The following is a 576,716-nucleotide window of genomic DNA, read 5'->3' on the forward strand; positions in this document are numbered from 1 at the left end:
GCATCCTGAGGACAGCATTTTGTTGCAAAGCTGATTGTGCCTCAGTGGGACTGGGACGTAGCCAGCATTGTTCGCAGCTCCTGGGCAGGCCGATGCAGCCCCACCTGGCCAACAAGGCTCCCATTCTGGTTGCTCTTGTCTTGCTTGCGGGGCTAGTGATGCCAGCCTCCTGGGTGAGCCTCACGTGCACCCAGATTGAGACCCACGGGCCTCACGAGGGGGCGCTCCCTGGGCATCGGCGGGGGCGGGGGTGCAGAGGCAGCCCCAGTTCTGTGGGGCCCGAACCTTGTCCAGCCTGGGGCCCTTTGTAAGAACAGACCACGCAGACACTCTGGGAAGCAGCAGAAGAGACAGCATATCTCCTCGGACTGGGCGAAAGACCTCACATTTACGAAAGCCTCCGGTCGCGTGAGCATGTTACCAAGGGCTTCCCGCGTCCCGAGCAGCCGCAGATGAGGGGCTCACCCCCAAGCATCTCTGGCTGTATGATGACCCACCTCTCGTCTTAAGTTAGGGCCCCTGGGAGCAGCTCCGGGGACTGAGCCCAAAGGCCTAAAGGCTGGATCTCAGAGTCGCAGGACCTGGACCCGTCCTGCGGGAGGGTAGCTCACCCTGGGGCTTGCGAGGGAGGCTGCGGTGCGTCCTGGTGGAGGTCTGGGCGGGTCTGGCCATTTCGGCCCCTGGGACAGCTCTGTTGGCCCCAGAGCCCCTGCAGGGGTCTCCCCCTCTCACAGATGTGGGCCCCACGGCCCTTGCCGACAAACACCTGCCGCTACCCTCCCTCTCAGGGTCAGCGCCCCAGAGAACCACCTGCCTGGATGTTCCTTCCAAAGTCCCCCGTGCACACGGGACTTCACCCACGTGTGCCCCGCGCTGGGGTGAGTATGCACAGGTTTGGGGTCAGATACTGGGAGGTGCTGCCCAACTGTCCCCAGGACACCACTGGTCTCTGAGGGGGTCTGGTCTGTCCCCTCCCACTGCCTCCCACACTTGGGGGCTTCCAGCAGCTGAAGCAAACAGAAGAAACGACTCGGTGCCTATAGACCCCCCCGAGCCTGGAAGGGTCAGGGTCAGGGTGGGAGGGGAGCACCACGCTGCCAGGATCCTGCCCACCTCTGTGCCCCAGTGCCCGGCACAGGATGGGCTAAGGACACAGTCCTACATGATGGGGCATTTTCAGGGGCCAGGACATCTGTCCCCCACCCTCTGCCACTCCCTCCCACCTCCTCTCCTGGCTCACCCTCAGAGCCGGTGGAAGATTCCCCACCTGCACAGACCAGGGCTGCTGCCACTGTACGTGTCCCCACGAGAGTGCAGGGCGCTGGCCAGTCACGGCGGCGTTCTCGGGAGAAGTCGCCTGCGGTCACCACGTGCCTGTGGGGTCTGCTCTTCTGTGCCTTTGTCCCCCACGACGGCTGATCTCCGAGGAATACTCGAACTCAGAAAGTCTGGGATTCAGCCAACCGCAGACGTGATTCCACGAGTGTGAATAAAGGCTTTTTACCAGGGCTTGTTGCTGATGACTGTCAGCTCACCAGTTCTGGGAGGACACGTGGGCCCTGCCCTCCAGGACGGTGTGGGCCCTGGGTGCTTACGGGACCCCTGAAGGCTTCGATCTTTTGACGCCTGCATTTAACAACCTAGACGCCCCCTTTCACAGGTAGGCATGTGACCCTCCGTGACCCGGCTGGCACGTCCCACCTTCAGCCAGCTGGGACGGCAGGTCAGCCGATGGAGTGGGGGCCGGTGCTGGAGTGACGTGATGAGGAGGGGGCTCGCTGGAAACCAGGGTGCTTCCCCCGCTTCCTCAGGTCTGGCTCACACCACACAGAACCCACCGGCTTTTAGAGATAGGACCAATCGTCCATGTGGAGACCTGGGGTCACCGGTCGTTGGGGAGGCCCTCGTGGGAGCCAGGCCCAGTGCGCGATGGGACCCAGGCGCTACTGTCCAGCCTCCCTGCATTGAGCTGGTGGTGGCCGGCACGGGCCGTCAAGGTGGGGGCACACAGGCAAAGGCACTAGAAGGGGTTTCCGGAAGTCCCCACCCCACCCACCACAAAAGAACAATGACGGGATGGACAGTCAGCCCCTCCCACGTCGTGTTCCCACAAGCCAGAGTTCCCTGCTGTCATCACAGTCTCTGCATGGCTGTGTCCAGCCAGCTCTGTGGGGGAACAGTGCCCGGCCAGTCAGCATGGTCCTGCTTTGCCCTCTGACCCCGCACGGTCCTTAGTTCTAACCCCACCCGGCAGGCCCTGGGGGTGCAGCCCCCTTGCTTGGCAGCCCGCCCCTCCCAAGCGATATGGCCCAAAGACAATGGAGGTCAAACACAAGTGTCACCCAATCCGCCCATTGTCATCCTTATTCTCAGGGTCAGAATAACCTTGGGAAGGCTGCCTGGCAGGTTTGTATGTGGGGATTTTCAGTCCTGGCACTCGGCCCTATGCATGCGTGTGTTTGTGTGTGTGTGTGTGTGTGTGTGTGTGAGAGAGAGAGAGAGAGACAGAGAGACAGAGAGACAGAGAGAGACAAAGAACTACAAAAGAAGAACCCAGCAGGAAGTTTCTAGAACCCAGAGAAGTCATATCTGAAGGAGCATCCCACATGGTACTCGGCTCTCAGGCGGGCGAATCCCAGCCCCGAGGGAGGGCCCGATGTGGAAGCAGGCGCCCACAGCCTACCCGTGGCTTGTGGAACTGGGTTCCACTGCGCTGGAGAACACCACGCTCTCCCTGGCTCTGCCTTGGCCAGCAAACCAGCCAGAATCCCCACACCTGTGCCTGCGTGCACCCGGGGAGGAGCTGATGGGATGCTGTCTGTAAAGGCTGATGGGGGCACGAGGCAGGAGGGTCCCTGCCACCCAGAGCCTGCCCGTCCCTTGGGCCCACCAGCGTGTCCATCCAGGCATGGATGGCGGCTCTGGGCAGTGCCATGCTCCGAGATGGCACCTGCCTGGCCCATGCCGTGAGTCCCTCGGGAGCCACCAAGTGATAACTTGGTTTGGCCAAGTGCTGGGCCCCTAGGCACCCTGTTATAAGGACCTAATGCGCTAGAGGGGCCAGGGCAGAATCACAGCCCCCAGGTGAGCCTTATTCCTGAAACCCTGGCAGGGAGGGGGGTCCTGCCTTCTGGAATGGAGCAGAGTTACCCGAGTCCGGGATCTGAATCCTTCTGTGCCAGGCCGAACCCGGGGCCGTGCCTGAGCATGGGCTGCGACCCACTGCGATGAGAAACCTTGCCCCCTGCTATGGGAGCTGCCTCCTGCGGGCCTGCATTTCTTGGGTTGAGCCTCTTTCAGGAGGTGGGAGGGGAGGGAAAAAAGGGGAAGGCATGCATGGGCCTCTGTGGGAGTGGGCTGGGCTGACCACGGGCGCGCTGTGTCCCTCCCTGAGCGCCCACTAGGGGGCAGCCAACACCCGGGCAGGAGCTCACCAGTCCTGGCCACGCATCTGAGATCAGGCCTATTTGTACAGACCCGTGAAAGCCGCCAACTGCCAGCACTACTGGAAATCACATTTCGACAGGTGTAAAAAGACGTTGTCGGTGATTTATTTTCAAAGTAAGTGGCTGGCAGCTGGCTATTCTATTCAGGGAAGCAATTTCTAATCTTTGCCATTAGATACTGGCCCGTAAAGGGGATTTGAAAGCTTTCTTTATGTCCTCTTGTTAAAGATCTGCCTGGCACGTGTTCACTCCTGCCAGCCTGACCTTGAAGCACACTCACTGTGAGTGGGGATGCTGCGCGTTTGAGCTGGAGGGTCTCCTTGTCCAGGCCCGGTGCCCCTGGGAGCCCCGGGAACTGGAGGACACCAGGACTGCAGCAATCCTGGGCCCCTTCATGGGGCTTGAATAGTCCGGGCCTTTGAGGAAGGGACAGTCTGGAAGCACTTCTGTGACTATGTAGTCAACACCACTGGGAGGATCAGGCCTTTCTGAACATGGGTCCAATACACCCTGTTTTCCAGGGGAGTCCCCCAAACCCGAGGTGGCCCAAGACCGGTGTGGATAGACATGGTGGACCACAGCTGCCACAGCACGATTCCGCTGCCACCCGGGCCCTCTGCCCCACCCGGGAATCACAGTGCAAGGCCGGCGCCTGCCTTCTCTGGATTCCCAGACAGGAAGCAAAGCCAAGGCAGACCCACCCCGACACCCCCGGGAGGATATCTGAGAAAGGTCAGGAAGGGTGGCTGTTGGAAAGCTATGTGTTTCTGCACATTTGCGCGCCTCCTTCCAGCTAAGCAAGAGCAGTCAGGGATGCACTAGTCAGAGGTCAGGGACGTAGACCCCATGGCTGTGGAGTATTCCAAGCGACATGCTCAAGAGCTGAGTGCCAGCCCTTTTACTTCCCGGCCACGCGCGGGGAGGTTTGGGTCAGAACGCAAGCTCGTGTTCCGCACAGTGCCACCTCCCACGGGGGCCTGGTTCCCACAGCATGAGCGCCTGCGGTTAGAGCTCATGGACCCGACGGAGGCCCGTGGTGGGGAAGGAAGGGCAGCCTCAGACCCAGGCCAGGCCTGTTCCAACCGCTCCCACGAGAGCAGAACAGCCTCACGGAGGGAGTGGTCAATCGCACTGCTTTCTGTTTCCGAATGACTGGACTTGGAGATCTCACGGGGTGGGTTCTTTCCAACCACGTAGAGAACATTCGAGCACCATCCACTCATCCCTCACTCATTCTGCTGCCTCCAGGTCCAGCCTCTGTGTCAGACACGTCCCCGCCCATGACAGACCAACAAGAGCTTCGCCAGAGCCAGTCACTCTTCGCAACAATCTTCACCACGTGGTGGTTGGAAGGCATCTTAAAAGTCGGGATCTCAGACCACCACGTGGCTTTCCACTTTGCACGTGGACATGGACATTTCGGAAGCTGGGCTGTGTTAGAAAGGCGTGACTTCCCCTTACTGAGGTCACTTTTCCTTTCCTCCTGACGAGAGGCCTAGCAGACGTGCCCTACACTGTGAGTTTCTCCAAGAGACCAACCCAGAGCTGTGAGCGGGTGGGCAAGGGACCCACCCCTGCCCTGGGGTCTGGCCCTTTATGCCAGCAGTGGCTTTCCGACTCCACCGCCCTGGACCCGGCAGGGTGGGTCAGCTGTGTGTGCGGGAGCCGTAGGACCCTCCCGTCCTGTCTCCCAGCTGTCACCTGCACCTGCCTCATGACTTCACAGCCTCTGCCACTTGCTCGTATCAGTATTTCCAGAACTGTTCCACTGTTCTGCTCAGTGGACAAGCAAATGTCCCGTGGCTGAATACTTATGGAAACCTCTGTAGATTGTGGTCCCCCACTGCGGATCCAGAAAACATATTCAAAATGCACAGAATTCCTGCAGCGTGGAAACCTGTTCGAGGTCCCGTCACCCCAGGTGTCCTCGGGGTCTTTGGCCCAGAGCCATCCTGCATGCCTGCCCAGTGAGGGTGCCCCCTCTGCCCGCCCTGGCTCCCTCCCAGGCCATGCTCCTCCAGCTTGAGCAGCCGGCCTGCACCCCTTCTCGCACTCTCCCCTCCTCCACTGCTGCCGTCCACTCCCTGATACTCCCCCGGCTTTGAAGGTCCTGGGCTGCGACATCCCATCGAGGCTGACTTTGCTCATCACACCTGTGCCAGGGGATCCAGGGGAGGGACAGACGGACAGCAGGGTCTAGACTCCCTGGGTCCTTTGCCAACTCCTAATGTTGGCTAAAGCGAGCTGTGTGTTTCCCTATTTGTAGAATCAGAGGAGAAATCTCCATTGCCGAGTGCGTCTGCCCGCACATGTGTGTTTGTGTGTCTGTCTGTGTATCTACAGATGTATGTGTGAATTCATGCATGTCTGTGTCCGCGTGTATCTGTGTGTGCACACGTCTGCTGCCCACCCGCTCGTGAATCTGGGGCACACAGAGTTGGTCATGGCTTTCCTCTGACACGAGAAACCTGGTCCCCCAGGCAGCTTGAGTGTCCCTCAGTGCTGGCCACGTCTGTCGTATCCTCCCCGTGCCCCCTCCATCCTCCTGGGCTGAGCTGGGGTGTCCAGGTGCGGGAACAGTGGGGTGCTGCGTTCCAATACGTCCTCAGGCTGGGCCCACCAGCACAGCAGCCCTGCCGGATGGCCCAGCCGAGGGAGCTCCGTCTCCGCACGTCCCAGGAGCCTGCCCTGCCGGTTCTGCGAGGAGATGCCCCGGGGGGTTTCACAGCCAGCCCGCCCACTCTCCCCTCCCCCTCCGCTGGCCTCTCCACTTCCTTTGCTTCCAGTGGCGAGCCCCGGAGGGCCCCCCCAGTGCCCACCCCCAAAGTGGCTCAGTGCTGTCAGCGGCAAGATACTTACCCACTCGGCCAACACTTGCTGTGGTCACTTACATTTCTTGAAAATGGACTCTTCTTTCTCTCTCTGGAAACCTCAGAAATTCCTCTTTACCTCTGAAGTTCCAAAACAAGTATTTTTAAAATGCATTCTGCTATGAATTTGTTTTTTTCAACGGGGCCACACATCTCACTTGCAGGATTCCATGCAAAAGTAACTGGGGGACCCTCAGTTCAAAACAGGACAACAGTGTACTTATGGCTTCCAGACTAGGGAACTCTCCCTTCCTGCACAGCCTTCCCTGACCTGTCACGGTGCAATGCCATTCCAAGCAGAGAAAGACTGGAATTTTAAAGCACTTGCGTGAATGTTAGCATTCACCTTTCCAGTGCACGGGGCCAGCTTCAAATACAAAGACAAGTCGTTGAAAGTGAACTCGTGGTTCGTAGCTGGTTCGTGCACTCCTACCAGGACAGCAGAGATGCTGCGCGAAACCTGCCCGCCGTTTATGTTCACCCCCAGACGGGCACGTTCTGCAGGCACTCTACTTTCGGCCTGCTGGGAATTAAGAAGGACCGAGGAGAAGGCAAGATGGGTCTCCCCGCCCTTCCCACTCCTCCTGCACCATCGGTTTCAGAGTACGTGGTCGCTGACACAGGGACATCCGGGTGAGAAGGGGCAGGATGGGGTGTCTCCAAGAAGGCCATTGCCTTCCTTCTGCACCTGGAGCAAGTCTGGGTCAAGGAGAGAGTGTGGCTTCTCAGAGCTGCCGGTGGCCCCCCTGCTCAGCCGTCCGGTGACATGATTGCCTGTACCTGCCTTGAGTCTCTCCGAATGCCCTGCAGGCGGGGTCCCTGGGACGCTGTATGTGCGGGGGTTGCGACACCGGGGACGCCAGTTCTGCACGGGGTCTCTGCTCGCACACACTCCCATGTCCCAGGAACTTCACTTAGAACAAATTACTAAGGATTTCGAGATGGTGGCCTTGGCGTATTAAACGCAGGGGTCCCTTCCGCGCATCAGGCCCGTGTGACAGCAGGCCACACAGCCGTGAGGCCAGCCCTGCCGAGAACGGGGGGCATTCTCACGAGCGGTCCTCTCTTCCTCAATTGATTATCCCTCCCGCCCCCGATGCTTTCTCTTCTGGAATGCTGGCAAATACACGAGGAGACTTCTGGTTCTTTCCCCTCTGACTTTCATGTCTTTGTCCCCATGAGCGTGCGGCAGGAAGTCCCTGGCCAGTTCTGGAACGCGCTCTCCTGTCAGGTCTGTGTGGCCAGTGAGCCTAGGAACTGAGAGGTTCCATCGGCGGTAGTTTTATAAAGCTCAGAGCTCTTTCGTGCTTTTCCAGAGCAAGCTTGTCCTGGTGTGTGGGTCGTCTATCTTCTGCAGCCCCTTGGAGTGGACACTTACAACTAACTCTAAGACTTCCATCTGCCGTGCAGGCTTTTCTCCGGGTGGAATTTGGTCGCTACTTTTTCACGGTGACGGTTCTCCAATGTCTGGCCGCTCTCGGGCTCAGCTCACCTGTCTGTTTGGGAAGCTGTGACTGGCACGTCTCCCCAGGTTTCTCATTTGTAAAATACAGACCTCAGGGAGGTCAGTGCTTCTCAACTCTTCTTAGTTTTGGTAAATGTTGTTGGGTGGAAACATATTTATGGACACACAGTGAGTCAGCGTGGGGGGACGGGGCAGATGCCAACCGTGGCGGCAGCACTCCCCGGAATCCCTCCGGCGGCCTCATCTCTAGACGGGCCGGGCCCCGTGGCTCCTGGGCCCGCGACTCCGTCCCCATGCAGCTAACGGACCAGATGACCCAGATGGCCGTTTCAGGCTGCAACACTGCTTGATTCCTTGTGGGGAATCCCCAGACTTGAATGTCCGAGAAATCCCTTCCTACACACTCATTCTGGCAGGGTTCTAGAAAGGGACTCGCACACCCTCGTGCTCTGGATGGGAATGGAACTCCCGTCTGCGGCTTCCAGAGAAAGTCTCGACACAGAAGGCCGCACACAGCCGTGGCGATGCATGTCTCCAGGGGACACGTCATTCATTTATTTTCCTTAAGTGGACCTCCTGATTTCAAAGGAGCCATTTCCAGAAAAGCCTGGGCTGAGCTCCAGTCTCGGCCTCTGCGGATCGGATCGGCGTAGATACTGTAAATTAGTCAGTTCTTGGCATTTTATCACAAGGAGGGCGGCACGGCCTTTTCTGCTGGGCCCACAGCTGCCGTTTCTCAGCCGGCGAGCAGAGCAGGCGCCAGGTGGGGCCGGCTTCGCGGACCCGCGATCCCGTTTCTGATCTAGAAATAAGTCAAAGCGCAGAGATGTGCAAATACCTGCTGCTGCTAAAATCGTTCCGCGCGTCTCGGTGGTTTTCTTCTTTCCTTAAAGGCACCGGAGCTTCAGCCCAGGGATGAGGAAGTGAGAGTTCTGAATTGGTTTGTCCTCTTTTATTGGGGGAGGGTGGTTCTTTTTTTACGGGTTTCTGAGAGGGAAATCGAATTTCTTCCTCTTAAGAGGATCAGTTTTGCATGAAGCGAACTCCCTCTACTACAGCTACTCCTCCCACCGCTACTACTAATAATAGTAAATACTGGACTAAACCCCCAGAGTTTGCAGCGGGAAACCTGTTTCCTGGGCTCGGGGAGTCTCCAGCTTTATCTCCCTCGAGCCCTGGGACCAGGGCCGCCCCGACACGCTTTTCTCTTTGTCCTGTTACAAACATTCTAGAAGAACCCTGGATTTTCTGCTTCGAGCGCCAGGACGCTTTTGGGGGTGGTCCCTGTTCTGGTAAGTCTGGAGTCGTACTATTGAAAACCACCACAACAAAGATAACCTTTTGGTCTCCCCTTGTGTTGGGGACCTCAAAGCCATGACCCTGCATGGGAGGTGCTCAGAGACAGCACCTCGGTCCATGCTGGGAGGATTCAGGCGTCTGAGGGTTTGCATTCTCTGGTTGGTGCTAACATAACCTCGTATTACTACTTCTGTTGAATGCATATCAACTACATGCTATCATCTGGCCTTTGCAGGCTCCGGGGCATTTTTTCCCCCCAAGAGAGCACCGTTCTGTACATTCATCCAGTGAACACAAAACTAAATGGATCTGTTCAATGAGGGAGGGAGTGTATGTTCGCAGGTTCACCTGACCTCTGGCTGGAAATCTGGTGAATTTCAGGACGTGATTCACTCTGGGCCCCGAAGGCCCTGCTGTCTCAGGGGCACTGCCAGGCCCTCCCTGTTCCAGGAAAGGGCCCCATTCTCATGCGGGGGTCCCGCTGTCCTGCTGGGGGCCTGAGGTGGCACGGGCTCACCCCCGGCCAACAGCAGCACCCCAGGACGCCCCCTGGGTGGGTGCCTGGTGCAGGGCAGGTGGTGCGGGGCTGGCTGGCTGCTTGGCCACCCTCTGCTCCGTGCCCGTCTTGTCTGAGCCTCCTCACGTGACCCCATAACCCCCACGTCCCCGGCTCCGCAGCACGGCCCATTCTTCTCCACTGACCCCAAGCCAGAATAGGACATGTTCGATTGGTAGGTAGTTGTGTTTTCAGACTGAAAAATAACGTATTTTGATGATTTTTATGCTCTCCAAGCTAGTCATGACAGATGAGGAAAGGTGCGGGTGCCGCAGAAGGACCGAAAAGCCTCTTTCCTTGTAAAGCTAGTGGACGGAAGGCCCCACGTAAAAGCAGCAGGATGATGCCAGCTTCGAAAGCACTGAGGAGGGGTCAGACCACCCACCAGACGGGAACAGAAGAATCCAGGGGAACCACTCAAGCTCCTGTTGTTAAGAGCATCATCAGGGGAGAGAGTAACGAGGTGTAAGTCAAAACACGGGGTAAAGGGGGCAGTGCGGGAATCCCTTCCGAAGTGTTGTGGGCTCTGACGTGTAGACCCGTCGGAGATGAGAACACCCGCCCGAGATGCGCAAGACGGCTGCTCCCGACAGCTCTGGCGAGGCGGGCTCATCACGCAGATTTAACTATTTCTGACTGTGCATGGGATCTGACCGTCATAAAAACACAAAATACATAAGGGAATGAGGAGGGGGCAGAGGGCTGGCGGCATGGTGGATGAAAGCCGTCCCCTTCCTGTGTGGCAGGGGCATCCCTGACCCCAGCCTTCCAGGAAGAGCCCCTCTCGGTATGAATGGAGGTGCTTTCCCTCCCCGCATCCTCCTGTCCCTTCCTCCCCCTGTCAGGTTCTCAAAGATGATGGTTATTGTAGAAGGAATTTGCCAAAGAAGAGCGAGCCCTGGGCAGACTCTGACTTCCAACCAGGAAGCCCATTTGAGACAGCAGTATCCAAAGTCAAAGCTTTCATCCATAAGAGAAGAGCATGGCGATCTAAAACAATAATCACTAAAAGGGCTCGATGCTCAAAGACCATGAGCGGGACATCACATTGTCTGTGAGTAAGAGACTGGAAGGACAACAGGTGGAGAACAGGCCCTGTCAGGAGAGCAAGGAGGACCATGGGGTTGTGGGCTCAGCACCCAGAGGCGGCTGGTGGCCCCGTGGGACAGGAAGGAACTGGCTGTGGCTTGCCAGGGCTGGGTTCCTGCCTGCCAGCGTCCATCTCACTCCCGGGAACCTGGAGCCCACACTCCATGAAGAGGAGTGACATTTGCCCCTTTCTGGACGCTGACCAGCAGGCACCCCTCAACTGCCCTCGTGTGGCTTGTCACATGGGAGAGGCTCACAGGCGTGCCCAAAGACCATGTTCAGCTTTTCTCGATAACCCCATGTCGTCCACAATGCTCCTGAGTCCCCAGAACAATGGGTGAGGCCCCAGGCACCCCAAGATTGAGCCACGGAAGGAAAGAAGAGTCCTGGTTCATTTCATATCCACTTGACCAACCACAGGGTGACAAGATTAAATACAATTCCAAGTGTGTTGGTGAGGGTGTTTCGGGAAGAGATTAGCATTTGAATTAGTGGGCTCCCTGAAGCAGATTGTCCTTCCCCGTGTGGGTGGGCCACATCTAATCAGAGAAGCTGGGGCTGAGGAAGGGAGGAGAAGGTGTTGTCTGAGAACGAGGCCCACCTTCCAGCCCAAGCTCTCGAGGGACAGGTTTTAGGTTTTGTGCAAGTTTAAACTGCCTGTGTTCAGAGGTGTGCTGGCTAGTTTGGAGGTAGGGCCGCAGAAGGACACGCAGCCGGGTTCACACAGACCAGGCGCTGGAAAGCCAGGCGGGATCTGACACGAGCAGTTACATGCTGGCAAACTGGTGGAGAGGAGCAAGGGGCCAACCCTGCTGGGCCTCTGGGGGGTCCTGGCCACAGAGCGGACCCGCCTCTGCCATGGTCGGGAAGTTCAGTGACCCAGAGCAGATGCACCCACCTCCACTGAGAGCCCTCACCTCGGCCTCCGAGGGCACCCACCTCCACTGAGAGCCCCTACCTTGGCCTCCGAGGGCACCCACCTCCACTGAGAGCCCCCACCTCGGCCTCCGAGGGCGCCCACCTCTGTTGCGATTCCAGGCCAGGAAACTGTCAGCCTCAACTGTGTGCTTCAGGGAAGGCTCCTCTGGGTGGAGAACGAGGGACCAGAAGATGCTACCAGCAGCACGGCTGCGCCAAGCCCTGCTCCGACACTCGTGCAGCGGCTGCCGGGTCCTGTGAATATCGGGACGTCCGCTGAGGCTGCTGCAGAGAACCAGGGGCTGCCCCACAGCACTGCCGAGGGAAGCAGCAGACAGCACAGCAGGTCCCCATCTGCCCTGAAAGCACAGGCGTGCCCCTCATCAAACTGAGATAAAATTATGCCCAGAATCCCACGGCAAGGAAGTTTGAGGCAAGTGGTGTCACTTCCTGGCCTGTGCACGCTGGGACAGTGGAGGGCATGCTGAGCTCCGTCCATCAGGACCCAGCAGGGTTCAGGGCACAGATGCAGCAACTTCCAAACCAGGCCACGTGGGGCACACCTGCTCCCATCTCTTCCCCAGGGCGCAGGGTCTCCTGTGTCTCCCCACGTGGCCAACACGCTCAGTGGGCTCTGTGAACGGGGCTGGCGGGGCTGGGGAATCACCAGCCGCAGAAGTGTTTCCGTGGGAGGCCCACTGCGGTCAGTGTCCGTGGCTCTCCCTGGCGTATTTCCCACTGCAATCAGCTAGAGCAGAGCCCAGGCTGCTCGAGGTCTGCTCAGTAAACGGAGCTGTGGCAGCGACTGTGAGTGCACTCCTGCTGTCTGTTAGACTTCTGATGGTGCAGACAGGAATGCGTCACGGGTCCTGCAGACACACTTCAATCCTGTCTGTCTGCAGGGAGTGTGGGTGTGCGTGGGGCGGGGGGCAGCTCAGGACATCTGTACCAGGCGTGGAAGGCAGGCTGCAATGGGCGTGTGGCTCCCCCCCTGCTAACACCTCCCCATGTTCTGCACACACGGTCCTCACCTCCAGGTGAGGCCACTCAGCCCCTTGGGCCTGGCTCATTCCACACGCATCAGACGACGGAGATGTGCCTCCTGTCCTCGAGACTCTGCCAGTCTAGCAGGGAGGACAGACTTCCAAAGGACAAACGTGAGCACGGGATCCCTGCTGAATTCGGAGTCGTCTTCACAGAGACGGTAGCATTTTGTCCGGAACCTGGACGGTAAAATCAGCCAGAAGATGCAGTGAAGGGGGTCCTAACCCAGGGTGGCTGCGCCTGTCGGGGCGTTCGGGCGAGGCTGCCGTGACCAGCAGTCCCCAGTCTCGGTGGGCACACATCATCATCAGAGGGTGATCCAGTTGCACACCCCCCCTCCCCCGAGGATCAGCAGGGGCCCTGCCTCCTGCTCTCAGTCCCTGACCTGTGTCACCGCCAGAGGAGAGGCAGCTCTGCAGAGTCTCAGGGCGGCAATTAAGCCATCGCCTGGAACCAATCTACATCGTCACCTCTGCTGGGGGCTGATCAGTTGGCTATTCACACAGCCCGACCCGGCCACGAGGGCCAGGAAGGTAAGCCCTCCCCAAGCCCCGAGCCTGGAAGACCGAGTGGGGGGACCAGTTGGCAAACAACACTGTTTGCCGCTGGGGCCTAGGTGGCGGCCCATGTATGCATTTGGGGAAGAAGACACAGGCCAGAGGGCTGGGTCTATGCAAGATGAAGGTCAGGAGGTGGGTGGTATTGGAAGAATCCCCCCAAATAGACCCTGATTCGTGCAGAGGCCCCCACTGTCAATCCCTGTGGGGGTCCCCTCCTGGTCATGGCGGTTCCTGAGGCGCGCTCAGCTGCAGGCCTGCTGCGGCATGATGGGGGGGGTCCGTGTGGAGCCCACAGTGTGTGCAGAAGGCAAGGCCAGGTCCCTGGTAGGCCAGTCACTGTCATACACCAAGGCTGGGAATTACAGAAATGCCCATGCGCAGTACCCAGCATGTAACGCTCGTGTCCTCCCTAAGACAAAACTACTGTCTGCAGTAACCACGAAACGAAATAGAGCTCCCACACGAACCGAAGTCTGCACATGCCAAACACATTGCACCCCACCCTTCCGACTCAGGGCCCTGTTTGGAGTTTCAAACACAGGTGCAAGCCGGGAGCTGGTCACCCTGAGCGACGGGGCCCTGCTCATTGATTCTGTCACTTCGTGTCCTGGTGCATTTCCGACCTGCCGATGAGACCCAGAAACATGTGGCACCTCAGCGCTGGGGACCCCGGGTGTGCCCACAGAACCCAGATGAATGTGCACTTGAAGACTCTCTGAATCTGCGCGGGGCCTGTGAAAGGCTGGGGACCGAGCACGTGCCAATCAGCAGCTTACGTTCACATCATCTCAGCTCCAAGGACTGAAGCAGTTATTTTGGATTTGTACCAACAAAGGTTTTAGGGGAAGGGAGCATGTCACCAGTGGCGTGGTGTAGAGCTCCTACTGTGTGGTGACAGTGGAGAGCAGGCCCACTCTACATCATCACGCTGACTATCGTGTTTGAATTCTCTGCCGTCTACGCACCTGTGTCTCCTGCACTGGGGCGTCTGCCCCCACAGCCCTGTCGAAGGGACGCGGCTGCCGTGTGCTCCCTTCAGCAACCCTACAGTTTCTCACCCCGAAGTCCTGCCAAACTCCAGCCTAACGCTAACATTTCCAAAATACAGCAGCGTGTCTCAGGAAGGAAACGTGAAAGGATTCAGTCATGAGCGTCGTGAGCCAGCAAACTTCCCTCCCACCCACACCCCCAAGTCCCCGTGGCGGCACACACAGCAGGGGCCCTCCCATCATACAGAGAGGCAGGAGGACTGGCTCATGTGTGACGCTTGGGGTCTGGGTGCCAGCTCTCTGTTTCCTGGGCTCTGCACGAGTGCATGTGGTTCTGGGTCCCCTCGAGGGTTCCCTGCGTGCCTCACATCCCATCACGGGCCGGGAGCCAGCCCGCCAGGGAGGACGTGTAAATGAACAAGGGCTCCACTCACCTGGCCCCGACGTCTGGAGGGTCCCCCACCTGGCAGGGTGCATCAGCACAGACCCTGCAAAGAATGAGCACCCGCCATGCCCCCCCCAGTGATGCTGAAGAGCAGTGATGCTTTACGTGGACACTGCCAGGTCTGTCTCTGGCAGGGACGATGCGCCTTGTTTCACGGTTGGACAACATTCTGGTCAAACCAGGCAGAGAGCTCATTAACCACTTCTCCTGACTAACCCGCTCAAGGGCTGCAAGACAGTAGGAAATTCTGAATAATTCTGTTGGTGGGATTAGCTGCCTTTGGAGAGAAACCCTGAGTTCAGTGGGGATACAATTTTCCCCAAATCTTACCGTCCTGCAGATGTGGAGCTGGGCGGACGTCTGAGGGGAAGCACCGAGTGGGGTTCGCCCTGTACTCCTTCCCTCGGTGGCATGGAACCCACACATCTCCCCGCTCAGGCCAAGGACCCTGAGCAGTGACAGTGAAACTTACTGTCCAGCAGGACTGAGGCACATTCCACCTCGTAAGTAATTCATAGTCCAGGCCGAGCCACAAGTGCCACCAACCGTAGGTCCCAAAGGGCTATGGCTAAAATCTGCCCAGGGACACCCATCTCCTGGACCCGTCTCATCTCGCCTTTCCTGACTAAAAATGCTTACAAGATTTTTAACCATGAAGTCAGTACCCCAAGGGGAAGAAAGTCCATTTGCTTTCCCCTGTGTAAGACCCCCCCCCCCAGGGGTCACACAAAATACTCCATGAGAGGTAGCTTCCAAGTTAAATAATATTTGAAGAAAAGAGGGAGTGGCATGTCCCTGACCACCTCGTAGGATGGTCACACCTGCCCGATGTTATGAGCCGAAGACCCCACACCCACGGCACGGAAGCACCTGTTACCCCACCCCTGAGCAAAGGGAGTCATTCCATGACAACTTTTGCATAATTGTGCCCACTGTGGACCAGGACTTCAAGTGTGTAATTATATAAATTAAGAAGGCACGGCCCCTGGATCAGATAGTTTATCCTTAGATTCACGAGTGTATTTGCTGAGAACAGTAAGGCATGATAAAGATGGTCCCACAGTGCTTAATCTGAACTTTTGCTGGAAGCCATGTCTACCACAACCAATTCATTAGGAAACCCAAAGTGCTAGTGAGGCCTTGGGGAGGAAAGCTGCTGGGTCCGGGGGCTGGGGGGCTTGGCAGAGGGCAGCTGACCCCCCTGAAGCTGAGCTGTCCACCTCAGAGTTCCATTTCACCGAAATCGGCCCATTCTGGTATTGTTGACTGGGAGTAAGGGATGCATCCCCCCCCCTGCTTATGCAGGCCAAGCCCAGGTGACTGAAAAGCAGCCTCCCATATGGGGACCCCTACCGACGAACTTCGACAGAGAAACGAAGCCAGTGACCACGTCATCCAAGGATGCATCAACTCTACGTCCCCTGACTGCCTACCCGTGTAGCACACAGAAGACCAGGAGCACCAGCGCCCCTACTTCGGAAACAGAACGCTGACTTTCAGAAAAATGAAAATGATTTAAACCAAATTGCATACCTGACATCTAGCTTGTAAACATCCTTGAAACTTGGCAAAAATCAGAGCTAGCTGCCCGTGAACCTGCACCTCTGTGTGGACTAGAGGCCCGAGCGCATTTTCAGATGGCTGCCCACGGGCAAACACATCATCTACACGCCTGTCTGCATGGCTCCTCGGTACCCCATTTGGGCCCCGTGCAGAGAACACAATGAACCGATGGTGGGGATGGGGGTCACCAAAGACGAGCCCAAAGAGACGCTCACTCTGAGGCGGGCATTCATTTTAAACATCAAACACCAGGAGGGGAGCGCAGGCGGAGGCCAGGTCGGCCGGTCTGCACTGGAGGTGGTGTCACCTAGGCAAAGTCGTCTCCGGTGTCTACCCACTCGAAGGACGTCAGGCAAGGTCTGTAGTAACCAAAGTACCCTTCTAAATGACTGCTCCGGAGCGTGCCACCAAGCAGGTACAAGACAGCTAAGAGGAGGGAGACAGAGGGGCCCTTATCAAGCCCTGGACCTGATCCTGACGTCACACCCCAGCGAGGGAGAACCCACTTACAGACGAGGAGCGGGACACTTAAGCCCACCTCCTCCAGCGAGAGGAGCCTGCACGAGACCTGAGTGATCCGACTTAAATCCACCAACAGTCACCAATGCCATCGGCTTTTTAGGGAAATGAGACTCCGCTCATTTGGAGTCTCCAAAACCCTGTCCTGTCATCCGCTCCTCCTGCACTAAATCAAGGCTGGAGTGTATACAGTGCGCGATGCCCAAGGCCACTCAGGAAAGACACAGTGGCTTCCTCCTCCGTCTCTCAGATCTCCTGCTCTGGGGGAGCCTGGCCGCCGTGTCATGAGGACACTCGAGCAGCCATGTGGAGAGGCCCATGGGGGAGGAGCCCACCACCTCCGGAGCGGAGCCTCTGGCCCCGCTTGAGCCTTCAGATGACTGCAGTCCCAGCCAACTCCTGACTGCAATGATAAGAGAGAGATTCGAGCCAGCTGCTCCCAACTTCCTGACCCATGGACACCGCAAGAGATCATCAATGACTATTTGCATTTTATTTCTTTTTTAAAGATTTTATTCATTTATTTGAGAGAGAGAGAGCACAAGCAGGGGGAGGGGCTGAAGAAGAAGCAGGCTCCCCACTGAGCAGGGACACCCCCCCAACCCAGGGCTCGATCCCAGGACCCTATCATCATGACCTGAGCTGAAGGCAGACGCTTAACCCACAGAGCCACCCAGGCGCCCCAGCTATTTGCATTTTATATCACTAAGTTCTGGGGTGACATTTTGCTCAGCAATACATCGTTAATACACATCTAAACCTCTTTCTTTCCAAATATGTAATCCAGTGATGTCAGGCGTTGGTGAGCTCCCTGCCACTAAAATTATGGTGAGCAAATAGCACTGCCAATTCCACCAACTCGTGACCGCAAGGCAGGACCCTGAGGAGCGTAGCAGCTCCCAGCTTGTGAGGAGAAACACCAACCATCTGGCATCTTCCAGCCATTGGCTCTCTCTCATCATGACCTCCTTCCCACAGCACCCTGTCTAGATACTCAATTACTCAATTGCCCCCCCCCGCCCATACTTGTCTTCTCCGTAGCCTTTCTGATACTTTTGTTTTATACACTCATTTATTTCCTCCGCTAACCCACCTAAGCCCAGTATCCTCGGTGCCTGAAACGGTGCCGTGCACATCGTAGCTGGCCAGTAAGTACTGGTTGAGCACATGAGGGAGACTACAGGTTGCCCAAAGTATTTAGAAGAGAAAACACAAGCTCTTCTGTGTGCTGGAGCAGAGCATGGAGGGGAGAGAAGGGGCTGCTTACATCGGTTAGTGTCTTACTCCATCTCAACACAGATCGAGACGTTCGGGATGGGTGAGACAGCGCCTATCTGTGCGCTATTTACGACGCACGAAGCATTCTAATAAACGTGGCTTCGCTTGACCTTCACCACATCTGTGAGCTAGAGCAAGAATAAGCTAGCTATTGTTGTGTTGCAAACCACTCCAAACTCTAGTGGCTTCAAACAGCATGTACTGAGCTCCCAGTCCAGCTGGGCAGCCTCTATGGCTGGGAGTTGCCAGGCGGTTAGGGCAGTTTGGACTGTGCTCTCCTCTGTGCCTCTGGACAGCTGTGGGTCACTAGGCAGTGTGCTGGTGGCCCCCAAGAGCTGCCAGCTGGACGCCTCCATTCTCCTCCTTGCAGGCTGGCCAGGCTTACTCTCAGGCCACAACGAACGAGGAGGAACGAACAGGGGTGCCAGCCTCCAGGGGCCCAGCCTCCAAACTGGCTCCCTGTCACCGCTGCTACACTACGGAGGCCAGAGCCCGTCACAAGGCCCCACAGTGCACGGTGTGGGAAGACACGCTCTACCGCTCAGGGGCAGGGCTGAAAAGGGACCCTGGAAAGGGCGTAGGTGCAGCGGAGGGAGGGGCAATTGGGGCCAATTTCACAATTGATCCCTCACATTCACGTTTTACAGAAAAGGGAGGCTCAGAGAAGGTGGAGGGCCTTAGGTTGCTTAGAGACTCGAATGTGCATTTTCTGCCCCCTATTCTCACTAGTCAGCTCCCAGCGCGGGGCTTGTCCCCTTCCCCTTCTCGAGCAAGCAGCCGAGGGCTGAGTGTTTGCCCCGGGCCTCTTCACCTCTGCTTCTAGCGGCGACTTGGACCCATTCCACTGGGGACCGACCACAGGCCCACAGGCCCAGAGAGGCAGAAGGTGTTTCTGTTGAGCGAAAACATCCATCTTTGGTTTCAGTGTTGATGCCACGCGAGCAGTATGGTGCTTCTGGCGTGAACAGGATGGAATTCTCCACCACAGATGGTGCAGGCAGGCCTTTGTTCTATGGCAGTGATGCTCGGCTGGCACCCTTCGCGCACCTCAGAACTGTGTAGGAGCTCTGGCTCTGGGGACGGTGAACCGCGAGGCCAGGCAGACATGAAGACAGCGGGTGACACACAGGAAGGTCCACACTCCCTTCAGAGCTCGTACAAATAGGAACAGAAAAAACCACTGGAGTCTGACCCACCCACAGTGTCCTTCCATTGGAAAGTTCCGGTGCAGTGAGGTAGGCCGCGAATGGGACCCAAAGAGCAGATGTTTTGTATGGTGCGGAGGAAGACTCGAGGCTGCCTGTCCCCTTTGTTGGCCAACTAGAAAGAGATTTAAATGTAAAGCATCAAGTTTACTAAAAATGGCAATTAAAAATGCCGTGAACACGTGTTTAAGTCAAATAGTGAATTAAGACAAAAGAAGAATTCAGCACAATTTCCCCAACTTCTTTCTCCCATGGAAAATAGCATTACCGATCGGCTCAGACTGGGAGTTGGTGAGTGACAGCTGGGGGGCCAACTCTGGCGCTCTGCCTGCCGTGGTCAGTAAAGTTTTAGGAGAACTCGTTCATTCAGCTTTGTCCTGACCAGAGTTTCCATGTTGTAACCACAGGGTCGAAGAGTTGAAATGCAGAGCATCTGGCCTTCACTGCCGAAATTATTTTCTACCTGGTCCTTCACAGCATAAGTTTGTAGGGCCCTGATCTGCACCCTCGACCATGAAGTTCTGCAGCAGGTCCTGGGACATGAAGATTGGGAAGCCTGTGCAGCTCCTGAGGCACGACTAGCTGGCCTCCAGGAGCCCACGCTCATGCCCCGAGGCAAGAGCGTGTGGACTGTGACTCCTGTTGGTCCAGGCAGCTAGAGTGCAGAGAAGAAGTTCAACCCAGGTCCCGAAGATCTGCCCCCAGCTCCTATAAAGCTCCCGTGGGTGCCGGGGCGCGTCTGATTCCCAAGTCCTGCCTGGACCTCAGGCTGCCGGGATGAAGACCCCAGCAGGGGAGAAGGGCCCTCACTTGCTGGAGGACCAAAGGACAAGCTACCCGATGCTTCAGCTTGCCCCTGATGCTGCACCCAGGCATGCCCACTCCCCAGCTCGGGTGCCCATGGTTTCCTGGGTCCACACATAGCCACGTTGTTGGGGTTGCTGTCATCTCTGATGAATGGGTGCATCTGAAAAGGCTGAGTGACGAGGAGCCCCCCAAGCTTGGTTTATGCCAGGGCTCCCGTCAGTCCGGGTATCTGATGGAACATTCCAGGTGATGAAAGCAGGCAGGGAAGGGGAGGCCATGCTAGGAACACCTGGCCCAGGGGCTGAGCATCTGTGATGGCCCACCTCTTGCTCGGTGATGTCATCAGCCCCCTTACTCTTCTGCTGGTGTCATTCCTCCATCTCTCCCCAATCTTCCTGTCCTTCCCTGCACCAGGGGCCCCTGTTACTGGCCTTGTGGCCTCTCTCCTTCCTCCCTGTCCTACCCAGGCAGCACTCAAACCTACTCTGCCTGTGCCCCTCCGACCCCCCCCCTTCCCAGACGCCCAGCAGCTATTTGGGGGATGCTGGCGGGCGCACCCCAGATCCAGAGAATGAGTCTCCATCCAGCCTTCCCAGAGTTGGATCAGGCATGGATGTTCCAGACCACTCTGTCAGAGACACATGAGGGGTGTCTGCTGGTGGCCTCTGGGGAAGGGTGTCTTGGTGCAGAGAGACACTAAGGAAGGGCAGCGCCTCCCCTCTCCCTGCCTGCGGCCTCACTGGCTGTGGTGCCTGGGCCTGCTCGGCAGCTTGCGGGGAGGCGAACAGGCCCAGGAAGATGGACAGAACCCGCATTTCTGGTGGCGCCAGGAGATGAACTAATCAACACTGGAGTCACCCTGACTCCGGAATTCGCGCTACGTGAGGAAATACACTCCCCTTGTCACTGAAGCCATTCTGAATTCATCTGCACGTTACTTGCAGCTCCTGTCACCTCTGGTCCAGTAGGCTTTGGAGATCCTGCCACCTTGCGAGCGCCCCGCCACGGACCCCCGGCCTGCCCTCCGCCGCCAGCCGTGGCCTCTCCCTCTTAGCCTTACAACCCGCAGGGTACTACACCACCCCCGACGCGAGCGCGCTCCCTGAACCTGCAACACTGGCCAGAGTGAAAGACTTTCCAGCAGGTGTGGCTGGGTCTGCTGGAGAGCCGCATGGAGCTCCGGGAAAGCCCGGAGCTATCTCACGCCGTGCACTTACCCTGCTGACCCGAATGTCAAAGGCAAGACAAGAAAGCTCTAAGACAAAAATAGAAGAGGATCTTTTCTTGGAACACGGGACAGAGAAAGACGCGTGCAACAAGACGCAAAAAGCATGACCTGCGAAGAAAGACGTGATGAATTGTTCTACAATACTTGTCAGGCCCTCGAGTCCCCAAGAGGCGCTGGCAAGAAGGGAAGAGATAATAAGCCAGAAGGAGAGAGGAGGCACCCGCAGAGCACCGACCTCACCAAGGGCACTTTCCCGGTGTACAGAAGGGTTTCCTACAAATGAATGAAGAAAATGACAAACAGAAATGGAGCAAGAGCCTATACGCAGACAGGGAATCTATGAACAGGTGTTTAAAGAATCGCCATGCAAGCAGTGGCCAAAATGGAAAGCCTGAGAGCACCGTCCAGTTGGATGTGAAGTGACAGGGCTCTCGGAGCTGCGGGAAGGCCTCCACCTGTAGGCCGCTTTGGAAGACAGCCTGGCATCGTTTACTAAAGCCACGGACTCAGATGGTGTGGGAATCGCCACGTTCACCCGTAAGTGTGTTCCCAACAGAACTGCAAGGACACATGCACCAGGGGGTCAACACAGTCATACGCATTCCTGCAGTGTCTCCTACAGCCCCGAACTGAAAATAAAAGTACTTCAAAGAGAGAGAGCTATTTGTAAGGTGCATAACTAGGCAGGAAGGAAAGGGAATGGGCTGCAGCTAAATATAGCAAGCCCGCTACCAAAGAGCACCGACTGCGTGCTCGTGTTAGGATAAAAATCAAAGCCAGCAAAACGCAACCACAGCGTTTGTCGTTGAAGGAAAGCAAGAAAGTGATTTCCATCAAAGGCAGGATAATTGTTAGCTTTAGGGGCAGGGACAGAGTGGGGGAGGTCCCCGGGGAGTGGCCGTGTGGTCCTTCTGGTCCCGGGGACCGGCTATGCAGGTATTTACGTGCTGATACGTTATCTGATTGTGTTTCATATTTCACAATAAAAGCACGATAAAAGGAAGATTTGCACTCAGCCCCACTCAGTGAAGCGTGCGGTGGGAAAAGGCCCGGCTGGCTTCTGACTCCCCATGCTTGGGAGTCACACACAGACACACGGCACAGCACAGTGCCCTCCTCCTTCTGGACACCGTGAATCTCCTCCCTGTTCAGGTCTCCTCACTTGGTTCCAGTCCCCGAAGCTTCGCGCACCTGCCACTGCTCAGGATACAGTCACAAGCCCTTCTGTGCGCTGGTCTTACTTTGTTATTTATTCTACTCCTAATCTTGGAATGAGTCGGTGATTCACTCAACCCTTTCTTATGACCTGTGTTTTGATGAGTAATTTTATCTTTTCTCATCTTATAGCAGTGTTTATGAATAGTACTGTCTCAATTATCCATTGCTGTGCAGCCAGCAACACTACCATTTAATGGGTGCAGACGGTGATGAGTGCCCCTCCTGACTCAGCTATCCGGGCTGGGCGCTGCGGCGCGCCAGGCTTGGAGCATCCGCGATGGTGTCTTCACCCAGCTGGGGCTGCCTGGGCATTCTTCTCTGCACATGTTCTCCCCAGCACTGCAGCTGGACCTCTTCCCGTGAGACTCAGGGCTCCAAGAGATGCTGTTCCAAAAAGACCAAGCTGATCTGCAAGCTCTTACAGCCTCTTTGTCTTGCTGGCTAATGTCCCACTGACCAAAGCCGGGCACCTGGTCAAGTTGATTCAGAAGGGACAACACAAGGCTGTGAATACCAGGGCTCAGTAGGGGCCATCACAACAGATACACGCACACCATCATAATAAAAGTATAATAGTACATTTAAAAATACAGATACAGGGGACCAATCAAACACGTGTCCTCAGGAATGATTAGAGCAACAAAAGACTTAACAGGGTTGGACACATCTGTGTTCTTTTTCCTTCTTTGACAATTTGACCAACAATTCACGGAAGACAAAAGCTCTGCAGGTTAAGGACACATTCACAGCATCACTGGTTAGAAAGTTTTCCAAGAGTAGGTGTTTCCATGAATACTGTAACTCTCATCAACCTGAGAAGTGGAAGTTTTAAGTGGGAGAGATCTCAGGTCCCATGGATGTACCAGGAAAGGACACAGCCCCTCCAAAACATTCATAGTGAGCTGAGCAGTCAAGGGGTTCCTGACTTGCCTGAGGTTTGGGGTCTCTGGCCATCTTCCCTGAAGCCTGGCGCAGACTCAATATCTTTCCTGAACGTCTCAGAGTGCCTTCCCCCATCAACCTGTCCCACTGCTGGAAATCACTGCCTTGGTATTTGCAATCCCACTGTTAGAAATCACTGAAAGTGGAGGACTGCTAGGACATTCACCTGAACAAATAAGAATGCGGGAGAGCCCAGCCCCGAGTAGCTGTTGGGAGCTCGAGGCTGCTTATGCTGCTGCTTCTTAACGGCTCTGGGCTGCTGGGTTCCTCCTCTTGGGAGGGAGGTTCGTGGGGCGGCCACCCGGTGCGCACCTGCCTGCCTCCTTGAGATGGAGTGGTCTCCACCCAGGACACCACCACCAGCATCTTATTCCATGCTCCATCTAAGCAAATGCTTAGATGGCTTCCTCTTAGATGAGGAAGGCTGGAGAACAAAGCCTCTGAGCTGCAGTCCCTCCTGGGCAGAGGGGGTGTGTGTGGAAACAAAGACTAAAATAACTACACGGCACATGCAACCGGCATCAGAAAAGAAAGTCCTGCTAACCTGGGACAGCCCACACCCTTTCTCCTAGGAAGCACTCTCCAGTGACTTCTCCGGGAAGAACTCATCGCTTGTAAAGACATGTAGGGGCGCCTGGGTGGCTCAGTTGGTTGAGCATCTGACTCCTGGTTTCAGCTCAGGTCATGGTCTCAGGGTCGGGAGATCGAGCCCCGCGTCAGACTCTGCGCTCAGTGTAGAGCCTGCTCGGCCTCTCCCTCTGCTCCCCCCACCGTCTCTCCCTCCCTCTCACCGAATGAATAAATAAATAAATCTTTAAAAAAAGATATGTGATGAAATGAGGATATAGGATCTAATCAATTGAACTACATGAAATAAAAGGAAGAACGCAACAGAAAAATCAAGTTTAGACAAAGAACGTTCCCCCCACCTCCGCCTGCCAAAGTATTGTGAGCAAACATACTGCCACGAAATCAACAAAGTAATGAAGAAATTGCCCTCGGAAAGCAAGAGTGAAAGTAAAGATATGAGGTTTACAGGTACGGCAGGGAAGCTGACAGCAGTTACCCACCCACCCACAGAGCTCAGGAAAGAACTATTCTTCCAGGAATGAAGGCTGTCTTGGACGCAGTACAAGGAACATCAGTGTGTCAAGGGAACATGAAGTACAGGATGGAGGGAAATGAGCTCAGAGTTAAGGGACTGAGAGAAAGTGCAAGATCTGTAAGCTGGACAATGGAAATCCAACATACGCACAACTGTCACTAGGGCAGAGAACTTAAATATAAGACGGAACGGATATGTTAAGATATAATCCTAGAACACTTGCCTGAACTCAAAGAAGACCTACACACTTCCTTAGTGTTCCTTAGGAAAAACTGGCATAGAGCCATCAACACTGAGACACATCCTGCAAAATGACCATGTTTTTGAAGCTTTTATTTACTTATTTGAGAGGGAGAGAGCACACAAGTAGGGGGCAAGGGGCAGAGGCAGAGAGAGAAGCAGACTCCACACTGAGTGCGGAACCCAACACGAGGCTCGGTCCCACGACCCTGAGATCACGCCCTGAGACTAAATCAAGATTCGGACACTCAACCAACTGAGCCGCTCAGGTGTCCCAAGAGTCAATGGGTTTCATCCAAAGAAATAGAGGATTAAATGCATTGAATTTAATTATAATTAAAAGTTGACCACTTTAACAAATTATCAAAGGAAACACTTACAGCCAACTACACACCAAGATTTAAATGCTATTGCAAATAGAGTGCATCAAATGAAACAGAAATAAGACTATACCAAATAAGGGCAGGTAGATGCATTAAATTAATATAGAAAGAAATGAAAACACTCAAATATTGGGTCACAAAGCAAAGTCAAACAATATGCTGTATACTAGAAATACACCTGAAGTGAACTGAAATGTTTGAAGGTAGAAGGACGAGCAGAGGATAGCAGCAGATACAGAGAAGAAAGCAAGCAGGTCACAGACTAACGAGGCGAGGATTCTGGAAAGTGACATCGAGAGAGAGACAAAGGAGGACGGTTCACAATGGGTGATCCATAGTGAAGACGCGACAGTGCATATTTGTAACAGCTATGAATATCCACCCACCAAATGAAATAGCACCGCACTCCTAGAGGATAAAACCAGCCATACAAGGAAAGCTACACAGACACTACGCCGGTAGCGATCTGAACCACTTGCTTTGTAACAGAGGAAGCAGACAAAAATAAGTTCTAGAAGACCAGAATAACAGAATGAGTCCCTTTTTTCAAGTGCCAATAATGCGGAAAAAGTGACCATTTCATAGGATATACAGAGGACCACAGCATACTTCAGAAATTAAACTAACACAAACATCATTCTCTGGTCAAATTGTAGGAAAACAGAAATAACAAAAACAAGAGACAATCGAAATAGCCATCAACAAACAATCACTACGATAGGGACATTTTTAACCCATCTCTTAACCAATTCTTAAAAAGGAAATGAAAACCAAACAGCGGAATATCTAAACCATGATGGTAATAAAATATCGACGTCCCATAACCTATGAGTTACACCTAAGGAAGTGCTCAGAAGAAATCTTATAGCTTCGAGTAACACCATAGTCATTCATTTGGATCACTCGACAAAAGAATGAGAATCAGGGGCGCCTGGGTGGCTCAGTTGGTTGAGCATCTGCCTTTGGCTCAGGTCATGATCTCAGGGTCCTGGGATTGAGTCCCGTGTCAGGCTCCCTGCTCAGTGGGAAGTCTGCTTCTCCCTGTGCCCCTCCCTGCTGCTCCTGAGTGCTCGCTCTCTCAAATAAATAAATAAAATCTTAGGGAAAAAAACAACCTGAGAATCAACTCTATGTCAGGCATTATCCTAACAGTGGGAAAAACAGATGAAAACCCCTTTGCCAAAGGAGTGTCCATTCCAGTGAAGACAACCAAGAGGGAAACATGTATTCACACTGATGGTCATGAGATGATAAATATTTGAAAAGGAAATAGATAGGAAAAGGGAATTAGATAGTCCTGGGGGTGGAGGAGGACCAGGGTGAAATTTTATAGAGGGTAGTCAGGACAGTCTAATCAAGAAAATGGCATTTGAATAAAGAAGGAGGAGAAAAAGTTCTGTGCAGCGGGAACAGGACGTGCAAAGGCCCTGAGGCATGAATGCAGAGGTCAGGATGCCTAGGAACTACTTGCTCCTAAATGAGAACTCTATATCCCTCTGCCCTCCACAGATCATGAGGAATCTAACCAGAATGCTGGTGGCCAGGATTTGGGGAGATTCAGTTCCTAGGCATCCCCGTCAATACAGGGGAGACAAAGCACAGAGCAGAGGGATGGATGTGAAGTCACAATTTTGTTATTGCTGTTAGTGTTTTCCTTCTCAATGATAAGATTACAGTGTATTGTTACGCTGATGATAGCATTTCCACCGGAACGCTGTTGCTGTCCAGGAGAGAGGGGACAGTTGCTGGAGCCATGTGCTAACGTCACAGGATCTACTTCACCAGAGAAGTTTTTCTAGATGAGAGAGTGGACAGTTCATGGCAACAGGAGGGCATAGAATACATTGTCCAATGTGTCCATGTGTTGGTTTATGTGGTGGTGGCAATGTGTTGTGATTGCTCCTTTCTTCCCCACCCCCTCAGTGAAATAGGAAGCAAGGTGATCAGCTAAGAGAGAAGATGGGGAGGAAGTTGTGGAGGTTGGAGGGACGTAGGACTGAAAGGATCCTCTAGGACAGGGGATGAATGGACTGGGAAATGTAAGCTGACAGCTGGGAACATGAAGGGCTCGTCTGACGTTCTGAAATTAAAGTGAGGGCTGTCAGCGTACTGGGGGGGTATTTATCCAGCCGCCAGCAGCTGTGTGGGTGCAGGTGCCTGGACGGTAGAACATTCTAAACACCCCACAGTCAGCATGGCCCAGGCACTGAGCAGCCAAGATGCACGGGGCCACATGGATGACAACCAGCCAGAATGCCAGCCCTGGGAAGATTGGATGTATCTAGTTGGGGACTTTTCCCAAAAGCATATGACAAAGCAAGAGAGGACCATGTGCATGAAGGGTGTTTATCAGGGCGTGGTCACGATGATGGATGATGCAGAGGGGGTCGGGAGAGAGAGTGAGTGGGGACCCCAGTGCAGCTGAGGAATTAGTTATGATAGCAGACCAGATGGAAGGAAGTGAGCTGGGAAGGCAGGAGGAGGGGACCTGGAGAGCAGGACCCCGGTACAGGGGATTGTGAGGATTGGAAGGACCTGTCCTCCTAAAGGCAAGAGTGAGACCCTGGCGGAGGGTGGCCAATGTGGGTGCAGACAAGAGTACTGGGGGGAAGGGAGGACCCTCTTTGTGACCACTGAAGTCAGGGAACAGGATAAAGGGAGGGGCTGGAGCAGACTGGTAAGATCAGAGAGGAACGATAGAGAGATCGGGTGGGGTCGGCAGGGAGAAGAGGCCACACGTGGTTAGATCTGCGGTCAGGAGCCTGGACCTGCGGGGGAGGGGCAGTGAGCAAGTTGATGGGAGAATGTCCTGGAAGTGCACACAGACTCGGATTCTCTCCCTGATTTAACGAGGTCCACCCAGAATCGCTCTGGAACTGTAGCAGGGGTATGGCAGCTTCTGTTATGCCCAGCCTATATGGGACGTCCTCGTGGGGAATGGGATGTTAACAGGGAACTGTCTCCATCCCCATCTGGCCTCATTCCAAAGGGATGGCAGCGATGGCACGTCCAGGTGCCCCATCGGGAAGGCAGGGCCCCCTGGGGTGAAAGTCTGCGGAATGACATCTAGGAGCAGCACTTCTCCCAGAGCACTGAGATTCCCTCAAGGTCACGTCCACTGGATGTGTGTGGGGGACTGAGGGGTGTCCACTTTTGATCATGGGCCCCTTTTCTTATCAAAGGCAGATGCTGGGAAAGTGCGAACAGTGAAATGTCCTGTCTTCCCCGATGTGTCAGAGATGGCGATTAAATCAAGGACGTCGTGCAGGTGCCGGCACGAGTCACTCACTCATTCAGAACGTGGGCCGAGCAAGCACGTTACCGTATTTAAAGTTCGCAGCCTACCCTATGATGAAGTAGTGATTCCACCGCCCTGTTCCACAGATGGGCAAACTGAGTACTTTGCCTCGACTTACAGACCAGTGGAGGGAGCTGGGGGTCTGGTGTGATCCCAGAAGCCTGCCTCTACACTCCGTACAGAGCCCCCCACCCTCCCACGTCCAGCCGGCATGGTGTTCATGACTCGGGAAGGAGCCTGCAGACCGGGCTGGGGCTGTGGCCTGCTCCTTCCAGCCCAAAATATCACAGAGTGCCTGCACCAGCAGCCCAGCCGTTCCTTCCAGGGCACACACAGCCCGGAGGGTGTAAATCATAGATCCAGTCACACCCTGACGCGCGTGTGGGAGGCAGGTGGGGCTCGACCGGGCCACAGATGCAGCCAAGCACTCAGCTCAGAATGAGACTGTGTGGCATCCCAGATACGTGACCTGGATGGGGTTTCTGTCCCTCCAACTTGAAGAGTGGGCATGGGGTGCGAGGCTCCTGGACCAGGTCCGCGTCGGCGCGGGTAGCAACCTCTGTCTTACCGCGGTTTGCAGATACCTCGCTGTTTACAAATTGATGGTCCGTGTTAGCCCTGCGTCGAGCACGTCTCCCGGTACCATTTTCCCAACATTTGCTCCTTCCTGTCTCACGGTCACACTTTGGTCCTTCGCACAAGAGTTCAAGCTTTTCCGTTATGATGATATTTTTTGCAGTCACCTGTGATCCGTGGTGACGACTTGCTGAAAGCTCAGATGATGGTTAGCAGTTTTTAGCAATGAATATTTTTAACTAAGGTGGGGACAATGTTTTTTAGACATAATCCTATTGCACACTTCACAGACGACAATATAGACAGAACTTTTATATGCACTGGGAACCAAAAACTCATTTGACTTGCTTGCTGGCATGATTTGCCTTATTGCATTGGTTGGGAATGAGCCCACAGCATCTCCAAGTGGTGCCCGCACACAGTCAATGCTGGAGCAGTCTCCCCTCCCGGCGCTGAGCTCATCCGCAGGGGCAAACTGCAGCGCCCACCTCTGCAAGGATGGCACCAGGCATAGGACATGCCAAACCCCTGTTAGCGGCTCCAGGGTAGCCTGAAAGTGGCAGTGGCCCCCGAGTGGCCTGCAGGATGAGGGGGCAGGCGGTGCACCCAGCAGCCGGTGGGCGGGTAGGCACCGCGCAGGAGAGCATCTGGGGAGTGTCCGTGTCTAGGAAAATGTTAGGCAGCACAAAGCATCCCGCTGACCTGCGTGCACGTACACATGGCCACTCACACTTGACCTGCGTGGGAGCTCGGCGCGTGGCAGCTCCGTCCCCGTGGAAGCCAGGCGGCACTCCTACTGCAAACACGGCTGAGTCCGAAATACAATGCTCTCCTAGCAAGGACATAATACAGGCTTCCGAAAAACACAAACTTCTGGTTCTGTTGGGGAAAGGGCAGAACTGGCAGCTGGGATGGACCCTCAAGCCTATAAGACCCTGTTCTCCCAGAGGAGTCAGTTTCCCTGGACCTCTTTCGAAACATGTACCCCAGGTAAAAATCAGACCGAACAAGCAAAATAAAATTCTCTCTATACGTACGCCAATATTTTGATGAGATTTGCAGAAACAGATCTCTTCTTTAGAGGCAAACAGAATTTCCCAAAGTGATTCAGAATGTGACATGAACAACCACTGTCACCTAAAAGCTGTGTCTTTATGTTAGAGCATCTTATAAAAAACATGACTAGCACATGAAACCTATGAGTTTAGGAGTGACGTAAAGCTTTCTTTGGAATGTTACATAGAAAGAAGCATGTCAAGCTGGTAACCTGCCCCAGGTCTTCGAGGGCCCTGAAATAAAACGCAGCAAAACCCCACAGACGAGTGGGCTGCGTGCAGAAATTTCAACTTTATTTCTCCTGAGCACAGGAAATCTCAGTTTTCCATATTCCTCAAGCTCAAAAATACGAAAAGCGTGTTTTGATGTTTGGGGGGTGGTGCAAACACCTGAATCCAGCTACACTGGACAAAAACGAGGTACACATGGGGGATGCTGGTGGAAAGCCTGCATCCATCGGCAGCCTGGCGGGCAGGATTCTGGGCCACTCGGTGGCCAGCCTGGGACGTGATGGAAATCACGCCGTCATTGTGGTGCCTTCCACAGCTGGGTCTGACCTAATCGTGTGAGGCTTTTAAAAGCACAGAACTCTCCTGGCTGGTTGCAGAGGAAGAAGCCGGAGGCCTGGGAAAGGAAGCAGTGGGCCCCCCGGGGCAGCTGTGGAGCCGCTGCTAAGGAAGCAGAGACCTCAGTCCCACTGTCCTGCTGCCCCTGGATCTGAGCCTCGGACACACCGAGCAGGGGCCCGGTAGCTGACAGAAATGTGACCGGTGCATCTGTAGGCTTTGTGCCACGAAGCTGGTGATATTTGTTACACAGCCATGGCAGACACATGCAGTGAGCACGGTGCCCTTGAAATGGGGCATCTGTGCCAGGCCCTTCCCAGAATTCCTGAGCCCACACAGAGCTTGAGTGACAGGCACTCCGGGCTTTGCTTTGACAGCCTGTCCACAATCATATAAGATAATATGACCACTGATTATTTCCCCAAATAACAACCAAACTGACTGGTGAAACAGCTCTGCCCTCTGCCCACTGCAGCAGGGCAATGATGACCTTCTCCAGGTCCAGATCCTGCTAAGGGGGTCATTTTTAAGCAAGCCGGACTTTGTAAGAATACACTTGGAGACAAGAGCACATTCTGCCCTGGAGAGTCTCTGCTGCCTCCCGGCACCCCGAGGCTCAGGCACAGCTTTGAGGGTTGTGCTGGGGAGGTGGGGGCGTCAGTGCCCGGCCGGCCGGGTAGCTGCCACACGTACACAGCTGGCTGGATGCCAGGCTGGTGGGGTCGTGACTGACATCCCATGGCCGTCCCTGCACAGCACGGAGCAGGTGCGTGCCTGCCTGAAGGGGCTGCTCTGTCTGCTTTCTCACGACCTGCCCCCACTCGGGGTCTGCAGGCGCCTGCGCGTCCCTGGGCTAGTCCCACCTTTCAGCCACTGTTACTCCAGGGCTTCATAAATTCTCGTCCCCATCCACGATGGCGGGATCTGCTTCTCATTTGACAGTCTCATTTCTCAGATTTTCTTCACAACCCCTGCCTCAAGCCGATGACGACTGGCTGGGGCTGAACAGAGCCAGGAGGACAGTGGGGCCGGGAAGGAGGCCTTGCCTGCTCTCTGTGGTGCAGCGGGACGGCCGGGGGCTTGTGCTTCTTGCAGCAAAGACCCCTCCTCAGAGCGCCAGTGCTGCAGGGAGGGCAGAAAAGACCACGTTTGTGGCCATTAGTAAGGGGCTGTCACTGAAAGCCCTGTGGGCAGGCCTGGGGCTTTTCTAGAACAGCATCCCCCTCCCACGCCCGGGCGGTCCTCGCTGCTGCCGGGGACACCAGACACATTTGTGATCCGGCACCCGCCCTGCCTGCCCACGCAGAGCCCCATGTGGAAAGGCAGGCGGGGGGTTAGGAAGGTGTGTGCACAACCAGGGAGCTGGAAGCCTGGCCGTGAGCACCGTGAGCTCTGTGGGCAAGCCTCCTGGCTTTCCATCTGTCTGCTCCCTCCCTCTCCCTGAACAGGGTGAAAAGCACTTAAGGGCACAACGGCTCCCGCGAAATTCCTCAGCAAGCATCCCCTAACTATAATAAGACAGGGCCATTGCATTTGCTGGGGTCCTCCAGAGAAACAGAACCCGCAGGATGAGTGTAGAGAGGAATTTCCTCTAAGACTTCCGCTCACCCAGTTGTGGGGGCTGGCGAGTTCGAATCTGCAGGGTAGGCTGGCAGGCCAGAAATTCAGGTGAGAGGTGATTCTGCAGGACTGATTCTGAAATCTGCAGGGAAGACCAGCCAAATGGAAATGCAGGCAGGGTTTCTATGGGGCCGCCTGGAGGCAGAATTCCTTCCTTCCTCGGGGGACCTCGGGTTTGGCTTTGAAAGCCTTCAACTGATTGGATGAGGCCCACCCACATATATCTGCTTTACTCAAAGCCTGCTGATGTGTTCATCACATCTAAAAAACTACCTTCCCAGTGATCTAGACTGGTGTTTGACCATTCAGCTGGGCACAGTAGCTGAACCAAGGTGACAAAATTAACTATTCCAATCATCAGACCATTAAAAGTGATATTACTTGCATAATATCTGAAATTTATGGTTCAGTATTTACTCCCTTGAAAGCAAAGGCAGAGAAGTTACTCTTTGTGCAACGGCAGGAAAATCAAGGGGATACTACTGCATGTGCTTGCATACGGAAAACGTGGAAGGGTTCACACAAAGCGAGAGCAGGTAGAGACCAGCCCTGGAGCAGGGGGTGGGGCAGAGAAAGATGTGGGAACAAAGTGTCACTCAAGGCTTATTGACCTAGGAGCCACATGACTGTGCTGCTTGTTTAGTAAATGGAAGATATCAAACAGAGGCTAATCCTTAGGCTGTATTGCAAAACTCCGTATTGCAAATCATTGCTCCATCCTACTCCGGCTAGCGTGGGGCAGGTTACCAGCTTAACGTGCTTCTTTCCATGTAACATTACAAAAGCTTTACGTCACTCCTGAACTCATGGGTTTCATGTGCTAGTCATGTTTTTTATAAGATGCTCTAACATAAAGACACAGCTTTTAGGTGACAGTGGTCGTTCATGTCACTTCTCAATCACTTTGGGAAATTCTGTTTGCCTCCAAAGAAGAGATCTGTTTCTGCAAATCTCATCAAAATATTGGCGTACGTATAGAGAGAATTTTATTTTGCTTGTTCTAATTTTTACTTGGGGTACATGTTTTGAAAGTGGTCCAGGGAGACTGATTCTAATTTCTCCAATGGAGGACTTGCCCCCCAAATATTTGAATCTATCCTAAGGAGAAAAACCTGAAATTAGAACTAAGTACATATAAAATGTTGGTATGAGGTTTTCCCCAATCCTTAGCATGTGAGAACAGGACCCGGGAACCTCGAGCCAGCTGGACTCACCCCGTGGGTTCCAGCAGGTCCTGAGGCCTAGCCAGGCCAGGTGTCTGACCAGTAGCTGTGTAGGGGGTCTGCATGCACGGCCTTGGCCCTCTGGCCTGTGCGGGACTAAGACCAGCTGGTGGCCTGCACCCCATAGCCCACTTCACCCACCCATCTGCTGCTCTGGGAGGTAGGCAGGGGGAAGACGTGTGGGGTCACCCTGGGGGAGAACGAGTGTGTTTTAGGGGAAGACGTGGGAATGCTCGGTTCCCAAGCTTGTCACACCCTGTCCTCCTCGCACAGCCCGCGGGACCCCTGCCCTCAGCTGGTCACAGGGCTGCCACCTTCCGTGGGCTTGGGAGCAGTGTCTCTGTGTTCATCCACAGGGAGCCCTGTCGGTATTTCACCTCCATGACCTTTCCTCCAGACACCCGGTATCTATGTGTGGGATGATTTTTCCGCACGATATTTTAACTAGGAAATTTCCAGATGACTAATAGCTCAAGGTGTGTTTTTCAAGATGTGCTTTTCATTTCACTCCACCACCGTACCCTGCGGGAGGGGTATTAAGTTCTGTTCCAGTTTTTACTGGGGCCCAACAAGCCACCCCAAACTTGGGGGTGTGAAGTAACACCTCACGCTCACAGAGTCTGGGGGTCAGGGGTCAGAATTGGGGGCGTTAGGGAGGGAGGCACCTCTCCTCAGTGACCCCGGGCCACCGCTGGGCACACTGCAAGGGCTGGAATCCTCTAGAAGCCGTGTGCGCTCCTGTGGCTGGGGCTGCTTGCCGTATGACCCCCCAGAACACCCAGGTGGAAGTTGCAGAAGGCCCGTCATCACTTGCAAACCATCTGTCGGTTACCAGTCCGATGACGGTGAGGTGTGGAAGGGCATGAGGACCTCCTCTGTTGCTCCCCAAACCACAACGCTGAGCAGGAGCTGGCCCCGGGCTGCAGGCCCCTCCGGTGCAGGGCTGCTCAGCCAGGCCACAGGCTCACCATTTATACCTCAGAGGCCACACTGTGTTTGCCCTTTGCCTGTTTTGTTCTGCCTTCTTGTTTTTCCCAGGTCAAAGGAGGAAAGCCCATGTCTTGTGCACTCCTGTTGTATCCTAGACGCATACGATCTCTGCTCAATGATCAGATCGGAGGGAGGAGTATTCGACAGGTTTTCTTCTCTTCAGTGAGACTCAAACAGTACCCTTGGTTGTCCACACAGTGGTCACCGTCATGCCCTGGATGCCTAGCGGAACCTCCTTAATCTCTTCTTTCAGACTGCATTGACTGAACTAAGACCAGTGCGGAGAGGAAGCCCATGTGCAGCCTCAGCATGCGGGAGACAGACAGACAGACAGACAGACAGACGGAGCCGGGACAGGAAGCAGCAGGAAATTTGACGAAGGATCCATCGGAAGCCGACCTCCAGCATTGGACACAATCAGACTAGAGGCTGCATGGTTATCACAGAGACCGCGTGGGCCGACGTGACAGCTCTGCCCCCTTTACGCACGGCTTCCTTGTCTGGGTCCAGGCAGCCACCCCAACCGTCCTCTTTCCCAGCTGGCAAGCAGGGGCGGGGGCAGCAGACGACACCCACTTTCTCTCCCATCTCACCAACCGGACTGGGTCACATAGGCCATCCAGCAGCAAGGAGGTGGGGCCACGCAGGCCCCCGTCCAAGTGCCCAGTTAAAACTCTGAGGGTTTCCAAAAGGAAGAAAGACCGGGTGGACGTGAAGAGAGCCGGCTGTCTCTGCACTGCTCTCATACGTCCCTTTGCGGTTTCCCCTGAACAAGCAGAGTTGACCGGACGCCATGGCACTGGACACGGGGAAGCGTTTGCTATCAGCCACGAGTTCTGGTTCCATGGCAACCACACCACTGGGCAGGTGGGGCCCACAATGTCATCTTCTTCTCCTGTGCCTTTGGCGTCCATGACTTCTCTACACCAGCAACTTTGTAAGAAAGAAATCCTGTGCACCGAACGCCCACTGTGTCTTGGTCATTGGTTCTTCCTGACATTGTCAGTCTGCATCTTTCTTCTTTGTGGATGGAACGTGATGTACACATAAGAAACAGAAATATGATTTCCTAATACCTTTCTTTCCCTGTTTCTGGATGACAGCTGACACACACGTGTACAGCCGATCATGGCTAGCCGTGTGTATGTTGGAGGGTAGGGGATCAAGCGAGTGAAGCTTGTCCTCTGGACCCCATCTCTTGCTTTGGGGGGTCCCTGTTTTCTTTTCCCTTTTCAAATCCTTGCCCTGTCAGTATTTACCCACACCTCTTCTCACTTATGACATACGAGTACCTTTGCCTGGCACTCCGTGTTCTGCAGGCTACTGTTTTGGGAGATGCTAATAGGAACTCCAGCGTCAACGTCTACATGGTCATATAATTTATGCAAATCTCACCCTCTGTCCTGTACACGCACAAAGTACTAGGGAAAATTAGAGCCTCTCCATGAAAAAATAATCACTTTATAGATGTTTACACCACATGTTTGTCAAATTTATTTGAGCTGAAAGCACAGGTTGTGAGCACCTTTTAGAAAATGCCCACTTAGCCCTGCTGCCAGGGCATCCATGAGCTCCAGAGCCCAATCCCAGCTCTGCCGCCGGCTCTGCATGGGCCTCAATTTCTTTACTTAAAACCTGGGTATCCTATTACATACCCCGAGGGTGAGTGTGAGGGTTGATGGGAGAACGTATGTAAAGCGCGGTGCCTGGCATATAACAATAAAACTCAACAGAGAGACTCTATTTTTTGCTGGACGGGATATCATGTAATAAGAGCTTAGTGTGCTGGTCAGACAAGTGGTTTGTGTAAGAGGTGGTGAAGGAGTCCTCCGGAACCCTCTCCCAGGCTGATTTTTCAAGTATTTATTGGGTCTGTGTCTTACTCACTGAAATGGCTTCTGGGAAGGTCTGATTCATTTCTGCCTGATTCTCACCTCCCCGTTTGTATAGTATAAGCCCCAAAGATAGTACGGACCCCTGCAGATCCCTGCCCTGCTTGGCTTTAAGCCGAGCATCCCGAGAACACAGTGGGTAGCCAGTGTGTGGCTTCAGGATGCAGTGAGACACGGGACCAGCCAGGAGTGTCCAGGGCTTGCCTCTCCAGGTGAGTCATGTGGAGGCCGGCCTCCTGGCCTTGGGCCCTGGGGGTCAACCCTTCAGCTCCACGTAGCCCTGCTGTAGAGTCTGGGGGCCCCAGTCAGCCTCCCTGTATTTGAGAGATGCCTCAGCCAGTTGAAGGGCATCTGCTCCGACAGTCTCCATGACAACCACGGGAAGCCTGGAGGGAGTGACAAACGGGCCCAGCCAGCAGGGAGGCCCATCGCGCTAACTGGATGGTGTCTGTGAAAGACCCCACCTGGCATCCAAATCGAAGGGCGAATTCCGCACGTGGGTCTTGCCAGCCTTTTTACGTAGCTACAAGCGAGTTATTCCTGGCACAGGAGCGGTCCTGCTTGTACTGCGCGATCACCCCAACGTCTGTCTGAGGCCCATAAGATCCCCCGGAGGAGCTCGGTCATTCCCATCTTGTACATGAGTAAGAGACAGACTTGACCGGAACTCAAGAGTTCTTATTTCTTGGGCTGTTGCAACTGCAACAAAATGCTTACTGTTCACTTACCGCTCGCAGCATAATAACAAAATGAAAGAAAAAAAAAGAAAAAGAAAAAAGAAAGAGAAAAGAAAAGAAAAGAAAAGAAAAGAAAAGAAAAGAAAAGAAAAAAAGAAAAGAAAAAGGAAGGAGAGCGGGAGGGTGGGAGGGAGGGAATGGTGGTTCACGGTGTGGAACTGACGCAGGTTGTCAAAGTGTGTTATTCACAGATGTTACGCATAATGACCCAGTCCCACCCCATGTGCAGAATCTGAGACAAGAAGATATATTCTCACTATTCTAAGCACAGTTGGCCACTGATGGCCATCCCCCCAGGGGCGCCATGTTTCTAGTTCCCAGTTAGAAGGGTGGCAACTCGACCATGTTAAAACAGTGGGAGGGTAAGTCCACGTGGCCACGCCAGGCCCCCCACCAGCGTCCTGTCCCACCTCTCCCACAACACGCTTCTGATCCCCATGGATGGCAGCCAAGTCTCTTGAAACCAAACCGGCCGTTCTTCGGGCCTTCGGAGCTACCACGTAAGGGTGAAGTATTAACAAGTAACAAACCATAACAATATATGTGCATGGTGTGGAGAAGACAGCGTGTCCTAAAGTGAAGGCAAGGAGTTTGCACGAATCAAAGTTCAATGTTTTTGTTCGGCTCATTCTAAAAATAGACTGATAGAAAGTGGCTCCTGATAGTTTATGGGCACCAAGGAAATAAATCGTTTGGGGGCAAAACTATCTTTAGCAAAATTTTACGGCCAACTCAGAGATCCTGGAAAGGCAAAGGGTGTTAATATTGTGGAGATGACACTAAGCTGGTCGTTGGGTTCACAGCAGCTCTGTCCATGCCTGTGAGACTAGAAGGCAGGCGTGTGAGACGGGGCTTTGCCTGGAGATGCAGCCCGACAACCTCCAAGGAGGGCAGTGTCTCGCTCCTCCCTCATCGTGACGTGACCCTTCAAGGCCCGGCTCCCCCGTGATGGCCACAGAGCTGGCTGCAGCCTGCGCCCGCCACCCCCAGTTTCTCCAAGTCATTGCTCTGTATGCACCAAAGGCCGGCAAGTCTCCACCAGAGTTTAAAAGTAACCACATTGAGACATCACCTTACGCCAGTTAGAATGGCAAAAATTGACAAGGCAAGAAACAACAAATATTGGAGAGGATGTGGAGAAAGGGGATCCCTCCTACATTGTTGGTGGGAATGCAAGTTGGTACAGCCACTCTGGAAAACAGTGTGGAAATCCCTTAAACAGTTAAAAATTGAGCTACCCTATGATCCAGCAATTGCACTACTGGGTTTTTACCCCAAAGATACAGACGTAGTAAAGAGAAGGGCCATATGCACCCCAATGTCCATAGCAGCATAGTCCACAATAGCTAAATCATGGAAGGAGCCGAGATGCCCTTCAACAGATGACTGGATTAAGAAGTTGTGGTCCATATATACAATGGAATATTACTCAGCCATCAAAAAGAACGAACTCTCAACATTTGCTGCAACATGGACGGGACTGGAGGAGATAATGCTAAGCAAAATAAGTCAAGCAGAGAAAGACAATTATCATATAGTTTCACTCATTTATGGAACATAAGAAATAGCAGGGAGATTGGTAGGAGAAGGAACGGAAGAATGAAGGGGGGGCAAACAGAAGGGGGAACGAACCATGAGAGACTATGGACTCCGGCAAACAAACTGAGGGCTTCAGAGGGGAGGGGGTGGGGGACTGGGATAGGCCAGTGATGGGTAGTAAGGAGGGCACATATTGCATGGTGCACTGCGTGTTATGCGCAAACAATGAATCATGGAACACTACATCAAAAACTAAGGATGTACTGTATGGTGACTGACATAACATAATAAAAAATAAAAAAAATAAAAAAATAAAAGTGGCGTCACCTCCCCGACAAACACGAAGTCATTTTTCTCTAATAACTAAGTCCCACTGCTGCATTATAGGGATTAAATGAGGAAAATGGTAAAAACTTTAAAATCTTTAAAAGTTAAAATAAAAATACATATGATGTGTAACTAAAAAAAAATAATGCAAATGGTAGACGCTAGCAAACTGGATCACACTTAGGTGTTTTCTTGGGGGTTCTGCTCCTTGTTTTACGGTGTCCATGTATCTCCCAAAGGGCTGGCTCTATGTTCCCTCAGACACACACAAAATAACAATCGTTCCTATTTACTATTTGCTATCTGGCAGGCGGCTTCTATACATTTCTGGCTCAACTCTGTGGTTACTTTAATCAGTGAAGAATGGAGTAGAATCTTCCAGTCTGTGTTTTACAGATAAGGACCCCGAAGCCCGGGGAAGTTGAGTAATTAGCCACATCTCACAGTTAGTGGACGGGATTCAGACGGAGGCTTTCTGGACCTCAGCCCTCCCCCTGCTGCTGCCTCCACCCCAGGCCCTCGCTGCCAGGCAGCCCCTGCTTAGGTTCTTGGCTCCTGAAAGAAGGATCGGCCTTACAGCATTTCTGCAAAATGACCCACTTCATTGGTCAAAGCCAGAACAAAACCAAGAGAGGTAAGAACTTAGCATACCAACAACAGTCAAAACGTTTCTTCTGCAAGTGCAGAAAACGGTATCGGAAGGGGAATTTGGAAAAATGATCACATGCATGTTTAAGACTATTTTCTGCAAACAGCCACGCTGCTCATTCACGTTACTTAAAAGACCCGTCTAAATCAGGAGGTGTGTTTCTGGAAGCTTCTTATACGAATTACAAAGGCTGAGCTGTCTTCAGCACTTCACCTGAATGTGCGTGAATGCATCTGCACTGTTTCTCATGAGTGGTTCAGCATACTTGTCACGTCACCATACGTCCTGTTCCCAGGCGCCAAGACTCACTTTCCTATAGGGGCGCCTGGGTGGCGCAGTCGTTAAGCGTCTGCCTTCCGGCTCAGGGCGTGATCCCAGCGTTCTGGGATTGAGCCTCACATCAGGCTCCTCCGCTAGGAGCCTGCTTCTTCCTCTCCCACTCCCCCTGCTTGTGTTCCCTCTCTCGCTGGCTGTCTCTCTCTGTCAAAATAAATAAATAAAATTAAAAAAAAAAAAGACTCACTTTTCTATAGATCTAGTTTCACAGAAACCCGGTGCCCCCCAGCAGGTAAATGCCACCACAGAGTGGCCACCAGAAAGCATGGTCTGAGTGTCCCCACCACTGTATTTTTTCATCGCTGCGCCATGGAAAGGGGAGACAGAAGGCGGGGTATATTCTTCCAGAAAGATATGCCGGGGGCACAGGAACAAAGACTTTCACGAGGCCGGCTGTTTCTGTGCGGGAAGAAGTGACACAGCATAGAACCACTGCAAGGAGCCTCTCAATTCCTATGCCCTGGGGGATGGGCACAGGGTGGGTAGGGGGCGGCACTGGTCACATCCTTCCTGCCAGCTGGGTGCGGCCAGGCCTCAGGACGCAGGCATGAATTCATCCGATGCCTTCGCCATCGGGGGTGCTGCTCATGGGCACACGTGGGGCCCCGTGGAGGCCGGGGTACTTGCCTTTACCCGAAGGACTTGAAAACTTCACACAAACACCTGCACACAGATATTTACAGCAGCTGAGCTGTAACTGCCAAAACTTGGAAGCAGCCAACGCTCACGGTGGCAGGTGAATGTCAACCAACGTGTGGTCCACCCAGACCAGCACTAATACTTAGTGCTAAGAAGGAGTGTGCTCTCAGACCATGGCCACACCCAGAGGAATATTGAACGTGCATTCCTAGTTGAAAGCAGCCAATCTGGAAAGGCTATATACTGTATGATTCCAACTATATGATATTCTGGAAAAGGCAAACTCGGGAGGCATTAAAAAGATCAGTGGTTGCCGGGCGTTGGAGAGGAAGGAGGGAGTATCGGGGACTCACAGGGCAGCAAAACTACTCTCTATGGCACCATGATGGTGGATGGGTGACATTATACGATTGTCCAAACCCACAGAGTACCCAGCATATAAACTGTGGGCTCTGGGTGACGACGATGGGTCCACGTAGGCTCGTCACATGTCACTAATGCCTCACTCTGGTGGGGGTGTGGATGGTGGGGGAGGCTGTGCATGGTGGGGGGGGGCAAGGGGTAAATGGGAAATCTCTGTTTCTCCTGCTCAGTTTTGCAGTGGACCTGACACTGCTCTAAAAAAATTAAGTCTTAAAAAGCACAGTCAATTGTCAGATTCAGCAGAGCCGGGGATAAGCAGTTCATCTTGGAGAATGTGGTTTCTTGGGGGAGAAAACAAGAGGGGGCAGAAAGAGCTGGCGACCGGGTGCTCCGTCTACTTCTTTCTCGTTGGCACACACCGAGGAGGAAGAAGATAAGCAGCCTGGGCCTGGGCCTGCCTCGGAGGCCCCTGGTGGCTGACCGGCCAGGGTGCCCTGCCTGCGGCCCAGCTCCACCCGCCGGGCGGCTTCTATCAGGTTCCTCATCTGAGAGCGAACAGCTGGCCAAGAAGATAGGCCAAAAAGCACCCCCACGCCCGCATCCCCGTCGTTGTGAAGTACACGTGCCTGAACGTAGTCGGTCCAACTATGCGAGAAAATGCAGCTGACCTTCTGAGAGGGGTTCGATCTAGTTAATTGGTTACTATTGGTTTTCAAAGCAATTCCTATTTGTGGTTTTTCCCCATGTCCAGCTTTCATGGGCGGACTCAGACCTTGAAGCACTCAGAGAACAGAAGGCATGCAAGGTTGATGCATTTGAGCAAGGAGGACAGAGTGGGAATGCAAGCCCCATCCCGCAGGCACCTGGAGGAATGGCAGGCCAGGCGCTGGCCCTCAGACGGGCGGCCCGCAGAGCCACCGGGAGCCGGGAAGCTCGATGCCCGGGCCCCACCCACACCCAGCCGGTCAGAAGCCACGGGGCGGCCGTCAGCGGGCATCTGCGTGGTTTTCATTTTCCCCCGGGGGGGGCACTGTCCAGCCAAGCCTAGGGACCCCTGCGTAGAGCAGCAGACCAGACAACATCCTGGCCGAGCCCTTCATGAGGGGGAAAGACCCGTCCACCAGAAATTAGAAACTAAGTTATTTTGTAGCTTGGAAAAAAAAAAAAGCAGAAGTTCCATCACCAAGAATGCTTGCTTTCCTCTGATGGCAACTGTGAAACTGTCTCACCAGAAAGAGCGACAAACACTTGCCTGAGAGCTTTTTCCTTCTTCTGTTTCCATGACCCCACAGAAGAGTATGGCTGCGGGCTTTGCCCCGGGAGGGAAGCAGGGTGCAGTCTGGGAGGAACAGGGGTGTAGCGCGGCTTCCGAGGGGAGCCAAGGGGGCGCAGGGCGGTACGCTGCTCCAGCCATCCGGGTGGCATCTCTCCTCCCCAGAGCTCTCGTCTCCGGGCGGCCCCGGGCATCCCCACCTGTGTGTGTGCAGGGCCAGCTAGGGCTCAGAAAGTCCCAGAAGCCAAAGGGCTCACAGGGGCGAGGAACGGCGCAAGAATAACAGCCCACAGGACGAGTACAGAGGTGTCAGGGAAGCTGGCTTCTTAGCCGCACGGACGGCCATTAGCCAACGGGTAACACATGGACTGACACAGCACCCTCTCAGGAAGACACCGCTGAGTCTCGGCAGCAGTTTTATAAGTGTTTCACAGATTAGGGATTTTCTTTTCTCTCTCTCTCTCTTTTTTTTTTTTTTTTAGGGAAAATAATAAAAATGAGGACATGCAGAGAAGCACAAAACTCGTTTCGGATGCGTCTGCACCTGTCGAAGCCCTTCTCGGCTTCCAGGGCCGGCTCCGGGGAGGAAGGTGAACTCGGCCAGTGGCGTGCTGGGTGTGCGCCGGGTTAGACATGGACTGATGCCCAGGCTTCTCAAGCCAGAGCCCAGTCTTTGTCATATAAAGGTTGTGGGGACCGTGTCTGTCCTGGAGCTGTGTTCACAGCCACGTCGTGTATACCCAAGGACCCAGCCTGACTCGGTCTGCAGCGCTCCTGGAAGGCCTTCCTGCCCCCACACCCCGCTCCACACAAGTGGCAGCTCAGCACCGGGCCGCTGACCGTGCCTGCGACAGACACCCTGATGTCCTCGGGGAGGACAGCCTCCTCCATCTCCAGTGACAAGGCTCTCTTTGGCCCCCTTAGCTAGAGGGGTTTCGTCTGTGGATAACTGAGAAGCAAAATTATCTCAGTTAAAATATGGAATTTTCATCCATTTACCCTTCACTATTTGAATTAGTATATCTCAGTGTCTGAATGCAATGGTCCACCTAGTCTTTCTCTTACCGACACCTAAAGCTGTGACACTTCTGATCCCAGGGTTCTCACCCTGGCGGCCGTGGGTCCCCCGAGAGTCTGTGCATAGCATCTGGGGGACAGGTCCATGGGCACAGACGAGGAAACATGAATCCTTATCTTCATTCACCTCTCATGGAAATCTAGAATCGGCCTCGGCTGGGATCGTGGGTGACAAACCACAGCAGGATTTGCAGGTCTCACTGTCTGGTCACCTTAGAAATCTCGGAAGCGTTCATGACAAAGTTGCTGCAGACACACATGCATCCCATGGATTTTGTACGTATTTGAAATATGCCGAGAAGGAGTCCAAAGGCTTCATGCTGCCGAAGGAGTCAGCCCAAAAAGGTGAAAATTATTCAAGGGACAAGAAGACCAGACCACAGCTCGGTGACGCATCAGAAGCACTCATGCCCTTAGAAACGCAAGAACACACCACTTACGGTGGAACGCACAGGGCCCCAGGAGCCAAAGGGAAGAGGGGCAGGTTTTGTCACGTGAGAGCCCCCCAGACACACAGCAGCCAGGTGACACCCACAGTCACATGCTGGTAAGCAGCACAGTGAATCTTGTTCTCTTTTGCCCACATCTGCTCACCAGACATTCGGCCCCTTACAGGTGGAGGCGGGGGGGGGGGGGCCCTTCTGTGTCCGCCTGCTGTCTGACCTCCCCGAGGAACCTGACCCACTCCGAGCCTAGGACTGGTGGCCCCATCACACACGCAGTCCTCCCAGCTGCTCCCCGCTCTGTCCGTCCTGCACCATTCTGGGAGAATGCAGCTTCCCCGGGGAGGACCTCAGCGGCCCATTTCACAGACACAGCTGCGGAGCGGGCCCAGCTGGAACCCCAGTGTGCCAGTGAGCGCCTGCCCAAGGGAAGAAGGCACCAGCCGCTCACGTAACAGGCCCCCAACTGGAGAGGAGGGAGAAGAGGCAGCAAGACTAGGGAGAAGTGAGGGCACACAGGATGCAGGAAAGGCCCAGGCCAGGCCTGGGGGAGGGGGAAGCGGGGTCCGAGGCCACCAGAGTCCGTCCCATGCACTTTGCTATTTCCCCGGGCTCATCTTTGTGCTCCACAACACTGAAGCCGTTCATCTGTACGTGCAAAAGTCCTCTGGCTTTCTCCATCCTCGGAGCAATTCTCTTCCTCTGAGTTCCTGGACAGGGTCCAGGGGGACCCGGCTCAAATCCCAGCCTGTGGTCTCCAAACCGCGGGCTGCTCGGCCTCAGCTCCCGCATCCGCAGGACCACAGGCCCCGATGGCAGGGCTGTCGGGGGTGAGAACGCGGGCCCAGCCGGCTGCCCCAGGCCTTCCCTGCACAGATGCCCTGGCGCCTGCCCCTGGCAGCTCCCCAGGCTCACCAGAGCCACAATGCCCACCCCACTGGCCCTCACCTCTACTCCCCTCTGCTTTTTCTGGGCACCCAGCATCATCCGGCATAGGATGGAGTCACCTTGCTTATCGGCCTACTGCAGAGAGGCCCGTGCCTGGTCCTTGGCTCCAAGAGAGCAGAGCCTTCAGCTCCTGGGCTACCGCCATGCCCCCACCCTGCACCCTGTGGCCAGGGAGGTGGCGGGGGGGGGGGGGCTCCTGCTGCACCACTGGCTGGATGACAGACTCGGGCGCCGGGGCACAGTGGGCAGTCGTGGGCACACTTGCTGGTTATCGACCCCCACGTCTCCAAGGCCCTGCCCTCGGCACCAAACTTGGCACCAGAAGGGAGAAGGGGGCCGTCTGCCGCAGCGTGCCCCCCTCCTCCGGGGGCCAGGTGCTGTAGAGGGTCCCACACAACACAAGTCAGAGGAGAGGCTTCTCCTGGCAGCCTGGGGCCGGCTGTCCTGCAAGGAGGGACACTCTGGGCTGTGGGCACAGAACGGCCTGGATCTACGCCCTCACCCGGCCCAGTGCGACCGTCCTGTGGCTGGCAGGTCACGCTGAGCAGACCCGTTTTACGCAACCCGCTTTGTGGTGGGCTCTCCTGCCCGGTATCTGGGACATCTGCCGGAAATCAGGCACCGTCTGTGGGATTCCACAGCTACCTCAGCTGGCGTCCTGCTGCCGTTGACTGAAGCCACAGCGGCCCGCACCTCGGGGAAGCGCTCACAGAGGCAGCATGGCGTGGGCCATCAATCAACCCTGGCATTTCCATCCGAGGTGAATCTCATGCAAAAATAAAATCAAAATCCCCCGGTTCCAAAATATCCTCGGAGGGAGGGAACGAGGAGCCCCGTGTGCGGTGGCCGAGGCCGAGACGGCAGCATCTGGGGTTCCTAATTATAGGGTCTCGGGCAACCGTGCCCCGTGCCAGCTGAGATGGGCCTGCCGGCCTGGCCTTCCAACTGTCATCCTGGCCACCAGCTTCCTCACAGCAGCGGGACAGAAATACAGACTTCCCTGTGCCCCAACGAGCTTCCCCACACCTGTGGGACCGCTTTTCACCTTTCCCTGGAGGAGCAATTTTAGATTTCCGATGAGGCGAGGCCCACATGCCTTGAAAGAATGGTTCCTGTTCTAAGTTCCCTGTGTGCGTACACCACACTGTCACTAATGTCTCTGGGGACAAGATATTCACTGGCAATGTCTTGGGCAAGTAACATTTCCTTCCAGGATTCTCCTCTTCCTAGGACTCTCCCCTTCATGTCCCACACAGAAGGTGCTGGGGTGTGGCCGTGGGCAGGGGGCATGGCAGAAGGAGTCACAGAGCAGTGCAGAGCCAGGGGGGCTTTGGAAGGAGAGCCACAGAGCCAAGCACACTCGGGGCCCACGGGCCAGGAGCGCCAGAGGGAGGAAGGGGCTCTCGGTGTGGGCTGGGGTCCCGGGGCAGAGACGGAGAGGGGCTGGCGGCTGATGCAGGGCAAGAGGCACCACGAGCGGTACCGGACCAGCCGGGGATGAGCTCCAGGATGAAGCAAGGAACACACGAAGCTGGCACAGAGGAAGCCCAGAGACCATGAGGGACCATTCCCCCAACAGGAACGTTCTAAGGAGCTGTGATTGGTGAAGACAGGGTGAACGTGCTTGGGGGATGCTGAGTTTGAGACGATGGGGGGGACACTGCAAGCCAACCCAGGACACAGGCTGTCCAAGAAAGCGACTACGGAGAAGTATCTGACCAAGAGGGCAGACCTTGCTCACATGCGTATTTGAGAAAACAAGGAAGGGCTAATCACAAAAATCAGTCCATACAGGGCAGCAGAAAGTAAGAAATTGCCGCCAGGAAGACAGAAGCACTTGTGAGTCCTGCCCAGTAGAAGGAATGCCCGGAAGCTGGTTGGGCCTGAGCACTGGCTCCTCCCAGGGCGGATTCCCAGCCCTTCCCGGAGGTCACGGGGTCGGGGCAGGAGGGCGCGGAAGCAGGCCGCGGGTGCCCCTTCCCTGACCAGATGTCATCCCCACGGCCGCAGCTCCTGGCGCCGGAACTCTCCCTGGGAGCACAGCAGGACTGGCCCCGTCAAGGAGCGGGAAAGGGATGCCCAGTAGCGCACCACTGAGAGACGTGAACTGTAGGGAAACGCGCCAACACAACACACACACACAAACAAGAAAACGCCCCAGAACAGAATTCCCAGAGCAAAAAGGAAACCAGGTTAACAGTCACCTCACTGATACCCTCGGAGGTACAAAGGGACAACTCATAGATGTAGACAGTCAGGGGGCCACCCCCTCCGGCACAGGCCCATCCTCGGTGGGTGTCTGCTGCCGCCCCAGCTGCCAGGTGAGGCCCCTGCCGTGGCACCTTGCTCAGCCTGCAGGACATCACAGCACTCCCCTGTTATTAACCCCCCTCCAGCTTTGCCCCATTCCCCCAAATCCCGCTAACAGAGTAACACTCTCAACATGAGTTCTGCTATAGTCCTGCTACCCTTTTCCCATTTTCCCATTTTCTTCAACCCCTCCCACCCACACCCTCATCAAGATGACGTCAACCTCGAAGTCAGCCCAGCGTTGGACACGGGGACTCGCCCCTCCATGCTGACTGGCCCCGTCCCTGCCCCTCAGGCCTGGCTGCCAGACCCTAACCCCGGCACCCCCCTACAACACTGAGTGTCCTCCAGGGCTGTGGGACCAGAGCTCATCTTTGTGCCAACTCCAAAGTGCTGCCCTGCCCCAGCAGGCTTGGCCTGCACCTGTCTACCCTCCTGCTGTCATCTTCACATTCATGGCCTCTGAAGCTGACCTCCAGCCTGGTCTCCAAACCCCAAACTCAAGTCTCTAGTTGGATGTCAAGTGGGCAACACAAACATGACTGAACCTGAACCCCATTATACTCGCTCCTCAGTCTTCCCCACTCTGCATGGTACTCATTTGCTCAGGCTGAAAACATTGGACCCCCTTCCCTCCTTCACATGCCAACACCAGAGTTCAGACCACCACCACCTCTTGCCTGGCCTATCACAGCAGAGAGTGGGTCATTCTTCACACACCCAGCCCAAAGAGACCCCAAGAGAGGCTCTCAACAAGCAAACTGGGTTGAGTCACCTCCTGGTGCATACTCTGCAGGGCTTCCCCACGGCCTCGGATCCCGAGGTCCTCACCACGGCCTGGAGACCTAACATGGCGCCAGCGGTCCTGCCAGCACTCCACCTCACATCCCGCCTCCCCACACGGAATGCCCTCCACACTACTGCTGCCACCCATTTTTGTCAAGGAGATAAGAAAAAGAATTAAAAGTCAATATTGGAAAAGAATAGAAAAACACAGGGGAAATTAATAGAGTCAAATACAGTCATTGTTTGAAGATAACATGAAGACAAAATGACTGTATACCTAGAAAACCCAAGATGATCCCTGACAAATTATCAAACCCTACAAGTTCAAGAAGTTCACCAGATGAATGATCTACAAATAAAATCGAGCCTTTCTCTACACAGCAATAGCCAATCAACAACCGTAATGCGAACGGTAGGAATAAAAACATATAATACCAACAACTGTGCAAAACATACAAAGCAAACAAATAAAAAACACACACCATAAAACTTAAAGGCAAAAAGAATCCCTGAATATTTGGAGACACAAAACATGTATCTTAATGAAGAATCAATATCAAAAAGTTACCAATTCTCCTGAACTGAATCTGTAAATTCAGTGGAGACAACTAATCAAAATCCAACAGGATTTCCTCCCAATATTTTAGTATGAAAAAATTCAAAGAAAAGTTGAAAAAAACTTCAAGTGTACACCCATTTACCCACCACCTAGATGCCAGTGCTAACATTTTACCGTATTTGCTTTATCACAAGTTACCCGTCTATCATTCCTCTGTGCACACATCAACCCATCTTTTTAATGCATATCTAAGTTGCAGGCATCATTACATCTCACCTCAAGTACTTCCCATACTTAGCATTAACTACAGCTGATACATTTTTACAGGTTTTTCTGTAGGGAAAATTTATATTACAATTAAATGCACAAATCTTAAGTGAACATTTCCCAAGGTTTGGGATAATACACCTGTGTATAACACAAACTGGTATCGAGTATGAAACATTAACATCTCCCCAAAGCTTCTCCCATGCACCTGCCAACCAATCCCCCGCACACACACTTCGAGGCTCCTGACGTTTTCCACTATGGGTCAGTTTTGCCCCTTCTAGAAGTTTCTATAAATGGAATCCTATAGTATGTGCTCTTTTGTGTCTAATTTCTTTCACTCAGTGTAATTGCTTTGGGATTCAGCCAAGTAGTTGTATATATCCATAGTTCAAGTCTTCTTTATTTCTGCCTAACGTTACACGGTGTAAATGAATTACAGTATGGCTATCCATTTAATGACCGAAGAAAACCTGGACAAAATCTCGACCAGGTCTTAAGTGGGATTTGGCAAGCTAATTCTAAAATACACACAAGAAGGAAAAAGTATGACAATGGCCAACCAGAAATCTCTGTGGTGGGGGACTACCTTACTAGATATGAAAGCCTATTCCATAGCTATAATATTAAGAGTGGATTTGGGCACCAAAAGGACAAATAAATCAGCAGAATAGAATTCAGAAGTCAAGAAACAGACTGATGTATATCTGAGAAGTGTGTTTAAATGAAAGCAGGCATTCTATCACCCATGGATTATATACAAACTTGAAAGAAAAAAAAGGAAAATATAAAGAGAACACAGAAGAGACTTTCCAAAGGAAAGTGTAAAACCCCAAAGCCATAAATGGAAAAATGAAATAATTTAACCTCAGAAAGTTTAAAACCAGCTGCACTATGAAAAACATAAAAATTAAAAAGATAAGATATAGATTGGGGATAACAAGGATAGTGTCTTTAGATAATTTTTAAAATGCTTGCATATTAATAAGAGTAAGAAAACTTCTAGAAAGCTCAGCAAATCAAAGGGATACTACCAATGGAAAGGAGGAACACAAACATGGAAGAAATACAGCCTTTCCTTAAGTGTTTACTCTCGCTCATAAATAAAGAACTACAAATAAAAGACCATCAGTTGACAGAGCCTTTAAAAAATTGAAAATAAACAGTCTTGGCAAGAGCTCGAGGCACTCATAAATTTTGTTTGCAGGGAAATAAATCAGTAAACCCAGCATTAATAACAGGCAGACCCTTTGACCTACAGTTCTATTTCTTGCTTCTAGTCTTGTAGGTCCACAAAACCATGGGAGCACCAGCACTGGAGGACCGCGAGCTGGGGAGAACGGACGTGTTCGCGGAGAGGACAAAGGTTAAATGAAATATGATACATCCATACTACAGAATATTATCCAGCTCCTTAAAACAATAAAGGAGCGGCTGCAGACTAGCATAGAAAACAGACTGCAAGCTATATTTTTAAAAAGAGAGGCATGAGGTACTATGTGTTGTGTGATATAGGACGTGCACAGATGATCTGTGTATTTGCCCATGTGCAGATCTATCACATGAAGGGAAGTATCTAGAAGGCTAAGGCTGCAGAACAGGGGTCACCTTCAAGAACTAGATCTTTATTGTATTGCTTGGCTCTTTTCAATGAGACTGTATTACTTGTCTGACAACATGTGTGCGTGCGTGTATGTGTGTGTGTGTGTGTGTGTGTGTGTTTAAAGGGGAAAATAGGTTGAGGAAGGCTGCTATCTGATCAATGACTCTTGATTCTTACTAATGACAAATTATTTGTAACATCTGCCACTAAATTCTTGGCTCCTTTAATTGCTTGAAAACTGGACACGCAGGAGGAGAAAGGAGTGGGATCGTCTTCACCATCATCATCCTTACGTGGCTTGCGGTGTGGAGCGCCCCCCGCCCCGCCCCCATGGTGGGCAGAGTCGGTATGTCATATCAGACCCCACCCCGGCCCTGGAAAGGGGAGACTGTCCCCCCCCCCCCCGCCCCGGACAGATGAGAAGTCTGCGGTCCCAGGGTGTGGCACCACCGCCCCATGCCTCAGGGACTGCAGCCAGGACTGTCAGGATCCGAAGTCTCGTTTGGTTTCCTCTGCCCCCCGTCCCTGCCTTTGGGAAACACAGCACGGGTGGGGGTCCTGCAAGGGCACTCAAGGCCCAGTAGGGCACACTAGAGATGCTCTCACACCCGCAGCTGGGACTGTGCATGTCCACCTGGAGCTCAACCCACAGGAGCGTTCAGCTGGGCAGGATTTTCCCCTTGGTATTCCCATGCCAAGGTGACCCTGGTACACCACCACCGTCACATACTCATGCGTATACACACGCATACATGTGCACACACACACATACGTGCGTACATGTGTTATGAGAATCTCCACCTCTCTGGGCACCAAAAGCAATTATATTGGCTGACATTGGCTCTGGGCAAAATTCTGAAGAATAATAATGCAACCTTATGGTTTCTTACGTTCGTAAAGTGAATGATGCTACTTGACGTCCAACATGCAGGCAGGAAATGCAGGTATGTGATGATTCCCTGGTCGACCTGGACCAGGTGTTCTTCCAGAACACCCACCCCCACCCGTGTGTGCAGGGGTCTCCCCAGTGCGCTACTTCAGATGTTTTGTAAAAATACAGTGTGCTCTGAGCCAGATTCTCTCATCTCTGCCCACCGCTCCCTCTGCCAGCCACTTTCCTATCCCTGTGCCACCCCACTTTGCCTTGGTAGTCCACAGAACCAGCTGAGTGCCCATGCCCCACCCCACGACACTTAGTCTTCCTTCAAGTTATAAGGTGGCCCACACCGCCGTCCCTCCCCCTACCTCTTGCTTTTCCTGCCTGTCCCCGAGCCACCCCCTACTACCCTCAGGAAAGACTGAAACATAACGGTTTCACGTGGTTCCTATCTTGTTCCTATGTTGTTCCTATCTCTACCTTCAACAGACAAACCTGGGCAACTCTGGTACCGATGGGTGCCAACAAAATCCAGAAGAATTTGGGGGGCAAGCAAGCCTTCTGGTCCTGGAATACCATCCATTCTCTCTTGTTATAGCTGTAATTACTGCTCCAGTGTTGTAGGGTTAAACTAAAAGTGCCCCAAACACAGTGTCATCAAACTCTTCCGAGGCAGCAGCCCCCAGGGTCTCATGCCATAAATGCAGAAGCATGTACTCACCCATCCCCGACACCCATTGTTAGCGAGCTTTCTCAGACACCTCAGTTTTGTGGGGACTCTAGAATCTATTTTATTCGTAGCTGGCCTCTATCGGCAGTGAGTACATCTCAACTGGACCCACAAGTTCCTTCCTCAGTTTACTTATATTGTTGTCTATTCGCCCAGGCTCTCGGAGAACTTCCTTGGGCCCCTACCACTATGGAGTGAGTGCCAAAGCATTGCCCAAGGTGAAGACGTAGGGAAAACACTATCGCCAGAACTTCTCGGAGGGACGTGCAACCCATACAGCTGTGCTGTCCCTCCTTAATGAGCAAGACCACTGACTCTTCCCTAAGTGTGGCTTTCTGTGAACATCTACACTGACACCCTGGACCTGACTGGCCATCTGACAGTCCATCCCAAATGCGTTACATGTCCCTACGGATTCTGGGACTGGAGACACCTTTCCCTGGGCAGTTATTCAAACACTTGGACTGAACAAATGACTCCCTCGCTCTGCTTTTTCATGGCAGATCCACAGACACATGATTTCTGTCTGAATGTGTAGAAAACAATTATCTCATCCACTCATGGCCCTGGCTGCCCTGACTTGCCCTTACAAGTCCAAAGTCCAGCTATGTTTCTTCTTCAGTTACAACATGATTTAGAGGACAATCTATTTTAATTTGCCTGAGGGTAGCAGACGATGAGAACCAACCATTTAACTATCGTTTAACTTTGTTAAGAGGGATTCATTTTTATAAAACCATATTGGAAATATAGAAGTAGAAGCTAAGAAGAGAAGCAGTGTTATTGTCTATAATTTGGGTTTGACCCTGGACACACGCTTCCTTATTTCATGTACCTTCTTAACCCACTATCAACCTCTTACATTTCCTGTCTCATTCATTTTTTTGTGCTTGAAAAAAATATTTTTCTCCAAGTTCACTTTTCTTTGAGGATTTCCTATTTCTTAACATTCTTTTTGATACAGAATCAAATTTCTTCTCCAACATACCCAATTATTCTCTGATTTATTATTGCATGAGTTTATGGACTCTCACCAAATTAGACTCATTTCCAAGTAAATCAGACTCTTTTCCAAGTTAGAGGACTCTGGACACACACACACACACACACACACACACACACACCTCCAAATATTTCCAGCAGACTCTTAGTTTCATACATGCTACATCACGGTGTTATTTGTAATAGGAATGCAGATCTCCATTAGGCCCATTCATGAACCTAAATAAAAATATGGTGATCATTTTCTCAGATCCACACCTTAAAAACACTTAACAAAGAAAACAGAAAGAGTTATTTTAAGTTGAGGTTGGGTGCAGAAATCCAGAGTACATGATAAATGCTGGCTTGGGGTCCTTCTCCCGGCATGGTCTCTATTAATGCTCCTTAGCCTACTGCTATGAGTTTACTAAACACTCCAGGATACCTTGAATGGGTTATGAAAAAGCCTGAAGATGTCACATTATTCTGGGTGATGACAGTTATAGGCTGAGTTCCCCAGGAAACTGATTTGCGATAAAAATAAATGATTGCTGGTGTTTTAAGCCACTAAGTTTGGAATGTTTGTTATGCAGCAGCAGCTCACCAGCATGGGTCCCATATGAGGTCCAGGACATCCCTTTAAGCTTCCTGTCTTCCTATTACAGTAGGCTAATTCTTCTGTTTCATCCTTTTCATTCCACGAGCCATCAGACTTTATATGATCACAGAACATAGCAAAAGATGATCAACTTCATATACCCCAGAGGCTCAAGAATCTGCCCCCAAGCTCCTGCTAATGTAAAAAGCATAAATAACTATTGATTTCATGCCCATTTTAAAACAACTTTAAGTTGGAATTTAAAAAGATATAAAATACGTAAATATGTGTTGATATATTAATAATTAATATACATGACAACAACACTTCCTATGCAAACTGCGATGGCCTTGCTTTCTGAACCAAAGACCCAGCCACACAGTTTGACAATGATAAATATAACTAGGAGGCATAGAGCTGAATATTTAAAATCAGCCCTCCCCAGAAAATATGGGAATGATGGAAGCTGAGCCTAGTACCTGTCTTGTCTTATAACTAAACCTTGGACAACTTACACACCTCCTCCAAGCCTCATTCTCATCATCTTTACATGACTAATAAACATGCTACCTGTTTCATGGGTAGTTGGGGATCTGGAGTGGGAGACTTCACATAAAGTCAGCATAATACTTGGCACATTGTAAAAGTGTCCCGTAAATATTAGCCAGTTATTATTCACGTAATTGCCATCTCTTTATGTCCCTTTTGCGGTGCTGTGAACACAGCAAATGCTCTACGGATGTTTGTGTATGGCAGCTAGCTCTGCTTATGGGGACTGTGGGGCAGAGGGGTTTTCTACTGCTCAGTGGCACATAACCATCAGCCTAACAGCTTCAGATAACATCCACGTGCTGTCTCACAGTCCTGGAGGTCGGAAGTCCAGGTGGGCTCAGTGGGATCTCTACTTGGGGTCTCAAGAGATTGAAATCAAGGTGATGGTCCTGGTTCTTATGTGGAGGTTCCAAGGAAGAGTCTTCTTCTGAGCTTATTCAGGCTGATGGCCGAATTCAGCCCCCAGCTTCCTTGCTGGACGTTAGCCAGGGGCCACCCTCTGAGGCCATCCATGCTCCCTGCCTTGTGACAACCTCTGTCTTCAAAGCCAGCCACAGTGCATCAAACACTTCTCACGGTAGGAATCTCTCTGATGTCCTCTTCTGCTGCCAGAAGGATAAAACCCTACTTTAAAGAGCCTGTGTGGGTCAGGTCTTTTTATCTCAGAGTCATGAGTTCGAGCCCCATGTTGGGCTCCTTGCTGGGCATGGAGACAACTTAATAAATAAACAAATGAATAAATAAAATAAAGAGCCTGTGTGCTTGGGTAAAGCCCATCTGGTAGCATTCCTATCTTAACATCCACTGATTAGTAACTCAGCAAAATTCCTTTGCTGTGAAACTAGACGTAACCACAGGGACAACACTGGGGACAGAGGTCATGAGGGCCACCTTGAAGGTCTGTCCACCACAGTCCAACCTCTGGCCCCATAGTCACATTTCTCTCGCCTGAAAAACACATTTGTACCCCTCCCAGGGTCCCCCGCAGTTTCAGCCCACGAGCCCACCAGCTAAAGTCAATATCTCATAGACATCACGTCAGCTCAAAAGTCCAAAACTCATCAGCTACATCATCCAGGTCAGGTGCGTGGATGCAGTTCCTGAGTACAGACCCCGGGGCCCAACCCCTGCTGCCCAGGGAACCTATCGAACCAGAGACGACGTACCCGCCCCCATACTCCCAACATAGAGCCAACACGTCCCAGTCCAGAAAGGGGGCAATGGAAGGGGAACAGGAGCTGTCTGTCCAAAGTAGTTTTCAAACCCAGTGAGGCAAAGACATGGCGCAGGACGCCATGTCTCTGAGCTTTCTGCAGCCACATGACAAGCATCTGCGCCCCTCCAGTGTCTGCTAATAACCTGACCAGAGTGACTAGCTTTATAATGATCCGCCGCCTTTGCCCGCGGAGTCTTTGACATCATACATCAGCCAACCAGCCCATCTGTGAGAGCCCTCCGAGCCCAGCAGGCTGAAACTCTGCACCCAGGACCTGTTCTTGGAGAGCCTGGAGCAAGAAATGCAGGCTGCTCCAGCCTCATGCTCCCTCCACCTTGCTGCCACAGAGGTTCCCTCATACGCTCCCCGGCTTCCTGTCAGTATGAACTGGAGAAGGCCCCCTTCCTTGTGGGTCACACTGTGCACCTCACCCTCCAGTGCACCTCACTCTCCAGCTGCAGGTCGAAAAGGAAAGAGGGTTGCTGGGGGAGACTCAGCAGTGCCGGAGAGCCACTATTTTCGGGAGGCCATCACCAGTCTCTAGGCAAAGGGCAACTATCCCCAGGCAGGGAGAAGGGCTGCTGGGGTCCCCAAAGCCACCTCCCATTTGACTCACGGGAATCAGCATATGGTTGTACTCACCGCTCTGACTTATTACCTCAAAGGGATATGAAGCAAAATCAACAAGGGAAAAGGTGGGTGGGGCAAAGTCTGGACGAAGCCAAGACTCCTCTCCCAGTGAGGTCACACAGGATGCACTTAATTCGTCCTGCGACCAGCTGTGCTGACGTGTGCATTGGTGTCTGCCGGGGAAGCAGTGGCTCAGCACCCAGGGTTTTATTGGGGCGGGTTGCACGACCACCTTCGACCTAGTGGATAGCAAAATTTCTGTCCCAGAAGGAAAACAGGTCTCCATATAAATAATGTTGTTTGCACGAACAGGCTGGCCACATCGACACTTTTATCCTTTACGGAACGGGGGAGCCCTCCCAAAGTCCAAGTTCCCAGAAGCCAACCAAGGCGCAGTCTTGCAAGCAGGCCTATCTATGGTAACTCTTCCCCACACAACTGTCTGAGACGACATGGTGGGATCTAGCGGCTTGGGGTCCCCATTCCAGTATTCAGGACCCCACTCCTTCCAGATCAGTGCTCTAGCTTTAACAGAAGAGACTCTGTGAGGCTGAGAACGATTTGCATTGTGACCCAGCTGTTACAGGATCAGGCTCGGGGTTTGCTGGTTTGTCACTGTGATGGGGGTGCTTCCGGCATCGGGTGGGGAAAAAACAGGGATGCCAGCCATCCCACAAAATAACAACTTCCCCGCATTTCACAGGAATTTTCAATGCCCATTTGGACTGTCACAGAGGTGGACAAACCTCTTCATAATTATCGGAGCCTATAATCTACTGTACATGTAAATACAAGGGACAGTTTAACACAGGATGATAATGCCTTGAAATTTCCAAGAAAGCATTTATCGTGTAAATTAAGAGATTTTCCTCTATTTTGTCTGGAACTTTACCAACCGTGGCTTGTTGTCTTAGAAAATCAGATTCCTAGTGACAAGCCACTTACAGTACTTGAGTCACAAAAACACCTATATCCTGAGTCTGCTTGTGTGGTTGGGCTTTCCAAGTGATTTCCTGTGTGTGAGTGAGAATGAGTGTGTGAGTGTGTGTCTGAGTGTAAGTGTGTGTATGTGGGAGTGTGTGCATGTACGTGTGTGTGTGAACGTGTGTGACTGTGTGTATGTCTGAGTGTACGTTACTGTAAGTGTGTGTATATGGAAGTGAGCATGTGCGTGTATGTGTGTGACAGTATGAATGTGTGAGGGTGTGAATGTATATGTGTGACTGTGAGTGTGTATGCCTGACTGTACGTGTAAGTGAGTGTATGTGTGTGTGAGACTGTGAATATGAGTGTGTGAGAGTGTAAATGCATATGTGTGACTGTGTGTGAGTCTGTATGCCTGAGTGTAGGTGTAAGTGTGTGTGTGTGGGAGTGAGTGTGTGTACGTGTGTGAGAGCATGAATGTGTGAGTGCGTGTGTCTGTAACGTGTAAGTGTGTGTACGTGGGAGTGAGTGCATGTGTGAGCGTGTGAGACTGTGAATCAGAGTGTGTGAGAGTGCGAATGTGTATGTGTGACTGTGTGTGTAAGTGTGTGTTATTTCAAAATGTCAAATAGAGACAAAAATGTTCCAATGAATATCGACTTCCTTCTCTCAGAGCCAACCTCGGTTATTTTGAGGAGATGTGACTACCCAGCACCTCCCTGCTACCCCAGTCCTGCACTGTGGCTCCGCCGTCCCTTCTGTGATACACGTCGTGTGAAGGAATGGATCTGCACACACCCCACCTCGATGACTTGTTTCTACTACAACAAACCACTCTAAGATACAGTAGCTTAAAGCAAAAAAATTGTTTATCTGCCCTTGAAATTCTGCAAGCTGACCAGAGTGGACGGGGTAGGTTTTCTGCTTTATGGTGTTGGCTGCCGACACTCGAAGGCCTGACTGGTCTGGGGCATCTAGGGTGGTGTATACAGCAGGCACCAACTGTGTCAGCTGGTAGCTTAGCTGTGCCGTGGGCTGCAGTGTCTTGCTGCCCTCCACATTGCCTCCCCACGGTCCCTGGGCATCTCCGGGCACTAGGGCTGGGGTCAAAGACACAATGTCCCCCGTGTGGAACAGTCCAGCCTTAGAAGGCACAGAGAATCCCATCCCCTGTGCTCTGCAGCTCAAAGAAATCCCAGGCCCAGCCCACATTCCGGGGGGAGGACGTGGCCCCACCACTCAAAGGTGGGCTGGCAAAGAATGACAGCCATCTTGAACTGCGACAATCCCAACAGGTGAACTGGAGAATAAAGTCACCTGATACAAACAAAACAAACAAAACAAGCCATTTTCCAGGATGCGGGCTGGCTGTGGGCTGCTGTCACACCCAGCAGTGTGGGTGAGAAGGACCACCTGGCTCAGAGCCCGAGCCCATGGACAGCCTCGCCTCAGGACACACGCACATGTGCGGTGCTGGTCTCCTGAGTGTCAGCATGTCTTCACGGCCGCACCCACGACAGGGTCCCAAACGTGAGCAAGCGTCCTGGCTGCAAGAATGCAAGTGTGAATGACAAGGGACAGCCCTGAGTACTGAGGAGAAGCGTGAAAGAGGAAAACATTGGGTGAGACATGGAGATCATGTATCCACATTGTACAGTCACAGAGAAATGCATCAAAAGCAGCAATAATTTTTTTAAAAGATTTAATTTATTTATTTGACAGAGAGAGAGACAGTGAGAGAGGGAACACAAGCAGGGGGAGCAGGAGAGGAAGAAGCAGGCTCATAGCGGAGGAGCCCGATGTGGGGCTCGATCCCGGGACTCTGCGATCACGCCCTGAGCCGAAGGCAGATGCTTAACGACTGAGCCACCCAGGCGCCCCAGCAATAAAATAATTTAAGAGAAAATAAAATACGACAGCATCCGTTGCCTTAAGCCCAACTGAAAATCACTTGCAGTGGGTCCGAGATGACAAGTCTACCCCCGAGGGCAGCACGAGCTCCACGTCAAGCCAGCGGGAAGACAAGGTATCAGGAGCTGCAGCCACCCCTCCGGGCACGGTGGCACCTCAGCCTGTGAATGACACGGCCCTTCCATCCACCCCTTCTCCGAAACCCACACCTGCCCCGCAAACTTCATGTGCTTGTCAAGGTAAACGACATATTTATGGGTATTTCTTTACTGACTATGAGATGTTTCGGCCGGGGGCAGAATTTCAATAAGGTTTCTTGTTTATTTAGTAATATATTATTTATAAGATGATACGGGTACTGAGCATTTAGTTGCTAACCTTATTTTCCCCATTAAGCCTTAACTACTATTATTTTACCCCAAATTCCATAACATAGTGATTTTTAGAACCACACATTCTGCTTTGTAGGCGAAAGAACCATATATTGCAACTCCTGTTAATTTATGAAGAATTGTTTTCCTTTTTGTCCTCCATGTCCTGGTTAGGTATATAAATATATACACGAATAGTATACACACCCATGCATATCACATATGCACAGAAATGATATTCTGTGTGAATCCCATCACAGGACAGAGAAGGGCATAATGAGGGACGACTGTAAAAAGCGTGATAAGCTTGACGACCCCAAGCTCAGTGACCTCGGAGGCCTACCGCCAAGGGCAGCTGATTCGGTGCTGAGACCCAGGAGGCCCCTACATTAGGTATCTGATACACAGTCCTCCTGATTCCGCGCCTGCAAGCAGTAACCCTTTATTACCTCTCCCGGTCTGTGGGTCAGGAGTTGGGACAGGGAGCAGCCCGGGGACGCGAAAGGGGGCAGGGCCCCCTGAAGGGCTGGAGCTCCCACACGTGGCCTCTCCATGTGGCCTGTGCTTGCTCCCAGCACGGTGGCTGTGATCCAAGGACAGGCACCCAAGGAAGGCAGGCAGAAGCCATCCTGCCCTTAGGGCCCAGCTGGAAAATCCTACAACATCACTGTTCTGGCAGCTGTTGCTGAGACGGATACGGGGATTCCCCGGGCCTTACGGGGCGGGAACACCTCACCTCTCCATGGAGGAGGTCAGAACCCCCTGATAGGAAGAGCGTGGGGGGGACCCTCTTTACCAGATACAATCTGCCCGGTGCCCAAGCAAGGGCTTTGGGCAAGGTCATGGCCATAAAGGTGCGTGCGGACTCAGAGCGGGGCCGGGGAGGGTCTCTGGGGCAGCCGTGGAGCCGCAGGAGGCTCGACGTGCCCCGGGCGGCAGGAGTCGAAACGTCTCAGCATCTGTGATACTCAGTGCTTACTCGGATCACATCTTGAAGGGAAAGGGTTGCAGGAATTCCTTAAAAAGTGAGATCATCTGTACCGGCTTCCAGGCGGGCCTGCGCAGAGCTCAGCTTCCCTTTGCCAGTTTGGGTCTGGTGTGTTTTAGAAAAAAGTCACATTCACCTTTATGTTTTTTGGATAGTACGTGAGGAAAAGCCAGACTGTTTAGTCAGTAACTGTTACTCTGGGCTCAGAGGCCTGGGGCAGAGTGTGTGTGTGTGTGTATGTGTGAGTGTGGTGTGCGTGAGTGTGTGTGAGTGTACTGTGGGTGTGGTGTGATATGTGGTGTGTGTCTGTGTGTGTGTGTGTGTGCCTGTGTGGGGTGTATGTTGTGTATCTGTGGTGTGCATGTATGTGTGTGTGTGTGTGCGTGTGTGTGAGTGTACTGTGGGTGTGGTGTGATATGTGGTGTGTGTCTGTGTGTGTATGATGTGATGTGTATGGTGTGATATGTGTGGTGTTGTGTGTGTGCTGTGGGTGTGTGTGTGTGATGTGTGAGTGTGAATGTGAGTGTGAGTGTGTGAGTGTGCGTACAAAATAAAAATGAAGGAAACAGGAAGGAACGTTCATAGCTGTCCAGCTCCCGTGCTGTGACCGGCACCTCCCCGGTCACACGGACCGGCCAGGATCACGTCTGCCCCTCGCTGTCCACACAGTGGCCCTGGCCTGTGGCAGCTGGGCTGGCGCTGGGGCGGCCCCTCCCTCCACTGGGAGCCCCGCTCAGGCCTCACCGAGACCTGCAGGAGCGCCGGGCTCTGCCCGCCCTGCCGCGGGAACCGTGTGGACAGGACCGTCCCTGCGGGGAGAGAGACAGTGGCACTTTTCCTTCAGCAAAAACCGGCAGGAAGTGTTAGCCTTTGGGCACTGAACTAAAGTTTGTGAAGGAGCGAATCCAGAATGGTCTACACCTCCAGGGTCCCCGCCTTTGTCGAGCAGCCCGGAGCAGGGCTGGCGCGTGACTCGGGATGACCCACGCTCTCCATGCGGGGCAGTCACCAGCAGGGCCAGAAGATGACAAATGAAACTGATGTATTTTCAGACTCTTCAAACTAAACAAAACCTTCATCTTCCAAACGGGTTCTTGTTTGCAGCCGTGAGTTTGCGTAACGTTACCTGGAAGCAGGTGTGCGCTGAGACAGCAGCTGTGGAGAGCAAGCCCGGCCATGGAATCTTCCGGAGCCAAGTACAAGGTGTGTCGTTCTACCTGCAGCTCCCCAAACACAGTCAACGTGTTCAATGTCTATTCTGCCCCCATTGGCCTTCTGTTTGGAAGCGCCTCCCAAAAATTCAGCATGAAAACAGTGGAGAGACCTCGCAGAAACAACCAGAGCCAAGAGGACGGGTCGTTCACGAACAGCCTCGTGGGCAGAGTGGGTTTCGTGGGTCAAAGTCCTCCCTCTTCAGCTCCTTCCATTTTTGCACTTACTGTTTCCAGGATCCCCTTTCTGTTTCTTCAGGAAGGGTTTTCACCTTGAAGCTCTAATTATAGGTGATGTCCCAGGAATTCACAGGGGACACAGCTGCCATTCTGCTGCCATCGTGTATAAATCAGCTGCCAGTCACGAAAGCCAGGAATCTTACTCTCATTTTTTCCTCTGTCTTAAAAACCACGTCTGGTCAGTGACCCAAATGTGTCCCAGTTGGCAAGAGTCTCTTCTGGAATCTCTCTGCTGGAAGATGCTTAATAGAGATTTCATTTCCAAGTTAGTGCATGGTGTATTTCTATTATGATGTGTCCCAACGTGTTGCCACCAGATATTGGATTAAATAGAGATTCTGTGCTGACAGACTAGGGGTCAACCCGCCCTTTCTCCTTCCAGAACTTGCCTTTATTTTCTTCCTCTAGTGATGACCTTGGAGAAATTTACTCTTTTCCCCCCTAAACCTGGAGGGGAGGTTGGACATCAGATGGTAAGATCGCAGGAAAGAGAAAGAAGGGGGAGAAAAACAAAGAAACCTGGACTCCTGAACTTTAACCCATAGATTTTTGCACGACGATGGAATGAGTGATCCCGCCGCTTCCAAAGGCTCTCTGTGCATGACTCAGTGACTGAGCCACGTGGGACTGGGGGGCAGGGGCAAGAAGGACCTGTCCTCTGACTCAAGGACGGGAGTAGAGCTTGGCTGCATTGGGGATTCTGCCATTATGGCAGAGCACCAGGACACCTTGGTTCTGGTGTGCAGCCCAACCCTAGCCCAGCCCCAGGGTAACTCTGAAAACAGAATGAGATCATCTTACAAAGAGGACGACTGAGGGCCTCTACCTATACTCGAAGCTATGATGTTATCTTGTCTTAATTGACTTCCCGTTTGTCACCCTCAGCTCTTTTCTGGATGGAACAAGGGTTCCCTTTAGCCCTGCTATCTCCTAATTAAGCACACCAAGCCTTACCATCAGAGGTGATCTAATGAGGAAGCTGGGTTGCATAACAAACATCTTCCCTATTCATCCACCTCCACTCTTGTGCAACAAGTCTCAGAGATCAGATGGAGCTGACACCAAAAAGAGGAGAAATCTCTCCTCAGTGATCACACTGTACCTGGGAAGTTGGAAACAGAGCATGGATTTTTGCTGTTTCCAATCAAACCACCCCCAGGGGGTTGTCCACCCAACCTCCTAGCCTTGTAAGAGACTGTTGGTCTTTGCCTTTTAGTTTATTAAATAAAAAATACTGTGATGTCTTTGTCTCTGATTTATACAGAGAGAGCATGCATTCATGTTACAAATTATAAATGATTGATATACAGATGAAGAACCGGACATGTTTGTTTGCCAATACCTGGTGCACAGACGTGAGGTATGCAGGGGTCAGAATCCAGCTGAGGACACCAAAGAAGTTGTCGGCCCTTGATTGGGAAAAGGTCTAATACTTGGAATTAAGTGTTTAAAAATTCACGGAAGGAACACGTTTTAAGCTAGGATTCTCGGAATGACGTTTGGAACAGTAAGAACCAGCCCAGTGGGGGAATTACTGCTTCTGAGATCATTGCTGGAGCCATACCAGGCCAAGTTCAGGGCTGTTTGGGCTAATGCCCCAACACATCCAAGGAGTGACATTTTTTATGCTCAAAACTCAGAGTAGGAACACGGGGGAGGGAACACTTGGAGAAGAAAGGAGCAAAGGCAGAAGTCTTAGGAAGAGTACATAGACTCAACCCTGCCTTCCCAAACTTTTAGACCAAGGCTCAGCAAAATTTTCCTGGAAGGAGCTGGAGAGTAACTATTTTTGGCTCTGTGGGTCATAGCGTCTCTGTCACAACTACTCAGCTAGACCACGATAGTGACAACACAGCATAGATAACAGTAAGAGGAGGAGTATGTCGTGCTCCGGTTGATGAGACCAGAGGGCCCACCAGAGGAGGCTGAGCCTTGCTCTAGGGGATCTAAGTGGAACCGAATTTATCTCCAGAACCCTAGCTGCAAGGGAGCCTGGAAAAGGCAGTTTTTGTTTCTGAATTAAATGGCCCAAGACAGTGAAGGAGGTCTGTTTTCCTGCCTAATGAAAGCATGTGCTTCTGCGACTTCCTATTGATTTAAAAGAGGGACAAGCACTAGCCAGAATGAAAGGTGTGCCCCTGGCCTTGAGGGCTGTGTTGGTTTTCCCTGGTGAAGGGACCACCTCTTGAAGAATAATCAGACATGACGACATTTATGAGAATTTACTATTACTCTCCCAGGGCCATCTGTCCTGTGCACGAGTCAGTAACGGAGAGGAGACGGCAGCCTCCACTTACAACTTGCAGGTTTGTGACGATGGCTCTTGTCTTTGCAATTCTCCCAGAGATGCTGTATGGACTTGTATTGACTTCGGTTTTACATGGAGGGGAGGTTCCAGGGGGTTCCATTCATCAGTTCTGGCAGATGCCCCCCCCCCCCCATGAGCAAGGGATTCAGTGCAAACACGTAGTGCATTGTCAAGTATTTCTGTCCTAACTACACATTCGGGAGCTAGGAAAATAACCACAAGGTGGGTTTCCGGAGCCACTGGAAACTTGCGCCAAACTTCCATTTATTCCTGATCCTCCCACCCCTCATCCCCCCAGCGAAGTCCTGATTCTGGGGAGGATTCTTTCACCTCAGAGCCCACAGATCTGGATGTCCCTTTCCCCCATGCACACCTTCCTAGTTAACAGCGACAAGTCACGTTCCGGAAGGTAGGGGAACACTCAGGGTATGCTTGCGTGGCAGCAATCCGGGGTACAAGCTCAAGGGGACCGGCCAGCCCCTCCCTCGAGGCTCTTCCACATATTCCCTCATGCCAGGCTCCAGGATATTGGCTTGAGTGCTTTTCCGTTCTAGAGATCAAGCAGGGTGTCCATCTACTTCAGCGACACTGTGGCCCAGACATCTTGACCACAGCTTGGCCCTGCTGCCGGTCTCAGCGGGGGCCCTCATCTTGTCTCTCAGTAGGGGTCCCTCAGTTCCTCCCCCACCCCCTGCTGGAGGGAGGGCCCAGTGGCATTTCTCTTCAGACCACCCACAGGAGAGCTTGCCACTCAATGGATTGTGAGGGGAATGTAAGCCAGCTTTTGACTTTTTAATTTCTTCAGTAAAACAACTGTGATGAATTTGGTGCAAACTTCATGCTTGATTTCTTTTCTCATTTCTATTTGACTGATATCTATGAAAACCTGTGTTTTTTGTTGTGCTTAAGTGCTCATGGCAAACTCAAAATCTGGAATTATTTGAGTTGGCTCCGTTTGGAGTTTTTCATCTTTGCTGGGGCTGATGATAAAGCAGGTGTCAGCGGGCCCTACAGAGGCATTTCCTGCAGACAGCCTGAACTGGCAGAGTGCACAGGTTAAATAGCTTTTGTGAATCAGAAAACTAATAAACACTTAGCTGAAGTTTAAGGTGTCCTACACATCATCATTGGAATCGCAAACTCTGGTGTACTTTGTAAGTCTCACGATTTGGGGCCATCTATCTGTGATTCCAGATTACAAGAGGCTTGACTTGGAAGCCAAAGGAGGGAGGCGGGGGTGGGGGCAAGGGGGTCTGATTCTTCTGCGGCGATGAGCGTGGAGCTCACTCACCGCCCCCAGCAAGGCGTGCACCCAATAGGACGGCTTCATGCTCAGACCCAGGTAAGCTTAGCAGAAAAGCACAGACTCTGAAGCCAAAGTGCCCAAGTCTGAATCCCGTGGCCACCACCTTCTGGGCAAGCTGGGTTTTTTTTGTTTTTTGGGTTTTTTTGTTTTGTTTTTTAAAGATTTTATTTATTTATGTGACAGAGAGACAGCCAGCGAGAGAGGGAACACAGCAGGGGAGTGGGAGAGGAAGAAGCAGGCTCCCAGCGGAGGAGCCCGATGTGGGACTCGATCCTCGAACCCCGGGATCACGTCCTGAGCCAAAGGCAGACGCTTAACGACTGTGCTACCCAGGGACCCCTGGGCAAGCTGTTTAACCTCTGTCTTAGCTTCCTCATCTGTAAAATGGGGACAGGAGAGTTCCTCACTGATAGGATTGTTTCAGAGATTAAATCATTGAATTCACATAAAGCATCACGAACCCACGTGCACACTGAGGCTACACACCATGGACACATCATCAGTGTGGTGGGGACGCTGGCATGGACTGGGATCCAGAAGGTGAAGACAGAAGGAAACAGGGCTTACCTTACTTACCTGGGCTTCACCTACTCTTGTGGGGAGTTCGGGTAGGGTTATGCTAATCTGTCAACGCTGTCTTCCTTCTGTGAATGAGCCTGTCTCTCAAAAAGAACCCCTAGTGGAGGAGGAAGGTGGGGAAGGCACAGACAGCTCAAGACCAGACCTGCCTCTCAGGCAAAGAGCACAGCAGGGAAACTTTCATCTCTCTCTCCTGCCCAGGTGTTCCACCTGAGAAACAGCTCCAGGCCCAGGTATCTGAGCCGTGGCTGCTCTCCAGGTGGACACGGGACGGCTCAGCCCTGGATCTGCTGGTGTTTCCAAGGACGGCCGGTGGGAGGACAGCCCATCCCATTGACCTGTGCGTCTCACCCCTTCCTCCTTCCCTCCCCTCCTCCCTCTCTGCCTCCCACTCTCGATGTTTGCAGAACTAAACTGAATCCCAGCCGAAGTTCTACACCACCTTCTAGAAACTCAGAAACACTTTTAACTCAAGCCACATCCCCTAAAAGCATCCAAACAGCGGCCGCCAAAGGAGATGTGATTTGTGCCAGGCAAAGTCACCCCATGGTGAGCCCACCCCTTCATTAGTCTTTCGGGAACAGTTCAGGGCTCTCAGTCGAGTCCACCGACTGAGGGTCACACAGTGTATGTGGCAAGTATTAGGAATAATTGGAGGCCTGGTCTGTGTTATCTGCCAGACGTTTCCTCTGAGCTCAGGGGCCTCCAGCACAGGCACTGTGTCCTCTGTCCCCAAGTGCAATCTACACAGTCTTCCATGCCTGTCCGAGGGCACACGGGCTGCATGTGAAGAGACATGAGCCATCTGGAGTCACACGGCTGGACCGCCAAGGGCTTTGTGGGCATCAAGCACCCTGAGGACCATGAGAGCAGCCTCCCGTCCCCCCAGACAGGCCTGACAGTAGCCCGAGCGGGAGAGATGGTGAAGGCGAGGGAGAGACCCATCTAAGAGGAGGAAGAGAGAAGACATAAGGCAGATGGTACAGGGGGGCTGGGCAATTTAGCCCCATCCTCCTCCAGAACAGCTGGGATAGTGGGCAAATATCGTTTATAAAAACCATCTGCCTGCAGGCACCAGAGAGAAAACAGCCAGCAATGAATTACGGGGCAAGAACTGGAAACAAAAGGAAGGACAGAGGGGTGAGCCCAGCTTCTGAGGCCACTCTTCCCAGAGATGTTTGCCACTTCCAAAAAAAGCAGTCAAGAGGTGGCAAGAGCTCCTGGCAGCCTCTCAGTGGGGGCACCCGCCAAAGGGTAGGAGAGTCCCCATCGGCCATCTACACTCCAGTGGGGACCCTGAGGACCTCCATCCTTGGAATCGGGTGATCAGATTAATTGTCCCCCAGAGGGACCCAGCTTCAGGTCAGGTGTGAAACTGGATTATGGTGAATCTGGGCTGATTGGGTCCCAGCCGCCAGTCTAGAGAGCACACAACCCCCCCCCCCCATGCCCTCACCCAAGGAAGAACATCAGACTAGCCCCCACATTATTCCCACTACTTGTCTTATGCAATGTGTGACCCTCGTTCAGAAATAGCCAAATCCACGAGACAAAAGCATAGGAATGTAAACCAAGAAAAACAAGAGAAAACAGAAGCAAAGTCTTAGGAACACCTCCCAAAATTGCAGTTATCCGAACCAGACTTTCTACAACTTATTTTTTTATTTTGGAGAGTTCTAGGTGTATGTCAAAGAAAGTATAGTTTCATGAAGCCCCATGTACAAACAATTCATCCTCAACAATTACACACACACACACACACACACACACACACACTTTGGGGGGCATTTTAAAGCAAATCCTGAACATAATATCACTTCACCTCTAAGGACTTCAGTATATAATTCCAACAACCTGACCATGATACCATTATCACACCAACACAATTAGCGATAATTTCTCATTCGAATCTAAAACTCAGTTTGAGTTGCGACTTTAAAATAACTGCCCTTACTATGTTCGAGCACACTGATGACCAGAATCGAAAGTTCATGCCGGGCCTGACGTTATAAAGAGCCGCCGGATGATATTTCCCCGAGCTGAGGGGAGGCATCTCACTGAGCACGGTTTATGCCCCTCCTCAGACCATTCCCTTGCTCCTGCCACAGAGGACCTCGGCCCTGTGTGTGCGGCTGTCCCAGCCACAGCCCCACTTGCTACCATGTCTCCTCTGGAAGCCAGGCTGTGGTGGCCTCACTCTGGGGAAGGTCCGGCTGCCCCATGATCCGTCTTGGCAGCTGCAGTGGCGGGAACTGCAAGCAGCCCCCGGCCCAGGCTCGGCCCAACCAGACTCCAAGGCTCTGGCCCCTCCAGCACTTACCAGCTCAGCAAGGGCTTGGGAATGGACTTTGATCGTTTGGGCGGCACAGACACGGGTGTGGGTCTGTCCCTCCCATGAGGGGTCTCTGATAGTGGACAAGAAGCAAGAGCGCCAGCAAGTAAGCACCCCTCTCGCCCTTCCTCCGATGGACTGTTCTAGAGAACGTCTTTCTGTCCAGACTGCCTGCATACACCTTGAACAAATGGGCACCCAGCTGCATCTCTCCACTGAGCTGTAGTTAGCACTTTCCAGCATTCACTTCTTTTCCTTGACCTTCACCTGTCCGTCCTTCACACTCCCTGTTCTGCTACCATCCCTCTCTTCACCTTCGAATCTTTCCTGAAAACTTAGACTGGCACGGACATTGAGCCCAGATTTAATTAGCCTATAAACCCCAAGCAGTACTAAACACACACACAGCTGACTGCAGGAAAAAGCTGCTGAAAATCAGTAACAAAAGGGAAGTCATAGTAGTATCCAAAGGAAAAGAATATAAATTATCTTCAGAGGAGCCATAATTACACAGATATCTGATTCTCCAATAGAAATATTAGGAGTCAGAAGACGGTATCATGATACTGAAAATGTTTTCTTTTACATACCAAAATAGAATTCTGCGTCTAGTGAGAATATTCTTCAAGCATGGAGGTGAAACAGAGACATTTTCAGATAAACATAAGCTAGAGAATTTCTCACCAGAGAAAACTTACTAAGAGAATGATTAAGAACGGGGCTACAAGGTGCAGGGACATGATAACAGATACAAGCTTGCAAATGCAGGAAGGAAAACAAAGGAAAAGTTAGAAATTTGGCTAACTCTAAGAGCATATGACATCCTACAAAATTTAAGGCAGGAGCCCGTAAATACAGTTCAAGTGCCCTAAGGTCCCCGAATTACGGTAGAGGGTAAAATATAGCCAGTAAAATTATATGTGATATGAGCAAGCATACTTGTTGTATCTCTAAGATAATGACAGTAAGAATATTAAGAGATTATGTGACTAAGCTAATTGAGGCAGGAAACAGAATAATAATAGGTAACATTCAACCCACAAGTGGGTGAGAAAAAGAGCAGATGGGGCAATGAGTCCCAGACGGGAAGATAGATGTAAGCGCAATATCTCAATAATTAAATCAGATGTAAGTGACTTAAATGTTCCAATTAAAGGGCAAAGATCATCGGACATGAGGGGAAAAAAGCCCCCAAATCATAAGTAAACACTGCTAAAACAGAATTATATAAAGGAGCAGGAGGAGGGGCAGCGGGAGAGGCAGAGAATCCTCAAGCAGACTCTCCACTGAACATGGAGCCCAACACGAGGCTCGATCGCAGGACCCTGAGGTCACGACCTGAGCTGAAATCAAGAGCCAGCTGCTCAAGTGACCGAGCCACCCAGGTGCCCCTGGGGGGAGTTTTAATGCAGAGAGTAACGGGGAGGCAGGTGGTGACGTTGCGTTAGCCTCAGACAACACAGACCACAAGGTCAGACTCAGTTTCTAGAAAACAGGGTAAGAGTCAACTCATCAGGAAAATAGAACACTTTAATTTTTATGCACATAAGAACACTGCCTCTGCAGTGTTAAGCAAAAGAAGAGATACAAAAGACAGACGGTTAGAAATTTTTGTATATCTGTTATTGTTAGAACAAACTTGAAGAAAAAATCAGTACGACTCAACCAGATTTGAAAAAACAAATGAAACACTTGATCTAATCTATATATATACAAAGAATACGCCTCTTTTCTAGAATATGTGGAACACTGACACAAGTCAGTCAAACGCTGGGCCATGAAGCACGCCCCAGGAAATTCCAGAGGATGTGAAGCATAGCAGGTATGTTGTCTGATCACTGCTCGACTCATAAATTCCTCAATCACTCAGCGATCAGCGAAGACATCAGGATTCAAGATCATTTTGAACTGAATGATCATAAAAATATGGACAGTTACAGGGGTGTGGTTAAAGAGATGTTTAGGGGGACAATTAAAAACGTGAACACATGTGTTAGAGAAGATTGAGGACTACAGATCAGCGACCCCAGCACACATCTAAGGAACTCAGAACAAAGGGACAAAGTTGGAGGGAGGAAATAAAAGGGAAAGAATAGAAGAGTAAATTATAGAAACAAACATCCGACATAAAGGCTCTGGGAAGCTGGAAGCTCGTTCTTTGGAAGAACTTCAAACTCCTGAGGAGACTGTAAACAAGGAGGAGACACAAATCGTAGGGGTCAGGAGTGGCAGGGGCCTCGCCACAGACCCCAGACACATTTGCAAGACTGTGAGGTGGTAATTATACCACCGAATAAATACAATTTGAAGGAATTTAAAATTTTTTATTTCTTTATATTTTTATTATATATAAAGTATATATATCCATACACACATATGGAAACTTAATGGGATATGATGGCAGATACTGTGAATAAGATAAATTTAATCTTAATATTTTAATAATCTCAACCTTTTTAAATATTATTTTTTAATTTAATTTAAAATTTTAAGAGAAAAGCAGGCAAATTTCTACAAAACTCCATCACATCAAAGCTGACCCCAGAAGAAATAGTAAACATGAGTGATCCTATAAATATTAAGGGAATTCAAACTAGAATTTAAAACCTTCCCTTCAAGAACACTCCAGGCCCAAATGGGCCGTACCAGCTAAAGGCCAATGTTGACTCACACAAACTCCTCCCCATCTGGTTTTATGAAGACTCAATGACCTTGATTCCAAAACCAGATAAGGTCATTAGTAGAAAACAAAGGTACAGGTCAATTTCCATCATGCAGATCCATGGAAGAATTTCTGGATCAATGAGGCAACAGTCTTCTCCTATTGCAGAGTTGTTTGGGAGGGTAGCTCTGGCTGGTTAGTTTGGAGAGCTCATAGAACCCTCAAACCCACATTACCCTGAAGCCATTCAGTTGTTCCCCAGTTTCCTCACCCTCACCTGTGAACTGGCACCTGCAAAGCTCTCGGATGGCCTGGGAGCCTGCCAGTGTGTATTCACTGGGACCCACTGTGGATTATCCGGCCCCCACATATCCTGTCATCTCTCCAAGGTCCACCACAGTTGCCTGTATCCCATAGACCTGGTTGCAATCCATGGTCTGACCCCTCCTGCATGTTTTGGGGATGCCTTGTCACTAAGTGTTGTTGTGGATGCTGTCCACACACAGTAGGGTTTTTATTCTAGTTTTTGTGCTCTCTCTGGATTCCTTGAGGCATTTAGGGATGTCCCACAATTAGGCCACCACCAGTTCCCTCCTGGTGTCTGAGGTGCGCCTTTAGAGCAACATGCTGGTCTGTAGCTCGCGTGTGGCATAAATTTTCATGCCGTGTAGATGGATATTCAGATGGTTTCCTGTGTTTTGCTATTACAAAAAAATGCACGAGAATATCTTTGGACATATGTTTCTATGTATGGGTTCTTTATTTTTGTAAAGCAATGCTGAAAGTGGGGTTTCTACATCATAGTTAACGGAGATTGCCAGATTGCTTCCCTGAGAGTCATAGCAACTCACACTCCACCAGTAACATTACAGAGCATGGGTGTCTCTGACGCCTTTTTTCTAAATTGCTAGAATTTGAGAGGAAACTTGGTATTTTGTTAATTTAATTTTCCTGCTACTAGCGAAGTTGAGACTTTTAATGTCTACTCACTTTTTGCATATTCACTTGCCTATTCATATCCTTTGATACTTTTTCAAATGGATCTTTGCTTTACCCTTTTCTATAGAAATTCTTTGTCAGGGCGCCTGGGTGGCTCAGTTGGTGAAGCATCCAGCTCATGATCTCAGGGTCCTAGGATTGAGCTCTGCGCCAGGCTCTGTGCTCAGCATGGAGTCGGCTTGAGATTCTCTCTCTCTCCCTCTGCCCCCACCTTTGCTTGTGCTCTTTCTCTCCTCTCTCTCTCAAATAAATAAATAAAATCTTAAAAAAACATTCTTTTGTATGTGAGCAATATTAAACCTTGGTCCACATACATCGCAAGTGTTTTACCTGTCTATCATTTGAGATTTGACTCTTTTAAATATATTTTACCATAGAGAATGTTTAACTTCTGCAGTGGATCTGTCACTATTTGCCTTTACGCCCTTGAGGTTTATCTGTTCTTTGAGAACACCTTCCTCACTCCAAGGTTAGACAAATATTCCTCATTTTCTTCTAATATTTGTATGGGATGGTTTTGCAGTTAGCTCTTTAAACCTTCTGGGATTTACTTACATGGAACAAAGTAGGGATCCGTGTTAGTTTCCTTCCAAATGAATGACTGATATTTACTCGGCCGTAATTCTTTTCCACCTCCTCCTCAGTGATGTAATCCCAGACCTATCTGGGAAACAAAGCTTTCTGCCATGTCCTTCATAGGAAGTTGAGCCGGCTCTACTCCAGGGTCACCTTCATCTGCCTAATCCCTTAGCTCTTCCCAGAAAGTGGTTCAAAAGTGGGAATGTGACCTAATTCTGGCCAATACGATGTAGGGAGAGCCGAGCTGAGGCTGTGGGAAAGGTCAGCCTGGCTCCTCTGGGTCAGCATCCAGAAGGTGCTGTGTCTTCTTCCTCTGGAAGTGTCCTTGAGTGGGGAAGAGGCCAGGGTGCTAGAGCATCAGACCATCTGTAGGGAGGAAGCTGACGCAGGAGGGCGAAGCCAAGAGAGTTGGGGTTGGGGGGGGGGGGCGGGGGGAGTCCTGAGGGCTGTGCCTCTCTGCAGCTGGAAGGTCCACCTTCTGCTATAAGACTGTGTCATCCTCTTCCTTTCTGTTCCAGACATCTCTTTGTTAAAATTATTCCCATTTATTTTGTAGCTTTCATTTTTATTATAAATGGGTAGCTTTCTATTTAATTTCTATTTATCGATGTTATTTTTAAAGCTATTTATTTTTATGTATTTATTTTGTGTACCAAATTATCTTTTTAATTCAATCGTGTTTTTTAAAACTGATCTGTTGTATTTTCCAAGCCTACAATCCTATTATTTACAAATGAAGATAATGCTGATCCTTGTATTATAACATCAGTGTGACTTATTTCCTTTTTATTTTATTACATTAGGTAGACCCCCAAAATAATGTCATTTAATAGTGATGGCAGAGGGCAGTGCAGTCATGGTCCACATTTTAGCAGCTTCCTATTTCACAAATTAACATGTAGATTTCCAATAAATTACCTTCATTATGTTTCAGTGGCTTATTCCTAGTCCTATTTTATTTATGGCTCATGTTACAAATAGCTAAAATTTACTCAGAAGTTATTTTTAAATCTGTTGATCTAATTACACGGTTCTTTAAAACGCGTTTACGTAATGAGTTTGTTAAACATGCTGAATCATTCTTACATTCCTGGAGTAAGTCCTACTTGGTCAAGCAAAATGTGTTTTCTAATTTACCGCCGAATGTGATTTGCTAGTATTTTTATAGGATTTTTGGTTTTTGCATCTATATTCACAAATGGAATGGATCCAGTGCTTTTCCTCTTATCTTGCTCTCTCTGAAGTCAGATTTTGGTATTAAATTTATAGTGGGTAAAATATAAAATAGATGAGAAATTTTCTTCTTTTTCTTATGATCTGCTGTATTTGTTTGAATAATAAGGAAAGGACACTTTATTAATTGAGATACGTCCTCTAGGGGCACTGCTTCTGTATCAACTGAAGGAACATGCTTCCTGGTGTACAGGCTACCACAAGTGCTTTCTAGCCTGAAATAAATAGCTTCTTTGAAGGCAGAGAGATAACCCAGGTGTATAAATCTTAACACTTAGGGAAAACATAAATTTAAGAAAAGCACTCCAACTCTTCTAAAGAATCTAATAATATTTCATGCTCAAATTATATTTCTCAATCAATATTATTGTCCATGAAAAATGTATTATTAAATGGTATCATGGAGACAAATAAAAACACACTTTGGAAGCAATGGAAATTGTCCTCTAAAAGGGTTCACGCAGCCCATCACAATGACCAGGGCCACAATAAAACTATAAAACTAAAATTGTATAGCTGACATGTACAAGAATAGCTCAATCCACTAAGCCCAAGGAAATAGTCATTTGACACAAACAATTACTCATCCCTTTCCTACTTTACAAGGGCATGGTGAAGATAAAAAAGATTTCCATATGAAAGCTTCAGGGCGTTTCAAAGGAAGCTGCATTCTCTGTATAATCACCATTATTGTCAAGACTGCCAATTTAAAAATGACCTATCTCTGGGGTGACCAAAAGGTATGGCCATTTATGGTGTTTGCAAGGGCTTCAGCTATGAGAAATGATTATTATTCTTGGCTCTGCTATGAAATGGAATTATTCAATAGGTACCATGTGCCAGGAAAACAGTAGGCTTTTTCAAGAGGGCTCTCAAGCTAATACTGGATGATAGTTATGCAATCTTAGATCAATTATTAAAGGACATAATTAGATTACTAAGCTATCCCAGTTGAGAAAAAAAATCTATAATGTTATGAATAAGGTTCGAAGGCTCACATAGAATCATGTGCTTTGTAGAACGTAAGCTGATTCTCGAGGTGAAATGATTTGGACAAGGTCTCACTTATTCTGCAGGCAAACAAGAAATAGCACAAGAGGTTGAGGAAACAGTGGTGAGCAAACAGAAATGGTCCTTGCTCTCAAAATATTTACCGCTATGGGAAGAACATAAAAATCAAAACACATAATCGTGAATGGTAACTAGGTGGCGAGACAGTGTGTTGATCAGCTTGACTGTAGTAATCATCTCCCTCTACGCCCATATATCAAACCAGCCTCTTATACACCTTAAATATGCACAATTTTTCTGACCAAAATAGAATGAAGTTGGACCCTCATGCCCTGTAAGAAAATTCACTCAAAATGGATCATAGACCTAGATGTAAGAGCTGAGACTGTCAAAAGACAAGACCTGTGGAAGAAAATGTAACTCTTCTAACCTTGGGTTAGGAAATGATTTCTTATATATAACACCAAAAGTGCAAATGACAAAAGAAAAAATACATAAGTGAGATTTTGTGAAAATTTAAAGATTTTTGTCCCTCAAAGGACACCATCAAGAACGTGAAAAGCACAACCCACGAAACGGGAGAATGTATTTGCAAATCATGTATCTGTTAAAGGACGTGTATCTAGAACATATGAAGATCTCTTATACATCACAATAGAAAGACAACTGAATTTAAAAATGGGTAAAGGATCTGAACAGACAATTCTCCAAAGAAGATGTACCGATGGCCAACAAGCACATGAGAAGATGTTCAACATCACTGGTCAGCAGGGAAATGCAAGGCAAAACCACAATGCAAAAGCCACTGCTCAGCCCGCAGGGTGGCCATCATGTAAGAGACGGACAATGACAGATATTGGCAAGGATGTGCAGAAACTGAAACCCTCAAACACAGCAGGTGGAATCATAAAATGGAGCAGCTACTTTGTAAAACAGTTTGGGTTTCCTCAAAAAAGTTGAACACAGGTTACCGTAGGACCCCTCCATTCTACTCCTACATACATGTTTGAAAAGCATTGAAAACAGGCATCAAACGAGTACATGTACATGCATTTTCATTCCAGAACTATTCCACAAAAGGTGGAAACAGCTCATAGGTCCACCGACGGATGAATGAATAAACAGACTGTGGTAAATACACACAATGGCATATTTTTCAGCCATAAAAAGGAATGAAGTCTGATACATGCTACAAACATTATGCTAAGTAGAAGAAGCCAGTCACAGAAGGTCACACAGATGGTACGATTCCATATTCAGGAAATGTTCAGAATAGATAAATCCACAAAGACAGAACACAGGTTGTTGGTTGCTGGGAGCTGGGGAAAAGGAGGAACAGAGAGTAACTGTTTAATGGGTACAGAGTTTCTTTTGGGGTGATGAAGATGTTTTGGAACCAGACAGAGGTGGGGACTGCACAAGATGGTGAATGTACTAAATGCCACTGAGAAGCTACTGTTTGCGTTAAAGTGGTTAATTTACTGTTACGTGACATTCAGCTCAATAAATTACTTTTAAAAAGCACATAATCATGTGATGAGCTGCTGTTGCTCTTGTTGTAGGAAGCACCCTCCCTTTTATATCTGCTGCTCATTTTTCAAAAAACTGATATTGGATGAACTAATCATATCTGTGGAAAGGGGACACCTAAACCCCTGCACACTGCCCCCTGATTAGCAGCCACTGGCCGGGCACCAGGAACATGGAAACAAGAGGAATAGAGCAGCAGACTCATTCCCCAGAGAACTGGGCCAAAGATCAGCGCTGTCACCTCCCAGCTATTACCACTGGGGCAGGTCCCTCAATACGGCCTTCACCCCTTCTTCTGTAAACCAGAGTCGTCACAACATGCTTGCCCACCTGGCAAGACGGCAGGGAGCAAAGGGAAGAATGTTGTAAAACCTGTAAACCAGGGAGCATCATGTGGATGTAAATTTTCTATTTAGTTGAACCACATACAATTGCCAAGACTCGGCCATTTTTTACTAACAGCCGCCATTTGTAATCTACATTTGCTGTCTTCTAGGTCACTTTCATGTGATTCAAGCTAATTTTTGGCCTATTATGTAGCCACACCTCTTGCATTAGAAAAAGTAAAACATGATAAACTTTCTGATAATTTAGTTTTATAATTTTGCGGGTAGCATGTACCCTATCCTATTATTGACACCTTAAACACACTAATCCACATAGCTCGTGAAGCTCAGCAGGATACAGAGGGTAAAAGGTTAAAGAGCGTGTTATCAGACAGTGGTTAAGAGCACAGATGCTGGGACTCCGTTGCCCCCTTTCTAATCCTGGATTTTCTATTACTCCCTGTGTGACCTTGGACAAGGTGCTTAAACTCTCCGTGTCTCAGTTCCCTCATCTGTAAAATAAGATTAATAATAACACCTGCCTCATACAGTTCCTGTAAAGAGGACAAGTCAGTGAGTGTAGAGCAAATAGACAAACGTTTGACACTTGGTAGAGTAATCTTTCCATGTTAATGTTACCGACTTCACATTTTGCCCAAGGTAATTTTGGATTTAATTTCACAAAAAAATGTTTTAGAAATGTAAGGCAACTTTTAAGTGTTCTGTAGATTTCTGCATCTTTAGGTCTATCTAGATTTGCAGGGAATAAAAGGCAATTAATTTTATAGAGGTTCTATAATCATTTCACCCTGAAACTCCAAAAGAAATAATCCGATAGCCCCATAAAATTGGAAGTCCGAGAGTCTCTTTCTTCCTCTCTCTTTTTTTGAAGATTTATTTATTTATTGGAGAGCGAAAGCAGGGGGAGGAGCAGAGGGGGAGGGAGGAGAAGCAGACTCGCACTGAGCGTGGAACCAGACTGGGGCTTGACACCGTGCTGGATGCGGGGCTCAATGTGGGGCTGTATCTCACAACCTGAGCCAAGACCAAGAGTAAGAGTGGATGCTTAACTGACTGCACCACCCAGGCACCCCTCTGAGAGTCTCTTTCCCTGCTTCCGAAGAAAGCCTTGGTATTTTGAGCCTGTTAGCCACAAAATCTAACTTTCTGACCAAAGTTTAGTAAGATACAACATAGGAATTCACATGCAATATTCTTGGAGATAAAAGAACTATGGAATGCAAATTTTGCCAACAAAAGAAGAATAAAAGAAATTTAGAAAATTCTAAAATTTTTCTTAATGTCAAAAGCCTACTTTCACTCTTAACTTGTCTCAATGCATGTTTTTTTCTATTAAATTGTGAAAAAAAGGGACACCTGTGTGGCTCAGTCAGTTAAGCGTCTGCCTTTTGCTCAGGACATGATCCTAGAGTCCTGAGATCATCGCATCCGCTTACTTGCTCAGTGAGGACCCTGCTTCTCCCTCTGCCTGTCACTCCCTGCTTGTGCTTTCTCTCTGACAAATGAATAAACAAAATCTTTTTTAAAAATTGTGAGAAAAAAAAAAGATGGGTATATCCATTGCTGGTGATTGTGCGGTAAAGTGGGCATTTTGCATTTCTTAAGTCCTAGACATGTTTCCTGAGGTGTTCTAAGAAACGATTACAACAGAATCACATGGAATATAATTTAAAAACAAAACAAAACAAAACAAAACACCCAGATTCCTGGATCCCACAGGCTTTGAAATGTATGGAAGTTGAATCTAAAATAACTATGTTATTAAGTAATTTTTAAAAAGAAGTATGAAAATATGATCAGGAGATAGGACACTACAAGTAACATCTCACAGCTTTGAAAAAAATGCAAAAGAATTTCTAGAAATGAAAGCACAGTGGAGAGATGACCATCAGGTTACACCCAGTTGGAGAGAGAACTGGGAGAGGAACAGGAGATAGAAATCAGGAAATCATCCAGAATACAATCCAGAAAAATAGAGAAACAGGAGCAATAGAAGGTAGTAAGAGACATGGAAGCATAGGTAAGAAGGTCTAAAATATGTCTCATTGGAGTTAGAAAAAAAAATAAAGAAGGATGAGGAACAGTAAATGTTTTTAAGAGGTGGTTGCTGAGAATTTTCCAGAATTGCTAAAACACCAATGCTCAGATCCAGAAAGCTTAATGAACTTCCAGTATAAATTTGAAAGGAAAAATGCTCCCACATATGTAGGTGCATCATCCCGACACCACAGAACCGGGGTCAGGGGTGGAAAATAGCATTTAAAAGCATCATGAAGAACAGAACAGATCATTTACAAAAGAACAGCCATCTACAAAAGATGGCAACAACGGGATCCAGATGACAGAGGAAAGGAAAGATCTAAGTTGGGCATATTGTCAAAGAAGGTGTTAAGATATCATTCCACACCTGCCAGATTGGCAAAACATATAAAGTCTGGCAATACCAAGTGCTGGATAGAACGTGACTCAATGGTAAGTCTTGGTAACCCTGTCAGTGCAGTTGCAAGATTGCTCAGCCAGCGAGGTTAAGTTTGGTGTCACCGAGTGAAGCTTGCCCCATGCCCCAGCCTGGCTATTCCCGGGGCAACATTTGCAAACCTGCTCCAGAAGGCATATATGAGAATGTATACAGCAGAACTGCTGAGAATAAAAAAAACCATGAAAATAACCAAAATATCTATCAATAATACTATGGAAAATAAAATTTGGTGTCATCATGCGATAAAACTCTACAAGGATGAAAAGATCCACAGCTGCATGCATCAACATGAATGGACCTTAACAACACAACGTGAGCAAGAGAAGTCATACAGAACATATACAGTACGACTGTATCGATACATAGTCCAAAAAACAGGCAAAGGCTTAGGGAATAACAACTAGTTGTCAACTGTCTGTGTGTATGTGTAGTAAAAGTACAAAAACGTGGATATACATAATTCGGATTTTACTTGATCTTAGCCAAAAGGCCGAGAAGTGATACAGCGTCACATTCAGATTAACGTTTACTTTTTAGGAGGAAGAGGAGAGAATCAGGGAGGTATAAGAAGAGGGCTTCCACTGTATCTTATCTGTAACATTTTATTTTAAAAAATAGAATCAGGGTAACCCATTTGGGATCCCTTTCCCTCTAGACAGCTTTCCTTGCCTTTTTCACCTTCCCTTAAAAAACTTTCACATCACAATCAATCAATCAATAAAATAAAATCATAAGCAAACATAGAACATATTATCATGTATTAAATATGGGTGGAAGGCTTATAAGATTTTTGTATTATTATTTATATGTGTGATTTTCTTCCTATTTGAAGTATTCCTTAATGTTAGAACAAAGTAGACTAGTATGCATAATATATAAAGAGCACACAAAGATATTAGTAAGAAGAAAATAAACCACCACCAAAAAGAACCAGGTAAAAGATCTGAACTGATACTTCACTAAAGAAGATACGTGAAGGCTAAATAAGTACAAGAAACACTCCCCATCAGCAGTATTTAAGAAAACAAAGAGTAAAAGTACAGTGAGATACCGCAGCACAGCCACCAGTAGAGAGGATAAAATTGAAAAGACCACATCAAATAGCGTCACGGATACGGAGCCACAGGAAGTTTCTTACTTTGCTGGTGCAAATGTGCAATGATACGATCTTTCTGGACATCACTTTGGCAGTTTCTTACTAATTAAACAGATAACCTATATAAACACAGAAATCACAGAACACTGCCGTTCCATTCCGAAGCATTTCACAGGACAAAAGAAGGCGTATGTCCATAGAAAGACGTACACAAATGCCCACAGCAGCTTTCTCCGGAAGAGCTGAAAACTGCAAGAACCCAAATGCCCATGGATAGGTCAGCGGACAAATTCGGACATATCCATATAATAGAATGACTGGCAATGGGAAGCCATGCATTATAGGCCACAGCAAAATCCGGCTTCGGCATAATTACATTGAGTGCAAGGGGCCAGACGAGAGAGAGTGCATGTTGTAGGTACGACTCTGTCTATTTTAGGAAATGTAAGCTGATGCAGAGCAACAGAAAGAAGCTCAGTGATTGCCGGGCGGGGGGGGCAGTGGGGAGAGGAGGGAGGGGTTCCTGGCGGGCAGGACGAAGCTTCCAGGGTGATTCATATGTTCCTGATCTTGATGGTGCTGATGGATTTACGAGTGAGTGCTTAGCCAAATTCATCAAACTGCACTCTTCCACTATGCGTGTTCTTGTGTATCAGCCACACTGCAATAGACTGTTTAAAACACAAGCGCGGCAAGTGGAGATGGAGTAGGTGACTAGCAGGGCAGATGAAGCCACCCGCCATAAACCTGCAGAAAATCCTGCCCAAATGTTCCACAAGACAGAAAGGTCAGGAATTTGCTGCACCAGGGCACTGGATTGAAGTGTTTTACAAACCACCTGTCACCACGTCCCCATTCCCCAGACAGAGGCAGACCCTCCCCACCCCACCCACCCACGGTCGCTGCAGCTCCCACTTCCCCCCCGCTGCTCAAGGAGGCAGGGCAGTCAGGCTTGTCCCTGCTAGCTCCGGTGCATCCCTCTCTGGGGGGAAGAAGGGCCCTCTCAAGGGGTGAGGGTTCCTACCTGTGAACACACACACCAGTATCCGTGCCATGGCTCTGCACAGCACACCCCTGAAATGGACTGCGTTTTGTTCACTCTCTCTTTAACATGAATAGACAAGGGGTTCCCAAGCATTTAAGGAGATCTTCCAGTATGGAAGAGAGAGTCAAAAGAAAGAGAGAGGTGGGGAGAAGGGGGGAAGGGAGGGAGGGAGGGCGGGGGATAGGGAGGGGGAGAAAAGGTAGGATGGAAGGAGGGAGGGACAGAGAAAATCAAACCATGGGAAATAGAAATAAGTCAGGAAAAAAAAACAGCCTTGGAAAAATTGTCATTAATATCTTTAGAGAAATAACAGAAGACACTGCATTCATAAATCAAGAAATGTTGCCATAGAAAGGAACAATGAAAGATTAAGAAGGGGCCTGGGAATTAAGCTTGTGATGGGTGAAGTACACCTGGGGACTCGGGAAGAGGGTCTGGAGGAAGAGCATGTAGAATGTGCCACATTGGTGTCTGAGCTGGCCAGGACGCAGGAGGATGCCAGCGGGCCAGCCAAGCGCCCCAAGTATTGAAACGGACAAACCGCCACACTCCAGAACTTGCTGAGGATTTCATCCTTCCCCAACATGGGTGGAGAACGTGGGTGTGCAAGGTGTCTGCAGGGTCACCGTGGAAGCTCTGTTTCAGCCCAGCCTGGGGTCAAAGGGGTCCTGACCGAGCCTGGTGATACGGCTGGGTCCACCGCCAGGGAGCAAGTCCCCAGGGAAGGGGGCTTCTTTATCGTTCAGAGCTGCACTGTGGACAGACAGGTGGCCTGGGCAGCGGCAAAAGGCAGCCATGTGTCCGCAGAGGCACAGTTGCCCGTATGGCCACACCTCCGCTGAGATGCAGCTTGGACCGTGTATGGCGCCCAGCGGGGACCCCTGCACCAGTGCTGGTCCCACAGAGGGGGTGCCGACATTTGGCACTGACTGTATCCCAGAAGTGGTGGCTGGGTGCTCTGCTCCCAGAAGGCACAGCTCCCCCTGAGCTCCCTTCTCCCAGCACCTGCCTGGAAACAGAGCCCCCCTGCCAGTGGTGCTGTCCTCTTCCACTGAAGGACACTTGGGGGCAGTCATTCAACATTGCACACTCTCTCCTCTGTGTGGCTCCTGCCAGAATGGAGCCTCTCCCGGGGGGCTCCAGGATGCTCTGTGACAACCTGAGCCTCATCCGCAAAGGAGACCCCAGCTATGGCTTGCACACGCCCGTGGCCGGCCAGCCTGCGGGTCGCTCTCAGAGGGAGACACGGGACATCCCCACCGCAGGACTCAGAAATCACGTCCGTCCCCAGAGCCCAATCCGTGGCTGGAGAGGACAAGTTCAGAGAGGTGTTGTTTAAAGGAGAGCTGGAGAAATACACACGTGGCTGTATTATGAGGACCTTAGGACCAAAATGCTAACAAGGAAACAATTTTCTGAAAAAAAATGGCATGCTCCAGGCGAGTGGGGGGCAGCTGACAAATGGGCAAAAGTGCAAAGGAAGCTGATGGGAGACGGGATGCGACAGTGACTCACGGGCAGGGACTTCAGAGTGGACTTTCCCAAACACGGTGGCCCTGCCAGCAGCCCACCCTGTGGGAGGTCTTGGACACCTCTGCAAACAAGACCCCGTGCCAGCTCCTTCCCCCGTGATGCTGCCCTCCATGCCTGCCTGGCAGCTGCGCTGCACCCGGGCCATCCGGTCACGAGGGGATGCAACGCCACGCGACCCAGCTGCACCCCTCCAGGGGGCAGAGCCAGCTTGCTGACAGGGACACGGCCCTACCGAAGCTGGACAGGGATTCCTTGTGAGAACATTCTCAGATCCACACCCAGACGAGAGCCCAGAAGGAAAGAAGGTGAGTGTGTATGTGCCCCGGAGTGCACCAGCACCTCTGGCTCCCCCCACTTCTCCATGGTAACCCTGCAGGGACACGGAGAGCCCGAGGACCAGCACCCAGCTGGACAAAGACAGAAGGGTCCTTCTCGGCACAAAGAGGTCCTGCGCCTGTACCTGTGGGGCGGTTGTTGCTGACACACACACTCACACAGACACACCCTCACACCATTGTACACATATGTATACCTGCACACACACGCTCGCACGTTCATGCACACATGCATACACGCTCGCACACATACATGCACACCCTCACACACATGCCCACACATACACACACCCTGTCATTGTACACATGCATACCTAGATACACGTGCTTGCACATTCATGCACACATGCATGCGTGCTCACACACACGCGCACAGCGTTGCACACTCGCACACTTACACATACCCATGTGTTGGCACCAGCATGCGTGTGCATACATGCTCACACGTTCAAGCGTGCGTGCATGCATACACACACACACACACACACACACACACACACACACACACTGGGCCTTGGGTGAGAACACCCAGCTGTATTCCACCCCATGCCACAAAGCTGGCTGTCTGAGGTGGGAGCATACTGGGGACCCCAAGTCCCCCACCTGCTAGACTATACGGTGCCTCTGACTCCTGTTTTCAGGTACTGGGCTGGCCCAGGGGCAGGTGAAGGGGAGGCAAGGGAGGTGATTGCCTTGAGAGCAAAATACAACAGGGGGAGGGCAAAACTTCAGTCATGAGACAAATAATATTTTAGTGCAATACTTAAAAAATTGAAATTAATGCAAAACAATGAGTGATGGTTCAAGACCGTAGCAGTGCTGTGCTGAGCTACACTGGAGCCCGAAGTCAAAGCAGCAACTAGTAAAGCATGCTCTCCCTGCCCCACAGTCCAGCCTAATCAGGGAGAGCCCCAGGTACACACACCGAGGAGCAAACACCGGACCCACACCCTCCAAAAGGGACAGGACACACTTGGGATCCATCCCGCGTAGAGGAGTCTGAAGAGGGGACAGCAATACACAACGTGGGGTCCTGGAGAGGCAAGGGCATGGCAGGGGGCAGGACTGAAATTTGGGTCGGTTGACGTTGTTTTACCAAAGTCAGTTCTCAGTTTGGATGGCCGTCCCACCCGCAACCTCCCGTGCCGGTGGCAGAGATGCTGACAGCAGGGGAATCTCTACGGTGCATCCCCTTATGACCTCCACAAGTTTCCTATAAGTTTCAGACAGCTTCCGAACTAAGAAAGTTAAAAAAATGTGAATAAATTAGCTGACCTATCAAAAAATATATAGACAGAGGGGCAGGACAAGCCTCTCTCTTCCTTGAGCCTGCGTTAGGTAGAGACCATTTCTGGCCGCTGACCCAGCCCCAGATGAGATGAGGGTGGAGATGAGGGGTCTGGCCTGCGAGGCTGGGTGAGGGCACCTGGGGGGTGTTGTGGACTCAGCTCAGGGGTCAGGGGCAGTCCCGAAGGCACCCGAGGGCCCTTCTGGAGCCGGAGGCTGGCAGTCGCCTGCAAGGGCCATGGGCGCTCCAGCTGCAGGGGTGGGGTACAGCTCACTCTGGACGAGGACACAGAGCTAAGGTGTGATGATGGCCACCCAGCGTTGGCTCGGTCTACACAATGGACCATAGGGCACCCAACGCAGGACATGTTTGTAGACGTGGGCTGGCTTCCTGGTGGAAGAGGAGACTGGGGAAATGACTCGTTGCTTTGCCAGCCAGCCTTCCAAGGACGGTGTCTGATCAGAAAGACCAAGAGTTGAACTTTGAGTGATTATGTATTCATAGCAGCACACACCTGGCCGGCCTGGGGTTGAGGGGTCTGAGCAAAATGATTGTGCTGAGACTCAACGTTGCTGGCTCCACGTCCCCGGGGCTGCTGGGCTGGTGGGAACTTTGCGTGAGGCTCGTCGTGGGTGAGGTGGGAGGTGCAGGGACCCCGATATCTCCGGGGAGAAAGCCCTGCCTCCATTGGTTCCAACAAAGGAGTGACCGGTGGTCGGCAGGCAGGACCCCATGAACTTCCCACGGCATGTTGCGGAGCTCTTTTGCTCCTGAGGACAAACACACTCCCAAGAAACGACCTGTACACCTTGACGTGGGACAGGAAGCTGTGGTGTGCCACTCCCACTTAGAAGAGGCTGGTTGTGTGGCCCTGGGCAGCCTGGAACCTTCCAAGGGGCTCTGCAGTGTGGGAGGGGGGGGAGGGCATCTTGCTGCTGGGCAGGCCTGAGTCCCTGAAAACAGGTGTCGGAGGCACCTTATAATCCAGCAGGTGGGAGACTCGGGGTCACCGGCATGTGCGCACCTCGGACACCCAGGTTTGTGGCATGGAGTGGTATGCGGCTGGGGTGCTCTCACCCAGGGCCAGGTGGGTGTGTGTTCATGCTGGTGTGAGTGCATGTGGGTATGTGTAAGTGTGCAAGTGTGCAACTGTATAAGCATGTGTGTAAGATGTGTGTGAGCATCACGTACCCATGAGCTGTGAGGATGTGTGTGTGTGTGTGTGAGTCCCCTCCTGCCCTCCTCCCTTCCCATCTCTACTCGCCCTCCTCCCTTCCCTCTCCTCCTTCCTCCCTTCCCTTTCCTCCCTCCTCCCTTCCTTCTCCTCCCTCCTCCCTTCTCTCTCCCCTCTCCTCCTCCTCCTCTCTCCTCTCCCCCACACAGCTCTGCACCCAAGCGCAAGTCACCCAAATGCACTTGTAAATAAACACATGAGTGGACGGACAGGATGCCAGCTGCTGTCCCACGTGCCATCACCTCTAGTCCCCATAACACCCCATGGTGCTGGTATCTCTTTCCTTACTCTGTAGATGCAAAACAAACTCAAGGTCAATGACATTCCCACGCTAACAGCGACTGGGGCTGGGTTTTGGACTCTGTCTCCCTGAACACCATGTCCTTGCGCCTGCCACCACATAGCCCTGGGGGTGACTCTCAGTGCCGTGCTCCTGATAGAACAGTCTCTTCTTCCACCAGCTTTCCCAGGAGAAAGGGACGTGTGGCACAATGCATCGGCCACCCCAGGTAGCCCATGTCGCGCAGGACAGCGGTCTCTTGGGCTGGAGCCTGAGCCTCAGTCTCAGGGGCATCCAAGGGCCCTGGGGGATCAGGATTTTCCCAAAGTGGCCCTGAGGAGACTCCTGCCATTCTCCCTGCTATGTGGGGCTCCTGGGCTCCCCACTTTGCTTCTCTGGGCAAACAGCTTCCTCTGCTGGTTCATGGCCTCTCTGCTTCCCATGAACTGCCTGGACCCCCACAGACCCAGCCAAGACTCTGGGTGCCCCCTCCATGCAAACACCCACCGTCATCTGACTGATGCTCCCTGTCCCGGTTCCTATCGCAAATCCGTGGTCCCTGCCCACCCGAGTGATGGCCAGGGGGTCAGGGCACAGGTGAGAGGAGGTGCATGGAGATAGCGAAGAGGACGGATGTAGCCACTTCCTGTGCAGATTTGCCCCCAAAGTTCACTACCCTCCTGGCAAGTATATTTACACCGGGTTTCTGACCTCCGGAGAGACGGAGTTATAAATGGAATCACAAACAGATTTTAAGCGTTAGAAGGCTGTAGTTATCCCTGCCACTTAGCACGGTGTCTTAGAACGTACTAGAAACTGATGCTCAGTATATATATATTTTAAATGAATAGCTCTGAAAAACTGGAGGAAATCCAGGATGGTTATTTCAAATTGCCACATGACTGGGTGGAAACTTCTCCATCCCAGAGGAATTTTTTTCTCTGATACCTGTAAGCATTCGGTACAGTCACAAAGCAAAGGCAAGCTTCAGTGCGAGAGATGTGGGGCCCACCCGGGCACAGGCACACCCCCCAGTTAGGGGTAGGAAGTGTCTGAGTGTCTGTTCCACTGCATCCAGATGCCTCTTTCAAAGGGCAATATTATAAAAGGTCTCACTCACCCGAGTGTGAACAATAATAAAGTTGGAGTCTCAATGTGCTGGTGTCGCATCGCTGGGGGTGAAACTAGAGTGACGTCTGTTCTCGGGGGCTCCTGTGACGGCCCTGCCCGAACACCTGACATACTGGCAGTCATCGCCTCCTCCGCTACCCCCGCGGAATGTCATCACCCCACGGCAAGCGAGGGAGCGGGAGCACAGCTCCGTGCCCGCCGCCAGCTGCGGGGGCTCCCGCGCGGCCCAGAGCCGGCTCGGCCGCCACCCCGAGACGGCTTTCACTGTCTCCACCGCCACACGGGCGGGAGGGAGGCTGCAGAAGAAACAAACCAAATTGGTTTCCTTTTGTTTAAAAGTTCAAATCTAACCCATCACAGGAAGGAAATGCTATGCTAGTTCTCTCTTCTTGTCTTTAACCAGACATCAATTTCGGTTTCAAGATGCTTTAAAAACTTCACAAAAATCCCTTGTGCTTTATCAGTAATTTGTAACTGTCTAATTGAGCGGAATGAGTCGTCGTGTTGCCAGAACATCAGCGAACTGTCACAAATCAGACCCACATACTCACAGCCCGAGCACGTCTCTGCCGTTGGTCGAGACGCCGGGAGACGGGGTGACGCCGGGCTTCTCTCAGTGCCTGGGGTCTGCCCGCGGCACGGGCTCGGCTGTGTTCTGTCCCCACTCCAAAAGTAAAAGCAAGTCCATGTGCTGCCCTGCCGGCATTCCCAGTGTCACTGTGTCAAAGGCTCTCCACACCGCCTCTGGTGGGGATGCCAGCCCTCCGCTCTTTCCCTCTCACCCTCTCCAGCATAGGGGGGCGCCTGGTGTGACAAAGAAGCGGCCTCAGGACCGCGCAATTCTAGGTTGGTGCCCTGACACCTCTTCCTGGCTAGAGTTGTACCTCTCCAAGCCATAGGTTCCCGTCTGTACACTGGAGCAGCGATGGGCCCACTGGTTCCAGAACTCCGAGGGCAGTCCTTGCACTGGCTGTTCCTCAGCACCGTCCCTGCCTGGGGACAGACTGGCCATGCACAATTATGCAGAAAAACAAACTCCAGGGGAAGTAATTGAGACCAGGGAGGGGGGACTCGGATCCAGTGCTAGGAAGGAACTTTGTACAAGTGCAGTAGACCCACGGCCGAACGGATTTTCACAGGAGGTGATGGGTTACCTCTCCTGGGAGGTATTAAGGTCAAGTCCTGATGAGCACCTGCTGGGGGATTTGTAGGGAGAACCCCTAGAACAGGTAAAGGGTTAACCTGAATGATCTCCTTAGAACGGTACCTGAGGCGCCACAGTGCCCTCACCCCAAGCTGCCCTCTCTCCCATGCCCATGATTATCTCCTTCATATTATCTTACCCAAGCCTAACCAGCCTCCTTCGTGACCTGTCGACCTCTTTCACTGCCTCTGCCACCTGCCCGTCGGCTCCATGAAGGCAGGGTCCTCCTCCCTGCTCTAACTCCAGCACGCAGCCCGTAGCACGCTAGATGCAGTGAGTAAACACTTACCAAATAGAGCAATGAGTGAATGGATGATTTCTAAGGCTCCTTTCAATTTGGAGTCAATGAGGTGTCAGGCTACCCTCAGTTTACCCTTGAGTGTGCTGCTTTAAAAAAAGACAAAGATGGGGGCGCCTGGGGGGCTCAGTCAGTGGGGCGTCCGACTCTTGGTTTCAGCTCAGGTCATGATCTCAGGGTGGTGGGATTGGGCCCCAGGTCGGGCTGAGTGCAGGGCCTGCTTTCCCTCTCCTTCAAATAAATAAGATATTTTTTAAAAAAACAAAGATGTTCTCTGGGACAACTGGGGAAAATAAATAAAAAAGTAAATAAAAGGAGAAGAATGGAAGAAGTAAACCTATCTTGACACACAGACGACATGATCTTGTACATAGAGAATCCTAAGTAACCCACACGACAATCTTCTGGTGTTCATACACAAGTCCAGAGAAACTGCAGAGCACGGCATCAATATATAAAATCAACTGCTCGTCAGTACACTAGCAACGAGCGACTGGAAAGTGAAATTAAGAAAACAATGCCATTTTTAAAAAGATTTTACTTATTTACTTATTTGAGAGAAAGTGGTGGGGGAGGGGCAGAGGGCGAGGGGCAGCAAACTCCCCAGTGAGCAGGCAGGCTGACGTGGGGCTCGATCCCACGACCCAGAGATCATGACCCGAGCTGAAATCAAGAGTCGGGTGCTCAACCGACTGAGCCCCCCAGGCGCCCCAACAAGGCCATTTTAAAACATTATCCAATCGAATAAAATACCTAGGAGTAAATTTAACAAAAGAAGTGAAAGTATTTTTACACTTTGAACTACAAAACACTTTTAAGAGAAACTAAAGAAGAAATAAAGTAAGTGGAAAGACATCCTGTGTTCATAGATAGGAAAAGCTTACTGTCTATCGCAGTCCCAGCTGGCTTTTCTCCCCTCAAGTGACAGGCTAATCTTAAAATTCCTAAGGAAATGTGAGGCACTTTGAATAGCCAAAATTATCTTGAAAAAGAAAAATAGTCAGAAAGCTCATACTTCCCAGCTTAAAAGATGGCAAAGAATTTGAATAGACTTTTCTCCAAAGAAGATACACCAACAGCTGATAAGCACGTGAGAAGACGCTCAGCATGACTAGTCCTTGGGAAATGCCACTCAAAGACACAAGGAAATACTGCTCTGCACACAGTGGGACAACTAAAATTAAAAAGACCAACAATAACAAGTGTGGAGGAGGATGTGGGGAAATTCACGGATATTGCTGGCGGGAATGTAAAATGGTGCAGCCACTTTGGAAACCAGTTTGGCAGTTCCTCAAAATGGTAAACGTAGAGTTATGTGTGATCCAGCCATTCTACTCCTAGGGACACAGTCAAGAGAAGTGAAAATACGCACCCCAAAACTTGTAGGATACTGTTTAGATCAGCGTTTTCAAAATAGCCAAAAAGTGGAAACGACCCAATGTCTATCAACGAATACATTCATAAACAGAATGCGGTATATCCACAAAACAGATTCTTAGTTGGCAATAAAAAGGAATGAAGCATTGACAACGCTACAACACGGACAAACCTTGAAAATACGCAAAGTGAAACAAGTCAGAAATAAAAGGCCATGTGTTGCATTATTCTGGATATTAAATGTCCAGAATAGGCAAATCCATAGAAATGAGAAAGTAGGTTTCAGGGGGACACAGAATGGGGAGTGACTTCTGGGCACAGGGTTTCCTTTTGGGGTGATGAAAATGTTAGGTACATAATGGTGCACAACTCTGTGAATACACTAAAAACTGATTTATACATGTTGGAAGGGTAAATTTGGTGGTATGTTAATCAAATCTCAATAAAACTCTTAAAGGTTTTTAAAAAGTCAAAGGGAATATTTAGAGGGAGATGAAGTTTTAAAGATAGTGTTTGTGGTCTTAGATTTTGCTTTAAAATGTTAATAAGGGATGACGAAGATTTCTCTTTTTATCAATGATTTTATCTCACACTATATTTGAAAAATGATCAAAAGAGATGTTCTTTTTGCAAATTATTACTTTGAAATATTTCAAGCATACAGAAAATGATAGAACTCTAATGTTCATAGCAGCAATGTCCACAATAGCCAAACTATGGAAGGAGCCAAGATGCCCTTCAACAGATGAATGGATAAAGAAGATGTGGTCCATATATACAATGGAGTATTACTCAGCCATTAGAAAGGATGATTACACAACATTTGCATCAACATGGATGGAACTGGAGGAGATTATGCTAAGTGAAATAAGTCAGGCAGAGAAAGACAATTATCATATGGTTTCACGTATATGTGGAACGTAAGGGATAGCAGGGAGGACATTAGGAGAAGGAAGGGAAAAATGAAGGGGGGGAACAGAGGGGGAGATGAACCATGAGAGACTATGGACTCTGGGAAACAAACTGCGGGTTTTGGAGGGAAGGGGTGGGGGGATGGGTTAGCCCGGTGATGGGTATTAAGGAGGGTACATATTGCATGGAGCACTGGATGTTATACGCAAACAATGAATCATGGAACACTACATCAAAAGCTAATGATGATGTACTGTATGGTAACTAACATATCATAATAATAATAATAATGATAATGAAAATAAAATAACAAAATCCATGGATCACCTACCTAACTTTGTAGGATCTCAATAGTCTATCATATCTCACATGGGTCTTTTGTTACATAAGAAATAAAATTTTACATAATAGCTAAAGACCCCTGAATACCCTGTCCCCAATCACATCCCTACTACGCTTTCCCCCAGAGTAACTGCCGTCCTAATTATGGAGCTTATAAGTCCCACACATACTTTTATATTTGTCCTCTTTATTATGTATCCATGAACAATGTGCAGTATGTTCTGGCTTTATAAAATTATTTATAAATATTATTATGTTGTAAATACCCTTCTGTGAATTACTTGCTTTGGTCAACGTTGTGTTTTTGAGATTTATCAATGTTAATTTGTTCTTTTTAGTGAATAGAAAAAATATACAATCCACATTATATGGTTTTTACCAAAGTTTATTGATCCATTCCTCTGGATATGTACATTAAAACCATTTATGTGTTTACTATTATGAGCTACACTGCCATGCATGATTCCTTGGGTATCTCCATGGGCCTCTCTAGGGAGTCACCAGCAGCAGAGCTGCCAGGTCATAAGGGATGCATATCTTCTCCTAGATGCCGCCAACCTGCCCTTTGTCACAGTCAGCTCCTTGTACTCCTACCATCAAAGTCAGAGTTCCCAGCCCCAACATCCACCTTCAAAGAGTACTGCCAGCTGTTACTTTCCCAATCTGCTTGTTGTAATTTTCACCTTCTGATTACTAGTGAGATTGTGTGTATTTTCATGTTTGTTGGTCTTTGAGGATATGTCACATGTGGATTGCCTGTCTATATCTTTTGTCCATTATTCCATTATTCCATTGATTGTTTGCTTATTCTTAGAAACTGGAAGAGTTCTTTATGTATTCTGCATACTAATCCTTGGTCTGCTATATGTTTGCAAATAGAATAGCTCCTAGACTACAAACTTGTGTTCACTTCTCAACATTGTCTTCTATGCTTGTTTCTAACTTTAATGTAGCACAATGGATCGAAGTTTTGTTTTATGTTTTTGCCTTTTGTCTTTTGAGAGATCCGTGACAATTTTAAGATCATAAATATCTCCTGTGTATACCATCAAAAAAATTTTTGTAACTTCGCTTTTCACATTTAGGTCTTTAATCAACCTGGAGTTATGTTTGTGGTGTGAGATGGAGATTTAATTTTATGTTTTCTGACACTCTGCCTGCTGCATCGATTGAACTGTTTATCATATCGCTGATCTACACAGCCACCTCCCTCATATATAAATCCCCCTCAGGCGCAGGGGTCTGCTTCCAAGCTCTCTGTTTCCTCTGATTTATTTGTCTATTATTATAGTTTTATAAGAAGTCCCAATATCTAATGAGCAAATTCTCCCGCCTTGATTAATTTTGCTTATTTTATGCCATTTCTTCTTCCATGTGAGTTTTTGATCAGCTTCTTAAAATTTCTCCAAAATATTTGTTGGGCAGCAACAATTGTTTGGTTAATTTGGGAAAATGGACATCTCTATGCTGTTGGGTTTTCCCATCCATCGAATTCTTACATTAGTCTATCTAGTCAAGTCTTCTTTTGCATACTTCAATGACACCTTGAAATGTCCTTCATAAAGACCTTTCACAGCTCTTGTTAGATTTCTGCATAGTTACCATGTATTTTTGGGGCCACTACAAATGGCATATTTCTTAAATTGCATTTTATGTTGTCTGTTGTTCCGAATGACACATTGATTTTGCACACTCATCTTGTGTCCAGAGAAACAGCTGAATGCCCTCAGTGATTTTTTTTTTCATCTGTAGATCTCCTGGGATTTTTCTATGTACACAATCTTCTCATCTATAGAAAATTTCGGCTTTTCTTCCCTCATGGGAATTCTGGCATTTGTCATTTTTTCCCAATATCTTGTGATAATAAGTAGCTCAGGTAAAATATTGGATCAAGAGTGATGGCAGACATTCTCAGCTTGTCTCGGACTTCAGACACACACGTTCTAAGGTTTCGCCGGTGGAGCCTCCTTGCTATAGGTATTTTGTAGTGATTCTTTTCTTCTATGAAGTTAAGAGACTTCTTTCTACTCCCAATTTCCTATGAGTTTGTGCTGTGAATGTATGTAGAATTTTAAACTGTTACTGTGGTGAATTACGTAAATAGATTGTCAAATGTAATCTCACGTTCCTTAAAAAACCCAGATTCGTCAGGATCGATTTGTTTTTACAAATTGCTTAACTCTGTTGGCTAATCTCTATCAGGGTTTTCTTGTCCACATTTATGAGGACGACAAATCTTCTTTCTCATGTTGTCCTTGTCTGCTTTGGTAGAAAAAAATAAACTCACCTCAGAACATGAGTCAGAAATCAGTGCCTCCTTTCTGTTCTCTGGATCATTCTGTGCAACACTGGGATACCTATTCCCTGACCGTTTGGCAGGATTCTCCTATGAAACTGTCCGGTCCTGGCATCTTGTGCTAAACTGCTAGCAACCTTTCTTTAATGGTTAAAGGTCTCTGCAGATTCTTTTTGCTTTGGAATTTTGCTGAATTACATTTTTAGAGATAATTATCCTCTCTGGGTTTTCTGTTTTGTTTTGTTGGTTTTTTTTTGTTGTTGTTGTTGTTCCTAGTATACTCTTATTTTAATCTTTATCCGTAATGACCTGGCTTCTTACATTCCTAACGTTGCAGATTTATGTCTTCTGGCTGTTTTTCTTCTCCCTCTGCAGGGGGACATTACCACTGCCCACCCACAGCTGGCTCTCCTCTCTGCTGGGCTCCTACCTCACTGGCATGCTGGCTGGGCCCTGGGACTGGCTTGGGCTGAGGGTCTGTGATCAGAAATGATGCTCTTCACATCCCGGCCAAGCCCAGAAGAGCATGCAAGATCCCCACACACTCGGGACTCTCCCAAAGCAAACTTGGAGGTGCTGGCAGTGCTGGAGCCCACAGCGCCTGCCACAGCATGACTGCTGGAGCCGAGCTCCCATGGCTGGACTTGTAAGTGACCGGAGACAGCCCTTTGCTGTGTTAAGCCACTGAGATTGGCGGGTTGTTTATTATCGGCTCAAGCCTAGATGATCCTGACAAATACACAAAGATTTACACCAAATGAGATTCACAGTAGCATTACTGATAATAGTATAATTTTAACAACAGCATTAAATGTCAGAAAATGGGAGCTGGCCAAATAAATTATGGTTAATGGTATAATCCCAGAATAAATACCTTACAACAAATAAAACTTAAATGTTGAAGATCTCTAGAAGAAATGGGAGTGTTCTCACGATAAAATATTGAGGGAGAAAGGCAGACTAGCAAAGAAATCACACAGTATAATCACATTTTTATTTAAGACTGTCGATATAACTCAGAGTACAAAAATAAAGCACCAGCCCCACAATGTTAGCAGCAGTCACAGCAGGAAAAACACAAAGTTAAGGATCCACAAATGGCCATCAGGGAGTTTGTAAGAGAGAGTGCCGAGGACAAGCTGGAAGACGTTATTTCACATACTACTGCAAAGGTAAGTAAGGACTGTAGTCCAAGCCCACAAGAGCAGAGAGTGGAATTAGTCATGGTGGGTTAAGGGGAGGGTTGCGTTGAGCAAGCCTACCCGGTACTTGCAAAATCATTTTGTGGGGCACAGGGCCAACTCATGCCTTATCCCTTACTTTTTGCTGACAGTCACCCAAATCTCAGGCCCCGTGCGGTTGGTCATGGTCAGGGCGAGAAATAGGGGCCAGATGACTCCTCACATACGCAGGTGGATATCAGAAACTATCCTCCCAGCTGCCACACTGAAAATTGGGTCGTACAGACTTGTGGGCCTGCCGTGCAAGAGCACGGACAGCTTGGACTTGTCATCCCCAGAGGTTTGAAGACTACCTCAAACTTGGACTGTCCAGGAACATGGCGTGCTTGGGAAGGGTGTTGGCTTGCACAAACAGCAGAACTAGGGCCCTGAAATCACTAGGGCCCACTGCAGAGGTGGTGAGGTGGTGGAGCTGGCCGGAGCATCGTGTTTCCAGAAACGGCCATCAGGCCGATCAGAGAACGCTCTTCTGTCTCAACAGTAAGTTAAGGGTTTCACGGTCCCAACTGTTTCCCTTTCTGGGGACATCCCTCACGCTACGGATGTCCCTCTCATCTCTGTGGGTTTTCCCAGAGGTGACCACAGAGGAAGTCCATTTCTTAGCAGGGTTGGAGCTGGAATGACTCCCACGGAAATGCTGATAAATGTTTCCTGGAGGCCGTAAAGGCCGTTGTGTGACGCCCACGGCTCCCGAGTGACAGCAGCAGCAGGCATGTTACTGCTGTTCTCTTCCGTGGCAGGAGTGACAACTGATACATTCACTGAGCAAAGTAACTTTGATAATTCTTGACACAACAGTAACAATGCTTTAAAGGATAACTCGCCACACATATCTGACAGAGGCGTGAGCGCAAGAAATTGAAAAATATTAGGAGCCAGGAATTTGGGTTGGAATTGTTATTAGGCTCAGGATGTAGCAAATTAATAATTCGGAGTATCTGCCATTTGCTATTCATTGGGTAAATTTTTATTTAATGCTTCCTATGTCCCAGGCTTTGCTCTGGCTACTGGGGACATGTAAGAATCCTACAGTCATATGCCACTGAATGGAAGATATAGATATTCACGAACAAATGAACATTAAAAGAGCAGTAGAAAGGAGGGCTATGGAGGGCTGGTGGGGAGCAATCTTTAGCTGAGCCTCTAACACGAGCAAGAGCTACGGACACTCGGTGAGTCCATCCAAGGCTGTGGCCTTAAGCAGAGTCTGTCTCTGGCTTCCAGGAGGAGTTGATGGGTTGTGGACAGGTTCCTGGAAAAAGAAGGGTAAGCACTGAAATGTCCCTGGGACGGGGAGCTCTCCAGAGCCTTACAACAGAATCTCAGATTTCCTGAACCACGGAGGGTCTTGGAGGAAGCCCGAATCAGCCTGGCTCAGCCTCACCTTTGTCAGAAAATTCTTCCAAGAGCAATTTAGAGGCTGGTGCAATCAAGTGTGTCCATGGGGTCCTTCAAGACACAGTCGTGTGTGCAGAAGATCCCTCTGGCGTCACGCCTGTGAGATGAAGGGGAGAGGGAGCAGAGCGTGCAGGGAAAGAAGGCTTCATTTCCCAGTGCGGGCCTGATGTCTCTTAAAGGGAGATGGGGCAGGCGAGCCCCAGGTGGCAGGGAAGCCTGGAGAAGGCCCCCTCGCCAGCCCAACAAGAAGCTTCACACAAAGGCACATACGGAGAAGTCCCATATTGCGCAGGACCGACCAGACCCTGTTGCCCAGCCATCTCCTGGCATTGCTTTGGGGCCGAGGAGAATACAGACTCAGCCTGAATACTGCTGCTGGAGGCTGTCAGCTGACTGCGCTTCCTGTCTTCCCTGAAGGGACAGCCACGCTGCAACCTCTCCATGGCCGCACGCAGGTCCACGTGGCTTGTTAGCAGAGATGAGACTAGGCCATCACATGCAAAATTGGGGGGAGGAGTTAATTTAGGAAAAAAAAAAAACTTAACTAAATAACTTATTCTATGGTCCTTTGGGAGACAATTCTCTGGGGTCTCCGGCAACTCTGCATGAATCAAGAAGGAGAAGCTGACCACTCTTTGTTGCAAATGATCTTTGCAAAGATCAGTGGAAGAGAGGAAAAGTGTCTCCCTCTGGGAACAAACATCAGGCATGCTTACTGTTTGAGATAATAAACATAATGCCTCCCTGCAGAACGAAAGGCAGGCATGCTTACAGAAAAGTCAAGTTTCCTAAGCTTGGGCTGCAGCTTCTGTAGTGGCCCCCCCCCCACACGTCCAGATGCCACCTGACCCTCGGAATCAGGGGAACTGGGAATTCCAGCTGGTGCTCAGGAACCAGCATGAAAACGCCCATCCTCTGGCTGCTGTGATTGCTGAAGTAGCAAACTGTCCTTTGTCTCTGACCTGGGAGTCTCCTGTCTTCTGCCAACGAGAGGAAACGGTGCAGGTTGACTTGTTATTTTGCAAGGAGGGCAAAACTTTGACCCTTCGCGGTTCTGGCAACGGCAGACGTACTGGGAGAGAAACTGTCACGTACAGGGAAGAATGTGAAGGCAGAGAGGGCTCGGTAGGCTTTCCAGGAAGGCAGCCAGGGCAAGGACGGCAGGAGGAGGATTTCCCCAGGAGGCCAGGTTCCAAGGAGGGGAGGCAGACTGCGTGACCTCTCTCCATCACCCGGGTTGTTTCTCAGGATAGACTGAGGGAAATAAGAGTCTCCGGAAAGCAATAACCATGTTGATGACCTGGCTATAAATAACCAATATTTGTTTTAAATAATAACAGTAAAAGGCTGTCACAGGATCTCGTTTCTGGAGTTATTTATAGGCTGCATATGACAACCTAATGAGCTGGATCACATTTTAATGCTGCAAAGCTTTTGGTCATAAGACAGTTGATCATAAAGGTCACCATTTCCCTGGAGGGAAGCTGCCACCCCAGGAGCCCCAGAGCACAGGTGGTACTCAGCAAGCACTTCTGGGTCAGGCTCAAGGTCCAGGCCCGGCCCTGGGCTCTCTTGTAGAGTTTCAGCATCCGCAGGTACCCGTGATCACCGCCAGTGCCAGGCGTGGGCAGGCTGACAGTTCAGCCCCACACACACTGCGAAGCACCGCCTCTGCTGGGTCTGGAGTGCACTTCACACTTGGCCTTCATGCCAAGTGCATGGAGTCCACCACGGAGTTCCAGCTCGGGAGACGCAGGTCTCTCTGCTCCCAGATGCACGCAGCTCCTCGCGCCCCTCCCTCGGCTGCCGGGGACAACCCTCAGCAGCACCCAGCCGCCCAAGACGCATTTCCCTGCATTCTCCCCAGCTCGCTCTTCTGTGCCCTAAAATGGGCTGGAGAGGGGGTGGAGTTGGGTGGGGTCTGGGTTTAAAAAGCGACCGACGCTTGGCTAGCAAAAACAGAAAAGTAACAACAACATTTGTCTAAATCTTAATAGTTTATCACGTTTTCCATGGTCTTATTCTTAATGCCGTATGTTGTATTTATCTTTTAATTGTTATTTTTTTTAGATAATTGTAGATTCACATGTGGTTACTCTTAGCCAGTCTCTCCACCGGTACCATCTTGCAAAATCAGCACACGATCACATCATGAGATTGACACTGATGCAGCCCATTGGCCGTCTTCGGGGTCCCCTTGTTTTCTATGCACTCAATGTGTGTGTTTAGTTCTGCACAATTTTATCAGACGTGTACATGGATGGGTCAGGATCCTCAACATTTCCACATCCCCTGGGACCCCTCCTGTGGACCTTTTATGACCACGCCCACTACTCCCCTCCCTCCAACAAATTTAATAACATTTCGTTTTAAAAATAAATTGTATTGGTACAAATGTAAAATAGCACAGCCGCTCTGGAAAATGGCGAAGCTGTTTCTTATAAAACTGAATATGCAACTCCCATACGGCCCAGACATCGTGTCCGTGAGCGTGGATCCCAGACACGGGAAGACTCACGTTCGCACATCAGCTTGTCCGTGGATGTGCACAGCGGCTTTGTCAGAGACAAATACGGGGAACAGCCCAGGTGTCCGTCAGGGGATGAACAGCTCAACAAGCTGGGGCCCGGCCACACCGTGCAATCCCCCACAGCAATCGAAAGGAACAATTCATCAGCACATAAAACAACTGGCATGAACCTCCAGGGAATTACTCTGAGTGAAAGAGTACCATCTCACACGGGCACGTACCGTATGGCTCCATGTTTACAGCACACTTGCAGCGACAGGCTATCAGAAGTCGACACACCTGCTTCTGACCCTCTCTCAGCATAGCCCTGGGCCCGGGTTGTGCATTTGCACTCACAGTGACCAACGGCTGGCCCCGACATGGAGGCTGGGGTCCACGGCAGCAGGGGGTTGGCCCCTTTCACCTGTTTCCTTCCTATCACTCAATAAGTACGTGGTCAGTACCTAGCCTCGGCAAGACACGGAACGGCATAAGTGAAACGTGAGATCCAACCATGGCACTCTGTAGTACGATTAACCCGGATCGTGCCTGAAGTATGTTTCCCAGAACCCTCTCCCGTGGAACCCCCTCCTGTGGCACAGAGTTGGCCCAAAGAGGGCTTTCCCAAGGCAGAGGAAAAGCAGCTCCACTCCCTGAGGGTCGTGGTTTACTGGGGTGACCCGCACGCTCCCCCCGGTCCACGCCCAGCTCTCTCCTGCACTTTACATTAGACGTGGTGCCATACGGCAGTCCCCTGCCCTTGTGACCCGTCCATCCCTGCCTCGGCCTCAGGAGGGCTGGTCGGGGATTTTCCCAGCTCTACCAACACCCTTCTACTCCTTCACTCCATGTCACTCCCCGTGGCCCTGCTGTGCTGACCCGCCGTGACAGCCACAGACCATCGGGACAGGCAGTGGCCACAGCAGGACCAGGATGGGGAGGCTTGCAAGGAGAGCAGCCAGGAGTTCTAGGAATCACCATGGCAGGCATTCCAGGGGTGGGGAACGTGCTCAGAGGAGAAAGGAGGAGGGAGTCCAGCTAGCGGACACAAATCCCATGGGCGGGAACAACATCCTACCACACAGCAGACGTCTCCATAGCAGCTTCCACGGCCATGAGCTCAGATCAAGACAACCCGTGGGAATCTCTGACTCAGGGGACATGTCCTTTGTAGCCAGAACCCCCACCAAGACACACACGGCAAAATCTGGCCCAGACTCCAGGTTGAGTATTTTCAAGGTACTGCAAATGAGGCTCGCAGGCCCTCAGCGTGTCACACAAACCTTCTTGTTAGTGTGCTGTGACGTCAACGGCCCTTAAGAGACAAATATGAAACAGTGCTCACAGCAGTGTATTTCGGAAGAGCCCCACATGTAAAGTAATGTGAACGCGGGCCGGGGAGCGGCGCCCTCAGAGTCTTGTCTGGGGGAGAGAAGGCGGCCAGTTCCGAGCCGAGACGTGCTGACAGGGGGTACTTCACGCTCCAGCTCCACGTGCCACGGCAAACACACCTCCGGACCTTCTAGAAAGTCTGGCCCTTTGCTTCTGGGCTGATCCCCCGCCCCCGGAGAAACAGGGAAGGGTCAACATGGCCTCCATCCGAAGAAGGACAGTCCTAGGAGCAAAGTACTTGTGTGCACTGAGAACTGGGGTGGGCGCGACAGTTAGTACGATAGTTAAGGAGGTTATGTGACAACTGCCACGTGTCCTGGACGCAGTCTGAGCGCTCCCTCGTGTGCGGAGTGCTCAGGAAGGCCCGTGCCCTCACCTCCCACGTGGGCCTCCTCTGCTCGCTCTCACCCAGGCTCTGGCAGCTGCGAGAGACTGGATCTCACTGCTGCTTTGCGTGGCATTGGAACAAGGGAGGGTGTTTGCTTTCTGTGTCCTGGCCATGACCCAAAGCACCTCTGGCACAGCAAGGGGTCAGTCATGTGTGGCACTAGACGCTCTAACAGCAGGAAGCCGTGGCGGGGTGCAGCCCCACAGGAACCTTCGCAGGAGCCAGGGAGGGAGGGTGGCAAGGGCCCCAGCGAGGGGCCGACGGGGCTCCTGTAACCCGAATGGCATCTCTGGCCCTGCCTGGAGGAGCAGTGGTGAAGACTGGCACCTGTTCATGCTGGGCTCACAACTCAGGCCATCGGGAGTCTCGGCAGGGCCAGCACAGGGTGATGGAGTCCACCGATCACCGTACTGTCCTGGCCGAAGCAACAAGGCTCATGTGGAAACAGCTGTCCCCTCCCCCGTGGGGACACAGGGAGGCTGCGAAGTCCTGACAGAGGGAAGGACACGGAAGCATCTTGAGCCTTCCGCTGGTGTGCTGGAAGAGGGGCGGGTGGCTGGTGCGGGAAAGTGCCGGGTCAGGACAGCCAGGATGGCTCTGTGGGGCATCCCAGAAGCCCCCAGAAGGTCTCCCAGAAATGTCCGAAGGAGGCGGCCTGTATCCACTGGCTCCCGTCACTCTGCTTGACGGTCCCCGGGGCACAGGCCATCACCAAAGCAAACAGACCACCGCTCACTCTCCTGCGGGATCTGAGCGAACGTTCCCCCCAATCCAGGTTGCCAGAGAGCCCACCCGGGGGGCTGGCCCGTCTACCGCACTGTTTCCACGGCACGGCCCCTTGCATGCCATCAGCTCATGTTCTGGGGGTCTTTCGAGCAGAGTAGAAGCCCCCGGGGGACAGGCATCCTGCCTTCTAGACTTCCTTGTATTGCCCAGGACTCGGGTCGTTCCCCTCCCCCCTGCCCCCAGGTGCTGAGTGTTTCCTCATGGTCCTTGCCCGCCGACAAGTAAGAACCAAGCACACTATCACTGTCACTTCATCTCCAAGAGTCCTGATGCTAGTGTGAGCTGTGTGTGAGGGAGGGGTCTCCAGAGACACAGGATGGAGAGGGAGAGAGAGATTCATTACAAGGAACTGGCTCATGTGACTATGGAGCCCAAGATCTGTGGGCTATGTCAGCACGCTGGAGACCCAGGAGAACCCATGGAGTAGTTCCAGTCTGAAGGCAGGAAAGGAGCTGATGTCCCAGTGCAAAGATTGTTGGGCAGAAAGAATTCTCTCTTATTCTTGGGAAGGTCCACCTTCAACTGATTAGATGAGGCCCACCCACACGGGTGGGAGGGACTCTGCCTTACTCATTCTACCAAACCAAATGCAAAACTCATCCAGAAACACTCTCACAGACACACCCAGAATCATGCTTGACCAAATATCTGGACACCCCGAGCGCTCCACCAAGCTGATACATAAACTTAACCATCATAACCTGTATATTAATACAATCAATTTCCTCAGTAATCCCATGTTCTGGTTTTCTATTGCTAAGTAACAACAGCTCCCACACAAAATAAATTTAAAAAAAAAGCAACCTTATGGCCTAAACTGCCATGTTCTTTTGCTGATGATTCTGCAGGTCAGGAGATCTGGCTGGGCAGCTCTGATCTGCCCCATGTGGCATGGGCTGGGCTGGGGGGATCTGCGGGTCAGCCAGCTGCCTCCTCAGGGTTCCATGGCCTTCTCTGAACACGGCAGCCCAGCTGCATGCCTTGGCCTTCTCACACACGGCAGTCTCTGGTCACACGTCCACCATAAGCTCCCTTCCCAGGCAGAGGAAGATAGAGGTGCCGAGCTTGGTGGGGGGTGACAAGGTGATTCTGAAGGAAGGCCTGTGGCGCAGGAGACACTGTCCTGCCATCTTTGGAAAGTCTGATCTGCCCACCTGTCTTATGTCCTTCGTCTATTAAAAGCATCATTCTGGTTGCCTGGGTGGCTCAGTCGGTTAAGCATCTGCCTTCGGCTCAGGGCATGATCCCAGGGCCCTGGGATCAAGTCCCGCTTTGGGCTCCCTGCTCAGTGGGGAGTCTGCTTCTCCCTCTCCCTCTCTGTCCTGCTTGTGCTCTGTCTCTCTCTCTCACTCTATCTCAAATAATAAAATCTTAGGGGAAAAAAAAAGAGTAAAATCTCCCTTTAAAAAAAAGAAAATCATTCTGACCAGGCCCATGTGGGCTTCACCCAGCTGCCAATGAGGCCGATGGCACAGCTAAGCTGAGAACCCTGCGTCAAGCCACCCGTTTACTACACTGGGGGAAAAGGGGAAAGGGACTCCATTAACCTGTGTATCGGTGGAACCAGACACGGTCTGAGCCGGCAGCCTGGTGGATCTGGAAGGCGCTTGGTCTCCTAGACTCACCATGATTTAACGGCCTGCTCTAACGGTCTCAGGCAAGGGTAAAATGCAAATGGGTTGATTCGTTACCTCTGGGAACACACTGCATCCCAATCCTCCCCCTATTTCAGAGCCGCCAGGTTGCTTCCTGGGACACACCCGTTTTGCGGCCAGGCCAGAGACCTCCCTAGGAGGGCACCACCCGGGCCTGCTCAGAGAACGTTACAGGTTGTAAGTTACTGCCAACACTGGGGAGCTGTCACCCACCCTGGCCGGCGCCCTTGGTGAGACGCTGGGCTGCATGTAGGGGAGTGGCCCATCCCTGGGGGCGCTGTCCGCAGACACAGATGGAGTACCTGGGGTCAGAAGTTCGTCATCCAAGTGACATCCCACTGCCAGCCCCCCAGACCTCCCTGGGGACCCGGACCACGGACGCCAATGGGCCAGGAGGGCCCTGCTCAGCTCACAGAACGGAGGGGAACTCTGAGAAAGCGTTTTTCCTGCTCTCCCACCTTCGTGTGTTAGGTGACTGACTCAGGAAGGAAATGACTCAGGTTCTCACCTCCCGCGTTGGCTCTGTGAGCAGAGGGGCCGGGGAGGTGGCGTTGGATCAGGACCTGTGGATGAGGAGTGAGTCACTGGCTGGTGGGGCTGGCCTCCCTGGTGCAGAAAGTAGTCACAGAAAATAAGGATGGTTGGCTCCATCCTGCCACTGAGGGTGCCATGAAGTCGGCAAAAAGGGCCACAGTGAACACAGACGGCGACCCTGTGTCGCATGAGCCCACAGAGCCGAGCGGTGGCTCACTTCCGTGCCCCACATGGTCGGGGAGGAGACGGAGGGAAGTGGTGCATTAAATCACCCGGCAGGACCACATGCATGTCCGGGGTCCTCCCCTCCCCAGAGACCCCCAGCCAGCAAAGCCCAACCGGTCCCCCTTCCACACCTCACCCAGCCCTCAAGGAGTAAGAGAAACTCTTCCATCTAATTTGCTTTTAAAGTGCCTGCTCCAGGGAGAAGCCAAGAGGGCACAAGGTCCCAGCAGCTTCGATCTCCCGGGAGAGGTGAGGGCAAGGAGGGGCTGCCACGAGTAGGGTATTTACAGCCTTTCCATGTAATCTGATTTCCAGCTGGCAAGTGCTCAGACAGAACTTTCTGCTAAAATGCGCTAGCGTGGGGACGGACAGGCCAGCACACTGGGCTCAGAAACCCTCCCTGTGGCCCTGGTACCATGACACCAATGGGACTCCCAGCTCGGCTGTACCGATCCCGCTTTGTCATGGAGGTCCGGCCGGCTGGACGCGGGCGGCCAGCACTTGCAGAGGGAGGAGAGGTGACCACAGGGGATGCGCGGCTGTGGAAGGACACCACCTCCCGCCCTGCCTCTTCTCCCTGGACCAAGTGAGCACGGTGGATCTGCGACCTCTGACCTGGACCCCAGCACCGGAGGCTCCAACCGAATACTTGAAAGAAGTTTAAAGAAAATGTTTAGATAAAGCCCAACGGGGTAAGCAAGTACTGTTTCCTAACCTGGAGAATTACCTCCCTGCTACAACGTGCAGAGGGAAGGTTAACACGGTGATGAAGCCAAGCGACGAGGTCTGGAGCCTCAGCTCCAGCCAGGAGGCAATGGCAACTCAGGCAGGTGAGGGGCGGCTCACGGGCACACCAGGTACGGGGGACGGGAGGCTCACAGGCTCATCAGGTACAAGGGACAGGAGGCTCAGGGGCACACCAGGTACAGGCGGCGGAGCTGAGTGGCTGACATCCGGGACAGGAGCCAGGTCCTTAGGTAGAGACACTCAGCAGGGCCTGGCTTAATCTCTGTCCCTGTAAAGCCATCACTACGTTCCATCCCTATTTTTAGAGCTCAGCATTTAAAAGGTCAAGTGCCTTCTAAAGTATTTATTTTTCTCTCCAGTGCTTGTGCTGTGATTGCAGTGACAGCCCCACGCCTCTCCCCTGCCCCCAACCCAAACACAGCGTACTCTTTACCCCAATTGCCATTGAAGGCTGCCGTTCACGGAGCTTGGGGTTTGGGTGTTTTCTGCATCTGGCTCCAACCCTGACTCCTGGCGCACGAGAGCATGGTGGCGGCTCAGGAAAAGCACATGTATGCAACCTGACCCCCCCAAGGGTGTGGGCCTCCCTGCAGGAAATCCACGGCCTGAGTTCAGGGCCAGCCTTGACTGCTGAGCCTGTCTGTGGAGGGCCGCGGGGCTACTCTGGCCTGGCTGTCTCCTGTCACCTCTTGCCCTGGGCTTCTCTGCCTGTCCCTCTGCGTCGCAGAGCCCCATTGTCCTTGCTGTCCCAGGATCACCAAGGCACAGATAAAGCCCACCCACCTTCCTCATAGCTCGTGTTTCACGCAGCCCAGGCCGGGGCTCCCAGATAACAGACAGAATCCCGACCCCCAGGAGGGGACCAGACCCCGCTCTACAGACACCTTTTCCTCTGTTCCACCCTGTCTGCGGCCACCAGCATGTGCAGTCCCACTGCAGCCACCAGCACAGGACTGGTCTCCTCTCCAGAGTCCGGGCCTCCCTTCCCTCCCAGGGCCTCATTGCTAGAGAAAATGCAGTCAGGGCCACTCTACGTGGAGCCCCGAAGCAGGCAGGCCAAGGCACTGTGGTATGAACCAGCGGACTCTGGCGGGGGGGTGCTTGTCCTGTCCGAGAAGCTGGCCTGAGGCCTCAGGGCTCTGTGCCCAGCAGGCTGCCCAGCCCCAGCCTCCAGGAGGAGGGCAAGGAAGTGGGTAGAACTCTCCTCCAGCAGCTGCCCGAATCCTTGGCAGGTCAAAGTACTTCCCCCGAGGCAAACACGCACGTCTCACCCCAAACACCAATTTGCATGAGGGAGCAGCACCTTTCACGTCCAGTTAGAAGTAGCTGTATTTGGGTGGTTTCGTCCATGCACCTGAGCCAGAGTCTTCTCTCAGAGACAGAACAGTGCTATTGAGAATGGAAGCTGAGGGAGACAGCGAGTTTTGGGGGACGGCCTCAGTGAGACCACAGACCCATATGGCCATTCAACCATGCCGCACACACTTAGCCCTTTTCCCACAGGGCTTACTCTCCTGCTCACCAAAGCCACCCTTTCACACGGCCTGCTCCCTCCTGGGACCCATGCACCTTCCACCCTCACCCAGAGGCTCTCCTCTGGGGGGAATGATGGAGTACAGCCCTCGTCCTAGGCCCCAACGGTGCTGGCACCCCACTCATGGATGAAGGTAGCTGGCTGCACCAGAGCATACCCCCCCGCCCGGGTGCTGGACCGCGCCCCTCCACCTTCTTGGAGACTGCCCTTTGCCCACACCACTATCCTCCCCTCTCTGCTACTCATTCCAACAGCAAGAAGACATGCTGTGGTATGTCAGTCTACGGAAAGGCAGCGACCGTGGACCGTGGGACTGAGCGGGGCACACCCTGCATAATTATTATTATGTAATGACGCGGAGCGTTGACATAGTCAGAATTATTTGGTCAATCGGTTACAAGTTAATTCTCACTTTCCAAAGCAATTGGTCAGTAGATGGTATCTAAAATCCCAAAGTCAAGAAAGAGTAGTATCCAAAATACACAGGAATATGGAGGTTGTTAAAATCAAATGCTAACGAAGACCAGTCTTGAAGGTTTCCTGAGCAGAGAGAACCAGTTTAGTCATGCAGGCAAAGCCTGATTTAACTTATTTTGCAAGGCTGACTGGACCTGGGTCATCCCTCGCTTGTACCTCTGAACATCACAAGCAAAACTTGAACCACTTCCCAAGGTTGGTAGGAGGTAACCACTAACCAGTTCCATATAACTTGAGAACATTCTAGCATCATGACCAATCCCTGGGAAGAATACAGTCACTGATTTCTCCCCCTAGGAGCTGCTTTATGACAATCTGCCTCTGGGCCTCACGCCATGTTCTGGTTTGAGTGCTCCTGGTTTGCAAACTAGCTTTTTAGTGTGTGGACAATAAACTTTTAGTAATTGCTACTGTGGTGATTCACTGGTTTTACTTCTGTTATTTCTGAATTTTCAACAGAGGTAAGTAGACAGTAGAGACAGTAAAAGAACTGAAAGGGTTGACTCTGGGGAGGGAGACTCAGGGAAGGACACAGGGCAGGAAAGTGCTTTTGAACCTGGTGACTCTCCTAAGCCCAATTAACTTACTGAAGACATGAGTCAGGGCAATAGAGAGAAGAGCCCAGTGCATGGACCTGCGGGGGAAGCAGGTGAGCAAAAGGCGCTGGCGGACGGTAGGGTGCAGGGAAGTTGCATGGGGACCACATGCACCTATTACATATTCGTTCTATTCTGAAAGCATTTCGTCTCATTGGTTTGGAACGGCGGTTCTCAGACAGAGAGGGGAGACACTCAGGAGGTCCCAGGGCTCGCCAAAGGCATTCTGAGCAGCCAGGCAGGCGATAGGGCTCTGAGCCAGCTTGGTGGTCACTGTAGAAAACGACGGGTTATATTCGCCAATTTTAGATGCCCATCCAGCCCTGAAAATCTGCTCCAAGCCAAGAATGCTGTGGCTGCCGAAGAAAGGTGGCATCACCACAGAAAGGTGATGATTCTACACCATGTTAGTAAACAATAACATGTCATTTCTATTAAGGACTCTTCAAGATCTGTGAACATACAAGTTAGCAATTTGATGCTAATACTTTCACATAAACTGAAAGACAGTATCATCTGCAATAATATCACTGTTAAGCTTTGACCATCATCTGCCACGGACCCTTATTCATCTTCTAGTTTTCTAAAATAAATGTTTAGTATTGGAGTGGCTTCATATTTACAGAAGAGTCGCGAGGGAGGTGCACCCCTCTCCCTGGCCTCCCCCATCGGTATCATCTCACATAACCACAATGCACCTGTCCACACTGACAGGACAGCATAACTACTAACTAAACTCCGAACTTCACTCTGAGTTCGCCAGATTTTCTACTAACATTCTTTTCTATTCCAAGATCCCACACTACATTTGCCGTCCCTGCTTTTCATTTTTTTAGCTTTAGTCACAAAGCATCAAGTGCTTGGCTCTATCTTCACTTTCAGCAAGACCTAGTAAACCAGTCGAGTGGCAAAAACAAGACAAGAGGTAAAGTCAAGATTCTTTATATATCGGAAAATAAATGTTACCCATGTGGTTCCTTCTGCACCTTCCTCTTCTAGACCCTGCGGTGGTGGGAAGCAACCATGTGTTGCCTGCCCCTCGGCTGCAGAGAAGCATACACTACATCTCTCGCTTGCCCCTTGTCTGCCCCACAACTAGTCTGGGTTCTCCAGAGAAGCAGAACCAACAGGCTGTGTGCGAGTGGTGAGGGAGGTTTTCAATAAAGAAAGGCTCATGCAATTCCAGAGGCTGCCAGCCCCAAATCTGCAGGGTGGCCAGTGGGCAGATCCCCAGGGGAAATCTGATATTGCAATCCAAGTCCTGAGGCCATCTGCTGGCAGACTTCTCTCTTCCTTTGAGGAGCTCGGTCTCTTGTTCAATCCAGTCCTTCAACTGTTTAGATGAGGCCCACCACATCAAAGAGGGTAATCTGCTTTCCTCAAAGTCCACCAACTTCCATGTTAACCTCCTCCCGAAACATTCTCACAGAGACATTCATAATAACATTTTGACCGCATGTCTTGGCACAGTGGCCCACCCAGTTTGACACATAAAATTAACACACATCACAACCTCCTTTCCTCTGTTTCCTCTGTGGTGTCCCACAAAAGACTTCAGAAAGGTGGGAGGGAGTCAAACACTGGCCTGCAAGAAGGGCCGATGAAAACGCACTGGTTTGCACTCTGCATGGGAGATACGACATGCACGTATGTAAGTTCAGTCTGCTGCTTGTTTTGAACAGGAAGTTCTCCAGTGTGCATTGCAATAAAGGCGTGGCTCTAAAAGTGTGATTCTGTCATGTGTCCTTCACAAAAGAAGCATAAGAAGTGGCTCTGGCTCTGACCGTGGGGCACCTGACATGCATGAAGGGCTTTCCTGGAAAAGCTAGTCCATTTCCAAAGTCAGGAACAGTGAACCAAAAAATAGCCACCATCCTGTCTCAGATCCCTGGTGACCCTGGGGATCAGAAGGAAATGCAAGGGCGACCTGGCCGTGTGGGTCACACCACAGAGGCCCATCAGCTGCCACCTGCTGAAGCAGGGGTGAGTGCAGGATGGAAGCAAGAGAATGCTCCTGACATGATTTCCATGCAGAGACGCACCTCCAAACTCATGTGGAGGAAGAAACAAAAGCCCAGGTAAACACAGGGCGCAGCATCCCTGGCCTGCACAGGTGCTCATAGAGTGTCCTGGACCTTGATTTCTAGACCTGGAAGCAAATGGAGACTCCACCCAAAGGAGCTCTTGACTTTCCTCTATTTCCAGTAAATTCCACCCCAAACCAGAGGTTGCCCTTTTCAGTTTGAAATACAGACATTTAGGAGGAGTAAAGGAGAAATATTGCATAGCAGGTGGAAAATTCATAGGGCACCAGCATTCTCCAGCATTTTTGGACAAGGGGGCAGATCTCACAGAAGATTTATGTTCCCCTGATAGACATGCCCTTTCAGTTGGGCAAATGCAGATTTTCAAATATGCTGCAGAGCCCTTGAGGTCATGCATGACTCACACATGGACCCACTGGGCTGGAGAGAGGTCGTTGTATCGCCGGCCTCCACTCGCTACTGACCACAAGTGTGACCACAGGTGATGTCTGGGAAGACCCTGCCCCACGAGGCCTGGCACCATGTCAGAGCCTGATCGTCCTGGTGTCACTTCAGAAGTCACTCATTAAATTCCCCCCATAGGACACGCCGAGCTGGATGACGGGGCTCTGAGGCAAGGTCCTGCAAGTGAAGCCTTCCTCTACGGTGCTGCGGTCGTGGGTCTATGGCCTTATGCGTGGGTCTGTTCAATGCAGAGTGAGCCCAATGTAAGCGATGGACTTGAATTAACACCAGTGTAACAACATCGGCTTATTAAGTACAACAAATGGAATCCACATGAATGAATGCAAGGCGCTAGTAATCGGAGAAACGGGGTCTGTGGAACTCTATGAGCCACGTGGTCAATTATTCTATAAATCTGAAACTCTACTGAAAAGACTGCCAGAATCCGCTGTTGGCAAGACGGCTGGGGGAGTGTGACACACATGTATGAACAGCTCGTAGGCACAGAGTATTTCTGGGAAGGTTTCTGGGTGGCTGAGGGCAGCGCTGGTAAAGGCACTTAATTGTCTACCTTTCCATTCCCTCTGAATTGTGTACCACGTGCATACGTTACCTACTCAACAATAAACACAATGTAAAGTTCAGTAACGCAAGAATAAAGGAGCTAAAATGAAACGATTCCAAAACTGAAGTAGAAGCAAAGTTCTGGGCAGAAAGAAAAGCAGAAGCAGACACAACTAACCGAAGAAACAGGCGAGACACACGCCCAAACCTTCGATGCGCAGATGCGCATGGGTGGTTTCTGTTTTTACCTCAGCCGGTGTAACACTTCAAGTATTGGTGAATTCCAGGTGACAGTCCAGATGTCCAACTTCTGAGCAGCAACACAGTGGTCACATGGTAATCCCTGGCTCACCCAGGACACCTGGCTGGAGCCAAGGACACAGCAGTGGTCTCCACATTTCCTCGTACCCAGTCTCTCCTCTGGCTCACAGATGTTTCCAACCTGTGCATGCTGCTGGCTTTTTCACTCAGCCCACTCTTTCCTTTTGGTGGGAACATGCTCGCTCTGGTTGGAAACCTCCAGCCGTGGGAGGATGGGACTCCGCATGAGAGATACCCAACGGAGGCAACGATGCCATACTGCCCCCATGGATTGCCCCAACCCACAGATCTCTAAACAGATCTAGAAGACAAAAAGCTGGGAAACAAATCCAACAAGGTTGTTTACAAGAACCTGACGGTTAACTAATGGACCAGGGCTGCAAGCGTGAGGGTAGGAAGAGTGGAGCGACTGTTACTGTGCTGGTGTTGGTGTTCCCGACTAATAAGGGGAGTCCTGAATTCCTATGAATGGGGCACGTTATTTTACAGCAACAGCGTGACAAGGGGCCAAAGCTTCTAGCTCTCTCTCCTCGGCAGTCTTTAAGATGTTGTTGAATATGTCGCTTTGTGGGTTCACTAGCTGTTTCTTCTCTTCATCGGATTGAACTGCTGTACAGACTTGAATATCATTCGACATTTCTGGCGAGAAGCTACAGGACCAAGAACCACTAATGTCCTCTGCTTAGAGCCTCCTTGAAATGTCAAGTGCTCTCATGGCTTTCTGGAAGTGGCACAAAAAAACGTTCTAAGTTTTGAGGATGTCATTCACTCCCGGGAGACGGAAGGGGCCCGGCGGGCGCTCCAGGGGCATGGCTCTGTCTCGGAATGTCACTGCAAAGCTCTTTCTTGGGCTAGCTCTTTCTGTTTCTCTCTGCCTAGCGGGTGTATAGTCAGTTAGCTTCTGATTTTATTAGTGGAACTGAATTCATTGTAACCACAGCCAGAGATGCTAACGGGCACTATGTGCAGGGATACTTTGAAGGTCCTACCCAATTCAGGGTGCAGGGTATTGAGACAAGCCCAAGGAGGAGTAAATGTCCCCACAAGGCAGCATGCTAACGCTCTGTGTGCGTGAGGATTTCCTGGGGCATTTGGTAAGCTGCAGGCGCCCTGCTAGATCTACTGAGCCCAGTGTTGGGGGTGGGAACCAGGAATGTGCCATGATTACAGGGAGATCCAGCAACAACTACAGTTGGGGAGACATAAGCATGGTTGAGGACGGCAATGATCCGTCCCTGTAGCCTGTATCAAAGGACTGGTGGGTCGTCTGGGGTAATCGCTGGAGAACAGGTCAAGGGTTCCTATATTTCTGTTCCCCCAACGGCTCTGGAATCTACCTGGACCTCTACTGCAGCCTGACAAGGGAAGTTTCAAAAAGTCAGGATAGGGGACCTTATGGGATCCTTTGCCATCGCAGTTACTACTGAGATTAAACACAGGAAAAGGATTGTACCAGGGAGCATGCCCTGCGCCCTCCCTGATGAGTGAACCTGGGGAGATGATGCCCTGCGGCACACCCCATTCACCAGAGCCAGTGCGGGCACCTGCTACAGCCGCCCCCAGGCACCCGCGTCTCTCTGGCTCTCTGCGGGGCTGCCTCCCGCACGCAGGGGCTCCCTCAGTTTGGAACGCTCTAGGGACAGCTCTCAGCCAAACACCCCAGCTTCCTTGTCCCTGGTGGGGAGATCCTGAGTTCACATGAGGAGCCCCAGTGGTGATGAGGCCGGGTCACCACCCCCTCACTGGCTTTTCCTTCCTCTTTCCCTTCTCTCTCACCTGTGCTTCCAGGGGTCACTGCCCAAAGAAAGACTTAGACCATGTTATCTCAGGCTGTGCTAACAGTAAACCAAACTCAGATTCAAGCTTCTTGTTAGGAAAGATTCTTCATCCTCTGCTCCTAATTAATTGTTTGGTTCGGTTTTTATGAATTAAGGGTAGGCGAGCAAACAGAAGTTATCACGTCAGAATGGGATAAATCCACATGAACTGATCAGCTGTAAATTATTTGAAACACAGACTAGCAGAAAATCATACAATAATAAAAATGCACATCCAGAGCTGGCAACTGGCCACTGGCACTGACCCTATTGACCATGAAGCTAACATTCCAATTTTAGTCTGTGGAAGGGACAGGTCTGGCACAGTTCAGAAGAAGGAGATGACCTCGGGCGCCCTGGTGAGTCAGTCGGTTGAACGTCTGACTCTTGGTTTCGGCTCAGGTCATGATGTCAGGGTCGTGAGATCGAGCCCCACATTAGGCTCTGCACTCAGTATGGAGTCTGCCTGAGATTCTCCCTCCCTCCCTCTCTCTGCCCCTCCCCCCGACTCTTGCATGCTCTCTCTCTAATAGATAAATAAAATCTTTGAAAAAAGAAAAGAAAAAGGAGATGGCCTCTGAAATCAAAGAAGGAAAGAGAACTACACTCAGGAGCAGGGTAGATAACATACGGCAGGTGACAGCCTGTGCTCACGGCCATAGGGACCACGCATGGCTCTCGCTAGGAGGAATTAGATTTTATGCATAAAAATGTTACAGAGACAGTTCATATTCTCACACTGAACATGACACACTACCTTACACCTCACCCACAAATATTAACTCAAGATGGATCAGGGACTCAACTATAAAAAAAAGAAAACTACAAAAGTTAGGACAACAAGAACACCTTCAGGGTCTCATGCTAGTCAAAGAGCTCCCAGACATGACACCAGAGGCATCATCCACAGAAGGAGAAAGCTGATAAAGGGAGCTTCATCAAAATTAAAGACTGTTTATTAATTTTCTAATGTGAGGAGGATAAAGTCACAAGCTAGCGACTAAGAAAAACTAATTGCAAACCATACATGCATCTGACGAGGAACTTGTATCTAGAACATGTGAAGAACTCTCAAAACCCAACAATAAAAAAAACAACTCCAATTAGAAAATTGGCAAAAAAAAAAAAAAAAAAGGAAAATGGGCAAAATACATAATACATCTCACCAGAAAGGATGTACAGATGGCAAACACGCCCACGGAAAGATGTTCCACATTGTTATCCGTCAGGGAAATGGCTTCAAGCCATGATCACCACACACCTGTCAGATCGGCTAAAATAGAGAACAGTGACAACACCGAATGCTCAGGGGGGACGGAGGGACTGGATCCCTCATGCACGGCTGGGGACGATGAACGCACAATGGTACAGCCACCCTAGAAAACAGTTTGGCAGTTCCTTCTAAAACTGAACATGCAATTAACATACAGCCCAGGAGATACACTAGGGCGCATTTATCCCAGAGGAATGAAAGCTTATGTCCGCACAAAACCTTGTACACGAATATTCACAGTGGCTTTATTTGTAATCATCAGAAACTGGAAACAACCAAAAGGTCCATCAAGGGTGAGTGGTTAAGCAAACCCCAGTCCATCCCCACCTCTCCACCCCACTCAGCAATAACAAGGAGCAGAGTATTGACCCATGCAAGAATGTGGACACATCTCCAGGAAGTTACGCTGAGCGGGGGAAAAAAAGCCAATCTCAAAAGGTTACATACATACATACATGCGATTCCATGGATATGACAAAATCATGCAAATGGAAAATAGATGAGTGGATGCCAGCTGTTGGGGGGCAGTGGAGGGAAGTGGGTGTGGCTATTAAAGGCATCTTGAGGGATCCAGGTGGTGATGAAAACGACTTGTATCTTGCCTGCATGGATGTCAGCATCCTGGCTGTGACACTGTGTCGTAGTTTTGCAAGATGTTCCCACCGGAGGAAAACAGATCAAGGGTTCACTGGATGTCTCTGTGTTTTTTGTTACAACTGCATGTGAATCTACAATTACCTCAAGATAAAAACACTTAACCTTTAAAAATGGAACAAAACACACAGAGAAATGAACACATTTGAAAGAATTTCAACATCACATTCATATATAAATGCAAGTATTTTACTGACTCTTAATACACATTAAGTAACAGGTGAAAAAAAAATTTAAATGATTATGGAAGCCAGAGATTCAGTAAATAATTGCGACTTACTATTCACAAATGTGGTTTTTAAGTATAAGAAGGGTTTTTAATTTCACCCTCAAAACTGAAGGAAATGCCGTCCTCAAAGCCCGACATCGTTTCTACTGCTGGATTCTGGATCGATCTGTTCATTATCGGCCTGGGCACTCTGCTAAGGGGGTCTGTGGCAGCGTGCGGTCAGCACACCAGGTCTTCTTCCACCAATTCCTCTCTGGTTCCGGTGAACGAGCACAGGATGGTGGGACGTGTGGGTTTTAGACAGCAGCAGGGCTGGCCCATAGGACTGGTGTGCTAGGGTAGCTGGGAACTGCCCAGAATCCAGAGGCTGGAGGAGGCTATGAGCAAGCAGTGATTCAACCCTGGGCGAAGAAGTGAATGGAAATGAGACAGACCCTCCCAGCACGGGTAAGAGGGTGGACTGGGCAGGCAGCCCTGGGGCCAGGCCCATGCCAGGGGCGGGGGGTGCATCCCCGCCAGTGGCCACAGCCCCCCCACCTCTCAGCTTCAGCCACAACATTCAGAAAAATGGAGATCACAAGCCTCGTAACTCTGTCTTGTGGCAAGAAATTACACCAACTACGGCAAGTAAATACGTGTGCCAAGGCTCCCACACCCACCCAGGAACGGCACATGGGACGCGGAGGATCCTAAGAGCTAGGGTGATGGCAAGAGATCCCAGACAGCCGAAAAGGTGAAAAGGCATTATCTACTAATCCAGAAAATGGGAAAGGAGGAGGGCTATCAAAAATGCCCTCTGTTCCATGGAGCCGCTCAGCTGCTCTCCTAAGCAGAAATAAAAGCTCTTTGAAAAGGCAATGATTTGCTTAGAAAACATTCATTTAAAATGTCTTGCAATTACTGACACTCTCATTAGATCTTGGCAGGAGCAGGGTCCCGTTGCCACTCATGTGTGCCTGCCGCGGGAAGAGTCTCGTCGATGAGGAGGGGAAATAAAATGAGAGTCCAAGGACACTGGGCTTGAAAGGGACGTGATGTGAAGTGGATTGTCCAGGACTGAAGAAGCTCGGAGCGGGACTGTCATCCAGCTCTTTGGCCTGCATCCTTTCCCTCTCCCTCCCCCTCTCTCCGTCTGTATGTGTGCCTGTGTCTCAGCACCCCCCCCCCAAACACTTGAGCTCAGCTGGGCAGCCGTCCAAATGATTCACATTAAATTCTAGCTATATTCAGCACAAAAGTCATCTAACATCAGAGGATCAAAGTTACATCAACCAACAAGCACTGGGGAATTGATAAGCAGCTAAAATTAGGTCATCGCATAACAGCAGCTTTTGATGGATGAAGTGAAATTTAGCCGCAGGTTTGCTATTTAAAGATCTGTTAAAGATCTCTTCCTGCAGCCACAATGAACTCACAACAAAGTATCAGGCCTCTGATGAATGTTTACTCATCCCTGTTTGCCGGCGGACTGTGGCCGAGACTTACAGGTTCCTTAAGGGAAGGCTCAGCTCTCAGGCTGAGCATCGTAAACAAATTTAATTCCCGGGTCCAGAACCTAACAGAGGCTATTTCCCCCTCCTCTGGGGGAATTCTGCAATGTTATTTTAATCACTTTTAAAAGCATTCTGTCAAACACTTCAGCCTGCAAAGCCTGACCTGGCTCCGTGTTTCAAAATTCTTCATCTACTTAAAGCAAGCACAATGCTCGATTGCCTGGCCTTCCTCAACCTGCCTTGGTGGCCTCGTTTCTTCTCCCTGACACTTTATTTTTATTTATTTTTTGCCAAAATGGAGACTTTTTAAAACTTTTATTATTATTATTTGTTTCAGGGGTAGAATTTGGTGATTCATCTACATCAACACCCAGTGCTCAATCCATCACGTGCCCTCCCCCACCCTACCCCCCTCCAGCAACCCTCCATTTGTTCCCTAGAGTTAAGAGTCTCTTATGGTTTGTCTCTCTCTCTGTTTTTGTCTTATTGTATTTTCCTTCCCTTCCCCTATGCTCATCGGTTTTGTTTCTTAAATTCCAAATTTCCATGAAAGAAATCATATGGCATTTGTCTTTCTCTGACTTATTTTGCTTAGCATAATACCCTCTGGCTCCATCCATGGCGACGCAGATGACAAGAGTTCATTCTTTCTGATGGCTGAGTAATATTCCATTGTATATAGACCACATCTTCTTTACCCATTCATCTGTCGATGGACAACTGGGCTCTTTCCATAGTTTGGCTATTGTGGACATTGCTGCTATAAACATTGGGGTGCAGGTGCCCTTCGAATCACCATGTTTGTACCGTTTGGATAAATACCTAGTAGTACAATTGCTGGGTCATAGGGTAGCTCTATTTTTAACTTTTTGAGGAACCTCCACACTGTTTTCCAGAGTGGCTGTACCAGCTTATATTCCCACCAACAGTGAAAGAGGGCTCCCCTTTCTCCACATCCTCACCAACACCTATTGTTTCCTGAGTTGTTAATTTAAGCCATTCTGACCAATGTGGGTGGTATTGCATTGTGGTTTTGATTTGTATTTCCCTGATACCGAGGGATATTGAGCATTTTTTCATGTGTTTGTTGGCCATTTGTATGTCTTCTTCAGAGAAATGTCTGTTCATGTCTTCTGTCCATTTCTTGACTGGATTATTTGTCCTTTGGGTGTTGAGTTTGATAAGTTCTTCATAGATTTTGGATACTAAACCTTTATCTGATATGTCACTTGCAAATATCTTCTCCCATTCTGTAGGTTGCCTTTTAGTTTTGTCCGGGGCTTGTGAAGCCAGGATTCCCCAGCATGCCAGGGAGGGGACAGCCCTGTGAGGTGCCAGGATGGGCTGGAAGATTGGTCCCAGGGAGCCAGCAGGGCTGGGGGCCAGTCGTGGGACAGCAGAGGTCAAGGAGGGACCCTTCTGGACCTGCCCAGTCACCCGTTCCCACCTCTTCCCTGCTGACTAATCACCCGAGGCCATGATTACCCTGTCATCCCAGAAATACCACTATGCCTGGCAATGGCTTTTCATATGCAAATTTCATGCCACTTGCTTCCCACTCTAGCCAAACACTTGTACTGGCTTTGGGAAGATAAACTCTCTGGGGGAGGCCTGTTGCCATTTTATTTACCTGGTGCTTTACATGGGGTGGCTTCTGAAATCCTACAGCTGTTCACTAGAGAGCCCCTAGAGCTAGCAGGAGGGATGTGCAGAGGCCCCTTCATGGTTTCTTGTGATGCGGCCTGGAAGGGGTGCGGCGGGAGCTCACGTAGGGGAGCCCAGCTGGCAGCGGGGAGCCGGCCATTCACAACATGAACTCCTGCATGTGTACCTCACAGTGCTTGTTCTTGGCTATGTTTCTGTATCTGATTTAGTTTGGGTTCCCGGAGAAGACACCCTGGATAACATTCCCGTGCTTGAAGCATATTAGGAGCATTATTCCCAGAGCTGGGGTGGGGGCAAGGGGGAGACAGGGAAATGCGATGGGTCAGGGAAGGCAGAAAGAAAGCCCGTGGTCAGCGTAATCCCAGACAGGACCCTGGGTGCCAGGGTGGGGCGTCGAACAGAATCGCCCGGGTGTCTGTAAGCTGCTGGTGGTGGCGGGGCATGACCTGCAGGTGTCCTGGGCGCCAAGTGTCCTGCCCCAGCCGGAGATGCAGGGGCTGGAGGCTGGGAGGTAGCAGATATGCATTGCCTGGGAGTGGGGATGTACAGGCGCTGGCTGGCAGCCCTATCTCCTCCATCCAAGAGTTCATCTTCAGAAGTGCTCTTCCAAAGCTTCAATCTGAGCCCCAGGTCAGGGGAGGTGGGACCCTTCTATTCATGTTCACAGTCTCGGTCGTGTGCACCTTTCCACACAGCAGGTGCTAAGGTCATCCCCCAGGGGATGACGTGCCCACGTGTGGGCCCTTCCACCAGAGGGCCTTGAGGCCTAAGCTGCCACCCTACATATTACACCAGGTGTCATTATCTACCACTTAGATTGTAGCACGACGGCACTGTAAGTCGTGGTGGCAGCTTCTATCTTCCAAAGGTGGCCACACCTGTGGGGAGAACCCATCCCACCGGCTCTCCCTGGAGTGGGATGCCAGCTTCCCCTCGAGAGAGGTGATCTAGACTCTCTTCTGGGATGGGCTGAAGTGTGTCCCTCCAAAATTCGTACGTTGAAGCCCTAACTCCCAGGACCTCAGAATGTGACTGTGTTTGGAGACAGGGTCTTCAAACAAGTAATTAAATTTAAATGAGGTTGTGAGGGTGGGCCCTAATCCGAGGTGACTGGTGCCCTTAGGAGGAAAGGAAATTGGGACCCAGGTACACACGGAGGAGAGACCGTGTGAGAACACAGGGTGCAGACAGCGTCTACATGCAGACAGAAGGCTCGGAAGCACCTAGCCCTGCTCACACCTTGCTCCTGGACTTCCAGACTCCAGGCTGTGAGGCGGCGAACGTCTGCTGTCCAAGCGGCAGTCTGCGGCACGTTGACTCGGCAGCACCAGCGAGCTCTTGACCCTGGGCAGACTGTCCCTGTGTAACCAACAGAAGGCAGTGCAAGCGACACTGTGTGACAGCAGGCTCTAGGTCGGCCTCCTGTCTCTCCCAGATGCTCGTCCTCTGCACCCGGCTGCCACGCTGTGCGGGGCCCCGGCTGGCCAACATGGGGACGCAGCGGGGGACAGCTCCGAGACCCCAGCCGACGGGTGGCAGCACTCACCAGACACATGGGGGAGTGAGGCTTTGGGGGACCCAGGCCCCAGACTCAGGGTTCTTCGGTTGAGGTCCCAGGCATGGGGGAGCAGAGACAAACCACCCCACTGCACCTTGTCTGAATTCCCAGTGTACCCAACCCATGAGCGTAATAACGAGCGGCACCGTGCCACTGTATTTCTGGGTGACTGGAGCAGTCTTGAACAGAAGCTAGTGTTGATCCTCAGTTTACCAATGAGCAAACCAATGAAGATATGGTCAATGACTTTTCAAGGTCACGTAGCTGGAACATGGCAGACGTGAGCAAGTGACTTCCTGTGATGAACAGTTATCAAGTGCATATTACAGGGATGGAAACATGCCCAGCCATCAGCGGCACAGACACAGCCTGTGGGAGGCCCCCTTGCATGTGCACGCAGGGTGTCCGCCCACCACGAGGACTCCCCCCCCCCCAAAACACTGTGTAAGCAAATCTGTTGGATGAATTCCAAGCAGTGGCATATTTATTGAAAACATTTCTCCCCAAAGAGACGGCTGGAATTGATACTCTGGTGACAGTGTCGGACACCTGTGCCAGCCCAGTCTTGGCAACGTGATGGGGTTTCTGATAATTGGCAACGTTTTTAGTCCTTTCACAATTATCTTTAAAACCTGATATAACATACTTAAATCAGTATATGCTGAATTATAACTTTGAAGCTTTATCTGTTGTCCTCATGCTGGGAGAGGCGAGGAAAGCAGCATAATTACACCGGTTTCCTTTTCCTTGCTCTCTCTGCATCTCCGAATTCTTGCTAATTACATAATTATCTCTAAATTGTCGTGCTGGAGCATCTGCACCCCGCTCCCGATCTGGAGTTCCCACACACACGCCGCCTGCGCTCCTATATTTAAGCGGACTCGGTGCCGCCAGGTCTCCGAGCCCAGCTTCCGAGCTGGGGGGCCACGGCAGGGTCCACCTCCAGCTGCCTCTCGGCAGGGCTCCTGGGGCAACATGCGCTAGGTCCTTGTTTGTTGGCCGTGTTCTTGCTCCTGACTAGTTGGCAGCCTTGGTATCACCACACCTCATCTTTGGGTGTTTCCTACAAAGGACATATCTTTTTCTTACCTTTGACTTTCATGGAGATGCACAGGCTGGATATTTTCTTTGGCTTTTAGCAATTTCGAGTGCGTGTTGTTCACCTGTCCTGGGTTTATGAGCCCAGGTCCTTCGTGGGGTCTCTTTTGATTATCAATAGTGGCTTTGTGGGTTCTGCTCGTGGTGGACCAGATGCAGCTGAGAAACGGTGCTGGGCAGGGGAGCAGGAACGTCTGTCGCTTAGCTTCAGCCCTGTCACCGAGCGCCGTGCCCCGGGGCTCCTTTACCTGGACGGCCAGGGTCGCCAGTGCACCGTAAAGCCTGAGCTGTCCAATGTGCAGGCTGTCCTCGCCTCTCCGTCCCTCAGTCATCCCAAAGTCCGGACAACAAAGGACGGCTGTGGTTGACCAGTCGACTCAGAGTCGAGGGAACCCCTTCTTTCAGAGGGGACCTGGAGTAGACAGCAAGCACTCACCCGCCACAGTCTCCTGCGTCTTGTGCTGTTTCTTCTCCTGCTGCTAGGATGGCTTTGTTGAAAGCTCTCCAGGGGAAAATCACGTCCGTGTTTCAGTTCTGCCAGCTACCCGCTTAAGGGTCACTGTTTATTTCCTACAATATAGCAGCTTTGCTAATTAAAAAAGATTAACCTTGGATAGAAACACAGCCTGAATGTGTGCAAATTATATGAAACAGTGACTTGCACAGTGGGACAGACAGCCTAAGGGATTTATGTCCTGTGAACAGCTGCACCCTCAAGGCAATCTCCAGGGCTGTTCCACCCGGATGAGGCTACTGATGCCCAGGGTCCCCAGGGCTGTTCCACTGGGACGAGGCTACTGATGCCCAGGGTCCAGGGCACTTCTCTGGCTTGGATGCACATTACCACGCCCTGGGCACCTGCAACCCCATACAGACCACAGCAAGATCCTATTAGAAGTTTTTCACAGCTCCCAGGAGACTTCAGTGAGTGGCTCAGGTCTAGAGCCCTGGTCTAGACTGGAGTATGTGGCCTTTGGTTGGTGGTCAGAACCTGCTTTCTTCCTGAAGTCACTGTGAAAGTGAATTCAGGTCAAGTCAAACACACTTGTCCCCTCTGGCCGCAGGTGCTAACAAAGAGTAACAAATCAGAGGAAGCATCTGCAGAGGCCGAGGGCGAGACAGAATCTCAAGCAGACTCCCCACTGAGTGCAGAGCCCAGCTTGGGGCTCGATCTCATGACCCTGAGATCATGACCTGAGCCGAAATCAAGAATCACACCCTTAACCACCTGAGCCACCCAGGCGCCCCAGCTGTAACTATTTTAAAGTGTACAATTCAGCGGCCTTTCGCATATTTACCACGTTGGGCGACAATTAGCACTATCTAATTTCAGAACATTTTCATCATGCCAAAAGGAAGCCCTGTGCCCTGTGAGCAGCCCTTCTGACCTGCGGTCTGGCTCTCGCCCTCACCCGGGTGGCCTCGGGGGGCCGCACACGTCCCCACTGTGCTTATAGCTGCTACTCCCATCAGCCAGCCACCCTCGCCAGCATAAGCTTGTCAGACTAGTTGGCGTTTTCCTGCCTCAGATCCTTAGATCTTCCCCTCTCTGTCCTTATCTACCCACACGCGTGTCAATGCCATGGACTCTGGTTGGTGGTGGCTTATCACTTCCCACTTGTGTGAGGGGTGGTTTATGGGGACACACCGTCACCTGGTTTTGCTGCCCATGGTGTCCACGGGACTCTGGGTTTCCTCTCTGATCGCTTTGTTTTTGAGTGGGGGGGGGGGCTGGGGTGAAGGTTGGGGGAGAGCAGAGCCAGCCTTTATGAATTCTCTGTTGAGGCCCCTGAGCGACGGGGTTTGGAGTTCACCTGGCACCTCTCCTAGGAAGTGATTTAAGTCACTGGGAAAAGGTCAAGTTGTTTTCAAAAACTCTTTTTTTCTTAAGATTTTATATATTTATTTATTTTAGAGAGAAAGAGTGCGCATGCAAGGAGGGGGAGAAGTAGAGGGAGGGGAACAAGCAGACCCCATGTCTGGAGCTGGACAAGGGGCTTGATCCCAGGGCCCTGAGATCATGACCTGAGCTGAAATCAAGAGTCATTGTGTAACCATCTGAGCCACCCAAGGGCCCCTGAAAACTCTTTTTAAGAAGGAAAGGAAAAGGGGGCACCTGGGTGACTCAGGCAGGCTCAGGTGACTCTTGATTTCGGTTCAGGTCATGGTCTCAGGGTCATGGGATCGAGCCCCGCATCAGGATCCACGTTCAGTGGGGAGTCTGCTTCAGGATTCTCTCTCTCCCTCTGCCTCTGCCCCCACCCCACTCTCTCTCTCTCTCAAATAAACAAATCTTCAAAAAAAAGAAGGGAAGGAAAGGTATAATATGGCTTATAAATATTTGTTCCTAAAATGCTCAATATTTAAAGGCATTTAATGCTACCTGGAACTTTAATATACGTGCAACAATTCCATCTCCACTGACCTGAATAGACACAGGTGTGTACATGTGTCTGTGTCTAGCTTTCCATAGCTTGAATGCAGGGTTTGAGAGTTGCTTTTTAAGGATGTTATTTATCAAATATTAAATTCTGCTGTGAGTTCTGTCTTCCTTTGACCGTGAGGACAGAGCCAGACTTCGAGCTCCTGGGCTAGCAGGCAGATCGATTTCCATGTTTGTACAGGGGTGCTGCAGTTGGAACCAGAGGCGGCACACGCGTGATCCCAGCTCACAGGCTGACACCAGGAGAGCACAGATCCGGGCTCCGGGCAGGGCGGCAGGTCAGGAACCAGCCGTGCCCCCCTTCTCTGCTGACGGGACCACGAGATCGCCAAGAAAAATGCAGAAACTCGTACTCATCTTGTGTTTAGAGTTCTGTTAAGATTTCCCTGCTTCTCTTTCCAGTGGGGCTGCATCTTACCTGCCCTTGGGCAGTCCTTCCACAAACCTTTCTGGTAATGAGCTTTCTTAGCTCAATTAAATTACGCCACATTCCCACGAGAGCTTTTGGAGGGCTCCGAGCACTGGATTGTCAAGCCTCACGTTGCCCTCAAATTCTCAGGTGACCTACATTCTTCCTGCATTTCTGAAGTGTCATTGGGCAAAGAGCTCAGCACCTCCGGGCAGACTGGGTGGCTGGTGCAGCCCTCTGCAGATGTGACAGCTCCAAAATCACCCACGGCTGGTCGAGGGGCGTGTCCACGCTGCCCAAGCCTGGACCAGATCGACGCCATTGCACCTCCGAGACGCTGCACTGAGAAGACCGGCAGTGCAGAGAATGAGGCAAAGGGCTCTCAAGAGCACTGAGGCTGTTTTCCAGTATGTCTGTGGTTTCGGGGTTTACTTCTCTTTATATTTACTTCCATATAAATTGGAGTTACTTGTGGCAAATGAATATTTGCCTACCAAAAAGAAACCTGTATCAGAGATTGATGACAACAGCCCAGAGAGGCAGGTAAACAAGTCACCCCTCACTAGGATGCAACACGGTGGGGGGTGGGGGGCTAGCCTATGAGCCCGACGGGGTGGCCCCAGGAAACATCCAGGCAATGCTCAGGCCCCTCACCCAGACCCTGTGGCTGACCCACCAGAAAGGATGAACAAAGAGGGAAAATGCTGGTTTGGGTCTGTATTCAGGAATGCTACCCTGCGTGACCCTAAGGGTCAGCGGTCTCATTTGCAGGGCCAGGAGCAAAATGGAAATATGTGGCCTACTCTTCAAAAATTATTAAGAATTTCCGAATGGTAAGAGCAGAGCATGAAAACCAGCCCTGGCTGCCAAGCCAGCCCCGATGGTGTGTGTTATGGGACCTACCAGCCACTGAGCCAGTCACACAGGGCACATCAACGTTGTTGTTTTTGAAATCAATTGTCTGGTCCAAAATAATCACATATCCCCACTAAAGTCTCCAGGAACACGTCTATTTTTCCTAATTAAGTCACCGGCTCCACAGAAAGCTTATTTTTCATATGAAGTCTGATGAATGGTTGATTTGTGTCCCCAACACGTATCTACTGAGCACCAAGGATGCTTCTAGGTTCTGCGGCGACAGTGAGAAGAAGCAGAGTCTCCCATGGAAGCTGACAGAGAAGGAAAGACACCAGTCTGATAACCACAAGTCACCATGCTCAGTGCAGGGACAACGGGGGCCCAGGTGGCTAGAGCGTGCCGGGCACGAGGAGCCGGCACCAGGACCTTCCAGCAATTTCATGATTCCTGTGCTCTCTCAGTGTTGCTGTTGTCACTGCTTTCATTTGATTTTGAAGAGGTTAACCCCTGCAGGCAGTGTCCATCCCCTGGCTGTAGGATGACCTGGATGTTTGAGCCAGTGTGGTCCCCCTGCGAGCCCTGCCCCTGTATCTCAGCACGTGCCCCAGGCCCTGAGTCTGCCTGGCTACACGTCCCAGCTCACTCAGCCCTCGGGAAGGACAGCCCTGCGGTGCCTGTTCTCCACTGAGTTCAAGGCTCCGACGGCACTGGGCTCCAGATGCCCACAGTGAGTGTAGGGGACTCCAGCCCCCATCTCGTTCCCTCGCTGCCTCACACCCCTCAAACCAGGGGGCGCCACTGGAACCATCTCTCCCATGAACACCTTGCTCTCCCATCCTCATGTCAAGGTCCCCTTGTGAGGAAAGCCAGAATCAGATGTTGTAAGAACAGCACTCTGTGGAAAGGAAATGGGAAGGAGGCCAAGGAGCAGCCAGCGACACCAAAGGGAAAGCCAAGGGGATGATGCCTGGAAGCCCCAAAGAAAGAGGGGGTCAGCAGTGAGGGGTCAGCAGTGAGGGGTTGGCGTTGAGGGGTCAGCGGTGAGGGTTTGGGTTAGAGAGGGTCCATGTGATCCCTGCCTCAGGTTTATACTAAGAACACTGTATGATTGGCTAAAATGAATTAAGAATGGGTTCCACGGGCCTTTTTCTCAGAAGAACCTGGAATCCACGAGGACGAGTGCCCCTTGCAGCAGGTAAGCACGGGGGCTCTACGTTGGTCACTCAGGTCCCGGGCGGTGTCACAGCCTCTCACACCATGCAGCTCCCATCTCCGAGCCCCAGACGACACAAGAGGTGTTGAGGAAGAGCTGCACTGCAGCCCGCAGCAGAAACACAGACCGTTTCTGTCGTACCTACAGCCTGCAGTTCCAACCCCCGTGAGACATTCTGCCCGGGACTCTGCAAACGTACCCGGCATTTCGAGCCACAATTCTTTTCTTGGACTGGTTTTAGTGGGGTGCGGGGGGAGAGGGAGTGAAGGGATGGGGACGTACTTCTAGTGCTGGGAGAGAAGGCTAGTTTTCGGATCCTTTTCTTGGTCCCCAATGTGACTTAGCCCCCTAATTAACGTTCATGCCACCATTTCTCCCGCTAGCTCTCAGCTTAGAAATGACTTATCTTCACGACACTCAAAAAGATCTCATTCAGCCTTCCCCCGCCCCACACACATCAGGAACACGACGCAAGAGAAAGACAACTGGATGCCCTTGGCTCACTCAAAAACTTCAGGAATTTAAGCCACGTCGGCCAGGCACGGAAGATGCTCACTGGTGAGGAACGTGGTAGGCACACGTCCACAGAGGGGCCGAGAGGCCGGACGGGACACACATGCAGATCCTTGAGTACACACGTAAGCCCAAAGAGTACTCTGCTCGAACACAGCTAGCCAACAAATTTATGCAGAATTCGTGCCACCGCTGTTAGAAACTCAAAATGGGACTCGGCTGGCCCTGCGTCACCCACCGTTCACACCCACTAGGCCGCTGGGGCCCCGGGATGTGAGCCGGGGGGGACCTTGCCGGACGCTGGGAGGCTGCGGGTGGCATTAGGAAGGACACTCACACCTGTGCTAAGTGACTTGGATTCTCTCTCTGCACCTGCCGCTCCTGGGAGGTGGGAGTTATAACAGTCAGGTAAGTGGGGTTGGGAAGACACAGACGGGCCACGTGATTAACCCAAGGTCGGCAGCAGGCCCGGCATCTAGACCAGGCAGCACCCAGCTCTGACCAGTGAAACAGAAGGAAATCACTCACTCCTTGGTGCTCTTTGTAAATATGCACTGACACACGCTGGAGGAGACTCCCCATTGGCTCCTGATAGAAAAACCATTAGCCGTGGAGCCTTGGCGGCCTCCTCGGAAGACAAGGTGAGTGGAGGAAGGCTCCCGGCAGACGAGCAGCGGCCCCGCCTCCTGCAGATGCATAGAACCCTCTCGCCTCCTTCTCCTCGTTCTAGAACTGATGGGCTGTCTGCTCCAGAGGAAAACTGCTCACTCTGTGGACAGCTAAAGGGCATCGAGGCCACAGGGCCGGGTTTTGATAGAGCGCGTGGCCAACTGTTCCTACAGAGACCAAAGCCCCGAATCATTCAGCAAGGACGTTAAGCATCAGTAGTAAGGACCTGAGACAAAAATGACATTTGTGAAAGGTTCTCTTCGTCAGACTCCGGGCTGTGCACTGTCACAGAACTCGACACCGTGGGGCCTACCTTTGCCCCTGTGTTCTGCTAAGGAAATGAGGGTTTATGGACTTTACCAACTAAGTCTTTCAGACCGGAGCGCACTCGCATCTGAGCTGCACATCTTTCTCAAGACTGCACGCATGCCACACGGAGGCGAAGGGACAGCGGTGTCCCCATGCAACGCGGATCTCGCGGCGGCACCGTCAGCGCAAACACACAGCCAATGACCCACTTATTTCGATGCAATTCAATGCCTGCATTATTAGCACAAAGAAAAGTGCCTATCCAGTTATCTTCACATTGCCAGCCCCAGAGTAGCACCCCCAAACCCAGGCACGTTGTGGGGGCAGTGAGGACCGTGCATTTCCGGCCCCTGCGGCTCTCCAGGGCGCCCTAGCAAAGGGTGCGGCCGAGGAAGGGCAGGGAGTGGACACTTCAGCCCTTGCCCCACTCCAGAAAACTGAAAGTCACTTCCAGGCTGTTGGAGGCGGGGGCGGGGACTCAGGTGGCGGTAGAGCCTGAGGTCCTGCCAGGACAGACTGAATTTCAGAACATCGGCTGCAGGAGATGCCCCCGATCTGGGGGGAGACGGGTGCTGGCGGACGCACCTTACTGCTTGTGCAGCATCAACACCATTAAAAGACAAAATTCAACCCAGTAAGTTTGAAAATCTAATTGGCTTGATCAAACGATTCATGAACCGGGCAGCATCCCATCCAGCAAGCGGAGCGATGGTGTAAGGAGTTGCAGGAAACGAAGGTTTTTATAGGCAGGAGGGTGGGGCAAGAAGTTGTGAGCAAGAGAAGAGAAAGCATTGTTTGAGGGCAGGACAGCTTTGGGGGGTGGATGGGGGCCATGATGCACGGCTTTTACCATTCAGATGACCTCACCAGCACCGCTCGGGAAATGTCAGATTGTTAAAAGGTCACATTCCTGGGAGAGGTCGAAACTGTAATTAAGTCTTGGTTTGCTGTCACGGGGAGCAAATGACTCCATTTGCGCTTGTTTCTTCTTAACAACGTGTGTGAGTCAAGAGGAACTCCTGCCCAGGAAAGAAGGCGGTGTCCACAGGCTTTGAGGACAGAGGCTGAGCAGAGGGAAGCACTCCGAGACTGGGCCCTGGGAGCAGGTGCAAGGGGCGTGGGGGTCCGCGGGCGCACATCATGGACGCCCCGATCCTGTGGGGACTTTGCTCCAGCACTCACCCCGAGGCTGGACTGCCAGCTGGGAAGGGACCCAGGACATCTCTGCTCCGAGCCGGGCAGCCCAGTGTAAACTCTTGCCTTCAGAGATCCTTTAGGGCTTTGTGGGAGGTGCTCCGGTGGGAACCTAGGGGTGGAAGGACCGCACAGGGCCCAGGACTGCCTTCCCTGCCAGCAGCAGATTTTGCAAATGCAGCTAAAACCACAGTAGAGAATGAGAGTCTGATTTTTCCAGTTAGTTTGATCCATGCATCCTGAGTTCTCTTTCTGTGCTTTACCCCAGTTTGGTGTCTCCTCTCAGAAAACAGAGGAGGTGAGGAAGAGCAGGGAGGCCCAGTGAGCTCATGGGTGCACACTGAGTTGGCCAGCCCTTTCCAAAGTGTGTCAAGGAAAGAAGCCAGAGCTCTGCAGTGAGAACTTGAGTGCACAGGAGTGGGGTGCCCTCTCTCCAGGAGAGTTTTTACCTGGAGCCTCACGTGCCTGGGCCAGACACAGGTCCAGGCAGAGCCAACTCCAGAATCCTCCGGGGCCGGGAGGGCAGGGCTAGGGAGGAGCCACCTTCCAGTGGATGCCTTCCCACAGGCAGCCCTGATTGGGGCCTTACCCTGCCACTAGCCAGTGGGTAACACCGACCACAGTCAGAGATAGAGCTCTGTATTCCCTTCCCAGCAGCAAAGGAGACTATCTTCTGCAGTGTGACCCATCTCGAATTCCTCTAAGGGCTCAGTTCACAGTAAAACACCACAGACCCAGGACGAGGCAAACCAGCCAATCTGAATTTCCTACCCCCATGGCTCCCTTTCCTCTCATTCGGCGGCTGGAAGGAACGTGGTTTAGCCATTGCGCTGAACGACGCTGAGGGACCTGGGTGGCTTTCTCCTGCTTCACAAGGCATGGCGATCCTGACTCCAACCTCAGCCAATAGACACCCGCTTCCCTTTCCAATAGGCCCGTCCGAGTCCCGCGTGCCCGAGGGTGGCTCCCACATTGCAACACTCTGTAGAAAACCAGGACCATCCTGGGGAGGAGGAGGCAAGACTCCCTCTGCCCCCAAAGCTGGCAGCCTGTGCAGGGGCTGTTGTTTCTAATTTAAATTCTCATTTCTTATTCTATTTTGAGATTCTCCCTGGGATTTCAGGAATGCAGAGACGTGCTGGTTGTAAAATGCTGAGTACAGACCGGTCACACTGGCTGGAGGCAGGCGCTCGAGGGGGGAAACTAACCACTCGTCAGGCTTGGCCTCTGGGTCTTGGGCTTGATGCTGCAAGGCCCGGGAGAGAGGACGACGCGCTGGTTCACCAGACGGCTGGATGCGGGGCTAGCCAGGAGGCTTTGGGTGACTCCATCACGCAGAGGAAAGCCGGCCTGGAAATGAAATTAAGCTCCCAGGAGTGACAGTAAATAGGACAAGCAACCCTGCAAATGGAAATCAAGTGTTTGGTGTCGCCATGAGCTACAAAACACAGCCTAGCTCGGAGAAGCGGATTCCATGTGGGAAGGCCGGCTCAAGCCCAGCTGAAGAGGCCCCTGGACTCGGAAAGGAGAGGAGGGTGATGCATTAGGGTGGCCAGGGGAGCCGCCCTGAGATTTCATGGTGTCCGGTGCCAGCCCCAGGACTGACCCAGCCTGACCTCGAGCGGCGGAGCGTGGCAGGTCTCAATAGGAAAATGGTCTGAACTCCATGTACCCCACCTCTACAGATTTTTCACACATTTAAAGACGTTTTGCCTATTTTTCTACCCCCCCCCCCCCGCCATGAGGCTTTATAGTATGTTTCTGGTTCTTCTTTAACCTCTTAGCTTGTAGAAAGGGCATTTCAACCTCTAGGGACCCTGCCTGGCATTCCTCTGGCATTAGATTGATTGGGGTGGGGGCGGATTATCAAATTAAAACTGGATGGAGCAACAAGGAGAAGGGCATTTTGTGCTTTCTTGGTTTAAAGACAAACAATCAAGTCTGACTTGATAATGCTGACAAGGTTCCAGTTTCCCTGGGTCAGACAGCAACCAAAGAGAGGCGTAAATCGGAGTCCTATCCACGCTCCGCTGCCATGCACGGCCAGCCTGGCCTCCAGTGTCCCCCTCACCTCGGCCTCCCCCGTGTCCGGGACGACAGACCGGCCACGCTGCTGCCAGGACTCCCTTGGGCAAGTAGTTAAGAGGGTTTCTCTTCAAAAACTTCGCATGTTGATGAGACAATGAGTCAGGAAGCGATTGGATTCAACTTGCTTGAAGATAAGCTGCCGGAGATTTTCAAATTGGAGTCTGGCACCCTGTGTATATAAAAAGTCACCAACTTGTGTCTATTCAGAGCTATGAATTCCCATGTTACTAGAGTTTCTTCTTTCTTGAGAAAGTGCTAAATATTTAAAGGCTTAAAGTGGCCAGGAAACTCATAAGCTCACATTCAAAAATAATTTCATTCCATTCTAAAATTAGAGGTGGAGAAAGTCAAGAGAATCAAAACAAGTTGTTACAATGAGGATTAACGTTGCATCAAGTCTTGGCGTGTGTTCCTTTCAAATTCGTTTTATTGATTCTTGATAAGCCCTCGCCTCCCACTGGAGCACAGGTCATAAAGCAGGTCCCAGAGGTGGGACAACTTTCCCAGAATACTGCTCACCACAGAGGGAAGGGGCCTGGGCCTCCAAGCCTCTTCCCCCATCGGAATGCAAATTGCCATTCTGGGAATGTCAGTTGCTGCGTGGCTGATAATTTCATGCTTTTGCTGTTGGAAGAAGCATTCAGGAAATGTGCTGCAGGCGTATTTAGTTTGTTGAAAAACTAAGAATGTCACATATACGGTTTGGCCACCTACTTGGCACTGGGAACTTAACATAGCATTGTTATTTTTCTATGGAGCCAGAATGCTAAAGTTGATAGCTGAACAGCTCTAGGATATGCTTTGGGAAGAAACATCGGACGCTGAACAGCTCTCTAAGGGAACAGCAAAAGCAGAATATTTTTCATTTTCTAGAAGGCATTGAAGGGCACTTAAAAAAAAAAAAACTATTAATAGACCCTCATGCCCAAGATTCAGGTAATATACTAGTGTCCTGAGCAAATTTAAAAGGTGCAGTTCCTGGCCCACCCTGCTGGCCTCTGGGCCACAGTCAACAGCTGGGCACGTCTGGGCTGGCCTGGGCTGGCCTGTATAGACGCACAGAGTTTATACGTAATGCTCCTCATGCTTTCTTCGCCATGCGTCTTGGAGCTCACTCCATGTATGTGCATGTATGTTTTTCCTCATGGGAATGAAATATAATCGATTTAACAATTTTCTCCTTTTGACAAATATTTAGGTTCTTTCTAATCCAATGGCCCCCAAACCCAAACTCTCATTTGAATTTGCAATTCCCGGAGACCTGGGCATTTTCATATGTGTTTATTATCTACCTGCATTTCATTGTCTGTGAATCACCTACTTATCTCGCCCATTTTTTTTTTTTTTTAATTTCACTCCTTGCATTGTTCTGATCATTTTGTAATCACTCTTTAGATATTCTGGATACTATTCCTTTGGTTGCTAAATATTTTCTTCCTATCTGTTACTTGTCTTCTCCAAATTTTTCAGAATGCTTCTTCTGCACTTTTCTTTTGCATGTAGACTTGATATTCAGCTTGCCAACTCAAAAAAAAAAATCTTATTTGGATTCTGACTGAAACAAATTTTGTTGTTTGGGAAGAACTGAAATATTTATGATACTGAGATGTCCCTTCAGAAGAATGGTATGTCTCACTATTTATTCAAATTGTTTATATTTTTCTTTAAGGCTTACGTGTAGATATCTGATAGATGGCCTCCACCAAGTTAAGGAAATATTTTCTGTTAATTCAATTGCTCACTTATTTAGAAGAGAGTGTTGAATTTTTTTTTTTTTAATTTATGTATTTGAGAGAGAGAGCCCACGCGTGCTCGATGGGGAGGGGCAGAGGGAGAGACAGAGTCCCAAGCAGACGCTGCACTGAGCATGGAGCCTGATTCCAGGCTTGATCTCAGGACCCTGAAATCACAACCTGAGCTGAAACCAAGAGTCAGACGCTCAACCACTGCACCACCCAGGCGTCCTGAGAGTGCTGAATATTTTAAAATATTTTTCATATCCATTGAGAGAATATATGGCTTTTCTCCACTAAGGGAGGAAATTGTATTAGATTTTCTCATACTGAAACACCCTTACTTTCCAGGTATAAACCCTAATTGTTCATGATATTTTACTTCTTTAATACACAATTAGAAGCAATTTATTTAGAATTTTCACATTTAGGTTCATAAGTCAAATGAATCTGTGATTTTTTTTTCTTGTCCTGTCTCTATCTAGTTTTGGATAAAGATTATACTAGCTACATGGAGTTGGGATGTATGTCTCATTCTCTGTTTACTGGAGATACATAAGGAAGGAATTACTGATTCCTCACAAGTTGGGTAAAACCCATATGTACCATCTAGGCTTTTGTGTCTTGGTCCATTTGGGCAGCTGTAACAGAATAGCACCAATGTATAGCTTAGAAACAATAACAATTTATCGCTCGCAGTTCAGAGGGCTAGAGGTGGGAGATCAGCTTACCATCGTGGTCGGATGAGAATTTTCTTCTGGGTTACAGACTCATCGTATCCTCACATGGAGGAAGGGGTGATAGAATTCTGTGGGTTCTCTTTCACATGGATACTAATCCCTCAGGAGGGCTCCATCCTTGTGACCTGATCACCTCCCAAAGCCCCACCTCCTGATACCATCACTTCGGAGGGTAGGATTCCAACATGGGAACTGTGTGGGGACACAAACATTCAGACCATAGCAGGGGGTGCTTTTGAAAGGAGGCTTCTCACAATAAGCTGGGGGCTCTAAGAGGCTACTGACTCTTATACTTTCTCCTCTCCTTTGATTTAAAGTAAAGTTGCAGCTTTAGAAGGACCAGACATGGTGGAGTCACTAAGATTATGGTTTAGATTTCTTTTCTTTCGTTTTTTTTAAAATTTAAATTCAATTAGCCAACATATATACATCATTAGTTTCAGATGTAGTGTTCAGTAATTTACCAGTTGTGTATAACACCCAGTGCTCATCACATCACATACCCTCCTTAATGCCCGTCACCCAATTACCCCATCCCCCCACCCCCAGCTTCCCTTCCTCAACCCTGTTTTTTTTTTTTCCCCGGAGTCAAGAGTTTCTCATGGTTTGTCTCCCTCTCTGATTTCTTCCCATTCAGTTTTCCCTCTCTTCCCCTATGACCCTCTGCTACTGGAGGGTATTATGCTAAGTGAAGTAAGTCAGAGAAAGACAATTATCATATGGTTTCACTCATATGTGGAATATAAGAAATGGTTTAGATTTAAATGTGCTTATACAATGGGAGATGATGGGTGGGGGCAGAATTCACACATAGTCAGATCCTCACTACTCAGAGTGTGGTCCACGGACCAGTAACACCAGCGTCACCCGCACACCCATTAGAAATGCTGAGTATCAGGCCCACTCAGACCCACTGAGTCACACTCTGCATTTGAACAAGATCCTCCACGGATGCTCAGACACACTGAAGTCTGAGGAGCTCAGACGGAGAAGGTTCCACAATCAGATTACATGAGCTGTGAACATTCTCACTCTGTACTTTAAAAATCGAAACTGGAAATTGTCAACGGAATTATAGGTGTGGTTTATGTAAGAAACATGCAGGAATCCACTCAGCAGACCTACTTTCAAAGAAAAGGCTTTGACCTACATTAAAAGACTAGGGAGTGAATATATGTTTTCGATTAAAGTAAAACGTTTGAGGTGTGTAATGACATTTTTTGATGATTCCAGCTTTGACGCACTTCACCAAACCGACTGCCTACACTTTGGACGGTATCGGGTACGAGGGATTCTGCTATAATTTATGTTTTCCCAGATTACCATCATATTTCATCCAGAGTCTTAAGACACAGAGTGTTATTCAGTTATGACCGCTTTCAAAACTACAGTGATGGACGTTTTAGACTTCGAATGCTTTCATTTTCATTTGTGCATTGCTTTTACTGTTTTGTTTTTGTTCTGTTTGTTTATTCAGAATAGTCAGAGATCTATTTAAATTATTTTTCATTTTCAAGCACTATCTTTCGTTTTTTTTTTTTAATCTTTTCTTCTTTCACTAATATTTGGTTCTATTTGCATTATTTTCTTTCTTCCACTGTCTTTGGGCTTTTTACTCTTGCTCTGTCTCTCCTGTTTTCTAGCACTGGCACTGAGAGCTACATACTTTCCCTGACAACTGTTTGATACGGTACTCTCACCGACACTCATTCTTAAATCCATCAAACATACATTTAGTTTTTATTTTCTTTTTATTTTAAAGGGTATTCTTCAATCCTGAAAGAACCATTTCACCAAAACTTTTAAAGCTAATTTTCATTTTTAACCCATTCAGAGGATGTGGCCAATGTAACTTCTGCATCTTGGAATTTATTAAGATATTATTTGTGTTCTGTAACAACAATTCTTGTGAATGCTCCATTTGTGTTTGAAAAGAGGGTGTGGTCTCTGTTGGCATAAAAGAAATGTGTCTTGAGTGCACAAACTTCTGTACATATATAATCAAGCCTGTTAATTACACTACTCCAATCTTCTCTGCCCTTTCTTATTTTTGTCTACCCTGGCACAAACAGGATCACCCAGCCACTGCCTTCCGCTGATACTTGCCCACACACCCTGAGTTTTTTAGGGGCAGCAATATGGCCAGGCTAGCAGATGAGTCATGATTAAGTTTAGACCAGCATTGGTCAACAGAGGCATTGCTGACATCTTTGCTTCTGCTTGGGATGTTGGTGTAAGGACATAAGGTCTGGAGCCATGGCAGCCACCTTATGACCATTAGGCAACTTTATTCATTTTATAGTTTGTTTGCTCACAAACTTTGTGTCATCTTTGTGGTTCTCTTGTATTTATTTCTATTTTGCTGGTGTGTGGTTATTTTTTAAAGAATCCCTCATAGTTGGTCCACAGATGGGACATTTTCTGAGTCCTTGGGGCCCATGCAATGTCTATTGTTTGCCCACTGCTTCATGCTGACCTTGGACCTGAGCTCCCCACGCTCTCCTGCCTTTACAGCAACTTCTGCATTTATTTTGCTCCAATTTTGTTTTTCCATAGGATCTGATCTGTCTGCCCACATTCTGTCTTCCACAAACTGTTCAAAAGTTCTCCTATGCTTGTGGCACTCTTGCATTCCTGTATTACCAAGGACCTATTCTTCTAAAAATTTCTTGTTTTGTCATTTTGTGGGAATTAAGGCTGAAATAAAGGTAGATGTGTGAGCTCAATCCATCGTCATAATTCAATATCAAAAACTTTGAACACAGACATCAATAATCTTTCTTTACAAGTTTATAGGGAAATATTGGTCTTCAAATGATTCCATTTGGGCTCAGGGATATACTGATTGCAGTTCTGTGTTTTTCCTCCCCTGGGCTATGTTTTACATCCCTTATGCTGCCAACTCTCTCCTGTACCATTTAAAATACATGCTTACTTCCAAGCAGATGTCCAGCCTAAACAAAGGAGTGAAGCTCGAATACAGTTCACGCTAGACAGCAGGGCAGCCTGGCATCGGCAGCTCTCGGGTGCAGATTCGACTGCAGCCCATTGCACACCTGTCTCGATTCTCAGGCAGTATTTTCCTGAAGCAAAGCTCTGGTCTCACAGCTACACCCCAGGCAGCTCTTGTTTCAAGTTCAGAATGTGAGGAAAGCAAATGACAGAGCCACAGAGGCCCGTACCCATGGCTCTGGCCCTGCCGTGGCTCTAAGGCAGACAGCCCCAGACTCCGAGGGTCAGGACTCTGAAGAAGCCTCACTGGAAAGGTCAGGAGCTTGAGTCCACCCCTCCTGTGGTGGCCTGAGCATGACACGGGGCCTCTCCAAGCCTCGTGTCCTTCAGCAGTGAGGTGACCAAGTAGTGGTGTCCACTTCATGGAGCCACTGTGACGCCTGTATGCACGGTGCTCAGAGCTGTGGCCACGCTCACTGCCTGTCCTCGTGACCAGCCTCACAGTCCAAACGAAAGCCTAGAAGCTTCTATGGTCAGCATTCACAAACCAACCACCTGAGCACCTGTGTGAACATCAGTTTAAAAGCAGCCGTCGGCAGATACACAAAATACAGGCAAACACTTGCAAACTACACAATGGTGTGTGTGTGTGTGTTCGTGTCTTCAAGGATCTGTGCTTACATATGTGTGTTCTTGCGTGTACATGAATGTGTGTGTAAATGTGTGTGTGCAGTTCATCTTCTGAATTTATGTGCTCGCGTATCTGTGTGTGTACAGGGGTGTGCGCGTCCGCGGGTGTGTGGAAGGGTGTATGCCTGGGCACGTGATTGCACGTGCGTGTGTGTGTGTGTGTGTGCGTGCGCACGTTTGGGGGATGGTGCACAGACAGCATGGAGCATCTCGTTCCTCCAGCCCGAGCTCAGCCTCACGGAGTTTCTCGGCTTACGGAAACGACTAACACCCTTCGTCAAGGGCAGCTTTGCTGGCGCTCCCTCACCCAGCGTCCAAATGGATGCCCCAGCTGTCTTTACAGGGTCTGCATTAGCATAAATATTACATTAGTGGGACTGGTTACAGCATGCTTGTCTCTCAAGAGACGCTACAACACAATCTTGAAACACTTAAGTCCGACATACGTGTACCACATTTAAATAAAACCCGAGACAACCCAGTCATGTGACTGACAGCAGGGGGATGGGAGGCACAGACTAACATTTCTTCTTAAATAAAAAATATATTCCTAAAATATTTATGGATCAGTTTTCTGAATCGCTTTATTGCCTACAGAGGAATCGTCCTTTAGCCATCTCCCATAATATTAGTGTCCTTCTGAAGCCACGATCAACCTTCTTTCCATTAATCTTCCATCAATTTTTCAAGTTGGCATGACTTATGGACTGTCCCCTCAGGTCTCCTCTCTCCTGAAATTATTGTAAAATTGAATTATGATCTAATATTCACTACTTTCTGTCACTAGAGAAGCTGCCCACAGGAAGTCGGACAAAAATCTGAGTATTGTGTTTACCATGTACTTCGTGGCACAGACTTGCTCAGCCGAGCGGACACACGTTCATTCCCAGTGCAGCCCAGAGCGCCACACAAGGCAGGCAGGCTTATCGGAGCTGTTGCTGTCTCGTCCATATTTTAATGAAACTGTGTACCTGGTATCAGACCTAGGCCTTCATGCTGATAGAAGGTTCTGGCTTAGTCATTCGGAGCTGTTACAATGAGGTGCTTCAGACTGGGTGGCTTCTTCCTCCCCGTGCTGGAAGCTGGAGGTCCACGCTCAGACAGGGGAAGTAGGCACCCTCCTAGAGGGCACAATCCCATCATAGGGTCCCACCCCCATGACCTCATCTAACCTAATTACCTCCCAAGGCCCCCCTCCCGCTACCATCACACGTGGGGGTAGGATTTCAATACATGAATTTTGGGGGACACCAACATTCAGCCCGTAATAGTTTCCAAGCCTGTCGTGATGTCTGTCCGTGTTACAAAGAACAGACTTCACTCGAGTCCCCTCAAGTAGGCATGACTGTAAGGCAGGGTACTAAATAGCTTTCCAGAAGCAAGCTACCTCCCGCCGCCTGCAGGAGAGCTGCTGCCCCCTCTACAGGAGGAGCCGGAGAACGCTGTCTTCTCTGGAAGCCCCGATGGCTCCAGGACACACCGCATATGTCACTGTGTGCAGCCGCCAGGCAGACACTCTGCCCATGACCCTGAGAAGCCGACCTGCACTGACACTGCTGTGAAGACCAAACGCTTCTCTGCTGGCCAGCAAAAACAACGGCCGATTTCACGTCTGCCTCCAACGCTGCGAGGGAGCCTCCGGAAGCCCAGGTGTATGGGCACCTCGGCCATGTGGGGGTTGGCCTCCCACCTCTGCCCTCCCGGGGAAGACAAAGTGCAGGTTCACGCAGATCCATCTTGCCCCCTTGGGCGGCACTCTGGAAGCCACGCAGAGGGGCTGCCCAGCAGCAGGCCGCACATTCCCACATGGATGCTAGTGAAACTTCCAGGGGGTAGTGCTCCGTCGAGGGAACCTGGGCTCACAGCCCCAGGAAGTAGCTGAGAGCCACGCACCGCTATGAGCACCTGAATGGGCTGTGCTCTAGGTGCAAAGACACCAGACCCCAAAGACAGCACGAAACAAAGGACACGTAACATCTCGTGAATACTGCTGACCCTGGTTACACGCTGGAATGATCGTATGTGGCCAACATGGGGCTAAATAAGATATATATTATTAAAATCAATTTTAAATTGACAAATGAGAGGTTGGGGAAAATAGGGTGTATTCACACGAAGGAAGGAGACCCTGCCACGTGGTGCAACAGGGATGAGCCTTGACAATACGTCCAGTGAGATAAGCCGGTCACAAAAGGATGAGGATCGTGTGAGTCCTCTTACGAGAGGGACCGAGAGTCCTCAGCCTCAGAGGCAGGAGGCAGGACAGAGGTTAGTAGTGACAGTGGGGAGATGGGGGACTTATCATTCAGTAGGGACAGAGTTCCGCTTTGGGAAGATGGAAAGTTCTGGGGGTGGACGGTGGTGATGGCTGCACAGCAGTGGGAAACCACTTAATGCCACTAAACTACATACTTAAAATGGCTCAAACAGTACATTTTATGTTATGAATATTTTACCGCAAGAAAATTTTTAAAATCAATTTCACCTGTTTTTTTTACTTGAATATTTTTTTCTACTAGAATATTTACACGTTTAAGTTTATTTAGGAGTTTATCGATTTTCCACGAGACAGTTACAGTGACTGATGTGGCAGCTCAGGTCTTTGGACAGCACCGGGCCAGAGGGAACAGGTCATTTAAATCGATAAACATGTAGTGACCAGTCACGGGGACAGCTCCCAGCATGTTGAAAAGTAAACATAAGGTACACCGTAGCATAGCTCCAAGGACTTACGGTCAGACAGGGGGACCCGCGTGTGCGTGTGCTCGGGCAACGGTGTGTATCGAATGTACACGGACAGATCCGAGTTCACGAACCAGAGTATCCAATGGCAAAGCCGCCTGTCGTTTGAGAGACGAGACCCGCCTCCTGCCCTGAGGCCCCGCTAGCCCAGCACGGTGCTCAGCACCTGCGTGTGGAGTGGGCACAGGAGCGGCACAGGTGCAGGGGCCCCGTTAACCCGGGAGGGGGGCAGGTAGCAGATGGACGCAGATGCCACCAGCCTAGGCAGGAATAATGACTGTAGCTGAATTCATCGGGCCCCTGGTCAGGCACTCCCTGTGTATTGGGCATCCCTGCAGGTGCCTCCTCGGCCGTAAGACTCACCCAGTGTCCCAATGCCACAAGCCAGACACCACTATGCTCCCCGCCTCACAGGCAGGGCTTGGGGCCCTGCGAGGATGGTCACCCAGAACTCATGCCCAACCGACCCAGCAGGGCAGCTCCCAGGAGGCGAGCATGTCCTTCGTTTCCTTTCTGTTTTCCTGGTGCTCTTCTGCTCAGAAGGACAAGAATACATCTCACTTCCAAGGCTTTCTCAAGGCCTCCAGCAGGGAGCCCCGTCAGATGTTTCTTGGCCTATGACCTCGAACAGATACCCTCAGACAGGATAGGATGGTATACGTGATGTACCCTCTTTTAGGATAAGGAGTTTCTCGTAATTATAATTATTACTTTTAAAGCAAGTTCCGTATTTTCATCACAATGAGACGTGTTACTATCAACCTCACATGACGTATCACTTCTGTATTCTCTCTCTCTCATACACACGTGAGACAGCTCAGGAACCCCTTGTTTCAACCTGTCATAAGAGGTTTAGGTTGCACAGGATGAAATCCATATACACAAGTCCATACTAACTAAAATAAATAATAGAATAGATAAGTAAATAGAGGAGAAGAGATAGGTAGCCCGACAGAAGATATCTAGTAATAAATACAGAAAGAATGAGGAAAAAATACAAAAGTTTTATCAAACACCAAAGTAATCAGCTTTGCAGGCAAGATCAGCCAAATCTTTGCAGGGAACAAGGATATTTGCACGGTCCTAAAGGATCTCCCCTAAGGTCTTTATTAATTACAAAGGCAAAAAGAGTAATTGTACTGTTTCTTATATATTTTTCCCTTACAATTTCTAATATTTCTTAAGAATATTTATTTACCTTATAACAGTTAATTTATAATACTTCTTCTTATTCTTCTCCTTCTTTTTTTTTTTTTAACTAGGAAATCCAGCGGACATTACCTTAGCCAAATGCCAGGGTTAACACCACCAATAATCACACGTACTGACATCACGCGCCCCTACCATGCTGCATGGATGATCACCTCCCAATCTAATCATCACAGCAGGCAGACCCAGATCCCGGGACATTCTACAAAATACTGGACCAGGGCTATTCAAAGCGTTAAGCTCTGAAGGACAAGGAAAGACTGAGGAATTATCACAGCTTCGAGGGAATTAAGGAGAAAAAGCAAAATGCCATGTGGGGAAGTGGGGAGATCTGAGGGGAAGTTCAGTGAATAGCTCGGGGCCAGTGTTATTTCTTACTCCTGACAAATGCGCCATGTTATGTGAGATGCTGCCACTGGAGGGAACTGTGTGAAGGCTATACATAGTCACCCTCATCTATTTTTGCAACATTTCTGCAAGTCTCAAATTATATCAACATTTAAAATTGAGTTTATTCCTAGGTATCTTATGGGTTTTGGTGCAATTATAAATGGGATCAGTCCCTTAATTTCTCTTTCTTCTGTCTCACTCTTAGTGTATAGAAATACAACTGATTTCTGTGCATTGATTTATACCCCGCTACTTTGCTGAATTCCTGCATGAGAAAGGGGAACCCTCTTACACTGCTGGTGGGAACGCAAGCTGGTAAAGCCACTCTGGAAAACAGTATGTAGGTTCCTTGAAAAGTTAAGAATAGAGCTACCCTATGACCCAGCAATTGCACTACTAGGTATTTACCCCAAAGATACAGATGTAGTGATCTGAAGGGGCACCTGCACCCCAATGTTTATAGCAGCAATGTCCGCAATAGCCAAACTATGGAAAGAGCCCAGTTGTCCATCAACTGATGAATGGATAAAGAAGATGTGGGGTATATATATATATATATATATATATATATATATATATATATATATAATGGAATACTACTTAGCCATCAAAAAGAACGAAATCTTGTCATTTGCACCAATGTGGATGGAAGTAGAGGGTATTATGCTCAGTAAAATAAGTCAACCAGAGAAAGACAATTATCATATGATCTCACTCATTTTGGAATTTAAGGAACAAAACAGAGGACCATAGGGTAAAAGAGGGAAAAGTAAAACAAGATGAAATCAGAAAGGGAGACAAACCATAAGAGACTCTTAATTATAGGAAACAAACGGGGTTACTGGAGGGGAGGGGGGGTGAAGAGTAACTGGGTGATGGGCATTAAGGACGGCAGGTGATGGAATGAGTGCTGGGTACTAGATAAGACTGATGAATCACTGAACTCTACCTCTGAACCTAGTAATATGCTATATTTTAATTAATTTAAGTAAATTTAAAAAATTGAAGTTGATACAAATACAGAGACCCAGGCCAGACGCACTCAGGCCAGCTCTCTGGCCACCTGCACAGAGCCTGTCCTCATCTACTCGGTGCATCCCCCCTGCTCGCCCCTAGCCTCCTGCCTGATGCCAGCCAGAGTCAGGAGTACCCAGCCACCTCTGTCCCACTGTCTGGAGAACTGAGACTGCTTGTTTTTTGAGGGGCATGTAGAGGGGTCGTTACTGGCCTTTACTAAATGACAAAAGTATGAGTGCTCATTGTAAAAAGTCAAAGAAAGCACATGAATGAGAGAAATAGCAGTAAACAGTTCACCTCCACACAATTCCATCCCACCCCAGAGGCGACCACGTACCCATGGGGCGGCAGCTTCCCTGCACTCCCCCGAGCTCCCCCGCACTTCTCCGAGCTCCACAAACACAGGTGCACAGATTCATGTGGTTTTCTTTCCTACCTTTACAAAGAAACAGGGTCATCTCAAAAGTGCTATCCTGAGACTGGCTTTCCTCGCTTCACAATTCCTTGTGGGTATTTCTTAGATATATAGATGTGTCACTCTTCCCAGTGTACAAAGAGCTGCGTACTATTCCAACATCCTATCTTCTGATTGTACTGGGGTTAATCATTCTTTCTATGGATGAATTCATGTCACTTCCAGGGTTTGGCCACATAAACATAACTACCTCCTTATCTGTTGGCACTCTCGTTTCTGAAGAAAAGCCCCTAAGAGTAATGGCTAAGACAAAGGACATAAGCATTTTTAGTTTAATAAATACCCTTTGATGGCTTTTCATAGTGTGTTTAGCAGTCCCGTCCCCACCAGCCACAGATGGAGACACTGTGTCTCAAACCCTCAAATCCTCATTCAGCAGGTGTTTACTGCAAGGCCAATATGACCTACTCCATTAAAATGTTTCTTTTATTTTATATTAGGTGTAATATATATATTTGGGTCTATTTCTGGTCTACAGATTTGTTTCACTTTTCCCCCCATCACTTCTATTCTGTTTGGGTCCAGTAGCTTTCTACAAAGCTCTGCGTGTAGGGAGAGCAAGCCGTCAATGCCGTACTTCTCCCTAAATTTCTCCTGGCAAGTCCTGCACATTCATTTTTCTTTAGGAGATTTAAAATAACCTCTGCTAATTCAAATATAATTCATTAGGATTATATTTGGAACTGCATCACATCTATAAAATAAATACATAAAATGCGTTAATGTTTGCAGTAGATTAAGCCTATAAATAATGTATACATACAGACTCTAGCTTTGTATTAAAATAGAGAGAGATATATACATATATTTGTTAAGATTTGTACTTTTAAGATTTAGACATTCCTCTCCAGAAACATGTGCTGAATGTCTCCCTTTATCTGAGAATGAATTTACATTTTACAAAAAGATTTTATAATTTTCTACAGGTGTACCTTGAATCTTTTTTTTATAAAATTCCTTTTTTCCAAGGGATTTTATGTCCTGGGCAGGGTTTTACCTCACTCCCAGGAGAAAACCAGTCGCTACTTAAAAAGAGAAGATTTTGTTGGTCTTTGTAAGTTAACTTTGCTTCCGGCCACCTCTTTAAATATTCTACCATTTAGCAAAAGCCCTTAGGTTTTCTGAATATACAATCTCATCATCTGTAATTAAAGGTTCAAATTTCCTGTGATTTTTTTTTACATTTATTTAAGTAGATAGAAGCTCCATAAGGGCAGGAATTTGTGTTCTTATGTTTATAGTACATCCCAAGCTTGGCACACAGTAAACGCTCAGTAAGTACTATTCACAAGGATGGAAGGCAGTAGCGAGGAAGGGAGGGGAAAAGGGGGTTTAGCATTTCATTGCCAGATGTGACGCCTGCTGTTCAGTTTTCACAAGTTGTCTTAACAGGATATAGACAGTTTATCACTGAGCCATCTCCAGTGTGTGACCTGTGGCTTCTAACCTGGATGAGACAGCTGCACACATGACACCTCTGTCACCTGGGGCTGTTTCCTCTAACAGAACTGGCTTCTGCCCCCCAGACTCCCAGCCTCCATCTCCCCTCCACTGGGATAAGACAGGAGGGCAGCCAGCATCAACGGAGCCCCCGCTCTGTGCCTGGCACTGAGCTAGGTGAATTTGCTGAATTGTCCATTCAAGTCTCCCACAAACCCGTGAGGTAGATGTCCAGGTTTGTAGGTATTTCTTTCTTACTTGCCTCTGGTGACCATATTTACTGGAAGTAACGATCCCTAACAAGTAAATATCGCTCACTTCCCTGGGACGCACACACAGAAAAGAAATCTCACACCTAAATTTTGTTCCACAAATCATACCCTCAAAGTTACCCTTCATTTTATTCTCCAGATTTGCTTTCGAATGATGACTTTATTATTTTAAAAAGAAAAAAAAATCCATCTCAAGATGACAAAAATTTCTCTTCTTGAGCACAGTCGAAACAAAATATTGTCAGCGCTGAAAGTATTTTCAAAAGTAGCATTTTAAAACTGTTTGAACGTTCTCCTCAAAAATTAAACATGGAATTACCATCGGTCCAGCAATTCCACTTCTGGGTGAACACCCTAAGAATTCAAAGCTGGGACTTGAATAGATATTTGCACACCCATGTTCATAGCAGCATTATTCACAACAGCCAAAGGGGGAAACACCCTAAGTGTCCACCCTTGGACGAATGGATAAACAAAATGAGGTCTATCCATACAATGGAATATTACTCAGCCCTCAAAAGGAAGGAACCGCTGGCTTCTGCTACAAGGATGGCCACGAGGACACTCTCCTAAATGAAGTAAGCCAGAAACAAACGAACAAATACTATATTATTCCACTTCTATGAGCCACCCAGAGTCATCAAATTCCTAGAGACAGAAAGCAGAGGAGAGTTGCCTGGAATGGTGGGAGGGGCAATGGGGAGTTAGTGTTTAATGGTTTCAGTTTGGGAAGATGGAAAGTTTCACAGATGGATGGTGGCGGCAGCTACACGACGGTGTGAAGGTCCTTATGTCACTGAATTGTACACTTAAAAATGATTAAAGTAGTAAATTTTATGTTATGTAAATTTTATGACAATAAAAAAACCACATTTTAACTTTTTTCACAGCAGTGTGTTGTCTTGCCTCTCCCAATGGCAGCTGAAGGTCAGCACCCATCCATGGGAAAGCAGTACCATAACAGTACAGTTTCTAGAGGCAGACAGACAGACAGACAGACAGACAGGCTTCCAATTCTGGCCCTGTTTTTGCTCAGCTGTGTGACCAAAAAGAAACTGTCTTTTACTCAGCACTCTGACCACCAAATGGGTGGGTTTTCCCCACCAAGAAACCCTCTAGTTTTCCATGGACACCAACTGGGCATCCTCCAATTTAATTTGGTTCTGACACTAACAACCCAGAGTGAATGTTGACCCCACAGGTGAAGAGCTCAGAGCCACAGAACTGACCCCACCTCAGACGCCACTTGTAAATAGTGGGTCCCTGGTTCACCCACACTTCTGTCCAACTTGGCTACAAATTGAGGGTTACCATGACTCCCTCCTCAGGTTAATAATTTGCCATAATAGCTGACAGAACTCAGGGAAACACTTATGTTTACCAATTTATTTTAAATAATATTGTAAAGACTACAAAAGAATGGCCAGATAAAGAGGTACACAGGCAAGATCTGAAGGGTCCTAAGCACAGGAACTTCTGCTCCCCTTGGAGCTGGATGCATCACCCTCCTGGCATGGGGATGTGTTTACCAACCCAGAAGCTCCCAGAACCCCACAGTTCAGACATTTTTATGGAGGCTTTATCATGTAGTCATGATAGATCATTAACTCAATCTCCAGCCTCTCTCTTCTCCCCAGAGGTTGGGGTGGGGCTGACAATTCCAAGTTTCTAATCATGACTTGGTCATTCTGGTGACCAGACCCCATCCTGAAATTATCCACCAAGAGTCACCTCATTAGAATAAAAGATACTCTTATCACCCATGAAATTTCAAGGGATGTAGAAACTCTGTATCAGGAACTGGGGGCAGAAACCAAACATATATTTCAAAGTATGTCACGGATCTTAGGAAAGTTACTTCACCCTCTGAATCTTAGGATGGTTGTGTGGAATTTATAAACCAAGCTTCATGTGGAGTTCCTAGCACTATGCCTATCACGTAACCGTCTGGTAATAAATGCCCACGGTTGCAGCTACGAAGACATATACGATAACCACTGGAACCTCAAGTCTTTGGGGGATTACTGCCACTTGCAAACTCACCCATTTGATTGTTCAATGATTAATCTTCTTTAGATTTTTGGATGCAATGTCCAAAACAATCTTGGAGGATTCACATTTCTCTGTTTCATAACGTCCTACAAAGCTACTGCAACCAAGAGAGCAAGGTATTGGCATAGTATAGACATACAGTTTAATGAAACTGAATTGAGTCTAGAAATAAACCTGTACATTTATGGATCAATTAGTTTTTGACAAGGGTGCCAAGACAACTCAGTGGTGGAAAGAATACCCTTTTCCCCACTGGATATCCACATGCAAAAGAATGAAGTTGGATCCCTACCTCACATCATATACAAAGTTAACTCAAAATGGATCATGGATACAAATGTAACAGCTAAAACCATAAAACTCTCCAGAGAAATACAGGAGTAAAATCTTTGTGACCTTGGGTTATGCATAGTTTGTTAAATATGATAACAAAAGCACAAGTGACAAAAGAAAACACACAAAAAAATTGGACTTCATCCAATTAAACATTTCTGTTCTGCAAAGAAGACTATCGAGAAAGTGAAAAGATGACCCACAGAATGGGGCATGATCATATATACATGACTTCTATCCAGAATATATAAAGAACTCTTACAAGAGTTCTTTCAAGAATAAAACTTGAACTCTTTCAAGAATAAAAAAAAAAAGCAATCTAATTGAAAAAAAAAGAAAAGGATTTAATTATACACTCTCTAAAAAAAAAAAAAAAACATACAAACAGCCAGTAAGCACATGAAAAGGTGCTCGATGTCATCAGTCATTAGGAAAATACACATCAAACCCACACGGCTAGGGTGGCTAGAATCAATACAACAGCAAAAGTTGTAAGGACCTGGAGAAGTTGGAATATGCACATATTTATTGCTCAAAAGAATGTGAAGTAGTGTAGCCACTTTTTAAAGTGACTTGGCAGTTCCTCAAAATGTTAAATACAGGGTTGCCATATGACCCAGCAATCCACTCCTCCAAATCTACTCAAGAGAAATGAAACAGACATGAAAACTGTTCATAGCAGCATGATTGATAATAGCCAGAGCAGGCACAATTCAGATCTCCATCAACTGATGAATGGATAAATAAGATGTGATATACCCATTCAGTAGGATATATTCTATGTATAATCTATATTTATTTGGCAATAAAAAGAAATGAAGCACAAGACAAAAGACAAAAAACATGGATGAACTTTGAGGGCAGGATGCTAAATGGAAGCAACCAATCACAAATGACTATTGTATGATTCCATTTATATGAAACATCTGGAACAGGCAAAACTATAGAGACAGAAACTAGATTACTGGTCACCTGGGGCTTGGTGGGAGGGATGGGAAGTGTCTGCTGGGGGGAAGGATACAGGGTTTCTTTTGTGAGGGGACAAAAACGTTGTAAGATCAGATGGCTCCTCAAGCCCGTGAATATGCCAGAAACAATGAACTATACACTTTCAACAGGTAAATTGTATGGTCTAATAACAAAGTTCAGTACAAATGTTAAAAATGATTGAACAAATAATAAAAGAAAACAAATCACACAAGACCAAACTTTGAGAAGCAAATTCTTCAGAATGTTTTGAGTGTCCTGCTCCCCCCTGGGGAAGGAAGGACCTCTCCCGGATGCCTCTTTTGCTTTCCCTTTCCGGGAACACGTGCTCAGGAACGGGGGCACGTCTTCTCGCCCCCGTGCTATTTATTCTTTGCTGTTTGTGTTATTTATGAGTTTTCTTTTCTTTTGTCGTCTTTCCCTGGGCTCTCTTGCGGTTGTGTTCTGAGTATGGTCAACGAGCCTATGGCGGAGTGGGGTTTCTGTGCTCCAGTTTGTGACTTCTGACTGTAGGACCCTAACATGTGTCTTGTCAGAAATGTGTGGGAAATGAGCTAAAACCAGCCCTCAGAACGAGGATCAGCAGGGCATCTTCCCTGATTGAAAAAAAAATGCACAGACTTCAGAACATGGATCTTAGTGACATTGACTTGGTGTCTCAAAGGCCTTTTGAGATTCCTACTCATTTTGGGATTAATTCTATTCCTAAGTAAATCCTGGGTGAGTAAGTCGTTTACCTTTTGCTTAAACGGTTGTGGTTAGTGGCCGTAACTTTGCAGTTCCAGTTTCTGTTTACTCCTTTTTTTAAGTATACCACCTCTGGGCCTTCTAGCACTTTTCCAGCTGGATCTCTTGTTGCTCTCAATTAACTGTCAGCAGATTCCAGCTCCCCGCCCCCCCCCAAAGGGTAGTATACCTTTTTCATGCATTTACTTACTTTTTTAAATTTTAAAATTACCAAGCCCTGGAAAAATCACTGAGAGGTAGGAGTAAAATATCAGTATGTTCACTATGATTTTAAATTTTCATTTCTGAAATTTTTGAGATTTAAAACTTTTCATGAACATTGACTGTTTCCATAATGGAAAAGTAACGAAAACAACATTATAGTCATGGCTCCCGGGGTCTACTTTAATTTTGGTCCCTGTACCATGTAGCTATTCAGACTTGGCTTCTGCATGATGCCTCTACAATTTTTAGATCTGAATTTACTCGCTGCTGGAGTAATGAAGCAGAGCTGAGCAGACAGTAGGACATGTGACCCTGCAGGCCTCCCGGGAGACCAGAAGCCAGCAGGTAAGGGGGGGGAAGGCTCCACAGTGTGTTGCATGCTCACTCAGACACAAGCACATGCACGGAGCTAACGCGGACCAACCGTTTTGAGATGTTGGTTGGATCTGCACGCACTGACGTGCTGGAAAGGCAAATGAGAAAACATATACAAAGTGTGTCTGGAACAATTCGATGCCCTTATAACGGTGACACTGAGCCTCTGACCAGATGCATAGTGTAGCTGTCTTGAAAGATGCTCTCAGACTGGAAGTGGGGTTTCTCCTCCTGCCCTCAGTCCTGGGCTGACGACACGGTTTCCATTCCTACTGTTCCATGGCTGGGAGTTCCTCCACTGACCCTCTGTCCACTTCTACCCTTCCGTGCTCTCCTCTGCAACCAAGGGGGTAGAAGTCCACAGACAGCATGCCCTGGACACCCTGCCAGCTTCCTGGTGAGCCACTGCTGGGAGACTGGACGAAAGGGGAAGGAAAAAGGCCCTTTGTTCTGCTCGTGGGCCCTAAATCCTATGGGACTTCTGTCCCTACAGGAAGAGGGAAATTTGGACGTAGAAACACATGGGGCAACGCCATGTGGCTGCAACAGAGCCAGCCAGTGGGAGAGCACCAAGGAACCCCGAGGAGTGACTGCTCCGGGGCCCTGAGCAGCAGCGGCCTCCAGCACCCCGGCCACCAGGGCAGTCGTGGCATCTGGATCATGGGGACACCCCTCCTTAGAGCTCAAAACTGACATATGAATAGCTAAGCACTTGCTAAGCACCCCCAGAGAAAAAGGGGCTCCCCTGCACGGTACACAGTGGTCACTGATGCCCCAGAAACCCTGGGTGTAGCTAAGAGGCTAGCATGCGCTTCCTATCATTCAGTGAGTCAACAACCGACGAAGCATTTATTAGGTGACGTTTTGCTAGATGTTTGGGCCACACAGATGCATTGTCTCAGTTTCTGCTTCTGAGATGCTCGTGGATTAAGGTAGCTACTATGCTAGTCCCTAGGATCAATCCAAGTGGGTAGGGATTAATGCTGTTCACCAAATATCCCCAACTGTCTACCCAGAGCACATGTAGGATGACACATCCAGACGGGTGGGCCCGTGACTGCCTCTGGCCCCTGGGCTGCGAGCACAGTGGTGTGTCTCCCTTGAGGCCATAGAGAATCATTGCCAGAGTGAGGTTTTCCTCCTCCATAGCCTCCTTCCCTCTCCTTGGTGATGGCCACATGGAGGCAGTAACTATCCCATCAGCCTAGGTGACTGAGTGACTGTCACAAGGAATAGAGCCCTCCTCCCGCCACCCCCGTCAGCCCATTGTGGACACACAGCATAAGCAAGAGAAGAAATCTACCAACTGAAGGGGCTCTTGTTACTGTAGCATAACCAGCGCATCTTGAGTGGCCCAATAAGAGAGACCCAGTATCTGCTTCTCAGCTGCTTATGGTTACATAAAGGAAAGGTACATGTAAACAAAGGGAGTTCATAAACATGCAGTTACTAGCGTGGAAGTCTGGGGGCAAGAACGAGATAGCATTGCAGGATCTATCAGGAAACTTCTAGAGCGAAGTCCCACTAAGTGGAGCCAATGAGGCAAACACACAAACCAGCACCTAGAACACCTAGAACACAGGGCCATGGACACCAGATGGGCTGGGCGTTGTTGTGCCAGAGACAGGCCGGGTGGCTGGGAAGTCTCCTGGGGACCAGCATTTGAACGGGGTCTCAACCAGCAAGCCAAGAAGCGAGACAAAGGAGGAAGGACAGTGCACTGCATCGTTTCACTGAACTATCTCCACTGTCTAGCAAAGCTCCCATCCCATAGGAAGTGCCTGCTACAGGCCTGCTGGCTGAATGCACGGATGGAGTGATGGGCAAATTCCAGAAAGAAGCAAGCCGCGTAAGAAAGGGTTGAGGCCTAGAAAGCCTGGGGCTGCTCAGGGCGGCACACCTCCCAAGTTCAGTCTGTTCTCTGCGGTGTTCTGTGGGCCACCCTGCCGTCAGGCACAAGGCCCCTTTTTGATTTGGTCAGGGCTCTCCGGAGAAACAGAACCAACAGGAGATATATGATATAAACATGGATGCAGATAAGACATAAAGATAGAGACAAAGAGATGAAGAGCTGTACTTCAAGGAATGGGCTCACGTGCTTGTGAGGCTGGCAAGCCTGAAGTCTGAGTGAGGGCTAGGAACTCGGGCAGCCGATGACGCTATCATCTTGGGACAGAATTTCTTCTTCAGAAAACCTCTTAATTTTTTTTTTGCTCTTAATCCTTCAATGGACTGAATGCGTCCCACCCTCACTATCGAGAGTAATGTCCTTTACTTAGAGTCAGCTGATTGCAGAGGCTAACCACATCTGCTAAATACCCCCACAGCAGCACCTAGATTGGTATTTGACTGAATAGCTGATACTAGAGCCAAGGTGACACAGGAAACTCCCCATCACAGCCTCCAAACCACTTCTCTCACGTCCTCCCTTAAACCCCAACTCCTTGGAGGTTCAGGCCTTCCCTGGTGAAGCCCCCTCTTCCCACCCTTGACCAACGCCTCTCCCCCATTTCTGGAAAGACTGCTCCCAGCCCTCCCACCCTCCTCTCCATCCCTGCTCCTGCCAGTATCCTTGGATGGGCCACAGTGGTGCCGACTGAGTCAGCTGTCCAATCCTTAGTCCCCTGTGACCTGGCTCTGTCCCCACCATGAGGGAGACTGTGGAATCAGCCTCACCTTCCTGCTCCCGGACCTACAAGTGGACACTTACCATCAGATATTCATTAGTGCACATGTATGACCCTCAGGTGGTGAGCTAGGACATCCCAGGATTGCTAACTTGATGACTCCCACAAGCCAAATTTCTCACACTTCAGAAGCAAAGATTCTGAAGCTAAAGCAACAATAATCCCAAATGCAATTACTTCATTCTTGAGCAACAAAAACCCCAAAAGGGGAACTCAGGGGTATGCTTGAGCTTAAGCTATTATGAAGTAGAACCTGAGCAAAATAATTAACTTTAGAAAACTAGGTGATTTTCAGACCGACATTTAGAGGGCTGAGACCTAAGTCTGAAGTTAAGAAATCCTTTCATTATATAGAAACTAACATATCCAGGATTAATATACACAGATCTGGATCTATATCTGCATCTATACCCCCTCCTCCCTCTATGTATCCATCCAGGCAGTCACCTATTCATCCATCCATCCATCCATCCATCCATTATTATTCATCCTCCTATCCATCTATCATCAACCACTCATATACAAACCCATCTTTCAATCCATTCATCCATCCATCCATCCATCCATCCATCCATCCATCCATTATTATTCATCCTTCTATCCATCTATCATTATCTATCCATGTACTCACCCATCATTCTGTTCATCCATCCATCTATCCATCTACATAACCATCCATCCATCCATCCATGCACTCATCCATCCATCCTTCTATCCAACTATCATCTACCCACCCATCCATTATCATCCATCCTTCTATCCATCTACATAACCATCCATCCATCCATCCATGCACTCATCCATCCATCCTTCTATCCAACTATCATCTACCCACCCATCCATTATCATCCATCCTTCTATCCATCTACATAACCATCCATCCATCCATGCACTCATCCATCCATCCTTCTATCCATCTATCATCAACCACTCATATACTAACCCATCTTTCAATCCATTCATCCATCCATCCATCTATCCATCCATCCAACCAAGCACTCCTCCACTCCCTATCCCTCCATCTATCCATCATCTGTCCATCCACCTATCTATGCACAAACATGTCCTTCTGCTACAGTGTTGTCTTCCTTGCTTGCCAATAAGAATAAGTTCTTGATTTTCTACTTTGCTTACATACCAGGTAAATTGGAATTGTCTTCTACTCAGCATGCAAATAAAAGCCTGCAGTTACATCAAGCCACCCTCTAATTTAGAATGACTAAAGGTATCAGAAAGCCTTCTGTCATTCTCCCCAGTACAGACTTGTTCTGACCAACTCAAAGGAAGACCGGGGCCCAAAATCACTTCCAGAAGACACTGACTGCACAGCTGTTCCAGCAGCTTTGGCAACGCCTAACTGCTGTCACAGCTGGCCCTGCTTTTCAGAGTAGCCAGGGAAGGCCGAATCTTGAGTGACATATCTCCCTCGCCCACAGCAAAGTGCAACACAGCAAAGGTCTGGGAGAAACAGCGGCAGCCAGCTTGCGGGCCCAGGGTGAGGGGTGGAGGGATGCAGGCAGTCAGCAGGGCGGTTATCGGGGCCCATCAGTCCAGGGGAAGGCCCACGGACTTACTCTGAGGCCTAGGAGCAGCAGGCTAGTTTTACATTTTATTTTCCCCCAACATTTTATTGCTATAAAATTTCAAATATACAGAAAATTTGGAAAAATAGTAAATACCGGAAGACCACGTGCAGGAGATTCACTGACTGCTTACGTTTTCCTGCATCTGCTTTTGCGGGTGCTTCGCGTTTGCTTGTTCACTGAGTCATTTGGAAGCAAGTAGCAGACATCAGGGCCGCTGACCCCCCAAACACGCAGCACCGAAGAGTGAGGACCTTCTCCCAGCATTTCACACCAAAAAAAAAAAAAAAAAAAACCCGGACACTAACCCCCTACTAACATGCTGGGCCCAGTCCACATCCAAATGCCCCCAGCTGTCCCCAGAACGTCCTTTAGAGTCGGCGGAGAGTGTTTCCAGGATGCCACCTCAGCTCCCCACAGCACCTGGGGGCCAGGTCCCTGTGTCCCTCAGAATCCAGAACCATGCTTTCTTCCTGGGACATTGACTTCCTGAAGAGTCCAGGCCTTTGGGAGGCTGAAGAATGCCCGTGGTCTGTCCACAGGCTGGACTGTCTGACTGTTTTCTTTGGCACCATTCGGTTTGTTTCTTTATTCCCCGTATTTCCTATAAACTGAAAGGTAATCTGGAGCCTCCCTGGAATTCAGGTGAAACATTTTTGTTGAGACCACGTCACACACCGGCTTTGTGTATCTTCTTCCCAGGGGCACTTGGTGCTGGGGCAGCTCTCAGGGGTGCTAAGTTGATCCCATGGACAAGGTGGGGCCCCAAGTCCCTTGCGCCAGAGCAGGGCACACCCTTGCACGTTACAACAATGGTGGTTGTGATTCTGGGCTCTGCATGCCCATGGATCCACGTCCCTTTCATGAATGGCTGGATCTGCATCGAGGAGGACGAGTGTTCTGCAGTGTGGCCGGGTGGTGAGACAGGTGGCAAGGGGGCCGGTGTGGCAGCTTCGGGGTCTTCCACCTGAGGTGGGACATTAGTCCAAGCCAGGGTGGAAAAGAGAAGAGGGATGGCACAGAGGCAGAAATGACAGGATCTGGCGAGGGTTTTGTGGAAATGAGGAGTCTAGGTTTGGGTGTGGGCAACCTGACGGATGGCGCAGGCCTCTCCCCGCCGAGCTGGAGAGTGCAGGAGGGAAGCAGGAGGGAAGCAGGTGGCACTCAGGTGCGGTCCCAGGGCGCATCCATGGGGCATGTGGAGGCTGTGCACAGAGGGGATGGTACTGGGGGCTCTGGGACGCAGCTGCTGGCCAGAATCAGCAAAGCCAGGAAGGGGAAGATGGCTCCAGAAGGCACCCAGGGAGCCCGCATGGAAGGGCTAAGAACTCCAAACATGCTCATTTTAGCAACTAGGAGAAGGACACCCGAGAGAGGGTGAGACGTCAGAGAAAGCGAGAGGGAAGAGCAGGTCAGGTACACAAAACGTGGAGACTAGCCCTTCTGAAGCAGGCTTTTTGATGCGTATGATGGGTCTGAAGACAGAGAAAGTGGAAACATTTTCAGACCAAAAAAAAGTACTATTTATTTTTTTATTCTGCTTCATTTTTTTTCTTCCAAATTGAGATGTAATTGACGTGCGTCACTACATGGGTTCCGGGCGCAGTGTGCAATGGCTTCACTCACATAGACTGTGGAGTGGTCATCACGGTAAATGTGGAGAACGTTCATCACCTCATAGACACAGAGAAAAGAAAAAAGCAGAAAATCTCCCCTCGTGATGAAAACACTTAGGATCTACTCCCGTGCGGCAGCTTTCCTGGGTACCACGCGGCCGTGTTAGCTGTCGTCGTGGTGCCGTCCATCACATCCCCAGCTCTTGTTTACTTTACAACTGCAGGCCTGTACCATTGGCCACTGTCCTCCAATGTCCCCTCCTGCCACAAATCTGATCTCCTGGGATCCACAAATCTGATCTCTTTTCTATGATTTTGGTTGTTTTTTGTTTTAGGGTGTTTGTTTTGTTTTTTTTTTGGTTCCACGTACAAGAGATCACACAGTATTTGTCTTTCTCTGTCTGACTTACTGCACTTAGCATAATTTCCTCAAGGCCCATCCCTGGTGTCGCATATGCCAGAAATTCCTCATTTGTCCATGGCTGGATAATCTTCCATGATGTACATACAATACAACTTCTTTATCCAGTCATCCATTAGTGGACAAGACTGTTTCCACGTCTTGGCTATTGGAGATAATGCTGCTATGAACATGGGGGTGTAGGGATCTCTTCAAAATCCTGTTTTCGTTTCTCTTAGAGAGATTCCCAGAACTGGGACTGCTGGGTCATAGGGTAGCTCTATTTTTAACTTTCCGAGGAACCTCCACACTGTTTTCCACAGCGGCTGCACCAGTTTGCATTCCCACCAACAGTGCACGAGGGCTCTGTCCCCCACCACACCCTCGCCAGGAACTGTTGTCCTTCTGGTGATGCCGTTAACAGGCACAAGGTGAGAGCCCACTGTGGTTTTGATCTGCACTTCCCAAATGACTAGTAATGTTGAGCATCTTTTCAGGGCCACTCATACATATCTTCTTTGGAAAAATGTCTACTCAGACCTTTTGCCTCCTTTTTAAAAAAAATGTAAGTCACAGCCCATAGATCACTTTCATGGCCTGTTAATGGATCCCAATCTACATTTTGAATACCACCACTGTGAAATGTCCCCAGACCACCGGTGAAGGCTGCCCCCGACCTGAAGGTCTCCTGTGAGCACTGCCCTCCCGCAGGCAAATCCGCAGAAATGGGCGGGTCACTTGGCTGGGTCTGGTGTGCACAGGGCAGGATGGGGGGAGGGAGACCCGGAAAGGGTCTGTGTGTCTGGACTAACCCCAGGTCCAGGGACCCCTTGGTGCTGTTATTCCAGCTGCGATCACCAGGTTGTACTATTTCACATTCATCAGCGCGACCCAAGTGGCGCCAGGCCCTTGCCCTCATCACTGTGAGAGCCTGTCCTCACTCCAAATCCAGCACCGCAGGGACCAGGGACCTGCCCACCTGCCAGAGCCCGACTCCCTTCTCCTGCCTCAGCCCGGCTCAGAGCAGGAGGGGCAGCAGTTTGCCCAAACCTCCCTATACAGAAGAAACAAACCAACCTGGAACGGGAGCCTGTGTCCTCCCTAACCCCAGGCAGAGGGGCCTTCTTACCACACCTTTCACGGCTGCCACCAAGGCAGACCTACCCTTCTGCGGGACAAAGGAGATCCAGCTGCCCTGCTATCTTCGTGTTTTTGTTTTTCTTTTAAGCTCCGCATTGAACCACAAGATAGTTTTGGGGAAACGGAGGGGCAGGACTCAGATGCTGGCCTGGTGGTTAATGTGGCCCCCCCACGCCCTACCTGGAAACACCAGCAAGCAGCTTGGGAACCACTTCAGAAACTCTTCTGTCGGGCACAGGATTGCTCACTGGGCAAGAGATGAATCATTAAGGATCAGAAATGATCACTTAGGATTTTCAGTTAACCTATCTTGCATCCTGTGGAGGTAAGTGTTCTAATGGCTTTATATGGGAATGCACTCAGGGGACATCTGGGACATGTTTCAGTAAAATGCTTAGGATCTGCCTCTCTCTCTTTTTCTCTCTCTCCCTCCCTTCCTCCCTCTCTTTTGTGCTTGGATTCTTTCAGGAAGGAGCATTTGTTTTTGTTTTTTAAGACTTTATTTATTGAGAGAGAGAGAGCACGAGTAGGGAGCAGAGGGAGAGGGAGAAGCAGGCTCCCCACTGAGCAGGGAGCCCGATGTGGGGCTGGATCCCAGGACCTTGGGGTTATGACCTGAGGGAAGGCAGACCCTTAACCCACTGAGCCGCCGGGGTGCCCCCAGGGAGGAGCATTTGCTACAACTCAGGGGAAGGAGGAAGAACGTCTTGGAGGAAGTGGCATTTAGGTTGGGATTGGAAGAATCACCTTCAAAGACGGAGTGTCTCAGGCTCAGAGGAAACATGGGAAGGCCGGAGGATTTAGGGCAGTTCCTTTAGGAATACAGCAGGGTCGCGGGTCACGGCAGTGTGCACGGGAGGGCGGGAAGGCGGGCGAAGCCAGGACACAGGAAGGCTGGAGCTCCAAGCCCAGATGAAGCCACAGTCTGAGGCAGTGGGGACAGTCAGGAGATGATCCAAAGGGAGCAGCACGACCCAATACACCACAGAACATGCACGTTGACGGTGCTATGGAGCAGGGACAGATGGAGGCGGGACGGGGCAGGCTCATGGATTTCTGTGGGCAAGAGTTAGGGGGCTGGAGTGCCCCCACGTGTCCAGAGAGCCTCAGCCCTCTAGAAGCTACCCATGGACACCCCTTTGTCAATATGACACCCCGGGGCACCTGAGGAACAGGTGAACGGGGAGAAGGCAGAATACCAGGCAGGGTCCACCTGGACCCCAACAAGACGGGATGTCACAGCAGCCCCAATGGCCACTACCTCAGAGAGTCACTGTCACATTGTGTCTCTGTTTCCTGTATCCAAGTACAAAAACAGCCCACGAGAGGAGGCAGGTGGAGGAGACCGCGTCCTCACCGAGAACTCCTGTGAGCGCAGGTCCTTTCGCTCATCTTGGGTACATCGCACTTACCAGGCATGAATCAAGGCCTGAAGATTTCACCTGCTAACTCACAGCAAGGTACATACACGGTAGGCCTAGGGCAGAATTCCAGGCCTTGCTTTAAATACGCGGGTTGTATACCCTAATGTCTCCTTAAAACCAGCCTCTCCCTCCCCACCAGCCCCGGGGGAGGAGTGTACCTCCAGAGAGGCCCAGGGTCCGTGCCCCCAGCTGCCCTCTGCGGCCACTCCAACATCACGTCGGGGCTCGCCCCATGACCCACTTGAGAAGCAGCGTTCTGCCTGCTCCGGGACTAAGACTTAGAAGCAAGGTCTGCTTTTGTGCTTTTGGGAGTCCTGAGCGACCGTGTAAGACAGGGCATTATGGCCTTCAGACAAATGTGGCCCCCGATGCCTGTTTGTGTAAATAAAGTTTTATTGTAACATGCTCAGGCCGATTCATCTACATAGGCTCCGTGGCTGCTTCTGCACTACAACAGGAGAGCTGAGTGACAGAGGTCATGTTCACAAAGTGGAGGATATTTGCTCTCTGGCCCTTTACAGACTAGTTTTCCAAACCCTGATTTAAGGAGTGCAGCTACCACACGGAGGAGTCCATCTATCACATGTCCGGCCACAGAGAGAAAGAGAAGCCCCAATGTTCCACGTCGCAGTCACGGCGCCAGGGGACTGACCATTTAACCGCCAGGTCGGTGGTCCCAAGGAAGACGGGCAGAAGTGACCCGTGGACCCCCGGCAACCCACTGAGCAGGGGTGACGAACAGCAGCTTTAAGTCACTGTGTTGGGTCAGTTATCACACTACCACAGATACCTGGAGTGTCCTCCTCCTGTCCCCGCAAAGTGATGGGGCTGCGGCTGTGAAGATGGAATGAGAAGCCCGGGCGCCACCAAAGATGAGACATGCGACCGTGGCTGAATCTGCTCCTGACACTGCCCAATAGCAAGACGTAACTGAGGGCAGAGCTTTTCTGGAGAAGTGGCACAAGTCATCGTGAAACCAGCCACACAACCACACGCTTCTGTTTCCCTCACCTCGTACGTCACCCCTACTCTCAGCAACAGTTTGACCACATTGTAGTTTGTGGGTTTTTGCCTTTTAAATGAATCTTATTGTTACGAAGGCACTGAGTACCCAAAGGGTCCCCCAGGACGGGAACTCCTCCCTCTGCCACAGAACATCCACTTGTGGGTTCCTGTAGAGGCACTGAACTCTAGAATGGCTTTTAAAGAGATGAGCCTGTCATTTACGATATCTCGAGCTTTACAGAGACGAGGAGCGCTGTGAGTCCAGCCACGTTTCCGTGGTTAGCTCGTAAATCCATCAGCTACATCTGTTCTGTACTTAAGTGAAAATCAGAACATATTCTACTTGTCACATTTGGTCCACCGCAACCTGACAGAAGGCTCGGCGCCCTTTCCCTCTCGTGGTGGAGGCTGCTGCTCACGGAAGACGAATGGCAGGGTGGTGGGATGGTGTAGGAGAGACCGGGTGGGGGGGTGCGTGGGCGGGTCAGGCAGGAGGCCCCCCAGACGCGTGCCCCCCGAGGCTGGAGCCACAGGCACCGTGCTGCGTGGCCAACGGGACTCTGCAGGTGGGCCCAAAGTGATAGACTTTTACATAGCGGTCGTCCTGGCCTTCGGGTGGGTCCACCCTGATCACACGCATCACACGCACCCATAGGACCAGAAAACTCTTTCTGGCTGGAGGCACTAAGAGTGACAGGAGGTGGCTTTGCAAATCGCAAGCGTGAGAGGGACTGGGTTTGGAGAGCCCAGGGCAGTGTGAAGCGGGAGAAGGCCCTCATCTGCCAGGCAGGCCCCGTGGACCAGCAGTGCCTGGGCCGGCTGGGGCCTCCGGGAGCACTGTCCCCCGAGCACAGCCTGGTCAGCTCCTTGGCTGGGAAGTGCAGTCTCCCCACCCCTGGGTCAGGCTGAAGAGAAACTCGGCTGCTTGTCATGTTTTCATGTCCTCCCGAGGAAACCCAGCACGTCACCCTGACTCCTCGTAATGACGAAGCTGGCTCTAAGGAGGAATTAGCTCTTTTAGGGAAAAAGACAGCGCCAGGCCCCCCTTTCACTATGCAACCACTCACTGAACTCTTGCCTGTCTGCGTTCACCTGCTCACCAAGGTGTGCTCTATGCTAGAAGTTTCCATCCTACACCTAGTGTAAAATTTCAGCGTTTACTCATCGAGGTGGAGGCCGCCCCACCACTGGAAGGCACGGGCCCCTTTCCGTGGTCCGGGCGTGTTGTTGCCTGGGCAACCAAGAGCTCCACCGTGTGTGCTACTTCTCATCCTTGCAAAGGCCCAGCAAGGGGAAGCTGAGGCAGGAGGGAAGTGGGGCCACAGGACGGGTAACACTGGATTTTACTATTTTACTTAATACTACACGCTCAAAGAAAAGAATCAATCCATGCAATAAAGTACCTGCACGAAAGAACCATTAACCACCTAAAGTCAGAGTACCGGAAAACGCACGCAGTCCTTGTGTGAAACCAAGGGTTCAGATGGCTCGAATGCAGTTTGTCTCAAACTCTCTTAGCACTGCTGACCCCTGCTTCCTGGCTGCAGAGCTGCAGGGGCTCCAGCCAAGGACAGCCGGGGGGCAGAGGGGCAGGAGTGTCCCAATCCCAGCGGCCCTGGCCCAGGGCTGCTCTCCTGAGCCTCAGGCGGCCACCGCGGGTGCTGTGGATGCCCGGGGTTTCCTCTGGGATGCATCTTGGGTCCTGAAGGACTGTTCGGCCGCATGGTGGCTGTCACAGAAGGTGTCTGGCAGATGCCCTGTAGGGCTGTGTTCCTACCAACGAACCTCAGCTCTCTGCCTGACCCCCACCCCCAGGTCAGGGCACCTGGCCCTGCCCTTCTTGCTGCAGGAGCATGGGAAGGGCCGGCGGAAGCTGTAGCAGCCTGAGGCACGGCAGGGAGAGGTGCTCAGCAGGACCGTTGCAGGACGGAAGCCTGGACACCAGAAGGGTTTCTGCCCCCCCCAAGGGTGGGTGTTAGAGTGTTGTCTGAATGGGAGCTCGGAGAGAACGGAGCAGGGTCTGTCCTGACTTGAAGGGCCACAGTCAGACAGGCCTTGAATGACACTGGTTATGTGTGGATGCCCCCGGCCCCCCATGCCCATCAAGGCCCATCATCAGGCCAGGCCAGGTCTGCAAGAAGGCAAGTGGTCCCCAGGCTCAGGGACTGGCCTATCACCACCACCCAGGAACTGTGGGGGCCAAGGGCTCCCACCATCTGCGCTGGAGGGAAGAGGGGAGACGTCAGACCGGCCCTGACAGTGGGAGCCTGTGGGAGGCCCATGACTTCCCCTCCCGTCACTGGGTAGGTCAGCCAGCTTCCTCACCACATCTCCCGGAAGCTCTGCCAGCAGTGCAGGGACCCAAAGAGGACGGGGCCTCCCACCCTCCAGGGCAGGGGGACACACAGTGGGCTGCAGGCAGCGCGAGTGTGGGGCTGCGGGCAGAGTCCTTGCTGGCTCCGCAGGGGCGTTCGGCATGGGTTCCTGGCTGTGAAATTCAGAGCAAAAGTAGGCCAGTGTAGCCTGAGGTCCTCATCCCCCACAGTACACTTGCGCTACACGGGGACCCTCCAAACCCTCCACGCCCCGGCCTCACCCGGACTGTGACCTCAGAAGCTCTGAGGCACTTCCCAGAATTTTAAAAACTGCCCAGGGGGTTTCAAGACACACAGAGCTGAAGAGCACCTGCCGAGGGGCAGCTTTCAGACACTGTGTCTGCTTTCAGTGGGAGGGAGGGAGGGCTTTCAGACCCTGGGGTTAACTGCACATTCAGAGCCAGGGCGTCCGGGGTGGGGGGCTGCCAGGCGTCCGCGGTTCTGACTCACTCCCGGCCCACGCTCCACACTCGGAGTAGCCGGGACACAGAGCTGTGTTTTCCAGGCTGTATTTATTTATGTTTGACTCTAGCCCCCCCACTGCTTCACATAAAAATCACACGTCTTCCTTCAATGATGCCTGAAAACCGTACCAGGAAATTAAAAATGACTCTGAAATCAAGTGTTGGGCCACGAGGACAAGGCCCTGCCCTGCTTTCACACCGTGTTCTGTGGCCTGCCAGCGGCGGGCGTCCACACCCACGCCCAGGGTCTGGGAAAACAGGTCCCTGCTCCCTCTGGCACCCAGCAGCCCATGCCCCTCATGCGGCCTCCATCCCCCTGCCACCAAATCAGAGAGCAGCCAGGTGACTTCGAAGGGCCTTTGCTATGTGACTGGGACTTTGGATCTTAACTCAGCTTTGAGCTTTCTTTATCACATCAGCAGAGGGTCTCTAGCTGCCTCTGTGACTTGCACGGAAGGGGCAGGCCTCTGGAGGTACTTTGCACCTTGGGCACCCAAGCCAGGGCACTTGTCTGACAAGGGCGGGGATGGGTAGGTCAGCATCAGAGACCATGCCACAGAATTCCAGAAAGATCAGTGGCCCAGACCAGGAGTCAAGAACTCTGCTGCAAAGGGCCAGACGATAAGTATTCAGGCCTTGTGGGCCTTACGCTCTCCATCACAAGAGTCAACTCCACCACTGAAGCACAGACTATGTGTAACACATGGGTGTGGCTGTGACCCAATAAAGCTTTATTCACAAAAAATATTGGTGGGCCAGATTTGGCCCACAGGCTGTAGTTTGCCTGTCCTTGGCCTGGCCAGAGCAGCCACAGTCAAGACTCTCCCGAGACCCTCGGCACAGCAGGACTCCACCATTTGGGGACCAGTTGGTTGCACGGGCCGGGGGGGGGGGGAGGACAGGCACCGGTTGAAGCTTCTCTGGGTTTCATTACACATAAGGTCCCTGCACTCCTCTGACCTTCGCTCAGATCCCAAGAGCTGTGGCTCATTCACCTCTGTGAATGTCACTCCCTGGGGCACCAATGCACACACCAGCGCTGTGCCCCTTCAAGGGAACTCGGCTTCTCATCATCAGACATCTCTTGACCTCAGCGGAGAAGAATAGAACTCTCTTTCTGGCAGACAGCTCCACAGAAAACAGCAGAGGGGTTTTGTGACGTCACCCAGACGACGTGGCTGGGCTGCCTCTGCACGGCTCTCCTTCCACACGGGGCTGAATCAGGAGGAAAAGCCACCGTCTTCCCAGGGCTTGGAGGGCCCAGCTGTCCCCACAGGTGGCCAGTGCTGCACCTGGGCCCAACATCCCGCACCCCAGCTCTGTCAGGCAGCCTGTCACGGCCCTCACCGTTAAGTATGCTCACTGTTTTCCTGCCCTTGGGTCTCCTCCTTCCCTACGTGCTGCTGGGCTGTGGGCCTCAGCTTACCAGAGTGCAGCCTGGGATGGGGGACTGGGGAGCGGTAGGGGACAGGCACAGGCCTCCCTCCCACCTCCGATGCCTGCAACCATTCGGCATTTATCAACGCAAAGGAGACATTCCAAGTTCAGCGGATGTCACCTGCAGCTCCAGGGAGGAGGCGCGGAGTAGGCCCACTGCTTCTGCTGCGGCTGCTGCACAGCCACATGGGGACACGTGCTGGGGTGCCATGACTCCTCTGCGCTCGGTGTCCGCCCACCCCCGAATCCTCTCTCCTGCAAGATCCCTGGAGTTCAGCCCCCGGGCTGCCCAAGCTCACCCGCAGCCCTGGGAGCGAGCTATTGTTTTTTCAGACCTTCCTCCCCTCCCGCCTTCCTGCTGTGTGAGCAGAAACAACCTTGTGATTTGATCCCTGTCCTCCTTCTCATTTGCCCATCTTGCTCTGCAGCCAGCCCGGCGTCTCTCTCTACAAGGGTGACAAGGACAGGGGCCTCGATGGCCACTTCCTGGAGCTCAGGCTCACCTGCACAGCCTCCCCACCCCCCAGGGCTCTGGGCCTCTGCTTCTGGAACTCAGTCATGGGAGGGCAGGCTTTTCCTTTCTGCCTGGATCAGCTCCAAGCCCTTTCTTTGGCCACAGAGACCTGGCAGTGCGAGTACACGCTGGGTGACCATCAACCACGCCAGCCTGTAGGAGGAGGGAGATGCCCGGCAAGCAGGCCATGCCCAGCAGTGGGCACCAGACTTGCTGCCTAGTCCTCTGCCCCTAGCCCAGTCCTCCATCAGAGACACATCAGACCGAGGCCTGTCCTGCAGCTCTGGTGACCACGTGCCTCCCACAGTGCATGGTGACCACAGAAGAGGGTACGTAACAGAACATGCCAGCCTTGAGAAGGGAGGGCAGAACCCACGCTCGGAAACCACAGCCCTGTTCTAGGAGCTGGGGGGTATATTTAGCAAAGCAGGATGTTTGTGGGTAAATCAACATTTTGCTGTAAATAAAATTTTGAGCTGAGGATTGCAGAAACTTCTTTTGCCTACATGTTGACAAGAGGGCTATTTTCCTAAAACGAGCTCCGTATGACCCTTGTTTCAAAGATGCCCTTCTTGCTGAGGGCTCGGGTGCCTTTGTGGTAAGGGGTGTTGTCAGGGGCTAGGGCCAGAGCCTGAGAAGCTTGGAGAAGCTTCTCCCTGGGTAGACCAGCAAACTGACCTTCCTCCTCCTCATGCCTGTGTGCTGTGGCCCCACTGGCCCCCCTGGACCCTGGCACCCAGGCTGAAGTCTTTCTGTAACAGGTTGCCTCTCCACACGGTTCCATGAGTGGGGCTCACAATTCTTTAAACTGAGAGCTTCAGTGGCCTGCTGACCCTACACTGGGACTGACCAATGAATGACTCTGCCGGAACTTTAAGCCGTCTTGCACACACAACACACACATATATCACATGGACAGGGTTACTCCGTCTCCAATCCCGCTTCTCTCCCACTTTTCCTGAGTTGTATTTTGACTCATTCCATCTGTGCCCGGTAGAGAACCATGGTGGGGAGGACGCGGGGCCACGTGTGAGGGAGGAAACACCCTTCACATTCTTTGTGGCTCCTGCCACTAAGAGGCGGGTCCAAATCGCTTCCTTGAATCTGAGTTGGCCTGTGTGACCAGTGGAAACACAAGATCGGTGGCTTATGGGAGCACTGCACTGGGTGACAACAGCTTTGAGGCTCCTGCCTTTATCTCCTAGAACTCTTGCCCTCAAGACTCTAGGCGCCATGCCATGAGGAAGCCCCAGCCATGGACAGAGGCCAGGTGTAGGTACTCCAGCCAGAGCCCCACCGGAGCTTCAAGCCATCCGCCAGCAGCACTAGCCAGCAGCATGTGGGTGCCATCTTGGATGGCCGGCTCAGCCGAGCCTTCAGATGACTGCACATGCAGGACATACCCCAAGGGAAAGCACCCTACAAGCCTTTCCAAATTCCTGACCTGTGGAATTGGGAGCAAAACTAATGGTTGCTTCAAGCCATTGCATTCAGAGTGCTTTTGTGCTGCAATGGATGATCAAAGTACTGAGGACGTGAATCTCAGGGACACTTCACTAGGAGTACTGATGGGAAATTCTAGGAAGGCTTCCTGGAAGAAGTAGTACCTCGGGGTGAGACAGGGGGCTGTGATTTCTCAGAGAGAGAAAACAGCCCAAGTGCAGGGCCAGTGGTGAGAGGGATTTCCATTTTCCTGGGGACTTGCAGTCTGTGGGAGGAGAGAGGGAAGATGGTGAAGATGTTGGCAGAGATGAGCTTCTACCAGAGACACTCCGGAATCCCCACTGGGCTGACCACAGTGCAGAGGTGAAGGAGCACCCAACCATCATCTGGGGCCTCTAGGGGGGAAGCAGAAGCACCCTCCATGGCCTCGGAGAAGTCACAGCAGCTCTGCTGTCTGTGACTCACAGAGACAGTGGAGGTCTACACCAGCAGCTGGTGACTAGTGCACACACCACTCTCTCTGAGGTGCTCCTGAGAGGCTCATGTCTGCGAGCGGGTGACCCTGGACTCCCCTGAGAAGGAGTGGTGCGGGTAGCTGGAGCATGCAGGTCCCACTGCAGCGGAGAAGACTGGGCATGTCAAGGCACAGGTGCCGTTCAGTGTCATGTCAGAGGCACAAGTTCTGGAGGCAGTTCCCAGGCCAAGAAGAAAGCTAACTGGAATGGAAGTTCCCACGTCTGAGACCAGAGACCCAGACCCTGCAGCAGGAGCAGTGCCACCACAGTGGCGGAAGGTCTAGATGGCCGACCCGGCCACCCTGTGATGTGTTAGGCTTAGAACCCGTAAGAGCCACAGTTCGGGGCAAGGTGAGGTACCGCTTCAGAAACTTCAGTGCCTGGGGGTCTACCTGAAACATGCTTCCACTTTGGGGGACCTGACATGGGGCCCGGGATTTCGAGTCCCTAACAAGCTCCCAGGTACATCAATGCTGCTGCTGGCCCAGGGGCTACACCTGGAGCAGCCGGGATTTAGAGGACGTCTCCAAGAAGATGGGCCGTCGTTTACCCGAACGCCAGCAACAGCTTGGAAGCTGGAGGCTTTTCACACTAAAAAAGGAGAAAAAACAAATAGAATGATACTTATTGTTCCAGGAAACAGCTATGAAACAGGAACAAATTAAATGGTTTACTGCCATGATCACAGGATCACCACTGTGTGTTAGTGTTCTTCTACTCATGACAGTCAGAGACGCAGGGGTTTCAGACACCTGTTCACTAACTCCCGGCTCTGCAGGCCACAGTCCAGGCAGGTGGGCCAGCTGTTCTGCTTAGTGCCTCAGGAGGTGAAGTCAAGGCTCTTGTCGGGAGGCACTGGGAAGAACCGTTTCCAGGCTCATCCCTACCCTGCAGGTCTAGACTGGACTCCCCGCTTTCTTGCCAGCTGTGGGAGATAGGGAGGGGAACTGCTCTCAGGGACTAGAAGCCACTCTCAGGTCCTTGTCCCAAAGCCAACAACAGATACCTCCCTCACATCACACATTTCTAATGCCCCCTTCTGTGATCAGCCAGGGAAAACCCTCTGCTCTTAAAAGACTGTGATGAGTTTAGGCCCACCCAGATAATCTCCTATTTTCAGGTCAACTGATGGAAATCCCTTTGCTGTGCAAAGTGCCACAGTCCTGGAAATAACGCCAGGCTGGGAGCGTGGGGGACCGGGTCATGGGACTCTCTTAGAAATTCCTTTTTTTTTTTTTTTTAAGATTTTATTCATTTATGAGAGAGAGAGAGAAAGCACAAGCAGGGGGAGCGGCAGGCAGAGGGAGTGGCAGAAGCAGGCTCCCAGCTAAGCAGGGAGCCCAACGTGGGGCTCGATCCCAGCACCTTGGGATCATGACCCAAGCCAAAGGCAGACATGCTTAACCGACTAAGCTACTGGGCGTTGGCCCCCACCTTAGATTTCTGCACTAGAAGCTGGAAATGTGGCCTTAGGCAAAAACAGACAAATCACAAAGACTTTCTTCTAGGAGTTTTATGCCTATGATTATTTCAAGTTAATTTTGTGTATAGAGCACACAAACATTCAATTCACACAGACATTCAATTGTTTGAAAAACTTTCATTTCCCTATTGAATCGACTGGGCATCTTTGTTAAAAATCAGCTGACGACCCCCGTGTGCTTCTCAGTTACGTCCATTTGATCGGTATCCACACTACTTGATCACCGGAGCTTTGCAGGGATTCTGGAACTCAAGGGGTGTCTGTCCTCCAACTTTTTAAAAATTGCTTTGACTATTCTAGGTCTTTGTACGGTTTACCTCCAAACAATGTAAGGGTTAGGGGTGCCAACCCCCTGTTCGGAAATCCACATAGAACTTTTGACTCCCCCAAAACTTAACTACTAATAACCAACTACTGACCAGAAGCCTTACCAATAACATAAACAGTTGACTAACACAATACTTTATATGTTATATGCGTTACATACTATATTCTCACAATCAAGCAAGCGAAAGAAAGGAAAATGTTGTTAAGGAAATCTTAAGGAAGATAAAATACATTTACAGGACTGTCCTGTATTTCTTGGAAAATCACCTGCATCCAGGTGGACCCGTGCAGTTCAAACCTGTCTTGTTCAAGGCTTGACTGTATTTTCAAAGTACATTTTGGAATTAGCTTCTCGATTTCTACACAAAACCCTGCTGGAATCTTGATTGGGATTGCACTGAATCTAGAGAAGAATTTGCGGAGAGCTGGTGTCTCAGTGACATTGAGTTTCTCAGTCCAGTAACGGGGCACATCTCTCCACGTACTCACAGCCTTTTATATGTCTCTTTCAACAACGTTCTGCAGTCTTCTGTGAACAGGACTTGCACATCTCTTGTTAAATGTGTTTTTAACTATTTCATTTGGTGTTATAAATGGAATTTTTTTAAATGTCATCTTTCAATTGTTGGCTGCCGGTATATACATGAACAATTAATTTTTGTATATTAACCTTCATCCTGCAACTTATACTAGTGGTTTTATGCTAGTAGATTACTGGAGATTTTCCATGTCATCATGCCACATTTAAATACAGACAGTTTACCTTTCCCCTACTAATTTATGTCTTTTAAATCTTTTTCTTGTTTTACAGCCATAGGTTCTCAGTGAGATGACAAAAAAGTGATAAGACTGAGCATGCTTCCTTATCATATTCCTGATCTTAGAGAGAAAGGGTTCAATATTTCAATAGTCACTACAGTACTGTGTTACCTCTAGGTTTTTCACAGATGCCCTTTATCAGATGAAAGAAGTCCCTTTTTTTGCTTAGTTTTCTAGAGAAAAAAACAATTGCACAATCATAGTAAGAGATGTTAACCTTCCTCTCTTGGCAATTTATCAATCAGTTAGAAAAAAGTGTTAGTAGACACATAGAGGAGCCAAACGTCACCATTTACTTTAACCTAACTGTTATCAATACATCATTACATGTTCTTTTCAAGTACACAGAAAAAATTACACATACCACAAGTCTCAAAAAAAGGTAAGAGATCTGAAAACATATGAAGCAGATTCACTGACTGCAACAGAATGAAATTAGGAATCAATAGCCAAATGATATCCAGGAAAGACTCCAATATTTGGAAACTAAATGATGCACTTCTTAATAGCATATGTTTCAAAAAAGGAAGTTGCAAATAATTTAGAAAGTATTTCAAACCTAAGTGGGAGTGAAAATACATCATATCCAAATGTGTGGGGTGCAGCCAAGGCAGTGGCTGGAGGGATAGCCATAGCTTTCAATGCCTATGTTAGAAAAGAGGAGCGGTCTGAGGTCAATGATCTAAGAGTCAATCTCAAGAGCCTAAAAAAGAAAGTAAACAAAGTAGGCCCAGAGGAAGTAGAAGGAAAGAAATAATAAAGAGCAGAGAGCAAAAACATGGAAAACAATCATTACCAAGAAATTACAAAGTGAAATCCCAGCATTTTCAAAGCAACAAAGCAGGTAAACACATACCTGGACTAGTCAAGAAAAAAATCATTAACAGAACATAAACCATTGATATTGAACATGAAAGACTGGTTATCACTCTGGATATAAGAGATAGTAAAAGGATCACAAGCCACTTTTGTGAATAACTTTATGCCAATCAGCTTGGTAACTTCATGAACTACACAAATTCCATGAAAAATAAAACTTACAAAATTTGGACAAGCTTAAAGAGAAAATGGAAGGAGCCCTGTACTCATTAAAGACCCTGGCTTTGTCATCATAAAGCCTCCCACCGGGGAAACTCCAGGCCCAGTCAGTTTCACCGGTGAACCCCGTCAAATATTCACAGAAGTAAATAACACCAATCGCATACGCAAACCCTTTCAAGAAATTGAGACGAGGAAGCGCATCGCAATGTGTTTCTGAGACAAGCATAATAACATCAACACCAAAACATTACAAAGAAAAGGATTATTTTTAAAGCACTAAAATCAACAAGGTAGCGCTCTCAAGAGTCTCAGAGTCTGCCGGCTCCGTGGCAATAGAAATGACTAATTTAAGTCAATGAGCATAAACTTCAACTCTCGACATCATAATATTAAACTTCATTCCATGATGTCTCTTCGGAGTTTGCCATGTTTGGTAATAAATCATCTTTTTAAGAGAAAAAAAAAAACTAACTCTGAGAAAAGAAACACAGAAAACCGCATTATTGGCTTAGCAGAAATCCAAATATAGTAAGTAGGACCCCAGAAAAACTGTGTGTCAGGAAGGGAACTGTAGGAAAATGACACAGAAAAGTCCAAGAGGGAAATGGGTCCGTGCTCCTTTTCACTGGCGTGTAGCGCAGAATTTTCTAAATGTGTAGAGGTGAATTCTTTGAAGAAAGCATTTTAACTTCTACTTTGACAGATGTTCTCAGTGTGGTTTCTGCTGTGAGCTGAGTGACCTTCCGGCTCAGAGGATCTGCGACGGTAACACACGAGAACTTTCTTATTCAGAGCCAGCCTATTACCTGGAACCCGACGCCCAGTTCCCCAGTTGACTCCCACCACGTGAACATCCTTGGGGGCCACAGGACGTGTGGGAGTCAGCAGTGCCGAGCCTCCCCAGAATCACTCCTTTAGGAGTCAGTCCCCAGAGACAGGGACACACGACAGCTGCAAAAAACCAATAGCAGCCATGTTTCTGTTTGAAAATTCGGGACACTGGCTCTGACAAAGGAGTTTGTGCCTGGCAGTATACCGGTGGTTTATAAGCACCTTACCAGGTTGGTTCACGGTTGGAAGAGGAACCCCACGCAGAAGCTGGTGTGGGGCTGTGAGCGCCATCACCGTGGGGTCCAGGGTCCGAGGCCCGGGCGCCAGCCACACATCCCACTCTGGGACGAGACCCCCGAAAGCAGTGTTTAGGGTTTAGAACGTCACGGCACTCCCACGTCACTGCAGCCACCAGGTGTGGGCACAGTGTTTAGGAATTCAGGTTTATTATATTTTACACAAGTACTAGTCCAACAAAGAAATGGGTCCTTCAACACAGACCGAGTGTGATGCTGTGTTGTGGGATAGCAGCTCCGAAGTGTGGTTTTCTGGCTGTGGGTTCTGGGGGGAGCAACAGGTAGTGGGCTACTGATGAAGGTAGTTCCTGGGGACACGACGGGGGTTTAAAACAGACCTGCATGGGGGCGCCTGGGTGGCACAGCGGTTAAGCGTCTGCCTTCGGCTCAGGGCGTGATCCCGGTGTTATGGGATCGAGCCCCACATCAGGCTCCTCTGCTATGAGCCTGCTTCTTCCTCTCCCACTCCCCCTGCTTGTGTTCCCTGTCTCATTGGCTGTCTATCTCTGTCGAATAAATAAATAAAATCTTTAAAAAAAAAAAAAACAGACCTGCATGAATGCAGAGTCGCCCCCCCACATTCCTGCCTGTTCACGCCCCCGCCTTCCCCCGTGTTCTCTTAGGATACAGACGGGCTGCGGTCTCAGTCCAGGTGCACCTGGGCAGGTGACCCGCCGTCACGCCGTCCCTGCAGCAATGGCAAAGCAGCACAAGGGTTCTGCTGGTGACAAGGGGCAGGGGAGCTGGCACGGCCCCCAGGCTGGGGGTCGTGTGCGGGGTCGGGGGCCCCTCATGGGCCACTCCTGGGCAGTTGCTGCACTGGCAGTGGGGTCCTTGGTGGGAGGCAGGAGCACAGAGGCCCAGCTCACCTCAAATCTTACAAGAGTGCCTGAAACGAGTTTGCTTTTCCGAGTCAACCCCAAGCTTCACTTAAATGTGGTTATCACACACACAGACTGGAAATGCCACGGCTCGCTCTTCTGGCGCCATCTCCACAGTGAGCATGTGCGAGCCCCTGGGGGGGCAGGCTCACAGACCCGCTGGCCAGCGCTTCAATTTTCCACGTCCCCAAGGTTTTCTTTCACAAAGTGAGCAGACTGCAACCTGCTTACTCTGCTCTGAAACACGCCGACCCCTCTTCCCCTCTCATTTCCAAGGACAATCAAATACCCAGTGAACGTCGGTGTGGTATTTGATTTCCTGATAAGCGCACCTTGGGGCTCATCAAGGCTGGCTGCAGGTGTGTTTGCCAGGAAGCGAGCCGTGTATCATTTCTGGGGGGATTTGGGAAGCAGCGAACCAAAGTCAGGCCGTGAGAAGTTCTGGCTGAATAAGAAAGGATGCTGAGGGCAGTTCTGGGCTCAGACAGGCCAGCAGCGGGATCGGCAGCCCCTGAGTCCTGGCCAGAAAAGACTGTGGCCCCCACCCACACGGCTCCTTGGCCAAGGCCCTGGCTGCATGGCTGTGCCCTCAGGCATCCCCTACTCCATCAGCCCTGGTTGAACACCCCCAAAACAAGGGAGAACCAGGATCTTCAGGGTGCAAAGTGGGCAGGACCAGACAGGAGGGCAGTGACACTGGCCTGTGTCTGTGGGGACCGGCACCTGCAACGTGCCCCGCCTGACACTTGCCCTTTAACCCTTCCTCCCCCAATGGGCCTCTCGGACTGCAGGGGATCTGTGGGAGGCACAGGGCCATGCTGTGCTGGCATTTCAGGAGTGGCAGTGGGGGTGGGGACAGATGGCAGGTCGGTCCAGGAGTCGGCGGGACTACTAACACAGCGCCCATCAGCTCCCTCAGAGGCTTGCCTGGCTCTGCCAGCTAGGCATCTCCCCGGGACCCCCAGCACCTGTGTGGAGCACATGTGGAGCCCCAACAGCACAGGCTCTGACACAGAAGGACTGGGCCTCGCCATGCCCAGGAGTTGGTGGCCCCACAGCTCGCCTCAAGCCACAGTGGCCACGGCTGTCCTGGGCACTGCGGCCACCTATGCCTTGCTTCCATGTTCAGGGGGACGCCCTGAGGATGCGGAGCACTGCGTCCCTTCCCTAGCCACACTGTGCAGCAACAGCTCCACAGGTTGAGATGGCCTCACCAGTGACCAGATGGCCCAGTGACAAGGGCCACCCTCCTGACCACAGCTGCTGGGACAGAGGTATGCACTTGGTCAAGAATGAGCCGGCACAGTCCTTTCCACTGAGAGCCGAGAGCACAGGGCCAGCCCTGGGTAACTCGCTATCTTGCTACCTTGTGAGGGAGGCAGGCGCAGGAGGCCCAGGGCCCCCCACTGCGGCCTGATTCCTCTTCCAGCTTGGTCGGACGCGGCAAGGCAAAGGACACTGGCTGCGTGTGTACGGATTCAAACAAGCGTGTGACGAGCGGGCACCTGGGTAGGCAGACCTCATTCCTTGGAGCGTCCCTCAGAGCAAGGCAGGGAGGGTGGGTGTGCACCAGGGCTGGGAAGCCCCTTTGGGCTTTATTTTCCCACCTGCGTGGAGAACAGCTCAGGTGCCTTGAGACAACATCGGCCCATCCTGCCCCCTAGCCCCAGGGGCATCGGGGGGCCGGGTCCTGGGCCAGGTCTGCGCCCCAGCCCCTCGTGGCCTCCATTCCGGCCCCAGGCGAGGGGCACATGAGGCCAGTCGGTGGCCCCACCCCAAGGGCCATCCCCAGCTCCAGCCCAGAGTGGCCACCTTCTGCCCCATGGCCCTGATCTCAGCTCCCATGTGATTCAGGACAGATCTTAAATACCACACTGCGGGTTTTTAAACATTTGTTTTCTGATGTAACTGCAAAGCTGAGAAACCTTGGCCCTCCTGTGATAGGTGTTCGGGGGCCACTTGTGGATGAATGACTTAACACTTGATCATCTGCAGAGTGAGCGCTTCACAAATACTCCCACTGGCAACAATATTAAGCTTCCCACTTTAGACAGCTTCTCTACCTAAATGTGCTAATGTGGCAAATTACAGGTTTGAGCAGGCTGTAGATCAGCTGTACATGGTTTGTTGTTGTTGTTGTTGTTTGTAGAAAAGGGGATCAGCTGTAAACCAAACGGCGAAGGCTGGAGGATATACTGACAGCGCTCACAACGGTGCCCACACATTGCACAAGATAAAGGAGGAGCCGTCACACGAATAATAATTGCAGAAACGCAAAATAAAACCACGACCGCACGTTTCTCAACGACTGGGCTGGCGGCTATTGGGGCCGCGTCCCCTCCTGCTGAGAGGTGGAGAAATCGACCTCCCACAGCCAGGAGGAAGGCAGACTGGCAGGAATCAGGGCGAGCAATTCGTCAGTATCTGGGAAAATTAAAACGGTGCGTCCTCAACCCAGCGTCAGCCCTGCAGCAGCCAGTCTGTGACGGCGAAACCTCAGAACAGCCACAACGTCCCGCAGGAGAGCAGCAGCTTTGAGGAAGGGCAGCCCCGTGAGGAAGGCTACGTTGCTGACTGGAGAAAACGTTCATGATGATTCTGAGGTGCAAGAGAGCCGGCCACAGGCCCGTCCAGGGAGGATGACGCTATTGTTTCTGGGGAAGGAGGTATGTGTGTGTTCACAGGTATGCGTACGAGTGTCCGTGCATTGCCGCATGAGACTGTGTGTGTGTGCGAGTGTGCACGTGCATGAATCTGTTGCACGTGGGTGTGCACGTGTCTGCTTTGGGAAGCATGGGAAGCAGTCAGGAATAATGACGACGATGACACAGGTATGATAACAGCGCTGCTGAAAGTGCTGAGCTGTGCCCTGTGCTGGGCACCGTTCTAAGCACTTCACATACACGCACGCACTCAATCCTCTAACAATCCTGCAAGGGGCTTCCAACTATTATCTCCACTTCACAGATCAAGAAACTGAGGCAGCGAGTAGCCAAGTGATCCCCCCACCGCCAATGTCCCACAGTCAGTAGGCAGCAAATCCGAATCCAGGAGACCTGCTTCCAAAACCCAGACCGCCATCAATGTGGTCGTCAAAGAGGAGGCAGACTGTCCTAACATTTCAAGTGGCGGGAGTATGGATGATTGTACTTTCTTTTTGTCTTTTCAGAAGTATTTTGGTATTTCAAGTTACTACTTCAACAACTGAAAGAAGTGACACCTCTTCCTTAAGGGTAGCCGGGTGCTGTGGGATGTCCCCTGGCCCTCGGCCTCCCCCGGCGGGATGACATCAGCGTGCCCGACGGAGACGCCGCGGGAAGAGCGCGGAGTTATGCAACCAGGCTTTGTGTCACACCAATGACAGCGGCCGTGGAGACACTGATGAAATCCTCGGGCTGGGAGCTGTCAAACGAGGGTTTCAAAAACAGAAGGAATACACCCGGCCCACACCCTGACTGTGCGACCTATAATTAATCAGGAAAAAGAGAGATCTGTCTGGTTTCACAACTTCAACTGTCCACCTGGAGCATGAAGTTCCAAGAATACTACTTGGCTTCTCTCCAGCAGCCTCTTCCGCTCCCCTCTTCATGCTCTAACTTTCAGGATTTTTTGACTCCTATTTTCGGTGCTGCTACCAAAATGGGCATGCAAGTGGGTTCTGCATAATTCATAAGCTACACTGAGTGTGCAAGTGCTACTACTGTGTCACAGCCGCGAACGGAAGCACAGGTGTGTGGACAGCTGCTCGGCCTCACTGCCCAGCCAGCCAACGGGGTCTGAAGTCCAGCCTCGCACATCTGCCGGCCCACTGACCCAGGCTCGGACTCTGCCTTACATAACCCATTCGAGAAGTGCACGCCGGTTCATCTCATGTCTGAACACACATCAACTGTCTGTCCTGGGGGAGCAGACCTGGGGACGCCCTCCGGTAGTGCTGGTTCCAGAGTGGACAGCTCTAGCGTTACCACCAGCCACTGGAGACCCCGGGAGATGGGCTGCCTCTATCCAGGGGAGCCGCTGGATGCAGCCCCAAGAAACAGAGGGCAGTGCTGGGGAACGGGGTGGTGGGTGGCACATCTTTAGGCAATAAACAGAAGGACAAACTGCCCTGCTCAGAAAATGAGGGGCCTGTGGGGGCCGGAGAAAAGAGAACAGAGGTTGGATCCCCTATGGGGAGCCCTGGCGGCCATGTGGCCTGAGAACCTTTAAGAATGAGCAGGTTGACGGGCCCACGGTTCTATGACATCACCCACCACTCCAGGCACTCTGAGGCACTTGGGTTTCGTGGGTGGCACCCCTAAGTCCTGGCAGACCAGGGACGTGGCATGAGTTGTACCTTTTGCAACTATGTAATGACAAGGCAGCCCTGCATCAGCCTCGAGGTGCAAGGTCACCTGGGCACATCTGCAGGGGGTGGGGCAGAGGGTGGTCCATATAGACTGAACCAGTATGGCAGTCCATACAGACTGAACCTCTCTGGGGGCATCAGGGGCCCTGAACAACTCTGGGGATTTGCAGAGCTTAGAGGCAGGATCTGCCTTCTTCAGAGTGTGGGGTGTGGGCTGTAGGTCATTGTTTCTAGGTTACGAGTGAGCAAGGGGTGCTCCAGGAGTCTGGCCTTGCCCCCATTGCACAAACTGTGCGCCCTGCCTGTGCATTTGTCAGCGTCCCACGTGCAAGCTTTCTGGGCAGGCACACACAAGGGGGGGCCACCAGGAATACTGGTGGATGACCAAAGGGGGTCCCAACAATGGACACAGCCACTGTGCAAGGAATACTGACCGTCGGCACGCATCATCCGGATGTGGTCTCGTTGAATCCCTGGTCTGGCTCACAGGCCTACCGCCTTCTTCCTCTGTGCTTAAACTGGACGGTCTGGCTCTTGCTTTGAGCATGGGCTGTACAGTGCTCTTCTGAGACTCTCCTGCCCAGTCCTCATGAAAGTCCGGGCATCTAGTTTCTCCCACACTGCCCAGAGAGCCGGGTGGATGTGTGATGGATCAGAGGCCCCATGGAGAGGCCTTGGGGACAGGAGAAAGCCCAGCTGCCCCGCTGAGCACTGCCCAAGTTCTGATCCACAGGATGGCAAGAAAAAGAAGGTTGTGTTGTTTTAATCACCAAATTTTGGGATGGCTTGTTACACGGCAGTAACTGAACCACACGGGCTCCTCTGTACTGCCTGGTTGATCAAGAACACAGAAATGGAAACCATGGAATGAAATGAAGGAGAATGAGTGAATTACTGCACATTTAGCACTAAAGCCGAGAACCAGACAACTGGTTACAGAAATGAAAGGGAGTCGGTAAAGCTGCAAGGAAAATTAACACAGAGCACCCAGAGCTCTGGTTTTCCGCTTCTTCTTGGCTGATTACAGTCAAGCATATGCATCCTGTTCTGAGCAGGATATTGGCCCTTCAAAGAGGTCCCCATCCTTATCCTTGGAACCTGTAAATACGCTGGGTTTCTGACCCGGGGGGATTAGGGTAGCAGAGGAAGGTAATTAGGAGGAAGTGAAGGTTGCTAATCGGCTTAGCAGAGCGCATGCACTGTGGCCACAGGTCCCAGCTGGGGGGAAGGGACTGTGGTTGCTGCTCTGTGGGTGGAGATGGGGACCCAGGCCAGGGACGCAGGGTACACGGGGACGCGGGAACATGGGGACACAGGGATGAGGGGACACGGGAGGCCTCCAGCAGCTGGAAAGCCATCGAAGGGATCCTCTCCTAGAGCCTCCGAAAGAAACACCCCTGCTACACCCAGACTGAGCCCCGGAGCCCTGGCTCAGCCTCCTGCCCTCCAGAACTGTGCGATTACAGGTGTTTGCTGTGGGAGGCCCCGGCGCTGCGATGGGTCGTTAGAGCCTCAGGAGAGAACAGTCACAGCTGGAGGAAAACCCGGAACGGCATACGTATCATAGGCATATCACATGACAACAGGGTGAGCTTGTACCTGCTGAGTTGTACCCTGCTTTCCCAAGCACACGGCAAACACTTCCCTGCCAGTCATGTGCCTGCTGCTATGACAGCACTTCCAGCTGCTGGGGGCTGGGGGTCCAGCCGGAGCGCAAGGACCACCACTACATGCTCCTCCCGTCTGCCTACTGACGGAGGCCGTTCGTCTGTTTCAGAGACCGACATTCTGCTGCACGAACTGCGTTAGCGTCTCAGAACGAATTCCTACAACTGAGGGTGCTTTGCCAAAGGACAGAAGCTTCCTCTCCTCATGGGTGGTTTCTGATCTCTAACAGCACCACCACACAGCCCTGCCTGTGGCCCTGGACCCTCACCGGCCTGGGGGGTGACACTATAATCATGACCGATTAGGGAGGGCGGTTTCTTCTGAGAAGTCCTCTTCCTCCAAGCTGGACACTGTCTTGGGGGTTGCATCGCTGGGGCACAGCTGGGTGAGCTGGGCTGTGGGACTGTCTGGCCCACGGACCCAGGGAGAGCCGGCCCTCACCAGCTCTGTCACCCTTCCGAGGCCTCAGAGACCATCAGGGCTTCACCGATCTATTCCATTTCATTTTTGAAGTACTGTGTCCTTTCTATTCCTTCCAAAACTTCATTTCCTTTAAGGATGATGCATTTGAGACCTAGATTTGTGGCTGGCATTCTTTTAAATTATTTTGAAATATAAAGCTTTGATTCTTTGATGTGCCTTTGGCCGGGAGCATTGCTATATGGGGTCAGAAACAGAAGCAGAAGCTCATTGTGGTCTGTCTTCGTGTTGCCCGCTGGAAGCTGGGGGCACAACCTTGTGCCCTCAGGAGCCTGGAGCTCCTGGCTGGCAGCATCTGGTGAGTGTGTGCCCAGGGGTGGCATCGGGCAGGCATGCAGGTTTCTGTCCCAGCTCAGCCTTTGGGAAAAGTCTGAGTGGTGAACTTCACACCCCCTTGGCACAAACAGGTTAAATTAAGTTAATTCACCAGCTAATGAGACCCTGTGATGCTGGGCAGTTTCCCAGAGCCTCCAACACTCTCCATTTGGGCCTGGCCGTGAGCTGGGGCCCAGTGCCTGGGTCTGCTTTGATGGTCTCATGGACTTCGCCCAGCCTCGCTGTGCCCCTGCCCCGGGCATCACCTTAGTTCCTTCGTGTCCTCAGGTAAATGACCAGCCCCGTCCCAGGAGAAATCACGCTTCCCAGCACACTGTGTGTGTATGTATGTGGGGTGTGTGTGGTATATGTGTGTATTTGTGGCGTGTGCTTGTCTGAGGTGGGCCCTGGAGGCTTCCATTATTCCAAGAAGGCATGTGCAGGTTAGGCACAGTGGAACCCGAGTGGACTGTTTCTGAGCAGAGCCAAACCCCGTCGGTGAGCAGCCGAAGTTTGGGGTGCTTGTGTTGGGGGCATGCTTAATAAACAGGCGGTGGCTCTGGGAGGGCCCCTTTCTGTTGTGCTGGCTGGAGCCTGTCCTGCTCAGTGCCAGCACCTGGCAGGGACCCTGCACTTGCATGGAACTTAGATGGTCCTGGTCCAACAGGGAGCCTTCAGAGGGGCTGAGCCTGGGGAATGCCCAGGGAGATACCGTTCCCCCAAGCAAGAAGTCTAGCCACCCTGACCGGTCCAGAGTCCACCCGCTGTTGGCATGCGGGTCATTTTACAGATGTCCTGACGGCACCAGGTGCCTTGAGACGGAGGCTGTGTGCTCCCCAAAGCCCAACCCAAGTCACAACAGGTGTCAGAGTGGGGGAGGCCCGCCAGCCGGATCCCCCACCCTCTCGCCCTTGCAGAGCCTTGTCTTCACAGGATGGACCACTGCCCACTGCCGTGCACCTGGTCCCTGGGCAGCAGGCCCCACCCTCTGGCCTGACCGCCCCAAGGCAAGGAGCGGTCTCTGCACTTAAAAGTCTCTAGAACAACAGATGGGAATGTGTTGACACTGAGAGATTTAAGGGGACTCAGTTACAGTCGTACTGAAAAAGCTTTCTCTAAAATAAGAAAGCACACAGATTCCTCAACTCCCAGAAATTGCTGACAGCTTTGTTTTCAGCCCAGCAGGAGTAAAAAGAAGCTGACAACTTATTTTTGCAGGTTATGCTCATTCAAGTCTATTTTTAGATCCTTTTCCTAAGTAAGTGCACCAGAATAGCACTCGGTTTGAGAATCACCATCTGTTCCGAGCAGCGAGCCCCAGCTCGCGGGGTCCGGGGCGGGCACGCCTGACCGCTCACGCCTGTCCCCACGGACAAGAACAAAGGGGCAGTTTGCACCTCCGCAGCGTGTGGAGGGGGAGCTCCAACAGCGGCACAGGCAGTGAGCTCCGTGAGTGTCCATCAAACAGCAATTCTCATACATTTTATTTATAAACTGAGCACCACCAAAAAATGCCCTTGGCTTTTAAAAAGGGAGCTCAAATAATCCCTTGTATTTAAATAGATTTCTTATAAAAAGGCCATCCAACCTTATCTCGGTTGTTGAGATAAAAATTAACCCATGGAAACAGAAAGCCACCGCAGAGAGCTCTAAGAGGCCTCTTCCCCTGCCTTCCGGTGTCTGACAGCTGCTCCCTCCCTCTGCAGCCCGTTCCTTCTCGAAGCTCAGAGAGAGGCCCCACTGGCTGGTGACTCACACTCTTCTATGGAAATGCAGAGGGGATCTGACATATGAGTAACAGGCTGCCCAGCACCTTCTGGAACCAGCACTAGCATGTGGTGTCCTGGGAGGGCCGGGGTGCCGGGCAGGAGGCCCCGAGCCCACAGGCAGGCCTGACCCGCCCCGGTGCTCCGCTATTTTTAGCCTCCACTAAACTTAGCTCCCTCCACCCTCTTGAATAACCTAGATCTAAATACCACTTTTCTCCTCTGGGTCCAAAGAACCTTTGCAAGGGGAACCGTAGAGGTAAGTGGTCAGTGACACGCATTTAAGATGCTACGTCCAAGATAATAAGCCTGTCCCAGGGAGCCCCTCGGCCTCGGGGAAGGGCCAGGCAGGATTCAGGGATGGTGGCCACCAGGCACTGGCCAAACTGCCCATGTGCCCATCTCGGGGGTGGTGTCGTCTATGGAGACCATGTGATCCACGCAGGGCATGGCAAGGGAGTCCCCTGATGGTCACTATTTCTGGTCTCTCTGAATGTTTTCTTAAAGAATTCCCAAAAGGAAATCAGGCTCACTCATACATACACACACAGCTTCTGTCTCTCCTCCCTGAATACACAGTCCTTCTCGGGGAAACGAGTACTAAGAGAATCCTAAGTGAAGCTAGGACACACGGCTTTGCAGCTCGTGGCAGAGTTCATTTGAAATCTGGAGCCAACAGCCACCCCTTATCAGCGCCCCATCCCAGGAAGGAGCTCTGCACTTGGTCCCTGCCCTTTCCAGAGCCGTGGCACGTAGGCAGCCTCAGCCGGCCTGGGGACCTGCTTCCTGGGCCTCTGCGCGGACTTCGGGACAACTCCAAAGTCAATGTTTACCCACCACACTGGCCTTCGGGGAAGCCAGAGTGTGGGAGGTGAGTGCTGACAGGATTCTGAACACTGAACAGTGAAGCCAGGACAGAATGGGCCAGGCTTTCTGGCCGTGCCAGAGCACGGGGGTCGCCGAATCTCACACCTTCCCGAAAGCGCTGTCACAGAAAGCAAGCTAAAGTACCAAGGGGCCAGGTCACTAGAAGGTCTATTCTTCAGAGAGAGCCAGACCTCAGAAGGGTCTTTGGAAGAGGGTGTGTGTGTGTCTGAGGGGGGAGCAGCCCCACTCCCCCTCCTCTTCTTGCTCCTTCTGCTGTTCACGGCCACAAGCGGCAGTGCCGTAGGCTAACTGATCACCCTCATGCATGTCGTTCAGAAAAACGACAAACAAGTGCCCCCCCCTTCTTCAGGGGTGTTGCTGAGGGAACGGGATGTATTACTCAGGAGAAGTCCACTGGTGTTACGTGGCCATCTAGCAATAGAAGATTCTAGAACTGCCGCACGTGCAAGAGACACAGTGACTCTTGTGGTTCTCAGTGAACACCCAGCTATTCTGAGTGGCCCTGACTGAAAGTAAACGGACATTTCTTATCGTCTGTGAAAACAAATACAACGATAAATAACAAACATAGCTTAGGTGATGACTTGAGGCAACCAGCACTATGAAACACAACTCCCACAAAACCGGGAAAATCTGTGCCACGCACAGGTACTCAGTTGGTGGCAACGTGGATTTGAAGAACCCTGCAATCACCATGCAGTTTCCTGGGTGTTCTAGCCATAGAGCAAGCAGAGATGAACGAGAAAATGCACAAATAACCAAGAGACACAGGCAGAGACCTGCCCGTGGCACTCCACGTGGCTGTCTGTTGTCCTTACAAGCCAAGTGTGGCGGATGTGACCTGCTTTGTGTCTCCACTCCAAGTGTGACATCCTCTCCCCCAGCCACAGGGCCCAAGTCTGCCCCTGAATAACCTCCAGGTGGAGTGGAGGTAAGATCACCTGCTGCTTGGTGGCAAGGCTGGAAGATGGCAAGCTGGTGGGGGAGAGGGAACCTGGGAAAGGATGGGATCACAGGTCTAGTTGTCCCAGAAGCCGGCTGCTCAGTGGATTCCCTTTTCTGGTCTCGTTTACTTCAAGTTGGGTGTGTGTTACTTGCCACATAAAAGGACCCGACACAGGCCTTGGAGTCTTGCCCTGGCCACACCCCTCCATCGGCTGACCCCCGTCCCCGCCAGTGGGTTGCATTCCATACTTCTCTGGCTGATGTCATCCTTGCTACAGGGCCACATGCTGGGGTGCATTAGGAACTTCTCCAAGCCCTCTACGTCCTGTTGCTTGAAGGCAGACGCCACTAAGCCGAGATCTAAAGAGAGCCGAATCACAAAGCGCCGCTAAGAGGGGAAGCCTTTAAGACTCCTCACAATCCAGATCCCGATTTGATAAGGATTTGATAAGAATCCCGTTGTTGGTGGTTGTTAGTGCCACCCCTGCACTAAACCCCTGAAGAGCCAAATACGGTTTTAAGGGGATCCTTAGCCCAAGACAAGCTCCAGGACCCTCTACAATGGCACAAACAAAAGTGAACCAATGAGGGGTATGAAGACCTCCACAAAGAAATTCTGTCCAGCGACCCTTCAGAGGAAAAACCCATCAGCTGGAGCCTGGGCAGCGAGACTGGCTAAGCAAGGTGGGTCAAGCATGGATGTCTGACACCCACTGGTCCTGTCATGTCCCTTCCTCTGACATGGAGTATTTGGGAGCCAGAGAGCTCACTGCGCCTCATCCCCGTTTATAAACAGGTCCCTTCCCTTGTTGGCACGGTATGCTGAGCTGGATGAACAGCATGGAGGCCATAGCCTACCTGACTCTGCAGGGCAACACCCAGACTCGAGATCAGTGCATGAGCCCTAGAACGCTGGGTTAGAGCGGGGCACGATGGCTGGGCAGAACCCTGCAGTGGCTCCAAGCAGACATTTGCATCTGTGGATGCCACAGGTGAGGGCCATCTGGGGGCAAGGAGAACTGGTTGGGTCAAGGTTGGCCATCATGGCTGCCATGATTTTTAGCGCCAGAACAGCAGCCCCCCCTTCTGTTGGGAAAGTCACACTCCAATCATAGAGCCTACTCCCACAGCCACAGGGAAGACGTGTGATCTACTTCAACCCAGCAGAAGCCTCTCCGGGGGAAGTTCTGAGTTGGAACTGAATGAAAAGAATCCCCCTTCTACCCCAGTGGTGACCCGGACAGCTGGGAGCTGCCTTCGGGGGGAAGCCAGTCAACAGGACCAGTCCCAGAGGATGAAGCTGCATGCCAGAGAACATGTGACAAGAAATGAAGTGTGTCCCTGCAGCCCTGAGACCCTGACTCCAGGGGCATCCGAGGATGCCACTCCCCAGTCCCACCAGTGTGCCACGCTGAGAGTCACAATCCCTCTTGCCGAAGGTACGCTGGTTGATTTCTTGCCACTCACAACCAAAGTCCTGTTACACCAAGCATTTCAGACTGCACTCGACTGGTAAGATCTTGAAAACATTTAACAGGAGGCAGAATTTTAATTTACCTTTTTAGTCATGAAATCAGTAACAACTGTCATACTACCTGTCCATCATGCATGGGCATAGGAGAGTTCCATCTCTGTGGCCCCAAAAAATGTTTAATAGAAGCAACAGTATCGTCAGTGTTTAGGTCACAAGACGGAGCACTGTAAAATAGATCTACATTTTTTCATAACAGATTAGAGTACATAAAGGTAAAACTAAAATATAGTAGAAGAGTGTTCACACACGAACCAATCTTACGAAACTCCTACTCCTAAAAAGATAATAAATAAATAAAAAATAAAAATAAAACAAAAAAACCCTCTCACGTAGGTTTCTCCATTTCACTGAGTGGCTTTAAAACAGTTGTTCATCACGTGCACATTAAGACGCCAAAACACATTTGGTTATTTCTGAAGCACATTATTTTGAAGCTTTGTTTGAATCCTTCATATCCGTGTGTTGAGAGTTATGTCACAAAGTTAATCATTCCCAGGATGCCTGCATTTGGGGTCATGAAAAACCTCTTGTGCAAGCGGCCATGAATCAGTGAGTGCAACATTGCATAACGTGCTCTGGAGCACGTGTCAGGGGAACAGAGCCCAGCGCTCCCGCCTCTTGTCGACCTTTTCCAAAGCTGAACTGGAAACACGTGATGGGTGCTTCCTGCCAACAGTCACTTATTGCCAATAATTAAGTTGGATAACGTGGAGAAATAGAAATAGAAATTTCAGTTCCTTCAGAGTTCTAAAAAGAACCCTCTTTGAAGTCCCTGGTTTCTGGCCCAGTGCTGTGGCCGACTTGAGTGTGTTACTCTTGATCATTATGAGGACCGCCCATTAAAATTGAAATAAAATATTCTGCTAAGTGCTTCCTGGCATTTGTGTTAGAAACAATAGCCATAGCCCCACAATAAGATTATTTTATACGTAAGAAAAGAAAAGCAAAAAATCAAAGACACTAGGAGCCAAAGACGTACGCGTCATACATCAAATCTAAGCCCATCGTGTTTGATGTTCTTGAGCAATAATGTTAGCGAGAAACTATTACTTAATCTTGCCAGTATTATCCAAAGAGAACACTTGCGAAATACTCAAGACAAATATGCTGTAATTATGACATGAATAAAGAGCCTGTGTGGCAGACACTGACCCGAGCGGAGCAGACCAGTAATGAGCAACAGCAACAACAATGCCCACTGTGTCTGAGCAGCTCTGGGAGTGCACAATGCCAACCTGCTGCTTCAAGGACAGCTTGACCAGAAAATTCTTCAGAAACTTAGCCAAGGGCCCATTATACATTCTAGTAGTTGGTTAGAATATATCTGGTTCTTTGGCATATATTAGAAATGATAAATCATTAAGTCACATCCTGGTCATTTTCATTTTCATTTTTGTTTTGTTTTGTTTTGTTTTAGAAAAGGTCTCTTTCTTTTAAAAATAAAAATTAAAAAAGAAAAGGACTCTTTCTTGGATTCCATCACTAGCGAACTCTTACTGTACTTGAAATCCTGTCCAAGATCTGACAAGTTCAAATTAATAAACTGTTTTGTCATCATAGCTTTCAAGTCCAACAGTGGAACATGAATTTAATAGCACGGAAGGAAAGTTTATACTCCCCCTAAAACACAAAACACACAAATGCCAGGATTTCAATAATTAACTCTTGATTTTTACTACTTGAATTCTGCATTTTTGCATTGATTTCCTTTGATTTATGGCTATTAGCTTCGCCACTGGTGGTGGAGTGAACACAAATCCTCCACAAACCAAGCCAACCTCATGACTAGGAGGGGCAGCCGCAGCTTGAAGAGCAAATTTCTGTTTCCTAGGCCTATCCACAGAGCACACATTTAAAAGACAACACAGCAGTAAACCCTATACTTCTTTGACTGCAAATAAACTTAACATTTGGGAAGTAAGGTATATTTAATATTTAGGGCTATAATAACAACAACAATCAATACTATAATATAAATAATATTTTTAGTATTGGTATTAATGATTGGTATACTATTATCATTATATTATTATTATTCATAAACATCAGTTTTGATGTACTGGAAGTCAGATGGCTACACACCTTATTTATCAATAACATCTACTATACACATGGTTGCATTAGGACCATCTGTATGGGTATAATGTCAGTGCGAACGGTGCAGTGAGAATCTCCAAAAATCTGCTTCTCCATATAAGCAGTAATTTTCAAGATCAACTTTTACAAAACTTGGAAATTAACCAAAAGCTTGCAATAATCTGATGAACGTTTATTCTGGGAAAATAGCTTCATCTCAAAAAGAACATCAAGCTCTGGGGCATATTTTAAATTGCCGTATATCCAGTCCACGTCTCCCAACACCCTCAAAGTCAGGGTAGCCATGACCTGACCACTATTGTGTCCGTTACCTACCCAAAGCTCTTTTCTTAGAAATCTGTCATTATCTGACCTGTCTGGCAGCAACTTGGAGGATCAGTGATTGATCAAGGGCCTTGTCTTTATTAGACATGACTCAGAGCCCCCTCCCTGTAAACAGCTTTTTCCACAGGGTATTTGTAGAAAACAATCAGAGGCAACTGTTTCGCAATGCAGCCACCGAAGACAGTGACAGCAGCAGCTGCAAGTAAGAAACAGGCCAAAAAACTTCAAAGGAGAAACTGGGGAATAAGATGCCCATACAGGGCTACAAAAGGCTCTGACACATTTCTAGGAATCTAGAAGGCAGTGTACATGTACAGGGCTGTATGCACACTCAGGAAAGACCTGAGAAGCCCCTAACTCTCATCTCTGGCCGACCCTGAGGGTCTGCACAGAAAGGAAGTGAAGGCTCAGGCAAGGTTGCCAATTGCCCAGCAAAGCACTGAAGGTATGCCCCAACATGCACACAGTGTCCCTCTGCAAGACCTGGAGACTTACAGCTTCAAGGCATTCATAGGAATCTCACTCCGATCATTAGCTGATCACTAAACTAACCAAGTAGAGACTTCAGGGACCACAAACAACAAAGAACACAGAATTATGTCAGTACATAACAATATATAAACAAATTGCAACATTAACAAACAGCAACCACAAACCTGGGGGAGGAGAGGCAAGGACCTGATTTCCAGAGATGCCATATTATATTATCTTTTTTTGGTCATTTTTCATTATTATTATTTTAAATACCCATTATTCAACAACATATTATAAGACATGCAAAGAAACAAGAAAGTGTGACCCTATACAAAGAAAAGAAGCAATGAACAGAAACTGTTCTTGAAAAAACCAAGACATTGAATGTACTGGAAATTGGTTTTAAAATCACTTATTTTAAATACCTTCAAAGAACCAAAGAAAAGAATAAGAACAATAGCTCACCAAACAAGGACTATTAGTTAAAAAAGAAAATTGCAAAAAAGAACCAAAGACCAATTCTAAAGTCAAAAAATATAACTAGAACAAAAAAATTCACTAGTAGTCTCAAGAGCAGATTTGACATGTCAGGAACCAATAAACTTGAACACATATCAATAGAAATCAGCAAATCTGAAGAGCAGAGAGAAAAAAGTTCAAAGGAAAATGAACAGCACCTCAGAGGCCTGTGGGATACTACCAAGTGTATTAACCTATGCATAATGGGAGTTCCGACGAGAGAGGAAAGAGGTAGGAAGAGTATCTAAAGAGATAATGGCTGAAGACTCCCCAAATTTGGAAAAAGACATGACCTACACATCCAAAAACCTCTGTGAAATCCAAGCAGGATGAACTCAAAGAGATCCACACCAAGACACATAATAAACTGACAAAAGCCAAAGCATCTTGAAACCAGCAAGAGAGAAAAGACTTGTCATTCACAAAGGGCCTCCCAAAAGATTAACAGCCTATTTCTCATCAGAAACCACAAAGACCAGAAGGCAGTGAGATGACATATTCACAGTACTGAAATAAAGCGACTGTCAACCAAGAAGCAGATATATAACAAAATTTTCCTTCAAAAATTAAGAAAAAATTAAGACATTTCAAGATAAACAAAAACAGAGAATTTGTCACTAGCAGAACTTCCCTACAATAAATCCTATAAAGGGAGTCCTTTGGGTTGAAATGAAGGGATGCTAACTAGAAAGTAATTCAAATCCACTGAAAAAAATTAAGTGTACTGGTAAAGGTAACAACACATTAAAGAAAAAAAAACAGTATAAATGTATTTTTCATCTTGACCTTTTTTGCCTCCAATCAGAACTAAAAGACAAGTATGTAAAACAATGGTTACAGAGTTGTTCTCTCAGACTTACAGTGCATAGAGATTTAACTTCTATGACAATAATAGCCCAGAAGCACACAAGCAGAAGGGCACAAACCTACATAGGAGCAAAGTCTGTGAAATTAGTTGGTATTGATCCAAAATAGATTTTGTAAGATGGTAACTGTAATTCCCAAGAAAGCAAGTCAAAAAATATAAAGCAAATGAAATGATAAGGAGTACACTAGAAAATACCTATTAAACATAGAAAACCAGTAATGCAGGAAGAGAGGGAGAAAAAGACATGCCATACAGAAAACAAATAGCAAAGTGGCAGATGTAAATCTTACATTATCAATAATTACATTAAATATAAATGGTCAAACACTCTAATCAAAAGGCAGAATGGGCAGAGTTTAAAAATATGATCCAACTTTATGCTGTCTACAAGAAATACACTTTAGATTCAAAGACGTAAATACGTTGGAAGCAAAAGGATAGACAAAATGTGTCATGAAAAAGCAACCAAGAGAACTAGAGTGGCTATACTAATATCAGACAAAACAGACTTTAAGATAATAATAGTTACTATGGACAAAGAAGCAAAATTTTTTAAGATAAAAGGATTAATTCATCAAGAAGACATAATAATAATGAATACATATGCATAACAACAAAGTCCCAAAATAAATGAAACAAAATCTGACAGAACTGAAGGGAGAAATAGACAATTCAACAACAGTGGTCGCAGACTTCACTATCTCACTTTAAATAATGGAGAGAACAAGTAGAAGACCAACAAGGAAATAAAAGAAAGAAACATGGGGTGCCTGGGTGCCTCAGTCTGTTAAACGTCTGCCTTCAGCTCAGGTCATGATCCTGGAGTCCCAGGAGAGTCCCAGGATCAAGCCACATGTTGGGCTCCCTGCTCAGCAGGGAGTCTGCTTCTCTCTCTGCGCCTCCCCCCTCCCCTACTCATGTTCTCTCTCTCTCTGTTGCTCTCTCTCTCTCTAATGGATAAATAAAAGTGTTTTAAAAATTTAAAAAAACATTAAAAAATAAAAGAATGAAACAAGACTACAAATGAATTGGACCTAATAGAAAACTCCACCCAGCAACAGAGGAATAACATTCCTCTCATATGCACATAGGATTTCTCCAGGACAGATCATATTTTAGGCCATAAAGTCTTATTAAAATTTGCCAAGGACTGAAATTTTACGATGATGAGATTGAAGTACATTTGCCAACCACAATGGGATTAAATTTGAAATCAATAATATAAGGAAATTTGGAATAGTCACAAGTATATGTAAATTAAGGAACACAATCCTAAAACACCAAAAGGACAAAGAAAAAAACAAGAGAAATTAAAAAATACTTTGAGATGAATGAAAACAAAACCACACATGTCAGGGTCTCCAAACCACCTTCAGGTTTGGTCATTTACTAGGAAGACTCACTGCACTTAGCATACAGTCTAGTGACATATTTTATAATCAAAAGGATACCAAGCAAAAGCAGCAAAGGAAAAGGTGTAGGGGTGAATATCAGGGGACACCAGTTGCAAGCTTCCAAAGGTCCTCTCCCAGTGGAGTCACACAGGACGAGTTTAATTCCTCCAGCAATAAAGTATAACCAGACGTGTGAAGTGTTGCCAACACCTCACTAGAGACTCAGAGCCCAGGGTTTCTGCTGGGGCTAGACATGCAGGCATGCTCTGCTTGGCGGATATCCAAATTCCATAAAAGGAAAGCATAAACCATATTGTTTGTACAGTGCAGGCATAACTCTTATCAGTTCTGGAAATGGTGGGAACTTCCCCAAATCTAAGTTTCCAAATGAAGGCCAGGGGCCAATTTTGCAGCCAGCCCTTCCCAAGGATAGTAGTTCAGACCCGTTAACTCTTTTCCACAAGCATATCAAAACTTATGGGATGCAAATAAAGCATGCTTAGAGAGACATGTATAGTTGTAAATGTCCATCTTAAAAAGATCTCAAATCAAATAACCTAACATTCTACCTTGAGAAATTAGAAAAATAAGAGCAAACTACAGCCAAAGTAAGTAGAGGAAAGAAGATAATAAATATTAGAATAGAAATAAATGAAAAAGAGGACAGAAAAATAATAGAGAAAAAAATAACAAAATGAAAAGTTGACGCTTTGAAAAGCAGCAAAACAGGTGAAACTAAGCTGGATGGGCAATGGAAAAAAGAGAAGCCTGAAATACTAAAATCAGGAATGAAAGAGGGGAAAACTACTACTGACCTTATAGAAATAAGGACTATGAACACCTGTATGTGAAATTACAGACCCTGGATGAAATTTACAATTTCTAAAAAGAAACAAAGTATTAAAGCTGACGGAAAAAGAAATAGAAGATCTGTATAGAGGTAAAACAAGAGGGTGAATTAACAATCAAAGCATTTCCAACATAGAAAAGCCCAGGTCCAGATGGTTTCACTAATAAACTTTACCAAATGATTATGTAGAATTAGCAACAATCCTACACAAACTTTTTTCTTTTTTTTTTTTTTAAGATTTTATTTATTTGACAGAGAGAGAGAGACAGCCAGCGAGAGGGAACACAAGCAGAGGGAGTGGGAGAGGAAGAAACAGGTTCCCAGCAGAGGAGCCCGATGTGGGGCTTGATCCCAGAATGCTGGGATCACGTCCTGAGCTGAAGGCAGACACTTAACGACTGCACCACCCAGGTGCCCCATACACAAACTTTTTTCTCAAAAAAAGAAGCGAACACTTCCTAAATCATTCCATGAAACCAGTATTATCCTGATACCCAAACCAAAGAAAGACATCACAAGAAAGAAAAACTACACATTAATATTTATTCTAAACATAAACGCATAAATCCTGAACATAACATTAGCAAGCCACATCCAGCAAAAAGGAGGATACACCATGACCAAGCAATTTATCCCAGGAATGCAAGGTTGGTCTAATATCTGAAAATCAATTAGTGTAATAACATATTGGTATAATAAAAAATAACTACTGCATCTTCAAATCAACAGATGCTGGCATAAAGATGGACAATGGAGTAGAAAGAAGAATTTAAAAAGTAACCTTTTTGACAAGGTTACCAGGAAAATACAATAGAAGAAAGAACAGTCTTTTCAATAAAGAGTGCTGGGACAACTGGATATCAACATGCAAAAGAAAAAAGTTGGATCCTACCTCACACCATATACAAAAATTAACCAAAACAGATAAAAAATCTAAATGTAAGAGCTAAACTATAGAACACTTAGACAAAAATACATCTTTATCACTTTGGGTTAGGCAATGGTTTCTTAGATATGACACCAAAAGCACAGTAAATAAAGGAAAAAATAAACTTAACTTCATCAAAATCTAAAACTTCAGCATTTCAAAGGACACCATCAAAGGACCGAAAAGACAACCCACAAGAGAAAAGATTTATAAATCACATATCCAGTAAGACACTTGTATCCAGATCGACTTGTAGCCAGGATAAATAAGGAGCAGTGACAACTTAATAATAAAATGGCAACCCAATTAAAAATGGGCAAAGGGTTTGAATGGATATTTTCTCCAAAAAAGATATACAAATGACCAAAAAGCACACACAAAGATCTTCAACATCATTAGCCATTACGGAAATGCAAACTGAGAGCACAGTGAGGTGCCACTTCACACCTACCGGATGGCTATGATCAAAATAAGAGTCCATGACAAGCGCTGGTGAGGGTGCTGGGAAAGTAGAACCTTCGTATGGTGCTGATGGGACTGTAATATGGTGCAGCCACTTTGGAAACCAGTTTCGCAGTTCCTTCAAAAGTTAAACATAAAGTGGTCGTACAGCCCAGTAATTCCACTCCTGGGTGAAAGCCTGAGAGAAACGGTAATATAAACCCCCAGAAATACTGTGCATGCACGTTCATAGCGGCGTCATTTCTAACAGCCCAACACTGGGAACAAGCTAAAAGTTCGCCAACTGATGAATGGATAAACGCAATGTGGTGTGTACACACAGTGGAGTATTTTCAGCCATAAAAAAGGACGAAGTATTGATGCATACTACACAGGGATGAACCCTGAAAACATTACAGTGAATGAAAAAAGCCAGACACAAAAGGTCACCTACTGTATAAACCTATTTATACGAAATGTCTAAAATAGGCAAATCCAGAGACAGAAGGTAGATCAGTGGTCACCAGAGGTTGGCGGGAAGGGCAATCGGAGAGACTGCTATTGAGTTTGGGGCTTCTTTTGGGGCTGGTGAAAATATTCTAGAATTAAATAGTGGCCAGGGCTATACAACGCTGTGAATATACCAAGACCACTGAATTGTACAGTTTAAAGGGTGACTTCTATGGTACATAAATTATGTATTAAAAAAAAAAAAGTAAGACAAAAAACCCACCAAAGTCACAAGGGTGTCCTTTTCTTCAATTCTGATTTGGCTCCAAACCCAGAATCAATTCAAACATTATGAAATAGAGCCCCAAAATGCATTCTAAACATAACTTCTCCAGGTGCCAGCAGCTTTGGGGAACTCTGTTCTCATGTGTGACAAACATTCAAGATGAGGTCTTTTTCTTATAGATGTGGGCTTTCTTCTGCATCTGCTGGAGGTCATGGGGCAAGAGAGGGAGGACCTGTCCCAGGCCAGGACTGAGCTCCTTTCCCTGGCTCCTTTCACCATGACACTCCTCCTCATGTTCACTTTCCAAGACTAGCTTATCCCTGGGGGACACTGGATGCAATTAAAACTGTCAGCTCTGTTGAGTTTTACGGGCAATTCAACCCCAATGTTCCCATCTACATGTGCAAACACGTTCGAATACGCGCAGAGTGTGTGAGGGGTCACATGCTCTACCTGAACTCAGGAATACAGCACCGTGGACAGGCGGGATAAAACTGTCGTCTTTTGAGAAGAGTGGTTTGACTGTCGCACACCACGCACACACTCCCACGAGGACCAGAGCGAAAGTGCCTTTTCATGCTGTGTGCCAGCGTCCAAGAGAACCCCCGAGAACTACACCAACCACAGCTCTCCAGTCATCCGAATACCTGTCCACCAAGTCAGCTGAGGGCTGTCACTTCCTGTCTTGTGTGGCACATCGCACATTCCTTGTATTTTTAAAGCGCTCAAGTTTGGGCCACTTGTGAGCAAGTTCTAAGCTTCATAAAAAGTGTGTGTTTCCAGAAGTGTTAAAAGACAGCTCAAAAGAAATGTGACTCAATCCAAGAGAGGCTGTGAGGAGTCTGAACTTCTCTGGCCAATCCATGCTTCACTTTCTGTAAACGGCACAAAGGTTTCATTCAGCTGGGCTTGGAGGCTGGAAGTGAAAGTGATCTGACTATTTTTGAAAAGGTCAGGAGAGGGCACTTGCCCATCTTCAAATTCCTCTGAACCCTCTGCCTGTAGACATCACCGCGACGGGAGTCCAGCCCCAAGCCGTTGCCAGATGCCACGGTGATTCCACTGCTTCTCTCACTGGTAGCGTCCAACCCCACTCTGTGAAACGGGTGCACTGCGTGGCCGTGCAGGAAGCCTGCCCTGCTCCTGGGCTGGCCACGCATGCCCGCAGCGGCGGCCAGAGCCTCCAGCATCTCCTCTGTGGCAGCCAGGGCAGAGCCAACAGGACATGAGAAGGGGGCTGCCTTTCTCAGGGCTCTGTCCCTCCCCAGCCCTGAAAGCTGGCACTGCGAACAGAGCATTTGGGCATGATGGTCCCTTTTCTTGAACTACTAGAGGAACTAGTGCTTGAGGGTCTGAGCGGTTCTCAGCTACACACCCACCTGAGCAGATAAGCTCTCTGTGCCTCCTCTGACCCGGCCCGCCAGCGAGCAGCCCTGGTAGCTGGGTATCTCACATCCCCCCAGCCCACGCCAGAGCGGAAGGGGCACCATCTGGGGGACTCCGGGGACAGAGCACGGCCGAGTTAGGAGAGCTGTCCTCTGCCCCACCTTGTGTGCCCACGGCCCTGCTTCTGCTTTGGCTTCAGCGGCTGGAGCTGGGAGGGCCTAGCAGCTTCCCCTACTGAGGACAGTCCTCAGGTCAGTGTGTGGACAGCACAGGGCAGCCAGCGGAATGTTACTGGGGCCGGGGGCAGGCGTGGCTGCTCTGGCCCGTGGCAGCCTGTGAGGCCCCAGTATCACGCTGCGGTTCTAACTTAAGGCAGCTAGCTACCTGCTCTCCCCCACTCTTCTTGCCCTGGGTAAAAGCCAGGTTTCTGAACGCACCCCTGAACCTCCTCCCCTGTCCCAGCCCTTCTCTTCTGAAAAGTGAAGCAAACAAAACACCACCACATCTGTGGAAGACGGTTCTCCTGCCCACAAAGCCTTTCTGCACAGACATGTTCAATCTGTCCTTGCAACTGATAGGAGCAGCGACTGGATTCCTCTACAGATGAACGAACAGACTCAGAGGCATGAGATGCTTTGCCTGAGGTTGGTCTCATCACTGATTTCAGAAGAAATCTGGTCAAAGAACTCCCGTGTGCTTTCCAGAAAAGCAGAGTGACTCCCTGACCAAATTGGAACTGAATGCAAGACTCTGGGTGAGTCTGACCAGCACAGAAGAGACCAAGACACTCACGACACTGCCCCCAAAGTACAGGGTGCTCTTGACCCACACAGGCTTCCTTTTCTGATGAGTATCACCACCAACCTCAAACTCACACTCCGGGAGCTGGTTAGAGGGAGGTGACGCCTTGCTCACAGCTGCCAAGGCTGGCCCTGTGTACCCAGGGTGCAGAGATGAAACCTCGGGGCTCTGAACAGAACGCCTGCCCCAGTGCAGCCTTCCAGTTTCTTAGCTGATCAGCTGACAAACCCACTCGCTAAGGTCTCTGAGTACTGGATGTGGACGCAGCACGGAGCGGGCAGACAGCCTGCTGTCCTCAGACTGTTTGATGTGCACAGTTTTAGTATCTCCCAAGTCATGAAGAAAAACCGAACCAATCAAGGAAGAGGCTCACACACACACACGCACGCACACGCACGCACATGCACCTACCAGCTGTCTGTGGGCTGACCGGTATGGCCAGGTCAACGGCCCCAGGCGTGGCTTCCGGCCCCACTGCCCTCCTGCAACCACTCTGCACTCCAGATTCCGCCCTGAGTCGCCAGGGCCTCTCCCCTTGGGGTGCTCCCAAGACCGCATGCAACAGCACGGGAACAGCTGGAGATGATCGGGGCCTCCCAAAAGGCGCCATTCTCCCGACAACCAGCCCGAGTTCTCTCCTCTTACCCATATTCCTACCTTCTGTGATCTTGTACATGTCCCCTTGAACTGAAACAGACTGCAGGGCACAGTGTTTCCAAAGGGACTGACACGCTGGTGGCCCTGAGCTCACTCTGCTGCCCCCAGGGAACAGTCCGCTCTCACTGAGGACGGCCGTCCTCCTACCTTGCCTCCCGAGGCTCGCGCTGCGTGCACGGGGGCCACAAGGCCCGGCCCCGACCACCTGATGTGTGTTGGGCTGTCCTCGGCGTCCTCGATTCTCCCCGTCAGGCGCCCTGCTCTCACACTGCCTTGAGGATTCATCTGAAAAACAAAGGCCGCACACCAAGGGCTTGAGGACTGGGAGCCATCCCTCTAAGGGGCAGCTGGATTCTGGAAGGCTCCTGAAGAGTAGGACTCTGGAAGCCCAAAGGACGGTATTGGAGACGGTGGGTTTTAGGGCTTGAGACCCATAGGTATTTTGAGCAGAGGGTTCAATCCCTAACACCCCAAACACCCCCAAATACAATCTGGAGCCCGTGTCACCTACGCAGAAAAGCGGCTCTCGTTTTGCCAAAATATTACCCAGTAACTATAAAATGCTGTAGTTTTTCCTTTTGTGACAAATGTACAATTATTCTTTAATATAAGTAAACAATGCTGTTGCTGTTTTGATAAAGCCCAATAATGCTGACGGACAGACGTTAATATTTAACTCAGTGGGTAGACGGAGAAATAGCGGCATGATTAAATATTAAAGAGCGTCTGCCTGCCAGGATTTCTGGACCCCAGATCAGAGCGATTACAGGACCTATCACCAGAGAGAGAGTTGTGGTCAAGGCAGGGAAAGGGTCAATGGCCAGGCCAGCTAGGGACAAGCCCACATCACACATAACCATCTGCTGCTGAGCACATCACCCGCGAGTGACACCCCACTGTTCTGGTCCACCGACAGAGCTCTCTGCAAGGTGTGGCCAGGAAAGTGACACTCAGTGACAAGCCAGGTTTTTGACAGCCAGACGAGAGGAGAAAAAAAAAAGGACTAAGGAAAACCATCTACTTTTTATTGAACACAACATGAACTTGAAATGATGTTCTAAATCACAGAAATGAGTCAAGAAAATCTGAGCCTTCCTTGGACCACTATCACAGCCCTTCTGGTCCCAGATCGCTGGGCACTTTCCCCTCGCTCTCATGCAGAAGTCCGTAATCTCAGAAGTCACAATGGGAAGATGTCTTTGCTTTTGGATACACTCCAGTGACTTAATCAGAACTTGCAGGAAATTCAATGGCGCTCAATCAGCAACAGATTATGCGTCCGTGAGGAAAGACAAGTCATTCAGCACACGGTTAATATTTTCCTCATTAACATAATTATTTCCCACGCGGTGAAAATGAAGTGACATTTGAATGTGTCCAGACAGAACAAAACGGCCCTGAAATCTTTACAGGACTGTGAAAACAGGGGCCAGCACTTTACTTGCAAATCGTCCTGCATGAAATGAACGGCACAAGTTTGTCAGAAAACAGAGCGTGAGCCTCACCAAGATCAAATCAGCAGAGCCGAACGTGGACTTTAATAAGACCCTTCCACAGGAGGCCACTCTGCTGAGCCCTGGCCATAAATCTGCAGCGTCTGCCACAAAGGTGATGACGACGGCCACCCCCCGGCACGGTGGGCATCCACAGACGGCGAGTCCACGCTTGCCTCTTTCAAGGTGTTTCAAAGGGAGACTGAGAGCTCAATTTCCCAAAGCAAAAAAATGAAAATTTCAGTGATTTTAAAAATTTAAAGTCTGTGTGCTTTCCAAGAGCAAGGAGGCCACAGTGCTGAGTGTGGGAATGCACAGAACAGGCAGTCACCCAACATGCCAAATGTTGCTTTCCTGCAACAAAGCACAGCTGCTGTACTGTTCGGAGGTTAGCGGGCACCCCCACAGCCCACAAGGAAGGAGGTACAGGTCCCAGAAAAGCAGGGCTTCTCCAGCGCTGCCAGACTCAGCCCTGGACACAGCCTCAGAGAGCAGTCTGATTTGATAATATACAAAATAAAGTCAGTTCAAATCTGTTCAGAAAGCTGTAAAGGTCTCCGCACACCACACTGAATCCCACAGCTATGTCCCGCACACTTCCTATCTGTCCCCTCCCCAGGCGAGGCTATCAACTCAGACGTGCCCCCGAGCCCCTTCTAGTCACTTTTCCTGGCCAGGGGTTAGAAGAGCAAGACGGGGGGCTGTGTTCACCTCCCTTCTTTACCAAAACCAGGCGCAAACGCTGGGGGCAGGAAACAGCAGGCTGCACTTCGCTCCGAATCCACGGGGCCCAAGCCGTTTTGACGGCCCAACCCCGGCAGCACCACCTTCTTCGGGAGTTAGGTCAACAGGCCAGGCCACGTGCTGGACATCTTACAAGCACACCCGCTCCAGGCCTCCTGCTGGCCTCAGGAGGCCTTCGGCCCCAGTCACTGAGTGGGCTCATTTCCCAACGTCTACACTGTATTCTAAGACTACAGCGGTCAGCTGACAGAATTGGCATGGAAAGTTGGCTTCTAAAATCAACATGCAATGATTTATTCAGTTCAAAGAGAACGGGGTAAGAGAAAAATTTCCAAGTTTTCTTTTCACCAATTTTATTTATATTTGGTAATTTTCAGAGAATCTATCAATTCCTTGTTCAATCTGAGATGTACGTATGTGTGGATGTAATGTATAATCCCTTAGAAACTTTATTTGGTATGACTTCACATTTTTGGTATATAGAAATAATTTTATTTTGTATTGCAGCACAGTAGACATACAGTCAATATTATTTCCTAGAATGTGCAATATATAAATTATTCACATTAAAAAAATTAAGAACAGAAAGCTCATATGCAGGAAATATTTAAAAATGTGTACCTAATTTTGAATCTGTTTTTGACAGTATACACTACGAGCTTTATAAATCTGAATGAATATGACAAGATGCACATATGAACAAAGTACACAGATGGGTCCACTCCAGATGCTTAATTCACTATACAGAGAACTTGCTCTTCACTTTGGTCATTGGGATTCCAGGCGCTGAGGCATATGTGGATCTGAAAGATACTTCCAGAAGTACATTTATTACACTGGCATTTGAAAGATTTCTGTGTCTTCTATTCTCCTTTATAGCGAGGGGACCTTTTCTCTTTAAAAGCAAGAAGACCTTCAAGCCTGTCTTTTGTTGGAATAGTCTAGAGAAACAAAACATTATGTTACCTATACCAAAAAGTAAAAACAACTATAGAAGTTTAACAAGCTTTATTAAAAAAAAACAACTAGAAGGCAATCTAAATTTTGAAATCTACTCATCATTTGAACAATTCTAATTATGTTACCAAATTTACATTCTAATTCCAAATACAATTTTCCCTCCATTTCAAATGTACTTAAAAAACCAACAGACTTTATTTTTTAGACAATTTTAGGTTTACAAAAAACTGAGCAGCAAGTTCAGAGTTCCCACTGATTCCCTCAAGCTCCCAAGGCTCTCCCCATTATTAACATCTGCATCAGTGCAGTACATTTGTTACAACTGATGAACCAATATCGATACATTGTTATTAAGTAAAGCCCATAGTCCACACAGGGTTCACTGTGTTGTATGTATCATGGATTTTGACAAATGCATAATGTCATGTATCCACCACCAGAGTGTCCTACAGAATAGCTTCCCTGCCCTAAGCATCCTTTATGTTCCATCTACTCATCCCTGCCCCTTGCTGCCTTTTCCAGAATGTCAGATACTTGGAATCCTATAGTACACAACCTTTTCAGATAGAAATCCTTCACTTAGCCGTATGCATCTGAGGTTCTTTCGTGTCTTTTTGTGGCAGGATAGCTTATTTCCTTTTATCGCTGAACAAAACTCCACGGTATGGATGTGCCTTAGTTTCTCCATTCACTATACATCTTGGTTGCTTCAAAGTTTGGCAGTTATGAATAAAGCTCCTAAAACACCACATGCAGACTTTTGTGTAGACATAAGTTTTCAACACACTTGGGTAAATACACAGAGGTACAATTGCTGGATCACGTGCTAAGATTATGCTTAGCTTTGCAGGAAATGGGCAAATTCGTATCTTGTTTGTATTTGCATTTCTTAACGACGTATGATGTGGAGCACATTTCCTTTGCTTACTTGCCATCTGTGTGTCTACTTTGGTGAGGTGTCTGTTCAGATCTTACACCCACTTTTTAATGGGTGTTTTCTTTTTTTTTTTTTTAAGATTTTATTTATTTATGTGACAGAGAGACAGCCAGCGAGAGAGGGAACACAGCAGGGGGAGTGGGAGAGGAAGAAGCAGGCTCCCAGTGGAGGAGCCCGATGTGGGACCTGATCCTGGAACGCCAGGATCACGCCCTGAGCCAAAGGCAGATGCTTAATGACTGCGCTACCCAGGCGCCCCTAATGGGTGTTTTCTTATTGTTGAGTTTGCAAGTCCCCTGTCTTAGATACAGGTCCTTTATCAGATGTATACCGCAAAGATCCCTTCCCTGCCTGTGCCTTCTCTTTTCATCCTGTTCACAATGTCTTTCGCAGAGTGGAAGTTGTTAATTTTAATGAAGTAAAACATCAGTTTTTTTCTTTCATAGATTATACTTTTGGTGTTATATCTTAAAGAAGTCATTGCCAAACCCAAGGACGTCTACGTTTTCCAGGTGATCTTCAAGAAGTTTTACATTAGGTCTGTGGCACAGTTTGAGTTCATTTTTGTGTGGGGTATAACATCAGTGTTTAAGTTCACTTATTTGTTGCTGAATGCCCAGAGGTTTCAGTACTACTTGTTTTGAGGACTATCTTTTCCCCACTGAATTGCCTCTGCTCCTTTGTCAAAGGCCAGTTTATTTTCTGTGAGTCTACTTATATGACTATTTTATATGAATCTACTTCTGGGCTCCCTATTCTATTCCACTGATCCAGTTGTCTGTTCCTTTGTCAACCCCACACTGTCTTGATTACTGTAGCTTCATAGTAAGTCTTGGAGTTGGGTAGTGTCAATCCTCCAACTTTGTTCTTCTGCATTACCGGATTGGCTAATCTAAGTCTTTAGACTTTCCATATGAACTTCAGAATTGGTTTGTCGATACAGATCAAGTAACATGCTGAGATTTTTACTGGGATTGTACTGACTCTCTAAATAAAACTGAGAAGAAATGACTTCTTAGTAATACTGAGTTATCCATGAACATGGTTTATCTGTCCATTTACTTAGATCTCCATTCCTTTCACCAAAACTGTAGTTCTCCTCCTATAAATCTTGTACATTTTTTTGTAGATTTATACTTAAGCGTTCTGTATTTTTTGTACTAATGAAAATCATGTTATGCCTTTAATTTCAAATTCCAATTCTTCATTGCTGCATACAGGGAAGCAACTGACTTTTCTTTATTAACCTTGTATCATGCAACCTTGTTCTAACTGCTTCTCAGTGTTTTTTTGTTGTTGATTCTTTGAGATTTTCTACATGGACAATCACATCTTCTATAAAGTTTTATTTCTTCCTTCCCAATCTGTATACCTTTTATCTCTTTTTCTTGTCTTATTACATTAGCTAAGATTTCTAGTAGATGTTGAAAAGGAGAAGTGAGAGAGGATGTCCTTGCTCTGTTCTTGGCCATTAAGTATGATGCTAGCTGTAGGTTCTTTTATAGAAGTTCTTATCAGGTAAGGAATCTCCCATCACAGTTTGCTGAGTTTTTATTACGAATGGGTGTTGGATTTTATCAAATGCTTTTTCTGGGATCTACTGATAGGATCATCTGATTTCCCTGTTTAATCTGTTGGTGTGATGGATTACAGTGCTTTCTGAGTGTCAAACCTGGCTTGCCTATCTACCAAAAAAAATCCATTTGGTTCTTTTTATACATTGTATACATACATTTTATACACATCAGACAATCTGAAATTGTTTCTACACATTCTTTTTATACATTGTTGGATCTGACTTGATAATATTTTAATGAGAATTTTTACATCCACATTTATGATAGATAATGGTCTGTGGTTTTCCTTTCTTATAATGTTGGGTTTTGGTAGCAGGATAATACCGACCCAGAATGAGTTAGGAAGGGTTCCTTCTGCTTCTGCTTTCTGGAAAAGATCACTAAAAGCTGATATGTTTTCTTTCTTAAATGTTTGGTAGAATTCACCAGAGAAACCATTTGAGCCTGGAGCTTCCTATTTTGGAAGTTTATTAATTATTGATTTAACTTCTTTAATAAATGTGGGGTTATTCAGATTATCTATTTGTCCTTATATGAGTTTTGGTATGCTGTGTCTTCTAGGAATTGGTCCATGTCATCTAGGTTATCAAATCTATAGGTAGAGTTGTTCACAGTATCCCTTTATCATTCTCTCAATGTCCATGGGATCATTAGGGATGGCCTTTCTTGCATTTTGGATATTGGTGATTTTTATCTTCTCTTTTCCATGGTTAGCATGCCTCAAAGTCTGTCAACTTCATTGATCTTTACAAAGAGCCAATTTTTTTGTTTTGTTTTGTTGGGTTTTTTTCTTTTGTTTTTCTATTTCCAGTTTCATTGGTTTCTGTTCTAAAGCTTATTTTTCCTTTTCTTCTGCTGACTTTGAATTCTATTTGCTCTCCTTTTTCTACTTTCCTGAAGTGGAAACTCATTACTGATTTTAGATCTTTCTTCTCTCATATATGCATTCAATGCTAAAATGCTGCTCTCTCTAAGCAGTGCCTTCAATAAATTCCTACAAATTTTGATAGTTGTATTTTCATTTTGATTTAATTCAAAATATTTGATTCCTATTAAGACTTGTTCTTTGACACGTGTTATTTAAAAGTACGTTGTTTAATCTTCATTAAAAAGATTAATCCCACCATTAATAGGTGGGATTTCCCAGCTATCTTTCTGTTATGATTTCTAGTTTAAGTCCCCTGGGGTCTGACAAAATGCTTCTTATGATTACTGTTCCTTCACATTTCATAAGGTGTGATTTATGGCCAAACATACTTTTAAAATTTTTCTTTGGACTCTAAGGCTGTCCATTTGTAAGAAGTGTGTAATTTACTTCATTCATGGCATGTGCTCATCAACAACAGGTGGCAATTTAAACACACAGACCAGGCACAGAGGAACACTTTAGCTGTCCCTCCTAATTCATGACACGGCCATGCTTAAATGGGAGCTCAAGTAGTTTCCAATTCTCACAAAAGGTAGAACAAAATTCTTTTGCTACTTTGGATGCCCTAAATGAAGTTACATCTTTCAGAGAACAAGGAAGGAAAGAAAAAAGGGAGACTTATTCCTCTATACAAAGTCCTACTAATTTGTGTACAAAACAGAAAGCTGTATACACTGAATTAGGGAACTTTCACTGGGCAGGAGGGAAGGCTCAGAACCAATAAGTCTCAAATACTGATATTCCACAGCAGGCCCACATTCACCCCACTGTTTTCCTCCCACCCGTCTACACTGGAGAGAGGGTTCAAATCGACACCCATAACATACAACATGAGCCAGAGAGACAGCTACAGCATGAATGGTACTAACTTAATAAGGACTTTTTAAAATTATTTAGACAAGAGACATTAATATATGGAAGAGAATCAGTGATAAGAGCTGGTAATAGTCAAATAGCAAAAACAACTAATTCCAACCCATTTGAATGATTTTAGAAGAGGTATGAGTGTAATCTTGCTCAGAGATATGTAATTCATTTGACTTATATAGAAAGTTCATGTAATTTCTAAGAAGTATCCTCGCTGAATTTGTAGTTGCATTACATACCTGAGCATAACAAGCTTCTTCTATGGCTAATCCTGTTACTAAATCAACCTGGGGATAAAAACATAATTAAATTTCAGCAGGAATTACTTTTTAAAATATGGAACACTCAATAAAATTTAAACCAGTAACGTTTCTCCAAAAGCAAATCGGAAGCAAGAGAAGTCTGGAACCAGGCTGCCTGGGTTCAAATTCTGCCTCTACCATGTGGGAGCTGTGTAACCTTGGCTAAGGTAGCTACACTCTTTGTGCCTCAGAGAGGCTCATCCGAACGAGAGACTAGCTGTATTATCTACCAAATGGGGGTAATCTAGACGAAGCCTTTATAAAGCACCTATATATGGCCTGGCATGTAGTAGGGATCATATAAGGAATTTGCTGTTAGTATTGTTATAATTATGCAAGAATTTTTAAAAACTATTCAACTACTTTCTAAATTTTTAAAACTATGTTTATTGCTAACAAATTCAATCTCTTTTTATTGCTACAAAGCCCATGAAGATATGGTGGCCTCTGAGTCTGAAAGGAAGAAGTATCTTTCTTCAAAATTCCATAATTTAACCAAAACATAACTGGGGTAATGAAAGCCCAATGTACACAGGCGCCTGCATTGCTCCCTTGCCCTGCCTACTTCCCTCCTGGCCTGGGGCCCCCACTTCTTCGAAGTCAACTCCCCAGGGTAACCCCAGGACACCCTAAAAACTTGCCTCATTAATGTGGGCTCCCTGCACAAAGCACACTGAGAAGTAAAGGTGGAGAGAGCCTGGCTCAGCTTTGAGCCTGGAAGTTCTCCTGAGAATGTTTTTTTATAATGCAAAACTGGTGTTGGGAATACACAGAATGACCTTTTCTTTTGCTTTTCTATAAACTACTAGCCAAAAAAACTATTAGTTGAATGGCAAAAACAGTGAGCACGTCATAAGCTGCAGGACATCAGTGAAATTCCCGAGTTCTGTGATTAAGATACTGAATCAACAACAGCTTAAGCAGAATGAAATCAGTAATGTAGCTAAAAACAAAAAACAAACCGAAAAATAACCCTCAGTAGCTTGCAGTAATAGTAGTATTGAAACAGCTGGATTTTAGAACATTAAAAAATATATTAAAATTAAATTAAATCCCCACTACGTCCTCCAACAACAAACTCAAGTATTAAGGCACTCACCTCCATCCCTTGATTAATTGCTAATTTTGCCACTCTCATTGCAACAGGTCCCTAAAATTCAATTAAAGAAATAGATTTTAATTACCATTTATGCAAATTAAGTTGTACATCTCAGTAAAATTCAGAAATTCCCATTGCTGGAACTATGGCAAAGTAGCAACAAAAGCTGTAAGACAGTTAATGGGAACTTCTTCAGGCCTTGCAAGGTCTAAAACTCTACTGCACTGGCAACTCTGCATGATTGCAGGTCAGCATGTGCCCAGGAGAGGGCTGACCATTCTCCAGCAAATCTCCCTAGAAGTGAAGTAGAGAAAAGGAGATGACGTGCTTGGCGTGATACCACACCGGTGAGTGGCCCAACAGGAGCCCGGGCTGGCCATAAGGCGAACGCTCCTGTCAGCATCTGTTACAGACACTGGCTCTGTACCTGTCCTCCGTGGGCTTCCAGAACGAAGCACAATGATGATGTATGGGTAAAGATGTGCCCTCCAGCCAGTGCTCCCACACCACACAAAAGCTCACAGCCCAGAGAAGTCCTTCAGGATATGCGAGGGTCACAGAGGAAGGAACTGGGTGTCCTCTGGGAGAAGGAGAACATGACTTCTGTCGTCTTTGAAAACCACAATGCTCCAGATAGAATTTAATTGTTTAGTCCCATTTTAAATTCCTAAAAACTCTTTATGGGTCATGAGTTAGAATTCAATGGTATCTTTCCAAGTGTCTTTTGGATTAAAATGAAAACAGGCTCTCAATAACAAAAACAACAGAGGACTCCAATGAATGAATGAATAAATGCCTGATGGCATGAAAAATGCCATTTTTCCCATGCAGGGGCTTCAATTATCAGCTCTAATCCATCTACATTGTCTTCCTAAGTCAGAGCTTATTAGAAATCTTTTTCAAGGCCACAGGTTTTCGAGGCTCAGACAAATATCTTTGTTAGAATTCTTGAAATAGGATCCACAGGTGTGGAACACACACTAGAACCGTGTTTTCAAGATCATCAGGCTTTTTTTGTTTTGTTTTTTTAAACAGAGTGCTCCTCTCAGTGAGAGTCTCCTCTATTCCCTTGTATCCACCAGCGGACCCAGACATGGTGCTTGTCCAACTTCCGTGTGCGCACAAATCCCCAGCCCCTCGTGAAAATGTAGCAGTCTGAGACCTGCTCCTGAGGGATGCCTGGGCTGCACTGGGCAGCAAGGCTTACAAAACTGGAAAAACAGGAAAATGGAAATGCTAGTACAAGCAATGCTTATTTAACTGGCCTCTTTCAAAATATAAAACCAACACCTCTTCTCCTGGACCAACATTTTCTTGTCGAACAGGAAAACGGAAGTAACATCCAACACAGAAATCAGATGGAAATACGAATTTTCTGGACGTTTTCTAATACCTGGAAGAGTAATCATTCCGTGACAGAAACTAGAAATAAAGACTACCGCCCCTCGAATTCTGTTCTGTAAGTTGCATATTGTACAGTCACACATCTTCTGAACCATTCAGCATCTCCCTTGCCCTGGGGGAAAGGTTTAGGGGTTAATGTTCTCAGAGGCATGTCTTCCAGACAAAAGGGACGGGCAGTAGGGACACCTGGCTCGCCCATTGGTGGAGTGCCGCTGGCTGTCAGGTGGCAGGTGGGGAGGCGTGGGCACTGAGGGCCACAGGAGAAAGAGCGCTGAAGCACAGAGGCGCCCAGGGGTGCAGCTCTGTAGCAGGGAGCTGAGCACTCCTGTTCAAAAACCAGAAGAGGCTATGGTTGTCAGAACTGGAAGGGTGCCACGACTTTTCTTAAACACACCCCTTGTTTCAATGCAGACCTGCACTGGTCTTAGAGTTCTAAGTCAAAGGAAGTCATTAAGCCAATATTTAGTTAAACTACTGCTTCTCCTGATACTTATACCTTTAACCTCTCTTTAGGGAGATGTTACTGTAACATTTTGGGGAAATATAAACACCAAAGTTTCAGTGAGAGCCTCTTTGTTTTTCCTTAAAACGCTAAAAATCTTTTCTATTTGCTCTCTCCATCAATTCAGAGCATAGGGCTCTGTGTTATTTACATGGGGAGCATGTAAGAGCTGTGTCCTAAGAGCGTATAGCTAGCTAAGTGAGAAGGACTGAAGTATCAACAGCAGGCAGGGTAGTCCTAGAAACTGACTCCACCGTGAGGCCCCGCCTGTCAGCAATCAGGGGACAGGTGAGTCCCAGCGACCCGGGCTCTTGTCTGGACACTGGGAACTCCAACACCACCTTCTGAAACTGCATGCAAAGCTCCGAACAAATGTGGAGAGCATATGCATTTTTCTAGAAAGAGGTTTCATGAGATTCCCAGAAGGATCCGTAGCCCCCGAACAGGTTACGAGTCCTGTTAGCATCAAACAGTGGATTTCGAGAGGAAGTAACTCTGATTCCAGTACTGGTGAGGGAGTAACAAAACCTAAAACTCCACTAGGGATAAAGACAAATCACTCGTTACTTGCATAGCAAAAGTCTTCTAACCTGTGAATTCAGAAGAAAGGAATATCTGGAAAATACACCAAAAAGAGAGAACAAAGAAGCCCCTGGAACAGGCCCCATGACGCACCACTGCTAACGTTGCTCATAAGAACTGTCATTTGTGAGTAAATGCACAGCGTATTCCAGACTTGAAAGTTTCAATGTGGGGAAGAATACTGTGCACAAAGGAGTTAAAAAGTGCTGACACCACCATAAAAACGAACACAAGGAGGGGAGCCTGGGGGGCTCAGTCTGCCTTTGGCTCAGGTCATGATCACAGGGTCCTGGGATCGAGTCCCGCACCAAGCTTCCTGCTCTGCAGAGCGTCTGCTTCTTCCTCTCTCACTCCCTCCTTCTCTCCCCTCTCCCTGCTTGTGCTCTCTCTCTCAAATAAAAAAAACAAAAAGCAAGAGACGAGCGCAAGGAGACACACCATGGCTGCTGCGCAGGCAGGTCACCTCAAACCCAGCTGTGGCACGAGAGCCCATGCTGGGGTAACCGCCTCTGGCCTCCCCAGCACCATGTCTCCGTGGGCTTCAGCTTGGGGCTGACTCAACGTGACAGCCCATCCATGGCTGTTTCTCTCCACGTGCACAGCTCAGATCAGGAGGCTCAGACGGCTAACGATGTTCGTCCCCGGGAAACTGCCTCACGTGCCAATGTGGGCGTCATGTATTATCAGAGCCTGGCTACAGCATGGGCCCCTGACCATCTTTCAATCTTCAATTCTAATTCTGAAGGCCCTTCATGTTAATCTAATTTACTGTTTGCGGCTGTAGGGCTACCATGGACTTTTCTGCTTGGAAAACAAGACAAGCACATCATAGGTATGTGAGACTGTTCTGTCAATTTGCTACAAAACTATTTAAACAGAGAAAAAAAGAAAATGTAATTAGCAATACCTGAGGTAAAAACTCTCTTGCGAGGTCCAAGGCCTTGCAGTAGGCAGCATCCCCCTCCTGGTTCTGCTCTAGAACATGGCTGATCAAGCCCACGGCTTTGGCTTCTTGGCCATCGAGCACACGTGCAGAGAAGATGAGCTCTTTGGCCAGGGACATGCCGATTGCGCGTGGCAGGCGCTGTGTTCCCCCTGCAGAGAGAATGGGGGGAAAGCAGGCAATGATTTCATACCTTTCAGTCTTAACATTTCAATGTTTCACTTCTTGGGGGCCAGAAGTTTTTATGTCAAGATTAGTAACTGGAAAACTACTTCAAAGCAGAATCTAATTAGTTTATCAAATTAACACTACCCAGGGCGTCTGGGTGGCCCAGTCAGTTAAATGTCTGCCTTCAGGTCGGGTTATGATCCCAGGGTCTTGGGATGGAGCCCCCATGTCGGACTCCCTGCTCAGGGAGTCTGAGTCAGAGTCTGCTCCTCCCTCTCCCTGTGCCTGCACCCTTGCTCCTGCTTTCTCTCTCTCTCTCATGCTATCAAATAAATACATAAAATCTTTTTTAAAAAATTAATACTACCCAAAAAAGAACGTGCGTATCTTCTGTAACTGTTAAAAGAGATTCTGGCACTGCTTACTCGTTGCAACACAGCTGGCGTGTTCTTGAATCGAATCCACAAGCATGACCACATCCAGGGCCACACAATGCACAGCGGTGGGCAAGTAGCACCGTCCCTCAGCCCGTTCACTGGAGGGATGACCGGTCCTTATGGCTGGGCACCTCACTTTCAGTTTAGGTAAAACTTGTCAGAGACTGAGACATTCAACTCACCATGTGCTTTTTAAAGAAATCACTGACGGTAAATGAACTGCACACTAATTTTAATTTAATAAAAAGGAAATCAGGTAATTACTGGTGAAAACAGGCTCTGTCCTGGTGGCGCGTATGCTTTCAACACCAGCACGAATCACCCACCTCCCCTCCCCTCCATTACGTTCTAGCGACAAGGCCAGGATCTCCTTAAAAAGAAAGCTAGACAAAAGCAGGCAATATTCTTATTTGGAAGCCTCCATTTCTACCAACAAGAACATGGAAGTGGCTGCAACGTTAGGGTTCATCTAAATCTCATCCTCAGGGATGGCTGCTGGGCCAGGAAGCAGGGGAGCAGCGACTGGTGGGCTGCAGAGAGAGCACACGGACGGCCTGCCATCCAAACACTCACCATGTTTTGTTTGGCCCACAAAGTTTAGATTTTTTTTTTTTTTTCCTGTATGAGTTACCAACATTTAAAAAGTGGGTGGACGATTTCTGCCCAAAACTCATTTCCACCTGGAAGGCCCCTGCAGATGCAAGGGCTCAAGCTGGCCGCACCTGCACCCCCCAGCTTCCTGCAGGGCTTGAGATGGACAAGCTCTGCTTTCTGTTCAACAACTCGAAAAGGAAAGCAAAATCTTCTCTTATCCACGTCTCAATCCAAAGTGGCAAAGTGAAAAATAAAGATCACAAGTTCCAGAAAGCATATTTCCCTTCAGTAATGAAATATATCCCTACATTTTCAACACACGAAGCACGCCTGCATTGGAGGAACATAGCTTAAGATGCTATTATTAAGCAACTACATTAAGAACCACGAGCAGTTATTTAGGAAATGGGGGTGATTTGGAAAAACAAACAGACACACGCAAACCTCAATGAATTGGAAAGGACTGCTATTTTCAATAGGGACTGGGTTTGAACATCAATGAGCACTGCTTCTGCAAAATACAGTTTATTAAGTGCCCAAGCAGTGAGAGATGGTGAATTTGCAAGTGTTTTACTTGATACGGCAGAAAACGTGTGTCTGAAAAAATGAAGCACTGACAAATTTAAATCGAACTATAAACAGTGATGTTGCTCAGCGTAGTAAAGACAGGTCTGAGAACCTATGGGACGAGATACAGGGGAAAAGACAAGTTATTTATGGTGTTCCCAATGGCAGCTGATTAGGACAGAGATATAAATACAACCCAGAGAGCTCTATTTCCTCCTGGAGCTGATGAGAATTTTCATGAGACGGAAGAACTCATGGAGATAGTATTCATGATTAGCACAACATTAGGAAATGATTCTCTTTTGTGTTCCGTGAAAAGTTTGATGTAGATTGGCCAAAATTAGCAAATGTGACCCTCAACGATCCTTGTTAGCGTCAGACTTTCTACTCAACTGGAACCATGGAGTATTGCAGGTCCATACAGCTCACGCCCATTCATCCCATCATTTCATCCACAGCATCATCCTCCAGGAATGAGGATTTTGTAGAAATTACAGAAAGCAACAGCGATGAAACAAAGACCATGAAACACATCCATTCCCTGAGCCGATGAGCATCTAAGTCAAGCCCCGCTTGGTGAAATGGATGCGTACCAGAGTGGTCCACTGGAGGACAGGACCGAAGTGAGGGCTGCTGAAGAGAGCCTTCTGTTTTTGCTGGAAAACAATGCATCAGAGGATCTAGGAAAATTCTCACCTTGGCTCACCAGCTAACACTGAAGACTGACATCACAAGCCATCCACCCTAGGAACCTCACATATGTGGGCCATATGGTACTCGTCCTTTTGTGTGTGGCTTACTGCACGAGGCATCTTATCCTCCAGGTTCGTCCTACTGTAGGGCGTCAGCATCTCCTTCCTTCCACCGTAGGAAGACAGAGTTTGATCTAGTCACTGACCCGGGGATGGTCCCTTGGGTGGCTCCCACCTTTCGGCTATTAGGAATGCTGCCATGCACATGTGTGTACAAGTATCTCTTTGAGACCCTGCTTTCTGTTCTTTTGGGTAGATACCCAGAGGTGCAGTTGTTAGCTCATAAAGAAAATCTGTTTTTGTTTTTGTTTTTTTTTTTTGAGGAATAGCCATACTTTTTCCACTAGCTGCACCATTTCACATTCTTATCAACAGGGCACAAGGATTCCAGTTTCTCCACATTCTCACGAACGTGTGCTCTTCTCAGGGGTGTTTTATTTTGGTGGGGTGGGGGAGGAAGATTTGATGGCAACCATCCTAATGGGTGTGAAGTGGTATCTCACTGTGGTTTTTGATTTTCCTGACAACTAGTCATGCTGAACTTCTTTTCATTTGCTTATTGGCCATTTGTGTATCTTCTCCAGAGAAACATCTATTTAAGTCCTTTGCCCATTTTTTAATTGGGTTGCTTTTTGGCATTGAGTTGCAGGGATTCTGCATATATTCCAGATAATAATCGCTTATCAGATACACAATTTGCAAATATTTCCTCCCATTCTGTGGACTGCCTTTTCACTCTGCTGACTGTCCTTTGAAGCATGAAAGTTTTTCATTTTGATGAATTACATTTTTTTTCTTATGTTGCCTATGCTTTTGGTGTCATATCCAAGAAATCATTGCCAAATCCAATGTCATAAAGTTTTTCTACTGTTTTCTTCTAAGTTTTTGTAGTTTCAACTCTTACATTAAGGTCTTTGATCCATTTTGAGCTAATTTTTATATATGGTGTAAGGTAAGGATCCAATTTCATTCTCCTGCATGTGGAAGTCAGTTTTCCCAACACCGTTTGTTGAAAGGGGCACTCTTAAATAGTCACACAAATATATTATTTAATTAGCTCTTTCCTACTGAAATCTTATCTTTAGGAAACCTGTTTGGTGAGAAATTATCTGGCCCATTTTCCTCTGCTGCAATCAGTCTGCAGAAATCAAAGACCGATGGCAGAAATAGAGGTAATTGCCCACTACTCCCCCGGCTAATAAACTTTGTCATTTCTAACTTTATGAAAAGGATGTGCCCTGTTTGGTTTGCCTGGCTCAGTTAACACTGATAGTGTGAGCAAGAGCCATCAGAATGGAAGTTACTGAACCATGGGGCATTATGATACAAAAACCACGCACGATCAATGAGCCATCTCAGATTTCTACCAGTAGCACATGGTCACCCTAAATAGAAAATATTTTTATGTCAACATTCGACTCCAGTTTGGAAGTGCTTCTGTTTGTGAACTACTTTCTAATTACAAAATTAAACAAAACATGAGTGCCCCTTAGGGGAGTCAAGGCTCAGCACAGCACCGCACCCCACAACCAGAGAGACAAGATGTGCGGCAGAGACCTGCCATGAGGGCAAAGGCATCAGATTTTCAGTTCCAAGTGCAAAGAGAAGTACTAGAGAGAATTTATTTCAATTCACCCTTCATTAATTTCTGAATATTAAATTCCAATACCAGTTTAGCGTTAGGTCAAAACAAAGACGCCATGTCGCAGTGGTCAGCTGCTTTTCTTACACCAGGTTCATCGACTAGATCCCACAACCGGCTTACATCCCATAGGATTTGAGTTTAGGATCGTAAAATGCACCTCTAGATCCAGTCTCGGGAACTGACATGATTAAACATGGGACTAAACAGAAGGTTGTCCCCAGTGGAACTACAACTGCCCCACCCTGACAGCAGCCATGACACATTCAAGCTCATGGAGCTCTACGAGCCTCTACTCAGAACCTCCAGCACCGTCCGTCCCAACATGGACCCCTGACTCCTGCTCACATCCTGCTCTAAGGCTCGGAGAGCTTTAATCACTTAAAGCTAGGTTGTAGAAATAGGATTCAAACTTACTTCTGCCTGATTCTTATCTACTATGTGGTAAGAAAGTACAAAGAGCAACTTATGAAATGAACTGATGGCTTATTTTAGAAAATAAAAGGTGTTGTGTCTATTATCAGTACGTAATACCGTACGTAGGCATATACACATACCAAACGGGCCCAGAAAGCTGTCTCTGTGAGTCAGATGATAGCTCTTTTTCTTTCATTTTTTTCATTCATACAGCCTTGCTGTATTTCTAAAATATTCTGCAATGCATAGGTAATATGACACTGTAATAGTGTAATTTCCAAGATGACAACACATGTGTTCACTCATTCAATAAGTACTTACTGTAGCTTCCTGCCCTAGGCACATAGATAACAGCTGTGAAATAAACAAAGCCCCTGCCTCCTGGATCTTACACTATTGTTGGGAAGCCCACAGCAAGCAAACAAATCCATCCCGTCAAACGGTAGAACGGTAGAGTGTTGGGGTGTGGGATGCACAGCTTAGCATGGCCAGGGAGGGGCCCTGAGGAGGGGACCCTGGAGCCAAGACCAGGAGGAAGTGGGGAGTGCACCAGCACACGGGTCTTCTGGAGACCATGTCTGATCCACAGAGGAGCACAAGGAGACCAGACAGCTAGAGCACAGAGTCAGGATATGCAAGTGGCAGCAAAGACAGCCCAAGAGGAGAAGAGCCAGACCCAGTCCCCTGGAGGGCCCCAGGGTTTACTCTGAGGGTGACAGGAAACCACTGAGCATCTGAGAGCATCCTCTGAAAAGAGTGGTGTGGGATCATCCTTCTATAGTGAAGATATGGGTTTGAGGACAAGGTATAGTCATGATGAGCTAAGACGAAGAAGGTAGGTATGTTTCACACTATTTGTAGTAGGGCTCCAACAGGCTTGGAAAGGAATTTCAAAACAAGTTCCCAAATGCTTTCAATATCTGTCATGTTTTGGCTGCCCCATTCAAATCCTTGCTTTTGGAGACCCCCTACTGGTATGCAGCCTGGGACAGTAGAAAATCCCTCCAATGGAGGCTAGGGGGCCAGATCCTCCTTCTCTCTGTCCTAGCACAGCTGGGCAGGCATCCAAGTGAGGTCTGGTCCAGAGGATGTGATTTCTCAGCACCAGGCATTCTGAATGGGTGGCCTTGTGATATGAAGACTTCGTGGACTTATAGGCAACGCAGGGGCAGTGAGGTGCAGACCTGATAATCCTTGTGCTTATACTCTGATCCCTGCCACACTCTGCCAATCAGTGTGGGCTACCTGATTCCAGGGCTTTTACGTTCTGGCTTGTGTTCTAAGCCTTGTTCTCTAGCCATCTACTGATTCTGGGAACCTTACAATAAATGTCCTTTTCTTTTAGGATAGCCAGAGTCAATTTCTATCATATGTTTCCCAAGTCATGAAGGACACAATAACGTAACTAGTAGTTTTGTTTTCCTCTTTCTCAATAATAGGGGAAGCCAAATGGGAGTTTATCTGTTGTAGTTTTTGCAAATAAGATCCATTGTTCAATCTCAAATGTATTGCTTTAGTGACCTACTACATGCCAGCTGCCGTCCCAGGTGCTGAACAAACAGTGGTGAACCAGACAGATTCCCGACCTTAAAAAACTTACATCTTAGAAGCAGAGAGGAAAGAAAAGGGGCAATAAACAAGCGCAGGGACAAGACAGAACAAGTGTCATGGAGAGAATTTAATGAGGGCAGGGGAGCAGCTTGTGAGATAAGCACAAGATGTCTAATTTAGATTGAGTGGCTAGGGAGCACCTGTTGGATAAAAGTGAAACCCGTGTCTGAATGCTAACAAGGCAGCCACACGAAGATCAGGGAGGACACCCAGTGACGACACCAGCCATGTGAAGGCCCTACGGTACAGCCACGCTCAGCACATTCGAGGAAGAGGTACGAGGCCACTGTAGGAACACAAGAGGAGGAATGTGACGGGAGTGCAAGGAACGGGGTTGGATAGGCAGCATTCAGATCATACACACGCAGTACAGGTTTACATCTTACTCTATGGATGATGCAAACATGCTGGAGGGCTCTGAGCAGAAGGTGACATAATCTGATCTGCATTTTAAGAGATGTTTTTTAAGCTTGGCAGAGAACAGATTACAGGGGCATGACCAAAGCAGGGTGCCCGGGAGGAGGCTATTGGTGTCCTCCAAGCCATATGATGGCGGCTTGGATGGAACAAGGACAGCATAGAGGGGTGGGGCAGGGGAATTTGGTGCAAGCGTCCAACACTAATGAAAAAGACATGGGGAGAAAGGGAAATCAATCTATAACCTGGTTGTCTGACTGGAGCACAAGAGAAGCACTCAGTGACACCAGGGAGACAGGAAGCGGTGGGGTATGCTCAGGCCCTGTTAAGTGTAAGTCTTTTACGTACACAAGTGGAGCAGTCAAGAATGTGACCGGATATGCTGTCTAATGCTTATTAACAATCGCTATCACACCGATGGCATTTAGAGCCAGGGCCTGCATGAGATCACCTCGGGAGACTGGTTAGAATAGAAAGGAATAGAGAGCGTCGGCAAGACCTGGGAGATGCCCAGTGCCATGAGTGAAGTAGCAGAAATGCAGGAGGAAGGTGGGGCTCGGCTGCAGCCAACCACTTTTGGACGTCTACCCCCCAAGGCTGACCCCAGCCTTTTCCAATGAACCGGCAGGGGTCTTCTGGGAAAGTCTGTCCTCTTGGGAATCAAGGCATCCAGGAATAAACAGGTATTCTCCCAGGATACAGTCATGTCCGTGTGTGACACCCAGAGCAACGATAGCCACACCTGACCATGATGGAAGCCGGCAAGGGCAGTCTCCCAACTAAAGATGGCACACCGCAAAGACATCACTGGGCTGCCGAACTTAGCAATGCCCACACTGCCTTACTTTGCAACTTCCTGTGATGATTACTTGGCACTTTCTTAGTGTTTCAGCTCCCTGAAGTAGGGTTTCCTGTTATTAGTACCAAGAATGCCTGTGAGTATAGACAGACCAAGGAGGGTGACACGAACACGGTCTGGGGAGTGGGAAGCAAACATGTAAAGGAAGTGTGGTGGGACTGCCATGCAAAGTGGATTACACATTCGAGATCTGTGGTCACGAGACCAGTTAGCATGGTCTTCTGCTCCTTCCCAGCAACTGGTGGCCGTCTGGGCGCAGACTCAGGAAGACAGGTAAGCTAGACAAGTACACGAAAAGAGATGCAGATTAGGACCAGCAAGAGATGACAGTGACTGAGTAGACCGTGTAATGATACCAGGTGAGTGGTCCTGAGTACTTCCTGTCTGACAACTAACTCATAGTTGTCAACTGTCAACCTAGTTGACAACTAACTCCTGACTCCCTTGGGAGGCTGGTGTGAAGGGAGGTAAGGTTACTTATAAGGAAGTCATTGTGATGAAGGACCATGAGACTGAAGCTGGGTGACAGAGCAGGGACGTGCTGAGCGGGAAAGTGTCCACGGACCTGATGATTCAGTGAGGTCCAAGAAGGACTGGACAGACTGACACACAGGAAATCTCAATTCAGAATGCAGTGGTCGGTGACGGCGTGCAAGTCGCGGGCACAACCCTGGCGGTGCGGGATGGGAAAGAGGACAAGATGCACATGGTGCAATCACAGACACAGAACTCACATGCGTGCTGGGGATGGGAGGGGATTATGTACCTAAGACGCCAATTACCACAGCTCCTCGAACAGGCTTTCTGTGTTTTAAAACCTGTGGAATAGCAAATATTGGGATATTGGAAATCCACCATTCTAAATGGGAAAAACAGTAATATTTTCTTGGTCCATCCAAAAGCTCCAACTAATTTCCCCAAATATCAATAAAATGGCTTAAAAAAACCTCTTAAGCTGCCAGGTAACAGTTTACCTGATTTCTGCATAATATTTAACATTTCTAAATACCAATTACCTAATTATTTAACACATAATGAATTCACTGGGGGAGTATGTTTGGTTGCAGAAAGCAGATCTATCAGGTATGAATTGTATTTCCTCTTCAAGACATTAAACATATAATGAAAATAAACAAAGAATTTTAAAACTGCTAGTAAACAGTCAATGCAAAGTCCAGTGGTGAGCGGAGCGAGAGCAGTGAGCGCCTGCTGCCACCCGATGAAGGGTGGAGGTCAGCGACCAGGCGCTGGGAAAGGCGAGGGAACTGCAAGTTCCCAGGGCTTGTGGACATCTGAATCTAGCATGCTCTTAGCACTCACGTCCTGGAAGCAGATAGCCTGAACCACTGTCAAAAGCCACAGACAAAAGTAACAGGAGGCAAACACTCACAATGGATGTCCGTCTTATTGCTTTTGCTTGTGATCTATCAATAACACAAAAATGAGTTCCACACTGCAGTTTTTACATGGTTGATTCTGATTTCTTTTACTGATTTTCAAAATAACAAGGCGGTTCCTAGCATCCTCCAAAGGTGATAAGTAAGTTTCTAGTCTCTGAGACTTTAACGTATCTGATGCATTAGAATCCACAGCAGGTTTCATCTGTGCTGATGGTGGAACTAGCCCATCCTTGGCCAGTGGGAAGGAACTTGGATTGGCTCTAGAGTCCTTATGATATGACCTCAGTACTCTTTGATGACTTCTTGTGGCCTAGGGTCACAAAATGTTCCAAGCTCATCTTGTATATCTCCTCCCCAGACCCTGAATCAGCCATTTTCCCAGAGCCCTGGTTCCTTTCCGTGGGCTGCATTTAAAAATCTGACACTTCTTGGGGCGCCTGGGTAGTGCAGTCGTTAAGTGTCTGCCTTCGGCTCAGGGCGTGATCCTGGCGTTCCGGGATCGAGTCCCACATTGGGCTCCTCCGCTGGGAGCCTGCTTCCTCCTCTCCCACTCCCCCTGCTTGTGTTCCCTCTCTCGCTGGCTGTCTCTCTGTCAAATAAATGAATAAAATCTTTAAAAAAAATAAAAAAAAAAAATAAAAATCTGACACTTCTGCTGGTATTGTGACCCAGCATACTTACAACAGCCATGACTTCAAATGCATATTCTGTATATTCTCTCCATGATTTTGTGCTGAGTTTCAGGGCTCCTTTCTCCCAACAGATGATGAGCACGGAGGACAACCGCCAACAAGTGTGCGTGGGGAGCGAGTCCTTCGGCAGTCAGGACTTCGCTATGTGATGCTACCACATCTTGAACCTTTCCGCTGTCTATCCTAGTAAATACAGCCTCTTTCGCAGGACCTATAATTTTATTACTCTGATTTAACCACTTCCTTGAAACCTTAGAAGTGAACCACAAAACTTGGGGCAGTTTTCTCAAGGTTGTCTAAAGATCACAAATGGCTGCCCTCAAAAGTCAGAGCCCAAGTTCCTTGTGTTCCTCCTTTGCTGTTCTCGACCTGCACACTCTGTCCTCCAAGTTATTTCCTGGTCCAAAAAGGCTGCTGAAGCCTCGTCATCATGTTTGCAAACCAGGCGGAAGGCAGGGCAGGGGACCACTGTGTTTGCAGAGGCACTGGCTCAGCCCTTGCTGACAACTCTACTTTCATCTCACTGGCCAGAACTGAGTCCCATGCAGTGGCGGGAGGCGGGAAAGGTCACCTCCTTGCTCAAGTGTTTTGCCACCAGCATAGGGAATAAAACCGGGGCTCTTGTTACTAAGGGGAAAATGAAAACAGGTAAGCAATTAGCAGTTGCCACCCCAAGTGGCAAAACTGTATTAATCACATAACAAAATGTTTTCATGTTTACCTATTATTTGGATAGAATGAAAATATATTTGAAATGTTATATTCCTATTCAAAATTTTCCACCATTTAACATCTATTATTTTAAGAAGGTGTCAAGAATTTTCTCCCCCTGTATAATCTCTTCTGGGACTATACCACTTAAAGTAGCAACTTCTAGCTAAGCAATGGCTTAAACACAGCAAGCCTGTTTTTGCCAGCAAAGGCAAGAGGTGAACATTTTCACATTATCTAATGATCTCCCCCACTGCTCTGTATTCACTGCGGCCTCGTGGGCATGCTGGCTTCCAATGCCATGGGGAGATGCTGGCCCCAACCTGGGACTGCCACCCTTGTTACCCCAAACCAAAGTCCTAAACTGAAAGTCTAAAATAAACCAAACACAGGGGCGCCTGGGTGGCACAGCGGTTAAGCGTCTGCCTTCGGCTCAGGGCGTGATCCTGGCGTTACGGGATCGAGCCCCACATCAGGCTCCTCCGGTATGAGCCTGCTTCTTCCTCTCCCACTCCCCCTGCTTGTGTTCCCTCTCTTGCTGACTGTCTCTATCTCTGTCGAATAAATAAATAAAATCTTAAAAAAATAAAATAAAATAAAATAAACCAAACACAGATGCTACCTTCCTTTTGTTACATTTACATTATTTAAACAGTTTAAAGCAAGCTTTATTTGACATTTCACAATCAATTATAATGTAATATGTAAATAACTACCATAGCTCATGGATTACAAATTATGTTTTAGTAATATTTACAAAGTAGAAAATGCCAAGCTTTTCTGTTTTTGTTTTTTAAGTTTCTTTCTTAGCCTTTATCTGTTCCCTTCTCTTACAACTTCATGAAAAAAGAAGCTAAAGTAATAGAGGGGGATGCTTCTAACACCCGCCAAGTTGGAAGTTATGTAGCTACCACATTAAGGGTATTTGCTGCTATAAGAGAAAGGATCTCTGACTTCTAGAAGTATCACCTTTGAATATGTCTAAATCCCCTCTCATAAATAGAAAGCCAATTAAGATTACTTTTTCCTTGAACAGTGGAAGAAATATTGCAGGAAAATGTTAGTTTTGGATTATAATGCCTGTTGCAACTGATCGCTATGTAACTCTGTCAGAGGGCTTTAGGCAAAAGCTTTCTTGATTGATCTGGCCTAGATGTTTATAAAACCGACTTCCTCTTGCTTTTATAATGAAACAGCAAGGTCAAAGAGGAATGCACTATGTGAACAAACATGGCATGTTTACCGGTCTCATGATAGATCATGTCACAATCATACAAAAACCATAAAAATATTTATCCTTCAATTTGTGACCAATGTTTGAAGTGTTGTAATACTTTCTGTTCCCTGAGGATTTTTAGCATGTTGTAAAGTAGTGAGAGAAAACACAGAGAGAGAGAGAGAGAGAGAGAAAGAAATAACACAGGGGTAAGTGGGAAGAAAAACCTAACTAGCTAACCCCCAGCAGAACCTAACAGAAATACAACAGTTTGCGCTCTCTATGTTTTATTCTAAAGGAGCATTGTTAGCAAAAGCTAAAAACTTTTCAGAATTGGGGCAGAGGAAATAAGGTTGGATATCAAAAATATTTTTCCAGAGCAAATTAAGCTGACTGGCAACAAATCAAAACCTCTGTGATATAGTTTTCATTAATATGCATTCTAGAAAGCTTTCTTGACTATTCTCCCATTCACTGTTAGAGAAAAAGACATGCCAAGGTTTTATTCATTAAGAAAAAAAATGTATTTCTTTTAAATGTTTATGTGTCATTTTTACAACAAATATTTGAAGCATTGTTACATTTATTTTAATTTTGAAAAAAGATACTGTTATATACCAGATGAAAGATAAAATCTTACTTTTTAAAACCATTGTGAAGACTGCCATGGTGGACATCTGCCCATTTCTGATTGCCCCGTGTCCACCACCATTCTGCGCTGCACTGTCCCCTGCTACTCTCTGCAGCTGTGGGGCTCTGAACTCAGGTGTTGCCCTGAGGCAAGGGGTAGGTAGCTCCAAGGGGTTGATGGAGACTTCCCCCGGATCCTCTCTCCCACCCCAGCACAGACGAGCAGCAGGCAAGTGATCTCTCTCACAACCTGAATCGTGCATGGAGCAAGGGAAGAAGGAAGGAAGCGGTTGGGTTCACCAACTCAAGCACCGGATTTTAGGCAAGCCCGGCTAACGCTGTGCTGCCAGACAGAATTTTCTGTGATGGTGGAAACTGTGTGTCTGGACCATCCAGTTTGGGAGTCACTAGCCACACGACGCTCCTCTGCACTTGAGACGTGATGAGTGAGCTCAAGTTTTAACTTCAGTTCATCTTAATCAATCTAAATAGACATGTGGTCTGCAGCCACAGCACTGGACCGTGCAGGTCTGAGTCTCCTGTCCCTTCCACCTCCCGTGAGCTCCTTTTCAGTCGCAATGTGTGTTTCTGTTGCAAAACCAAAGAAACTCTGATAAGATCTACAGTTCATTTTACCATGTACGGCATCTTAGTAATGCGGCTGAGGTGCAAGGTCTGCACGACCTCCCCACGGCTCACCCATCTGCCGGGAGGACAGGGCCTCACACAAAGGGAGAGAGGAGGCAGCACACGCCCAGCGACAGACGTGTGTTCTTTGGTCCCGCTAACCTCTGGCACGCCCGCACGCGGAGAAGGGAGACACCAGAAGCTACATGATTCACCTGCTCTTACACAAGAGCTGAGCCACGTGCAAGAGAAGTGGGTGTCAGCAAACCGGACTGAAATGAAGACCCTGCTAACAGCCGACAGCATAACCCTGTCCCAAGTCTGCTTGGAGTCAAACACAGTAATTGTTCAGAGAAAATAAAGCTCCTGGAAAGAAGTGATCCAATGGGCCCTTCTGTAACCTGACGTCCGTCTAGTGGTACACATTTATCAGACAAATTACTACTGCTGCAGTAGGAGAAATTTCCTACCTACAGTGACAATTTTATGCCATAATATGACACTATAACTGCTGTATATATGTTACCTCTTTTCCATTTTGACCCCTAATTAATTATATGGATAATATATTTTATATATGTGATAAATGTAACTGGTTTAAAGTCTATGACTAGGCTGCATTTCCCCTCCTTTTTGAGATGACTTATACATACACAATTATGGTTGTCAAGTGGGTATGAATGCACGTATGTATATACATGACAGCCTTAAAGAAAGTTCTTGATTAATTTTCTTTAATATAGTGATATTTACTAAAAATATTTCATGTTTACCCCCCGTAAGTCATATAATTCCTGAAATAATTTAATAGTTTGATATCTATAGATACCAGTAAATTCCACCTCTTTTTGAGATTTTATACTTAAAAAAATCTCAGAAACACTGGAAACAAACACTTAGAGAATACTACTCCCTAAGCCAAATGAACGGCGAGCATGGCAGAGCATAAAGCACACAGTCTGTGCGTCAGGAAGAAACGGTTTCATCAGCTCCGAGGATTTCAGTAAGGACCACAGCAGTCATTTAGTGTGTGCTGCAAGTTACCTCAAAACTCAGTGGCTTAAAACAGTTACTCTTTCACAGTTTCTGCGGGTCAGGAATCCAGGCACCACGTGGAAGCCACGGCCCTGTGCGCCCAGGCTGCCTCTCACCTGCTTGCCTCTGCATCCCCTCCAGCAGCCACTCCACAGGGCTGCATCTTGACCAGGCACATGGCTCCCCCAGGGTGAGCGAGTCAAGAGAGGAGATGCGCAAGATGGACCTGGGAGGTGCTTTCCCATGTCACCTGCCACATTCTTTTGGCAGTCTCCATAGGCCCAGGCCTCACGAGGGAAGGAGCCCCACGTGGTGTGGACATTTAGAGGTTGCCAAGCACAGGGCGAGGTCTGAGTGGACAGCCCCGCTGTAAAAGCCATCTCTTCTGCCCATCTGTCCTTTGCCAAAAGCAGTTTTTCCAGGGCACATTCACACAGTATTTTCCAAAACTTCAAAATCATCCACCAGTCTTGCAAAATGAAGGAGGTGACAAATAGAACATGTTAACCATTATCTTTAAAAAGTAACAGAGGAGGGAAGATGGGGAGAGTATAATACGGAAGACGTTCCTTCTACAAAGCTCATCCCATAACAAACACAGTCTTTGTCAATTATAATCAGAAGTAGAGTAAGTGACACCCACACTTCAGCGATGCTTCCAGCCTTTCTAAAATGTACTAATTTAACTGTTATCAACAAAGAGTGGACCTCCTACTGGTGTTTCATAAAAACTGGACCTGACCCCTTCATTAAATGAGGGGTCCAAGAAGGGGCTAAAGACATAGGCATAAAATCCTTAATATGCACATGTTTTCTCCCTGGATATCATAAAACATCTGGGTAAGCACAGACACTAGAGGATATTACTGATAAATGGAACAATATACACAAATATTTGACAAAATGACTAAATGATGGAGTGGACATGAAAATCTGAATACTTTGGTTTTCTTTATCAAAAGCAGGTCACATAATAAAAATCTGAAGATTCTGGCACGGCAGAACCATTATTAATAAATAACCACCATTTACTGAGAACTTATTACGTACTATGTCATTTAACACCTTATTTCTTCTAATTTTTCTAAGAAGCCTATGGGGCTGCTACTACCATCATCATTAAACAAATCAGAGGATCGAAGGCTCAGAGACATCCCCCATGCCCAGCAGGTAAAGCAGTGGGTGAACGAGGGGAGTCTAACTCTGCGGCCCACCCCCTCTCCTAATGGCAAACCACCTCCCAATAGAAGACAAAAGAGGCACGGCTCCCCAAATGGTTACCCTTTGATAGAGCAAAGTCTTCGTAGGAGCTGATGCAGGAATGTAACTGGGTAATTGGAACAAAGGAAAAGTGAATTATCAGTAGTAGGGCTTCAAAACAAGAGCACACAGTGGTCAATCCCCCCCAGCAACGTGCTGCTGCGGAGAAATGTACTTCAGCGCAAGGCCCACCAGACTGGGGGCGCTCGTGCGCGCCTCCCATTCTGACCGGGCATCTTCCCCCTCCAAGTCTGTGATCCAGATGCAGGCCCACCTCTAACTCGTCCTGCATCCTATGGTTCTTAGGGCCCGTACTGCAGGGAAAGGCCAGAGGCACAGAAGTGCTGAGGCTGAGCACCAGGCACAAATCCTGCGAGCAGGGTGCAGGGCCAGTGCGGCCGGCTCTTCACTCTGGCACTTTCTGAGGTCTCCTGTGTGGAACAGCCCATGTTTTTATTTACTTTTTTAAAAATTGTGAACAGAAAACAAACAGCAAAATGAGCAAAATACAACAAGCCTGGTATTTCACAGTGGCTGAAACTATAAAGATGAATTAATCAGCATCACTCCTTATTGGGAGAAGGGCCAACCAGCCTGTGAAATAACAGTATAAGATTTTGTTATTTAGGGGAACAGTCAACAACTGTTTCACATTAACAGAGGGGAATGAGCCATACTTCAGAGCATATCCGAGCAAGATGAAGCAACTCTAACTTACTGGAAACAAATTACTTCTGTAAGAGACATCCAACACCCAGTTTTTCACAACTCTAACTCCTGCTGCAAGACAGAAAACCTGTGGAAAACAAGTGACCTTCTCCCTACACCCAAAACAAAATAAAACAAACCCATAACTATGCATCAACTAAAATCCCTTCCTGAACCAGCAACTCCCACAACTCATCATAACAACACACGGGTTCTCCCACAGCTTTTACCTTTTCATGTTCACCTGCCTAATTTAGAATAATTATCTGATATGTATTCTTCAAATGTTCATTGTATAGTATTAACAGGGTATCACTTAAAATGACAAAGCTGTCACAATAAAATGTTCGCAGAAAACCCCAAACACTGTACCTGCAGACTTCCTAGTTACTCATTTTGCTCTAGTTACTCAGCTTGCTCATAAATGCAAGGAAACTTCAGATGCAAGTTTAATAAAGATGGTTTTAATTTTTTTGCAAGATTTTATTTGAGAGAGAAAGAGAGCATGCGCGAGGGCGGGGGCAGCAGAGGGAGAAGCAGACGTACCACTGAGCACGGAGTCTGATCTAAGACTTAATCCCAGGGCCCTGGGATCATGACCTGAGCTGAAGGCAGGCGCTTAACCAACTGAGCCACCCAGGTGCCCCAAAAGATGTTTTTATTTATTAGAGTTTCTATTTCAAACTACATTAAGGCACAGATGGACATAAAATATATGTGACATTAACTTGGCTAAATGCTGACACTCTTTCCCTTTTTCCCCAAATCTCACAGCTAGCTTCTGGTGTATGGTGCTGAGGATGTGGGCAAAGGCCCCGGAGAAGACAGGCTAGCTGCTCCCGTTTACCCTCTCCCAGAGTCCTGCTGACTACACACCACACACGGGAGGCTCCAGAGAGACAATCCCTGTCTTCTCCCTGTTCTAGGAGAACATCTGAAAGGAACTTTTAGACACGACAGCTATTAATTACTGCCATCCTAGTGAAAACAGTGACAGTTCTTTTACCATTGTTGTGCAAAGATACGGCTTATGTCAAGGGGCACCTGGGTGGCTCAGTGGTTAAGCGTCTGCCTTCGGCTCAGGGTGTGATCCCGGCATTTTAGGATCGAGCCCCACGTCAGGCTCCTCTGCTGGGAGCCTGCTTCTTCCTCTCCCACTCCCCCTGCCTGTGTTCCCTCTCTTGCTGGCTGTCTCTCTGTCAAATAAATAAATAAAATCTTTAAAAAAAAATATGGCTTATGACAATAATGGACTGACAAAGATGTTCCTTTGAAAAATTAAGTTTGAGATGAAAATATTAAAATTTAGCCATACTGTCAGTATTTGAAATGGAAAACTCTTTAAACACTGGAAACATAATATGCATTGATTACAAATTTAAAATATATGCTGCAGATTTTCCTAGAACAGATACTCAGCTCACCGCTAATTCCTAGACTCTTTCTTTAAAAAAGCAACAAAAATTAGTTGAAAACTCGATGTGGGGGGAGGAAATAAAAGGCAAGAAGTGCCACAATCTTATGGCATAATCATTGAAAAGCAGGCCAGGAACACACACGACAGATTTCAAGGATGGGTCACATGCGGCAAAGCCAGTACGCGGGCAAGACCTCTGTCGGTGCCTCACCATCTCCTAGGTGAGGACAAAGGGTGTAATGGCAGCCCCATGACAAATCTAAGAATCAAAACACTTTCTGAGAGAAAGACCTGTCTTCTCACAGCTGTCCCACAGCGTGATCAGATGCCATTTTGGCTTTTATCTGATGAGAGCAAATCTGGACGAAGAAGGCAGAAATGATCATGATTACCTAACCACTAATGACCGTCAACGATCAGCAAGATTTAGTAAAAGGGAAGGCAAAAGTGAACATAAAGAAAGCAAGATCAGAGAGGTCAAGGATAAGGTGAGTGGGAGAAGCACCCAAATGAGCAACTGCGGGGAGCAAACACCTGCTGAGAGCACCAAATGGGCCCCACAAGACTTACAGGTATGAGCCCATCTACTCCTCCCAACCCCCTTATAAGGCAGGACCATCAGTGCTCTTCATGCAGACAGGCCAACAGAGGTCCCAAGTCAGGGCCAACCAGGCACAGGGACAGCACGCAAACCCGGCTGGCTGCTCCTCCTGCCATCCTCTCATTCCTCCAGGGATCCCCAGCCCTGCCCCCTCAAACACATACACACACATAAACACACACACACACACACACACACACACACACACACACACGTGCGTGCCTGCACACCTGGATTTCACTGAGCCTTTCCTTCTCATGCTGCCAACAGTGATACAGGGGCTGGAGATGGGGATGGGTGCAGAGCCCTGCTGTCCTCAGAGTCCTGGCCCCTGTCCCTAGCTGGGGAACACAGTGATAAACACAGTGATGAACAGGTGTATCCTGTGTAACAGGTATGGCCCAGATTAGGCAGAGGCAGCCGGGGGCAGGGCTTCCACACAGCTGCACAAAGGTCTGCCTCCAGCGCCTGGGGGGTGAATACTGCTGCCCTGCTCCCCTCCTCCCAGTCTCTCAGGTGACAGGAACACAGCAGCACTCAGCCCTCAACCCAAAGTTCATCATGACCTGAGCCGAAGGCAGACACTTATCCAACTGTATAGCAGAACAACAATCCCGAATGAGGCTCGTGTTAAAAAAGCACGTGGGCAATGAAAGAGACCCAGCATGGGAGCTCTAGAAAACCCCACCAGCCTCCCCGCTCCTCCAGGTGACCACAGCAGCCACCCGCAGAGGAGAGCAAAGGCACACGCGTGCCAGACACACCGTTCTTCACTGAAGGAAAGCCCAGCGCAAGAACTAATGGAAAGTTCCCATAATTCAGAGAGGACATGAAATCAATACATGAGATGCAAAGAGGCGATGATAAATCAAAACTGAAACATGAAGAAGACTGCAAAGCTAAGAAACCACTAAGGACCAAAATAACACTACCACAGAAGTAATAAATGAAGTAGAAACAGCATCTCATAAAAGAAATAAGGCGAAGACATCATGCTAAAGGCAAAATACTTGCAAAAGAAGGTACTCCGTGCACATGAGTAGGTGAGAAGCTAAGCAAACAGAGGACGACCACTTAGCAATGAGAACGGCTGCTCCTTATGGAACGTAAGCCCACAGGCTGTGGATGGAAAGCCTCACCATGAGGACGGCCAAACTGAAGGCTGGGAGGAGTCTGGGTCCCTCACTGTCCACACCAGCAACTGCCTCCCCGAATCCTCAGAGGAGACGCCCAGGCCCTGCTCTGGCTGGGTTGGCCCAAATCTCCACCCCCTGGCTCCTCCTGCCCGCCCCTCCCCAACCCTCAGCCCCTCATTCTCTGCTTCCCTCCTCTGCACCCTAGTCTTCCTGTTACTGGAAGTCAGCCGCGTTCAGGCTCGGAGTAATCTTAAATCCCCTCCTTAATCTTGCCATTCCCTTCACTGTTCATGGCATGCAACTGGCAACCCTCAACCATGCACAAAACCGCCCTTGTCCCCTCTCGGATTCTGCAGCGGGACAGCACCACATGGCTGCAGGCAATCTCGAGGTCTATGGAATGATGCCACCCAGAGTTCAGCCCGGGTGCCAGGGCACAACCCTGGTCAAGAGAACTCTCCTGCAATGCCCACGGGTGGACCCATGTGGCACCACGCCTGCACTGTCTCTAAAAGGCATCTCTCTCCTCTCCACTCACAAAGGCTCTGCAGAGTCTGTCTCGTCCCCTCCCTCCCTCGCAGACATCTGCACTCAGGCAGCACCTCCCTTCCCAGCTTCTCCATCTGCACAGGTGCTGTCTACTTCCTGCGCCCTTCCTCATCCGCCCACACTGCTGGTCTCAGAAACAGGGAGCACCCCCTCTCCAGTTTAAAAGGAATCCCTCTATTTCTACCAGGATCCGAGACCTTGGGTCACCATACTGTTTTTATCCTCTCTGTATCACCGAGACCTCCTGCTTCCTGGGTCTACTACTTCTGACTGTAAGCCTGCTCCCTCCATTCCCACGGGTAGGTCTTCACTAACACACTGGCCTTCAGTTGCAGGGCCCCTGGCGGACACCTATGCTACAATGGCCCAGAGCAGCATTTCAGAAATAAGCTTGCTTGTCTGCAGCCGCAGTATCACACAGCTGCTTTTTTCCTGTTTCCCCCTTTATTATTTTTTCTTTACTGAAGTCGCTGACAGGCAATATTATGTAACTTTCAGGTATACAACATCGTGACTCAACATTTATACACATTATGAAATAGTCACGACAGGTCTAGCAACCATTCATTACCATACGTAATTATTATAATATTATCGACTGTTTTCTCTGTGCTGCACGTAACATCCCACGACTTACTTATTTTATAACTGGAAGTTTATACATCTAAATCCCCTTCACCTATTTCACCCCTCCTCCCACCTCCCCACTCTGGGAACACTGGTTTGTTCTCTGTCGTTAGGAGTCTGTTTCTGTTTTGTTTATTTGTTTTGTGTCTTAGATTTGACATCTAAATAAAAGGCATGTGTCCCTCTCTTTTATCACTTAGTAGAACAATACTCTCCAGGTCCTCTTGTGTTGCCACAGATGACAAGATCTCATTCCTTTTTATGGCTAAGTAATATTCCTGTGTGTGTGCACGCACATATGTGTGTGTGTGTGTGTGTGTGTCTGTGTGTGTGTGACATCTTTATCCACTGATCTCCTGATGAGACACTTGAGTTGCTTCCCTATCCCAGCTACTGTAAATACTGCTACAATAAACATGGGGGTGCAGATGTCTTTTCAAATTAGTGTTTTCATTTTCTCTGAATACCCGGGAGTGGGATTGCTAGATCATATGGTATTTTTGTTTTTAATTTTTTGAGGAATCTCCATACCGTTTTCTATCCTGGCCGTACTAACTTACATTCCCACCAGCACTGCAGGAGGGTTTCCTTTTCTCCACATCCTTGCCAACACTTGTTATATCCTGTCTTTTTGATACTTAACCATTGTGACAGGTGTGAGGTGATATCTCATTGTGCATTTCCCTGATGGTGAGTGATGTTGAGCACCTTTTCATGTGTAGACTGCCTATCTGTATGTATGTCTACTTAAAAAAAATATCTACTTGGGGTGCCTGGGTGGCACACCCAACTCTTGATTTCGGCTCAGGTCATGATCTCAGGGTCATGAGATCGAGCCCCATAACGGCTAATGGCTCCACGCTCAGCTCGGAGTCAGCCTGAGTTTCTATCCTTCACCCTCTGCCTCCCTCCGCTCAGGCACTCCCCCCTCCAAATACATACATACATACATAAAATCTTTGGGGGAAAAATGTCTACTCAAGTCTGCTGCCCATTTTTTAACTGGATTGCTTGTTGTTTTCCTGTTGAGTTGTATGAGTTCTTTACGTATTTCGGCTATTCACCCCTTAGAGGATGTATCATTTGTAAATATCTTCTTCCATTCGGTAGGTTGGTTGCCTTTTCCTTTTGTTGATGGTTTCCTTCACTATGCAAAAGCTTTTTATTTTGATGTAGTGCCAATAGTTTATTTTTGCTTTTGTCCCCCATGTCTGAGGAGAAAGATCCAAAAACATATTGCCAAGACTGATATCCAAGAGCTTAGAGCCTGCGTTTCCTTTCATGAGTTTTAGAGTTTCAGGTTGTACATTTAAGTTACTCCGCTTTGAGCTTATTTTTGTGTATGGTGTAAAAAAGAGGTCCAGTTTCATTCTTTTGCGTGTAGCTGTCTAGTTTTCCCAACATCGTTTGTTGAAAAGACTGTCTTCTCCCCATTGTATATTGTCATAGATTAACTGTCCTCTTTGTCATAGACTAATTGACTATATAAGTGTGGGTTTGTTCTGAGGTCTTTATTAAGTTCCACTGACTATGCATCTGGTTTTGTGCCTGTACCATTCTGTTTTGATTACTGTAGCTTTGTCATGTATCTTGAAATCAGGGGGTGTGATGTCCCCAGCTCTGTTCTTCTTTCTCAAAATTGCTTTGGCAATTCAGGGTCTTTTCTGGTTTCATACAAATGTTAGGACTATTTATTCTAGTTCTGTGAAAAATGCTGTTGGTATTTTAATAGGGATTGCATTAAATCTGTAGACTGCACTGGGCAGTACGGAGATCTTAACAGTATCAATTCTTCCAATCCACAAACATGGTATATTTTTCCATTTATTTGTATCATTTTCAATTTCTTTCATCAATGTCTTATTAGAGTTTTCAGAGTACAGGTCTTTCACTTGTATAAATTTATTCCCAGGTATTTTAGTCTTTTTGATGCAATTATAACTGGAATTGTTTTCTTGATTTTTCTTTATACTGGTTTATATATTTGCAGCGGATGTCTATGTATTAGTTCTGTACGCTACAACATTACTGAATTCATCTACTAGGTGCAATAGCATCTTTAGCATCTTGGTGGAGTCTTTAGGGTTTTCTATATATACTATCACGTCACCTGTAAATAGTCACAGTTTGACCTCTTCTTACCAATTTGGATGCTTTTTATTTTTCTTGTCTGACTGCTGTGGCTTGGACTTCTAGTACTATGTTGAATAAAAGTGGCAAGAGTAGGCATTCTTGTGTGGTTTCTAATCTTAGAGAAAAACCTTTCAGCTTTTTAACACTGAGTATGTTAGCTGTGGGCCTGCCACGCATGGCCTTTACTATGCTGAAGTACCTTTCCTTTATATTCGGTTTGCTGTGTGTTTACCATAAATGGATGTTGACTTGGTCAAATGCTTTTCTGCATCTATTGAGGTGACCATACGGCTTGTAGCCTTCATTTTGTTAATGGAGTGTATCACGCTGATTACTCTGCATATATTAAACCATCCTTACATCTCTGGGATAAATCCCACTTGATGGTGGCATATGGTCCTTTTAATGTATTGCTGCATTTGTTTTGCCATCATCAAAGATATTGGCCTGTAATTTTTGGTTTTAGTAGTGTGTGTTTGGTTTTGGTGTCAGGGTAATGCTAGACTCATAGAATGAATCTGGAAGTATTCCTTCCTCTTCAATTTGTTGGAATAGTTTGAGAAAAATAGGTTTTAGCTCTTCTTTAAATGTTTATTAAGAATTCAATTGTGAAGCTGACTGATCCTGAACTTCTGTTTGTTGAGAGTTTTTTTTTTTAATTAGTGACTCAATTTCACTAACAGTAATTCACCTCTACCGATTTTCTATTTCTTCCTGATTCAGTCTTGGAAAGACTATGTTTCCAGGAATGTATCTCTTTCTTCTAGGTTGTCCAGTGTGTTGGCATACAATTGTTTGTCGTAGTCTCTTATGATCCTTTGTGTTTCTGTGGCGTCAGTTATATAACTTTTCCTCTTTCACTTCTGATCTGAGTTGTCTCTCATTTTTTTCTGGATGAGTCTGGCTGAAAGTTTATCAATGTTGCTTATCTTTTCAAAGAACCAGCTCTTAGTACCATCGATCTTCTCTATTTTTTTGTCTCTGTTTCATTTTTTTGCACTCTGATCTTTATTATTTCCTTTCCCCCTTCTGCTAACATTGGGCTTTGTTTGTTCTTTTTCCATTTCCTTTTGGTGTAAGGTTAGATTATGTGAGGTTTTTCTTATTCCTTGAGGTAGGCCTGTCTTGCTATAAACTGCTCTCTTAGAACTGCTTTTGCTGCATCCCAGACATTCTGGAACATTGTGTTTTCATTTTCATTTGTCTCAAGGTACTTTTTTTTTTTTTTAAAGATTTTATTTATTTATTTGACAGAGATAGAGACAGCCAGCGAGAGAGGGAACACAAGCAGGGGGAGTGGGAGAGGGAGAAGCAGGCTCATAGCGGAGGAGCCTGATGTGGGGCTCGATCCCAGAACGCCGGGATCACGCCCTGAGCCGAAGGCAGACGCTTAACTGCTGTGCCACCCAGGCGTCCCTCAAGGTACTTTTTAAACTCCTCTTTGATTTGCTGATTTGATGTTGTTTAGCTTTCATGTGTTTGTGTTCTTTCCTCATTTTTCCTGTAATTGATTTCTCATTTCATACTGCTGTACTCTGAAAAGGATCTGTGCTCGACAGGATTTCAATCTTGAATTTATTGAGACTTGTTTTGTGGCCTAACACGTGATCTTTCCTGGAGACTGTTCCGCGTGCCCTGAAATATTATGTACTCTGATGATTCTAGACGGGGTGTTCTGTATATACCTAAGAAGTCCATCTAGTAAAATGTGTTGTTCAAAGCCACTCTTCCCCTATTTTCTATCTGGATGATTGATCCACTGATGTAAGTGGGCTATGAAAGACTCTTACTATTACTATATTCCTGTCATTTTCTCCCTTTATGTCTATAACATTTGCTTTATATATTTAGGTGGTCCTGTGTTGGATCCACAGATATTTACAACTATAATATCCACTTGTTAGATTGATCCCTTTAGCTTTATGTAATGCTCTTTTTTGACTCTTGTTACAGTTTTTGTTGTAAAGTCTATTTTGTCTGATATACGTGTTACTACCCAAGCTTTTCATTTCCATTTGCATGGAATATCTTTTCTACCCCTCACTTCCAGTCTGTCTTTATATCTGAAGTGAGTACCTTGCAGGCAACAAATGATGGATCTTATTTTTTTAACCATTCAGTCACCCTACATCTTGTTTTTTTTCCTCCCTATATCTTTCTATTGTAACCTTTAATCTCCTTAAAGTAATTACTGATCAGGTATACTTACTGGTTGCTTTCTGGTTGTCTTATAGTACTCCATTCCTTTCTTCTTCTCTTGCTCTCTTCCCTTATGATTTAACGACACTCTTTAGTGTTATGCTTAGACTCCTCTCTCTCCGTGTATCTACGATTGGTTTCTGGTTTGTGATTAACATGAGGTTCATATAACACCCTGTGTAGAGTCTATTTTAAGTTGATGTGGCTTCAGCTCGCATACACTCCAAATGCACTACAGTTTCATGCCAGGTCTGTGACAGTCTTCCTTCTTGTGGGGTGCCACGCCTGGACATGGGTCCCGATCAGACAGCATCTCTGCCTCTCCTATCCTTCTCAGTGTGGCTTTTTCTTTATAGCTTTAGCCATGGAAGAGCTCTTCTGCTAGGCTTCAGATCCTTCTCAAAGAGAGACATTCTACATGTTGTTGCAGTCCTGGTGTGTCCACGGGAGGAGGTAAACTCAGGATCCTCCCATGCCATTTCGACTGGAAATCTCACACACTTTAATGTATGTAAGCTGATTTCAGAGAAACTACGTTTATGCATTTTATCATTCTTATTTTAGTAAGCGGTCAGTAAAGGCTAAAAAAAGGAAGGAAAAAAATTTGCTATAAAATAGATTTTTTTTCTTCTTAACTTACATTTCTCAAATAATTCTGAAGTTTCCCTCAAAACAAAGTAATACATCAATTTTGGATTAAAACCAAGAATGATATAAACATTTTCTGATATGGGGTATCCAAGAAAAAGAACAGACTGCAGCTGCTGTCCTTGCTGGCGCTGAGTGCAAGGGCTGCACCGCTCCCTGCCCTGACCCCCAGGCAGGGACGGTCCTGAAATGTCCATCAGCCAGTGGTGCAAATGGCAGGGGCTTCAGCAACACCCACAGCCTCCTCCACCTACACTCAGAACATGCCATAACCAGCCAGCACGCAGGAGGAAGAAGGATGGGGAAAGACTGAGTCATGCTAGTTGTCCTAGGGGGTCCGTCTCAGACCAGCCACATGGGCCAGCTACCAGGCATGTGAGCGGGCCGCCGAGCAGGACTAGGCCTGCTTGATGGGCCCAGCCTAAATCACTCCTGAATAAACACCAGAGCTAAATAGATGGTTATTGTTTCAAGCCACTAACTCCAGGAGTGGACTGTTAAACAGGGATATTGAGGCAAAAAACAGCTGGAACATAGACAAAAATCCCTCACAGGGAACAATGACTAGAAACAGACACAAGTGTACTGAAACATGTCCCGAGAACACGGACGGCACATACACAATAAGCAAGGGAAATTCTGATCTGCCCGATGAGAGTCCAGTATATGACATGGACACTGCAAGGACACACACGGAGGCCGATCCATCTGCTGCCTGGGCTGAACGTGATGCCTGACTGGGATGCGGCCACACCCATCTTGGTGTCGGTCTACAGCTGACCCATGCAACGGGAGCTGCTTGGCCCCCATGGCCTGACAAATTTATGATCTGGTCCTTTACAGAAAGTCTCCCCACCCGATACAGATATAAATACCAAGTTCGAACTAAAGAACCTGCACCCCATCTTACTTTCAAATACGTAGGTAATGTGTATGAAAACTAACTGTACCCTAGGTCAGAGAGAAACTCTTAGCAATGACAAAGTGACTTACACCAGACAGTCTGTCGTCTACAAGGTCATGAAGATCAAATGTCAAACCAAAACAGTCCCCACGGCTACCTAGCTTCCACATTAAAAACATACAAATAATTTAAATGACAGGTAAATATGATAAATAAGATAGTTAAAAACAAGATGAAATTTCTAAATAAGTGATTTATGAGAAAGTACCTAATATGGTAAATGTCTCAATCCTAAAATTTATCTACATGTTTAAGGAAAAACAGAGAAGTCTAACAGGTCGAATACAGTCTTGGGACTAAGATATTTGAATCAATTTTCCCTTTGAAAGCAAACAAAAAGAATGCTGGGTTTCAAGATTTAAATATATATCAACTTAAAAGAACTGGCGATCTGAAAGAACAGCAAGGAACACCTGAGCCATTTTAGGGATGAAACCAGAAATCACGTAAGTAAACAGAATATAGGAGGTCCCTCAGTCATGAATGTTCCAACGTGACTTAAAGGTACTCTAACTCTGGCTATGAACCCAGGTCCCAGGGCCCAGGGCTGCAGGACAAAAGTCAAGAGCTACAGCCAGATCCAGGATGGGGAGGCCAGAGGAGACCTGCCCACTGTCCAGGTGGGACTACAGAGACTCTGTTCTAGGAAAGTAAACTAGATCTCCAACCTCATCACCACAAAGGATTGCATAAAAAGCTGCCATCACGCTCACGCTGAAGAGAGCAAGGGTGGGGGGGCTTTTAAAAAAGAGGGAAGCTGCCAGGGGAGTTATGGCCACAGACCTGGACCCATGCAGTTCCCCCCACCAGCATCCCAGAACCTGGGCACCCGTGGACCCTGAAGAACTGAATGTGATGAGAAATCCAATGGGCACTGCCCCTGGGGCCACCAGCAGAACAGATATAAACCTTTCTGGGGCAGGGCACATTCAACCCTAATCCGAGAGCGCACGAGTAAATCTTCACGGGAATGCCAGCAAGCAGGAGAAGATACTCAGACACTAAGAGAAAAGACAAGAACAAGAACCAACAGAAACAATGAAGGGGGAAAAAGACTGACACACACCAAAGGTGAAATGATCAGATGCAGGTTTTAAAACAAACACGTTTACCATATGTAAATGAAAGACAGATTTAAATATTTACTTGCAGGAAACATAGAACTAGAAGAAGTGATACAGAGATTTTAAAATGAACTAAGCAGAATTTCTATAAATGGAGAACATGGTAACTAAAATGAAACACTTCGCAAATATATTCAGCAGCAGGCTGACACAGCATAGGTAAACTAGAGTTATCCCAAATCCAGCATAGAGAGAAGGGAAAACCAGTGATGAGGTCTTGCATAAAACTGATCAGAATCTGAAAAGAAAGGAAAGAGGAATAGACAGAGACAATATTTGAAGAGGTACTGGCTGAATATTTCCAAAACACTGAAGGGCACCGATTCACCTATGAAGAGTGCCAGTGAATTAGCAAGATAAAAAAGTGAAATCCATACTTTAATAAATAAAATGGTAATCCAAGAAGCCAGAGAGGAAGAAAAGAATATTTAAAGGAAGTAGGCAAACAAAAAGAAACAAAAAAGAGAAGAAAAGCAAAGACTCAACAGATTATCTTCAAAGAAACAAAAGCTACACTAGAGCCAACTTCCCTGGTGTAACAGAAGCCAGGAGAGAGAAGGAGATCTCGTCACAGGGATGAAAGGACATACAAGCCAACCTAGAAGCTGTGAATTAAGGAAAAGACAGGCAGCAAATGGAGTCAGTTGTGCTAAACCCAAGCTGAGCAGACCAAGACTTAATCCCTAACATAACTTCACTTTCGACCTCTCCCAGGAATGTGACCTTCCCCCAGTTCATCTGCAATTACCCAGCTGGCACTAGTGAGCTGTCTGACAGACCCCCATCATCTCTCAAAGGAAGGCGACCTTGCTTGAATGGATCCTTTCCCACTCCTTCTACCAGCAAAAGGCTTCCGTTTTGGACAGCGCCTCCTCAGAACTTCTTTGTCTGCCAGGATGGGATGCTGTCACGAACTGTTTAACTAAGCCAATTATATCTTCAACTTAACTCTGCTGAATTTCGTTTAACAGAGTCGGAGGTAGTGGCAGGATCCAAGGAGACTTCCATCAGCTTTGAAGACAATGAGAAACACAAGCATGGCTCCCAAGAACCTTTTCCAATTCTCTATGTTTCTTGTCTTTTCTGAGGGCCAGGGAACATCCCTCTCCATCTGACCTCTGCTTTCTTTCTGCATCAAGCTCTCAATCTAACCAGCTTTACGGTCTGGCCAGGTCAGCTTGAGATACCGGGCAGCTCCACCCAGAACCCAAGCCACTAACGACTGGTTCAGACCACAATGCCCCACATGACTGGAAAACCCCAGGCCCTGGTTCTGTCCCTGATCCCACAATGGGAACTACTGGCGGTTTGGTCTGCAGCACCTATTTGTTTGAAATCCTTCCCCAGATCCCACATTGGGAACAGCTAACAGCTGCCATTCCCCAGTTGTCTGGAATCGGTCTGCAATCCCTGCTTTGGAGGTCTGCTGGTTCTGTCCTTTCCCCAACCAAGGTTCTGCAGGAACTGGTGGTAGTGCACACAGGGCCTTCCCTTGGCCAGGCCGCCACAGCCTCTCTTAGTAACTGCTGGTGTGCTACAGGACACATGTGTATTTGTCATACGTTGTGCACGTAAGGGCTATTGCTAATGAGAATCTCAGAGGCTAAAAAGCCACAAACACTGGTAGGCCCAGGATGAACATTGAAAAGCTGTTATAGTACTCACCACCCAACCTAAAGACTCATGTGTTAGGATAAGCTGTACATGGAAGAGGTTAGATTGACAATAGTTACCTGTCAACCTCAAGAAAACTTTTGTAACAAGGTAAACTGTAAAATATCACATAATTCCCCACCCAGCGGCACATCCCTTTTAGGTACTAGTCTGGTTTAGCTAAAAATAACTAAACTAAACTAATTAATAATAATAAGAATGGATCTGTAAGTTCTAAAGAGTTGAGCGAGTCACTCTGCAGCACTAAAAACCACCTAAAATTACAACAGCCATTATGGGGACCATTCCAGCTAGACGAAGTCACTCATTTAAAACATGCCCTTGAAAGCAAGAGCTCCCAAAACAGACAAACTGAATGGGATACCTATTTTTTACTGGTATACTGGAACTTTTAAAAAGCTTCAAAATTCCAACATAGCTACATTAAAAAACTCCTTGCAAGAGGCTACTGAGAATTTTGAAAAGCAAGATCATAAACAAAAGTCTACCAGACTGTTAACCTTATAGCTACAAGGCCAGAGACCTGGATTCTAACTGGACCTCCTGCCTCGTCCCTTCCTAGGGTGCACCACTGATACACTGGCCCAGGGGTCAGCATTCCCACTGCAATCAACTGAGCCGTGGCAAAACACTGTCCTCAAAGGGCCTGTGCAAACCTGTCAACACCAACTGAAATGCCCTCGTAGCTACCCCCAAAGAAGGACCGCCATGTGGGCGCCTCCTGGAGTTGACAGACTCTATGGGATTCTCCAATAAACTGCTATCAGTAATTCCCTGAAAACAGCAAAGGGGAAACTAAAATTAAAATTAGTGGAAAAAACTGGCCAAACTCTGGTAGATACTGGAGCGACACTCTGTACCTCAAACCTCACTTGCAGCCTGCAGATGCGATCCTGGAAAAACGAAGAGGCTGGCTGAAGTTGAGAATTCCTCCCAGAGTCAGCATCCCCAGATCTCTGCAGTACCCAAAAGACAGAGGAAAACAAAACGCCGTACTGTCCGTTCCTTTCCAAATCCAGGCCTCTGACTATTAGTTCGTCCAGCTGAAAACCGGTTAAGACATGGAAAAGCATTTAATAACACTATGATCAGAAATTTGGCCAAACCGGAAGCTGATAATATTCAGAGCCTCGAACGAGGTTTTCATTGGCCTTCTCCCCTAAGCTAAATGTACCAGAGGGAAAGAAACACTGTAGCCCAGGTGAATGGGCATGAATCCTGTGACACTGCCCAGACCACAGCCCAATCAGAAGCAGCTACCCTTACACACTACATCTTCATGAGACCGGAAAACAGTTCAAGGTCCACCTATTCTTTTTATCAAACCAAAAAGCTTTTTAAGTACTGTGAAAATTCTGGCTTTAGGGAACAAAACTTGCATTCTTTCCCTGTGCCTCTGAAGTCTGGAATTTGAATAAAAACTTTAAAAAAAGGAACAAATGATTTAAATAGAAACGGGATAACAGTTTCTAGGGTGACTTTTCAGCAAGCAGTTTCCAAAATCTTTTGGTTACTTGAAACCTTCAAGTTTTGGTAAGTTAAATGATGAATTAAGTGAAATTCACTGAGTATCTAGGTCATCTCCAAATAGAATAAAATACTTAAACATACTAAAACTAGGTTTATCCACTTTTGGCTTTCCTTACAGACGAACTAAAGACATTCTGGTCTAACAGTAAACATGTTTCGTGTCACACTGGAAAACTTGGTATAAAGAAAATATACATTTAGGAATTACGAAATGTATTCATAAGTTTGTCAGTTAACAAGCTGTTCATAATTACTTAAAGCTATTAGAAATAATAAGGGAAATATCTCTGTATATAAGGAGAGTAAGATGTATGTTTCCATAAGAGAAGGTATGAAGAAAGGAGATACATTTTTTATTGAGGGAAAAGAAAGTCATTTTGTTGTAAAAGGAAGCTAGTTATTTCAGAATGGGAAAAAGCAAACACACACAGCACGAAATCTGAATTCAAAGAAAAAGTGGCAGATTTGTAGAAAAGGAATCTTGAGAAAGAAATTTTATCTATGATCAAGCTGGCTAGGTTCGAAATGGATCTAATTAAGTTAAAAAAAATTTTATTATCAAACCTACACCAGTACAAAATAATAATCAGTTTCCTTTCTGTCAAAAGGACAAAGTTTTCTTAGATTATTGGTCTGCTCCTGATAAGAGATTGTGCACGGTTTTATCTTTTAAAGTAGTCCTCCTAGAAAACAAAAGTCTGTGTTTCATCAAAATAATTTCCTGTACTTCATGTTGTTACAATCATTTCTTTGATTACTTCTAAAAAACTGAGTCTTCTCAATTAAAAGAGCCAAGGTTTATTTTTTACCACAACTTTCTGTCTTTGCCGACAAACTCTTTGTCACTATGATTAAATACATAACAATTGTTTCATAGCCACCTGTGATCCTATCTGACCATGTATGATAAAGCCTTTAGATATGTTTGACAAACTTCCCCAAATCAAACTATCAAGTCTTTTTGACCTTGAACTAGCTTTGGGATTTTCCAAAGGGCCAAACACCTCAAGAGATTTGTTCTCTCTCCTTATAAGAACAGAGATGTTAAACTAATTAGGTTTATTTACCATGTTGAATGACATGGGAAGCACGGTCGAATAAGAAGTAATACAGAGCCTCTTTATGTTCTATTATCTTAAAATATTGTATATTACAGAGAGAACTACATTTCCTTATCAAATGAACTCTCATCAGATCTGTAACAATGGGCATTTTAGTTTTTGTCATTTACAAAGAGTACTTAGATGCTTTTATAAAAGTGTTCCTGCAAACGTGCTTCATCTTTTCAAGGAGATTCACAGAAAGGACTTTGACAATAACAGGTTTCCGGTAACTTTAAGATGACAAAACTACTGGGTAAGAATTTCTAGAACTAATGGAAAAACCACATTCAAGAAAAGAAAGAATAGCTACATGGGACTGCATGAACTTATTAGGAGGAGGAATATAATTCTTTTTTAATGCAGCAATTTAATAAAGTGTATCTTTATAAACAAAGATAAAACATTTATTTTTTTCCTCCCTCTCTGATCCACCCAGATTTCAAAAATCCTTGAGTATTCTTTTCATGACAACATATTCAGTTACTTGCCTCAGTTCAACAGTAATCTGTTCTCCCTGTAACAAGACACAATTGGAAACACTGGCTATATTACCAAGGCTTTGACTGGAATGATATTTGCAGGTAAAATCTGATGGGGAGTCCTTGGCATGGCTTCCTGGCCTCAGGGGCTCTGAAAGGTCCAATCTGAGACTCCTTATAAAAGTTTTCAGCGATGCAGTCTCTAAAAAGACTACATGGTCAAAATCTATTCTTATACTTAAGTAAATAGGCTGGCCAAGTTGAATGCAAATAAATTAAGTTTCACTGTGACTATCTTTAGTAAAAAGTGGGGGTGATTGTAGAAAGAAAAATTATGTTTGTACCTTTGTAAAGATCGGATTCTCGTCCCGTTAACTGTCTTTGAGGTTTTATTATATACCTTTAAAAAACTGGACTGGATCCTGAATTCTTCTGATTCCCTCAAATGACTTTCCAAACAAACTAGTGTTTCCTATGTTCATTGGAATGACTTTGGTTTTCAAAGACCACCCTTGAATCTCCTTGTGAGGTGCACTATTCCAGGTCCTCTTCACCACTCAGACGACAGTTCAACTTCAGCTGCTTGAACCTTAGCTACACATCTCAAAGCTGAAGAAGGATCCATCTGACATCTGGTCCTATATACGTGCTGGAGACACCCCCCCCCCCCCCAGAAATTGACTAGGAAGAGAAGTAACTGACGTTGAGGGAGACTGCTTTCTCCTAAGACATCACAGGTTAAACATCCGACACTTTCTTCTCTTTCTCTCCTTACTCTGACATTTGGCCTGTAAAGATCACACCATCAGCCATATCTCCCAAGCCACTGCTAACTGAGATACCTTTCAGAGTGCTGGATTTGGAATCAAAACCTCTGATCTGACCATGATGCTCTACCCTTAACCGTGCCACCATGGTGGGCATGGTGTGTGCCCTGACATGATTCACCTTTGTCTGTGGCACTCATCATTCTCCTCGGACCTGTGAGTGCCTAGAAGGCTGGCACCTAACTGGGCAATGCCTCTTACCTAACTGCACCCCTGACCACAAACAAACTGAGACACCTGACGGGTCAGCTCTCCAGGATTTCTATCATAGAGTTAAAAAGGATCTCCCAGTCCCTTTCATAACCCTTTGGCAGGCCCCTACTTTCCTGGTGAGGAGTACGTGTAAACAAGGCTGTGATTGGGAACCTCTCCTTAACCCTTGGAAATACCGCAGAATCCACTGCTAAGACTGCTGCCCAACAAAAACCCTGAGACTCTCTGGCCAAGGTTGTTCTTGAGACCAGGAGGGCCCTGGGTTTTCTTTCAGCCAAGCAAGGAGGTGTCTGTGCTGCGGCCAACACTACCTACTATACCCGTATTAACACTTTTGGGGAAGTTGAAACTCAGCTACATAAGGTCACTGAGAGAGCCATTTGGCTTAAGAAAGTGACTCCTTTAAAGGGGTCTTTCTTTGACTTACTTGATTTTGAGTGATTTTGGTCTTAGGGACCTGTGTCTGGTATTTTTACCAGAAGTTCCTTTGCCGTAGACATCTTTGCCACATTTGTGCCACAAACATTTTTGCCACATAACTAATGACTGTAAAGAAATCTGCCATAAAAGATAAAATGACATAAAAGAGGGGCATTCGGGGGCACCTGGGTGGCTCAGTCGTTAAGCATCTGCCTTCGGCCCAGGGCGTGATCCCAGGGTCCTGGGATCGAGCCCCACATCGGGCTCCCTGCTCTGCTGGGAGGCTGCTTCTTCCTTTCCCATTCCCCTTGCTTGTGTTCCCTCCCTCGCTGGCTGTGTCTCTTTCTGTCAAATAAATAAATAAAATCTTCAAAAAAAAAAAAGAGGGGCATTCATTAAAAAGGACATAATGAAGCATGAAAAATAACAAAATTAAAAAGATTTTATCATGAAATACAAAATATTTATTTATTACATTTAAAATGTGTCTAGATTTATGGCAAGACTGCACAAATGACTGATTTTGTTTTGTAGACTGTACCTAAGCGCTTGTCTTTAAACTCCTTTGTTCACAGTAGTGTATGTGTGTATATATATATATTTTTTTCTTGTTGATTTGTCACCTTTTTCTGCATTGTACTTCTTTTCTTGATAAAATTTCTCCTAAGAGGGGTATCCGTTTCCAAATGCCAGCATGCATATCTGTAACCGAGCTTTGTATTGCATTATGAAAGCATTCTATACCGTTGTTTGTTCTTGGCATCCTGTCACATGTCCACTGACAAACGTTCCAGAGTTCTGTGGGAAACGTGGGTTCAACTCAGCGCCGTCGAGTCCCTCAGCCTTTCTCCTCCAATGCAGTGTTTCAAAATAAGAAACCAAATTTGTGGCAAGCTCACCGTCATCTGTTAGCTCAATGAAGTCATCCAGTGTTGCTAAGTGCAGGAAATGTTAACAGTGTAACGCACTTAATTTTTCTGTTGAATTTAGCATCTGTCTGATAGCACAAGTTCTATCCAGTACCAGTTATTCTTTAGCCAGTGTTTTTTGCCACGTGAAACGAACAGCAGGTTATAGTTTTATCCAGATGTATGTTCAGGAAAGAGACAATACTTCTTTCCTCAAAGTCAATCATTAGGGATTCAGGATCTAATGTTGGGTGTAAGTGCTTTATGATATTAAAAAAAAAAAAAAATCTGCTGTAAGTCTCTTCCAATTTCCCTGGAGGTAAAATGAACAGATTAGAGATGCTGCTACTAGTTACCACGATATATAACCCATGTGACCGGCAGTACACTTCTGGACTAGACTGGTATGTGCACTCCACCCAGAACCAGTCCTTGTATTTCACCAAATCACCTCCGCCAGATTTTGTGTGAATCCCTTAGTTCTGTCCGTATCATCTTCTCCACTTTCAAACAGCAAAACGTTTTCAACATTTTTAAGAAACAGAGTCATCAGGAATCATGCAACAGTTTCTTTCTAGGGGAAGAGAGGGACTTGATTCTTCTTTTGCTCCAACTATAAATATAAACTGGTAAAGACAGTAAAGACGGGTAAACTGGTAAAAACAGCATTAGAGAACAAGCCATTTTAACTCCATAATTAATGCTCTCTAAAACTGCTATGACCTACCAGTCACTTTTTCTATTTGCCATACCTTAGTAAGCTTTTGGTTTTGACGAGTGGGAGGAAACGACCGCTCACCAACGCTCAGCACACTAACGCGCTATCACTCCCTAGTGCAGCGTGCAGTCTGGCTGAGCTCCCAGGAAGGTTCACCACTCTGTGTTCAAGCGGACAGATGTGGCTGGTTGTCACCCACTATTCTGGGACCACCACATCGACTTGTCGTTGTATAGACCACTATGAGGTTTAAGATATATAACATAAAAATGGGAGTACCAAGTTGATGGAGAAATGAAACTTAACTGTCAACCAGTAATTTTTTTATGTTTTATGGCAACAATGCCTTACAAGCAATTAGTTAATGTGGCAAAGATGTTTGTGGCACAAATGCTTGCAGCAAAGATGTCTACAGCAAACATGCGTACAGCAAATGTGCCTAGAACCTTGGGCACCATGGTTCTTAAGTATACTCCAGATACTGGGAATTGTCCTGCTTAAAATAATTGTAGCACTCTCCTTGGGACCCTGTATTTCCTCAAAAACTTTAAATGCACGTTTGCAGCCACTAACCACCAAGCAAATGATCTCCTTAAGGCTAGAACACCAGGAGAGGAATGAAAACAATAACCACCTAAGAAATTGTGAACCTGAAGTTGTGACCTATGAATACCAGAGAGATTCAGCAAAAAAAACAAAACCATCATGACTTGTGAACGTCACATGGAGGACCACTAAAAGCTCCAAGTACAGAGCAGTAGTAGTCAAGAGCAGTCCTCCCTAGTGCCTTTAAAAAAAAAAAAAAAAAAACAAAAAAAAAACCATTTTTCAGTTACGCTGAGAATTTAATCAAAAGGGAAGAATTGTTTAAAAAAGAAACAACTGGCCCAAAATGGGAGTCACTTGTGCCAAGCCCCATATCAACCAACCAAGACTTAATACCTAACCTAACTGAAGCTTTGGCTTCTCGCAAATATGTCACCTTGTTAACCAATCAATTTGGAATTGCCTGGTTGGCACTAGTGAAGCCATCTGCCTGACAGACCCCTTCTTCCCCCCAAAGGAATGTGACTTTGTCTAAAACAACCCACTCTTTGCCAGAAACTTCCTTTCTCTGTCCCCTTCTGCCTGTAAAGCCTTCCATTTTGTACAGCTCCTTGGATCTCTGTTCTATTTGCTAAAATGGGATGCTGCCCGATTCATGAATCATTAAGTAAAGCCAATTAAATCTTCAAATTTACTCAGCTGAATTTTCTTTTTTTCAACAGAGTCTACACCCAATGAACATATTCTTCAAGAATGAAGGCAAAAAAATAAGAAAGATAAAACTCCATTTCTCATAGCACATATCAGGTTAAAGTTCCAAAGAGACTGGGGTCTAAAAGTAAAAAAAACCAAAGCCATTCAGGGGTGCCTGAGTGGCTCAGTCATTAAGCGTCTGCCTTCAGCTCAGGGCATGATCCCAGGGTCCTGGGATCAAGCCCCTGCATCGGGCTCCCTGCTCCACTGGGAACCCTGCTTCTTCCTCTCCCACTCCCCCTGCTTGTGTTCCCTCTCTCACTGGCTCTCTCTGTAAAATAAATAAATAAAATCTTTAAAAAAAATGAGAAAAAACCAAAGCCATTCAAAAACAAACACACAAACATACAAAAAAGAGATGAATTCTTAATCGCCTGGGCCTATAGCTTAAAATCAATAGTAATAAAAAAGATTAATGCATTTTTTAAAAAGCTCATAAACAGAGAGAGAGAAAGTGAGAGAGAGTGTTAAGCAAACTTTAAAGACAAATTAGTAAAGAGGGAAACTGGTAAAGAGGGGAAAAATGGGCAACTGAAAAAAAAAGGCACAAAGAACTAATTATTAATATGTAACAAACTACTGAAACTTGAGACTGATAGAGCAATTTAATAATAATGGAGAAAGCAAAAGCTATGAACAGACAATGGAAAATTCAAATGGTGTTTCAGGAGACCAGAATATGCTACTCCAAAAAATGCCACTTTGGCATGAGGACTATTTTGAGCTGAAGGCAACTGAGAAACAGCAGACATAGGAAAAGCTCTAAAAATAGAGCGTAAGTTTTCCTTTTGTAAAAGGTACATTTACAGAGGAAATTTCCATTTGTAAAGGTGTCTCCCTCTCCAGCACCAAGAAGAGGAGTACAACTCTAACATTCCTGTCAGTGGAGAAGGTGGTAACTTCAATCTGTATTGTGAACATTACTAAACAATCTGTTTACCACACCTTTCCATCACCTATCTCCCAACAGAAACCCAAACCCCTTTCCTTGTGTTTAACCTAAGATGGCATGTAAGCTCCCGAATTCCAACCACCTCCTGGAGTTACTCTCCCAGGTAAATGCATGCTACACATATTAATACACTGTTTTTCTCGCTGATCTGTCCTTTGTCAGTGTGCCTTCCAGGGCCCCAGGCGGAGGCCCTCAGAGGGCAGAGGCTCCCCTATAGGCCCTTGAAAATACAGAAACTATGAACATCGCTTATAAAGAAAAATGAAAGTTCTATGAACTCAAAAATGCCCTTCCTCACCTGTCACACTGGCAAACGTCCCAAAGACCAGCGACTGTGTTAATGGGCGCACGGGGTGCACAGGGTGCACGGGGTTGTAACCCCTGTGCGGGAAGGCAAGCAGTACCTGGGAAGAGCACCACAAGCCTCAGCCATCTCACTCCTCGGGACTCTACTCAAAGACAGACTAGTAAGAATGTGAAGTGACACAACGCACACACACAGTTTCTCCTCGTGACTTTGTCATTACAGAAGAACAAAGCGATTCGAGTGCGTGCCGGAAGCAGACAGGCTGAGTGGACTAGAGCACATCTACACGACAGAAAAGAAGGAGTCAGGAAGACATCTCTGGAGCTGCGCAGGTAGGTGTGTTCATCTCTGCACCCCACTGTCACGTCTTCCCATGTGCCTGCCATATGGGTCATATGCTGGGTGTATGCTTAACTTTTTCAACAATGCCAAAATGTGTTCTAAAATCGGTGTACCGTTTTACATTCCTGCGTACGCTGTGGGTGGGTTCCGGAAGGCACATCCCTGTCAGCATTTGGGACAGTCCATCTTCTTAATTTTAGCCACTCTACTAGGTGTTTAAGCAGTGTGGAATGAGTATGAATTTTCATACTCACTGTGGGTTGAGTTATGAATTTCCCTTGTGATGCTGGACATCTTTTCACGAACTTACTTTCTAGTCATTCATCTTTGGTGAAATGTCTTCTCCATCTTTTGATTAGTTTTTAATTAAGGCACATTTTTCCTCTTACTATTGAGTGCTGACAGTTCTTTACATACAAAGGATGCAGGTCCTTCATCAGATCAATGATCTGCACATATTTCCCCCCATCTGGGACTCTCTCTGTATTCTCTCAACAGTGTCTTTTGACAAGAAACAGTCTTTATTTTGATCAAGTCCAATATTTACATTTCCTTCTCATATGGATTGTACTTTTGATACATAAGAAATCGCAACTTTCTACCTGAAGAGCAAAAAGATGGTAAGTTTTATATTTTTAGGTGTCATGTTTATATCTAAGATCCATTTTGAGCTCATTTCTATATACGGTGAGAGATACAGATCAATGTTAATTTCATCGGACAACCAATTGTTGAAAAGACTATTCTTTCCCCCAATTTTCTGCCTTTATGTCAAGCTTTATTTTTAAATGCTTACATTTGTATTACCATTATTTTTGTCTCTAAGGGGCCTACTGAGCATGTCTCAAAATATATTCCTTCTTCCTAAAAATATCTAAAAGTAGGGGCACCTGCGTGGCTCAGTCGGTTAAGCTTCTGACTCTTGATTTTGGCTCAGGTCATGATTTCAGGGTTGTGGGATCGAGTCCTGTATTGGGCCCTGCACTCAGTGCAGAGTCTACTTGTCCTTCTACCTCTGCTCTTCCCCTGCTCTCTCTCTCAAATAAATACATAAAATCTTTCAAAAAATGTCTAAAAGTATTAGAAATACAGCAAAGAAATACTAAAGGCATAAATTCTTAACAATGTTGGATTTTTGACAAAGGACACCGTAGCCTAAAGGCTGTAAGAAAGCCCCAGGGAGGGGAGAGTGGCTGCAGCATTAGTGGACACGTGGTCTAGGACACGGTCAGGGCTACGGGTTGGGACACGGCAATTTCAAGAGTTGGCAGGTGAACCTTACAGTCTGACCACCTCTCACTTAGAGAATACTAATGTCTGTCCTTACTGTTTCCCACTAAAATGCAGTTACACACACACACACACACACACACACATTATAGCACTGCTGTAATTAGCAGGCTAGCCTAACGGCATTTTCTACTCATGGTCGATAGTATAACAGAGCATCTATGTCTTCAGGGGAGAGCTCCAGGTAAACGACAAAAGAGAGAAAAACAGAAATAAGGAAAGAAGACAGTATTTCTGAACACTGGCCTAGAGTTCTGTAAAAGCTCTGGTGGCTCCGGGAATACGAAGGCCACATTGCTCTGTGACACACTAAGGAAACAATATCTCACAAACCACCGTGTCAACCCCCTTTTCCTGTTACCTCACCCCTGCAGCTGTTCTTTTAGCTGATTACACAAAAGCTATTTGTTCAGATTTTTTTTGTAGCAGTAACATAAAGTCAACAACATAACGGATACACTAATATATACTCCTTGATCAAATGTTTTATACCTTTGCTCATAATTATGAATGTGACAGATAAAAGTATAAAGACCCTGTTCAAAATATGATTATCAACCATGCTTTTTCTTAACTTTAAATTTAAAATTTTTAAATTAAAAAACTCAGAGGTTCCTTGGAAACTGTAGTCTCCACTAACCCTTTGTTTTGGGAAACAGAAAAAAACGGAGAAATGAAAGAACCATGTCCAGGTCCAGGCTGAAGGGCGGAGAAGCTTTAACGGGGCTGGTCTGCCCCTGAGAAGACAGGCAGCCACAGGGGCCCCAGGGCGTCATGTGAAGGTCAACCACCCTGCTGGCCCCTAAAGTTACTGTCATACCACAGTCGTATCACACCATTCTGCAAAGGGCCATAAAGGTCACTGTATCACTCAGCAAACATTTACTATGTTTTCAAAATTCTCATTCTCTGCCGGGTCTAGTGTAAGGTTCAGAAGAAACAAGAAAACCTCCCCCTTGGTGTTTCCACACATGGACGTAGCATAGTCTCCCGCACCCCAGGGAGCTCCAAGACACGTGACCGACGAGCTGAGATCACAAGTTTAGCGAGTATTTGATTCTAAATCAGTAATTAAAAACCTTAAACAAAATGTTGAGGGCATATTATGTTTTCTTCTCTCCAGAAAACAGTACCCATAATTTGAATCTCATTAAATACAAGAGAACGTCAAATCTCCAGTATCTAATGACTCACGGTGTCCTCCCCATCCAGCCTCCTATCAGACTGTGGGCTGCTGAGATGTGCTGCCTCGCTACCCAGGAGCTATGTGTCCTGCAACTCAGAAAGGAATCCCCATTTCCTCTCTGAAGGACTCCTACATTAATCAATACACCCTTCCGGGAGTTGTGAAGGCACACAAGGGCCTGATAACAACAAGAATTACTTGTGACAAACTAGCAACTTCCCTCAGTGCACAGAGAAGCCATGAGCCCATCCACATCTCTGCTGTGGCCTCAGAGAAAGGGTGCTGCCCCAGGAGTCTGGGGGCCTGGGGCTGCAGGGTCACCCAAGGGATGACACTTCACCTTTGTGAATCAATCTCATCATCTTTTAGTGGGAGGAAGACGGATGACCTTGCCACTGTTACTCTTGGGCGAGATCAAGCACGCCAGCTCCCGGCCAGTCCCTCTGAGTGAAGCAGCAAAGGGCCCCCAAAGTTCAGGGTGCATCAATGCACGTCCGTCCAAGCGCTGGGCTCTCAGCCAAAACATGACAGCGAGCTCTTCTCTTCAGCTCCACCCCCAGGACAGAGCTTTCTCCACTCACAGGGCCTTCCACAGTGCAGGTGCGCGTAGTGTGGAGTGTGAGCACTCATACGCGCACTCCTGTCGGGTCTTTACTACTTACAAAGTAGCTGGGTTTCTGGGAGGAGTCACTGGACAGAGGGAAATGCAAGTCAGTCACTGGCTGAGCGTGTATTCACTACAAAAGCCAGAAGCTGTGGTTTCCACTGATATAAGCTCCCAGTGAGCCTGTAAGAGAAAAAGGAGAAGGGAGCCGAGTGTGGCCACAGGCCAGGACAGAGGGGGCGTCCCCTGCACTCCTGTTCCTGCTGCACACTGCTCCTTCCCTGGGCAGCCGGCAAGCACTTGGTTCAGCGGGCACACACTACCGCACAGTGCCCCACAGGGCTCTGACCAGACGTCTGACCGGACTGCGGCACAGGCTCACATCCACACAGGCACCACCCCAGCACCTTCAAGTCCCCCTGGCCCTTCTGTGGTTCTCTGTGTCAGGCTGAACACCAAAGCTCTTGAGGAAATCGACCAATCTACCAGCCCACTGTGTTGTCTTGTTTTTCTTTCTATGTTCTTGAGGGGTAGGGATGGGGGAAAGAAACAGGGGCCATTTCTGAAAACTTTCACACAGGATCAAGGGACAGCTACATGACAACAGAGGTCCTTCTAAAAAATCATAGAGAAAACAACAGCTGGGACATTTATCTAGTGCTTATTAGGTGCCAGGGACTGTTCTAGGTGCTCTACAAACTCACTGCATCCTCACACCAGCTGTGTGGGGTGGTGCCCTAGGCCCCACCTTAGGCGCCAGAGGTGACCGTGAGCAGCGCTGGGTGTCCATACACAGGCGGCACTACTTTGCAAGACTGTGTGGTTGACCTCACAGAAACCCGAACTCCCCATGGGCTGCAGAAGCACAGAGGGTAGGGGACACTTGGGCTAGCAAGGGCGTCACAGGTTAGAAATAAAAAGCAGAAGAATACCTGAAGTCAACACTACTGGATGTGGACAAAACACGTTTGGACTAAACTGGAACAAAGTTATTGTTGGACTTTCCAAGCTCAGACTATACATAAATGACTTCTTTCTTACCCAAGAGAAATTGGGAAAAATTAGTTTTGCGGTTACTGTTCTCACGTTTAATAAAATGCACAGGCTAGGGCTCTCTACATGGTATAATCAGAAGTGAAGGAACTACAGCTCTCAGGGTTTAGCAGATATTCTGATTTCAGATTTCCATACTTCTCGATAGATTCTGACATATCCTGAACACTGAGTCTGTACATAGTATCCTCCTTCATATTATGCTAAGTTCATAAACACATTCCCCAGACCCTCTGTGAGAACAGAAACTAGATTACGGCCTATGATCTAAGACTTGAGTGATCTAAGACTCGAGAGACCCAGGAAAGACTGCTAATGGGAACAGAGGGGGGCCTGCGTCACCCAGAAGAGCCATCTCTCCGCTTCCACTGAACAAGAGGCTTGTCAAGGGCAGTGAGGGAGTCGCCAGCACGCGTGGCTTTGTGGCTCTTCTGTGATTCCAGACCTCAGGGTCTGTGCAGCTGCAAGCACTGACAGCGCCACAGCTCTGCAGGCTGCTCCCTGAAGTCGTTTCCTTAACCCCACGTGGCTCCTTGCGAACTAACGCTCCAGAACCTTTTTCCAGGCCAGTCCGTCAAGGTTATGGAACCATGTCTCTTTGCAGTAGATAATCTCTGTATTCCTTAAAGTGTTAAGACAAGTAATTCTCCTGCATATAAACCATATTTTAATGGTACTAAATAGAGGACGATTCAAGGAAACAAACTAAAATTAGGTAAGAAATTAGCATAACAAAGTTGAATAAGATAAGAGTGAAAAGAATTACATTTCAAACTAATTAAAATGGAAAGAAAACTACTGCCCTACTGCCCATTTTGGCAAACTTAAAGATCCGCATCTTAAAGTTCCGTGGACTGTCTTGAATGTAGAGGCTAATTTCAGAGACCAGGCAGAAGAAAACCTGAGAAAAGTGTCAAGACAGTAATTTCTGGATGGTGTGCACAAACTTACTTTGTGCACCTCAATTTCCTAGATTTTGTGATTTGGGGCTACAACTGCAAGGTACTCTAAGTGGTGTAACCAAGTGCCATGGCTGGGACCCGGGAGAGTCTTCCGGGAGGAAGGGCAAGAGGCAGCATGGAGGTGGGGAGGGAAGGCAGCAGTCTTCCATCTGCAGCTCAGCTCAAGGCCCTGCAGTAACAGGAAAGGTCTCCAAAGGCTGAGATGGGGCATGGATATTGAGATGCGAAGGGCAACACTGGGAAGCAAAACTAAAGTCTTCAATGCCAGGACGAGTTTATGCTTTCTTTGGCAAGCAATGTAAGCTATGGAAGGTTCTGGAGTAAAATTAATTTGGCAATCATCATAGGGACATAAATGTACCAGGAAGAGGAGAGAATCCCAGAGCCCAGAGCTAGATGAGCTCAGGTGGCAAGTAACAGAAGTCTGGATTAACAGAGTGGAAGAAGAAACAAGAATGAATCCTAACGTAAGAGACGGCTAATCTAAAACAGCAATCATCCAAGCACCTCCTCCGTTAACAGGAAAAGTAAACAACTAGCTATGTTAGCAACCAGGTACGGGCTGTCAGTGCACTGCGTTTACAAGTGAAGATTAGAGCACTTCTATGAACCAACAACAATCCTGAATGGTAGAGTGGGGCAACCCAAACATCAAGTAGGATCAAATATTCTCAGTTAGCGATGGAAGCCTGGAGAAGGTCCAAAGACTCAGCTCCCGCTTCTGCGATATGGGAGTAATCTACTTCTTTAGCTTACGGAGAAATACGAGACAATGAGGTAATGCCCATCATAGTAAGTCGCATACAGAACAAACTCAAAGGTCAACAGAATCAATTTATAGCCTGGAACTGAAAATGTTTCAACCTGTCACAAAAAAGTGGCAGTGAGATTTAAGTTTAGGTTTATGTAACAGTTTATATATTCTATAAGTTCCCATTTGGGTCACGGGTTTGGAATTTTAGACCTCTGACAGTCTTATAAATTCACTAAATGTATACGCCAACGTGTATACATTTCTCAGCATTAGAGCAAATGGATTAAATGCTGGCATGGTGTATTAACTCTCAGGATAGTTAAGTATAGTCATAGCTAAACTCAGCATACAAAGTTTCATATTCAAAAACCTAAGAATGATAATCCATACTACTGATTACTTTTGTTACGGTTGAAAAAATTTTAATATTTCCATTTTAAATGGTCTCAAAGAGTAGCTTTTCCAGGAAGGTATCATGAAATAGAGTGACATCATCTATTTTATCTGGTTCTACTGTTTACTTGCTTTTAATTTGCTGCCCAAATGCGTAAGATGTGAGTGATGGCAGCACTACAAAAGAATGTAGTTTTTAAAAGAAAAAGCTTTGCACAGCTGCTTGTAATAAAATAACCAAACCTCACAGCAAAGGCTGATTAGATAAAGATAAATATAGTAACGCATGCATAAGTCTGAAATAGATCTGAGAAAAACTGTCACAGAGGACATTTCCATGACTGTCCTGACAAGCAATTTTTAATAATTAAATGTGCCCATGCATGTATATGCGTGGTTTCATAGAAGAACTATTTATAATGCCCCCTTACAGCTTCACAGAATCTTAAAACTGCATATTTTACTTTAAACTCTCAAATGCTAACTTGGTACACAGTAATTGTTTACAAATGACCTTTACTGCTTCAAGTCAAAAGTATAATGTGAATTAACTTAGAAAATGTCTTATTTTAATTTTCAAAAACAAGCTAATTGCTCACGAAGTGAGGCACTGTAAGTTATGTGGCTCTATTTTAAACACAGATAAAGAACAAGTTCTAAGTTCTGGCATGTTATCCTCTATTTACAGGAGTTAAACACAATTAAATTTAAATAATGTCATAAAGACATTTTATTTCAGTTTCATCTTATTTTAGAAACAACAGACTGATTGTATGTAATGTATGGAAGTATTTGAAATTGCTTTTGGCTAGTCTATTAAAACTATTTAGTGAGGCTAAACTGTAAAACAAATACACATCTACCCAGACTACACCAAGTAAGCTTATGCTTTTTTTAGTGGCATAAACTAACACTTCATATAACTTACCTTAAAATAACATTTGCTAATAAAACTATGGCCTAGATTACATGAAATTCTGACACTTCTTGCAAGAAGACAAGAGGGACTTCCTTTGCTGCCCGGTCCCTGACCCTTCGTGCCTGAGTCTATTTCCCGGCTCTGTTCTCACACCAGCATCAGGATGTCTTGGTATCTTTACCTTTAGACTAAGTCTTGAAATCAGGCTGTGTAATTCAGCCAACTTTGTTCTCTGAATCTCCATATAAATTTTAGAATCACTTTGCCACTTCATCCAAAAAAAAGGCTGCTAGGATTTTAACTAAGATTGCACTGAATCTATTGATCAATTTGGGGAGAATAGACGACATAGTATTTCATCTTCTGATACATGAGCAAGTTACGTGACTCCATTTATTTTGGTCTTTCATTTCTCTCTGCCATGTTTGATAGTTTTCAGTGCACAGATCTGGCATATACTAACAAAATATTTCATATTTTTAATGCTATTATATAAGAGTAGTATTTAAAATTTCATTTTGCAATTGGACCTTGCTAATATACAGAAATACAGTTGATTTTTACGTATGATCTTGTATCCAGAGACTCTATTGGATTCACTGACTAATTCTAACAGTTTTTGGTGAGATGCCTCTGAACATGATCATGGCACCTGTGAATACAGAATTGTAATTCTTCTTTCCAATCTGCATGCTCTTGTCTTACTGCACTGGCTACAGTTTACAGTCCAGTGTTAAGCAGAAGTGATCAGAGTGGACATTCTTGCCTTGTTTCCATTATTAGCGGGAAAGGATTTAGCTTTTCATCACTGACTACGTTAGCCATAGGTATTTTATAAAGGCATTTGGTCGGACTGAGGAAGTACCCTGCTAATCTAATTTACTGAGAGTTGTTTTTTTTTTTAAAAAAAATCATGAATCAATGTTAATTCTGTCAAATGCTTCATCTGCCAACACTGGGACGATCATATAATTTTTCTTTTATTCGGTTAATATGATTGATTGATTTATAAATGAGATGAATCCCACTTAGTTGCGACATATTATCTTTCTTTAAATTTCTTTTTATTTTCTACAGATGTTTATTGATTGCTGACTGACCGAGGACAGGATCCATGGCATTCAGAACAGCCCCTGTCACTTAATTCAATATACTGTTACGCAATTTAATCAGGGTGGGTAAGTGATGGAGCCAGAGTTCATTGAACAAGAAAGTGGCAGAGCAGGACAGACAGGAGTTCTTCAAGCTCCTAGCATGTAGCACTGCATCAGCACAGCCCCAGAGTCAGAGTCCTAATCCCCCGCTTGCCACCTCCACCCCCAGCCTCTTGGCAAAAGACAGAAGGAGAAATACAGCCATAGAGTTCCGACTCAGAGAAGCAAAGAGCTCAACACCAGAGTGCCTCTTTCCAGCATTCGCAGTAATGTTCACGAATGGAGCATCTATCGGGGGCTTCAGTAACAGGTCAACCGTTTACCTCCCACACCCAACTTACCTTTTTATGTATTATTGGGTTTGATGTCCTAAATTGTTAAGAATCATTACATCTATTTTCATGAAGGAGACTAGTCTGTAGGTTTATTTCCTTTTAATAACTTTGTTTGATTTGGCAGGAAAGTAATGAGGACGTCATAAAAGAAGTCAGGACCTATTCTCTCCTCCTGTGCTCTCTGAAAGGACTTAGGTAAGATTGCTAATATTTCTTCCTTGAAAGTCTGATAGATTCCACCAGTGAAGCCATCTGGGCCCGTGGTTTTGTTTGAAAAAAAAAAATTAATTACAAATTCAACTCTTAAACAAAATACATTAGTATTCAGACTTTCTATTTCTTCTAGTATCAGTTTTGGTTCTCACAGGTCTTTCCAGCTGGTGAATTTCCTCTTATTATCCTGTAATATCTAAAGGATTTGTAGTGATGGCCTATCCTTATTGCTCATGCAGAGTCCTTTTTTTTTTTTTTTTCTAATTCCCTGCTCTTAAAAGTAGAGGTTTAGTTCACGGATCCCAGATCTTTCTTTTTTTCTGATGTAAGCTTTTAAAACTGTAAGTTCTCTCTAAGCACTGCTTTAACTACATCCCACAAAATTTAATGTTGTTTTCATTTTCACTAAGTTCAAAGATTTCCTATTTCTCTTGTGATTTCTTCACTGACCCATGGGTGTACTTTGAAGTGTATTCTTTTACTTCCAAGAATCTGGAAACTTTCATATATTTTTCAGTTACTCATTTTTAATTAATTCGATTCTGTTGGGGTCAGAGAACATAGTCTGTCTTATTTCAATCTTTTAAATTTATTAACATTTATTGAGATTTATTTTATGTATTTAACTCCCATCTTTCTATTCTGATGAATATTCCATGTACAACTTCAACAGAATGTGTGTTCTATTGTTGTTGGGTACGGTTCTCTGAAAAGATCAATTAGGTCAAAGTTATTTCACAGTGAAGTTCAAGTTTTCTATATCCCCACTGACTTTCTTTCCATTTGCTCCGTCAACTATGTAATCTCTGGCAAAAGAGTGGATTTCTTTATTTTTCCTTTTATTTCTGAGAAAATTTTGCTTCACATATTTTGAAGTTCTGTTATTATACTTGCATGCATGCTTGGGATTCTAACACCTTGTTGGTGAATGCACTCTCGTGGTATTATGAAATGTCTCTCTCTGACTAGTCAGATTCTGTGTCCTGAAATCTACTTTTCTGGCATTAATATAGCTATTAAGCTCTCTTATCTATTGTTAGCATGGCATATCTTCTTCCACCCAGATAGTTTTATTAAACTATCTGTATCTTTACAGTTAAAGTGTGTCTCTTATAAACAGCACATAACTTAGTCTTACTTTGCCAACCAGTCTGACAGTCTCTGCTTTTTAATTAATGCACCTTACAGAAAAATTTACATTAAATATACTTACCAATATGGTTAGTTTTAAATTTACCATCCTGATTTTTGTTTTCCATTTTTCTCATCTGACTTTTATTACTTCTTCTTTTCTCGTCTTCAGGACTGATCATTTCTAAGTGTTCCATTTTATCTTCACTATTGGCTCATTAGTCCTACTTAAAAATTTTTTAGTGGTTGATCTAAAGTAAAGTAGCCCTTCTCAAATAGTTTTGTGAGAATGAAGCTAACAGGAAATGATATGAATAGTATTAATAAATCTCCCAATGACAGTATGTAGCTCCTACGTGCTTTAGTTTGCACCAAATTTGAAAACACTTTGGCCATTTTTCTTTCACCACCTCTACTGCTACCATTGACACCCCAAGTACCCACCTGATACTGCCTCACAGGTCACTGAGGCTCTATTCACTTTTTAAAACTTTTTAGAAGTTTTATTTATTTTAGTAATTTCTACACCCAATGTGGGGCTCAAACTCACAACCCCGAGATCAGAAATCACAGGTTCTACCTACTGAGCCAGCTGGGCATCCCTAAACTTTTTTCCCCAACTTTGTGTGCTTTGGTTTTGATTTTCTACCTCTGTGTGTTCAAATTCACTAAACTTATCTTCTGCAATATCTAGTCTATTGTTAATTTCACCATTTTTTTTTTCATTTCAGAAACTAATTCTTAGCCCTTGAAGATCTCCATGGTTCTGTTTTATAAGAAACTTTGCAATTCTCTCATTATGCTCATTTTCCTTTTATATCTGTAAGCACAAATATAAACAGGTATCTTGAGTCCTTTTCTGCAAATTGCATCATCTTTGTTGTATCTGTTTCTTCCTGTTCATTGCTTATTCTTCTATGTTACATTTTTGTTTCACTGTGTCTACTAATTTTTGATTGTATGCTAGACATTATGTGACTCTGTCCTGTGCTACATTTTGTTGCTTTCCTTTAAGCATACTGGGCTTTGCACCAGAGGTGATTAAGTTCTTTGCAGAGCAGGTGGTCTTTGTGAGGCTTGTTTTTAAGCTTTGTTAGGGCAGGTTTCGAAAATATGTTACTTGAAGACTAATGTAGCCCTCCTACAGAATAATCCTTCTGGGTATATACTTAATTCACAGTGTGTCCTACAAAGCCTCTCTGCTCAGAATGTGGAACTCTTCCAGTCTCTCTTTGTGGAAGTCTGGGAGTTATTCTTCTTACAGTAACCAGGTCACTCTCTGACTGGACAATGGAAGCATATCACAGTATTCAGCAACAAACTCAAGGTCACCCCTGTGCAAGTTTCTGGAACTATTCTTTGGTATAACTATTTCCTCTCTTATACTATTTCCCACATATTTAATCCATTTCAACTTCCCATGAGACAATCCCAGACAGCTTGGGTTCTACTTTCTTGTCCTGTAGTCTAGAAAATTCCTCTAGGAAGAAAGCTGTGGTGATTTTAGGGCCTCCTTGATTGACTGTTTTGTCTCAGGACCATGGATCTGTACTATCAGTACCCAGTTGTTTCATATATTTGCCCAATTTTCTAGTTATTTAAGGTAGAGGGTAAATCAGGTCTCTGTTACTCCAACATGGCTGGAAACAGAACAAAGATACACTTCTGAATTGGCCATAAGACTGAAGCTTTGAACTGGGCTAAACAGAGGGGAGCGTTTCTTTTACAAGTAACAAAAAGTGACTAAAAAGTTATTGAATCAATCAAGAACTCATTAATAGATGGAAAAGAAGATTTTAAAGAGTTCAACTGAAGACAGTTAAATAAAGAAAAATAAAAGCATACCAAGTTTATATTCCATTTAGTTCATACTTTTCAACAAACTACTTAGTTCTCTAAACATATCTTTTGCAAAATGTTATCAAAATACATTAGAGTTATCAGAAACATCTTTAAAGGGTGGTTTGTGTATTTATTGCCTGCTAATCTCAAATTTACATTAGTTATATTCCTGTAAAATTTAGTGTAACCTGAGACAATCTGGGTTGAATCTATTTTCCAACAGCAACATTTTAATGTAGCATTATATTCCTAATCCCAGAGATACTACTTGAGGATAGGAGGATCATTTATAAGAGGTAGCAAAGACGTGGGTCAGCTGCCATGGTCTCCCTTCTTCCCTCAAACACAGTTAATTAGACAGTATTATTTCCAGTGAACATAAACATGGCCTCTCATACTCTCACCATGGTAAGTCAGCACATGAGAGTAAAGTTAATGGCCACTTGTGCCCTATCTCAAATACTAGCTAAACTTGAGGAGCAGCTGCAAGGCCCATGCACTGTTCTCAACTACCTAACGTATGTTACCTCATTTAATTCTCACAAAACAATGTGGCATTGGTACTTCCATTACCTTCAGCTAAAGACGAGAAAACTGAGTACACAATTAGTGGGCAAGCTAAGATTCAAATCTAGGTAGTCAGTCTAATTCCAGAGTCCAGAGTCCAAACTATGGCCTGTGGGCCAGCTGCCTATTTTGTAAAGAAGTTGTTTTTGCCAGGATGAGGGAATACAACTTTTGGAAACAGTGACAAAGTAAAAAGGCCCCAGTGAGAAGTTTGCCTGGGGAAGGATAAATGGGAATCATCAAACCCACTTAAAAGGAACATAAGAGGGGGCGCCTGGGTGGCACAGTTGTTAAGCGTCTGCCTTCGGCTCAGAGCGTGATCCCGGCATTCTGGGATCGAGCCCCACATCAGGCTCCTCCACTAGGAGCCTGCTTCTTCCTCTCCCACTTCCCCTGCTTGTGTTCCCTCTCTCGCTGGCTGTCTCTCTCTGTCAAATAAATAAATAAAATCTTAAAAAAAAAAAAAAAAAGGAACATAAGACATAAACAGCCATGGCAAAAGGTGTCTTCCTTGAATGCTGGAGGCCATTTGGTTGTGCTGATATTGCTGCACAATATGTCTGTGTTTCGAAGTAATCCACATGTTCTTTCTAGTTAATTCTATGTAGGTTTATCTTCAGAATAGAAAAACGAATAGCACCAGGACTGCAAACAGATCTTCCCTGTTGAGTCAACTTGAAAAGACCAAATGGAATACACTGTTGGAAAGGACCTTGTGGTCCATCCTTACACCAGTAACATGGTTTACTACACAGGACATTATCTGTTTCATCAATGCACTTACTCTACCAGATTCAGGGCTGAAATTCAAATCTATTAAAATAAAAGTGAGCTTCATTGATTTATACTCTATCCACACAACTGATAGTATAGAAGCACAAATATTTTCGGGGGAAAACTGTTAGGTTTAATAATGGGAAAAAGAGTTACTCAATTTGTTATTGCTATTGTTGACCAAAGTGATGACTCAGTATAAAAAGCCAAGAGCAAAGAGAAAGTTTTCATGTTACTTTATTTCCTAAGGTCATTATCACACTAATTCAGGCAATTATTAAAACTGTTAACTCTGGTAAAACTTCACTATAGGTCTGGATTAGTGAAACACTAGATTAGGAAATATTTTAAATGTTTTATTTTCTCAAAATATGCATATGTAGAACAAATCTAATACGGAAGAATTTATGTGTTTCCACCCTTCCTGCCTACCCTGAGTCCCATTCTCCAGAAAAATATTTCTGACTGTTGTTTTTTGTTCCTCTGATAATTACCTCCACACTCCAAAATAATAAACACATTCAGGCCTCCAGATTTAATAAGCTTACATAATGCCTATAGGTTTTCCTAGATTTAAAAATCAGAATTTAGCTTATCAATCTTCAACTCTCTCTCAATTTTCAGCCCTTCTACTAATTGTGATTTTAAGTATATAGAGTATAATCAATTCCCTGTTCCACTAAAGTGGCACACATCTCAATTCCTCACTGATACTGGAGTCATAACAGACTTTTTCAACTTCCACAACACACCTTGGGTCAGCCATACTTTTCCTTTAACAATGTCAGGACTGTTACCATTCACACTTTGAAGTAAACAGCAACCAAACCTTCTTTATCACAGTCTTGTTCTAAAAACAACAACTAGCATCTACAGTATGACATATAAAGATTATTTAATGCCAAGTCATGAGGCATGCTAAAGTTACATTTAACTCTTTACAAATCCAATGTCATAATCTCCTGACCACTCTAGTGGTCTACCTTTCCTCCTACATTTAGGCCACAACAGGAATTTTTCCTAAGGTTTCTAATTGTTTCTTTCAGGAAAGGTAGGGTTGAAGGGGGACAGAGGTTATTCCCAAACTGTCAAACCCTGTGCTCCTGCTCCAGTTTGGAATGGCTGTTGTCTGGACCTGTTTTATAGCCAATATTCTCCCTGCATATGCTTTGGCTGCCCAATCAGGCTGGCTACTCTGTTTCCTGGGCCAAGTCTTTCTTCTTGGGTATTCTCCTGTTTTGCTGGTGTACACACTCAACTATATTCTTTTTTTTTTTTTTAATTATTTTTTATTATATTATGTTAGTCACCATACAGTACATCCCCGGTTTCCGACGTAAGGCTTGAGGATTCATTAGTTGCGTATAACACCCAGTGCACCATGCAATACGTGCCCTCCTTACTACCCATCACCGGTCTATCCCATTCCCCCACCCCCCTCCCCTCTGAGGCCCTCAGTTTGTTTCTCATAGTCCATAGTCTCTCACGTTTCATTCCCCCTTCTGATTACCCCCCTTTCTTCCCCTACTGATTATCCTAGTTCTTATTCAACTATATTCTTAATAAGGATACTTGGGAAGCTAAATTTTCTAGTCCTCATACATCTCAATGTCTTTTTTCTGCTGTTACAACTGAATAATAGTTCACCAAATATGGAATTCTGAGTAAAAAAGAAAGTATGTTTACCTTTGGAGTTCGTTGGCAATACATATAGCATCCAGTATTAATGATGAAAACTTTGATGCCAATTTGACATTTCTTCACACATGGAAAACTTGGTTTTCTTCCTCTCTGAAAATTTTTGCAATCTTATCTCCATCCTTAATGCACTGAAAGTTCACAAATACATACCCATGCATGACTTGTTTTCATTAATCATGCTGGGTCTCAGTGGGTCCTTTTAATATAAAAGACACATCTCTTTCCTGCCTCTGGAAATTATCTTCCTTTGCTTTTTTGATAATTTCTTCTCCTCTTTCCTCTCCTAACTTCTATTAAGCCAAATATCAAACCTCACAGATCGATTTCTCATGCACCTATTCTTGCATTCCCTGGTCTTGGTTTTCCATTTTGGAAGATTACTTTAATTTCTCATATTTTTATTTATATTTTCATTTCATCAATCCTCTTTAAAAATAAATCTAACAGCCATTCTATGTAACATCATTGCTTCTGCATTAGCTGTCTTCCTTAAGGTCCATTTTTTTTTTCGTTCATGCTGTCAACTGTCATACACCCGCTGACCCGCTGACCTGTCTGTTATTAAAGACGGACATACAGGAGAATGGGAGTTGCTCTCCTGTGCTCTTGTGTCAGCTGGTATTTTAGGAAGGCCTCTTCTCTGAGTGGAAATTCTGAGCTCTCTGTATGATCAAGTCAGGCAGGCTTTACTTGACGTAAACAGAAAAGAACCTAATTGTTGAGCAGTAGACCCCAAAGAATGAGGAGGGCTTTATTGTGGAACCAAAATCCACATCAGAAGTCCCAGTTTTCCAAAGTTAGTTTCATGTCTACAGAAGAATCAGTTTTTGCCCGTTTTGCCTGATAACACACACCAGAGCTGCCTCTGCTTCAAGCTTGTGTGCACACATGCGCTGAGAGGGTGAGGTGTGGGGGACTGGTACCTAAGACAATTTTACACCCAGCTCTTCAACCGTATCCTGTTTTGGGAATCCTCATCTCTAAGTTATAACCTCTGAAACAGCTGCTGGCTCTGAGCCCCTCCATGAGCCCCCTGGAGACAATAATGCCTTCCCCATCTCCAGAGGGCCCCGTGGCAATACTCATAGGCTAGAGCTGTCTCATCTCCTATATTCCAAACAAATTTGCTGACATCTCATTTGTTGATGAATCTCTCCCTTTGGTTTGCCATTTATTGGTGAATGGTTGTACCTTTTTCTCCCCCTCCCCAACATTCCGTGGTTTCATTTTGATGAAGCTTTAAAATAGGCAGATACCAAATAACAGTGCTCAGTACCTAGTTTATCCTCTTGACCAGAAGACTTAATGATTTTTAAGCTTATAGTGGAAAGTTACAATGACACACAAAAATAGAGAGAACAGCCTAATGAAATGTCATGTACTGATGACTAACTTTCATGAATATTTTAAGCAAATAAAATTTGGTAATTTGTGGCCTTGACAATAATAAACTTTACTGAGCAAAGTCCTCTGTGACCAGCCTATATGGGTAAGAATTACACGATATCTAGAAACTACTTTGTAAGAATGAGTGTGTTGGATAATTTGATTATGTAATCAGGTCAAGAGTTCCTCGCAGTGTCTATTACATGGGCTTTCACAGAATAGCTGCCCAGAAGGGGACATAGGACACAGTCAATCCTCTTCTTTAACAAGTAAGAGCAGCCCAGGAACTGGGGGCATATGCTCCTATGACTAGGGGCACATGATGTCACAGGCTGGGGCAACCCCCATCCTGTCCACCAGTTAACAGAATAGCCAGGACGCCTCCCCTCTTTTTAACATCTTGTTCATGGTAACTTAAAAGGTGTATGTAACTTAATATAAATATTGTTTAGGCTAGACTGCAAACTGTACACATTTGTGAAACAAAATGTGATTTTAGAAAACCCACGAGCATGTGGCAGACTGCTTACACAGCCTATGTGCATGTGTTCTGTTTTAGGTGTGCTTTGGTGGGAAGTATGAGAAGCACAACGCTAGTTAGGAGCAAAGCTAAATTTTCCAGCCTGATAACGTGGGTCTCTTCACTGTCAGTCCAGATAGCAGAAAAGGAAGTGTCAGCCAAGCCCACCGATCCATCACTAAGACCCAGATTTAGCAATGCATGCACTAGAAAGGTATATGTCAGCTTGCAAATGTAAACTCCCTGGAAAAACTGGCATTTATGTGGTATTGTACAGTTTACAGTTTTTAAAAGGTGGCAAAGATAACAGGCTTTACCACAGCTTTGCAATGTAGATATTATCATCACTCTCATTTTACAAAGAAAGAAAAGCTCAGAGACCTAAGAAAGCAGCCATAATTAGTAACCTGCCACACAATTAGTAAATGACTTAACCCCAAACCTTCACAACGTAGGACTCAGCCTGTCTTTCCCCTTGATCATTTCACCTGCTCCCTTCACATGGTGCCTAGTTCTTGTTTGATGGCTCTAATAGCCAACTAGAATAATCCACGGTTTTCAGATGTGTGTTTTCAGCTGCCTGCATTCTCCAATTCCTTTGGACCTCACGTACTTGCCCCCTATGGTCATCAGTCCTCCACATGTGGCAAGTAGACGAGAAGTTACTACTGGGAATGTCTGCCTTCCCTCCTTGGTGGTGACTATAACTACAGAGATCAGCACATTCAACTGCTAAGTCCCGTCCTTGCTGTCAGTGGTTCAAACAAGCCCATGTCCCGCATCGGTGACATTCAGTCACCTCCTCACTGGAAACCATCCCCCTTTTCCTCCTTTCCTTTCCCTACTCTGTGAATGCTGTCTTCCTTCTCCTAAGGCTATCACCACCTTTTCCATACAGTAGAAAATAAGAAGCACAATAGTGTGGTTTGGCTGGTTCGGGCCCCTCCACCCAAATATCACACTTATCCCCGGAAGCCTTATCCCCGGACTCACAGATGGGTCCCACTATCCCCCGGCTTCAGCTACACAGTCCTGGTCTTCAAACAGCAACTGCAGATGACTCTGAGGATGCCCTCCAGGAAGGTAAAATGAAGACTGGAGTCAACCTCCTCTCCACATTACCACTGAAAGTTGACTCACGCAGAACACGGTTTTCTTTTCTGTTATACCAGAAAGCAGAAAGTACTTCACCCCAAGTTTGAAACAGTTAGACCTTAGCACTATCCCACAGGCCTCTTCATCCTATGGAACATTTCTGTAATGAGAACGTCCTCTGGGCTAGAGTAAACTCCTTCCAGCATCACTCACTCCCGTGCTGGAATGGGTGTAGAGTGTAGTCTCTGCAAACTCGAAGGGTGTGCAGAGAGCACACACACACACACGTACACTGGGAAAACTGCAAGCTTCTATGTTTGTGCTAACATACCAGGTGCCACTGTGCCCCGGTCCTCTGTGGAAAGGCGGGATGCCTCTCCGGGACGTGCTCTGCTCAATCTCGCTCTCCTGAAAAAATCCACACACACTTCATGGAGAGGAGTCTAACTATACCCAGAGAGTTACTGTGCATAATACAACATCTAAGCGCAGAGAAGGAAACAGAAGCATGGATTTAACAAACAAGAATGTGAAACAAGATGCTTTTCTGGCTACTCTTCCAGCAGGTTTATCTTAGAGGTAACAGGATTCAGACAATAAACTCTTCCTAAATGTCTGAGAAACCGTGCTTCTGAACTCCCTCGTGAGAGACGGATTCGCACAGGAACGCTTCTCTGCCCAGAAGGCCGCGTGCAGAAAGATGTGACGGAGCCCCACAGCGAGCTAACACTAAAGCACGCAGCGACAGAGCGAAATGGAAATACTCCAAGTTTCCGTTCCACTAGTTTGTAATGATTGAAAAACTATTCCATTAATTTTAGTAAAGCACAAATGTCTTTAATGACAAAAGTGTATTTTATTCTGTGAGTGAACTTTAAAACAGAACACTTCAGGTTCAGTCACTTTATGTCTAACCCGTCACTCTGATATAAATCTTTCACTTACAAGAGGGAACGTGAAGTACTTCCTTGCTAATTTTTAAAAAATTACATTATACAGGGGCGCCTGGGTGGCACAGCGGTTAAGCGTCTGCCTTCGGCTCAGGGCGTGATCCCGGCGTTATGGGATCGAGCCCCACGTCAGGCTCCTCCGCTATGAGCCTGCTTCTTCCTCTCCCACTCCCCCTGCTTGTGTTCCCTCTCTCACTGGCTGTCTCTGTCTCTGTCAAATAAATAAATAAATAAAAATCTTTAAAAAAAAAAAAAAATTACATTATACAGAAATTCAGTGGAAGCAATATTTTATTCCAGCTGCCCCTTTACAGCACACACCATCCAATAACTAACTGGCTTTAAATTCCAGGGCACTGGGAAATGTTCCTAAAATTTTACATACAATTCAGCAAACAGAAAAACACTGCCAAGACCCCTTATGGTCTGCTATCCACAGCAGTACAAGCCATGTCTGTAACACCAACTACAAAGAGACACAACGTGACTGCCTGGCAGGGTCCCCAGGGCAGGTGGAAGGAGTCTGAGCCACACTGTATACGAGCCACCAGGACACTTCTATTAAAATCACAATTTCACTTTAGCCAATTAAAGTCCTTGTGAACGTGATAAGCAACTAAAATTGACTTTGCTTAAGCACAAGGACAAGGGGGATTTCTGGAAGACTCTCAGAGAATCAAAGGGGGCTCTGACAGAGAACAGGCAGACACCAGGCACCCGCATCCAGCGATGACACAGTCAGGGAGACGCTGCGGGAGCTCTGGGGGCCCCTGCAGAGTCCTGAGGAAGAGCCCCGCCTGGGTGCTCAAGGTTCCTCGGGGGGGGGGGGGGGGGCTTGGCTCCCTCCCCAGTGCAAACATGCTCAGGGCTCTCCTCATGGAAACTAGGTATTTTCAGGAAGGGGAATGGACACTAGGCAACCAAAAAGCAACAAGTGTCTACTACAGATGATCAACAGTCTAGCAATACTGAAATACTGCTCAGTCTGAGTAAACCGACACATTCAAGCGGATTCACATGGCCATGGCTCTCAAAGGACTCAAGCCAGATGCTCCCTGCAGGGCAGTGAAGGAATAAACACCTTCTGTTTGGGCTCTACCGAGAATTTTTGTTCAATTCAGACTGTGATCCATCTGAACGGAGCAGCAGTCTGTGACAGACTCTGGTGTGGCCTACCTGGTGCCAGATGTAGTCACTGTCACCCCGAAAATAAACTTCTACACGATCCAGATATACCTGCAAACTGACAGTCGTCACTCTGATATACAGGTTTATCTCCACGCTTTTCAAAAGATCTACATTTTATGATGATTAAATATTATCATACAAAACTCAATCCTTCCAACTAAAAAGGATGAAAAAGAAAGTAAAAGTAAACATTCTAATATGATCAAACTACCTTATGAAAAAATACTAATGTATAAATTAGAATTCATATATTTAGAAAAAGTTGAATAGTAATAGTTCAAAAAGAAGAGATATATAAATCTTTATTAGAAAGATGTTTCAAATATCTTTAAAACAGTAACATTTCTAAGTTCCCTACCTCCAAATACTCAGTATTAAAAAATCTGGAAACACCACTTACACAGAAGATACTTAGGATTTAACTGAAAGGACTTTCAATTGCTGGAAATGATGCAAAAAGTGCATCTGACCCAACAGCAGCACCCATCCAAACCCTATCACAAAATACTTTACAACAAATTACACAGAAAAGAACGTGCTCCCACGTGGTGGCTGCGGTATGTGCGTTTGCTCAGAGCCGTGAGAGCGCGCAGCTGGCGCTAACCTTCCCAACGTTTCAATCAAAGCCTGACAGCTCCCGGCTCTATTTCACACAGGGTAATTATAGCAAATGGCAGTTAGGCTTAATGTTCTGCTATTCCTTTTCTTTCTGGAATGTAATCAACAAGATATTAAGATTGCGTCTGCTTAGCTTTCCTTTAATCTTCACACCGACAAAAATAAATATTCAATCACCAGGCACTGAGAGAACAGTGCAGGTGAGGAGAGAAGGCCTGATGGCCGGGAGGATCTTCCCCGACCACCATTCCAACAATTGAGGTCTTTGCCGCTTTCTGAAAATGACATCTATTCGTCCGTTCACAGCAAAACACAAAATCTTCACTAGGCTTCTCATTCTCTACAGTCCCTAGACTTTCTGACACAGATCGTACCAGAGTATGCGGTTCAGTGTGAGATGCTTTTGTGCGCTCAGTGAGGAGAGCTCAGAGCAGCAGCTCCCCGGAGGCTCTGCTCTTCCAAAATCTGGTGCTGCTATACACATGCTTTGTGTGTGGCGGGACAACCGAAGCGGACTGGAGGGCAGCGAGCATATGGTCCACACTGAACAAACCACGTTCTTCCATTCTTGAAGTATTCGAATGGTAACTCACACCCTCATGTAAAATGTACAGGCGCACCTGTTTTGCATCTCCTCGCACTTATACTTGCTCAAGTGAATTTAGGCTGCTCTTTAATCTGCTGCCTCTACACATCCCCGTCACTGTCCCGCAGCTCCCAGCATATCTCCAGAACCTCAGGATCTGGAAGCTGTGAGCGCTCTGGGGAACCGTGCTCCTTCCTGGGCCTCCAGACTGTCCCCACTCTGTCGTGAGGCCATCAGGACATCCCAGCCATCCTCCCGGGTCATCCCTCACTGCCAGCTCCGAGGGCCTTCCGCTCAGCACTGCATTCATCCTGTCATCACATTTACCACCATCAAATGTGACTCCGTATTTTACCGATTTGTCAATCTGCCTCCTCAGATGTAGACTCCACGAAGGCAGGGGTTTGGTCTCTTGTTTACTGCTGTATTTTTCCGGTCACCACAAGGGCCTGTACACAATAAGGACTCAGTAAAATACTTGAAAAACAGATGAATACATCTCACAGACTTATAAACCAAAAGAATGCTTTATGGGAAAATCAGGTCAGTCATCCTAGGCAATAGAAAATGCTCTAAAGGAAAAGCAGAACAAAATTGTACGTATATAACAACTGTGCCTGAACACTGACTATGCTTCATTGATGTGGAGGTTGATGGACAGAACAAATGGTCAGTTGTATTAGGCTCTGTGGCTGTGGCAATGGAAATCAACTCTGGCTGATTTACACACAAAAAAAGAAATTTACTAAAAGGTTTCTTTCTGGCTGACTCCAAGAGTTACCAGGAATGCTGAAGAACTATGTTGAAAAAACAGGTAGGAACCAAGACTCACCCTAAATGAAGGTCACAGACCCCCACACCAGAGAGGCCACATCTCGTTAAGAACCCTGCCGCCTAGGACGTGGACAAAGCCCCCAGCGCCAGAAGGAACCTTCCATCCACTGTCCCTACTTCTGGGGTCAAGTTTCAACACAAAATCCTCAGCAGAAATCTCAGTTAGCAGCCATCCAATCAGACCTATACAACAGGGACCCACAGCCTTGGAAGAAGGGGCTCAGATGCTGGGAAAGTCAAAAACTACAAAAAGGGTTCATCAGGACAGAGGTGTAAAACACACTTCCCTTGGTATAAATAGCAAAGAGAAAGCTCTTCCCTGGAATGCATATATCCCCTAATATCTGCATTACAAAGGACTCTACTATACTTGACTAGTAATGTATTAGTGAAATGGCTGTTCATTAGCACTGTGAGAACAGTTTAAAAATAATATGCTGAACTTCACATATTTGAACGGCAATTTAGATTTCTGCAATCTCAACTGGCATTAGGAATGTTACACAGGGGCCCCTGGGTGGCTCAGTGGGTTGCGTGTCCGTCGGACTCTTGATTTCAGCTCAGGTCATGATCTCAGGGTTCTGAGATTGAGCTCTGTCTTCGGGCTCTGGCTGGGTGTGGAGCCTGCTTGAGATTCTCTCTCTTTCTCCCTCTCCCTCTCCACCTTCTCCCTCTCTAAAAGTAAGGAAGGGAGGCAGGGAGGGAACACTCATTAAAGGTTGTACAAAATAAAGGTACCACTGAAATATTTTAAATCGTCTTTTAACTCAACAGAAATGTTTTTCAAGGCATCAGAAATAACATGAATATGTGTACATTCATGAAGCAAATCAGCAAAAAATAATTACGCAGTGACCCAAATAACACGGGTTGGGAGGGGTGGCTGCTCCAGTTACAGAGCAATCACTGACTCATGAAAATTCAGTTGTCTGCATTTAACAGAGCCTGGGCTCTTTGACGAATGCTCTTTTTGCTGCTTTAATCTTGTGCAGCCACAAAATACAAATAACTCCTGAATCTAAATCACTTTCTTTTCTCTCTTCTCAGAAGTATGAACGGGCTGGCCAGCTACGCTTGGGTTTAAAGAGACGATCTGTTCCTTTCTTCTTCAGCCTCCTTAGGCTCAAATGATGTGCACACAAAGCCCTCTCCAGGTCCGCCATCGGCAGAGCAGGGAAACAGTTTTTACAAGTTCCCTGGAATCTCAAGACTGTGTCCCCAAGGGTACTGAAATATGCCTAGTTAAAAACGAACTATACCAAGGAAAGCAACAGAAACAGAATACAAATGTGCTAAAGCTAATCCAAAGAACACGTAAACATAATTTCTAGGTATGCTTCCCAAAACTCCTAGGAAACAGAACATTAAAAAAAAAACAAAAAAAGAAAAAAAAAAAATGACTGGCTTCATTCAAGGAACACTTACTCAACACCTATCATTTAACAAACCCTGGACTGGATGCTGCCATGAGCCAACCACACAGACCAGTTCCTTTGCTGGCTGCACACAGAGTGCGGAGGGCACGTGGAGGACAAAATCACACCAGCAGAGACGCCATGCAGTAAATGAACTAAATAAGCCAGACTGACGTGGCTCTCGTGCCCTGGTGGCCTACGGAAGCAAACCAAACTCTGAGCCGGTCAAAGCCTCAAGATTACAGAATCAAAACACTAAGGGCAAAACAGCCCCCTAGGTTTCAGCTATAGCCAATCAACAATTTCCTAACTTTGTTTCTGGCTTTTTCTCTACAAAAGTCTCCCCCAGGCTCCTGTTGGTGGAGTGCTCCTACCCACTTGCTGCTTGGCGCTGCCTGATGCAAAATGATTTTGTTCAAATAAACTCTTAAAGTCTTTAATATGCCTCAGTTTCTCTCTTAACAAATTACAACTTGGAAGACAGCAGAACATTATAAAGTTCTTATATCAATATCTAATGACATGATCTTAATATGTTTAAATTTTAAAAAAATCCAAATCCTTTCAGATTTTACAATACTTATTTTCCACTGAATTCTCAATAGTTGTGAAACTTATGAATAAAAAATTAACAAAAATTTTATAATTGCAACACTGAATGTATGAAAACTAAGGGAGAAGGAGTAAATATTAGACTGGCAACTCAATATAATTCATGTTTCTGAAAAATAAGGAACATAATTTATATTAAATAAATCTCTACGTAAGATGGAAGTGGACTTCGATGATGCAGAGAAAAACCGGTCAACAAACAAACACCCACAACTGAAGCACAGAAGATACCCCTGCCGAGCTGTGATTCTCCAGCTTGGAAGAACAGTCCCATGAAGCCAGGCCGTTCGCCCATCCTAGCAGAAGGTGCTTCCTGAGCTATTCCCCAGACGTGCCCCCCTCGGGGAACTGAGCACAAACGGGAACCTCTCAGCACCCAGAAGACAGCGACAACGGAGTAGGTAAGGAAAGGCCAGGGGTCACTGAGAAAAAAGAACATTTATGAAGACAAACACACTACGCAATCCCTGCCGAGGACGAGTATGCCGCTACACGTAACGGTGCCTATGATCTATCAGAACCATTAAAAAAAAAAAATCCTGCTTTTGGTTTTGTTGGTTTTCTCTATTTTTCTGTTTTCAATTTCATTGATTTTTTTTTTTAAAGTAAACTCTACCCCCAATGTGGGGCTTGAACCCATGACCCCAAGATCAAGAGTCTCATGATCCACCAACTGAGCCAACCAGGTGCCCCCAGAATGCTCCCAAAGTGGTACCACTTATTCCTTCCATTGTCACAATGCCGGCATCAAACACTCATGACTGTCATCACACTTGATAGATTAGGAGACAGAAGTACGGGGCAGCAAGTCACTCTCCCAAGGCCACAGAGCAAGGATTCAGCCCACTCCAGGGCCACACTTGGCGAGGTTAGGGGTTTTGCAATAGATCGTATTTTCTCCATTTCTTTCTGAAACCCTGAATTACGATGCGGCTGATTTCAAAGGAGCTCCTTTTAACTATTAGGTATTTTAGTACCTACAGATCATTAGCTTTAGAGGAGTGCTATGGTTATTTCCTATTTTTTCAAGTACTTGATTCTGGCTGTGAATGAACAGGGAACTTCCCCAATCGTGTTTAAAGTCGGCCACAGTAAGATGGAATTCAAATATATATCTACATTAGATGATACTCTCAACCACTTGAGCCAGTGGATCCTATCGTGGCATCAGGCAAAAGTTTGCTTAATAAATAGCTCCTTGGTGTTCATAAGATATCAACTATTCCAACAGGCAAACCTCCAAGCTGAACAGAAACCCCATGGTGTAACATCCAACAGGGTAACTGACGATGACCATTTCCAGACGCTTCTGCCTCTGAAATGCTCATGACCAAGTGTAATTATTAACAGGTCAAAGAATAAATTAATTCCAGGGCATTGGAAATTATGTTCACGATATGAAAAGTGGCCTTGCTGACATTGCATCACTATTTCTAGACAGCGCACTTGAACATCAAATAAATCTCGCATCATGGAGATGTGCCAAAAGCTAGTGACCTAGTTTCATTAGGGTGGGAAAGGAATAGCAATCTGTCCTTTGAGACTAGTACCAAAATAGCTTCCTAAAGCATAGCTTCATGCTTCTAAAAAGTTTTAAATAATTTTTCCATGCAAGAGCAAAAATAATATCCAGAGTCAGTATCAAGTCTGAATTTCCTCCATGTAACCTCATAATGTTATCTCTATTTTCAAATTTTGAGAAAAGTGAAGGATGAGTAGAATTAAATAAGAAAGTATTTTCAACATCTAACAATTGCCACACCAGCAGACACAAGATTATTTTTGAGAAACTCCACAAAGATAATTAGCTAACTTTGACAATTTCAAAGAAAAATGCCAGTACGAAACAAAACTTTTTTTTTTTTTAAAGTATATGACATGTACATAAAAATATCACGAGCTACTGAACCTGCAGACAGCACTGCAAAAACAAAGCCTGGCACCACACACACTGGCAGGAGCCAAGAACGGCAAGAAGCCAGCTGAAGACCCCAGGACTACAAACATTTACTACGAGGTCTTCTCTCTGAAATAAAGAATGTGAAACATGGGATAAAATCACCTCTAAGAACTCATTTTGTAACATCTACAAGCTGTATAATGTCTACATGACCACACTTATAACAAAGCGGCTTAAAGGTAGAAAATAAAAGGCTGGGTAAGACGTACCAGGAGAGCGATGCTCAAATGAATTAAGGGTCCAGAACCATCACAGATGGGTAAGAAAGAATTCAAGGTGAAGACACTTCCTGGGAAACCAGGGGCACATCACACCGACGGAGTGGTATAAACCATAACGAAGACATGTACGATCTCTCTAGGCCCCCAAAACGCACAGAACTGAAATATACTCAAGAAAATCTGCTAGAGGGGCGCCTGGGCGGCTCAGTCAGTTAAGAATCTGCCTTTGGCTCAGGTCATGATCCCAGGGTGCTGGGACTGAACCCTGCATGGGGCTCCCTGCTCAGCAAGGAGTCTGCTTCTCCCTTTCCCTGTCCCCCTCTCTCTGCCACTCCCCTTCTTCTCCCCCAGTTCTGCAGGCTCTCTCTGCCTCTGTCAAATAAATAATTTTTTAAAAATCTGCTAGAAAAACAAGACACTGACAGAAATATAATAGTAGTGGATACTTTAACATACATCTTTCCAATTTCACAGATCAAATATACAAAAACTAAAATATATATGTAATTAATAAAAGCCTATAAAACTATGTCTATACTTTACAAACAAAAAGAAATACTTTCTTTTCAAAGGCCCAGAAATATATTTACAAAAAGTGGCCAATGCAATTATTACACAAAATCAAACTGCAATCACTTCCTAAAAGTAATGCTACAGAAAACATTATCTAAACATGTTAAAATAAAATTAGAAATTATTCATAGAAAACACTAAAAATAACTTGGAAACTAAAAAAACAAACAAAAAAACAAAAACCATTCTTCTAAGCAATTCTTCAGTTCAAATTAAATAAGAATATAAATGCAAATCTAGAAAATAATAAAACTGCTACATGAAAGACAATGGTAAACAGCTCAAATTAGCTTAAAAATATAGCCTAATTCTTTCATGGCTCAGAATGTAGATGAACTAATTAAATTTCTGAATTGTTAAATTTCAAAAGAGCTATGAGAGGCACCTGAGTGGCTCACTGGGTTAAGCCTCCAACTCTTGGTTTTGGCTCAGGTCATGATCTCAGGGTCCTGAGGTCAAGTCCTTGCATCTGGCTCCACGCTCAGTGGGGAGTCTGCCTGGGATTATCTCTCTCCCTCTCCCTCTCCCTGTGCCCTTCCCCCCCAACCCGCGTGAGCACGCGCACTCTCTCAAATAAATAAATAAACATCTTTAAAAAAAAAAAAAGGATCAATGAAAGCACTGGGGCAAAGAAAAGGTAGAATTAATGATCATAAAGGCAAGAAATCATAAATTAGAAAAGAGAAAAACAGTAAAAGAAAACAGAAACAATAAATCTAAAAGCTGATTCTGTGAAACACCAAATCAGGAGAAAAGGAAAGGAAATAAAAACACAAATTAAAGAATAACGAGAAATACCCAAATGACAGAAAATTAAAACAATTATAAGAAAACATAATGTAAAAGTCTATGTTCATACATGTGAAAATCTGGGTAACTATATTTCTCCAGTAATGTCATTTATTAAAAGGGAATTTTAAAATGTCAAAATATATCAGGATACACAAGTAAAATTAGTACAAAATTTCAAAGACATGTTAATGCCATTATTTCAAGCATTCCAGAAACAAGACAAATAATAAAGCTTCTAAATAATTTTTAAGATGCTAATATTGAACTGCTACCAAAATCTCACAAGACAACATATGAAACGAAACTCCAAACTAATCTCACCTATAAAAACAGATACAAAAAAATACCATTCCCATATAGGCATCTAGAATCCAGAGGTTTCATTAAGAATGAAAGCATAACATACCATTGTCAGACCAATTCATTCCAAGAAAGCTAGAATCTTTCACCAATAGAAAATCTACCTAAATATTTCAAGTACCAAAAAAATTCAACATTATTCATATGTCATAATATTTCTTCCGTAAGATTATGGACATATAATCTCAAAGTAAACACTAGGAGAATGCTTTATGTTGAAACACCAAAGTTTTTCTCCTAGAGTTATAAAGAAGACAAGCAGGAATATCTAAAATTTACCATTAAATCAAAAACAGCAAGTCTCAGAAGAAAATGTATAGTATGATCACATTTTTAGAGAAAACAAACTTATGTACGCTTGTATTAATACACTGGTAGACGCAGTTTAGAATCTGAGATGATAGGCTTCAAACCATTATGGGGATGATTATTGACTGAAACAAAATCAAGCATAAAAAACTGCTTTTAAGAAATTCAATCAATAAAAGATTAAATCTGAAATTCCCCAAAACCGTCCCCCATTTTTATTTTGTACTTATAATTAGACATTTTTAGTGTTTATGTTTTCCTTTAAAAAAGTACCAGCAATATTAACATTTGTATCCAAATGTTCTAGAAGGTAAATTTTCAAGTAATACCACCACGTTGTTATTACCTGAGATTACAGAAGACTTCCCCAAGGTGATAGGGCTCCAAGGGTAGAGTGCTCCTGCTTTCCCCACTGGAAGAGTCATGGTGGAGAAAGCAGGTGATCTCCTAATGGTGAGATTATCAGGAAAAAACACAACAGAAGGTAGAAGATAAGGGGAAGGAAGTGTAGGAAGAGAACAGAACTGGCTGCTGCTAACTGGCTACACAACAGGGTCACACAAAAGGTTGCCACGACTGGTGGTTCACAGGGGTCCAAATATACATTCACAAAGTGCCACCTTAAAATGAAAAAACAAACAAAATGGAAAGGTGGGACACTTGACTATAAAATCACATTCTGGCTTAGCAGTGTCATCCGTATGCACCAAAAATCTAGTAAAAAGCCAATTTTACAAAGAAAAGAAATGTGAATATTAACCAGATGCTCTTCAGTTCCACCACCATCAGGACACATGGCACTCACCTGAGTAACCACCTTAACAATGGTTTTGCCGTTACTGAATCTGTTTCAAAGGAAACGCAGACTCTTTAAACACTCCTGCCAAATACCTTTTAAAAAAGATTGGTGCTCTTAAGATTTCAACATTGTAGAAAACAGACCTTGGAAGTAGTCTGGTGAGATCTCAGTGAATGGAAAAAATACGGTCAGTCTGGATGCACATATTATGAGAACTTTTCTGATTAAACAATCAGTCATTTAATAAAAATAGTGCAACAGGATTCCAGGTCAAGATAGTGAAATACAAGGACCCTGAACTGAGCTCCTCCCATGGACACATCAAATCTACACCTAAACATAGAACAATTTCCTGTGAAAAACACGCAGAAGCTAGCTGAGCAATTCCTACACATTGGGTGAATGAGAAACAGTAGGAGAGGCTGAGAGACAAACCTGCCATAACCCCCATCCCAGCAGGGCAGCACACAAGCGGGAGTGAACTCACAACTCCAAGATTCTCCCTGAGAAACAAAGGGTTTGACCCTCACACTGGGCACCCACATTTTAAGCCCTGCACCTGACAGACGAAAATGCAAACTGTCTAGTTTTGAAAGTCATCAGGATTCATGACAGAAGACCCACAGGGCTAGTGAACTGAGACACAGACTTCACCTGGCTGCCCCCAGGACCCAGCACAGAAGCAGACCACTGAAAGCACCCAGTCTTCCTGCGAAAGAGGCCTATTTTGTCTATTTTGAAGCTTCATCCTGAGGGGCAGGCGTCTGAAACAATACACATCTAGGGGCCTACTGAAATACTCCTCCAAGACTACAAAGGCTGGTGGGCACCATCCATGTGCTCTCCCCCTGCCTCGCTGCAGGTCACCAGTGCCTTCCAGAAATGAGCCTATGTACGGGTATGGCATCCTGACTGTTGTGACTGCCACCCCTCAATCACCCAGCTCTGGTGGCAAGTCTGCCAAGTCTTGTCCATGACGTGGAACCCGTGACACACAATGGCAAGTTACGTCGTGGGTTCCACACAACTCTGACAGCGGAGAGGCAGCCGCTGAAAAGGCCCAGGACACTGGTGACAGCGCCCATCCGCTTATCTTCACGGCTGTGGCCCAAGGGACCACACATCAGGGAGCCCACTACAATCCCCACTAGAGGCAGAGAAACCAGCAGGCGCCACATGCGAGCGCTCCATCTGCCCTGCCTCAGGGAGCTGACGAAGAACCTTTTGCACATCTGGCACCCTAGCTTTTGTGGCTGCCATCCAGAGCCTGGATCTGGTGGCCAGCTGGGCCGTGTGAACAGGTACAGGAGGACAGCAGCAGACGAAGCCACGGCTCTTAACCTGCTATTGTGTCAAGGGTCAGAACATACAGGCAGCAGACAGAAACACCCATGCCCCCCCGGTCGTCCCCCGGGGTCTGTTGGCAGACGTTAAAAGCCACTGCCTCACGGTGTGGCTCGCGGTCAGCCTGAACCCAGATGCTGACCGAGATCCTGCCCTCTGGGGCACTGACAGGTCTGCCCACCCCCTCCATGACTGGGAGTCACTAAGAATGAAGCAAGCTGCTAGGACAAAAACAAAGTGTTGAGAGACAACTAAGAGCTGGGGCAGAGGTGAATGACAAGGTTCATTTCCAAGACTGGGAGAGGCGCTGTTCCACCTAACGCATAAAGCGCCAACACAGACTCAGGGAAAATGAGGAACACAAGATACATTCCAAACAAAAACCAAGACGACACCTCACAAAAAGGCCTTAATGAAACAGATATCAAAATGAGGACCATAAAAAGGCTCACTAAAGAAAGGAGAAGAATCTATGAACAAAGTGGCAATTTCAACAGAGAAGATACAAGAAGGTAGCAAACAGAAGTCACAGCCTTGAAAAATAGGACAGCTGACCTGTAAAACACAACATGGGGTTCAAGACAGACTAGATGAAGCAGAAGGAAGAAACAGCTCGAAGACCAGTGGGACTCTTACAAGCGAAGCGAAAATTAAAAAAAAAAAAAAGGAGGGGGAGGATAAAAAAGAATGAAGACAGTTTAATCAGACACCATGAAGAAAGCCAGCACCCACATTATAGAGGCCCGAGGAGGAGAAACGAGAAAGGGTAGAACACTTTTTGAGGAAATAATGGCTGAAAATGTCCCTAAACTGGGGGATTAAGGACGTGAGGTTCCAGGAAGTCCAGAGTTCCACGCAAGAAAAACCCTAAGAAACCCACATCAAGACATATAATTAAAATGCCAAAAGTTAAAGGTAAGGAGAGACTCTGAAAAGCAGTAAGACAAATACAACTTGTTATAAACAAGGAGACTTGCCCAAGACTATGAAGAGATTTTTCAGCAGAAACTCCAGGCTAGGACGGAGGAGCACAGGATGGTCAAAGTGCTCAAAGAATGATTCGTCCAGCCGAGCATGCCAGGCAAACTGTCCTTCAGAACTGGAGAGAGTTTCCTAAAATCACCACTAGACTCGACTTCCAGAAAAATACTAAAGAAATGGCTTTAAGCTGAAATGAAAGACTGCTAATTAGTAACAGGAAAACATATGAAAGTATAAATCTCCTGGCAAAAGTAAATAAAGTCCAGAGTAACTTAATGCCGTGAAGGTGGTGGGTTAATCACTCACACAGCTAACACGAAGGCAACAAGGAAAAAAGTAGTCCAAGTGACTGTTACTATAATTTGTTAATGCAGCACAAAAGGATGGAACTAAAATGTGGCATCAAAAACACTAAACGTGGAGGGGGGAATAAAAATGTAGAATGCATGTGAACTTCACTCTACATTTATAAATTAAGTTCTGTGATGTAAGCTTCATGTAACCACATGTACAAACCTACAGTAGATACACCAAAGAGAAAGAGCAAGGGAGCTAAGCTCACCACACAGAAAGCCATCAAACCACAAAGGAAAGGGAAAAAAAGGAATTACAAAATAGCAAGAAAACAATTAGCAAAATGGCAGTAAATACATACTCGTCAATAATTACTCGAATGTAAAACAACCTGATGTCCAGTCAAATGACACAGAACAGCTGAATAGATTAAAACAAGACAAAATAAATGCGGCCTAAGAAAAATGCACTTCAGATCAAAGGACCATGCAGACTGAACGTGAAGAGGTGGGGAAAGGTCTTTCACACAAATGGAAACCAAAAGATGGGCTAGCTACACTTGTATCAGATGAAATAAACTTTAGGACAAAGATTGTAATGAAAAGCAAAGGGAGGGGCACCTGGTTGGCTCAGTCAGTTAAGCGTCTGCCTTTGGCTCTGGTCATGATCCCAGGGTTATGGGATCGAGCCCCACATTAGGTTCCCTGCTCAGTGAGGAGTCTGCTTGTCCCTCTCCCTCTGCTCCTCCCCTGCTCACTCTCTCTGCCTCTCTCTCAAACAAAATCTTAAAAAAAAAAAAAAAAGACAAAGAAGGTTGCTATATAATGAGAGTATTCAATCCAACAAGAGAACAGCACATTTATAAATATTCCTGTAGAGGAGCACCTAAATATATAAAGCAAACATTAACAAACTTAAAGGGAAAAACAGACACCAGTACAACAGTAGTGGGGACTCTAACACCCAATTACATCAATGGATAGACAATGAAGATAAAAAAATCAATAACGAAACACTGTCTTAAATGACACATTAGATTAGATGGACTTACTAGTCGTTTACAGAACATTCCATCCTAAAGCAAGAACTTTCTTCTCAAGTGCATATGAAATATTCTCAAAGATAAATCATATGTTAGGTCACAAAAAAAGGTCATTAAGCTGAAGAACACTGAAATCAGATCAAGCATCTTTCCAACCACAATGCTATGAAGTCAGCAATCAAAGGAAAAAACTCGAAAATTCGTTAAGTATGCAGAGCTTAAACAACACACTCTTGAACAACTAATGGATCAAAGAAGAACGCAAACAGAAATAAAAAGGTATCTTGAGACATAGAGTGGGGTAAGATGGTGAAGCAGGAGGATCCTGAGCTTACCTCCTGCCAGGGACACACCAAGATAACAACTACATATAAAGCAACTTGTTCTTCTGCATATTAGCAGAGCAGATCATTCACAACTAAATACATTAAAAAAAAGAAAAAGAAGCCACATCCAGAAGGGTAGGAAGGACACAGATAGAGCTGGGAACCAAACCTCCAGCATGATGACCCACAAGCAGGAGGGATGTCACAGGCATGGAGATCATCGCTAAGGAGCGAGGGGATCAAGCCCCACCCTGGGCACCCCCGGCCCTGTGAACTTGCGTCAAGAAGAGTCCCAACAGTGTCTGGCTCTAATAATTAGCAGGGCTTAACTCCAGGAAAGCCTGATGAGCCTGATGACTAGAGGAACCAAGACTGCTCTCAAAGGGCCATGGCGCTTCACCGTTTGGGCTCAGACCCAACACAGAAGCAGCAGTTTGAAAACGGCCTGGGCTCTATATGAAGGAGATTCACTGACTAATTTTAGGGCATGTGCCACAGGGGCAGTAAGGTATAAACGCTCTGTCAGGAACAGAAGAGTTGGTGGTGCCATGCTTTTATGCCCTCCTTCGGTTTACCTCACCAGATGCTTGAGGGAGCCACTTCTGACACTTTCAGTCTACTTTCCTAGCACCCCTTGCCCTACGCCCTACCTGGGCATTCCCCTGAGAACACACCTGCGACAGACAGGCACCCCAAAGCAGCTGCACCTCACCACCACACATGGTGGGCAACCTTGGACAGGACCACCATCCACCAAGAGTAATTAGTAACCTGCCACAAGGGTGGGAAGGGGTGGCATAGCAGCCTGGCTAGGAACAGTACCCCAAAGCCACTCCTGCACTGGGAAGTGAGGTCAGCGCCCCCCCCCCACCAGCATGCCCACACCAGTTGTTACTAGGCCCTGTCAGCCAACTGTGCCAAGAGCTAGCCCCACCTACCAGCAAGCCCACCATAGCTACAGTCAGGCAAACCAACTGGGGGGACCTACCCTTCTCACCAGTGTGCCCACAGTGGTCGAGGCCAATCACTGCAACAAGCTGGGCAGAGAGCCAGCCCTGCCCGGCAGCACACTGACAGCACACACAACCTGACTTCTCAACCAGCACCTCCAGGGGTCAGCCCTACTCACCAGCATGCCACGGCAGTCACTGCCCAGTCACAAGGGGGCACATGCAGCTCCATGAGGGCAGATCCACAGAGAACCTGGATCTGTGACCAAGAGGGATTGTGCTACTCAGACCCAAAGAAAGCTTTGCTACGCGAGGCCATTACATTGAAGAACAAAAGACCTAGCTGACCTACCTGATGCACAGAAGAAAACACAGAGACCCAAATACAGTAAGACAGAGGAATATGATCCAGATGAAACAAGACGAAACTTCAGAAAAAGAACGAAGCAAAATGGAAATAATAAATCTACCTGATAAAGAATTCAAAGTAATGGACTTAAAGATGTTCATGGGATTTGAGAGAAAAGCTGATGAACTAAGTACTTCAAAAAAGATATAGAAAATGTAAAGAAAAAAACAACCAAAGCTAAAGAATACAGTAACTAAAATGAAAAACACACCAGAGGGGATACAGCAGAGTAGATGATGTAGAACAGAGCAGCTATGCGGAAGACAGGGGAGTGGGAAGCAGCTGAGCCGAATGATAAAAAGAAAAAAGAATTTTAAAAATGAGGATTGGTTAAGGGACCTATGAGACAGAAATCAAACATACTAAATTCACATTATAAGGGTCCCAGAAAGAAAAGAGAGAAAGAAGCAGAACATTTATTTGAAGAAATAGTAGCTGAAAACTTCCCAAATCTGAGGAAAGAAAGATCCATGTCCAGGAAACACAAAGAGCCCAAACAAGATGAACCCTGGTAGATCCACACCGAGACATATGATAATTAAAATCACAAAAATTAAAGACAAAGAATCTTAAAAGCAGCAAGAGAAAAGCAAAGAGTTATGTACACGGAAAAACCCAGAAGGCTATAAGCTGATTTTTTAGCAGAACCATTGCAAGTCATAAGGGAGTGACATGACATATATTCAAATTGCAGAAAGAAAAAAACCCGACAACCAAAATATGCTCTATCTGGCAAGGTTCTTCAGAATTGAAGAAGAGTTAAAGAGCTTCCCACACAAACATCAGTTAAAGGAGTTCATCACCACTAAACTGGTCTTACCAGTAATATTAACGGGACTTCTTTAAGAAGGTGGGGGGGGGGGGAGGCCATAACTAGAAGTCAGAAAATTGTGACAGGAAAAAATGTCATTGATAAAAGCAAAGCAAACACACAGTAAAGGTAGTAAATCAATCCCTTATATGGATAGTATGAATGTTAAATGACAAAAAGAGTAAAATTAATTACAGCTACAAAAACTAAGGGATAAAAAAGAATTACAGTATTACTTCATATACATAAATGTTAGGTAGGAATAAAAATGTGCTTTTGGAATGCATTCAAACATAAGTGAACATCAATTTAATATAAACTGCTATTATGCATGTAAGATGTCATGTATGAACCTCAGGGTAACCACAGAAATCAAAGGGGAAATCAAGAAATATCTGAGGAAAAATGAAAATGAAAGGATGACAGTTCAAAATCTTTGGGGCACAGAAAAAGCAGTTCTAAGAGGGAGTATTTATAGCAATATGGGCCTACTCATAAAACAAAAAAGAAAATTTCAAATCAACAATCTAACATTACACCTAAAGGAAATGAAAAAAGAAGAACAAAGTCTAAGGTTAACAGAAAGAAGGAAATAATAGAAATCTGAGTGGAAAAAAATTAATTAAGAACTAAAAAATAAAAAATAGAAAATGTGAATGAAACCAATAGCTGATTCTTTGAAAACGCAAACAAAATTGGTAAACCACTAGTTGGACTAACCAAGAAAAAAAGAAAGGATTCAAATAAAGAAAATCAGAAATGAAATAAAAGTTAAAACCAACACCACAAAATACAAAAAATTATAAGAGACTACATGGAAAACTATGTCAACAAATCAAGGAACTTAGAAAAAAATGGGTAAATACTTAGAAATACAATCTTCCAAGGCTGAATTAGAAAGAAATAGAAAATCTGAAGAGACCAAGTACTAATGAAAGTGAATGAAATTGAATCAATACCAAAAAAAAAAAAAAAAAAAAAAAAATCCATGACCAGATGGCTTTACAGATGAACTATACCAAACCTGTAAAGAGATAATCCCCCTTTCAGTGAACCACTGAAAATTTTTCCTCCATGTTCATCAATAAGACAGGAACATCAACTCTTGCTATAAAGTACTGGAAGTCCTAACCAGAGCAATTAAGCAAGAAAAATAAAATGCATCCAATTCTAAAAGAAAAAAAAAAAAAGGAGTGAATTTTGCACATGATATACTGCATATAAAATATCCCAAATCATCCACCACAGAAATGTTAGAATAAATGAATTCAGCAGAAGTGCAGGATATAAAATCAATATAAAAAATCAGTTGTTTTTCCATACAATAATAATAAACTATCAGAAAGAGAAATAAAACAATCCCATTTATAATTGCATCAAAAAGAATAAAATACCTAGGAATAAATTTAACCAAAGAAATGAAAGACCTGTACATTTAAAAAGTATATGACATTGGTAAAAGAGACTGAAGACTGAACAAAGAGAAAGATATTCCCTGCTCATGGACTGAAAGAAGTAATATTATTAAGATATCCATACTACCCAAAGCAATCTAAAGATTTAATACAATCCCTATCAAAATTCCAAAGGCATTTTTCACAGAAGTAGTACAAAGACTCCTAAAATTTGATGACACCACTGAAGACCACCAAATAGTCCAACAAATGCTGAGAAAGAAGAACAAAGCTGGAGGCATTATGCTTCCTGTTTTCACATTTTTTACAAAGCTTCAGTAATCAAGACAGTATGGTTTGAGCATAAAAACAGACATATATACCAGTGGAACAGAACAGAAAGCCCAGAAATAAACCCATGCATATATGGTCAATCAATGTGACAAAGGAGCCACGAATATACAATGGGAAAGGGAAGTCTTTTCAATAAATGGTGTTGGGAAAGCTGAACAGTCGTATGCAAAAGAATGAACCATACCAGCTTCTTATACCACACACAAATCAAGTCAAAATGGATTAAAGACTTTTAATACCTATAAACATAAATTTTCGCAAGGAAAAACTCAGGCAGTAAGCTCTTTCACACTGATCTCGGTGATGACTTTTTGGATTTAACACTAAAAGCAAAGGCAACAAAAGCAAAACTAAACAGTGGAACTATATCAAACTAACTCTTCTGCATGACAAAGGAAACCATCAACAAAATGAAAAGGCTACCTACAGAATAGAAGAAAATTTTTGAAAATCATGTATCTGATAAGGAACTGATATCCAAAAATATATATGGAATTCCTACAACTCCACACTGAAAAAACAAACGGATTACAAAACAGGCACAGAATCTGAATAGACATTTTTCCAAGGGAGACATACAGATAGCCAATAGGTCACAAAAAGGTGCTCAACATCACTAAACATGAGGGGAGTGCAAATGAAAACCAAAATGAGGTATCACCTCACCCCTGTTAGAATGGCTATTACCAAAAAGACAATAGATAACAAGTCTTTGTGAGGAAAGAGAGAAAAGAGAACCCTTGTGTACTGCTGGTGAGAATGTAAACTGGTGCAGACTCTATGGAACAAAAATAGAACTACCATATGACCTAGCAACTTCACTCTGGGTACTTATCTGAAGGAAATGAAAACACCAACTCAAAAAGAAAAATGCACTCCCATGTCCACTGCAGCGTTAGTTACAACAGCCAAGACATGGCAGCAACCTAAGCGTCCACTAACAGATGAACTGATAATGCAACTGTGGCGTATACACTACAACGGAATATTATTTAACTATAAAAAGAAGGAAATCCTGCCACTTGCCACAACATGAATGAACCTTGAGGGCATTACGCTAAATAAGTAAAATATGTCAGACAAAGACAAATAGATGTTCTCATTTATATGCAGAAACTTAAAAAAAGAAAAAAACCCTACAAAATCATAAATAAGAAAACAGACTGGCAGTTGTGAGAGGTGGGGGCCGGGTGCAATGGTAAAGATAGTCAAAAGGTCCAAACTTCCAATTATAAAATAAACCCTGAGGATGTAATGAACATCACAGTGACTACACTTAATAATACTGTACTGCATATTCAAAAGTTGCTAAAAGTAAATCATAAAAGTTCCCATCAAAAGAAACAACGTTTTATAACTGTGTGTGATAATGGATGCTAACCGAATTTATTGTGGTGACCATCCTGCAACATACACATGTAGAGAATCATTATATCATACACCTGAAACTAACACAATGTTACATGTCAACTCTATCTCAATAGAAAATTAAATAAATAATAAACTACGCAATTAATGGATGCATGAACACATATTCATTTAAGAAATCAGAGCTCTTCCTCTTCCAGCCACAGTAAGGTAGCAAAGACTGGATTTACCGTCTGCCTGACACAGCCAAAACTCAGTTTTCATGACACTGGACACAAGGCAACATGGGACAGTGATGACAGGAAAAACAAGCAAGCTGAGCCCTACTTCTGCACAAGCTTATCATACAGAAAGAGCTGCCAGGACACAGTAGAGAGAGGTGGAAGGAGGCCAAGCCCAGTGCACCTTCAGTAAAAGAGGAGCTGGGAGCCCTGAGAGATGCAGGTAACTAGTGTGCGAGACAGCAGTAAGACTCCAGAAATCTGAAGAGAGACCCTCCTGAGTATTCATCAGAGTACTGAGCACTGCACACGTGAAGAACCACCTAAGAGGAGCAGAGAGTCAAGGAGTCCAATAAACGCCGAGCAAAAGGACAATGAAGAAGACGACGCCAAGGCACAACATAATTCAAGCTGCTCACAATCAGTGATAAGGAGAAAGTCATAAGGCAGCTCTAGAAAAAAACATGCTGTACCCAAAGAGCAAAGATAAGGATGACAGCAGATTCCTCACAAGAAAAAAATATTCAGCTAAGACGATGGTGTTGAAACATCTTTAATGTACTGAAAGATAAAGAATGCAAACCTAGAATTCTATAGCCAGCAAAAATATTTTCCAATACAGAGTTAAAGACTCTTCTAGATATCCCAAAGCTAAAGGAGCTCATCAGCAGGGAACGTGCACTATAGAAATGTTAAAGGCAGATGGATATTGGTAACAAATAGAAGTATGCGTCTACACAAAGGAATAAATGAAGTGGAAAAAACTACAGAAGTAAATATATGACATTTTCCTAATTACTTAAATCTCTATTAAGAATAATTAAGATTTTAGGGGGTGCCTGGGTGGCTCAGTCGGTTAAGCATCTGACTCTTGATCTCAGCTCAGGTCTTGATCTCAAGGTCATGAGTTCAAGCCTGGAGTTGGGCTCCACACACTGGGCATGGAACCTACTTAAAATTTTTTAAAAAAGAATAACGGATTTTTTTTTAACAAAATTAATCATGAAGTATGGGCTTAAAGCATACATAACAGTTTAAAGTGCATAACAATGATAGCACAAAGATCAGAGAAAAACAAAAGTACTTACTATAACATTCTTGTACATGAAATGTTTTATTCATGTGATGGCAGTCTGTCACAATGAAAGATGTACAGTTCCTGCCCTAAAGCAATCAATAAAATAAAATAAAGAATAATAGTGAATAAGTCAACCATGGAAATAAAATAGAATCATAAAAAATATTCAATTATGCCAAACAATGGCAAAAAAGGGGGGGGGGACAAAAACAAGAAATAGCAAATAAATAAGAAAAGATATTTTTAAATATCAATAATCATATTAAAGTTAAACAGTCTGAATATTCCAAATGAAGGCAGCCATTGTGAGACAGGATGACAAAGCAAGACCCACCAATATGCTGCCTACCAGCAACACGTTTTAAATAAAAAGACACAAATAGCTTAAGAATAAAAAGACAGGAAAGAATAGATTAGGCTAATACCACCCAAAGTAAACTGGAGTAGTTACATAAATACCAGGCATAGCAGAATTCACAGCAAAGAATACTTACTAGGGATAAAAAGATTATTTTAAGATAATGAGAGCAATCCATCATAAGACATGACAAAACTAAATATTTCTACACTTAACAACAGGGCTTCAAAATACTTAAAGCAAATACTAATAGAACTGAAAAGAAAAATGGAAAAATTCACAACTATAGTTAATTCACATTTACAGAATGTTCTGCCAAACAACAGAACATAAAATTTGATAAGAAAAATTAATGATTATGGGACATCTGGGTGGCTCAGTCGGTTGAGCATCTGCCTTTGGCTCAGGTCATGATCTCAGGGTCCTGGGATCAAGTCCTGCATCAAGCTCTCTGCTCAGCAGGAAGTCTGCTTCTCCCTCTCACTGTCCTTCTATGTTCTCTTTCTCTTTCTCTCTCAAATAAATAAATAAAATCTTTGAAAGAAGGAAGGAAGGAAGGAAGGAAGGAAGGAAGGAAGGAAGGAAGGAAGGAAAGAAAGAAAGAAAGAAAGAAAGAAAGAAAGAAAGAAAGAAAGAAAGAAAGAAAGAAAGAAAGAAAAGATTAACAATCTAACAAAATAAAGAGTTATATGGTGTTCATGGGTCTAAAGAATCAATAACGCCAAGATCACATCTCTACAAATTGATCTACAAACTGAATACAATCCCAATCAAACTCCCAGGAGGATTTTTTTGTAGAAATTAACATGTTGATTCATATGGCAATGCAAAGAATATAGATTAGACAAAACAACCTGGACAAACAAATAAGAGGACTAACAATACCTATTCTCAAGATTCATTTTAATGCTACAGTAATCAAGACAGTACAGTACTGGTATCAAGATAGACAAACAGATTAATGGAACAGAAAAGAGTCCAGATATAACCTACATATATATGGACATCTCATTTTTGACAAAGGTGCGAAGGCAAATAAGAGGAATAGGACATTCTTTTCAACAAATGGTGCTGGAACAATCAGATGTCTATATGTAAATGTTTATCAGTCCATACAGCACACTATAAACAAAAATGGACTCAAAATGGATCATAGATCTAAGTGTAAACCAAAGCTACAGAAGTTCTAGAACAAAACATAGAAGAAAACGATTTATGACTGTGGTTTAGGGGAAGATTCTGTACACACAAGACCAAATCACAATCCATGAAAGAACAAGTTGATTAACTCAAAATTAAAATTTTGTTCTTTCAAAGAACTGCTAAGAATAAAAAGTCAACTCACAGATGGAAAAAAAATATTTGCAAAGCATATACCGGAAAAAGGACTTACATCTATAATAATAAGAAGAAAACACAGTAATAAGAATTCAAAACTCAGTAATCAAACAAACCAGTTAAAAATGGGTAAAAGAGGGGTGCCTGGGTGGCTCAGTCGGTTAAGTGTCTGACTCTTGATTTCAGCTCAGATCATGATCTCAGGGTCCTGAGATCAAGCCCTATGTCAGGCTCCACACTCAGTGCAGAGTCTACTTGTCTCTCTCCCTCCCCACGCTTGCACTTTGTCTCTCTTTCAAATAAATAAAAATATTTTTTAAAAAATGGGTAAAAGATCTGAAGAGATACATCATAAAAGAAGAAATAGAGATGTCAAGTAAGCACATGAAAAGATGCTCAACATCATTAGACATTAAGGAACTGCAAATTGCAACCACAACAAGATCACGCCAAGCCTTGGTGAGCTTGCAAAAAAGAAAGGGGAATTCTCATTACTTCTGGTGGGAACTCTCACAAATGCTGGTCCAGCCAAGTGGGACACCAGTTTGGCCATTTATTAAAAACATAAATATGTACTTATCATATGAAGCCATTCCAGTCTGAAGCATTTACCCAAGATAACTGAAAATGTATGTCTACACCAAGGCTTCTACGCAAATATGTACAGCAGCTTCACTCATAAGACCCCCAAAACTGGAAATAAGCCAAGTATCTATCCAAATGTGAAGAAATTATCAAACTGTGGTATACCATACAATGCAATATCATTCAGCCATAAAAAGGAATTAAGTATTGAAATTCACTACAAAATAGATGAGTATCAAAATAATTACGCTGAATAAAAAAGCCAGGCAAAGGAAAGATTACAGAGAATATAACATTTATGTAGAATTCTAGAAAATGAAAACTAATCTACAGTGACAGAGAATGGTTCAGTGGTTGTGTGAAAAAGCTTTTGGGGGTGATATATTCATTATCTTGGCTGTTTATGGTTTCATGGGTGTACACATGTCAAAACTCACCAAATTTTTCTGCTAAAAATACATGCAGTTTATTGCATATCAATTATATCAGTAGAGCTGTTAAAGATATCTTAAAAATAAGAAAAATTAAAGCAAACCACCACTCAGGAACAACACAAATCATAATAGAATGAGTGTCAGTATCATCAACCTGCCAGGTAGCATCATGTGGACATGCTTCAAGTTCACTCTCTCTTTCTTCTGTCATCTCTATTCTGTATTCAGTCCATCTACCCTCCTCCTTAGTTCGGCTAATGTATTTTTCAGCCCTAAAGTAGGGTACTCTACATCTTTTATTTCTTTTCTGAAACTTGCTATATTTCCATTTGTTCATGTTGTGTAAGGCCTAAAATTAAGGCCCAATATCATGTGCTTCCTAATATCTAGGGAAACCACATGAACCACAAATGGCCTGACCATAAGCTCCCTTCCCCACTCCGCTCCCATGGAAAAGTCTAGACAAACAACCCTCCTCACTAAGAGACCAGACAGGGTTCCTACTTATCTCTGGGGAGTGCTTTCCAGCATCAGACCATGGAATCATTCAAACAAGCCCATCAGGGCACCTGGCTGGCTCAGTCAGTGGAGCATGCAACTATTGATCTCAGGTTCCTGAGTTCAAAAAAATTAAAGAGAATAAACAAAACAAAACAAGCCTACCATAACCTCCCATGAAATCCAGGGGGCAGCCCACCCTCCGGTCACTACAAAGCCTGCCTCTCACAACCATGACAGATCACTCTGCTCCAGATCACACCCTCTTTGTGGCCCGGTGGGGTGTTTGCAGTGTCCTCCTACTCTGGAATGGGAGTATACGTGACTAAGAAACTGCTATCAATCACATCTCTCTGGGGTCAGGTGTTAAGTGTCTAGTCATTCCCAGAAACCTAGAACAGGAATACTTCCTGCATTAACCAAGTGAAGAGCAGGAAATTGAAACAGTTCACCCTTACTTCTTGGAGCATTTTTACAGTAACTGCTTTAAAATCTTTCTCAGATAATTCTAACATCTATCATCTTAGATAGCATCTGTTGAATGTCTTGTCTTCTCCCATGCAAGCTGAGATTTTTGGGTTCTTCATATGCTGAGTAATTTTGGCCTGGACATTTTTGTCTCAGCATTCAGTCAATGCTAAATGTATTCAGGCTACACATTCCAACCAGCCTTCTGTGGATTGTGGTTTCAGCATTGCTATGTTTATGAGGACTTTGGCCAGTTTCAGATCTGGGCAGTGGTCCATCTCTTAGTTCAAATTCTCAGTGTCTGATCTGCTGTTTAGCATCTGAGACACATATGCACAACCCAAGAGTGAGTCAGGAGTTCATAAACGACTTGATGGGATCTCCTTCCTGTGTTCTCCCCTCTTTACCATCTCTTGGTACTTTCCGATACCCTGGGGCTCCCCCTTTTCGGACCTCCATCCAGAACACTGGGGTTGTATACACCTTACTCTATCTTGCACTTCCAACAACTACATGTATGTCCAAGGCGAAATGCAGACAGACAGAGAAAAGAAAAGCAGCAGGAACTTGCCCCCACCCCCTTGAGAAAAGAGCTCGTGTGACTGAGGAAGGCTCCCTCAGAATTCTTGACGTTCTGGGTTCTGGCTGCCACAGTGCTCACCACCAAGAGATTTGTCTCCCATTTCCCAAACCTTAACGAGAAAGATTCTCCTGACGTTCTCTCAGGCTGTGCCAATGTCCATTTCTGGGATTTTTTGTTTTTTAGACCAGGCCAGTGGATGCCAGGAAAAAACTGAATTCATACTTTTATCTTCAGCACAGATCACCCTCCTAAACTCCATATTTGCACAACCAATGGCTTAATTAATACAGCACTTGGACGTTTAACAATTATTTTTAACCAAACAACATTCTTCACTCTCTCTTCAAACCTGCTCTTTCCACATCTCTATTGAAGGGAACCTTTTCTTCTCAGTTACTCCAGCCAGAATCCTTGGAGTCCTCCTTTATACTCCTCCAATCTGTCAAGAGATTCTCCAAATCAAAGCACACCCCCAACTTCCACCACCATATCCCAGTCCAGGCCCCATCACCCCCCCACCTGAACCACAGCCACAGGCTCCCCTCAGGAATGGGCTCCTGCCTCTCACCTGGCCCCACTGATGTGGGCTCTCGACATAGAGACCAGACAAATCTTTAAAAGCCTAAGACTGCATTGCCCTCTGCTGAGAACCCATTGTGGGCCCCTCTCATTCAGGGGGAAAGCAGTTAACAGCCCGATGTGGACCCCCCTACTGCTTCTCTGACAGGACCTCCTATCAGTCTCCTCCTGTCCAGTAGGGTGGCAGTGTCAGGGGAACGTTGCAGGCACAAATGCTCCTCCTCTTATCTGTACAATTAATTTCCTCAATTCCTATCAGTCTTAACTTCAATGTTACCTTCTCAATGAGGCTTCTTCTGACCCCCTGTTTTAAAGTGCAAACCCGTCCCCCTCCTCAGGCCCCTTCCCCGATTTCTTTTTCTACAGCACTCCGCACTTCTGCCATAATTCACAACATATTACTTGCCATGCCTCCTGCCCCACTGCTGGAGTATCAGCTGCATGGCAGCAGAGATCTCTCCTTATTCGTTCACAGCTGTATGCCCAGTGTCTAACCAGTGCACGGCTCAACAAATATTTACTGTGTTAAGAGAATAAATATCCTTAGAACACAGTGTGTGAGCAAAGCACACAGCAGTAGGACAGGAGGTTGGGACAAGTGCTGCGAACCCACCTTGTAGGCCTTGTAAACTGAGACTGAGAGCTGACAGAATCCACACTGTTTCTCAAACTCACAACTCCCAGCTGTAAATTGTCTTATTCCTGTTCCATTCCAACAATTTTATAATAGGGCAGTTATGATACTTGTATATTTTACCTCTCCTACCAGATTTGACACGTGCAATTCAAAGGGAACACTGCTGAGTCATACATATATGTATGTTTCCTCCACAGCAAATAACAAAATGGTCTGTCAACAGTGTAAAGTCAACAAATACCTTTCCAAACACTGTAATTAGAAGTGGTCACTGAATTACATTTTAAGGTACAAAGAAATGAGAGTCTGCAGTATAAGAAGTGTGTTTTTAAATGCACCTAACTGGGGCACCTGGGTGGCTCAGTCGGTGAAGCGTCTGCCTTCAGCTCAGGTCATGATCTTGGGGGTCCTGGGATCGAGCCCCATGTAGGGCTCCCTGCTCAGCTGTGCGCCTCTCCCTCTCCTCTGTGTGCCTTTTCTCTCTCTCTCTCAAAATAAAAGAAACAAAATCTTTAAAATAAATAAATAAGTAAATGCACCTAACTTCAGAGAACAAAAGAGTGCGGGTCTTTGCAGAGGTCAGCTGGGAAGCAGGCCACTAAGCCCAGCAGTGCCGCCCACTGCTCACAACACAGGTAAATGTCTGACATTACATGAGCCTCTTAAGAAAAGCAGTCTTATTTTTGTTGTTACACTTTTCTTCCTCCTGAAATAGTCTGACCTTATTAATCAGATTTGGCACAGAAAGGTCTTTTGCTATTTATGAAAATGAAATTCACCCTCACAGGATAAAGATGAGTCACTACTAAGGATATTCAAAAGAATAAGCTAAGCTCAAATTCTGATGTAAATTCTAAGAAGATTTCAACAAAGGTTATAAACAAAACTTTCCAAAATGACTACGGTGTTCAGGACAACATGCACGCAGGATCTAAAAGTCCACATTACTTCATGGACACACCTTAAATAAAGTTCCTGGTCATCGTGCCAAAAAACTGCCTTACTGCAAAGCACAGCCTGCAGTCAGATAAAAAGGGATGCCTCCCATCCCTCGCCCCGTTCCCATGACACCTGAGTGCTCTCATTTCCTTCCTCTCGTCTTTAATTTGGGGAATGGCCAATGCCAATAAGAGTTATTAAATATTCTTTTCCTGAAAAGTTTCTAAAAAAAGAAATGTTAAAAGGGTACTCGTGTTAGTCGCCACATGAACTAAGGGATCAAAATTACTGTCACCCAAAGTGGGACAACCTGGTATCAAGTGCCACTGCATAAAATGAAAATGAAAAACAGCATGGCCCATTGAGTATTCTTGGCTAAATATTTTAACCTACATCTAAATTTGAGGAAATGACTCAGTCATATTCAGAATGTGTAAACCTCAGTAAGATAATTTGCCTGAATTCTTAAAAAAAAAGGGGGGGGTATAAAAGACAAAGAGATGGAAGATTTATCTAGATTTAAAAAACAAAACAAAACAAAATCCCATAGATCTAAGCAAATGCAACATGACATTTAAATGGATCCTGAATTGAAAAAGCAAAGCCAAAAACCACCACAAACAACATCCTGAGACACGTGGGGAACATGAAATTAATGCTAATATTGTTAGGTGTGGTACTGGTTTTGTGGCTATGTAAGGCTCTGTCCTTCCTCCTAGGAAAGGCACGCTGGTACAGCCGATGATTCACCTGGTCATTCTGAAACGGCTCAGCAAGAGCACGTGGAGTGCGAACGAGACGGGGAGGAGGGTGGCGAGAGGAGAGGCACATGGCGACGGGCAGATCTCGGTGAGGCGTATAAAGAGGTTCATTTTTCTGCCTTTCAAATTTCCTGAAGTTTGAATACTTCCAAAATAAAAAGCTGGAGGAACTAAAAGAGAACCACGGAGCAGTGAAAGTACTACACATCCTGTCATAGTGGTGTGTGCCCAAATAAGAAGCCCTAACAGCTATCTTAGTTAGAGTAAGGTTTCTTGACACAAACCCCAAACCCTCCAGGAGAAGAGGCAAGAAACAAAGACCAGGAATGAGGCAGTCTGCGACCATTTTCTGCACACACTTGAAAGAAATTTCCTAAACTGTCAAAAGAATCCTAATCCTCTGAACTTGTTTTACTTGGTTCTTATAAACGTGTTGAAGGGTGGTATCATCTGAGGAGCTTTTTCCAAAAGGGAACTTTGTTTGGTGCTACTGGAGCATTCTCCCTGTTGGGAAGAACACAGGAAGCGTAGCTGCTTTCTTTACGGTGAAGATACTGGAGGATAAAGCAGAGCTGCAGAGCGTACAAAGACCCCCAATATAATTGAGGATATTGCAGGGAGGTCCTTGGGAACAATCTTCATTATTTTTAAATTGGCTAGCGCTTTCGATCATTAACACTGTATTTTGTATATTATAGTATTTGTCTATAATCAAACATACGTATTACAAGTACTAGTTTGAGCATATGACAGTTACATTTAATTTTTCTAATTACAACTGACACAATACTATTTAAAGAAGTTCAGTTCAGATCCAATATGTTTCCACATTCTTTTGCATTAACTATATACTTCCAGTAGTCATCACTGAACAATCTCTTTTCTCATAAACACTAAAATTTAAAATATTCATCTAAGAATCACACTATACTAATTGTCCACTAATACTCATGTTCACTAGGAATATTACTCTCCCCAAAACAATCCTTTTTGATTTAACTTGCTTTTAAAAAATGTATACATCTTAAAAAGAATCATAATTGTCACTCAGGCTCAAGTTCAAGTAAAAAAGAAACAAACAAACAAACAAAACCTAAAGAAAGCTAAATGCTAGGTTTTGATCAACCGTTTCCCCGTGAAGTGTCATCACAAAACGGCAGAAGTGACGCTAATCAGGACAGCCAGGGGTACAGCTCCCTCTGGACGAGCCCCCCAGGACCACCTGGCATGGAGCCGCGGCCTGCACGAGCTGGGAGGGGCACAACCTTACCACACGTACAGCACGACAGTTTCTAGTCTGCATGCAACTCACACCCTCCACCCTGAGGAACTGACTGCAGTGTTCATATTACTAGAAAGCAAACCATTTACTGTTTCCACAGTATTCTCCCCACCCAGCCCCCCATTTTCTACTCCTGTGTGGCCATCCACAGCTGGTCCTGTGTGAAGCAGATGAGTGACAAGGGCTCAGGGACAAGGGCCACGCTGCTCAAGCAGCATCTACAACAGGAAGCAAGTTCAGCATCTTCTTTTAGCTAAGAGGTCCACCAACAAGGGAGAAAGAAACTAAGTACAGTCTACTTTGTCTATTCTAAGAAGCTCTTATAGAGCAGTTCACAGCCCAAAAGAGACATCTCAGGGATCACATGAGCCATGACAAATCCGTCAATTTAAAACCAACTTTAAGGAAAAAAAAAAAAAAAACAAGGTATTTTCACAAGGAACATCTATGAGAAAGTGAAGAGGAGAAAGGGATATGGTCAAAATATCTGTGGATCAAAACATCCAGAAGAGGATTTTTCTCCACCAAAATTTCAGGAACCGCTCCTTTAGATAATACATTAAACAAATCTTTCTTTTAAGAAACTGCCTTGTCGTTTAAAAACAAAACAAAACAAAATTAGGCCTGACTTAGGGTTCGTGAGTAACCATCACATGAACGTGCAAGTGAACCAAAATGTCTGCATGCAACTTTCTTCATCGAAATGTGAATGTGGCCTCAGAGAGAATTCGACTCACTCCCGATAGAAAGTGCGACGCATCAGAGCTACCCGTGTATGAGCGATGAACTTGAAAGCTTCATTAATTAAAGAAGCAACTGAAATACATTCCCTCAGACTCACTCAGGAAAAAAGGCGAAGACAGAAGATGATCCTTTACAAGTAGATGGGAAAATGTTAAAGCATTCTGAATTTCATGAAAAATTCATTTAATAAAAATTTTAGAAATAACTGTAATCATGAGAATACACAATCCAAAATGAATCAAATTTACAAGTGGATTCTAATTAATAGGTCCTTGATTGAGGAGGACCCTAAGAACTTCAGTACTCTGGAAAGAAAATGCTAATTTCTAGACCTCAAAAGGTACGGCCGGCTCATGAGCAAAGAGGGAAGGAGCTAACTCTACCACTCGTGTTTCTGTAGTGCAGGCAATTAGGCTTCTTTCCTCTAACCAATCCCAACAGTATGCTCATGCAACCGTTCTACCTTCTCGTGGTTTTAATACAAAACATTTCATCTGCAAGATATGATAAATATCCAAATTCCCAAGTTCATCTTCCTCCTACCCCTTATCTCTGCCACTCACTAATTCCCTGTCCAGAAAAAATTACTGAAAGGTTAGACCCCACTGTATTAGTCTCCGAGGGCCGCTATAACACCTTATCACGAACTTGCTGGCCTAAGACCACAGAAGTCTTCTCACACAGTTCTGGAGGACGGAAGTCCAAACTCGAGACCACAGAAGTCTTCTCACACAGTTCTGGAGGACGGAAGTCCAAACTTGAGATGCTGGCAGGGGTGGTTCCTTCTGGAGGCTCCTAGCTTCTGGTGGCCGCCAGTAATCCTTGGCCCTCCTGGACTTGCAAACGCCTCTCTCCAATCTCTGTCTTCACAGGACCTTCTCCTGCTTCTCCTCTTCTCTTAAGGACACTTGTTATCAGATTTAAGACTCATTCAGATAATCCAGAATGAGGTCATCTCAAGATCCTTAACACTTCATCTGCAAAGACCCTTTTTCCAAATATAGGTTACACTCACAGGTTCCAGGCTGACCTATCTTGGGGGGGGGGGGGTAGGGGTGTCACCATTCCACTGCAGTCACTGTCTTTCTAGGGTTAGCTATATCCTAATTACCAATAAATGCTTGCTTCTTAAAAGAATTTCACAAACATATCATACCATCCCTTTTCTAAATCTTGTTTTATTTCCAGTATCAGTTATCTGATAATTCTTTTCAGTTGGATCCATTTCCACAGAAATCCTTCTCTGAATGTTTTCATTAGTCACTATTAACAAGACTGGCATGGTCAAACGGGCAGATACCAAGTGCTCTACCCACAAGAATAGCATTTTTGCGGATGACCAAAGTAGAAACCTTTCAGTGAGTCTTACACATTGACTAGGGTGGTCACCAGTTTCACTGAACTGTGTTTTAATTTCTCCTTATCCACCCTAATCAGAATAAACACTCTTATAATGATAAGTTAAACATACCATTTTAACCTGTGCAGGTACAAACATGCCTAAAGTGTTCAAACACTACTTTTAATTTTTACACTGTTACTGTTATTTAGTTCATATACTAATAAATTATCAACGTGCACATCTCAAATGAACCCTACTTTCTGAAAGAACGACTTCACGAAATAGGAATAGCTCTAAATTCTCTCATCAAAGAACCAAAATTTCAGATTTATTGGGTGATACAAGATTTCAATATCAATGTTGGAAAAGTGCTTTCTTAAATGAGTCTTCTCAAAAAGCTGCTCACCTATCTTTTTTTGTAGTGACAGAAGAAACACCTCAGTTCCAAATACAGGCTACCCACTAACCCCAACCTTTGTCCTGCTGCCCAGAAACACAAAAAAGCTGGCACGAAGCCTGGGAAGCCCTGCCCGCTCCTCCAGTGGGGTCTGACCAGTGCGGGCTGCTCTCTGAGGGTATGCACATTTCTATACCCACACAAAAGTTTCAAATTATCAGTGTAATCCTTCAAGAAAAAAATGTGACTGATAAAATAATTTAATAATTAAAAATTATACAGAAAAGCACAGGAGACACCACAAAAAGAGAACATCCAACATACCCAGCATCTTCTCAACTACCTACGCTAAAACAGCACATTTTGAATAAGGACTTTGCTATAGAAGCAAACAATACAGTATTAGCCTCCTTACCCAAAATGCTTCCTTTTCAATAACACCCTTTTGCCTTATGCCCTGTTGTTGGGAATAAATCAATGGGTGTGAACAATTCATACCTCCACCAGGAATAATTGCCAACTTTGTTTCAACCAAGCCCATTTTTGCAGAGGAAGCTAAAAAGGAAGGAAGAAAATTAAGTAAAATCCATATCATCAGATTCAAATATTATGACTTGAAAAAGTTAGTAAAATCAGCTACAAATATTCTGTTTACTAATTAAACCTGTGTAACAAATCTTTTTTAAAAGTCACTTCAAAAGGCATTTATTTATGGAAATAAGTAAACACTGTAAATGATACACATTAAGAGATTCACATAACATTTCCTGTTAAAAACTGCTCGGCAGTGAACTGATTTTCGACGCAGAAAGACCAGAGTTATAACTACATATTTGACCTGATACTGCCAAGTCATGTTTGAAGGCTTAGACCCCATTAATTATTCAGGATGAGGAGCGCGGCTATGTCTGACAAGCAGGAATCTTTAGCTGCCTGAAGAACCCTCCAAATCAAACGGCTTAATATAGCATATCAGATATGGCAGCTTTTCAGGGCCGAATCTCTAGTTACTTTTGACAAATGGTTTTACTGTTCTGACAGCTGGACAAGGCTCCTCTTTCCGCGTTTTGTTTTCATGGCTACTTTAAAACATCTTAATTATTTCTTTATTTGCATATCCAAACGTACTTGGACCACCTCCCATATCCTAATCCCCAGAATCTGCACTCTTTCAGAAATGGCCTACATGTACCTTAGCTCTTCCATTTAAAACTCATGATTTCAGACAAGTAAGGAGAGATCTAAAATAAAGTGGAAAGGGGGAAAGAGTCCACATGGACTAGCAGCTACAAATCCCAAGAAACAGTCAAAAATTATTGAAAACGTAATTGTACTGACTCTATTTTTAACAGGCAGCTGCTTCAGGAGTGACAATGGGAGCCAGTGGAAGAACGGTGACAAATAGCTGTTCCTGCTTCTCCCAGTCCTTGATCCCAGGGCCCCTTTATGTCACCCCAGTGTGACCATACAGTGGCAGTCTGTGGGGCTCTGACAGAATAAGGAGAGTGATGGCCATGGTGCCAGTCTGCCTGGGTTCAAATCCCAGCTCAGCCAGTGATTCTGGGCCTGTTACGTCTCCTCTCCATGCCCCAGCTTCCTCAAGCACCACAGACAGCCTCTCACAGAGGGCTACTAGGCCGACTGTGGGATGTCATACACGTTGGGGGCTTAGAGCAAGGCTGAGCACCCAGTCAGCGGTCAGCACACGGCCAGCACTAATTGTTCTCATTATTATTTTCATAATTGCCTCATCCAACCCACAGGAAACCAAGCAAGAAAGTGAACCTCAAAGAGATTAAGTTATCATTCCTGTAGCTGACGAATGAAGTACTTGGACTGGGCACATGCCACAGATTAGCTCACTGGATCTTCACAACAGCTCCTGTCATTTCCCCCATTTTAGAGGAGGAAACTGATCTGAAAAGGACAGGGCCTACGATTCAAATTCAGTTCTGTCTGACCCAATTCCTGTTCTCCTCCCCTACTGCTAAGGCTAATAAGAGACTCTATCAGACTGTCTGCTTAACTGGGAATCTTCAATACTTCATCAAACCCAATGGGTGACTTCTTCTAAACATTCTACTCAACAACAAGAAAAGAATAAAATATTTGGAATGATCTCAAGAGTAAGCACAAACCTCATTTCTAACAGCATTAATTCTCACCTGCTACGCGTATATCACATGCTAGAGCCAGCTCAAGGCCACCACCCAAAGCAAGTCCATCTATTGCTGCAATTGTTGGCACTGGAAGATTAGCTGAAACAGAAAGGAAGAGTTTATGTTTCCTCAGGAATATAGTTACCTTACTATGTAATTTATTTTAGACTCTTTTTTGTGAATTTATTTTTAAATGGGATACCTTATACAGAATTTTGTGCCCCTTTTCCCTTCAACAAAATAGTCATTTCCTTTATTATTCTTCAAAAACATGTGATGATTGTGTACAGTGCCATCAAATAAACATGCAATAATGTCTTTAAATCTTCCCATATCATGAAATACCTCCATAAATATGCTTTTTGAATTAGCACAATCACAGTTCCGACTTCGTAATCTTAGAGCCTAGCATCTTTTATGAGATGTTTGGTTCATACAAATTTCTATTTGAAATGACTCAGGTATAACTGCGAAATTCAAGATCCTTTACGTGTCACCATGGTACTCAGAATGACAGTCTCATCCCAGGAAGTAATACATCTTCTCATATCAGACAAAAGCCCACTCCTGGGCTCCTGGGGCCCCACCCACTAGTTCTATCACTGAGGAAGGAGCACTGTAGGCCTAGCTAGAAAATGACCAGGCTCTATCAAATAGCACACTTCACATGGAAGAGGCTCTGAGAAGGCCCCGAGGGTCCAGGAAGGGGTCAGCCAACCACAGACCTCAAACCAGACTTTCTTGGTCCCAGAATATTATTTTAATGAGATTTTGTAAATTAGAACATACAGATTTCATTTTTATAACTGGTTCAAAAACAGACTGGTTAATTATTCTGTGAAGCAGATTCCTCCTTATGAATTTTATTTTTGACAATGGGAATTTAAAGTGAGGCTGGCCAAACTTACTACAGTATAAACAGAACTAGGTTCTGTCCAGCTGCCCAACCTCTTCTCCAACCTCAGGCACATACTCTATGTTCCAGAAGTTCCTCCCATCCATGCCTGTGGACAAGCTGCCCTCTGCCTGGCATGCCTAGCTAGCACCTAATGATCTTTCAAGGCCCTGCTCAAAAGCCCCTTCCTTTGCACCTCCGTGGCACTCTGTACACGCTTTTCCAGCGGAGCATTTACCATCATGCCACCCATTCTGAAACAGAATCACATCACATGAGTGCTGATCAGTAACACTGTTCTTCCTACTCTGGGACTGCTTCTCCTGTTCCTAGGACATTAAACCTTGTATTCTTCCTGCTTTTCTTTTTATTATGAACTTCTTTCACTTAATACTTTAAGAGGAATAACATGAATATATGTAGCCCAATGGAGGTACAGAAAAGATGAAGTGTAAAGGGTTCCTGAACGGGGGAGAGAGACCAGGAAGAGGATGGGAGTGAGTGTTCTCTCCTTGCCGTGTGAAAATGCCAAAGGCACTCACCAGCCACCTGGGGGAAGCTGGCTCCTCAGAGAGAGGAACCACAAAGGTGAGTTTAAAGAACTTCTATAATCAAACCCAGGCCTGAAATATATGTACTACTGAGTTCCAGTTTCTGAAAATTCCAACTCCTAGCTAATAGGGTTGTCTCATATTCTTTAGAATCCCCCCAAAATAGGAACAAATTCGTATGCAAAGAGGAATTTTTCTTTGCATCAAATTGTGAACTGAAAATGTAGACTAAGTAGAGGGGTCGAAGGAATAAGTTGAGTATAAATTACAAAAGTAATATTCCACAAGTTCATAAGTCCTTAAGCATTCCAGTAAGCATAAAGCAAGATCACGATCTGTGGTCATCTATAATGTTCGTAATACTACATCAGGGGACGGATGACTCAAAAAGACCTGGCAAGGCTTTGCTTGACGATTTTATTAGTTAATATTTTCAAATAAATATCATACTTAAAAATCACACTACCCAATAGAAAGTTTAAAAGCTATTATTTTTTAGAAGTATAAAATGTCATTAAAAGGAAAAAAAGAGGGAATGCACATTAAAAACACAAATAAAATTCATTAGTAAATATACCCTCCCTTTCATTTTAAGAGGTGCTATAAACAAACATTATGCCGATAAAATAAAATGATGGGGGAGAGGGCATGCACGCCAGGCAAGTTTCAGGTTCTGCCTGACCTGGAGTAACAAGGTAGGAACTAAGGAGAAATAAACAAATCCAAACATACTGATCTGGGAGATTGGGGCAGGGCAGGGGAGGGGAGGGATGAATTGTCTCATCCTCAAGTTTTCTTAATCCTGAAGTTAAAGAATCAACATTTTTCCCCTATATGCTTATATTCTTTGGAAATAATGACAATTATTTTTAAATGTGATAGTTAAAAACTTAAGAAATTTTCTCAAGGGGCTAAAAGTTTTTTAACATTACATTTTATGTGAAATATATAAAATAAAATGACAAGAAATGTAGGGTCCTTATACAAAACAAGGAAAATAGGATATTAACACTCTCAAATCATTAAAAAGGTAAATTACGTGCTCCTTTCAAATACTAATTAACATAAATTAGCATTATATAAAGCAGTCTATAAAATTTTTCCTACTAAAAAATTATTTAAGCAGAACAGCTCAATTAGCATTCGATGAATAATTAAATTTCAACTATTTTACAGTATAGTAAATTCTGAAATTTTAGGGTGTCAACTGTATACTTCAATTAAAATTTTTTTAATTAAATTTGTTTTTTAATCCTAAATTTTATGTAATCGTAATCCTCCCCTTCTGAAAGACGTCTCTCTTAGCAAATTTTCTTCAGGAAAAGATGAGTCATCCCAAAGCACATGCTAGTTTCACGGTTACCTCACACGCTTGTTTTTACATCCATCACTTTTTCTGCTTGGTAGCACTTAATAATCTTAGTGGACCTAATACAACACGCTTCGGAAGGGCAGAGTAACCATCTCAGAGAACTGAGAAATATCACAATGGCGGTTGTGTAAGAGCACGGCTGGATGACGTCGGAGCTGCCAGGAGCAGAGGCTATTCCCAACAGCAAGAGGAAGAAATTATGACTCGGCGTGTTACGCAACGAACAGGATCAGATACTATTTTGAGTTTAGTACCAGGAAATGGGCCAGGTATGACAAAGAAGATAATAATCCTTTGAAATGCTCCTAAAAATATAATTAAAAGCAAACAATTAAAGTTTTGCTATTTCAAGAGAAAAATAAAGGAGCTGCCTGGGAAGGCTCCCGTCCACCTCGGAGTCTGCAGGAGGACCCCCAATGGCAGAGGCGCACCAGAGTCGGGAGACCAGGAATGAGGCAGAAGGGGGAGCAGGCCTACTGTCAGCTCTGAGAGAGATACCACATGTAACAGAGGTTTTCAGATGTTTCCAGAAAAACATAAATTCAGTTATTAAGGGAAAATGCTAGTGTCAGTTGTGATGTTTAAACATGGCTTTGACTGAAGAACCGTGTTCTTATACAAAACAGAAATATTTCGAAAGAAATGCTCATATAGCATACTGGAAGTCTGACTTTATTGAAATCATTCAAAAAGAACAGAAATAAAATCAAGGTTAATTGAAAATTATAATAAACTCCTAACTATCACGAATTCCAACTCAAACTTTCACCTTCATGTATCCTTTCCCATTCTCATCATCAAGTCTCAAAGGAACCACAGCAACAAGACACAACCATCCTGCCCAACGCGTGCAGCTGCGTGCGCCTCTGGAAGCCCAGCCGGGGCCTCTGAGCAAGAAGCCGGCCTGGACGCCAACACACACGCGCACCACATCACATGGCGCGGTTCGAAGCCTGTAAATGGGAGCCACTGTTCCCAGGAGTCAGGGGGTGACCGCTCTGCAATCTGAGAAAAGATGCTTGCCTTTTCTAAACCTACGTCTTATGTACCTGTCTTCTTAATTCTCCATATAGCTGCCTATGGATCGAGCACATACAAGAAAGTGCTTACTATATGGGTTCACTGCCCTAAGCACCTTACGAATATTACTTAAACCTCTGACCCGCCTCATGACATCAGAACTACTATGACCTTCACAACTGATGGGGACACAGGGCAGGGGAGTTCCTGTCACTGCCTGGTGCACCCACAATTCGAGTTCAGGTGGCCCGACTCCAGGGACTTGCTCATAACCATGACTGCCCATCACCAGCTCTCACAGCCTGGACTCAGAGACCGTGAGCCAGGACGCAGCTCTGCAAGACAACGTTCCATCCTTCCTCAAGGACCTGTGACCACGAGTGTGAAGAAAGGGAAATGCTGAGACCCTTTGAGAAGTCTGACAAGCACACTGGCTCTGAGCTCTGCTGTCAGTTGACTGTAACAGAATTCTGACTTGAGACTTCCCTGAAAACCTCCAACCCAGACTGTCCCCAGTGCATGACTACAGGTTATTAGACAAGGGCCAACACCAGAGCATCTCTTTCCTACCAAAATTCCAAAACAAATAAGCCTCCCTGGGGAAACACAGAGAAAGGTTAGGCAAGGTTAAGCCCCCACACACTCTCACTCCACAGCCTTGTCTGGAAGATTTTAATAAACAGAACTGAGGTAGCTTCCACTGTCAACTGCTGCTCCAGGTGTTCACTACAATGAATGAATGAATGAATGAATGAATGAATGAATGAATGAAAGAAACAGAGCGAGCTCTTGGCACATCAAATGTTGCCTGACATGACACATGTAGTTATTTTCATTTCTGATGAAAACATAACAAGAAGTAGTTTACTTTTACCTGGTAGAAAAAAATACACCATTCCTGCCTTGCTTCACGAACTCTCAGGCTCTATATCCTTGCTTTGCAAAGCACAGTTTGTGGACCAGCAGCACTGGCATCACTTGGAAGCTTGTTGAAACATACAACCCCAGGTCCCACGCCAGAACTATCCCACCGGGAGCTGCATTTGAACAAGACCGCAGGTGAAGCTCTGGATACCCAGCTAATCCACAGGGAACCTGACCACCTCACCATCCTGCAGGATAACACGCTGACCCACTACACAGACAGAGGAAGTGGTAAGAGCCCCAACTCTTTCGGTAAGACTCAACTGTAAAGGTAGTAAAGACTTCACACAGATATTTACAGCAGCTTTATGTGCTACATCCACATGATGGAACATGCTCAGCATTAAAAAGGAACCAACTACTGCCCGATCCATGCTACGCATCAGTGAACCTCAAAAAAATATGTGAGAGATAACATGCAAATTAATACACACTGTACTCCATTTATTAAAAATTCTAAAAATGGAAACTAGTCTCCGCTGATGGCAAGCAGTTCAGTAGTTATCTGAGGACAGGAAGGCAATGGGAAGGTGCAGGGAAAGGGATCACTGAGGGCCATGAAGAAATTTCTGGGAGTGATGGACATATTCACCATCTTGGTTATGGTGATGTTTCCAAAAGTCAAAGTCAACACACAGCACACGCTAATACATGCAACTTATTACATGTCAGCTATACCTCAATAGATCTCTTCCTAAAACTTCTATGACCGGAATAATATGAAAATGATCAATCCAAGAGAATAAAGTATACTAGTTTCCTGATCTTTTATAAACAGGGGTCAATTAAATATATAATTTATATTTATTTTTATAGATACAATTTAAAATCAAGTAACACAGGTATTAATCAATTTAAAATTATAAAGAAATAGCATTAAGAAAAAATGAGAAAAAATGAGAAAAGTAAAAGGGAACAATTTGGTCTTTTTAATTGAAATATAACTGACGATATTTTATTAGCATCAGGTGTGTAACATAGTGATTCGACAATTCTACACATAACTCAGTGCTCGCTCACCAAGGTAAGTCTGGTTACTATCAGTCACCATACAATGTTATTACATTATTGTCTCTTCCCTATGCTGTACTTTTCATCTCCATGACTTACTGATTTTATAACTACAAGTTTGACCTCTTAATCCCCTGTATCTATTTTACCCATCCTCCCCACCCTCTGATAATCCTAGTTTGCTCTCTGTATTTAAGCATCTTGTTTTTTGTTTGCTTGTTTGTTCATTTGTTTTTTTAGATTGCACATATAAGGGGAATCATATGAAATTTGTCTTTCTCTGTCTGACTTATTTCACTGCATAATACCCTCCACCTCCACCCATGTTGTTGCAAACGGGAAGATCTCATTGTTTTCTATGGCTGAGTAATATTCCACTCCGTGTGCGTGTGTGTGTGTGTGTGTGTGTGTGTGTGTACACACACAAATACTACATCTTCTTTATCCATCCATCTATCAATGGACAATTAGGTTGTTCCCATATCTTGACTATTGTAAATAATGTTGCAATAAACAGGGACAGTGTCCTGTGCCCATGGCTGTACAGAGGTTCCCTTCCTCCCCGATGCTAAATATATAGAGCACTACAGAAATGGGTCCCACGCTCCTACAACTACGGCCCCTAAATTTCTTCCACCCCAACAAGTTACTTATTTAAGTGGATAATATAACAAATAATAAATGGGCTTATCCTTTGCTCCACCTTTCCCAGAACACAGGTTCTCCTCCACGCCTACGTGAGAAGTGCCCTGTGAGTCACGCAATGCTGGTGCCGCGCCAACTGCTGCAGGAGGCAGCCAGTGCCAACCTGGGGTAGCTGTGACTGGGGAGACTGGCCTAAGGTGGGGCAGTCAAATGAGCCAATCTCCTCATCAACAATCTAAAGCCACAACCTTCCACTTAGCTAGTATCAGTGATTGAGAATATTTTGCCCGTTTCTACACTTTATTTCTCAATTTATTCCAAACCTTAGATAGAAAGAGGATTTCTATTTATTAAGGCTCCCTTAGATACCATACAATATGTATGATGTTTTCTGCACTGCTGTCGTAGTAAAAAACCAAAAATTATCTAAACATCCATCAATGAAGGAATAATTACATACATTATGGTATGTCTATAGCAAATAACACCAGGAAACAATTTTTTTTAATGCAGTGGTAAAACATTCCACACTGTAAAAAACTAGACTCCAAACTATTCCCAGAAATAATTTTTCAAATACAATGTCTATCACACAGCCAAAGGATAACCAAGAAAACAAGATCTAGTAAGAACCAGTAGAAAAAAAAAATTAAGAAAATATCCATACAAAAACTGAGATCCATAATCTTCAAATGCCGACTCTCAAATAAAGACATGAAGCCAAGCATGAAACTGTAAACAATAAAAGTGACACAATAGTTTTTTAAAAGAACCAAAAAGTATTTTAAAATGAAATTAAAAAACTCAATGTTTGTAACGAATCGGGTACAGCTTATGAGAAAATCAGTGGAGCTGTAAACCATTCAGAGAGAGGTAAGGAGGAACAAACATGGAAACGATGGAAGAGGAGACACAGACATATAGTAAAAAGGTCTGACATAAGCCAAATTGGCAGAAAATAGTGAAACAAACATCCCTTGTCATGGGTTTAAAAGAAAGCAGCAAATGTAACCTGAAGAAAGAAAAAATTAATGAAAATCAGGATGGAAATTAATAACACAGAAACAGGAGAGGGGATTAACAAAGCCCAAAACAGATCTCTGAAATGTGTACTAAAAGTGATAAATCTACGGAGAGACAGATCCAAGAAGAAAACAGAATGAGGACCCGAGCAAGCAGTCTCCGGAGTGAGAAGAGACAACCCACTGTTGACTCCTCAGAGAAACTAAGAGAACATTATCAATACTTCATACCAATGCATTTGAAAATCTAGATGAAATGGATAAATTCCTAGAAAAGTCTTAATTTCCAGAAATAAAACTTAAAAACAGACAACTTATTGATGTGGTCATTTTCATATATGTGTTTGCATATCATCTAAATCAATGTATGAATACAAACATATATTCATGTAAAAACCAAGAAAAGGCCTAAATATACTAAAATCATTAAATATTAAAGTATTAAATCATGGCACTAGCAGTAATTAGTTATGTGGACAGAAAGGGAATGGGAGAAAGCTGCTAAAAGAAGTTCTAATTTTTTACATTAAACATACATTCAGATATTCCTTACGGAATTAAAAGCTAACAAACATAAAAAAGCCAAAAAAGAATGAAAGTGATTTTCCTTTTTGGTCCTGTCAAATTCTAGAATATTCCAGGGTAATATTTTAGAGTAAGAGACAGAGCTTGGCTGATAAGCCCGCTTCTTTGGCTATATTTAGCAAAACAGTATAATTTCCACAGCACCATCCAAAATCATAATGTGATTAATACCCAGAGGAAGTCAGCAAAAGCAAGAGAATTCCAAAAAGAGGAGAGAGATCCTATGTTGCAAAGCGAAGTGTAGCTCTATTCGAAACTATGATTCAGTACAGTAGGCTGGGGATGTTAACACTTCTAAGGGAAAACAACGGACTCCTAAATACTTGTGTCAATTTTCTGTCAGGATGACCAAAGGATAAAGAAAACAGAAAGCAGGATCTGGAAGTTACCACTTGGAAAACTAGTAAGTATAGTTAACTTGAGTGTTTCATCAGTCAATCCTCACATACCGTAATTGAGCTCTTCAATTTCTACTTATTACCTCAAATTAGGGGGAAAAATGTAAAATACATGCTGGAATGCATCCAATTTAACAAAACTACTTATTTAAAAAATCTCCTTGACCTTCAAACAAACAAAAAAGGCACAGTGAACATAACCATTTCGGGTCAACCTGGCGGACTGACAATTCTGCAAACCTTAAAAATGTTATTTACTAAACAATTCTTAATACATCTAAAATCAAAGTCAAATAACCACAGGATAGCCAAGAAAATGTAACAAGCACACAACCCTTCAAACTGTATGTGATAGTAGTCACTGTGGCACTAATTAAGTATTTTCACAATAAGCTTTGCTTCAGATGAAGTAAAACACAAAGGAAGTATCTGAAATAGCTCTGAATGGTGTAACGACGATAAACTATCAAACTCTAAAAAAATCAATCACAATTCATAGACGCTCACCACATTCTGCTAATGCATAAACTTAACTTTTCTGCAGCAAAATAAACACCTTATGGCAACTTCTTTAGGAAAACGGTAAGTTGAGCCGATGTCTGGTTTTTTTGTGAGTATCAGATGTCTCTAAGTCAAGTGGAAAGCTTAAAAGGGATATATCTGGAATTTATGCAAGCCCTTTTGCATTCATTACTCAAGAATCTCTCAATATCAAAACGGGATGCTAGGGAGTTTGAAGTGGATTTATACCTTTACAAAGCACAGACCTCAATGTAATGTGTTATGTAATTAAAAAGAATGCAATGACTAAATGCATGAAGTGACAAATACAAAACCTTTGGTAAAATGTTATCATACCTTAGTCATATTTAAAAGCTCTGCATCTTACCTCAGAGACTATTATTAAGCCATGGTAAATCAGACTTTATGCTTCAAAGAAAGGGATATACAAATCTTTGAGAAAAAAAACCTTCTGAATACTTTCACCTACAGTTTATTTATAAGAAATCAAATTATGGGAAGTTTTCATCCATAACCAGGATAAGTTTCAGATAACTAGTTTTTTCTACATGGACCTACACCAGAAAGCCCAACAGTCAGACTAAGGGGCCATGCAAAATCGTCCAAGGAATGGAGCTCTTCCATCATGGCCAGCCCAGAAGGCAGCTGCCCACACCCCCAGTGCTCATCTCCAGGAGGACGCTTGTCAGAGGCACCACTGATGACCGTGCTGCCAGATTCGGCCGTCCGCTCTCCCCATGCACCCTCCTGGACATGTCAGCAGCGTGTGACTGAGGCCTCCCGAATGGAAGACTTTCTTCACTTGGCTCTCAGAGAACTGTTGTTTTCTTCCTATGCCTCTACCCTGGAGGATCTTTCTGAGTCTCCTTTCTGGTTCTTTTCATCCCCGTCTTGAAACATCAAAACGCCTCAGCTGAAAATGCCTGGCATTTTAAAAGGATTGCTATGGAATATCCTTTACAAAAAAATCATCCACCTCACACTAGATTCTACAACTGAAAATTCTGGTGAAAACCCATTTAAAATATCTCTTTATCATTAGATGACAATTCTTTGAGGCCTCAACTTGAGAAGGAAATAGACTTGCCCCCTCAGAGTTTCTATTTGAGAGAGAATTTTGAAATGTTTTCTAGCTCCTCATGAAATACCATCTAATGAGACAAGACTGACCATCCAGAGGGAAGCAACACTTGTGCTCCCCACATTCTGGATCATTCACTGGCACAGTGGGGATCCCAACAGTGGCATGCCCATGGCACAAGTGAAAACAGGAAGGAAGGTGCACCACTTGCAGCTGGAGCAAGGTGATAAGTTAAGGATCGGCAGCTTTTAGTAGACCCAGATCATTCCATGTCTCTGCATCTGCGATGGCCTGAGCAGGCCTCAGATTCCAAAATAACCCGTTGCTGCTTCTGACCTAGGCATCCCACTCCTGAAAGGGGGAGGGACTTGAAACAATGATTACCCTTTTAGATATCTGAGAATTCACCATTTCTTTAGAATGAAACATCTCAAAAAGAGACTTTTTTCTTTGAAAAGAGCAACAGAACTAAATTTTGTTCTAGGATGTTGGAGTTCCTTTTTAAGAAAAGCCTTTCTAAGAAGCTAGAAACAGTGAAGTAAGGAATTTAGTGACTCTGAATAAAATATAGAACTTCTTTCTGATCTCTATTTTAATAACACAGAACAGCTTTCAAATGAGTCCCATACCTCTAAGTTCCTTACAGACTCTTTCATGAAAAACAAGAAGAAAGTCCATGGCCCTTGAGACCCCAGAGAAAGATCTTCCAGGTGTGGAAAATGCGAAGATAACATGGGGCAAGAGGAAAAAGTGGTATCAGACAGGCAGGATATACTCTGACTCATGCCATTACTGACAGTGCCACAATGGTTGACAACCAGGCTCACAAAATCCTTGAGAAACCTAACAATCATCCTGAGCCTCTCTGAACAGGCATCGGCACATCTGGGTATGAAAGAGCCCCCTGAGTGCAATGCAGGGCCCACACCCGCCGCATCCACTCACATCCTCCAGACAACACCTCTCCTGTGGACACAATGACCTCCGGAAGCCCTGTTCGACAGAAAACGAACTGACCGTGTCAGAAGAACTGGAGGGGCTGGAGGCCTATGTGCAGAATCTGGTCCATAAACCAATTTTGTTTGACATTCAAAGGGTTTTTTTCCCCTCCCTTGAAAACCTTAAAATTAGGAGATTTTTTCTAGAAAATCTAGAATTCTGGCTTCTCTTGAAAATAAGAATCAAGGTGAAAAATGAAGAAAATTATCCAAGAAATAACGTTAGAAATGCTTGCAGAATTCAAGATAGATGAACATTTTAAAAACTGATGTATTTTGGCAAATATAAAAAATGTATGTAGCATACACAGGTAAGGAAGCATATACAGTCACAGACTTCCTTAAGATTACCAGCGTAAGAGCTGTATCAGAACACCCCGTCCACCCACGTGCTCCTCACCTCCTCTTCCATCTGCCTTCCCAAACCCAACAGTAATGACTACTGTGACTTCTCTGCCTATCACTCTATATTTCCTGTGTGTGTGGGTGTCTGTGATTTCAGTATACACACATTTCTACACTATATACTGTTTTGTATATGCTTTTAGTTTTATAAAAAATACATTGTTTTAATTCAGTGTTTCCAAGATTTATCCATGTTCTTGCACGTGTACTCATTTATGTGCAATGCTATCTACGGTACAACTGTACATATATACAAAAACATTCATCTACTCTCCTGTCACTGAAATTTGGTTGTCTTCAGTTTTTTATTATTAACAATACTGCTACTATAAAATCTTTTTCTTATATGCTGGTATAAGCTTCCCTAGGACACATGCACAAAATGCCTATAGAATAGTGTAGTTTCAAATTCCAAGTAGCAATACATTCATTGGGTCAAAATCAGATATTTTTAAAAATAAAGAGCATAGTATCCATACACAGTGCACAAAGAAAGGTTATTATTTCATGGACCTTTGATGCTCACCCTATGTGCCTACTGGGATAAACTTTACTATGGGTCCAATGAAAACAGTGTTACAGGGTTTACCCTCTAGTAAATGTCTCCTGAAGAAGTGAACTTTCGAGTCTTATGGAATGTGAACGTTCAACTTTGTAAGACAACACCAAACTGTTTTCCTCAACAGTTCATCAGTTTGTACTCTCATCAGAAGGGAGTCCATCTGCCTGGTGACCCGCTTCTTCACTAACTCTGTGTAGTTTCAGGCATAAGAATATGTGGCTTATCTGACAGAGGTGTGAAACATGACTCTCTTGTTCTGTCTTACACACTCCTAGGCAGCATGCACGCATGTGTGTCCTGATTCGTGTCTGCATGCATAGATATATAGATATATATATATGTATATATATCTGTATGCTTTGGCAGCTACTGTATTTCTTCCCAGTTTGTGGCTTTTCTTTCTACTTTCTTTATAGCACCTTTTAATGAACAAATGTTCTTAAGTTTAATTTGGTAGAATTTATAAACCTCTCCTTTTATGGGCTGCATTTTGTGTTTAACAATTTTACTCCGTCAAGATCATAAAATTTGCAGCCAAGTCTTGCCGTCCCCAGCAAATGTCCTCTCTCCTGTGGCAGTGCCCCCGTTTACATGTGTCTGCCAGGCTTCTGTATTCTACTCCATGGTCCATTTGTCTATCCCAAAGCCCACAACATACTATCTTAATTTACAAATCTTTAAAATAAGTCTTGAGTGCTGATAAGGCAAGGCCCCTTATTTTCTTCTTTACGAATGTCTGGCTGTTTTGGGGCTTCATTATGCTCATCAAATTCCTCACAAAATTCATGCTGAGAACGTAAGTGTAATTACATTGAATCTGTAAGTTGAATCATCTGTGAGAATCATCTTCTTGATACTGAATCCTTCTATTCAAGAAGATAATGTGTCTCCACTTAATTTTTTTAAAAAGTTTCATAATTTCAAAATAGCTTACGTATATTTCTAGATTCATTTTTGTTCCTGCTGTCAGTAGTATCTTTTCTTGACTGACATTTCTTGGCTGTTGCTAGTATAAAGAAGAACAATTAATTACTTTTAAATATGGATCTTCTATTTGGCTCTCTTGAGACACTCATTATTCTGAATAATTTGTTGATCCTTTTAGATTTCAATGGAGACAATCATACCACTTGAGACAGGCAGTGTTATATTTCTTCTTTGTGTCACTATTTTATTTCTATTTCCTGCCTTTCCACACAGGCCAGGATTTTCAGGACACTGTTGAACAGAGGTGGTCACAGTGGGCCTTTTGTTTTTTCCTCATTTTAGGAGACTACTCTCACGTTTTACTGCTAAGAAACACATACCTCTCATTGGGCTAAGGAAGTTCCCTTCTATTTCTAGTCTGCCTTGACCTTTTTCTATGAATAGATTTGACATCTCTCAAATTCTTTTCATCAATCTATTAAGGAAAAACATGATTTTATTTTAAATGACTGTCACAAATTAAATTCAAGATTTTCAAACGGGATCCTCCAACTCCCCCTTGTATGCCTGAGAAAATCCAACTTGGTCTTTTTTTTTTTTTTAAACCTATTTTAGGGGCGCCTGGGTGGCTCAGTCGTTAAGTGTCTGCCTTCGGCTCAGGGCGTGATCCCAGAGTACTGGGATCGAGCCCCACATCAGGCTCCTCTGCTGGGAGCCTGCTTCTTCCTCTCCCACTCCCCCTGCCTGTGTTCCCTCTCTCGCTGGCTGTCTCTCTCTCTGGCAAATAAATAAATAAAATCTTAAAAAAATAAATAAATAAATAAATAAAATAAAATAAAATAAAATAAAATAAAATAAAATAAAATAAAATAAAAAAATAAAACCTATTTTATTTCATCCATGTTCCTAAGCAAGACTGGTTCCTCTCACTCACTGTTCTATTGTTTTTGTCAAAGGTACATGGGACAGTCCTACTAATCAGAAATACTGAGTTTAGGAATAAACTCTCACTGCACAGTTCTGTGGAGGAGTTTGTAGAAGGAAGAGTTTGTAGAAGGAAGCGTGCAACGATCTGTTCCTTACAGGCGATAAAGCAACCAAAGGCAATCATTTAATATTTAAAAACTAGGCCTGGCACATTCTCTGTGAAAAAACTTTCAACTACTACTCAATCCCTCCAGTGGTAACAGGATTATCCAGAACATGGTTTCTTCTTGAGACAGAAGTTTCTTATTTATTGGCACAAAGATCTTCCCAGTATTTCGTATAAGCTTTATAATCTCTGCTCTATCTACAATCACATCCCTCTCTTCCTCTATAACATCTACTGTTCAACACCCTTTACTCCTTTGTTCGGAGGCTTGGCCTCATGCCGATACTCCCCACTGCAACTCCAACTTCCATCTCATTAATTTCTGAGCCTTGTGTTACTGCCTTCCTCAACTTTCTTTGGATTCATAACTTTTTAAGGCAATGCTTAGCTACTTATTGCCAGTGGTTTTCCCTTGCTAACATAGGTATTTAAGGTTATGACTTCCCCTCAAACGATCACTTTAATCAAATCTCAAAAATCTGGGTATACAGTAATTTTATATTCATTGAATCTTAGTACTTTTTCCTGTAACCGTTCCTTCTTTCACCCATTAGTAACTTAACAGTTCTTTTTTAATTGACAAATATATGGTTTTTAAATCTCTGTATTATGTGTATTTTTATTTCTAATTTAGTTGCATTGTGAACAGAGAACATGGTCTGTATGCATTAATCTTCTGAAACTTAACAGAGATTTTGGGGTCCAGCACATGATTCGTTTTTGTAAATGTTTTGTATGTTCATAAGAAGTACACATACTCTCCAGTGGGGTTAAGAGTCTATTAAGTCAACTTCGATATGCACACTGTTCAAATCCTTACTTTTAACTTTTGCCTTTCAATATCATGATAAATTGGGAGAGATGAATTGAAATCATCCACAGTGATGAAGGATTTGCCGATTTATTCTGTATATATTTAATATAACTTTATTTGTATACTTTAAGATCTCTGTTTTCAGAAACACACAAGTTTAGTCTTATGTAAAATTTAAACTTTTAATCCATACAGTGTCCTTCTCTTACTAATAACGGTTTTTGCCTTAAAGAGTATGATTAGTAATCTCCTGGTATGAAAAAGGCTTTAACAGAGGTGCTACTATTAACAATACACAGTTGATTTACATTTCTTAATCAAATCTGAACATCCATGTCTTTAACAAGTTTAGTCATCTGACATTAATGGTAATTACTAGACTTATTTCATCATCTTATTATTTAATTTGTCCTAAGGGGTACCCCCTTTTTTTTTATGTTTTTTATTATATTATGTTAGTCACCATACAGTACATCCCCGGTTTCTGATGTAAAGTTCGATGATTCATTAGTTGCGTATAACACCCAGTGCACCTGCAATACGTGCCCTCCTTACTACCCATCACCAGCCTATCCCATTCCCCCACCCCCCTCCCCTCTGAGGCCCTCAGTTTGTTTCTCAGAGTCCATAAGGGGGTACCCCTTTTATCTTCTTAACATTTTGTTAGGGTTTGATGAACTTTACTTTTTTGTTTTGTTTGTTTTTCTTACTCTGGTCTCCACTCTCCACCCTCCAACTCATTTGTAAGACTTATGCTCCATTCCTGCTCCGTGAATATTTTAAACTCCCTAGCAAAGGATACAAAGACCTTAAAACCTTTAAATCTCCAAAATGCAAAAAGGCCTGAGCCAAACATGAAGCAAGCTGTCCAAATCAGAACTGGAAATCAGTAGATTCCTTAAGATAAAAAAAAAAAGAAAGAAAAGAAAAAGAGTGGAAGACTAGAATTCCAAAAAACAGGAAAAATAAAGAAGATAGGCGACATCTGAGATGGATGAATGGATGGACGGAAAGAAGGGAGGGAGGGAGGAGACATCAGTACCCCCTTATGGACTCTGAAACACAAGGTGTCTGTCAGACACAGTGCTTGTTTTTAGCAAAACCTGTCAGCTAATATGTTTTCTATATTTTTAAACAGCTGAAAATAAGGAAACAAATTAAATATACTGTTTCATAACACATGGAAACTATTTAAAATTTAAATTTCACAGTGCATACAGTTCTACTGGAACAGAGAAACACATATTTGTTGACATTTTGTCTGTAGCTGCTTCAGCACTATCTGTCAAAGTTGAGCACCTAGTACGAGGCAAGGATGTCTCCTCTCACTAGTTCTTTTCAACATCATACGAAAAAATCTTTGCAAATGTAATTAAAGAAAAAAGGAAATAAAAGGTAATACAGATTGAGAAAGAAGACATCAAATTGTCTTTGCTTGCAAATGACATGAGTGTCTACAATGCAGAAGATTCATGAAAGAATTAACAAAAAGCCTTCTGGAACAAATACACAATTATACCAAGGTTGCAAGACACAGGATAAATATACAAAAGTCAATCATTTTTCCACATACCAACAATGAACAAATGGAATTTTGTTTTTTTGAATACTCATTTTTATTATGTTATGTTAGTCACCATATGGTATATCCTTAGTTTCTGACGTAGTGTTCCATGATTCATTTTTTGCATATAACACCCAGAGCACCATGCAATATGTGCCCTCCTTAATACCCATCACCAACCTATCCCAATCCCCTACCCCCCTCCCCTCTGAAGCCCTCAGTTTGTTGCCCAGAGTCCACAGTCTCTCATGGATCATTCCCCCTTCTGTTTAGCCCCCCTTCATTCTTCCCTTCCTTCTCCTACCGATCTCCCTATTTCTTATGTTCCATAAATTAGAAACACAATACCACTTACATTAACATCCCTCAAAATAAAATACTTAGATATAAACCCAACAAAATATGTACAAGATCTATATGAGAAAAGCTATAAAACTAATGCATGAAATCAAAGAACTGAATAAATGGAGAGACAGTCCATGTTCGTGGATAGGAAGACTCAGTATTGTCAAGATGTGAGTTCTTCCTAATTTGATGTATAGATTCAATGCAATCCTAATCAAAATCCCTGCAAGTTATTTTGTGGCTATCACCAAACTAGAGACAAAAGACCCAGAATAGCCAATACAATACTAAAGGAGAAGAACAAAGTTGTGGCACTGACACTACCCAATGTCTAGACTCACTATAAAGCTGCAGTAATCAAGACAGCATGGTTACTGGCAAAAGAACAGACAAATGGACCAAGGAATAAAACAGAGAGCCTAGAAACAGACTCCCATAAATCAACTGATCTCTGACGAAGAGAAAAAGGCAATACAATGGAGCACAGATAGTCTTTTCAACAAATGGTACTGAAACAGTAACATTCTCAAGCAAAACCAGGAACCTACACACAACATTACTCCCTTCACAAAAATTAACTCAAAATGGATCACAGATCTAACTGGAAGCACAAAACCATAAAACTCCTAGAAGACAACAGAGGAAACCTCGATGACCTAGGCGATGACCTAGACGACCAACAAGTTTGTACATACAACACCAAGAACGTACCCATGAAAGAAACAACAGACTGGACTTTACTAAAATGAAAAACGTATTACAAAAGATAACATCAAGAGAATGAGAAGATTACGAAGAAAGCTACAAACTGAGAGAAAATATTCACAGAATTTTCTGATATTTGATAAAGAACTGTTATCTAACATATACAAAGAATTCTTAAACTCAACAAGAAATACAAACAACTCAATTAAAAACTGGGCCAAGTCTCAACAGACACCTTAGCATGGGTATACAGATAGGAAATAAGCATATGAGAAGATGCTCCACATCATATGTCATCACAAAAATGAACAAATTAAAACAAGATACCACTACACACCTATTAGAACAGCTAAAATCTGGAACACTGATATCGAATGCTGACAAAGATGTGCGGCTACAGAAACTCTCATTAACTGCTGGTGAGAATGCAAAATAGCACAGTTACTCTGGAAGAGAGTTAGGCAGGGTTTTTTACATAACTAAACACTCTTGCCATATGATCCAGCAATTATGCTCCTTGGTATTTTCCCAAAAGCGTTGAAAACCTGCGTCCACACAAAAACCTACACATAGATTTTCTAGCAGCTTTATTCATAATTGTCAAAACTTGGAAGCAACCCGGATATCCTTCAGTGGGTAAATAGATAAATAAACTGTGGTCCACCCAAACAATGCAGCATTATTCAGCACCAGAAACACATAACAACTCTAGAAACACATAAGATATCGAGGCATAAAAAGGGAGAAAACTTTCATGTGTCTTACTAAGTGAAAGAAGCCAATCTGAAAAGGCTACGGACTATCTGATTCTAACTATATGACACTCAGGAAATGGAAAACTAGAGAGACAGTAAAAACAGGCTGCCAGAGAGGAGAGAGGGGAGAACAGGCTGAGCACAGATCATTTTTAGGGCACCGAAAACACTCTGTATGACACTATAATGATGGGTAAATGTCATTATATATTTATCCAAATCCACAGAATGTACGCCACCAAGAGTGAACCCTAATGTACACCATGAGCTCTGGATGATTGTGATTTATCAATGGAGATTCATCAGCTGTAATAAATCCCCCACTCTAGTGGAGGATGTTGCTAACAGGGGAGGCTGTGCGTATGTGGTGACAGGGAGTGTAAGAGAAACCTTTATACCGTCCCCTCAATTTTGATGTGACCCTAAAAGTGCTCTAGGAAAATAGTCTTTAAAAAAAAAAAAAAAGTTGAGTAGCCTAAGATATTATCTGTCTCTTCAAGAAAAAGTTTGCCTGCCCTGGTTTAATATAGTAAATGAATAGATTAGATCAAGACACTTAGATTCTATCCACCCCTCATAATCTCAGTAAGTCACCACAAAACACAACTTAAAAATTCTATGTCCACTGTAATGTTGTAATAAAAAGTATCATTAACTAAAATTGGGGAACCTGTGGGACAGAAAAAAGTAGACTGGATTAGGATCCAGAGAGAACTGTTACAGCTACAAACACTGAAAACAAAATGCCACTGCAAAAATAGAAACAGTTCTTCATTTTAGAAGTCCCAGAAAAATTCTAATTTCAAAATCAATAAAATGAAAAGAGGCTTGGAAGAAACATCAAGGTGATGTTTACAACTGGACCAGTCTCAGCCACTCCTCCCACCATACATATAAAGTTAAAGACAACATCAACTTCTACTTCCAAGATCATGCTCTCTAACCAATATGGAAACCAAGTCCATGCTCTGCCTCAGGGGACATCCGAGCTGACCATGAGGCGGAAGCTGAAGAGAGAAGCAAAGGAGAGCCACTAGAAATAGCAGCACGGGATTTAAAAAAGGTAGAAAGGTGACAACGACCATTCCAGAAATCAAAACAAATATATTCTAAAACTTAACTCTAAAAAACAAACAAAAAACAAGTAAACAATAACAAAACCACACAAGACCCCCAAAAATGTTACATGGTCAAATTCTACTAAACTTTGAAATAACAGATGACTTCCCTGTATAGCACAGGAAACAAAACAGAAAGCTTTTCACCTCATTCTATGAAGTTGTACAACCTTGATACAAAACCAGAAAAGGGTAACACACAAAAAAAGAACAAGAAGATTAATTCATTTATGATTATAGCAAAACATAAAAATTGAATTCAGCAGTTTATATTAAAAACCACTATAACCACTAACCACAATGACCAGGTATGGTTTATTGCAGTAACACAAAACCAGCACAGCATTAATAATTCCATTAATACAATTTAGTATACTAAAAGATAAATGAGATAAATTCTAATATATACCAATTACAGTTGGCCCTTGAACAACATAGGTTTGAACTGTGCAGGTCCATTTTATATATAGATTTTTTTCAATACATATAGGACAGTACTGTAATGTATTTTCCTTATGATTTCCTCGATAACATTTTATTTTCTCTAGCTTACTTTATTCTAAGATTATTATGTTAATATTAGAAATATTATTAAAATATTACTACTTTATTGAAAGAATATACTATATAATACATATGACATATAAGATACGTGTTAATCAACTGTTTCTATTATCAGTAAGGCTTCTGGTCAACAGGTTTCTGTAGTTAAGTCTTGGGGGAGTTAAAAGTAATACACAGATTTTCAACCGTGTGGGGGTCAGCAGCCCTAACCCCCACGTTGTTCAAGGGTCAACTGTATAAATACTGACATACATCAAAAAAGCATTTGACAAACTTTAACACGTATTCCTGAATAAAAAACAGTAACAAATTCCTAATAAGCTGAAACAGAAGAAAACTCCCTGAACTTGATAATTACTGGCAAAATATTAAAAGCATTCATCAAAGTCAAATAAAGATAAGGAAGATAGGGATGAACACACTCCAACAACAGAATATTGTATCGAAGGGCTTAGCCAATATAAAAGATGAAAAATGTGTAAGACTAAAATGCTGGGAAAAGCAAAAATAAAAATAGCATCATTTATAGATAATGAATTTTCACCTGGAAAACACAAGAAAATTAACTGAGATATAACAACAGCTAATAAAAGTAATTATCAAGTTGGTGTTATACAAAATAAGCACTTAAAACTTAGTAACTTTCCTACAGAAATACAATAACCAGACTTCAACAGAAATAGGAGAAAAAGATCCCATTCAAAGGAATAAATAACAAGCATAAACTGAGCTGGGAAAAAAGATGGAAGACCAAGCAAGGCAAATGGGAAGAAAACTTTCTTGAAGGACATTAAAAAAGGGATGACGCCCCCCACCCCCGTGCGCGCGCGCAGACGGAATGAAACCCATACACATCACGGATGGAAAGATCCAATATCACGAAAATGTGAATTCTTTCTAAATAAGATTTAGAGAAATTCCAGTCACAGTCCCGTGACAGTATTTTTCCTCCTTGCTTTAAAAACTAGTAATTGCAAATTCATTTGGAAGAACTGATGTGTCGGAATTACCAAAGAAAATCTTCAAGGAGAAAAAAAGAATAATGAAGGGAACCTCATACCCTCAAGATACTACAAGTTTTCAATCTAAATACTGGAACTGAATTAGGGTGGCACATTAGGAGACAGTATCTGCCCTACATTTAACAACGAAAGACTACTACAAAGTGGCTTTTTAATAAATAAGCAGTTGTTAATTAAATAATGCTACAGAGAAGAGGAGGAAGGATGTGAAAAATGCAATCTGCAGAAGGGGAGATGCAAGTCTAATGTGAAAACATCACACAGCATCTGGGGAAAAGCAAATGTAAATGCTAAGATGTCAAAAAATAAATTAATTAATTAAAATAAAATAAAATGCTAAGTTGTCTTTTTTTTTTAACTTTGGCAAACTTAAAAAGCAGGAACATTCAATGCTGGCAAAAATATGAGGAAACAAGTACTGTCACGTAATTGATGGGAACTGTAATTATTACAATCTTCTTGGAATATAACCTGGTAAAAATGATTAAAATGTAAAATGAACACACGATACCTAGAACTGCAATTCCATGCTCAGGAATCTATCCTGTAAGTACACGTACTAATGCTCTGAAAGACTTGATACAAAGATACTCATTGTTTTATTATAAATAACAAAAATGGAAAAAAAATCCCTGCACATTAATGAAGTAATTTAAAATTTTGGATAAGACAATGCTGTGGATGACTACACCGCAACATGTTAAAAAGTATTAATAATAAAGTAAGCTGATATGTCCTGAGACATAAATATTACCCAGAAGTCTGTAACTCTAAGGAAATAGTATGATCCTATTTATACAGACAACAAAACAATGCCGAATCTATAAGTATGTGTGTATGCAATTATCTGGGAGATATTCTCCTTGTTTGCTAATAACTACCTTCATATGCCATGTCATTACATAAAGGAGTGGCCACATAAAGGCCATCTTTAATTATAAAATATTTTTCACAGTTTTTCAAATTAAATGTATTACATTTCACTCCACAGCAACCAGTTACAGATCCTGATTACCTAATTACATAAGTCCTTTAGCCAAAGCTTATATATAAGGACAGTGTGCAACTTTCTAAATCTGACATTTAAGGTCAGCTTCAGCATGCTAAAAGGAGTTTAAACGAGCTTACCGATCTCATTAATCACTGCTCTTATTTTGGAGACAAAAGGACCAACTTCACTGGGATTCATTTTCACTCTCTCCTTAAGGTCAGCACCTGCAAAGTATTTTATTTACAAATATAATCTAGTTATAAACAAGATTTTAAGGCAATGAATTAAAATTTTACTTAAGATTCATATGTACCTTGAATATCAACTGAATTTATCCATTAAAGGAATTATATTACTTAAGTTTTCCTTCTCAAAGACCAGCAGGAGGAAGAATAAAACGTCTGCTCATACAGCTACCATGTGCCTAAAGCAGTGGTTCTCTAACTCTGCTGTCTCTGGACCCCTTTACACTCTTCGAGGAAGAGATTTACTCTAAACTATATCTACCAATAGTTACTCTATTAAAAACTAAAACTATTAAATTTTTAAAATATTTATTCATCAATGTAATAATACAAATGAACCCATTCATATTAACATAAATGACCAAAGACTGACGCCACTTCCTTGGCTCCTGCAGAGATGCTGGCAGTTGGACCAACACTGCTTTCGCCCATCAGTGCAAATGTCAACCCAGTGAAAAGGGCAAATCACTGAAAATCAGTCGGACTCCATGGACACCCGCCTTGGGGGCTGCAGATTTAACATACGAGCAAACTGACAATTTCGTCATTATGAGCTTATCACAGAATCATCAATTTGGAGCAGAAAAAAATTCTTAAGGGATCACCTACTCTGAGGCTCAACAAAGGCATTCTTCTTAATAAAATTAAACTGTATGAGAAAAGGCTCCCGTTTAAACGAACACATACAAAACAAAGTAAATTTACAGCGTAGAAGGTACACACTCAGCTACTTACTCTCTTACGAGTCCATGATAAAGTAATCGGGACTAGACACGGTAGCAAGTGCCAGCCAAGGCTGGGGCATCTGAGCCCACACGCTTCCTGTGGGCACTGAGAACTCCAACTGACAGAGCACATACCCTGCAATCCATCAGTTCTGAGCTCTATATACCCTAGAAAACCTCCAACACATGCCCAAGGACTAGGTGCAGTAGCATTCAATGCAACATATATAAAATGCAAAAAAATCAGAAATAACCTAAATATCCAACAGAAGAATTTTTAATATAATAAAGATATATTTATACAACAGACTATTACATGTTCATGAAAATAAAGGAATCAAAGTATAAATATGGAAAAATCTAAATGTTGAAGAACATATAACTATGTACATTTATTATACCCCAATATAACATATTAATATGTATTATATATTTAATAACAGTATATTATTCTATTTACAGAAACATACACAGGATAATAACCATTTACATAACTTTTTTTTAAAAGAATGATATTTAGGGGGCAGCTGGCTGGCTCAGTCAGTAGAGAATGTGACTTTTGATCTCAGGGTTGTGAGTTCAAGCCCCACACTGAGCATACAGCTTACTAAATAAATAAATAAATAAATAAATAAATAAATAAATAAATAGTAAAAGAAAGCTATTTAGGGATATAAAAAATGCACGGAAATGATAAATACCAAATTCAACTGGCGGTGACCTGTGCGAGAAGGGAAAGAGATGTGACTGGCAATGGTCACAGAGAACTTCAATCTTATTTGTGACACAGCATTGCTTAAGTTAAGTGATGGGTACTCAATATATTAATCTTTGAACATTTCTGAATGCCTGATATATGTCTTCATAATTAATTTTTTCCATAAAAAATATTTTTAGGGCCAAAAAAATTCTAAGTCACTTGGATATACTTGTTAAAAGAAAAACTGTTCAACCCTGAGAATGCAATTTAAACTGAAAATATAAAATATTGCTTAGTGCATGATGGCTAATACATGCTGATTTATAAAAGCAGCTAAATGCGGTGCCATGTTGGGGAGGCGAACAGATGAAAGAGGAACCACAGCAACACAGATAAGAAAGCAGATGGGACACACAGAGCCTCTGCATGAGGTGGTCCTGAAGGAGCCCCGGGTAACTGCATCATGGGATCCCTCACCACCTCCAACCTCAGCGTGGGCCACAGCATGAGGGTGCCCTCTGCCACATCAACTAGTGCTCCAAAGCGGGCTTTCACTGACATCCACTGACAGCCACAGTCCACACCCAGGTTCAAGAGACTAGGTGCTAGAAGCCATGCTGGAGCTCAGGGGAATCCAGGTTTGCTCTGGATGTGTGCAGCCCATTCATGCACACCAGGCCCAGCAGAGGTGGAAGATGGGGTCTGGCCCTAAGTGTGGTCCTAACCCACACAACTATGTGAGACTTTCATGGGATTCATGGTTTATTTTAGAAATAATTACCTTTTTTCATGGGATGTTAAACATTTGTGACCTTGAGACTACACTTCAAAAAATTTAATACCCTTTTTGTTTTTTTAGAAACATACCCTGCTATCTTGAACATTCAGAATCTAAAAGTAGAGTTTCACCTCTATCCCTCCAGATTATAAATTTATTTGATAATATTACAGTTCAATTGGAGGTCTGGCATGCTTCTTTCACTTTTTAAATCCCCCACGTCCATAACCACTCACTTCAGGTGAGCGAGCCTTTGTGATGCCAGGCAATCCTACTCCGTTCACCCTCAAATTCATCTACAGACCATTTCCTAACTCCTCTCTCTCCTTAAACCTCAAACCTCCTACCCAAACCTGACACCGACTTACTAAGAAAACAGATGCATTCATAAGAAAAATTTCACCGACACCAACCACCAAATCTACCTACCTACGAGGATTAAACTCTTACACTCTGCCCCCCTCCTACTACTACGGATAAACTAACTCACAACCAAAGCCAATTCGTGCACTAAGTTCCACTCCTTCTTCTCTCTTCAGGGCCACCACTCTAGCAATTATCCCTTTCCTGGCTGGTATCATCAGTAGTATTCCTCTTTAGAGAACCATTCCCATCAGCTACAGTAACACTGTGATACCGCTTACCTTAAAAAAGAAAAGAAAATTATGTGGACTTTCACTGCCCACTCTAATGGAAGTGCTTATTATCAGACCAATTCTTTCACGAAACCCTAGATAACAAAACATAAGACAGCTAGTTTGGGGATAACGGAGGACAACTATGATAGTCAAATATATGAGAACATCAAGGCAAATGGAAGTTTCTAAACAGTCTCACAGAAGTGGGAAAAAAATTGGAGCTCAGGGCTTGCCAAAGAGGAACACGATAGGCTTTTGTTTGGGACCTCTAAAGGTTAAATATAAAACAGGGTAAACACAAAGAAAACCATATGAAGACCAAGTGCTAAAAAGAAAGGACAAAAAAAAAAAAAAAAAAGAAAAATCAGAAGCTGCCAAAAAGAGTAAGACTGACAGCCGACTTCTCAACAGAAAGTGGATGACAGCTAAACTGGGGAAAGAAAGCAACTACCCATCTAGAATTTAAAATTAAGCAAACCCATCCTTCTAAAATGATGGTGAAATGAAGACTTTCTACACACGTACACACATGGCTTGTCACCAACAGGCCCACACCAAAAGAGACATCACAGGGAATTCCTTAGGCAGCAGACTATGAGAGCAGAGTTTAAAATACTGCTTATGAGAGCTGCTGTAAAGATAAGGGCACAGAACAGCTACAGTAAAAGGGTAAAAACCACACAAACACTAAACAAAAAGAAACTTGTGAAGTTATCCCATATCTGACAAAGGAGATCTCAGGCAAACAATAATCACCCAAGCTAGAGGGTCATTTTATAATAATAAATATGATGTTCCACTAAAAGTCAAGGTATTCTAAACTGGCATATATAAAATAAGACAGCCCCAAAATATATAAAACTGATGAACCAAAAAGAAAAACTGACAGATCTACAATCACAGTGGAGTCTAACAAAACTCTGACAGTAACCAACAAAGCAAGCAAGCAAATATCCTTATTAAGTATTCCTACCAAGAAAGAAGAGATAGAAAAAAATTAACTCCCAAAGTAGAAGAAAGAGTAAAACCCGGAGCAAATTTTTTTAAAAAGATAGAAAACATCACAAAAATTGCTTATTTGAAAAAATATTCAAACAAATGATAGGCTTTAGCAAGACTAATCACAGAAAAACCAAAGGCAGCACAAATCCCAATAGCAAGAATGAAAAGGAGGATAATACTATAGATTAAAACAAGAAAAGAATATTATTAACAACCGTGGCCCTATACATTTGAAAAGGACATGAAATGGACACATTTCAAGAAAAATGCAACTTATTAAAACTGACAAAGAGAAAATCTGAAAACACAAATACATATGAAAGAAACTGAATATGTTAATTTAAAACTTTCCTACAAAGGAAACTATATGCCCATGTGGCTCCAACAGTAATTCTTCCAAACATATAATGAAAAAAAACTGGGGCGGGGGGGGGAGGGACACCTGGGTGGCTCAGTTGGTTGAGGTCTACCTTTAGCTCAGTTTATGATCCCAGGGTCCTGGGATGGAGTCCCGCATAGGGCTCCAGGGACGCTGCTTCTCCCTCTGCCCCTCCCCCTGCCTGTGCTCGCTCTCTCTCTCTGACAAGTAAATAAACAAAATCTTAACCAAAAAAAAATTGGGGGCGCCTGGTTGGCTCAGTGGATAGAGCATGCAACTCTTGCTCTCAGGGTTGTCAGTTCGAGTCCCATATTGAGTACAGAGATTACTTTAAAAAATAAAATCTTAAAAATAAAATTTAACATCAATCTTACACTTACATGGAGAATTGCAAAACAAAAACTTGATTAAGAACATTTTAAGGAAAAAACACATGACAGGCTAATCTTTCTCATAAACACAGTCTCAAAAAATCCTAAACAAAATATTCGTAAATCATACAGAGCGGTAACATAAATAAAATACAATATATCAAGACCAAGTTACATTAGTCTAAGATTCAAGACTGGTTTAATATTAAGTATTTGGGGGCGCCTGGGTGGCGCAGTCGTTAAGCGTCTGCCTTCAGCTCAGGGCGTTATCCTAGCATTCTGGGATCAAGCCCCACATCAGGCTCCTCCGCTAGGAGCCTGCTTCTTCCTCTCCCACTCCCCCTGCTTGTGTCCCCTCTCTCGCTGGCTATCTCTGTCAAATAAATAAATAAATAAATAAATAAATAAATAATCTTAAAAAAAAATAATAATATTAAGTATTTAAATTTATAAAATTAACGGCACAGAAGTGAAAATCATATAAATTTTCAGTAGGCACAGAAAAAGTAGTTAAAATTCAACTCATCCTTTAACATCGTGAGGTAGAATTTAACTAAAGTAAAATTCAGTCATTTTAAGTATACAACTCAGTAACTTTAAGTAAACTTACAGAGTTGTACAACCATCACCACACCACACAATTTTAGAACATTTCCATTATCATAAAAAGATCCCTCACACTCACCTGCAGTCACTCCCTGCTCCCACCTTCATCCCCAGGTAACCCCTTTTTTTCGTAAAACTGTGCCTTCTCTGGACATTTTGTATAAATAAGCTCATACAACAGAGTCTTCTGTGTCCTTCCACATAGCAAACACAGTGTTTTTCAGGTTTACCCATGTCATAAGAATGAATCAGTACTTTCTTCTTTTTATTATCAAATAGTATTCCACTGTAGGGACAGAGACACATTTTGCTCATCCATTCATCCACTGATAGACATCTGGCCTGTTTCCATTTTTTGACTATTATGAAAAATACTACTACGAACATTCACACGCAAGTTTTTGTATGGACAAGTGTTTTTATTTGTCTTGAGTAGACACACAGGAGCGCAACAGCTGGGTCATACTGTAAATTTCTATTTAACAACAACCACAACAAAAAACCTACTGTCACTGTTTTTCCATATTGGCTGCACCACTTTATGTTCCTATCAGCAACACCTAAGGGTCCCTGTCGCCCTTGCATGGCCACCAACACCAGTCTGCCATTTTTTAATAGCATCTTATGGGAGTGAAATGGTATCTATTAGAGTTTTAAATGTGCATTTCCATAATGACTAATGAGGTTAAGGATCTTCATGTGCTCATTAGCCATTCGTACAGGTCCTAGGTGAAATGTCATTTCAAATCTTTTTGCTCATTTTTTTTTACTGGACAATTTGTCATCTTATTGAGTCGTAAGAGTAATATCTTAGATACAAGTCTTTTCTCAGAAATATGATTCACAAATATTTTCTCCCCATCTGTATCTGTGGCTTATCTTTTCACTTTCTTGATCTTTTTTTTTTTTTTGAGTTTTAACTTCAGTGAAGTTCAATTTATCAATCTTTTAATCACATGTGCTTTTGGTGTCCTATCTAATCAACAGTCTTTCTTAATTAAAAGTTCATAGCAAACTAGGAAGAAAGACAGTATTTTTGAATCTGATAAAGAGTAATTATAAAATAACTGTAACTAACATCACCTTTACAGGTCAATTACTAAAGACAGTAACATATACTAGTCGGTATAATAAGAAAAGAAATTTAAATTACACGGATCAGAAGGGAAAAAATAAAACTGTCATATTTAGCAGATGACTTAATTATATACAAGAGGAATAGCCAAAAGAATTTAGAAATCATGAAAACAAGTGGATTTAATAACACTGATGAATACAAGTTCAATAAACAAAAATCAACTGTCTTCATATATACTAGCAAAAGAAACTTGTGAAATTTTAAAAAGATACCACTTCCAATAACATTCAAAAATCAAGGAGCCAAGAAATAATTCTAACAAAAGATAAATAAGGTCTTGACACAAAAACCTACAAAATCTTTTTTTTTTTTTTTTAAAGATTTTATTTATTCATTTGACAGAGAGACAGCCAGCGAGAGAGGGAACACAAGCAGGGGGAGTGGGAGAGGAAGAAGCAGGCTCCTAGAGGAGAAGCCTGGTGTGGTGCTCGATCCCATAACGCTGGGATCACGCCCTGAGCCTAAGGCAGATGCTTAACGACTGAGCCACCCAGGTGCCCCACCTACAAAATCTTCTGAGATAAATTAAAGAACTAAATAAATGGAGGGATGCACCATGCTCGTGTGTTAGAAGACTTCATATGGAAAGATGTAAACTCTCTCCAAATTAATAGTCAATATGGTTCCAATCAAAATCCCAGTGCTTTTGGAAAATGACAAGCTGAGAATGCAAAGGGCATTTTCAATGCCTCTTGCAGAAGGAAGAGCTGGAGAATTTATACTAAAATAGGAAGATGTTATTATAAAGCTACTATAATTAAGAAAATGTAATACAACCTCAAAGATAGAGAAAAAGACCAATGGAACAAAATAGAAAGTCCAAAAAGACCCACTTGATTTATGACAATGATGGCACTGCGGGAGTGAGACCAGATGGACATTCTGATAAATGGGGCTGAGATCACTGAATGTTCATGTGAGAAAAAACAACTCTTGACCCTTCATACCAGACAGACAGACAGACAGACAGACACACACACACACACACACACTTCATGATAAATTATAACCTAAATGTGAAAAGACAATCAAACTTCTAAATGAAAACCAAAAATATCTTCAGGACTTTGGTATACACAAAATTTTTAAAAGATTTCTCCAAAGACTTAGGAAAACACCAGACTTCATTAAAATTAAAAACTTCCATTCATCAAAAGACATCATTAAGAGAATGAATATGCACGTGAAAGAGTGGGAGAAAAATGCCTGAAATAGAAGTCCTGCATGTATAAAGCACAAAATGGCAGAAGAAAAAGGTAAGTGACCCAAGTACAAAAAGCAGGCAAAAGATTCAGATACTTCTAGAAAGAGGACATCCAATTGGCTAATAGACATGAAAAGGAACACAACATAATTAATCCTCAAGCAAACACAAATTAAAAACACAGCTTTAAAAGCATTACACAGCCAAAGTGTTGGTGAAGGTAGAGGGCAATAGGAACTCTGATTTAATGCTGTTGGGAGTAAATATTGGTAAAAATCACTTTGGGGGGCACCTGGGTGGCTCAGTCATTAAGCATCTGCCTTTGGCTCAGGTCATGATCCCAGCATTCTGGGATCAAATAAAATCTTTAAAAAAAAATCACTTAGGAAAGTAATTCCACCTCAAGCTCAAACACCCATATCTGAAACACATGATATGTAGAATAAAAACATATTCACAGAAGCATGATTCAGAACAGCTAAAACCTGGCAACACCCCCAACATCCATCAACAACAGAATGGATAAACTGTCACAAGGAATATGGTTATACTACTCCTAGGTGAACAGGATGAACCAAATCCCACAGACACGGCTGAGCAGAGTCAACCTTAAAAAAGTACATGCTGGATAATTCCAGTTACGTAAAGTTTGAAAACAAGCAAAATTAGTATTTGGTGATCAAAATCAGAATAACCCCCAATAGCTTTGGGTGAGAGATGGTTAATGACAGAAAGAGGCATGAGGGATGGACTGTGCTGTGCTGGTAGTGGTAACATTCAGTTCTTCAATTGGGTGCTGACTGCACAGGTTAGTTCATGTCATAGAAATGTATTATACACTTCAGATTTGTACAATTTTCTATATATTATAATTCAATGAAAAAGTTTGATTAAAAAAAAATTCTTGACTCCATATGCTCCACCCCGTCCAGCTACGACCTATTTCTCTCCCCTTTGTTAAAGCCAAACTCCTCCAAAGGGCTGCTCTTTCTGTCTCCTACCCTCTCCTCTCACACTGTGTCTTTTAAGCAAGGGAGACAAAAAGACAATAAAAAAAATTAATAACCAACGAAGGGAGCGGTAAATGTTTGAGGTAAAAAAAAGAACAGGAAAGTGCTAGGGCGGTAGGGAGGTGGTAAGGGTGTGGACCACGTTACAGTATTAAACAGTGCAATCATACTGGTGTTACTGAGAAAGTAGAATGAAATTCAGTAAGATCTGCATTTCATGTTACTGGAAATTTAGTATTTGGTTCTAAGTTACATATTTTTCATCACTTATATTGTTTTTGCAGTTCCTGCCCTACTGCAAACTCTTTCCATCTAAATATATAGTTCAATATTTAATACACCAAATAGATGATTCATGGAGTTAATATATTATTTAACAATTTTGAGAAAATATCTATTTCACTTAAATATTGCCCACAAAAATGGCCTTCTCCTAAAATTCCTGGACTTACTGTTTTATATAAATTCCTTCTTTTAAATATGCCTTAAGATTACTATGTGTTAAATTTCTGCTCATTCATATTTGCAGTGGACTAGTCCAGCAGGACTTTAGAAGAGTTATGAGAAACAGTAATATTCTTTGTTATACACTGCAGGTTATCTAGCTTCCTTGGCCCCCAATAACCAAAGGACCATAAGGCCTTCAATCACTGTGCCAACCAAAGAACTCCCCCAAAATTCCAATACGCTACTCAATGAGTGTTACCATCCCTCTTGAGATCTATTGCTTTAAGCCAATGGTCTTCAACGTTTTTTGTTCCCAACACTGCTAAAAAGAATTTTGAAAAATAGGCTGTCTTTAAAATTTTTATATGACATTGAAAAATTTTCGTCACTGAAGTTTAAATAGTTGCCAAGATTGCAGCGCGCTCATACACCCTGGCATCTTACAAAACAACTGACTTAGATCATTGTCAATGTATCCAGTGCAACCTACGTACCACAGTGATCTGATTCACAAAATCATCCACGTCTAAAACATACAAACAAATCCTTGCTTAACAATAAGAAATATTACATCATTTCTGTTCTGTATGAACCGGTATTTCTACTTCACTTTCCTCTATTTTTTTCTGATGTACTCAGTATTTGTGCATAGAAAACTTGTATTGATTCCTGTCACATTTCTTTGCAACGAAACGTGTATATGGATTGAATTAATTTTTATTAAATTTCCTGTAACTACGATAAAGCACTAACTCTGGAAGTTTTCCTCTGGACTGACTTCATTACAAGTATTAACTGGCGTACAACTGATTGAAGCATAAATGGAATGCTCATCTGATAAATATTAGACATTAAAAGCAAACCTATATTGGAAATGTATCTCAATGAGATCCCTGGGACCATCTCCCCTCCTTCCATTAATGATCTCATGTATCTATGTATGCAAATCATTTGTTGCTAGAATGAGGCAGGGTTCATTATCAATTTTAGTCATGTGGAGAAAACTTGCTCACATAAACAAAGGAGTTCTACTTCAGCAACGTCACCCAATTTTTTCAGCTCTTTTGGAGCCAACTCTTGAAAAATCATAGAGTAATCAAGAAGCATTTAACAATTCCGTATGAACTTTATTGAGCAAAGAATTGGAAACTGCCAGAATAAGAAGAGGATTCCAGTTGAAATTCTCAACATTCATATTTTTAAAAACCCCTTTTTGGCAGTTCAGAAGCTTTTTTCCCTCCCTGGGGCAAGGAAGCAAGTAAGATCAGGACTGGCTTATGAAATGCAAGGACAGCTGTGACAGGGAAGACAGTGGGAGTAACTGGAACGCACAGACCAGTGGGAGAAGTCTCATGAAAGAGCACCTACTTATGTAAGCTGTGTATCAAGCTTTGGAAACTAGCTATTCCTCCCGAATGCCTACAACTACCCCCACCTCAGTCTGGCAGATCGTTGTGTTAAGTCATTTTCCTTGCAGCGTAGTGGCCGGATCATACAGATGAAGACAGCAGTCTTTAAAAGTTAATACCAAATTGTTTTCCAAAGTATTTCCACCTCCACACGTGGCCAGCAGCAGTGCACTGCACCTGTGCCTGGCACTGCCACACTTGCTAAGTGTTGCCCATCTGATGCATAAGAAATGGGAGCCTTACCTGCCTTTTGCTCCACAGTAAAAGATGAAATGCCCATGATTTGTAGACCATGACTGTGTAGCTATTAAAGTCGACATTTCTGAATCATTCCAGTGTCTGTACATGTGCTGTCAATCCAAACACCTTGGTCTTTCTCGCTCCCACCCAAAACGGGCTTTTATTCCTCCCATTCAACCCAAACCAGCTCAAGATAACCAAGGATTTCCAGGCAGCTCCGTCTGTAGCACCAGAGGGAGCAGATGTTCCCAGTGTCCTGGGGAGGTGTCTGTCTAGAACCAGAAACTAGTCTTCTTTTCCTTTCCTGCACAGCCCTAGCATGGTGTGTGTGTATCCAGGTTAGCCTAGCTTCACAAAAGAAGCTGGGCAAGGCTCTTTCTTTTGTTATTTTCTCAAAGAACATATATGAGATTGGAATGATCTGCTCCATACATTTCTGTGTAGAATGCCTTTCTGCAATCATCTGGCCAGGTATATTCACTGTTCTGGGATTAGTCAATTTTCTATTTCTTAAGTCAGTTTTGGTTAAGTTTTGTTTTGCAATAATTTACCTATTTCACCTAAAATTTCAATTTATTGGCATCAATTATTGGCAAACATTATCTTACTAGTTTAATGTCTATGAAATTGATACCTATGGACTCTTTTTTTCAATCTGAATATTGTTTGTTTTTTCACCCTTGATTTAATCTTGCCAGTTCAACCATTTGAATTTTCAGAGAACCAGCTCTGGGCTTTACTCTCCTCCCTACTTACTGTGTGCTTTCTGTGTCCTAAGTGTATGCTCACCTTCATCCCCTTCCTTCTGGCCTATTTATGTCTAGCCTGTAGCTCTCTGTGTCATTCCCTAAGCCAGATTCTCAGTTTATTCATTTCAAGCCTTTATTCTTTCAAGTACACTCTTAACTATATTACACAATATTTAAAGTATTTTGTCAGAATGTAATGCTGAACATGCTCTAATTTACATTAAGATTTCTTTGTTGAGCTATAAGTTATTTAGAAGTTATTTTAAATTTCCCAATGTATGGAGACTTCTTCTAATTTTTTGTAAATGACTTCTATCTTAACAGCCTGCAGTCACAGAACACAGCCTTTAGAATCTGTAGAGGTTTTACAGCCGAGCAGATGGTTAATTTTCATGAATATTCCACGTGTTCTTGAAAGGAATGCATAACTGTCAACTGCTGAGGGCAATGACTCACTCAGGTATATGACCTTAACCCTCAGTAGACCAAGAGAAATAATCAACACCCTTTATCAGCTGAGGCCAATAAACCCTTTGCATTTTATTTAATATTTACGTCATTTCATGAATAACTTACAGAAAAAAGAAAAATGAAAAAGCAAATTTCACATTTTAGTCAAAATGTAAATATATCAAACCCATATTTTTAAATTTTCCTAGTACATGCACATATGTGGACACACACACACTACAAAGACATACGTATATACAGGTATATACTCACGTACACAGACACAAACACACATGAAAAGGCATACATCATTTGAACAAAACCGTCCATCAGCTGACACATATTAACCTGGAACACACAGTTCTATAAAAACTGATACCAGATTTCAAATATATCTCTAATAGATGATCATTACTTGTAGTTCTTCTTGAACTTGCATTGTAGAAATGCAGAGCTTTTGAAAATTTTGACAGCTCACAATTTTGTTAGGACAGTCATATTCTTTGTACCCTGATTGTAAAATACGTTCATTTTCAGATGTACAAACCTTAGAATGATCAACCCAATTTGTTTTCATTTCCGCACCATCTATTCCCTTCCTATCACCTCTGTATATATACTAACTTTCAACACTTTACCCTTACAAGCTGTATCAAGTAAATGATCATGCACAGACGTTACATGAGATACAAGAATACTGACACACATCCTTTCAGCAAAATGGGATGTCCAAGTGCTTGTCACAAACCGCTGCACAAGAAGCCCTTCCCACCAAGTGACTAACTGAATGCAAAGTCCACATTTCCTTCACATAAATCACAGAAATAAACTATTCACTCATCAATTCTTGATTTCGAGAAAATTCATCCAGGATACTGTCGTCTGCCAACTCATAGTCTATGATTTCACCTCCATGATAAATTTCACCTTCATGATTACAGCCTGGAGTCCTGCTGTCTCTTTTGAATGTTATTTTATTCACCTGATAATTATGAAATATATTCCTCTGTCAACTTTCTACTCCTGGTCATCAGACGTAGAAAATTAAAAATTCTAAATTCTTAAATGTGTTCAATAAAAACTAAAAGAAAGACTACAAAGATGGTGCCTCCAGATTTCATTAAAATTTTTAAAAGACGATGCAATTCTTGAGGCAATGCAATAAAAAAGCAATGATCTGAGCACTGCATCATCTTTCTGGGCAGTTCCATCATTCTTCATTTTCGTACTGTAGTCTTTAGTATAGCCAGGAACAAGTGGTAAATAATAATAAATCCATTTCTAGATGATGAAATTACTAATATAAATAGTGATATGAAACAAGAACCCACAATGCATCTTAGATTCAGAAAAAGGGTTCAATGAACCCACAGAGTAACTGCAAGAGAACACGAGATTTCATCTTTTTAAAGTAAATTATATGCTACAACTAAGTGGGATTTATCCTAGGTATGTGAGGCTGTTCAGCATTCAAACATGAATCAAAGTAATCCACCACATCAGCAGCTAAAAAAGAAAAAATATCACATGACCATATTAATAGATGCGGATAAAGCATATAACAAAATTCAATTCATGACATACATTCTTGATAAACTAGGAATAGAGGGATACTTTCTCAACTTGATAAAGAGTATCTATAAAATGTCTACAGCTAATATAAATCATGGTGAGAAATTCAAAGTTTTCCCACTATGATCAAGTCCCTCTCACCACACCTTTCTGATCTCATACTAGAAGTCCTTATGAATGCAATAAGGCAAGAAAAGGAAGTAAAAAGTAATACAGATTGGGAAGGAAGATATAAAACTGTCATTTTTTTTTTTTTTTACAGAAGACATGATTGGCTGTCTACATAGTAGACAATACATAGTAGATTGTCGACAACCTATAAAAAGAGTCAATAAAAAAAAGAGTCAATAAAAAAAATTCCTGGAATTAGCAATTATACCAAGATTGCAGGATATTAGTTGATATAGAGGTCAATCACTTTTCAATATACCAACAAGGAACAAGTGGGATTTGAAAATAAAAACACAATGTCACTTACAATAGCACTCCCAAAAATGAAATACTTAGGTATAAATCTAACAAAATATGTATAAGATCTGTAAGAGGAACACTACAAAACTGATGAACAAAATCAAAGAACTACATAGGTGGAGAGACAGTCCATGTTCATGGATAGGAAGACTCAGTATTGTCAAGATGTCAGTTCTTCCCAACTTAGTCTATAAATCCAAGGTACACCTCTAACATCAAAGTCATGATCCATGAAAGACACAATGGATAAGCTGGACTTCATTAAAATGAAGAACCTCTGTTCTGCAAAAGATAATGTCAAGACAATGAAAAGGCAAGCCACAGAATGGGAAAAAATATTTGCAAAAGACATATCTGATAAAGAACTGTTACACAAAAAACTCTTAAAACTCAACAGGTAAACAAGCAACTCAATTAAAAACTGGGCCAGGGGCGCCTGGGTGGCACAGCGGTTAAGCATCTGCCTTCGGCTCAGGGCGTGATCCTGGCGTTATGGGATCGAGCCCCACATCAGGCTCCTCTGCTTTGAGCCTGCTTCTTCCTCTCCCACTCCCCCTGCTTGTGTTCCCTCTCTCGCTGGCTATCTCTATCCCTGTCAAATAAATAAATAAAATCTTTTTAAAAAAAAATAAAAAAATAAAAATAAAAACTGGGCCAAACGGGGCGCCTGAGTGGTTCAGTCAGTTAAGCATCCAAATTCTGATCCCAGCTCAGGTCTTGATCTCATCAGGGTCATGAGTTCAAGCCCCACGTTGGGCTCTGTGTGGGTGTGGAGCCTACTTTAAAGAAAAAAAAAAAAAAAAAACTGGGCCAAAGACCTTAGTAGACACTTAATAGACAAAGATATATAGATTGGAGATAAACATATGATGCAAAATTAAAACAAGGAAATACCACTATACACCTATTAGAATGCCCAAAATCTGAAACACTGACACTACCAAATGCTGGCAAAAATAAACAGAGCAACAGAATCTCTCATACGTTGCTGGTAGGAATGCAAAATGATATACCCTCTCTAGAAGACAGTGTGGCATATAAAACTAAACATACTCTTAACACACAATCCAGCAATCGTTGGTATTTACCCAAAGGAGATGAAAACTTAGGTCTGCTTAAAAATCTGGTTACAGGGGCGCCTGGGTGGCACAGAGGTTAAGCGTCTGCCTTCGGCTCAGGGCGTGATCCCCGCGTTCTGGGATCGAGCCCCACATGAGGCTCTTCTGCTATGAGCCTGCTTCTTCCTCTCCCACTCCCCCTGCTTGTGTTCCCTCTCTCGCTGCCTGTCTCTATCTCTGTCAAATAAATAAAATCTTTAAAAAAAAAAAATCTGGTTACAGACGTTTATAGCAGCTTTATTCATAACTGCCAACACTAGGAAGCTACCCAGAGGTCTTTCAGTAGGTGAATGAATGAACTGTGGTATATCTATAAAGTAGAATATTATTCAGCAATTAAAAAAAATGAGCTATCATGCCATGGAAAGACATGGAGAAATCATATTATCAAATAAAAGAAGCCAATCTGAAAAGGCTACACAGTGTATGATTCTGGCGTAACATTCTGGAAAAGGTAAAACTATGGACACAGAGACAGATCAGTGGTTGCCAGGGGTTTGTGAGGAAGGGAAGACAGGTGAGGTACAGAGGATTTTTAGGGTAACAAAACAACTCTGCGTGATACTGTAATGGTAGATACATGTCATTATACATTTGTCCAAACCCAGAGAACTCATAACATCAAGAGAGAACAATAATGCAAATTACAGACTTTGGGTGAGTAGGACATGTCAGTGTAGGTTCATCAGACGTAACACAGGTAGAACTCTGGTGGAAGATGTTTCTAATGAGGGAGGCTATGTGTGTATGAAGGCAGGGGGTGTACGGGAAATCTCTGTACCCCACCCTCAATTTAGCTGTGAACCTAAAACAGCTCTAAATACACTAAGTATTTAATTTTTTTTATTATACAGTAAATTTTCCTCAAGGTCATTTATAGTAACTCTCCATTTAATAAAAAGGACTGCTCTGCCATAGGATTTTATCAGAATTCAAGGCTCTAATAAAAGGAGCTTCATTTTTCCTCAGCGTGAAGTGTCCTTTTACCATCCCAAACCCAAAACTTCCCTTCTCTGCAGCATCCCAGGCTCTCCGGCTTACTGGAAGCCTTCTCTCCTAAGCCTTCTCTCCTAAGGTTGTGCCATTTTCCTCTCCCCTGCAGAGTCACCTTCAGTCCCCTCACAGCATGCCCACTGCGGTAAGATCTCCTTCTTCAGAAAGGCTCATTAACCCCTCATCTACTTCCAGCTACCATTGCATTTCTATGAACTAATTTCTAGGATATACTATTAACTGAAAAAAGTACAAAGAATATATACAGAATGCTACTTGCATAAGAAAGAATGGAAATAGGTAGACAAGCATATCCTTAATTTTGCAAGAAAGAAACATGATGGATAAACTAGGAACTAATGAGATTCATTAACACCCTCAAGAGTGGGAATCAGATGGAAGGGACTAGAGGGAGGAGGTGGGTAGTGACACTTCTGTGTATAGTTTTGACTTTTGAAAACATATTGGTATTTCATATATTCAAAGTAAAAGAAACAAAAGTGAGGAAACCTAACTTTGTTTCATCTGACTAAACATAATTACACTGAACAAGAAATAACATAAATAACTTTCAATACTGTGCTTTTACTCTATACCCTCAGTCTAAGGACATATACTCCAAGTAAATCTCGGACCCTAGTTAGAAAGTGTGTTTATCACAGCGGTATCAATTCAGCAATTCTGCAACTATTTTCTGCATATTATAGAACTGAGCAAATGAAAGGTATTTCAGATAATACAAGTGTAAGAATGGGAGAGGAGGGGCACCTGGGTGGCTCAGTTGGTTAAGCATCTGCCTTTGGCTCAGGTCATGATCCCAGGGTCCTGGGACTGAGCCCCACATTGTGTTCCTTGCTGTGCACGGAGTCTGCTTCTCCTCTGCCTGCCACTCCCCCTGCCTGTGCTCTCTCGCTCGCTCTCACAAAAAAATACAATCTTTAAAAAAAAAAAAAAAAAAAAAGAATGGGCTAGGAGAGTGAATCCTATGGTGAGGAACTAGAAATGGAGCTGTCAACATGAACTCATGGCTTCTGACATATAAATACAGACACTGATACGACTGTATATATATGTAATGCAATGTAATTCATTATCCAAGCAGCTCTTAGCTCTACCCAGTAAAAGGGCCTAGAGACAAAGACACCAAGGGACAATGAGCATCCAGATCTTGGTTCTTAAACACCATTCCCCACCAAAGGGAACTGAAAACTTCCAGCTCTATGATGGAGTGATACTGGACTAGCCTTTTTCCTTCAAATACAGAAACTTCTTTCAGATGCTGATCAACAGGTAGTGACAGACTGAATGGGAGCCCACTGACTGTTCCAGCTTTCTTTCTAAGGGCGCTTCCCAGGATGGGGTGCAAGGCAGGGAGGGGGGCCTAAACAGAGCAAGCAGGGAGGCTGGGAGGCTGGAATTTGCAGAACAGGAAACCAGAGAAGAGTCACTCAGAGAAAGCGCTCCCATAATCTGCACCAGGTTCCCTTAAGCTTTAACCTGAAATGCCCATTCATAGGCAGTTACCAAAGAAAGAACATCGACAGGAAGCTACGGTGTGAACAATTCTGGTGTTCACCTTATGACCAGCAGGAACTGAGAAAATGTACAGTACACCCTGGGCACTCAGTTAACATACCAGAAGCTTTAAAAATAAGCCTCAAAAGGGTCAGGCAGATCCTCCAGGAGCGTGATCACCTGCTGGCACAAAGCAACACTTTAAGAAAAACACCAAGTAGGGGTGGTCTATCTGTCACAAACATAACTGATGCGGGAAATAAAGGCAGAAGAGAAATTATTAAGTTTCCTTACTCCCTATAGCCCACTGACAAGTCCTTGAAACAGGCAGAGTGACATTCCTCCAGGGACTCAACTGCCTCCATGTTGACACTTTGCTAAAGGGCAACAGGCAATCCTAGCCCAACCCCCTCCCCAGGATCCTGTTAAGTCTACTTTAACATACAAAAGTTCTTTTAGAAACTTCCTTTATCTCTACCCCCTGCCAAGATACATGTTGGCAATCATCCCCCGGCATATGGCCCACCGATACACATCTATCTGAAAGGACTCATAACTAAGGTTTTATGAGACGGTAATAAATGACCTTTTCCCCACACTAGCTAGCCACCTCAAGGTCCTGGAAACCTTGCTTCCAAATTCCATAGAGATTTATAGGATCCCTAACCCCCTCCCAACTTGAAAGTATATAATGGGCCACTCCTCATGAGCCTGGCGCAGCTCCTTCTGCCCCCAGGGTCCTGTCCCCGTGCTTTAAAAGAAATCACCTTTTTGCACCAAAGACATCTCAAGAATTCTTTCCTGGCCGTTGGCTTCAAACCTTAACATCTTTCCTACATCAATAACCAATCACAGGTATTTCACACAATTCAAGAGAAGAAAATCACCAAAAGTTTATAGTGAGAAAGAGATAACAAGTCAAAGTATATGATATTTTTACAAATGTTTTAATGAATACATCATACTGGTATTTATTAATCATGTGGCCTTCACTTTTATTTTAGAGAACGTGAAAATACTATCTCCATCTCTCAAACTTTATTTTGCCCTGAAAGTCCTAAGTTATTCAAATGGAAATTCTAATGAGGGGGTTTCCAGGAACATAACCCTCAAGACGATCCTAACTGACAGCGGCTCCAAACGCTGCCACCACTACACAGGACACTTGTACGACTCCGAGCTGCATGGCAGTCATGCAAGAACAAAGGGCACTTTCACTGTATGTGTAGAGACATAGTCTCCATGGGCCAGGCATCTAGCGTCTTCCTGTGGAGCTCAACGGAACTCAGCCTGGCTTTTCTGGCTGCAGGCTGAGGGGCCAGGTCCCAGGGAACAGATGTGGACCAGCAAAGGGAAAAAGAAACCCAGTCTGGACCGGAGTCAGCGTATTACAGCCTGCAGGCTGGTCGCACTCAGCTAAAATTGGTCATTCTTGTTTTCTAGAGTTTTATAAAAATAAATGAGATAGAGAGAGAGAGAGAGAGAGAGAGACAGATAGAGAGATAATGACAAAGACTGTAAGAGGCCCAGAAAGCCTAAAATATCTGGCCCTTTACTGAAAAAGTTTGCTGAACCCTAGTCTAGACTAACTCTGGTTCCCAGGGAACCCCTGGGAAAGCAAGCGGTGCTGCAAATCTCAACTGGCAGGAGCAGGCTGATAACACTCAACTCTGTTCCGAAGTTTTTAGGCTCTGCCTCTCTAGCCCTTGGAGCTCCGCGGAACCTCACCCAGGCTCACAGGCTGAATGACACCCCCTGGCCTCCTGTAATAATGTAACAGGGGCTTTCCACACGCAGGAGCTCTTCTGGCCTCCAGTGCCCTCCTCCCCGCTGAAGGCAGCATGACTTCACTGGGAAGGCCAGGTGATGGGCCTTGAGACACAAGAGCCGAGGCCAGTCACCTCTGGCTGAGCTGCCCACCTCTGGAGGGGGCCATTCTCTCCTCTCCCCAAAAGAAGCAGCTCTGCTCCTGAGACATGCCTGCAGTTTAGAAGGGTCCATTTAATAAGGGAGACTGAGGAGACAGAACTTGAACAAGTCACTCTTCTTCACCCACAAGCCACCTACACGTGCAATGTATCAAAGTATAAGCTTACTACACGTAACCACAACACTCTGCCAACGTTACTTCCTCAACAACCAAACCTTTCAATTCTTCCTCCCCTGAACTATTTGTTCAGTACCTTCGACTGTCCAGGCACTGTTCTGATAATGGGCCCCTGCCCTAATTCCAGGGGATCGGCAGATCTGCAGGAGAAGCAGACTGATCACAAAATCACAAGTACAACATAAATTCCGGAACTGAAAAGTGCCAAGAAGAAGCTAAAATAGGAAACTGTGACAGAGGGTGGGGGGAGCAGGCCTAAAATGACAAGGGAACAGCTCTCTAAGGAGATGACATTTGTGCAGAGGTCTTTCCAAGCTAAGGGAACAGTGAGTCTGAGAGGAGAATGAGCTCTGTCTAGCAGAGACCAAGGTGGAGAGGACAAGAGGACAACGTGGGAGACAGGGCAGGAGAGGGGAGGTGGCCAGAGCGGCAAGACCTTACTTGGTATCAGTCTCCTACAAGGACTGCCAGCTTAGTGCGATTATCCTCTGGAGGCTCCTGAGAGGCTGAGATGCCATGCCTTTCCCAACTCCTGGAGGCTGTCCAGACACCCTGGCTCGCCGCTTCTCTGCACCAGTAGGACCTTCCCATCTTCCTCTCGCCTCCTAGATTCCAGTGCTCCTGCCTTCCTTTCATACACACCCTTGTCTTTATGCTGGGCCCACCAAATAATCCAGGATAATCTCCCCAGCTCTAGAACTTTACCTTATTCATACATATGACATCCCTTGTGCCATATAAGGTCACATAGTTAATAGATTCCTGGATTAGGATATGGACAAGTTTCGGGGGCCATTATTCATCCACCACACACTTTATTTCTGAGGATTAGCTGAAACAGGGGAATGAGGTGATCCTTCATGTTGATCAACTGGGCTGCTTTGCAGGGGAACATTCTATAGTGGGGCCAGGGTGACACAGGGATAAATCAGCAAATTACTACTAATATGTACTTCCTACTTCTTAAAAAGAAAATAGTATCTATAGAGCATAAAATATTACTTAGGAAATATTTTTTTAAAGATTTATTTTAAAGAGAGCGAGACAGAGAACAAGGGGAGGGGGAGAGAGAGAGACAGAATCTCCAGCAGACTCCCCACTGAGGGCAGAGCCCAACACAGGGCTTGATCCCTGGGCGCTGAGAACACTACCCTAGCCAAAATCAACAGTCAGACATTCAACCAACTGAGCCACCCAGGCACCCCTTACTTAAGAAAAATTTTTAATGGAAATAGGGTTAGAAATGAATTAGCAACAGCCAATAATTATTACTTCCTCAGAAAGGCCATGAGTACTCTGAGTTCTTTTTAATGGTATCTCTGGCATGTTCAAATGAAAAAATTAAATTTAAAAAATTAAAATTAATTATAATATTAAAAGCCTCTATTAGGAAAGAAAAAAGGCTTAAAATCAATGATCTAAGCTTAAGAAGCTAGAAAAAAAGGAATAAATTAATACCAAAGCAAACAGAGGAAAGAAAAAATGAACCAGTGAAACAAAAGCCAGTTCTTTGAAAAGATAAAGAAAAGAAATAAATGTTTTACCAGAATTTAAGAAAAAGACACAAATTATCAATATCAAAAATGAAATATATCTCTAAAAATTCAGTCGATATTAAAAAGATAAGGGAATAGGATGAACTTTATGCCAATAAATTTGAAAACTTAGATCAAAGAGATAATTTCTTTAAGAGACACAAATTACCCAAACTTAAGAAGAAATGGGTAACTTGAATAGTCCTATTATCTACTAAAGAGATTAAATTCACAGTTAAAAATCTTTCCACAGAGGCAACTAATATTTGATAAAGCAGGAAAAAACATCCAGTGGGAAAAAGACAGTCTCTTCAATAAATGGTGCTGGGAAAATTGGACAGCTACATGCAAAAGAATGAAACTTGACCACTATCTCACACCATACACAAAAATAAACTCCAAATGGATGAAAGACCTCGATGTGAGACAGGAATCCATCAAAATTCTAGAGGAGAACATAGGCAGCAACCTCTACGACATCGGCCAAAGCAACCTTTTTCATGACACATCCCCAAAGGCAAAAGAAACAAAAGATAAAATGAATTTATGGGACTTCATCAAGATTAAAAGTTTCTGCACATCCAAGGAAACAGTCAGAAAAACTAAGAGGCAGCCCACGGAATGGGAGAATATATTTGCAAATGACACTACAGATAAAGGACTGGTATCCAAGATCTACAAAGAACTTCTCAAACTCAATACACGAGAAACAAATAAACAAATCAAAAAATGGGCAGAAGATATGAACAGACACTTTTCCAATGAAGACATACAAATGGCTAACAGACACATGAAAAAATGTTCAAAATCATTAGCCATCAAGGAAATCCAAATCAAAACCACACTGAGATACCACCTTACGCCAGTTAGAATGGCAAAAATAGACAAGGCAAGAAACAACAATTGTTGGAGAGGATGTGGAGAAAGGGGATCCCTCCTACATTGTTGGTGGGAATGCAAGTTGGTACAGCCACTCTGGAAAACCGTGTGGAGGTCCCTTAAAAAGTTAAAAATTGAGCTACCCTATGATCCAGCCATTGCACTACTGGGTGTTTACCCCAAAGATACAGACGTAGTGAAGAGAAGGGCCATATGCACCCCAATGTTCATAGCAGCAATGTCCACAATAGCTAAATCGTGGAAGGAGCGGAGATGCCCTGCAACAGATGACTGGATTAAGAAGTTGTGGTCCATTGATAAAGCAGGAAAAAACATCCGGTGGGAAAAAGACAGTCTCTTCAATAAATGGTGCTGGGAAAATTGGACAGCTACATGCAAAAGAATGAAACTTGACCACTATCTCACACCATACACAAAAATAAACTCCAAATGGATGAAAGACCTCGATGTGAGACAGGAATCCATCAAAATTCTAGAGGAGAACATAGGCAGCAACCTCTACGACATCGGCCAAAGCAACCTTTTTCATGACACATCCCCAAAGGCAAGAGAAACAAAAGATAAAATGAATTTATGGGACTTCATCAAGATTAAAAGTTTCTGCACATCCAAGGAAACAGTCAGAAAAACTAAGAGGCAGCCCACAGAATGGGAGAATATATTTGCAAATGACACTACAGATAAAGGACTGGTATCCAAGATCTACAAAGAACTTCTCAAACTCAATACACGAGAAACAAATAAACAAATCAAAAAATGGGCAGAAGATATGAACAGACACTTTTCCAATGAAGACATACAAATGGCTAACAGACCCATGAAAAAATGTTCAAAATCATTAGCCATCAAGGAAATTCAAATCAAAACCACACTGAGATACCACCTTACGCCAGTTAGAATGGCAAAAATAGACAAGGCAAGAAACAACAATTGTTGGAGAGGATGTGGAGAAAGGGGATCCCTCCTACATTGTTGGTGGGAATGCAAGTTGGTACAGCCACTCTGGAAAACAGTGTGGAGGTCCCTTAAAAAGTTAAAAATTGAGCTACCCTATGATCCAGCCATTGCACTACTGGGTGTTTACCCCAAAGATACAGACGTAGTGAAGAGAAGAGCCATATGCACCCCAATGTTCATAGCAGCATTGTCCACAATAGCTAAATCGTGGAAGGAGCCGAGATGCCCTTCAACAGATGACTGGATTAAGAAGTTGTGGTCCATATATACAATGGAATATTACTCAGCAATCAGAAAGAATGAGTTCTCAACATTTGCTACAACATGGACGGCACTGGAGGAGATAATGCTTAGTGAAATAAGTCAAGCAGAGAAAGACAACTATCATATGATTTCTCTCATCTATGGAACATAAGAACTAGAATGATCAGTAGGGGAAGAAAGGGATAAAGAAAGGGGGGGTAATCAGAAGGGGGAATGAAACATGAGAGACTATGGACTATGAGAAACAAACTGGGGGCTACAGAGGGGAGGGGGGTGGGGGAATGGGATAGACCGGTGATGGGTAGTAAGGAGGGCACATATTGCATGGTGCACTGGGTGTTATACACAACTAATGAATCATCGAGCCTTACATCGAAAACCGGGGATGTACTGTATGGTGACTAACATAATATAATAAAAAATCATTATTAAAACAGAAAAAAAAAAAAATCTTTCCACAGAGAAAACTGGACCAGACGACTTTGTTAGTAAATTTTACCAAATACACAAGAAATAATACCAATTCTATACACTCTCTTCAGTAAAACAGAAGAAACAAAATTGGAACAGCTTCGGATTCATTTCATACCAGCAACGCCCTGACACCAAAACCAGACACAGACGTTACAAGACAACTACACCTCAATTTCCCTCATGAACACAGCTGTAAAACTCCTCCACCAAATGTTAACACATCAAATCTAGCAATATGTAAAAAACGTAACACATCATGACCAGGAAGGGTTCATTACAGGAATACAAGGCTGTTTAATAGCTGAAAATCAATTGACAATTACCATTTTTAAGAGACTGGGAGAAAAAAGATATGATCATCTTAAGAGACACAAAAGAAAGATCTGACAAAATTCAACACCTATTCGTGATAAAAAAAAAAAAATCCTCAACAAACTAGGACTAGAACCTTTTCAACCTAATAAAGGCACACTTCTGAGAAAACCACAGCAAACAGTACACTTAATTGGTGAAAGACTGAATGCCTTCCCTCTTCGGCTGAGAGAAGGCTAGGACGGACATTCTCATCAGCTTTATTAAGCACTGTAATGAAGATCCCAACTGATATAATAAGAAACAATAAAAGGCCAACATACTAAAAAGGAAGAAGTAAAACTGGCTACAGATGACTACCTACAGAGAAAAATCCCAAGGAATCTACAAAAAAAAAAAAAAAAAAATCCCAGAACTAAAAAGTGAATTTAATAAGGTTCCAGGTCAATATATGAAAATCAATCGTATTTCCACATGCTAGCAATAAAAATCAGAAGTCTAAATTAGAAAGTGCCACTTAAAGTAGCATCAAAACACTATGAAATACTTAGGAATAAATTTAACTAAATATGTCCAAGATGTACACACAGTAATTAAGACTGAACAGCATAGACAGCCTGGGTATGATTCACACATATATGGTCAACTGATTTTTTAGAAAGTCCTAAGATAATTCAATGGAGGAAAAGTTAATCTTTTCAGTAAAGGGAGCTAGAAAAATTGAATATGCATACGCAAAACAATTTTTTAAAAACCTGTGGTATAAAACAAAATATATGTGGTCCTTTTCACAGGATCCTGGCACAGAGCTTTAAAAATCCTTGAACTATCCTGAGTGATAGAAGTGTTTTCTATTTTTATTCATAAGGAGTCCCTCTCAACCATCCCTAAGTTTATGCTAATGACATGACTGTTGGAGGGCCTCCGGATAGGTTCAGGACATAGGCTCCTCACCAGAAACACCAAGCCACAGATAGAGGGCTGGAATTTTCAGCCCCACCGCTCAACCTCTGGGGGCAGGATGGGGCCAGAGATTGAACTCAATGTTTTCATCCATCACAGCTATGTAACAGAACCTCCATAAAAACCCATAAACAATGGGGTTCAAGGGAGCTTTCAGGTTGTTGAACACATGTGTTCACCCTCCACCCTACTCTTGCCCTATGCATTCTAACCATTTGGCTATTTCTGGATTCTATCCTTTATAGTAAACCAGTAATAGTAAGTAAAGCACTTTACTGAGTCTGTGAGTCAATCTAGCAAATCCTACTCCTGATACCAAATGGAGGGGTGGGGGACACAGTGTTTCACACCAATTCTCCAATTATCCACGCCAAAAGGGTGTCCAACAATTTAATTCAATCCTGATGCTAACTCCCAAAGTTAGCACAGAACCTACAAGTTAAAGGCTCAGGCCCATGAGCCTGCTTTCACTTCAGATGCCAGTCACTAGTTCCAGGGGGCACCCAAAGTTTTAACTGACCAGCTATAAATTCAAGGCTTCAATAATTCATTAGAATGACTCAAAACACTTAGGAAAGCACTTTACTAACATTTACCAGTTTATTAAAAGGATAAGACTCAGGCAGGAACAGCCAAATTGAAGAGCGATACAGAGCAAGGTAAGAGGGAGGGGTACACGGAGCTTCCATGCCCTCTCTGGACACAGCACCTTCCCAAAATCTAGAAACTCCCCATTGTTTCTGGGTTTTTATAGAGTTTTCATTTCAAAGGCACCAAAACCTTTGGTGACTGAACTCAATCTCCAGCTTCTCCCCTCCTCAGAGACTGGGGGAGTGGGACTGAAAAGTTCTAAACCTTTAATCCCATGACTGATTCTTCTGGCAACCAGTCCCCACCCTAAAGCTATCTAGGGACCCCTGGAACCCCAGCCTTGAGTTGAGTTGAGTCAACTCTTTAGTATACAAAAGGCACTCATGTCACTCAGGAAATTCCCTGGGTTTTAGGAGTTCTGCGCCAGGAATCTGGGGCAAAGACCAAATACATATTTTATTACACCACAATACCTAAATCCACATCTTGCAACATATACAAAAATTAAGTCAGAATGCATCAAAGGTCTAAATGTAAAACATTACAACTAAAAAATTTCTATAAGACAACATTGTTTGAGAAAGTCTTTGTGCTCTGGAGTAAGACAATAGTTCTTAATTCACAAAGTACAAACCCACAAAAGAATGCAAATGGATAAATAAAACTTCAAAATAAAAACTTTCGTTCTTCAAAATGAACTGTTAAGAAAAAGGCTAGTCATAGAATGGGAGAAAATACTTATACAACACTTATCAGATGAAAGGCCTTGTACCAGGAATATGTAAAGAAGTCTATAACTCAGTAAGAAGACATCTGATAAAAATATGGGGGAAAGACCTAAACAAACACTTCACCACAAAAAAAAAAAAAAGTGACAAAAAAGCACCAGGAAAGATGCTGAAAACCACTAGGCATTAGACAAATGCAAAGCCACTGAGCATGTAAAATGAATACTCAGCAATCAAACAACACTACTGAACCATGTAACACGGTGAACCTCGAAGCATTATGCTAAGTGAAGGAAGCTGAATACAACAGACCACCTACAGTAGGATTCCATTTAGAAGACACTTTCTTTTTTAAGTTTTATTTAAGTAATCTCTACACCCAACATGGGGCTCGAACTCACGACTGTGAGCGCAAGAGTCACATGCTCTTCTGACTGAGCCAGCCAGGCATCCCAGAAGACATTTTAGAAGAGGAAAAACTATAGTAAGAGCAGGGGAATGAGCTGTCTAAGGGGTCAGAGTAGGGGGAGGGATTGACTACAAATGAGCACAAGAAAGCTTTTGAAGTGATGAACACATTCTAGAGATCACTACTGTGATCCTGGTCTAAATGTCAACACTCAGCAATTACATACTTAGAATTGGTACATTTTTTTAAGGTGTTATTTTACTAAGTAATCTCTACATCTAACATGGGGCTCAAATTCACAACGCTGAGCTCATGAGTCGTAAGCTCCTCATTCTGAGCCAGTCGGACACCCCTAGAATTCGCACATTTTATTACAAGTAATTCATACGTCAATAAAATAGATTATTTTAATTTTTAAAAAAATGATATACAACAGAAGAGCCCTATGCTAAACTATCACAAATCTCTGGGTATCTATCCTTTCACTTTACTTATCAAACTTCCTAAGGGACTAACATTTAAATACATAAATACAACTTAACCTGAGATTCTGAAATAAGACTGAACAGAAAACTTCATCGGTCAGCAGCCCCCATGTATCTATGTCATGACAGATGTCTCCATTTGAACACTACACACAACATTCAATAAAACATGCTGACAATTTTAGTGAGAAGTTTTTAGTGAAATCATAATTTACTAGAATTCAAAAGCAGAAGCAAAACTACATTTACTTTCAAAAAAAACCCCACACTATTATGTATAATTCGGTGAAACACTCAATTTAGAGTTCTACATACAAGAATCAATTACCAAGAATTGTTTATAATCTATTTTAGTAATTTCAAAGGAAAAAAATCCTTATTCTCAGTAATTTCTCAAAAACCTTAATTTCAAAAATTTGATGGTAAAAACAATACATATGTCCTTTGCTACTTACTGTTGGAACACTAGAAGAACAAATAAAAAAAGACTAGGTTTACACATTTACATAACCCAGCCAAAAGAACTTTTTCATAATTTCATTACAGGCAATATATTAAAATTGTGAAGTAGAATTACTTCAGCTTTCCTTTGTGTGTGGATGTGAGTTATGTCTGTGCGTAAGAAACAGGATAAAAATTTTAAATGAATAAATAACATTTAGACTATGCAGAGAAGACACATTTTGGCCAGTGCCTCACGATGAGCTGTGACTATGAAAATGACATGTCTTAGTTTTCTAAGAGAAATACAGGCAGGCCATGAACCTAGACGCAGTGTCTAACCTACAAGAAAGAGTACACTTTAGTGATTCCCAACTCGGAGTCATGTCTAGGGTATGGCCTGGTATCAGAAAACATCTATGTACAAGAAACACTATGTACACACATGATAATTATGATTTTTTTCTGTATCTAGATATCATTGTTAATTAACAGAAAATTCACTTCAATACAATGCTATACCCAGAGCGGCACTGTGACATTACATATCTTCTCAATCAACTATGATGTCCAAGTACATGAAATTTTCAGAATTCAAAAAGGAGAGCCCATCCTCCAAAAGATTAGAAATCACGGTACGCTTAAGAAACAAAACAAAACCACCCTGCTGTAGGAGCCAAGAGAAGTAGTTCCAGCTAAGTCACCTCCTTTAGTCACCTCACAAGGATTCTGTAAAATGAAAGCATCTGAATGGTTCTGAGGTCTTTTTATTTTAAAGTTTTTCCTCTCAGATGTAACAATAATTCAGAAACTCGGTCAATATCACAATTTTAGGTACCTGGTGATTTTTTTTTCAAGATTATTTACTTTGTATATAATTGGTTACTATAATTTATTACTATAAGATAATTATCTCACAGAAAGTGTGGAGGAGACAAGAGAGTAACACTCGGAATCCCTGATCTTACTGGGGAGCGCACAGCCCTGGTCTAGGGGCCTAACACTGTACACACAGCCCTCTCACAGCACCTGCTTCCCACACAACCGCACCAGCACACGCTGCCCTCTCCATCTTACCACTCTGCATAGTCCCTCAACGTCTGACCAGGTGCCTCTGCGTATCAGTATGCATATTTGTATGTACCTGTATAATGAAATACTAGAAGGATGAAAAAGAATCTAATAAAAATTTCTACTTTTATTAGGAGAAGAATGAGCAGAAGGGTAAGAGTGGGACTTCTCTGTACACATTTTGTATACATTTTGATCTATCACCGATTTCTTAAAAAATAAATTTTGATTTAAAAAATTTAAATGTTGGGGCGCCTGGGTGGCACAGCGGTTAAGCGTCTGCCTTCGGCTCAGGGCGTGATCCCGGAGTTATGGGATCGAGCCCCACATCAGGCTCTTCTGCTATGAGCCTGCTTCTTCCTCTCCCACTTCCCCTGCTTGCGTTTCCTCTCTCGCTGGCTGGCTCTATCTCTGTCAAATAAACAAATAAAATCTTTAAAAAAAAAAAAATTTAAATGTAAGTGAAATATGGTTATCGATTTTAAATAGTATACTTAAAAGGGGAAGTCGGAAATCACTCAGTCCAACGGTCAACGCGCTAGGATCACTTTAACAGTGCTTCACCATCTGCTTTCTGCCATAGTAGAAAACGGACGTAAGAAAAATGAACCAAAGTCAGGAGCCAGAGACGCTATCAGGGAACAGGACTGCGATCTGCAACAACTGAGAGAAGCTGCGGAACACATCCTAGTTCCTGAGTCACAGCGGCTTCAAGGTTGATTAATTTCAGCAACTACATGCTGAGTCCCTATCTGGGCTGTGTTCCCAGAATACAAAAGATGACTTTTAAAGAAGAAAAAAAAGAAGTTCCCATCCTCAAGAAATCTGAGGCAAGCCCACTTGATGAGCTTTAAGTTTCCGGAAACAAGGTGCCACTGGAATACAGATGGATAGAGAAGAAGAACCTTTGTGGGGCAGAAAGGGAAGAGGGAAAAGGAGTAACTTGAGGGGTTGGGGGAACTAAGAGAATAACCACTAAATGAGGACACTGTTTTTGAATATTACTACTTCAGAATAGAAATTAAAGCTCTAGGGGCGCCTGGGTGGCTCAGTCGTTAAACGTCTGCCTTCGGCTCAGCGCGTGATCCCAGGGTCCTGGGATTGAGCCCCGCATTGGGCTCCCTGCTCTGCTGGGAGCCTGCTTCTTCCTCTCCCACTCCCCCTGCCTGTGTTCCCTCTCTCGCTGGCTGTCTCTCTCTCTGTCAAATAAATAAATAAAATCTTTAAAAAAAAAAAAAAACGAGAAAGAAAGAAATTAAAGCTCTAATTATGTGAAAGTCTTTATCCTTCAACAATAACAAATGAGGCCTGATTAATTCAGATTTCTATAATGGTAAAACTATGAAAAATTTAAGTGTTAATTTATTTCTGCAGAGATTTTATTAACTGGACTTATAATTAATGTGTACATACTAATAATGAGACCTACCAAACTGCCTCTTTCAAATATACGTAAGAAAAAAAAAAAAAACCTTTCAGAGAAATTCTAAAGAATGGTTCTATTATATACACTGAGTTACTACCATAAATGATTTGCCCCAATTTTTCTACAATTCAAACACTGATTTTTTTTAACAAAATACAATAACAAATCTCATGAGTTAAAACATATAGCAGAAGATTATCCTGATCGTGCAGAAGTCACAAAGCACACACAGCAAAGGAAATAAATTTGATGTACCGTCGGAAAAACAGTATTCGAGGCCAACACGTTCATCTGGTAAAAAGCATCTGGTATATTACTTAATATGTCCCTAAAAAGGCAACCTATAAAAAAAGAGTTGTAAACTGCTCTAACGCATTAAAGGCTTTTTCAGAGTACTAATAAGGTGGAGACGCAAAACAAATGGGCAGCAAAGGAACAGGTAAAATACAACCCTACCAGTAATTACAGTGTTACAGTCAGCAAGCCTGGGACCAAAGAAGACAGTAATACTTGTAGCCTCATAAACACTGAATTCTGAAGCGTGTTCTGCCATCATGGTATCACTGTCACCCTCAAAGATTCATGTCCCTGGGCCTTCCTTAAAGGCCCCCGAACTGCTCTACAGTCTTTCTTCTCAACAAGCCCTTGAGCAGCCCTCCAAGGCCCTAAGTGCAGTGACAGCCATCCGTCATATGCTAGACTCAGTCACCTGGAGACATATTCACCTGGTCCTAAAGTCACAGATACAAGAATCCTAATTCTCTCAGTGTAAGTTCTCCATACTGTTTAAGAAAAAATGAAAATATTAAAGCCCATATTAAAATTGTTAATGGCCATCACGGACTGACTCAGCGTGCCGTCCTAGACGACTCCGCCGGCACTCCAAGCCTCCAACAGCCCTACCAGGCGGACAGCGTTCCCTGCCTGGGACTCGGGTAGAAGCAGAGGCCCTACTGCAAAAGGCCTTCCCCCCCACAGCTGAGGATAATAGTCCTCCTCTCTCCGATGACCCAACTGGAGTGAACACTAATCTTTTTAGGCGTGCTAGAGTACACCGAACGCCAAAATAGAACTTACACTGAACGTTTCCTAAATACCACAAAATTCTGCAGTATTTTAAGGTGGAAGCCACAGAAGCTGAGCCCCGACTGACCGAGGACTGTTGAGAACGAAACTGAAGTCTATGCACCACAACAAAGGCACTCTACAAACTGTCCGTCATTCTCGGCATTGCTCAGTGTTACTCTAAAGGTTTAACAGATACTAGTTTAATGAATAAAATACTGTAAGTCATCCCTGCAAATATTTAATTACCTGAAGGGGATTATCTCATTTATATTTTTACTGAAAAAAAATTGTTTATGCTTCAGCCAACTTCTACTTCCATTTATAAATGACAATGATACTGCACATTATCAGCATTTTTACCGTCCTCATCTACATTTTTTACCTGTTTTACTATTTTATTAGTTGAAACAGATTTATTCAATCTCATGGCATCAAAACAATTACAAATACGGAAAATGCAAGACAACTTAATCTTCAGCTTTTGGTAATACGGTACAATCGGGGCGGGGGGGATCCTAATTTTCTCTGCTGTAGATGCCAATTTAAAAATACAATCTGTGGACACCACCTCAGCAGGTGCTACGACAATCTCCAAAGCAAATGTCTGCACTTCACACTTTTCACTGGGGTAGCTACTGCTAGTCGATGAAAGTATTTTTTGAGCACAAATAAATACAGAGCACAATACTGTAGGTAGGAGACTCAGCTTTTCCTTTCCAGCTGATCTTTCATAAATACTATACATGCATTACAAATATTTTCATGGCTCAAATTATTTTTTCAACTTCCAAAACAATCAACAGAAAGTTCCTTAACTAATACAGACAAAGCATTTTTTCTCTTGTAAAACAGTAAAAAACAGACAAAGAAAATGTTGGTAATGGAATTCAAATCACAGAACACTTTATAATGGAAAATAGGCTATCGCTTAGGAAAACTTGGACTACAGTTCAATGTCATAATAAAATTTATTTACATACCAGCACAGAATATCCCTGGGACTTCACTCCTGACTATTATGGTCCTCACTTTCTTATCAGATTTTAAAGCATCCACAGCTTTTGAGAGCTAAACAGATACAAGAAGGGTAAGGAGGAAAAAAACAAGTAAAACTCACTTTTAGATTGATGTCAATACTGTATCTTAATATTAGAAACAAACAGCTTAATCTTTACACTCACCATTTTTATCAGATTTTTACTGAATGAATTTTTGGCATAAGCTCTGTTTATTCCAAGCACCACAATTCCTAGTGGAAAAAAAAACAAAACAGCACAAGCATCTGAGTTAGTGAGTATTGAAGGTATGACTCCCACGTGCACAACTAGTTAACTTGGGACTTAGGAAATCTGCCCCTTCCTTGAGGTTCACTTCAAGAGCTTTGTTCTTATTTTCGTGTTTACCCTCCTTTTCAAGATAAGCGTATTTTTAAACAATGTGGTATACGTAATATATCTATAAGATCACTCTAGTACTAAATATGCCCCTCTTTTCTTCTGCCTGTTATAAAAGAATTTTATTAACATCCTGTCCCTTTCACTTTATCTCTTCTTAAGCAACACGAAAGTAATCTGGCACATTTTACTAAATGTACTTACTAGTGAAAATTCTCAATTATAGAAAACTATTTAAAATGTGGTTTCATCACCTTCAAGTACATACAGAAGTAATAGCTAGCAAATCCTTGTCACAGGCAAGCCTCGTGGGACCAGTTTTTTGCTAATGTACCAAGAGTTAGCATCCCATTTACTCTTTTTGTCATACTACATACTTCTCAGTACTTCCATCCCAAGTTTCTCTGCTGACTCTGTTCCACATACTTAACCTGAAGGCACTTCCATTTAGACAGAATCCAACGAGTAAATAAAAGCAAAGTTCATTCTTTCTCCCATGAAGCCCAGCTCTCCCTCCTAATTTCCCTAATTCTATCAGGAACCCACCACCCCATTCCAAGTACTTCAGTCCAATAATCAATTTTCCGAAAACAATTATGCACAGAATCCACCCCTCCTTAAAATCCTTCATCTGTCTCCAAAACATTTGCATTCAAAGACCTTAGTGTGATATTCAAAGCCCTATACGACCTGTATTTGACCTTGCTCGTCCCTTGAGTAAGCACAACTTTTCCCAGTGTAGGGAAATGCTGTCCACTTCCTTGGGGGTGGGGGTGAGGGGGTGGGTACAATCCTTACTGTAATTGAGTTAAACTGAAGACAACAAAATACACACATGCCTTCTCTATGCAAGAAACTGCAAACCTGTTTTTCAAAGAAAGTACAAAGATAAACTTCAGCTCACAAAATAAATTTTCAAGAATTCCAAATGATCTCAGCATGAAGAAAATCATGAAGAACTGGTTTCTAGGGACACCTGGGTGGCTCAGTCAGTTAAGCGTCTGCCTTTGGCTCAGGTGGTGATCCCAGTTTCCTGGGATCGGCCCGCGTAGGGCTCCCTGCTCAGTAGAGAGCCTACTTCTCCCTCTTCCTCTGCAGCTCCCCCTGCTTGTGCTCTCTCACTCGCTTTCGCTCTATCTCAAATAAATAAAATCTTTAAAATAAACAAATAAATAAATATTACAAAAAAAATAAAAAAGAACTGGTATCTAGGACAGGCTCTGCATTAAACCCCCGACTAAGGACAGTGCTGTCACTAACTGAGCGCTATAGTATGTGCTGGGCACTATTTCCAGGGCTTTGCGTTCATTAAGCCAAGAGACCCTCACAGCAACCCAAGAGAAAGGGTATTTTTATCCTATTGAACAGGTGCCCCTAGAATGTGCATTCTTAATTTTAACCTAAAAAATACTGTCTCTATTAACCACCCAGCCAAAACACTAATACCTATTTGTTCACAATAGTAGACATCAATGGGATGAAAAACGTCTTAGAAGACATCTGGAAAATGTAAAGAAACATCTTGGAACTGTCACCAGGTGGAATCCAGGGTTTGCAGGCCTAAAGTTTATAAATCTAGGGAGCCCTTGTAAGTAAAAGAATACAAAATTACACACACTGAATTGGGGACAGATATAAATATTAAAACCTTCAGAATGTTAAAACCTTGAGAACTACTACATTTTCTTTCCAATTATGTATATGACCTACACTTCCTTTCCTACATCTTTGAATTTTTATATTTACCTATAATTCTGAAAAAATATACAAAACCAATCAAATGGAATTGTAAGGAATCCCAAGTAGTCAAAACAATCTTGAAAAAGAAAATTGGAAGTCTTAGTTGAAGGACTTAACCAAGACACTTCCTGATTTCAAAACTTACTACAAAGCTACAGTAAAAACAAACAGTGTGGTACTGGCATAAAGACAGACATACAGATCAACAGAACTGAAATGAGAGTCCAGAAATAAACACCTACACTTATGGCCAACTGGTTTTCAAAAAAGATACTGAGACCATTCAGTGCTAAAAGAACAGTCTTTTCAACAAATAGTGGTGGGACAACTAGAGATTAACCATCAAAGAATGAAATTGGACGCTCTCCTCACACCATGTATAAAAATTATCTCAAAATGGATCTTAGACACATTATGAGACCTAAAACTATAACTCTCTCAGAAGGAAAACAGGTATAAACCTTCACGACCTTGGATTAGGCAACAGTGTCTTAAATATAACAAAAGCACAAGCAACAAAAGAAAAAACAAACCATAATTCATCAACATGATCAAGAAAATGTAAAAAAAAAAAACAAAAAAAAAAAACAAAAAAATTTACAGAATAGAAAATATTTGCAAACCATACATCTGACACAGGGTTAATATCCAGATAAAAAAGAATTTTTACTACCTACAACAAAAAGACAAATACCACACTGAAAAGTGGGCAAAAGGTTTAAACAGATATTGCTCCAAAGGAGATATACAAATGGACAATAAGCACATGAAACGATGCTCAACATCATTTGTTCGGAAAACCCAAATCAACACCACCATGAGGCATCACCTCACAGCATTATAGGACAGCTATAATGAACAACAAATGGAAACAAGCACTGGCGAGCAGTGGGGGAAACAGGAACCCTTGCACACCGCTGGTGAAGATGTTAAAATGGGGCAGCTGCTGTGGAAACCAGTTTGGTGGTTTTTCCAAAAACTAAACATAAAATCACCACATGACCCACTGATTCTACTCCTAAGTATCTACCCAAGAGAAATGAACACATATGTTCAAACAAATAATTGTACACAGTGTTCAGCAGCATTATTCATAATATTCAAAAAGTAGAAACAAAATGTGGTGTATCCATACAGTGGAATAAAAAATAAGAACAGTGAATAAAATTATCATTCACAGCCAGAATTCAAGAGATATTTAAAGTGTTGACCTTCGATGGCAGGGCCTGAAAATGAAAAGGTGACACCCTTCCACAGTGCTTTTTTTGTTTAATCTTACTATATGCATATATAATATTTTTACTTTAGAAATTCTGTAAACTTGAATAATTTAATTATTATTACTAAAAAATAACATGTAATACACAAAGTACTGAAAACCAGTAACAGAGTATCTCCAATAAACCACATTCAGACCTAGGTTCTTCAAAATACACCATTAAAAAACTGAAAACATAACCCACAAAACAATGGGAAATTTTTTTGCAAATCATGTATCTGATAAGGGACTTGTACACAGAATATATTTAAAAAACTCTTACAATTCAACAATAAAAAGACAAACCCAGTTTAAAAATGGGCAAAGGCTTTGAGAAGACATTTCTCTAAAGAAGATACACACATGGCCAATAAACACATGAAAAGAGCTACACCAATAACCATTAGGAAACTCCAAAACAAAGCCACAAGGAGGTATCACCTCACAGGCACCAGGATGGCTATAATCACAAACAAACAATAACAAGTATTGGTCAGGATGTACAGAAACTGGAGCCCTCATACCTCGCTGGAGGGAATGTAAAAAGCTGCAGACACTTTGGAAAAGTTCGGTAGTTCCTCAAAATGTTAAGCATAGAATTATCATGTGACCCAACAATTCCACTAAATGGAAGTGAAAAGAAACGTGCACAAAAATTTATATGAATGCTCTAAGCAACACTGTTCACAATATCCAAAAAGTGGAAACAATCTAAATGTGTATAAATGATGAACAAACAAAATGTGGCTTGATCTATCCAAACATGGGACTGTTATCCAACGATAAAAAGGAATGAAGTACTGACACACACCACAGCATGGACGGACCTTGCAAACATAATGCTCAGTGAAAAAAGCCACGGAAGACCACATCTACGATTTCTTCATACGCAATGTCCAACACAGACAAAGCTACTGAGACAGAAAATAGATACCTGGGCCCTATTTTGCGGGGAGGGGACTGTGAGAATGGGGAGTCTCATGAATAAAGAAAACAGGGTTTCTTTTTGGATTGATAAAAACGTTCCGAAGTTGGATTCTGGTCATGGGGGCACAACCCTATATATAGTAAAATCAGTTGTACATTTTGAATTTTAAGGAATGTGAATTATACATCAATAAAGGTTTAAAAATATATACATCTTGGGCACCTGGGTGGCTCAGCCAGTTAAGCATCTGACTTTAGCTCCATCCTGATCCCAGGGTCCTCAGCTGGGAGTCTGCTTGTCCCCCTCCTACTCCCTCTCCCCTGCTAGTGCTCTCTCTAGTGCACTCTCTCCCTCTCTCTTTCTCCCATATAAACAAATAAAATCTTAAATATATATATATACACACACACACACCCTTTTATATTTTTATAAATATAATTCCATGTCATAAAATGTATGCAAATATGTTGTTAAAAACATGAGAAAGGTAAATAAAGAATAAATAAATAAAAATAAAAACATGAGAAAAATATATGAAAGAAATCAATCTACTGAAAATGAAAAGCAAGCAGATGTCGGAAGACCAGCTGGCAGACCCCAGCAATAGTCCCCTTGGGAGACGGTGCTGGCTTGGACAAGAGCTGTGTTGGTAAAGAACACAGTGGAAAGTGGAAAGATTTCAGAGACACTCAGGAAGTCCTGATAATCTGGATGTAAACTGTAAGCAAGGAGCAGGTATCAAGAATGACTTGCATGATGCACTTGTTTATTTGCTCTCCATTTCTGCCAGCAGTTTTTCCAGCATGGTTCACAAAGATGATCTTTGAAATGGGTCACAATTATAAGTAGAAGCTTGCCAGACTGGGAGAGGTTTGGTAAGGGGAAGAGAGAAGTCATTCCATTCTGGGAGGTGCATGCTTTTAAAAGCACAAACAAAGAGCAGCAAAAGCAAAGCTTAGACCCAGAGGAGGGGAGATTGGACACTATGCCTGCAGGCAACTGGGAGCCACTAGAAGTTTCTAACTGAGCAGAGCAGTCTTTCTTGGCCTTGAAAAAAGGTAACCCCAGGACAAGTGTGAACAATAAACTGGAAAGGAGAATGACTGGTGAGCAGCCAACCTATGAAGGAGAGACCTTGGTGAACCACGGCGAGGACTACGGCTCTAAAACCCCGAGTAGGTCAGACAACAAAGCAAGAAATAACTGCTAAAGAAAGCTGGTCACATAACTGCGCCTCCTCAACAAATTACAAATACGGAACCCAAAAAACAGATGACTGCTAATGTATTCTGCACTCACTCACCTCCACCAGCCTAAAGAGGCCCACAGGGTAAACAGCAGTTTGGGGCTCCTCTGACCCCACCTCTGAGAGAACTCTCACTCTCTTATCCCTTGCAGGCTGCTGAGACCCTCAAATTTTGGACTGGCCTCTATGAGAAGCAAAGGCATCAGGGAGACTCCTTTACCTGCAGATTCCTTAACCTCATGTTTTTCTTTGCACTGCCTATTGCTGGTTCGCTAGTAAAACAAAGCATATGTAACGTTAGCCAAGCCTAAGCTGTCATTCAAAGGAAGCTGAATCAACTTTCTTAAGAAACCATGACTTCCTAATAGTGGGTTTTTACCCACTATTTTATTTCAAGGTAATTGTAAACATCTGAATTTATTGAATTGTCTTGTATGCTTTAATTTCTCCTCTTTGATCCATGTGGATCTTAACCTGAGGACTATCCAGACGTTCTGTGAAAATTCTACTTGCAACTTGCGTTCATCTAAGTCATAAAGACAAAAAAATACAGAATATGGAGCATATCACTCACTGCACCTGAAATTTCTGTATCTAATGTACTGCAGGGACACCTAACGTATCTGAAATCCCAGTAAGACTAAGCTTACCCAAAAAGGCTCTAATCACTCCAGGCCCAAATCTACTTTCCAGGTGAATTTCTCGGTATTCTGCCTGTCATGTCACACTACAGCACACACGCCCTACAGTATTTCCCAAAAACACAACACCTTCAGATTCCACGCCTTTCACCATGCTCTGCTCTGTCTGGGGTAATAAATAACAAATGAAATAACTCCTCATACTCCACTATGTGCATCCACTATGAGCTACACAGTCAGCAATTTGTATTGACATTCTCATCTAATCTTCACAGGAGCCCTACAATGTTGGTATTATTTTTCCTATTACACACACACTAAAGTTGAGGCACAGAGGCAGTTAGCCTAAGAACCGTCACTACTCCAGATTTCTACTGCCTTAGTAAGGAATGCCTGGGAACCTATTTTATCTGGCCAAACCCTAACTCGACCCTCAGAACATCCCTATCAAGTTCTCCAATCTCCCCAAATATAATTGATGGTAGGTCTCTTGGGAGTATTACAGCCCTTCGATCTCACCAAGCCTTCAAAGTTAGCAGAGCCTTTTTGCCAGCAGTATCTTCCTCACTCTGTTAGAAGATGCTTAAAGATAGCAATCATGACTTAACTCCTTTTGCACTTCTGCTTAACGGATGACAAGTGCTCAATAACTAAGTGTCCAAATTAAATAATCGGTCCTCTGGCAAACTGCTATTCTACCCTTCCTGACCCAAGGGGGCAAGTGAAAGGAACTGGGCTCCAACACTAACCCCTCCGGTAGGCAGTTCCCTCCTCCACAGCTCTCCCTCCCCGCGGTATTGTATTGTCAAGGATTCTGTCTCCTCCACCGCAGGTAGCTCAAGGGCAAGATCCCTATCACCCACAAGGGTCCCCAGAGCTTAGCGCGGTACCCGGAAGACAAAAACATGCTCAAAAATGATTTCAGTGAATTGGAATTCAGTCCCTCAAACTAACTTTAACTTTCTAAAATAAACAAGGGGAGAAATTGTTGCGGCTGCACAGCTTTAAATGTGAGATTCTTCAGAATGAAGTGCACTCTCACTGCAGCTTCTGAAACTCCACCCACCCCCCCAAACCCAGATATCTGAGTTGACAGAAAACAATTCAGAGCAAGCACAAAACCTGGAAGCAAATATCACACACCCGGTTTATTGACCTTGGCTCGTCTAGAGATGAGGGCGTAAGATGCATTTCTGTCTTCGGCGCTGAGTGGGGCCACTTTTACAGGTAAGCCGCTCCGGAATACACCTTTAGGCACCGAAAGCACTACAAAGGTGCAAGGCTGGGGTGGGGGAGGGGAGGGGTCTCGACCCGGGCCGCTCAGCGGTCACTGACTTCAGCCCGGACACTTGACCTTGCGACCCCTTCCCAGGACCGGCGGCTGCCAGCGCCGCGCCCCTCACCTCGATTCTCCTCCTCCAGGTACCGCACCCGCAGCTCGTCCTCCGTCTTCACCTCAGAGCTGTAGCCCCTCCGCGGGGCCGAGCCCCCGGCCGCGGCCGCCCAGCCCCGGGCCCATATCGCCGAGGCGACCCGCGGGCCCATTAAGGAGCCGGGCAGCCTCCACCCGGGGCCAAGCCTCGCACAGCAAGCTGCCACCAAGCGAGCGCGGCCGGCCTGCAAGGTGCCCAAGGCCCCAGGCGCCGCCACCGCCGCCGCCGCCATCTTGTCTGTTTACGGCGTGGGCCTGCGGCTACTGCCCCGCCCCCGTCGCGCGCACGCAGCCGCGCGCACGCCGCCGGGCACGCCTACTCCCCGCCCCCGGAGCCTCCCTCTGGCACCAGGCCCCGCCCCAAACCCCGCCCCTCGCCGCCTCGCCCCGCCCAGTCTCGGTGACGGAGTGTTCCCGCGGCCACTTGCCTCAGCCTCCCCTGGCTGGCGCGCGGGATAAAGGCTCCTCCAGCAGAAGCAGGAGGAAGTAGCTTTCCGAGGCTGTGGAATTAGGAGACTATGTTCTATAAGAACTCCCCGCTCTCCTTAGGATACGCCCTGGGGTCCTATGTTAGCTGCAAAGGTGAGCTGAAATGTTTGGTCTCAGGTTTGTGTGGCTGGGTAGCAGCTCTGAGCGGGACTCCCGTTTATCCATGCATTTAAGAGCCACAGCTCTTAAACGTGCCTGTGAACATGCGCAGTGCTTGCTGTGCAGAGTTCAGGAAGGGGGTGAGAACAGCCATTGCAGCAGCGGACCTCAGCCCACCACCTCAAGCAGGTGCAATGGCCTTCCCCGAGTCCAGAGTCCCGGTAAGGCACCCTCGTCTTGACAAAGTGGGCGCAACCATATGCTGAGGTGGCATTGAGAGCATATGGCTCTTCCCTCAGCCACAAACGCAGAGTATCAATTTGGAGGGTAGGTGTTCATCAAAGCAACTTGAAATTTTCTATCTAGTTTTTATCAAATCTTAGCCGACAAAAGGTGTGCTTAGGAATCCTGTTTGAAAAGTATGCTGCTTTGAGCATACTCCCACTGCCACGCAAATTTCAGCTGTACATCCACCACATTTTTGGATCCTCAGCAAAACTTTCTTCAATATTATACCCTCAGCTCTGTCCAAAGTGGAAAGAAAAAGCCAGTTGGGTCCCGTGAATGCATCTGCTGTGGAAATGTTGTTGAGGACACTTTTATTCTATCTTCTGTAAAGAACCACTTGTGAGATTTCTCTTGAAGTTTAGGACAAGGAAAAACTTTGCTTCCTCTTGTATCTTTTCCCCTATTCTGACCTTCATGTTCACTTTGATGCTAGGAAACTCAAGAATTTTGCTCATAGCTCAACTGTTGCAATTATTACCACTAATTATTGTTCACTTTTATTAGTTGCTAATTATTTTGCTATCTTTATGTTGGCTCATCAACAGATTATAAATTCAAATACTGGAGTTCCAGCACACCTAACACAGTGCTATTTAAAATAATATAACCTTATACAAACTTTCAGTTGTAAAATAGATAAGTCACAAAAAGTACAGCATAGGGAAGATAGTCAATAATGTAGCAACATTGTATAGCTACAGATGGTAACTACACTTATTGTGGTGAGCTTTCCTGAGTCATAATTGCCAAATAACTGTTTTGTACCTGAAACAGTATAACATTTTTAAAAAAATAAATATTTTTAATTGAGTGTTGTGACCCTTAGTAAAATATTATTAAAGAAGGAAGCAAGTAGATAAGAAATACTGTTTGGTTGCTTTAAAGAGCTATCTAACCCATCTTTTGCCACAATAATTGAATCCAATTATAGTAATAATCTAGATTTTATTGTAGAGCCAGAAATGTTATGCAACTAAGTGGCCACAACCACATAGCAGAGGGAATATAGTCAATGGTACTGTATAGTTGTATGGTGACAGAGAGTAGCTACACTTGTGGGCAGGGCTTAAGGTATAGAGAAGGTGAATCCTTATGTTGCACACCTGAAACTAATGTAACATTCTGTGTCAACTATACTCAAAAATTTTTTTAAATAAAAAATAAAATGGACACAATGTAAGTTTGAAAATACATTCAACTGTTCATGAAAATTTCTAAATTACTGATAGTACACATTCTATACTAAGTTTTTCATAGGGTCAGAAAAGAGATGTTCAGAAATTTGTTCAGGAGCTGTCAAAAAAAACAAAGAATGTCAGAAAAATGCAAATTATTTGTAAAGTGCCAAAGTTTCATACTTTAACAAAATGAAAAAGGTAAGCAAAAAAAGAATACAACTTCAGGAAATACTTGTGATTGATTAGGAAAACTGCAAAAAACACAATCACAGATTGTTTGGTTACATTAGAAATCAGATTAAGAAGGACAGCCCATGGTTTTGATGGGACAGAGCCTGATGGGAAAACGCAACACGGAGACGCTAGCTCCTTCCTTAATAATTTTAACTCTGGTTCTTATTGAAAGACAGTCATAAGGATATCCCAGTCTGTGAAATTGATTTTTAAAAGCTAATGCAGGTAACAAATATCACCATGACCATTACATGTAAGGTGAGACAGATGTGGCTTTGGATCCCAGCTCGGTAATTGCTTCACTTTGGGCCAGCCATGAGTTATATAAATACTCCATGCTTCCATTTCTCCATTTGCAAGAGAGCTAGTATGATATCTATTTCACCTCACAAGTTCTCTGGCCTTAGTTTCTTCATCTATAAAATGGGAGGGATTATGCCCATTGTATAAGGTCAATGAAATAAGCATGCACCAGGAAATGAGAACAGAATAGATCATATTAGCTATGACTTATCAACTTCCTTCTTAGCCCATTTCAGAAATTTAGATACATTATTTTACTTAATGTCCAGACAACTTTGAAGTTGGTATTATTATCCCCATTGTGCAGATGAGGGCACTGAGATTAAGTTACTTTCAAACCCTGCAGCTAGGACGTCACGAAGCTGGAATTTGAACCTTGGTATATATGACTCCAGTGCCCGTGTTCTTCATCACTGTTGAGCACAGCCTCTCCATAATGTTAAGTTGTCCCATAAATTTAATTCCCTTTTGTTCCTTTCTACTTTTCAGTAGAAGATGTACGCCAGGAGCAGAGTGAGAGCCGGGAACAGTGAGTATCAGCTTGGGAGAGGAAGGTAGGGCTGATGTTTGGGGGTATTCTATTACTGTTACTACCATCTGACTATAGGATAGGGACCTTTGCCTCCAGCCAGCTCTCAGCTAACACTCTTTTTGATTTGCCACACCCCTGACATTTGTCTAATGCTTACTTCTATATAATATTACGTGTGTGCAATACAGGATGGCCAACCCTGAGCTGCCGGAATACAGGCAGCCCTGAATGGCAGAAGCCATCCCTCCGAGACCACAGCTCTGCTGCACAAAACATGCAGGAGAACGTAGGTGTCCCGGGCAAATTAAGACACTTGCCACACGTTACCAACCACAAGTGGAAAGACAAAACTGCAAATGCTGTGTGAAGAATCAAGCAGAACTCTGTCTGGACTTTTCTGAAAATGGGAGTATATTCTTAAAACTATCTTGCCTGAAACAATCAACAAGAAAGTAGTATATTAGCATAAAGGCTGGGCCCCTGTATCTGAGACACCCATGAACATGATGGGTGGGACGAGAGAGAATGTTAACAGTCCAGGCCTATGAGATGGCTCGGCCATCTTCAACCTGCAGCGTCCATCTCTGGGTCTAAAGTGGCTGCTCCCTGCCAGCAGCAGGACAGAGGAGGGGGATACCCAGCTCTAGAAATGGCATGCGTCCCTTCTGCTTCCCTCAGGCCACACCAGGCAGCAAAGTGGGCCTCAAAATGTATCCTTGTGCCGGGCAACCATATACCCAGCTACAATTCTATTACTACGTGCAAAGGTAGTAATTACAGTCAGTCAGGAACACACTCTGCCACAGACTCTTTTGATTTTTTTACCTTTAAACCAAAATTTTCGTGAATCCTGAGAGAAAGATTCACAGCCCTAAAATGTGATAGGTTTCACAAGAAAGAGCTGGAACTGCACACTAGAGACGTTTGTCAGTACCAGCTACCTGGTAACAATGGCTGTTACATCTTTGGAATTGAGGAGACAATATAAAAGGTAAGCAGAAGACATGGTGTACATACAGTCACACCGTGTGAAATCTGTGAGGCTCCACGCGGACAGTGACACACAGATGCTTGTCATCTACGTGTTCTACAATACAGAACTATGAGAAACTCCTTCTTTTTTTTTTAAGATTTTATTTATTTATTTGACAGAGAGAGACAGCGAGAGAGGGAACACGAGCAGGGGGAGTATCAGAGGGAGAAGCAGGCTTCCCGTCGAGCAAGGAGCCCGATGCGGGGCTCGATCCCAGGACTCTGGGATCATGACCTGAGCCGAAAGCAGACGCTTAACAGCTGAGCCACCCAGGCGCCCCGAGAAACTGTTTCGAAATGATGTGTCTCATAGATAATGATAAGAAAGTGATAGAAAAAATATATATATAATTGTCTTCAATGTGAGATATTTGTGTAATTTTAATACAAAGCCCTTTAAGTATTACATCGGCATTTTGAGTATCTATTGCTTTAAGGGACAAAAATGGTCACAGTACATTCCAAGAGGGGTGCAAAGTTTAACTCATACCTTAGTCCCAAAATAAAAATCAAAACAACAACCCCTCTGAATTTCTTTGGGTCCCTTTTTAATGCTTTTAAATAGTCTTCTTTTTCAAGTGTTCTCTAAGTCTCCAGAGTGGATTTTCTCTCCAAAAGCTCTCCCTTCCCACCTAACCTGAATACTCACTTCAGCATGGGAGGGATTGAATGGCAAACCCAGAAAACCCCATGTCCAGAGTCTTGGAGGGTTCCAGTAAGCCTCACCCAAGGACATTGTCCCCACAGAGAATGTATGGCAGAGGATCCCCTCTGAAGAGGCCTCTTGACTGGACACAGTACTCCACCCCCTGCCGAGATTCTGTAGGTTCCATTTATAAGTACCAACCATGACCACATGTGCCTATGAGCTCCCTCCCTACAAGGCAAAAGATAGGTGTTGCACAAATAGGGAAACCGAGGCTTTAAATTGCTGAGAGTTACATAGCTATATGTTGCAGAGCAAAGACTCAAACACTCGACTCTAGAATCTGAGTTACTAATTATTGCCTTGTATTGTCTACTTTTCTCAGGTGATCATCAGGGCTCTGCTCTACTATTGACACCCCCACTCCCAGCTGTGGGGAGCTTGACCAGTCTCCTTTGTTATCCTCTCATTTGGAAATTTCGCCTTCTGCATTAGATCCTCTGTGGTCATGATTTCCCAGATACTGCCTCTTCCTCCTGCCAACCCCATAGTTGCCAATTGTTTATGCACTCATGCACACACACATACATGCACACGTACACTAGGCTCTGAAGATACATGCCCCCATTGTCTAGGGGGATGGGAGGGGTGGGAGGGACGGGCACCATTGGGGATGATAGGTAGAGAATATGTAGCTTCATTTGGGGTGATGGAGACATCCTAAAATTGACTACTGATGTTTGCACACCTCTGAGAATATACTAAAAGCCATTGAATTGTACATTTTAAATGGATAAAAGCCATTGAATTGTATTTTAAATGGATGAATTGTATGGTATGTGGAATTATATTTCAGTAAAAAGAGGAGGTGGATTAGGGCTTCTAGAGGGTAGGGTCAATTCTATATCTGAGACAGAGAAAACACAAGGCAAGTCCAGAATATCTTGTGCCAGAACACAGTGAGGTGCTCAAACACTGGCAGAGGTGAGAAAGACATGGACTGAAAGAGATCTCTCTGGCCAAATCTGGGACAAGGGGAGCATCAATAGGAATAACACCAGTAATGGATCCAAACATTTAGAATTTTTTTTAAGTCAGTGAACAATTAAGTGAATGTCTGGCAGATGTGGAGGCCAGTTTCTCCCTGTTGGAGTGGGAGAATACAGATACACCAGCCAGGGAAGGTGCTAGGATTACCTGTGTGATAAGGGAATAGCACTGGAGACATCCATATAAACTCACGTTTAGTTTAGTATGGATACAGATGATTACATATAGAAATATTTAGATATGTGCATATACATTGGCTAGTATGGAGACATATATGTCCTTGCTCTCAGCTGCAATGACCCAGAAGCAATGGTAGCCCAGTAGCAACAAGCACACTTATTGCCCAGATCTTGGTTTCTAATACCATTCTTCAGTAAAAGTGCTCCTTGGAGAAATAGCTGATTTTAGGACTGGGGCATTATAGAAAATATACAGGATGAGCCAGAAGGATGTTGTAGAGTCAGAAAGTAAGAAAGTGCTAAAAAACAAAACAAAATATAGAAACCCACAATCATGGGAGTGTGTCAAAGAGGCTCAGAAACCAAGTGAAAGACCTCCCTAATGGCCAGATCTGGAACGAGTTGAACAAAAATAAATAAAGTAGTCTAAGATTATAACCCAAAGCAGAAAATAAGTATCCACAAATCCCACTGATATAAAATAAATGATTGAATAAATAAATAGGAGAGAAGAGACAAATATCCCAAGGAGCAGAATTCCAAATAACTTATGTAGACATTGCCCTCAAGGAGGAAAAGCATAACCGCTATTTAAGTGTGGGCTGCACACCTTCTCTCCATTCTGCTGTTAAGCCCGTCTGGTGAATTTTTTTTAAACTTCAGAGCTGGAGATTGCTGAGATTTCTTATTTGTTCATTTATTTGGAGCACATTTCCATTTAAAATTTTAAGCATATTTATAATAGCTGTTTGTCTGCTAATTCGAACATCTGGGTCATCTTGAGGTCTGTCTCCATTGTTTACATTTTCTCTTGTGCAGAAGCTCTGAAAGTATGGTTTGCAGACTCCTGAGGTTCTCCAATATGCTTTCTGGGGAACTGCAAGGTCAAAACTATTTTCGTGATAATACTAAGATGTTATTTGCCTGTTTCAGTATGTTGACATTTGCAGTGATGGTATAAAAGCAGTTGTCAATTAAACTGCTGGCATGTGGGCATGAATCAAGGCAGTAGCTGTACTGTACTCTGTACTACTGGCTAATTAGTTAAGAATTTCTTTGATAAAGCCAGATAAGCTATTAGTTTCTTTAAATCTCAACCTCTGAGTGCACATCTTTTTAATATTCCATGCAACAAGATGTGATTCATGCATAAGTCACTTTTGCTGCATAATGAAGCAGATAGAAAAAGCACTTATGAGGTTGATTCAGCAGAACTAGCTGATTCTTTCATGAAACACCATTTCTAATTGAAAGAACAATAGGTAGTCACACTGGTTTCTCAGAATTTAATATTTGATAGATATTTTCTAAAAAAAGAAAAAAAAGAATCATGTGAATGTGTAACTTCAAAGAAAGGACTATTTTGGGCCCACAATGAAATTTGAAGTTTCTAGTGAAAATTGAAATTTTGAAAAACTTCTATCCACTATCATGAGCATAAGAGTTTCTTGATATTTAAAGATTTACCTGATGAGTTCAGTTATGATATTAGTGACTGGTTTTTTTAAAATATTGAACAGTGAAGTGCGCCAACATTTAAAAGATCTACATAACTCAGTGAGTCAGTATTTTATAAATGACCAAAGCTCATGTTGCACATTGTGCATGAATAAAAGATCCACTCAAAGCACAATATAAAATAATGGATTCTAATATAATAGGATGTGAAACACAACAAACTATCATATAGTTTCAAATTCCACATTGCAACAGACCTTTAAGGAACTAGCACTTGTCAAATTTTAGTATAGAATGAAAGAAGAATATCCACAATTATCTGGAATGGCTATTAAAATATTCCTATCTTTTGATCTATGGGAGAACACATTATCTTCACAACGTAAACAAAACCAAAATATTGCAATAGATTGAATGCAGAAGCAAATATGAGAATCTTGCTCACCTTCCATTAAAGCAGACATCAAAGAGATTTGAAAAAATGTAAACAATGCCACTCTTCTCATTAATTGTTTCTGTTTTGGAAAATATAGTTATTTTTCATAAACGGGTTATTGATGTATGAGGTTTATTTTTTTAATTAGCAAATATTTTTAGATTTGGTCAGTTTTAATTTCTAATAAGGTAAATATCGATAGATATAAGATGCATAACAAAATCCTGGTAGGATCCTTAGTAATTTTTGAGTGTAAAGGGGTCCTCAGTTCAAAAAGTTTGAGAGATACTGCTTTTAATATGCGTTGTATTTTTCTGTTTATTCATGTTGTCTAATAATTTTGAGTTTTATTTTGGACATTGTGTGATAGATTATAGACTCTGGATTCTATTGTTCATCTAATAGTACTGATTATTTTGTTTTAGCAGGTGGCTAACTTATCTGAACACAAACTCTGCCTCTCTTACAGTGGGCGGTAGCAGAGATCTCTTGCTAGTTCTTTTAGCCTTAGTTAGCTGTGTTGCTTGGAATCTGCTGTGGTCATGCATTGTTCAGGAACCAGTCAGAGATTTGGGCTGCATTTACACACATAATTTGGGGCATCTGCTCTGTAGCTCCATCCTTTCTGAGATTTCTCGCTTTATTTTCCAGCTTTTGTGGTTGCCCCAAAGTTTCTCCTCTGATATCTCTACCATTATATCTGCAGGTTTTGGAGTTTTTGCCACAGGAATGGCACAAACTAAGGCTTGTCCCCAGGCAAAAAGCTGTAAAAGCAGGAGACTCACCAGTACTGTACTTTTCTTCCAAGTGTCAACTCCCCTCCAGTTTCTTCCTGCTTTTCCCTCTGCAGTGCCTTCAGCTAGTTGTTTTTAAAATTTTGTCCCTAAGAGTTACTCTGCCATTACCAGAACAGAACTCCAAACAAAGGCAAAAATAACTCAGTTGTACTTTTTGAGGAATAAAATGTTTACTGGGTTTGATGTCACAATACCCAGGATCTTTTAGCAAGTTACTTAGAAAATAGAGTCAGAAGGGAAGGAAGACTTTTCCCATTCCTGCTGTGCATTTTTTTAACCATTTACATTTTTTATACCATATTCATGTATTATTTGAAAAATTTAAAAATATAAAGGAAGAGAAGTTAAAAATACATTGCAGAACCTAAGGTCACTTTTTCAGATAACAGCATGGCAAGAGCATGGCCTTGGGATTCAAACTACATAAATTTTAGTGAAAGTGATGCCTCTTATTAGCAGCATGAGCTTGAGCAATGGACTTTCATCTATAAGATGGAAAAAAATAGCATTATTTGCTCTCTAGAGTTGTTTGAGAATTAAGTGAGATAATATATGTAAAGCACTTATACTGTACCACATATTATAAACATCCTATAAATGTTCGCTGTTATTACTATTATTTTTAAGAGACAGCTATTTTAGCATTGAGCAATGATCTCCAAGACAATATACACTAGGGTAGGACAAAAAATCTAGGACTTCTGCTTACATTTTACCCCTTCGTATAGCTGTTACTCGTGCATGCTTATATGCACACACATGAAATTATATGCTTACCATTTTTTTACCCTATTCTATGATTTTTTTTTAAAAAAATCGGAGACTATTGGCTCAGAGATTCAGAAACGTATTTATATTCTCCCAGAAGCATTTTCATTCTCAAAATGAAGCTTCTTTTATGCAGACCACAAAATATTTTCAAATCATTAATTAATTATTTAAAGTTTGCCAACCCGTACTAGGGGATGGGAATATTCCCACTTTGGACTCTGGTCCAAAAAGCCAGTGTGTTACATTTATCTGCAACCCCAAGCAGTCAATGAAAGTTCCTTTGTCAAACCCCCAGATCAAGAGCAGTGTGTTGCCTTGGATACTTAGTTTATATTAAGCAACTGAATTTATAAATAATTCAGGAAATGAGACAGACCTTGTTTTAATCAGCAGCATTCCTATAGATGTATCCAATAGCAAAACTATGTATGTCATCTCATCTAAAGTCACTTGATAGTTACACATCGCCAAATTAGAAAACTGGGGCTTGGGAGCCGTGGAAGGAAGAACTCTTGACTTTTAATCCTCGTTAATCAGCAATGGCGCAGACCCTCTGTGTTTCCCCACACGTTTGCCATGTGTTACATTCGCGAGCGGCTACCAGTCAGGAGGTTGGCACAGAGTACGTGTCACAGTGTGGTCTCTGCCTTTTTTCTCAAAACAGGTAGTGGTAGTAATTCAGGAAGAAAGAGAGACAATGTGAAAGTTTTGCTGGAGATAATAGTCACATTATCAAAGAGAAAGAGGAGGAAGCCCAAGAATGCCATACTTATGAAACATCATTTTTTGAACAACTGAGATGTCTCCTTCAATATGCGAGGTGTTGAGATGCAGAGCCCAAGGGAGAGACAACGCAGTCTGGAAGCTTTTGTGATTGATGTCCACTTCGGGACAGTCTGTCATAACCCCACAAATGCCCTGGAATCTTCTGGCCTTTCGAGTCAAAAGTCATTTTCAGCCCCAAAGAGAAAGCCAACTCTATTTCCCATTAAATACGAGAGTGAGAACGTGTATTTTTCACAGGCACATCCCTGTAATGCTGCTGGTGCATAGGTTAATTAAGGAAAATGTGATCCAGAGCCACATGTCAAGTTTTGCTGTTTGGGGTTGAACACTCTTCTTTCTCAAGGCCAGGACTGATTTCTAAATTATGTTGAAGAATGTCTGTGGCTCTTATGTATATTCTCAGGATCAACGCCTAATTCCTACTAGATTATAAGATCCTGGAGAACAGCCCCTTGTACATCATACTAGCCGTAGCATCCCAGCGACCTCTCCAATGCCTGAGATAAATTAGATGCTTGAAAATGTTTTTTCTTAGGGTGCCCGGGTGGCTCAGTTGGTTAAGCGTCTGACTTCAGCTCAAGTCATGATCTCAGGGTCCGGGACCGAGTCCCCAAGATCAAGCCCCGCGTCGCATTGGGCTCCCCACTCAGCAGGGAGTTGGCTTATCCCTCTACCTTTCCCCCCCTCAACTGGTGCTCTCTCTGTCTCTCTCTCTCTCTCTCTCAAATAAATAAATCTTGAAAAAAAAAAGAAAATATTTGTTCTTCTTGTTGAACAAATGAAAATAAGACCTGTGGCTTTCCATGAAGTCAAAATTAGGACTAAAAACCCCCAAAATTACTTCTTAATTTTAGATGTATCTCAAGACCCAACATGTGGCTTTTAAACTAGAATTGTAAAGTAGGCAGTATCAGTCTGGTTCTATGGTACTAATTCTCACAGTAAATAATTAAATCGTCATTTCTTTAATTGTAACATTTTAAACACTTCATTCTTCAATGGGGTCCATGAATTGAATGACGATATTTAAAGATATTTTTAGATGGTAAGATATCTACACATTTTAAGCTGTTTTTTAGTTAAAAGATTATTTTAACTTTTTGCTTTAAATATCACAGATTGTTGTATCTCACAAAGTTAGATTCTATGATCAGTATATTTTTCTGCAAGCAATGTAGTGTTGATTTAATAATGTGAACTTTCATAAGACTGAGTTGCCCAGAAAGTTCTGCTAGAGCTCTGTTGCTAGAAAATGCAACAACTAATCATTTTGACAGTATGTGTGCAAACAGAACACAGGGCTCTTGTGCCCAGGTGCAGATGGACCCCACATTTAGGAGCTCCAGCAGTTTAGAACACCACTTATATATCATCAATATTAAGAATGGTTTTCCACTCTCAAATATTGGGTGAGGTTGCAAGACTGATGGGCAATTCACGCCTTATGCCAGCGGTTCTCAGTCCCTAGCTGAACAATAGAATTACCCAGGAAGCTTAACAAATAATAATAATAATAATAATAATACACATGTCTACAGAGTCATCTCTTCATAAATAGAGTACTGGAAATCCTAATTTTGTCTCTTGGGAAGTCTGTTTGGTATCTGGTACCATTTTGTATTGAGGTTCTTTTCTTCCCACTTCTAGAAAACCCTGTTTCTGATGTGTAGTTTATGAAACCACCTGTAAGTGATAAGACTGAATAGCTCTGAATCGTCCATGGTATTTAATCAGAAGGGAGGAGAGTGGAATCCCCTATCTGGGTATATTTAGTCAATGATGATCCAGAGGGGAGGAGCTTATGCTCAGTAAGGATATTGACAAGTGCCCAGAACCTTTGGTTTCTTTTGTTAAGTATGTAATATAGTTGCCAGAAAATTATAAGGGTTTTACGTCTGAGAATAAACATCAGTTCTTGAACAGTTTTGCCTTAATTATTATGCACGAGCCCATGTATGTTCTGCTCAACCTGAAAAGCAAACAGTTACTGAAACACTCATATTGATGACATTTTAACACGATGTAATTAATCATTTTCTCTTTTTTGATCTGTCAGTTTTGTTTTCATTGTGGACCTAGATCAGGGAAGGGAAATATCAAAAGAGTGTCATCAAACATTTAAGCACAAGATATGAGCATATGTCCTAGTTTTCTAAAGAAAAGAAATTATTAAAGCCAGAAAAGTAAGGTTTAAATTAAGCATACTGGTAAGTAGATTTAGCTTTTTAGAAATGAGGAACCTTTGTTTAAAATTATTCAAAAAGGGTGCCTGCGTGGCTCCATCGATTAAGCATCTGCCTTCGGCTCAGGTCATGATCCCAGGGTCCTGGGATCAAGCCTCTGGTTGAGGGAGTCTGCTTCTCCCTCTGCCTCTGCCCCTCTGCTAGGTTCATGCGCATTCTTTCTCTCTCAAATAAATAAATAAATAAATAAATAAATAAGGGGCGCCTGGGTAGCTCAGTTGGTTAAACATCTGCCTTTGGTTCAGGTCATGATCTCAGGGTCCTGGGATCGAGTCCTGCATCGGGCTCCCTGCTCAGTGAGGAATCTGTTTCTCTCTCTGCTCCTCCCCCACCCCTGCTCATTCTCTCTCTCTCTCTCTCTCTGACAAATAAATAAAATATTTAAAAATAAATTAATTAATTAATTAATTAATTAATTAATTAAATAAAAGGATTCCAGAAATCAGTGCGAAGCTACAAACAGGGACTAGGCTCCGGAAGTTCTAGTCTTCAGGAGATAAGAGTTAACTGCTTAACTGCGCTGTTCTGGCCTCCACAGGAGGCAAAGAACTTTTTTGTTATTTCCTGGGTTTTTTTAGAGAACACTGTATATTCAAAGATCAAAATAACATTTATCTGAACTATTCGTTCTCTTCTTTATCATTCATAAGCCTTTTCAGTTAAACACATTTTCACAAGCATGTTTATTTGTTTAAATACACACACGTGCCTGTGGTAGTTGGATAAAAACTTAAACCTTAATTTCAGCCTTTTAAAACAAGTTAACCGTCTGAAGGTAGCGTAACAGGTAATATATATCCCACATACGTTTACTGTCTTAATTGGAACGTCACAAAAAGCAAGTGTGTATTAATAGAGTGACGGGTCATTTCTATAATCTGTATTTATGCACTTTAATCCCCAAAGATTTTAGGTGACAATATTATTCACTAACTTAAGTTAATGTTAGTCCCAGGTGTTAAAATCAAAAGATCTCAAAAATTACATCTGAAGTATAATAAAGTCATCAATTTTAAAAACAAAGGGATGACATTTAAAAATCACATGCAGATGGCAGAAGTGAAATAATCAAGTTAAAGTGATTTGCACTAGTTTTTGGAGTTTACAAAAAGCAGTTCTTTTATAAAATGGCTGTTATTCTTTAAATAAACATGTTTATATTTTCATGCCCTAAAATATTTTGTGTAAAGAATAATTTATCTAACCCATAAAACCAATAGAGGAAATTCAGAAGATTTAAAATAATGGGGTTAGAGAGAAGATATACAGCTACTTTTTAACTCAGAATCGCCAAACTGATAAAATTGGCCAAGGATTCGTGTAAGACAGCAATATTCCTCCTGCCGTTTTTAATACAATTTATATACACCTTTGTACTTACCAACTAAATTTTAGAGCTTGTTTAACTTATGTCTAATAGTATTGGCTGTCTAGAGTATTTTTTCTGCATTTTGGTCAGTCCAGGTATGCAGAGGTTTAGTTATCGTCACTCCTCTTGGCCACTTCGGTGAGAGAGGGGTTGAAACACCAGCACCCTTAGAACCTCAGAAGCTGGACGCCTGGGTGGCTCAGTCGGTGAAGCGTCTGCCTTCGGCTCAGGTCATGATCCCGCGGTCCTGGGATCGAGCCCCACATCGGGCTCCCTGCTCAGCAGAGAGCCTGCTTCTCCCTCTACCCTTCCCCCCTGCTCATAATCTCCTCTCTCTCTCAAATAAATAAATAAAATCTTAAAAAAAAAAAAAACTCAGACGTTTATTTTGTTGTGTACCCTGTTTTTCGTTTTTGAGCACTGACCTATTTTTAAATTTACTTTCTAAGCTTTTTAAAAATTTTTATTTACAATTGACGTATAGTTGACATACATGTTATGTTAGCTTCAAGTGTACAACGTAGAGGTTGGACAATTCCATTCATTACTCAGTGCTCACCGAGGTAAGTTCAGTCCCCATCTGTCGCCATACAAGGTTATTACAATATTATTGAGTGTATTCCCTATACTGTACTTTTCATCTCCTCGACTTATTTATTTTATAACTGGAAGTTTGTTCTTAATCCCCTTTATTTTGCCCTTTACCCCTACCTCCTCCCCCTCTAGCAAACACCAGTTTGTTCTCTGTATTTATGGGTCTCTTTCTGCTTTGTTTATTTTCATTTTTAGATTCCACATTCAAGTGAAAGCATGTGGTATTTGTCTTTCTCTGTCTGACTTATTTCACTTAGTATAACACCCTCTAGGTCCATCCGTGTTGTCACAAATGTGAAGATCTCATTGTTTTCTATGGCCGAGTAATACTCTGGTGTGTGTGTGTGTGTGTGTGTGTGTGTGTGTGTGTGTGTGTGTGGACACACATCCCACCTCTTCTTTGTCCATCCATCTACCGGTGGACATTTGGTCACTTCCGTATCCTGACTATCATAAATGAGGTTGCAACAAGAATAAGGATGCATGTATCTTGAATTAATGTTTTCATTTACTTTGAGTAAATGCCCAGTAGTAGAATTACTGGATCATATGGTAATTCTATTTTTAATTTTTTTAAGGAACCTCCATACTGTTTTGCAGTGTTTGCACTGGTTTACATTCCCACCTATTTTTATTGGAGCTTCTTAACTCTCTGTAGGCCAAAGGCATGCTTCCCACCTGGAGAGGAGAAGTGGAAGCCTCCGCACGCACACGAGCTCGTCAGTGCTGTCACTGGGGAGAGGCGTCTGGACAGCGGCAGGAGGGACGGCCACTGCGAACCGTGAGTTTGTACCCTTGATAGTGAGATGGGGTTCCTTCGCTCCGTGTGGAATCTGCCTGTAACCCGTCCCGCATCTCCGGCTCGCTTTATCTCATGATTCCTTTTCTCCCTTGATGGATGGAAGGCTTACTCGCTCCGATGTCTGTTAAAATGGCTTTTTTGGTCAGGGACTGTGTCTTTGTTCAGCCCTTATTATCAAAGAATGTTTTCCTTGGTGTTCTAAGGTTTCAGGAGCAACAATTTGCTGTCTTCTGTGAGATAATGTGTCTTGTCCAAGCAGTGTATTTATTTCCTTTCTGAGCTACTTCTCCATTGCCTCCCGTGTTATGGCTCTGGATATTTCCTTTACGGTGTGTTGGGCCACATTCCACCCATCCCTTGGACTTGTGACTTTTAGTTGTATTGCTCTACCCTATTGCCAACAATATCTCAGTGTATAGGCTGTCAATTTGCAGACCAAACATTAGACCACTTGGTATTGTTTAGGACTCAGTGCAAAATACGATTATGCGTTGTTGCGATGATGCCTTCAGCTGTAGCTTGTAATTGAGCTGACTTGGTCATTTCCCCAACCTCTGGTCGACTGCGGTCTTGCAGCAGTGGGTGATAGATGGAGGCCTTCCAGGCAACCCGGGTATCAGCATGGCACCAGGCCAGGGAGGGACCGAGGCCTGGGGGCTTCCCCTCAGGTTTGTCAATGCCAGCAAGTCCCCTCGCAGGGAGGTGGTAGCCTCACGTAGGAATGGCCTGCCGCACGTCCAGGTTCAGGCCACGCTGCGCTGTCCCTCTTCATTGCAGAGCATTCGAGAGTCCGGGTCCCCCCAAGTCTGGCCAGGGGAACGTGTGGCTCACTGCACTGGGGGTTGTCAGTGTTTCTCACTGTTTTCCAGTGAGTATCTCAATTTGTTGTAACAGCCAACATACTGTCCGAGCACAAACGGGTGTGTGTGTGTGAGAGAGAGAGTATGTGAAATTGGTGTCTATGTAGATTCAGACTGGGACAGATTTTTAGCCCCAAAACCTACTTGCCAGCATGAAACAGAGATACGAAAGCGTGGTTATCTAAAACAGCGGCTTCTAGCTGAAGGGATGGACGGTGGGAGAGAGTGAGGGCTTGCGTAGCTCGCTCACGGGATGATCTGCTATCGTGAGGTCCTTGTCTAGGCTCCTGGGTCTTCTCCCAACCTCACAGAGGGGTTGCTGGAGGTGACCGTATGTATCTCCAACAGCTGCGTGCGCCGTTGGCTCTGTGCGGTCTTCTTGCCAAAGACAGAGAGCCATTATTTTTATATTTCCCCATAACATCTGGTCCTAAACCCCTTCTTCTGATGGCGTCTGAAAGTTCTGTTGCTGTTCAGCGGATCAGAGTTTTTCCCCTCAGCCACTTTCCATAACTTTTTCTTCCAGGTGTGTAATAAGTGATAGAGTTTTGGGTTTTTGTTTGTTTTGATATCAGTGAATCCCCAAAGTTTCCCAAGTAAGAAAGAAGAAAGAAGAAGGAACCACAGCACACCTGTTAGGATGATTAAAGTGAAAAGCCCCAATGACACCAAATGCCGGCAAGGATCCGGAGCACGTGGAACCCCGCACGTGGCTGGGGGAGGGCAGGCTGGGCACACGCCCAGGGAGGGCTCAGCAATGTCTCCTAGAGTTCAACAGACACTTACTAGATGGTGCGGCAGTCCTGCTCCTGGGAGCTTACCCTCGAGAAACAAAACGTCCTTTTCACACAGAAACTTGTACAAGCTCTACCCGTAATCATCAAAAACTGGACACGACCCAGATGTCGTCCTGTGAGTGAGAGGATGGACAGACGGTGGGACAGCCACACCACTGGATTCTGCTCAGCAACGAGAAGGGACATACAACTGACACACACAGCACGTGGGGTCCGTCTTGGGGGCATGGTGTGGACAGAAAGAAGCCTGGCCCGGGGCGCCAAGTACAGCGTGATTCTGTTTGTAGCACCGTCTTGGAAAGACAAACGTACAGTGCCAGAAAGACTGATGGCAGAGTCTTCTTTCCCTCACTGTTAACTCACGTGTTTCCCAAGACTTGGTCAAAGTCTTTTAAGTCCACCTGGTGTAAGTTCCTCGTTTTTGTGACAGGTGATGGTGCCACGGGCGGTATTTTCGGGTTTGCAGACCACCTTCTCCACCATGGGCCATAGGGTCCTCTCTCTGCCCCCAGGCGGAGTGCGGAGCAGGGGTGGCGGAGCACCCTCTGGGGTCAGCTCCCGGAGGGGCAGGCCCTGCTCCGGTTGGACACCTGCCGCACACCTGTGCCCACGCTCCTCATAGCTCACCGACCCCGAGGACATCGCCTTTGGCTTCAGGTTTTCTGGGGGATTTTTCTCTATAGATTTGATCAGGCCTCCTTTGAGTTTTGACCTGGATTTATTTCCTAACCTGCTTTAATGCCTTTTTTATAATAGACTAGTCAGTTTTTCACAGTGTCCTAGGTTGACAGTTTTCCTCCTAAATACTGCTTTAACTTCACAGAGCATTTCTACAGTGGGACCCAGTTCTTCCTGTGCACCTAGTTGAGATTTATCCCGTCTTCATCACCAACGGCATGCCAGCAGTCAAGTGATCCCACATGTCCCAGCACAGAAGGTCTCATTGGCCAAATTAAGCTGCTCCAAGCCCTTCGATTGTGAAGTCAGTTAAAATAGGGTTCATTAATGGACTCAGGGAAGGGTGCAAGCAGGGCGGTGGGATTCACTCCCTGAATCCTGGTTACACCGTGTTAATGTCAGCTGTCTGTCTGTCTGTCTCTGCAACACGAAGTATCCCAGCCCTGTTGTTAAGAGGACCAGGTTGACCTTTGAGGAAGGAGACCCCATCGGACGAGGCGCCCGCAGCCAGGCATCCCTGTCCCATCACTACTGCCAGTGAGCCTGCGGAGTGGCCCAGGGTTATATTTGCATTTCTCAGGCTGAGAGCACAGAGGGCCACCAAGGGTGGTTGAAGGGAAAATCTCATGAATATTTAGAGTTACTGCTTCGTCTTTCCATTCCCTCTCTGTCTGTGTTTAACACACACACTTGCTACGCTTATGAGCCTCTCTCTACTGGACGTTATCTAGGGATGCTGCCGACGGCTTTCATTCTATATACTGATACTCACCCAACTTACATCTTCCCCTTTTTTTATTTTCTCATCTTTGGGAAGCACCCATGTTTGTGTTATCAAGGGGTCTCCTCTCTTACTCTGATCACTATTAGGGCTTTTGGCAAATGCGGTTTTCCTTCTGCAGCCAAATGAGGTCACTAGTACCAGGCTCTAGAACCAGACCCTCTTCCTCAGTCACTAACAAAACTGAACAGCCCTGGAACTGTCATAACTGTTTCCCTTCCCATCTTTGGGGGACCTGGTCCCCTAAGACCCCAGGCATGGAGGAGCAGAGAAAGCCCATTTCTCTAGATTGGTACAACCCAAAGAGAGAAAAAACAGAAGAGGAAGGGGCTAAACCACCGACCTTAGTTCCCTCTCCCCATATGACCAATCAAAATCTTTTTACTATAAAGTGAAGATTCAGGGGCACCTGGGTGGCTCAGTCAGTCAGGCATCTACCCGCGGCTCAGGTCATGATCCCAGAATCCCAGGATCGAGTTCCGCATCAGGGTCCTTGCTCAGCGGGGAGTCTGCTTCTCCCTCTCCCTCTGTCTGCGGCTCCTCCTGCTTGTGCTCACTCTGTCTCAGATAAATAAATAAATCTTAAAAAAAAAAATAAAGTGAAGATTCAGAAAACTAAAAAAAACACAAATATATGGCCTAATGATTTATTGTAAGGTATCTACTTGAAATCACTACCCAAGTCAAGAAACACAGCTGTGCCATCCAGCCTAGAAGTGGCTTCCATGCATCCCCTCCCACTGCAAGTAACCTTAGCAATAACAGAAACACTATCCTGACTTTGATGTTGATCAGTCAGATGAGCATTTCTCCTCCCTGGGACAAGGAAAGAGTGGAGGCAGCCCAGAGTGTCACTCCAGCCAGCTCCCTCCACGTGGAAACCAGAGGAGTGACATTACAAGGTGTCAGCTTCCAACCTCTGGTCACCACGGAGTCTTATCAAAGTGTATTAGTCCCATGTCGGATCTTGTTGATTGCTATTTCTGTTTAAAATAGCACTAAAATCCTTATTTTTAACACTTAAAATAGCTCCAGCTTTCTTGTTAAGAGTAAGAGCTGTAAACAGCCTTATCCCTGTAAACACACGTATACCATATACTTTTGGCCCCATGCCTCTCCGAAGTGCTTCATATGTACTTAGTTCTTATACGTGCTATTATGTGGCTAATGCTTTGAGATGGGAAGATAAAATTTATTTGCTTTCACCCTCAAAATCATCATCTTCTTCAAGATTTGTTCCTCGGCAGTGTATCTACACAAGAAACAAAGTTAATATGATCAAGAAAGACATTTAAGTTCCAAGAAAAAGCAAATAGATTTAAAATCAACTGCACATAATACATATATATGTTAATATCCATTTAAACGTAATTGGATAGGTGCCTAAATTGCTTAATCATTACCGTTTAGAAATGGAAAGCAGCTCAGAGGCTGTGTTATCTAAACTCTTCATTTCACAGGAAAAGAAACTGAAATCCAAAGAACGTGATTCTTGTCACTCAGAAATAGTACCAGGTCCAGGGGCGCATGGGTGGCTCAGTTGGTTAAGTGGCTGCCTTGGGCTCAGGTCATGATCTCAGGGTCCTGGGATCAAGCCCCACATCGGGCTCCCTGCTCAGCGGGGAGTCTCCTTCTCCCTCTGCCTCTGCCTCTCCCCCTCCACTCAAATGAATGGATAAAATCTTAAAAAAAAAAATATAGTACCAGGTCCTGACTCTTTCCACTGTACCGGAATATTTGCTCTGACCGTATGGAGTTAGGCTCCAGCATCACAAAAAAGACATTAATAGTAGAAACTCATTTTCAAGGAAAATCATTACTTGAACTTGTATTGTAAAAAATTTCAGGAAAGTAGAAAAATAAAATCAACCTGACACCTAGCTTTAATACTCGTTAACTGTAGCAGTCAGGAAAGGCTATGTTTCGACCTCAGTAACAAATAACCTCAGTGGCCTTACACTGTCTAGTGAGTGCGTGGTAGTGTGGATGTCCCACCTCCTGATTTTTTCTGTTTGTGGAACTGCTTCCCTTGCCCCTTTTTCCTGGATTTATCTGTAACCCAGAAGGCAGCTGGAAAGGCCTCGTTCAAGGCGGGCTCACCCCCTTGAACAAGGACACTTCCTAAGTGCTAGCATGAAGTTCACATTGTTCCAGGAAGGAGGAGCCGTGGTCTGATGGCCTCTGCTCTCAGCACTGCTAACACCGATCACACCGGCCCTCCCATCGCGGGCTGCGTTTGCCCGGCCAGCAACAAGTGCACCGACCAGTGATATTTTGGCACTGTGCCAGCTCCTCACGAAGCCTCAAAGGGAAACATTTTAAGAAGCAATATTCCATTTCCATTTGCAACTCTCCCAGGCAGTGACATTTCAGATAAATATGGAGAAGCTACGAAAATTAAGCAAGTCAGTGTAGAAAATTGGCAGTTTGAATGTCTGAAGTTAGCAAGGGGAAGGTCCAAATCCTGGTTAAAATGCGTCTCCTCCCAGTTTTCTCCTGTGGTAGTGCTTGGGGTTCTGCTCCTGCCCCTCTGTCTTTTCCTTCTGAGTATTATTTACGGACCCTTCCTGCTCCCCAGTGTGGATGTTGGGGTGCCATCCCAGCTGCTGTCTTCTCTGCGCCTGATGTTCCTTCTTGGGATGGTATCACCCACAAACATGGCTTCAACTGCACTCTACGCTGTGAGTCTAAATCTCAGTGTATTAGGGTTTTCCAGACAAACAGAAACAGAACCTGTAGGATATATATATGTATTTAGAGACACATACAGATGCATATATATGCATGACATATACGTATCTCACGTACGAGAGAGAGATTGAGAGAAAGAGAGAGATTTATTATAAGGATTGGTTTGTGCAATTATGGAGCCTGCGAAGTCCTAACAGCTGCTGTATGCAAGCTGGAGACCCAGAGTCTGTGGTGTACATTCCAGTCCAAGTCCACAGCGCTGAGAGTCGGGGGAGCTGATGGTATAATTCCCAGCCCAAGGACAGGAGACCATATCCCAGGCCTTCAGTGAATTGGCTGAGGCCCACCCACCATGGGGAGGGCAATCTGCTTCATTCAGTCCACTTATTCAAATGTTAACCTATGTGGAAACACCCTCAGATACATGCTCAGAAATCATATTTAGCCAGATGCTGGGGCGCCCTGTGATCCAGTCCAGCTGACCCAGAAAGTTAAGCACGACACTCTACGTAACTGACCCCTCGGCGACAGTGGCAGCTCCTCCACCCACGGCATGTTGAAGACAACGTCGCATTGCAACACCGAGCTCATTCTGCAACTCAGCTCTTTCCAAGAATAGCTGCTTTAAATTGTATATAACTACTCAGGTGTTTCTCCCAAGCTTCTTTCTGCTGTTAGGAAAAACATGAACAAAAACCATCTACTGCCTGTTAAACTTGGCCTGATCTGATCACCTGAACAGCCCTTCCCAGCCTCTTAGATGACCTTGTCCTCCTTCCTCCACCCCTGGCGTCCCAGCCCGGGAACAAATATCCAGAAGTCATGGCAGAAGAAAGCAGGAGGGTGGCCGTGGCTGTCCCAGTCTCTTCCAGCACTGGGAGCAGGCTCTCCGCGCACCTGTGGCTACTGCCACGCTCTGTCCGGGTGCCCTCGCCGACCTCCTAAGTTCCTTTTTGGGGGAAAAGATGGCATTGGACACAAAACAGAATGTAATCATGCCAGGGAGCAGCCACAGCCGGACGATTCTACAAGGTTTTGGGCTACACCACCTCCTCTAAAATATAATGAAATTGAAGAGAAAACGACTGAAAAAAAAACCAAAAACAAAACCCAAATCCAAAACCTGAAGAGCAAGGTAATAGGGATGCAAAGGGATGCGGTAACACGCCTGATGTACTGTCAGGTCTTCTCAGTATCTTTCCCACCTAAGATCTAGTAGAGAGTTGACCAGTTTTTGTTTTAAAGAAAACACAGTTGAGGCAGAGGTTCTCTATTGATCCGTGCCCTGTTCCCCCCACAAAGAAGACATCTTTGCGATTCACATACGAAGGTAAAAATTCTCATTCAGTTCAGCACACCTCTTCTTAAATAATATGACCCCATGTAGAACGCTTTACGAGTATCCACTCAGATTTTAACAAGAACGGCTACTGGTCATTCAACGCAATCATTCTTTTGACTTCTTGGCACCCAAGAAAACTTGTAAAGTACACCTGTGATCATTGTAGCTTCGCTAAGTATTGAACACAACTCTCTCTGCAGCCAGCGTGAATGTGTATCTTAACCGTCATGTGTGATAAAGAAACGGAAATGTGGACAGTTACAAGGAAAAACATGTCCAGCGTCCTATAGATAGTGGGGGCCGGGGCTAGAGCTTGAGCTCTGACCTATCCTGCTCCCAATTTGTAAACGTCCTTCGTGGCCGTTTTCCAAGAGGGTGCTGTTCTGTTCAAGGGGTGTTCTGTTGACCCCTGTGTTCTCACTTCGTGGGAGAGTCTCTGTGTCTCTGTGCATCTGGGATTTGTTCTCACTCTCTCCCTGGCCCTTTATCAAAGCTGCTTGCCATGTCTTTATTTCTTTGGATTTTGCAGCTTTCTATCCCATTTCTCTGCATTTCACTGCACTCACTGTTGAGAGTGTAGTACGAAGCCATAGATTTCATCATGTGACATATTTGTGGAGCAGGGCGTTATGGTCCCTATTGTTTCAAAATGAAATTTATTTTTATTTATTTATTTATTTTTTTAAATATTTTATTTATTTGAGAGAGAGAGAGAGCGAATGAGAGTGAACATGAGCAGGGAAAACAGCAGAGGCGGAGGGAGAAGCAGACTCCCCAGTGAGCAGGGAACCCAACATGGGACTTGATCCCAGGACCCCACGATCACGACCTGAGCTGAAGGCAGACACTTAACCGACTGAGCCACCCAGGCGCCCCTGAAATTTATTTTTAAAAATACGTTTTATTTTTTATTATGCAGTACTTTGAGATTCTTGCTCCTAAAATTCTTTTGAAAAATGTTAAATCTATAGGAAATTTGAAAGAAGAGTACAACCAACACTGCATACCTTTTATCAACTTGTTAACTGGTAAAAGGTATATATTTGTAACTGGTAAAAGGTATACTGACCAGTTGTAACATTTGTTTTTGTAAGGAAGTTGCAGACATCATGACATTTCCCCCCCACGTGTTTACATATGTCTTTCTTAAGAATGAGGAAATTGCCCTGTGTGATACCATTATCACACTAAACACCTGATAAGTGTTCCATAAAATCACCTATACTGCGAATTTCCTGGTAGGTCTTCTACAGCCTTTTTTCCACTTAAAATTCACACACTGAACTTGGTTAGGCACTTGGTTAGGCTGGTTTTAATCTAGAGCAGCCCCTACTCTTTTTTTTTTTTTTCCTTCTAAAAACATTCTCTTTTTGAAAAGTCCATTTGTCGTGTAGAATATTTGGATTCCAGGTTTCTCGGGTTATTTCCTTATAGTTAGGCTGAGGCTGCATATTTAGGCATGAACACTTACTCCAAAGGGATGGCCATCTGGGGGCTGCTTTCACTTCATGAAGGGTCATCTCAGTCTGCCCCACTGTGGGTGCTGCTGTTGGATCACTGGATTGTGTGGGCTTTATATTTGCTCGCATCTCCTTGCTGCTAGATTGGCATTCCTTTGATGGTTGTTACAAACACGAGGGTGTAAAGACAACAAAACAGTGGATGTCCTGCAGGGACAGAGACACAGCAAGTCTGGCTTGGCCATGAGACTTAGGTTCTGGGCCAGGGTCATCTAACCAGAGGCTGTGTTTGCTGCCTCCCACCAGGCCTGGGGAACACGAAGAAAATGATGACAGGGGACATGAGCATGCGAGGGTCACCTCTGTGATGCCTCTTTGGGGCGGCAGTGATTGGAGCAGTGGGGACACATCTTCTTCCTGACTGCATCCTCTCGGTCTTGCCATATTCGACCAGAAACCCCGGTTCCATTCTCAGCTCTTGTCTGCCCTTCATTCCCCATCCCAGCTGCTCACTGAGACCCTGCAGGCTCTCACTCGTCCTCCTGTTGATGCTCCTACCCGCGCTGCAGCGGCCCTGGACAGAGTCCTCTTTTTCTCTTTCCTCCCCCTGACTGCTCTTCAGACCGACCTCTTCCCCTCCCCGCTGCCCAGGGAATCCACTCTCCTGCTTAAAAATCTTGACCAGCTCCCCATCTCTTTTTTGTTTTTTTAATATTTTATTCATTCATTTAAGAGAGAGAGCAAGAAAGAGCTGGGGGAGAGAGGTGGAGGGAGAATCAGACTCCATGCTGAGCAGGGAGCTCGACACGGGACTTGATCCCAGGATCCTGAGATCACGACCTGAGCTCAAGGCAGACACTTCACCGACTGAGCCACCCAGACGCCCCTTGCTTCCCATTTCTTATGGAGAAAGTTCAAACACTTGGCCTGGGACACAGACTTCCCCTCCTCCATTTTTAAGTGCAGTTTCTTTATGCAAAAACTGTGTTGGTTGAAGTATAACACAGGCACAGAAAATACAGAATAATAATTGTACAGCTGGATTGGTCCTCACAAAGTGAATCCACCCCATTCAGGAAACAAATCATTGCCAGCATCCCTTCTCCTCATTGCTATATCTCCCTTTTCCTGAAAAAACCACCACTTTTCTGACTTCTAACACCATACAGGAGTTTTACCCTTTAAAAAAAAAATTATATAAATGGAATTACATAGCATATATTCTTTTAAGTCTGGCTTTTTTTTTGCAATGTTATGTTTATAAGACTTACTGAGATTGCTCATGCCTCTTCAGACCGCTCATGTGTCGTACAATACTTCCCTGTGTGAGAATACCAGGATTAATTGATCTCTTTCACTGTTGTTGGATACTTGGGTCATTTCCAGTTTTTAGCTGTGAATAATGTTGCTGTCAACACTCATACAGGTTTTTGTGTGGGCATGTGTCTGCAAAATTGCTGGGTTATGAGATTTGCATATATGCCCATCCTTAGTAGATGCTGACAAATAGTTTTTGAATTTTTTATACCAACTTACATTCCTACCAACAAGGTATGAAAGTTCCACTTGCTCCATATCTTTGTCAACACTTGATATTTTCAGCCCTTTAATTTTAGGCATTGTGGTGGGTGAGTGGTGGATCTCAGTGTGGCTTTAATTTGCATTTCTCTGATAACTAAGAATGCTGGGCACTCGTTCATATTTTTATTAGCCAGTTGGATATCCTCTAAGGTGAAGTGTTCCCCTTTTCTTATAGATTGGTGGGAGTTTTTAGTAGAATCTCATTGTGACTGTCTTGTTGGTTATAGACACTGGTAGAGATCTTCCAGTCTATGGACTGACAATTCATTCATGTAATGGTGTATGCTGACGAATAAAAGTCCCTAATTTCAACATGGTCCAGTTCCTGGGGAGCTCTTCTTCTTCTGGAAGTCGGAGCATCCCTGCTGTTTTCTTGGCCCTCCCCCATGGGCCTGGTGGCCTCAAGCAGCTTTATCTCAAGGCAGAGAAGAGCGTTGTGGACACCTTCCCTTCTATCAGAAGAGACAGATCTTTCTCAGAAGCCACAGCCGACTTCCCTTACATTTCACTGACAAATCGGGTCACATCTCCATCCCTCAGTGCAAGGGAGTCTAGGGAAGTGGACATCTCTTTTGTTCCTGCCTGTCTCTCATGAACGGGGCACTGGACATGGCGGTCAGGTGGCCAACCAGCGAAGCCTGCACTAGAAAGAAATGTACCAGGACTTCCTGTGGCCAGCAAGTGGAAGGTGCATTACACGCCCCTCCTCCCACTGAGACGTGTTGATGAGATGTAACTTGAGCTGTTAAAAATATACTTCCACTGAAATTACATCATGAAACTGAGATATTATGATGGATTACTGATAAAAGTGAAATGGGTATGAAAATACCTCCATATGGAGTCCCATATGTGCATATGTCTGTGTCCATTTCCACATGCAGGCATTTTTAATATGGAAAAATACACACTACTGACCTGCTTAACACTGGTCATCTGACAAGGATCAGATCGGAGAAGTGGAAGCCTTAACATTTTCTCTCTATACTTCTGTATTATATTTCTTTTATATCTTCATAACTTGAAAAACACTGTAGACACGTCTTTATCTATTTGAGTCACATTGGAGTAAAATCCGACTTACAGGGGTCAACTGCTTTGGATCACCATTGCTGATTTAACGGTGCCTGCATTTCTGACGTGACTTACTGTTGGAAAGCGTTGGAACCCGTAACAATTGGCTGTATCTGTGGAGTGGATAAACCAAATAGGAGGTTTTATAAACCCTATCTTTATAAAAACTCCACTGAATACTTACTACGCTAAATTAAGGAAGTCAATTATGGGCTGAACTGTGTCCTCTCCAAATGCATATGTTGAAGCCCTATCTCCCCTCAGCCCCGGACCTCAGAATGGAGGCAAGTTCTCTACAGAGATAACAGAGTTAAAATGAGGTCATTAGGGTGGGCACTAATCCAATAGAACTGGGGCCTCAATGTGAAAAGGAGATTCGGATGCAGACATACACAGAGAGAGGACCATGTGGGGCTCAGAGAGAAGGCGGCCATCTACAAGCCCGGAAGAGAGGCTTCAGGAGAAACCAACCTTGACCTCAAACCTCCAGCATCTAGAACCGAGAGAAATGAATATCTACAGTCTAAGCCACCCCGGCTGTGGTGCTTTGCTGTGACAGCCTTAGCACGCTAACAGTCGCCTAACATTTGTATGTGGTATACCTTCATTCTTTTCCCCCTCCAGTTTTATTGAGGTATAACTGGCAAAACAGTAAATAAAGTGTGCGATGTGATGATGTGAAATACATACACATTGTGAGAGGAATCCCCCCTCGAATTACTTATCACATCCTTCACCTTCCATACTTTTTTTGGGGTGAGAACATTTAAGTTCTCCTCTCTCAGCAAATTTCAATTCTGCGATACAGTGCCATCGACTGTAGTCATCGTGTTTTATATCAGACCCTCAGACCTCATCCATCTTACAGCTGGAAGTGTGTGCGTCTCTTTACCAGACTTTCCCCACTTCCCGGGCCCCTGGCCCCTGACAGCGGCCATTCTGCTCTTCATTTCTGTGCGTTCAGCATGGGTATGTCTTCACGCTCATGGCACTCATCTTTACCCCTAAGCATTTGTTCAGTGTTTCAATTTTAACTTTTAGAAGCTCTTCCATAATTTTTTCCTCTCTAACCAAGAGCATATTTGCTCTCCTGGATCAGGAGACTTTGTGTTGCCATCTTTATCCTATCAAATGGAACATTTAAGGATAGCAGCCTCGGATGATGCTTCTTTCCAAATATGTCCAATACATCCTGCAACTACTTGCTGAGGGTGTGTGTGTGTGTGTTAGTCTTTAAGCAGTTGAGGAGACAGCAATGGAGACATGGCATCTGCTTCGAAGGAGCATGCAGTCCAGATGGATTGATGGACACCTAAACACACAGTATTTCATGCAGTGTGAAAAGCACGTGGCAACACCATTCAGAACCTCAGAGGTGTGGTGGAAGTTGAGCAGGGCTTGTCAGCAAGTTGACGGAGCTTGTCAGCAGAGACTGGGATTTGCGGCAGAAGGAGCTTCCCATGTGAAGTCCAGAGCTATGCAAGCTGGAGACCAGTGTGGTGGCAGAAGAACAGACTGGAGGGTGATGGCAGGCGGAGTGGGTGATGGTTCCAGAGAGCCTTCCATGAGCGTGAGGGAGCTGGGCCTTTGCTCCATATTCCAGACGTTCCCAGGCATTTTCATGTCTCTTATCGGGTAAATAAAAATTAGTAGAAAGCTGATATACAATTGCTGGATTTTTATTTTACTAAGTAGAAAACCAAACTACTATCATCTGAAATTCAACATCACTTCATATGAGGACCACCACCAAGAATGTAGGACAGTCCTAACTTTCTACGAAAAAAACAATAAGTTGAATACATTTATTTAGCTTTATGAAAAACTCACTATACTCGCCATTTCCCGCTAATTTCACCAAGACAGAGTTTTGGGAACCACTCCTGTGGATCACACTTCTCGAACTTCAACAAGGATATGTGAATCACCTAAGGATCTTATTGGAATGCTATTCTAATTCCGGGTGGGGCCCGAGATTCTGTGTTTCTAGAAGCTTCTGTGTCAGGTTCTCACTGCTGGAGCTCAGACCACACCTTGACTAGCAAAACTGAGTCTCTGTGGCAAGAAACCAGAAGACTGGTTTTGATCGTATTTATATTTGAAAGTTAACCAGGAAGCCACGTGTAAAATTGGTTGTGAGTGAAATGTTCCTGCAGTTAGTTGGTCACACAACAAAAGCTCTGCAGATACCTATCCCATGGGTTGTGCAAGATTACTTCAGCCCAGCTCTCCCATCCTCTGACTCACTGTAGGAGTTCCTCAAATGGCAAGAACACCTCAAGGATTCACAATAAATGCATTCCCTGAATTGACTATATGTATCTCTTCCTGACTTAATCTTTAGTCTTATTATAGAGATGGAATATTGGTGTCATGTAAGTAAGTAGTGTGTGTCAGGAACAGAATATCGACTGCCAAAAATAAAATGACTTAAAAATAGTGCAAATCAAACCAGCAGTGGTTGGTTTGGTGCCATCGCTTCTCAGGGACTTGAGCGATGATTGAGTCCTGTACGCAGAGAACAGATTGTTCCATGCGAGGCCTTTGGAAGTTAACTTCAAAGCAGATGTTCTGGAAGCTTCTGTTACCATTACAGACAAGCTGTGTTCATTTTATAGAAAAACAAATACGTAATAATAAATTATTGTACTTACCTTAATGGTTTCACAAGGATTCATTAGGAAACATTCATAAAAAGGGGATAAGAAGTTTAAAAATGTACTTTTTAAAATAATATTTTTATTACATCAGAAGCCCGGGACATAGTGAGCAATAGCAGATGGTGAATCTTCCAAATGTCTTACAAATATTGGACAGGCTGCTGGAACCCAAGGCAGAAAATAACAAAATAGAATGACTGTGGGGTTAGTAGTAATTTTAAAGAAGCTCTAAGTTCGGAGGCCAGATGGTATTCCTTAAACGATTAATCCAGAGATGTTCCCCACAAAAACTTTAATAGGTGATTGTTTCCATGAAGCCTATTTGAACACCAATCCTCAGAGGACTTACCACTTTGTTTTTTTTAAGATTTTACTTATTTGTGTGAGAGAGTGAGAGCACGAGTCAGGGGGAGGGAGAGGGAGAAGCAGGCTCTCTGCTGAGCAGGGAGCCCGATGCGGGACTTGATCTCAGGACTCTGGGATCATGACCTAAGGTGAAGGCAGACGCTTAGCAAACTGAGCCACCCAGGCACCCTGGACTTACCACTGTTAGAAGGGGCTCTTATATTCTTTGGCCTTCTATTCCATAGGCCCGTGTCTAGAACCTGGAGTAAACACAACTAGTGATGAATTCCAAGCCCAGCTTCCTGTAGTTTTCTGCGTCATTAGACTTTGCTTGCTGATGTGCGGGGCAGCCTTTCCCTGGCCACAGGAAGACACGCAGGCAGACCCATGACTTCTCTGCCCCCTCTTGTAACAGGCGAGTCTTTAGACACCTTATAAAACCCAGCCTCCATGCCAAGAGTGTATAGGTGTCAAAATAGTTCAAAACTGGAAAATATCAATAATGCTCTATTACCTACTAAAATCCAGGCTGGTGAAAAGAAATAGGGGGGGGAGAATAACTAGGAATGTGTATATATCTTTAAAATTCAGAAACATCTAAGACCTTTGAGTGGAGATCCTCAAATACACCTTTGAAAAAGATTTAAAAAAAGATTCCCAATTAGTTCATCAGGTGGACGAAGAGCTATTAGCCCTCTGCCTCTGGCCCCCGACACAGAGCTGTGGTCGCTAAGTGGGGTCTTGATGCCCAGGATGTTTACAAGATGTGAAGAAAATACTGGTAATTCTTTTGACATTTATGTGTCCAAAAATGTGATACATTAACCTTTACAAATATCTAATGTTTTAAATGACTTTAGTGCATGTGTTCTTTCTCTCTTTCTCTGGGTTGATGGATGGATAGGTAGATAGATGGATGGATGGACCCATTTTTTAAAAGCTAGACCTGGGCCTCCAGCTTACAGACAGACATCATGGGACTTCTCAGCCCCCATAATTGCATGAGACAATTACTCATAATCAATCTCGGTCTCTCTCTATATCTACAGATATCCTCATATCCTATTGTTTCTGTTCCTCTGGAGAACCCTGACTAATAATACAGCACAGTAACTTCACATTTCTGTGATGGACATAGGAAGAGCTCCCCAAAGTATATATACAATTAGTGGCATTGTGCACAATCCCAGAGCACCACATAGCCTCATGCATGTGTGCTCACTCGAGAGTCCAACTGTGTGCAGCTGCACTCCCAAGGCAAAACAACTCCCATCCGTTCAGGCAGAAAACTCTGAATGCAGCTTCCGGATCAGGGGTCCCTACAGGCACCTTCTGCTTGTGCCTATGCACAGTACCCTTCCCACCGTCACACACCGGCCACACCCGCTTCCCAGATTCACCCCGCCCTCCCCTCTCCTGCCCTTCCCCATCTCGGCAGCAGGTCATGAGACAGCATTTCCTACAACCACTCCCCAAGTGATTCCGGGCAATTTCTGCAGCCTGGGATTTGAGGTTCTTTGGCAGCTGGGTCTACATTTACTTTTGAATTTTGTCTTAGCAGTCCTCTAAAGGGATTCACTTCTCCAGGGATACAGCATGGTGGGAAGGAAGATCGCTGCTCTCTGCTCTTGTTGTCGGCCCCCTCTACCCCGCCTCCAGCCCACTCCTCCTCTTGCTGAAGATGAGCTAAGTGGTAGAAGATGCCCCTCGGGTGACAGCGTCACTGCCGCACTGCCACGTGTGTTCTGAGCTTCTTTCTTAGCCTGCTCTTTCCCACGCATTCCACCTCTCCGTGGTGCCTATGGGCTCTGACCACCCTCGGAGTTTTCGTCTTTCCTTCCCAAGCAAATTCAAAACTCAAAAGGAGATATTGTATCTTCATGTTATGTTCCCCCACAGCATGCAGCACAAAACTGGATCACCACAGGCAATTCGTATTTACTGAGGATTACCCGGGCCTCCCTAACCCCCAGGCCCGGGGAAGGTGGCCTCCGAGCCTCCGCTGCCGGGGTGGTCAAGGTCCACAGCCCCTTCCAGATTCTGCAGGTTCCTGAGGGCGTCCACCTTCACCATCCCGTTCGGTGCCTGCCCCCAGGTGAGCGGCCTTGCCGTGCACAACGCTGACCCAGAGGCAAAGCCAGCAAACAAACAAAAATCCACTCGCACAAAGCACTGGAGAGCCTGTAGGACTCACTGACGATCTGAGGAGGCCATGGAGAAGTGTTTCCACCACATATTCCTCAGTGGCCTTCCTGGGCCTCCGTCCCCTCCTTCCCTTCTCTTTATTCCCTAGCCCCTCCCCATCAAAAGCAGAGCCCCAAGCTCCCACCCCCATCTCCTCACACTTTCTCTGCAAAGCACCTACCTCTTTCTCTCGGTGACCTGGACCTGTGCCACTGTTTTTACAGCCCTCCTGTGACCCCAGCAGCAAACCAGAAGTTATTTTCTCAAAGAGAAAGTTCCCCGTCTCATGGGAAATCGGGCACTGCTGTTAGAGTTTTAACCTTGTTACCGTGAACTATCTCTTACTTTGCGGGGGGGGGGGGGGGGGGGTCCATTCTGGGCCTCCTCCTTCCTAGTCTCCCTTGTTGTGCCCCCTGGCCATAGGACCTGCTGTCCCCTCTCTTTCCATCCTCAGGGTTTCGTCCATGTGCATTTCCAAAGGGGCCTTGCTCTGGAACCCCCAGAACCTTGGACTTTAGTCAAGCACTTTTGCACAGTAACCTTTTCCTTCTCAAGGCAGGAAGACTGCCAATGGGAGATAGCAGACAAGGCAGTGGGCTACTTTGCTTACTTAGGGAATCAGCTCAACACCACAGTCGTTCCTTGGGGGCCCCTAGCAGGACGACACAGCGGCGGGAACTGCTTGCTCTCCTGACTCCCTGCGCAGTGCTCTTCGTCACCTGACGTCACCTGCTCTCCCTTGCCTGGACTTCTACCACTTAGCTCCGTTAGTTCTCCATTTACCTTTTCCTCGTGTCCGTTCAGATCAGTACAAGTTAGCTCCATGGAAAATACGGCCAACATCTTTCAACCAGTTGTAGCTTACCTCACCTGCCTGTAAGACATGCCCATTCACTACAGTGCATAATCGTGACTTTTCTCTTATTTCTCTGGCCTCCTACGCATACCGAGTCCCCACATCTCACATCCTCGGCAAGTTTTTCCTACTTAAGTGTTCCTGGTGCACGTAGCTTGGGGGACCGTGTTCAAATCACTCTAACAATTGCACTACTTCCTAAACAACCCCCAATCCCTGCCCCAAATCATCCGAAAATAAAGACCAAGAGGGTGCTGCCAATGATTCTCACTCCTGAGGGATAATTTCTAGGGTTTTCAAAAATAATTTAATAGCTACCAGTGTTGTTGTTTTTTTTAACCTAACATGATTTTTAAAAGCAGTTTTTAATGAATAATAACCGTGACAAGAAAGTGACTGGACTTTGGAAGAGGTCATGCATGTGGATGTGTGTGTGGACAGGTGTGTGGACATGTGTGAGGAAGAGCTACACAGACGTTAGCTGCTTTTCTGTGGGAATAGTTGGCCTTTGAAGATAAGCAGAATAGTTCTCACTCGACCATTACATAGCAGAAAGGTAGTTGTTTCCACAGCAGCCTTCCTAATCCCCAGACAAAAGCCACTTACAAGCTGCACCATTCTCAGATTCCCCCGCTTTGCTCCTGTAGGTCGGAGATGCTCCTGCTCCGCTCTCGGGGCTCCACCTGGACACGGACTGAAATGCCACACGGGGCTTGCTGGCCCGCCTCTGCCTGGGGGCGGGCGGCCTGGCCGGGGGCCGCTGAGAGTCTCGGTATTCTGCTTCCTAAAATGGGCATAGGACCAATGACATACTGTTGCACAGGGCAGGGGAAGGGGATTGCTGCTAGGTGGGCCCCGTCAGGGACACATATGCCTGCCTCCTCTGCCAGGCGATGCCCGTCCTAGGACCCTCCTCCTGGGCAGGTGGAGGGGAAATGCAGTGGCTCCTGCTGCCATGTCCCCATGGACCCCACTGCCGGTCAGCGGGCTCCCCTCCCTCTGCGGTGCCCCATGGCTGGGGTGCGGCCTCTGTGCTTTCACAGCTTCCTCCCCATCAAGCCCTACCTGACAGCCATGTTCCTGGGAATGCTTCAAACTGGGGTGTTCTGAGCCTTCTCATTCTTAGAGTACAGATTTATTTGGTGTTCGGGCATTTTATATTTTATGGGACTCTGTGAGTGGGAGGGAAGGGTGGCCGCATTTCCCCGCACACGATGACGGTGTACTTACACCAACAGTGTCAGTGTACTTACACGATGTTTCTTTCGTTCCTCGTGAGTGTGGAATTGCTTGTTTATGCTGTTCTTTTATTTTTAAGGAGTAACATTCTGTACATCATTCCAACTATATCTCAGGTCCCTGAAATTATAAGGCAAAACGATAGAGGAAAAAGGCATCCAATTGTGTTTAAATCCAAGTATTCACCCTGCCACCTCCCATTAGCAGTTAACGCGGAAGGTGCTGTGGCCCGTCAGGCCACTCTGCGTCTACACTGCTGACAGATGCCGGTTCCTCCTGAAAATAACTCAGATTTACCTTTCTTTTTTAAAGATAAATTTTGTAAGTTTATTTATGTAAGTGCTCTCTGTGCTCATCATGGGGCTCGAACTCACGACCCGGAGACCAAGAACTGCACGCTCTTCTGACTGAGCCAGCCAGGCGCCCCAGGTTTACCTTTCCTGCTCTCACCTACCTGTTCTTACTCTCCCTTCCAGTGCCACACAGTATAGATGGTCCACCTCTTTCCGAGGCGATTTGTCAGGTTTTCTTAGTACCTTCGAGTTCATGCTGTGACACCTGACACGTCGGCTAGGTTCCTTTGGAGCGTTTCCTTTTGTACGTCAACGTGTCCACCCTGTGCAACAGGGCCGTTGTCTTCGTGTTCGGACACTGTTTGTATGGACGCAACCGTCATGTACTGGGAGTTGACTCATGGCAGGCTGGAGGAGGCTAACCCCCACACACAAACCATGTACTTATGGTATTGTTTTTCTCCCCACTGTGAACTTAGACAGCATTTTTTTTTTCCGTTTAACATAGGAATCTGACTTTACAGTGTATCCCTACTGTATCCAGGTTGGGTTCATTTCACCCACTCTAGGCTGTCAAATGCTTTGGGATCCTGACCCCCATGCAATATTTTAGTCCTCCTGTGCTTTGTAACATTTGAAATGAGATGGGTTTGCCTCTGGGTCTCACCCCGTCACTGATAAAATATGAAGAGAGAAGGCCAAGGGCTGAAAAGAAAACACATTTCTCTACGAGCCGGGAGATTTTAGAGAGAAAACTAGTCACTGTGACCAAAAGGACAGAGTGGAGAGCATGTACGTGCATTATCAGCATTGCCTTTAATTCAAAGGGCCACTTTTAAAAATAAAAAGGAGTAAGCTTTTGCTCCAACTGGTCAGCCAAAAAAACCACAGCCCTGTAAATGGGATGTTACAATCGGGCCCCTTCTCGGGGGACACCATGACATACGGGCAGCCAGCAGAGTGAGGATTAAGTCACTCTGCACACGTCCTGTGAGCCTCGAGCCCCTCCACTCTCTGCAGAACAGGAAGGACATCAGTGTGGAAAGAGCTGGATCTGGAGAGGGCCTTCGTGAGGACAGCAGCTTTGGAGAAGGCCGGGCTTGACCAGCATCCGTCTGTCCCTCCCGCCCCACCTGGAGGCCAGTCCCATCCTGCAACAGAAGACATTTGGTCCCACCACACCTACTTCTACAAGCCACTGTGGACGCTGGACAAATCATCAGTAACATCTTAGCATCAACTGACTTAGAATGACGCTTTCTTCTGGGTTTCTGCATTACAATTTCTACTACAGAGCTACTATTTATATTCCTCACCGGCAAAGTGGAAAATAACAAGTCATTATGTATACTCAGACTATACATACTGGAATGGGATAGCTGATGTGTTCTTTGAAATTTTGGAAACTAAATAAAAATGGAATTTCACTAGCTTAATTCCCTAGACTGTTCTAGTCAAGAACTGTTAAGATTTAGAATAACGTAAGAGTGACTTCATCCTTAGTCTTTAGACACTCTTTTAAAAGAACCTCTAATTAATAAAGTGGGTCAGTGACTCAACTGTCCACATGAATGTGTCATACTCAAAAAAAGAGATGACCCAAGAGAGGCTGATGCCAGACAACTTGGATTTTTCTACTTAAAAAAACCCCAAAAACCAAAACCAAACAAACACAGAAAACTTAAGCTTAAAGAAAAATAGATAATGGGGAGTAATTCAGTAAATTAGTCTCAAATGCAAGAAAAGTCATTGTTATTTTTTTGCCCTCTCTTTGGACAGTTTCCAAACTTACTATATAGCCCGGGCCAAACTAGAAGAAAAACAAATTATGTGCTGAACTTACATTTCGGCTTTCCCTAATGCAGGGGAGAAAACCCCCAAAAGAGTAAAACACGGAATATTTTAATATCCACTTTTGGAACTTAAATTGCTTCTTCTTCTCCATAAAATCAAGTGCAATGGAGCAGAAGTTCTGTGTTTGTCACCAATCCTTTATTGAAACTGGTAACTGACACGCTTTATAATAGAACAACAAAAATAATGTTCAATATATACAGTCTTTGCATGGACTATCTGACTATACACAAGGCAGAGTGATAACACGATCTAATTTCCATAATAATTTGTGCACGAAAAGACACCCAGCAGACAATGTGTGAACATTACAGTGGAATGACATCACGGGTCCAGTGAAAATTCAGCCTAATACAAAACGTACTCATCTATTGCAAATGACGGCTTTCTAAACACCCAGAGCTTTTCAGTAGTAATTCACCCAGAGTCCGAAGCAGAGATTTGGTGCGTGGCTATGAGTCTCTTCAGTGAAACCACCTCTGCAGATAAGTTTGCTATCCCCTGCTTCAGAAACAAATTCTCTGGGTCAGACACTTTGTAGCCACTGTCTTGCATTTCCACAACTCCAGTTTTGAAGCTATTCTGAGTTTTGCCATTAAGTTCTTTTTGATGCCAGTGTTCCGATTTGAGAGACCAATCTTGAATGTTAGTCACCTGCACTGAAAAAGGGGTGAGGGCAGAATGGACCATACTTGGGGCAGTATGCCTCTCGAGTTCGAAATGTCTCTTGGGCGTCCCCTCGACAGGCGAGGACGGTTTGGGCGTGGCGTCAAACTCGTGATCGAACGCTTCCACTTTGATCTGCATGGCTTTGGCTTTAATGCGGAGCTTGTGCGGCAAGGCGGAGGAGCTGACTTCTGGAACCTTCACCACAGCGGCGTGGACGCGTGGGAGCCCCACGGGAGAGTGCATGGGGCCCTTGGGAACCTGTTGCTCATCCTCCCCGTCGGATGACTTCCCCACCGCGCCCTCGTCCGTCTCCGACGTCCTGGGGGAGTTGCTGGAGGACCGGGCGGCCTGCAGCAGCGGGGGAGAGTGGGAGCAGCCGGGGAACGCGGTCCCCATGAGCTTCTGATACACGGAGGCCCGGTAGGCGCCCCGCTCGTCGCCGGGCTCCCTCGCGTAGCTCTCCAGTTCCACCGGCTCTTGCTTGATGGCCTGGAACTTGCTCTCGGGGCTCCCGCAGCCACCCCGCGCAGCCCCGTCCTGCGAATGTTCCAGCGAGGACACTTCGGAAACGTCGGACAGGGAGGCCTGCGGGGAATGCTTGATGACAGAAATGCAGCCGCTCGTCACCATCGAGGGCTCGTGCTCATCCACAAAGCCGCTGGCGCTGGACTTGGACGCCTGGTAGTCTTGGAAGTACACAGCGGTAGAGTGACTGAGTTTCTGAATCTCCTGGGCATAGGCTGTGGAGCTAATTAAACCAAACTTTAATTTTAGGGAGAGCAGCTCAGCTTTTAAAGTGGCATTTTCTTCTCCCAGGGCAATCAGTTTGTTCTCCAAAACCAGGTCATTCAGTCGACGCTTCTCCCGAGACCTCTTCGCGGCTTCGTTATTTTTCCGCCTCTTTTCCCAATACATGGCATCCTTCTTTTCATCGGGAATGAATTCCCGTTTCCTCCGACATGCGGAAGACTTGCTCTTCCCCACGCTGCCTTCATTCAGAAGCAGCTCCTCACCCGCCGTCATGTCTTCCGAGACCTCGGTCAGCGCGGAGTTCAGCACCATCATCCTGTCCACACCGCTGCCAGCATCCAGGGACGCCTGCTCCTTCTTGATGGTCTGCATTTTTCTCAGCTGCATCAGAATCAGGACAGATGCCTTCCCCAGTATTCACAAATGCTTTAAAAACTGCAGTGTAAGAGCCATCAATATTCTCTCTTCCGTTCTGCTGTCCGGAACGAATCTCTCCGGTCCTCTTACTGAATGGAGTAGGGGTCTTCCTCCTAGGTTCCCTGCAATACAGGAAAAGAACGTTATCCATTTGGTAAATATTTTTTGCCAGTTATGCACGAGGAGCCGCGCTAAGCACGTACAGTATACAGGTCTGAACGAGACGTAGCCCTTCCCTTCAAAGAGGCTGCCATCTGGAAAAGGAGATAGGGGCCCAAATGCCTATGCTGTAAGTTGTAGAGGACAAATCCCTGGCGAGACCTCTCAGCGGAGTGCCACGTGGTCCTGGACACTGGGAGCAAAACCACACGTGTGCCCGGGGAGAAGGTGGTTTCAGGAGCAGGAATATACGCCGTGAATGTGGGGGTGGGGGGGGGCACATGGAGACAAGACGTCCCAGGAAGGAAATGAAAGATCGCCTCTGGTTGGTTAAGTTTTAAACAGTCCTTGCATATCGTGGTGCCTCTGAATAATTTTAGATGACGTTTGTATCACTACGGAGCAAACAAGCTCACACCTTCAAAGGCACTTTGCCAGGTAAACTCTCATACCCGTATACAAATTCTGCAATTACGTGGAATAAAATACACTCTAAAGCTAAATCTGTAGTTTCACAGAAATGAAAATAAAAGCCACACAAATGACTGAGTCGTCATTGTTTGGACCGGACTCTAATGTGGACACACACCTGTCCGTCACAGCCCTGGCCGCATTCTGCCAGGTGGCTCAGCACACCTGTGCGCACAGCAGTCCTCTCAATGAGCCATCTCTTCTGATGCGTCTGTGCTATGACGTTAGATATGTTCCTTCTTTTCTCTGGTTCCTTCAAATTGATTTACCAAATATCCACTTAAGATTGAAGCACCCCAGGTGCTGGCTTTCTTTTTTGGTCCTGAAAAGTCTGCCCCAATAGATTTCATTTATGCAGTGGTTTGGGACTAAAATAAACAGTTACTATTCAAAGGGACTCTTTCTTTTTAAGTACAGTACATTCTTGAAACTTAAAATTATTTTAAACCCAGAGAATGTAATTATGGAAAGCATTTCTTTCCATTTTACTAATTAGTTTCGAACAGAATATTAAAAAAAAAAAACCCTCAAAAATAGAACCATCAGCTAGCTTCCTTTTCCACTGATGAGATATTTATAATCTGAATTTGGCTTGACATGAGGTAATAAACCCATATTAGATTCCAATAACAACCTTTTTGTGGTGGTTTTTGGATCCAACTGTGTTTCTCGCTGGGCTTCTCCGCCTGATTTCCCAGTAGGTACTACTTTCATAAGGGAGACCACCGTTCTTTCAGTGCTTTCTGCATACGGCACTCTCTCCTGCCACATTAAAAAGATTGAATGTTTTTGTTTTACGTCACTCCCCCTTTCTTGTGCATAGTTTTGTAATGACTAATGAAGGGAAGTTTAATTTTATCAGCTGGAAAAGCCTGCTGGCTTCTTGTGCCTTTTCCAGAAGGAACAGAAGAAATGATGTAGTAATTTCAGGATCATAAAGAATAAGGTTTAATGCCACATTTTTGTCCATAAAGCTGAGCCAACATGGAAACAGTCAGTTGCGACTTAGCGAAACCCGTGATTAATAATACCAAGTTTCTGTTTGTTTTTGATAACACGACGTGAAGGCAAGGAGTCTGCAGCGGCAGGCAGTGACGGTATAAAAAGGGCATCTTTCTATAGTACAACAACAATGCTTTCTATATTCCCACTCAGGTTTCGTCTTCTGACACGAAAACCCACTTTTCCTCTACATATCAATGGACTCTTCGCTGCTAGTAAATATTTCTGTTCCCCAGCTCGGTCACGTCCCCACCACTAAAATCAACTGAGTGTTGAAGCAAAGAGTCAAACTTCAGCAGCAGGAGAACAATGGCACTGATCTTTTTGGGGGGTGCCCTTCAAACCTCCACCAGCTCCTCAAGTACTACTGCTCTTGTAAACATCATATAGTTTCTTGAACACTATTCTTTCGGATACATTTTCCACCAGAGACTCACTCTCTCCCCTGCATTTTAAAATGTGTCCCCTCCTTTTAAAAAAAAGTCACATTCCTTTTACCTTTGCCTCCCCACTGAGTTTTCACAGTTACGCTTTTCAAATGCCCCACCATTCTGCCTTAGTGACTCTTACTAAACTTTTCCTTATTTCATCATTTCTTACCCATTTTCATCATTTCAAATCTACCAGGGGGTTGGGACTTTTCAGCCTCCTGGTCTGAAGGCTGCATGTGCCAGGAGTCTGGCCGAGTGAGGCGGGCAGCCCTCACCCACGCTGCGTCGAGGACACTGTCCCACTCCATCTGATGAAAATACCCCTCTTGTCTTAGCATCTCTTTGAATCCTCTCTTCTCACCGTCGATGTACTACGTGTCCACTCTGTCATCTCTAGAACTTCCTCGGTACTTTCAAAACCTACAGGAAGTCTCCTTCCTTTTTCATCTTCTTCCGGTGTGAATTTTACTACATGTATTAGAATCTGGGAATCTTCCCTCATCTGTAAATATTGTCTCTCTGACTCACTGGCAAATCACCACCTACTATCTTAAGAGCATCTTCTGTAATATTTTTTATCAAATAATCTTGCAGTGTTGGAAAAAAGTTTATGGTGTGTGAGATCATGCAGAGAGAGGTGCTGATTCGTATGCTATCTTTCTGCAGGTTTGTTTTGTATATCCAGCCAGTCTGCAATTTTCTTCAGGGTGCAAAGTATTGTCTTTGTGTCCTGGCAACACACTGAACATAGAGGTGCCCAGCAGTTGATTGGTAGTCACTCATTTGCCTTATCTAAGAGAGTTTTGTAAATGAAACACTTTCTGATAGTTTTTTTTTAACACACTGTTATTATGTAAATTCTAAAAAAAAGACATTTTACTTGTTAACAGAGAGCTTCTCTTATTCATTAATTGATTTATTCAACACAATACGGAGCGCCTACTGTGGACCAGGCACTGAGCCAGACTGGGGGCACATACAGAGGGAGGGAAAACCCCACTCAAGAGTCAAGGAACTCGTAGTCTCCTGCAGGAGCCAGACTGCAGAACCCAGCGCTAGGGGAGGCATGCGTGACGGCGCCGTGACGTGGGGACCGGGTCACACAGCTTGTTTCTTGGTCTGGTGACAACACCACAAGCAATCCCAACAGGTGCCACTTACTGGACACTTACTACACAGTAGAAACCATGATCCTGGCATCTCCTGTGTTCGTTACCCTCACGATAACGGTTTTCAAAACAGAAAAGGCTCGGAGTTCAGCGACTTGCCCAGTGCCCCCAGGTGGCTACGCAGCAGAGCTCAGACTCCCGCCCAGACCCCAGGGCAGTTCCCCTACCAGCACCCTCCCCAATGCTTGCAGGGGTTGTTCTGGTGCGCACCCAGTTCCTCTTCTGGATCACTCCCATTTCTGAGTAATACGCACCCACTTGCTAAGCTACCTTGGGGGCAGGAAGGCACCATTAGATGCGGCCAGAACTTCCCTAAAGCAACAAAGGTACCACCCGGAACTTTCTCCAGCCTCTTCGGCAGCTGTTTTATATCCCGAAAGTATTTAATGAATTGCAAAAACATTCAAAACTCTCGTCTCTGCTAAAATTTTAATCTCCTGGCAATCCTACATGCTAAAATAGGGGAAAAGAAAAACTAGAGCTGGAGACACTATCGCCTATGATTTTTTTGGTACAAAACCAAAATGTATCCATTTCCAACATGGAGGGGAGGTGGGCAGTTGAAACACAGAGAGACTGAGTGACTTTCCCCAGATTACACAGCGCTGAGGGCAGAGATGGGCCTTAGAAGCTAGTCGTGTCCCCTGACAGTGAACTTACCGGAAGTGCTAAGGTGGCTTACACGGCCTTCTAAAACATCGGAGTTTATGCTCAACTAATGACTTTAATACAAACGCCAGTGATCTCCCTCTGGATTGATTTAACACCCACAGCACCTCAGCGTCACACTCTCGGGCCGCCGCCAGCGCTGGGCTGCAGCCACCCCTTCGATTTCCCTTCTCGAGTAACTGAGCCTTACTGCCAGTTCTGTGACGCTGGCATGTTCAGTGTGCTCAGCCTCATCACCCCCATTAGACAGTAGGGCTGCTTCATAAGAACATGAATAAAAGAGAAATCGAAGAGCAGGAGACACCGCATTCCAGCCGACGTGTCTTCCCGTCCCTAACGTGGGTGCGCTGTCTCTAATACATGCTTTTTCATAGTACGTTATACTACTTCCACAGGCGGGAGTTAGGTTTTGTAAACGCTGGGCTGTAATGTGTATTCAAGTCAGAGGACCTAAACATGATCTTTAATTAAGATTAAAATTTGGTTTAAAAAAGTCTAAAAAAGAATAAAAGTTCACAACATGAATTCTCCGCCAAATTCTTCCTCAAGGAGTGACGTGGTTACTTGTGCTCACGGACACAGACCTGTGCCTGCCCGGCCTCAGCACACCTCTCAGAAGAACCACGGCTGGCAAATCGAACTTTCCCAAATAAGAAGGAACACTTTGTCTCAAGCATCTAAAATCCTACCAACAGTTTAGACGTTAAATAGTCTACCATAAGAAAATTTTGTTATTAATGCTCTCTTTAAAGGGGAAGTCTTCTTGCAAATAGCTTCTATCACATATCTTGATTTAAAAATTCTGTCTACACAAGATGAGATACTATTTGATGGGCGCCATGTTTTGGAAGCATTTTTTAAGTAGAACTCTCTCACTGTCCTCCACTCTCTGGATGTGTCGTTCATTTCCTCTCAGAGGCACAGCAGAGATACCATTAAAGAAAAAAAAAATCATTTTATGTTAAATTGTAAACTCTCTCTCCACTAAGCAGACGGATGCTTGTTTTTGAGACACTTGTCATTTCGGTGAAAAATAAATAAAGTTAATCAACTCACAACTCTTTAAACTATTAAAACTAGCAAAATGTCAACCTACATTTCTCGCGGTAGGGTTAACAATCAATGACATGATCGTTTCAGTGAAAAGCTTTACTTCTTTTCACGGATACGAATAAAACCCAGTACTTAAAAGCAGAGCTAGAACAGAAAAGGAGTACACACGCGCAGGCAAGGGGGCCGTGGGGGGTGAGAAACCTCAGAGGGCGCTGAAGCCGCAAGGGGATTTTCTAATCAGGCTGAAAAATTAAAGACTTCTATTTTTTTTTTAAGTAATCTCTATGCCCAGCGTGGGGCTGGAACTCACAAACCCAAGATCAAGACACATGACTTGATCACAGACAAACTCTACCGACTGAGCCAGCCAGGGGCCCCAAAACTATGTTAAACTTCTCTAATTGCCAATGAAGTGCCTCCCGTTCAAGAATATAAGCCTATCGGGGCGCCTGGGTGGCACAGTGGTTAAGCGTCTGCCTTCGGCTCAGTGCGTGATCCCGGCGTTGTGCGATCAAGCCCCACATCAGGCTCCTCCGCTCTGAGCCTGCTTCTTCCTCTCCCACTCCCCCTGCTTGTGTTCCCTCTCTCGCTGGCTGTCTCTCTCTCTGTCAAATAAATAAATAAATAATCTTTAAAAAAAAAAAAAAAGAATATAAGTCTATCTCTAGAAACAAAGACGTTAACCCTAATGTTAGAGAGAAATGTGTACATGAGCCCTATACGAACACACACACACACACACACACACACACACACACACTGATTCTCATGCTTTGCCAAATCTGTCCTATCATAGCAACAAATTAACCTACTTTTTCTAATTGGGCGCATTTGTAAATAAATGTGTCAGAATCTGATCAAGTTTATGCTACGTGAAAATATTTCAAGTTTCTTGTTCTCTCATCCTCAACAAAGGACCACTTAAAAATTAGATTCAATCTTAACAAATACGACAACATTGCATTTGGTGACAGCACTGCTATAACTTCAGGAACTGAAGTATGAACGGTATAACTTGACACTCTTGTATAAAAGAGGCCAGTGTTTGTAACCTACAGCTCAGGATGGAAATATTCGGAAGACTGTGTGCGGGAAGCGCAGAGATGTTCACACATACAGCTGCACGGCTGGAGAACCAAAGACCAAACACACCCTCACTGAACAGGGAGAGGAATGGGGGGTAAAGCATTTTTTAAAAGCTGCAGTCACTTCCAAATGGGGACCACTCGTTTCCTTGCTACTTCCAAAGATAACTTATGAGTCTGACAACTAATCTGAGATCCTAAGGGACGCCAACAATCGCGAAGTAACTGCCGCAGGAAATTCTGCCATGGGTTCACACCAGCAGAGCATGTGCAGCACGCAGAATGGTGGCAGAAATGGTGTGGGTGTAGGGCTGGGGGGGGGGCACGGAAAGTTCTCGAATGTTTTTAGGTACACTGAAGAAACACTCCAGTTCTCCTCAGCTTGACTTTTTGATTTCTTCTTTTTAATTTCACTTTCTTGCCCAGTGAGCAGATGATTACAAATGTCATTTGCTTTACTACGTGCCTTATGAATAAGATGGGTTTTTTAAAAAATGTTTTCATGTTTACTTGAAGGCTACTGAATTGCCCATTAAGACCATTGGAGAGTTAAATTGATAAAAGACACCATGTTCTGATAACTAAAGGCTTATAATACAAAGATTGTTCTGATTCCAATGAAATTGAGTCCTCAAAGCACAGATTATTATGAATGGCATCTAGAAAATCCCCACTAAACTTTCTTATCATAAAAACAAGCTTAAGCTCTCTAATTAAAACCCTATGAGAAATGGTATTTTTTTTAAAGAGTATTTTTTTTTAACTACAGGAAAGTTATTTGCGAAGAAATTTGAGAGGTAATTGGGGGTAGTGGTAATACAAATTCATTTTGAAACCGAAAAACTCTTATGTAATGTCTGTGATCAAAGGTCAACGTCTTTCGACATTCTCAATGAGTCTGATCTGGATAAAAATCAACTCAAATACAATTTAGGAAAATAACAGGATATCAAACAATGTGTTAATGCTGTGAAATACTGGCACACCTCACAAAACCCAGAAATGCATATTAAAGGAGCTTCAATTGCATTGTTTCTGTCATATTTTGAATCGAATCCCAAGTGTGCTCTCATTCCCTCAATACAAATTAAAAATAAACAACTCCTCACAGCATCAGTGCCATCTGGATTACAATGGAAATAATGAAGTATGTGTGATTTTAGCTCGGGTAAAAATAAAGCCGAGGCAATATGACTGCACCTTTTCCATTCCATGCGGCAATCACATTCACTTCGTGGAGCTGGGAGCTGACTACGGACCAAGGCAAGGTCAACTAGAAATATCCACTCCGTGGGTGAGTCAGGCAGTTGCTCAACACGGGAAAGCGCTCTAACAAAGGGTTTTTAATTTTCAGGTTGTTGCATCACACTGATGTTATAATTGCACTTCGCAAAGATAAGCCTTTAACACAGAAAAGGAAATTGTTTCAAAGACGACAGTAAGCTAGCATTCACACTCTGGGGAGGGAGAGAGACTGGGGGGGTGTTACTAGCACAGCCCATCCCCCCCCTTCCTGTTTTCAGGCTGGTGGTCTGGGCTGCTAATCCGTCTCTCTGTGCCTCCACTCCCTCACCTGTAAATTGGGGATGGGGCTAGAACGCAACACAGTGCCAGGCACACGCAGGCTAAGAGGCTAGGAAGTACGAGCTCTTCATTTCATTTCTGAAGACTGAGCCGCATCAAGGCAACGAGGATGGTGAGTGCCAGGGCTTTCGAGCCTCTCCGATTCTTAGGGAGGTGCGGCAGGTAGAAAGCTCAACCAGATGAAATGTTGTGTATTAATCAACGGGCCAAAACACATCAGCAGTTTCACGGGGCACGGCCTTTGCTGTCAACCACACAGGCTGCACACGCTCCTCGCAGAGGGCTCATCGGTACGGTCTAACCAGCCTTGGCTGGTCTCAGGCCATAGAAGTGTAGATGGGGATGATCGGGCCAAGGAAAACCGTCACAGAGAGGTCAAAGGAACTGGAAAAAGCCAGGGCTGTGTGGCACTTGTTACATCATTCCGGCCACCACCAACTGTGTTCCTACCAACACTTCCCCAAAACATTAACCCAGTGATTAGGGAGGCTCTAGAACACTGTCACGAATTCACTTCAAACTTACATTACCACTGGACGCAATGGCACACAGTTTTGAGAAGAAAAGAAAAATAATCATTATTAGAAAAATGTATCCGAAGAATGATTTTTAATTATAGTCTTAACTCAAACTTCAGTCCTTACTATTATTGGACAGAGATTTAGGCAGAGAAAAATGAAGGTGAATACTTTTATTTAAAAAAAATTGGTTCCTGATGAATTGTATGGAAACGGTTTACTGAGCTCCTCACAACTACCCACCTCGAAGGATCATATTCCCTCAGTTTACCCTGGACACCAGCGGAGATCACAGCTGCTCCCAAAAATCACAGGCTGGGGCTTAGGACCCAGCTCTTCTGAGCCTGAACTCTTAGGACTCCGCCAGAGCTGGTCCCTAACTACTGACAGTGGCCTGGAGCTCAAGAGAGAAACTGATTTAGGGGCACGGATGTAGGATGTGATCCCACAGAAATCAACTTTTCAACAAAGCAGACTGCCGGAGAACACCTGTGATGTCGCCCTGAATTCACTGCAGACCAGTTGCTGAGCACACTCTCAGAAGTCTTTATGCCAGGATGAAAGTACTGTAGTCTTACAGTAAGACAGCGGCGTCTACGTGGGCGTTTTGATTTTTGTTTTATTTTGAACTCGGGGGATTCAAGTTCTTTCTACTCTAGCCTTTGACCGCATGAAGTAAAGGTTCAAAAAAAAAAAAAAAATACATCAACTCGACTAGCCACAGTCAAGCCGGGGCGCTCCTTTCCATCACCACCAATGCTGGAGCGCCCCCACCCCCAATGTCTGTGGTCTGTTGACATTTGGAGGTTTTCTTAGTCTTTCTCACTTCACGAATCAAGAAGCGCTTGGCTCCGAAATACAATGAGGACTCCAGGAACAAAGGTGTCCGCGGTGCTCAGAAGCTCACCGGGCAAAAGGCAGGAGGCAGGCCGCTAGAGCTGCCGAGCCGCCCGGCTGCCCTCTCCTTGCGCCTCGCCCTGGGCGCCTCTCGCTCCTCCCCATCTCCCCTCCCATTCCTCCCCGGCTCCGCTCCTCTCCCCTCCCTCGGCCGGGCGAACCCAGAGCGCACCCGCACTCCCCGGCCCAGGTCCCTCCGCGCCCCCGGCGCGGCGCCTCACCGGGACCCGCCCCCGCCGGGTGGGCGGCGCAGCGGGGCCTCGGCGCTGCCAGGACCCCCTCGCCAGAACAAAGGAATGTGGGGAGGGGGCGAGGAGGCGCGCAGGCCGCCGTGCGGCTCCTGCCCAAGCACCGCCCAAGGCGCTCCCGGGTCCTGACCCTAGGCCCCCACGCGCCGCCCCCACCTCCCAGCCCCCTGCCTCCGTCCCCCAAGGCCCCGCCGGCGGGAGGGGCGGGCCCCTGGAGGTCGCGATCGGAAGGGGACGCTACGTGTTCCCCAGCAGGCCTGGAGCTCCCTGACCAAGCTCCAAAGTAGGTCGGGGTCTGCCACCGGGGTGGGGGGGTGGGGGGCTGGAGCAATATTAGCTTGTTGGAAAGCAACTGCAATTACTTGGGGTAATATAATTTGTTCCAGGGCTGAATGTCTATAATACCTCCCCCCCAAAAAAACCCAAACCCTGCTCTTTAGTAATTTAAATGTTACGTCAGGAAAAAAAAATCTGGCATATACAAACCGTCATATACATATATTCACACATAATTACACTACCTAAGAGTGCCGGAAGAAATTTAAAATCTGGGTACATTATATATTCATATATACTCACAGGAATAAAACTAGGGTATCTACACAAAAATGCAATCCACTAACCTATATCTGTTTCCCATAAATCATACCTGGTCTGGAGAAAAAAATAAATACCCACGATGTGAAATAAATACTTGTGACCTCATTCCCTGTTGTTATTTACAAAAGCCAAGACCAGAAGATGACACTTGGCCATCCCCTGCTGTTCTCAGGGAACACAGCACTTTCCTAAAGTGTCTTTTATAAAGATAAATGGGAGTCAGCATCCAGCAAATCACCGGGCTCTGCGAAATGCCTTCCTAAAAATACAATCTTATCAAAGGTCTCCGAAGGCTCCGTGGAGTTAAAACTACAGCAAATGGCCTTGAACTTGTATTTGCACACAGCCCTGGAGAAAACACCAGAAATAGCGCTGCGAGGCCACAATTGTTAAAATGTGATAGGGCTAAATTTAGAAGAACGCACATTTCATTTAGGGCAAAAGACACACATTCGGCAGCGTGAGCTAACTCAATGCTTTACCCGGTTGTCTACTTTCCTGTTTAAAATATTCTTTAAAAAAAAAAAAACTGTTACAGTGACATTTTAAAGGCTGAGATTGTCCTACTTTCTTTGTAGCAAGATTATAAAATCACGTAATTAGCTCCCGCTTCCTATGCTGACTGCCAGCAAATTCGGCAGTTACATAATGCAACATTTCCAGGAAACTATTATGTGATCTGTCTTGTGTCTGAAAAAGCAATGACAATAAGGTGAGAAAAAGGGCTGATGGAATGGAATGCGTGAAAATCAAGAAGGTAGGGAGGTAAACGCCACAATGGTTCGTCCCAGATTTAAAAATAATAGCTCAGGACACCTAAGGGGCAAACCCCGGGAGTATCCAAGATCCGAATACAACCCGAGGAATTCATGTTTTGTAGGACTCTTGAGAAATAGATCTTTTTATTTGGGACGTAGTATAGATGTAAATAACGCTCTAATATCCAACGCTGCGCTAAAATTTCCAAATCATTGCACCCGTCCGCGCACATTCCCACATCTGCCCGTAACCCTAGCCAATATTTCACGGTGGACAGATTATGCAATCTGCGCAAGGACAAATCCCACAACCTTCCCGGGCGCTGGTAACACACGCTGACGACAAACAGGGTGGAAGACGTCTGTGCAGACACAGCCCCTGACACAAACAAACGCCGCGCACGCATTCTCGGAATGCCGTCACGGTTCACGCTACCAACGCTCTTTCTCAACAAGAAAATCAAGACTAGTCCCATTTACTCAGCCCCCTCCGCTCCCTTCTCCTCCCCCGCCGCCAGCCCCGCAGAAGGGACGAGAAAGGAGGGAGCGCTGCCCTTCCCGCTCGAGATGGCTCAGCCTCCCCGGCGCTCTCCTCCACCAAAACATCAATTTTCCTGAAATCAGGAGACATTATGCAACAGCAGCGGGGGGGAGCGCAAGCCAGCCCGGACTACGTGCCGGCGCGAGGGCGCTGCAATCAAAGCAGCCACCTTAAGGTGGCGAGTCCCCTCCTGACAAGGCAGCAAAAGTTTATGTAATGAATGCCCCGCGCACACTCGCCGCCGCCGGCCAGCCCCGCGCACAGTCCGGCCCGCGCCCCGCGCCCCGCGCCCGCCGGCCGCGCGCCCCGGGAGCGGGCGGGGAGCGGGGCGCCGGGCCGGGCTGGCGGTGGGCGGAGCGCTTACCGTGTTCCTGCTCTCGGGACGGCGAGCCCGGGCGGCGGGGAGAGAGCGCGGGCGGCCGGGAGCGGGGCCCCGCTGCGCGCGGGGCTCGGGCCGGGCCTCCGGGGCGGCGGCGGCGGCGGGCGGCGGCGAGGGCGCGGCGCGGGAGGCGGGCGGCGCGCCGGGTCCGCGGGCGCCGTGGCCGCGCCGGGAGATGTGTGTTAGTAGGTCAGTTCCGAGCGCCGCGCTACGTCGCCGCCCGCCAGCCTCGCGGTGACGGGCGGCCGCGGCCCCAATCGCCGCGCCCGCACCCGCCCCCGGCCCGCCGCCAATGGCCGCGGCCGGCGGGGGCGGGCTCTCCGCGGCCCCGCCCCCCCGGCCCGCCCCCCCCTCCCCCCGCCCGCTCTGCTTCCCCCCTCCCCGCTGCGCCGCCGGCCGCCGGCGTCCCTCCCCGGCTGCGGCCAGCGCCGCCGCCCGAGCGCGGCGAGGATCCGCGCCCCGCGCCCTGCGCCCAGCTCTAGGGTTGCGCAACGGCCGGCGCCGCCGCCGCTACCGCGGTGAGCTGGGGAGGGGCCCTAGCTCCCCCCCCTTGCCGTCCAGCTCTCCCACCAATGCCTTCGCCCTCCCGTCGCCGCGGTGCCTCCGGGAGCCCGGCAATCCGCGCTCACTCACAGGCGCTTTTTGTCTCCCCGAGCAAGCAGCGGCGGGACTACCTGTTGCCAACCGAGTACCCGGCCGAGGGCCCCGGGCTGCGGCGACCCGGGCGTGGCACGGACCTCCGCCTGCCCCTCCCCGCACCCTCGCGGGAGGACCCCTCCTCCTTGGTGGGCGAAGGGGGGAAATGTGAGGGGGGCGCTGGCGAGCTGCCAGCGCTCGGGGCGGGCGGCCGTGGGGAGGAGGACTGGCTGCCGGTTGGAGCCCCGCGGTGCTGCGTAGGCAGCTATTACAATGCCCCCGCGCGTCTCTCCGGGGAGCGCGACCGCCCGGAGCGGGGAGAGAAAGCGCAACACACAAACACCGCCCCCTGCACAATTAGGGCGAAGATGACGGATGCAAAGTTGTTGCGTAATAGGACTGGGAAATGAGGCTCGCTGAGGTCCATCTGCCCCCGGCCACGCGCAGAGGTGGCCGCCGCGGGTGCGCCCGGCCAGTACGCCCGCTGGCGCGCGCTGCTGGGGCTGGACGCGGCCGCGCGGGGTCTCTTCCGGTGATCTCGGCGCTAGCGGCTCCTTAGTGTCATTTCTGCCCCTAATTGGATGCGGTTGTCTTCTCCCCTAAATTCCCGGGCTACGTAAGAGACGTAAAGAAACGGGAGAAATGGCACCTCGCGGCGTGTTCTTCAGGCATCGCGCGCTGCAGGCTGTAAAGGCACGTGGCACACACATAGCGCGTTTACAGAATGAAAGAGAGAGCCAGCGAGTCTGCCTTTGCGAAGGGAGCCATATTCCTTACAGTGACGCACAGACTTGCCCAAATAGGGGATGTGGCAGGTGGGGATGGACCTCTTGCTCTGCTTAGACTATGCAGGAGCTGGACTGACTGCCGTCTGTAACTTTCCATTCTTTTCCCCATGACACATTTTTTTAAGACAAATTTGAACCAAACCCCGAAGTAAAGGGAAGAGTAGACTGAACCCCCAGCTACTATCGCCTATGCCAGTCATCAGTAGAAAATCTGCTACGTGTGTCTTTCCGTCTTCCCCGTTCTCACATGACACAGTAGTAATAAGAACCCAAAGAGTGATGTTTAAAAATGTTTATGACTTATCACCTGGTTTTTGGAAAGCCTCACACTTCAAACCGTTCTTCAGGGACAATACTGTGGTTCAGAACACACACTATTCACAATTCATCTGGTAAAGTGTAGGTTTCCCAACAAGGCCCTGACAATTTGGGCATGCAATATGGGTTTTAATATCTTTGCCAAATCCACTGTCCCGGCGCTCACCTATTCAAGCAGCACATCTGTCTATGGCTTTTGAGTCTGCCCCTTCTATTAGGCATTTATTCCAACAGAGTTGACTCTGTTGAAAATAAGTCTTGATTTTGGCTTATAATTTCCACTTCTCTCATTTTTTACTATCATGTTTCCTTTTTCCAAACCCTCACAATGCCCATTAGAGTTTGAAAACCTCACTTAGATGAAATGAAAATGATATCCATAAGTCAGTTACCTTTTCAGGGTTAGAAATGCAGCTAATTCCTAGAAATCCAGAGCCGCAGAGCTCCCCTACCCCACACCTACAACATGTTCTCCACATTGTTCTGATTTTTTAATTAATTGCATGGAATTCCGAGGTTGTTGCAGAATAAGTAGTGAATGATTTCATAGAAGGACAACTTGAAATGGAAGAAAAGTAGGTAACGTGATTGGAGTCACCCCAGACAATGATGGTGGTGGGGGGGGGGGTTCTCTGAACTCGGAAACTGTTACTTTATGCTGAATTTTGAAACCTGATTACTGGAGGGCGGGCTCTAAAGTGTGCCTGTATCGTATCTGTGCATATCTTGTTGCCATCCTACTTGGAAATCAGATGAAGTACAAGAGATGTCTGTGATACCAACTTAGAAAGTAACTCTTTAGCTCCTCCTGGTGATTGGGAAACCACTGAGCAATACAATGACGGATCTGTCCCCATTACCCAAGAGGTAGTGTGTCTGATAGTGTATGCAGAACATTCACAGAATAGGCAAGCACTTGCAGAGTAAGTACAAGTCAATGGAGCATAAACCCGAGACACTGGAAACAAATTACTCAGGGTGGGGAGGCTTCTAGGAAGACGTCAGCCTGACAGTAGAGCAGGGCTGTGACCAGGTCCCTGATAGGAGGAGGAGGAAGGGGGTTCTGGTTGAAGCATGAAGTCAGAACTTCCTTACTCTCAGCCCCTGTCAGTGCGTGGGGTGGAGGATGCCCGGGAGGAGGAGGCACGGGCTCTGATTGGGACTACGGGCAAAAGACAGTCCGTCACAATCAGCTACTTCTGATTACATTCCCACTATACTTTCTGGTTAAGCAAATATAAGGAGAGCGGAATGACTACAAGTGTGGCTTCTCCTTCCTGAGCTGGAGAGTGCCTTACAACTGCAGAACATTTCAAGTTAGAAGATCCCCGAGGGGCCGTGTCTCCAGAGCTCTTTCTTCGGGGCCTCATCAGGCAGAGGTAGCAACAATCTTGGATACGTATGGAGACTTGAGGTTAGCTGCACGGGCCTGTGGCTGCAGGAGAGCCACACACCATGCTTCAGCCCTCGTGGGTCGTTGCTGCACAGGACAGATTTCCAGGGGCTCCAGGCTCCAGTTTTTCAAAAGACAGTAGACATCAAAAAAAAATTTTTTTTTTTGGTAAAATATCCTGATTTTTCAGGATTGGCAAGCAATTGGTCAAAAAAAGAAAAGACCCCGCAGCTTGGCAAGCTGGACGCTGGGCAGGCTGTGCCCCCTGACTGAGAATGCTACGGAGATGCCCAGGGGAGGGGCCATTGCAGGGCAGAAGGAAGTCAGGCTCCCAGCCTGGTGACCCAGCTTGGACAGCTCCACCTTACCTGTTCCACATCGTGGCTTCTGGATTTCTTCCAGAAACTATCCATCATTAGAAACCCTTTAGCCACCACTGGGGCCCCAGAGCCAGGCTCGGGGCTCCTGAGGCCAGGACCACACTCTTCCCGCTGCACTGTGCTTATGGACGGTCTGGTGTCCATCCTGTAAACTTCATGAACAGGGGCTGCACAGTTTCTAGGAATTCAGGGGTTCTCGTTTTGTTTTGTGTTTGGGTTAGGCTTTCAACAGGGAGCCAGTGTGGCAGCGATCGCAGCTGCTTGTCACCCACAGAAGGCCTGCCCACACCCGTCAGTATGCGATTTATGCTGGTATTTTGCTGTGACCTAATGAGTCATTGAATGTTTAGGCAGAAACTTCCTGGAATGGGTATTTCTTTCTTTCATGCTTGCTCTCTGTTTTATTTGTACACTTTATGCCATTTCCAGTCATTAGGCTTGCTCCTGTCCTTCCCTGGGCCTTCTCTTTCCACCTTCTGCTTGTGTTGACCTTTATTCTTTTGTGTTTTCTTCTCCTGATTTATTTGATCTGTTTTGTTTGTTGTTTGTTTTTTCCCAGCATGCAAGGAGGTGTAGGGGAAATGTGGGGGGGTCTCAGGGAGTGGGGCAGAGAAGGAGAAAGAGAGGGAGAGAATCTTAAGCAGGCTCCACACTAAGCACAGAGCCTGTCACGGGGCTCAATCCCACGACCCTGAGATCATGACCTGAGCCCATCAAGAGTCAGACCCTTAACCAACTGAGCCACCCAGGCACGCCTTATTCGATGAATTCTTAGTTTTTCCTTTGGCCTTTCCCCAGTCACCAAATCCTCACTGGTCCTCTGGGTTCCTTCCTCTACCAAGCTTCTACCTCACTGTCTTGCCCCCTGCCTATCCCAGCCACAACCCAGACATTGTGAGGGTTTAGAATTTCCTCTCTGCCTTTCCTAGCCTCTGCCACCTGGTTCCATCCACAGTTCCATTATCATGCTCGGCCTTATTATTCAAAAACTAGTTTTTGTGGGAAATTGGGTAATAGAAGATGGTCAAATAAACTCCCCATAGAAGCACAGGCTTTAAAGTATGAGAAGTTGAAATGTTTCGTATTAAATGGCTCTTGCTCAAGCTAAGAAAGAAATTAGATCTCTACACCGACTACATGATTTCCCCAGACAAAAGCAGCCAATGGCCTGAATACATTTCAAAGCATTTCCAAAAGACCCAGGAAAAGACCAGAAAGAGGTAGTTTTGCAAAAGAGGAGAAGATGTTGCAAGTACAGCATTACAAACACTGAAATGTGTCTTTAAACTCGGCCACGCAGATGGAACCCATTGTTCAGTTAGCTCTTGTGTTCCTTCAGATTAAATGGCATATGTGAGTAAACGTGTCAAAATAAAGGAAACTCACAGAGACGGCAGGTGAGGAGCAGGGGAATACACCAAAAATGGTCAAGACTTGGGAAGCGGCTAATTGCATTCATTGCAAAATCCCCAGTGATGGGGCAAGCACTGGGGCAGCAGTTAGCCGGCAACGGGGACACAGCAGGGTCACAAGAGTGCGAAATATAAAATTGTGAAATGTGCTCTAACAAAAAACATCTTACTAAGAATAAGAGGTGACACATCCACCCGCAATGCAGCTCCAGTCACCGAGGCAAACCTTGTCTAAACATTTCTGTGAAGTCATGCCCAGGGGATTCACTGGAAAGATCCAGGGCTACAACTCAGGAGGCCGGGGTTCTCATGCATTCTAGACCCCAGGCGCACAAAGGGAATCATTTCATCTCTCTGACCCTCGTTTCTTCCTCTGAGGGCTGATGGAGTTGAAGCGGACTCTGCAGCCTCCCTCTGGCCTTGCAGGGGGTGATTCTCCAGAATGAGCCACGAGCGCACACTGCAGAAGGGGAAAGCTGCACATTGGGCACCTACGAAGAAGATCTTGGTTAATGCTGGCTCGCCCCGTAACCTTCTCTTTGCCTAATTACAACATGCACAAGAGGAAATTACACCGTGAAATGCACACTGACGGACTTAGAGACAAAAAGCGTCTTCTGTAGGTGTGGTTTGTTTCAGCAAGAGATTCAAATGAATGCTATCAGTTTGGTAAAGGCACTTAGGAGCCCGGAAATTGGGTGCTTGACCACATTTCTGGTCTTCTGAGAAACTTCCAGTTTAATAATACACTCTGAGCAACTGAGCAGAAGTGCTTAAGCCTTTTGGGCAGCTCCTGCTTGTGATGATCTCCCCAAGCAGGGAACACACGTCCGTAGAGGGTTGCCATGTGGGTATGTTGTCTGGATGACGGCGCAGCAGGCCTTCAGGTGGTCGTCACCCAGCAAATGGACAGAGAGCCCAGCAGGGAGGAGCGGCCGTTGGTGGGTCCGCATCCCAGCCTGTTGCCCACGAGCTGTGTGGACAGGGCAAGTTACCTTCCCTAACTTCTCTCTCCCTTGGTTTCCCCCTCCTGCAACCGTTGATAATAATAATGTCAATGCCAACAAGTTGTTCCAAGGTGAAAATGAGCTAGGATCTACTAAGTGCTTCGGAAAGTACCTGACCGGGAATGGTGACACGCGTACGTATTGTTATTAACCCAACACAAAACCAGCCTGCATCAGGGAAACCCTATCATTCACCAGAAGAGCGGGTGTACGTGTGCGTCATGGTGTATGTGCACAGCGTGTGTCCCTATTCAGTGATGTGGACAATGGATTCCGTTACAGAGTCCGTCCCTCATTCAATGCAGCTGAACCAGTGAGAGCTCACGTCTACCAGAGAGCACGCCGGACGACGCTGGGGATAAGAGCTCACTGATTCTTCCAGTTTTTGAACCTCAGGTACTGAAACGTTCACGGAAAGGTTGATCGAAGCCCCGTTCTTGCCCTAGACCATGAGCTCATTCCTTCACTCCTTCCCCTGATGCGAGTTTACTGACCAGGGGCCACGGACTAAGCCGTGCCCCGTGCAATCACGATGTGGAACTGTCACGCCGAATGCCAGACCATGTGCCACCAGACGAAATCTCCACTGAAGGGAGATGGGAATCCTTCCTGAAAGAGGTAGAACTTACCAGAATTTTAAAGATGTGTGGGCATTCTGCAGATAAGACCACTGGTGGAGACGATACCTGATGGAAGGACCCGCTACCAAAGACATGAAGGTGGGAAGTCAATGATCTAGGGTGGCCCAAGGGGCTTCCAAGCCCGGAGTATGCAAGATTCTGCAGCCGGGGAACAGGTGGGAAGACCGGCCCGGCCACACCAGCAAGGCTTGTGCGTGATTCAGGCAGGCAGGGGTACAGCTGGCTTGGAGGACGTGGTCTACAGAAGTGATACCCTGTTTCAAACAGGTTTCTGTGCAAAATGTCACACATGAAGCGTCAGTGTGGGGAAGCGGTTGAGGGCCGGGACTCCGCTGCTTAATGGCCTGGGTTGTGCCCCATTCAATGGACATTTTGCTCAGAGCCGTGCGCCAGAAGGAGCAAGCTGGGAGTGGTGAGCCGGATGAGCCCAGAAGGGGGGGAACTGGACACTGGTTATTCATACAGGGGTGAAGAGCTAAGGCAGCAAAGCATGGAAAGGTGGAGACATGGAGGATCACACGCTGGTCCCAGAGGAGGCAGGCCTCCCCAAGTCATTGCCAGCAGACAGGAAGGTGGCAGAAACACACAGAGTGAGGCCAGGTGAGCATGGTCACATCCAATGACAAGGTGGTGACAGATGTCACATGTTCTGGGATTTTGTGCCATGTGGCTCCGGCCCACCCCCCACCCCCCCAGGTCCCCAGATGTTCCTGCTTTGCTCTAGGGGAGGAAGCCCTGTGACTCCTGAATGGTGAGCACTGGTGCCACTCGCTCCCCAGGGAGGGGCACCTGGGATTAGCGCCTCCCCAGAGCTTCCTGAGCTCATCAAGACACGTGAGGGGGAAATCTTGGTGTACAAAGTTGGTTTACTTGCCCAGGGCTGAAAATTCCTGAAACAGGCCCAAACACCTAAGGGAGGAAGGAAGCTGTATGCACGGAGGATTCAGCAGTGGGCTCTCCGTGTGCCGCATGCAGGCTTCGGTTCCACTCGGGGCTACAGTCACAGGTACCTCCAGGGCACTTGGACCTGCCTGTGTACTTTCACGGCGTTGCACCCTCATGCCACCCTGTCAAGAGATGAGAGGTGTTGGGACCAGGAGTCAGACCGCAGCTGACCAGGCTGCAAGTGAGCCGGGGCACTCAGTGCCTCCCGGCCGTGTCCTCCTATGTGGCTCACCCCACGTGCAGACAGCCCAGCCGGACTGTGAGGCAGGAACGGAGCTTGACAGGTGCGACCCCAGCTGAGACCCACATGCCTCCAGCCTCCAGGCATTGACCCCTTTGCTCGTAGCCATCTGTGTGGTGGTTCCCAACACAGGACTCATTATGCGCCCTGACCCGTGCCACTCTGGACCTTTCTCCTAATATACAAGAAGGTGACCTCTTCCATAATGAAAGCAGCCACTGCCCCGAGACCCAGTGTCCGCTCCTGTGGAATTGCCTGGGCCTCAGCTACCCCAGGGTCCCTGCCCGCTGCTTTCCGGGGGAGGTGGGGAGGGAAGGCCCTGTCCAGGGCATCTTCCCCTCTCCCACCCCACCAGCCATCTCAAGTGATTTCTTGTGTGGGTGGCTTCATCCCCGCTTCCTCCCTGTACCAGGTCAGACCCAGCAGATTGGACAGACACCCCGATGCCTCCATCACTGAGAAACTCAGACTGGCACAGAAGGTGGGGGCCTGTCCTTCCCTGAGACTGCCGTGGGGTGGGTAACACGGAACTCAAGTGCAGGAGAGTTGGTGCAGAGCCCACAAGGTGGACCCTGAGCAGGTCGAGGTGGGAGCTGGGCAAACCGTGCTTAGCTGCACGGTGCTCGCCGTCACTGAGCAGGGCTCGTTTGCTGGGAGAGCTGTAGTCAGGCTGGTAACACACCACCTCCTAGCCAATCCCTTCTCCTCATCTTGCAGCTCTGGAATTGTCCCTCCCAAGAAAGCCTCAGCACACGAGCTTTGCCTCGGGCTTCGATTTCTAGAATCCCAGACAGCCAGCTTTTTCTTTCTCCTAGAATCTGTAGAAGACGTAAAATGCAGCTATATTCCCCCAAAATACGTTCCTGGCACTAGATACCTTAGTAAGATTGGCAAATGGTGGAGCCTTGTAGAGAAATTGGTGCCTGTTTTCCTTTGTCTCCAGCAGAGCCACCCAAACCACTCCTGACCGGGGGACCAACCTTTTATACATTCCAGCAAAATTGTTTAATTTCTAAGTGAAACTGAAGTTTGCTGGGAAAGCATCTGGGAAGCCCTCTGGAGCACTCTTTTTGGGTATGATATGCGTTCGTTAACTTTACTGGAGATGCATCAGAGCGTGGAAATTTGTCGTGATAAAGGGAAACATTTTGAAGGGTAAACTAGGAGACTTTGTTGTTACGGAAAATACATGTTTTTACCATTAACTATTTGGAGAGCATTCTTTTTTTTTTTTTAAGATTTTATTTATTTATTTGACAGAGATAGAGACAGCCAGCGAGAGAAGGAACACAAGCAGGGGGAGTGGGAGAGGAAGAAGCAGGCTTCCAGCAGAGGAGCCTGATGTGGGGCTCGATCCCAGAATGCCAGGATCACGCCCTGAGCCGAAGGCAGATGCTTAACGACTGAGCCACCCAGGCGCCCCTGGAGAGCATTCTTTTCCAAGACAAATTTAATCATTTACTTAACAGCAACACAATAAAGCCTTCCTATTTAAATAGGAAAACAAACAATACCCATTATTTTTGACATCAAAACTGAGAAATGAGGAAGGAAAAAGAATTATCATTATGACAGGGAAGATGTGACCCAATACATTCATTTGCCTAAATAGTAGGCAGGAAAATGCGAGAATTTAGCAGTGTAGCTGGACAAAATGTCAACATTTAAAAACAGTGGCTTTCCTGCCTACTGGAGACAGGTGTCACGGAGTGGCGGCCAGCTTGCGCTCACCCCTGCTGCTGCGTGACCACGGCTCATGCCCAAACTCCTGGGGCTCCTGTCTCCTCAAGTGTGAACTTGGGGTGCTGAACCTTGCTGCCCTCAGAGGTTCTGGGAAGTCACTGTAGTTTGACTCCCTCAACACCTAATCCCAGGCTCACTCTTCTAGCCTCCCTGTTCTTTGGGGTTTTTGCAACCGTCACACACTTTCAGAGACTTCCTTGGAGCTGGGGTGGCTGTTTGACACAATTCTGGCCAGAGGGATGGATGAAGTCACAGATGTCTCCTGTTTTCCTTTGCTTCCACCTTAAAAATGGAGTTAATGCTGGAACTGTGACACCTGTCTGATAAGGACGAAAAGGGCCAATGTCAGCAACCTGTTATCACATCTCTGAGCTTCTGTAATGTGTGAGAAACAAATCCGGATTTGTTTAAGCTATTGTTGGGTGAGTATTTGGCGACCTACAGATTTTCATTTGTGTCTGAATAATATGTAACGCATAACATAAAAAACATTTGGTGCACCTAAAGAATGCTTAATAAATGCCAGCTCTTGTTATTATATTTTAACATATTATACTTAAATATATTTAAAGTACAATTGGGGAAAGTGTGAGATTCATAATAAAAAACTGGTAAATAATTCATACTATACCGAGCAACAAAGTACAAGCTGACCTGGGTAAAGAAAACTATTAAACACCGAATAATGGCATAAAAGGAGACATATAAGTGACAAGATTGAACACATTTCTGGCTTAAGAGTCAGTATTGGGGCCTGGGTGGCTCAGTCGATCAAGCGTCCGACTCTTGGTTTCGGCTCAGGTCACGATCTCACGGCTGTGGGATTGAGCCCCACGTTAGGCTCTGTGCTCAGTGCAGAGTTTGCTTCACATTCTCTCTCCCTCTCTCTCCCCCTTCTCACTCACTCTCTCTCAAGTAAATAAATAAAAATCTTTTTAAAAAAAGAGTCAATATCGTAACGATAACAGTTACCCCTAAACTCACCAATAAGGATAATTCCACTCAGTCAAAAGTCCAGTGAGTAGTTTGAGGAACTTGAAAAGTTGATTCTCGTTTTCAGTTGGAAGAATAAATATTCCAAAATGACTGAGTTGGCTTTGAAAAAAAAACACAAACACGATGAATTTATTAATTAAAACAATGTGACGTCACTGAATTGATCAATGGAATGGAATTGAAATTCTAGAAATAGATTCACCTATAAACGTGAAACTGTGTATGATCACTGGGAGCATTTAAACCGAAGACTGTATCAGTCGAGGTGAGTGCAGGGAATAGAAGTCGCGCTGGGCGCTTGAGATGTTTACAACAGCATTGGAAGTTCGACAGGAGCATATTCCAGGCTGGATCTCCTCGGATGACTCAGTGCACATAGAGCTTATTCAACGGGGGCCTTTGGAGCTAACTCGGGCATTGTCGCTGAAGCCATGCCAGAAACAAGCAACCACTTGAGAAACAAGAACAGCTGCTTCTCACGTTCAGGATACCAGACCGTGGTGCCCAAAGCAGTGGTCTGGGAACCGGAAGTCACATTAAGCAGCTGCCCCTCTCACCGCTGCTCCTGGATCTCCAGGACACTGGAGGATGGACACTGGGGACACCATGCAAGGAAGCTCCGCGTTGCTGAGGTCCTTGCCAGTGGCAACACTCAAGAGACATGGGAAGATGGCTCACTCCTGCCTTCCAAAATCACTCACAAGTGCATCTAAATGACAGAAGGTAATTTGCTTCCAGAACCTCAGCTTTGGGGAGTCTAGAAAATGTTTTCTCTCACTTTGCGCTTTTGCCAAGTAGAAACCAGATAAAATGGAGCTTGAGAGAATTGGTCCAAACTACCTACTCGTAACAGAAAAGAGCATCATATTGGGATCACTGGTCAGATCCTCACCTCATGCCAAACATAAAAATATTCCCACGTAATTAAAGATTTAAGTGTTGAAATTACACATAAAATTACCCAAAAACATATGGGGGAACAAATCTATAATCTTGGGGCTAAGGCGTAACATGAAACCCAGAGGCTATAAGAGAAAAGATAAGCATATTTAATTGAGTAAAAACCAAGCAGCTTTGGTTTGATAACAGACACACTGAACCAAGTTCAAAGACAAGAAGTTAGGGGTGCCTGGGTGGTGCACTAGGTTAAGCATCTTACTCTTGGTTTCAGCTCAGGTCGTGACCTCGGCGTTGTGATATCGAGCCCCGAGTTGCGCTCTGCGCTCAGTGTGGAGTCTGCTTGAGATTCTCTCTCTCCCTCTCCCTCTACCTGTCCTGCTCGTGCTCTCTCTCTTAAAATAAAATAAATAGATCTTTAAACAAACAAACAAACAAAAAACCAAAGTCAGAAAGTTGGGGGAAATAACTATAATTTTTATTCTAGATAAAAGGTTAATATTTTTAATATGTAAGAGTTCTTACAAATCCACAGAAAAGGATCAACAGCCAATAGTAAGATAGGCGAAGGACAAGAATAGCTAATTTTTGCAAAAACTCAATTGCAGATGACTTTGAAGCATATGGAAACATGAGTAACTTCATTAATAATGAATACATGAAATTACAATGAGAATTTTTTACTTATCCAACTGGCAACCCCAGTGAGCGATAATATCCACTGTTGGCAGGAGCGGTATGGAAATCAAGTGCAAATGGATGCACACTTTCAAAGTGAGTGTGGCGGTAGGCGTCTCATGTTCAAATGTGCCCACCTTTTAACCTGCAATACACTTCCTAGAATCTGTCTCAGAACTCGCAATACACTTCTCAGAATGTGTCCCACAGAAATAAGCACCTAAGTGAGCAAAGACTCACGCCACCAGGATTTTGACTACAGAGTTATCTGGAGGAGGAAAAACTGGAACAACTCTTAGTGCCCACCAAGGGGCCATTAGTTAAATAAATGATGATACATCCATACAGTGGCATTCTGAATGGCAATGACAAAGAAGTAGCTCTATTTCTATTGACTTTGAAAGATGGCAATAACATGGTACGTGGAGAGTAGATGTACGTAGGTAACGTGATTCCACTTGTTTCTTTTTTTTTTTTTTTTGTAAGATTTTATTTACTTATTTGAGAGAGAGAGAGTACGAGCAGGGGGAGCGGCAGAGGGAGAAGGAGAGGCAGGCTGCCTGCTGAGCAGGGAGCTCCACAGGGGGCTCGATCCCAGGACCCCGGGATCATGACCTGAACCGAAGGCAGACGCTTCACAGCGTTTCCACTTGTTTCTAAAGACAAAAATGTGTATTATGTACACAGCAACTCTGGAGGGGTGCACACAATTGCTCCTGGTGTTTACCCCGGGGCTGGAGGAGTAGCGCTCAATGTGGGCAGAAATCCCATTTTTACAGTGTACTTCTTCAAGTTTCCACATCTCTAAAGAACTGGTATTCAAAAAAATGAAGATGCGAAAGAACTAAACCCCCAATTCAGCCATTTAACATAGAAGCATGGCCACCGAGGTGAATAAACCCCCTTTACAGTCAAAAGTTGCTTAGAGCTCATTTGATAGATAGGGAAATTAGGGCTCACACCTCATTGGTCCAGAGTCTAGATGGAAGGAATTGCATTATTTCCTGAGGCCATTATTTCCGAATTCTAAAACCAGAAGCAAAGAATGCTTTGGCGTTTTAAAGTTGCATTACATCTTCCTCTAGAGAAGCTGCCGCTTCTGGCTAGTGGTGGTTAACTTTCCTGCCAAGGTTGCCTGGTCTGCAAGACCAGCATCTTCCAGGCACCCTTGAGGTGGGCTGTGCGCAGAATTTCTCTCCTGATTAGCACCTGCAGTTGCTGCCCCCAGTACTTATTATCTGCCGCTTGCCTGCCCAATCTGCGAATTATTATTTATTTTTTTTTTTTTTTTGCTTAAACTGAGTCACCTTATCTTGGCTTGCTGCTTGCCTGTGCAAGCTGTCGTAATTGGCCTATTGCTGTAATTTCCTGAGTACAATCATATGTGTTACATTGCTTAAAAATTTCCTTTGAAATGTTGTACTTGAACCTTTGTTTTCAACCCAGCCTCTTTTGTAAATCTATTCTTTGGTTCTTTCTTACAAATGATCCAGCCCCCAATATGCTTCAGTTAAAAAAAAAATCATTTATTTTAAATTTGTGGAAAGAGCCAAGAGTATGTGACTGAGAGCATGCATCCATACCCTCTGTGCCATTTGCCTGCTGTGTGGCTTTGGGCAAACCGCTTAACCTCTCTGGGTCCGTCACTGCATATATAAGTGCTATATGAGTGCTTGTTACCTTGAATTAAATAATACTATGGTAATTTGTGCTCGATTGTCTGATCGCTGAGGCACCAGAGCTTCATTCATTCAACAACCCTGACCTCATTAGCGGGCTGCAGAGAGCCTGCTGGCTGTCGGGTGGCGGCTGGACGGTAGAGGAACCCAGGTAGAGCAGGGAGGCCTCCAGCACCCGTCCCACACTAGCCACGTCTTTCCACCTTCACTGTCACCACCTGGGCCCCAGGCATCTTCCCCTCCACGTGACCCTGTGACAGACTGCTGGTTCGGCACGTGGGACAGAACATAGCCAGGCTGCCTGCTGCTCAGCAGAACTTCTCTGCTTCCCATCACTCCACCCGTGATCCGCGAGGGTCTGCAAAGCCCACTCCCTTCCACCTCTTCAGTTCATCTCACACCTCTCTTCTTGCTCCCGAGGCGCCAGACACACGACTCTTCCTTCGGTGTTTTTACTATGTTACTCCCTTTCCCGCCTCCCGGCCTTTGCCTGTGCTGATTCCTGTGCCTGGAACATTCTCCCCAATGTTTTGGCTGGCCTCCTTTTCTTTCCTTAGGTCCAGCTTCCATGTGATCCCCAGTAAGAGCGGGGTGTGTGTCCACCCATCACCCATTCCTATGTCTATTTCTTGGGGTGGGGTAGTGCCCCAAATTTCCTCTCTGGAAGTGTCCCTCCCACACTGCGTGGGGTTGACGCAGGGAAGCCACACCAGGCCCAGCAAATATGAGCTATGGAGTCTTTCTCTTCGTTTCCCCAGAGAAGAATCTTTCAGGCATCCCAGCGATGGCATGGCAATAGTGACATGGTGGCCGCATGGACAGAGCACTGAAGAATTAAGTGACCTTGTACCCAGACTTCTCACTTCACCCCCACCTTCCTATTATTGATCCCGAGCCTCGTGACATCTGCACATGGATACTGAGCCCCTTTGCACCGATTCGGCCCCTGCAGGCATCTGCGGGGCAGCCGCCTCCGCCCTACAAGGCCAGCTCCTCTCCCCATGCAGTGTGCGGACATCGCTCATCCTTGTGGGTGGGTCTTCTCCCTTCCCGTGTCCCACTGGACTGACACCCTCAGAAGCCCAGCCCCCTCTTGCTGCTTCCGTGGAGTTTGAGTGAGGAGAGGAGACTCCTTAAGGACAATGACTATCTATCACCAAATCCAGCTTCAAGCGGGTCCCTAGAAAGCGTAGCCCTCTCGTCTCAGGAGAGGACTGCAACCTTGTCCTGCTTTCCTCACACCTCCTACCTCATCACCTCGCTGCTCAGACCCAGGAAATGACCTCCTGTGCTACAGTCTCACAGAGAAAAGACCAACTCCCTCCACTGTCTGTCATCACTGCAGGGTTCCCCCAGTGCACACACCTCTTTTCTGTTTCTCCATCACCATGGAAGAGGTGCCCTCTCCTGTCTGAGCCTGATAATTGTCCTTTTATGAAGCTCTGGTGCCGTTCTCTCCCCCCGGGACCTTGCTCTGTAGCTGGGCACCCCTCAGTCCAGCATTTGATATTAACTCGATGTCGTCAGCATCGGGACTTATGGTGACCAACCACCCCAGTTTACTGGGGAATTAGGGGGTTCCCTGGACTCAGGGAACTTTCAGCACAAAAGTCAGAATGAATTTGTCACCCAATTTTTCTCCTATGTTCTGAACTAATCCTCCTTCAACCCCACACTGTTTCTTCATCTCCTTCCCTAAATCTCTCCTACCTTTCACACCCCAGCTTCTTAAAGCAGGTGTTTGTACTCTGGGGGGTTGCTCACCGCCCTCCCCAGTCACTTCAGTAGAAAAGGAACAGAGTCTGGTGACTGCAGGAGCAGCTTTGGGCATCTGACTGCCATCCCTGCTGTAGGGCGCTCCCGGTTCTGCGGGGCTGGGGGCAAGACCCCTTTCCCTCCATTCCACTGCATGCTGCCACCAGCCCCACCATTTCCCTGAGAGTGTTCTTGGCAGGGTCAGTGGTTCACGTCCAGACACACATCCCATCATCATCCCACTTAGATATTCAGTCAATGACGCTCAACACAGGTGAGCCTTGGCTTCTGTGCTCTTAGCTCCCATCAACCTTTGCAGCTTGCTTGCAGGCTTCATCCTTCTAATCATGAAATTCCTAGGCCCTCTTCTCGTTTTACACACTCACCCTGGGGGGCTCATCCACTTGGAAGGCTCCATTTGTCCTTTCTGTGCTGGTAAATACAAGTCTATGTCCAGTTCACATCTCTCCTGGGGACGAGACTGGCATATCCAATGGACATACCCATTTGCATGTCTCCAAGGCAACTCATGCTCAACTCATCCAATATCAATCTCATCATCGTTATCCATCTCAGATAGTCGGGCCAGTTGCTACCCAGTTGTACAAGCCACTGGGTAGCTAACTGTCATCCTTGATTCTTCCCTCACCACACCTACTATGTCAGTGAGGATTCTTAGTTGCAAGCCTGATTAATCTAAGTCGGAAGGATTTTACTGGAAGGATATTCAGTAGCTCACAGATGCTACAGCAAGACTGCTGAGCCACAGTTTATCTTAGCAGGGCCAAAATCGAAGCCTGGTCAATCACAGAACTGGCACTGCCTCTGGGCACAGACACTGCTGTTTGCATCACTAAAAATTCTCATCCCGGACCTCGGAGGCTACTGCAAAAATCACAACTGATGCCGCCATTACCAACTTCACCAGGATGGAGTCTATGTAGTACCGGCTTACTTTTATGACTGGCTTACAACCAACAAAGAGGATGGGGATTGGGGGGAGGGAAAGCACTGCATTTGGCTGACAAAGTATAATGGCTTCATGTAAGTGGCTTCATGCAACGAATATTAGGAGGTGAGTATCCAGCCTTTTTTGCTTCAGGAATGGGCATAGCGGTTCTGCATCACAAGATGGTCAATTCCTTAAGCATAGGAATGAGGTTCTGATGTCAGGTGGCCACAAAGAATGGACAGTATCTACCGTCCACCCCACTGACTGCTCAACATATGCTCTTTACACACTTACACTTCTTCCTTTTTTTTAAGATTTTATTTACTTATTTAAGAGAGAGAGCATGAGCAGGGGGAGGAGCAGAGGGAGAAGGAGAAGCAGACTCCCCGCTGAGTGAGGAGCCCAACTCAGGGCTCAATCCCAGGACCCTGAGATCATGACCTGAGCCAAAGTCAGAAGCTTAACCGACTGAGCCACCCAGGTGCTCCTCACACACTTACACTTCTTAAAAAAAGAAAATGCTCCGACCTGACATAATGCAACTCTCCCTCATACAACAAAGCCCCATTTTGTTATCTGTCCAGAACTTTCTCTTCTTCTGCATGCAGCTTCAAATCCAGGATCTTATATAATGACCATGTCTGCCTTATTTCTAAAATGATCACATCTCCATATTTTGTCATGTAAGGGCTACATGTCGATTATATCTCAATAAAACTCAAAGAAAAAAATGCCTCTTAATGGTGTAGAAGAAAAAAGAGAGGGATGATTTCAAACAATTTTCCTTCTCCTTGGAGCAGTGCGGAAGAAAGCACAGAGAACTTTTGTGGCATAGTTTTGTGACCACCCTGTAGCTCTACTAAGCAAATCGAGCAAGCAGTTCCTTAAATTCTTATTCCCCTTGTCTCCTACCATCCCTCAGTTAATCCTTGGTGCTGGGGGTTGATGCAAACAGTCATCCCTGAAAGATAGGAGCCTTTGGTGGCCCTGCCTTTACAGACTTCCAGTAATATTTATCACTGGAAAAGAGAAGTCAGGCGCATCAGGGTATCCCCAGGGAACCCCCCCCCCCGGGTCCGAGCACACTCTCCACCTGACTCCCATGTGTAACACGGTCCTTATTTCCTCTTGACAATCAGTTCAGCCCCTCCATCCGACTGCACGGCCCCTCCTGTATTACCTGCTCACTGGAGGTCGTAAGAACCCTAATGTGGCCAGCTGGCAGGCTTAGACTTCCAGTTTAAAGACAGAATTACTATATCAGCTGGTGGAAGCCTCTTCCTCTTGGGTATTAAGTCCTCTAAGTGATCGGAACACGGAGTCCTGAGGATTGAATGGAAGACTTTGACACAGTTGATTGAGAGAACAAAACTGTCCGGCCCCTGAAAATGCTGCTGAAGAGATACCCAACATCTCTGTGACCTTCTCTCCTGCAGCAATTGCTAAATCAGCAGGAAGATGTGCCTCACCCCTCTTGCACCATCACATTTTTCTCTCAATTTTCATCCAAAACCCCAGTTGCAGGAGACTAGCAAATGTGGCGTTTAGCCTCTGTGTTACATGAAGGGCCACTCAAAGGGGGTTGGAATGGCACCTGAGTGCCATTCTCCATGGCACCTTCAAGACACAGCCTAATCCATCTGTTGCCTGGGGGCTGGATGGCTACTCTGTTTGGACCACTCTGTTTGGTCACTGGTGAACTGGAGACTCTGCAGTGTCAGGAACGAGGTCTGCCTTGGTGGGGTGAGGACTAGGACTTCGCCATGTCTTCATGTTTGTTATCCTGTTCCCTGACAGTGGTCCGTCAGGCTCCTCAGTACGTCTTCAGCGAGTCCTTTATTCCACATGTCCAGAGCTGACCACCTAGGTCACGTCTCACTTACACATAGCAGGGGCCATCAGAACTCCTCTCCTTAGTACTAGCTGGAGTTTTCCTTCCTTCAATTACATGTTGTCCGGAAAAATCCATTCCATATTCCACTCAAGTTCCCAAGGATCTGGGACCAATTTTTATATTGTGTAGGGTACTTTGCTGCAAGCAACAGAGACCAAATGTGGCTAATGTAAACAGAACACTTACTTATTTCAAAATTACCAGGCAATTCACACAATCCGTGGGAGGGTTGGCAAACCAGGGTTGGAGGCCACAGAACCAGTGGTCATCCCCCAAATCAGACTGCAGGAATGGTCTCATGAAAGCACCGCCGTCTACAATGTTGGACAGAGAAACCACAGCTTGCGTGTCTGACACCTTCGGTGTTGTCACCAGAATTAATGTCCCTGCAGAGGGGTGCAGCCACCTTCTCAGGCTCTGCCCCACAGGGAAGGAATCTGTGTGACTTCACTGCTTCGTGTCACCATCTTCTGATTAAACACTGGGGATGAAGAGCCATAAAGAGGGTGGGTGTGATTGGCAGGGTCTAGATCCTATGCTCTTTATGTCCTGGCTCCTAGGAGGCTCGAAAATGAATGCATGGTTTTTCAACTACTGTGATAGGAGGCAGACTCTGTTCTCAGACACAGGAAGAGGTTCAGCTGCTGTGTGGCTGTAAAGAATGACAAATATTCACTATGTTCCCCATATATACTCAATTACTCTTTCTACCTATAGTAGAGTATCTAAATCCATTTCCTACCAACTCTACCTCCTAAATTTCTCTAACAGCTTTGTTGAAATGCAATTCACATGCCATAAAATTTACCCATTTAAAGTATATAATTCAATGGTCTTTACAAACATAATAAATGTTTGTAAATTGGGGTAAAATACATAACATATAAAATTTGCTGTTTTAACCATTTTAAGTGTACGGTTCAGTAGCATTAATCACATTCATAATGTTGTGCAGCCATCACCACTATTTCCAAAACTCTTTTCATCATGCCAAACAGAATCTCTATAATCATATCCAATAATGCTCTGTTCCCCACCCCTTAGTGCCCGATAACCTCTAATCTACTTTCTGTCTCTATGAATTTCCGTATCCCAGATTTCATAAAAATAGAATCATACAATATTTGTCCTTTTGTGTCTCACTTAGCATAGGCTCACCCATGGTGTAGGACATATCAGATCTTCATTCATTTATGGCTGAATAATATTCCATGACATGTATAGACCCTATTTTGTTTATTCATTTGTCTGTTGATGGACACTTGGGTTGTCCCACCTTTTGGTCATTCTGAACATTGGCATACATATATTTGTTGGGATCCCTGCTCTCAATTCCTTTGGGTATATAACTAGGAGTGGAATTGCTGGTTCATAGGGTAATTCAATGTATAGCTTTTAAATCTAGCTAAAATATGAGAAACCCAGAAAGTTGTTTTCCATAGAGACTGTATCATTTTATATTCCGACCAGCAATGGGCAAAGGTTCCAATTTCTCCACATTCTTGCCAACACTTGTTATTTTCCATTTTTTATTATAGCCAGGTGTGAAGTGGTATCTCACTGTGGTTTTGATTAGCTATTCGGTGATGATTAGTGATGTTCAGGATCTTTTCATGTACAGATGCATGTGTATATCTTCTTTGAAGAAATATTTTATTCAAGTCCTTTGGCCATTTTAAAAATTGAGTTGTTTGTCTTTTCGATGTTGAGTTTGTAAGAGTTCTTTATATTTTGTGAATACTGGACCCTTACCAGATATACAGTTTTCAAATAATCTTCTCCATTATGTGGGTTGCTTTTTCACTCTATTGATAGTATCCTTTGATGCACAGAAATTTTTAAATATGATGAAGGGCAAGTTGTCAATTTTTTCATTGCTGTTACTTGTGCTTCTAGTGTTATATCTAGGAATTCATTGCCAAATCCAAGGTCTTGAAGATTTGCTCCTAAGCTTTCTCTAAGAGTTTTGTGATTTTAGCTCTTATATTTAGCGCACTGATCCATTTTGAGTTAATTTTTGTTTAATTTTGTATATTGTGTGAATTAAGTGGTCTAACTTCATTCTTTTCTACCATCTGTTGAAAAACTGTTTTTCCCCATTAAATGCACTTGTTCCCCTTGCAAAAACCAATCAGTCAGAGATGCATGAGCTTATTTCTAAACTGTCAATTCTATCCTACTGGTCTTATGTCTATTCTCATGAGTACCACATTGTTTTAATTACTATGGCTTTTGTATTAAGTTTTAAAATCAGGAAATGTGAGTGCTCTAACTTTGTTCTTCTGTTTTCAAAATTGTTTTGGCTATCCAAGGTCCCTTTTAATTCTATATGAATTTGAAGATTAGATTTTTTATTTTGGCAAAAAAGGGCCATTGGAATTTTGATAGCACTTGCACTGAATCTGTAGATCTCTTTGGTTAGTATTAACATCTTTACACTATTAAGTCTTTCTATCCATGAGCATGGGATGACTTTCTGTTTACATTTGTCTTAATTTATTTCAGCAACGTTCTATAATTTTCAGTGTTCGAGTATCTCACATCTTAGGTTATATTTATTTTTAGGTATTTTATTTTTTCGGACACTATTGCTTCGTAATTTTTCAATGTCCTTTTCTGATTATTTATTGTGGGTGTATAAAAATACAATGGATTTTTATGTGTTGATCTTGCTTCCTGCAACTTTGTTGAATTCATTTATCACTCCAGTAGCTTTTTTTGTGGATTCTTTGGGATTTTCTATAAGTAGAATAATGCCATCTACAAATAGAGATATTTCACCTCCTCTTTTCCAATTTGGATGCCTTTTATTTGTTTTTCTTGTCTAATTGCTCTGGGTAGTATGATGTTGAGTAACAGTTGTGAAAGTGGGCATCCTTGCCTCATTCCTGATCTTAGGGGGCAGTTTTAAGTCTTTCATCATTAAGTATGGTGTTAGCTGTGTGCTTTTCATTAATGCCCTTTAGCATATTGAGGAAATTCTCTTTATTCCTAGTGTTCTGAGTCGTTTTTTTTTTTAATCATGGAAGTATGTTGGATATTGTCATATGCCTTTTCTGAATCAATTGAGATGATCATATGGGTTTTTCTTTCATTGCATTAATGTGATATATTACATTTATTGATTTTCTTATGTCGTACCATCCTTGCATTCCTGGTATAAATTCCACTGGTCACAGAATACAATCCTTTCAATGTGCTGTTGGACTCAGTTTGCTAATGTTTTGTTAAGGATTTTTGCATTTCTGTTCATAAAGGATATTAGTCTATCTTTTATCTGACTTTGGAATCAGAGTAATGCTGACCTCATAGAATGAGTTAAGAAGTGCTCTCTCATCTATTTGAAAAGGTTGAGAAGTATCGGTATTAATTCTTCTTTAAGTATTAATGGATTTCACCAGTGACACCATCTTGTCTGAGACTTTTCTTTGATTCAGTCTCCAGTTATTGTAGGTCAGTTGAGATTTATATTTCCTTTTTTAAAAAAAAAGATTTTAGTTATTTATTTATTTGAGAGAGAGAGAGAGAGCAGGGGAAAGAGCAGAGAGAGAGAGGGACAGGCAGACTCCATGCTGAGCACGGAGCCTGATGGGAGGCTTGATTCCAAGACCCTAAGATCATGACCTGAGCTGAAATCAAGAGTCAGGTGCTTAGCCAACTGAGCCACCCAGTCAACCCTAGATTTTCTATTTCCTTTTAAATCAGTTTAAGTAATTTGTGTTTCTGGGTATTTGTCCATTTTATCTATATTATCTAATTTGTTGTTATACAATTGCTCATAGAATTCTTTATGATCCTTTTTATTTTTCTATGGTCAGTAGTAATGTTCCCACTTTCATTTCTGATTTTAATTACTGGCATGGTCTCTCTTTTTCCCTTTGTAAGTCTAGCTAAAGTTTGTCAATTTTGTTGGTCTTTTCAAAGAACCAACTTTTGGGTTCATTGATTTTCTCTGTTGTTTTCGTATTTTCTATTCTATTTATCTCTGCTATAATGTTATTATTTCCTTCCTTCTGTTACCTTTGAGCTTAATTCACTCTTTTCTACACCCTCCCATTTTTTCAAGGTAAAAATTAGGCTATTGTTTTGAGATCTTTCTTATTTTTTTAAGATTTTATTTTTAAGTAAACTCCATACCCAGTGTGTTGCTTGAACTCACAACCCAGAGCTCAAGTTTGCATGCTTTACTGATTGAGCCAGCCAGTTGCCCAAATATTTCTTATTCTTAAATTTTTTGACAGCTATAAATTTCCCTCTGAGCTCTGTATTTGATGCATTCCATAAGTTTGGGTATGTTGTATTTTCATTTCATTTGCCTCTAATTATCTAATTTCCTTTGTAATTTTTTCTTTGACCCATTGGTTGTGGTCAGAATGTGTCGTTTACTTTCCACATATTTGTGAATTTTCCAATTTTTCTTCTCATTGATTTCTAGCTTCATTTCATTGCTGTTAAAGATACTTTATATATGATTTCAACATTTTAAAATTTATTGACACTTGTTAGTGTCATATAGTCTATCTTAGAGAAGATCCCATGTGCATTTGAGAAGAACGTGTATCCTTTTGTTGTTAGGTGGAGTGTTCTGTGTACTTGCTAGTTTATAGAGGTTGGGCCTAGCTGGTTTATTGTGTTGTTCAAGTCTCTGTATCCTTATTGATCTTTTGTCTAATATTCTATCCATTATCGAAAGTAGAATATGGAAGTCTCCAAATATTATTTTAGAACTCTCTATTTATCCTTTCAATTCTGTCAATACCAAAGATCTCTTGACTCCATCCTTGCCACCAAACATTTCCCCTTTCCACTGTAATGGCATTTAACTGACCTCAGCCTTACTCTGATTAAATCTCTTCTCCACACAGCAGCCAAAGTGGCCTATCTTTCTTTCTTTCTTTCTTTCTTTCTTTCTTTCTTTCTTTCTTTCTTTCTTTCTTTCTAGATTTATTTGTTTATTTGAGAGAAAGAGGGGGAGAGAGGGAGAGAGGGTGAGGGAGGGGCAGAAGAACAGAATCTCAAGCAGACTCCCCACTGAGTGTGGAGCCCAACTCTGGGCTCCATCTCACAACCCTGAGATCATGACCTGAGCCAAAATTAAGAGTTGGATGCTAAACCAATGAGCACCCAGGTGCCACCCAAAGTGGTCTTTCTGAAATCAAAAACTCATCCCAACACTTTCCACACTAAAACCACTTTCCCTAGATCTCCATAGTACTCAAGAAAAAATTTCAAATTCTTTAGTGTCATTTTAAAGCCCAACATGACTTGGCTTTGACTCCTATCTCTAATTTTGTCTTTTTACCACCTGCCTTCTTAATTCCAGTTCCAGATATATTGAATGCTTCATGTTTTTGATTGCACAAATCATTCCCTAACCGTCTGAACTTTACTTTAATTTTTTTTATGCTGCCTTGAACTGCCTCTCATTCTGCACCTCCACCTCTTCACGTAGAGAATTCCTTTTTTTATAATAATTTTTTATTATGTTATGTTAGTCACCACACAGTATATCCTTAGTTTCTGATGTAGTGTTCCTTGATTCATGATTTGCATATAACACCCAGTGCACCATGCAATATGTGCCCTCCTTAATACCCATCACCAGCCTATCCCAATCCCCCATCTCCCTCCCCTCTGAAGCCCTCAGTTTGTTTCCCAGAGTCCACAATCCACATAGAGAATTCCTGTTGACCATTTAAGTGTCAGTTAAGCTATCAAATCCTCCAGGAAGCACACTCTGACTTCCTTATACAACATAAGGTGCTCTTTTGTTTTGTTTTGTTTTGTTTTAAATTCCACCCTTCCATATGCTTTGACATTTATCATAACACTTAATACCTCATATGGGAATTACTTTTTCTTTGGCTTATTGTTCTATACCACTGGAACCTTTAGCATTGTGCCTGGCACATAACAGCTTTGTTGGAAGAGCCAAGCCGCAACTGGCCATAAATATCTTCACATGTTCTTATTGGTTATGTCAAGAATACAAGGCCTTGACCACTCTTTATCTGGGCCACTTACAATGAGTAGTCCTGAGGGATGAGGTAGCATCTCCTCCCAGATGAAGAGCAGGTCGCTTTCTGTGATAGTGGTGAGTCTCCTAAGCTCTGTGTGTTCCTGTTTTGTAACACAACTCACTGCACATACAGGCATCCACTATGGAACCTTTGTGTTGGCCCTGTGGGATTGGGGGTGGGTGGCATAGGAAACCATCTGCTTTTTGCCATCAATAATCAAAGTTCTTTGTCTCTGACCCAGGAATTTCATGTCTTCTGTTAGCATGCAAAAAATGCCAAGAGGCTAACTTGTTAGCTTGCAAGTAGAATACAATCCTAGACTCTTCAGTGTCCTTGACAAAATCAAGATATAGTTATTATCTCTAGGAACAAGAACTGAAATTGGCACCTGTTATTATTTTGCTAGGGCTGCCTAACAAAGCATTATAGACTGGGTGGTTATACAACAGAAATTTATATTCCTGCAGTTCTGTAGGCTAGACATCTGAGATCAAGGTGTTGGAAGCTTTGATTTCTTCTGAGGCTTTGAGGGAGGATATGTTCCAGGCCTCTCTTCTTGGCTTGCAGGGGGCGATCTTCTCTCTATGTCTTCACATCATCCTCCCTCTGTTACATGTCTGTGTCCAGATTTCTTCTTCTTATAAGGAAAACAGTTGTATTGGAATAAGGCCCACCTTAATGTCCTCATTATAACTTAATTACCTCTGTAAAGACGCTATCTCCAAATATGGTCACATTCTGAGGTACTGGGGGTTAGGACACTGACATATGAATTTGGGAGGACCACAATTCTGCCTATAACAGCACCATAAAGAAAATCAAAATACAAGTATTCATCAGGTTTTATAGCATAATCTCCCCCTTTTTTATTATATGTAATGAATTATCAATAAAAAATAATAAAAAACTGAAACTCAAGATGTCAAAGTTATTTTGGAAAGATATAAAATTGATTTTTTCCTAGGTATTTCAAAAATTGTTCTTAAATCCTTGAAACTTGGTATTTTCCTCAAGTGGTTACACTAATAGATCTTTTTGACCATCTGAAACTGTGTTTCAGAGCAGAGATATTTCTGGCATTACACTAAAGCAATCATATTACACATATTAATTTAAAATTTTCTCTGAAATTAAAACACAGGAATAAAGAACATTTTTTTATTGATAGATATTATCTAACTAAGAGAAACGATAGAATTAAAACATTACAAGTAGTCTCAACATGAGGACAGTCTATATTGACTTGGGATTCATGCTTTTAGCTTATAATATCTCATTTCTTGTCTTGTTTATTATGTGAAATTCAACATTAGCTTTTGATGTGGAAAAGAGATTTCAAGTGAATGAGCCTTGAGGAATACAATTAAAGAATGAAACAGCTAAAATAACTCATAATTTATGTTCCCTCAGTACAAACAAACAAGACAGTTGGAATAGAGAAAATATTTCTATTCCATGGAAATAATCTTTCAGAAAGGCTTTTAATCTCAAAAGCATTTACTTTTTTGTTTGTTTGCTTACCAAAAAATCGGTTTTTGTCTCTGAAGAACTACTACAGTAGAACCACAGTCTTGATTATGTGTAAGATCATAATTTTCTTATAGATTGGGCCATAATTGAATTACCCCAAAAATGATCATCAAATTTTACTTTTAAAAAACTTCCTTAAGAAAAAAAATAAAAAATAAAAATCTTCCTTAAGAAGGGGCTCCTGGGTGGCTCAGTCGACTTTCTTTCTGTCTTCTTTCATCAGCATAATGACGCTGAGATCTATCCGTGCTGTTGTGTGTATCAATAGTTCATTCCTTTTCACTGCTGAGTAGTATCCCACATGGATATACCACTGTGTGTTAAACCATTCACCTGCTGATGGATATGTGGGTGTTTCCTGGTTTGGGTTATTACCGACACGCTGATATGAACATTCTTAGGTAGGCTTTTGTGTGGATGGGAAGATGTTGGTAAGGGTGATGGGGAAGATAGAGAGATTGGGGTTTTATATGTTCCTTTGTTCACAAAACATTTTAAAAAGAGAATGCTGAGCCAGGGGCACCCTCAGTGGAGACTGAGGCATGCACTTACATGCCAAGAGTTTGAGAAGTAATCCCCAGAGCAAGAGTGAGGGGCCTGGGTGAGTTGTGTGGGAAAGAAGGTAAAGTCAATACAATGTGTTTTATTGGGGTTGCCATTTTAAGCAAGGAAGCTTGATTCTTTAGTGTATGTGCTGCCAGAGTGAGCACAAGGAAGCTTGGTCATTAACAGACACCTCATGAAACCAGAAACCAGAATTATCAACCTGCAGGACAGGAGATGCAAAGTCTCTCCACCAGATCTTACTCCTTCTTGTTCAAGGGTTTTCCCTGGAGGAATTACTCCATTCTTCTGAGCTGTGCATGTGCCAGAGCCTAGCAAACACTGCTCAACTCTGTGGTTATGAAATAAGTAAAAAAATGAGCATCTGGCTCATTATGCATGGCATATGGTGTGAGTACATTGGGCACCCTCTGAAAAGCATCATAAATCCAAAAGTACTATTTTACTTATATCCTGAAAACTGCAAAAATACCTCATCCATCCTAAGCATATGGGCAATATAGAAAGATTTAGAATGGAAACGAAATGTTCCATTGCGATTCAGTTCCTCCTGTGTAACTTGAAGAGCAATGAGTAAACTGATTTCATCGTTTTCCCGCCTGGGAACATCTACATTCTGTGCCCTCCAAGCCTGCAATCTATGTTTGTGGTTTCTCGTGTATCCTGGGTGAAAACTTACTCCTGGTCATTGACTTGTGGAAGATTTGCTCAGCCAATGATGCTGATGGAGAACGTGTTAAGGTCCGTCGTATTTAGAGCGATGAAGGAATTCAATTACCATGTCAGCTCTACAGTGTTACATTTTCCAGTTGATATACAGAAAAACGAAATCAGACCCTTGGGGGAAATGAGGTTAAGTTTGACCTTCTAGGTTTTTTAAACTAAAAAGGAAATACAGGTAAAAATCCAAAAGATCATGAAACAAGACACAGAAAGTAATAAAACTGAGTTGATAATTAAAAATCAAAAGATAATTATGTTGGTTTCCTAGGGCTCCCATAACACATCACCACAGACATAGTGGTTCAGACAACAGGAATTTATCCTCCCGCAATTTTGGAGGCCAGAAGTCTGAAATCAAGGTGCAGGCAGGGCTGTGCTCCCTCTGGAGGCTCCGGGGAGGATCCCTCCTACCTCCTTCAGCTGCTGGTGGTTGTAGGCAGTCCTCTGCATCCCGGGCTTGTGGCCACATCCCTGCAATAGTCTACCTTCATCTTTGCCCGCTTCACTTTGCCTTCTCTTCTGTGTCTGAGTCTTCCCCTCTCTGTCTTAAACTACATCTGCCTTTCTCTTATGATACTTCTGATTGGGTTTTGGGTCCACCCAGATAATCCAGGATGAGCTTCTCACCTCAACATGCTTCATTGCATCTGCAAAGACTCTTTTTCCAAATAAAGTAACACTCCCAGATTCTGGGGATTAAGATATAAACATATCTTTCTGGGGTCACCATTCAACCCAGTACAGTAATTGTTTGAAAAAAGTAATACAATAAACAAATCCTGGACAAGTCTGATCAGGGAAAAAAAAAAAAAAGAAGAAAGAACATAAGGAAATAACAACAGGATAGGAAAAAGGATGTAATTATACATTATAGATACAGAGGAGATTTAAAATTACAGGATAACAAAAATAACAAAATGTACAGCTTTATACCAATACATTTAAAAACTTAGAGAAAACTGACAATTTTCTAAAATGCTCAAGTTTGCCAAACTTGGCTCTAAAAGGCATAGAATAACTAAATAGATCATGAATTGAAAGAGGGTTGGAAATGGTAGTCAAATATCTTCTAAAATAGATATTATTCAAATGGTTTTATAGATGAATTCTACCAAACCTTCAAAGAACAGAAAAATTGTATCCTATATTCAAAAAAAAAAAAAGATTATGTTCGTTTTCTTGAGCAGCCATCACAAAATATCACAGACTCCTTACTGAAAGCATAGAAAATTACTTTCTTGTCATCCTAGTGACCAGAAGTTCAAAACCAAAGCTCCAAAAAAGTTCAGTTTCTGGTGAGACCTAGCTTGCAGACAGCTCCTTTCTTGGGGTGTCCTCACTTGGCTCTTTCTCTATGGTGCTGCAGAAACTGAGGAGAAAGCTCTGGTGTCTCTCCCTCTTCTTACAAGGACACCAGTCCTATCACACCTGCCATGCCTGACCTGAACCTCCCCTTTACACCTCACTTAAGCCTAAGTACCTCCTTAAAGGTAGTATCTCCAGATAGAGTCACATGGGGGAGGGGTCAGACCTTCAACATACAAATCTGGGGATAGGACACAAGCCAGTTTTTAACAAAGGTAAAAAATTAAATAACTGAGTTTATGACAACAGTTTAAATCTGATATCAAAAGAGGAAAAGAGCATCAGAAATAGAAACTTATAAGTCAGTGTTGCTTGCCTGTGAGTATAGATGGAAGCCCTTAGAATGTTAAAATAAGTTTATGCAAGGAATGGGGAATGCTTCAAAAATAGAAAAACGCCAATGTTTTCAATACAGACACTATTCAAAGTCAAAATCCATATTATCTTCAATTTGACACTAATGACAAAAGAATAAGCGTGATTTGGAAAAATTAGTCATAGCAGGAAACAGCCTAAATCTGCACTGAATGCTAAGAGCTGCCAGCAAACATCAACGGTGCTCGGGCTAAAGTCAGAACCAACACTGGCTGGTTCCTACCCCTATTCAACATTACCCTGGAGATTTGAGCCAATGCAATCACAAAAAGAGGTATGAACATCAGCAAGGAAGACAGAACATGATTTTTCAGATGACATGATTTCTATCTAAAAAAGGGGCATCAACTGATAAATGATTAGTTTCAATAAGTTACTTCAATCAGATTGCCAGACACAAGATGAATATAAACAATTCAATAGCGTTATTGCCTCGATGGTAATAATCAATTACAGAGGAATAATTGAAACAAATTATAAGCCATAGCAGTCAAATTTTAATATCTGCAAGAATAAGTCTAACACAATAAATGGAAGATCTACACAGAGGAATCTGTAAAACATTACTGGATAAGTTAGAAGAAAATTTAATAAGTGAGAAAAAATTCCCATAGTTCATTTCTAAATTCAATGAGTAACAATCAAAATCTCAACTATTTTTTTCATGGAAATTAACTCCCTGATTTTAAAATTCATATGGAGCCATAAATGTGCATGAATACCCAAATACTGTTAAAAAGAGAGCTAGGACTTCCATACTTGTATAAAAATATTACAAATTTGTTGTGCCAGACATAGTTGGTGGTCTATCTGATATCCATTCTCTCTTCCTATTTCCTAAATTTATTTGGATGGTAAAATTTTCAACCTCCCAGTCTCCTTTGCTCCTGAAGTGGCCCAGTGACATAGTTTTGGTCAATCAGATTTAAGTAAAGTTGGCCGTGTGAGACTTTTGGGAGAATTATAGTTTTCCTGACAAAGAGGGACACATTCAGATTAGATAGTGTATACTTTTTCCTTTGCTTTGCTCCTTCCTCCTTTATTCTGCCTCTGAGATGATGCCTAGAGGTTCATCAGCCATCTGGCAACCACAAGGGCCAAAACCTCAGGTGACAAGTGGCCCCACTGAGAGCAAGAATGATTCTGGGTCACAGATGCCATCTTGGATTTGCCATGCCTGATCTGGACCATCCAGCTCTGGCATTTTCGTTACACGGGAATAATTAACTCCAATTAAGCTGCTATTATCAGAATTTTGTACCATGCAGCCAAATGCAGCCCTAACTGATACAAAAACAGGGAGCTATTGATACTGATGGAGTTATAGACAAATCCAGCTACTGAAGAATGTACAAAATCCTACATCAGACCCATGGGAGTATGGGATTTTGCATAAAGGAATTAATGGAAAAAGAACAGGCTAATGAATAAATTGTAATTGGCTACCCTTTTGAGAAAAAATAGAGATATTTACCAGATACAAGGGGAAAAGAAGTTTATGAGTGGTAGGATGACCTGACATCCTGGCTGGCCCAGGGCAGTCCCATCTTACTTCTGTTGTTGAGGTGTAAGTATCAACGGCACTCTTTTTGAGGCTCAAAAGTGAATTGTGTGGCCACCATCAGTTGTGAAAGGAGATTGGCAAAGCTGCCACTGAGCACTGCCTGCTCCTGGGCTTGTAGGAACCTGTGGTACCCAGCATATAAACCCAAATATGGCTCGTGACTACTTACGAAAATAAGCCTCTTGCTGACATGGAGAAGGGCCTGAATATCCCCACTACCTCTGTAGGGAGAGAGGTTAGAATCATTAATCTCACATCTGCTTCTAGATGTCGGGCCCTGGGAGCCTGAGTGAGCACAAAGGAGATTTTGGAAAAATACAGAATCAAAATGAACTTCCAAGCCAAAATTCTAAGGCACATTAGGAAATCAAATAATTGACCAGATAAAAATTTCGAAAGTAATTTAATCCACATGAAACTATATTTTCAGTAGAACCTTTTAATAATTTTAAAAAGTATGTCAGGATCCTTAAAGATACAAATGAGATAATGGTATCTATTAAAAAGAAACAAGACATTGTAAAATGAAAAACCAAAAATCAAACAGTTAAGTGTTGAGTCTATAAATTATCAATTAGAAATCTGAGAAACACAATATATAATCTTTTTAAAAATTAAAACTTAAAAATTTAGAGTGGATTTAAGTTTACAGGAAAATGGAGCAGAAAGTACACAGAGATCTCACATACCTGTCACCTTCTGTCTACCCACACCCAGTTCCCCTGTTACTAACATCTGGCATCAGTGTGGGACATTAGCTACAACTGAACCAATACTCACACATATGAGCTCAAGTCTGTGCTTTATATGAGGTTCTTTATATCTGTGTTGTACAGTTTGTGGGTTTTGACAAATGTATAATGTCATAGATCTACCATTACAATATATTTCAGACTAGTTTCACTGCCCTAAAAATCAAATCTATAATTTTGAAATACAAGAAGAACTTAAATAGGAAACATTCTATACTGAACACTTTAAAAGCAAGGAAGAGGTACATTAGAGGGGTAACAATAAAGAATTAATTCTGTATACCTGACAGAAAGACAAGTATTCTAAATGTACAGAAAGTTAAGGAACATTGATGCTAGATCAAAAGGTCCAGCCTACACCACTAAGAAAGAGTTCCAGAGGGGGTGAGTCAAAGGGAAAGGAAAGGAGTCAGTATTTGAAAACTTAAACTCTAACAATGTCCCAGAAATTGAGGAAAGACGCAGCTGCTGAGATTGGAAGTGCACTGAGCGTAGAGGAGGATAAATGAAGTAAATGCCACCTCGATACAGAGTGATATCTAAAGCTTCGAAGACCTAAAGACAAATGTCTAAAACTATCAGAAAAAAAAGAGGCCACTTATAAGGGAAACACAACTGACAAGCTAAATGTCAGAAAATAACGAAGTAATATCTTCAAACAGTTGAAAGATATGGCGAGGCAAAATGAAAACACGATGGGAATTACAAGCATACCCCAGAGATCTTGCAGGTTTGGGTCCAGACCACCACAATAGAATTTCTCTCAAGGCTTCTCCTTTGCCAAGTGCATTCTGTAGAAGTGTGTTGTTTCATGTCCAAGTATCAGGGGAGTGTCCAGGTATCCTTTTGCTATCATTTACCTGTGTAATTCCAGTGTGGTCTGAGAAGGGGTGTGTTCTATCTGGTGACTGTCCATGTGAGTCTGTGGTGGGGTGGAGTGTTTATGAAGGTAAATTAGACCCGACCGATGACTAGTGCTGCTCAGATAATCTACGGACTTAGTGATTTTCTGCTCCATCTATCAACCGCTGAGGAAAGAGTGTTGGCATCTACCACTCTGACAGTAGAACATTCCTTCCCTCAGTTCTGTCGGTTCTTCCCCACGTGTTCTCATGCTCTGGTGTTAGGAGCACGCACATCTAGGACTGTTATGTTACTTTGGAGAGTTGACTCCTTTCTAACTCTGTAATGTCCCTCTTTCACCCTGATAACTCTGTCGGATCAGTCTGACATTCACGTGTACTCTGGCTTCCCTTTGATAAGCATTGTGTGGTATAACTTTGCCTTCTTTACTTCTGACCTCTCTATGTAAATAGCACAGAGTTTCCCTGGTGTTTTTTGTTTTTAAAGTCATCCCTGACACTTTCTGTGGTCTAACTGGTGTACTTACACCATTCACATTTAAGACGGTTGTTTCATAGTTGGATTAATATCCACCACTTCATTGTGCTACATGTGCTGCATTTGTTGTTACCCCCTGCATCCAGTTTTCTTCCCTGTCTGGTTTTAATGGAGTATCTTCTATAATCCCATTTTCTCTCCTCTCTTAGCATATCAATTGTACCTCTCAAAGAAATTTTTTTTAGTGGTGGCCCTACAGTTAACGATATACATTTAAAACTAACCTAAGTCCAGCTTCAGATAACGCTGTATCACTTCATGGGTAACACAGGGACCTCATAACAGAGTATTTCCTCCCTTCCCCATGACGCTGCTGCCATTCCCTTCACTTATACATGTGCTGGGAACAACCCATTATATTGCTACTGCTACTACTCTACACAGTTCTCTTTTAGATCAATTAGGAATAATAAATATAAACTTTATTTTACTACCATTCATGCTCTTCTGATGCACTTCCATGCTTTATGTACATTCAGGCTTCTGACCTCTATCATTTCCTGCTGCCTCAAGAACTTCCTATAATATTTCTGGCAGAGGCAGTTGAGTAGTGATGAAAATTCTCATGATCTTTCTCTACAAGGTCTTTGTCTCTGCTTCCGTTTGAAGGCTAGTTTCACTGGGTATAAAATTCTGGGTTGGTGGGTGTTTTCTTGTGACCTCTTGCAACTACTCCAACTCTGGCTTGCATGGATTCTGATGAGAAGGGTTTTATCTTCCATAAGGCAATTCTTATCCTTGCTTCTCTGTGGTAAGACATAATTTTCCTTGGGATTCTTCCACAATTTCCTCTTCGTCTTTGGTTTTCTAGGTTTGAATAGGATATGTCCAGGTGTGGTTTTATTGGTATTTATGATGCTTGGCATTCTCTGAACTTTTGCATCTGTGGTTTGGTGTCTGTCATTAATTTTGGAAAGTTCTGGGCAATTATTACTTGAAACATTTCTTCTGCTCTGTGGCTTCTTTTTTATTTTGGTATTCCAAGTACACATACATTACAACTTTTGATATTATCCTGAAGTTCTTGGATATTGTTTTCTTTTTTTCTTTTTTCCTTTTTTAAGTAGGCTCCATGTGCAGTGTGGAGCCCAATTCAGAGCCCAAACTCATAGCCCTGAGATCAAGACCTGAGCTGAGATCAAAAGTCAGATGCCTAACCAACTGAGCCACCCAGGCTCCCAATGGATATTGTTTTTATTTTTTTTTTAATTCTTTCTTCCCTTTGCTTATCAGTTTGTGAAGTTTCAACCAACCTATCTTCAGTGTGCATGACCCTGTCCTTGCCACACTGAGCCCTTCAAAGGTATGCTTCATTTCTGCCATTGTATTTTTTTAAAATTTCTATCACTTCATTTTGATTCTTTCTTACAGTTCCATCTCTCTGCTTGCATTATCCACTTGCTTTTCCATGGTGCCTATTTTTCCATCACAGCCCTTAACATATTAATCATATTTCTTTAAATCCCTATGTGATGATTTCAACTTCTATGCCATATCTGATTCTGGTCCTGGTGATCGCTTTGTCTCCTCATAGTGTGTTTTTAATTCCTCTTGGTTTGCCTTTCTGTTGGAAGCATAGTATGCTGTATTGTGCAATAAGGGTGGAGGGAAGTCAGCTCCAGCATGAGGATTTACATTAATCTGGGCCGAAGTTGAGCAGTGTGTACTGTTTGCTGTGGCTGTGGGTGCTAGAGGCTTGAGATTCCTCTAGTGTCCTCATTTTTATCTCCCTCCTCACTTTGGGTTCCCTAAATGTTCCTCCTCAGAGAGAATCCACATCTCACAGCTCTTCTAGTTGGAGCCCACTGTTACCATACTGGAGGCCTGTTGGTGCAGTGGGTGTGGTGCTGGTGTGTGTATATGTGTGGGGGGGGTATGTGCATGTGTGTATATGTCTATAATATGTGTGTATGTGTATAAGTGTGTGTATATATATATGTGTATGTGTGTATGGTGTATGTATATGTGTGTGGTGTATATGTATATATGTATGTGTGTGCGGTGGTATGTTTGTGTGTATGTGTAGTGTGTGTATGTATGTGTATGTATGTGTGTGTATGTGTATATATCCGTTGTATGTGTGTAGATGTGTGTGTATGTGTGCTTGTGTATAGGTGTGTGTATATGTGTGTGTATATGTGTGTGTATGTGTATATGCCTGTGGTATGTGTGTATGTGTATGTATAGGTGTGTATGTGTGTGTATGTGTATAAGTGAGTGTGGTGTGTGGGTATATGTATGTGTGTGTGTGTGGGTGTATGTGTGTGTGCATGTGTGTGGTGTGTGGGTATATGTGTGTATGGGCGTGTATGGGGGTGTGCATGTGTGTGTATGTATATGTGTGCTATGTGTGTGCAGGGTATGTATGTGAGTACTCTAATAATGTGTTTGAACCTCAGTCTCTGTGCTGTGCCCCTCACAAGTCTTTCTCCCATAGACCAGCTGTTTTTCTCTTCCTGTCCCCTCCTTCCTGTCCCCTGGCTGCCACATTCCTAGCCTGTTTCCTTGAAACCCTGACTCCTTTTGACTGCAGTGTCACCTGATCCTTGCTGTCAGGTGACAGGAAGTCTGGAGGGGGCCAGAGGGAAGGAAGAAATGCCTTTCCTTCACCTGGCAGAGGCTCTGGCAAGGTCTTTTTCCCCAGAATGGACTCTGGGTGTATTTCATGGTGACTGTTGTTCCTTTCCCCGGCCTTAGTCACAAGGAGATCTTTCTCAGATGAGAAAGATGAGAATCTGCTGGGTTTCCTGTGGGGAAAGCGTCTGGAAGTGGGCCCCCGAGACTGCCGCCCCCAGCATTTCTCACTCACGCCAGCCCACACTCAGCCCCCGGAAATTCATCACAGTTACCATGTGGCTTTTCTCACCAGCATATGGGCCAGCAGCTCCTGCTGCTGGGAAGCAGATCTTGGCTGTGACTCTTCAGACCTGCCTCTTTCCAGACTGGGGGCGAGGTCACCCTGCGATCTCAAATCTCTGGTGGGCAAAGAAAGGCAACTGTTTTCAGTGTGTCCAGCTTTTGTTTGTCCTGAGGATGAGTGCATTGACCTCTAAGCCCTTTAACGTCAGAGCTGAATCTGGAAGCCTCCCATAATAAACGTACATGCATTATTATTTTTATTATCTTACCATTATTTCATCATGGAAATTTGAAAACACTTCTTAAAGTAGAGAGACAAGCATAGTGACCCTTTGGAATGCCTGGGTGGGTCATTCAGTTGAGCATCTGACTCTTGGTTTCAGCTCAGGTCATGGTCTCAGGGTTGTAGGACTGAGTCCCACGTGGGGCTCTATGCTCAGTAGAGAGTCTTGAGATCCTCTCTCCTTCTCCTTCTGCCGCTCTCGCTCATGCTCTCTCCCTGAAATAAATAAATAAATCTTTAAAGAAAAAAAGCGTAATGACCCTTCAGGTGCCCCTCTTCAAGGCATGTCCTGCGTCCTCCAACAGTCTCCTCCCGGCCCTTTGGCTGCAGCCCATCCCATAGCCCACAGCACATGTGCGTGCACTGAAGCTTGTTATGGCAACATCCCAGATATCAACCTCATGTCAGATGTACATTGCTGTGAAAAAAAACACAGCTTCAACCATTATCAATATTCATGGCCCACCCAATCCCCCGAGATCATTTTGAAATAAGCTGGACATATTAAAATTTCATCCATGAACATTTTATTTAAAAATTTTTTTTATCCATGAACATTTTAGCACACACGTGTAGATGATTCCATCATCACACCTGCTCCCACATCCAGGCAGTATCCACATGTCCCATCATCTTAGAATCATTTTGTAACAGCTCGTCTGCATCAGGGCCCAAAGAAGGACATTTCCATATCAGAGTCCTCCAATTGTCCCCTCCCCCCATACCTTTTTGTGGAGAAAAGCGAGTAATTTGCCTTCCAGTGCTCCTCATGGTCAGGTTTTCACTAATTATTCCTCTGTTCCTTGTATTCCTATAAATAAGTAGTTGGAGCACAAGGTTTGATCAGATTCACATTCCATTTTTTTTTCTTTTTTTGGCAAGATTCCTTCCTAACTCTGTGATGTCTGTGGCCTTAACTTCCTCCAGACCTACAGGACTAGAATGACTCCAATAGGGACTGCACAGTGCGGTTTTCTCATTCCCAAACCCTCTTCATTTGCTGGCTGGCATATTTCTATAAAGAGAGACTCAGCCCCTGGCAGTGGGCAGGAAGTTGCCCTTTACAGCTATATCATGGCCAGAAGTTCAGAGCTGCTCAGCAGAGGCCACAGTCTTCTGTCTGCTCCGTCTCCCCTGATGGAGACGATATGGGGAGATGCAGACTTGAGTCACTGCCACCACTATCCACCATGATTCCCACATGGAATCCTTTAACACCTAAGAAAAACGAAGGAAGAAAAAAGGCAAAACATTAAAGTGCATTAGAACTTACTACATATGGGTATTTATTATATTATTCTCTACACTTTTTAAAATTTTAAAGTATCTTACGACAACATGTCTTATAATACAAGAAAATGTGTTCATGACCTTGAGGTAGTGAAAGCTATAAATAACTTGTACAAGCCAGGAGACTAACAGCCTGAGTATAAATAGGTCGAACAGAGGAAAAGAAGAAAACTAGAGAAGAAAAGCAAATGGTGAGCTAACACGGGAGTAAATCATGAACCAATCTCACTAGCAGTGAGGGGGGCAGAATGAAATCAGAGTAAGACATGAGATGCGATTTCTCACCTTTCAATTATTTTTATTCCTCGGTAATGGAAGTGTTTGGGGCATAGAATTTTCCACTGAGCGCAACTTAGCCAAATGCCATGAGTTTTGTTACATATGTTAAAAAAAATTCATTACTTTTTAGGTGTCATGCAATTTTGATCTTGAGTACCTCTTGGATACAGAATTTTTTCCTTATGTGAGAGAAAATTAAGCATTTTTGGTGTTTGAGTTTTTCTGGTTGTTAATTTTCTTTTATTTCTCCTCAGTGTCTTTTGATCTAAAAATGTTATCTGAATGATTTCTACTTCACAGAATTTTTTTTTTAAGTATGTAGGGCTCTCTATATGATGAGTAAATATTTCATGAGTAATTCAAGATAATCTATATTCTTCCACACCCCCACCCCCGGCATAGTGTTCAATATCAATCTATCACATTTACCTTATTCAATGTGTCATTTAGATTTTCTCCATCATTTTTCTTTTTAAGTGTTGTCTGTGCATTCAAATTGCCTGGAGAGCATATTAAGTTCAGATTCCTGAGCCTTCCTCCAGACCTACAGGACTAGAATCTTCTGAATGGCATTTTTAGAAACATCAAGATTATTCTGGTGCACATGGCACTTCAAAAATCATTTGCTATAGTCTTCATTTTTCTCTGAAAACATACACTTACACACACTTACCCACTCACCCACGTTCATCCACTTTCCCTCATCCACACAGACTTACATGTTCTCATCCACACACACATTACATTTGCACAGGAAACTCTCAACACAGACTTAGGTGAATCACACTGTATCTTCATATCTTTAACTTTTTTTTTTTTAAAGATTTTATTTATTATTTATGTGACAGAGAGACAGCCAGTGAAAGAGGGAACACAGCAGGGGAGTGGGAAAGGAAGAAGCAGGCTCCCAGCGGAGGAGCCCGATGTGGGACTCGATCCCGAAACGCCGGGATCACGCCCTGAGCCGAAGGCAGACGCTTAACGACTGCGCTACCCAGGCGCCCCCCCATATCTTTAACTTTTGATGCTCAACTTACATCTAGACCATTGTTTTTGTGAACTCTGTGATTTCTAGCTTTGGCAGTCCTCTGAGATCTTCTTCTAAGTACGCGTCATAGTTCCAGTGATTTCTGCTCCTGATCTGTGACCCGGGATGGAGGAAGCGTGTGTGATGGAGAACTCTGACTTTGGAGTCCTATAGACCTGTGTTGTGGTTGAATCTCAGCTCTACCATTTACTGAATGCAGGAATGACAAAACTTTAATAATATCTCTGGGCCTCAAGTTTCTCATCTGCTAAATGGGGTAAATGTAAACAGCACAGGGTCTGGGACTCAATGAGCACTCAACAAATAGAAGCTATAAGGGACAAGACCTTTTAGCATGGCAACTAAAATTATTTATTACCAAGTGAATTAAATTTAAAACCTTAAACATGTGAAATAAGTTACTTATTTTGATGTTTAGATGTGGAAAATAAAAACTGAGATGATTTTTTTAAAAAAGGAAAACATTTTCTCAGTAGCTGGCAGGTGGGTTTTCTCCTGTTGCTGTTGTGTTTCTATGTCTCCCTGTGCTTTCCTCCTTTTTTGCTTTATGACTTTTGATCCTAAATTACTTGGGGTGTAAAAGTTGATGAGGGCTCTCCACGTGTGTGGCAGCTTTGTCGTTACAAAGTAGGGCTGCTCACTTATTGCTCTTTGCCTCAAGTTAAATCTTCTCTGTTACTGTTATTGCTACCTTGCTTTCCTTCTAATTGTGTTTGCCAAATACATCTTCGCCATCTTTTGTAATTTCAAGTGCTCTGGGCTGTTCTGTCTTTGTCATTTGTTTTTATATGCAGCTTCCAGATGGGTTTTGATTCAATCTGAAAATCATTTTTCCTTGTAATAAAGTGGCTTATCCATGACTGGATATTACAGATATGTTTGCCTTTAACTCTTCACCTCATTAGTCTTCGTGCCTTCTGCGCTTCTTTTGCTCTCCTTATCGCTTGGCATGTGGCTTCTCTTTTTGAATGTGTCAGTATTTTCCTTTTGATAATTTGGAAGATTTACAGTCAACTTCATTTCTTCTAGGATTAGCCTTACAACTTTTAATAACTTACTTAAACCTTTTTTTCCCCCACTAACCAACTTTAATAATATCTATTGATTCCCTGTAAGGGAACAAGCACTTCCCCTACCTCATAATTTTTATGTTATAATATTATATTCTTCAAGTGGTTGCTGTGTTATCTTGGAAAGTATGTGTTCCATTCAAGCTTTCTTCACGAGGCTCCAGATTTGGCCAACCAGCTGTCTCCTTAATATCACTATCGGGTGTCTGAATAAGCATCTTCAACTTGATATGCCAGACCCAAATTGGGATTCCTGCCTCCCAAACTCTCCTTGCACATTCTTCCACATTTCAGTAAAGAGATCACTCTCGACCTCTTGGCCAAGTCAAAAACCATGGGGTCATCCCTGGTTCCTCCTTTGTCCTCATCCAGAAAATTCAATCCAACATTCCTTCTCCAAAACATAGTTGAATCCTTTTGTTTCTATCCCTCATTTCACCAGACACCCCAGCTCATGATGCCTGCACCTCCCAACCCTTCTGCCTACCTCCCCCAGGGCGTGCTTACCCTCCACGGTCCATCCATTCCAAACACACTAAGGGGGCATCGCTGTCCTGTGTTAGGTAGCCCCTTCATGGATCCTGTTATTCTCAGAATGAAACTCTGTCTCCTCCCCACTGCCTAGAAAACAGCCTTCTGCCACGTGGCCAGACCCAGACCCAGACTCCAGGGCAGCCCCCATTTATCTGTGTACTCCTGCACAATTATGAACAGTGCCCCATTCCTTCTGAAAGCCTCTCCGAACGACATATCATATAGTGGTCTTCGCTCCTGCCTATCTTTACCACAGCCTCACACCTCTGTCCCTCCCTCTCATTCTGCTCTTGCTATATTTGTGTCTGTTCTTTTGGTCAGGCTTGCCAGTCCTCCCCCCCCCCAACCTGTTCTGGAACATTCTTCCCCCACATCCACAGAAGGCTGCCTCATCTCAGGTCCAGGGCAAATGTTACCTCCTTAGGGAAGTTAACCTCTGCTCTCCATTGTTCCTCATGCATGTGTTCATCGTTGTCTTTCTCAGTGACCTCCCTTATGTGCCCTGCGCTGACCCCGCAGGGATGCCAGCCCTCTCTGCCTGCTTCACGACTGTCTACCCCAGACCAGAAGCTGGACCTGGTTCACAGAGTGTACTCAAAAAAAAATTTATTGAATGAATGAATATATTTAATTGACTTTTTTTTAACTTATCAGATCCAGGCGGTATGTAACAGTTCCCAACGGAAGTTGAGAAATTTGCTCACTTTACACTTTCTCCATCTGTTCCATCTCCATGATTTTCTCAGTTCTGCTCTCATTTGCGTTTCCCTGTAGTTTATAATATTTCCCTTCCACTCGATCCCACAGTCCGCATGCCTTGTGATTCTTAGTCCCACCTTTAAATGAACGCCGCTTCCACCACCTGTGAACCCTTGGGCTCCTACCATTGCTGGCCTCTCGCTGCCCACACCCCTCCCACCTGCTGCATCCCCCCCATTCCCTGCCCCACCCCTGCCCTTTCATTCCCAGCTCACATCCTTTCATGACATTTTTTATGGGTGAATATCCTGTCTACAAGGCAGAACTGTCAGGACCCTGACAACAAACATCATGCTGTGTTTCCTTTGTGTCTATGAAGCATCTAGACAATGGTCAAGTACATCCTACATCCTCAAAAAACTACCTCCTGTCCACAGGCCCCCCCTAACAAATGGCTGGTGCCCACCCCTGAGCAGAGGAATGCTTGGTGAAGCCCAGGTGGGCCCCGGCCGAGAGATGACTGGGAGTGTGCAACCCGTGTGCTCCTTGTGTGGGATAACAGACCCCTGTGGATCCAGTGAAGCTCAGCGTCCTGATCACTGGGGAGTCACGACAGCGTGACATCACGTGTCAGTGACAAAGCATGTCCAGGTGGTCACTGCTGATGGCTTCACATGTGGATGGAAGCAAATCCTGGTGCAGCCTGGGCTGGGTCAGCCACCAAAAGAGTGGCAAGAGGAAGCTCTTTTTTTTTTTTTAAAGATTTTATTTATTAGGGTGCCTGGGTGGCTCAGTCCGTTAGGCATCTGCCTTCGGCTCAGGTCTTGATCCCCAGGGTCCCTGGATCGAACCCAGTGTCGGGCTTCTTGCTCAGCGGGGAGTCTGCTTCTCTTTCTCCCTCTGCCTGCTGTTCCCCCCCTTGTGCTCTTTCTCCCTCTCTCCAAGAAATAAATAAATAAAATCTTAAAAAATATATTTTATTTATTTATTTATTTATTTATTTGAGAGAGAGGGAGCATGAGCAGGCAGAGGGCAGAGGGAGAGGAAGAAACAGACTCCCTGCTAAGCAAGGAGCCCCACACTGGGCTCGATACCAGGACCCCGGGATCATGACCTGAGCCAAACACAGACACTTAACCCACTGAGCCACCCAGGCACCCCAAGAGGCAGCTCTTTAAAGGTCTCCCCCATGAGCCCTTGTGCACTTACAGGAACAAGGGACCTTTGGTGGGTAACCCCAGAGTATTGGCCCATGCCATGTTTGAAAATAATGCTTTTTGCACCAAACTGTTGATCAGATCATTTTGTCAACAGGTAAATAATTTTTCCTTATGTTTGCCGAAATAATCTCTGTGCCCCTGTTTAGGACAATGAAAGAGATCACACATGATGTGCCATCACATATAAAGGGCATCGCTTTTCCTCAATTACAATAACCTTTGTATTAGAATCCCCTGGGTGTAATTACTAAATTAAAGAAGGAAGCTTTCTCCTTTTAAGTCTATCTTTTTGGAATGAACACCACACACATAATTTTATCTTCCTCTTTTGGAAATATGTGATTACACTTTCATTTTGTTTTGTTCTTTAAAGACATCTTTTGTCCTGAATTCAAAGGGAACCCATTCTTGTTGTATGAGTACACAGTGGAAGGAGCCTTCTAATGCTGATATCACCTGCTGGTAATATTTGAGGTTTTCTTCTTCCGGTCCTTTCTTCTGTGCATTTTTTGTATGGGAATTCCTCCATGTAGCACGTTGCACATCACAGAGGTGGCGGCTTGAAGTGAGCAGCTCTACCAGCTCACAGTTCTGTAGGTCTGAAGTCCCCAGGGTGGACGGGGTCTCTGCCCCAGGAGCTCACGGGCCCACGCCCATCTGTCCTCAGGTAGGGGTCTTCTCTGGAGGCCCTGCGCAAGAATCTACTTGCAAACACATTCAGGTTCTTGGCCAAATTCAGTTGCTTGCATACGTGGGGCCGAGGGCCCCATTTCCTTGCTGCTGGCAGCAACGGCCTCTCTTTGGTCCTTTATACTGTCTGCTTTCCTCCTCACCGGCCCCCTCCATCCTCAGACCAGTGGTGTCACATGGTTGGTCACGCCCATCTCTGTGAATCTCTCTGACTTCCACTCTGTGGGCAGCAGAAAGATGCCCCTTTTAAAGGGGCTGGTGTGATGGGTTAGGCCTGCAAGGATACTCTTTCCATATTCAGGGCACCTGAGCTGATGGCATGACAGTCGTCAAGTGGCTCACAAGTTCCAAGCAGTAGCAGGTGGAATCTGGGGGGACATGCTTAGAATCTTGCTGACCCCATGTCTGGATATTTTTAAGTACCTTATCTTTTACACTCTATTTTTTTTAAAGATTTTATTTATTTATTTGACAGAGAGAGAGAGAGCATAAGCAGGGGGAGCAGCAGGCAGAGGGAGAAGCAGTCTCCCCGCTGAGCAGGGAGCCCAACGCAGGACTCGATCCCAGGACCCTGGGATCATGACCTGAGCTGAAGGCAGATGCTTAACCGAATGAACCATCCAGGCGCCCCAATCTTTTATACTTTAATCTGGCATTTTATATAATTTAAAAATAGAATGAGACTGGTACTGTTTTGTAAGCTTTTCACTTAATGGAAATGCTTTTTCTCTCATCAAATGTTGTAGATGTGATGTTTTAGGCCTGTAGAGTATTCCATCGGATAGAGGTACATAATCCATCTTCATTGTATCTGTGTTATTGGACATTTGCATTGTTTCAAACTTTTCTGCCTTATAAATCACGCAGTAGTGAACGCAATTCTGTACACGCGTGCTATACATTCTTGAGTGTGAATGGCTGTCGCAGGGTAAGTGCTTGTGGCTTCTGAGACAAACTGCCAAACTGGCCCCAGGAGAGCCACGCCAGCCTGCACCCCGACCTCGGGTGTGTGAGTGTGCTCACGTCCACGTGGCCTTGCTAACATCGGGGCGACCCCCTTTGACTCAGTAGGATCACAGCAATTTGAGACCGTGACACTCTGAACAAGCCCACCCTTTAATACCCAGGCTTCGGGGCTCCGGTGGTCCCCAGCGTTTCCTATCCCCTGTGCATTTTCACTTAGGGGAGGCCGAACACCTCAAGTTTCTTACCACCCATCAAGGGCCACCCATGACGGGCTGTCTCAGGGTTATTCACAAAGGGTGTCATCAGAGTCCTTCCCACTGACGGGCCTTGACAGTCAACAGCAGTGACCTGAAAGGCTGTCTTCGCTCTCTCTTCAGTGTGCACTTCCACAATTGCGAGGAATGTAGCTGCTTCACTCCTTGTGACAAATCAGCCTCAGCCCTTGTTGCAACGATCCTTGTACTCCTGTTGCTGTGTCTATCACATGCAGTGAAATGGCCATGTTTTCCGGGCCAGATGCATCTGTGCAACCCTCCGGAATACTGAGCCCTTCTTTAGGAGAAATGAGAGTGGTGTCAGGGCTGGGACAAGAGAGGGCATGGACTTGGCCACCCAACATGGCCGTCTGGCCCTGTGTGTCCACGTGAGGACTGCCCTTGCCATGGGGAGAGTGTAGCCAGGTCAGTGCAGACCCTTCTGTGATGGCCAAGTCCGTGCTGCCCAGGGGCCGCCCAGCACTCCCCCATCGGGCCCTGTCTCAGAAAATAACAAGAAGTAACAGCACGATTGTGGCTTCCTAAGGGGACTTGAGTCTGCAAAGGTGGTTTTTAAGGATGACCACCTCACATAGGGTTGGCATGGCCCGTGAGATGCAGCCACGTGCTGAGAATGTCACCCACATTAGCGACAGCCACAGCCTCCACCTCTGTGTTGAACTCGATGACTAGCCCCAGAGGCCCCAGATGCTCTTGGTGACAGCAGAGCATATCCTGGTGACACTGCTGAGCAGGGTGGGCTCCAAGATTTCCAAGTTGATGCCACGTCCTTCCTGTCACAGTGGTGGCCCCTCTGGAGCTTTGCTTTCAATGTCTTTCCACTTTAAGAGGTGGCCTTGCTCTCCCTTAGCCCAGGGCCATGGAATGAGCCTCTAATTGTAGACTTTTTCTGGATCACAGACCCCATAAGAGAAGCAGGCTTTTTCTTGGAGCCACTAAACTCGCACCCCAGAGACAGTGAACTCCTTGGTCTGTACACACAGCCAGCCTGTGAAAGGAGACCCCTTGTCTGACAGATGGCTTTCGTCCTGGCTAGTGAGAAAACCCACATTGACCCTACGTGCTGCGGAGTGAGGCTGTCCCGGGACCCAACCCCACACACAGCATGGATTATAAGCAACCTCTCACGTGGTTCCACAGTCAGAAAAGCTGCTTCAAGTCAAAATAATACACACCAAATTTGGGTTTCCAATGGAAACATCTGTGTGTTTTTAGTTGAGGACCCAATGCTTGACTTTCTACAACTGACGCAAGCTACCCCATTGATTTAACTCGGAATGGTGTGGCCCTTAGGTATCAAGCTTTCCAGAGTTTGGATTGATTGCAGAATGCAACACAATACACAATGACACAAAGACTGAACAATATCAACAGCATTATCAAGTGCTATTCAGATATTTTACATCCCTTTTGACAACTCTGGGTTTATTTTATGCAAATAAAATACAGAAGATCACACAGGAACCAGTGACACCTTTACGTTAGGGATGCATTTTCACATGCAGGTTTGAGGGGATGTTCGGGGCAGCTCGGTGTCTGAAGACTCCTGGGCATGGGGCGCAGGGCAATCAGCTTGTCTTCGCAGGTGGCCCCGCTCGGAGGCACACAAGCTGAGATTGCTCCTGGACACGCGAAGTCAGTCCACAAGTGGATCGCTTCATGTTTTTACGGTGAATGACAGCCACTGCTGAAGGCATATTTCCCTTTATGCATGATGTCTTAAACCTAGTATGCAATCTACTACAAAGCAAAAAGAGGTTTGGTGTTTTTTTTTTTTTAATACATCGCCACGGGGCTCTGCACCAAACCGTGTCGGCAAGTCTGTGTTCTTGTTATCGTGTGAACGCCGCTGCTCCAAGCCATTTTGGAACTCCACTGACACTGACCTCAGAGCCAGTTTATTGGTCAAAGAAGCCAACCGGTGCTCTTAAATGCAGTCTGAGAACAGTCCCCAGACCTGTGTCTGGTCTCTCAACTTCTCTTTCTCCCCATCTCGTCCTTCTTCCTCAACAGGTGGGATAAAGCCCACGATTCCCAGGAGAAGGTTGTGGGTCTGCCCCACGGGGCGGGGTGGAAGTGAGGGCAGAAGGGTGCTGGTGGGGACCCCAGGCCAGGGCCAGGTGAGAACCCCGCAGGAAGCAAGGAAGCTGTCACTACCCTCCCCTCTTTGCAGCTGAGAAGTGGCTCCTCCCTGGCACCGTGCATGCCCTACTCAGACCCCTCCGAACTGCCTAAGGTGGCTACTTTTGTCATCAAGTGGGACATGGAGGCACAGAGAAGTTACAAACAGCCACATTCCCGCTGCAGGAAGTGGCAGTCACGGCTTTCTCGCACATCAGGCAGCATGGCAATTGCCGCCTCCTCCAGCGAGCCCTTGCTGACCACCTCCCCTGCCCCCCTGCCCCCTGCCATTAGAAGTAGTGAGGTGGGCCCAGTGCTCCCTGGGAACCACACGGCTGCCCCATCACCAGCCTTCACGCACTGTGTTGCCCCGCTCACTTATTCTCTGCTCTTCCACTGGACGAAAGGCAGCACCGCCTGACTGAAAAGAATTTAGACCTAAAGCCAGACCGCCCGGGTCTGAGCCCCTGCTCTGCCGCTGGGTATCACGGGACATAGAGCACATTGCTCACCTTCTCTGTGCCTCCGGTTCCTCATCCGTAAAATGGGACCAACAGTGGTACCGGCTCATAGAGTCATGGTGGGGATTCAATGAGCAGACATTTGGAAGGCACTGAAATCGGGTCGTGGTGCCGAGTACGACCAGCTGGGTGTGAAATCGGCTATGTGCATGTTCAGGGAGGGGCAGCGAGGCAACACGACAGGGACCGAGTCTCTACGTATGCCACTTTATCCCCCGCGTCAAGAGTGTCAAACACGACACCTGCTACAGTCTGTGTTCAATAAATAGCTTTAAAGGTTGAATGTTACTGTCCTCAGGTAGGTTTCATAGCAAAAGCTATGTTTTTAGCCACTGTACTGACACTGTTTCTCTGAAATGTCAAAGTTTCCCTAACCATAATGCTTCAAATGACAACATTTCCCTAACTCCAAGGCTTAAAACGACAGCAGAGGATTGGTATTCAAAATGCATATGGAATGTTATTCACCAAAAAAAAAAAAAAAAAAACAAGGGAAGGAGCCATCAAACCATGAAATACATGGAAAAACCTTAAGTACATATCACTAAGTGAAAGAAGTCAGTCTGCATCTCTACAACATTCAGGAAAAGACGAAACTATGGTGACAGTACAGAGATCCGTGATGGCCAAGGACTAGGGAGGAGGGAAGGATGAACAGGCAGGGCACGGGATTTTTAGGGCAGTGAAGCTCTTCTGTCTGATACTATCGTGGTGGACATGTGATATTATGCATTTGGCAAAACCCACAGACCTAAAAAACACCAAGTGTCAACCCTAATGTAAACTGTTGACTTTTGTTCATACTAATGTGTCAATATCAGCTCATCAATTCCCATAAATGTACCGCACTAACGCCAGATGTTGGCAGCAGGAGGTGTGGCTGAGGGACAGAGGGTACTCGGGGAGCCTTCTGGATTTGCTGTAAAATTTTTCCATAAACCTAAAACTGCTCCAAAATAATTTATGGAGATAAAATTTGAAAAGACATACGAGCACTCCAACCCATCTCCCAATCGGAGAAAACACGGTAGACATTCACACCCACGCAGTGTGCACGGCAGGCCCAGCTCTTTCTTGCTTATCTCACTGAATCCCCAGCAATAATGAAGTATGTAGGATGGTCATTAAGCAGAAACCAGAAGATGGACACATTGTGAGCGTACTCTAATTTTTTTTCCCCAATCAGGAGGAGATGGTTTTCTTCCTCGGACCACTTCTCAACTGTGAAACACAGAATTCATCTAATTTCGCTGAGTTCTCCATTCACTGGCGTGAAGCTCCTTTCACATCACGTCTAGGAACTTTTAAACACATTTAAAGAGAACAATCTACAGGAGAGAGATAAAAGTAATTTCTTTAAAAAACTTTCTAAGAGCACAAGAGAAGACTGAGGAAGTGGCCACAGGGACTATATTCCCACTGAGTAGAATATTCCAGACACTGAGAAAGCAACTGTAGGCTCTTCAATCCTGGGGGAAAAAATCGCAAAATATTGCTAAACATATCCTTCCTCTCCCATCTCCTCACAACTGTTCCATTTCTCCCTTTTTAGGGTCAAATCCAATTCAATTACACCATCCCCAGTCATTCATGAAACATTTATTGAACACCCACTGTGTACCAGGCAGCATGCTAGATACAGGGCACAGAGCAGGGAGGAATGGTTCCCGGGTCTCCCCTTCCAGCCTTTGTCCTCAGAACATAGATCTTGCTCCCACGGTCTATCTGCCCATTTTCCCGTTCTCCCTTGAGGGCTTCCTCGGAGGGGAGGTGATTCCCAGTAAATGCCCAGTAACACACATCGCCATAGTGTAGTGGAAAACCAGCGACACATTACAAGTGACCTAATATGCTGTCACTGTGAGAGCGCCTGTGCCGTGGAGCAGAAGGGCTGTTGGCTGAGAGCTCTCGCTTGTGTGTGCGTCTGGGGTACATTTTAGTTTTGTGGGTTGATGGTGTGTGCTCAGTAAGGATCGATGGCTCTCTTTTGGTCCCTTAGCATTTCAAAACTTTAACTATGTGGAGTACTCTCTTGCTCTCGGAACCTGGAGTCGTTTGAAGCTTACAATTCTGGACCCCAATATCCGCCCTTATTGGACTCTGCCCCATCGTATCTGTGTCTTCCCCGACGGCCTGATGAGGGTCCACGGCAAGGAGGAGACCTCACTTCCTGCCCATGTTTACCGCCCGCCAAGAGCTTCTCTGGAGCCCTTTTTCTGTTGAAATACCATCTATTGTTCGCTGTTGTGTAACGCTTCCTGTCAGTGGAGCTGTTGTTTAAATAAGGCATTCCTGAAAATTACCTTATCCCAGCTGGCTTCTTTCACTTTCCGGATGGAGGAATCCGGAGGTTTGAAGAGGTCGTCTGTAGGATGAGGTCATCAGCCGGGTCACTTCTCCACTTTGCCCTAAACGTTCTGTTGTGGCTTGTCATTGCTCTGCGATAAAGCTTATCAACGTCTGTGGTTATCACAAGGTGTTATGATTGACAGAAAGACTTAACACCCACCCGCAAGGAAGGCAAGTTCCTTCGAATGGATGCCAAGGACCCACAGATGCTACCTAGTGCACGGAGCCCACAGTCTGCCCGCAAGTGCCCCTCGGGGCACCGAGCTGGATGACACCAGCGGCTCAGAAGGATTCCACCAGGTGTTTCAGGAAGCTCCCTGTGGCATCCCCTGGACCCTCCCTGCCTTTCCAGAGACGGGCTAGGAGCTTGCCTGGTCCCTGGCTGCAGGAGATTCCCGATGCACCATCCGCCCGTCTCCAGCGCCCCCCCCGCCCCCCCAAATCCCTCCTTCGGTCATCTCTAACGAAGCCTAAATATTCTGGCAGAGTCAACTGGGCAGAACTGGTTTTCTTTCTTTCTCTTTCAAACGTTTCTTGCATCTGAGACAGGACAAAACAGATGCTCATCCCTCCTACTACAGTAATGACTTGAAGGAACATAAGAAGAAAATGTATCGATTAAACCAGTAGTCGAGCACTTTGTGGTCCCAGGATCCCTTTATGAGCTTGAAAAGAAACTGAGGACCCCAGAGAGCTTTTGCTGAGCGTTCGTTTCCTGGCGTTCCCTGTACTAGAAATTAAACCTGAGTTTAAAAATATCTATTCATAAGTACTAATTAGTAATAAATATTAGTAAAATAGGTGCTAGTTCCTTTAAAATAACAGTAATACACTCATTACATGTTTACACAAATGGCATATTATCAGCAAAAGTAAAAATTGCCCAAACAAACCAAATTATGAGCAGAGTGCCCGTGTGGTACAATTTTTCCTTCTTTTCCACGACAGCCAAGCAGACAGACAGGTGGCGGGGTCTTGTCACCACTTCTGTGCTGAAGCTATGGGGATAGCACAAGGGCTGTGGCCTCTGGGAGCCTTGAGTGCATGGTCATGAGCGACAGAGGTCAAAAAAAGCAGGCACTGCTGGCATCATCAGGGGAAGGTTCGACCTCAGGCTGCACCAGGGGTCTGCGAGGCCGGCTTCGAGAAGTACTGAGTTAAATCAAGTGTTTCACTTCATATAAAACAGTGAGTGGGCATAATTTGTCCCTTTGGGACCCCCTTCTGATGCTGGAGGAGCCTCCAGCCCTGAGGCATGAATACACAGACTCGCGCTGGAGGTCACCGTTTCTCCAGCACACTGAATGGGGTTCGCCCCCTTTGCGTGTTAGCAGGAGCACGTGTCCCCTGGCACACTCAATCCATCCCAGCCGACCTGAGCCTTTCTTTCTGTGTGATGTTCAAGTCATCCCCTCTAGGACCTTCTGGCCAAGACCACTTGCTGTTTTTTACCGTTTTCACACTGTCCAGGTCCAACCTGGTGGCATTTCTTCTTTCTGACAGCAACAATGGGTTCAGACTCATCTCCGGCTCACTTACCTCAGACAGCGGCCTGCCAAGGCCTGCTTATGCCGGGTCGGGAAGAGGGCTGAGCACTAGGGGCTCACGGTTCAGCTTACGGGAGCACTCCCAGGTAGAGTGGGCGATGTAGGGACTCCCAGACTGTAGAGTGCCAGAGCAGACAGATTACTTCTTCGCAAATGGTCAAAAGTATAAGCTGATATTTCTAATTTGATTTTTTTTACCTTCTTTCCTATAAAAGTGTATTAGTCCTGTCTGTTCCTTTCCTTGCTAGCTTTCATGCACCACTGCACATTATTTCAAGTCATATCTTCAAATCACAACGATCCCCCCGCTTTTAGAAGGCCTTCGTTTTCTTTGTCCAGTTCTGATCTGTGATTCAAGTGCCCCAAGTCTGCATGCATAGTCCAATGTCGTCCTTCCTGCCATCACCCAGGAACAGAGAAAGAGACCTCAACTGCCCCCTCACTTGAGCAATGGCAGCTAATGTGGTAACACAAAGCCCAAAATCTTACTGTCCATCTGTTTACTGACAAAGCTTGTTGACTCTTTGTGTAAATGTGTCATATAGCTTTTCAATTGCACCCACACCGATTAGAAAACTCTTTCCCCCATTGGAATGCCTTTGAATTTTTTGTTGTAAATCGCTTGCCCATAAATGTAAACGTTATGTCTCAACTTTCCTTTCTCTTCCATTGATCTGCATATCTATATGCTCACCGGTACCGCCAAGCCTTTCTATTATTATTTTTTTCATTTTTATGCTTGACTTCTTATGAGTCACTCTGCACCCATAGACGTTAGCACTCATCCAGGGTTTGCTCAGGGATTATGTTTAAACGCCCTGAATGAGTAAGGCTTCTTCTCGTTGGCCAGTAGATCTGTCTGTGGCTGGGAAACCCAATTTAGGGTTCAAGTCATTGACAAATTTGTCCCATCTCTTACTTTCTATCCAGGCTTCTCATCTCCTCTGTGTGTGTACACGGTGTCAAGTTCAGCCAGTGATGGGAGGATCGCCAGGGATGACTCTGTTGTCTTGTGAGTGTTCACACAGGCCTGTGCACATGTAGACTTCTGGGCTGAGAGAAACGTGTGGGAGCTTATCAAGGTACACTATAGCGGTCTCATTCTCTGTATTTCCCAGTTACATTTCTGGTAAGTCTGCCAATCAGCTGGCCCCAACCAGAATCACAGCCTCAGGCTCACTGGGGTGCTGGTCACCTTATTCCTTTGCCTTGGGCTTACTGTTGTTTCCAGCATTGACCAGCAAGGTGGGGTTTGCCTCACGCACCACTCCAACTCAGGTCATCACCCTTTGGTGGCAAAGCATAGTTTTCATGCCCGATACCAGTCCTGCACTGACAGACCTGAGAGTTGGGGACAGGACCCGCCTCTGGTGAAAGGGCCACAAACTCTGACTGTTTTTACAGAGTTGAGTGGTTGTACTGAATAATCTTCCACAATTTGTTGAATGCCTTTCGTTGATGTATAGTGTCTTGAAATGGTGATTTTTGACAATTTTTTCTAGTTTTCTTCTTTTTGGGGTGCAAAGGGGGTGAGATTTGCCAAGCTCTTCTCACTGCACCATTATACAAGTATTGCCCCCAGTAATCTGTTTGAACAAGCCCCTCATATTTTTCTGATGTTCCCTAAGGTTTATGAGCTAGTTCCAGAGATGAGCTAGCTACCCTGTTGCTGCCTAAAACCAGTTTTCCAATTGTGCAACAGATTGTCCTATCTCCTCTCACATGCTCAAGAGCAGGGTTGTCACTGCTCTTTCCTTCTCCTCATGGTAACAGAATACTTAACTACACTACATGGTCAGACCCAGGAAATTGACACTGATACAATATAATAATAAAATACTTACGAGTAAATTTAACTAAGGTGAAATTTCTCTATTCTGAAAACTATAAGACATTGATGAAAGAAATTGAAGAAGACAAATAAATGAAACGGTATCCCATGTTCATGGATTGGAAAAATTGATATTATTTAACGGTCAGTGCCATCAAAACCCATCTATGGATTCAGTACAATCTTGATCCATATTGCAATGGCATTTTTTACAGAGGTAGAAAAAACAATCCTAAAATTTACATGTGCCCACAAAAGACCCCAAAAGCCAAAGAAATCCTGAGAAAGAAGAACAAAACAGGAGGCATCACACTTTCTGTTTTTAAGCAATACTATAAAGCTATAGTAATCAAAATTATGGTATTGGCATGAAAACAGACAACTAGACCAATGGCACAGAACTGAAAGCTCAGAAATAAACCTAAATATATATGGTCAACTAGTATTTTACAAAGTAGCCAAGAATACTTAATGGAGAAAAGACAGTTTTTTAAATAAATGGTGCTGGGGGAATTGGATATTCACAAGTAAAAGAATGAGTTTAGACCCCTATCTTATACCATTCACAAAAATTAACTCAAAATGAATTAAAGACTTAAATGTAAGACCTGAAACCATAAAATTCCTAGAAGAAAATATAGGAAAAAACCTCCTTGTACATGGGTCTTGGCAATGATTTTAAAACGCAAGCAACAAAATAAAAAATAAACAAGTGGGACTACATCACTAAAAAGCTTCTGTGTAACAATAGAAACCATCAACAAAGTGAAAAGAAAACCTATAGGACGGGAAAAAAATATTTACAAACCATATATCTGGCAAGGGGATAATATCCAAAATATATAAAGAATTCATACAAATCAATAGCAAAAAGACAAAAACAAACAAAAACAAAACAAAAACAAAAAACCACTAAAAAACAGAAATAAAAAAATAAAAAAACCCACAAAAAACAAATAATCCAATTAAAAAGAGACAAAGGATCTGAATAGACATTTTTCCAAATAAGATATACACATGGCCAACATGTACATGCAATGATGCTAGATATCACTAGTCATTAGGGAAATGCAAGTCAAAACCACAAAATCACACCTGTTAGAATAGCCATCATCACAAAAGACAAGAGACAACAGGTGCCGGCAAGGATGTGGAGAAAGGAGAACTCTCGTGCGCTCTTGGTAGGAATGCAAACTGGTGCAGCTACTCTGGAAAACAGCATAGAAGATCCTCAAAAAATTAAAAATAGAGCTACCATATGATCCAGCAATTCCACTCCTGGGAATATATCCACAGGAAACAAAAACACTAACTCAAAAAGACATACGCACCCCCGTGTTCATTGCAGCATTATTCACAATAGTCAAGACGGAGGAAACAACCTAACTGTCCATCAGTGGATGAATGGATAAAGAAAATGTGATATATATAAAATAGAACATAATTCAGCCATAAGAAAAAGAAATGCTGTCATTTGCAACAATGTGGATGGACCTTGAGGGCATTACATGAAATGAAATAAGTCAGACAAAGACAAATACTGTATGATTTTACTTACATTTGGAATCTAAAAAAAAAAAAAAAATCAAACTAAAACCAAAAAACCAAACTCATAGTAAAGAGATCGGATTTGTGGTTCCCAGAAGCACAAATGGTGGGGGAAGGGGACATTGGAGGACGGTGGCCAAAGGTACAGACCTGCAGTTGTAAGGTAAATAAGAGCTGGGGATGTGATGGACGGCACCATGACGACAGCTAACACGGCCGCGTGGTATTGGGAAAGCTGCCGCAGGGGAGTAGATCCTAAGTGTTGTCGTCAGGAGGGGAGATTGTTTGCTTTTTTTTTACATCTCTTTTTATTGTTTCTATGAGATGATGGATGTTAACTAAACTTACAGGGGTGATCAGTTCACAGTATATGGAAGTCAAACCTTCCCGCCCTACACCTGAAACTCATACAGTAAGGCATGTCGCTTATATCAATACAACTGGAAAAAACCAGGCCAGCTTTGACATGCACTCATCTAAAGAAAAGCTCTAAATGATAAGATAGTCGATTTCCAGAAAATATTGGCTTTAGGTTTTACGCTTTACTTTCTGTGACGTCTGTGATCTAATTAAGTGATAAGAGAGGACAAAATAAAACCATAGCATATTTATATAGAAATAAGAGTATTTGTTTCCTGTTGCTGTCATGACAAATCACCACAAACTGGGAAGCCTAAAACAACAGAGAGTTATTCGCACAGAGCTCTGGAGGCCGTGCGTTCAGCATCAGTCTGTCTGGGCTGGGATGAAGGTATCTACGTGGCCGCGCTTCCTTGGGAGCTTCTAGAGAGAATCTGTTCCCTTCTAACTTCGGGTGCTGCCCACACGTCTTTGTTGTGGGCACAGCCCCTCACCTGTGCCTCCCTCGTCACATGGCCTTTTCTGTGAATTCTTCTTCTCCTTCTGCCTTTCTCTTCTAAGGACACAGGGATGTGTTGGCAACCAGAGCCCACTCAGGGAATCTGGGATAATCTCATCATGTAAAATCCAGAACTTAATCCCTGCGGCAAAGACCCTTTTTCTCTATAAGGGCACATTTACAGCTTCCAGAGATTAGGACCATGTATCTTTGGGAGCCACGATTCAGCCTGCCACGTAAGGTAGATTCAGGAATCAAATGAGAAAAGGTTTTATCACCTATGGCTCTGTGGGGTTTGTCCTGGAAACACGCTTTTGCTCTAGCTTAACCGTAAGTTAAGTCCGAAAGAGAAAAGAACTTGGGGCTGGTCTTCTAGTTTGTACGGTATTGATCTGTGGCTACTTCGGAATCCAGGGATGCAAGATTCCTCCACTGTAACCTCTCTTCTTTTTATATGTTTTGCTAATGGGTCTGAAATACTCGGTGGAATTAACTATCTTTTCATAAAACACAACTGTCGTTTTTATAAAATGTATAGGTTTCGTGGCTGCAATATAAGCTACTTCTCTCTTCTTTGTCGACAGAATAACTGAGGCACTGAGTCTACTTTGAGTCACTGTCATTGTTCTTTCATTGTAACTGGCCATTTTGCTAGCGAACGTCCAGAAAACCTCCGGGCGCGTGGGCTGATCCCAAGCTGGCATTTAGATGCTTGATAAGAAGAGCAGAAGAAAGCACGGAGACAGTGTGCTTGATTACTCTCCCCGCCTGCACCTCTCCCCCACAATCCACTATGAATCACGCTGGATTAACAACACATTCGAGACAAAGACGCTGAATTATATTAGCATCGCCTGCAAAGGAATTACATTCAGTGTCCTCCGTGAAGTTGCTTTGGAAAAGTCTCATCTTGTGAACCAATCTGCATGTAACAAAATGAGGGCAAGGGTCAGAGAGAAACAAAGAATGTTTTTGTGACACATGCAGTCAGCACAGAGTTTATATGGCAGATGTTCATCCTGCCACGCAATGCGGATGACTTCATACGTGGGGGGAGTCTGCTCACCACGGGCCTTCCTCCCTCCGCCACGACATCATCACCACCTCTGGAGGGCAGTTTTTATGAGCAGTGTGGAACGCTGTGAACACAGCCGGGACCGCTGGTGTTTTTAAACAGTTTTGTTGCTCTAAGGCAATCCCAAATCGATGCTGTTTTTGTTTTCTGAATCCACATTCCAATGCAAGAGTAAAAGAATGATGTCTACGTGTACATTTTAATTCATGTTTTAAGTACCTCTCCCTTTGTTCTTTGTCCCTTGTAATGTGGGTCGTTAATTTTATGCTAATTAAAATAGAACAAATCGACAACTGTGTGAAGTGCTAAAATTTGTTGTTTTTTTTTTTTTAATAAAATGTAAATAGCTTGTAAAAACCTGTTTCAGGATTCTGGTTCAAGTTCACTTCCCTCCCCCGTGGTCAACTTAGAGCAACAAAAAGAATGAGCATTAGAGAAGAAAATACGATTTTTGCTGAAAATACGTGCAAAAACTAAAGTTACAAAGGGTAGCTGCCAAATATAACAAGCATGGGGTCAGCTGGAGACGTGACACCGAGAAAGCATATGCAACCCCGCACGGCTCTTTCCCAGCCTACAGTTTTCCATAAAAGGGTTACAACCCTATGTGTTCAAGCAAGGGTCCTGGCCTGAAGCATCCACACCTGGTCCTGCAGGGGAGCCAGGGTCGGAAGGAAACCATCAAGATGCCCAGTCTTTCCTCAAAGCGCAGGGGTCGGAGGAGGAACCTTCATGGCAGTCGGCTCAGTATTAGCTGCTCTAATGCCCCAAATGCCCCGGTTCATCACGCCTTGGCTGCCAACCACACAGGCCCGCGAAGACTGGTAGGCAGAGCCCATCCTTGCTCGGAGGATGTGGATGGGTGGGAAAATCCTTCCGAAGGACACCTGAGTTAAGCTGTGCTCTCCCCCTCGATCTGCCATTCCCCTGCTCAGTTCTCAGCAAACAGCTCGTCCAGAGAGAACCGCTCTCCTTCACTGAGTAATGCTCCAAGAAGAGGACGGCCACAAGTGATAGGCCAGGTGAAGAATATCCATCAGGAGTAGAAGAAAAATGTGAATGAACTTTTGTCCACAAGCTGGAGAAGTTGAAAGAGAAGGTTAATCTCCCTGAAATAAGGACTCGAGGGAGAGATACAAGATGTCGCAGAAGAGACAGTAACACAACAGAGGGTAGTGACAGGACACCGTGGGAAAGAAATATTGAGACAGTACAGAAACTGTCGCAGCGGGCTCCCCGGGGACAGACAATGAGGTGGGGATCCGCAAGGCACTGCAGGATCCACACCTTAGAAGGAAAGGGGGGGGGAGCAGGGTTGGCAGGGGTGAGGCTGAGCCGCGATGCACTCTGTCTGTTTGGGTCCTCCAAGAGGTAATGTCCAAGAAGGGATGGGATGTGCAAGAGATGTATTGGGGAAAATAGCTGTAATACTCCAAATAACTCAAATAGCCCTTTATTCAGCTTTACACCCTGGCTCCCTTGAAAGCGCCCTCCAATCCCACGTGGACTTCTCAGCTCTTGCTGGTACCGCTGACCAAGTCCTGCAGCTCTGTGGGTACAGCAGCCTTCCTCCCACTCGGGTCCAGCAATGCCAGACTGGTTGGTGCTGAGACTCAGCCTGGGTTACTGGCCTGGAAGCCTGTGGGGGACGTGGGGGCAGCTCCTGGGGGAGGCACGTGGGTTTCGTGGTGAAAGGGACCCTGAACTGTCTTTAACAAGAGGCAAATGCTAGCCCTCGACAGGCAGGGAAGAGCCACCTGCCCAGGCTCAGAGCTTCGGGAGCATCTGGAGAGTCACTCTGTGGGAGGCATGCCCCCCACCCCCCGTGTCCCCATCCTACACACCAGGGTCCTCCTGGGCGCTGTTTCTGTCACAGGGAACCCCAGCCCCTTACCCTGCAAGCAATGAGAGAGTAGCATGCAGGGAGCTCTTGAGATCAGCCCCTGTGGGAGGGAGTTCGGGAGGCAGGACTGGGAGGGGTGTGTTGGGGGTGTGTGTGTGGAACTGAGCTGGTGTGCAGTCCCAGCAAAGGCGGGAGCTACACGCATAGTGATCTCTGGATCAGGACGGCCCTTCGGAGCTGCCTGAGCAGGAGCGAGCAGGCTGGGTCTTTATTCCTCCGCACTGATCGGTCAGCGAATGTGGCCTGCCTTCCCAAAGAGGCCCGACCTTGGGCCTGGAAGTGTCTTCAACCACGTTAGTCCCCAAAGAGTGCCGGCAGCTGAGAGCTGTCTTCCCATAGCACTCCGCACAGCCAGGGGATCCGGTTTTTCTGACAGCTGACATGTCGACAGCAAACATGGAGACAGAATACATTGGAAAGACTGCTTTACTGGGATGAGAAAACACAGGTGCCAACAGGTAATCCTACACCCAGTGACGAGGTCCTTCTGGAATGAATGTGAATAAAGACATGGCCCATCGAGAGAATTGGCTGCCAAGAGGTCTGCACTCTATATGGTGCTTTTTAGGTGAAGGAAAACAAGCCAGATGGAAGGTCAAAAATGCAGGGAAGAGTGAAGAACAACACAAGTGCCAAGTACATTGTTAAATCTAAACTAACACTGACTTCACAAGGCGCTTCATGAAAAACTCAAGAGTGAAACAAAAACAGCAGGTAGGAACAGGTGGGGTCAGTGTTCTCAGGTTTGCGGCTGGCTGGGAGAAGAGTCACAGTATCAGTTCATATTGGGCGCAGGTAAGTCAGCAAGGCATCACGTCATTTTGTAAAGTAACCATTAAGCCATTAAAAGAATAGAAAATGAGTGTATAACTTTGCAACTAATAGAGGGAAAAATAGAATAAAAAAGTTCTCAGGCAGCACAAATAAGATATGAAAAGAATGAAAAATAACATAGAACAGGTGGAACAGTAGAAAAACATATTACAAACATACGGATACAGAAGTGTTGCAATGAAGAATGAAAAAAAGAAGTACTAGCCAGTGCTCAACAGAATCCGGTTGGTCTAGCTATCCTACCACCAGGCAAGGTGTACTTGGAGGAAACAGGCTCTGTTACAGGCAGTGAAAGACACTATGGGATAACAACACTGAATTCACCTGCACAACTTAGCCTCAAATATGTAAAGCAAAAACGGATAGAACTACAATTCATGGTCACATGGGGAGGTTTATTACATACCTCTCAGCAATTAACCAAATAATAACAACCCCAAAATCCAGCAGTTCCGGAAAGATTCAAACATGACCTTGACTAAACAGGCCCATAGGCCATATTTCCTCGAATCTAAGCAGTCGCTGGCTGTCACACACACCGTTATTTGATGGGCCACTAAGAAAAAAGAAAATCTTGTCAACTGCAACAATGATTTCTCATTACTCAGAATCGCTATTCCAGACTTACTGAGAAAGCTCTTTCATATTTATTTACATTGTTCTTAGGCACGTGGAAAATGGGAAATATAAGAGAAATAAATTTCAGAAGGTATTTCTAAAACATCTTTGAGAAGTCTTTTCTTTGGGATCTATTTAAGACTAGGAGCCATCGATATGCGTGTTTCTTCACACATTCTAGTCCTTGGTGACATTGCGGGTGCTGGGGTTACAGCATCTCCGAGAGAGAGCCCCGTCACTGTCCACCCTGTGATGCTGCCTCTGAGACCCTGCTGCTTGATCCTACCTGAGTGAAGGTGACAATGGAGCCTTTCCAAGCAAAATGGGGACGCACATTTCATCCCTAAACGGCCCTGCAGCGGTCTGTCTGCTAGAACTCATGCAATGACAGCCCCATCACAGACTGCTTATAAAATGCATCTTAATTTTCAAGATATTAAATTGTGGATAATGTACATCTTAAAATCCTTGAAATACTGTAAAACACTGTATCCGATGGCACCAGAACATACAATATTTTCAAACACGTGTGGAACATTTATAAGAATTTCCCCCATAATAACCTTAAAATAAGTCTCAATACATTTTAAAGACTTGTGTAATTACAGAGTGGGTTCTCCGTTCACAGTCCCATCAGGGTAGAAATCTATAACAAGGAAAACCTAAAAACCTCCTGTATGTTTGAAATAAGAATTATACTTCTAAATAACCAATAGGTCCAATAAGAAATTATAACAGCAGTTAAAAATATTTTTTTTAAAAGGTTTTATTTATTTATTTGACAGAGATAGAGACAGCCAGCGAGAGAGGGAACACAAGCAGGGGGAGTGGGAGAGGAAGAAGCAGGCTCATAGTGGAGGAGCCTGATGTGGGGCTCGATCCCGGAACGCCGGGATCACGCCCTGAGCCGAAGGCAGGCGCTTAACCGCTGTGCCACCCAGGCGCCCCAAAAATATTTTTTAATCAACTTAATAGAAAAAAATGTTAGTCTCAAATGGGTATACAATTAATCCTCAAACAACATGGTTTGAATTGTGTGGGTCCCCTTGCACACAGATTTTTTTCGAGAAATATAGTATGGTACTGTAAATGTATTTTCTCTTCCTTATGATTTCCTTAATAACATTTTTCCCTCTAGCTTACTTAATTGTAAGAAGAAAGCGTATAATACACATAATCTATCAAATATGTGTTAATCGAGGGTTTCTGTGATCGGGAAGGCTTCCGGTCCGTAGTAGACTATTAGTGGCCAGGTTCCAGGGAGTCAGAAGTGATATGTGGATTTTCAACTACGAAGAGGAGTGGGTACCCCTAACCCCCCCCCATGCTATATTAGGAAAGAAGAGAAAAGGGTATTAAGAAATTAACACAAAAATAAACCCAGTAGAAGAAAGGTAGAAGAAAGGTAAGAACACATATTAACGAAACAGAAAACAAATACCCCAAAAAGATGAACGATTCAATTCTGGTCCTTCGAGATGGGTAAAGCCCGGATGGGAGGGATCGATGAGAAAGGCCTCCTGGAGAATTTGTTGCTGAGATTTCTGTCTCCAGGGGGAGAGGTCAATCCCATGTGGTCTCTTTCACATGACTTTTAACTCAGCAGAGCAACCTTGTTCTCCCTGAGATTCTCTGGGCCTTGCTTCTGCCTCCCCTTGGACTCTGCGCATCTCCTTACAGGGCTGGAAGATGGGGGTGTTTCCACATTTCCTTGTTCTCTTTTTACACGCGGGCTGGCCAGCCCCTGCTGGTTTCTGCCATGCTGTCCTGTATCTTCGCTTAGCGGTACTCGAGCCTCTAGCATAGACACCCTCATACTGCACGGAGATAACCCTGAACACCGACTGCGTCCTCCCAGAAGGCAGGGGGACCACATCCATCTCTGGGGTGAACAAACCGAAACGTTAAAAGGAAGTCAAAAGGGGAAGAGAGAAACCAGGTCACACACCTTCCAGGCAAGTTTGTCAATCGCACCTCACAAGTGGGACAAGCTAGCAGCTCTGCTTGTCAGCTGCTGTTCCCATCGTCCTGGGCAAACTCACCAGAACGCCTCTCTGAGCGCCCCCTCAGCGTGGGATAAAGTACGGCTCCCTTTTAAAACCCATCCATTCCTTTGCAAGTTCAGTCCTGGCATCCTGGCCCCCTCCGTGGGTGGATCTGTGTGGTTCTGGAAGAACCTGATTTCATAAGAACACCTCCTTCCCCGACCTTAGGGTAAGGGTCACTGCCCATCAGGAAAGCGGCCGAGCTCCATCCGGGCAGACAGTGAAGTGCTGGATGGAGGAGAAATGGGTGCATCTTCTTCCTGGTGGCCTGAGGGAGTCCTGCAGTTTCCATTAGGGGCTCCACACACCAGAGATGCCATCCACCATGGCGTGCTCAGCGCGCCCACGCAGCCCACCTAGAAGAGGTCACATTCAAGGTCACTTCTGCCAAAATGCTCTCTTTCTGAGGTAAGCCTCCATGGCAGTGTCTGGCTGTACAGTAGTTGATGGACCGTTCACGATCGGAGGCTACAGTTCTCCTCCAAAATCATAGTTGTAAAAAGATTCACGTAAACTTGTGTTTCCCGTCTTTGGAAATGTCCTTATAAACAATGCAGTTAAGCTCTTCCAACAACGTCATCGGGTAGATCGCCGGCACTTGGGAAGGTTCGGCTTCGGAGGAGGAGGGAGTAAAGATGTACATTTTCCCCTCAAGCTCCTCCCAGTTTCAAATCCAAACATCTGTAAGTCTCCAAACAGAAACGTTGACCCTCGTATGGGTCATCACCGTCACCAGGGTCACCAGGGGTAGGGCTGCCTCGTAGAGTCCGTGGGAATGATGGAGACCACAGCGCGACCAGGCAACGACTGTGTGATCGTGGGGCCCTGTGGGATGAGGGGACCCGTCGTGAACCTTCAGCTTAGCCTGCAGAGTCGTCACTTTGAGGAGACGCTGTGTCCAAAGCAGCTCCCGTCCTGCTGGGACTGGAGGGGGTTCTCCTGAGAAGCTGGCTTGCTCTTTCACATTTAGTTTATGTTTTTAAAAGAATGGAGTTGCAAAATTCCCCAAGATGGGGTCTTTCAACCTTTGAGAGTGCTACAATGGTAATTTGAGCACTTCTGTGAGTTATTTTCAATACTTCCTACAGCTTAATAGAAACCAAACATTTACAAATAATAAGGCCACAGAGGCTAACTGAAATGGCCTGTTTCTTTTCATGAGCCTGGGATCTCGCCAGCTTAATGCTATTTTTATCTTGGTTTACTGCTGTGAGTTATCATTTTTTGCTGCTACTGATTTTTGTATACTCAGCTATGATTAATAAAAGAGAAGAATTTATTTGTTTTTCCTTAATGAAAGCGATCTGGCTGGTAGATGCAGTCTTTTAGCTCCTGAAGTCCGTAGGTAGAAATATTATTACAGGGCTCCTTGGTGGGAAGATGGAGCTGCTGGCCAAGCCACTGCCCTTCTCTGGCCATTGGCTGTCATGGTTCCTAAACCCGGAGAAGAACCCGATCAGACCAGGACGCGGAGAAGGTGCCACGAGTCACACACGTGCTTCCACACAGGAGAAGCATGTGTTCTAGTGAAATTGCACAAACAGACTATTACACGTGTTTTTCTTATGTTTGTACATAAAAACAGTTGGGGAATTTTTTTTTTCACTGTGGCCTTCATAACTCTGATTACAGAACCTAAGAAAGATAACACAGAAAATTAATCATCAGATGATCCAACTTTAGGGCCAGTGGTGCAAAGATCTTAAATATATCTTATTAAATCCAGCACATTTATTAAAAATATAACAAACCACAATCGAGTAAGTTTATTCTAGGATGGTTCAACCTTGGTAAATTTTTTTTTTAAGACTTTATTTATTTGAGAGAGAGAGAGAGAGAATGGGTCGGGGGAGGGGCAGAGGGAGAGGAGAAGCAGACTCTCTGCTGAGTGGGGAGCTAGACGTGGGGTCAATCCCAGGACCCCAGAATCATGACCTGAGCCAAAGGCAGACTCTTAACTGACTGAGCCACCCAGGCACCCCAATCTTGGTAATTTCTACAAATATAATCTATCTTATTAAGTTATCACAAAATTTTTTTGAAAAAAATATGATCGTATCTATGGAAACCAAGAATTTTGCAAAATTCAACATCCTGACTTTTTTTTTAGGGAACATTTTAGTACACTAAGAATGAATGGAAATGTCCTTAATAAAGAGTATTTATCAAAATCAAAGACAAACAGTGTACTTCATGATAAAACAACTAAACATGCCTGTGCTATTTTAAGGACTTTACAGGACCCTTGCAGCCATAGTTTTTTGTTTTTTGGTTTTTTGGTATGTCTTAACTTGGGTGTTTCTCAGACTTAGCTGATAAGGACAATTCAACAGGAACCACCATCCCACCCCTGGGAGTGGGACCTGGGCGTGTGGGCCTAAAACCAGGGCTCCAGGTGCGTCTTACCATTTGCAGAAACACTGTCCCAACCCCTTGTGCTGTTTCAGCCCATTTGGCTTCATAATGTCCACTTTATTCTCCTCTCCCATGGTGAAAAGCCTTATAACAACACTTCTCAATGTCTTCCCTGAGTTCAATCACACTGCTTTATCACCTTCGAAGGTTCCAGTTTCTAATCTCTATCATCCTTATCACACTGAGCATTCGTGACTTCTATGAACATTCGCCGAACACAGTCCAGGGATTGGAAATCCCTCTTTAGGGATCGTGGGCCTGTGAACTTAAACATGGAAGCAATGGTTTGCCTCAAGATTGCTGGGGAAGTCAGGTGTCCTCGGGTCACGGGCTACGGGACTTTCAAGCCTCCCTCCTATTATTCCCCTTAGCACTTTGGTAAATTGCACGTAACAGTAACGTTCTGTCTGGTGTCATATAGGTTTAGTTTCCCTCCTTCTACAACTGAAATACAATAGCATCTCTGTTTGCTGAGAGTTTTTACCATGAATGACTATTGAATTTTGTCAAATGCTCTTTCTGCAGCTACTGAGATGATTATATTGTTTTGCACTTTTTTCCTGTTCATATGGTAAATTACAGATTGATTTTTTTTTTCTTTTCAAGTTTTTATTTAAATTCTAGTTCATTAACATCTATGCTAAAGTTGGTTTCAGGAGTAGAATTTAGTGATTCGTCACTTCCATACAATACCTAGGGCGCGTCATAACGAGTGCACTCCTTAATACCCATCACCCATTATCCCATCTGCCACCAACCTCCGTCCATTAACCCTGAGTTTGTTGTCTATAGTTAAGAGTCTCTTATGGTTTGTTTCCTTCTCTCTTTTTTTCCCCTTCCCCTTCCCCTATGTTCATCTGTTTTTTTTCTTAAATCCCAAGTATGAGTGAAATCATATGGCATTTGTCTTTCTCTGACTTACGTCACTTAGCATAATACCCTTTAGTTTCATCCATGTTGTTGCAAAAGTCAAGAGTACATTGTTTTTGATGGTTGAGTAATATTTCATATATATATATATGCTATTATATATATGCTGTTACATATATATATACATGCTGTTACATTATATGTGTATATGTATATGCTATTACATTATATGTACATAGAATATACACCACATCTTCTTTATCCTTTCATCAGTTGATGGACATTTGGGCTCTTTCCATCATTCAGCTATTGGTGATAACGCTGCTATAAACATTGGGGTGCATGTGCCCCTTCAAATCTGTATTTTTGTATTGTTTGGATAAATACCTAATAATGCAATTGCTGGGTTGAAGGTAGACTTTATTAAAAAAAAGCTTCTGCACAGTGAAGGAAACAATCAGCAAAACTAAAAGGCAGCCTACAGAATGGGAGAAGATATTTGCAAATAACATATCTGATAAAGGGTTAATATCCAAAATCTATAAAGAACTTATCAAACTTAACACCCCAAAAATAAATAATCCAGTTAAGAAATGGGCAGAAGACATGGAGAGAGATTTTTCCCAAGAAGACCCCCAGATGGCCAACAGACACATGAAAAGATGCTCAGCATCACTCATCATCAGGGAAATGCAGATCAAAACCACGATGAGATACCACCTCACACCTGTCAGAATGGCTAAAATTAACAACACAGGAGAAAACCAGTGTTGGTAAGGATGTGGAGAAAGGGGAGTCCTCTCGCACTATTGGTGGGAATATGCGGACTGATGTTTAAAATATTAAACCAACCTTAAGTTTCTGAGATAACCCGTATTTAGTCAAGATGGGACATCCTTTTTATAAATGTCTGGGTTTGGTTTGCTAATATTCTTGTCAAGAATTTTTATGTCTGTGCTCATGAGGGATGTTGATGTTGGTAATTTTCTTGCAATGTCTTTGTTTAGTTTTGTATCAAGGGTATTTGACCTCATAAAATGAAGTCATTCTCTCTTCCAGAAGTATTCCCTCTGCTCTATTTTCTGGAGGAAATAATTTTTGGATTCTAGCAGTGCCATTTCTCTTTGGGTTGGAGGAGAACTTCTTTAGTGTTTTTCGTAATGCAGTTCTGCTGAAGATGAATTGTCTCTCTCTAAAATGTCATTTTTCGTATTGCATGGGGCACTGGGTGTTATACGCAAGTAACGAATCATGGAAATTTACATCAAAAACTAGGGATGTACTGTATGGTGACTAACATAATATAATAAAAAAATATTATAAAAAATAAATAAAAAAATAAGATGTCATTTTTCTTTTTGAAGGGCATATCAGTTAGCATTTAGCTGGAGAAATGGAGCCAGTTCTTTTGAAAGCTTCTCTCCTTACTGGTCCTCATCCCCAGGAAACTGGTGGCTACATCAGGAGAGGGAGAGCACTGCTCCTGCCCCTACTGAGGAGGATATGCCTAACCTAGAGATGCTGTCTCTCCACATCCGCACATCCCCCCAAATTCATTCACCCCCATGTTTTTTCCATGATTTGTTTCTTTATATGCATCACTGATTGAGTTGTTGCACACTCCTCAGAGGTACTCCCCCCCCCCCAGCATGGACTTCCTAGTGAGAGTCTGTATTTCAGACATTCTACCATTCTAGCTCACTGTCCCTGTTAGCAAGGGAACTGTCCTTGGTGACCCAACATTGTAACATATATACAATAAGGCTTTGTCACTTAGGGTTTCAAACCTGGAAGCAATACGAAATCTTTGTCGGACTCTATTTACCCGGTTAGGCCTACTGAATTCGTGGAGCAAGAAGAGGCAAAAATCTGGTGCCGTAATGTAATGTTCACTGAGAATCCTAGGGGAAAAAAGACCCTCAAAGTTTGGAAAGCAAATCGGGGTACAAATTCCCTCATGTGGTGCTCAGAAGCCCAAGATTCTCACAGCTGAAAGGCATGGCCATCTTATTTCTCAGCCCGTCATTCAGTGAGGGGTGGGAGCATTCCCTGTGGGTACGTAAGCCAATAATATACCCAGATTTTTCCTTTCAGCACCCTTACACAGAAATTCTTAACGTTCTGGCATGAGCCTCAAACCCTTCCTTCAAAGAAAATGAATGTAGTTCCTTTGATTTGAGAAGATCCATAACTTTCTCTTTTTCCTGGAAGAAAACATGGAAGCCTGCAGAACAAGAGCCAACCGTTTCTACTCAGCTGCCCACCCTACCTCCTTCCTCGTTTATTCCCTTGCAGCCCCGAATGTGGTCTTTTTGGTTTTTCCCAACAATGCCTGCATCACTGAGCTTTGCACAAGAAGTAAGTGCCAAGGCCTCCTTCCTTCCAAGAGTTGGTCTCCTAGTTGACTGTCTACCAAGGCTTTGTCTGGCCCTGAGCCTGGGTGGGGCTGAGCTGGAGGTCCTCTCCACCGAAACTTGTGCTCAATCACCAACCAACTCAACAGTTACAAATCTAAGACTGCACATATAGGGTGAAGTATGTACAGCAATGTCTCATTTCCAGAATCAGTAAGAAATGAGTTATCCCATTTATCCACATAGGACCTGAAAAATGTGGCCCCCACAACAGTAAATTTTATTTAAAAAATATAAGCATTTTGGATGAAAAAATCTGCAATTATCATACACAATTACTTGCATTTTCAGATCACTGGTGGGCCTGAACTTAACCTTTTCTTCCTGATTCAAATGGTCTGAAACCTTCACACCTCCTGGTATTCAGACCATTATGTCGTTTCCTCCCTGGCAGTCTGATGCCCCTGTGACTCACCTTAACCGAGAGAGTGAGGTGACACTCTGTCAGGCCTGAGCCATAGGAAGTCCTGGCAGCTTGTACTTTGGGCTCTGAGGGAAGTCTTCAGCCATATACCCTGAGACCACCGTGCTATGAGAAGCCCACCCTGGCCACAGGGGGAAGCCACCAGAGGAGAACTGAGATTGACAGCCAACACCAACAGGCCATCCTGAAGCAGATCTTCCAGCCCCCATTCAAGCTGCCCCTCATGTAATGTGGAGGAGAGAAAAGCTGTCCCCAACTAGCCCTGCTCAGATTTCAGAATCAAGAACAAATCAGTGGTTGTTGATCTTCAAGTCGCTGGATACAACAGTGGATAACAGAAACATGGCCTATCAGGATCATGGCTGTTGAGCTGGAATTGTGCCGACCTGGGAGAGAGTGCTGGGAAGTTCAGAGGATAGTGTGAGGAAGTTCTTGTGATTTGCTCCTTGTGGCTTTTCTCTTCTGGCTTTATTAGGAGGTCAGCTGCCATTTCTCACTGAGGGAGAGGTGCTGTCACTATACAAGGGCCCTTTGAGCCTTCAGGGGAGCTGGTAATTGGGTTTGACAGAGGGAAACAGGTGAGCACAAGCGGCACAGTGGAGACATTAATCACGGGTGTTGACGCAAGTGGGGAAAGAGCATAAAGAAGAGCCTTAAAAAGACTCATTTAGACATTAAGTGCTCCTAGTAAACAGCAAAATGTTATGAACAAGCTATTGAACACCTGCACCCTGGCTACTGAACGTGATAAGCTAGACGAGAAAAGACCAGCTAATGAAATTTATTTCAGCTAATGTACAGTTAAGAATAGTAAACAAAATGCTTAGGCATGAATTCTACGAAGTCCTCAGTAAATGATTAGGTATAATTTTGTACAGTTAGAAGCTCGAGGGCTTTCTTTACCTTCATGATCTCTTTCTATCTTTGGGAAAGTTTTCATTAGAACATACTTACTGGTTTATTAGTCTACATAATTATGCTCTGATGGAAGGTCCTACATGGCAACATACTGATGGAAATGGCATCTTCCGTGGGCCATCCTTTGAGCCTCACTTGGAATCCTCTGGATATTTTCCGCCCTCAATTTTGAAGGAAACATCACTATGAAAACTGTTATTCTCTATATGTCATCATCAGGATTTAATAGCTTAATTGTTTCATAAAACAAATTTTGAGATCCTTCCTTTATTTCTCTACCAATATGCAGTTGGCCCATTAGAAATAAGTACAGCTGATCCTCAAATAACATGGGTTTGAATGGTACAGGTTCACTTATATATGGGTTTTGTTTGTTTGTTTGTTTGCTTGTTTGCTTTTTATTGCAAAAAGCTTTCTTGTTTCCATTTGGTTCATAGCTTGGGAGAGGGCTCCAGGGTGGTTAAAAAGGTGCCTAGTGGCTACAGAAGACGTTCAGGCAGAAGCCTTGACATCAAGGGGACACCAGAAGGGCCCTTCAAGGGCCACTGGGCTCTAGAGGCTCCTACTCATGCTCAAGGGTGAACCTTTCTAAGAGTTACTCGCCCTGTCCAGTCTGGGGGCCGCCAGCCTGTGGAAGTGAGTCAGGTGGTTGCCCATGTTCTTGATGAGTTTCACCTCCTTATCTAAGCAGTGGCTTTCCAGGAAGTCACAGACATGGGGGTCTGCATGGCAGATCCCAGGGTGTGCAGATCCAAAGGGGCCTGGTTTGGTCTCTTCCAGAACCATGGTGGATTTCATGACATCCAGAGTTTTACTCCATTCGTCTTAGGACCACTTCTGCACATCCTGGAAGAAGGCATGGCTGCCATGCTGGTTTTACATCTTCGAGAAATGCTGGGTGCCCTGAGCTTTTCCTTGGCCAACTGGAGGAAGAAGTGGTCCATGTGCTCTTGAGCCACATCACTGAAGTCAAAATAGAAGCCTAGAAAGAGGTGCAGGAGGCCCACCGATGCATGGTGACCAGGTGGTCCTAGAAACAGAGGTATGGCTGAGAAGATGGTTCCAAAGGTTTCAACTGGAAAAGAGGTTGGAGGGTGGTCAGAGGCTGGAGGAAGGGCATCCCTGGGTCTTTTCCATCCAAACACTGTTGAAGCAAGAGACAGATCTGCAGGACCACTGGGCACAGTGCTTATATAGATGTTTTTTATAATAATTTTTTATTATATTATGTTAGTCACCATACAGTACATCCCTAGATTTTGATGTAAAGTTCCATGATTCATTACTTGCGTATAACACCCAGTGCTCCATGCAGTACATGCCCTCCTTAATACCCATCACTGGCCTATCCCATTCCCCCACCCCTCTCCCCTCTGAAGCCCTCAGTTTGTTTCCCAGAGTCCATAGTCTCTCATGCTTCATTCCCCCTTCTGTTTACCCCCCTTTCTTCTTTCCTTTCTTCTTCTCCTACCGATCTTCCTACTTCTTATGTTCCATAAATGAGTGAAACCATATGATAATTGTCTTTCTCTGCTTGACTTATTTCACTTAGCATTATCTCCTCCAGTCCTGTCCATGTTGCTGCAAATGTTGTGAAATCGTTCTTTTCGATGGCTGAGTAATAATATTCCATTGTATATATGGACCACATCCCACAATTTAGCTATTGTGGACAATGCTGCTATGAACATTGGGGTGCATATGGCCCTTCTCTTCACTACGTCTGTATCTTTAGAGTCAATACCGAGTAGTGCAATTGCTGGTTCATAGGGTAGCTCAATTTTTAACTTTTTAAGGGACCTCCACACTGTTTTCCAAAGTGACTGTACCAACTTGCATTCCCACCAACAGTGTTAAGAGGGATCCCCTTTCTCCACATCCTCTCCAACATTTGTTGTTTCCTGCCTTGTCAATTTTTGCCATTCTAACTGGTGTAAGGTGGTATCTCAATGTGGTTTTGATTTGAATTTCCCTGATGGCTAATGATTTTGAACATTTTTTCATGTGTCTTTACAGTACTGTGAATGTATTTTGTCTTCCTTATGATTTTCTCAGTAACATTTTCTTTTCTCCAGCTCACTTTATTGTAAGAATACAATATATAATACACATAACATGCACAATATGTGTCAATCAACTATTTATGTTATCAATAAGGCTTCCAGTCAACAATAGATTATTAGTAATTAAGCTTTAGGGGAGTCAAAAGTTATATGTGGATTTTTGACTGCATGAGGGGTCTGCACCCTTAATGTCCCATGTTATTTAAGGGTCAACTGTAGATCAAAGCTTGGGTCACAGAGCCAGATCAGTTCTCCATGAGGTTTGGGCAACGTGGTCATGGTGGCTGTGGGCTGAATGAGGTCTTCTGAAAGGTGTTAACATCTCTTTAATTGCAGGCTTCACATTTGGCATCTACACATGGAAAAGACAACTGTAGTCAGGAGTCTTTCAGTTTTTTTAATCCAAGTGGATGTGAAAATGTAGACCTTATTAATTCACTAAAAAGGAGAATATTGTACTTATTGTGTACAAGGCCCTTCATGAGAGCCTCAAGCCCTTTTAGTAACATCTCATTCTTACTAACATCCTCCTGCCAGTGACATTATGGTGTACCTTCAATGATAAAGATCATGTAATTCACACATAACCAACCACATTCTAAAGAATAAATATGCTGAGTGTAGCTGTGTAGTCATCAGCTGGATTTCCCCCAATTTCTTTTATTTATTTGTTTGTTTTAAAAAAAGATTTTATTTACTTATCTGAGAGAGGGAGTGCGCAAGGGAGAGGGCATAAGCAGGGGCAGAGGGAAAGTGACAAACAGACTCGCCTCCTGAGCAGGGAGCCCAATGTGGGGCTGGATCCCAGGACCCTGGGATCATGACTTGAGCCAAAGGCAGATGCTTAGCTGACTGAGCCACCCAGGATTTCCCCCAATTTCTTTTAAAACATCTCAAACTTACAAAAAAGTTGAAATAATGATACAATGAACACCCATTAATCTCCTTTACAGATTAATTCATGAATTGTTAATATTTTGCTACATTTGCTTTCTCTCTCTCTTTCTCTCTCTCATTCTCTGTCTCTCCTTCTCTCTCTGTCTCTCTCTTTCTGTCTCTCCCTCACACATACTTTTTGCTAAGCCATTTGAAAATAAGCTACAGCTATCACCTACTTCAACATGCATCTCCTAAGAACAAGGATAGTCTCTTACTGGACACAGTATTTTTATCAACCCCCCAAATCAATATTTAATATGAAAATTAATTTAGCATTAAAATTTTCCCAATTGTCACAAAAAATGATCTTCATTGCTTTTTTTTTTTTTAATTCAGGATGCTATCAGAGGTCATGCATGAGGTCTCTAGTCTCCTGCAGTCTGGAACAGTCCTTCTACTTTATGTTGATTTGTATGGCCTCAGTCATTTGAGGAGTCTGGCCCAGTGTCCCGTAAAAGGCTCCACTATTTGGATTTGTAAATTGTTCCTATTGATTAGATTAATATTGATTATCTTTAACAGGAAAGCTACTTGGTGTGGTGCACTTCCTTTTACATCACTGGCCACCCAGTGATTGGGTGATGCTGGCTTTGATCTCTTCCTCAAGGGGATCCTTTCCCTCTTTGTAATTAAGAAATGACCTGCACAGTGATGCTTTGAGGCTCTGTGCCTGACAACTCTTCCCTTCATTATTTTAGGATTCGTTGCTAAATTCTTTCCTAAAGCAGTAATTACCTTGGTGGTAGGAAAATTTCAGTGTTGCAAACCTTCATTTCTTCTACATTTATTAATAAGCATTATTTTATTAAAAAAGAGCTTCCTTCTCCCATTTTAAAGATATTACTAAGGCCTTGGAGATTCTTTTAGTCAATGTGTTATAACCAATTCCATCCTTTTTCATTGCTCCAATGATTTCAAATATGGTCATTGGAAGTCCCTATAAATGAGTACTTGTGTCCTTTTCACATGCCCCCACTGGTTTTTTAAGCACTTTTCTTGCTTTCTGGTACAGGAAGTCGTTCTCAGCTCACCTTTCATTTGTTTCCTTGATTAAGCATTTACATTGTTTCCATCATTAGCGCTTACCAATCATGGCATAGTGAATAGCTGTGCATGAGTTGATTTGTAGTCGCGCTGTCGTATCCGAAAGGAAGACACATTACCATTTTTCCTCTACTCTATTCTCAGAACACTGCTAACACCACATGTGTGGGGTTTTCCCACACCAAGTATTCTCCAATTCTTGGCAGACAACTATTCTTCAATCACTTCAATTCTACCTGGAATTAGCATCAGATCCTAAAAGCTAAGGGCTCAGTCCCATAAGACCATCCCTCCTTCAGATGCCAATCACAAGCCCAGGTTGCCACTTACGGATCTGATAGAGGTTCCCCAAACCCCCTCCTCAGTTTAACATTAAAATGGCTCACGAGCTCAAAACAGGTTCTACTAGATTATCAATTTATTATAAAAAGATACAACTCAGGAAGTGATGCATAGGGCAATGTATGGGGGAAGGGGTGTGGAGCTACTGCCCGCTTCAAACACATGACCCTCTCAGCATCTCCAAGTTCACCAACCTAGAAGCTCTCCAAACCCCCTCAGTTAGGGGTTTTTTATGAAGACATCATTACATAAGCATGATTGATTGAATCATTGACACTTGGTGATTAAGTCAAGCTCCAACCCCTCTTCCCTCCCGGGAGGTCTGAAAGTTCCAGCCATCTCATTACATGGCTGGTTCCCCTGGCAACCAGTCCCTCATCTTTAGGTTCTTTCCAAAAGCCACCTTATTAATGCAAACTTAGGTGTGGTTAAAAGGGGCTTCTTATGAACGAGAGATACTCCTTTCACCTTTATTTCTCCAGAACTGTTTCAAAAGCCTGAGGCAAGAGACAAATATAAGATGGTCCTATTGCTCTAACCACCTAGGAAATTACAAGGGTTTCATGAGCTGTTTGCCAGGAACTGTGGATGGAGACCAAAATATATATTGCTTATTATATCACAGCATCATAATATCCCAAGGGAAAATTCTGAGAAATAAGGTGGCTGGATTAAAAGAAATGACTATATAATTTTTCTAGAACTTTCCAAATCCTCCCCCACAGGAGTTGTAACATTCTGCACACTTATTCGCAAAACATAGTAGTGTCAGCCTGATTTTTCATACTTACACTTCGACATGAGTTTCTCCTTCAAAGAAGTCAGTATTTCTATCATTCCATTTTTATAATTATTTTCAGTACTTCATGACAATCTTAAATTGTTTCATTCTTAGCAAATCTTTGTCATATGTGATTATAATTGGGGATTTTTTCATCCTAACTTTTATTTTATTTTACTTAATACAAAAACAATTGGAGTGACATCAGTGAGATGGCACTCTAATTTTCTATCATCATCCTCCACGGAACACTGATTTTGGCAATTGCCCATGGATGACAATGCCTTTGTGGGAGTCCCTCAGAGAAGTTCCAGCACACCACTATAAGAAAAAGAAAATCCAAAAACAGATGCATTGTAAAAGGTAAGAGGAACAATTTCACCTTGCCTGGGTCATCCCTACCCCAAAGTGGCAGGGCTCAATTCCCAGAGAGCCTGTGGCCAACAATTCCTCCCCTGAAGGAGAGCGAATGAGTGAGCACCCAGCTTCTCCAGCCATGTGGGCTGCTACCCAGGAGGCTCACTTTTTTCTTGCTCCACTCAGAATACCACATGATCTGCAGGCTGAGGGTGGAGGAGAGCCTGAAAGCACAGCAGCCAGGGCCTGGAATTCATCAGACGGACACTAATAACCACTTTTCAGAGCATCCTACTAACGGATTTGTTATCTCCATCAGGAAGTCTGCTCACAAATTGCTAACGATGCCACACCTGTGAACACCCCAACCAGCCCACAGCCACCCCCAACACTCTGCACACTCCTTCTTTCTTTCCTATGCCCCACGCCCAAGGCTGGCTCCTGCCACACAGTCTCATGGATGGGGAGAGCAAATCTTTGCTAGGGATCAAAGAGCAGAGAGCCCACCTGACTCTTCAGGATTGGGAAAAGACTCACAAACAAGCATTTCAGGACATTGCCCTAGAGGAAACATATGGCAAGCTGTCAGCAAGCAGCCTGGCTTTTTGGAATTGAGAGAAGGCATACAATTAGAATCCCCTTCAAGAGGGAAGAAGAAGTGTGAATGAATGCATTCATAGAAAAGATCTGAGAAAGCCTCAGAATCCCTTTCCAGACTGACAGGTGAAAATATCTCTCACTTGATGTGAATTAGACTAGAGGAGGTGACTCCTGCTTCAACTGCAAAGACAGGAATGCAACACCTCAAGGAACACAAAAAAAATAAAAGAAACATAACACCACCAAAGAACTGACCTCAAAGAAATGGAGATCTTCAAATGGTCTGACAAAGAATTTAAAATAATTATTTTAAGGAAGGTCAGCAAGCTACAAGAAAATACAAATAGATAACATAGTGAAATCAAGAAAACAATACATGAAGAAAATGAGAAGTTCAACAGAGAGATGGAAATTATAAGTAAAAACCAAACAGAAATTCTGGAGCTGAAGAATACAATGAATAAATGGTGGGGGAAATGCAATAGAGAGCATCAGAAACAGACTTCATAAAGGAGACAAAAGGAGTCTTTGAACTTGAAGACTGGTCATTTGAAATTATCCAGTCAGGGGAGAAAAAAAGAATGAAAAAAGGAGTGAATTAAGCCCACATGAATTGTGAGGTTTACTAAAAGAAATCATATTTGCAATATGGGAGTCCCAGAAGGAGAGGGACAGAAAGAGGCAGAAAGCTTATTTAAGGAAGTAGTGGCTAATATTACACTGTATGTTAGCTAACTGGAATTTAAATAAAATTTTTTAAAAAAGAGTAATCAATGAACATACTAGCTTTTTCATCTTTCAAAAAAGTATAGAAAAAGTGGCTGAGGGGCGCCTGGGTGGCACAGCGGTTAAGCGTCTGCCTTCGGCTCAGGGCGTGATCCTGGCATTATGGGATCCAGCCCCACATCAGGCTCTTGCACTATGAGCCTGCTTCTTCCTCTCCCACTCCCCCTGCTTGTGTTCCCTCTCTCGCTGGCTGTCTCTATCTCTGTCAAATAAATAAATAAAATCTTTAAAAAAAAAAGTGTCTGAAAATTTCCCAAATCTGGGCAAAGATATGGACATCCAGCTACATCAAGTTTAAGTCCCATATGGATTTAATCCAAACAGGACTTCATCAAGACACGTTATAATAAAACTCAAAAATCAAAGACAAAGAGAAAACTTTGAAAGCAGCAAGAGAAGAGACACTCATTTCATACAAGGGAATCCCCATGAGGATATCCATAGATTTCTCAGCAGAAACCTTGCAGGGCAGTAGAGAGTGGGAGGATCCATTCGATGTACAGAGACAAAAATTGTCAATCAAGAATACTTTACTGAGCAAAATTGTTCTTCAGAAATGAAGGAAAATCAGTGAGGAAATGATGCACTTGACTGCACTTTAGACCAAATGAACCTAACATATGTGAATACGGAACATTCTATCCAACATCAGTAGAGTATACATTCTTCTCAAGCACAGACGGAATGTTCTCCAGGGTAGCTCACATGTCAGGTCACAAAATAGTCTCACCATATTTAAGAACATTAAAATTATTTCAAGTATCTTTTCTGAGCACAATCACATGAAACTAGATATCAATGAAAAGAGAAAATTGAAGAATTCACAAACCAAACAACACACTTCTGAATAACCAATGGCTCAGAGAAGAAATCAAAAGGAAAAAAAATATTTTCAGAAAAAACATGCCAAAACTTATGCAAATCAGCAAAAACAGTGCTAAGAGTGATGTTTGTAATGATAAATGTCTACATTTTGGTTTTTTATTTTTATTTTTTAAAAGATTTTATGTTTAAATAATGTCTACACCCAATATGGGGCTCGAACCTACAGCCCTGAGATCAAGAGTTGCATGCTGCACCAACCAAGCCAGCCAGGAGCCCCTAAATACCTACATTTAAAAAAATAAGATCTCAGATAAAAGACCTAATTTTACACCTCAAGGAACTAGAGAAAGAGCAAAGTAAGTCCAAAACTAACAGAAGGAAGGAAATAAATAGCAACCAGATAAGCAATAGGAAAAACCAGCAAGATAAAGAGCTAGTTTTTTCAGAAGATAAGCCAAACTGACACATCTTTACTAGACTAATTAAGAAAAAAAAGAGGGAATACTCAAATAAATAAAATAAAATAAGATGAGACTTTACAACTGATACCACAAAAATACAAAAGGATCATGACAGATTACTATGAGCGATCATACACCAACTAAATTGGGTAACCCGGAAGAAATGGCTGAATTCCTAGAAACATACAACCTTCCAAGACTGAGTCAGGAAGAAATAGAAAATCTGAATACAGAGATTGAATCAGTAATCAAAAATTTCACAATAAAGGGAAAACTCAGGAGCAGATGGCCTCAATGGTGAGTTCTGCCAAACATTGAGGGTAGAAGAAATGGGAAGATGTTGTTCAAAAGGTACAAATTTTCAGTTTTGAGATGAATATGTTCTGGGGCTATCATGGACAGTATGATAATATCCCTCTTAAGACTAAATTTGCTGAGAGTAAGTGTTAAGTGTTTCACCACACACACACAACAGGTAACTATGTGAAGTGATGGGTGTGTTAACTAACTTAATTGGTCAATATTTCACAATGTATGTGTATGTCAAATCATCACATTGTACATTTTCAATATATACAATTTTGTTTATTGGTCGTACTTCAATAATACTGGAAAAATAATACATGCTGTTATTTGATTTCTTGGAAACTTTCAAAAGTTAGAACAAATGTAATTTTATTTTTTACAGCATTTACAAACCAAATGAAATCATTTTGGCTTTGTTACTGCAGTTCTAAAGATTAGCCACAAAGTGATATCAATTTTACATTTTTAAAGTCCATTGCCAATGAGAAACTCAAACTATTTTCAGCAATTTTAGTATCATTTGAATAATATATGGTCCCCCAAAGTAATATCTTAAAAGATACCATGCTTTCAGCTATAAAAACATCATCATGTAATTGTTTTTCTTTAGGAAATAATATTTTATAGTCACTCTAGCTTTTGTTTGCTTCTGACAGGAATAATTATCAAAGTCTACCATAAGAAAAAATAAGATAAAATATTTTACTTAGAAAAAACAAATTTAGTTGTATATTAACTAAAATATATTCGCTGGCTAAAATATTTCATCCTGAGTTATATGCAAAACAAGAAAAAGAAACCCTTCACACTGAGTAAGTGTTTAAGTTATTGGGCAATAATGTCCAATGCTTATTCACCTATTAAAAGTTGGTAAGTACCCCAGTATTCCCTGAAGCATTGTTTACAGTAGCCAAGATATGGAAGGACCCAAGTGTCCATGGATAGATGAATGGAGAAACAAGATGTGGTATATGTACCCAATGGAATATTATAATGCTAAGCAAAATACATGAATCAGATAAAGACAAATACCATGATTTCACTCATACGTGGAATTTAAGAAACGAAACGAATTGACAGAGAGAAAGAGAGACAAATAGAGCAGCACACTCTTAACTACAGAGAATAAACTGGTTGTTCCCAGAAGGGAGGTTGGTGAGAGATTGGGGGAACTAGGTGATGGGCACGAGAGCACACTTACCGTGACGAGCACTGCGTAATGTATAGAATTGTTGAATCGTGGTACTATCCACCTGAAGCTAATATAATACTGTACGTTAATTATACTTGAATAATTTTAAAAAGAAAGAAGTCAGAGAAGTAAATAAAAGTTGGTAAGATATTTCCATACCCTGGTTAGCAAATAGTTTCAGTACATTTCAAATTGGTGATAATTTAGTTAATGATTTAAAGAAATGAACCCTAAACATTTGGTTTAGTCTAACCCAAATCATAAGTTACTTTGAACATGCATAAAAGTATCCATTAGAAGGTGGCTGAGTTAACTAAAAGATGTGAAGATATCTGGGTAATGACATTTCTATCACTGGCAACTAGGAGAAATCTACTAGGCGTGCAGGTGGCTCGGATATTTGCTGTCACTTTGCCAGGCTGCATTTGCAAGTCCAGCACTTCAACAGCGGCATATTCCCCGAGAGTCTGTCAGCAGATGTCCCATCTGTAGCCACGTGGACTAATTGAGCTGTTCCAGGTAGTATCCTGAATCCATTGCAATCTGTATAGATAAACTGAAAGTAGAAGTACGATATATAATCCATCTTTTACACTGACGACACACACACACAAATCAAGAGATTGTTTATATTATTATACACTCTATTTTTGTGGAAGGCCTACTGTAAAACCTTAGCCAGATAATTTCACATCAAATGTCCTTCATCTAATCTCATCTAGAGAGGAGGGTAGAGAGAGTGGTAGATCTCAGGAGACTGAACAACGTGCTGATGGTCATCAGAGAGCAGGTATTAGCAATGCATCTCCAATTGCTAGGTAACATTAAATAAAATACAGTCGTCTCGGTAAAAGCAGACCTGTTCTTAAAAATCTCAACTATGCTTTGCTGGACTTTAATTTTCCTGATTGCATGTCTGGGCTTGATGGAGGCGTCACTCCTCTTGTGGCTGGTGTCTGGGATGGGGGAGCACTGTTGGTGCCGTCCCCGCGATCCCTCTCTGGTGCTCACGGCTCTGCTGAGAGAGGCTGCCTTCCACGCCAAGGCGGAAATGCCCGCGAGCTGCCTTTCCAGCTTCTCTAGAAGCTAGCGGCCACAGGGCAGTCTGCTGGGGCCCACTCTGACCCGCTGGGTGAGCACCTGCCTTTTAACCAAATGCCCTGGTGACTTACGAGCAACCTGCCAAGTGTGAGCGTCTTCGACTGCTTTGAACTACCTTGCAGCATTCCCTACCTCGCGACCAGGAGCAGCCAACGGACGCAGATGTGTTTCAGCAGGCCGGCGTGCGGTTACTCCTTACGTTCTTGGGAGCTTCTTCAGTCTCACCGCTCGGCGCTCTCTGAAGCCCTGCCCTCAGATGGAAAGAACTTTCCATCCATACCAAATCGTATTTGATTGTCTGAAGCCCACAGTGTCAGGAGGCTGGGAGGTTCACAGGAGAGTCGGATGCGGCCTCTTAACTAAGCACGAGGTTTCTCCAGGGCTGACCTGGCCGATGCGTTAGGACTCCAAAGACTGTTTGTCTTTTCTGAATCAGGTCTTTCATTCCATCCTCCCAGAGCCCCTATTCTTTTAAGAGGTCCATTTTAATAGAACATCAAAGAGAAAAATCACTGTCTTAAAATAATCATGACAGGAGTTGGCCAAGTACTAAGAAACGAAATATTTGGATACTACTTTTTTTCCCACTTTAACTCTCCCTTAGCACCCTTTAAAAAAATCAGATGGGCATTTATGAGTGGATGCTAGCCGTGTTTGTATAGGTGCGCACTGGAAAAATGCTTTTAATAGATCGTGTATTCCTCTGTTTCTAAATAGGCCATGCTAAACTTCACCTGGTACAACATAATTATTGGCATTTAGCATCGTAAAGCTAGTAACTGTAGAGAAAGTCAGGATGTTTTCCCAGTTCCCAGAACATAATTTTCCATCATGGGAATTATTTTGACAGTTGCAGCAAATGGGAACTTTTTCCCCCCTCATTTCTGGACATGAAACTGGACCTTTTTGACCTTTACACAAGTGATCATTAATCTCTCCAGACTCCCACTTTTTTTTAAGATCCATAAAGAGGTTACGTGGAACACAGCACTATAACTGAACAGTTTGAAGACAGATGACTAATTTCCTAAATTATTTCTGGATTTTCCTTTTTATTACTTATAGCCTTAAACAGCTTCAACAGCAAACTTGCGCTGGGAAGTCCTCCCCCTCCTCCCCGTACCCCCTCCCCGAGCAAGAGGTAGAAAGTGAAAGGCTAGTAATGGAACACTTAAAAATGATCCCACTGGGCCCTGCCTGTTATTCACGAGCAAGGAATGCGGTTGTGCTTATAAGGCCGAGGTTCGTCTAAAGGAATTTTCATAAACCACCAATTGCATTACATCAATGCCTCATCTTAAATCCCATGGTGATTTTCCTAAACACAACTAGCTTACTGGCTTCAAACACATTATCTCTTCTTGTCGTTGCAAAAAATTCTCTAACTATTTATATTCCTGCAGAGCCATCCTAAAATGGCCAGTTAGCTAACGTGGAAAAGGAAGGGGAAGAGAAGGCATAACCTCTGGAGAATAAGGCTGGGGCGGAAGTAGAGCCATCTGGCTTCACTGTCCAAGTACCAGGCCCACCCCCAAGCCCCTGGCGTGAAGCACGCCAACCCCCATCTCTGTGTATTTCTTTGTTGCTTGTGCACGGTGGTTGGACAAGATGTGGGCCCAGAGAGGACAGGACATGGAGAGAAGCAGGAGGGGGACCCAGAGAGCCCTGTTTCATTCTCCAAAATTCCACGTGACAAAAATGCCCACCCCAGATGCTCTGACACTGAGTGAGGAGCCAGAGGCAGTCTGAAACAGGGGGTGGAACTTTCACAGCCAAGTGTGGGCTCTTGACCTTAGGAACTGCAGTCAGGAGGTCATGTTATGAGCTCTCAGCTCAGTTCAAGACCCATAACCTCAGCAGACGAGCAAATTGTACTTGCATAGCTCTCTGAAAAAGCAGATTTGGGTAATGGTTGGGGAAGCCCCGTGAAAAGCAGCACAGAAAGGGAATGAGGTGTTGTACATCCTTAAATGTCCATTTTTGGCAAGACCGTGTTTTCCCTGGGGGGGCTCTTCTATCTCCACAGGGTGTTCCTCAGCACCCATCGTGCCCATTTCCAAAATAACTCTCTTTGTGTCCTCCTGCCTGCTAACCTCCAGCTCAGTGCCCTCCCCGAGATGTTCCAGAAGGACTGCGACTGTTGCCTACTCTCTCCAGAGTCAAGTAGTCTCCACTGCTCTGTGACATGAGACCCCATGGCTGTGCCCTGGGCTGCAGGTCACCCCTGGGAACTGTGAGCGTCCCCACAAGGCTGCGCAGGGGATTGGAGGTGCAGTGGGGAGAGCAGTCATTACCAGAATGACAGCATGCTTGGGAGAAGCACTTCAAACTAAGAGCTGAAATCACGATCCTGAACGTCTAAGGGAAAAGCCTAAAAACCCCGAAGTCCCGCCTAAGGAGCCCCGTGAGCACAGCCCAGAGCCCTCTTTCTTACCACTGTGGAGGAAACAGAAGGAAGGACACGGGGTGGGGGTGGGGGTGGGGGGGGACACCGCCCCAGGCGTGCAGATCTGCGGGGGAAGCCGAGTCGAGGTCAAGGATGATGACACTGCCCCTGACGCAGCGTTAATTAAGCTGAAAGTGTTTCGTGGTCTTCAAGCCTCCGTGGGAAAAGGAGGATGTGAAACAAGGAGCTGCAGCCGATGATTATTGGGAAAGGGGTGGGCTAGCAAGTTCCTCCTGCCGGCAGAGGAAGGGCCTCCGGCAGGCAGGGAAAGCTGGAGACGTCCCTGCGGAGCCCAGAGCTCCAGTGGGTGCAGGAGTGGGGCCGCTCGGAGCGCCCCTAGTCTGTAAAGAGCCCGCACTCCTTCACTGCCTTCCCTCGAGTCCACATTCTGATGTGTTCTGTTGGGTGGTCACGAATGGAGCCAGGTTACGCATTTTGGGCAGGAGCCCAACAGAAGTAAAATGCTGTGTTTTTCTCAGTCGGTCAGATCAGGAGGCGTCTGCAGTCAGTGTGTCCCAGTGTCGGCTCCCGTGGCCAAGTTCAGGCGGGTCTGCCGGGCTTCCCCGCGGTGAGGCTGCTCTTGTTCCCCTCCGAGCTGAGCAGCGCGCTGCGGGGATGTGTGCCCGGACAGTGTGAAGCGCTGTGTCTGCCGGACTCTCCCCAGCCCGTTTCGGCATCCACGGAAGAGGAGCTGAATCCCCCATTACTATGATCATTGCCAAAAGGCGATTCTCTGGTTAATTCATTCCTTAAATCCAAATCGAGAGACATTTTACAAAGTAACTGGCTTATATTCCTTAAAAATACTAACCTCAGGACAACCTGAGGACCTGTTCCAGATTAAAGGAGCCTGAAAAGACCCAACAATTAGATGCAGTGTGCGATCCCAGACCAGGATCATGTCGTCCTTTTCTCTAAAGGATATTGTTGCAACAACTTGTGAAATTTGAGTAAGGCCTGGATCTTCCGTAATATTATTACGTCAATGTTAATTTTCTGATTTTCTCATTGTGATTGCCTTATGTAAAAGAATGCTTCTGGGAAGCTCACGTTCCTTGGAGGATTTCACAATGAAGGGAATTGTGGCTACAACTTTCTCTCAAATGCTCAGAAAAAAATACTATGTGTCTACAGCAAATAATAAGGCACCTGTGGTGAAATGTTAACATTTGGGGGATGGGGGAAAGGGTGCATGGGAGCCATTTGTAATACTCTTGCAACTTTTCTGCACACATGAAATGATTTCAAAACGAGAACGTTTTTAAAAATGTACCGGGCATTGGAAATGAACTGAGTAGGCGGGCATGGCTGAATTTGAGGGGGAGTGGATGGGATCACACCCCCATGGGGAAGGTGGCTGGGTGATCTTGTCTCTGGGGACATTCTAAGGCTGGAGGACCATGTAGTCCATCCCACCCCACCAAATGCAGACCCACAGGGATATGTGGCAACAAGCAGCTTTCTCTATTGTGCTGTCTGGGAAGGCAAAACATTTGAGTCATATCAACAAACGCTAGTTTTCAAGAAAACTTACTAATAGCCCATTGCTTTTGCCTCCGAATTCCAATTTCTGGGCATGACATCGCTGCTGTCACATAAGTCCATTCTGTATCAAGAGTCCCGAAATAGATGATTCCAGAGGCTGCAGCTTGCCTCTGACTGAAGGTCTTACATGGTAACAATAAAGGTCTTCAGCCTCGGAGTCCTCCGATGAAGGACAAGCACACCGAGTAATCAGTCTTTCCCACCACGTGAATAAGCTCCTGTCCCCATAGCACCGCCGGAACGCAGGCCGCAAGCCCACAGCCCACGCCGCCGATAATGACTTCAGCCTACAGAGGGAAGAGAGAAGTGGCCCCCAAAATAGATCTTTAAAACACTCCCTTGTCTTGTGTGACAGCACAATTTACTGTTTCATTTTGGTCTCTTATCAGGAAGCCTTCTGAATCAGTGCTCTATTCTGAGCACAAAGTCAAGATTTCTGTGGCCTCAGCCAAAGACGTTCACGTGGAGAGCTGCTGAGCTGGCTTGCTGATTCAGGCCGCGACGATTCCTGGAGTCCTTCTGGGTGAGTGGGAAGGGGTTCACCCATAAAAGCTTTTCCTTGGCCTTTCTACCCTTTTCCCACCCTGTCCACTTAGCATTCCGCTAGAGAGAACACACAATTGAATACGTGCCAAGAAAATGGACACACTCCACAGACATTAATAGCTTCACTGTATTAATAGCTTGTCAGAAGTCAGCTATCTCCCCGGGGGATCTTAGTTTCTCCCCTTCTGAATGTCCATTTTTTTTCTTTCTTTGTTCTTCCTTTGCCCTGGCCTTATTACAGAAATGGTAGGTCATTTGCAGGTACTGCAGGTTATAAAACGAGTGACCAGGAGCCCAGCTAGGGACAGCAGCACTGAGCCAGCAGACACCGCAGTCACTGCAGCCCCGTAACGCGGGTGCTTTGCCCAGGCTGTGCGCCGCCCCGCGTCACCCTCTGGACAAATCTGCAAGACAAGTTATTCCATCCTCCTTCTTTCAGATGAGAAAATAGATGCTCAGAGAAGATGAATATCATGCCCGAAGGTCCGTGGCAAGTCCAAGAGGTGAGGTTTAAACTCTGTTGTTTGTCTAGAGGGCTCTAGTTTTCCACTCCGTGTACTTCAACAGTGAGTAGAAAGATGCTCAGATCTCCTTCTTCATCTGCTTCTCAAAGGCCCCAAATTCTTCCAGCAAATTGGGTTTGGTGCCTAGATTGCATAAGAATGCGTTACCTTTGGCATCTCGTCCACTTGTGGGTGCCACCTCGGTAACCCTGGTGAGCAGGAAAGAGAATATATTCAAGATTTCGCTCAGCTTGATCGTTGAGATTTCTCCGCTACGTGTGAGCTGGACGTCTTCAGGACCAAAGCTGGGTGGGGTCCCCATCTCCCCGCAGAGCCAGCCGGGTGGGCTGTGGTAGCTGGTAGCCCTGCGTCCTGCCCTCTGCCACAGTTTCTAACCCCACTTGGCTTCTTGTGAATTATGTGACATCTGAGATTATGACAGCAGATATCCCTCCTCCCCTGGGGACCTGAAAGTCCGTGCTGGGTACACCACCCCTTCATGGTAGGCCCATTAGACTGCTTCCAACCAGCACCCAGGAAGACATGTCTCGTAGGTGACTCAGTGTCCCGTCATACTCCCAGGGCACTCACCAAAGCCACATGCACTGCTGGTTCTCACAGAAGCATCCACACCTGTCTGTCTGAGGACCCTGTGTGCCTGACCCCCACACAGGACTGGTGCAAAACGGCAGGGAGCTGAAGACCCCAGGCATAACCTTGAACTCACGAACCCACAGAAGTTGGTAAATCAAGGTCCCGGACCCTTTGACCCTCGGGTGGGACAAGTCTGCAGTGTTGTCCACTTTCCTCCCATCTCAAGCCACCACTGTCCACAACAATAACCTCAGTAAGGCACCCCATGTTGGCTTGCTTCTCTTCTGTCTCACTTCTACTCCTGATGAGTGCTTCCTGGGAGCAGCTTCTAGGATATTCCTTGCACTCAGACCCTGGTCTTAGGTGGGCTTGAGAGGAACTGGCCTTGGACATCCCTCAGGCCTCCTTCTCTGCCTCCTTAGTGTGATCGGCACACTGTGAGCCCTCCCAGGGAATGTTGCTGACAGAGGTGAGGACGGTTGTCCCCAGGCCCCACACTTAGGCTTTTCCACGCTAGAAACCTGTGGTTTCAGCCAGATGGCATCCATCAGGAAGGAGTTCCTGGAGGAGAGGGGAGCTAGGGCTTAGGGTGGGACACCAGCAACGTTAGAGAGTTTTTGTTCCGACATGCCTACACTGAAAGACGTGCCTCTCCTATTCCAACTCGAAGCAGGGTGAAGCTCATTAGCAAAAAAGGAAGCTCTATCCACAGGGAGGGGAGGGCCTTGTCTTTTGCAGATTGACAATATTTCAGAAGAGAAAGAAGAGTAAGATGTTTCTTTTTCCTCCTTGAACTTGCTTCCTTCCCTATCCCAGGTCTCAGTCTCCATTAAGTCATGATTTCTGGGGTGGCATGAGGCTCCAGCATCATGCACCCCACTTCGGCCAGCTGACACTCGGGAATCGCCAGGCTCTGACCTCAGCACCCAGCGTGGAGGAGTGGGTGAGTGCGTGTGTCCGTTTCCTCCAATCAGCACGGCATCCGGGAGGGAGAGCGTTCACTTTGTCAAAGGTTCAGAAATAACAGAAGTAAAACCAGTGAATCACTGCAGTAGCAATTAGTAAAAGTTTACCATGCACACACGAAAAAGGCAGTTTGTAAACCAGGAGCACTCAAACCAGAGCATGAAATGAGGCTCAGGGGTAGATGGTTATAAAGCAGCTCCTATGGGGAGAAGTTGGTGACTGTATTCTTTCCTGGGATTGGTCATAATGCTAGAATGTTCTCAAGTTATATGGAACTGGTCAATGGTTACCTCATATCAACCTTGGGAAGCAGTTCAAGTTTTGCTTGTGATTTTCAGAGGCACACGTGAGGAATGACCCAGGTCCAGTCAGTCTTGCAAAATAAGCTAAATTAAGCTTTATTTGTATGACTAAACTTGTTTCATCTGCTCAGGGAATTTTTAAGGCTGGTCTCCGTGTGTTTTTTATTTCAACAACCTTCTGCCTAACGGTGACTGGCTCAGAGGCACGTGACACCTGGGACCCAGGGAGACTCTGGGATACAGGTCTCCCCCATTCCTCAGTGGATCCCCAGGGGATGCCCAATGGCCTGGGCCGCCATGTTGGTATCCTTGGAGAAGCATCTGGGGATGGGGCCCCAGGGGAGGCAGAGTCCTTGTGATGTTAGCAATGGGATCTGCCTGCCCTCCTCGGGACCTTGCAGTAGGTGAGACATTTAATTCCTTTGCTTGCTTACTCCGATTTTAACCAAGTTTTCTGTCACTTGCAGCAAAGAATCCTAAATGATGCAAGTGGGAGGGAGAAGGTTTCTTAGCTTGGTTTGGTCAGGATCAGAGATTCTTCTGGCCAAAGCGTGTGGCTGCTGGGTATCCCCCAGTTGTGCATAGAACGTTTGAAATCCTCTTGAGCTGTTAAGGGCCCCCCTCTTGGGCACTTACTCCTCAGAAGGGGGTGACAAAACTTACCGGAATTTGCCTTTGAGACACCCAAGGGTCTGATTCTGACATGCTGGAGTTTTAGCCCCAAAGTGAAAATCTCATTCACAAGTAAGTTTATCCAAAAGCGTGTGGGGAATTACACTTCATTTATTTAATTTTTAAAAGATTTATTAGAGAGAGAGAGAGAGAGAGAGAGCATGGAGGGGAGGGGCTGAGGGAGAGGGAGAGACGCAGACTCCCCACTGAGCACAGAGCCCAATGCAGGGGCTCGATCTCATAGCCCCGAGGTCATGACCTGAGCCAAAACCAACAGTCCTACGCTCAACTGACTGCACCACCCACGCGCCCTGGGGAAATGACATTTTAAATTCAAGCACAAAATATATCCAGTTTAGTAAATTGGGACCAAAATTTTGAAAAGGAGGAGAAACTACTGCATTGGAAACAAATGAATTCAAGTATACAAAATTATATTTATCCACTGGTTGATTTTAAGAGGTTATAGACGTGGTCATTTTTTAGTGGAAATACAGTCTTCTTATTCCATTTCAACAGTTCTTTAGCCTCTCTGCAGCCTTTTCTTATGAAATACCCAACCTACAGAAAAGTTGCAATAATAACCAGATGAATGTCTACGTATCCTTTACGGAGATTAACCAGTTGTTAATGTTTTGCTGTGTTGACTATGTCCATATGGATATGACACACACATGCCTATGTCATCAGGCAAAAATTATTTTAGGCACAGACACAATCACACGCATGGTCACATAGATAGTTTTCTGGATGAACCATCCGAGAGTTCATTGCAGACATCAAGACACTTCACCTTTGAATACTTTCAGCATTTGTCCCCTAAAAATTATCAGATAATTGTCACACTCAGGAAAGTGAACATTGAAATAATGCAGTTATCTAAACACATGGTCCCTATCCAAGTTTTCCTGTTTGTCCTGATAATATCCTTCAGCGTTTGGGTTTTGCTGTTGTTGTTTTTTGTGCGTTTTGGTTTGGTTTTGCTTTTTTAAAATCTGGCATCCAGCTGTCATGCGTCGCATTTACGAATATTTCACTTTTGAACATTGTTCTACAGTTTTTGTCTTGTTCTTAATCAAGTAACCTGGGTATGGTAAAACCGATATTGATTCCATCAATTACGTATTTTCTCTCGATTTTCATTCATCTCATTAATTACTTATTGAGAGAAGTGCCTGAAAATAGAGCCCACGCAGGTGCAGACCTTTGTATGGTTTTTGTTTAACCTACAAGAACCTGTTGATTTCGTACTTGCAAGCGACATTCACCCGATTGTGTCACACACTGTTGCAGGAAGGAAATCAGAGTCATAGACTGAGGCTTGGTGGCAGAGGCGTGGGGACACCGATGACGGGGGCGGAAGTGATACTGGAGGGGGGAGGGGAGGAGGAGGAGACAGCAGGGCTGGAGAGTCAGGCTAACAGAATACAATTTTCGTCTGGAGATGGACCATTTGTGGTTTTAGGAGTGTTTGCAAAAGGACAAAAGCGTATCTTTATGATATCTCCTGAGGGGGTATGCCACCTCTTCCGTGGTCATCACCTTGACCGTGTTCTCCCTGCACCGCCACACCCCAATGTGGGGCGGCTTCTCCCTGCCTGCTGCCCCACCTGCTCCAGGAAAAATCCCTGATGGGCCAAACAGCTCACCCGTACAGAAGGAGGCACTTTTATTGAAAGACACCGTCAGGGTCTTTCATTCTAGCTCCTGGGGCTCTCATTCCAAGGTCAGAGCGTGCAGGAGTCTCTTCCTTAGATATGCATCATGAGTTTTAAGTGCTCAGCCTGGGGAATTAATTTCAGTTGCCAATGTCACCCCAGAATGTGGTGGTTCCAGTGATGGCCACCCAGGCATTGCTTCTGCAGATGGCCGAGTAAAGTGGGAGGTCAGGGCTCCGTCTCAAAGGGGGGAGACCAGAAGGAAAGCGACAGCAAACTCTTCATGTCTTCACTGCAAGGACTGTGTGCTGCTGGCACCCCTATTCTGGCTGCTTCCTGTGACTATAGGAGTTCGCTGCGTGATGGAGGAACGTGGGCCTTCCCCTCTCATCTCCAGGATTTTAGATTTGGAGGAGGGTGAGGCTTTTGGTGCCCACAGTCTATTTTCATCCTGTGGATGCTGGATCCAGCACTGGATATGACAGCACATCCCAATAGAGTGGTCATGGGCTGGTCAGGAAAACAGATGATGGACAGGAGGCAAGGAGGAGAGACAGGGAGGCTGCAGCTTCCCACCGGGTCTGCCCATAGTACCCGGGGAGGGCTCTGCCAGAGCCATAGCCCCCTAGAGGACCCAGCGGGTGGGGACTCTGGGGACTCTTTGGGAGAAGAGGCAGAGGGATGAGGACAGGGACCTGGACGTAGGACACTCAGTCTTCCAGCCAGGGAGACTGTGCCGGCCCGTGCCCCACGGCCCTCCTGCAGAGAGGCAGTCAGTGGTCTTACCTGCACATCAGTCCACCTGAGGCCCTTCGGGGTGACCACGAAGCCTCCAGGCCCTGAAGGGTGCACGAGTTCTTCACTGAGCTCTAGATCCAAGCTCACTCAGCTCCTTAAAAGAATTCAGTCACAAAGTAATCTTCCTGCACAGTAAAGTCATCATCATCATCCTCCAGGCTCGGGTTCTTTGAATTAAGCTCCCATCCCCCAAGGGCAAGGGCCAGGGATGCCCTGGGCCACACTTTTCACAATGTTCGTGTATAATAGAGGTAACGTTTTTTACAAAATTTTATGCGTTACAAAGCTGGACTCATACTGCATACGTTTCTCTGCAAATTGCCTTTCACACTTCTCATAGTTATTTGCCAAAAAATATGGCCATAGCCGCTCTCCTTTTTATAGGATAGATTCTGAAAAGGGAGATTGCTGAGTCAAACAGCGCGTATATTGGGATACTTTCATAGATACTGATATTAAAAATGGATATTAATACCTTAGTATTTTATTGGGGCTCCTGGGTGGCTCAGTGGGTTAAATGTCTGCCTTCAGCTTAGGTCATGATCTCAGGGTCCTGGGATCGAGCCCTGCATCGGTCTCCCTGCTCAGTGGGAAGCCTGCTTCTCTCTCTCGCTCTGTTCCTCCCCCTGCTTGTGCTCTCTCTTTCTCTCACGCGTGCCTCTCTCTCAAATAAGTAAGTAAATAAAATCTTTATAAAATATACTTTAGTATTTTACTGATACTACCAGATTGTTTTGCAAAATGGCGCACGTATTCCTACTCCCAAGGACACAGTGTGCGAGTGCCCTTCCCCTAACCCTCGCCAGCACTGGGGTGCCATTGCTTTCTCTGATTCTCGAACCAATACATTGGGTGAAGTTAATATCTTACTATTGCTTGAGGTTTCCTTTCTCTGGGTATTAGTCAAATTAGTCATATTCTCATATGCTTATGGATTATTAATATTTCCTCTTCTCAAAACTGTCCATGGTCTTTGACTGTTTCACACTGAGATTGAAAAATACTTTTCTTATTAATTTTTAAAAGTTTTTGGGTACTGTGGATATTCACTCTTATTTGTCAAGTATATTTCCTTGTTGGTCATTTGTCCTTTGACTTTGTCCGTGATGTTTTCTTGCCATAAACGTGTCATCAGTATTTCTTGTGCTGTTCACAAAAATGTTTAATTACGAAATCAAAAGGAAAATAGTTTGAAAAGAGTATAAAAGTAGATAGAGGGCCATATCAATTGTAAGCACTGTTTACCGTCAAAAAATGGAATTAACTTCCCTGTTCAAGCATTACAGGTGTAATTTACTGGTGGCGTTGTGGATGTTTTCCATTTTTATTGTTTTCCTCATTTTTATCATGTTCTGTCTGAGTTGCCAATATCGCTGCTTTTCTGTTTTCTATACTTTTTGATCCAAATGCAAAGTGTTTTAATTACGTACGGATTGCAAAATTTCTTATGGGCTGGCCCGAGACACCAACGGCCAAATTTAACACTGTTTTTACAAGAACATAAATTCCACAGGGAAAGGAACATGCTTGAAGCCAGGCTTTGGAATGTGTAAACTGAGGCTGCCTCTGTGCCAGACAGTTTCAGTGGGAAACGAGCGATGTAACAAATGGGCCAGGATTTCCTGGGACCACGTCTACCAATTTTTTCTTAGTTGTTGGGTTGTTTGTTTGTTTTGGGGAGGGCGTGTTCTTTTTCTTCTTCTTTCTGGATTGCTAGATAATGGCCACATTTGGAAGCTTCTATTAGTTTCCCTGCATCTGCCAGCGATTGGCACCCTTCCATTGTGCTGTGATAATTCAGTAGCGTCGCCTCCTGTGGAAATAGCTGCTTCTGGCAAAACTGTTTGGTTTATCATTTAATCAAAACATTTGCATAGTTCCACTGAGTTAGAAAGCAAAGATGGGGTTGATCATTTTTGCATAAAGACAAGTCAAATCAAGGAATGCTTTGAACCATGAAACGAAATTTAATTAAATATTGGAATGACAAACATTTCACAATGAACAGACGTTCTTAAATAATGGCTAAATAATACACAAAAGAGATGACAGTTTTACATCTAGAAAATGTGTAAGGGACCTGATGGATGTGCCCCGAGATCTTGGGTGCATGTTACTGAATCGTAGCTGACTCGTTTGGGGGGTTTGTTGCTCTGTGAAGAAGTCTTGGAGCTTCGCAGACTTTGCGACCCGAAGGCCTTGGAGGAGGCAAGAGGAGCCATAGCCCACCCCGCAGGGAGGTTGTGCTCCTTCGTGCCTACGGATGGCATGGCCCTCGGGGCTGCCCTGGGGTCTTCTCGAGCCGCCCACTCCCAGCCCACTTTTGAAAAGGCCCCTTTAGTAAAGCCTCTCCACGTACCTGATTTGATGGTCGTCTGTTTCCCTTCTCTAGGAATTCGAATTGTTTCCCCTCATCATTACAGAAACCACCATTAGTTCTTTGTATTTCTGCTTTCTCCTCCCCCCGAAAGTGCTTTTAAACTACAGTTCAGCCTCTTTAACCTCCTGTGATTCTTCACCAAAATACACTGTTAGGAGGGGTTCGCTGCAGATCACCGCACGGGATTTGCAAACATAGGAGCATAAAATGATTATGACGTTTCCGTGTGGCAGCCGGGGGCCTGGGGAGCTAAGGGAAGCCTGGAGCAGGCATCCAGGCCCCCTCGCGGCCTGCTCGCCCTGCTGCCCGTGGCAGAGCCCGCCGGGAAGCCACGAGACGCGGTTCGTACCTGTCAGTCTCGGCGCACAGAGCAAGGTGGAGGGTGGTGATGTGGGTAGGTCTCCAGGGGCAAAGGGAGAGTTCCTGTCTGACGAGGAAGAAAAAGGCATGTGGGAATTTAGCGAAGTCACAAAAGTGATCCCTGGGGCTTAAAGAGCACGTGCCCCAGAAGATTTTACAAACGGCACCAAAAACCTCCCATTCTGGACTTACTACGTCTCGTCACCAAAAGTCCTCTGGATCAAGGTCCTTTTCCAAATTATACTTGCAGGAAGTGCGAAGTTACTTGCCTATTGGCCTTACTAAATCACCGCTGGGCAGGTAAGCCTCCCACAGCAGGTATACAGAAGTACACATTGTTGAAATGCAGTGGGTAAGACAGGGTTGCTATGATTATCGGGGGCAGATAAAAAGTAAATGGAAAAGAAATCTGTTTTTTAAGAAAGCAAAGAGAAGAGTCTCAGGAAAGTCAGCATGTATTTAAGAAATGGAGGCCCTTTGGGGGCACCTGGGTGGCTCAGTCGGTTAAGCATCCAACTCTTGATTCGGGCTCAGGTCATGGTCTCAGGGTCATGAGATCGAGCCCTGCATCAGGCTCCTTACTGGGCATGAAGCCTGCTTGGGATTCACTCTCTCCTTCTCCCTCTGCTCCTTCCCCTGCTCTCTCTCTCAAAATAAATGAATAAATACAATCTCAAAAATATATATAAATGAATTTTTAAAAAAAAATTTTTTTTAAAAGAAATGAAGGCCCTTTCAAGAGAGAACAGACAGATAACTTGGAAATAACAAAGAACAATAATAGTCCATGCAAACAGTGAAGGGTGGGTTCTAGAACCGGCCTGCTTGAATTGATTCTTGGCTCGACCACTCGCTGGCTGGGAGACGAGGAGCAAGGTCCTGAACAGAAGGGCCAAGGGGGCATGCAGGTGTGTTTGTAGGACCGATCAGCAAGTCGCCCTAGCATCCTATGTGTATAAGAGGGCCGGTGGGGGCATGCAAGGGGGAAGACAGAACAGTTTAAGGCTGCTTCCTAAACTGGCGATTTCTGAAATAAAAATGAGGCCTGAAAGGATACTACTCTTGCAGTTAGCTACTTACAAGAAGGCGAGATATTTAAAAAAAAAAAAATCACATTTTAAAGATACTGTGTTTTCTCAGGGGATGTTCAGGGTCTCTGCAATTCCGATTGTTCAATGCAGCCTAGGCCTCGGGTGGGAAATCGCCATGTGGGAAGCTCTCTGTGATACTGCGGGGGGGGGGGGGTCCCCCAAGACGGCTCCTCCTGTTCACTTCCCTTCCCTCCAGAGAACCGTCCCCACAGGGGGCTGTGCAAACCCCTGCTGCCAGGGGTAGGGAGCCGCCCTGCCCTGTGAGAGCACATCAGACAACCACTGGGGGAGCCTCCCCGGCTCAGAGATGCCCGAGAAGCCAGAAAGGCCTGCTGACGTCCAGCGGCCACTTCAGGGACACCACAGAATGTCAGGCCAGGCAGACCTCGCAGCTCAGAGGCCCCCGCTCCTCCCACACACTGAGGGGGGCTGTGGGGGCAGCAGGCGAGACAGGCAACTTCCCTCCCGGAGCTGGGGTGGGACCGCAGGCCCCCCAGTTCAAGAGAACCTCAGCTGACCTTGCTCCTATGTTCCTGGCCAAGAAAGTGAGGCCCAGGAAAAGAGATACCCCCTCTATGAATTGTGCCTGCACTTTCTCCAGGAATCCTTGCCAGAGCTGGAGATTTAAAACTGACAGCAAGGAAAGTGGCTGGGGGTGGGGGGGATGTTGTCCTCTCCCTCGTAGAGCCACTCACAGAGCTGTCCTGGGCTGACCTGCCATGACTCGTGAGGGCCAAAGTCACATTTTCAGGAATTTCATGAGCCTGTGGTGAAATAGCTGCCATTAGAAATAAACTTCCATAGGGGCGCCTGGGTGGCTCAGTCGGTTAAGCATCCAACTCTTGACTTCAGCTCAGGTCATGATCTCAGGCTGGTGGGATCGAGTCCCACATGGGCTCCAGGCTGAGCGGGGAGTCTGGTTGGGATTCTCCCTCTCCCCCTGCCCCTCCTCCTGCTTGCACTCTCTCTCTCTCTCAATAAATAAACTTAATGTGAAAATACCATTAAATCAGTACTTTATAAATAATAGCAGTAAGTCTCAAAGCTCATCATTTCTAATTATTTCACTACCTTTCACGATTATTTATGTCTGTCTCAGCTGCGCAGTGACGGTACTGCCTACGGGGGCACAACTCCACATCACTTCCCAGGTCCGTGCTCAGTGACCTTGGGCTTGCAGCTCCAGTAAACCATGGTGGGAGTGTCTACACCACGGAAGTCGGTTGACGGCATGAGTTGTTCTCGATGAGCTAGTTAAGCATTTACTAGCCTACCAGACTAGCACATGGGGAGGGATGCAGGTTAGCACAGGGGGAAATTCATGTAATTGCGTAGATAGGAATGCTAAAGGAAAGTGTGTAATTCTTTCTCATTGGTTTTTCCCGGGAAGAATGAAGAACAGGATCCATCCAATTCAGGAAGGCTTTATTGAACATGACTGCTGTGTGTTCCGCACTGGAGTAGACATTTAGCATGGACGCTTAAAATTATTCATGCAAACAATGCCTCTTTCTAGAAACAGGATTAAGTGATTCACAAAAGATTCTTCTATTTCAATGAATCTATTCATCTATAAAGAAATACTTCATACAAGGCCCAGCAGCCAAGATGATTGTTTTTCTCCAGATTGTTGAATTGTAACATCATTTCTTCTGTTTACCATTCAAAGCACTTAGGCCATTCAATGTGCCTGTGTGAGCTCTTCCCAAGATATAAACAGATTTTTGAAATGTAGATAATTGATGTTTGATGGAGCTCATCCTTATTGCCTGTTAGAGAAATCAAATAGGTTAATCTGGAATCTTCTTGTTGGGGATCCAAAGCAATTGTCTTTCAATAAGCCCTGTGCTTTTTTCCCCCCAAGATTTTATTTACTTATTTGAGACAAAGAGCATGTGGGAGAGGGGGAAGGGCCAAGGGACAAGCAGACTCCCTGCTGAGTGGGCAGGGCTCCATCCCAGGACCCTGAGATCATGACCCGAGCCGAATTCAGACGCTTAGCCGACTGAGCCGCCCAGGTGGCCCCTAAGCCCTGTGCTTATAAGAGCTGCTTGAATCAGTCACCAGGTTGGTGTCCCTGCCTCCTACGCTTGCTGAGCTACCGGCATACATAGCAGGTCACAGGAGGAAAGTTGCAATCATGAGAAAATTTCTTCCTTTCATTTAAATCTGTCATTTTAGCTGAACAATGGCATACTTTTGGCTTAATCTTGGAAATCGTGTCACATTTAATTTTCACCTTATTAGAAAGATTCTGTCTGTGTGCACAACTGTGGAAGGGATTTGGAGACCCCACATTAAAGCTGCTATTGATGTGAAATGTCCAAAATCCTTTGGTGGTGTTTACAAAGGCCAGGAGAGGGGCAGAGGCAGAGGGCCTGCCATCAGTGAGCCATTAAAATAGAAATGTTAAGTGGATTTGACATTTGAAAATCATATAATTCACGATATTAACAGATTAAAAAAGAAAAACAATACAATCATGTCAATAAATGCTGAAAAAGCATTTGACAATAGAAAAATATCGACAAACCTCTAGCCAGACTGACCAAAAGACAAAACAAAACAAAACCTGAAGTCATGAATTAATAACTTCAGGAACCAAAGAGAGGAGATCATAACAGATCCTACAGACACAAAATATAAAATAAAGAAGTATATGGAAAACTAATGCTAATAAATGTGACAATTTAAGTTAAATGGAAAAAAATCCCTGAAAGACACTAACTAGTGAAACTCACTTTAGAAGAAACAGATAACTGGAATCATGCTATATCTAGGGAAGAATTGGAAATTGAATTCATAGTTCAAATCTCACACAAAGAAAGTGCCAGCCCTGGATGGCTTCATTCATGAATTCTACCAACTATTTGAGGAAATAACAATATCAATTCTACATAAACGCTTTCAGAAAATAGAGGACATGGGGAAATTTTCCAACTCATTTTAGGAGGTCAGCATTACCCTATAACAAAACCAGGCAAAGACGTTATGAAGAAAGAAAACTAAAGACCAAATTCCCTCATGATCACAGATGAAAAATGCTCTTAAAAAAATCTAACAAAATGAATCTAGAAATATAAAAGACAGGATAATGCATCCTGACAGACATAAGGGTGTCTGTTCCCACTACTAAAATCCACACTATGCTGAAGATTGTAGCCAGTGAGATATGGCAAGAAAAAGAAATTAAACACATACCAATTAGAAAAGAAGAAGTAAAACAGTCTTTATTTCGAAAGAACATGACTGTCTTTGTAGAGAGTCTTAAGAAGTATAGGGGGAGAAAAGCATCTAGAATAAGTAAGTAAGTTTAGTAAGATGGTAGGACACAAAGACAGTACATACAAAAATTAATTGACCAGTTTGGACTCTAATCCAAACATAGGCTAAGCTCCTTTCTCCCTGCTTCTACCCATTGAGAACAACTCAGAACGCCGCAAATAACAGAAGGTGAGACCAAGAAAGCTCTGAAATATGGTAAAAAGAAGACAGGTTGGTTTGGGACCCTCGGACTGGAAGAACAATGCAACAGCAGAGTGTCTCATGACCCCCTTCTTCACCCAGACTGGGCATTCCTCAACTCTCAGCCTGTAACACAGGGCAGCCCATGTAGACCCATTCTTCCTGTGGTTTGAATGGGATTCCCACCTATAACATCAGGTGAGTCCAACAGCACCAGCAAGGGGGATCAATCAGGAGCCCACCCTTAAAAGTGGCTAAGGAATGTTCTTGAAACAGAAAGGAGATGATAAAAGAAGGAATATTGGGAGATCAGAAAGGAAGAAAGAAACAGAAACAGGAGGAAAAAACGGCTACAGAAATAGGCTCTTCTCATGAGTTTAATAAACGGTATTGATCAAAACAAAAATCATCACACCATCTGATATGGTAGGCAGTCAACTTACATACAGGGGAGCCGAAAAGACTTAAACGGAAGTAAGGTACCCATACTTCCCCTGAGATGGCAAAATGGTGAAGCCAGCAGACCGCAATGCGTTGTAAACATATATTTTAATACCCAGAGGAAACTATACAGAGAATTAGAGAATGAGACAAAAAATACACTCAAAAACCCTATAAATAAATCCATGTGAAATCCTAAAAATGCTTAAGTAATCTATAGGAAGGCATGAAAAAAGAAAAAAGAGAAGAAATAAATAGGAAAGAAACTATAAAATGGCAGACATAATCCCGAGTATAGAAAAATGCCCCTTTAATATAAATAGGCGAAACATACCACAAAAAAATATTAACTGAATGAATAATAATAAAATAAAATAAAAAAATATTAACTGAATGAATAATAATAATTAAAAAAACCCTACTACAAACTGTTCACAAGACACTCATCTCAAATTCAACACCGGTAGGTTGCAAGCAAAAAGATGGAACATGATATACCGTGGAAGCATTTTTTAAAAGGCATGGGTGATTATGTAAATATCAGATTAAGTAGACTTCAGGGCGCAGAAAAGGACTAGAGATGAAGAGGAATATCACAAAATAATTAAAGGATTAATCCACTAAGAAGGCATAGCAATCCTAAATGTGCACTCACCAAACAATACAGCCTCCAGATATATTATGCAGAAACAACAGAGTTGAAAGTCTTAAATTACATTGGGGGACTTCAGTGTCCCCCCCCCCTCAGCAACTGATAGACCTACCAAAGAAAAAATCAGCAAGGATATAGGAGAATAATGTGACCGAAAGGATGGAGTTGACATACATAGAATGCTGCATCCAACGGCAGCAGAACACACATTTTTTTTTTTCAGTTGCCCATGGAACATTCACAAAGACCCCAGTCTGGGTCATAAAACAAGCCTCAACAAATGTAGGATAATTATGATCATACAGAATATGTCCTCTGAATGTAATCGAATTAAACTAGAAATCAATAGCAGAGAGAAAACAGGAGAATCTTGGAACACATGGAAATTAAGCAGCACACTTATACATAATCCATTGGTCAAAGAGGCTCAAAGGATATTAAAACTAAATGAAAGTGAAAATAAAACATTTCACAATGGTGGGATGGAGCTCCGTGGTTGTGAGAGGAAAATTTATTACAGTAAATGCTTATGTTAGAAAAGAGGAGAGGTTTTAAATCAATGGCCAAGTTTCCTAATTCAGGAAACTCGATAAAGAAAAGCAAAATAAAGTCAAAGCAGCCACGGGGAAATAATAGAAGGGGCAGAAATCGATAATTGAAAATAGGAAAACAATAGAAAAAGTCAATGAGACCAAAGAAACACACCAGGTTCTTTGAAAAGATTAATGAAATTGACAAACCTCAAGCAAAACTGACAAGGAAGAAAGAGGGAAGACACAAATGAGAAATAACAGAAGTGGAACGGAGAAATTCACCATAGATCCTTATCTCGGTCTGTCTGGGATATGATAACAAAAATACCATCGCCTGGGTGGCTTGTAAACAGCAAACACTGATTTCTCACCATTCTGGAGGCTGAGAAGTCCAGACCAAGGTGCCAGGAGATTCAGTGTCAGAGCGCGGTCTTCTTCCTGTGCCCTCACAGAAGGGGCAAGGGGGCAGTCTGGGGTCTCCCTAAGGGCACCATTCCCATCGTAGGCAGAACAATAAAGCAAGAAAAGGAAATAAAATGCATACAGATTACACAGAAAGAAAGAAAACGGTCTTAGTTGTGGATGTCATGATGCTCTACACAGAAAATCCCAGGAAACCCCCCCCCCCCAAAAAAAGAGAAAAACCAACGAGAGCTAATGAGTAGGTTCAACAAAGTTTGCATGATACAAGAACACAAAAATCAACCGTACTTCTATATACTAATAACAAGCATGTGGAAACCCAACCCAAAAATGCAATAGAATTTATAATCAATCCAAAGAAAATGTACACTTGGGTATACATTTAACAAAGTATATACAAAGGTTATAGACGCTGACAATTACAAGAAACTGATGAAATAAATCAAACAATATAGATAAATGGAAAGACACACTGTCTTTATGAAGTAGAGGACTCCCATAGCAAAAAATGTCATTTATCCCCAAATTAATCTATAAGTGTGATAGGATTTTCATAAAAATCCCAGCACTTGTTTTTAAGGCATTGAGAACCTTATTCTAAAATTCATACGGAAAGGAAAAGGTCCTAAAATAACCCAAACAATCTTGAAAAAGAAGAGCAAAGTGTCAGGAATCACTCTTCCCAATGTTAAGACTTATGTATAGCTCCAGTAATCAGGATAGTGTGGTATTGCTAAAAGGGTAAACATAGAGATCAGTGGAACAGAATAGAGAACCCAGAAACAGATATACAGAAATGTGCTCAATTAATTTTTCACAAAAAAACAAAAGCGACTTAACGGAGGAAAGACAGCCTTTTCAGCCAATGGTGCTGGGATAACTGGACATCCGTAGGCAAAGCCTGAGCCTCAGGCTACACCTCGCATGTTACACAAAAATTAACTCAAAATGGATCGCAGACCTAAATGTAAAACTGCAAAACTTCTAGAAAAAAAAAGAAGAGGAAATCTTTAGGATCTAGGGCTAGACAAATAGATCTCACACTTGAAACCACAAGCATGATCTGTAAAAGAAAAAAATAGCATTTGACCTCATCAAAATTAAAAACTTTTCCTCTGTAAAAGTCCTTAATGAGAGCATGAAAAGACAAGCTATAGACTGGGAGGAAATATTTACAGACCACGCATCCAAGTACTGGTATCTAGAAGGTATAAAGAGCTCTCAAAACTCAACAGAAAAAAAAAATCCAATTAGAATTTAGTAAAATATGTAAACAGACATTTCCCTTAAAAAGGAAATATAATTGCTAAATTAGCACATGAGAAAATGTTCAACATCATTGTAAAGCATAGCACAGACATTCTGGAAAAAAGTTTAGCAGTTTCTTAGAACGCTAAACATGCAATTACCATATAACCATCAACTGCATTCCTGTACATTTATCTTAGAGAAATGGTAACTTAGGATCACGCACCAAAATGTTTACGTGAATATTTATAGCATCTTTATTCACTTTAGCCAAAAACTGTAAACCCATACGTCTTTCAATGGGTGCATGGTTAAACAACTTTGGTCTATCCAAACCACGAAATAATATTCAGAAATAAAAAGGAATGAACAATTGATATACACAGCTTGGATGAATCTCCAGGGAATTATGCTAAGTTTAAAAAGCCAAACTGTGCTTCCACTCTGGAAAACAGTTTCCTCACAAAGTTGAAGACAGAACTACCCTACAACCCAGCAATTGCACTGCTGGGTATTTAGCCGAAGGATACAAATATAGTGATTCAAAGGGGCACCTGCACCCCAGTGTTTATAGCAGCAATAACCACAATAGTCAAACTATGGAAAGAACCGAGATGTCCATCAACAGATGAATGGATAAAGAAGATGTGGTATATATATATAAAATAGAATACCACTCAGCCGTCAGAAAGAATGAAATCTTGCCATTTACAACGACGTGGTTGGAACTAGAGGGTATTGTGCTAAGTGAAATAAATCAGTCCGAGAAAGACAAATACCATATGATTTCACTCATATGTGGAATTTAAGAAACAAAACAGATGAACATAGAGGACGGGAAGGAAAAATTTTTAAAAAGATGAAAACAGAAGGGGAGACAAGCCATAAGAGACTCTTAACTCAGGAAACAAATTGGGGGTCGCTGGAGGGGAGGTGGGGGGGTAACTGGATTATGGGCATTAAGGAGGGCACGTGACGTAATGAGCACTGGGTGTTATATGCAACTGATGAATCACTAAACTCTACCCTGAAACTAATAATACACTATATGTTAACTAAATCAAATTTAAATAAAAAATTTTTTAAAAAAGAAATCTTGTGCACTGTTGGTGGGAATGTAAATTGGCACAGCCACTATGGAAAACAGTGTGGAGATTCCTCGAAAAATTAAAAATAGAACTACCATATGATGCAGACATTCCACTTCTGAGAATATATCTGAAGGAAATGAAATCATTATGTCAAAGACGTATCTGCTCCCCCATGTCCATAGCAGCACTATTTACAGGAGCCAAGATATGGACACAACCTAAGTGTCTTTGATGGAAAAATGAATCAAAGACACACACACACACACACACACACACACACACACACACACACACACGAATATTAATCAGGAAAAAAAAAAGCCAATCCCCAAAGGTTAGATACTATTTGATTTCATTTAAATAGTATTCTTGAAATAAGGTTATGGAGATGGAGGACAGATGCATGGTGGTTGGGGTGAAGGATGAGGGAGGTAGTTATGGTTATAGAAGAGCAACACAAAGGAATCTTTGGAGTGATAAAATTGTTCTGTGAGTGCCGTAATGGTTACACAAACCTACACAAGTGATAAAATGGCATCGGACTAAATGCACATAGATGTGCACACACACACAGGCACACACACACGAACAAGTGAATACAAGTAAAACCGGGGAAATTTCAATAAGATTGGTGGGTCAGTGTTGATATCCTGGGTGTGGTATCGTTTTGCAAGATGTCAGCATACGAGAAAACCAGGCAAAGGGTAGAAGGAACCTGTTTTATTTCTTACAATTGCATGTGCATCTACGATTATCTCGAAACAAAGAAATTAATTTTAAAAACAACTGTTTTTCATTTTATTACCAATGAATGATTGGAAATTATACTGGATAATAATTATATTTGCAATGACATCAAAATATGAAGTAAAATGGATCTAACAAAAGTGTGCAAGATCTGTACACTGAAAGCTACAAAACGTTGCTGAGAAAGGTTTTTTAAAAATCAAAATGGATGGTCGGAAGATGCAATATTATTAGGGTGTCAGTTTTTCCCAAATTGATGTACAGATTCAATGCAATCCTTATCGAAATCCCAGAAAGCTCTTTTGTAGAAATGGTTGTACTGATCCTGAAGTTTGTGTAGAAATGGAAAGGTCTAGAATAGCCAAAACAATTTTGAAAAAGAAGGAGTTGGATGACTTCCACTACCTGATTTTAAGACTTACTGTAGTAATCAAGACAGTGGGGGATTGGCATAAAGGATAGACACGGAAATGTGTGGAATGGAGCAGAGACTCCAGAAATAGACCCATGGGGGTCTCTGTGTGTGTGGTTCTTTCTTCAACATTATGAAGGCAATTTCATTGGAAAATAATAACTTTTCCAGAAAATGGTGTTAAAACAAGTGGATAGTCACAACAAAGAAATGAACCTCAACGCTTACGCCATACATAAAAATGAACTCAAAATGGATCACAGACCTAAATTTAATAGTTAAAACTACAAAACTAGAAGAAAATCTTCACGATCTTCACAATGATCTTTAAAAATAAGGTAGCGAGAAGCCCGGGTGACTCAGTCTGCCTTTGGCTCAGGTCATGACCCCAAGGTCCTGGGATCAAGCCCAGAATCAGGTTCCTTGCTCAGTGGGGAGTCTGCTTCTCCCTCTGGCTGCCACTCCCCCTGCTTGTGCTCTCTCTCTCTCTCTCTGGCAAAAAAATAAATCAAATCTTTTAAAAAAAAATAGGGTAGCAAAAGAATGACCCATAAAATTAAGAAATTGAAAACCTGGACTCCAAAATTAAAAACCATTGCTTTTCAAAAGACAGTGTTAAGTAAATGAAAGAAGCCATAGCCTGGGAGAAAATATTTACAACACGTTACTCTGAAAAAGGACTTGCACACAAAGTGTATAAAGAGCATTTCAATTGTAAATGGGAAGACAAACAAAAAGTGAGCAAATGTTATTGCTAAGCATACACTTATATGACCTATAAATTGCATTGCTAGGCATTTTCCCAAGAGGCACGTCATCAAAAAAGATAGGCAAATGGCAAATAAAAAAAAAAAACGAAAGATACTCAATATCATTAGTTATTAGGAAAAGTACATTAAAAATATGAGCTACCACTACACAACCACTGAAATGGCTGAAAATGTAAAAAGACTGGCAATACAGAGTATTGGAGAAGGTACAGATCAAGGACAACTCACTCTCATATAGTGCTCATGGCAGCACGGGATGGTACAACCACTTTGGAAAATAGTTTGGCAGCTCCTTATAAAGTTAACCATACCTGTGTATGACCTAGTAATTGTATTCCTGGGTATTTTAAATGAAAACATAAGTTTAGACAAAGACTTAAGCACAAATGTTCATATCAGCTTTATTTATAATAGCCAAAAACTAGACACAACTCAAGTATCCATCAACCAATGAATGGTAAACACATGGTGGTATATCCATGCGCTGGTAGAGAATGGGTGCGCTTCCACACGACAGCATGAATGAATCTCGGAATAATTACTTGATGTGAAAGACGTCAGACACAAGAGAACACATACTGCGTTAGTCTGTTTATATGGAATTCTAGAGCAAAATTGTAGCGATAGAAAGCAGATCAGAGGTTGTGCTAGGGGACCAGAGGATGGGAGAGGAGATTGGTAGTAAAGGGATATGCTACATCATAATTGTGGCCATGTCACACCATTGTGTACGATTGTCAAAAATCATTAAATAGTACACTTTAAGTTGATTAATATTACTATATGTATGCTTTCCCTCAGTAAACCTGATATAATTAATTATCTCTAATTAAAGGCAGTAGAACAGGATGCTTGGGTGGCTCAGTCGGTGAACTGTCTGCCTTTGGCTCAGGTCATGATCCCAGGGTCCTGGGATCGAGTCCCACATCGGGCTCCCTGCTCAGCAGGGAATCTGCCTCTCCCTTTCCCTGCTGCTCCCCCTGCTTGTGCACTCTCTGACAAATAAATAAATAAAATCTTAAAAAATATATATATAGGCAGTAGAGCTACCAAGGTAGTGAAGAATGGTGGGAGGTTCCAATGAAGAAAGAAATCCAGAATCAGCAGAGACCCATAGGCCCTGAGGCAATGTGGGGATGCACAAGGAAGACAAGGAGTCTACAGTCCCTCTGACCCAGATGGACAAATACACACATGGTCAGTCCAACGTGGTGAGCGCCATGTCAAAGCACTGCCACAAGTAGCAGTAGGATTTTTCAATTTATGGTTTTCGGAAGTATTTTATTTATTTATTTGAGAGAGGGAGAGAGCGCACAAGCACGAGGTGGGCGGAAGGGCAGAGGGAGAAGCAGACTCCCCGCTGAGCATGGAGCCCGACGCAGGACTTGATCCCAGGACCCTGAGATCATGACCTGAGCCAAAGGTAGACACTTAACCACCTGAGCCACCCAGGTGCCCCTTTTTCAATTTATGTTTTTTAACAACTTTGTTGAAGTGTAATTTACATTCCATAAAACACTTCTGTAAATTGAATGGTTTCTAGTATATTTATTCAGGTGTACAACCATCACCATAATCCATTTTTTGAAAAGTTCCATTACTCCAAAAATTTTCCTTATTGCTTTTTTGCAGGCAGTTGTTTCTCCAAACCCCGGCCTTGGGCAACCACTGACCTCTTTTATACCTCAATATTTTGCCTTTCTTAGAAATTTCATATAAATGGGATCATATAATACAGAGTCTTTTGTGTCTGGCTTTCTTCATCTTAGCCTCATGTTTTTGCGGTTCACCCATATTGTACGTTTCAGTATTTTGTGCATTCTACCCATTGGATGCAATTTCACTGAATACCACATTATCCACTGACCAGTTACTGGGCATTTGGATTTTTCCAGTTTGGGGCTATTTGAATAATGCTGCTCTGAAATTCTGGTACAAGTGTTTGTGTAGACGTATGCTTTTGTTTCTCTCGTGTCAATGTCCAGGAGTGCGATGGCCAAGTGCATTGGGGAGTCTGTTGAACTTCTAAAGAAGCTGACAAAATGGTTTGCAAAGTGGCTGCACCTTGTCACATTCCCACCATTGCTGTGCGAGGTTCTAGGCTCTCTAGTTCTTCAACCATAACCATTCTGGTAGATAGGTAGGGGCATCTTGCTGTGGTTTTAATGTGCACATATGTAAGGCTTAGTGAAGTGAGGCATTTTCCATGTGCTTACTAGCATGTTATCTATTCAAATCTTGGGCCCATGCTTTTAATTGGGTTGCTTTTCCTCTTCTTTCTAGTTGTAAGAGTTCTTTTATGAATTCTGAATACAAGCCCTTTACCAATGCATGAATCACTACTATTTTCCTCCTATCCATGGCTTGTCTTTTCATTTTCTTCACAGGGTCTCTATAAAAGCAAACTTTTAAAATTTTGATAAATTCCGATGACATTTTTTCCCTCTTTTGAATTCTGCTATTGATGTCATATCTAATAAATGTTTGCCTAACCTGAGATCACAAAGATGTTCTGCTATGCTTTTCTGTATAAATGTTATAGTTCTAGCTCTTTACATTCAGTTAATTTTTGTGTGTGGTGTGAGGTAAGGGTCTAGTTTAAATCTTTTGGTTTGAACATTTCATTATTTTAGCAACATTTGTAGAAAAAATCATCCTGGGGCACCTGGGTGGCTCAGTTGGTCTTCAGCTCAAGTCATGATCTCGAGGTAGGGTCCTGGGATCCAGTCCCACATCGGGCTCTCTGTTCAGTGGGGAGTCTGCTTCTCCCTCTGCCCCTCCCCATGCTTGTGCTCTCTCTCCTCTCTCCATCTCTCTCAAATAAATAACATCTTAAAAAAAAAAAAAAGGTCATCCTTTCCCTCACTGAATTCCCACATCACTTGTGTTGAAAGTCAATAGACCACATATTATGTGGATCTGTTTCTGGACACTGTCTCGTTCCATCGATCTATAATATGTCTATTGTTATGCCAATACCACACTATCTCGATTACTGTAGCTTTAAGTAAGTTTTGAAATCAAGTGATGTAAGTCCTCCAACTTTGTTCTTTTTAAATATCATTTTGGCCATTCAAGATTCTTGGCATTTTCATATAAATTTGAGAATCAGAATACCAATTTCTCTGTAAAAAAAAAAAAATGAGCCTGCTTGTATTTTGGTAGAGATCGTGTTGAATCAATAGCTCAATTTGAGAAGAACAGAGTTCTTAACATGAGTCTTTCAATCCGTGAAACTGATATATCTCTCTGCTTATTTAGGACTTTAATTTTCTCTCAGCAAAGTTCTTTTGTTTCCAGTGTGCTTGTCTTGTACTTATTTTGTTAAATTTATTCCTAAATATTTTATTCTTTCTGTTGCTGTTGTGGCTAGACTTGATTCCTTAGCTTTATTTTTGGATTGTTCATGGCTAATACACAGAAATGCAACTGATTTTGTATATTGATCTTATATCCTCAAACCTTGGTAAACTTACTTATTAGTTCTAGACCTAGTAACATTTCTTAGGACTTCCTACATAAACTGTAATGTTTTCTGTCAATAAAGATAGTTTTACTTCTTTCTACCCAATACGTGTACTGTTAATATTTTTCTCACCTTATTACAGTGGTTAGGTGTTGAACTCATTCACAATTTAACCTTTCATAACTGTCTAGTGTTAACTGTAGGATTTTAATAGACCCCTTTATGAGCTCCTGGGAATTCCCTTTGGTTTCCAGCTAGTTGAAAAATTTTACCATGAATGAATTTTTGATTTTGTTAAATGTTTGGTGTCTACTGAAATGATCATATGGTATTTACCCTTTATCTCTTAATGTGGTAGTTTACATTAATTGATTTTCAGATGCTAAACCAAGCTTATATTCTTACAGGCTTATACACCACTTTGCCAATTGAATTTCCTTGCTTGATATAGGTCAACTTAAATTGTCTCCTTCTTCTTGAACCAATTTTGACTATGTCTTTTTAGGAATTTGTCCATTTCTTTCTGGTTGTTGGGTTTGTTTGCACGCAAGTGTTCATAGCATAGTTCCATAATCTTTTAAATTTCTTTGAGTCTGTAATGACGTTTCCTTTAGTATTCTTGATTTTGGAATTGGAATCTTCTCTCTTTTCTTCTTATTCAGTCTACCTGATGGTTTATCATTTTGCTGATCTTTTCAAGAATATATTTGGTTTATTGGTTTTCTGTATTGACCTTTTATTGTTTCCATTAATATTTGAGCTGATCTATATTATTTCTTTTTTTCTGATTACTAGCACTTGATTTACTCTTCTTTTTCTGGCTTCTTGATGAAGAAGCTTAAATTATTATTTTTAGAAACTTTCTCCTTTTCAGATGTAAGAGCTTAACCTGTAAGTTTCTCTGTAGGCACTGCTTCACTGTGTCCTATAAATTTCCACATGTTGTGCTCTCTTTTTCATTCAGTTCAAGATATTTTTAATTTTGTCTGTGATTTCTTCTTTGATCAATCAATCATTTAGAAGATACAGTGTAACTTTCAAATAGTAAGCACTTTTCTGCATTTTTCTTGCCAATTGCTAATGTAATTCTATTTTGGTCATATAACATACTTTATGTAATTTTAATCCTTTTGAATTCAGTGATAGTTGCATGGTATGCTAAAAATTGTCCCCCCCCCCAAAGCTACTCATGCCCTCATCCCTGGAACCTATACATGTTACCTTATATGGAGACAGAGTCTTGGTATGTTTGGTTCAGTTCAGGATCTGAGTTCTCCTGGACAATGCAATCACGGGGTCCTTGTGAAATGATTGCAGAGGGAGATTCCACACATAGAAGAAGAGGGGGTGATGGGAGTAGATGCCGACATCCCATGGACGCAGCACCCAGCCAAGGCATCCTGCTTCTAGAAGCTGGAAGTTGTAAGGGATGGATTCTTCCCTCGAGCGTCTGGAGGAAGCATGACCTGCCAATGTTTCTACTTCAGCCCAAGATACTGACTTCAGAATTTTCAGGCCCCAGCACAGTGAGAGAATAACCCTCTGGTGTTTCAGGCCCTTGCATTTGTGGTAACCTTTTACAAAAGCCACCGGACACCAACACAGCTTGCTTTTTGGCCTAGCGTGGGATCCTTCCTGTAGAATGTTCCCGTGGTCTTGCAAGGGGCATGCATTGTGCTGGTGTAAGGTGGTCAACAGGTCAACAGGTTGATAGCGTTCAAACTTTCTGTGTCCTTCCCAATATTATTGGAAGCGTCAACTATAATTGTTGAATTGGTTATTTCTCCTCTCAATTCTATCAGCTCCTGCTTCTTGTACTTTGGGGCCCCATTGTCAGATGCTTTCACACTTAATAATTATTATAGCTTTCTGATATATTACCTTTTTTTTTTTCGGTCTGGCGGTATTTCTTATTTCAAAATCTGTGTTGTCTATTACTGGGAGAGTCAACTCAGTCCTCTCCTCCACTGTCTGCACACACATATGGTGTCATTTTTTATTATGTGTTCATTTGTTTCTAGTGAACCTAGAACACGTCTCTTACAGTTCTCTCTGGGAGAGAAACAGGTCTCAGGCCCGGTTGCTTCTCACATAGACACTTCCCTAATCTCCATGTTTTCCTGCCCCACGTAGCCAAGTGCTTCTTTCCCCAGAGTAACGCCCTGTCTTACTCCTGGAGGGAGTGGTAGGAGGATGTGGAGGTTGAGGACGGTATCTTTGGAGTCTAGATGCCGCAGATACGACGTCCACCCTCCCACCTGTGAACCCAGCCCACCCCTGCGTGTGGTACATCATGTTCCTGAGCATTTCACAGACTCAGCGCAGAAAATGGTTTTCTACCTATTGATATCATCCTGTCCAGGTAGCATAGGTGGAAAATTTGTTGCCCCTCCTAAATCAGTTCCCAGAATATTCTCTGAATTTCATCTTGCAAAACTCTGTTGAACTCCCTTGCTTAACCATCACCTTCTGCACATTGCTTCCGCCTCAGGATCAGAATGACTGGTGAGGCTCTGGACACCACATCTGCATTGCGTTCAGCAAGGAAGAGAAGAGCACGGGGAGGGGTCCACACTTTAAAAAAAAATTTTATTTAAATTTAATTTAATTAACATGTAGTGTATTATTAGTTTCAGAGGTAGAATTCAGTGAGTCATCAGTTGCATACAACACCCAGTGCTTATTCCATCACATGCCCTCCTTAATGCCCATCACCCAGTGACCCCATCTCCCCCACCCACCTCCCCTTCAGCAGCCCTCAGTTTGTTTCCCAGAATCAAGAGTCTCTTATGGTTTGTCTCTGTCTCCCTCTCTGTTTTCATCTGATTTTATTTTTCCTTCCCTATGTTCATCTGTTTTGTTTGCTAAATTCCACATAAGAGTGAAATCATGGTATTTGTCTTTCTCTGACTGACTCATGTCGCTTAGCATAATACCCTCTAGTTCCAGCCACGTCCTTGCAAAAGGCCAGATTTCATTCTTTCTGATGGCTGAGTGGTATTCCATTGTATACATAGACCGCATCTCCCTTAAAGACACTCCCCGGAGGCCCCGCTCACCAGGCTGCTCTGCTCTTGCTGCCTGGGGCCTGGCGACACCACGCACCGAGCGCACTGGGGGGCTGGAAGTGCAGTCTTTACTGAAGACGCTCATGTTTCTGACTAAAAGCTGGGAGTCTACAGCCAAAGAAAAAGTGGACAGAGATTGGTGGACTTCTCTCACTCTGTCACACTCAGGATGATAGAAATTATTTTTTTTAATTTTATTTATTAATTTGACAGAAATAGAGACAGCCAGTGAGAGAGGGAACACAAGCAGGGGGAGTGGGAGAGGAAGAAGCAGGCTCCCAGCGGAGGAGCCTGATGTGGGGCTCGATCCCATAACGCCGGGATCACGCCCTGAGCCGAAGGCAGACGCTTAACCGCTGTGCCACCCAGGCGCCCCGGGGATGATAGAAATTTTTAAAAATTAACTCAGCACCTAAAAAGCATGGCTCTTCAATCGAGTGTGCGCCCTGGGCCGTCACAGGCGAGCCGCACCGACACGGCGCACGTATTTGGCGCCTAGTGATTAGCTGTGGAAAAGACTGAATGAACCTGAATAAACCATCAGCCTGAGAGAAGCCCGGGTCCCTGTGTTTACTATAATCCGTGACAAGTGATAACATCCATTATTTTCCTACACTGAGTTCATCAACAAATAGAAAATACCAACTTGCCTCTGACATCCTATAAGGGCTCGTGTGTTGCTGCCACATTGTATTTGGTCGAAAGCCTCCAGGCCCACTGATCAGTCCAAGTGGAAAGACGGGAGAGACCAGACCGAGAAACCGTGAGAAGTCTTCGTTTGGCTCCCGTTTACCGACAAAGCCTCCCCCAGTGCAGAAACGGTGATAAATGTAAGCACGAGCTGGCCAGCCGTTGTTACTTGAACTCGAACCAGAAACCACCGTTCGATGTCTGGCGTTTTTCACGGAGGTCGAAGCAGCTCTGTTTAAAAGAGCTGCCTGCTGTGGGATAAAGAATTGTTTTTATTACAGAGACTTAGCAGTGAGCCTGAGAGCGAACTTCTCCATGAGCAGAGCAGAGTAAAACTGGGAGGAGGCGGGAACGTTCCCTCTGCCACCTCACACAAAATACGCCTGAGAGGAACGGATGGTCCTTGAGCTACCGTAAAGATGTGAGGATGTAGTAGGTTACCTTCAGTGTTCTTAAATCCTTCTCTTTGAAGGGGAGGGGAGACATGAAGGTTAAGAGGAGGAGAGAGACTGGACAGGGGAGGTGTTTTGTTTAACCCACAGAAGCATAAGTTAGAATTCGCATGGGCCTGTGCAACTTTTCTTTACACTGGCCTTAAAGATCAAATAAAGACCCTTTATTCGTTCCAAAAATGTCTTTTAAACAGGAATCGTGTTAGGAGCTCACAGTCTAGAGGTGGTAAGAAAGGCAGTCAGCAAGTAAGGGAAATAGGCCCTTTTAGTTGGTGCATTTGTTGGGGGGTAGGAGGGAGAGTAACTAGGGGGGTTGCTAGGGGGAGTCGGGGCATCTCTGGGAAAATGGCCTTCCATCAGAGACCTGATGGCCGAGAACAAGCTGGCCATGCAGAGTGTGAAGGGGTAGAGAGGGGACGGGGTGAATTCTAGGCAAGAGGGTGAGCACCGCAGAGGGTCCTGGGGCTAAGGAGAGCCCGGCATGGCAGGTGGCAGGGGGTGGGGGCCTCTGTCCTGGCCTCAGGGAGTGGAGGCTGTGGCCCAGTGTGAGACGGGAGCATTGGGGACCGGGGCGGGGCGGCAGTGCTGGGGTCCCCTTGAGGATACACTTGCTGGCCACGGGAAGGAATCTGGGTTGCATGCTAGGTGTGAGGGCAGTGCTGGGGAGGGCGGGGCATTAACATCTACACTGCAGACACTGTCTACACTGCAGACACTGCCCACGGCTACTGGCTACAGAATGAGCTCCAGGAAGGTAAGGCTGGTGCAGTGCTTGGAGACCAGAGATGGTGATGGCTTTGATGAGCAGCAGCAAGATGGAAAGATGTAGAAAGGACTGAAATACATCCTGGGGGAAAGCCCAGAGGATTTGGCTGTGGAGGTCAAAGTTTGTGGGGTAGAACCACCACTTAATTCTAGATTTGTTATCCTGTTTGATGGCTGGGGGCCCCATCGTGGAAAGGTATTGTAGAAGAAAGGGGAGCGATCCCACAGGCACGGTGTCGGAGGCAGGGGGCATTGGCATTAGCATTCGGAGCCATACCCCTCACCTAGCCAGGTGAGATAAAATGATCATTTAGTAAGTATGATTTATTATGATTTGGTAACACCTTACAGAAAACAACTAGAACTCAGAAGTACTGTTTGCAGACACAGGAGCCCAGGTATTGTTTGATAACTGTGTGTGTGACCTTGAGGGCCTTCTGGAACATGGGGTCTCTGGCAGGCATCTCCCACCCACGCCCAGGGACGACATCAGCAGATGCCAGAAAAGGGAGGTGGGAGGTGGATAGATTCATCTGGTCTGCTGATACGTTTGCCCCTCCAGTGGCAAAAACAGAGTGTGCCCAGTGAATTCTGAAAAAATGAGAACAGTCACAAATATTTCCTGAACACCAGCAATTTGTTTACCACAAATAGTTTCCTTGGATTCGGGGACATAAATATAAGCTGCTTATGTTGTCACGAAGGGCGAAGGCCAAGTCTTGAAGTGATAGGACTCCTTTCCCTGCTGCACGTGAAAATTAGACTGTTTACGTAGGAGTCACACCTACTTTGTACATGAAAGAAAACTGACACCTGTTCTAGACTGAATATTTATGTCCATCCAAAATTCACACATTGAAACCTAACCTCCAAGGTGAAGGTCTTAGGAGGTGGGGCCTGTGCGAGGCAGTCGTGAGGGATGAGTGCCCTCGTGAAAGACCCCCAGACAGCTCCCTCCCCCCTTCCTCTATGGAAGGACACAGGGAGCAGAGGGCTGTCTCTGAGCCTGGGAGCTGAACCTCACCACACACTGAATATGCTAGCACCTTGAGCTGGGGCTTCCCAGCCCCCAGCACTGAAAGAAACACATTTCTGTTGTTTATAAGCTACCAGTCTGTGCTTTTTTTATTAGAGCTGCCTGAACACACTAAGACAGCAATTACGCAAGAGCAGAGGAAAAGCTAATTGTGTGGTTCCTGCTGAACGCAGAGGCTTAAGGAAAGGAAGAATCCCATAGGCTGGAGGCATCTTGGTCACCTCCAAGAAGGAGGAAGGTGTTGAAAGGGACGCTGAGTTGGGTGACATGTGTCTAACTCTGAAAGGAAGTGCGTGATGGTCTTTTTCAAAGAACGGGAAAATGTTACTAAGCAGAAATGTGTGAAATAAACACGAAGGAGATTGCTTAGCCTATGATATCCTTACAGCCAGAAACTCCACCTGGATCCTTCCCATTAAGTTCCCGTCTCCCCATGGAAGATAGAATTCCAGACTCCCTTGTTCCTCTGGCAGATTTTGTCAGGTGTGGATGGCTGGGCATGTGTCCTGAGGACTGGCCACATGCAGTAAGAAAACTGTCATGGGCTGAGATGTGTCCCCCAGATTTGTATGTAGGAGTCCTGACCGCAGAATGTGACTATCTTTGGAGAGAGGTTCTTCTTCTTTTTTTTTTTTTCCAGCTTTATTGAGATAGAATTGACACATCATATCGCGAGTATTTAAGATCGACAATGTGCAAATTTGATACATTTACAATTGCAATATGATTCCCCCCAAAGCGCTAACAGCTCCATCATATCACATCATTACCGTTTCTTTTTTGTGCTGAGAACACGTAAGGTCTACTGTCTTAGCAACTTGGAACCTTATAATGCCGTATTGTCAACTCTAACCACAATGCTGTGCGTTCGATCCCCAGAACATATTCACCTGCTAAGTCGGACTTTGTGCCCTTGGACCCGTCTTCCCATTTCCCCCACCCCCGACCCCTTGTAGCCATCATTCTACCCTCTATTTCCATGAGTTGGGCTTTCTTAGATTCTACACATGTGAGGAATGCCATACAATATTTGTCCTTCTCTGTCTGATGTATTTCACTTCGCACAGTGCCCACGAACGTCCATTCCCATGAGCACTGCGACATTATTTGCAGGAGCCAAGATAGGGAAACAACCCGAGTGCCTGTCGACGGATGAATGGATAAAGCAGATGTGATGTACATATACAGTGGCATGCTACTCCGCCGTAAAGTGAAGGAAATCCTGCCGTTTGTGACACTGTGGAGATAAGGGCTTAACAAAGGTAACTGAGCTCAGATGAGGTCATGAGACCCTCACCCAATACGACTACGGCATCCCTTAGAAAAGGAAATTTGGACACCTACAGAGGGAGATGGCCTGAAGACACAGGGAGAAGACTGCCATCTACCAGCCAAGGAGAGAGGCCTGGAACACACTGTCCCTCCTCCCTCCCTCAGGAGGACCCCCCTGCCAGGAGCCTGACCTCAGAAGTCCGTCCGGCTTCCAGAGCTGTTGTTGAAGCCCCCGGCCCGCAGCACTTTGCTAGGCCAGCACTAGCGCATCAACATAGCACCCAACACTTCCGAATCTTACTTTTCAAGACCGCGCTGTATGCAGTGGGCTAGCGGACGGAATAATGGGGCATTGCTCCCCCTTACTCTTCATGTTTCATCAAAACCGTCCTCCAAGCACGGGTAAGCTGGATCTCCGTGTCGGACCTCTGCGAATGTTTCCGTGAAGCACCCTGTGATGTCGGGAACATTTGCCTGGACAAGCAGCGAGCTGGCATAGTGAAGACACCCCGCCTGCCCTTCCACCTCATTCTCTCCCTCCGCGAGAAGAGAGTGGGGGGAGGAAGAGACCGTCAGCAAAATCAAGTGCTTCTCACTAAACGCTCGAAACGGCCTCATTCTGGGTTCGGCTCTTCAAACATCAGTGCTGTTTCCTCTGGATGCAAGTTTCCAGGGGACACACCGTCCTTCGTTCCTGGAGGTGCTTCTTACTCGATTTCTAGTGCCCGACACCCATGTATGAGCCTATTGAGCCCAGGGTTAAATAACCATGTTTCAGCAGTGTTTAAAAATATTGTAGTCCCAGAAAATAATTCTTGGGGAAAATAGCCTTTTAAAGTTTGAGGGCTCTGGACCCCTTCCTAGGGCACTTCTGTGTCTCGATGATAAAGGACATGAGACTCTAGCTCCCTGGGGACAGCATGGCCCCAGGAAAGACCCTCTCACCAGAGCTGCCAGAGTTCCCGCGAGCAGCGGGGAATAATGACGTGAAACACGCAGACTCCTCTCCCTGCGTTTACTCTCTTAAAGAGAAGACAGAGTGAGTTCTACTCCTGACTGCCACACAGAACTGAGCATTGTGCCTTTCAAGGGGGGTTTGGGAAAGTCCAAACCGGGAGGAGCGGATTAAAGAGCTGCCCCTGGCAAACTGCCCCAAGCAGGAGGACACTGTGCCTCTGCAGGCAGGAACGGGGCTCGAGCCGGCACTGCAGCAACCACGTGAGGGATGCACCCGACACCGCGCTTGGCAGTGTGGCTGGAAAAATCCACCACCGTCCTCCCCCTGCCTGGCTGCTCCAGGTCTTGGGGGCAAGTTCAAACACTTGCTTCCCACTGAGGACATGTCGGATCCCTACATTGCCCAAAATCGCCCACTGGGTAATTAATGGTGCTCACAAGGATCATTTATGAGCTCGTTGTTCGTGGCCATGCTGGCTTGGCAGGAGCTGCTGGTCCGAGGAGCCAGGTATGGCTCCCCGTGGCCCAGAACTCCACTGTTGGTGTGAAGCTGATTCAGACTTGTGTCCTGGGAGGCTTCCTTTCATATAAACAAGGTTTCTCATGTAAAAGGGACCAGAGGGATGGGACTCCCATGAGCTGGAGAATTCTCCGGAATCGTGAGTCTGACGCTAGGTTTCTTTCTGGCTTTCATCCATCCAGATAAGTGAAGCTGGATGGGCTGCGCTCAGCAAGCAAGCTGGTGGGGGAGACAGGCAATGAGGCGTAAGGGGTCCTAATCCTGCCCAGAGCCTGGGCAGTCTGCTTAGGAGAGGCTGGGAAATCAGGAGACCTGAGTTCAAGTCCTGACTCTGGTTTTGAATCCTTCAGCCCTGAATTTGCAATGTGTTACTGGTGACATTGTTGAGATCCAAGTGCTGGGCCGGACAGGTCCCCGTCCTGCGGGCTCTGACACCCTATCTGTGGTCTGTTCCTCAGTGGGGCCCCAGGATCGCTGCCGAGGACTGTCACCTCCTCCCCACCCGTCCCCACGCCGCACTGGCCCCCCCACCAGCGACACTCGAGGATGTCGTGCAGACGCACTGTCTTCTCTGGACTGGCGCTTCGGGAGCTGGCCTCTTCAGCAGGCTCAGGACTCTCATCCTCAGCCTGGTCTGCTCATCAGTTGTAATAGACTTTTCCATCCGGATGTAGCCTTGTAAAAAAAATAATGAATAACGTGGTGTGGTGCACGTGTGCAGAAAACAAAGGTAACCGACTGTGCTTTCTGATTGATCTCACGACCAGTCAGTGGTAACGGGGAACTCAAGTTCTCCATTAAGCCTACCAATTACTGTTGGCTCTGTTGGACCCTCTCCTTTGGGCTTGGCCAGGCTCTTCCTGGAGCGCGCTCAGTGCACCCAGGGCACCTGGCTCGGAGAGAGGCCTGCGCTTCCAGGCCCCATGGCGCTGGAGGGCGGCTGGTGCAGGGACTCCCTGCTCACCCGGGGGTTTCTCCCTGATCTCTTGGCTCTGCTGCTCATGCTGCACCAACAAGGCACAGGGTCCCTCCTGGAGGTCCCCATCTCAGCCCTGTGCGGGTGCGGGTCCCTCAGGTCTGTGAGCAACTGCCACTGGGTTCTGCTGGGCCCGTCACCCCTAAACCCCATCCACCCAGGAACCTCGGCCACAGCCCCTGTCCCCCGGCTTCCACAGAAGGGGCACCTGGCCAGGCACCAAGCTTAAATTTTGCTTTCTGCCACTCTGGTGGGCCGTGGCTGCCCCTTGGAGGCAGAGGGAGTACCTTTGGGAGAAAGTCTCTTGCAAAGTCCCAAATAAAAGCAGGCACAAGCCTGCTCGGCCTTCCGCTCCTTATCACTCCGTGTTGGCTCTGCATCTGCTCATGGGGGGCTGATAAAATCCTCACCTTGGGGTGCGTGGGTGGCTCAGTCAGTGAAGCATCTGCCTTCGGCTCAGGTCATGATCCCAGGGTCCTGGGATCGAGTCTTGCGTCAGGCTCTCTGCTCAGCGGGGAGCCTGCTTCTCCTTCTCCCTCTCCTGCTCCCCCTGCACGGGCCCTCTCTCTCTCTGACAAATAAATAAATAAAATCTTTTTAAAAAAATCCTCACCTTGACCTTGTCCCTCCTTACAAACCCCTCTTTGGCTCTCCAGCCCACCGCCCTTGCCCATCCCCTAGACAGGAGAGCCCTCCGCCACCCACTAGTGGGGGCCTCCCTGTGCAGAGTCTTAGGTCCCTCTCCGCAGGCTGGGAGGGCACTCAGATTACACCTCACCTGTGCTCTCAAGTTTGGAAATCCCCACCCCCCCCTTCCCTACACAGCTTGGCTTGCAAGACCATTTTCTCCTGGAGCATTTCACAAGTCTATTTTGTAAGTCAAAAGCTACACGGTGCCTCTTTCTCTTTCCGTCCATGGAGAAATGTCTAAACATCTGTGGGCGACGAGGGCTCTGGCTGAGGAGGGACAAGGTCACACTGAAGCATGTAAAGCGCATACAAGCATTAACATTTCTTCAAAAGTCTGTTATCCTGTAATTTAAAAAAAGGATTTGGTTCTTCAGGAGTTTCAAAAGCCTGGCAGAGAGAAGAGCCAGAAGTTATGTAGGTAAAGCGAACCCCTGTTTCGTGTGGTCACATACGTGGAGAGGACAAGAAGGACACAGTCCCAGAACATTGTCTGTGGTCTCTAAATCCTTGCTTTCTTTAAGAAAGAACAGATTTTGGGACAGTGTTTTTACCACCGATGGCACTTTTGTATCATGTTTTCTCACCTTCTTTTCTTATAACTTCTTTACAGCTTCTTATAACTTTTTTTTTTTTTACAACACTTGTAATTATCCATACACCAAAAGGAAGGGGGGGGGGCTGGTTGTAACTGCTGGTAAAGGACAATATTGGCATTAACCATCCTGGTTGGGAAGAAGGTTGGCTGCTCCCGAATCCTGACTGTCCCGGCAACATGTTCTGCTCCGCGTTACCCCAGACAGCCCGAGCTGCCCGTTCCCGGCCAACATGGGGCCGTGGATTACCCACTCGGCTCACTTTTCAAGACCGCGTATCAGCAAGTGGGTAGAATTTCTCTGCATCGTGCTGCCCTCATCTGAAAAACCCTGCTCCCACCTTGGTGTCTCCGGTCAGTTGGAGACAATGCCTGTAAATACCTCATATATTAGAGGGGGATAAATAGGAAATGCTATCATCTGCCCTGTGAATTTGATGGGGCAGGAAATTTCGTCCTGACTCACAGAAACTGTGAGCTAATGTCTGTTGTCTTCAGCCGCTAAATTTGTAGTAATTTTCTTTTTGGTCACGACAGAAAACCAATACACTGGGTGTCTCAATTCCCATTCCCATGCACTCCCCACTGCGGCTGCTTGTCTTTTTCATGGACAGCAAGGGTGAAGGCACTCATCAGATGGATTCCACACTCTACCAGGGAGAAGATAACAGGGTTACAGTGACTTAACGTGGCTCCTACCCTCCTCGCCTTCCTCTCTGCAATTGTTGAAGGATAATGGACAGGGCTTAGACTCCAGCAGACCCTTAGAGCCCACATGGGGAGCCAAGAGATGGGAGCCACTGTGGGAGGGGACATTTCCTTGACTCAGATGACTCAGCATGGTCCTTCTACTGGGCTATGAGCTCTAAGAAGGAGAAATTGAATTTTCTTTTTTTCTTCCATTCGCAGTGCTATGCCAAATGATTAAAAAGAAAGGGATGGATGGATGAGTGAATGGATGGGTGGACGGATGGACGGGTGGACGGATGGACGGATGGACGGATGATGGATGGGTGAGTAGGTGCATAAATGGATAGATGGAGAAGTGGATAGCTGAGTCGATGGATGAATGGTTGATAAGTGAATACATGGAGCTTGAAATTGTGATTATTCTCTTATGAACTTGGGCTGACTCTAGGGCCTGGACTTAAACCTTGTCTCTATAATAAAGCACCCACCTTTGTACCACAATCCACCAATTTGTGAGCTCTGCTCTGTCCTTGCCAGCTCCCATCTCTGTCCTCAAGGTTGCAAGTGGCCTGCCCAAATTGCTGTATCTTCCCTATCCCTGGGCCCTGGGTCCCACCATCTACTGAATGACCTACCTCCTGGAGCCTGGCTGCCACAAATTGCACTCTTAGAAATGTCCTTCATTGATGGCATTGGGGCCTGGATGCTAACTGTGGTCTTCTGAAAGCCCTCTGTTGATGACCTAGTTTCTGGTCCTCCTCCCCACCCATAGCTCTGCTGTCGTCAAGGTCCCCCTCCCCTGGCCTGGCCTATTTACATTCCTCCTTGACAGGTGCTGTAAGACACAGTCTCATCAGGCATGGACTATGTCATCTGGGATATTGTAAAATACCATATGGTTACTATTTGGGGGAATACAATCACAGAAACATGAGAATAGCAGCCCCCATGGGTTTGGATAGAGGCAGGAAAAGGTGGTCATGGCTCCTATGCTTGGCTCCTCCATGCTTCGTCGCACAGATGAGGGAAGGAGGCTGGGCATCAACTAGGAAAATTGCTGCAGAGTGGGGTGTGTCCCTCGAGCTTGCCGACCTACCTGATTTTCTCCTTTGGCCAAGTTAGGGGCTCTTAGTGCTGACTTGGACAACCGTCTAGGTTAGCCATGGAAGGGGGACGTAAGAGTGCAGGACACTCCCAGAGGAGGAGCGGCACAGCGAGCTGCTTGGACCCCAGCTCTCTCCTGATGGTTGTCTCAGAGGGTGGGAGCACCGAGCGTGTCCCTTGGTGGCACCCACCCAAACCAGATAAAAGCAGGTGGGTTCATTGAAGCAAAATGCAGACTGAGGCTGAGGTGGCTTTCCTCCCATACCCTGCTGTTCACGTGCTGCAAACGTTAACACAAGTATGGTGGCATCGCAAGGAGCTCTATAGTCCGTTTAAAACTCTTTCTTGAATGTTAAATTGTTATTAGTTAAAATAACATTTTAAGCCCAAAATGAATTCACTTTTTAGGACAGAGCCACTTACTAAAGGTGCAGGCCCGTTTCTGTGCACCTAGGTGCTTTGGGGCTTTTTCTCAATTATTCCTTCTAACCCTGTGGGTGAAGTGTTGATCATCCCCGTTTTACCAGTAAAGACACTGCCTGCGGTCACACCGCTCACGGGCAGCAGAGCCAGGGTCAAGCTGTGGCTATCTGAGTCCAGAGTGCCCACTGTGCAGTCTCCAATATCCCATCTTGTCCAAGATGGCGCCAGCAGCAATCTCTGGAGGTCAAACCAAGGAGTCAGCAGGCTCTCCAGCACCTGGGAAGTTCACAAGGTGCTCTCGAGAGCTTCCTGGGTTCAAGTCAAGTCCATCGCCACCGTGGGGACACGGGCCAGAGGACGGGCACCAGCAAGGCAGGTCCGGGTTTGGGTTTATCAGAACAAGTACCAACGTTCAGTTCTACCGTTGCTTGGTTTCATGAATACAGGGCCACTAATCTCTGCTGCCTCTGTTTCTCATCCATGAAATGGGGATGACAGCAATATCTAAACCTTAGACAGTGGTTTCGAAGAATCAGTATGTGTCGATGACGGAACCCAGTGCCTGACACTTGACGAGAGCTGAGTAATGGTTAGCTGTTACTGTGTTAGCAGCGAGTGATGGTTTAATTGGTGAGAAGGTGCCCTGATGGTCAGGAGCCCCAGGAAACAGCCCCGGACACCTGATCTGCACAGGGATCTGGGTGTGTCCTGGCAGAGCGTGGGGCCAGAGCAGATGCCGACGGTGGCTGTGGGTGCAGGGGACAGTGCAGAAACGCCGTGTCACTGTGACAGGGTCACGGCTTCTGGAGCCGTGGAGCAACTGTGTCAGGAAGCCACTCAGTCTCCTCGATCACAAAGCCCCCAAGTATCTGCCCAAACCCGCTCTCCACGAGGGGGGGGGCCCTCTTCACAACAATGTACATCAGGACAAACACGCGCATGCCGTTCCCCAGGGCCGGCATGGAAATGCTCGCAGCTTGTTTTCCGTCTCCGAGTGCTGGTGGTGCCTGCACGGGCGGCGAGGCGGCTGCCGCGTGAGCAAGCCCCTGCAGGACCAGCCGCGGCAGCTCACAAAGGCGGCTTTGATGTGGTCTGCTTGAGCCAGAGCTGCCCAGCTGACTCTCCTACAGAATATCGACAATACCATCTGCACACACCCGAGCCCAACGTGTCATTCTCGCCTTGGGAACAAACCATAGCTGACGGAACATTCTGGAAACCTTGCCAGAGAGTGACGAAAGATGTTAATTTAACTATTAGAACTCAACAAAGGGGCCCCCTTGTTAACAAAGAACAATTTCAGACAAGAAAGAAGCTAAAAAAAAACAAAACAAAAACCACCACCCAAACTTTGCTCTAGAAGGCATCGACCAGAAGGGGGGTCTTAGCGGGAGCCGTTCTCCTACGGAATTAACCCAGGAGCTGACAACAGTCAGGCAATGCCTTACTTCCTCAGCCCACACTCTGCAGCCTCTAGACGGTCCTCTGGGTCTGCCATTGCCGGGCAAAAACTGAGGCAGGGCTGTCCATTTCGACGTGTTCACCCAGTGCCACAGGGAGCCCCTGCACACACACTTGGCTCCTTTCTCCCCTGTGCTCCCACTCAGATCGGTGGTGGACACGGGGCTGAGGGGTGCTCCATCCGGCATGCACCGATCACGTCCAGTCCTCCCTGTGCTCCATCCCAGCTGGGGGCTGGGCATTTGCCCACTGCCTCTGAGCTCAGGCCCTCCTTTGAACCATCATGGTGCTAGCTTTGGGGCGTTGCAGGGAAGATTCCATAGGAAAGGTGAATGCAAACCGGTATTTACATAACATGGGTAGCACAGTGCGTGGCAAACACTTGTCGCTGTTGTTAGACATAGCCAGCGAATCTTCTGGAAAAACATTCCATCTTTCTGGTCAGTGCAGCCCTGGGAAGAGGATCGTGAACATTCTGAGATGACTGTTGCCATTCTGCTCCTTGGGCTGTCCCAACAGGACACTGACTGCTGCCATTAGTTCAAAAAAATGTTTATTGAGAGCCAAGAACAGCATGGACTTTACACTGTTGTGTGCGTGTGTTAAGTAGCCTCCATGCCCAGCATGGATCCAACGTGGGGTCTGAACGCACCACCCTGAGATCGAGACCTGAGCTGAGAGTCGGACGCTCAACCGACCGAGCCACCAGGCGCCCTACACGTTGGTGTTTTAGACGAGACTCTACGAAACTACAAATCTGACTTTTAAGAAACTTTAGACTCTGTTTTCTCACTGGAGACTTTAATTAAGTCACAGTCCTGCTGATTGCTTAACAAGTGAATCCCACCGTCGGTGCAACAGCCGTGGATCACAGTTGCGGGCGGGTGGATAAATCTGTCTCATGTGGGCACTGCCTTATCAACCAAACATTAACTCAAATCACTGATGCGCTCCACGGTGGCGTACTGACAAAATAGGGACGTTTGGTTCTGTTCGGGTGGAAAGGGGAAAGAAAAAGGGACTTCTCTTCATTTCTGGATGCCTCAGTCTAAACCCAGCTGTTCAGTTTTAGGAAACGGTAGTTTCTGGCTTCATGAGGTCTGCAACTTGCAGATGTGGAGGGAGATGAAGAGATGCCCAAAGACCTTTTAGAAATGCAGCTGTGGTCTTGATTAAGGATCTGAGCTTCTAAACAAGCAACCATACGTTCATATATCTGTTGAGAAAAAGAAATAGAGGCAGAATCACACTTGTCTCAATGTGGGATGGTCTCTCCAATATCTGACCTGGCCTCCCTGCCTCCTTACTTTCCTTGACCAGCCCAACAGCTTGTCCTGCTCATAAGCTTTCCCTCACCTGTGTTCTCCACCTTTGCTGCTAACCTTCTTTAGGTCACAGAGGAATCTTCTGAAAATCCAGTGTCTCCTCAGCAAGACGAGCAAACACATGTGGGGATCAGAGAGCTCCTTACCTTACAGTTTTCCCTCCTTTCCAGCCTCGACTGTCTAGTTGGCTGCCCCTCGGCTCTGCTCCCAGGCGGCCAGGAGCAGAGTGGGCTGCAGGCCCCACGGGGGAGGGGGAGGGATGTATGAGTCAGGGTTCCCAAGAGGAGCAGAGCCAATAGGCCATGTGTATACTGAGGGAAAGAGATTTAACTTAAGAAATGGGCTGACACGAATACGGAGGCCAGCAAATCCAAAACCTGCAGGTTGGCCAGCAGGCTAGGGACCCGGAAAGGAGCGATACTGCAGGCTGCTGGCAGAATTCTCTCTTGCTGGCGGGGGGGGGGGGGGGGGGGTCAGTTTTTGTTCTCATTAGGCCATCAACTGCTTGGGCAAGGCCCACCCACACTATGGTGGGAAATCTGCTTTAAACAAATTCCGATTTAAATGTTAATCTCATCTGAAAACACCCTCACAGAAAACATCCAGGATAATGTTTGGTCACCTCTGGGCACCGTGGCCCAGCCAGGTTGACGTGTAAAATTAACTATCACAGGTGACCCAGAATCTGTCACTGGCAGATCAAGCTACCTTGACAGTGCCTTCTTTCCCCGGCCTGGCTTCTGCCCTTTGGCCACCATGTCCTTTGTCTAGTTACCTGGTCTCTCCCATGTGATCGAGGAGCCCTGCTAAGAGAAAGCGCTCTTACGCAGAGCTTCCTGGTATGTGACTGAAGCCATCTTTATGCAAACAGGTCAAGAGCTGGTATGAGACTTTGTGTTTTGTTTGTGTTTTGAATTTGTAAACAACACAACAGGGTCACCACTGGGCGTCACAGTTGTGTGGCCTCCAGGTGCACTGGTGGGGACCCACAGCCCCCTGGCTGAAGTGGGGGGTTCCCATTGTCAGAGAGTGGGACGGCTTCTTCATGTCCGGTCATGTGTAGTCATGACGTGGCCCCTGGAAACCTGGTTTGGAGCAGTGCACCACAGGGACAACATATCCCCCTTGGCCAGCTTCTAATCACATGGGCTCAGCACACACAGAACCAGGAGCACCGTCTGCAAGACGCCGTGCCTGGCATTGGTGTGGGTGAGTGAGGGCACAGGTGTGCTCGAGCATGAGTGCCTTGGGGAGACCACAGCTCTCCGAGGAGGCCAGCATGCCTGCCCCACACATCATCCCAAGGGTGTGTGGCCTGAAGATGTGGGCTGCAGCCACGGCAGTGTGGAGAAGGGAGGGAGAACCAGTAGGACCCCCGGTGACATCTCCTGCCCTGGGAACGGGTAAGCAGAGCTATGGAAGGGACACTTTGCCCTACACACGTGGTGGCTGCAATGAATTGTCTCTGATCACTGCTTTCCTGTCCACCCGTGTCTGGGACTGCAGACACCCCCATCTGCTGGACAGGCATCCCGGTGAGCCATCGCCCGGGCTGGGTTCAGCTGAGTCAGTGACTGGTCCAATTTCCAGAAGGCCTGCCACAAGCTCCACTTATTGTCAGGTATTTGCAAGCAGCCCAAAGTGCCCAACCAAGCCACGCATGGCAAGGCCCACGGCCATTCACGGGAGTCAGGGGGGAGATGGGAACATTTCCTGCACCAGTGCCCCAGCCAGGGATCGCAGGGCAGATCTCGGTGCTTTCCGCGGCGCCACGTGGAAACGCAACTCGGTCAGGATAAAGGAGATGGAGGTGTCATCGAACTGGCTACGTAAACTGCGTATCTCTGCGGCAGCCATCCATCGGAATCCAAACCAAATAAAACAAACAAAACCCCCACATTTCCTCATAGCCAGCGACTTTGATGAGGGGCTAGTTGGTTGGGTGATAAGCTACGTCTTTCTTTTTTTAATCCTCCTTTCTTATTTGGGTGCTGTCTTCCTCCAAGCCTGGGGACCATGTCTTCCCTTCCTGAGCAAAAGCACCAAGCCAGAATCTGGCCGAGATTCAGCAGCAAGAGGGAAAGAAGCCACGGGCGAGCTTAGCCTAGCAAACACCGTGAGGCTTAAGGAAAGCCGTGCACTTTACACACTTGAGCTTCTGAGGTCTCGTCCGAGAACCAGCCGGTAAAGCTGCAGAAGAGGGTGTCAGCCTGCAATCGGCTTCCCCTCCTCCTGCCTGGCAAGGGGGCACCGCGTCGGGGAGCCCCGCAGCCCCACATCTGTGTGCCCTCTTCCCACCCCCACCGCCTCCCTCCCTGTCCTCCTCCTGACCCCTCCCTGCCCCAAGAGGCGAAGGAGGGTGTAGACTCCACACTCCTTCCTCTCCTGAAGTGCACGGGGACTGATCAGACCCTTGTGCTTATACCTCTACCTGTCGATTGTGTCCATAATTCATAATACTGCATATGTGTCTCACGATTTTAACAATATTTCACAATAATTTCCTTTTCTCATCCAACAAGCGTTTTCAAGATTGGTTTGTGCTCATACCTACCGCTTAGCATATCCGTTCTTGCTGATTAACATTATTTGTTGTATGAATATATAACTATTTATTTATCCAATTCCTTACAGGGGGACAACTAGGGGGCTTTCAATTTTTGCTGTTTATAAACAATGCCTTAGTTAGGCACCTTAGTTAGGACTCAGTGTGATCATTTCCCAAGTTCTCTAAAATACACCTAGTACTGCATTTGTGGTCACTGGCTAAATCTCTCCACGGTACCAGTCCTTGTAATTCCACACCTGTCGACACTTGGAATGATCACCCCTGGTAATTATTCCAATCTGATGGGTCTGAATGATTTCATTTGTTATTTACATGTCAGGATTTTTAGGAAAGTTGAGCCCCTTTCGTATATTCATTGATCTTTCAGGGTTTCTTTTCCATTAATTATCCCTTTCTTGGCCCATTTTTTCAAATTGCACTGTTGTGGGACACCTGGGTGGCTCAGTCAGTGAAGCATCTGCCTTTGGCTCAGGTCATGATCCCAGGGTCCTGGGATCGAGTCCCACATCGGGCTCCCTGCTCAGCCGGGATTCTGCTTCTGCCTCTGCCTGCCGCTTCCCCTGATTGTGCTCTCTCTCTCTCCCCCTCTCTCTGACAAATAAATAAAATCTTTAAAAAATACAAAATAAAATAAAATTGGTGACATGACATAATAAAACTTATCTTAAAAAAAGAAAAGAAAAAAGTAAAATAAAATAAAATAAAATAAAATAAAATTTGTTGCTATAGACTGAAGATTTGTATGCCATTCCCTTCCTTATTCATATGTTGAAACCTAGTCCATAACGTGGTCATATTAGGAGGTGGGGTCTTTGATGGCGATTATGTCGCAAGGAGGGGGCCCTCATGATGGGATTAGTGTCCTTATAAAATTAGACCTGGAAGGCTCCCTTGCTCTTTCTTTCTTTGTTTTTTTTTTTTTTTAAGATTTTATTTATTTATTTAAGAGAGAAACCGAACAAGTGGAGGGAGGGTTTTTTTAAAATTGTTTTTATTTATTTATTTTAGAGAGAGAGTGAGAGTAGGGGGAGGGGCAGAGGCAGAGGGAGAGAGAGATTCTCCAGCAGATTCCCCACTGAGCACAGAGCCGGAAGTGGGGCTCGATCTCACAACCCATGAAATCATGACCTGAGCCAAAACCAAGAGTTGGAGGCTTAACTCCCTAAGCCCCCAGGCATCCCTCCCTTGCTCTTTCTACCACGTGAGGACACAAGGAGAAGATCGTTGTCCATCAGCTAGGAAGCAAGCCCTCACCAGACCCCAAATCTGCGGGTGCCTTGACTTTGGACTTCCAGCCTCCAGAATGTGGGAAATAGATTTCTGCTGCTTATGACCCTCCCCGTCTGTGGTATTCTGTTATTGAAGACACAGTAGACTACGGCTGTTGTCTCTTTTTGATTGGCATAAATCTCATCTATTATGAAAACACCAATCTTGTGTGATTACACGTCTGTCTCTATTTTCTCTTACATTTTCCTTATCGATGACGCATCGTCTGCAAATAACGGTTTTGGTTTTGTTCTTCTTTCCGGCTGTTACACCTCTTTCCCCTGCCTCATGCTGGCCAGGCCCGTCAAGACAAAGCCGACTAGAGCAGCACGCTGGACTTTCAAGGCTCTGTTTCTAATCTGTGCCTGTCACATATTATACATTGAAGCATGTAGATTATACATATATTTTTAGGAGTTTGCATTTATATTCGTGAGATTGGCCTGTTTGCCTTGTCAGGCATTCAGTGACTCTTCTGTGGAGCAGTCTAAGAAGATACAAAGGATGTTGTGGTTGTTGTTTTCTTTTGTGTGTGATGTTGGGTTATTTGTTTTGTGCACCTGTGGCAATAAATGGCACCTCTGTGGTGGTATGGATTTGACCGATCTCTTCAACTGTTGCTTGGCAAGAGGCCTGGAAAATGATATCCAGGTCCAAGTAAGAGGTGGGGAGTAGAGCTAGGGTGGCTATACTTATATCAGACAAAAGATTCTTTAAAATAAAGATGGTAACAAAAGATACAGAAGGGCACTACGTAATGATAAAGTCCTCTTACAATCCTGTAAGAGGACACAGCATTTGTAAACATTCGTGCAATCAACATAGCAGCACCTGAGTATATAGGGCAAACATTAACAGAAATGAAGGGAGAAGTAGACAGCTACAATAATAGTAGGGGACTTTAACACCCCGCTTACGTCAATGGACAGATCATTCAGACAGAAAATCAATAAGGAAACATCAGCCTCAAAGGACACCCTGGACCACACGGACTTAACAGCTACATATAGAACATTCCATCCAAAAGCAGCAGAATACACATTCTTCTCAAGTGCACATGGAACATTCTTCAGGATAGGTCACATGCTAGGCCACAAAGCAAGTCTCAATAAATTTAAGAAGACTGAAATCACATCAAGTATCTTTTTCAGCCACAATGGTATGAAATTAGAAATCAACCACAAGAAAAAAACAAGGAAAGAAACACAAACAGAAACTAAATAACATGCTATCAAGCAACCAATGGGTCAATAAAGAAATCAAAAAGGAAATCAAAAAAACACCTGGAGACAAATGGAAATGTAAATACAATGTTCCAAAATCTTTGGCTTGCAGCAAAAGCTGTTCTAAGAGGGAAGTTCATAGTGATACAGGCCTACCTCAAGAAACAAAAAAATCTCAAATAAAAAATCTAACTTTACATTTAAAGGAACTAGTGAAAGAAGGACAAACAAAGCCTAAAGTTGGTAGAGGGAAGGAAATAATAAAGATCAGAAAAGAAACAGAGACTAAAAAAACAATAGAACTCTAGGAAACACCCTGAGGGTTACTGGAGGGGAGGTGGGTGGGGGATGGGGTAACTGGGTGATGGTCATTAAGGAGGACACATGATGTAATGAGCACTGAATGTTCTATGCAACTGATGAATCACTAAATTCTACCCCTGAAACTAATAGTACAGTATATGTTAACTAAATTGAATTTAAATAAAAAATTTTAAAAAAACAATGGAAAAGATCAATGAAACTAAGAGCTGGTTTTTTTGAAAAGGTAAACAAATTAACAAACCTTTAGTTAGACTCATCAGGAAAAAAAGAAGAAAGGACCCAAATAAATAAAATCAGAAATAAAAAAAAAAAAGAAGTTACAACCAGTACCACAGAAATATAGGCCATCAACTTCATGCCAACAAATGGACAACCTAGAAGAAACGGATAAATCCTAGCAACATACAACCTTCAAGACTGAATCAGGAAGAAACAGGAGCTCTGAACAGACTGATTACTCAGAACAAAACGGAAGCAGTAATCAGAAACCTCCCAACAACAGAAGTGTGAGACCAGACGGCTTCACAGGTGAGTTCAACCCAACATGTGAAGAAGAGATAATACCCATCCTCAAATTACTCTGAAAAATATAAGAGTGTGAAAAGCACACTGGACTCACAGGTGTTCAGGGTGTGTCCTGGCCTGTGCGAAACAGGTCAGGGCCAGGTGAACAAGCCTCCTTCTAGAGCCAGAGGCTAGGAAGTATGCCAAGCTTAGCAGAACTGCATGGTGACATCTTATCATGTGTTCCATACACTCTGTGTCCAAGGCGGAAATAACCCAGTAACAGGAAAAGAGAAAGAAAATCAGACACCCATGCCTATGTAAAACAAAAAAAGAAAACATTTTAAATATTTATAACTAGGCTTATTCAAATAATGATTCGAGTCTGCTTACAGAAAGACAAACACCATCAAGATTTTTAAGACTGGAAGGTAAATAGGGAGGGAGAAAAAAGTCAGGGTATCAGGGGCCAGATCAGTTCCTGAAAGTACCCACAGACTTCTTCTGCATGCCAGAAGGCAGCCACAGCTTGATTCAGCTCTCAGCAACTGACACTAGGAGCTAGGTGCAATCAGCGACATAAATAAGTACCCTGGAGGAAAAGAACAAACCAGGGTTCCAAGGGAGGAAGGAGAGGGCAGCCCTCCTGACTGACCTAGGAGGGACAGCTCCTGGGGGGCCTCTTAGAGAGGCCAAGTTCATGACTGTCTGTGAAGTTCATGGGCTGCTTCTGTATCCTCAGGGTCCAAGATGGCAAGGCCAGCTGTTGCTGGAAGGGGACATGGTCCATGGTACAGAGAGGCACTCTTGGTCTTTTTTAGCTTTGACCTGGACAGACCTGTCCTCTTTCTATAAAATACTCTTTTGAAGGGTCTGGGTGGATCAGTAGGTTGGGCATCCAACTCCTGGTTTCAGTTTAGGTCATAATCGCAGGGTCGTGAAATCAAGTCCTGTGTCGGGCTCCACACTGGGCTTGGAACCTGCTTAAGATTCTCCCCCTGCCCTGCCCCTCTGCCTCCTCACCCTCATTCATGCATGCTCAATCTCTCTCTCTCTCTTAATTTTTTTTTTAAATTAAATACTCTTTTGAAGAATATTCCAAATAAGTTACTTAATAATACTTTGACAGAACGTTAAGGTCCAAGGCAAGAGCCCTGTGAAGACCCTACCAGATCCAGCAGCCTGCGCGTGACTATTAGCTGTGCTTGTTATGCTAGTAGGGATGCTGGCTCTGAGTCTCAGCTCCCCCATTATTACTAGCTGTGGGACTCTGGACAAGTCGCTGACCGTGCCTGCGGGCTCTGTCCCCTCATCTATGAACAGGGATGATCCTAGAGCTTCCCTCATATGGTCTTATATACATTACTGAGTTCCTATCAAACTCCATTGCACAGTGCCCAGAGCACAGCAACAGCTGCACTTTATTTTATTAGAAGAACTTTTTCAGAATTTATAAATTTCATTTTTTTATGATTTTTCTCGTATTTTATGATTTTTTTCATTTTTGACACAAACGAATTTTTCATCTTGTATACTCTTTGTTTTCTTAGGACAGACACCCTTCAAAATGCAGGGTCGCTGCTCTTCAATGTCATCCATCAGAAAAGGGGTCAGTTGTCAGTTCTCTGGGAGATAGAGAACGTGCGTGTGACTCGAAATTCTGGCAACAACCAGCCCTGAGCCCCCAGTTCTCAGACACCCAAGAGTCAGCACAAGGGTACTCTCCGGAGGCTGGTGGTCGAGCTCACAGCACGTGGCCAGGCCCACCAAGGGCACTCGCAAGATGGCAACTCTTACTGTCATGATGGTGAAGTGGCCGGGCGTGTGGCACAAATCCTCACATTCGTCCTTTCCCATGGCTTCCCCAGGCATCTCCTCCCTTCCTAAAAGGTAAGAAATGCTGTTTATAATTTGGGATGATATGGTCTGGTGCAGAGAACATTACCGTAACACATGGAAATTTATTGGCAAGATCCTGGCAGGTTAGCAAATGCTCTTTTCTTTGCTGCAGCCCCGCTAAAGTCCATAATTATAACAGGATAATCTTTTTCTCTTGTAATAAAAAGCAGTTGAACACTACGTTCTGCTGTGTCTCCTGGTGACCAGTCTGAATCACAATCACAAGCAGGATCTTTCAGTGCAGGGGGAGGTGGCCCTGAGAAGCACTGTCTCTTCCCCCCCACAGAACAGTAAACATGGCGCCCGGTTTGGCACCAACGCTTTCTATGAAAGTGACTTCCCAAGCTTGTATGCGCCACACCACACTATTTCTTTGTGCTGATGACTGCTCTTTGACTTTTTTTATTATTAAAAATGAGAAAAAAGTCTCCAAGTGTTAGGAAAATAAACCTTTTTGTCCCAGATAATTTCATTTGAAGACAGAGCCAAGATGTATTTATTGAATAATACAGTTAACCTTGTGAAGCTTCCTAAGAAAGTCATTTTAGTTAGAGCATCTATATTGTGAAACATATTTTTATTTTCCACGTATAATATGCAGATGGGTTTTTGAGACAAAAGCATAAATGAATTCAATAACATGCAAGTTGGCATTTGCTTTTGAAGACAATAAAACTCACCTTTCATAACTGATGGAGGTTGTTTCCAGCTCATTATCTGTAGACTTTTCCGTCTAATATTTACTGAATGCCTATTATGTGCAGGCACTCATATATGAAACAGTTTCATGAGGTAGGCTTTCTTTATTCCCTTTTTTTGGTAGATGAAGAAACTGAACACAGAAAAGGAAATCAAGGCCCCTTAAGGTCTCACAGTTTACTCTGTGCCAAGCTGGGATTCCCAGCCTGCCACCCTGTCTCTCCAGGACCTCGGAAACCTCTAGACCTGGGACCTGCAGTAAGGGAGCTACTAGCCTTATGTGGCTATTTAGGCTTAATTGTAGGTGAATTAAAATTAAAGAAATTAAGTCACATTAAAAACGCAATCCCTCCATTGCAGTAGCCCTAATTCAAGTGCTCAAAAGCTGACCCTGCACCTCCATGTCCCATTTGTCAATATTTCCACCATCCTGAAGCCACTAGACGTGTCTCGTCCATCACTGCTTACAGGACTCATCATGAGGATTCTATTCTTTATGCCTCTGAAGCTGCTTGGGTTCAAAGTCCCAAGAAAGCAGAGTGAACATGTACTCCACACAACACGGGGAGAATGGCCCATTCTCCACCTCTTTGCTCCCTGTCCCCTAGGCACCCGTTCCTGCTCCCAGTCTCCTGCTCAGTGGCTCCTCCAGCTGTGCCCCCCCTTCCTACCACTGAGCCCCCACTGGCCCAGGAGCAGAGTGGGAGGCAGACCATTCATTCCCTCCATCATCTGACCTCCCTTTGTCTTCCTGATGGTGACCGTCCTAACTAAAAACCCTTAAACCTTCCATAGACACAAGCCCCCGCATTAATGGATGGAGATAGACACCAGTGTCTTGTGAGGAGGGAAAGGGTGCTTTCTGCAAGATCAGTAGGTGAATTCAGCCTGTCCCATCACCCTTTCTGTCTCAGAATTACGTGCTTTACCCAGACATGTGCACAAATCTGCCTTTTAGTTAGCTTCAGTGTTTTTTTTAACGTTGCCTCTATTGTGACGTCAGCTGGTGCGCTGTGAATCCACTCTGGCCCCGACCATCCAGAGTCAGCATAGACCCCACAGGTTAAGGGTTCTGTCCTCCATGGGACTGCCCCCTCTTCAGACCCCAGCCACAAGTTCAGGGGGTCCCAGGCCACCCACACTTCTGACCAACTGGCTACAAATTCAGGAGTTCCCACGACCCCTTCCAGTTTGAGAATTCACAAGAACGGTGCCCAGAACTCAGGAAAGTGGTATAGGCGCGATTACCATTTTATTGTAAAGGATACAACTCAGGACCAGCCAAATGAGGAGACCCCAGGGTGAGGTCTGGGGAGGGGGGGGCCGAAATGCAGACCCTCCACGCTCGCTCCTCCGGGAGCCACATACATCATTCTGCTGTCACATCAAAATGCTGACCAGCCGAAGAAGCTCCCTGAGTTTCAGTGTCCAGACTTTTTACTGGGGACTCGTTACATAGACATGATTAATTCAGTCATTAGCGACTGGCGATTGAACTCATCTCCGGCTCTCCCTCCCTTCTCTGGAGGTTGGGTTGGCTCCAAGTCCCGGCCTTCTGATCACATGGTGGCTCTTTCTGGAGAATAACCCCGGGCATCCTGAAGCTGTCAGGGGACCCACCAAGATTCATCTCGTTAGCATAAACTCAGGAGCGATCCAGGCAGTCCTCTAACTCTCGGGGAGTTCCAAGGGTTTTTAGAAGCTCTGTGCCGGGAGCGCGTGACAAAGACCCGACGGATTTTGGATTCTAGCACCTTGACAGCTTCTTCACAGTTACATCAGGAAACTCTTACTCACTCACAGAGGGATGAGAGGATCTTGTCCTACTCGCCAAGAATACATCGAAATACCTTCTCCATCTCTGTATGAATTCCCCAAATTCTACCCAAAAGAAAAATGTAAATTGCTAAGTGGCAATGGAATACGCTATTTTGACTCGAGAACGATAATACTGTTCCTGGGTGTCTTCTGCCACGATCTAACATCAGTCACGGCTCTTGCTCTGTGCGTGCATACTCAACACTGCCTAAAAGCAGTAAGGAAGGTACGGGCATCCCATATAAGAGAATCGGACTTTGGAAAGTCATTTTAAAAGCCCGTCTCTTGGAGTCGATCTCCAGCAGAAGCAAGCATTATACGTCTATGCAGGGACATCGGCATGAATCAGATACATAGGTAAAAAAGAAGAGCTGGAAAGCCAGGTTTGCTAAACCCTTAAGTGTCAGACTTGAGCGAAACTCCAAACCCCAGAGTCAAAACCAATTTGCAATATAAAATGCAGCTGGTTGGCTGAAAGTATGCGGTAAGCTTTGAAAAATAAAAACATACATATATGTTGAGACAAGTTTGGAGGGGGAGGAGAGGCGTACGTTGCCTGGAACCCTGAATGTAATCAGGGAAGTCCTAGAAAACCCGCAGCAAGTTCCAGCCCTGAGGAAGGTGAGGAGCTGGCAGAGGTCCCCCTCCAGGAAGAATGAACACTGGTGATGTTATAACGAAGTTTGAAGGGACCATTTGGCCACACTTGAAAACCTAACCACATCGGCCAGGGCAATGACATTTCCAAACGCTTGATTTTTTGCAACATGTTTATATGTTTCCCATTTTCAGTTTATGCATGACTGAGAGGAAAAGAAAAAGCCAGAGACAAGGTATGTTACTTTTTCATTAAGCTCGCGGAGGCCAGGCGGTCGTCTCTGCCTCCCGCGTACGGCAGGATTCGGGGGTGCGCACCGCCACGCAAGGGGCGTGGTTGCACCCAGAGCACAAGTTGAGTTCATTCCTGCTTCACCGCAAAAAGCACCATGAAGTTTTCACTTCCTGAACATCCGCGATGCGCAAGCGTGTTCCAAATGAGATCCCGAGAGAGGGACTTTTACTTTGCTGCCACCAGGAAGAACGTCTGTGTTGACTCAGGGAGAGAGTTTGTGAAGTACTTTGTAGCTTTCGTGTGGATGTGTGTGTTTGTTCACAGTCTTGCAAGTTTCGTGAATACCAAACAAGCAAACAATGTGTAGAGTGAGAGCACACCTTGCTTCAGTCCCTGAGCACAAGGATGGACTTCGGGCTGGGAGATTAAGCCAAGAGTCGACCTTCCATGGACTCTTTGAAAGCTGGGCTGGTGAATTAAAGAACAAGACCGTGCGGAAAACACTGGTGGGGAGCCCCCGGCCCCACTCCCCTTGGCTTCCCAGACTCCATCTCCCCTCCACCTCAGGGATTCTCCTAAGAGAAGAGAATGTACTTTGCAAGGATTCTGATACAATCTTTCTGAGTCGTAGTTTTTCCTTCCTTTATTTCTTCAACAAATACAGTTAGAACTAGTGACTACCATGTGCTTGGAAGTCTCAGCACTGGGGTTCATCAGTCTGCTCTCCTGGCGTTATATCCTAGTAAAACATTAACAGACAAGAGTTAAATGTAATTACAAGAATTTCAAACGGTGCTGAGCACTAACAGGTGACACGGAGTCTCCAGCGGGGGGCAGTGACAGTATTGGAGGGCCAGCTCTGCGAAGCTAGGCTCCAGCAACGTCGGCGCTGGAATCTGACTACGCAGGGATCCAGTGGTCCGAGACCGGCCAAGGAGAGAACCGGCGCTGGCGGAAAGGGCAAGAATGGCAAATGGGGGTCCCCAGTGCCACATTGAAGTGGGAGCCAGGGTGGTCTATGGAAAGAATAGAAAGAACGCTCTTCGGGATGGAACACGTGTTGGTTAAGAGACATAATGCGAGAAACAGGCACCAACCAGACCACGAAAGTAGGTGTTTGCATCCTGTTCTCTGTGTGCTGGGAGGCACATTTGCGACTTCGCAGCCAGGAAGGAGTACAACGTGATTTACATTGTGACGACGTGCCTGGCTGTGGTGTGGAGATCACCTGTGAACACTTCCATGAGGGCATCAAGGGCTTCTGAGCCTTCAGGGTTCTAGGTCACTGACGGATGCTCTCTCAAGGACAGCCAGGCTAGGCTCCTGGAGCAGCAAGGGAAAATTCCACACCAGAGAGAGAGAGCGGGAGGGGAGGGGGAAGAGTGAGCTGAAGCCTGAACAGAGCAGGTAAGAAGCATGAAAATCTAAAGACAAATTGTGGGAACGGCCCCGCAGAGGAGCCCAGCCTTTCAGAGGCCGGGCTAAGGATGGAATAGCCAAACTGTGGAAGGAGCCGAGATGTCCATCAACAGATGAATGGATAAAGAAGATGTGGTCCATATATACAATGGACTATTACTCAGCCATCAGAAAGAATGAATACCATTTACCTACACGTGGATGGAACTAGAGGGTATTATGCTGAGCGAAATAAGTCAATTGGAGAAAACAATTATCGTATGGTTTCACTCATATGTGGAATTTAAGAAACAGAACAGGATCGTGGGGGAAGAGAGGAAAAACTGAATGGGAAGAAATTAGAGAAGGAGAAAAACCATGAGAAACTCTGAACTCTGGGAAACGAACTGAGGGCTGCTGGAGATGAGGAGGTGGGGGGATGGGGTAACTGGGTGACGGGCATTAAGGAGGGAACGTGTTGTGATGAGCACTGGGTGTTATATGCAACTGATAAATTACTCAACACTACATCTGAAACAAATGATGTACTATACGTTGGCTAATTGACTTTAAATTTTAAAAAATGGAAGGAACTCAAGCTCCAGACGGGGCCATGCAGATCCAGCTTGGTGGTTTCCCAGCAAAAGCAAACAAAAATGCTCTTTGCTTCAAAGGAACCTGTCTTAACCCTGGGAATTTTCTCAGATTAAGTTCAATCAAATATGAGCTCACGACCCTACAGTCACTGACATCCAGAGAAACAAGCCAGAGACTTGATTGAACTTAATCTGAGAGGATTCTTGGGGTTCAAATACCATTCTCCACTGAAAAGGATTAGGGCTTCCTGGAGAAAGAATTGAATCTGGGTCCGGGGCCTGACAGATATAAGATGAGCCTGGAATGTTTTGTTGCAGATGAGGACGTGGCAAATGACGCAGAAGCAAGCACCGAAGGGCTTCCCCGGTTAAATCAGAAAGAATCTGAATATCAAAATATATAGTGGTATTAAAGGGTTAAATACCATGATTACTATCCCTGCAACTTTTGTCACCAGCCAAGAAGGAGGAAAAAGGACCAAACTTACCCTCTGTCCAAAACAACCAAAACAAAAAGCAAAAACAAAAACAAAAACCAAACAAAAACAAAAACAACTCAAAAACCCAAACCCAAAAAACAAAACAAAACAAAACAAAAAGCAGACAAACATATGCAAAACAACAGTTTTTAAGATACTGGACATCAGGGGACAAAAGCCAGTGATGTCTGAGAGACAGGAAACCAATGAGGGGGGCCTTCTGATCACCCCAGCTTACTGCCCGGGAGGGTGTGCAGGCTGCCGCATGTACGATGGGAAGGAGGGGGGTGGAGGCCGTGTTAGGTTGGGGAGATGGACTGACTGAGGCATCTGGTTGATGTCTTTCTAGAAATGTGTCCACTTTATCTAATGTACTGGTGTACAACTGCCCGTAGAATTCCTTTATAATCCTTCTTATTTATGATAGGTCAGTAGTCATGTCCTTTCTTTTATGTCAATAATTTGTGTCTTTACTCTTTTTGTCCTTGTCAATCCAGCTCAAGATTTGTTGGTTTTCTAAAAAATAACGAGCTCTATAGTTTTTCTGGTCACTGTTTCATTAACTCCTCCACTGATCTTTATTATTTTCTTTCTTCTCTTGCTTTACAATCAGGCTGCTCTTCTTTTTCAACTGTCTTAAGGCGGAAAGTAGGGTTCGCGATTTGAGATTTTCCTCTCTTTTTTTTCATTGAGGGGTAATTGATATAACATTATATTAGTTTCAGCGGTACAATGTCATGATTTGATATTTGTATATATTGCAAAATGACCACCATAGTGAAGCTAGTGAGCACACATCATGATACATAGTTACAGCTTTTCTTCTTGTGAGAATTTTCAAGATCCGCTTTCTTAGCTACTTTCAAATATGAAACACGTTCTTATTACCTATCGTCACTATGCTGTACATTACATCTCTATGGATTATTCATTTTATAAATTAAGATTTGTACCTTTGGATCCCTTCCACTCATTTTACCCACTACCCACCCTGGCCTCAGGCAACCACCAATCTGTTCTCCATATCCATGAGCTTAGCTCTTCTCTCTGTTGTTTTTAGATTCCACATATAAGTGAGGTCATATGCTATTTATCTTTTCCTGTCTTATTTCACTTCAAATAATGCCTTCAGAGTCTACTCACGTTGTCACAAATGGGAAGATTTCATTCTTTTTTATGGCTGAATAGTATTCCATTGTGTGTGTGTGTGTGTATATATATATACATATATATATATATACATACATGTGTATATACACATATACACAGTGCAATACACACACACACACACACACCCCACATTTAAAAAATCTATTCATCCATCAATGGACATTTAGGTTGTTTAATTTCTTGGCTATATAAACAATGTTTTGATGAACATAGGAGTACATATATCTCTTTGAATTAGTGTTTTCATTTTCTCTGTATAAATACACAGAAGTGGAATTGCTGGATCATATGGTATTTCTATTGGTAATTTTTTGAGGAAACTCCATGTGTTTTCCACACTGGCCGCACCAATTTACATCCCGACCGACTGTGCACAGGAGTTCCCTTTTCCCCGCATTCTCATCAACACTTGTTATTTCTTGTCTTTTTGATACTAGCCTCTAGAACAGGTGTGAGGTGGTACCTCACTGTGGTTTTCATCTGCATGTCCCTGATGGTGAGTGACATTGAACATCTTTTCATGAGTCTGTTGGCCACCTGGGTGTCTCGTTCAGAAGAATGTCTATTCAGATCTTTTGCTCATTTTTTAGTTGGATTGTTTGTTGGGTTTTGCTATATTAAGTTGTACGAGTTTATACACACACACACACACACACACACACACACGTATTTTGGATATTAACCCCTTATTATTTATATGATTTGCAAATCTTTCCTCTCATTCCATAGGCTGCCTTTTCATCTTGTGGATTGTTTCCTGTGTTGTCTCTTCTTTTTTAATGTGGGCATTGACGGCTGTAAATCTCCCTCTAAGTATTGCTTTAGGTGCATCCCATAATTTTTCATATTCTGCCTCGTTATTCTTTCCACTACTGGAACCGGGGTACTGCAGTCCCCAGCTGTTTTCCTCGTCTGTGCATGGCTCTCCACATTTCCGTCAGGTTTTGCTTCGTGTAGTTTGGTGTTCTGTTACCGGGTGTACCTGTGCTTATAATGTCGTATTTCGTCTGACGTCACTATAACCATTTTAGCTTTCCTGTCATTCCCCTTTCCACGGTACATCTTTTCGCACCCTTACTTTTAATCTATTTGTACCTCTGAATTTTAAATATGTCTTCTGTAGACAACATATACTTCTATCATGTTTTTTTTTTTTAAATCCAGTTTGACAATCTCTACCTTTGGTTTTAACTATGTGTTTAGTCACATTTAAATTTATTATTGATATGGTTGGATATAGGTCTGACACGTTACTTGTTAGGGTTTGTTTTTTTTTTTTTATCACGTTCTTCTGTTTCTGTTTTACTGCTTTCTTTGAATTAAGTGAATATTTTCCAATGTTACATTTTAACATCTTCAATGATTTCTTCCCATGGTATTTTAAAGGGTTTTTTTTTTTTTTAGTGGTTGCTCTAGGGTTTACCATATACATCTTAACATATGAGAATCACCGTTAGATTTAAAATAGCTTCTTTCCAGCGATATATAGAAATGTTAGTACACTATAGCTTTGTTCCCTTTTTCCTCTTGTGGTGATATTATTATTACACATATTATTTCTCTTAATGTTATAAACCCAACAAGAATTGTTATAATGATTACCGTCCCTAGTCATTTCTTTATCCTAATATACCTTTATCCCCATGCCTCTTCTGCACAATTATTGGCAAATACGTGGCACATACGTAACATTTCTATATGCAGCTCTACTTCCCAGTGGCCTTTGCCCAGGACCCAGTAAGGGGTAAGAGAAAGAGATTACAAGGGGCAAGGGAACACTTTTGGACGTGATGGTCATGATGCTGATGACAATGACTTAATGGCTGTATATATGTATGAAAATGAAACAAACCTATGGGCCTTTTATAGGTCGATTACACCGTAATAAACTCAAAATGGGAAAAATTACTAGGGGAAATATTTCCATTATAATAAAGAGTTGGTGTGGAAGAGGTCATACCTATCAAGTGACAGAGGAAACAAGGCGCCATAATGAAAATGAATTCGGTCGTGAACTTGGGGTGCAGAAGTGTAGAATAAGGACAGAATGCTGGGAAGAGAGTTTGACATTCACTGTATACTTCGTGATGTTTGTTGAGTGAATATTTGTTGAGTCCATTGTCCCTGGAAAGTTACTTTCATACCTATCACACCCCAGGGTCAGTTTCTTGGTCATATTAGTGCGATCCCAACACAATGGTAACAAATACCCCTTATCACAACAGGAAGCCGGATGCATCAGGCTCAGGATCACTCAGCACATGTGCCTGCCACTGCCTTAGTCATAATGATGAAGAGTGCTGACCCATTCATTACGTGGAAACGTTGTGTAGCATTTAATTCCTTAACTCATTTTGTGTCTCAAAATCTCAAAAGGTGGGTGGCAGGTTCCATACGTCCTCCATGTGCTTCTATTTCTGAGAAGCTTTGAGAAGTAGAGACTGATTTTAAAAGAAATTATATCCATTAATGGTGTTCTGTGGCTTGTGTCCTACTGGATTCTTCAAATTCTACGTGCTTGCACTTTCCTCCACCAGACTGGCCTCCCCATTGCTCCTGCCCACATCCCATTATGATAATAGCCATCATTTCCCATCATTTCATAAGCACCGTGCCCATCACACGCACTCCACATGTGTCAGCAATAATCCTCACATCTACCCTCAGCATAGCCATTAATTATTCCCCATTTTGCAGGTGTGAGAATCGATGGTCAGAGAGATTAAGTAACTTGCCCCAAGTATGGTGACTAACATAATATAATAAAACAATATTATTATAATTTAAAAAAAAGTAACTTGCCCCAAGTCTCTCCACAAGTGATAAGTTTCTGCTGGACTCCCCAGACCTGTGCTGTCAGGCCGTCCTGTTCAGATTTCTGTCTTTGCCTTTTTGTTCCTGTCATATCCCCAGTCTGGATCGTCCTTCCTTCTCTTCCTTCGAGATTCTCTGAACTCTAGTCCTACCTTGGGCACGCACCCTGACAGTCCTGGCCCCCAGCTCCTTGGGTCCACCTTGTTGGCCCCTTGTCTGGGGAAGGAGAGGAAGGGGCAGATAGAGATGTGTGGAGAGAGAGAGAGTGAGAGAGAGAGAGAGAGAGAGAGAGATGGGGAGCAGAAGTGAAGCTGTTAGCAAAATCAAGAGGTGGCAGGCAGGGAGATGAAGAAGCAAACTTAGGAGAAAAAACTCCAATGCTTTCCCCTCCCCCTTTCAAAATTATGCAGCCCAATCTCATGTTTGAGGACCAATAAGGAATACGAAGAAGCTGAGGGTCAAGTAGAAGATTCTCTGTCTTCCAGAAATGGCATCAGCACTCATCAGGGCCAGACTCCAGTCTTGAGAGAGAGAGAGTGAGAGAGAGAGAGAGAGAGAGAGAGATGGGGAGCAGAAGTGAAGCTGTTAGCAAAATCAAGAGGTGGCAGGCAGGGAGATGAAGAAGCAAACTTAGGGGAAAAAACTCCAATGCTTTCCCCTCCCCCTTTCAAAATTATGCAGCCCAATCTCATGTTTGAGGACCAATAAGGAATACGAAGAAGCTGAGGGTCAAGTAGAAGATTCTCTGTCTTCCAGAAATGGCATCAGCACTCATCAGGGCCAGACTCCAGTCTTGAGAGAGAGAGAGTGAGAGAGAGAGAGAGAGAGAGAGAGATGGGGAGCAGAAGTGAAGCTGTTAGCAAAATCAAGAGGTGGCAGGCAGGGAGATGAAGAAGCAAACTTAGGGGAAAAAACTCCAATGCTTTCCCCTCCCCCTTTCAAAATTATGCAGCCCAATCTCATGTTTGAGGACCAATAAGGAATACGAAGAAGCTGAGGGTCAAGTAGAAGATTCTCTGTCTTCCAGAAATGGCATCAGCACTCATCAGGGCCAGACCCCAGTCTTTGCTGGGTGGCAGTGGAGGGTGCCAATCAATTCCCTTGCCTCGCCCTGCCACGGAGTCTGGTGCCTTTGTCCATTTTTTAACTAAACCAAAGATAATTTACTCTCAGTTCATAATGCCCCCAAGCCGTGGTCTTCAGCTGGGTGCACCTGATTTGGAATGGCAGTAAAATGCTCACTCCACTAAACCAGGTTGCAAAAAAGAGAATCTAACCTAGGGTCGCTGGGCCAACACATACAAGGAAAAGTATATATGGCCCATTGTTCCATTTGGGTAGCAAACAACTTGAGGGAAAGAGCTGCCTAAAAATGTTTTTTTATTTCCTGGACCTGCAAAAAGAGCCAGGAGAACTTTATAGGGACTATGGTAAATGTTCTATATCTTGACTGGGGTGGTGGATACACAGGTATATATATTTGTCAAGTCATCAAATTGTCCATTTGAGGTATGTGCAGTTTCTTGCAGATATATTCTACCATGATGTAATTATAGAAGGAAGAAAAAGGAAAGGAAAGGGAATGGAAGAGGAGAGGAGAGGAGAGGAGAGGAGGGGAGGGGAGGGGAGGGGAGGGGAGGGGAGGGGAGAAAAGAAGAGAAAAGAAAAGAAAAGAAAAGAAAAGAAAAGAAAAGAAAAGAAAAGAAAAGAAAAGAAAAAAGTAAAGAGAAACTTCCCTTACTCCCATAAACTTAGTCTCTGCCTAAGAAGAAACCCTGCTTCCGCTGGGCTGTGCATCCGCCAAGGAACCACGGAAATGTCTATTGCAATGGTAGCCACAAATCCTTGGTACAAATGCAAACACCTGGGCACTCTGGGCAGCTCTGCCAGCAGGTGGGCCAGCAGGTGATGAAAGGATCTGCTGACTTTAGGCGTCGTGAGAAGATGGGGTTGCTGCTACGAAGTGGGTTGGGAGGAGTTCTACAATGCAGGGCATTCAGTGGGCCTCTCTTGGTGCTCTGTGCTCCGCGTTGACAGCCCACAGTCAACCGCAGCCAGCCCGGCCTCTGGAGAAAGTGGGTGGAGGAGGGGTGCCGTGCTGGGCCGTGAGAGCTAACATGTCCATCCGAGGGTCAGTCAAAAGGCTTCTTGGCAAGGAGCCTCTGGGTTTCCCGATGAGATTTGCTTGAAACTCACATCCTTTTCAGAGGATGAGTGATGGAATAAAGAGCTTATTGTAGACCTGGACTGATGTCTCACCCACATTCATCATGACACCTGCACACCCTTCCCATTTCAGGACTGGCTACCTTTTCCAGCCTGATACATGCTAATTATTATCTGTTTTACATACACAAAACAGGTTACCTGTAACAAGGAGAGACTGCTATAGAGATTTTCATTAAGGTTGACTCATTCGTTCACCTCCCTGGAAGGATTAGACCCTATCACAGAGTACTCATGAGTTCTCAAGTACTAAAATTCAAATAATCCGTGCATGCTCACTTACTCCCCCACAGAGCTTAAAATAAAAATAGAGGCAGAGGTGGGGGGTGGGGATTCTCTAGTTCCTTCCTGGTCCACTTCCTATTCCAGGATACCCGTGCCTTGTGCTGTTCGATCGCACCTTCCTGATAACTGTGGGCCCACGCGGGCCTTTCCAGACACCCGTTCTCATTGCTTACACTCAATTAGACCATGTGAGGGCTGCATTCGTTTAACGCGGGGCCTGGAGCCCCTCACGGATTCCCTGTCTCTCTCACACATCAACAAGAGTGGTAACAGTGACCTCACCATGTGAATTTATTAGGCAGACCCTTGAACAATATTACCCAATGCTGTTTTAAAGGTTTATCCTTCAAATGTCATTTCAAGTGGTGATGAGGTACCAAGTAGGTTACGGCACTTGCAAGGTTAGCACTGGCTAATAAGCATTAGAATGAAATCATCTGTTTCCAAACTACCTTGTCTTTTTCACAAAGAAGTCATAGATAGGGTCTATCAAGCATAGGTACCTGTTTCTTTCCTAGTGACTATAGGTGTGCCCTCCAGGGGTCTCTTTCTGGATTTGTCTTTCTGAAATATTCATGTACGTTTCTCTTTTAATTGAAATATAGTTGACAAACAGTGTTGTGTTCATTTCAGGCGTAGGACATAGAGATTTGGCAGTTCTGCACATTACACAGTGCTAATGGTAACTGTAGTCACTATCGGTCACCGTACAACATTATTACAATATTACTGACTATGTTCCCTGTGCCGTACCCTTCATCTATGTGACCCCTTATTTTACAACTGCAAGTCTGTATGTGTACTTCACCCCATCAATGTATACGAGATAAAATTTACAACAGGCTCCCGAACCAGAAACAAATGAATGAAAATCTCTAAAGCCAGGCAGCTCCACTGCAATTTTTTTTTTTTTTTACCCAGATGGAAACTCTGGACAACAGAATCACAAAGCATGAGGCAGCAGTGAAGCAACTCTCTTTTATGTCACTTCATCATTCGGTGACTAATTCCAGAGAGCATTTGGTAAAATGTTTACAGGCTACTCTGTTGAGTGAGATAAAAGGCTGAGTTTGAGCAAGAAAAGGTGCTTTGTAAAGCTGCATGAGTGGAAAATGTGGGGAAATGATCGCACAAAAAGAAAGGAAAGGAAAAAAGGGACGGAAAAGAAATTATACAGCATGTAGGGAAAGGGCCATAAAGGTAAACAATGGGCTATTTCTTACTTTGTAAACTATTTTAATAAAGACATAAGAAGGAATTTGCGTGACAACACTTAATAGTTAGGACCTCTGTAAACGGAGAACACATTGTCAAAACAAGATTCTGCCTAGAAGACATGCTCCAAAAAGAAGAACGTGACATTTTCACAATGTTTTCTGAATAATTTCTTTTCTGTGAAAGGAAACCAAAAAACTAGATGAGAAAAGTGTTATTTCTCTAAGGCCTCTTCTCCGTCTTTGTTTGTAACATCCAAGAATAATTCAAGAACAATGGACTATTTATCTCTTCTTTCTGCTTCACTCACTTTATAGTAGCCAAGTGAACTTCAAGGACCCCAGGGTTCTCACCCTAAGCGTTTTGAGAAATCAGACACCTTCCAAGTGGAGTGGAGTGGAGTGGAGCGTCCTCAGAAAGTCTCACAGAAATAAAGAAAAAAACGTCTGCTACCCAGTGTTAAGAAGGAAAAGGTGAAGAGCCCGGCTTCCGGCCATTGCTGCATTAAAGTTTATTCTTCTGGTTTGCGATCCTAAACCAGGTCAGCTGCCCTAGCATCTCAGTTGCTCTTTGACATCTGACGGGCTTTCCTGCCAACAGGTCACGTTCTTGTTGCTTCACAGTTGAGCTCAGCCTTCTTGGAAATAACCTTCCAGCTTTGGCTTGTGCTGTTCGATCTCACCTTCTTGATAACCGTGGGCCCACGCGGGCCTTTCCAGACACCCGTTCTCATTGCTTACACTCAGTTAGAACACCATGTGAGCAAGAGCCTACTTTTCAGATTTAAGGAAATCAGACATTGTGCTGTGAGAATTAGGGTAGGTAGATTGTGGACAGACTTTGAAGTGGCCCAGTTAGAAATGGATCCCTCTGCAGTTGAGCCTTTGATGAGAACCCAGCCTGGTCTGGCACCTTGCCTGCAACGTCAGGAGACCTTGAGCAGAGAACCCAACTGAGCTGTGCCCAGATTCCTGACCCACAGACACTTTGAGATCATAAATATATGTTGTTGGTTTTTTTTTTAAGATTTTATTTATTTATCCAACAGAGATAGAGACAGCCAGCGAGAGAGGGAACACAAGCAGGGGGAGTGGGAGAGGAAGAAGCAGGCTCATAGAGGAGGAGCCTGATGTGGGGCTCGATCTTTTAACGCCAGGATCACGCCCTGAGCCGAAGGCAGACGCTTAACCGCTGTGCCACCCAGGCGCCCCATAAATATATGTTGTTTTAAGCTGTTAACTTTGTGACCATTTATTACACAGCATAGATAGCGAAAAAAACAGACTTATGGGATCCTCACTGTGAGAGATCTTTTCAATGTCTCCCTATCTTATTAATGTGGAATTTGGGTTCATCCAGGTTCATCCTACTAAAATGAACAAAAATCAGTAGTCTTCGGGGTAACATAGAATCCAGAACCTCAACAATATATTATTCATAGTGTCTGTCAATGCCCATAAAATCGAAAATTACTAGACATAGAAGAAAAAGAAAAACCTGACAGCCTTCATTTAAAAGGACAAGGCAATCTAAGCAGATGCACTCATATTGACCCAGTTTTCAAAAGTAACAAACAAGGAATATAAAGCAATTATTATAACTATGCTTGAGAACGTGAATGTGTTCAATGAATGAAAATATTCCTCAGCAGTGAAACGGAATTATCCAAATGGGAATTCCAGAGATAAAAATTCCAGAGATAAAAAATGTTATGATAATACAAATTACAGCTTGATAATGGGTGAAGATGATTGAAGATTGAGCAACAGGAATTCTTCAGTGTGAAGACAGGAAGATAAAAGGATGGGAAAAGTAAACAGACCTTTATTTACCTGTAAAAAGGCATAAAAAATTCTTATATATGTGTAATTGGAATCTCAGAAGGCAAAGAGACAACCAGGCATAAAATATATGTGAAGAAATGTCAGAAAAATTCCAAAATTTGTTGACAGGCATAAATTTTCAGATTCGAGAAACCCAGTGAAGCCCAAGCAGGAAAAAAAGCAAACAAAACCACATGTAGGAATATCATAGGCGAAAGTGAAAATTAAAATAAATTTCAATTACTCCAAAATAAAGTACAAACGGAAGAATACAGAAACAGAAAACATGAAACACGAACAGAAACAAATAGTAAAATGGTAGGCTTAAATCTAACCACATCGAGAGTTACATTAAATGTTAAACATTCCAATTAAAAGACAGCCATGGTCAGACCGGACTAAAATGAAGAATACAGGCACAAAGTTTAGTACCATCTGGTATAATGTCAACATGACAAACAGTAACGATAATCATGTTTTAAATTTGTATGGAGCGCTTTATTACAACTCATTACTCTATGGATAATAGTAATAATTATCATTTTAAAATTGGTATCTAGCACTACTAATACCTTTACGTGCAGTACCTTATTTAACCCTCAAAACCATGCTTAAAAGTAAGAATCAGTATCACCTTGACCTTATGGCTGAGGAGATAGTGTGTCAGAGAAAAGTCATTTGCTGTATTGGAAACACTATAAATATCCAAGTGTAAATTGTGGTACATCCATTAAGTAAACCATTACACAAACATTTAAAAGCACAATTACGAAGACCGATTTTGTAGAGCCATTGAAAGGTATTTCATTATAACGTACTTGTGGAAGCTCAAAATTATACCTTCTCAATTATTTAATGTAGGTAAAACATTATATACGCAGAAAGTCAAATCTGAAAGTAAAAACACAAAAGTGAGCATAGTTGATGTGTTTGGGAGTGTTCTAGAATGCCTTCTTGATGGCAGAGATCATGTCATTTTACTTTCTCAGTAAATGATTGTTAATCACTGTCTACACGTCAGACACCACAGTAGGTAGTCAAGGTACAGAAAAGAACAAGAGAATGGGACAGTGTGTCTCTTCTTAAGGTCCCTGTGTATTCAGTTTAGATCTTCACTATGTATATATTGGCCAAGCGTTTTGTAGTTAATAAACAGATGCAGCACAGAAGATGGACATAAGCTGGACCGCAGGGTGAGGACCAGCTCTGTGACAGGCAGGGGAGAGACAAGCTTGGCATGTCCTAACAGAGAGAGAGAAAGCCAGAGTGGCCCAAACCTGACGGGCGGGATGTGAGGTGTAGGGATGGAGTTGGAGACAGAGAGGGACTCCATAATTTGGAGCCTTCCAGGCCATAGTAGGGAAACTTAATTTTATTCTAAGTGCAGTTGGAACACCATTGAGGTATCGAAGCAGGAAAGTGCCACCATGTAACTTTTTTTTTTAATTTTTTTAAAGATTTTATTTATTCATTTGACAGAGAGAGAGAGACAGCCAGTGAGAGAGGGAACACAAGCAGGAGGAGTGGGAGAGAAAGAAGCAGGCTCCCAGTGGAAGAGCCTGACGTGGGGCTCGATCCCAGAACTCCAGGATCACTCCCTGAGCCGAAGGCAGACGCTTAACGACTGAGCCACCCAGGAGCCCCTGCCATGTAACTTTTAGCTCTAAACGATCACTCTGCCGTGGAGCAGACATGGACTGGGAGACCGGGGGAAGGCTGTGCACATCCCAGGGGACAGACGACGGTGCGTTGGAACTGGGGATGTCAATGACACGGCTAGAAATGGAGAGGGTTGGAGGTGCATGCTGGAGGTAGAACCAACAGAGCCACCAGAGATTTTCCTCTGGAGGTTGAGGGAAGGGGACAGCACAGGGACAAATCCTCCATTGGGGCTTGCAAAACATGAGAGAAAGAAGTTTCTCTGGGAGAGGAGGTGGTTTGGTTTTGCCCCACATGTGGTGTAAGCTGGTGAGTAGGGATGAAGGTTATGGTTTGAATTTGGGTTTCGGATGCCTACTGGACATTGAAGTGAAGTTATCCACTCACAAGTTAGACATAGATGTCTGTGCACAAAGTGACTTAATTATATGATCTGAGTAATCAGCAGGAAGGTAGGACACAAATCCACGGACCAGGGAGTCCTCAGAGCAAGCAAATGCCAGTGATCTGAGACTCGCAAGTTTTGACTTGATGATTTTTTGACCTTACGATGGTTCGAAAGTGATACACATTCAACAGAAACTGGATTTCAGATTCTGGATTTTGGTCTTTTCCCAGGCTAGTGCTATGTGGTGTGGTCCCCTCCCACGATGCTGGGCACTGGGAGCCAGCCACAGCTCCCAGGCAGCCACGCTATCCCTGGGGTCCACGACCCAGACACTCACACCCATTCTGTCTTCACTTTCAGGTCCGTATTCAATAAATTACATAAGACAGTGGACACTTTGCTATAAAAGAGGCTTTGTGTTAGACGATTTTGCCTAACTGTAGGCTAATGTAAGTGTTCTGAGCACATTTAAAGTAGGCTGGGGGCGCCTGGGTGGCACAGCGGTTAAGCGTCTGCCTTCGGCTCAGGGCGTGATCCCGGCGTTCTGGGATCGAGCCCCACGTCAGGCTCCTCCGCTATGAGCCTGCTTCTTCCTCTCCCACTCCCCCTGCTTGTGTTCCCTCTCTCGCTGGCTGTCTCTCTCTCTGTCGAATAAATAAATAAAATCTTTAAAATAAATAAATAAAGTAGGCTAGGCTAAGCGATGACGCACAGCGGGTCAGGTGTATCAGTGCATTTTTTTTTTTTAAGACATTTCCACCTGACGGCGGACTTGCTGGGACACAAGCCCATTGTAGATTGACAAAGATCTGTAGACGGAAGAGAGGAATTCTCTTGCAGTTAATTCTTAACCATCACTTTACCACGGCTCCAAAATTTGGTGATTTTTAAGAAGCAGGTTTGTAAGATTCCTTCTGCTAGTGTTCTACTTATTTGACAAAGTACCGAAGAGATGTTTTCCTATTTCAAGTAAATAAGTATGCCCTAGGCGGCATTTTTTAGGTGTCTGACTTAATGGATTGAGATAAAAAGAGAAACAATCGTTTACAATGTGGCTAGTGAGAGATGATTTTCTTTTATTCTCTGCAGTACCAGCTGTATTACGATTGCTCAATGCTCTATGTGAAGCCACTCTATTCGGTAACCATGTAGGGGGAGGCAAAGGAAGGCTTCCTTACTGTTTTGTTGGGTTTGGCTTGATCTTTCATTGACATGTACAGATATTTATACATAATCTGACGAGTTCTGACAAATGCATAGACCCACAAACCACCTCCCCATTGAAATATATACCTTCCCATCCTCCCCCACAGTTCAAGCTTCACGCTGTGTGGGCAACAGTGTCCCGACGTCTGTGCTCATCCATGAAGATGGCCTGTCTTCCATCTTCATATCCAGTGAGTACTCTTTGGTGTCTGGCTTCTTTTGTGTTTTTGATATTTATAAATATTGTTGTGTGTTCCGGTAGTTTATTCTTTTATTTAATTGTTTAGTAGTAGTTCACTGCATGGCCACACCAGTCTGTTCCTCTATATAAGCTGGTTTTATGCTTCGTTAGGGCAGATCTGTTTTAATTCTGCCCCCCCCCCCCCAGTTTAAGGCTTTTTTGGAGGTTTCAATAAAAAAAACCTAAGGCGTTCACTAAGCCCCTCAAGCTAAGGAGGACCAAGACCCCAAGCTCTGCCTCCGCTTCAGCAGAGAAAGCTCGTATTGCTCCTTTAGGCTTCCTAATGTTACCGTGTGCTGGTCTCATGGCGTTCCCCCCGTGCATCAGCATTTCTGGGGTACGTAGAAGATTTGGGGGATTTGCATGCAAATTTGGAGGTTTGTCACTCTGTGACTGCCCAATTCCAGCTGCTCTGAAAAGCCCTCACTCAATTCTCCGGCACCTCAAGGCAGTAAGACCCCAGGTCTCCGCGTGCGTTCTAGCAACCCCGTGCCAGGTGGACTGCGGAGTGCCCTCGGAAAAAGCCCCTGACGCGTCCCACACATGGCAGGTCCTGTGTCTCAGGGTTGAATCTATTCCAGCTTCCTCCTACCTTCAAACAGTACTTTGTATGTTGTTTCTGGGGTTTATAACTGCAATCAGCACGACTGGAAATGCAATTCCATGACTGGAAATGGAATTCTTTGGGTTAATTTTCACCCCCACTGAACAGAAGTGCTGTATTTTTCAGTCTCCAGCAAGGTGCTACAGAACATGAATAGAAACCATTTATACACACAACATGTAGACTTGGAGAGGCACCACCCGAATCGCCCTCAAGGAAGAATCCACTGGGGAGGCGGCCAGCAGCTCCTACAGGGTCAGCCTCCGCTGCTCCCCTGTGGCCCCACCCTTCCTGGGGAGCACAGATCCCCTGACCATCCAGGGCAGGAAAATGCAGACAGACAGAGGACACAGGTGGGCAGCACCGGCTCCAGAGCTCCCCTCAGATTGACCACAGAGCTGTAGGAGCTCCATGGTGGTTCAACACCTGCCCCGTCCCATCCTGCTCAGCCCGTCGTTCCAGAGACATTGATTCCCAGAAAACATCTCGCACCCCAAACTTGTTTCAGCATCTGCTTCTGGACCTTCCAGCCTGGGCCACAAAACACTGCTCCTCCTCTTCCTTTCCTTCACTTTTCTTCCTGAACAATCCAGTCCTAGAGTCAATGGGTGCTGTCAGGAAGGTGCCCTCTACACTGGGTGGGGGACGGAGGACGTACACAATGGCTGGATCAAGTACTGGCGCTCTAGGGGGTCAGAAGGGCATCCGTATGGGTGGGGAGCCTCGTGCAGGAGCCAGAGACCCAGCAGGGTGGGATGGCCCCCAACAGGGGACCCACCCAGAGTGGGTGTCAGAACCCGAGGAAGGTGAGGAGGTTGCCCACGGAGGCTGGTATCGGGGCTGAGTGTGGAGCTGGGGGTTGGAGCACAGGCAAGGAAGAGTGTCTAGGAGGGAGGGTGGTCCTACAGGCTGAGATGTGTCCCCCCCCCACCCCTATCCCCACCCCCATTCAAATGGTCAAGTCCTAATCACTAGTACCTCAGATTGGGACTGTATTTGGTGTTAAGGTTTTTAAAAAGGTAATGAAGCTAAAATGAGGTCATGAGGATGGGCCCTAATCCAGTCTTACTCGTGTCCTTAGAAGAGATTAGGACACAGATATGCCCAGGGGGAAGGCCGTGTGAACACACAGGTGGGAGATGGCCATACAGAAGCCAAGGACAGAGGCTTCAGGAGAAACCAACCCTGCCAAGGCTTGACTGCAGACTTCCAGCCTCCAGAACTGTGAGGCAGTCAATGTGTGTTGTTCAAGCCCTCCAGCCCGTGGCACTCTGTGCGGCGGCCCTCGCTGGCTCATACAGTGGGTGGCTTTTGTGGGGTGAGGAGACTGAGCACATGGGGCAGAAGTGGCAGTGGGAGGTTGGTTATTTACAGTGAGACTGGTCAGCGAGTAAGGATAATGGTGGCCAAGTTTCCCACTGTCAGAAAAGGAGTTAAAAGGGAGAAAATTAGAACGAACCCTCTGGTTTTCCATTGGACTTGGGGCTATCGGGACAAATCCATGGTCTTCCATACATAGGTAAGTAGACCCATGATAGTGAGTGAGAGAGACAGAGATACACAACAGATAGATTATTAGATGGAGAATAGACAGCCAGAGGGTAGATGATAGACACAGAGAGATGACAGACAGATGACAGGTGGACAGACAGACATACACCGACACGTCCATGATCACGCATACTCCTCAGCTCTCACAATGAAAACCACCCAGGGGGACAGGAGAGACAGCTGTGTAGCAGCTGTGAGATTGGAGGAAAGGCAAGTTCCCACCATGTCTGAGAAAAAATTCCCTATACTCAGCCAGGGAAGAAGCTAGAATATTGGCCATTCTCCGTCCTACTTAAAAGGGCCTAATGGATGGGGCCACGGACCCCCAAGATCAGGAGAAGCAGGGCTGAGCGAGCAGCAGCCACATGGGAGTGCTCACAGCAAGGAGAGAAAGTCAGAGATGCCAGGCAGGGACCTCTGAGCCCCCCGGGTTCTCCACAGGGCCCCACAAGAGAAGGACCCACGCAGTGAGTCACTCATCATGCAGTGGGTGGCAGCACCTGCCAGGGCGGGGCAGCAGGAGCCAGGGTAGGATCCCAGCAGGTCCCACGGCTCGCTCCCTTGCCGCCTCCACCCTCCCATCTGGGCCCCCTGCTGGGGTTGGCCGAAGGTCTGACGGCACATCCAGGGCATTCGTCCTCAGCTCAGAGGATTTCCATGCAATGCACGGGTGGGCGGAGAAGTCACCAGACCTGCCCTCTCTTTCCGGGGGCCGGGCAAGGTCACCCCCAGGGAATAACCGAAGACAGGCAGTAGAAAGCAAATGTCGAGCTGAGCCCTGCTTGTCACATAGACTGGCCATAGTCTCATGGACTTCCATGTGTGGGTCACGTGGCCAGCAGCCGGTGGGACACCGGGGGCTCTGAATAGCTGACTGGCCAGACTCCCTTCTGAAAACAAGAGCCCAGAGACTCTCTCTGGCAAGAAGGAACTAGAGAAGAAGTGATATTCGTTAAGAGGGAGGTGTTGGCCAGGCCAGTGCTTGTCAGCCCTGAGCATCATGGGGACCCTGCCGGGAGGGAGGGGTGACACTCTGAGAGCTTAGGGGTCCTTTGAAGAAGCACATGACCCCAGGGCTCCACCACCAAGTTCACCGCCAAAGAAGTAAAGACTGGCCCCCTGCGGTTCTAACTCATAAGGGCTGGGGTGGGCTCAGGAATTTGCGCGTCAGAATCTCCCCAGGTGAAGCTAGAGTTCTTGGGCCACGGACCCCGCTTTGAGAAGTTGCGTGTGAAAGATGCTGCCTGCTGCGCAGTGCAGGGTGGGGGGAGGCAAGGCTGCTCATCCCGGGCCGGGGATGGGTAGCACCGTCTGACTTAACGCTAGTGCGCCGTCGCTGCAAGGGGCACGCAGCTTTACAAGCAAGTGGAGATGATTACAATACTGCAAAAAGCACGCGAGGAGATCCCGTGGTGCGCGCGCAGTAGCAGGCCCGCCAGCGCATCAGCAAACCGCGCTGCTCCGGGGGGCAGGGCCTGGGAGGAAGGACCTCCGTCCTGAACGTCTCCACTGGTCTTTGAAGGTGCACATCGAGTTGGGAGCCAAGACAGCGTTAGCTGCAGTGACGACCGCCTGCCAAAATGAGAATTCACTCATTTGGTAAATCAATAATTACAAGCACGCTGGGGAAATTAAGAGAGAAAATTGCATCACATCAGTGTGGCTACGAGAATCATATATGCCTACAAATAACAAATCCGGAATCCCCCCAGTGGTCATCAATAAGCCACACACACTTGGCACACTTGCCTAGGGATTAAAATGTGGAGTGTTGGCTCTCCATCAACTGTAACATACATGTGAACAGATTATAAAATGTGACAGTTACAACAGCTCCGGGATCCATTGCTTTACGTTTTCTGTAGTGTGTGCTTGTGTGTTTGTGTGTGCGTGTGCATATGTGTGTGTGCGTGCGCGCATGTGCATGTGTGCACGCATCGGAGGTGGGGGTGCGAGGATTCCCAGGGAAGGCACTGCCTTTGTCTCCAGGAAAAAAAAAAAAAACGAATTGTGAGAATTGGCGATGAACCATTTTGGAAATTGAAACACCCACTTTCAGGACCCGCTCGGTCTCTCCCAAGCCATGTGGAACCCCCAGGGGAAGGGGCACCACATTTGCTCTTGCCTCACCTCCCACACATTTCAAGGCGAAGCCTCAGTAGAAGCATGTGATTGAGAGCCGGCGGAGAAAGTTGCACACCCAGCCAGCATCGTCCGCTCCATCGGCAGAGGGCAGAGCCTCCACTCCCCCAAGCCAGCCCTCCTCCCATTTTACACCTGAGGTTTAACCCATGAGTAACTGCAGCCCCACTCTGCCTGCCCCACCGTTCTGCAAAATACACGCTTTGATTTTCTCATTGACAACTTGATGAGACGAAATGATGAGAAACAGCAACGTTGTTTCTCAACAGCATTCTCCTTAAAAGAGAATCCCCGTGCTGCCCACCCCAAACCCTCAGCCTCCTAGAAGTCTTTCCAGATTAATATCACCTCGAGGGACCCCTTTCGTGCTATTCGCAACAGAATTCATCAACCAGATATATTAATTTTCCTCCCTTATTTTCCAGAATTACATGCTTTTGCCCCAAATGTCTCATCAGTGACCTGAAGTCTATGCCCTGTGAGGACTGACCCCCTTCCCTTCAGCCGTACAGGTCCACCAGTGAGAAAAGCTGTGTCTTTTGGGGACACAGGCTGCGTGGATGGCAGCACACCACACTTACCCAGTGCATGCTCCCAGGTGAGATGCGGGGGGCCTCCCGCGCTCCAGGCAGCTGACATGAGCAGCTCTCCTAGCTCACAGTTCTGGCCTTTTCTCACTCTTTGCCTCATCTACATGATACAGCCGCTTTTAAGTACCCCTTTTGCTTACCAAAGCAACAGGGCCCACTTCTGCGGGGTCCTTGTGGGAAAGGCTGGAATGGATGAAAGGAAGGCGGGTACATCGTGCTGGTGTGTTGGTGGCCGCTGGAGGCCACTGTCCCCTGAAGGCTCTCCGTGGATGGGAGGCCGATGAGGAACAAAGGAAAAAAGAGTTTCAGCCAGGGCACAAACCAAGTAGAGACCAATTTTTTGGATTCAAGGTAGCCCAACAGAGGGAGAAAAAGGATGTGTTTGCAGACTCCCCCATCTTCTCCTTTTGTCTTTCAACTCTTCTTACTTTCCTTTTATGAAGTGAAGGATGGGTTCTCACAAAACAAAGGAGAATGGAAGAAAAAGGAAAAAATGTTGCACAGTCTATTTCATTGCAGTAGGTAATTAAAGCATACTTTTACTTTTTGTTTTTTCTTTTTTTTTTTTAGTTTGATGCCCAGCCTGGAGCTTGAATCAAGACCCTGAGATCAAGACCTGAGCTGAGATCGTGAGTTGGACACTTAACTGAAGGAACCACTCAGGTGCCTTTGTGTATTTTGACTTTTAACGCTTATATTACCTTCTGTGATAAAGTTATTAGTAGAACTATTTTGCAGTTGAGGCAACAATACCTCAAAGAGATGAAGTGACTTATTCAAGATGCTACAAGCAGTACTAGCTAGAGACAGGGTTTGAATGTCAGTTTGGCTTCAGAAGCACATTGATTCTAGAGTTCTCGTTAACATATCCAAGAAATAAAAAGTCCCAAGCTTGAGCCCTGCACTGTAATGAGCACCATGGGGTTCCTAGGAAAGGCATCCCACATAGTCCCACATGGAGACAAGACTGAGAAACATGAATGAACCCACAAGGACTGCAGGAGGTATATAATTATGTGCTGAATTACATGATATTAGTAAAGGACCTAAGAGCCCAAGAGAGGAACATCAGTGACAGCTCATGTATCCTTGGGTTCAAGGTGGCTGTCAAAGGGCACTAAGATTTTATCAACAAAGATAAAAGGGAGGAATTTCTGGTTCCAGACAAAACAGAGTAGGCACATTCCGCCCCACTCCTCCTGCTACTTATAACAACAATAACAAAAACCACCTCTTGATAAAATGCATAAAGGAACTACCAGGAGACTGAAAGTGGAAGAAGGAGACTGCGTAGGGACCTCAGGACTCCCAGGACAACCCGATGATGAGTTTCTTGGATTTTGGCTTCTTATATATCCTGGGTTCTACACCAGCCTGAAACCCACATCATTAACGGGTACAGACCAATAAACAAACAAACAAACAGACCTCCTATCTCCACCCAAAGGCTAGATATAGGTCAGCTCTGCAGGATGGGACCACACAGACTATACCCGCTCTGTTTTGGGCAAACACCACGAAGGAAGTCACACCTCTCTCACCCACACTGGGCCTGTGAAGACTCTGGGGTAGATTGCCGTCCATCACTTCCCATTCCTCCTGCACTAACACAAGCGATGATTGCATCCCTCCCCCCTTACCACAGCTGCAGTAGAAATGGGGCAAGGGAGCCCTGTTGATTGCTCCCACCCTGCAGTAAGTGGACAGCAGCAAGGAGATGCTGTGTTCCCCATGTACGTGTCACACACCAGCTGCAGAGACAGTAGAGAGGAGCCACGCTGACGATCCCCTCGATACTAAGGGCACGTAGGCAGAGGTGGTTGCCCTCAGAGACCACCTCATTGCGCTACAGTGGCGAAGGGGAAAAAGAGAAGAGGGAGGTAAGGAAGGGAATGTTTAATCTGGATGTGAAGTCCTGGCCATACCCCTGAGTAGACAATGCGTGAAATGACTTTGAGAACTGCACCTACAGCATAAAATATCGTCATGTTCCAGACCGCCTCTCGGTAACACGCAATGGGGTGATCCAGAACACCACTGCAAACACTTGAAACTAAACGGATCTTTGAACCAAAGCCCACAGAACTGAGTTAAGATGTGCGTTCTAAATATAAGCAGATTGACTGACTAAGTACATACTTAAATAGGAAATAAAACCTCATAACGTAATACTCAAAACATCCAGAATCTATCCAGAATCACTTATCATTCCCAAACCCAGAAATATCTCAACCTGAATAAGAGAATCAACAGATACGAATGTCAGGATTACACAGATGTTGAAACGATCAGGCAAGGATTTTAAAGCACTGATCATGAACATGCCCAACAAGCCATTACACATGGAAAAAGGAGTTAAAAAACTCAACAGATACAAAATTTAAGGAAGAACCAATGAATATTTTAAAACAGAAAAATACAATAACCCAAATGTTAAAACTTGCTGGATGAGCTCAGTAACAGAATAAAGACGACAGAGGAAACCATCAGTAAACCTAGACTATAGCAGTAAATCATCTCATCGAAATAAACTACAGAAAGAAGATTGAACAAATGAATAGAGCCTCAGAGTTGTGAAACAATAATAAAAGAGCTAACATTCATGTCATAGTGGTTCCAGAAGAAAGGGAGAAAGATTATAAGGTGAAAAAATATTTGGAGAAATAAGAGCAGAAAATTCATAAAACATCAACCTGCAAATTCAAGAAGTGCAGAGAACCCTAAGTAGGAAAAATCCAAAGAACCGAAATATATTTCAATCATTTTTTAAAACACAAAACAAAAAATGTGAAAACAGAAAAAAAATGAAACACTACTTGCAGGAGAACAATGATTCAAATGTGTCTGGATGAATCATGAAAACCATGCAGACGAAAAGAAAGTGATACAATATACTTCAAGTGCTGAAAGAAATGTCAACTCAAAATTCCACATTCGTCAAAAATGTTCCTTAGGAACGAAAGTGAAATAAACATACTCCCAGATGAAAGAAAACTAAGAGAATCAGTAGCAAACAGACTTGCTTTAAAAGAATTGCCGAAGGAAGTTCTTCAGACAGAAATGAAATAATGAAAAAAAGAAAACTTGGAAAATTAGGAACAAATAGAGCCCAATGGAAAGACAAACATCTTGTTAAAAATGGTGCTCTCTTCTTCTCTTAAGATTTCAAAATCCTGTTTTGTGGTAGAAAGCAATAAGTTGTCACATTATCTAATATTGTTCTTAATGTGCGTGGAGGCAATATTTAAGGAGATTATGAAAAGGGAGGTGCGTACAGCAACATAAATGGTGACTTTCTACATTCTCGTCAAGTGGTGAAATAGTGGTACTAGGGAATTATATCAAGATGGATATTAAGTTTCTAGACTGCACACACATAAACACACATACACACTATACAAAAATAAATACTCAAAAATATTGATGAGTAATAATGGAATTCTAAAAAACGCTCAAGTGATCCACAGGAAGTCAGAAAAAGATAAACAGAGTAGAGGAAAACAAAACAAACAGAAAAAAAATAACAAAATGAACAATCTAAATATTAGCATTGCAATAATTACTTAAGATGCAAATGTTCTAAACATCTCAATTAGAAGACAGAAATGATCAGAATAGATTTTTTTTTTAAAGTAGGCTCCAAGCCCAGTGTGGGGCTTGAACTCACAACCCTGAGACCAAGCATCACATACTACCTACTGAGCCAGTCAAGCTGGCTCCATCCCAGAATGGATTTTTTAAAAGAGACTTGAACTAAGTATATGCTGTCTTCAAGAAATTCGCTTCAAATATAGTTACATGGTATGCTAGAAGTAAAAGGATGGAAAATGTAGAGCATGCAAACCCTAATAGAAGGAAAACCGGAGTGTCTATATGAGTATCAGACCAAATAGCCTTCAGAGGAAAGAAAATTACCAAGGATAAAGAGAAACATTACATAATGATAAAAGAATTAATTCACCCAGAAGTTGTAACAATCTTAAATGTGTATGCACCAAACAGAGCTTCAATATGCATGAAGTAAAAACCAACAGACCTGGAAACATAAACAGACAAGTGCACAGTTATGACTGTGGACTTCAAGACCCTCTCTCAATAATAAATACAATAACCAGACAGACGATCCACAGGGCCGTAGAAGAACTGACTAATGCCATTAACTGAAGGGATCTAATTAACATTTATAAAATGTTTTCCCTAATATTAGCAGAATACACCTTCTTTTCAAGCACACTTGGAACCTCCATTTAAATAGACCGTATTCTGATCCATAAAACAAAATTCAACAAATGTATGTTCTCTGACCATAATGGAATTAAACTAGAAACAAACAGCAGAAAGATCATCTCCAAACTTTCAAGAAGGAAAATCTCCAAACTTTAAAGATTAAATAATGTCTTTCTAAATAACCCAAAGAGAAAGTATCATGGGACTTTGGAAAATGCATTGAACTGAATGAAAATAAAATTGCAACATGAAAAACCCAGGGGGTATAGCCTAAGCAGCACACATGGGGAAAATTGATAGCACTAAATACTTCTATTATATAAATACTTCTATTACCAAAAAAAAAAAAGAATGAAAATTAACGATCTAGGCTTCCACTTCAATAAACCATAAAAAATGCCAAATAAACCCAAAGCAAGCAGATGGAAGTAAATAAAAAGAAAGAGCAGAATTTAATGAAATTGAAAACAGAAAAATAATAGATAAAATTAACTCAAAAGCTGATTTTTGAAACAGTTAGTAAAATTGTTCAACCTCTGGCAAGGCTGACAAATTAAAAAAGAGAAGACACAAAAATTAACAAGATCAGGAATGAAAGAAAGAATCACTACAAATTTCCCAGTTGTTGAAAGGGTAAGGGAGTGCCATGAAGGACTCTACACACGTTAATAACTTAGATGAAATAGACGATTCCTCAAAAACCACCCAGACCGAAACTCACCTGAGATTAAATAATGAGAATAGTCCCATAACTATTAAATAAATTGAATTAGTAGTTTAAAACCTACAAAAACAAAAAAGAAAAGAAATCAGCAGGCCCAAAGAGTTTCACTGCTGAGTTCTCCGACACATTTTAATAAGAAGCAGCAATGCATGTTTAAAATTTGGGAAATCCAAATAAGGTCTGCAATTTAGTTGATAGGATCATGTCAGTGCAATTTTTCTGGGTTTCGTTGTTTTTTAATTTTTTTTTTATCTAAAAGAAAAGACCCTCAGCGTCTGCCCTCTGCATGAGGCCTCTTGCAACTTGCAGGGAAACGGGACTTTCATGACACCGTGAAGCGAAGGATAAGCAAGGAGTTTCGCCAGTACTTTATCATCTACTAAGTGCAATGCTCAGGTATGTAGAGATAGTGCCCTTGGCTCACCACCCTTGCCTGACCATGGGCGTGATTGTTAGTGCAAGCCATCTAGGACCCCAAGATGGCATGAATGACATGGATGGAAGGGCACACGCAGACAGGCTGTCAGGGGGCCAAAGCCTGGAGCTGAGAACCCTTGAGGTGCCCTGGCACAAGGCAGATGCTGTTGGCCTTCTCAGCTTAAATTCCCCCATCTCAGTATCAGCTTCCCCTTCCCATCATCATTTCCCCTTCCTAACATCAACGCCCACTTTTCCAAGATCAATTTTTCTCTTCTTCCTTCCCTGTCTCGATTCTATGCAAGAGCACAATTCTTTCCCATGTTCACGCTCTGCAGGGAGCAGGGTCCCGTCCTCAACCCACACATTTGATCCTGAAGCCAGGAATCCTGAGACACTCTTTGCATGTAGGGTCACTCCAGCCCTGTCCCTGTGGCCCTTTGTCAAAGTCCCCACTCAGATGCCACCATGACTTCCATGTCCCACCTCGCGGCACGGGCTTGCGAATGCCCCAAGCAGACAGCATCTGGTGTAGTTCTTAACTTCTGTCACCTGACTGTCCTCTGAATGTGGTTGTCTCCCATTCCTGTGATCCTCGAAGTTTCAGCTGATCTTGGCTCGCATGTGCTCCCTGTCTTCCCTGTGTGTGTGGTGTCACGGACTGGCCTGCTTTGAAGCAGACTCACCCAAGTTCTAACCCCTGTCTTACCACTTACTTTGCACCTTTGGGAGAACCTCTTAACCTCTTTTCCCAAAGGTAAATTGCGGGCAGCACTACCCGCTGTGTTCCTTGGAGGACTAGATGAATTAACGTAGGGTGTAGACAGCTGGAAGCCAGTAGCTCACCAGCCCAGCCCCTTCTCCCAGCCTTTTAAACACACAACCTTCAAGATCTAAAGCGTCTCCACCCAGGAGGGCAGTTAGCGCGGGACGGTCAGGAACGGGCACAGTGTTTGGTCCCCCTTGTGTCTCACCATGTAGACACTCACCTTCTTAAACCACTTGGAAGACTGTGCTAGGATAACCCTAGGATGTGACGTGGAGACCCGGACGCCCTTGAGAGCCGAAGGAAGTATTGTCAGTTAATAGCTAGGCTAACAGGCATGAGCCAGGGCCGTCTGGATGAACCCAGAATGAGTCAGCTCCAGCTTGTAGGAACCATCAGAACAAAGGCTGTCTGTCAACCCCAGCCTCCCTCTCGTCTTGGAAAAAAAACGGTCCCTCGCGCTCCAGCTTTGGGCAACCAGAGCTCAATTCTCTACTCACAAGTTGCTCCCGTCTGCGCAGCTGGGACTGTCAGCACCTGTAGAAAGAAGAGTAGTTTCCAAATCCTCCAAGTCAATAAACAAACAGCACCCACTGGGTATGAAAACAAAGTGGCCAACAGGTTGGATCACTCAGGATTCCACAGAACTGCCGTCCTGGGCCACCTCCAGGCAGAGGGTCCCCCCCCCCCTAGGGCAGAGGGGGGCCCCCCCTTCCACCTTACATCACAGCAGGATGAGCATAATGAGCGTTCGGGAATAATTAGCAGATGACACACTGCCCCCAAGGCATGACGGGATAACAGCAGAACAACAAAGCTCAAGAGGATTTCGAAACGTCGGTGGCTTTACAAGCTTCACGAGGTAGACAGGCTGCGCCAGCCCCACTGTGCGAGGCGGGCACCGGGCCGGTGCCAGCTCTCTGATGCCGGGGCCAACGGTGCGAGAGCGCACGGCGTGGGGAGGGCAGATACTCATCTCTTCTCTCAGCGAGAGCTGCTGCTGCCCCTTCGAGAGCACAATTAATTAGCACCCGAGAGAAAAGTCTGCAGGTAATTAGAGAATGCTCCTCCCTGGCTGCTGTGGCACGGCCCTCCGCAAACGACGCAGCGCCCACTCCGTCCACGGCCAGGCTCCCCGTGGCACTTCCTTCCGTGGCCCCCTTCCCACCCTCACATAGACTCGTGAGGATCCCGGTGCCCGTTTCCCGGAGAGTATCTGGGGTATCAGTGCCACAGGTATTAAAAATACAGGAGTAGCTGTTCACAGACTCACAGGGAGTACTACGGGGGGGGGGGGGCTGCCGTGTGCCCCACCTCGCGGCGACCCCGAGTGCAGCAGGCCAGCGGCCAACAGCCTGGGAGAGGCACCTCGGGCATCACCGTCTAAGGGACAGGAGGTCGAGGGGACACAGCTCTTCCTGCAGGTGCTTGTGTCAAGAAAAGTGAAGGAGCCCGAGCCATCGTTCCGGGGAAAGCTTTCTAGCACTGCCCCTCCGGTCACGGGCGCAGGCCCCGGGCCGCCAAAGCCACTGCTGCCCGTCGCCAGCCCTCCGTGAATGAAGGCCCTAAAAGAAGCAGGGTTGTAGGGGGAGGAGAGAAGGCGGGGGAGGTCAGCCGGTGAGCAGGGACCACAAGGAAACACCACCAACGTCTCCAGCATCGGCACCTTGCTACCCTGCGTCCCGAGGGGACTTGCGCCCTGCCCGCCAGGCCTACTCCCACGCCAGCGGAACTCAGCGGTCTGTCTCCGCCTAGCAGAGGCACGCTAAGAAGTTCATTGTCTTACTCAGATAAAAGGCTTTTCCTGAATGCTCCAAATAGGCAAGAAGGGCCCACCGTAGCAGTGAAGTCCCTCACGGTGTGACAGATGCTTCTCTAATTTAATTCCTGCGCGTTCAATGAATATTCATACATATCAGATGAGCGTTGTTTGGCTCTCGTAAGACTATGCAATGTCTCTTTGTCAACAAACAGCAAGAGGTGTGCACTTGTGCCAAGCTGACGTAGGCTCTGTTAGCACATATCCACCGAGGCCCTGCCTCCGCGGCTCAGGTCAGCGCCAAGCAGCCGTGCGAGGACACACCTGTCGCTGCCATGGGACGGCCGAGCCCAAGGCTCAGCACGCACCGAGGGCCCTCCACAAACCGAATGACCTGACCTCTTATGCCATCTTGTGGGATAAAGCCTGCACAGTATCAACCTTACCCTGGTCCGCTGCCGTAAAGACGGCCACGGAGCAAAACACACAAACACTGAACGGGTCCGAGAAACGCGCTCAGTGAAAAAAGTCTCCCTACATCTGTTCAACACATTTAGATTTTTATACCATATCCCTCAGAATTAGCTTTTGAATGCTCTAGACCCCAAAGCTGTTTCCCCATCTGGGCCACGATATTCAAATCTACTGATTTCGTGCCAATGTGTGTGTTCTCTGAATGGCTCAGAGAATCAATCACTCACCCCCAATTTGAACCATTGTCCTTGATGCAGACCAGCCTTAGAAGTTACTACATCTGTTAACAATTTATTTGGAAAACAGAAAAACCTCAACTAAAGTTGTGTTTGTTAATTGCTGGATCAATCATTGTTTCTGTAGAACGGTTTCTGTGTTTTCTAACCAGCCCCAGGGGACCATTTTCTGATTTTTCCAACACAACACATACTCTAAGTTAGAGAAAGGCTTTAATGGTTTAATTGTACAAACCGTCAAATACTTTATCCCCCAACTTTGGATAAATAGAATGATTGTTTATGAATTATGATCATGCATTGCCTATTGTACATATTATGTGTGGTATCGTCTGTATTATATATTATATTGCGTATTATTGGATCAGGCAGACTTTATCTCAAGGGGAGGGATAGTACATGTTTCAGGCTTGCGGGACCCAGGTTTCACCCCTTCACCTCTGCCGTTGTAACAAAAGTGGCCACGAGCAGTCTGTAGATAAGCAAATGTGGCCACTTCCAAATAAAAACCAATGTGTTTCCTAAAAGGGGTGGCGAACCCGTGGGCCAGAGTTTGCCAGTCCCTGATGTACTTCAGTCCTATATCACACTGCACTCTACACTGTGTCTTGCAGAATATGGCTGCACACTACGTGTTAGAAACGTTTCATGTATGTGGACTGAGCGACCCAGGAATGGTACTTCGGGTCTGTCCGTGTGCAGCAGGGCTTTTCAGGAGGCATTTGGTGCGGTGAGTAACACAGGGAAAAAATACATCCGTGGAATTCTCGACACATTGACCTTGAGTGTAAATACATTCAAAAGTGAATGTGGAAAGGCTGATTGAATCTGCTCCACTGTCCTTTTAGAAACTGCAGGCGTTCTGCCCTGGGCCTCGAGTGAGCCCCATTCTCCTCTTGGGATCCTTCGTGGCAGGAGCCGCTGTCCCCGTCCCAAGTCCTAAGCACGCAGCAGACAGAATCTGGCAGACATTGCCTCCTTGCTTGGATTCCCCAGCAACTCAAAACAAACGCTTCGCAGAATCTCCCGTACGGCTCCCCTGCCTCTTAGTGGAAACTCAGCACTTCCACATCACGTCCTTGACGGATCGACTTGCAGCAGCCTTCCTTGATTTGGGGTTGTGTTTTCGGGTGATGGATCCCCTGTGCTTTCCTCTTCCTCAGAGATTTCCCGGGGGGCTGTATCCTGGAGTTTCGTGAGTCTGGGTGAGTGTCCAGTGGGCTCCACCATCCTCATGCCACAGCTGAATTTCCCGGTGATAGTTCAGAGCTAGTCATTCCTGCTTCTCCCTCAGTGTTGACTCTTAAACCCCCAAAGGAAGACAGTGTGCGCGTGTGTCTGTGTGTGTGTGCGCGTGCGTGTGTCTGTGCGTGTGTGTGCATGTGAGCACGTGCACAGAAGGGAAGTAAAATGTCACCAGAGACATGCTCATGACTATGTCGACAAGCAGAAGGAAATAAGGAAATATCTCAAAAATTAAAAAGAAGAGAGGATTGTGGGACAGCTTTTAAAATTGCGTTCAGCTCCACGAGTAATCGGAAGCTTTGAAGAAAGGTGAGCTCTAACGATGACGGGATAAAAATGCCTTAAACCACAGGGCGAAGAGTAGACATTACCAAGGAAAGTGGAACAGGAGTTTCTATGGAGTCCCATACCTGGGTCCACGAAATTAATAGCACACCACAGAACCGAGTGTGTCAACAAAGACTGGGATGGGGCGTAGTTGATTATAAATTCAATATCAATAGCCCTTCAGTATAAGTAACGTGGTCATGAATATATTAATAAGGTGACCGTACGGAGAGTAAAGACAGTCATAGTCCCTCCATGCGATGCCCAAACCCACCTACCAAGCAGAGCGAAGAGAGAAGCCACACGTAAGAGACTAAGTGTGGGGCCCAGTGGTCACCCAGCGGTCACCCGAACTGTGGAAGCATTGGAGGTTGAGCAAAACCAAGGAGTAAGTGGAGGTGCAGGTGGGGCGACTGTCCCCGCCCGTGGTGGCTGCTGTGCTGATCGCTGGCGTTTCTCCGTCTGCGGGGTCTCGGGCTACCAGGTCCAGGGACAGACACACATTCGACTCTGAAGGTGAAGGGCCACGCCGGAGAACCGTGGCTGTTGTCGGGATACGTTTTATAAAGGACTTAGTGGGGCGCGTGTCAAGCAAAGCAACTCGACCGTGGGGGGGCATGGGTGGCACGTGGACCTGGGGGTTGTAGCCTGGAAGAGACAAGTACAAACGGGGGTGCGTGGGGCACGTGGGAACTGTCTTTAATTTGGTGAAGCGGGTCCTCTAGAAGACGGATGTAGTCCTGTTTTATGAGTCACCGGCAGAACTTATACAAACATCTATCTCAAATAAAGAGCTGACACTCAGTGGACGAGACATGAGCGAAAACCGCTTCAGCCCAGGGAGGTACCTGTTACAGTGTGTTACACTGTGTGGACCGGAGTGCTCCCCCTCTCCAGGGGCCTTGGGTGGAGACAGTCATTGGAGCCCCTGTCCTAGCTCTTCTCTAAATACTGTAAGACCTTGGGCAAGTCATTTACATCCCCCTGTTACGATGCGTGTCCAGATCATTGCGAATAACGTATCTGAAAGTGTTTCACAAACGCAGAGAAGCAATAATGCAGGTGTTATTATGCGGCTATGGAATCAGGGGTAGTTGCATGATTCGCTTAAATTTAAGGTCCCTTTCTGTCTCCAGATATTATGACTTACAAGACAGCGCAAAGTTAAGCCGCCATCCCATACAGGTAGAATTACCACATCTTCCAAGATACAGAGTCTAAACAGTCCCCGTGTCTTCTCTGCTTCCCATCTGTGGCTCGTGCACGGGTGTGGACTCTCGGCAGTGTGGCCACGTCTGGGATGAAGAGGATTTATGACACTCAGTCACCGACTCACAGACTTACTCCCAAAAAGATAGGTGAGGAGCTTTCGGGAGTCCGCTGGCCACCCCCTTACTCCACGCCCCATCCCTCAAAGGTTTCCAGAGGTCCCAGAGCCTGGAGAGCTCCACCTGCCTCTGACCTGGCACACGTGCCACACTCCCACCCTCCCCTGCATCTGCCATACCCGTGCTCCAAAGGCACAGGGAAAGCCCTGACAAGTTGTACAACCAACCGATGCCTTGATTTCTTCTTCTCTAAGAGGTGGTGAATACCTCTGTCCTTCCCACCTCCTTGGGTTGTTATGGGGATCAAATGATTCAATCATATAAAACATTTTTTAAGTTTTAGTAATCATTGAAGAGCTTTCAAAATCCCACATTCCATGTTCCGGTACTAAAGCGCTTCCCAAACACCGACTTCTAATTCTCAAAAGTCTCTGTGATGTTTAATTTTATGTATTAACTTGACTGGAACACTGGCTATCCAGATTTTCAGTCCAACATTATTCCAGGTGTGTCTGTGGGAGTATTTTGGATGAGTTTAACATTCAAATTGGTAGACTGAGTAAAGCAGATCTCCCTCCCCAGTGTGGGTGGGCCTCGTCTAATCAGTTGAAGACCTGAATAAAACAAAAAAGCTGACCCACTGCCAAGGAAGAAGGAATTCCTCCTGCCTGCCTGCCTTTAAACTGAGACATCAGCTCTTTCTTGCTTTCACCTTTGACCTGAAGCATCAGCTCTTCTTGGGTCTTGAGCCGGCACGCCTTTGGACTAGAACTAAACCATCAACTTTTTTGGGTCTCCTGCTGCCAACTCCTCCTGAAGATCTTGGGACTCGTCAGCTTCCACGATTATGTGATCCAACTCCTTATAATAAGCCCCGTTATGTGTGTGTGTGTGTGTGTGTGTGTTCATACACATGTCCTACTGGTTCTGTTTTTGTGGAGAACCCTGACTAAAACAGTCTCCTGTTAAAATATTGCTACTCCATCTGACTCAGAAAGAAAGGGATTCCATCCCAGAATGTGTAAATAGCAGCTCCAGGATGTAGATGTGTTTCTAGCTCCACAACCTCTGTTCTCTCCTATGGGTTATTCCTGCCTCCTTCTCATGCCTGTTGTCGCCACCCTCAGACAAATCCGGGAAGGATCTTCGGGGAAGGCAGGGTGAAGAGAGTAAGCCCCGCATCCTGCAGAGGTGAAGTTCTATAATTTTGGGAACCTCCCAGAGAAACTGGGGATGACAGGACTACGGTGAACGGCGCACAAGTGCCGGCTGGGGTGTCAGAGTGGTAGCGCACCGTGCCGGCAGCTGTAAAGGCTGGAAGAGTGTCATCGCACTGGTGTGTATCTGCTGGACGTCTTCCCAGAGAGCCACACACTCCATCAGCATTCTGCAGCCAAATTCATCAACAGACTGTTATCAAGACACAAATCTGCTTGCAGAGATATTTTTGTGGAGTTTAATTCCACAAAGAAAACACTGCTGCGTGTTAACGCAAAAGAGAGACCTAAAATACTCAGGAATGTTGCACACGGGGCAGCCCCCAGAGCCACTTGAAAAGAAGATGAAGGATTTGAACTGACCGTGAATCCCGAAACTCAGGGAATAGGGTCTGTCTGGGATGAGCGTATTTCAGATTCCTTTCACGGTTCACTGTGGAAAGTCTGAGGCCGGGGCAGCACAGACCTTGGGGAGGTCTCCGTGACTCCGCCATGTGGCTCTGCCATCTCCAAGTGCCACCATTTTGTACGACATATTGGTGAAACCAAGGAAACTGGCTGAGGGTCCCGCTAGCCTTCGGTGTCTTGGGAAATGTGGGTGACTTCATGATCATGCACTGGCCCTCCTCTTTATCTCTGTCCCCATCCAAGGAAGGGACAGCGGGCTACTTGCATGAACTAGAACGGCTGAGAAGACGTACACTCTCCTGCCAATTTCATTTGTCTGACCTCTATCGCCCTTCATACGCAGAGGAGATGGTAGTCCCACTGTCGCTTCCTAGCCTGTCGTCCCTTAGAGCAGTACAGATGGTCTGTTACTTTGGAAATATCGCGAAAGGTCTCCGGTATTGTGCTCACGAGAATCACAAAAGAGGAAGATAAACATGTCTGTGTTTACGTGGGTTCCTGAAATTGATTCATCCACATCTCCTTCTCTTTCATTTGCAATGTCACCTATTTTGTTTCTTCAGTGGTGTTTTTTCCTTTTTAAATTATCTTTAACTGGTGACCTCTATTCCGCACCGAAGCCTCATTTTCACCATGAACCTATAGTGCCGTTCGACATTCGAAGCAGCACACCTGTATCGCTTTAGTAAAAACGAGAAGTATGTTAAAGAGAAGAAATAATCTTTCCCGATTCCCCATCCACAGTTCTCTCTGGGAAGTTTTATCAATTTCTTATGTAACCTTTTATAAAGAGTCTACAAATACATATTTTATGTATTTACATATATATGTATGCGTATAAACATATATAATTGCCAATATGTGTGGCAGAAGCTTAAATCACCCTTCTTTCTCTAAAATTCAAGTTTCAATTGAACTGCTACCCTTCTACAGTTTCAATAGTTTATAGTATATATAGTTCTGCTTCACTATATTTTTAATCTGCTCAAAATTCCAATACATGGAAATATCAGATTTTATTTAACCAATTAACTATTGAGTTAAAGACAGGAAAGTGGTTCAAATTTTGGGCAGAGAAAGACAATTATCATATGGTTTTTCTCATCTATGCAACATAAGAACTAGAATGATCAGTAGGGGAAGAAAGGGATAAAGAAAGGGGGGTAATCAGAAGGGGGAATGAACCATGAGAGACTATGGACTCTGAGAAACAAACTGAGGGCTTCAGAGGGGAGGGTGTGGGGGAATGGGATAGGCTGGTGACGGGTAGTAAGGAGGGCACGTACTGCATGGTGCACTGGGTGTTATACACAACTAATGAATCATCGAACTTTATATCGGAAACCGGGATGTACTGTATGGTGACTAACATAATATAATAAAAAAATATTATTATAAAAAAAGTGAAAAAAATGCAAGAACAATTTTGGACAGTTCTACGTAATGCTGCAAATCCCCTCCCCTCATCTACGTTGACACTTCCCGCCTGAGGAATTCTAGGAGATGAATTTCTACAATTTAAACCGCTGGACCCAAGGGTCATAATATTTCCATTTCTACACAAAAAGTGACCCAGTCCGCGAACTGGGTACACGAGCGTCTGCTTCCTCACCTCCTCCGAACGCAGGACACCATCACTCGCTGTAATCAATCAATCCGTTTAATCTCACTAACCGGGTATTGGTAAGCTGGAGCTTCTGATACAGTTCGGCATCTTGGTTTTCTTCTTCTCTGTTCATTTCCTTGGTCCATTTTGTAATCACGTCCTGCCTTTCTCAGTAATAGGGGTATTTTAATTCTTACTCGTTATTGTTCTGATACAGTCTCCAAATTTGTCAGAGGACTTGTGTGCTTGATGGCATCGCTTACTGAGTAACAGTGTGTCATTTCTAAGTATCAAGTCCATGGTCCTTCCCCTTCAGGCTTTCAACTCGACATCACGCTCAGAAAGA

The 576,716-nt window shown here is 45.4% G+C and overlaps 2 protein-coding genes and 4 long non-coding RNA genes across 15 annotated transcripts; 2 read left to right on the forward strand and 4 right to left on the reverse strand.

Moving 5' to 3' along the window:
* Window positions 1–15,539: 15,539 nt before the first annotated feature.
* AUH (AU RNA binding methylglutaconyl-CoA hydratase) lies at window positions 15,540–358,913 on the reverse strand. 8 transcript variants are annotated; one of them, XM_044391260.3, is made up of 11 exons: window positions 358,362–358,543; window positions 351,193–351,260; window positions 350,992–351,079; window positions 318,658–318,744; window positions 296,638–296,730; window positions 294,971–295,027; window positions 205,911–206,098; window positions 202,516–202,566; window positions 201,354–201,401; window positions 193,756–193,893; window positions 19,062–19,361 (listed from the first exon to the last, which is right to left on the reverse strand). In XM_044391260.3, the coding sequence occupies exons 2-11, from the start codon at window positions 351,193–351,195 to the stop codon at window positions 19,188–19,190; spliced, it is 927 nt and encodes a 308-aa protein (XP_044247195.1). In that variant the 5' UTR covers window positions 351,196–351,260; window positions 358,362–358,543; the 3' UTR covers window positions 19,062–19,187. The 8 variants fall into 8 exon arrangements, with proteins under 8 accessions (XP_057161599.1, XP_057161598.1, XP_026374989.1 ...); XM_026519201.4 differs by lacking the exon at window positions 358,362–358,543 and adding an exon at window positions 358,622–358,913 and having other exon boundaries at window positions 19,067–19,361; XM_026519204.4 differs by lacking the exons at window positions 318,658–318,744; window positions 358,362–358,543 and adding an exon at window positions 358,622–358,913 and having other exon boundaries at window positions 19,051–19,361.
* On the forward strand, window positions 94,549–101,655 carry LOC130542355 (uncharacterized). Its single transcript, XR_008956851.1, has 2 exons — window positions 94,549–94,932; window positions 97,921–101,655. It is a non-coding gene; the product is annotated as an uncharacterized LOC130542355 (long non-coding RNA).
* Window positions 358,914–394,747: 35,834 nt separating the features above from the next.
* Window positions 394,748–408,934, reverse strand: NFIL3 (nuclear factor, interleukin 3 regulated). 3 transcript variants are annotated; one of them, XM_044391233.3, is made up of 2 exons: window positions 408,706–408,934; window positions 394,748–396,589 (listed from the first exon to the last, which is right to left on the reverse strand). In XM_044391233.3, the coding sequence occupies exon 2, from the start codon at window positions 396,435–396,437 to the stop codon at window positions 395,049–395,051; it is 1,389 nt and encodes a 462-aa protein (XP_044247168.2). In that variant the 5' UTR covers window positions 396,438–396,589; window positions 408,706–408,934; the 3' UTR covers window positions 394,748–395,048. The 3 variants fall into 3 exon arrangements, with proteins under 3 accessions (XP_044247168.2, XP_048074318.1, XP_026374995.2); XM_048218361.2 differs by lacking the exon at window positions 408,706–408,934 and adding an exon at window positions 408,017–408,128; XM_026519210.4 differs by lacking the exon at window positions 408,706–408,934 and adding an exon at window positions 397,732–397,856.
* Window positions 408,935–484,946: 76,012 nt separating this feature from the next.
* LOC130542356 (uncharacterized) lies at window positions 484,947–490,430 on the reverse strand. Its single transcript, XR_008956852.1, has 2 exons — window positions 487,115–490,430; window positions 484,947–486,437 (listed from the first exon to the last, which is right to left on the reverse strand). It is a non-coding gene; the product is annotated as an uncharacterized LOC130542356 (long non-coding RNA).
* A 65,915-nt stretch (window positions 490,431–556,345) lies between these two features.
* Window positions 556,346–562,252, reverse strand: LOC130542357 (uncharacterized). The gene is made up of 2 exons (XR_008956853.1): window positions 561,777–562,252; window positions 556,346–560,476 (listed from the first exon to the last, which is right to left on the reverse strand). It is a non-coding gene; the product is annotated as an uncharacterized LOC130542357 (long non-coding RNA).
* LOC130542358 (uncharacterized) lies at window positions 556,395–562,519 on the forward strand. Its single transcript, XR_008956854.1, has 2 exons — window positions 556,395–556,699; window positions 562,207–562,519. It is a non-coding gene; the product is annotated as an uncharacterized LOC130542358 (long non-coding RNA).
* Window positions 562,520–576,716: the final 14,197 nt, after the last annotated feature.

The sequence above is a fragment of the Ursus arctos genome, unplaced genomic scaffold, assembly GCF_023065955.2.
Source record: "Ursus arctos isolate Adak ecotype North America unplaced genomic scaffold, UrsArc2.0 scaffold_33, whole genome shotgun sequence".
In the NCBI taxonomy this organism is placed as follows: Eukaryota; Metazoa; Chordata; class Mammalia; order Carnivora; family Ursidae; genus Ursus; species Ursus arctos.

Excerpts from the sequence above, each read along its gene's own strand:
- AUH (XM_026519201.4), bottom strand. The coding sequence starts at position 358,883 with ATGGCGGCGGCGGCGGTGGCGGCGCCTGGGGCCTTGGGCACCTTGCAG. Across the intron at positions 295,028-296,637 it reads ATGTGATATACGCGTAGCAG|CTTCCTCTGCAAAAATGGGC; the intron begins GTGAGAATTAAT and ends CTTCCTTTTTAG. Across the intron at positions 201,402-202,515 it reads CAATTAATCAAGGGATGGAG|GTTGATTTAGTAACAGGATT; the intron begins GTGAGTGCCTTA and ends TTTTATCCCCAG.
- NFIL3 (XM_044391233.3), bottom strand. The coding sequence starts at position 396,437 with ATGCAGCTGAGAAAAATGCAGACCATCAAGAAGGAGCAGGCGTCCCTG.